This window comes from Staurois parvus, unplaced genomic scaffold (genome assembly GCF_062004578.1).
Source record: "Staurois parvus isolate SC_StPar_1 unplaced genomic scaffold, SC_StPar_1.0 ptg000636l, whole genome shotgun sequence".
Lineage (NCBI taxonomy): Eukaryota > Metazoa > Chordata > Amphibia > Anura > Ranidae > Staurois > Staurois parvus.
Genome location: NW_028318432.1, coordinates 8,574,023 through 9,062,953, shown reverse-complemented (window position 1 = coordinate 9,062,953; position 488,931 = coordinate 8,574,023). Strand labels below are relative to the sequence as shown.

At 41.5% G+C, this 488,931-nt stretch overlaps 1 protein-coding gene across 1 annotated transcript; it reads right to left on the bottom strand.

Moving 5' to 3' along the window:
• Nucleotides 1-154,981: 154,981 nt before the first annotated feature.
• On the bottom strand, nucleotides 154,982-473,855 carry GPR158 (G protein-coupled receptor 158). Its single transcript, XM_089693782.1, has 11 exons — nucleotides 472,603-473,855; nucleotides 413,372-413,477; nucleotides 309,505-309,607; nucleotides 291,951-292,168; nucleotides 268,834-268,902; nucleotides 205,248-205,357; nucleotides 181,340-181,578; nucleotides 176,653-176,791; nucleotides 170,525-170,630; nucleotides 168,375-168,521; nucleotides 154,982-162,220 (listed from the first exon to the last, which is right to left on the bottom strand). Exons 1-11 carry the CDS (start codon nucleotides 473,451-473,453, stop codon nucleotides 160,418-160,420), a joined length of 3,891 nt encoding a protein of 1,296 aa, XP_089549908.1. The 5' UTR covers nucleotides 473,454-473,855; the 3' UTR covers nucleotides 154,982-160,417.
• Between the last annotated feature and the right edge of the window lie 15,076 nt (nucleotides 473,856-488,931).

The following is a 488,931-nucleotide window of genomic DNA, read 5'->3' as shown; positions in this document are numbered from 1 at the left end:
ACAAAATCAAGGTACCAAAAATAGTGGGAAATAGAAGTGCCATATCTATATTTTCTGTTGACATGAAAAATTAAAAAGTAAGAAAAAGAACATGGGGATGACTATAATGTAGTAGTTAGGGGGTGGTAGAGAGAAATCTGCCAGGGTTTGACTTACATCAACCTTTAACCAGAGTGGTACAATTAGCTAGCTTGATGAAACAATCAGATGATCAAGAGTGACTGATAAAAGATCCTAGGTAAGTAATGTTTAATTTGGGGGTTCCAGACCTTCTCAAAGTTATGTAATTTTTCCTTGCGAATTTCAGACATCTTTTCATTCAAGATTCTTTAAGAATCAATTTAAAGAACTAGGCTGCAAGTTGAAGAGAAGGACCTCCAAGGTGATATTCTCTGAAATATTACTTGTGCCATGCACAACTCAGGAAAGGCAGGGGGAGATTAGAGAACTCAATGCATGGCTGAAGACCTGGTGTAAGAGGGAAGGATTTGGGTTTCTAGAGCACTGTGCTGACTGTTCATCGGGGTGCAACCTATATGGTAGAGATGGTCTTCTCCTAAATGGAAGGGGGTCTGCTGTGCTGGGGGAGAGGTTTATGGGAAGGCTGGAGGAGTATTTAAACTAGGATCGAGGGGGGAGGGAGAATTAGATTATAACGGGGTAGACAGACCAGACAGGGGTCAGTACTTATTGGTGGGTGGAATGGGGAAACATGGGGGGAAGGCTATGGCAGATGATAAGAAGGTTCCCATGTTACAAACAACCAGTGGAATTGGTACAATTTGTATGAAACTAAAAAATATGCAAAATACGTGTGAACAAGGTATCAATGAATGAAAGTGTTTGTTCACCAATGCTAGAAGTCTGCCAAGCAAAATAGGTGAATTAGAAGCTTTGTTGCATGAAGAGAGCTATGATTTAATTGGTATTGCTGAATCTTTTTTACAAGTATCCTCCTGCGCTCAATATAGACACGATCCCTACCTTAACAGCTGCTGTCACTCTACCTTAACCATTAAGTAGCCAAATATATACAAAAAATAGTGAAGCGCTTAATAAATAAACATATAAACTACATATATTAAGGTGCCATCAGTGAATAAAGTGCTAAACGTTAATATTCCTTGTAAACGCTGGAATATTATCAACCATTATTAATTAGAAGTAGTATTAAACCAACCAAACTGAACTCCTAATTTATCAGTGATAAACACAACAGTGACAATTGATGATATAACTCCACAGAGGTATCCTTATTCTCCTTCACTATTTAAATAAAAAGTGCAATAATTGAAGTGAATAAGTGTATCCAAAAAAACTTTTTTTTATAAGTGCATATACAAATCATATATATATGTATAAAGCATACATCATATATATATAAATAAATAAATAAATAAATAAATAAAGTCCATGCAAGTGTAACTTGTGATAGAACAGTGATCTCCACTTCTAGTGCTCAAACACAAATCCTCAAATGGCAGCAGTGCCTGCTCACCTCCCCGCACTGACCCTCAAGGGGCCAAAAGGCTACTGATCTCCTCTATGGCAAACTTTCTCCTCCTCCTCTCGGTAGCTCAGCAGGTGATCCCAAAGTCTCCACTTCTCCTCCACTCATATATCATATAGGGCAAAAAACAGAACTTCCCATAGTGTAATAATGTTTATTGTAAGCCACTTCTCATTACATAGCGGTTATACTCACATTGGATTTCCTGTTACAAAAGCCTTCCACCTCATCCTATAGGTGTATCTTATGAACACAGGGGGAAACCAATATGGCCGCTCCGTTCGGACATGCGTCCCACGTGACCGGAAGTGACGTAATTCCAAAACCGGATATGGCGTACCGACGCGTTGCGTCACGTGCGTCGTGACTTCATCAGGGTTAACGCCCACCAGTGACTGAATGCCTTTAAATAGGATCCAGCCTAAACTCTCTTCCCAATTGAAGGGCGGGCTCCCGGCGGCCATTTTACCGAAGCCCGCTATCTTCACTAAACAACACGGAGGAACATTAACATAATGTCCCCCTATGGGGAAAAAAACCTCGATCTATGCCACTATTTTGATCCGCGATATGTAAAAACACACTTTGGTAGTATTAAAAACCACTTATTGAACCTATGTTACTTTATTAGATGGACAACACTTAAAAATTGAGTATATAAACATTAAAAACATAATAACCAAAATATATATGTATATCCAAATACATATATTTCAACATTTTATTAGATTGCCCTTCTACATATAGAGCAATCTTAGGTTTTTTTAAAAACCCCATATTCTAGTTATATATCCCTCAAAAAAGTTTTTTTACACCTCAATGTTAAAAATAAGAAAAAAATTAAAAAATATAAAAATAAATAACTATAAATTCAAACATTTATTACTTAAACCTTTCCCAGAAAAAATATCTCCACTGTATGTAAAAAATCTCATATACATATAGGGGTCATAGCGATACACCTATAGCTTGAGTTTACAGTTTGCTCATATTTATATATATAAACCTAATATTCATCCTTTTTATTGTATCTCATATATTTAAAAACCATTAGGTTGAACAACATATTAATGCACTACTAATTAAAATAAACTCATAATCTATAAATATATACCTAAACCATTTAGTATTCTCATCTATTCTACCGATAGACCATTAATAAATTGCCAATAAATCAATAAATATATATCTATTTCAATCCGCCTACCACCACTAGGGGCTTCCTAAAAGAATGTAAAGGAATATTAAAAATTTAAAAGTCACTAATAAAACAATTTAGATCGAATTCCACATTGAGTCCTAAAGGTGCCTGTGTATGCATAGTAAAAATCCATCGGGATTCCGCCTGGCTCAAAGATTTGATCCTATTACTACCTCTCCAGTGTTTGGTATATTTTTGTATCCCCCAGAACTTCAAACCTGAAGGATCCTTATTATGTTTTTTTAAAAAATGTTTGGATACACTGTGTTTCGGGAAACCATTTTTTATGTTCTGGACATGTTCCCTAATGCGTTTCCAGAGTGGCCTTTTTGTTCTGCCTATATATTGATAGCCACAGCCACACTCCAAACCATAAACCACACCTTCTGTACGGCAAGTAATAAAATCTTTGATTTTAAACTCCATTCCGTCAACATTACATTTAAAGGTTTTTCGTTTCGTGTTTTTTCCTCTCGTTTCTCTGCACCCATAACATTGTCTGCACGGGAAAAAACCTATTTGGTCCAAAAAAGTCAATTTTCTCTTCCTATCAGGTGGATCTAACACACTCTTTACTAACCTCATCCTTAATGTGGGTGCTCTCCTATAGATAAATTTTGGGCAATCATCTAATATTGGATTCAACACAGGATCTGATTTCAGAATTGACCAATGTCTCCTGAATATTTGTTCTATTTTTTTATAATGGACATTGAAGTCTAGCACAATGGCCATCTGACTGTCAAAATTCTCGTCCTTCTTCTTGTCCACTATTAACGAATTCCTCTCCAATTTCCCCACTTCATGAATCTTTCTTTCAATTTCCTGTTTTGGGTACCCTTTGTTTATAAATTTATTCCCCAGCACTTCCGCCTGTTTTTTATATTCTTCTTGATTTGAGCAGTTCCTTTTTAACCTGACCAGTTGTCCCTTTGGAATATTATATAGCCATGGGGGAAAATGGCAACTGTCTACTGGTATAAAACCGTTCCTATCTACTTCCTTAAAGAACGTTTTGGTAATAATATTTCCTCTTTCTATTCTGATATTAAGATCTAGAAAGTTGACTTGACAGTTATCATATGTCCATGAGAAATTTATATTTCTATTATTATTGTTCATTCCATTCAAAAAGCCTAATAGTGACTCACTGTTTCCTTTCCATATAATGATCACGTCATCTATATATCTGGAATATAGCATAAGTTCCTCGGGGGTTTGACTATAAATCGCCTCTTCTTCCCAGTGGGCCATATACAAATTGGCCACACTGGGGGCATACTTAGCCCCCATTGCGACTCCTTTTATTTGCTGAAAGAAAGTCTCATCATGCCAGAAATAATTCTGTTGGAGGCCAAATTCTAAGCATTTTAATATATATTTTCTTTGGGGCCATCCAATGTTAGTGTATTGTCTCAGGCCCCAAGCTGCGGCCTCCACTGCTCCATCGTGATCTATAATAGTATATAAAGAAGTTACATCCGCACTTGCTAGAATAACTTCCGAATTTATCTCTATTTTATCTAGTAATTGAATTAGGTGCTTGGTGTCACGTAGATAGGCTTTGGTCCTTCGAACTGCGGGTTGTAGGTAGAAGTCCACATATTGACCTAGTCTCGCTAAAATAGATTGTATTCCATTTACAATGGGTCTACCCGGAGGCTCCCTCATATTTTTGTGTATCTTGGGAATTGTGTATATTATGGGTATCCTACATGTTTCTGGTACTAGGTATTTTGCCTCCTTTTTATTTAAAAATTTCCTATTTTCTCCTTCTTGTACCAGTTTAACCAATTTCTTCTTATATATTAATGTCGGGTCTTTTGGAATAACTTTGTATGTAGTAATATCAGATAATTGTTTATTCAATTCCTGTAAATAGTAATCTTTCGACAGAATCACAATCCCCCCTCCTTTATCTGCCGGTCTGATTACTATATTATCTCTTTTGGAGAGTCTGTTAATTCCTGTCTGGATACCAATATTAGTTGATAATTTTGGAATTTTGAGATTATCTAAATCTCTATTAATCATACGTTTAAAGACCTCAATGTGGTGATTACCAGAATGTTGTGGATTAAAAAGTGACTTGTTTTTTAAATGACTATGTAAAATCTCATTACTCGAACCACTTGCTACATTGCTTTTTGCCCCTGGTAGTCCTAGAAAATACTTCTTTATATTTAACTTGCGAATGAATTTTTGAGCATCAACATAGGTGTCAAATTTATTGGCTGCTTTGGGTGGTGCGAATTTCAGGCCTTTATCTAACGCCATGATTTCTTCTTTGGATAAATCGCATCCACTCAAATTAAAAACGCCTTCCCCTATTGTTCTCTTTTTCTTTTGCTGTTTCCACCCTGCCCTACATCCCCTCCTCTTGAGGGGCTTTTCCATCTTACTCCTTCCGGACTCCTGTCTCTGTCTAAAAAATCTCTCGGTGGCAATTCATTTCTTAGTGCCTCATATCTGTTAGATGTCTCAATAGGGCTTCTACCTTCTCCATTAGGTGGATACCACCTTTCTTGTGGGTAGAATCTTGGGCTCCTTTCCGGGTAGTAGTTGTACGGTCTTTGGTAATAATCAGGCCTGGGAGGGCCATAGTATTCTGGTCTGTAATAGTTATTTGGTTGGTTCCACTGTGGATTATGTCTCCAACCGTTACCTCCATTTTTTCCTTTGTAGTTATTATTATTATTTTTCTTATTATTATTTTTATTATTATAATAAGAACCTCCTTTCTTTGGTTGCTGCCTCCATCCATTATGCGGTGTATGGTACGATGGTGCATATTGGTTAGTTCTCTGATCATTGTTACCTCTAACTGCTATTTTAAGCGGCATAGGGAGGGGTCTGTTTTCATCCATCTTTTGATCTTTAATCGGAGTGGTATTATTGGATCCAATATCTGTCTCCTTTTGGGAACTCTGCCATTTAAAAACTTGTTCTTTTTTAAAATCATTAAAATCTCTCTGGAATTTTTTGGTTTTCCTATATTTTATCTCTTGGTCTAATTTTTCAAGATCTTTGTTTAAACGTTTATTATATGGCCCTATGTCTACAGAGTCTTTCATAGGTTCCAACTTATTTTTAATTTCTCCTATTTGTGATTCTAAAATCCTCATTTTTCTTTGTTTTCTCTTCATTAGAAACCTCACAAGTTCTAAACCTTTCTCGTGGAAGAAATCAAACCATTCTTCAGTTGATTCTACATCATCTAACCCATCACAAATAGGAATATCCCATCTAAACCTCCTTGGAATTAACCGATCTTTCAGATATTTTTCAAAGGTGGCCATATCCCACCATGTGGACAACTTTTTTTCCATTATGTGCCCTAGTTTCCTATAAATGGTATCTAGATCATTGTTCAGGGCATGTTCAGTTTGATTGAAAATTTCTTCTACATTAATGGCCCTATTTTCCACAAACTGAAAAATCTCCATATTAGCTGCAGGGGGTAATGGTGGTAAATAACACTAAGAAACAATTTTACAAGTATCCTCCTGCGCTCAATATAGACACGATCCCTACCTTAACAGCTGCTGTCACTCTACCTTAACCATTAAGTAGCCAAATATATACAAAAAATAGTGAAGCACTTAATAAATAAACATATAAACTACATATATTAAGGTGCCATCAGTGAATAAAGTGCTAAACGTTAATATTCCTTGTAAACGCTGGAATATTATCAACCATTATTAATTAGAAGTAGTATTAAACCAACCAAACTGAACTCCTAATTTATCAGTGATAAACACAACAGTGACAATTGATGATATAACTCCACAGAGGTATCCTTATTCTCCTTCACTATTTAAATAAAAAGTGCAATAATTGAAGTGAATAAGTGTATCCAAAAAAACTTTTTTTTATAAGTGCATATACAAATCATATATATATGTATAAAGCATACATCATATATATATAAATAAATAAATAAATAAATAAAGTCCATGCAAGTGTAACTTGTGATAGAACAGTGATCTCCACTTCTAGTGCTCAAACACAAATCCTCAAATGGCAGCAGTGCCTGCTCACCTCCCCGCACTGACCCTCAAGGGGCCAAAAGGCTACTGATCTCCTCTATGGCAAACTTTCTCCTCCTCCTCTCGGTAGCTCAGCAGGTGATCCCAAAGTCTCCACTTCTCCTCCACTCATATATCATATAGGGCAAAAAACAGAACTTCCCATAGTGTAATAATGTTTATTGTAAGCCACTTCTCATTACATAGCGGTTATACTCACATTGGATTTCCTGTTACAAAAGCCTTCCACCTCATCCTATAGGTGTATCTTATGAACACAGGGGGAAACCAATATGGCCGCTCCATTCGGACATGCGTCCCACGTGACCGGAAGTGACGTAATTCCAAAACCGGATATGGCGTACCGACGCGTTGCGTCACGTGCGTCGTGACTTCATCAGGGTTAACGCCCACCAGTGACTGAATGCCTTTAAATAGGATCCAGCCTAAACTCTCTTCCCAATTGAAGGGCGGGCTCCCGGCGGCCATTTTACCGAAGCCCGCTATCTTCACTAAACAACACGGAGGAACATTAACATAATGTCCCCCTATGGGGAAAAAAACCTCGATCTATGCCACTATTTTGATCCGCGATATGTAAAAACACACTTTGGTAGTATTAAAAACCACTTATTGAACCTATGTTACTTTATTAGATGGACAACACTTAAAAATTGAGTATATAAACATTAAAAACATAATAACCAAAATATATATGTATATCCAAATACATATATTTCAACATTTTATTAGATTGCCCTTCTACATATAGAGCAATCTTAGGTTTTTTTAAAAACCCCATATTCTAGTTATATATCCCTCAAAAAAGTTTTTTTACACCTCAATGTTAAAAATAAGAAAAAAATTAAAAAATATAAAAATAAATAACTATAAATTCAAACATTTATTACTTAAACCTTTCCCAGAAAAAATATCTCCACTGTATGTAAAAAATCTCATATACATATAGGGGTCATAGCGATACACCTATAGCTTGAGTTTACAGTTTGCTCATATTTATATATATAAACCTAATATTCATCCTTTTTATTGTATCTCATATATTTAAAAACCATTAGGTTGAACAACATATTAATGCACTACTAATTAAAATAAACTCATAATCTATAAATATATACCTAAACCATTTAGTATTCTCATCTATTCTACCGATAGACCATTAATAAATTGCCAATAAATCAATAAATATATATCTATTTCAATCCGCCTACCACCACTAGGGGCTTCCTAAAAGAATGTAAAGGAATATTAAAAATTTAAAAGTCACTAATAAAACAATTTAGATCGAATTCCACATTGAGTCCTAAAGGTGCCTGTGTATGCATAGTAAAAATCCATCGGGATTCCGCCTGGCTCAAAGATTTGATCCTATTACTACCTCTCCAGTGTTTGGTATATTTTTGTATCCCCCAGAACTTCAAACCTGAAGGATCCTTATTATGTTTTTTTAAAAAATGTTTGGATACACTGTGTTTCGGGAAACCATTTTTTATGTTCTGGACATGTTCCCTAATGCGTTTCCAGAGTGGCCTTTTTGTTCTGCCTATATATTGATAGCCACAGCCACACTCCAAACCATAAACCACACCTTCTGTACGGCAAGTAATAAAATCTTTGATTTTAAACTCCATTCCGTCAACATTACATTTAAAGGTTTTTCGTTTCGTGTTTTTTCCTCTCGTTTCTCTGCACCCATAACATTGTCTGCACGGGAAAAAACCTATTTGGTCCAAAAAAGTCAATTTTCTCTTCCTATCAGGTGGATCTAACACATTCTTTACTAACCTCATCCTTAATGTGGGTGCTCTCCTATAGATAAATTTTGGGCAATCATCTAATATTGGATTCAACACAGGATCTGATTTCAGAATTGACCAATGTCTCCTGAATATTTGTTCTATTTTTTTATAATGGACATTGAAGTCTAGCACAATGGCCATCTGACTGTCAAAATTCTCGTCCTTCTTCTTGTCCACTATTAACGAATTCCTCTCCAATTTCCCCAAAGTTAAAAAGGCTGTAGATAATAAGAAAAGAGCTTTTATTAAATATAAAAATGAAGGAACGCTATCATCATTTAAACATTACAAAGAATATAACAGAATATGCAAAAAGGAAATAAAGGCCACAAAAATTGAAAACGAACAACAGATTGCAAAAAATAGCAGGACCAACCCCAAAAAATTCTTCAAATATATTAATAGTAAAAAGGTCCGGTCCGAGCATGTAGGTCCTTTACAAAATAATCTAGAGTGGGTGACTGGGGACAAAGAGAAGGCAAATTTATTTAATACCTTCTTCTTCTTGTCCATAATGGGCATGGTATTGACACAGCTCTAGATGATCCACATCTGATATGATACAAAAATATTTAGACAGTATAAAGGTGAATAAAGCACCTGGACCGGATGGCATACACCCACAGGTCCTTAAAGAATTGGGGTCTGTCATTTCAAAGCCATTGGTTTTCATTTTTAGGGACTCTTTAATGACTGGCATAGTACCACTGGATTGGCGTAAGGCCAATGTGGTGCCAATATTTAAAAAGGGGTCAAAATCTTTACCTAGTAATTACAGACCTGTTAGTTTAACTTCTATAGTTGGGAAAATACTGGAGAGTTTAATAAAAGACCACATAGATGAGTTCTTGCAAAAACAATTGATAATACTCGTGAGCCAAAATGTGATACTCCCCTAGTGTAATATATAAATGAACTAAATTATAAATCTTAATTATGGTGCATCAACACTTTACACAATACTCATTATCTGTGCAAAACATACACTATATACAAAATTATATATATCTATAGATACATATATGTGCCGCGCTCCATAAATCTATAAAAACTCATATGCAAGTGATTATAAAAATGATAACGTGAACAAAATTAATGTGCTTAAGAACAGTGCAACATATAGTGCATTTTAAAATAATATTAATCCAGCACTCAAAACACTTCCTAAATAGTCCTCTTTGTGCTTGTATAATTTTTCAGTGACAAATTCGGTGTATAGTGCCACACTTCCCGTGCTCTATATATAGGTGTGCGCTCACCTCCTTAATTAGCCAGACAAAGTGGCTAAAAACACTTTTTGTCCTATCAGGACAGAGTGGGAATCTTCATATTATGTGCGTATTTCCATCCATATTCTGCCACCAGAGATCTCCCTCCTTCAACACTTTAGCCTCAATGGGTGGTTTAGAGATGTTAAAGATGGTATTTCCTCCTCCCAGTACACCATGTAAGAAAGAGCCAAGATAGTGCCTTATCCACTTTTTCAAAACAGGTGCATCACATATTCTAGAGTCTCAGCAGCTAACAGAAGCATCTGGGTCAGATTTTCCAATTTCCAAAATGGCCGATTTGCCACTTCCAGTTTCTCCCTGGAAGTGTGGCACTATACACCGAATTTGTCACTGAAAAATTATACAAGCACAAAGAGGACTATTTAGGAAGTGTTTTGAGTGCTGGATTAATATTATTTTAAAATGCACTATATGTTGCACTGTTCTTAAGCACATTAATTTTGTTCACGTTATCATTTTTATAATCACTTGCATATGAGTTTTTATAGATTTATGGAGCGCGGCACATATATGTATCTATAGATATATATAATTTTGTATATAATAGATGAGTTCTTGCTGGAAAAAAATATTTTAAGCAACAGACGGCATGGATTCACAAAAGTCAGAAGTTATCAAACAAATCTGATTTCTTTTTATGAAGGGGTGAGCAAAACCTTGGACAGAGCGGTGGCGGTGGACGTGGTATACTTGGATTTTGCAAGCATTTGACACGGTTCTCCACACATGGCTAATGTGTAAGGTAAAGTCTATGGGCTTGGAAAAATCTGTATGTAAATGGATAGAAAACTGGCTAAAAGATAGTATCCAGAGAGTAGTGGTTAATGATTCATACTCTGAATGGTCTAGGGTCATAAGTGGTGTACCCCAAGGTTCAGTGTTGGGACCCTTACTTTTTAATATATTTATAAACAATATAGGGTCTGAGATTAAAAATCCCATTTCAGTGCTTTGCAGATGACACCAAGCTGTGCAGTGGAATAACGTCCTTACAGGATGTCTTCAACTTACAAGCCGACCTCAATGCACTGTTTAATTGGGCAACTATGTGGCAAATGAGGTTTAATGTTGATAAATGTAAGGTTATGCACTTTGGGGGTTAAGAATATGCATGCATCATACATACGATCTTGCGATCTTGAAGTGGTTGATATACTGTATTGTAGATATTTTATTCTTCTGGCTTGTGGGTCATTGAATGCGCTCAAACTGGGCCAGTGTTTGTAAAGAGGATGATCTTTAAATAGATGTAATGACAACATTTTTATTTTGTGGATATTGAAAGATTTCTGAACCTGGGGTACATGGGAGTTATGTAAAGTGTTGAAAACTGATAGCTCCCTCAAGTATAGTTAGTCTAAAGATTCTATACAGGCCCTTGCTGACCCATCATTGGAAATGACTTGGCTCAGTAAGACCAGCTGAAAATCTAGGATTCCAAATTATAGAGGCGAATGGTGTATTGGTAGACATCAGTTTGCCCAATTATTTTACACTTTCCCATGTTTGTAGCGAATGGCTAATAACTGGTTTTATTACCAGGAGGAATCCACAACATTGTTTCTACTGAGATGGGGTCAAGTTCTAAAGCAAGGGTGTCAAACTGGTGGCCCTCCAGCTGTTGCAAAACTACAAGTCCCATCATGCCTCTGTCTTTGGGAATCATGTTTGTAACTGTTGATCTTGCAATGCCTCATGGGACTTGTAGTTTGGTAACAGCTGTTCTAGCGCTTCCAGAGAGACTCAGAGTGAAGCGTGGACCGAAACATACAGGGCCTGGAAATAGCATATAATCATAAAATGTGTCTATTTGCAGACCACATACTCTTATTTTTGACCAGTCCTCTTATCTATCTCCCAAATCTAATTATAATTTTGGATACATTTCAGAATTTTTGAGGCCTACAGATTCATAATGATTATTACATGGCACTGAGCATATCTTTGCCTCAAGAGCAACTAACCCACCTACAGACCATATTTCCTTTATAATGAGAACAGAATCACTTGCCATTCCTAAGGATTTACTTCACGTCTTCCTTTGACACCTTACATATGGCAAATTACCCCACTCTAAAAAGACAACCTACTCAAGTCAAACCTATAAAATCATGGAAAAATACCAAATTTCATAGGTAACCTGCTTAATGGCTACCAAAATAACCTTCCTACAAAAGTTGATATATCAGTTTTGAGTCCTTCCCATCAATATTCTTTCCCACATAATGTGTTTTTTTTTTTTTAGAAAACTCCTCTCATTTATATGGGGCAGTTCAGGTCCTCAAATAGGACAGCAGTTCTTTCAACCCAGGCACAGGGGAGGTCTCTCGGTACCACAAATAGGATGTTATTATATCACAATACAAATTGCTCAACTATCCACCTACCATCTCAGAGCAGGACCGGTCCTATCTTGTTCAGGGTGAGAAAGGCTCAATTGCTAAAGTGAAAAGAAGAAGTATTGGGGGTTATCCCTGTCTTGTTCCTCTGCAGATCTGGAGGTAGGGGGAATGAAAGCAAAGATATTATATGTAAGCCCTGGATTCATTGTAAAGCGACCCTGCCACCTTTCTAAAATGTGGACCAAAACCCCAGGAATCTAGCAGGAATTTTAAGTAGGGCCACTGTTAAGCTGAATCTCAAGCAGCTATTACTGTGCATGCGCTAGCAGACGGACTCTGGCCAGTAACTGGCGGGCACTCACACGTCCACGCATCTGTGTATGTTAGTGCATGCCAGTGTGCATATCTGCCAAACATGCCAAACTTCAGGAATGGCGTCAACTGAAGTTTGGTAATTGCTGGATGTTCCTCAGCTTCCCCTTGACCCTTGTTCCTGTGTTCCTACTCCTGTTGCCGGACCTCCCATTGCTGACTCAACTTGCTCCTCACCTGGCTCTGTGAATTATGAATTCTGATTCTGCCTTGCCTCTGACTATGCTCTGCTGTCTTTCTGGTACCAGCCTCAGCCAGCTGCTTGACTATGTTTACCCTTACTCCTCCTGTATGACCCTGGCCTGGCTACCGACCTCGTCCTTGCTGTCCATTGGTGCTTACTCTGGCTTGCCATCTGATCACATCCTTGATCTTTCTGGGTACCATCACCTGCCTCTGACTGAACTCTCTCGCAGTTTCCTCACCGACCTTCCAACGATGGGTGCTATCCTGTAGACTGCCATCTACCATCCTCTTCTGGTGTGCCTCCACCATTGATGGCTACAGTCCAGATACTACTGTATTTAAAAGGAGGTTGTGTTTTAACTCTATATCAGAGTTTGCTGAATAAAATTTAAAAACATAATTATTTGATAATTAATCATTAGCACGTCATGGGAGCCATTATGACTGCAGATTAGGGAACTTAATGTACTGTGTTAAAATATAACACTTTCGGGCTTTAATCCCCTAAGGCTTTTTGTTTTGCATCATTTCAATAATAAGCTGCTGCAATATTATGTAGGTGGAAAATAAAATCTGTGTTGCTCTTGTGTCCTTGTCAAAGTTTTCTACATCTGGTTCTGCATCCGGTTAGCACTACAGGTGAAACTCGAAAAATTAGAATATCGTGCAAAAGTTCATTTATTTCAGTTATGCAAATTAAAAGGTGAAACTAATATATGAGATAGACTCATTACATGCAAAGCAAGATAGTTCAAGCCGTGATTTGTCATAATTGTGATGATTATGGCTTACAGCTCATGAAAACCCCAAATCCACAATCTCAGAAAATTAGAATATTACATGCAATCAATAAAACAAGGATTGTACATAGAACAATATCGGACTTCTGAAAAGTATAAGCATGCATATGTACTCAGTACTTGGTTTGGGCCCCTTTTGCAGCAATTACTGCCTCAATGCGACGTGGCATGGAAGCTATCAGCCTGTGGCACTGCTGAGGTGTTATGGAAGACCAGGATGCTTCAATAGCAGCCTTCAACTCTTCTGCATTGTTCGGTCTCATGTCTCTCATCTTTCTCTTGGCAATGCCCCATAGATTCTCTATGGGGTTCAGGTCAGGCGAGTTTGCTGGCCAATCAAGCACAGTAATCCCACGGTCATTGAACCAGGTTTTGGTGCTTTTGGCAGTGTGGGCAGGTGCCAAGTCCTGCTAGAAAATGAAGTCAGCATCCCCATAAAGCTCGTCTGCGGAAGGAAGCATGAAGTGCTCCAAAATCTCCTGGTAGACGGCTGCGTTGACCCTGGACTTAATGAAGCACAGTGGACCAACACCAGCAGATGACATGGCTCCCCAAATCAACACAGACTATGGAAACTTCACACTGGATGTCAAGCATCTTGCAGTGTGTGCCTCTCCATTCTTCCTCCATACTCTGGGTCCTTGGTTTCCAAATGAGATGCAAAAGTTGCTCTCATCAGAAAAGAGGACTTTGGACCACTGAGCAACAGACCAGGTCTGGTTTTCTTTAGCCCAGGTAAGACGCTTCTGACGTTGTTTGTTGTTCAGGAGCTGCTTGACAAGAGGAATACAACATTTGAAGCCCATGTCCAGGATCCGTCTGTGTGTGGTGGCTCTTGATGCACTGACTCCAGCCTCAGTCCACTCCTTGTGAAAATCCCCAACACTTTTGAATGGCCTTTTCCTGAAAATCCTCTCCAGGCTGCGGTCATCCCTGCTGCTTGTGCACCTTTTTCTTCCACACTTTTCCCTTCCACATAACTTTCTATTAATGTGCTTTGATGCAGCACTTTGGGAACATCCAACTTCTTTTGCAATTACCTTTTGAGGCTTTCCCTCCTTATGGAGGGTGTCAATGATGGTTTTCTGCACAACTGTCAGGTCAGCAGTCTTTCCCATGATTGTGATTCCTACTGAACCAGACTGAGAGACCATTTAAAGGCTTAGGAACCCTTTGCAGGTGTTATGGCTTAATTAGCTGATTAGAGTGGGACACTTTGAGCCTAGAATATTGCACCTTTTCACAATATTCTAATTTTCTGAGATTATGGATTTGGGGTTTTCATGAGCTGTAAGCCATAATCATCACAATTATGACAAATCACGGCTTGAACTATCTTGCTTTGCATGTAATGAGTCTCTCTCATATATTTGTTTCACTTTTTAAGTTGCATTACTGAAATAAATGAACTTTTGCACGATATTCTAATTTTTCGAGTTTCACCTGTATATAACCACTGAAATCATCAGTACATCCAACCAAATACTCATTTTAAATGACAGGAAAACTAATAATATTCACTAACCAGCATGTAAAAGTTCTCATTCCTGCACAGGAACAAAGACTTTGACCTCTCATGTAAACTCAATATAGATTCTGCTATATGTCACCTGTCATCTCAGGCTGAATAACAGTATCTTTTATACCAGGGGTATTGAATTAAATTCAAGGAGGTACGGTCACTAAAATTTTCTTCTGGCTGAGGTCCAAATCTCATGATTGTGCTATGACTCAGAGTGTAGTCACTGTGGGGTTTATTTACTAAAGCTGGAGAGTCCAAAATCAGACTCCCTTCTGCATAGAAACCAATCAGCTTCCAGGTTTCATTGCCAAAGCTTCATTGAACAAGCTGAGGTTAGAAGCTGATTGGTTTCTATGCAGAAGGGAGTCTGATTTTGGACTCTCCAGCTTTAGTAAATAAACCCCTGTATGTCTATCAAAAAATGAGAAATGTACAATTTCCATAGCATTTCAACAATATTTATTGTCCAGATTTGGTTACAACATTAAATATGTGGACAGTTGGAACTAGGATGGTTTTACATTTGCTCATGTCTTTGTATGGAATACAGTCAGCTATCCTTAGCAGAAACAACACGGAAACATATAACTTTTTAATAAAACATAAAAAGCACATCCATATTTCAAGTAACAGAAAATAGCACCTTCTGATTTAAATAACTAAAAGTGTCAATCTGAACTTGCACACATTACCCTCTGTTTTTTTAAAAAAATTTTGAAAGATGATCATCAGAGTGCCCCTTAACATACAGCATGCAAATCAGAGTGCCCCTTAACATAAAATGTGCCCATCAGAGTGCCTTTTAACGTACACTGTGCCTGTCTCATAGTGCCCCTTAACATAACATAAAGGCACTCTGATGGGCACATTTATATTAAGGGATACTCTGATGGGCACATTATGTTAAGGGGCACTCTGAAGGGCACATTTTATGTTAAGGGGCATTCTGATGAGCACGTTATGTTAAGGGGCACTCTGAAGGGTACATTTTATGTTAAGGGGCACTCTGATGAGCACATTTATATTAAGGGGCACTCTGAAGGGCACATTTATATTAAAGGGCACTCTGAAGGGCACATTTATATTAAGGGGCACTCTGAAGGGCACATTTTATGTTAAGGAGCACTCTGAGGGGCACATTTTATGTTAAGGGGCACTCTGATGGGCACACTTTATGTTAAGGGGCACTCTGATGAGCACATTTATATTAAGGGGCACTCTGAAGGGCACATTTTATGTTAAGGGGCACTCTGAAGGGCACATTTTATGTTAAGGGGCACTCTGATGGGCACATTTATATTAAGGGGCACTCTGATGGGCACATTTATATTAAGGGTCACTCTGATGGGCACATTATGTTAAGGGGCACTCTGATGGGCACATTTTATGTTAAGGGGCACTCTGATGAGCACATTTATATTAAGGGGAACTCTGAAGGGCACATTTATATTAAGGGGCACTCTGAAGGGCACATTTATATTAAGGGGCACTCTGAAGGGCACATTTATATTAAGGGGCACTCTGAAGGGCACATTTTATGTTAAGGGGCACTCTGAAGGGCACATTTTATGTTCAGGGGCACTCTGAAGGGTACATTTTATGTTAAGGGAAACCCTGATGGGCACATTTTATGTTAAGGGACACTTTTATGGGCACATTTTATATTGCCATTCCCATCAGCATGACCCTTTAACATTAAATTTGCCCATCAGAGTGCCCCTGTACCAACACACCCTACCTTGAGGGCAGACAGGAGTGGGAGCCGCTGCAGGAGGCAGGAGCTGTGTCGTGATCTTCACTGAAGGGGGCAGAGCGTGCACTTGTGGACAGGCAGGGAGCGGGAGAAACAGTGAGCTGCAAGGGGCAGGGTGCATGCATGACATCATCAGTTGCCAGGACGCCCGTCTTGCTGAGCGGAGGATTTGTCATTCTAGTCTGGAGGTCTGGACAGAAGCACTGCTCGGGCCATTCTCGGACTGCGGTCCGCCATTTAGTGACCGCTGTTCTATACAGTTGCTAAACAGTCAATCAACTGTTCATTCAAAGTATGTACAGCTCTTTAAAGGCTAAGTTCACTTTTTTTTTCTAAATTCCAACTTACCAGTATACCATTACTATATCTCTGTTGCAGAAAAGAAAAAGCTGTCCCTATATTCTAGGGCAGGCATCACCTCAGCCTCCACAACTTTCTGGTATCCTTCCTACTGGACAGGAAGCCTGTTAGCAGAGTGAGGAAGTACCCTGCACCCGCCCACTCCCTCCAGGAGATTGCTTCTACCCATCTCTCTAGTTAAATGCCTCTCTAATGCAAGCAATGTCAGTGAGCACCGTTCTCATTCTATACACAGAGAGTGTCTTCCTCTATCTCTGCTTCTCCCTGCATAGATTGTTTATTCAGCAGAACGTGAACAGTAGAGCAAAAGAAGGAACTGAGCGATCATATAACAGCCTATGTGGAGCAAAGCTGTAGTACTGAATACAGGAGAAGCGTGTCCCTGAAAGTCTGTGCTCACCATACACTATAAAATCTGATTGTACAATCTCATTATATCTACCATCAACTATGTAGTGCAAACTCCTACTTGATTGGATAGAGAGTGATTAGATAGATAGTGTGTCCTATTATATGGTTTTGGTAAATATAAAGGAGATTGTTAAGAAATTGTGCAATCAAATCGTATAGTGTATAGCCAGATTTATACACCTAAAATGATTTAGTAGTCCTTGGGTGCCATTAAATGTTAACTGCACCCCAAACACTTACTTTACTGCATGCAAAAACAGGTGACAATTGTGGCAAAATGTAAAAAACCTTTTAAACCACAACACGCCAAAATGCCCCATGAGACACTTTGCTGTGTTTGTTGCGTGTAGGGCAGTCCATTGAAATCAATGTTGTGTATGTTGTGAACTCAGCCTTATCATTTATGGCAACAAATTTCGATCACCATCAACTGACACGGTGACTTCATTGCCACTGTGGTGCATTTACAGCGTACTTAATATTGTATAAAAGGAGTTCCATATATAGTATTAAAATGGTACCTAAGAAGTCTAGATGACAGGGATTTGGGACTATAATTAGCATAGTGGATGTTTCACATCAATAGAGATTGCTGAGTGTCTAGGGTTATCAGTCCTGTCTGATAGACTTTCAGTGAGATAAAGAGATCAGCAAGGCACATCTAGGAAGCAGAGCCTGCATTAGTAATTAGTATACAATCTACACCCTTGCATGTATATAATTAAAAGTAATAGAAACAAAAGTGTTAAAGCATTAACACATAGTGATCAAATTATTAACATGAAGCAAAGATATAGTTAGAAAAACTATGCTGCATGCTTATAGTGTATGTCAGGGCAAACAAAATGCAGCACATCCATGCAATACATCCACATTTCCTTATGTTTTATACCATTAAAGATCCTGCAAGAACAGAAAATACCTGGTGATCTGCTAGAAATCCAATCAGCTCCTTATCCATGTTGTGGTATGACAACAGAGAGCATTTTTGTGAACAGATTAGTGTCAGCTCTACCCAGTCGTCTTTTGCTACACTGCTAAATCACGCACCTTATTCGGTGCTGACTGGTGCCCCCTTTAAAGTTGAGAAAAAGCCTCTGCTAGCCATTGGCTCCTGCTGCTGTCAATCAAATTCTGTGACAAGGGAAAAGGGGGTGTGGGCTGAGCAACGCTGCCTGTGTCTATAGACACAGGAAGCACAGCTCGGGATTGAGCACTCACGAGTGTCTTCTATGAGGGCACTCACCAAAGAGAAGGGCCCCAGTAGAGGAGGATTGGGCTGTTCTGTGAAAAACCATTGCACAGAGCAGGTAAGTACAACTTTTCAAATATTTTTTTAGCTATACATGTAAAAGAGATCAGCTTAATACTGTATAAATAATCTCATCAACATTGATGTTTTAGAACACCTTGCTTGTAGGCTTAGGTTAGAGTATTAAATGTACACGTGGACCCATTATTTACTTATAGTATTTCTCATTACACAGACAGGCTCTGCTTTCTGGGTTTTTTTTTTGCAGTGCTACACAGTGTTTGTGCTTTCCTACCCCTTCGTACAATGAGTTGGCCAATGCACTGAGCTACACAGTGGTTGTGCTTTCCTGCCCCTTCGTACAATGAGTTGGCTAACGCACTGAAAACAATGCATTCCCTATGTGGCTGATACCTTATCTCAACAGCTGTTAAATGAGACGTACAGCCAAAGCTCTTTTAACTGTTCTTCTCCTGTGGATCAGAGGAGTGCAGTTCATTCTGCAATCCTGTGACCCATATTTTGCCAACAGCGGGGCTAAAGTTTTTGTAAGAATCTACTTGGTCTGTAGCCACATACGATGTCCTTTTGGTGTTTGTTGTATGCCCCTTAGACCCCAGCAGTCAGTAGTAGCAGTTGGATTTGTAAAGGATTTGTTTAGAGAATAGGTGCAAGAACTCAACCATGTTCCCCATCAAAACAACCCCCCTCCCCTCACACGCACACCCGCCAAGCGGCATCAAATAGTAGGTGTGGCCAAATTTCACTAACAGTGGGAGAGTCCTAAAGGGGCATTTAAATACCAGGAGTGCATTACGTCCAGAGTGCAGAATTCAAGGGTACGTTACATACAAAGTGCAGAATTCAGGGGTACATTACATAAAGAGTTCAAAGTTCAGGGGTACACTACATACAAAGTGCAGAGTTTAGGGTTGCATTACACACAGAGTGCAGAGTTCAGGGGTGTGCTATGCACAGAATGCAGAGTTCAAAGGTGTGCTGCACACAGAGTACAAAGTTCAAGAGCGTACTATGTACTGAGTGCAGCATTCAGGAGCACACTACATAGAGAGTGCAGGGTCCAGGGGTGTGGCACCACATTAAGTACAACGTTTAGGGGTGTGCTACACACAGAGTGCAAGATTTTGGGGGACCACTACATACAAAGTGCAGAGTTCATAGGTGCATTACACACAGAGTGTAGTTTTCAAGTGTGCTCTACATACAGAATGCAGGGTTTAGCCCTCTTCCAGAGCTGCTTATCTCTGCATCCCCAATTGACATCTCAGTTTCACCCTTCTTCAGATCTGACCTCTGCACAAAACCCCCCTCCACTACCCTCATCTTCTACCCTATTCCTTAAAAGCTATACCATCTTCCACATATCTTGCTTTTGTTGCCGCATTAAGCTGAAGCACCCAGTCGACTCAAGTACCTCCCCACATACTCTAGGTCAGTGTTTCTCAACCTTCTTTTCAGTCAAAGCACCCTTTAAAATTCTGCACAATCTTGAGGCACCTACTACAAAATGTAAAATCTGAACAAATAGTTTTACAGAATGCAGCAACATTTGCACATGTAGGACACCCAATGTTGGAGGTGATTTATTCTCCCAAAGCAAATACACTTTTGCACACTGTTACTGACTAGTATTTTATTGTTTCTCTTTTCCCTCAGCTTCTCTCTCCCACTCAGCTAGTGTGACCCCAGTGCTTATGAAGAGGGGCAGGGAAGGGGTAAGCAAGGATACTGTGCAGTTGCCCGATGCCCTTCATTGGTTGGTATGTTGTCAGCATCTAGAAAGTTGTAATGAAATGAAAACCTGGAGTTTTGTGTAACTAAAAGGCAGGCTTGATCCACCTTCTGGCTTGTATACAATTTTTGGGCATTTTTTAGGCATTTTGTCAAGGAACCCCCGAAGAAACCTGAAGTCACCCCAGGGTGCCCAGGCAGGGGATCATCCAGTGGGGGCATTGGTGTTTGAGCACCAGGGGAAAAAAAAAGATCACAGATGGTGTAGCCTACTACGCGACCCCTCTTGCACATGATTGCAGTGCACCCCGGTCACCAGCATCTCCCTTGTCCCCATCCTGCACTCAGTGGGATCAGATCTGTGGAAGCCTTTGGAAGACAAGCTGTCACTTGTAAACATAGAAGCTGGACTTCTGTGTTTATATGTGATAGTGTTGAACGAGGAGCAGAGGGTCTGAGCCAGAGGTGGTGGAACTGAGTTCCACCAAATTCCAGATGAAAAAAAGCCCTGCACATTAGCATTACTAAATATGCATGACCCCTTGGTGATATCAGGAGCAGCAACCCCTGTGTTTCATACATTGGCCATCACTGATCTAGTAGCTAATCTACAAATCTCTACATTTCATAGAAAAGCAAAAATGGGAGAATACAAATGTGAATGTCACATCAAAATGACTATCACTGATAACACACAATATTTCAGCAAGTACATCCTAATTACTTGTCTGTACATATGCTAACATTTCCATTTATCTAAACACAAACAACAAATTAGAGTAAGCAGATGTCCTTACAATGATCATGCATACCTGCCAGATTGCTCAGCACCTATGTGGTCCCTGACCTCACCAGTCCTGGATCTATTGTATCTTGTGCCTCCCCTGTGGTTACACCCTAGCACGTCTGCTACAAAGTGTCAGCTTCCAGGTGGAATTTTTCTAGCCTCTTTCGCAGGCTGTGTTGCATCTCACCTCTAATCTATTATGTCTGTATTTGTACTGATGGCAAAATGAAACAAGATACCTGCTCACTGTCTGTGCAGCCAGGTGTGACTCGCAACTTGCTGTTTAAATCCAATTGCTCTGCTAATACCGATCTTGTATCGGAATACTCTATGAAGAAATACGTATTTGCATGCTGTTCCTCTTACTTAAAGAGGAATGTATGTGTTACATACATATATCCAGTATCAAAAGTTCACCAAGGGCTGTAAAAGCTACAAAATACACAGATTTAGAAGAGCAACAATCATTTTGAAAACAAAAAATGTATATCAGTTTTAGTGCCATTTTGTAAGTTTGGACAGAGTTCAGAAAAGTTTAAAAATCTGTTGGGTTTTTTTTTGGTACAAAAGAAAACAACAGGGGGAACTAGGAATCTAATCATTGGAGATTCTGCTCCTGGTCAGTCATCATGTCAATCCGGCAAGAAGGAGAAAAGTGAAAGTACCAGAAAAACACCCAGAGATGGACACCTCTAAGAACACCAGTGGGTCAGCAACTGATATCAAATTAATGGAATGTGCCTGTCATGGGAAACAACATTGTGTTTCCTTGGCCATTTCCCATTTAACATGATATCAATTGCTCACCCGCTGATTCTCTTAGAGGTGCCCCTTCTCTATTTTATGTGAGGTAACAAAGTTCTAAAAATGCCCCTCGGTGGTCTGGTCAGCAGAGGTGCCCATAGTCATATGTCTAAGGATGGGTCGGAGTCATCTGGTATAATGAACATAAACAAAAAAAAAAGGTGTTTTGCATTTTCCAGTGCATAGTCTGTGTGGATATGAGGAACTGGCAGTTTAAAGCCACAAAATGTTTTTTTCGAGTGAAATTAGATTGAAAACAGCAATTTGATGTTCATTATACCAGATGACTCCGAACCATTCTTAGACATATGACAATGGGTGCTTCCACCGATCCGACCACCAACAGGCTTTTCTTTTTCAAACTACAGTACATTGGATTTCACTGAGTCTTCTTTGTGAGTTGACACTGGATCTCGTAGGGTCAGCAAGTTGCCATACTGTCCATACATATTGGGTCTCAGGTACACATGTGCACACCAGAAATTTTTGCTTTGTTTTGTTTGGGATGCATTAATTCATTGAAGAATTTAATTTAGTCATACTGTTGAACTAATTCGTTTTCAGAATGCATTTTGCATCTTCGGCATTCGTTTCATATATTCGTTGGTTTGGGGGATTAAAAAAATGTTGCAGTTTTTCGGACGACTGCTATATATTAGTTTTCAGTTTTTATATTTTGTGTATTATTCATGTACAGTATAGAAACTATTCAATATTTTTGGATGCAACAAAATAATGCAAAATTTGGCAGCCCTGAACTTTGGAGCCTCAGAACTGCATTTGACTGTGGAACTGAACTGACCAAATGCGACAATTACAAATTAAATTTACAGTAAATCACAACTATACTCGAAAAATTTAATTCACTTCCCCATGAGCCCAAACTACTATAGCATCATTTGATGCCATCTGAATGAAACAAATCCATTCATTAATTTTGTTATAACTTTTTTTTGGATTCATTGACATTCATTACTATGTCCATTTGGAGACTCATATCCATCCAAATCTCAGAAAATCTAATTTTTTATAGAAAAATCGTGAAAGTGACATTTTAAACAGAATATTTTCTCAATAGGTACCTTATTGAAACTCATAGTTTTTGCCAGATTAAAGCTGACTTTTGACAAAAAAACACCATCAAAAGATCTAAGCCTACTACAGCTGGCCATACACTGTTTTTTTTTTTCTTTCATTCAGCCAGTGTGTAGGTAGGGGCAACCATGTTATACTCTTAATTTGTGTATCTGTTTTAAAATCCTTAGAGGAAGGATAATGATTTAATTCCCTCCCTGGCAGAATCCCTTAAAGAATAAGTTCACCTTTTGGGAACATGTTACATGTTCCACTCATTTTTAGGGTGGAACATGTAACATGTTCCCATAGCCAGAGACCCCCCCCCCTTTATTCTTTGAAACCCCTAGGATGGGCATTCCTGTTGATGGTTATATGAAGGTACACTGCCACACTACTGTATATGGAACTGTTGATTGCTAATAGAGGAGATATTTATTTGATGGACTTTTAAGAGGACTGTTCAAATAAAAATTGCTTTGGACTGAGCTTCTGGCTGTTTTGAGTCTGACATGGATCCATAATATCACGTACCTGGTCGAAGCCAAGTTGACGAGAAGGCTGCCCTTACACCTCTTGTCCAGTTTCCTTTGGGGATGAGGACAGGGTATAATAGGGCACAGAGTGGTGAGGGTGCCTGTTTGGAATAACTTGGAAGCAGATGCAGAGCTGGAGCCAGCCAACTGGCAGTAGAAAAATACTGGATCTCGGATGCATAGTCAGATGGGCAGAGGTCAACAACAACTGGGCAGCAGGAGTGCAAAGTCAGGAACCAGGAGCAGAGTCAGGGCCAGGCCAGGTTCAGCATCAAGCAAGCAAAAGATATACTGGAACAGCAGACAGAAGTTCAGGAACAAACAAGATAAACAAGCCGGGTCAGGATACAGATGAGCACAGGATCAATCAGGTTACAAGCAGAGGGAGCTGACCACTCAGCAATGAACCTAAGAACTGTAAGACTTTAAATAGGCCACTAGGAGCCAAAGACCATTAGGCAAGCACGCTCACATGTATGAGCACGTGTACAATGCTAATGCTCATGTACACATGCTCACTAAGATGTGCGTGGGATCCTAATGCTGTTCACAGTTCTATGGACTGTTCTGCGTGCATGCGCATTCCTTCGAGCACTGGCATTCCTTTGTGCATGGGCTTGAGCATGACTTTCCTGACATGCTGTGAAGAGAGATTGTGCCCTGTTAAGCCTGTGCAAGACTGCGCATTTCATGATGTACCCACTTGAAGAAGTAGGATTTCTCAGTAACCAACTGCAGCAAACCTGATTGAGCTAGGGGTCAGTGGTGGATAGGCAAGCAGAAGTGCTGTCCTGTAACCACAGAAGATCTTCAGGGCTTAAGTAAGAAGTGACCCCAGCTAAGAGACACACCATGCATGCATGTGGCAGGCAGACGTTAATTCTGCAAGGGCTGCATATAGTAGAAGTGACCGGTGAGTAGACCTTAGATTGCCTGGTGTTACTAGGTAGATCCTGGTGGGGTTTGTGTGGGCGCCTAAGGCAAGACAAGCCTACAAGCGGGTTTCTCCATTCACCTTGTTTCTGTCATAATACACAATACACACTGCTGTCAGAATACACTGATTGACAGAGGGAGCTGATCGATGGAAAATTAGTTGCAGCCACTGATCAATGGAAAAATTTCCAACATGTCCCATTCGACAGAAATGGTTTAAACAATCCACTTCTGTGGACAGAATATCAACCAAAAATCCAGAAAAATTACATGATACAAATGTTATAAATTGAGTTGCAGTTCAGTGAGTAAAATAAGTATAAAGCTAAAAAAAAAAACTTAGTACTTGGTGGAAAAACCCTTGTTCGCAAGCACAGAGGTAAGCCATTTCTTATAGTGGGTTACCAGGTTTGCACACATCTCAGGAGGGAGTTTCGTCCACTCTTCTGTACAGATCTCCTCTAAATCCTTACGATTTCTGGGCTGTCACTTGGCAACTCAAAATTTCAGCTCCCTCCATAAATTTTCTATAAGATTGAGGTCTGGAGACTGGCTAGGCCACTCCATAACCTTAATGTGCTTCTTCTTGAGCCACTCCTTTGTTGCCTTGGCGGTATGTTTTTGGTCATTATCATGCTGGAAGACCCATCCACGACCCATCTTCAATGTTCTGGCTGAGGGAAGAAGGTTCTCATCCAAGATTTTACAATACATGGCCCAGTCCATTGGCCCCTCAATGTGGCAAAGACGGCCTCAACCTTTAGCATAGAAACAGCCCCAAAGCATAATGTTTCCACCTCCATGTTTGAATGTATGGATGGTGTTCTTAGGGTCATAGTCAGCATTTTTCTTCCACTAAACACGGCGAGTCGAGTTAATGCCGAAGAGCTCAATTTTGGTCTCATCTGACCACAACACTATCTACCAGTCCTTCTCTGAATCATTTAGATGTTCATTGACCTTCTGGGTGCTGCAGGATTTCAATCCGTGGTGGTATATTGTGTTATCAATGGTTTTTCTGGTGACTGTTGTCCCAACTGCCTTGAGATCATTCACAAGCTTCTCCCGTGTAGTTCTGGCTGATCCCTCACATTTCCCATGATCATCCTTACCCCATGAGGTGAAATCTTGCATGGAGCTCCAGACTGAGGACGATTGATGGTTATTTTGTATTTCTTCCATTTGCGAATAATCGCTCCAACAGTTGTCTCCTTCTCACCAAGCTTCTTGCTGATGGTCTTGTAGCCCATTCTAGCCTTGTGCAGCTATACAATCTTGTCTCTGATGTTCTTTGACAGCTCTTTGTCCACAGTGGTGAGGTTTGAATGGAAGAAAGAGATTCTGTGGACAGTTGTCTTTTATACACACAACAAGTTGTCATTAGGAGCAGCTTCTTAAATTGACAGGACTAATCTGTGTACCACAAGAGCATATAGCCAGTCTGTGGGAGCCAGAATTATTGTTGGTTGCTAGAGAATCAAATACCTATTTTACTTACTGAACTGCAACTTATTTTATAACATTTGTATCATGTGTTTTTCTGGATTTTTGGTTGATATTCTGTCTCTATCATTTAACCTCCCTAGCGGTATTCCCGAGTGTAGCTTGGGGTAAAATGTCTGTACCAAAAGCGGTAACCCCCGAGCTACACTCGGGCTTACCATGCGGCGCTGCATAGGGATTCCCTGCAGAGCTTAACTTGTCCTGCGCTCCCGCTATGTTTCCCCTGCAGCGTCCCCGGCCATCTCCTCCGGCCGATGCCGGCATCCGGCTTCTGTGTTCCGGTCCCTGTGATGACGGGACGTACGGGCGGCGGCGGCGGCAGGAAATTTGAAAATTTAAAAAAATGTAATTTTTTTCCAAACAAATTTTACATAGTAAAACATTGCTGTTTCAACCCATTTCACATACATTTTGTCCCTACTCCTTTGTCCTGTGCCCTGCCTGCATTTTGTCTGTTCTTTCTGCCTGGAAACTGGGAAAAGTACATGGCGTCCAAAAAGTGTCCCTTTAGGTCAAAAGCGGGTTTAGATCAGCAATAGTAAATCAGAACCACTTGCAGAATTGAGTGATAATGATTTGTGGGGAAATTCGTCAGACACTGAAAACGATTTTGCAACTTTGCTCAGCAATGTGCAAACTTGGCGCTATATTTCAAATTTCAGTGTTTTTGGTTTGATTATATTATTGAATTAAATGTATTATTATTATATTATTATTTTTTATGATTATTTATTAAATTATAATTTATGATTTCGTGTTTCAAATTTTATCATACCCGGGATGTTTAATAGACTCTTGTTCGGACAGATTTCAGTGAGTTATTCCTAAAAATTACAGCCTACAATAAAAAAAACTACATATTTCCATGCAAAATAATGGTACCGCTTTCAGCACCAAAAATCTGAAATAATCATACTGCTAGGGAGGTTAAAATACATCTATGATAAAAATAATTACTTTCTCCACTGCAGGTCAGTGACATATGGATAGAAAAAATAACCTTAGTGCATGGTGGGGGAACTTAGGATTCTGACTAAAAGGGGTTTATTTACTAAAGCTGGAGAGTCCAAAATCAGACTCCCTTCTGCATAGAAACCAATCAGCTTCTAACCTCAGCTTGTTCAATGAAGCTTTGGCAATGAAACCTGGAAGCTGATTGGTTTCTATGCAGAAGGGAGTCTGATTTTGGACTCTCCAGCTTTAGTAAATAAACCCCAAAGTGTCCAAAGCTGCAGAGTGTGTCAGTGAGTGCAGAGCTGGAATGGAGCGAATGCAGGAGACAAAGACTGCTTGTCGAAGTCTGATAGTTTTTCCACTGCAGGAAAACAGTTCTAACATTTCATCTGGATGTGTTAGGACCCTGACAAGGTAATTTTAACCCAAAAAATAAATGAAGTACAGTGAGAGAAATGATAACGTCCTGAAAATATGACCTGTTACAACCTTCATGCTTGGCCAGCTGAGTTCATCTTGTAACAAAAGCTGAAGAACAACACGAAAGACAGTGAAAAGGCTGCTTGTCTTGGAAGGTGAAAGGATGGCAATATATTTTGTGTCAGCTAATACTTACTACACAAGAAGGATTGTCACTGGAACAAAGAACGTCAATGTCACACACACAAAGAAAGAGGCAATGCAGGCAAAAAATCGATTTGTGATTATTTTTGTGCTGTACAAGACGTTTAGTGAAGAGAATATAATGAAGGCGCAGATCAAAATTAAAATATTAGAAACATTTCGGAGTCAGCTATTCAGATTTGCATGCTGCTACAAAACTTTATAAAACAAATGAATTTACCTGTTGGTCCTACATCCAGAAGGGGACATTTATCAAGTAGCTTGCCTTGATTTACAGATGCAAATTAGGCACAGTGACGTGTGTACGCATCTTGGTGAACTGCGTCATGGCAAAGTCTCATACATTTGCATAGTACTGCACTGGATTTGCAACCAAATGCTGTATGACTGCTACTATAAACAACGCCTGGACAAATATTACAGCAATACCGAAAAAGGGGAAAGATCTGTCCCAGTGCCCCAGTTACAGACCTATATCACTATTAAATACAGGCAGAAAACTATATGCAAAGGTCCTAGTAAATAGGATGAAAGAGTTGATGCTGGATTGGATTCACTTAGATCAAGTGGGATTTATCCCCAGGGGGGAGGGAAGGGATAATGGATTAAGATTGTTGCTCCTTTTGCAAAAGAGTAAGAAAGAGAACCAATTGGTGTTAGTGTTGTCATTTGATGCTGAAAAAGCCTTTGATTCCGGTATACTGGGGATTTATGTTTGATACACAAGAAGCTTTAGGAATTGGACCCAGAATGTCGCAATGGATAAAAAAATATACAGCTCCCCATCAGCAGTGGTGAAAGTAAACGGATCATTGTCTCAGTTTTTTAAAATGTATAACAGAACTAGGCAGGGATGTCCACTTTCACCTCTACTTTTTGTTATATCCCTAGAACCGCTATTAGTGACTTTACGAAGGACTATAGATGTAAAGGGGATTGTGGTAGGAGACGTAGAACATAAAGAAGCAGCATATGCCGACGACATGTTATTCTATATCACAAATCCTAGAGTAACATAACCCAATCTAATGAAAAATCTAAAACATTATGGAGAGCTAACAAATTTGAAAATTAACCCATTGAAATCTGAGATATTAAATAATAATGTTTTGAAGAAAGATAAACAGACCTTAAAGGCATCCTTCCCCTTTGTATGGAGAGAAAAGAAACTGAATTACTTGGGTGTAAAGGTAACGCCTTCCTTAAATATATACCAGATAAATTATATTCCATTGATAAATGAGTTGAAGGAAGAATTGAGGAGACTATCAATAGGATCACTCTTGTGGATGGGTCATATAAATATGGTCAAGATGGTTCTAGTCCCAAAGATTCGGTATAAATTTCACAAGCTCCCGATATATCTACCAGGTTATTTTTGCAGATTATAAAAAAGATGATACTCAAATATATATGGGTGAATAAAAAAACGAGAGTTAAATATGAAGTACTATGTAGAGACAGAATTAATAAGGGATTAAATGTGCCAGATTTTAGGAGATATTATTGTGCTGTGTTGATTTAGCGAATAGCAGATTAGGGAGCAAATATTGGGTAAAGATAGAAAATACACTGAGTGGGACACAATTAGATAGGAAAATTTGGTTTTCACAACATTATCAAAATTGTTCTGAAAACACATTTTTTTAACAAGGAATAGGAACAGCAAACAAAGGGGGCGTGAGTACAATTCACTGTTAATACCACTTGGGGGAACAAAATTTTTCCCCCCAGGGAAAGAGAATATTGCAGGTAAATGGATAAAAGATAGAAATGCATGTTTAAAAGATATCACTGATAATGGGTAGTTGTGTTCTTTTTTAGATTTAAAAGATAAGACAGAAATATTTTCTATGTTGGATGAGTGGCGTTACTATCAATTAAGACATTTGGTTGCAGTGCTCCCTGAGCCACTAAGAACGTAGAAGGACATGTATCCATTTGAAAAACTCTTTAGTATGGATACTATGCAAAAACAAGTTACTTCTCGTATATATAAAATCCTTATGGAGTTATCTGGATCTGTCCTGCCATTGTTCATGGATAAGAGGGAAAAGGAACTTGGAACAAAATGAAGTAAACAAGAAAAAAAGAAAATATTTAACTTAGCACACAATGCGGTGGATATGAATATAGTAGAAATTAATTATAAATGTTTAGTAAAGTGGTATATTACCCTTAGTGTGGCACATAATTTACGATTAGTGAACTCACTTTTATGTTGGAGGGGATGTGGGATGAAAGATACAATGGCACATATTTGGTGGGAGTGTCCTAAAATACAAGAATTTTGGCAAGGAGTAATACAACAAATACAGGAGATAATGGTAGTTAGTGTATTGAAAGATCCTTGGGTTTGTTTCTTTCACAATTCTTATTTAACGGTGAAACAATATAAGCACACGATGATATTTTATTTATTCAATGCGGCTAAAGGTTTGATCCCTAGATTCTGGCAGAAACAGGAAACCCCAAAAATAAAAGATTGGATAAATAGAGTAGAGTTTATACAAAGGATGGAGGAGTTATATCATGAAGGAGAGAATAAGATTCAAAAATTCAAGAAAACTTGGGATAGATGGAAGGATTTTAAAATATCCAAGTATCCAAGAGGTATTTAGAACTGATCAGAATGTAAAGGAAAGGATAGTAATAAGCGTTAATGGATTGAAGAATAGGATGGCAAGATCAAATAGTGGAACAGAGAGAAGGGAAAGAGATAAAAGAAAGGAATAAAGTAAGGGAATAGTAGGAGGTGACGGAATAGAGGAGGGGGGAGGGTAATAAGTAAAAATTTGTTATGGAAACAATTGATTGTAATGTTATGGAAATTTTAATGCATTTGTAATGTAAAAGTAATAAATATATAATTTAAATAAATAAACAATGCCTGGAAACACATTATGGTACTTTAGAAAGTCTTGTAAAATTAAAGTAGAACTAAAAGTAACCCTTTTTTAAATTCTGAATAGATTAAGGGGGGTTATAACCCTATCGGGTTTGTTTTGCCATCTGCCCATGGTTTCCCATTGGGGAGATTTCCCTTCACTTCCTGTTCTGGGGATAACCCAAAATTTGGGATTTTCTTTCAACTTTCACAGTAAACAGTGCAAATAGAGAGGTGAATATCCCCAAAGAGGGCACTGACAACAATAAAAACCCGACAGGTGTTCTAATCCCTCTCTACTCTATCCAAAACTGAAAAAAAAATGTTGCTTTTTAGTTATGCCTTATCTGCTTGCCGCCTGCCCACAGTACATTTACTACAGGCAGGCAGCACAGCCAGGCTGGATCCCGCATATGTACAACTTCCAGCTTCTTTCGGGTTTAAGGCGAGTGCCCCCTGCTGACCTGTGCTGTCATTGGCTACAGCTTGATTTTTAGAAACACACAGTATTCTGTACTGCGATCTGGCTGTTTATTCTCCCTGAAAAGCAGAGAGAAAAAACAGCCAGATCTGTAAGTAAATGCAGCACATATTACACACATTACACTTGTTAGGCACTCAGTTAATGTTAATCCCTCCCCAGACAGTGTCATTAGTACAGTGTACAATATAATATCTGATCACTTTATTAGTGTCAATAGCGATGTCAGTGACAGTCAGTTAGTGTACCTCCCAGTCAGTGTCTGTTAGCTCCAGATTGCCCTCCACACTATCACAGTCCCACTATAAGCCACTGATCACCACCAGTACAAGTACAGTGTCTATAGCTGTGTAAATTCCAGAATACATACCATAGTTAGTAGACTATAACTTTCACACAAACAAATTTATATACACTTATTGTGATTTTTCTTTACCAGACGCATGCAGCAGAGCTTTGGCCTATATTTATGAAGAATGTTTTTTTTTAATTGGATATACTTTTTAACAGAAAGTGGAAAGTATTGTTTTGAGGATTTTTTTCAAAATCTTCTGTATTTTTTCATTTATATAATAAAAAATAAAAAAAATAATCCAGTGGTGAGCAAATAACACCAAAAGAAAGCTCTATTTGTGTGAAAAAAAATTATATAAATTTAATTTGGATACAGTGTCACCTTGCCAGTTAAAGCAGCGCAGTGCTGAATAGCAAAAAAATGCTCTGGTCATGAAGGGGGTAAAACCTTTCACAGGGCAAGTGGTTGAAGTTTAAATTGTCAATGGCATAGTTAGAACCCCCCATCAGGGTTTATTTATTTTTTCGCTATCTGTGAGATCCATGTGTTAATGTTTTCACCTAAGCTTTCCACCCAAGGTTTACCCATGTTCATATAAGATTTAAAGGCTAGGTCCACCTTTTATAAAAAGAATAAATACACATATATTTTTTATTATATGTATTTTGCAGCAAAATAGCCTTTATCATTTTGTTTGCAAATGAGCCAGAGAAGCTTTGCAACTGCAAACAGTGGAGGGTGCAATATTAGACTCCTGCACACTCTTCCTTCAGCTCCATGTCCATACCGAGAAACAGACTTTCATTTACAAAGATGGAGGAAGTTTCAATCTACTGGTGATCAAAGTTGATCACCGTTCTTATGTTCCACTGAGGAGGCCATCGGTCACAGTGGAAGACAGGACTTGTAGTTTACTTATTCACAAATCTCTGCAAATGAATGACATGGCTGTGTGGGAGGAGACCTACTAAGCTGCACAATTTTTATTTTTTAATTATTTTTATTTTGTGCATGTTGCAATAGAATATGAAACAGAGCCTTTGGGCATTCCCTGGCTCGGCACACATAATAGACAACAGTTAAACAACAGTATACAGGTAAAAACCTTAAGAACGAAACTATAGCAGCTGCTTGGGAGGAAGAAGGCGAAAAACATCTGGAATAATCATGTGGGGCACCAATTCCCGGACCCAATCTGCAAGGGAAAGGGGCAAGGTAACACCAAAAAGTGCTAGTAGGAAAGCAGCATACCATTGATCCCTATTACAGACGCTCTGCATGTTATGCAGGCAAAGGACCTTTTCATACTATGAATAGTACTCACATTGCAACAGTGACAGTCGAGTGGCAGGAGAGGTCCCACACCTTATTAAATTTCCAAGGGCAAACCCAGGAAAGGTAGGTAGCTTTATAAAGAGAGATAGCAGCATTAATTAGTATACGGCCCGGCGGACCTTTTAATCCGGCCCGCGGAGCGTGGCAAACATTGGCTGTCAGGATGTAGGCGGGGCAGCGTGACGAACTCCTCTCCTCTCACAGTCCGCCCTGAAGACTGGAACGGCGCGGGAACACGGCGAGAAGGAACGCGCGGAGCATAGGTAAGTGAATTGACACAATATGGGGAATGAATTACTATAGGGGGGATGAATTACTATAGGGGGGATGAATTACTATAGGGGGTATGAATTACTATGGGGGATGAATTACTATATGGGGGATGAATTACTATATGAGGGAAGAATTACTATAGGGGGGATGAATTACTATATGAGGGAAGAATTACTATAGGGGGGAATGAATTACTATAGGGGGGATGAATTACTATATGGGGGATGAATTACTATAGGGGGGAATGAATTACTATAGGGGGGAATGAATTACTATATGGGGGCTGAATTACTATGGGGGATGAATTACTATATGGGGGAAGAATTACTATAGGGGGGAAGAATTACTATAGGGGGGATGAATTACTATATGGGGGATGAATTACTATATGGGGGCTGAAATACTATGGGGGATGAATTACTATATGGGGGATTAATTACTATGGGGGATGAATTACTATATGGGGGATGAATTACTATGGGGGATGAATTACTATATGGGGGATTAATTACTATAGGGGGGATGAATTACTATATGGGGGATGAATTACTATGGGGGATGAATTACTATATGGGGGATGAATTACTATGGGGGATGAATTACTATGGGGGATGAATTACTATGGGGGATGAATTACTATATGGGGGATTAATTACTATATGGGGGATGAATTACTATGGGGGATGAATTACTATATGGGGGATGAATTACTATGGGGGATGAATTACTATATGGGGGATGAATTACTATGGGGGATGAATTACTATGGGGGATGAATTACTATGGGGGATGAATTACTATATGGGGGATTAATTACTATGCTTACTATGGGGGAATATTACTATACTTACTATGGATGGCATAGTAGTGGCTGGGCCGGCCAGCAGCTAGTCCGGCCCCCGGGTCCAATATATGAACCCATTGCGGCCCTCAAGTCAAAAAGTTTGCCCACCCCTGGGTTAGAGCCTTCCCTGACTTCCCTTTGAAGCATAGAAAAACAAGAGACTGAGCAGTGTTTTGGTGGCCCGGTGGTAAGTTAGGGGGCCTACCAGCCCTAGAAGGCAAATTTCAACAGCCATTGGGATATGTATAGTAGTCATCTTAGACACAAAACTTGCAACCTCAGTTCAGAATGCCTGAATGAGAGAGCAAGTCCAATACACATGCCTAAAATCAGCCTCCACACATCTCCAGCAACAAAAAGAGACCTCAAGATAAATTTTGTGCAACCTTTGAGGGGTCATATATGCTTTATGAAGAATTTTAAATTGAATCAGCCTATCCCTAGTGGCTACTAGCTGATGGAAAGGGTATTGCCACATATCCTCCCAATCATCCATGCTCACATGAACCAAAGGCATAAGGAGTTTGTAGATCTCTGAAAGAAGTTTGGAAAAAGAGGAATCTCATAGCACAACTTCAATTTTAGAGAAAGTGAGATCCAATTGCTGATTTCCAAATTGGGAGTGGTAAGCATGGCAGAGCTGCAGATAACAGAAGAAGTAAGGATTGGGAAGGCCAAACTGTTGTTTTAGAGTATCAAAAGGCGTCAGAGAGCCACCATTACATATCTGACCTAAGCCTTAATGCCATTGCATGCCCAAATGATTGGGTCAGGTATGTATTGGAATTCAGGCAACAAAGGGTTGAACCACAAAGGGGTGTGGGGGACCAACAATTAGGAGCCAAATTGCATTTAGCAATTGTAATGTTTCAGGCTTGGAGTATTGCCTTCATAGATATGGTCAACTGGAAGGGGGAATGGAGACATCTGCAGAGAAGATTTCGTAAAGCCTCATACGAGACAAGGTTTGCGGTCTCCAGAACTACAGAAGCATTAGAGTCATCTGAGATTACCCAATTATCAGCATATGTAAAGAGGGCAGCAAGAAATAAGTATGGAGATTATGGCATGCTAGCCCACCCTGTGTCCAAAGTCTCCAAAGAATTTTAATGCAAAACCGAGGAGGCTTGGATCCCCATAAAAAGGAGACAATAGAATCAAACTGTTTAAAGAAAACTTTGGGTACCCACACTGGAGAGTGTCGGAGGGCATAAACAAGAACAGGGAGTATTTTCATTTTGATCAAATTTATTTTACCATTTAAGGACAAAGGTAGGTTTTCCCATGCTTTTAATTTCTGTTTAGTCATAAGTAACAGGTGGTATACATTTATGGAGAAGTCTAGGATATTGGGAGAAATTGTGATACCTAAATAGTGAAAAGAGTTTGTCCAGGTCAAGGGGAGAGATGAATCTGCATGGGCATGATAAGCGATTTACTCGCATCCCTAACAGATTAGCAAAATGGTCAAGAATAGTAAGTGCCGCAATGAGCAATGGCCCAGGGTCATTTAAAAAAAGCATACGGTCATCGGCATATAATAACAACTTTTCTACTATAGTCCCCACCTGAATACCCACCACCCCATCTGAAAGTAGCAAGGCTGAAGCCAGGGGTTCCATCACTAGCGCAAAAAGGGCTGAAGACAGGGGAAAACCCCGTCTTGTTCCATGTTCTATCAGAAAACCCCGGGGAAACATTACCACTCAACTGTCAGCGTGCTGAAATCATGCAGTGAGCACATTCTCAGCGAAGCCCCATGGACACCTATGCGAATCAGCTTTGACATTATTATGACCACTGGCAGGTAAAATGAATAACATTATCGTGTGGCAATGCTATCTGAAAGTTGGAGAGAGATATTAGACAGCAAATGAACATGTTGTCCTTGAAATTGATGTGTTGAAAGCAGTAAAAATGGGCAGGTGTAAGGATTTGAGTGACTTGGACAAGGGCCAAATTGTAATGGCTAGATGACTGGGTCAGAGCAACTCCAAAACTGGAGTTCATGTGGGATATTCTTGGTCAAAAGTGGTCCAAGGAAGGAAAACCAGTGAACCAGTGACAGGATCATGGGCAGCCAAGGCACAGTGATACACCTGGGAAGCGAAGGGTGGCCCATGTAGTCTGATCCAATCGAAGAGCTACTGTAACTTAAATTGCTGGAAAATTTTGTGCTGGTTCCAATAGAAAGGTATCAGAACACAGTGCATCCTAGTTTGTTATGTATGGGCCTGCTTAATTGCAGACTAGTCAAGGGTGGCCATGCCGGCCCATGTCCAAAAACACCAACAAGAGCATGTGAGCATCAGAACTGGACCGCATGGCAATGGAACTTGTTCAAGGTGTTGACTTGGCTTCCAAATTCTCCAGATCTCAATCCAATCCAGTAAGAGCTGTGAAAATGTGGAATTGATTCCCTCAAGAGTTGGTTCTGGCCAGCTCAGCGGATTGCTTTAAAAAAGGCCTGGATTCTTTCTTAGATACACAGAATATAACTGGATATTAACATTTATAGGTAAAGTTGATCCACGGAATATCCAATTGCCTCTTGGGGGATCAGGAAGGAATTTTTTCCCCTGCAGGAGCAAATTGTCTCATGCTTTGCTGGGTTTTTTTGCCTTCCTCTGGATCAACTGTGGGTATAGGATTATAACTTTTTAAAAAAACATTTTTATGGTTGAACTAGATGGACTTTTGTCTTTTTTTTCAGCCAGACTAACTATGTAATCTGTGGGATGTGCTGGAAAAACAGGTCTGATCCATGGAGGCCTCAACCGCGCTGGGGAGAATTTATCAATATAAATACTGCACTAGAGGGGTTATCAATATAATTGCCACACTGGGGAGGGATGTATCAATATCAATGCCACATTAGGGTGGTTATAAATATAAATATTACATTAAATAGTTGTCAATATAATGACCACACTGGGGGAGGGGGGTTATCAATATAAACACCATACTAGGGGGGAGGGGTTATTAATGTAAATACTACACCTGGGGGGGTTATCAATATAAATACCACACTGGGGAGCATTTTCAATATAATATGACACTAGAGGGGTTATCCATAGGAATACCACACAAGAGGAGGGGGGGGGGGGGTTATATCAATATAAATACCACACTGCTGGGGTTATTCATTTAAATATTAAAAACTACTACATGAGGCGGTGGGAGTGGGGATTATTAATATAAATACCACATTATGGAGCATCTATCAATATAAATATCACACTAAAGGGGGCTATAAATATAAATACCACATTATGGAGCATCTATCAATATAAATATCATACTAGAGGGGGGCTACGAATATAAATACCACATTGTGGAGCATCTATCAATATAAATTTAACACTAGAGGGGGGCTATGAATATAAATACCACATTATGGAGCATCTATCAATATAAATATCACATTAGAGGGGGGCTACGAATATAAATACCACATTGTGGAGCATCTATCAATATAAATTTAACACTAGAGGGGGGCTATGAATATAACTACCACATTATGGAGCATCTATCAATATAAATATCACATTAGAGGGGGGCTATGAATATAAATACCACACTGGAGGGGGGGAGTTATCAATACCCTGAGGGGCATTCGTACCATATTGAGGAGCATTTATCAATAAGCAAAGTATCACACCAAGAGTGGGTTATCAAAATAAATAGACTGTTTAATGCAGCCCATATGCGCCTATATGCAAGTACCACAGGGGTGTGCAAAAATCAGTGTATGGGCGCTGTGTATTTTGGCCTGTCATTGGTTGACAGGCTGCTGGCAGTGGGCTGTTAGCTGTACCTTTAACTGCCTAGCAGAGAATCACACTCACATTGACTGTAGGCTATATTACTATATGACCCTCTTGAGGCACCATATGTAAAGTCTTTGGCTGATATACCAAAAAAAAAAAAAAGGAATATTCACAGGATTCTTATGAATATATATGTTAATATTTACTGCAATTAACTGAGCATGTGGAAAACAAATTTCTGTTTTATTATTGTATCTGTACATGACTGGATAACTGAATCAAATATTCTCAGATTCTCTAGTAAATCAGCCTCAGTATAACATTGTTCCTACATTTCTCACATAGAAACTAGAAATATCTGACCATTGGGCACAATAAAATCCCAGTGAATGTGCAAGCAGAACGCTGTAAAGTAAGAGACAAATACTATTTACAAGGGTGATCGCTGCCCTGGCTGAGTATATCAGCTTAGCTTGAGAAGTATTTACAGGCGGAGGTGTTCTTTTGCTTTGCAGTCTGTGTAAACCGCCATCTGGGCCAAATAAAAGACAGTCGGTGGTTCTCTTTTTTTTAGATTACTGGAAAGGAGGTAAGCTACGTGTTGAAAAATAGTGCTCCTTACACCACTTGGTTTTATATATCCATTGTTCTTAATAAAATGGTTTACTTATTATTCCTATAGTGTTAATAAAATCTCCTTACATAAACCGCCTTATCTACAAAAGGCCATTTGCGTATGGTAGCCTACAAAACAAATCTACCACTATCAAAGTCTAAGTTTAGGTGAAAAAATAAATTTCAGCACTAGAGATTGTACTTATATTTAATGAGAAGTGTCCCTTGTGCTGGTGCCGGCTGCCCTAGTTGAAATCCGAAATCCTCTGTGTCCCCTCCCCCCATTTCTCTGCAGCCATAATCATTTGGTGCTGCAGGGGTTAATAGAGCAGGGGTAACTGTCAGAAGTTGACTATGCCTACATTTTAGTCCCCTTTTTCCATTCAGAAAACCGTACTATACCTTTCATAAATGAAAAGCAGCTTATGAGTGGAGGAGGAGGACCTTTCATTCATCTGCACATCCTCCATTCATGGAGCACTTTTCATTGATGGATGCTATAGTACAGCTTCTATGAATTGAGGAGGTGGGAAGAAAGGGCAGGCATAAGCCCCTTCCACACTGAGTGGACTCTGCCAGGAGTCCGCATGCTCAGCAAGGGATCTCTCTGCTGATCCCCACTGAGCAGGCAGATGGTGAGTTCATGTCCGCTTTGCTTATGCAGAGCGGGCACAGACATAGCCCACTCTCCTCTATGGGCAGTCAGATGTAAACGGACTGCCTGTCCGTTTACACCTGGCTGCAGGGCCAGGGATAAGGGGGTACCGCCAGTCCTCCTATACGGGCCCCAGGGCAGCAGGGGGACCCAAGCAGCTGAGTGAATCAGATGTGGGCAGGGAAGGTGATCAGCACAGCAGGGGTGCAATTACTGGAACCAATCCCCTGTATGGCTCTCTCTCTGCAGCAGCTGAAAGTTGCCTTCTTTTCTTCTTCTCGCTTTCAACTGTTGCAGAGAGAGCCATACAGGGGATTGGTTTCAGAAACTGCACCCCCCATCCCCACCACATCCATCACCATCCCTGTGTATGATGTAGTTCCCTCTTCTGTCCAGGCCCCTCGGTGTGCCCCTACCCCCGCAGTGCTTCCGGCTTCCCTCCTCTTCTTTCCACCAGAAGCTTCAAGCACAATAGGATCCTTCAGGATGGAGAGTGGGGGAAGAGTCCAGTAAATATGTCACATTTACCAGCCCCTTCTTTTCCTGAATGAACACAATACGTGATGGGTGATGGTCACTAGCTGTGTTCATTCATAACTGAAAAATAGTAAATTGTGTTTTTTTGGGGGGGAGGGGCCCTGTCAGGTTGGCTGTATGGGGCCCCGTGGTCTAACAGCAGTCCTGCCTGACTGTCATCTGATCTGATAAGCTAGACAGATAGGGAAGAGAGCCCTATCCATCTGTTTTTAGCAGGTCAGATTGGATGTAGGCGGATGTAAATGCTCAGGTGGTCCTTTTACATCTAACTGTCCATAGAGGAGAATGGAGGGTCCCATCTGGTCCGATAAACTGACAAGCGGCCGCACGTGTGAAAGGAGCCATAGTCGGCACTCTTGACAAGTGCCCATGACAGCTCTTGCATTCATTTGGTAAAATGGATGGCCACACATCGACTTCAATAGACTTTTTTATTAATCCATAACAGAATAGAATTCTATGAGTAAGCACCTGTGTGCGTGAAATGCATCTGAGCTTTCCAATAATCTCATGTGTACTTCTTGTTTATGAATTAATAAAGAAGTCTTTTTGAATATGCCGATGTGTGGCCATCCATTTTACCAAATTCAGCGATTGACAGTAACGAGCTGGACTAGCACCTGGCTGCAGTGGGCAATCATGCACCAACCTGGATGGACATTGTGGGATTGATATACTAGAGACAAACAGGCAGTGCAATTTGCAAGCGCAGCTGCACTCTTTTTCCCCAGAGCTAAGTATATTATTATTATTATTATTATACAGTATTTATATAGCGCCAAAGGGTTTACTCAGCGCTGTACAATAGCAAGGGGGGACAGAACATGAGACAAAACAGTAACAATACAATACACGGGGGGTTCGAGGGCCCTGCTTTTTCGAGCTTACAATCTAGGAGGGAGGGGAAAGTGGTACAGGAGGAAGTGGCTGTGGGGGATGGAGTGGTGGGAGAAGTGGAGGAGACTGGTTGTTAGGTGAGGGTGGGGTAGGCTTCCCTGAAGAGATGGGTTTTCAGGGTGCGCCTGAAGGTGAGGAGGGTAGGTGACAGTCTGATGGATTGGGGTAGGGAGTTCCAGAGGATGGGGGAAGTCCTGGAGAAGTCCTGCAATCGGGCGTGGGAGGAGGAGACCAGGGAGTTAGAGAGTAGGAGGTCCTGTGAGGAGCGGAGGGCACGGGTAGGGTGGTATTTGGGTATCAGGTCAGTTAGGTAGTTTGGGGCGGCGTTGTGAAAGGCTTTGTAGGTCAGAGTATATGCAGTGAAGCAATGGTGATTGACATCATCCAATCATATGCAAGCAAAATGATATTTTGTTTTTTTTCCTTGCACCTGGTGTGTACTTGGAAATAACCACTTTCCCACCGCCGTATAGCAGCTATACTGCTACAGGGCGGCAGGGGTGCGCAAAATCACGTATTTCCGGGTAGGGGACTCAACACTCGCAGCCTCAGCGGTCAATCTCGCCAGCACCTGCTGATCGCCAAGTATTACCGATGAGGGAGAGAACTGTATGTAAACAATACCGTTCTCTCCCCTGTCAGCTCCTGCACACTGTTTTGTATGGCTCTGCATAGCAGAGACATACAAAGCAGTGTGCTTACAGTGGAAAGCACACACACAGCCCCACAGTAAAACAGCCCACAGTTAACCCTTTGATTGCCCCAGATGTTAACCCCTTCTTACCCAGTGCCATTAGTACAGTGTCAGTGCTTTTTATTAGCACTGATCACTGTATTGGTGTTACTGAGGATATCAGTGACACCAAGTCAGTTCCTCCCCAGTGTCAGAATGCCCGCCGCAGTCCCGCAGTATAAGTCTCTGATCACTGACATTACTAGTAAAAAAGAAAAGAAACAATTTCAGTATCTATACCGCCATTTGTAAACGCTATAACTTTGACATATACCAATTAATTTACACGTATTGGTATTTTTTTTTAGCAAAGACATGTAGCAGAATATGTTTTGCCCTAAATTTATGACGAAATTAGATTTTTTATATATTTTATTGGACATGTTTAATACCAAAAAGTAAAAAATGTTTTTTCTCAAAATTGTCGGCCTTTTTTTGTTTATAGCGCAAAAAATAAATAATGCAGTCGATCAAATACCACTGAAAGAAAGCTCTTTGTGGGGAAAAAGGACACAAATTTAATTTGGGTGCAGCGTTGCATGACTGCGCAATTGTCAGTTAAAGTAACGCAGCGCCGTAATGCAAAAAATGGCCTGGTCGGGAAGGGGGCAAGTGGATATGGTTTAAACCATATAAATAAACACCATTATTACTATTACTATATTATTATTTGTCTTAATATAATACCTCCCAACTTTCTGAAATGACAAAGAGGGACACCTTTTGGCACACAGTATGGAAGTAAAGCGCAGGTTCCTACCATGCCCCTAGTTACGCAGATCACAAAGATCTAATATGCAGAAAAGATTGCATAAACCACACAAGTGCTTTTTTGACCTCTTTTATATAGACTTTTCAAAATACAAATGCAGTAATATAGAGGTTGGATATAAAGTTTAGTGCAGCATAACACTTTTGCTAGTACAATATATAAAGAGATGTACACATCAGGTCAAAAAGAGGGACAACCAGGGGTGCATGAGGGACAGGGGGATTTGGTCTCAAAAGAGGAACAGTCCCTCAAAATGAAGGACAGTTGTCAGCTATGTTATAGTATTTCTCAACCGCTGTTACTGTCACATTTACTGGCTAGTTTGGCCTGCATGTAAATGTGTGCATTTGAAAAAATGGAATACATATAATGAGCACTCATTACAGGTCACATACAGTTACCAGAGCACAATGAAGTTGATTTACTAAAGGCAAATAGGCTGTTTACTTTGCAAGGGAAGTTGCATTTTCAATGGGAATTTCCCCAGTGCTTAGTGAATGTGGTGAAATGTAACTTTCCAATGAATACCCAATCACATGCAAAGAATGTAAAAAAAAACCCAAATTTTTGCTCCACAAGATTGGATGATGGTCAACAGAGCTCTAGGGAAAATTTATTTTCAAAGCACAACTTCTCTTGGAAAGTGAACAGACTATTTGCCTTTAGTAAATCAACCTCTATATGTTTCCCTATAGTTGTTTAACAGCATTTATCATATGCACCACGCGAATGAACACTAATATCACAGTTCTATCAGCAAAAAACATCCAATTCATGCCACAATGATAAAACAAAGGCACTCTACTCACCTATTGGAAGACAGGAGAGGCTCCGTGCAGTAGACTCTGAGCCACAGCAAGCGTCTTTCCCCTTTACATGTCTGTTGTGTGATGTGCAGGGCATTAAAATTTTAAAGGTAAACATACCGATGACCAATGTAAACTGTCAAGCTGGTGTCATTTTAACGTAGATAGTCTTCCCTTACTTACGCTGCACTATAAATTTCCCCCTCCTGGTTTCATTGTCTAGGGTGGCAATGGGCAGCAGATTAATGGTCAGAACAAAGCTCCCATGACAAAGAGAACTGTTATCTCTTGGAACCTACAGGTATTTCCTAGAACAGCCTGCAGATTAGCTATGAATCCGCAACAGTGCATCATTGTGCATGCAGCCTACTTAGTGAAACTCAAACTTCCAGAAATACTTAATCCCTCTGAGGGTTTCTTAGAGAAGGTGTAGCTGCAAATCTCCACACAGCTGATGAGAGGATTTAACGTGTCACCGAATGTTTAACCCTTCCGAGCCCAATCCATGGAAAAATGCTTTGTAGCAACAGAAACATTTTTTTTTCTACTTGCAGAATTATCATCTCTAAATACGAATTTATGAAAAAGTGACTAACTTTCAATTTTAATTTGGATTCCAGCATCTGCTTTTTATTGGCTAATCCTAAACAGCCTTTCTAAGCTAATGAGCTAAAGCAGATTTCCCAATCATATAAAGGTACAGCAAAGGAGGGGCATACTGCAACGTATGAAATATAGCAGGGATCAACTGACTGGGTGTAGCTGGCAGGGCAGGCAACTATACAGGCATGATTTTGTTTTAGATATACGATGGAAGTTAGACAGCTGTCCTAAACATGAAATGGTAGTTAAATGAGAAGTGTGGGTTTGAAAAAAAAAAATTATACTCATCACTCATCTAGGTGGATGCAGCATTGAACCAATGCTGCATATGTCCCCCTAGGCTTCTTAGACTGAGAATCGAGCAACCAAAGACCTCTGATCGTTCAGTTCTCAGCTTTCATTGAGCAGAGAGCCAGTGGCTGTCAGTGACCCACTCTCTGCTCTGCCCCTTCCAATGCTTACTAGAATGCTGGACTGTGGAGGCGGTGACTAAGGTACTTAGCAACTTGGTACAAGCAACTGGGTGGATCCCAAATTTAAAGTCAGGATCTTTCCTGAGCCTGAACTGGCTGAGTGACACCAGCCGACAACAGACTTTAGCCCACTGTCAGCTGAATATGGGTTACAGGAGTGCAGAATGAACTGCACTTCTGTGATCCATAATGATCCTAAAGAACTTCTCCTATACTATACTTCTCCTTCAAAGTAGGTACACAAGTAAGTAAAAAGTAAATACAATTGTGAATTGTGTTACAAGCCAAAAACACTGAAGGCAGTTAGAAATCTTTAAGTGCTTCAAATCCTTGACTCTTTGTAGGGTGGAAGAATTTGGGTGCCAGTCACTTTAGGATGTTTATAGAGTTTATTATAGGACAAACAAACTCAGGGAGAGACCCAAAGAGCCCAAAATGCATATTCCAAATCTCGACTTACAATCAGTATATAAGAAAGGACCTTTAAGCCAGACCAGCAGTCTGAACTATTCAGACTGTATAACAGCTTATATTCGCCGCACTTACTCCTTGGATGGGACACCTCCTGCAATGTCCTCAGCTTCTACCCACCTCTCCAGGACATTCTTCAACAGACAACTTTTCACCTCTCATGCTCCAATTCAGGTAATCTCCCATCTGGTCCACTACTCACTGGTATACCTCCCGGCAGGATAGCAGGAAACCTCAGGTCCTGGGTTTGGGCCTCCCTTTAGCACAGCTCATCCTACCCAGGCAGAAGGAATGGGAAGACAGGAACATATAGCAACACAACCTTCCCGGGCAAAGTCTGGGAGGCAAGAGAACTTTCCAAGCTCACACCGAATATTTGTATCCTTCCAAAGCGTGAACCCCTAGCAATAAATCTGCTAGTCATGGCCAGAGAGACATAAATCTGATTGTTGTATCTTTTCACACTACTGCCAGGGGCACTCCTGAACAGCAAGCAGAAGCAAACAATAACACTGACCTTAGGGAAAACCAGAGGTGCACAGAACTATCAATTAGAGTGCATGCTGATTACAGCCCAGCAGCACTAAGTTTAGTCTTGGAAATCTACTGCTTACGGCAGGGTCCCTACATGTGTAATTTCTGTTCAAGTTGTTTAACAATGCAGACATGCCTGACAGACACTAAAAGTAGATTCTGGTATTTTTTTCCACTCTGAAAAGGTATTGGTAGAGAGGCAATGAATGTAGATTTTCACAGGTTTCAAAATGTGGACATTTTGGCCTTAATTTGACAGCTTATCACAAAGACAGAGAACACATTCACCAATTCACCAACCACTGAGAAATCCAACTGTAATAGGTCAAAAAGAGTACCAAATGAAAAATCTTGGTAGTCCAGAGTCTTTATTGTTCAGTTGGTTAGAACAAGCAGGATAAAGGACAGCCAACGTGTTTCAGGGACTACACAACGCTCCTTCATCAGGGCTGCACGAAAAGTTTAAAACACACCTAAAAATGATGATAAAGAAGTTTTGCTACAGAAAATACATGTGTATATAATAAAAATGAGCAAAATAATAATGACATGTCAGGCCCATTTCACATGGGGTGAACTTTGCTGAGATCAACAGGGGATCTGTCTGCTGATCCCCTGCTGATCGGAGCGGGCAGGAGACAGGTCCATGTCCACTCAGTTAATGCAGAGTGGACACGGACACAGCTCACTCTGCTCTTTGGGCAATCAGGTGTAAATAGACTCTGCTGTTTGTTTACACCCAACTACCCTTCGATCTGATCCACCTAGATGTACACAGACAAAAGTTGGCTTACACTTGCCAGTCCATAGGGTTAAATGGACCATCTGATGAGGTCCATTTGAAAAACTAACATGCGGATCTGTTCAGATCACCCATGTAAAAATGGGCTTAAACAATGTTATTGTTTATTTTTATTTTTTTACATGTTGGCTGTCCTTTGCCCTGCTTGTTGTAATGACCTGAACAATTAAGACTTTGGACTCCTAGGGAATTTTCATTTGGAGCTCTCTTTGAGCTATCACAATTGGATTTTTCAACTCTGGACTGTGATTGGAGAGTGAAAGAAAGGCAAGCCACCAACAAGGCCATCTCTGTGCTTTCTTCTTCAAACAGAAAGCTGCATTTTGTAAGTTTTACAGCGCTATGCAATGCAATAAAGCAGCGTTGTCCTCTCCTCTCTCTGAATACACATGTACAGGAGACTACAGGATGGTAGGTTAATAATGGAGTAAGCTACTATTTAAAGTTAAGTATTTTTTATAAATATTTAAATGAACTAAACAGATTACAAATTCATATGATTGTTTTAGACATAATATGGTTGTTACTCATGCAGGCACAATGTAAGCATCATAAAATGTGTTCCAAAGATATACCTACCATATTAGTGAGTGTGTTAACAAAACAGGTATAGGAGCAGACAGCTGAGTATAGAAACTGGTAAAGCACATCATTTTGACTTTGGGGGTTAAGTGACTATCACCCAACACTTCAAACTGTAAAGTGCCTTTGTCACTAGTAATCTTCCATTTTTTTTTTATACAAGAGAACCGCTTATGCATTTTGGCTATTACTGCCGTTATAGCACAACACTGTGGCTAAGGCCTAGACTATAAATGTCAGATCCCCCTCTTGATCCCTGAAGCTAGCACAACAACAATTGGACAATTATGTCGCGCAGCACAGTGGCTAAGTGGTTAGCACTTCCGCCTGACAGTACTAGGGTTGTTGGTTTGAATTCGCACCACCTGCTTGGAGTTTGCATGTTCTCCCTGTGCCTGCGTGGGTTTCCTCCGGGTACTCCGGTTTCCTCCTATGCTCCAAAGACATGCTGGCAGGTTAATTGGCTCCTGTCTAAATTGGCCCTAGTACATGTATGTATGAATGTAAGTTAGGGACTTTATATTGTACGCCCCTTGAGGGTTAGGGACTGATGTGAATGTACAATATATATGTAAAGCGCTGTGTAAATTGACAGCACTATATAAGTACCTGTAATAAATAAATAAAATGTCCACTGATATCTGCTCATTTAACTAAACCCTACAGTATAGTTCATACATATTATGGGTTATTAAGGTAGATTTAAAAAACAAAATGTACATCCCACATGCCCTCCTTATTCATTGGTCTGGACTGGAGACACGTGATCTCCAAACTTTAGTTAAATGTGTAGTGTCTACCTTCTAGCAGTTTGTGATCTCCACTGAGTACATAAGTGCACTGCAGTAGATGCCTCCTTGTTCCTGGTCTGCAGATACAATGCAAATTGCAGAAAGTCTGAATGTAAGCAATGCAATGTGAAAGCCAGCACTGGTCTGTAATGGCAGCTTTTTTTGTTTGTGTAACACCCTGCTATATTGCAAGTTGCAGGATGTGATTAGGAACACAAGATGGTAGTGTCCTGCAATTCAGTGGCGCTCACACTCTGTAGAACAGCACCATGGACCTTGTATGCTGAACTACAGGACTTTGCTGAGGAACAGTGTATTCAATGACTACATTTCCCAGAGGAGTTGGCATGTGGGCAGGGGCATTTGTATACAGAAGCCTGGGAGACTGGAGAGGAAGTGAGAGAGGAGAGAGCTGGAGAGCAGAAGTAGAGAGAGAGTTGTGCTGACTGCCAGAGAACCAGACCAGGCCACAGAGCTAGAGAGAAGAGAGGCAAGGAGGAGTCACTGACCACTAGCCTTGCCACCCTGTTTAGCAAGGCAGTCTGCCAGCAGGTGATCCAGAGCACGGTGACCACATGGAACGCTGCAAGTGAGGTCAGAGAACATATGGGGGCCCCCATCCCCAGAGAGATAAACAGCCAGGACTCACTGTAAGCCACTGATCAGGTGAGAGAATCTCATACACCAGCCAAACAAGCGAACACTGAAATTGTTCTCATATCTGCTACTTTCCTCCACACAGTTGCAGACATTGTGTATTTTTTACATGTGTTGCAGCCTAGATCCTCTTCCCGCTGCTTTTAAATACATTTGCAGCATAGTGCAATCATCAGAGCTGATTTCAGTGCACACTTTCTGAAGGCCAAACCACATCAGTGCTGCCTTAACCACTGGCTTACCCTCTTAAAGGAACATCTACAACCATTGCCACTGGTTACTGCAGCCCAGAGTGGAGTTGCTCTTTTTGCCAGCAAGTGCTTCTGCCAACTTCTGACACTTTTCTGTCCAAAATGTGTAACCTGCTCAGTGCATTAACCTCTTGCCGTCCGCCTGCTGTTTATAAACGGCAGGGCGGTGGCAGTCCAGGGGCGGGTTGCCGTTCATAAACGGCACCCGCCTTTTCTAGCTGTGCACGCTCCCTGTGAGCGCGCACCACCGCGATCCGGTGCCCGCTGTGTCCTCCGGACACAGTGAAACACCGATCGTCAGACGGGACCTCTGTACGAGGTCCCGATCATGTGATCACTGATTGGCGAATCAGTGATCACATGCAAAGTAGTAAGCAAGATGTCACTTGTGACATCATTGCTTACTATGTGTGAAATCTGTGAATGATCACAGAGGTCACATGGTACCTATAGAGGTCACTATTCACAACAGCCTTGTACCATGTGACAAGCTGTGACCACTCACAGCTCACTCAGTAATTCTCAATGACTTCAAGAATGCAGACAGAGAGAAAGAGAAATGATTGCTTTTACATCCTATATGGGTGTGAAAGCAATCAGTGTAAAAAAAAAAAAAAAAAATCTTCATCACCCCCCACAAGTAGTACAGTGTCACCATGGTGACACTGTACTGCTAGGGTGACAGTATGTAAAAAAAAAAAAAAAAAAAAATAAATAATAATATAAAAAAATAAAAGAAAAATGTAAAAAAAATGTTTAAAAATTATAATTTTTGGTTATAAACTAATTTAGATTTATTTTTTTTTACTAAAAAAATAACGGAATAAATTTTGGCCAAGATTTATGATGAAATATTATTTATTTGCAAAATTTTATTAAAAAAAACATTTTTTTTCAAAATTTTTGGACATTTTCATTTACATAGTAAAAAAAATAAAAATCCCAGCGGTGAATAAATACCACCAAAATAAAGCTTTATCTGTCTCAAAAAAATGGTAAAAAATTCATATGGGTACAGTATTGCATGACCGCGCAATTGTCATTCAAAGTGTGATAGCGCTGAAAGCTAAAAATTGCCCTGGACAGGAAGGGGGTAAAAGTGTCCGGACAGGAAGTGGTTAAAGAGACACCACCCAAGTCAAGTGCCACCTAAAGAACTAGTACTTGTCCTTCCTTCTTCTTTTCCTTGCATTTAATTCTTTTGAGGGACTGTCACCTTCATCTCTTCCTACTTGTGCACCAACTGGGCCCAAACAAGCATGCAGAAGATTCCTCACTGCACTTAAAGGGATATTGCCCACCCTAATTAAAGAGCTTTTTTCTTTCTCAGATTTAAAACTTGCCATCAGGTTCTGAGGGCCCAAAGTGAGCTAGTTCAACCCTTGGTAGTTTTCCTTGCTTACTGGGGACTAGAAACACCTCAGATTGGAGGTATTGGATTAACTTCTGAAAATCAGGCCTGCTAACACTGATTAAGATTCTGCTGTATGTGTTGTTTCTTTGCTTAAATTTGCTAAGAGTGAGGATTGCTATTATATACACCTATACTATTTTGTGCTGTTTAACCAAGCTTACCTTGAAGTTTGATATAAACATGATATCAGTTTATATATATAAGCTAAAAAATATATGAGATAATTTATATCAATAACATAATATAACTTAAACGGTGACTGGAGCTGCTATTTTAAATTAATTTAAAAATAAAGGAACATAAATAAGTGAAGATCACCATAAATAGCGCTCACTAATGAGATGCAATTCAATCCCCAAAATTTTATAAAATATAAAACAATAAAAAATCATAAATTAAATATAAATAATACATAAACAATAAAAAATAAAATTAATAATTAATAAATGACACTTACACCAAACAGTGCAAAAGTAAAAAAATATCAGTTCATAATATAAAGTAAAGTCCAAATCTTTCTTTCACAAAAGTATCCACCACAACCATGATCTTCAATGTGCTCAACACCCCATCAAAGTGCAAACTCACCAGATGCTGGTGATTAATCAGCATTAAATCAGGTACCAATAGATGTGGAGATTCATTAAACCAGATCGGCTCAGATGTAATAATGGTCACTCATCAGATGGTTAATCCAGCTCAAACTCCATCAAGGTAAGTATTATTCAAATTCCATATGTGGGTAAAAAAAGAACACTTGCCATTGCATAATACCGTTTGGAAATTTATTGCCAACAAATACTCCCCTTAGACTAAAACTCACATTGTATAAAAGTACAAAAAGCATTTAATGATAGGTGTGGCTGCAGTGACACCGCTAGCTAATTCAATGTGCGTCTCACCACCCGCTCTGTAGATTACAAATCTCGTAATAGTGATCACATGGTCCAGCCACTCATTAGTGAGCACTATTTATGGTGGTCTTCACTTATTTATGTTATCAGTTTACTCCAATCTGTGTGTGAGTCTATTTTATGGTAGTAGTTTACACTGGTTAAAAGAGTACTGTGGTGTCAGCAGGGGTTGGGCTTTCAAAAAGGGATCCAGAACAACAGGGAGCCTGAAAATAACTCAGCGACTCTTAAGGAAGTAGTGCTACACTTGGCATCCCTAGATTTATCAAACAACTGACCGGTATTCTCTAAGAAAATTTTTTACAGTCTACCTTAGTCTACCTTTGCGCCGGTGCCTCCCAGCTCTTTAAGAGGTTTCAGAAGCCGGGAGGTGGGGCGGTGTTTTAGGGTCATGTGACCATGATTCGCTGTCACGGCAGTCACATGATCAGAAAAGGTCCCAATCGCAAGGGGAGATCGGGACCTTTTCGGGAGTCACGGACATATGTGCTGGGAGCATGCAGGGTGAGCGTTCTCAGGACGTATGTATGTTCAAATGGTATGCAAATATTCGGCTGCTCGGTGTCAAGGCCCAGATGCTGAGAGGCCACTAGGGGTTAACTGTCATATTTATGAACTATCCATAGACCTCCAGTGCTCCATACTGGATTGTTGTGCTTGTATTGCCTTTTTTTTCCAATCTGGCATGACATTTAAAACTAGATTAAATATTAATTAATTTAAGTACAATATTACAAAATAATATTGTGTGAATTTCTATTTTTTTATTCGCCCAAAAAAAGTTCAGTTTCATTCTGCAGAAAAAGCGTAGTACTCACTGTAGTGACAGAAATATCCCATCATTGTGTAACACTTCAAAAGCAAGTACTGATTATTTTGTTGCTTCATTGCACAGGTTATTTCAGATGCTCACAAATCCCTGATGGCGATGCATTTGCCTCTTTTTAAAGCACTGCTACCAAACTGTAAAAAAGCACAAATCAGTTGTCTTTGAGAAATCAAGACGTCTAAGTCTTTTACTGTTAGTGTTCTAAGCCTAAATTGTACCTTTTTAAAAGCTTTCTGAAAATACTGGTTTAATGATTTTTTTTCAAGAATTATTCATTTTACCAGTTATAGTTACAATGAAGCTGTTCTTTTGCACATGAAGCGCACCAGGTTCATTAAATGCTCCTAACTAAAAAAGAAAAAAAACTGACCTTCCTTTTGCACCCATTAATCTCCGAATGACTGCTTAGTACAAACAGAAAAAACCTCAGGTATAGGGAGCATGCAACACTCTCTCCATATCCCCACAATACAGAAGTAAATGTCTGGGTGACCAGCAGTGATGGACAAATCTTCAGAAAAATTCAACAAATTCCAACGGCGAATCCGACTAAAGTCTATAGACTTCTGGCTATGTTTAGGCCTAATAGGCAAATTACTGTCAAAAAAGGACAAGCTAGGCACTGCCATGGGGGATATGTATGTGGTATTACAAAACAGTCTCAGTGTTAGGGTACACCGGCATCCAATATTTGGCTGTGGAATTGATTTTTTTCTTTTAAAATGAACTTGCATACAGCAGCACCCCAGGTAGTTTTAAGGGTGACACAAGCTTTTTAGACATATGGTAAAAGACCCACTTTAACTAGCAGATAGAAAATGGCCAGTAGTTCACTGAGCTCTGAAGAAGGGAGTTTGTTTCCCGAAACGCGTTAGCCTATCCCTATAAGGGTTCAGTATTCCATTGGACTGTCATCGCGGACTACCTGCTCTGTTTTTATTCTCTTTTGGTTTGTGAGTATATATCTATATGTTTTTTCAATAAATACATAGTGTACCACGGTAATGCACAATGAGAGTATGCCCTTGTTTGCTTTTGTTCACCAGTACCAAGATTTCCCGATCTTTGAAGGGCTGCACCTCAACGTTTGACATTCAGAATTCCCTCTAGTCTGCATGAAGATTTGAGCGCTGGTTTCGTTTGTTCTTTCAGTAGTTCACTGAGCCTGTCCTTGTACTCTGTAAGGCAAAAATGTCCTGCTGTTAGCAAATTTCTATCGAGCGCTCTTTAACCACATTGGCAATAGAGCATTTTTTAAAACATTTTTTGCATACGTGTAAAAATCTGCATTTTTGGCCATATTATTATTTTTATTATTATTATACAGGATTTATACAGCGGCAACAGTTTGCTCAGCACTTTACAAAATGAAGGTAGACATTACAGTTACAATACAATTTGGTACAAGAGGAAACAGAGCGCCCTGCTCGTTAGAGCTTACAATCTAGGAGGAGGGGTTGAGTGATACAAAAGGTAATAGCTGTGGGGGGGATGAGCTGATGGAGGAAATAAATGGCCGTTTACTAGGTAGAAGCAGGATAGGCTTCTTTAAAGAGAAAGGTTTTCAGGGATCGTCTACAGGTGGATAGATTATTAGACAGCCAGACAGATTGGGGTAGGGAGTTCCATAGGACGGGAGAAGCTCGGGAGAAGTCCTGGAGGCGAGCATGGGAGGAGGTGACACAGGAACTAGAGAGCAGAAGGTCTTGGGTGGATCAAAGAGAGCAGTTTGGTTGGTATTTTGAGACCAGGTTGGTTATGTAGCTGGGGGCAGAGTTGTTGATGGCTTTGTAAGTTGTTGTAAGTATTCTGAATATAATTACCTAAACTCCTAGAACAATACATCATATTTTCTTAAAGCAGAGACCCCATAGAATAAAAAGATAGTAGCTGCAATTTTTTATGCATGATATTTGCACAACTGTTTTCAACCGCATATTTTTTGGAAAAAATATAATAAATTAGTGCAAACATGCACAATTTATAGTGATACCCAATTCTTTAGTAAAATTTAAGATGAGCTTTCATCAAGTAAATAGATACCAAACTTGTCAAGTCTTAAAATTGAATGCGCCTGTGATATCTAAAAAAACAACAGTACTCAAAAATCTCTAGCTGACGCCTTAAAAACCTTTACTGCTCATCCGTTTAGAGTTAACCATGAGCATTAGTGCTAGAATTATTGCTCCTACTCCGACATTCACAGCGATACCTCACATGTGTGGTGCAATCGCTGTTCACATGTTGCATTTGCGGGTGTGTTCAAGGCAAAGGGTTTAGGTTTAATTTTTTATTGTAATTTAATTGTTTTTACGTTTTTATTTTGTTTTATTTTTGTATTTAACTGTATTGGTATCACAAGGGCTTAACAATCCCCCATGTGATAGCACTGGGAAGGTAACAGGAACTTTTATTGATACATTGGTGGTCTAACAGACCCCACTGTCTCCCCTGCCCTCCAATGCATCTAATCAAGCAGAGATCTGCTTGGCTAGATGCTTCTCTGACTATACCAGCCAGGGAATGGCAGCTTTGAAACATGAAGTGACAAAATCCTTGTCACTTCTGGCTTCATACAGTGCAGAGAAAATCTAAGTTTGAATGTGCCTTGGTTTCCTCCTGCTCACCATCCTGAAGTGGCAAGATGTGGTCCTCTATGCCTGGTATGAGCAGAGTTGCTCAGGAACCACATGAGGGGGGGGGGGGGCAGCAGGGGGGACACTGCAATGCCTGAGCAGTGAAAGTGATTGGTGGTTATGAAGCTGCCAGATCATTTTTAAGCTTTCAAGCTTGAAGCCAGTTGAAGAGACACAACACCAGCTGCTATCAGCTTGTGCTTACTATGCACATCCAAAGAGCTGAACTAGTTAAGAATTAAGAGACTACAGATGATAAGGCATGCAAAATTGGGGAGCAGCAGGATATTTTTAATTAAGAAAAAAAGGCTGACATTTATTAAAGAAAATAGTATAGGTAGATGTTTTACTACAATAATTTAACAACAACAGATGTTACAGCAGTGTAAAATTGACCAATAGCAGGACAATTTTAAATAGCAAGGCTAAGTCAAAAAGAGACAAACAATACAGCTAGGGCTTTACTACAAGAATGCAGAGGCTACAGCAATGTACAGGTGGCCAGCAGCAGGGCAGTTTTAATCAGGGATAATAGGCCTAACTGGTATATGCTTAACTTTTATTATATCTAATGAAAATGTGGTTTGATGAATGTGTTGTAGCCCTAATGTGCAAAACCAGAACCTTTGATAAATGGAAGAGTGGCTTTGATAACAAAGTTGGCAGTGCCTCCACCCAGGACAGTACTTCTGTAAACAGAGTGGATTCCCTTCCTAGGAAATTAATCAGTAATCTAAAAAAACATAATTGGGAGCAGAAAAACTACTGCAACCAGCATATATTAGCCATAATCATATAGATGCACACCAGTACAGAACTAATACAAACTTTATATAAGAAGAGATTAATACCAGTATATACATCCAATGTACAAAGCAAAGGTCCCAACAGGACTCATGGTGGTATTGCGCACATATACCTGGGTATATATAGTTATTAACAGAGATACCTCCAGATGAATGTTTTAGCAAAGTCCAGTTGCAAGGGCCCTTTGAGGATGATGCAGCATCTGTGTTAGAGACCTGAAGATAAGATCTGTGGTCATGGGGAGATCCTCCAACTGTTGTCCAGCCAGGCTGGAACAGAGCTTCTCATGGCAGGAACTGTGATATGGCACTGGAACTTAAGAGTTGTCCTACGTACTTTGCACTTCAATCTCTCCCTAATAGTTTCTAATGTTACATGTGACTGGACCTCTAAGCCTATGATCCTGGTGTGGCCACGAAAGCCTAACTTGCCTCTTGCATATGCTGGTCATCGAGCCCTAAGCTAAAACTAGGTATAGAATCCAAGACCAGAAGGGACAGGGATAACTAGAATAGCAGGAACTGCATCAACAAATTGTAATAAACAGGTTCACCTACCAATATACTGGAAAGTGACCACTACACGTACCATAGCACAGACCTAGCTATCTGGCACTGTGCTTGTATAAAAACAACAAAGACTCGGGCAGAGATATTCTGTCTGTCAGAGGGATTTAAATATATTCTCAGCAGATGCAATTAACCTACTTTCCCTCCAGAGGATTTACCCCCCTTCCTGACCAGGCCATTTTTTGCGACACTGCTCTGTGTTACTTTAACTGACAAGTGCGTGGTCATGCAACGCTGCACCCAAATTAAATTTACGTCCTTTTCCCCCACAAACAGAGCTTTCTTTCAGCAGTATTTGATCAAGAAAAAAGAACAAAATTTTCCGACAATTTTGAAAAAAAAAATATATTTTGTACTTTTTGCTATTAAACATGTCCAGTAAAAAAATTTAAAAAATCAAATTTCATCATAAATTGAGACCAAAATGTATTCAGCTACATGTCTTTGCTATAACAAAAAATCCCAATACGTGGAAATTAATTGGTTTATGTTAAAGTTATAGCGTTTACAAGTGGCGGTATATATATTTTTTCACTAGTAATGGTGGCGATCAGCGACTTATAACGGGACTGTGGGACTGCGGTGGGCATTCTGACACTGGTGGGAACTGACTTGGTGTCACTGACATCCCCAGTGACACCAATGCAGTGATCAGTGCTAAAAAAAAGTGCTGACACTGCACTAATGGCACTGAGCAGGAAGGAGTTAACATATGGGGCGATCAAAGGGTTAACTGTGTGCTGTTTTACTGTGTGCTGCATGTGTGTACTTTACACTCTAAGGATACTGCTTTGTATGGCTCTGCTATGCAGAGCCATACAAAGCAGTGTACAGGAGCTGACAGAGGAGAGATCTGTGTTGTTTATACACAGGTCTCTCCCCGTTGGTAATACTCGGAGATCGCCGAGTGCCGGCGGTTAATCATCGGCTGGGAGTCGGTGATTGACAGCCGAGGCCGCGAATGGTGGCGCGTGTGGGGATTTTGTGCACTTGTGCCGCCCTGTAGCAGTAGTTCTACCATAGGGCAGCGCAGAAGCGGTTAAGCTATTAGATCATAGGAATATTTGCATAATAGTCTCTTCTGCTCCAGGATCTAGCAACATGCAGGGGACATGTGGTTGACAGTTTCTCTCTCTCTCCACTTCCTCCTTCTGGGGTCTCATAGCCAACAAGCCAGGGGCAGAAAGTTCATACATAATATGTTTATAGACATTTACAAATTCAGACAGTAGAGGGTGGCAGATCCCTACATGTATTATGACATTTTTGCATTCGTTTTTTTGTTTCAAAGGATGCAGCAGCAGCAGCATGCTGCAAACAAAAGGCAGCTTCAAGAACAGATGGTCAGTAAAAAGTGAATGCTGCTTTCTGAGCACCCCAAACTTAAAAAAGGCACTAGAAATATAAATTAAAAATAATCAGCCCAGAAAAGAAATTAAAGCCCTAAAATACTACCACTGAAACAAAAGCTCACTTAAAAAGCAGTGTAACATAGAATAAAGGCTCTATCATTTAATAAAATAAAACACAAAATATCACTCCTATGAAATGAAAACCTATAGCATCAAAAATTTAAAAAAGAGTATGCTATGGATGAGACAGAAGCTAAGAGTGGCCGCTGACCTCAAGTTAACCGCAAAGTAAAATGGAAGAAAACACCCAATAATAAGAACAAACAAAAATGCAGCAAAGGAGCTGATTGCTCAAAAAGCAAGCAATTAAATAAAGTACAGTTTCCCAAATGACCCTAATCTATCATGTTGGAATACAGTGTTTATGTATTTTTGTGCAATAGCTACTACATAGTTACACAGTTAGTCTGGCTGAAAAAAGTCAAAAGTCCATCCAGTTCAACCATAAAAAAAGAAAATTAAAAAAAAAGTTATAATCCTACACCCACAGTTGATCCAGAGGACGGCAAAAAACCCAGCAAAGCATGATCCAATTTGCTCCTGCAGGGGAAAAAAATCCTTCCCGATCCCCTGAGAGGCTATCAGATATTTCCTGGATCAACTACCCTGGATGTAACTACTGTACATTGGTATTCAGTAGAGTTATATTCCTTAACCAGTAGATGGAATTGTTAATACATTTGTAGCTGTATCTATGATTAAACTCTAGGTATTTTCTCTATAATAAAGTTCCTGTTTCCTGTTAGCAGGGAAGCAGTAGATAAATACATGTGGACTGTGTAGGGCTTTATACAGAATCTCCAACATCTCATTGTGCATGCTGGAAGGCAAAATGTTTTTATATCAGACATTTATGGATTTTTACTGCCTGGTTAACAAACAGTCATGTGGCCTGTTGGATGTCAGTAAAACAAGATTGTACAACAGGGTGTGTGTAAGATTGCATACCAGAATCCTGATCCTGGAAGGGAGTTCACGCATACCCCCTAGCGGTGGGGCATGGAGATAAAAAAGCCTCAGCCCAGATTTCCAAGTGATGCAGAGATTAAAATGACTGATTGCATGGCTTCTAACAAGAAGGAAAGAAGCAAAGATGGACTGGAATGTTGACCTGGGTCAAGGCATTTTGATAACAGGGTGCCTCCTAGTGCCCACTGCCCCCTAGTAGAAGACAGCAACATACTTCCTGGAGGATGGTCAGGGTAATACCATACTTCCTGGTGATTAGGGAGGACAGCACTTATGATTTATGGATTGTCGGTCATTAGACAGATGACTACCCAGGACGGGCAGAGGGTGTTTGGTGGGTTGTGTCTGTGAGGGCTTTAAAACTCGAAGGCCAATGATGACCGGCCTCTTTCCATACAGAGCCCAGTCAAGATACTTAACTTTGAGGACAAACTTACATGTTTCATCTTTGCTCTTTTATTTCTATATGCTCTATAATATTATTTTAGATTTCTGTGCTAGTGTTCTACTTTCTTTGTAAATAAATAAGACCTTTGTTTCCTTGAATGTTGTGTTAATTTTATAGCTAATATTGTTATTATATTGTTATTATATTATCGCCATTAATATTATCAGAGCTTTGATAGACTAGCTAATTATAAGAACATGCAAGATAGTACATATTTATTATTTAAGTAGGGGAAAGCCAAAACCACCCCTATTTATTTAAGTGCAATTTGGCATCTTTTCTGTACACTTTCCCTACAACAGCTTCCAATTCCCTATGTCTGCTCTGTGCCCCACCTTTTTTTTATAGTGAGAGGCCAGCTTAACCAAAGAGCCTTCTAAGCCTGCTGGCCACAGTGCAATGGCTGTGTGGAGCATTGGGATTTTCAAAAATTCTCCTGGGCAAATAAGCACATATAGTGCTCAGCGTAAATGAGTATACTCCCTTTGAAAAGTAAGATTTGAATCAATATCTCAATGAACACAAGAACAATTTCCAACATTTTTACAAAACTGAGTTTTATAGAACATTTGTTTAGTTCATTACTTGAAAGTAAGGTTAATAATATAACTTAGATTACAAAATCTTCAGTTAAATCACAAAATGACCTGTGCAGAAATTACAAATGATATTATTATTTCTTTTTACATTTTTTAACTGTAAAAAAATTACCTCTGGTCAGGAGTATTAAGTGTGCAGGCTTCACTGTATAAGGTTACAGTACTACAGTGTGTGGCATGAATTGTACAGTAAAGAGAAGCAATCTAAACGTTTAATACACCTGACTAGAAGTCTCTTATTTTACGCTTGAGAACTTTAAAAGATGTCTGTGCCTGGAACTTTGCTTTAACCTCCTCGGCGGTATGATTATTTCAGATTTTTGGTGCTGAAAGCGGTACCATTTTTTTGCATGGAAATATGTCGTTTTTTTATTGTAGGCCTGTCATTTTTAGGAATAACTCACTGAAATCTGTCCAAAAAAGAGTCTAGTAAACATTCCGGATATGATAAAACTTGAAACACAAAATCATAAATTATAATGTAATAAATAATCATAAAAAATAATAATATAATAATAATAAATTTAATTCAATAATATAATCAAACCAAAAACACTGAAATTTGAAATATATCGCCAAGTTCGCACATTGCTGAACAAAGTCGCAGAATCGTTTTCAGTGTTCGATGACGGATTTCCCCACAAATCATTATCACTCAATTCTGCAAGTGGTTCTGATTTACTATCGCTGTTCTCTAGCTGGTCTAAAACCGTTTTTGACATAAAGGGACGCTTTTGGACGCCATGGACTTTTCCCAGTTTCCAGGCAGAAAGAACAGTCAAAATGCAGGCAGGGCACAGGACAAAGCAGTAGGGACAAAATGTATGTGAAATGCTTTGAAACAGCAATGTTTTGCTATGCAATAATTGTTTTAAAAAAATGACATTTTTTAAAACTTTCAAATTTGCCGCCGGTTCCGGCGCCCACATGTCCCGACGTCTCAGGGACCGAAACCGGATGCCGGCATCGGCAGGAGGAGATGGCCGGGGACTCTGCAGGGGACACATCGCGGGAGCGAAGGACAAGGTAAGCGCTGCAGGGAATCCCTGAGCAAAGCCACATGGTAAGCCCGAGTGTAGCTCAGGGTTACTGCTTTTGGTGCTGAAACTTTACCCCGAGCTACACTCGGGAATACCGCCAGGGAGGTTAAAGAGACACTGTAATTTTGCCCTTAAGTTGGAGACACATCGCAACTCCAGCATATCATAAGATAGAACAGAGGTACAGTATTTACCCCCAATCTTTTAATCTTAATGTTCTACTTTTGAGCCAGCAGGGGAAGCTTTACCCTGTCTTTCAAATGAATATCTATTTCAAGTTACAGCTTTGCAGAAAGAAATCCATTGTTCACAGAAATCAATAGCTCAAGCTGGGTAATTCATCGAAGTGACATTACTTATTGTGATATCTCTGTTCTGTTTCAAGTGCTGTTTTATGCATTGACATATCTCCTTAGACTCAGTTAGAGTTAGGCAGCCCAACTCTTCCATACTTACCTGCTGTATGCAGTGTGCAGTGGTTTTGCACAGAGCAGCCCGGTTCCTCCTCTTCTCGGGTCCCCTGCAGGCTCTCCTGGCTCCTTATTTCTGTCGGGTGCCCCCATAGCAAGCAGCTTGTTATGGAGGCACCCGCTGCTCCGTGTGTCCATTCACACATGGAGCCGCGGATTTGCCTGCCCCCTCTCCTCATTGGCTGACTGGCTGTGATTGACAACAGCCAATGGCTCCCGCTTGCTGTCTCAGCCAATGAGGAGGCAGAGATTCGGGACAGACGAGGCTATCATGCACATCGCTGGTGATAGTGACATATCTGGAGATATACTTACCTGGATATGTGGGGCTCAGGTAAGTATTGAGGGGGCTGGGGACACTGCTGTACACAGAAAGTTTTTTACCTTCATGCATAGAATGCATAGAAAAACCTTCAGCCTTTACAACCACTTTAAGCTTAGACAATAAATGCTGGAAGTTGATGGTTTTAGTAAACCCCCCTAATATATGCAGATATAGCACTTCTTACACAGGATGTTGCTGCCAGTTTTATGCCAGGAAGATCCTGTGTAAATTTCTATGCTCACATGCAAGAGCCCTTAACCGCTTGAGGTCCGCCCCATAGCAGTTTTACTGCTACAGGGCGACCTCCTGTGCAAAATCACGTATATGTATATATATATATATATATATATATATATATATATATATGATTTTGCACTTCCACCTTAGATGGCGTGCGCACCAGCTGCTGCTCGCTTTTGCTATGAACACTTACAGCAGAAGCCGATCTGCAAGTACCGGCAAACAGATGTTCGCCGGTGCCCACGGATCGTCCAGCAGGGACAAAGAACAGAGCTCTGCATACGTAATCAAGGCATAACTCTGTTATGACATGTGGGGAGTAGTGATGGGCCAAACACCCCCCGTTCAGGAAATTAAATTAAAAAGTGCCCGTTTTGAAGGCTTAAATGCAAATTATTGGCCATAAAAGGAGTATGGGGACTCGGATACTGCCCTGAGAGACACTAATCAGTGAAATTTTTTTTTATAAAAGTACAGTTTTAAAGGGGACGTCATTTTTCATTACTTAACCTCTTCCCATCCGGCGCAGCCTGATAAATGAGCAGGTGGGAGTGCTGCCGATGCGGGGGAATGTTTCTAAACATCCCCCCACATCCGTTGTCTGTGCACGATTCCTGGGAGCACACAGCGCCGCGTCTGTGCCTGATAGCTGTACACAGATCGCTGTACGGGACCTCTGTGTGAGGTCCTGATTCATGTGATCACTGATTGGCCAGTCAGTGATCACATGAACAGTAGTAAACAAGAAGTCAATTCTTAACATCATTGCTTACTACTTGTGATGTCTGTGAATGATCACAGTGATCACTTGGCACAAGGCTATTGTGACCAATCACAGCTCTCACAGTATTTCTTAATGGCTGCAGGACTGCAACCAGAGAGAAAGAGAGAAATTATTGCTTTTACAGCCTTTATTGCTAGTATATATATATCTACTATATTGCCAAAAGTATTGGGACACCGCTCCAAATCATTGGATTCAGGTGTTCCACGCATCTCCATGGCCACAGGTGTATAAAATCAATCACCTTGGCATGCAGACTACTTCTACAAACATTTGTGAAAGAATGGGTCGCTCTCAGGAGCTCAGTGAATTCAAGCGTGGTACCGTGATAGGTTGCCACCTGTGCAATAAGCCCAAAATTTCCTTGCTACTAAATATTCCACGGTCAACTGTTAGTGGTATTATAACAAAGTGGAAGCAACTGGGAACAACAGAAACTCAGCCACCAAGTGGTAGGCCACGTAAAATGACAGAGTGGGGACAGCACATGCTGAAGCGCACAGTGCACAGAAGACGCCAACTGTCTGTAGAGTCAATAGCTAAAGACCTCCAAACTTCATGTGGCCTTCAGATTAGCACAACAACAGAGCTTCATGGAATGATATTCCATGGCCGAGCAGCTGCATCCAAGCGTTACATCACCAAGTGCAATGAAAATCGCCAGATGCAGTGGTGTAAAGCACGCCACCACTAGACTGTAGAGCAGTGGAGACATGTTCTCTGGAGTGACGAATTACGATTTTCTGTCTGGCAATCCGATGGACATGTCTGGGTTTGGCGGTTGCCAGGAGAACCGTACTTGCCTGACTGCATTGTGCCAAGTATAAAGTTTGGTGGAGGGGGGATTATGGTGTGGGGTTGTGTTTCAGGGGTTGGGCTTGGCCCCCTAGTTCCAGTGAAGGTAACTCTTAAGGTGTCAGCATACCAAGACATTTTGGACAATTTCATACTCCCAACTTTGAAGGAACAGTTTGGGGATGGCCCCTTCCTATTCCAACATGACTGCACACCAGTGTATAAAGCAAGGTCCATAAAGACATGGGTGAGTGAGTTTGGGGTGGAGGAACTTGACTGGCCTGCAGAGAGTCCTGACCTCAAACCGACAGAACACCTTTGGGATGAATTAGAGCGGATTCTGCAAGCCAGGCCTTCTCGTCTGACATCCGTCACTGACTTCACAAATGCACTTCTGGAAGAATGGTCAAATATTCACAAAAACACACTCCTGAACCTTGTGGACAGCCTTCCCAGAAGAGTTGAAGCTGTTATAGCTGCAAAGGGCGGGCCAACTCAATATTGAACCCTACAGACTAAGACTGGGGGGCCATTAAAGCTCATGTGTGTGTAAAGGCAGGTGTCCCAATACTTTTGCCAATATAGTGTATATATATATATATATATATATATATATATATAAAACAGCAGCTGAAAAGCCTGTGAAGCGAGAATACAAATGAAAGATAATGAACCTAAAACTCTTATAGTTTCCTTATGAGTCTAATGAAATAAATTAAAGAATGCAAAAAAAGCAGCCCAGTTTGATGCTGTACACTCTGTAAGGTAGTGGAATCTAATCCTATGTACTGCCTGCTAAAATATTAAAACCTTCAATTAGAATAATGGGCAAGCAGCTAATGTGTCAGCCTGCTGGTGCGAGCCAAGGTAAAAATTGATACACAAAAGAAGGAATTAATAAAAGTTTTATATCGAATTTATATTCGGTGTGAAAGACAAAGTGCTCCCAGAAACCGAGTATAATTGCAGTCAAATTGGTGCAATATTTTATTTCTTTATTTTAATTCAAAGTAGCTGAGAACATTGAGTGCTTGAACGTACAAGGCCTAAATGGCAGTTTATAAGCTATGACAGCTGAGCGCACTTATGTGACGGAAATGGGCAGAATGGGCAGTATGTTGGTTTTTAGCTCTCCTGGTGCAGGATATTTGGGTATGGAACTTTGGTCACCCCTCTCAACTATCACCTATCCCTAATACATGTGTTTTTCATAATCTGCCAGTTATCAAGCCGCCAAAGGGGTTCTCAATTTTACTGCCCATATCCTTACTGAGTCCTTCTCCTGTCCTGCTATAACTGTGGATTTTCTGCATTGATGTAATAGTACACCAGCGTTGTCATAAATTGAGTATACAGTGAGTACGCAATCTCTGTTTTGCAATATATACATGTTTTCAGAGTATATAATTTTGGAGGTTCATATTGAATACTAACTGCAATTTACCACTTTGGAATTATAGGGTCCCCTGAAGAACCAACTGTATGGCGAAACGCATCGGAATTCCTGTTTATCTTCTTGCATAGTGTCCACCATAATATACCATATATTGGAATATTTATGAGGATGAAATCTGGAATTTTGTATTACATATATTTACTGGAGGATATAGCAGGGCTTACTCTATATGGGGCACTTTATACGCAGAAGCATACTTGCTATGTTTGTATGGAATTTTAAATATGCTGTTCAATAAAAATTGCTGAATTTTATCAGGGTTTGTATCTACCTTTTGTGAGGTTATGCTTGGCACCATAAAGTCCTTTTCTTTGTTTCTACTTTTTCTTCTTTATTCCTATCCCTTCCCCTAAACTGCCCCACTTTATCTATCCCATAAAATAAACACTTAAGTTTAGTTAAAAAACAATTTTTTCTCTATAGCTTTAAGCTGGCCATACACTAGTAGATTTTCGATTGAACATTCATATGAAAATTCTCAGCACATCCCATGACTTCAAACTACTTCAAAATTTTGTTTGCTTTTAATATACGATTTTGCAATGAATGTAATTTCCTGCACACAAACCACATTCACTGTTAGAAATGTATTCATTCAAGAAAAGTTTTTCCTTTTGCTCCTTTGAATTTTCTCATCACTATGGTTGAAAATAAATGTTGATTTGACCCCACTAACCATTAGAAAATTGAACGAATGCTTTTAAAACAAAAACATTTCAAATCAAATTCTTCAAGTGTGTAGGCAGGTGCAGTCTGTTTTCTCAAACGAGTGGTACCACAGCCTGGAGAGGAAGTCAAGGGAAACCTTGTTTCTTTTTGGTTTCCTGGGTCATGGTGCAGCGTTTCGGTTGGCTATGCTGCATCCATGTGACCCCTGGTGACCATCTTGAGTCAGCAGGGTCTTTATAAGTCCCTGTCCCCAGGTTTTGTTGTGCAATAGCAAAGTGGGTAGAGTTGGGAGAGACAGGAAAGTGACTAGCGGTAGGGAAAGGTTTCTGATGAGTAGGGACAGGCTAGGGATTTGCTATCCTCGATGAAGCCTCCCCTTTGGGACCAAACTGGCCAGGCCACACTTTGCCCTCTAAACAGATGCTGTCGGTGCATCAATTCCCACTACATCTCTGCATTTGAACTGAACTGTGAGTGTTTTCCTTAAGAGGCGCACCCCCGCTGGAGTTTTTGTAGTTTGTCATTTTCTCCAATACAAGTTCCAGGTTTAATTGCTTCTGGATTCTGTGGAAATCTTCACTGCAGGGCTGCAGGTCCTCTTTCTGATGCTAAAATTCCACCACTGTGGAGTTTAACAGTTTCAGGTCTCCGGGCTCAGCTGCACCAAAGATGATCCAATGATGACATCCTGCCCTCAGTTGCAGGACTCACCCCCATTCACAGATCATGTAGTCCAACAGCATAAATGCAGTTTGGACTACACACAAACTTTGTGAATGCTGATAACAAAAGTCACTAGATGACTGTAGACTTTTAAACTATGATAGGAAGAGCCAGCACATATATAACAAATAGAGTCTTCATATGGATTTTGGAGTTGCTTCCTATCATTTTATATTGTATCCAGTGACTGGATGATACTTAAGAGTCAGAGCACCCACATTTGGATTCCATCATTTAATCTAGGGAGTGTTCCCTCCTGTGAGTACTGTGTTTTGCCTTTTAGACTAGACTGCTGCCTTCATCATGAAATCGATGTGGCAGTACAGGTTTTTTTTCAAGTTCTTGTGGTGTTATTGCCATTGAATATATATACAGTATATATATATATATATTTCTCCCTCGCCCTCTTTCTACCTATCGTGCCTACCCTGTGTAGAAAAAAGATGCAAAGATAATACCTTTTTGCAGTCAAGTTTGGTCACATTGTCCTGCAGCTCTGGATTCCTTGTTGCATGGAATTTTCGACACTGGCAATTCCAGGAGCCGTGATGTCTCCTATAGGCTCCCATGGCCCAGCCATTGCCTTTGCTCTCTCCTCCCCCCTGCAACCACCGCTCACTGACACAGAGGAGCTAGCTCACATGACCAGCATACCGATCTTTTATGTAGCACCCTCTGAGGTAGTTGGAGGAGCTAGAGTCCTATTGTTAGCTAGAAGGGCTGAGTAGCAGCCCAGGTGTAATAGTCAGAGGGGTCAAATTTTGGTCAGGAGCTGAGAGGCTCTGCAGGTCAGCTCTCCGGGATTTCCCCCTGCACTAGAGCTTTGGAGAAAGTTCTAGAAGCAGTGGGAGTGAGTGAGGAGTGGCTGGTTTGCACTCTCAAGGGATCATGGCCAATCCCCAACAGGAGGCTTGGCTTGGGGCCAGGACAGCCATTAGGAGTGACTGTGAATGCTCAACTAGAGAAGGAGGAGAAGAGAGGGGAGAGTTCAGGTGGAAGATGGAGAAGTGAGGGTAGAAAACAGGAGCCTGGGAGGGAGCCCAAATGGGAAGGGGATAACCTCCAGGCCAGGACACTGGAATGGAGGAAAACTCAGCACCTCATCGGCCCCAGAGAGAGGACCACCTGTTTAGCAGGGAAGGAGTGGTTCAGTTAGAAGGCCTGGTAGCAGCCACCAACCCATCAGCTCACAGACAGAGGACTGAATGAGTAGACCTGCCCCCCCCTTGGCCAGAAAGGGGAAGGAGCACTCTAGTCGGAAACTGGATTAGCTGCCTACCCAAGACTGTCTTACCTTTAAATTGACAGGCACTGGATCCCCTGTCCAGGGATTCCTTCAGTCAGCTGGATTAGGAGAATTTGGGGTCTGAGGTGGTACTACAGGAGATGCTGGCTAGCTCTCCAGGAGATAATTTTTCCTGTAAAGACTTGTACATAGTTCCAGAAAGTTTGTCCTCAGTTGCTATAACTTTGGGCATCCCATACTCCTCTTACCCCATCCAATTTCAAATCCTCTAATAAAATCCAAAACAGAAGCTCAAGGACTGGTTACTGTCTCCTGGATGCAAGTCTGCGTGGAAAATATGTGTTGTTTGGCTGTGCAGGACTATAGGGGGACCCAATTCTCAAGTGACACCTAAGGGGGTAGTGATACATTTACACACAAGGTATACAGGATAGGTAAGAGGAGGGGAGATATTTCTAAGAATAGTTGGTGATAGGTTTGAATTCCAGGCCAAAGGGCCACAGCTGAACAGTCTGCAGACATGGTATTTGAGTCCTGGACAGGCATGCCATTTTAGAATCTGTATGTAGAGTACCCATAACTAAATAACAGTTGAATAATAGTTCTCTAGGAGATTAAAGATCCTTACAGAAAAACAACAGAGACTGGAGAAATATTCTCTGATTTGACGCTAACAGGTGGATTTGCAGAAAGCATATTGCCTGTAAAGCTGGCCATAGACAGCTAAATTTTTGCTTGAACAAGAGGAAATCAGTTAATTTCCCCATCCACACTAACAGCATTGATGAAGGAATTTCCTTTGCCGTCTACTGTGTTCAGACAGCCACATCACCTTTGGCTCACTGAATACAGTGGTGCTTCCAAACAGTGACTGCATCTGATAGGAGCCAGGTGATATTTGCAGAGTCACCCACAGCTCTAAATTTGGCGGATTCAGCAGAAGTCAGCTGAGATTCAGGCCATCTATGGGGGCCTTTAAATGTTTTAGAATTTGCAACTTCTAAAATTTTAAAGGTTGTTTTTGTTTTTAAAAATAACCCAAAGTATTTTTATCAGAAAATTGTCTCCCATTGGACTTTAATGCAGCCAATGCCACAACAGTATATACAAAATACATTATTGTATTGTACAAAATTCATAAAATGACTCCATAAAAACATTATTATATAGATACTCTGGTTTGAAAATGTACAATAATTTACACAAAACTAGTAGAAGAAAGTCGTTCACTAATCACCTTGAAAGTTGCAGTACGAACATGGGTCCAGTCTTCATGGGGCTGAGATTGAGCTTTTCAGTCACTTTTGCAGCAGTTCTTTTCTTATTCTGAGTGACAATCCTGCACATTCTCCTCTCATTTGGTCAGTTGACCATGTCGACCACGCTCATGCTTATCATACAACATTTTCCTGGGAAACTGTATATGCCGTCATAACCTTTGATACTGTACCACACGACGCAGCAAATAAATTGGCAACTTCAACCACAGAGGCACCAGCTAAGCGGGCACCAGCAATTTGCCCTCTTTGATGCTCAATAAGCTCTGACATGACTCTGTATTACTAGCAGCGAAAGACAAAAGTGAGGCTTCCCACCTGTTAGTTAGGTGTCTCATCACACAGCGGTAGAAAAAGCGTGTTACATCACTTCCACATTCAATCCGAAACATGTTGTCACTTTCACCCCTGCAAATCATACAGTGTTTCCATTTTTTATCCAACCCCTGTATCTTTGCTAAAATGTTCTGTTTGTTCTTTTCATGTAGGTGCCCCCCACCATTAATCCCTGATGAAGATTGTACAGATCAATTGAAACGCGTTGGGGATTTGCGGTTAAGAAAGAATTTGAAAAACTATTGGTGTATGATTCATTACTGTATATGCCCAGAATTCAGGGGTACACATTGTATGAATGTACATTTTCAATCCATAGTATCTATATGATAATGTTTTTATGAAGTCATTTTATGAATTTTTGTACAATAAAATAATGTATTTTCTATATACTGCTGTGGTATTGGCTGCATTAAAGTCCCATGGGAGACAATTTTCTATATGATAAGGGAGTTAAGGGAGGCGGCAGCCCTTGACTCTTGGCTGATTCACCTATCCCTATTTTAAAGTATTTTTATCAGACATAATAAAAAGCTGAGAATTTGTTTTAATTAGATTTGCATTGCCATTCCTCTTCTTGCTAGAAATTTCCCATTCAAATACCTTGTTTTGTATTTAGCATAACCTGCTTTAGGGCAAATTTTAAACACTATTATCCAGTCTGTATTATTAACAGTGTAATCCAGTCTTGCATGTAGTCTCAGGATACCTTTCTGCACAGAGATAGGGGTGGTATTACTATTTTTTTTCTTAGTAGCCAGTAAAGCATTGCACCTGCGATGACCAGATCGCGGGTGCAATGTCCAGCTCCAGTTCTTGCAGACCGATACGGGCAGGCAGCTACTGAATGACAGGAAGCTCAATGGACTACAGAGTGCTCACCAGCGCCAAACCCATATATAAAGTGTAATTGTAAAGCGTAAATATATGCGACAATTTAATATATATATATATATATAAATGGATATAAGTCCATGTGGGAGTAATATTCTGTTATCAATTGGTGATGTTAAGTGAAGATCCCATGCTCAGGTGATCTCAAATACATTCCATGTGATAATTATTCCGTTCGGTGAAGTGCAAGGAATATAGTAAAAATGCACACTCAGCAGATGCACATTTTAAATACGCAGTTTGTATAAATTATGTAATCTGCCAGAGGTCCCCTTTAAGGTGGAATGGGTGTGCAGCCTGGAAAGGATCTCCCTCCTCTGGGTCCGGAGCTGCTCTGCAGCTGTATTTCACATGGGACTCTGAAAAGCAATGATGTATAGCATTAATCCAAGGCCATTATCACACCACAGACAGAGGCCTCGGGATCTTCACTTAACATCACCAATTGATAACAGAATATTACTCCCACATGGACTTATATCCATTTATATATATATTAAATTGTCGCATATATTTATGCCTTACAATTACACTTTTTTGCACTATATGAACTATTTGCACTACCATTGGTTTTATAATAGTATTACTCTTGGATACAACATTTTAATTTACAGCGCTGCAATTTTGAATATATACGCCAGCCTGAAATGATGATGGAACTTGTAGGCATTCATTCACAGAAATATGTGAATGAATCCCCACATGACCACGCTCTTTTCAAATTGTGACAGCAGGTGCAGGGAAAAAACCCAAGCCCACTATCACAGGGAGGGGAGATTGGGGAGAGGCTTCAGGAGAGGAACATGTTATATGTTCCACCTTAAAATCGAGTGAATTTATCCTTTAAGGAGTGTTTCAAAAACAAAACTACACTGCATCTGAGCACCACAAACAAAAATGCTATTTAATTAAAGCACCCTCCTAGTTTAGCTAGGGGGAGCTAGACTCCAATGGTTAGACGGGCTGAGCAGCAGCCCAGGTGTAATAGCCAGAGAGGGGTCAAATTGTGGTCAAGGCTAAGAGGCTCTGCAGGCCAGCCCCGTTTTAGGGCTTTTGGAGGAAAGCTGTAGAGGCAGTGGGTGGATCTGAGGAGTGGCTGGCTGCACTCTTGAGGGATCCTAGCCAATCCCCAACAAGAGGTTGGCAAGGGGTTAGACACCCCTTAAAAGTGTTGGAGCCTACTCAGGGGCAAAGGAGCTGGAGGAGAGTTTGGGTGGAAGATGTGAGGCTGATGGAAGGAGACTGCAAAGAGGCCCAGTGGGATGGGGTCTATCTGCAGGCCTGGACCAGGAAAGGAGGAAAACTCAGAGCTCACTGGTCCCTGAGCGAGGATCACCTGTTTGGCGGGTAAGGAGCAGCCACCAACCCACAAGCAGTACAGGAGAGGATCTAAGTGAATACACCTGCACCCCCTGGACTGATAGGGGAAGGAGCACTCTGGTGGAAAACCAGATTAGCTATCTACAAGTGACTGTTCATCATTTAATGGCAGGAACTGAATCCCCTGCTCAGGTATAACTCCAGATTGCTGAGTGAAGAGGAGAAGTTCATCTAGGGTCTGGGGTGCTACAATAAGGAGATGCTGGCTAGCTCTCTAACAGAGACTGTGTCGCAGAGAAGGCTTGTAAATAGTTCCAGAATTTGTCCTTAATTTGTCAAGTACCCTTTGGCATCCTGTGCACCCCTAACCCTATGTCAGTTCAAATCCTTCAATGAAACAACAGATCAAAGCTCAAGGACTGCTTTCTGATTCTGGATGCAAGCTGTTGTGGAAATGAGTGATGCTTGTCGGTGCAGGACTATAGGGGGGTCTCAAATCTTTCAGCGATTCCTAAGAGGGTAGTGCTACATAAGTCATTTTTAATATTTAAAGCAAATTCACCCATGCATCCATGGCTCCAAGCTTTATTTTGCTGAGAAAGCACTCCCAACCCCCCCCCCCCCCCCCCCCGGCATTTCTGGCAATGGCTATCTTGAATAAGGGCAGGTGGCTCATATAGCATTTACTTCCTAGAATCCATCTGTTCTTAGCTCAGGCATGCAGGCAGGAGGGTGTGCTTAGCTGACCCTTGGCCCTTCTGAAGACTCCTGGGATGTATGACGTAATTTCCTTAACCTTGGAAACCGGGAAGAAACTGAAGAAATGTAAAAAAAAAAGTTTAAAGCAACTAAATACAATAGTACTTTCCTATCTATTCACTAATGCTAGCAACATAAGGATTAAAAATAGTCAGTGTTGATCGAGAGAGTGAAGTTCCACTTTAAAAACTAAAGACAAAATCATTTATATTGTTTTCCGGCAGTGTGAAATTAGAAAAACCACTGACATGAAAACCTCTTATGTGGCTTTGCTAAGTTCAATGTTAAGCAGATCCTGTGATGTGAATTTGGCCCTACATTTTCCCACCTCACTATTTGCTGATCACTGTGATGGGCACTCTCACTGGCCAATAAAGGAGCAAAGAATGGAGGGATGGGACAGGGCCAGGGTCTCACAATAGCTGGACAAAATGTGCTCCTAGTGTTTCCTGGGTTCTGGACTACCAAAGCAATCATTGAAATGCTAAATTGGTAAACTCCTGGAGGGGCCTGCCATATCACTGGTGCTTTACTATTTTTTAGGTTGACTTTAAAGTAAACCTGTCAGGCATTGAAAGCAAATGTTTAACATTGACAAGTACTGTATAATGTCCGAACACCTAGGGGTATTGGAATATGCCTGCAGCAGTGCCCTTGGCCTTCCCAAATGCTGGGCCATTTTGATTAGACAATCTCTGACCTTTCCTGGTAATGTCAAAGCTTGCGCTCTCTCAGAGGTTTCATACATTCCTATTTGTCCATTACTAGAATAGATTGCTTTGCTGCCCAAGGTGAATGTGCAGGAATTGGGAGGGGACAGCAAGCTTTGACATAAAACCTTATGGGCTAAACATGCCGGAGGAATGGGGACACTTAAATCTACTGTATCTAGGTTTAGGCACTTTTGGTTGTCTGCACTTTATACCTGTGAGCACCTTTTCTTTTTCTTTCTTGTTTACATTTCTACATCCTGGCTTATTTACAATAAAATGGCAGTCTACATTTGGAGGACTCAGACCCAGGGTTGCCAAAGTGATAATCTCTTTAGTTGTCTTCATTAAAGAAGGCTTGCTGGCCATTTTTTGTATCCAATAGTGTGAAATAGAAAGCGGTAACAGCAGTATGAGAATACTGGTAGGCATGTGCTACTAGAGAGTCTTTGCTGCAAGAGGGCACACTGTACATGCACAACATTTGAATCAGAAAGCATGCTGCTGCGATGCTGGGGAAGAGCAATCCAATGGCTGCCAGAAATAAGCCAGGATGTAGGAATGTAAACATAGGATTTTTTCGGCCAGGGTTCATGGGTGACTGAAAAAGCGTACATGTATGGCATTGACATTAACCAATATTTTTAGAAAACACACATTGTATTTTAAATTATTGGGGTCCCTTGTCTGCATTGGTCAGTTTCAAAAAAAGGTTTTTATATATAACCCTTGTAATACACTGTTCTTTCCCAAGGTCCATAGAGTAGCAAATACACCCTTCTAATCCAAATGAGAAATGGGAAAAGTTTTTAGAGCTGGTCAAGCAGGAAGATGATGCTACCCAGCTTAACTTACCAAATAAACTTTATTGTGACAAGAAACTACATACATCACAAGTGCAGAAGTAATAGCTGGAAAGTTGTACAGTCACAAAAGAAGCACAGAGTAACATGCCAACACAAGTATGTATACAAGGCAAATTCTGAAACAGCTTGGAGTAGAGCCACCACTGAAGCATCCAAAGGAAAAAAAAGACAACGAATCTAAAGAAAGGGTGACCACTTGATGCTGTCTTATTTGCCCTCATGGTTACCTCTGAAGGCTTTACTATGCCTGGAGTCATAAGCTGACTTACAGAGCCATGATATGAATAAATTGGTGGTAAAGTTATGTGAGAGGGCAAGGTATACAATGAAAACATTTGCGAGACAAAGAACTAAGTGATTGAGATAAAGAAAATAGGAGAAAGAATAGAGTGGTAGGCGGGAAAACGAGGTATACCACAGAGGTCACTCAAGTATGCCCTCACAAGAAAGGTCTACCCAAAGTTGGGCCAAGCATGAGGTGAACCTTGAGATGGGTTGGTATTCCAGCCAGGGTTGCCATATCGAAAAGGAACTTGTCATGCTTGTCTTCTAGGACTGCTGTCAATTTTTTGATAAAAAAGGTCTCAACTTCACTTCCTCAAAAGTAAAAGATGGTGACTTCCATGCACGTGCGATAGTTTGTTTTGTAGCTATAAAACTATGGGTGATTAAGCTACACCTGTGCCGTGGAGAATCCTCTATTTGTCTGTGGAATAGAGTTTAACCTGTGTTATTGAGTTAAACATTGTATATATTCTTACCCATCAGTGGCGTACTGTTAAACAAGTCCACCAAATGCAGAGCATCTCACCCTCCGCTTTGCAATCTCAAGATGATGGGTTGGACACATTTAGCTATTCATGTTGGCGTGAAATACCAGCAAGAGAATACTTTAAATGTATGTATGTTTCCAGAACTTTTAAAGGTCACCTGCCAAATTTTCATCTAATCTGCAGGTGGAAGCAGGGGCGGACTGACAACTTTTTTTTGCCAAACTCAAAAAAACATATGAAAAAGGTACCAGGGGCATCTCATGGGGCCCCCTACTCTTGGGCAGTGCCCGAGTTTCCAAATGGTCAGTCCGCCCCTGGGTGGAAGAGAGTCATTCAAGTCCCTTTCCCAGGGAGTACAATAGAAGGGAGCATTATCAAATATATTACCCAATATTGAGCTGTATATTAAAGATAAAACACCTTTTGTATTTGGGAGAAGTTCTGCAAAGGGACTCGAAAGCTGTGAGGGATTTAAGGGAATCATGATTCTTCAAAAGAGATTCCACAAAGTACTGTTGTTGCAAATAGCAAAAAAGTTCCCTATTTGGAACCTGATGAGATTCCTGGATATTTTTATATCAGTCAGTAGAGAGAAAATTGTTGTAAAGCCTTGTGAGATACACCAGCTGGACTTATGCTTTTCATCATACCAGGAGGGAACAAGGGGCAATCAAAACAGTGGTAAATGAGCTTATCTAGAATATTTTAAACCAGGAACAGAGAAAGGGCATCATGACGCTTGCTTCCTGTTTCTCACCTACACTAAAAAATGTCTTTGTGACACATCTAGTGTAAATGACCCCTATGCAGACCCCATCACACACCTGAAGAGATGCATCCCATGTGCTCCTACCTTGACATGAGATCCTCCTCTTATCATAATACGCCTGAGTAGCTTGAGCTTTTAGTAATTAGGAAGTGCCCGGGCTAGGCCTGTAATTGTTATTTTTATGTCTCCACTTCCCAAAACAGGGCAGATGCTGCACAAATTATTAGTAGTTTGTAAAGATTGCATTCATTTTTTGCAATTTTTTTTCATTGAAACAGCTATAAGGCACCTAACCTGACATTATGCAAGCTACTGAGAGCTTTTTATCCTATATAAACATTACTAAGCTTTTGACAAGGTCTGGTGGTGATTTAAATAGTCATTGTGCTTTTGTAATCACTAATACATTGTAAGAAGTGGCATTCAGTGTAAAGGCGAGCTCAGTGTGACACTCATGCCAGTAATGAAATGGAACGCGCTCTTTGTTTTGTCAACATGCCCGGAGTAATGCAGACCAGATATGTTATTAAGGCTGCAGAAAATGGACTGAGGCTTGGCTGAACATGCTCAGTATTTTTAGCTAGGCAGTATGGTTTTCTGCCATATTCAACCAGTTATTGCTAAAAGGAGTTTCTGCTGTTTAGGCCATGGGGGTTCACAGATGATGTATATTAAAGCAGCTGGCATGCAGAAACTTCTACCCTCTTGGTGCTACATGTGCATTTTATGTAACCACAAATGGTTCAGTGATTGTAATGCTTTGCCCCCTCCCCATCCCAAGCTAGTCTTACAGTGTTGTATAATTTACACTTTACATCCTTTACTTATCCAAAGTCACAGTTTGATTTGTATAGCTTTAAGTGTAAAAAATGTACATTTTTGGGACTATTTATAAAAAATAAATGTGCATAGCCAATCATCCAACAAATCTGCATATACATTAGTTTTTACAAATTTGTTAGGTGGGTGCAGCGTGGTGCAGTGGCAGTGTCCTGGATAGCAGCAAACGGTTGAACTTTCAAAACAGTACAACAATCCTGCGGGGAGAAAACCTGACCGGGGAGCTCACAACAGTCAGAGCAGAGAGTTAGTAGTAAATAGGCCCGAGCTGGAGACTGCTTGTAAAGGAGAGCGGAGTGTGGTCTGGCCGGTCCAAACTTAAAGTGTTACTAAACCCAGGACACTGCATTCACTATATCTGGTCTCCTAGGACCCTGCATTCACTATATCTGGTCTCCTAGGACCCTGCATTCACTATATCTGGTCTCCTAGGGCCCTGCATTCACTATATCTGGTCTTCTAGGGCCCTGCATTCACTATATCTGGTCTCCTAGGATCCTGCATTCACTATATCTGGTCTTCTAGGACCCTGCATTCACTATATCTGGTCTCCTAGGGCCCTGCATTCACTATATCTGGTCTCCTAGGACCCTACATTCACTATATCTGGTCTCCTAGGGCCCTGCATTCACTATATCTGGTCTCCTAGGGCCCTGCATTCACTATATCTGGTCTCCTAGGGCCCTGCATTCACTATATCTGGTCTCCTAGGACCCTGCATTCACTATATCTGGTCTCCTAGGACCCTGCATTCACTATATCTGGTCTCCTAGGGCCCTGCATTCACTATATCTGGTCTCCTAGGACCCTGCATTCACTATATCTGGTCTCCTAGGACCCTACATTCACTATATCTGGTCTCCTAGGATCCTGCATTCACTATATTTGGTCTCCCACAGTACACAGAACATGAAAGTGCAATTATTTTAGTAAATATAAACTGCTAAATACTTTTTCTAATCCGCAGTTAGAGCAGACTTGTGACTTCAGCAGAGCACTGGTTAAAGCTTGTAGGAGGAGTTTTCTTTTTGCTCTAGGGGATGAAAAACCCCCGACCTCTGTCTGGACAGTGCTGATTGGCCCTTTGCTGATGACATGCACTCTCCCAAGAAAAAAAAAACCTCTCTAGCAATACACACTAAACTGAGCATGTGCATAAGAGCTAGAGATGATCAGAGATTGAGGACATAGTGCAAGAGATGGTCAAAGAGTGCAGATATGATACAAAAGATGGTCAGAGACTGCAGACATGTTAAAAGAGACTGTCAGAGACTGTAAAAATGGTATAGGAATTGTTTGAGACTGGTGAAATGCTTCCGGAGACTGTCATAGACTGGAGATATATTACATGAGACTGCTATAAAAGGGTAATAGGGAAACATAGACACAAAAAGTCTCAAAGGGCTGAATGCAGCTCTTGGGCTGCAGCATAAGTCACCATTATCTAGAATTGTTACATTGTATTTATTATTACAAAGATGTATGTATTACCCAGGCTCCTCAGCACTATAATAAAAGAATAAAAGGACATTCATTCAGAGGAGAAAAAAGCCTAAAGAACATTTGTTTTTGCCCAATTTGCATAACAGGAATGTACTTACAGATTCACTGGACCTTTTTTTTTTATACAGACACCTTAAAGACACCTCACATATACCCAGTGAAAGGTGATGCGCAGAGGTGAAAAAAATCCTCCTACACAAGTTGTACCTGTTTATCTGCAGTCTTCTCTTCTCTACAACCATTCGAAGTGCAGCGTTTACACAGGATCTCTCAGCTCTGAAAAGCAGGGGGTGGGGAGCTGATGTTACATCATTAAGGAGAGCTCTGAGATCTGATTGGAGGGAAGGGACACACCCCTTTTGCACAGCACACAGGAACAAAGCTGAGGCTGTCAATCTCCTGGAGATCCCTCCCTGTCACCATTTTTCTCTTGGTGTCAGGAATACTTATCAGAAGTGATTCATGCTGATAGCAGAGGGACAAGGCAGCAAATAGAAATGACGCTAAGAGCTGATTCACACATGTGCGGCACTGATTGAAGCTCAGGTTTCACAGCCAATTGATACAGTAGTTGTTCAGTGGTTCAGGTCAGGTTTTTGTCAGGTTCAGAACAGGATTAGCTCAGGATCTTATTTTGTTCACACATATGTGGTTTAGAAACAGTTTTCATAGACGTCAATAGCCTGCAATCCGCACCAAAACCAGACCGCACAGCTCAGAAAAAGTACATGACTCTTTTTAAAACCGCACTGAATCTGCACTGCCAGTGCACCTGACATACAGTATGTGAACAGGCACCATACCAAGCAATGGTTTTTCATGTCATGCAGATTGGATGTGGTTCAAACCGCATCTAAACTGCATGTGTGTGAACTGGCAATTAGTGCTCTGGATTGAGACAAATACACACTATAGAGGGATTTGCTTTATTCATATTTCATGTCTCAGGTTTACAACCACTTTAAAGCCTTGCACACAAAAACTTTACTCATTTATTATGTATATCAGGGCAAAATAAAAATGTGCAGTACATCTCACACTTCACACATTTTATCCCTAACCCTAGGGTCACACTTAGGGATTTCAGTGCTTTTTCCAGTTTGCAGAAAAGCACTACAGTCCATTTAACATGGCTTCCTATAGATCTACTTCACATCTGTGTATTTTGAACCAGTTCATGGACAGTGCAGGGACTTTTTTTCTGCAGCAGATTGTGTTTTGCATGTAATAGACTTCAAAGGACCCATGCCAAAAGTGCAAGTGTTGCGTTTTTGATGCGTTTTGCTTTTTTTTTGCTAATAGGAAAGTATGACGTGTAGTACAACTTTAACACGACTTTGATGCAACTTTACACTCTCTGGTACTTAAGTAGCATAAAAGTCGCATCAAAGTCACATCACAGTAGTGCGGGAACCTTTATGTGTACAAAGTCACATGTTTGGCTTAGGGTTGAGGGCTATTGTTAACCCTAACATTTCACTCTAGCCCTTAACCCTAACATGCTACTTTGGACACATAAAGGTTCCTGCACTACTGTGATGTGACTTTGATGCGACTTTGATGCTACATGATTGTCAAAGTGTGTAAAGTCACTTTAAAATCGCATCAAAGTTGCATCACTGAACAGAACTGTCATACTTTCCTATTAGTAAAAGAACCCTGTAAAACGCATCAAAAACACATGTTCAAAAACTGTGAATCTAGCCTAAAAAATGCTGCAAGTACAGAATGAAACCTGTTAATCAGCCAGAAATCCAGTCACCCCCTAACCACTTATTTCAGCTGACAATATTGTGCATCTGTAGCACTGAAATCACGAACGGCATTGTCAGCCCTGCTAGTACCCTTCTAAGCTACAGAACAATGCCTCCTCTCTTCATTTCCATAACACTGGGGGGAGGTATTATGTAACAGGTATGCTGGTAGGTATAGCTATTTTCCACCCAACAGGTGTCACCTTGCCACTTAGAGATAGTTACATAGTTATTCTGGCTGAAAAAAGACAAAAGTCCATTCAGTTCAACCATTAAAAAAAAAAAATTATAATCCTATACCCACAGTTGATCCAGAGGAAGGCAAAAAAAAAAGCCCAGCAAAGCATGACCCAATTTGCTCCTGCAGGGAAAAAATGCCTTCCTGATCCCCTGATAGGCAATCGGATATTCCCTGGACCAACTTTACCTATAAATGTTAGTATCCAGTTATATTCTGTGTATCTAAGAAATAATCCAGGCCTTTGTTGAAGCAATCCACTGAGCTGGCCAGAAACAACTCTTGAGGGAGTCTATTCCACATTCTCACAGCTCTCACTGTGAAGAAACCTTTCCGTGTTTGGAGATTAAATTTCTTTTCCTCCAGACGTAAAGAGTGCCCCCTTGTCCTCTGTGATGACCTCAGGGTGAATAACTCTACACCGAGTTCACTATATTAACCACTGATATATTTATACATGTTAATCATATCCCCCCTTAATCTCCTCTTCTCAAGAGAGAATAAATTCAGTTCCTCTAATCTTTCCTCAGATGAAGTGGAGACCTAAGTGGAAGATGTTCCCCTGCAGCCTCCATAGGTGTCACAGGAGTAGCAGCTGGACACTGCACTTCAAGTGACTTTTGGCAGCCATCTTGGTTGAGTGCAGTGCTAGTAAAGAGCAGTGATCCACTGGTTTTGGGCACATAGTTGATAGTGTAAGGAGAGGAACCCCTTCTGGCAGGGAGTACTAGAGCCAAGGAAAGGTTCCAGAGCAAGTAGGGTCAAAGTAGGAGGACACTGCTGGATGCTGTAGTCAGCACCGATCTCCTGCTACTGTCTCTTGCTCCATGCCACTTTTGAGTCACCACTGTGTTGCCTCTCAGCAGATGCCGTCCTGGTAAGACTGTGCCCGCTGTGTCTGATGACCTTCCGCTGCACACCTGCACTAGTCACAACCTCCCAGTAGCAGCCAACCACCCTTGCTGTTCTGCCACTTCCATATCTATAGGGAACTGATAGCTTTCATCTGGGACCCACTGTGGACCTGAGTGGAGCAACTGCCCTACCAGTTACTGCAAGTTGAGTCCGTTTCTGATTATCACTGAGCCCGCCACCAAAAACAGATACTGCATCAGTGTAAGGCAAAGCTGCTTATGCTCATTGTTGTGCTCCACAGGTATAAGTGTTAATGGTGGAATTGCATTCAACTAATACAATACTGTGAATCTCCCATGACTCTGAGTGTGCTGCTTCTTCATGCTGGGTAACATACCATTGGCATCTCCCACAGGAAGTTAAGAGCTCGCTGGATTTCTGGTAAATCAACAGGTTGTTTTTTTTTTGTACCTGCAGCATTTTTAAAAGTCTAAATGTGGCAATTTTTTTTCTCTTTATTGCAGAGATTTACTACATGTTTTTTTCCACTTAGACATGCACATTAAGTAGATAATGTTAATTTCATATAACCTGCCTCTTTAGGATCTAAAAAGTAGGACATTCCTTCTACTGTTTTCCAGTCCTTGATTCTGACATGCCCATCTAGCAACATGGTGTTACTGAAGCCCCAATGTTTTGGGTTTTTTTAAACTGGAAAAGGGTAAGAACCTCTGATGGGGTTTAAAGTGTCTGTTGCCTAGAAAAGTGGACCCAGAGGGGAGATATTTGTTCTTGAAGGGTAAAATACAAGAGGTGGAGTGCACCGTAGCCAATATATATTCTCCAAATAAGAAACCAGAGAAATACTTGAAGGGTGTGTTAAAAAAATGGATGGATTTTAAAGAGGGTCGTCTGATAGTGGCAGGAGATTTTAATCTATGTATAGATCCACAAAAAGATACAACCTCTTCTGTGCAGCGAGAGGGGAGTAGATCTCTGAAATTATTAAAGAAGGTGATCCATGAGTCTCAATTGGTAGACTCATAGAGAATTTTGCATATGAAAGACAGAGACTACACATTCTTTTCAAATGCACATGAGATGTATTCAAGGTTGGATTATATATTGATAGAACATCAATTTATAGAGTCAATGGTTAAAGCAGATATAGGAGTAATGACTCTTTCAGACCATGCCCCGGTTGTATTGAGGATGGGATGGGGAAGGAGGAAAACAGAGGGGGTAGGTTGGAGGCTGAACGAATCACTTCTCATGCATAAGGATATTACACAGATGATTGGGAAAGAAATCGAGAGATTCTTTAGAGAAAATGAGACAGAGGATGTGTCCACGGCAACAGTTTGGGAGGCTCACAAGGCATATATAAGAGGAATCCTGATCGCAATAGGGGCAAGAAAGAAAAGAGAAAGGAGAGAAAAAATTAGTGGGCTCCTAAAAAATATATCTGACCTGGAACAGATGCATAAAAACAGTATGGTAAAAGAAATTAAGCAGAAGATAACAAAAAAGAAAGAGGAGTTAGAGACACTGATGGAGGAGGAGAGAAGGAGAGTTTATAACAAGGTGCTAAGTGAGAGATACAAATGGGGAGATAGGCCAGGAAAATATTTAATGAGAGCCTTAAGGAAAAAGAAAAATAGGAATTATATAGATAAAATAAAAAGCCCCAAGGGAGAACTGGTCCACTCAAATAAGGAGATCGCAAAGGTGTTTGTGGAGTATTACAGGAAGCTGTATAACATCAACCCATACGACGCAGCAAATAATATGGAAAAGGAAAATAGGGAAAAAAGGAAGATATATTTAAAAAACGCGGGATTACCGAAACTAAAAGAAGATCAACTAGACTCCCTTGAAGTAGAAATAACACAAGAAGAGATAAAAGTAGCAGTTAAAAGTATGGAGAAGGGGAAAAGTCCAGGACCGGATGGCTACACAGCAGAGTATTATAAAAAATTTAACGAAATACTGACTCCCAAATTGGAAAAGTATATGAATGCCCTGGGAGGAGAGATAGATATGAAGGGAGAATCTTTACAGGCTCATATGGTACTGTTACATAAGGAAGGGAAGGATGCCTCGCAGTGTTCGTGTTACAGGCCAATTTCATTGTTGAATGTAGACACTAAGCTATATGCGAAGGTCTTGGCGAATAGGTTGAAAGAGCTTATGCCTGAATGGATACAGGGAGATCAGGTGGGTTTTGTCCCGGGAAGGGAGGGCAGGGACAATGGGTTGAGATCCCTGATGTTGATACAGAAAAGTAGAAAAGGGGAGATACCGGCGGTGGTTCTTTCAATTGACGCCGAAAAGGCCTTTGATAGAGTAGACTGGGGCTTCATGATGGATACTCTAGAAGCCCTGGGAATGGGAGTCAGAATGAGGGAATGGATTGGAAAGCTGTATAGTAAGCCCTCCGCAGTGATAATAGTAAACGGGGAAAAAACAGAGCCTATTGAGATGTCAAATGGAACAAGGCAGGGTTGCCCCTGTCTCCCTTATTATATGTTATGTCACTAGAGCCTCTTCTGTCAACAATAAGGAAGAATGGGGATATAAAGGAAATTCAGATAGGAGACGTAGAACATAAAGTGGTGGCCTTTGCAGATGATTTGCTGTTTTACGTAGGGAATCCCAGGATAACACTCCCAAACTTAATGAAATCGCTGAAGGAATATGGGAAACTATCAAACTTAAAAATCAACCCAACAAAAACTGAGATCTTAAATATAAATATCCCAAAAAACGAAAAAGAGAAAATACAAAAAGAATTTCCCTTCATTTGGAAAGAAAGAGATATAAAATATTTGGGGGTAAGGCTTAGTGCGGCGTACAAGAATCTGTATAAATTAAACTATATTTCATTATTAAATGAAGTAAAGGGGGAATTAAAAACCTTAGAAAGAGGATTTCCATCATGGTTAGGACGTATAAACCTGGTAAAAATGATAATTGTACCGAAAATTATATATAGATTCCAAATGATCCCAATTAAACTCCCGGAAGCCTTTTTTAAAATAATAAAAAGAATGATAACAAGATATATCTGGAAGAATAAAAAACCGAGGGTGTCCCATGAAATATTAAGTAGAGATAAAGGGAAGGGCGGTCTGGGAGTCCCAGATATTAAAAGATACTATAAAGCAGTAATATTAGGGAGAATTTTGGATTGGACGTTCAATTCAGAGGGGAAAGTTGGGTAAAAATTGAAAATGCACTTAGTGGAACTTATTTGAATAGAATTATATGGATACCGGCACAATACAGAGAATTGAAGGAGGACTCAAGTTTGTACACTGTAAATGTGTTAAGGGAATGGGATAAAATGCACAAATATATGAAATGGGAATTTAACTCTATATTAATGCCACTAAGAAATACAGAATTTTTTCCCCCAGGTAGAGAAGAGATAATGGGTAGATGGTTTATAAAGGATGATGTCCAACTTAGAGATATAATGGGGGAAGAGAAATTGAAGTCCTTTAAAGAGTTGGAAAGGGAAAAGGGAAATATTTTCACTAGGTTAGACGAGTGGCGTTATCACCAATTAACATGTTTTTGGGGAAATCTCCCAAAACACCTGAGAATGAAAAAGGATTGGAACTTGTTTGAAAGGTTGTTGGATACACGGGGGGATGGGAAACACGGAACAGCTAAAATATATAGAATCCTCACAGATTTAGACACAAACACTAAACCTATGCACATAGTGAAATGGGAAAGAGATATGGGGGTGATTTTAGATGAAGAAAAACAGAAAAAAATAAATAGATTAGTTCACGAAAATGTAAGTTTGAGGGACGTAGAATTAAATTATAAATGTTTGATAAGATGGCACATTGTTCTGAGTGTGGAGTGTAAGATGAGTGGGGAGAAATCACAGTGATGTTGGCGAGAATGTGGGGAAGTGGGGACAGTGTATCATATTTGGTGGGAATGTCCAAAAATTCTAATATTCTGGAAAACAATAATACATTTAATAGAGACCATTATTGAAATGAACATCGGGATGGATCCAGGGACGTGCCTGTTACATATTTCAGAATTACCGGTCAGTAAATATAAAAAATTAGGTTTAGGGTACTATCTGAGCGCGGCAAAAAGCCTTATCCCTAAGTACTGGAAAAAAAAAGAAATACCGAAAGAGGAGGAGTGGATAGAAAGAGTAAACTGGATTAGTAAGATGGAGAAGTTATATCATATACAGGAAGATAAGGTGGAGGTTTATTCCGCGAAATGGGAAAAATGGGAAAACTTTGTAGCAAATATGAGAAAGTGAAAAGGAGAAAGTTATAGAATGGATAGAGGGGTAGGATAAGCTTGCTTTGGATAAAAGATAGTGAAAAATTCAGAGTGGGGAGGGGTATTTGGGGGGGGGGGGTAGGGGGAAAGGTTTTAAGAGGGGAAAATAAAGTAATAAGAAATAACTCTATATTTATTATGAATAAGATGAGAATTTTTTTTGTAATTACTGTGAAAAAAAACAATAAATATTTAAATTAAAGTGTTTGTTGCCTCATTTGGGAGCTTTCCCCACACTTTCTCTCTTACAGAAATAGAACCACAGACAGCCTGTCAGAGAACCAACCTATACTACACAAAAAAATTGTTTTGGCTAGGGTAACACTTTCTAGTAACACCTGGGTGTGAGACCCCACAGTGTGAAGATGGCACAAGGTGACTGTGTTTTCACTCTTTTTGCACAACCGCCCTTAGGACCAGGCCTTTTGGCTAGGACCAGGGCAATTTTTGCTACAGGCCTCAGGGCCTGGTCTGTGCACAATTTGGCACGGCCACTTTTTTATTTTCTATTTATTTTATTTCATTTATTCACTCCCACGTATTGTCACTTTTTCTTACTTATGTGTGTGTTTTCACAGGATGGAGGGTGTGGGTCCTCGGGCCTACCCTGAAGTCTAGGGGGAGGATGTGTGGCCTTTTGGTTCCTTCCTCCCCTGATCCCTAGGGGGTTTTCTCTTCGGGAGAGCCCCCTGACCAAGTACTGGGTGTCCGGCTTCGGCTGGACACAAGGAACGGTGGTCCACCAGGCCTTTTGGCCAGGAGGACCAAATGGGAACCTTGTCCCTGTCAGGAGCTTTGTGCCCCGGGGGATCCGGGTAGCGGTCCAGCCCCTTTAGGGGTAGGACAAAAGCACACCCCTAAGTGCACTTTTTCGTGTGGTGTTTTGCACTTGCACTTTTTTTGTGAACACTTATGGGTTTTTTCGTTATAGTTGCACGTTTGCGGACTTAAAAAAAAAAAAAAAACACTTTAAAGTTTAACTTTTGTCAGGTTATCAACATTCATGTATTTATGTGATTAACAAGCAGTAGATGAACTTTCAAACAAACTATCAAGGACCTTGGTAGCTGCAAACACTGTGGAGAAGTTCATCCTTAAAGTTAAAATATTATAAAACCCAGGACCCTGCATTCACTATATCTGGTCTCCCACAATACACAGAACATAGAAATGCAATTATTTTAGTAAATATAAACTGCTAAGTACCTTTTCTCATCAGCAATATAGAGAAGTTTTGTGACTTCTATCAGTGTCTGGCCAAGTATTTGTTAATCTGTTAGGAGGAGTTTTCATTTTCCTCTGATTGTGCTATGAGGCTGCATGATCCCTGACCCTCTGTCCAGACAGCGCTGATTGGCCCTGTGCTGATCACATGCACTCTCCCCCCCAAAAAAAACTATGTACCAATACACACCAAACAGAGCATGTGCAGACTTTCTACTGCTGCTGCTCTGTACTATGGCAGATGGATTGGGGACAGTAAAAGAAGGGGAAGATCAGAGAAGATAGGATCAAACAGCTGTTTTACACAATGCAGAGGATTAGCCCGTTAGGTTCCACAGTGAGTATAACAAGCATACTTTACTGCATATACAGACTGATTTTACTATTGTGGGTTTAGTAACACTTTAAGATGCTGTGCAGATGGACTACAGTCATACTCTCAGCAGCTCAGCCCCTCCTGCTCTCCCTCCCAGCAGTCCTTCTAGCCTTTTAATTTTCAATGTAAACCCAGAGCTATTGCTCTAGAAAGTGGGAGCAGGGTGAGCTGAGCTGCTAACAGAATAACTTGAAAGACTTCCTTTAGTGCTTCTGCAGTAATCGTTGAGAATGAATTGCTCCACAGTGCCTGCAGCTACACAGGTTAATGAAGACTTGTTTTACAGCTCAGTACTGCTTGTTCAGAATATGTACACACTCAAATGCCTATAGTTTGGACACAGTTAAAGTTTAGAGATAACCTATGCAATGATATTTGTATATTGACTTTAACATATAAAATACAGCATAAATTGATAATAGAATATTCATGTGGAAATTCAATGAATCTGCACAATAAAACCTTTAGTGAATTGATAACATTTTGACAGTACAGTCAGAAAGTTAATGAAAATGTTACATGTATCATGCTTCGGTTTAGTGAATTGACCTTTAACCATGATAGTTTTTATTTTCCTCTTCAGGCATTGTAATAAATGAAAGCCTACCATGAAGTTCATTGATAATGTATGTATTTTATGGTCATTTTATGCCATTATCTTTTCATTGAAGGATGATCCTGTCTGTTCCACTGACTCTGACCCTCCTACGTAGCCGTCACATATGGGAGTACGATCCTACATTCCAAGAATTGCTTAAAAAAAGTCTAATTTTCTGCTTCACTGGCTTACAAATGGCAACACTAGTGGCAATCTGACAAAGTGATCATCTCAGGCAGAGGCGACAGGCCTGCAATGTCCAGGAGGCAGCCATGCAGAGGAGATGCTTAAAATAAGCACTCGATTAAGAAGACATGAAAATGTACTGTGCAGGATACACTAATATAATAGTACAATACAATAATACGACGTGGCTACAAATACTGAATTGTGTACTATTCTGCCAGCTGTGATAACAGAAGACAGAGTTTATCTGTGTGTATCTAAATATATAATGAATAAACTGGAATGTCATTGATTTTTATTTTACTTATTTAATAAAACTAATATTGGAACTTAAGGATTTTGTTTTCTTTTAATGCTGCTTTGCCTCTGTAAACAAAAAAACAAACAAGAAAAAAGACATGTGTTGCAATGCTTTTGTTCCAGAGCTGTACCCCACCGTAATTCTTCTCTGCAACTGGAATGAATGGCAACAAATGTCATCCAACGCACTTGTTGTGTGGCCAGGCTGTCATGGGCCTGCCTTGGGAAGTGTCAACTCCTAACCTGGGCTCACTGTATTCTTGGACCAGTGGTCTCCAAATTGTGGCCCAGGGGGGCCAGATGTGAACCTTTACTTGCCTTTAGATAAACAGTAAACAAGTGGCGCCAGGGGCGGACTGACCATTTGGAAACTCGGGCACTGCCGAGGGCCCGGGGTCAGTAGGGGGCTCCATGAGATGCCCCTGGTGCCTTTTTCATAGGATTTTTTGAGTTTGCGCAAGGACACATGGGCCCCATGATCCCCTATTTCCCAGAGTTGTCAGTCCGCCCCTGGGTGGCGCACACACCTACTGCATTAGCCAAGGTTTATTCAAAGGTATAAAATACAAAAACATACTCACAGACGAAGCATGTATAAAAAGCTTTTGCATTAAGAAGATGGCCACAATGGCAGGCAAGGTGTTCCAACTGTCAATGCGGTCAAATGGCTGAAGCGTTTCGGGGACAAGTCCTTTTCCTCAGAGCTGCTGACCAGCCTCTCGGACTGGTACAGATGTATAGTGGATAAGGTAGACCGATGGTTAGAACAATGGTCATGTACCAGTCCAAGAGGCTGGTCAGCAGCTCTGTGGAAAAGAATTCATCCCCAAAATGCATCAGCCATTTTACCGCACTGACAGTTGGAACACCTTGCCTGCCATTGTGGCCATCTTCTTATACAAAAGCTTTTTATACATTCTTCGTCTGTGAGTATGTTTTTGTTTTTTATACCTTTGAATAAACCTTGGATAATGCACTAGGTGTGTGCGCCACCTGTTTACTCTTTATCTAGTGGCTGATCTCCCCATTTGAGGAGGGCTGCACCCCTGAAGCATCTTCTTTTGGTTGCCTCTATCCTGGTCCCCTTGGCTTTCCTTTGGCTGTCCATTTCCTGAAGAGCCGAAGAGTACATACTTTACTTGCCTTTATCCGGTCCGTGAGAAAATATTCCTCCCAGAGACACCAATGATGAGGCACCATTCCTCCCACTGACACCAATGATGAAGCACTAACCCTCCCAATGATGCCAACAATAGGACACTATTCCTCCCACTAAAATCAAGGATGGGCCACTGTTTAATCCCACTGGACACAGTCTGGTCAAAACGACATAAAACTGGCCCTTTGTTTCAAAGGTTTGGAGACCCCTGTCTTCAACTGAGAAATGCTCACATGTCATTACATGAGTCCAGGAAAAAGGACCACCTGCCATCTTCAAAGAGGAGGAATAACCTGTGACATCAACTTAATGGCCTGAAGATTGGGAAAAAAAAGGTATTTATTAACTGGACACATACAATTATATATTCACATGTAAAGTGCACCTAAAGCCAATACTTTTGTTTTCTAATTTTTTGGTAGAGTTTGCAAGTATTAAAACCCCATTTTAATGTTTTACTGCTATTTTGCTTTCCTGCTGAGGATATTCACCTTCTCCATCTATCCTGCTAACATTCAGAAAGTAACAAATCAAAAATGTTACAGTTACAATAAGCATAGAGAAGATATTATTCAATGGGGACTCCTGTTTTGATAACAGAGGAGATTCCCTTCACTTTGGAGACATTTTCTATCATTTTATTTTTCTCTGGAACTAAGCTAAATATCTCAAGTTGGAGAAAAACAAGGGTTCTAACCAATTCCAACTCTATATAATCCCAAGACTATAAAGAAAAGTTTGTGCTTTACATATTCCTTAAATTTGTCTAATTATTTAGTTCCTTCAGAACAATTTATCACCCCCCCCCCCCCTTTTTATTTGCTATCTTTATTTTGCAGTATCTGAGGTTCCAGCTTGTGCAGAGGTCTTACCAGCTGCCTGACCTCCGGCAGTATTTCCCAGCCTCTGCAGTATGTGAAGACTCCAGATTACCACTGACCTCCTCATAAAAGCTGAGCTTCACTCTCTCATTGACTATTTTAAAGTGGTAGTAAACTGCAGCCTTTCAAAACAAAACAAAAACTCCCCTTCAAAGCAATGACATAATGTGCTAGTATGCATCGCAAACTAGCACATTATGAAATATGTACCTTAGAATGAAGCCCTCCAGCGGTGGCAGGGCTTCCACTTTCCCCTGTTTTTTTTTTTTCCTCCAAGGTTCACTGGCTCTGGTCCTTTGAATGGCCAAGCCGCGATGATGTCACTCCTGCGCATGCGTACGGGAGTGATGGTTACGACACATAGATCTAAAGGGACAGCATACCTGTCACCGGCTGCATCCAATGTCAATATCTCCTAAACACTGCAAGTTTAGGAGTTAATCACTGTACCTAGAGGTAAGCCTTATTATAGGCTTACCTGTAGGTACAACTTCAAAAGCGGAGTTTACTACCGCTGTAATTCTAATGCTGCTAACATTAGTAAATAGGTAGGAAAGTATATCAAATTTACATGTTTTAAACCTCCTGGTTTCCATGCCTAGGCTAATGATGTCATACATCCCAAGATTCTTCAGGAGGGGAGGAGGGGTTTTCTCAGCTAAGCACCCCCTCCTGCATGCATGCCTGATGTAAGGACAGATGGATTCCAGGAAATAAATGCTACATGAATCATCTGCCCTTACTCAAGATGGCCATGGCTATAAAAGCTAGAGGGTGTTTTTCAAATCGATTTCTCAGCAAAATAAACCTTGGAGATATGGATGGATACGTGAGTTTGGTTTTAATATGAATAACATTTTTGGTTTGTGGTGCTCAGATACAGTGTAATTACCTCAATGGCCTCATATTGAGGTGGTTATATCAGAATCATATATGCAGCTACAGCCATGATCCTGGTACCCAGTGCTAGTGACTCTCCTAAGTGATCCAATCAGCTGTGTCACTTTTACAAGGGGTCTCCTCAACCCTGTCGCTGCCCACTGCCTTTACAGGGCTCTTCCATCCCGCTGGGCAGTCCAATACCAATGCGGCTGGATTGCACTGCACAGGAGGAGGATCTTCAGTTGTTCCTCTCCATCTGTGACATCAAGAACTGGAAGTGATTAAGATTTTTCCGCTTCTGGAATCAGTTTGTTTGCAAGATGTTTTTGTGGTATTCCTAATGGGATGGAACACTATTTACTATAGGCTGTTTACTTTGCATAATAATTTGCCCCAGATATTAATAAATGTGTTGAAATTTCACTTTGCCGAGAAAACACAATCATGAAAACTAAAAAAAAAACGTTGTTTTTGTCTGCACATAATTGGATGGTGGAAGTCAGCAGACGTTCCCCTCTATTGTAAAGTACAATTTCCCTTGCAAAGTGAACAGTCTATATCAGGCATCACTGAATTGCGGACCTAGTCCCGCCATTTAAGAGCATTTTTTCCCCCAGACCCATGCTGTTGCCCTTACAGAGCCAACAGAAGGAGGAGGGACTGGTTGATAGGATGAAGGGCTGTTCTAGCAACCAATCACTATCTTGCAGCTCCCGTCCTCTAAACCTGCTGCGCCCCTATCCATCTGATCTGTCTGTGTAAGGTAAGACAGTGAGGAGGGGGGTGAAGATAAAGGGGGCTGAGGACACTAGTGTGCAAGGGGGCTTAGGACTGAATGTGGGGTGTAGCTGAGGACTGTAAGGGGGGGCTAGGAACTGTAATATGGAGGTGGACTGAGCACTGTAATTTTGGGGGCTGAGAACAGTAATGTCAGGGAACTGAGGATATTTAATTGGGGGGCTGAGGACTGTAATATGGGGAGGGCTGAGGACTGTGATGTGGGGGGGTTGAGGACTGTGATGTGGGGGGCTGAGAACATTAAAGTGAGGGAGGGCTGAGGACTGTGATGTGGGGGGCTGAGAACATTAAAGTGGGGGCGGCTGAGGACTGGGATGTGGAGTGGTTGATGACTGTGATATGGGTGATCTAAGGACTGAGAACTGTGATGTGGGAAGCTGAGGACTGTGATGCGGAGGGCTGAGAACACTAAAGTGGGGGGCTGAGAGCAATTTATGAACAGGGCTGATAACTGTAATGTGGGGGAAGGGGAGCTAAGGATTGGTATGTGGGGGGGGGGGGGGGGCTGTGGACAGTAATGTGAATGGGGCTGAGAACTGCAATGTGAGGTCTAAGTACAGTAATGTGTGGGAAGGGTTGAGCATAGTAACATAGGAGAAGGGAATGAGGAAAGTAATGTGGGGAGATGATGTGAAAAGGGTCAGAGTACTCTGCAGCAAAGGGGGCAGAGAACAGTATTGTTGGGGGGTTGATGTCAAGGAACACTACTGTGAAAGGGGTGGGGGTGATGTAAAGGGGGAGTTGAGGACACTCATAAAGAGGGGATCTTGATTTGAAAGGGCAAGAGACTGTGATGCACATGGGGGGCTGTCCATTCGTTTTAATGGGCTGCACTACCTGTGAAAAACACAGAGAAAGAAGTTCCCAACCCTTTTTTTTTTTTTTTTTTTTTTAATTGCGCTGCACCAAGCCGCATGTTGCTGGAGCAACATGAGGTTGCGTGCACAAAAAATTGTGCTACAAGTGTGGGGGTGCCATTAAGAATTGCCATTAAGAACTTGTGATGTGAAGGACTTGAATCATCACACAAACATGAGTTTCGGATCTCTGCTGGAAAAGGATTTTACTGGCTGGACATGGGTGAATTTTAATTAAATGCCTCTGGTTTATGTAACTTTAGTAAATCAACCCCTATGTGATCTTTCTTAGGAAGTGATGTGTTGGAGGTTAAAGCATTTAATTTCATTGAAAGCTGGAAGATAGAGGGTTTTTTTAATCAAAAATATAGTATTTAGTTAACCTGACAAGTTTGTTATTGATGAAGTTTGATGACAGGTCCATCAAAAAAGTTAGGTGTAAGGATTAGGTTGAGGCTAAATATTATAAGAAAATCAATGGATTTTGTTTCATTTATTTGTTTTTTATATATAGATACGTAATATAAATATATTTATGAAAACCTATCTAGTAAATGAGTTATGAAGCGCGCTGCGATACTTCTGATAATGTTAGCTTGAAGATCAATGGTAAAAAGGAAAGCCAAGCAGCTCTGACTGATAATGTTTCAGCATGAAGAAATATTAAGAGATAAAAAAGAAATATTGAAAATAGAATGAGCGGAAAGAGCCATCGTATTACTAAATAATATCTTGATTTATGAGCCTTATTTGTGAATATTCATTAATGGAGCGCTTGATGTAACAGTAATCAGTGTTGTGACTTACAGATGAAATATTACTAACATTACAGAGTTTATAAAAAAGGGGGTCAGAGCTTTTCTGTCTTATCTAAGGACTGTATAATCTCAATTAAACAGCATTTATCAAAAGTTGGAAATTTAAAGGGACTCTCAAACCACTAAAACGTTTATATGTTAACGTGCTATTCAGATGGGTGGAAATGTTTGTAATTATGATTTCTAATACAAATAATGTGGAGATACCAAAATCATTAAATACAATCAAATCACACTTCGCAATAGAAGATCAAGAGCTGATGTCCTGCCCAGAGTCTGGTGTCATGTATAAATTTGTATTCACTCAACCCCCTCTATGACACCATTAGAATGTATGTAAACTCTAACAACAAATTTCTCTTATTTTCTCTCTTAGCCCTGGTTCAGAATAAAACGTGGTTCGGGAAAGCCAGGTTCCGTGCGTGTTTCCCGCACCGTATTTAAAATGCACTGCCCTTGCGAACTGCAGTGGGTGTCAGTACAATGTTAACAACACCCCAATTGCAGGTCTCAAACACAGTGCATTTGCCTGCACCAGATTGCATAGTACAAACTACCATGCAATCCAGTTGCAGTGTGTTTCCAAAAGTAGTGCATGCACTACTTTAGTGTGATGCGGTGCAATTTGAGCCCATTGTGAATTGCATAGGAATGTGTTGCCCAGGCTTATGGTCTGTTAGATATACAGTTGATATAATTTTTTTATATTTGTTTGATGAGTGCAACAAAAAAAAAACTAACGTGATGGAGAGGGGGAGGTGTCATGTAGCCCTATCACACTCCCTTCCTAAGGTGACAACCCGGGGCGTCCTCCTAGATACAGTATGGTTGTCACCCTAGGACAGGAAGTATGTTCCTGGCAGAATTATGAAGTAAAATAAAGAAGAAACAAATGGGAAAAAATTCAGCCACCACACTAAAAGACATAGTTCACCTTTGCTGATAAAATCCCAAAGATCGCATCATCCAATCCTCCCTTATTGTTAGGATATTGCTAACAGACTTCTAGCTTCTTACTGATCATCTCCACCATCACATGGGCGAGCTCACAAACACTGAGCTCAGAGCTACTGCATCAGGGGAGAGAGAATGTGCATGTAAAGGGGGTTTAAATGAGAGAAAGAGCTTGCCCAATGATGGTAGAGATAAACAGTAAGAGCTAGGAGTCTCTAAGCAACGTCCTAGCAACAAGGCAGAATGGGGGGAATGCAATATCTGGGAGTTTTGCAGTCAGCCTTCAGGAGGTACATAAATGGCCTACACCTAAAGCAAGAGCATTATTCAAGTTTAATCAAAGCTGCACAGTTTGTTTTTATCTACAGGCCCCTTATCTGCATGGGCAGTTTTTTGGTAAAGGTGAACTAACCCTTTAAGGCAAGGTAAAGCGATGCAAGGTAACACCCTGTGCGCTCTTCCTCTGCAAACTGTTATCATCACTGTTTCCAGCTATCTTTGTTGACTACAGGACACCCCCCCCCCCACCTATGTGATGGCAAGGGGGAAGTGCTATATAGTCCTATTACACTCCCTAGGGTGACAATGCTCATCCTCCTAGATACAGTACAATTGTCACCCTAGGACAGGATCTATGTTCCTGGCAGGATTGCCAAGTAAAATAAAGAAGCTAAATCCCAGCGATAAATAAAAATTATAAACTTTTCTCTTTATCTAACAGTCAAACATCACAATCAAAAATTAAACCAACAAATGTCCAAAACAAATAAACCCCACAGGTGTAAACAATTGTCCAAAACCGTCTTTTTTTCTTTCTTTTCTTCCAACAACAAGTCTCTTTCTCAATACCCGCAAATCCTGATGGCAATATACCTCAAAAACAAAAACTTAACATAGTGTCATACCTTAAATAATAGATACACACGTGCCACTAAATGTGCAACATGCAAAAAAAAAAAAAAAAAATATATATATATATATATATATATATATATATATATGTGTGTTCACTCTGTGTACAAATATCTACACACAAGCAAATATTCCTTTGTGTACCAAAAATATGCAAGTGAAAACACTCACACAACGTGTCTATTACACAAACTGTGAAAAAACAACATATAACAATGCAGGAGTGTATCACCACACTCTATATTCATCAGTGAACACCTTTAAACCCAAACCAACATTCTCCAACTCGTGTACTGATGGATAATTACCCTATAAGAAAAATGACAGGGCATAACACAAATCCGGGTTAACTTCTTGTCATTAGGGTCACATCCAGTCTCAGGGTTTATCTTCCATTTTCCTCATAAGAAAATCAGCCATTACAACAGTGAATACAAAGATAACATCCTTTATTATAGCAACTTACATATAAATTTGGATGAAGCAGCTCCTCCTCACAGGAATACAAGTGTAGGCAAGTTAGGGAACACTGGCCACATGTTCCCACTTCCAAGATGGCCGCGATCGCACTTCCGCTCAACGTCGATGCGTCTGACATCACGTGTCACTGACGCGTTTCGTCACTTCCTATGACTTTTTCCCTTCTGAGTTTTCACTTGTATATTTTTGTACACAAAGGAATATTTGCTTGTGTGTAGATTATAGTACACAGAGTGAACACATATATATATATATATATTTTATTTTTTTTTTGCATGTTGCACATTTAGTGGCACGTGTGTATTTATTATTTAAGGTATGACACTATGTTAAGTTTTTGTTTTTGAGGTATATTGCCATCAGGATTTGCGGGTATTGAGAAAGAGACTTGTTGTTGGAAGAAAAGAAAGAAAGAAAGACGGTTTTGGACAATTGTTTACACCTGTGGGGTTTATTTGTTTTGGACATTTGTTGGTTTAATTTTTGATTGTGATGTTTGACTGTTAGATAAAGAGAAAAGTTTATAATTTTTATTTGTTCAGCCTTCAAGGGTGGAGGTGGATTACTTTTCTGGGATATTACACGGGATTTTGTGCTGTGTATTTTAATATATGTAAATCCCAGCGATGGCACCACCTGCCTGGAGTTTGCATGTTCTCCCTGTGCCTGCGTGGGAATCCTCTGGGTACTCTGGTTTCCTCCCACACTCCAAAGACATGCTGGTAGGTGAATTGGCTCCTGTCTATATTGTCCCTAGTATGTGTATGTATGAATGTGTGTTAGGGACCTTAGATTGTACGCCCCTTGAGGGTTAGGGACTGATGTGAATGTACAATATATATGTAAAGCGCTGTGTAAATAGATGGTGCTATATAAGTACATGAAATAAATAAAATAAATAAATAAACCCTCTGAATAGGAAAGGTAACCCGCAATACATACATTTTTTGTTCTTGGGTTTAGATATTCAGTAACTGATTGGCAGCATTATGGGAGCAGAACCTTTTTTCTGGTTCGTGTTAGCTCAGCTATTTACTGAGGAGGAAAAGTGATATACAAATCATAATTGTTATAAATTAGGAGCAATTCATCATTCTCTATGGTTGATGCTAGCACAAGTGCACTACTTCTAAACCTAGGGGGGTGGAAGACACAGCGTGGTTTTGCACAGGGAGGAAGGTACTGTAGATAGTGATAGCAGACACAGATTTGCTTTCGGAAGCCTGTACAGTCAAGACAATACTACTAATATGTTATATATTTCTGAAAAGCGGGGAATAGTCAGCCATAATCAGAAATAGATTACCTGCACACTGTAGATATTGTTTATTGGACTTCTTGAATGATGTGCTTATGCCTAGAATCTATTGCTCTTTGCTGGAGGTAGAAAGAACAAAGGAGGGTACAAATGACAGCACCCCCCCTCTCCCCGGCTGTCCTTTGAACATCCTTTGCGCTTTCATGTGTATAATAACCGCACAGTCTATCTTCCAAGACATGCCATAAATAGGTGACTGCCTGGCATGCAATTATATGACAATATGCTCACTAAATGTATCTATCAGAAACCACCATCCATGTCACTATGGCATTAGTCAAGCAGAACATGACCAGCTGCAGCCCAGTACTAGATAGGAGAAGACAAAGAAACCTAATGGAGGCTCACTAAGAGGTTAATAAAGGAACCTTCAATATTTTCTCCCTCATTCCAACTAAAAAATGAGCAATCACCAGTCATTATGCTTTTATTTCCATACGTCAAAAGGGGGCATAGGCACAAATAGATATCATTGATAATGCATTGGCAGAGCGTGGTAAAATATAAGATTTTGTAAAGAAAATAATTATACTACTGCTAATAATAATGCAATTACTACCACTACTACCAATAATAACAATAATGATAATAATAATAATAATAATAATAATAAAAATAATAGCAATTCTTGGTGATGAAGAGAGATTAAAAATGACAGACTGCCACCGTGTGGACAAATGAGACATTTACTCATTTAACTTCCAATCCTGTACAGCTAGGGTACAATCTAGTGGCACTGATGCTACAACGGCACATTATGATTTTTGCAAAAACTGAAGCACAGAGAAGTGAAAAGGTGCAGCACTTAATCAAAGCAGCCAATCAGGTTCTGTGCCTTATTCGAGGTAATTGGTTATTGTGGATACCCTGTACCAGTCTTCGATATTAATTTCCATTGTATGTCTCCCTGCATGTGTAAATGACCTCAGATATGGATGCGTGGAAGTGGCTTGCATTTACAGATAATGGGGTACAGTGTAAACACACAGGTAAACCACCCAACAGTTCCTTATATCTCTTGGGGACTCCGTTGGTGAGATATTTTTTATTTTTTATTTCATTGTTAGTTCCTAAGAGTCATGGAGGAGCTCAGCTATGAGGAAAGATTAGAGGAACTAAAATGTATTCTCTCTTGAGAAGAGGAGATTAAGGGGGGATATGATCTCCATGTATAAATACATCAGTGGTTCATATAGTGAACTCGATGTAGAGCTATTCACCCTGAGGTCATCAGAGGACAAGGGGGCACTCTTTACATCTGGAGGAAAATAAATTTAATATCCAAACACAGAAAGGTTTCTTCACAGTAAGAGCTGTGAAAATGTGGAATAGACTCCCACAAGAGTTGGTTCTGACCAGCTCAGTGGATTGCTTTAAAAAAGCCTGGATTCTTTCCTAGATGCACAGAATATAACTGGATACTAACATTTATAGGTAAAGTTGATCCAGGGAATATTCGATTGCCTCTCAGGGATCAGGAAGGAATTTTATTCCCTGCAGGAGCAAATTGGATCATGCTTTGCTGGGTATTTATGCCTTCCTCTGGATCAACTGTGGGTGTAGGATTATAACTTTTTTTTTTGTAATGTATGAACTGGATGGACCTTTGTCTTTTTTCAGCCAGACTAACTATGTAACTATGTAACTCCTTGACTCAGCACACCTTACATGGCTGTTATGAGGGTTTTCACTTTTCTGGATGGATTTAGGATTTATTTTATACTACTGTAGCGTTACCCCCCTAGGAGCTGCTGGTGTTATGCACAGGCTCCTTTTCCCCGATGATGCCCAGCAGCCGGGCACGCATGCACTTTCTCTCTCTTGGCTCAAGAAACAGTCTTGGGTTGTTGTTTTTTTATTAAAATGGTTGAACTTAGATGGGGATTGGGCACAGTAGGATGCTCCAATAACTTGCTAGAACAAGCTTGAGTACACCAACTTGCTTCTTGAAACTCTGAACACCGTCCCTGTGTATAAGATAGTGGACAAGCTCAGTATTGAGGAGGTTGAGCCTTCCTCAGTGAACAGTCCAAGTGTCAAAGCCTGGGATTGAACCTGGGCCTTCTGTGGTGAGAGGCAATGTTTCTTCTCACTGAGCTACCTGGGATGCTGGACATCACTCTGCCTGATCTATTAGACAATCCTGCCTTGTTCCTTGTTTTCTGTTGAACCTTGAACTCCTTGCTCCTCCCATGAACTTCCTGATAAAAGCCATGTCCATGCACTTCCTTTTTGCCAGATTATTGTGCCTTACCAGCCAATATCCCTCTTATCTTTCCTGCTGCCGTCTACACCGTCACTACCGACCTTTGGCTTGTTACTGGACTACGATTTTGCCTCATCCTCATCTACTACCATTTGTGGCCAACCCTTGGCTTGTTGACTGACTCTGCTTCTGCTTGATCCCTAACCTGTTTAATCTGCTATTGGCTTCCGGCTTGCTCATTCCCTGGTGGGGTGATCCTGAGATCTGCGACCTGGTATTAACACGCAGCCAAATCCATCTCCACCACTAGGAGCTCTGGGGAAGACCGGTTAATGCTTAGATCCCGCACCTCAGTTGAGCCTGCGTCATTTCCCAGGGTGATCTGCTGGTGTACCTATCGTGCTGGTTTCAGGTAAGCCTTTTACTGCTATAGCAACTGGTCTCTGAACCTGACCCAGACTGTGACACCAAGCAACAGCCTCTTCACATGGAATGGAAGGAGTATGCTCTTCAAAACAAAATTTCCTAGCAAACACATGGCTGACCTTTTAGCACATAAGAGGGGTGATGGCACTCAGTTGCTAGAATCTCTTCTCGCCTGTACTCACAAAATGCCTCTAGATAAATGCTGGCCCCCTCCTGCAAGCAGCTTCTCTCAGTGACACCAGACTAGATCTTTAGATGACAGCCCCTCGGCCAGCCCTCAGCAGCAGACAGTGGCTGCAGGCCCTCCATCCTCTCAGCTGGGGCCTCCACTCAACAAGCACATGGCTGAATGCCCAGGGAAGGCCAATGAGTCCACTGAGCAATGATCTCTCCCTCTGGATGAAGACGAGACTCCTTTCTGCTCCAGGATATTTATGCATTCTCCCAGATCCTCTGAGCCAGACCTCCCAGGGATTAGCTGGGGCAGCATAAATATTAAACTGCTGATTGAAATCCTCCCACCTCTATTATCCAGCGCTCCTCAAGGTGAACAGGGAGAAGCAAACAATCATGCATCTTGTGGAGGACAGATCAGACCAAAATATCTAAACCCAGCTCCAATTATTATAGTTGGCTAAAACTAAATTTACCTACTGTGATGGACCACCTGTCACCTCGAGTGGGTGATTCCATCAGAGAACTGCTGGGACACAGGACCAAGGTATTATAGCCGGGAAGTGTACCCAAGACTAGGTGACACTAGCTTAGGTGCAAAAACTGGAACTCTTTATTGAACAGAAATATAGTTTTTTATGCACTTCAGAAATAGGGGCAGTCCCCACATGAACAATAAAAACAAATATCACACATTGGGATAAACATTACCCACTGATTAGGTAAGAGCTGGATCACAGTATCCTAAACAGTGCAAATGGTAAACAGTACAGCTAACAATGATCTAATTAACAGTAAGCTAATCAACAACCAAGCACCCAGACAAGCCAGAGAGCCCATCCCAGACACCCTTTCACCTCCAGCCCTTAATACACAAAGTCCATTACACATGCTGTCTTCAAAGGGTTTGCTTTCACTCGTATAATCCGTCCATCATAAGACAAAACTCATACAATATTCCAACAGTCTGAAAAAGTGGAATTCATCTATCGTCATAGATTTCTTGATGGAGATTGTTGATAAATATTTCTGTTACACCTACACTTAGCTAGAAACCCCAGACAGAATTCCAGTCTCACTGGGTACAGTGGGCCAACTAAATTTGCCTAGCAGAACAGATTAACCCCCTTGACTACAATGGGCCTGAACTAAATTTACCTATCCTAGCGCCTGACTAGGAGGGTGCTACACTAGCAAGACTGTGTCTGTTCACGATGGACAAACTATTACAAAAAAATGCTTAGGAACTGTTTTTGTGGACAGTATAACCAGGAGAGGAGTGTGGAGCTTATGATGGTAGGCAATATGTGGAGGAGAGGAGTGCGGAGTGTATGATGGTAGGCAATATGTGGAGGAGAGGAGTGCAGAGCTTACGATGGTAGGCAATATGTGGAGGAGAGGAGTGCAGAGTGTATGATGGTAGGCAATATGTGGAGGAGAGGAGTGCAGAGTGTATGATGGTGTGCAATATGTGGAGGAAAGGAGTGCAGAGTGTATGATGGTAGGTAATATGTGGAGGAGAGGAGTGCAGAGTGTATGATGGTGTGCAAAATGTGGAGGAGAGGAGTGCAGAGTGTATGATGGTAGGTAATATGTGGAGGAGAGGAGTGCAGAGTGTATGATGGTAGGCAATATGTGGAGGAGAGGAGTGCAGAGTGTATGATGGTAGGCAATATGTGGAGGAGAGGAGTGCAGAGTGTATGATGGTAGTCAATATGTGGAGGAGAGGAGTGCAGAGTGTATGATGGTAGGCAATATGTGGAGGAGAGGAGTGCAGAGTGTATGATGGTAGGCAATATGTGGAGGAGAGGAGTGCAGAGTGTATGATGGTAGGCAATGCAGAATAGGAGTGCGGAACGTATGATGGCAGGCAGTATCTGCAGGAGAGGAGTGCAGAGCATACAATGGTAGGCAATATGTGGAGGAGAGGAGTGTGGAGCTTATGATGGTAGGCAATATGTGGAGGAGAGGAGTGCAGAGCGTATGATGGTAGGCAATATGTGGAGGAGAGGAGTGCAGAGCGTATGATGGTAGGCAATATGTGGAGGAGAGGGGTTCAGAGTGTACGATGGTAGGCAACATGTGCAGGAGAGGAGTGCAGAGTTTATGATGATAGGCAATATGTGGAGGAGAGGAGTGCAGAGTGTATGATGGTAGGCAATATGTGTGTGGAGGAGAGGAGTGCAGCGTGTATGATGGTAGGCAATATGTGGAGGAGAGAAGTGCAGAGTGTATGATGGTAGGCAATATGTGGAGGAGAGGAGTGCAGAGTGTATGATGGTAGGCAATGCAGAATAGGAGCGCGGAACGTATTATGGCAGGCAGTATCTGCAGGAGAAGAGTGCAGAGCATACAATGGTAGGCAAGATGTGCAGGAGAGGAGTGCAGAGTGTATGATGGTAGGCAAGATGTGCAGGAGAGGAGTGCAGAGAGCAATATGTGGAGGAGAGGAGTGCAGAGTGTATGATGGTAGGCAATGCAGGAGAGGAGTGCAGAGTGCATGATGGTAGACAATATGTGGAGGAGAGGAGTTCAGAGCATATGATGATAGGCAACATGTGCAGGAGAGGAGTGCAGGGCTTATGATGGTAGGCAGTATGTGGAGGAGAGGAGTGCAGAGTGTGTGATGGTAGGCAATATGTGGGGGAGAGGAGTTCAGAGCGTATGATGGGAGGCAATGCAGGAGAGGAGTGCAAAGCATATGACGGCAGGCAGTATCTGCAGGAGAGGAGTGCAGAGCATTCAATGATAGGAAATGTTGGAGAGGAGTGCAGAATGTATGATGGTGGGCAATATGTGGAGGAGAGGAGTGCCGAGTGTATGATGGTGGGCAATATGTGGAGGAGAGGAGTGCAGAGCGTATGATGGTAGGAAAAAAAAATGTAATATGCTGCAACTTCCAATCCTTACATGGGGTTGCTGCATTAGTTTTTCATTTTCAAGGCTTAGATTGTTTTCTTCAGGTACAGAGAAATCTTATTTACCTTGCCAGAAATGCAGTGTCCTTGTCCCCCCCACCATTGGCTATGGGTGCACAGTGTATTGTATAACAGTATCTTCATGGTCTCTGCTATTAAATAACATGATATACCTCACAAACTCATACATTTGTAGGGTCATTGTCTCTGAAATCTTTTTAAATTGTAAAAGTTGGTCATGAAATACCAACACGTACGCGCACACACACGCACACACATCCAGTTGACAGCAGAATACTGAGTAAAAGGCTGTTTGTCATGCCTTTTGTTGTGTGATGAGAACGAGGTGTGATTCACTGCTGGGAGATAATAGTTGCTGGTAAAGAGTATTATTTAGATAATGTCAGCTTATCAAAATGTTCTGATATTCGTGGTGAAGTAATAGGAGTGTTCGGCTCTCCTCCTACCATTTTGACTTCAGTTTCTCACATATATCACATGCTCCGGTGTGGATGAAAGTACAAAACACACAAATAAGTAGCTCCTAATATTGGGTCCAGCGAACACTTTTGGGGCATTATATACACAAATTTGTAAAAATGCAATGCAGTCTTTTGGAAGGAGCAAGTCCATATTAAATGTGGCCTATAGTCTAATGACACCCCTCATGCTGACCTCCCTATTGTATGTACTCAAAAATAGTAAGAGAGCAACCTAAAGCCCAGCTGTGGTCAATGGATGTGGAAATAGATATGCAATCAAACCTCCATTTTCATAGTCGTACCCCCCACTTTGCTGTGATAGCATTTGTGTAGGGTGTCAATGTATTAATGGACAGTTCAGTAGCTGAAGCATAATCCGGATCATGCTTCAGAGGCTGTTGATAGGCGGTGAGGAAGTGATGCAAGGTCCAGCTCTTTTAACCCCATTTTTGCTGAAAAACACAGTGGTTGTGGGGTCTGTGGGCAGGGGGCTTATCAGAATCTGAAATCCCCTTTTAAAAAGCCCTCCCATGTGAATAAAGAGGGGTACGTACCCCTACTCATTCACCAAAAAAGTGGTAAAAAATAATATAAAATGCAACAACAGTTTCTGACAAGTCCTTTATTAAAATATTTTATTTTTAAAATTGTCCCCCAGTATAGATCCAACATTAATCATGATGAACGCTTGCCGGAGACCTGAAAAAGAGAAAAAAATTCATTCCCGATGAAGGCTCCCACTGAATGACAGCTCCGCCACCTCCTACTGCTAAATAAACTAAGAGGTGGTCCTTCTCCCTTGTAATGTCATAGATCCAGCATACCCCAGTCGGTGACATTACAAGAGGGTTGGGCTTAGTTTATTTAGCAGCTGGAGGCAGCAGAGCTGTCATTCAGCGGGAGCCTTTGTCGGGCATGGACCTCCCTTTTTTTTTTTTTTTTCTTCTTCGGGTCAGAGGATCTACCAGGGGACAATTTTTTTTTTCTTTTTGTTTTTTTAATAAAGTTCACAAACTGCCTTCTGTGTTTATTTACACTACACTTTTTTGTGTAGTTGCTCGCCCCTTCTTTATTGATCTGCCAGGCTGCATGCTCGGATAAGGGTCTGGTATTGATTTTTGGGGTACCTCTTTGCCATTTTTTTTAATTTTGGCATGGGGTTGCCCTCAAAAACAATAAGAGTCTGATATTAATCTAGGGGGGATGCAACACAGTTTTTTTAAATTAATTTTGGCATGGGGTCCCCCTTAAAATCCATACCAGAACCAAAGGGCCTAGTATGGATTGGGGGGGGCACCACGCTGTTTTTTCCATAATTTTCCATTTCCGGCAATTGTTTTGTTAATGTTCAGCTGTCAGCAGGGAACCCTGCTGAGAGCTGATAACTCATCGGTTGTTAAAGATGCGGCGGCCACCCACTCCATTAACTACCATGTTGATTACTGTTGATTTGCAGTTTCAAGCCTAAGGACGATGGCCCTGTACTTTACAGCACACTGCAGAGTGAGGTGTAAATTGCCTTGGTCCCCCCGCAGAAAAGTTTGTCCTTCCTTATCCTACCCAGGAAAAACTCTCTCTCATTCTTCCCTTGCTATCCTCCCTCTTTAGATTTGAAAGCGGTATTAAACCCAAAGCCATAAAATGTGCTGTAATGCAGCTTACCAATGCTTAGAAGTGATGGCTGCATTAGTTTTCTATGTTTAGGCTTTTTTCCCTCCATTTTTACCAGGTGATCTGGCCAGTACCACAATCTCCTGCATTAGAGTTGCCCCCCTCTGGATGAAGGAGCACAAGGGGTACAGCAGACAGCAACCTTATTAATCTGGGGGGGAGGGCAGTGTTAGACTAGCAGATTTAGATACACTAACAAATTTAAGCCAAACTCCAGCTCACATTGTAGTTACACAAGCAGTTACAGCAACAGGTTTCTCTTTAGAGATAAAGGTATTAAAAGAATAAATAATAGCTGATCATTGTAAGCACCTCTGTCAGCAGTACTGTACATGGTTTGCCTCAACACTTTTAACTGATACATTTGCAGGAGAGCTTGTTCTGTTGAAAAACAACAGACTTACTGGCCAGGTCACCAGCTGACAATAAAAAAGCAAAGTAATGCAGCCATCACATCTATGAATAGTTGCAATATGATTAATGTTTTCTTTTGGGTTTACTACACCATGATGTCCTTCCGCTAACAGTTTCAATGGCCATGTCCCTCGGGTGAACTCATAGAAGAGTGACATTGAGTCTGTCCCTCTTTTTATTTAGGTGTTCATTTTTTTTTTGCTTTTTTGTATGAGTATAGATCTTTGTTTGTCCCAAGCATGCTGGAATCCACTTACTGCTGTCTGACTAACTACAGTTGTGGCCAAAATTATTCAACCCCCAATGCTGTAAAGGGGTTTAGGGACTATAGTGTACATTTGGAATTGTATTCAGAATCAAATCCTACAAGGACGTTGTAACTACCCAAATGCAACTAAAATGACATCAATTGTTTATGTAATACAGTAGTAAATGGTTCTTATGTGGTTTCTTCATTGCCACAATTATTCAACCCCTTAAAGACTACCACTCTGAAGAACAGAGGTTCATACAGGTGCTTTCCATCAGGTATTGAAAACACCTGTGGATGTCACCGAGCAGCAATCAAGCATAATAAGCACCAATTAGGCAGCTTTAAAATGACTGTGATACTCAGCTCCTTCTAGACATTTACTGGTGTGGTTACAAACATGGTGAAGGCAAGAGAATGGTCCAGGAAGACAAGAGAAGAGGTGATTTCTCTTCACAGGAAGGGCAATGGCTATAAGAAGATTGCAAAGATGTTAAACATACCAAGAGACACCTTAGGAAGCATCATTCGCAAATTCAAGGCAAAGGGCACTGTTGAAACGCTACCTGGTCGTGGCAGAAAGAAGATGCTGACTTCGACTGCTGTGCGCTACCTGAAGCGTAGAGTGGAGAGAAGTCCCCGTGTGACTGCTGAGGAACTGAGAAAAGATTTGTCAGATGTGGGTACAGAAGTTTCAGCCCAGACAATAAGACGCACACTGCGTAATGAAGGCCTCCGTGCCAGAACTCCCAGGCGTACCCCCTTGCTGTCTCCAAAGAATAAGAAGAGTCGACTGCAGTATGCCAAAAGCCATGTGGACAAACCACAAAAGTTGTGGGATAGTGTTCTGTGGACTGATGAAACAAAATTAGAACTGTTTGGGCCCATGGATCAACGCTATGTTTGGAGGAGGAAGAACAAGGCCTATGATGAAAAGAACACCTTGCCTACTGTGAAGCATGGTGGAGGGTCAATCATGCTTTGGGGCTGTTTTGCTTCTGCAGGTACAGGGAAGCTTCAGCGTGTGCAAGGTACCATGAATTCTCTTCAGTACCAGGAGATATTGGATGGAAACGTGATGCAGTCCGTCACACACCTGAGGCTTGGGAGACGTTGGACCTTTCAACAGGACAATGATCCCAAGCATACCTCCAAGTCCACTAGAGCATGGTTGCAGAGGAAAGGCTGGAACATTTTGGAGTGGCCATCGCAGTCACCAGACTTAAATCCGATTGAGAACCTCTGGTGGGACTTAAAGAAAGCAGTTGCAGTGCGCAAGCCTAAGAATGTGACTGAACTGGAGGCCTTTGCCCATGAAGAATGGGCGAAGATACCCGTAGATCGCTGCAAGACACTTGTGTCAAGCTATGCTTCACGTTTAAAAGCTGTTATAACTGTAAAAGGATGCTGTACTAAGTACTAAGATTGAATGTCACTTGGGGGTTGAATAAAACTGATAATGCTGTGAGCACAGAAAAGACATTTGTGGTTATTTCATTATAACTGTTATGTTATATTTGTCTGACCTACAAGTGCCTCTTTAATGTAAATGTAAGCAAGATGACTGAATGATCAAAAGCAATGTCAAACTGGCCAAAACACTCAATTTCAGTGGGGGTTGAATAATTTTGGCCACAACTGTAACACTGCTGGAAGTCTATTCCAAGCATCAACTACTTATCTGATAAAAAACCCCCCAAAAAACTAAGATTTGTGTAGGGGTCCACTGCCCTCTACTGGTAGCATCTAATATCACAGTTTATGTTTATGTTATATATAAGGCATTTCCTGCCCTTACTGGCTGGGCAGTGAGACCCCAAAGAGTGAAGCGGAGAGAGACAGAAAAAGTCCTAACCACATGTGTCCTATCCATGTTCCTAAACCCCAAGCCAGAAGGGACTGCAGGTATTCCTATGATCTAAAAGTTTAACTTAATTTGCTGAGTAATATACCTAACTCCTTGTTACAGACGAAGTATTTGTGCTCTGACTCTGTTATTATTTCATATGCACAGTGCCAGACAGCTACGTCTGAGCTAAACGTAGTGGTCACCTTCCAGTATATTGGAATATATATATATATATATATATATATATATATTGGGGAAAATAATTATTTGATCCCCTGCAAATTTCGTAAGTTTGCCCACTTACAGTACAAAGAAATGAAGGGTGTATCATTTTTATTATAGGTTTATTGAAATGACAGAGACAGAATATCAACCAAAAATCCAGAAAAAAAAAAAGATGATAATGTTATAAATTAAGTTGCAGTTCAGTGAGTAAAATAAGTATTTGATCCCCAAGTAAAACATGCGTTAGTACTTGGTGGAGAAACCCTTGTTGGCAAGCACAGAGGTAAGACATTTCTTACAGTTGGTTACCAAGTTTGCACATGTCTCAGGAGGGATTTTGGTCCACTCTTCTTTACAGATCTTCTCTAAATACTTAATGTTTCTTGGCTAGGCCACTCCATGACCTTAATGTGCTTCTTCTTGAACCACTCCTTTTTTGCCTTGGCAGTATGTTTTGGGTCATTGTCATGCTGGAAGACCCATCCACAACTCATCTTCAGTGTTCTGGCTGAGGGAAGAAGGTTCTCATCCAAGATTTTATAATATATGGCTCCGTCCATTGGCCCCTCAATGGGGCAAAGTCAACCTGTTCCTTTAGCAGAGAAACAGCCTCAAAGAATGTTTCCAACTCCATGCTTGACTATAGGGATAGTGTTCTTAGGGTCATAGGCAGCATTTTTCTTCCTCCAAACACGGCGAGTTGAGTTAATGCCAAAGAGCTCAATTTTGGTCTCATCTGACCACAGTACTTTCTCCCAGTGCTTCTCTGAATCATTTAGATGTTCATTGGCAAACTTCAGAGGGGCCTGCACATGTGCCTTCTTGAGGGAGACCTTGTGGGCACTGCAGGATTTCAATCCATGGAGGCGTATTGTGTTACCAATGGTATGTTTGGTGACTGTGGTCCCAACTGCCTTGAGATCATTCACAAACATCTCCCTTAAAGTTCTGGACTGATCCCTCACTTTTCTCATGATCATCCTTACCCCATGAGGGCAAATCTTGCATGGAACTCTAGACTGAGGGCAATTGATATTTTTTTTGTATTTCTTCCATTTATGAATAATCGCTCCAACAATTGTCTCCTTCTCACCAAACTTCTTGCTGATGGTCTTGTAGCCCATTCCATCCTTGTGCAGGTCTACAGTCATTACCCTGACGTTCTTTGACAGCTCTTTGGTCTTGTCCATGGTGTTGCCCAAGAAAGAGATTCTGTGGACAGGTGTCTTTTATTATTGTTATTATTATACAGGATTTATATAGCACCAACAGTTTGCGTAGCGCTTTACAAAATGAAGGTAGACATTACAGTTACAATACAATTTGGTAAAAGAGGAAACAGAGGGCCCTGCTCGTTGGAGCTTACAATCTAGGAGATTTTATACACATAACGAGTTGTCGCTAGGAACACCTTCTTAAATTGACAGAATTAATCTATGTACCACATAGCCAGTCTGTGGGAGCCAGAATTATTGTTGGCTGGTAGGAGATTAAATACATGCTTTACTCACTGAACTTCAACCTAATTCACAACATTTGTATCATTTGTTTTTTTTTTTATTTTTGTTTGATATTCTGTTTTATCATTTAAAATACACCTATGATACACCACTTGTTTATAAGTGGGCAAACTTACAAAATCTGCAGGGGATCAGATATTTTTTCCCCCACTGTATGTACAATGTATATATATATATATATATATATATATATATAGTTTTAGCTTATTGCTTGATAACCAGCATAGACTATAGCAAGGTTATTGCTTCCACTGGCCTTGTCAGTATCATAGGCTTAGGGGTCTGGTCCTATGTCAGATTAGAAATTATTAGGGAGGGACTAAAGCACAGAGTAGATAGGTGGACTCAGTTTCAGTGCCAAAGTTCCAGTGCCAGTCCACAATTCCTGCCTGTGAGAAGATACTTTCCAGGCAGGTTGGACAACAGTTGGAGGATACACCCGTTACCACTGATCTTGTCCTAAGGCCTCCAACATAAAGGCAAATGCTGCATCATTCTTAGGGGCCCCTGCAACTGTTTTATGCTGCAACATTCATCTGGAGGTATCTCTATTAATAATGGGTACATGTGCACAGTTCCACCAGGGCTCCTGTTGCTTTGCTGTTAATATGTTTGTACATTGGATGTACTGTTATTATTCCCTTCTTATAAAAAAGTGTGTATTAGATCTATACTGATGTGCATCTATATGGTTAGGGGTGGTGTTATATACTGGTTTCAGTAGTTCTTCTGCACCAAATACATTACTTAGATTGCTGATTAATTTCCCAGTAAGGAAATCCCCTTTACTCATAGAGGCCCTGTCCTGGGTGGAATCATGGGCAAATTTATTATCTAACCCACTCTTCCACTTAGCAAAGGTTCTGGTTCTCTTATTTATCTACATGTTTAGCACAATATCATGTTTTGGGACAGCCATTTCTTATCCCCCCCCCAAAAGAGGACTATATTAGTCTTGAACTTTCTTCCTGCTAGTTTGAGGCCCAGTCCCTATGCTCTTTGATCTTGGCTTTATATTGGAAATCCTGCCCTCCTGAACCTTATTCACACCCTGAAGTCTCTTCTGATATGTTTTATCCTGCAAACCTTTTGCCTTTTTTTTGTTGCCTGTCACTGGGCTCATTTTATCTTATTATGTTTTTTTAAGTGAGATCCCCAGAACAGGACACATCATTTTAAATGAGGTCTAACTAAAGAGCTATGTGGGGTCATTAGGACTCCCTTCCTCCTGCCTGCTGGTGATCCCTCTAGTGATAACTAAAGATCTATATAGAGGAATCAGGACCCCCTTCCTCCTGTTGGTCATACCTCTGGTGATAACTAAAGATCTATATAGGGGAATCGGGACCTTCTTCCTCCTGCTGGAAACCCCTCTAGTGATGAATCCTAGAATTCTATTTGCTTTTCCTACTGCCAGGCCATGCTGTTTGCTCATTATAAAAGCATTTGAAATAAGTACCCCTAAATATTTTTTCCAAAACTGTACCTCCAATATTGTTCTCTATTAATGGCTTCTTCTTCCCAAGATACATTATTTTACATGTAAAAACTTTAAACTGTATTTTCCACTGCTTTGAGTAATCTTCCAGCAATGCCAAAACATGTTCCCCAACACCTCCGGAAATACCAACCCTATTGCACACCTTCGTATCATCATCAAACCTTACCCACCAAACCTTCAGTTGTATCACTTGTGTAGCTAGGTGCTGAGCTACAGCAATATGGAGGAGGAGATACTGCCTTTCATTCTTCTCTCCCTCTACTGAGATACTGATGTTATGCGCACCATTCTCCTCCAGCCAGCATGGATGAAGTGCTAAAGCCAAGCAAGCCCATAGAATTCTATGCAGAGCTCTGAGATTCCTGTGAGTTGTAGTTTGAGATGGCAGCAATATAATGGGGCCAATGGATTCCTTACACTACATATACCAATAGGCACTGTGCAGTAGAAGTGGAGAGATTATTTTTTTTTTTATCAAACTGTCTGGGAAAGTTCTTCCTCTTGGCACCTCTGTCTAGAGAGCACCTCTCTCTAAATGTTCACCTGCTAGCATGAGTCCATACCAGCGAATGATCAGAGCCTTAGACTGGGAGTGAAAATAATTCCAGTCACAATATTCCTAATGCACATGTTCCTGAAGATGGCTGTTTAGTATTGGGTGCTGCAGTGGCCACAAGCTAGGAACCATAGACACTCTGGTGAAGAAACAACACCAGCACACGAAGGATTCCTCAAAACAGGTCCAAAGGGCAGAACAGTGGCTAAGTGGTTAGCACTTTCACCTGGCAGCAAAGCGACAGGGTTGTGGATTCAAATCCCAACCATGGCACTACCTGCATGGAGTTTGCATGTTCTCCGTGTGTCTACGTGGGTCCTCTGAGTACTCCGGTTTCCTTCCACACTCCAAAGACATGCTGGTAGATTAATATTCTCCTGTCTAAATTGGCCCTAGTATGTGTATGTGAATTTTGGAACTTAGAATGTACGCCCCTTGAGGGTTAGGGACTGATGTGAATGTACAATATATGTAAAGTGCTGCATAAATTGTTGGGGCTATATAAGTACCTGGAAATAAAAATAAACAAAGCTTTATTTTGTGGTCACATGTAGGGGGGAGAGGGGAGGGATAGAGGAGCTGGGCCAGCACAGACAGTAATTAGAAACGGAGAGGAGAGGGTTATAATGTACAAGGAGAAAGAAGGCTGTGTTAAGTAATAAACTCTTCTACAACAGCCCCATTTTCCAGCAAATTCAAAGGCAGATTGCAAGTCAGTGAAGTCAGTAAAACATGTTTATACAAAGGAAAAACACTGCACATAAGCATTTAAAATGCTTTATTTTTCCCATTTTAGACATCTCTATGTATGTGTCAATGTTGATTAAAGAAGGAATAAAAGTGCACACTGGACATGTGTGTCTCCCTTACATATTGGAATATACTTTATTAACATTTTCGGAAGCATGTTTCAGCTTGGACCTCTTTTCTATCAAGCAATACTGGGAACCTCAGTTGTTGGTCCCACACCGACACATACATAACCGGACCAAATGGAGTGGTTTTTTTTATATAGTTAGTATAATTTGTGTTATACTGCTAATCTGATCCTTTTCAATTGTTTTTATGTTAAAGCTATTCAAACTGCTGAATAAAGTTTGTTTTATATCAGCAGATGGCACTGTTGTATTCTTTAAAATGTCATATTTGTTAAAAAAAAAAAACAACTAAATGCTATAATGGACAACTAAACAACAATCTGGTACTTTTTGGTGCAGAAAGCCCAGGTCTTTTGGAGTCAAAACCATATTTCAGTTACAGTGTGACTGGCCATGTTCCAGACCTCTTACATACTCCTAAAGCTGGCCATAGATGGGTAATTTTTTAGAATTTTTTTTTTCTTTACAGCTAGCGGACAAAGAAAAACAACAAAAAATAGATTCCTCCATCCATACAAGCAAGGCAGATGAAGGCATATCCCCCCACCAGGTTATTGTATTCTGACAGCAGGACATGCTGCTGTCAGAATACACTGATCTGTGATTGAAGCCAATTGCAGCCAATAGTGCTTCTATTGGATCAGATGGTGTCATAGTCCAGCCTTTGCATCCATACATTTGCTGTCCAGGCCATAAATATTCTTTATCACTAGAAGATAAGCCTTTGAGATAGAATTTAGAGCAGTATGGTGCCCTTTAATATGTTTTTACAGCCTTGATAGAGAGGATATGTAAGACCAATATGGAAATGGAAAATGGTAATTTGGGGTTTTTTGGGGTTTTTTTTCCCCAGAAAGCATATATTGCATTTTTCTGAAGTTCACAGAAAACAAACTAAATTCATATTGAACATATTGCTTCAAATTAAGTAACAATGAACACACGACCTACAAAACACTGCATGGTCCATTTCTAACCTCCATGTGACTCACTGCTCTCTCTACGCTGCAGCCCAGACTTGGGCAAATTGTGGCCCCGGGGCCACACCCGACCCTTTGGTTATCCCCATCTGGTCTTCAATACCTCCTGTTCTGTCTCTCCAAAGTAAGCATTGATAGTGTGAGCTCTGTAACTTACAGTTGTGATGAGATAGCGATAACTTCAACTTCAGTTGGATATCACAGTCAGTGACTCAATCGGTAAGAGATCTTGTGAAGTTTATTCCATAAACGGAGAGAATCTTACAACAATGAACATTCGATAGGTCAAAAGATCATAATGTTTCCTGCTCCATGACATGAGGCTAGAGCTGCAATGCATTTCTGGGAAAGGGAGAGGGATATCTATACAGCATTAACTAAACCAAAGGAAAGGGAGGAGCAGAAACAAAATATAGAAACACTTAAAGGCATATGACAGTCATGTGAAACATGACATCTCCACTTCCTTACTGAGGATGCTGACAGGCTCAGAGGGGCATGCTGACAGATGTCTATGTGAACAGCTGCAAGAACTGGAAGGAGAGAGTGAGGAGCTAATCAGTACAGCAGGAAGGCTTGGCCCTCATGGGAGAGCATTGCCAAGAACAGCCGTTCTCAAGGAGGGTGCTGCCTGAGGTTCTTAGGGGTGCCGCAGCATCCTGGTAGAGAAAAGCTGTCAGATGAACTCAAGTTCCCAATCCCCAGCCAAACTGTACTTTGGCAATGAAGGAGCTCAGCCAGACTCAGAAAGTGAAAGGAAAAGGAGGGGGAGTGTGTGTTATGCTCTCTGCCTCCCCCTAGAGTGCAGTATGCGGTGTGCGAGGGAAGGTACTCTACTGCAACATTTAAAGGGCTCTACATACCGTATGTGTGTGTGTACATGTATTTGTGTGTTTATGTGTGTGTACGTGGGTGTAAATGTGTTTATATGTCTGTGTATGTGTGTTTATATGTGTGTACATGTTTGTATGTGTGTGTCTGTGTTTGTATGTGTGTTCCTTTGTTTGTATGTGTACGTGTGTGTGTCCATGTTTGTATGTATGTGGGTGTATGTGTACGTACGTTCATGTACATGTGTTTCTGTGTGTTTGTACACGTGTTTGTATGTGTGTGTACATGTGCGTGTGTGTACACGTTACTTTTATTTCTGACCCCCTATTCTTGTACTATCAGAACTGCTTTTTAAGGGTTTGTTAATAATAGCAGCAAAGACTGCCACTCCTCTGAAAAGCAATCTATGCTCAGATTGCTTTTCAGTGGCATTTGATAGGCAGGAAAGAGGCCGTATGTTGTTTCCTCATCACCTGTTTTAACCCTGTAAATGCAGCAACACCACACCACAATTGCATGCAATGCACACAGTTGCGGGGTGGTTGTAGTGCAGCCCCATTAACCTTAGGGGTATACTTACAGCCACAGCATGCGTACACCCCCAGTTGCTGCCTCTGCCGCTAAAGTGGGAGCAGTTGGAGGTGGTAAAAACAGGTCAACCGGATGGTTTTACCACCCTTCAACCTCACACGTGAAGAAGCCCTTGGTTTATATTTGTGCAGCTACGTGTAGGGCAGCCCATTTCTTTCATAGGCTGCCCTAACTGCAGAAATGCAGGGAAAGAAGTCATTGGCCCTTTTTTTAAAATTGTGCCGGACCAAAAACACCCTGTGTTTGCCAATGTGTGGGGTACCATTAATTCTTAATGGCACCCCAAAAGAGTAGAGCATTTATCTGCGTGTCAGGAACAAGCACAATTTTGCGTGCGTTCCGCTACACGCAATAACATGAACCAAGCCTTAGACTGGGGTGCCTCGAGACTGAAAACACTTTTCAAGGACGCACTGACTGGTAAAAAGGTTGAGAAATAATGGCCAAGAAGTTGTTCTTATGCTTTCCTGCTATTGTACTTCCAAGTCAAGTTCTTCCTTTGGTAGCACCTGCATGCTGAAAGCCCCAGCAGTGGTACAACTGTCCTTCGCTCCAGGTCAGGATCTGCAGAAATCTCCACTGACCTCAGGCTCTCTCCTTCCAGTGTTTGCAGCTCTGCCAGTTATCTCCCTGAGCCTGTCAATCACTCATCGGCAGATCAATTAACCCCTTGCTGCCCCAACACAGTACATTTATTGTGGCACATGCAGGCTGTCACATACAGTATATATATGTGATTGGGGGATGTTATGTGCCTGGGTGTCACTTTATTTTTTTCCAATAAAACAAAAACAACTTTTTTTTTAAATCACAGGTGACACAAAGTCCCCTATTTGATTATTTTTAGGTGACAGGTTCTCTTTTTTGAGACATGCAGACCCCCAATGTCTCCTATGGCCTCCACTCAATGTATTGCAATGCAGACTGCATTGCAATACATTGCTTCTCGACTGTGCTAGCCGAGAAAGCGACAGAGGTGACCCGCGAGTGATGTCACACACATCGCCTTCCGGGTCACAGAAAGAAGGGGGAGGAGAGTGAACAGAGAGAAAACAGGTGGCGCACACACCTAGTGCATTATCCAAGGTTTATTGTAGGAGTGAAATAATAAAAACATACTTACAGACGAAGCATGTAACTAAAAAGCATAGAAAAATGACAATGGCCACAACGGCAGGCAAGGTGTTCTCACTGTCAGTGCGGTCAACTGGCTGAAGCGTTTCGGGGACGAATCCCTTTCCTCAGAGCTGATGACCAACCTCTGATGCTGATGTATGATGAGGCCTGAGGCATCAACAGCAAGGCTCTTACTTTCCATTCATCATACATCAGCATCAGAGGTTGGTCATCAGCTCTGAGGAAAGGGATTCGTCCCCGAAACGCTTCAGCCATTTGACCGCACTGACAGTGAGAACACCTTGCCTGCCATTGTGGCCATCGTCATTTTTCTATGCTTTTTAGATACATGCTTCGTCTGTGAGTATGTTTTTATTATTCTTTCACTCCTTTAATAAACCTTGGATAATGCACTAGGTGTGTGCGCCACCTGTTTTCTCTCTATCCAGTGGCTGATTTCCCCGTCTGAGGAGGGCTGCACCCCTGGAACATTTCCTTTGGTTGTCGCTGTCCTGGTACCCTTGGCTTCCCTTTTGGCTGTGCATATCCTGAGGCGCTGGAGAGTACATACGATATCCGGAGGAGAGTGAACGTTCATACACTCACCTCTCTCCCCTCCATCCATCGGCACTTACCATGACGCTACCCAGGCCTGCAGATGGGCAAGTGGGACCCTGATACATGGTGGGAGCACTCGTGGGGAGGAGGAGCACTGGTTCTGGGGGCTGTGGAAGCAATTGGGTGGTAGCACAGCCGCCCAACTACTTCCACCCCTCCGCTTTCAGGTCTGTATAAGATACAGACCTGGCCGCGAAAGGGTTAATTGGTTCTTCCTGGACTGATGCAACTGCAAGGCTCCTGGGCAGTCTGCAGGAGCCTGACACAGCACCCGCACTCTGCTGATTGTGCTTCAATGCTTTACAGTCTCCTAAAAAATAATAATAATAAATGTACATTTTTTTACCTGCAAAAAAAGTGCATTTATTACTATTTGTTTAAAAGTGGACTTATCCTTTAATCAGCAATTTCAGTGTTTGCATTAAACAAAAAAAAAAAAAAAGATCTCTGATTTGCAGACTTTTCATATGACAGTACGTATTGCTGAGAATTATTACTGCTTTTTTTTTTTTTTTTAAATCTGAGGTTACTATGTCTTGGTCTTTCCTCTACCTCCTCTCCTAACGTTACAAATCCTTTGTTAAAATGTCACGATCGGCCATTTCCTCCGCCACCCTGAAGTGACATGCTCTAATTAACTGCAGTCTCCATGGCTACAACCCCTCCTTCCTCCTGATTCTCCTGCAATTTTCCTGTCTCTTCTTCTCCACTTGTACAAAAAGCCCTCATTGCTGTGGCTGCTGCCTGAACATCCAGCTCACAGCAGAATGCCACATCTGTCTTTATAAAACCGTGAACTTCCTTGTGTGTCTGTAGCAGACTGCTCCTAAGTGGCTGTTATGTCTTGTGGCTGGTGTCTCCTCTCTGTGCTGCTCATTATACAGAAAGAGGTTACTCTACGCTTGTTATATGGGCATCCTGCACAAATATACATTGGGGGGGGGTTTCAGAATTTTGGGCTTCAAGTGAATTAAAGTAAATCATCACTTTGGACTTTAAGGACAGAGTGAAAGGTTGACCTGATAGACCAACCCTTTCTTTGAAGATACTTACCTTCCCCATGCTCCTCTGCTGCCTTAGAGAAGCCTGGAAGGGGAGAACATGTGACCTTCTCCCTTTTTCGCCAATCGCCAGGCCAGTGAACTGTTACTTTGGTTGTGCAGAGAGGGTCCTTAGCCATGTGCAAGCTCTGTTATATAGTGTTTTGACTTCATGGTTGGTATCATTAGTGATCCACTACGAGAACCTGTTACTTTTCCATTGTTACACAATGTCCAAAGTAACCCTGTCACTTTGGACATTGTGGGAAAAATAAAGGTTAGCATGATAGATTACCCCTTCCTTTGTAGATACCGATCCATATGCCACTGCTGACTGGTTTACCAGAGCCCTTTGAAGTGCCTAGTATGAGTACGCATGTGGCTTTCTCCCCTTCTTCAAATAACAGCGCACTGCAACTTGTAGGCAGGGGTTAACTTACTGCCTCTTTATGGAGGATTTCTGCATTAAATCCTTCCAGGGAGTGAGGTAACTTCATATCTTTCCTTGGAGGATCCTTTATAAACCCTGGGTGGAGCTTAGCTTGGGGCAGTCGGCTGATGGGAAGGACAGAGACTGGTCTGTGAGATGGGTCAAGGACTTACACTCACCGGCCACTTTATTGGGTGCACCTTGCTACTCAGTGTGATCTTCTGCTGCTGTAGCCCATCTGCTGCAAGGTTCAACATGTTTTGCATTCAGAGATGGTATTCTGCATACCTTGGTTGTAACGAGTGGTAATTTGAGTTACTGTTGCCTTCTATCATTTCGAACCAGTCTGCCCATTCTCCTCTGACCTCTGATATTAACAAGACATTTTTATCCACACAACTGCAGCTCACTGGATATTTTTTTAGACCATTCTCTTTTTTAGACCATTCTCTGTAAACCCTAGAGATCGTTATGTGTGAAAATCCCAGTAGATCAGCAGTTTTTGAAAAACTCAGACCAGCCTGTCTGGCACTAACAACCATGCCATGTTCAAAGTCACTTGAATCCCTTTTCTTCCACATTCTGATGCTCGGCTTGAACTTCAGCAAGTCATCCTCATCACTTCTAGATGCCTAAATGCATTGAGTTGCTGCCATGTGATTGGCTGATTAGCAATTAGTGTCACCAAGCATTTGAACAGGTGTATCTAATAAAGTGGCCGGAGAGTGCATATCTTTTTGCTAACTGGGATTTGAAATGCATACTGCCGCCTAAAAGGAACATGTATGTTATGAGATGAAGAGAAAGTACTTATTTGATCTGTTGCTATGAACAACCTCAATAAAACAGAGTTTTACTCAGCCTGTGGCTGCTTGAAGTGACTAAAGTGGATTCTTGTTACTGTTGGTGAGGTAAGATTGGATAGCACTCCCATTAGACTTCTAGACTTGTGCATCTCATGAAGAATCACACAGTGGGATTTAGGATCCCAGTGGAACAATTTCAGTTCAAACCTAGTTGGGTTGGGGCAGGTGGTGGACAAGTTAAGAGATTGCTCTCTTGTTGGTCAAGAGTTGACCCTCTCCAAGTAGCATGTGACTAACAAGTGACCTGATCCCCCATGCCACATGAACATCAAGTGCTTGGCAGACTATCTCAGCCATATCCTGCAAGCATGGAGGAGACCCAGCCATGGAGGGTTGTTGCTAGCTGTGACCTGGTAAATGGTGAGTGATGTGTCTAGGGCCCACCATATGTTCACATGTGTGGCAGAAACAGAGTTTTGCGTGGGCTGAAGTCAGTGAGTGATCTGTGTGGTAGAACTGACTCAACTCTATTTTAGACGGGCCTTGGATGAGAGTACTTGGGTGACTCAATCTCTTTTGGGACCCGCATGCAAACTGATTAGTCAGTCATCAAGCCTGTGAACTACCACTGTGGGGTGCAGAAAAGGTCTGTAGCCCAGCTCAAGCTCCACGGTTACACAGGCCCCATGTTTGACTTCATGCAGAAGCACAAGGAGAGTATCAGTAGTAAACAAGGTGGTCTTTCAAGAGCACCTGTTACTTTGCACAAAAAAATTCTACACTGTTCTCAGTCAGATTTATTAATTTGATTGTTCAGCCCAAACAATTAATTTTTAGAAAGGTGCATAATAATTGGTAGAAGGAAGAAAGACTTGTACAAGAACATCACATGATGGGAAGAATAGCCTTGGAACATTAGTAAACCTAGGGAAATAACCTTGTATGTGGGCATGTCTATTAAGCTTCACTATATCATTTCAGAGATGAATGGATAAATACCTTGAATGGATAAACTAACATTATCTATTACACAGATTGACATCATCATATTGACCTTTTTATTTTTCAAAAATAATCATTAAATAGGTGCACTCCAGACTTAGACTTCTTGAGTAAGGCTGTACCAGCTGAAACGTTGACCAAAATGAATGTGGTTCCAAAGGCAAAAACCCTTACATACCCATTAAATTGACAGACCTCAGGTGATACACAGAGATTAAACAAATCCTCCTACACAAGTTGTACCTGTTTATCTGCAGTCCTCTCTTCTCTACATCCGATCAAAGTGCAGAATTTATCAAGTTTGTCTGAGAGTTCAGACAAAGGAGGTGAGGAGCTGAAATTACACACTGCAGAGCTCAGTGAGGAGAGCTCTGAGAGCTGACTGGAGGGAAGAGACACCCCCCCCTCCACACAGCTCAAAGGGACAGAGCTGAGGCTGTCGATCTGCTAGAGGTCCCTCCCCATCACCATTTTTCTCTTGGTGTCAGGAAAACTTGTCAGAAGAGATTGATGCTTATAGCAGAGGAACGAAGCAGTAGACAGAAATGACACTTAGTATTCTTAATAGAGACAAGTACACACTATACAGTAGAGGGATATGCTTTGTTCATATTTCATGTCTGAGGTTTACAACCATTTTAATGCATTGTCTGCATTAAGGTCAAAAACCTTTCAATAGCTGCTCCCCCTTTCCGCCCTATTAAACACATACCAGAGTCTTCTCTTGATTCAGTGCTGTCCTGTCTTAAGCAGCTCTTCTCCCCTCTTGCTCTTCTCACAGGCTTCCCAGGAAAACAGTGGGAGCCATAGGCTCCTGCATTTGTTAGTCAACTTGTGTGAGGAGGGAGCAGGACACAGGGTCAAGCCGAGCTTTGTGTGTTCATAGACAGGATCAACTTATAAACACCTATGTCTTTGGTCAACCAAGTCACAAGAGCCAATCATTTAAATAAATGGGTAACCTAGACCCCTTTCTATGAAAGAGTGGGCTCACTGCAGCCGTTTTATCAGCGTGTGTTGGTACTGTTAGGGAGAGCTGACAATTCTGGGAAGAAATACTGTTCTTTCTTTTTTTTTATATTTTAGCATTGGTACATGTACATCCCCTATTACAGTGCACACTTCTGAGCCTTTTGTTTGATAACAGCTTGCTTATTAGATTTACAAATAGCGAAGATTCCATGACCCCCACCCCCCACGCACACACACTTCCCATTGACTTCAATGAAGTTTGGAGCAAATTTCTTCAAACTTTGAGCAAGATTCTCAAAACTGTTCACAAAACACCATTCTTCCAAAAGGTTTTTAGATTTTACATACACAACCTCTTAAGGACACATTAAAGTAGAACTAAACTTTTACAATAAACATTAACTATTAATTTGTATGCTATCATTAGTAAATACATAGGAATGTATATCATATTTACTTGTTTTAAACTTTTTTGTTTTACATTTATGCAGTTAATTCCTAGTTTCTGGCATAGGGCAAAATTATGTCATACATCCCAGGAGTCGTCACGGGCATTGTCTTTCTTTTTTAATCTGGAGGAGGATCTTTCTCAGCTAAGCACACCCTTCTGCCTACATGCCTAAGCTAAGGGCACATGGATTTCTCAACAAATAAGCTTGGAGAAATACACTATATATCCAAGGGTTTGTGGACACCCTGCCATCACACCTTCCTCTATGACCAAATGGACAGTATATGGCCAAAGGTTTGTGGACATTTGACCGTCGCTCTATGTGAGCTTGGAAATCCCATTAATATGGAGTTATCCTTTCACTTGAGGATATAACATCCTCCACTCTTCTGGAAAGGCTTTCCACAAGATTTTGGAATGTCTGTGGAATTTGTGCTCATTTCTGAAGTCAGGTATTGATGTTGAATGGAAGATCTGGTTCATTATCAGCGGTCCAATTCATCTCAGAGGTGTTCAGTAGGGTTAAGGTCAGGGTTCTGTGCAGGACACTTGAGTTAATCCACACCAAATAAGTAAAACCATGTCTTTATGGAGCTGGATTTGTACACAGGGGCAATCATGCAGAAACTCAAAAGGGTCTTCAATAAAAACTGTTACCACAAGGATGGAAGAGCACAATTGTCTGCAATGTCTTTGTATGATGTAGTTTTAATGTTACCATAAGAGTACCATTCACTGGAAGCACCTGAATGCCAACATTTGGAGGGATGTCCACATCTATTTGGTCATAAAAGAAGGTCTGATGGCCAGACTTTTGGATATACAATATAGTGTAGAAGGATGGATAAACTGGCTTTGAATATTAAAAATGATTTAAATTGCATTTTCAGTTTGTAGTGCTCAGATGCAGTTTAGTTCTGCTTTAATGGCCAATAAGGTTATCCATCATAGTGAAGGGCCATTAGAAAGATGTAGAAGGGGCAGGTCAACTGTTAGCACTATGAGGAAAAGTCAGCATTTGCATATTACATTTGACCAGGGGACTAAATATGGCTTGATCCAGTCCCACTGAACCAATACCTACCCCACATCCTTAACCTAAGTAACCACACTGACAACAAAATGGAGTTAATGGCCCAATAACATTATTTAAATAACATTTAAATAACAGAAACACAATATAACATACGTTTTTCAAGGTCCCAACAGGCATCAAGAAAATGAATACCTGCATTCTGTTTAACTAGGCCTCCAGCCACAACACCACCAACTTGGAGACACCACCGCAGATACCCCCACCAGAGCAACTGGAAGCCGTACCTCAGATGGGTTCCTTTCTTGTTCCCACATTAACCAATGAGGACCTTGCACCCTGCCGGTCGTCCCTCAGCACCAACTGGCACAACCACCACCAAAACAAACCATAAAACAACAAGCAAGTGGGAGGGCAGTTTGCCTTGTGAAAACACTCTTCAGACAGAAGACCCCCTGCTACACCCTGTCAGACCACCCCTTGTAGTTCCCTCCTTAAAACCATTTAGACTCCCCCTTTAGCTAATGGGACTCTCCTCTCCCAACCCCCTTTAACCCCTGTCATGCCGGCTCTTTGTTCAGGTCTTCTTTCTTTTTATTCCAGGCCTTCCTTACCTGAGACTTTAGATGCCCAAGGTGCTGAAAAGGACATCTATGGGCAGGTACAGTAAGCTGCATGCACTGTAGTGCTGCACTTCATTAGGTTCCCTTAATGAACTTTAATTTGCCACAAATGCAGTATGCATGCAGTTATAATTTAATCACTGAATTTTATAAACCTCAACACTTTTTGCAGTCAGATGGTAAAATCTGAGTCATCTGATTTTAGATGCAGATAATAAAACTCGGTGACGTCTTTTTCTTTCCTTGATCCCGACCTCATCTGTTCACATATCCCAGCAATTCACATCTTAAGCTCTGATATATGATCAACAGGTAGACGATGAGTGACACCGTGCCAGTATTTTCCATCTGTTTTCTGCTGATAACATAATCCAAGGGGCTGATGGGTAATGTCCTCAAATGCTTCAAGCTCTGCAGCCTAATCTACTTGCAAGGAGGAAAGGAACAGCCTGAAGCATACATTGTTATTGGATAGGAATAATTGAGCACATACACCTCTTACACAGGCACAGTAGGGAGGCTTTCACCGAGCAATCTTCTCAGTGTGATGAATGGTTCGAACATTGTAGCAATCAGGCCTCTTTTTTCCAGGCAATGCACAGAGGTTATTGTACACAGGAAAGCTTTGTTTTGGCAGATTAAGAAAATCTACATCTTTTAAGAACAGTAAAAATATCTGGCTTGAAAAATAAAATTCTTTGAACATCAGCATTTGGTTTTATTTTATATATATATATATATATATATATATATATATATATATATATATATATATACACACACACACAATCATTCTTTAGTCCTGCTATGTATTTATCAAAAATCAAAATATGTAGTTGCATTTACTGCTATACAGTCAATACATATCTCGAATGTCTCTCTTAAAGTGTCATATACTCAGTGAAGTGACTAGCCTCAGGTGATACACAAAGATGAAACAAACACTTCTAGAGAGTTGTACCTTTATATCTGTAGCTCTCTCTTCTCCAGAACAATTTAAAGTGCACAGATCAAATGCTATTTCTGAGTTCCAAGAGGCAGGGGGCAATGATCTGATGTCACACACTGTACAGAAAAGAACAGGGATCTGAGTGTAATCTGCAATCTGAGTGGAAGGAATGCCCCCCCCCCCCCTACACAGTGTCATAGGGAAACAGCTGAGGCTGTCAGTCAAAGGCTGGGTGCTGGAGTGGGAGTGGAGCATCTATCGCGATTGCTTACTCTCAGAAGCGACTCATGCAGATTGCAGAGGAATGACAGAGGAGACAGAAATTACACTAGGTTCTGTAGATCAAGTCAGATTCCCACTATAGAGAGATATACTTTGTTGAATTTTCATTTCAAAGGCTTACAACTTCAAGCTCCAAAATGCCCTTGAAAAAGTCAGTGAGAGTAGTAGAGGCAGCACTGTAAGCCACACACTGTCTTATTCAATTGCATAAATGCTGTGGGTCCAAACATGCAAAAAATCTTACTAAACCAATCATAATGTAATAATAATTACCGCTTTAATATTTAGATGAAAACACTTTTTTGTTTCAGACATTTACAAATACATGTAAAGCTACACATTCATGTCAAAGCATTTCTGTACATAGTTGTGCCTAACTCTAAACTATCTAAGCTCCTAATCTAGGACATATACTGTATATATACAGGGCTGGTGCTACCACTAGGCAAACTAGGCGGCCGCCTAGGGCACAGGCACTACCACTGATTTCCCTACTCTCCGCCATGGCCGGACCTAGGGGAGTGCTGAGATGGGCAACACCCCTCCAGGCCGGTCTTTCCATGGATTGGAGGGAGATTGGGGAGGAATTTGTGCTAGGAGAGGGGATGGTGAGGATTTGAGTTAGGAGGTGGGATTTGGGGAAATATGTACTAGGAGCGGGGATTGGGTGGGAATTTGTGCTAAGAGAGGGGATTGGGGAGGGGGGGGATTGTGCTAGGAGGGGAGATTCGAGGTTTGCCAGGAGGGGAGATTGGGGGAGGTAGTGCTAGGCAGGGGGATTTGGGGGTGGGGGGATCTGTGCTAGGGGAGGGGATTGAAGGGGGGGATTTTTGGTAGGAGAAGGGATTGGGTGGGAATGTGTGCTAAGAAAGGGTGATTGGGGGAATTTGTTTTAGGAGAGGAGGATTGGGAGGGGGGGTTGTGCTAGGAGGGGGGATTTGTGCTAGGAGGGGTGATTTGGATGGGGAGAAAGGATTTGTGCTGGGAAGGCAAATTTGGAGGAGGTTATGCTAGGAGGAATTTAGGGGGATTTGTGCTAGGGGCGGGATTGAGGCGATTTATACTAGGAGGGGGATTTGGGGGAGATGATTTGTGCTAGTGTGGAAAATTTGAGGGGAAAGATGATGTGTGCTAGGAGAGGTGAAGTACAACTACAAGTAAAGTTTTACTTTTTTGGGGGGTGCAAGTAGTTGGTCTTGCCTAGGGCGCAAAATAGTCTAGTACCAGCCCTGTATATATATATATATTCAGTATCTCCCAGAAGTGAGTACACCCCTCACATTTTTGTAAATATTTTATTCTATGTTTTCATGTGACAACACTGAAGAAATGACACTTTGCTACAATGTAAAGTAGTGAGCAGGGGCGGACTGACCATTTGGAAACTCGGGCACTGCCCGAGGGCCCGGGGTCAGTAGGGGGCCCCATGAGATGCCCCTGGTACCTTTTTCATAGGCTTTTTCGAGTTTGGGCAAGGACACAGGGGCCCCATGATCCCCTATTGCCCGGGGGCCCCATGAGTTGTCAGTCCGCCCTTGGTAATGAGTGTACAGCTTGTATAACAGTGGATATTTGCTGTCCCCTCAAAATAACTCAACACACAGCCATTAATGTCTAAACCGCTGGCAACAAAAGTGAGTACACCCCTAAGTGAAATGTCGAAATTGGGCCCAGTTAGCCATTTTCCCTCCCCGGTGTCATGTGACTCCTTATTGTTACAAAGTCTCAGGTGTGAACGGGGAGCTGGTGTGTTAAATTTGGTGTTATTGTTCTCACTCTCTCTGCTTTACATTGTAGCAAAGTGTCATTTCTTGTTCTTGCTGTCACATGAAAAGATATAATAAAATATTTACAAACATGTGAGGGGTGTACTCAGTTCTGTGAGATACTCTATCTATATACTGTATATATATATATATATATATCAATGCATAAATTGAGAACAGACTTGCTTTGGAGGTAATGTGTAGCAGGTACAGTCTGTACTCCCCTCTGTAGGTGCCGCTAGACATTAGTAACAATACCTGCTTAAGCTCTGGAAGATTTTACCCCCTTCAAGTCCAGGCCATCTTTGCACTGCACTACTTTAACTGGAAATTGTGCGGTCATGTAACACTGTACCCAAATAAAATTTTTATCATTTTTTTTCACACAGCTTTCTTTTAGTGGTGTTTGATAACCACTGGGTTTTTTATTATATAAACGAAAAAAAAACAGAACACTTCTTCATAAACTTAGGACAAAATGTATTCTGCTACATGTCTTCGGTAAAAAAAAAAAATCCCAATAAGTGTATATTAATTGGTTTGCATGAAGTTATAAAGTCCACAAAAAATGGTATACAGTCTATACTGGAATTTAAATTTTTTTTTTTAATACTAGGAATGGCAGTGATCACAAATTTATAGTGGGACTGTGATAATGTGGCAATCCATCTAACACTAACTGACACTTTTTGGAAATTGACTAACTGCCACTGACATCTCCAGTGACACTAATTAGGGACAAACAAGTGGTTAATCGTGTGCCTAACAATGTGTAATGTGTGCAATATGTGCTGCTCTTTACTATAGATCGATTTGTTTCTTTTTCCTGCTTTACATGGAATAGAAACAAAGCAATTGTTCCCTCTGTTCAGAGCCCTGTGTTTTTTGTCAACACAGGGCTCTGGGCTGTGGTACAACACAGCCGATCAGCAGGTCCCGGCCATGAATCATTGGCTGAGATCTGCTGACAAACTCCTGCTGTGTCAAATCACAGGGGAGTAGGCGGGTGAAGGCACCCTGCTCACAAGCACCTTCCTTCCAAAAGAGACACTGTCACCAATTTAAAAAGCTGCAGATAAAAGCGTAGAAAAATCAAGTATTTTAATGTTAGAGATCCTGTATATAGCCCTACAGAACAAATAGTGTACGGTCCACATGTGTTTTATCTGCTTCCTCTCTGCAAACAGGAAACAGGAACTTCGTTCAGAGAAAAGACATAGAGTTTACAGTACCATAGGTGCAGCTACAAACGTATAAACACTGCCATCTACTGGTTGAAGAATATATCTCTGCTGAATACCTATACTGATGTAGTAGTAAAGAATACAAGAACATTGTATTCAAACATTTAAATGCTTACTTGTAGTGTTTTTCTCAGGTACGTAATTACATATAGTCACAAAGTTAGTCAGGTTGAAAAAAGACAAAAAATCTGTCTAGTGCAACCAAAAGAACCAACCAATACAGGAACATGCCTTTCAACTTTCTACCAAAATTGCCCAGTCATTTCCCATTGCCCATACTGTGTGTTATGTTAGTGCTTCACTGTAAGCACATTGCTTTGTATGGCTGCTATAGGGCGGACGGGAAGTGGTTAACAACCATGATATTTACTGTTTGTTAAGGATGCCATTGGCCGCCTGCTAATTAACAACAAGCTATTTACTGGTTAAGGATGACAGTGGGTGCCAGCTCCTTAACAACCAGTGCTAATTGAATATATTCCTTGAATAACACATGGCTGGACCACAAATTATTCAACGAATGTATTTATTTATTTATTTACATAGTTTGGTGAATTGACTTTAGAGTCAGTTTATGCGGTATTTGCCGTGCATATTTTACTAGTGTGGTAAATACCGCAGAAACTGACAGCGGACTGACATTTTGAATATTGCATGAGATAATTTGAAATAATGTATCACATGATCTGGTTATCTCATGCGATAATCTTTAGTGAATTGAGCCCTAAATTGTAATTTGACAAGGACAAATTGCTGAGTGGTCTACAGCTAGTTCTTGATTAATCTGTGACCTGACCTACTACTTCTGACTTCACTTGTATGACCTGGCATGCCTTTGATATGGTCTGCTCATTGTGTCTTCTGATTCAGTACCTTGCTCCCCAGATGTTAACTGACCTTGGCCTGTATCCTAACATTGTCTTTGTCTCATGTTCTGATACCACACTGTCTGACTGTTGTTCGCCTTGACCTGTATCCTGACACCGTCTTTGTCTCATGTTCTGATACCACACTGTCTGACTGTTGTTCGCCTTGACCTGTATCCTGACACCGTCTTTGTCTCATGTTCTGATACCACACTGTCTGACTGTTGTTCGCCTTGACCTGTATCCTGACACCGTCTTTGTCTCATGTTCTGACACCACACTGTCTGACTGTTGTTGGCCTTGACCTGTACCCTGACACCAGCTTTGTCTCATGTTCTGATACCACACTGTCTGACTGTTGTTGACCTTGGCTTGTATCCTGACACTGTCTTTGTCTCATGTTCTGATACCCCACTGTCTGACTGTTGTTGACCTTGGCTTGTATCCTGACACTGTCTTTGTCTCATGTTCTGATACCCCACTGTCTGACTGTTGTTGACCTTGGCCTGTATCCTGACACTACCTTTGTCTTATGTTCTGATACCACACTGTGTGGCTGTTGTGGACCTTGGCCTTTATCTTCATGCTGTCTCTGCCCTATGCATTAATACCCCACCGTCTGACTGTTGTTGGTCTTGGCCTGTATTCTGATACTTTCTTTGTCTTATGTGTCACTAGCTCGCTATGTGGCTGGTACGGACCATGGCCTGTATACTGAGACTGCCTCTGCCTTATGTACTGGTGCTTTGCTGTCCGGGCTGTTGCTGACCTTGGCCTCTATCCTGACACTGCCTATGCCTTATGTTACTATATAACACTGTGTGGCTTTTGTGGATCTTAGCATATCCCCCTGACACTGTCTTTGCTTTATGTTCTGGTACCTCGCTGTCTGGCTGTTGCTGACCTTGGTCTGTATTCTGTATTCTATACGTAACGCACTCCTGAGTCCTGCAATCTGCATGTAGCACACTCCTGAATCCTGCAATCTGTATGTAGCTTACTTCTGAGACCTGCAATCTGTACATAGTGCACTTCTGAGTCCTGCAATCTACAGTGGGGCAAAAAAGTATTTAGTCAGCCACCAATTGTGCAAGTTCTCCCACTTAAAAAGATGAGGGAGGCCTGTAATTGGCATCATAGGTAGACCTCAACTATGAGAGACAAAATAAGAAAAAAAATCCAGACAATCACATTGGCTGATTTGGAAAGAATTTATTTGCAAATTATGGTGGAAAATATGTATTTGTTCAATACCAAAAGTTCATCTCAATACTTTGTTATATATCCTTTGTTGGCAATGACAGAGGTCAAACGTTTCCTGTAAGTCTTCACAAGGTTGGCACACACTGTTGCTGGTATGTTGGTCCATTCCTCCATGCAGATCTCCTCTAGAGCAGTGATGTTTTGGGGCTGTCGCTGGGCAACACGGACTTTCATCTCCCTCCAAAGGTTTTCTATGGGGTTGAGATCTGGAGACTGGCTAGGCCACTCCAGGACCTTGAAATGCTTCTTACGAAGCCACTCCTTCATTGCCCGGGCGGTATGTTTGGGATCATTGTCATGTTGGAAGACCCAACCACGTTTCATCTTCAATGCCCTTGCTGATGGAAGGAGGTTTGCACTCAAAATCTCACGATACATGGCCCCATTCATTCTGTCCTGTACATGGATCAGTCGTCCTGGTCCCTTTGCAGAGAAACAGCCCCAAAGCATGATGTTGCCACCCCCATGCTTCACAGTAGGTATGGTGTTCTTTGGATGCAACTCAGCATTCTCTCTCCTCCAAACACAACGAGTTGTGTTTCTACCAAACAGTTCTATTTTGGTTTCATCTGACCATATGACATTCTCCCAATCCTCTTCTGGATCATCCAAATGCTCTCTAGCAAACTTCAGATGGGCCCGGACATGTACTGGCTTAAGCAGGGGAACACGTCTGGCACTGCAGGATCTGAGTCCCTGGCGGCGTAGTGTGTTACTGATGGTAGCCTTTGTTACGTTGGTCCCAGCTCTCTGCAGGTCATTCACTAGGTCCCCCCGTGTGGTCCTGAGATTTTTGCTCACCGTTCTTGTGATCATTTTGACCCCACGGGGTGAGATCTTGTGTGGAGCCCCAGATCGAGGGAGATTATCAGTGGTCTTGTATGTCTTCCATTTTCTAATTATTGCTCCCACAGTTGATTTGTTTACACCAGGCTGCTTGCCTATTGCAGATTCAGTCTTCCCAGCCTGTTGCAGGTCTACAATTTTGTTTCTGGTGTCCTTCGACAGCTCTTTGGTCTTCACCATAGTGGAGTTTGGAGTGTGACTGTTTGAGGTTGTGGACAGGTGTCTTTTATACTGATAACAAGTTCAAACAGGTGCCATTGATACAGGTAATGAGTGCAGGACAGAGGAGCCTCTTAAAGAAGAAGGTACAGGTCTGTGAGAGCCAGAAATCTTGCTTGTTTGTAGGTGACCAAATACTTATTTTCCACCATAATTTGCAAATAAATTCTTTCAAATTCAGCCAATGTGATTGTCTGGATTTTTTTTCTCATTTTGTGTCTCATAGTTGAGGTCTACGTATGATGCCAATTACAGGCCCCTCTCATCTTTTTAAGTGGGAGAACTTGCACAATTGGTGGCTGACTAAATACTTTTTTTCCCCACTGTATGTATCACTAAGGGCTCATGTACATCATTGAGTATTCATTCATGAAAGGTATGCTGTGGCATATGTTTTTAACTTTTGTAGTGCTTTTGCTTTGCTGCAGTGTGTTTTTTATGACCTCCCCTTTTTTTTTAATCCAATGCTTTTACCATGTGCTGCAGCACATTGAAGCATGCTGCGCAGAAATGCTGCATATCCTATATTTGTAAGCATAAACCAAGGCATTAGGCTATTTGCACTGAGTTTGTGTTGTCTAATGCTGCAGGTGTGAACGATCCCTAAGTTCTAGCTTTAGCTAGTTGAAGGTTTAAAGTGTTACTAAACCCAGGACCCTACATTCAATATATTTGGTCTCCCCAGACCCTGCATTCACTATATCTGGTCTCCCACAGTACACACAACATGGAAGTGCATTTATTTTAGTAAATATAAACTGCTAAATGCCTTTTCTCATCAGCAGTTAGAGCAGTCTTGTGTCCAGCAGGGCACTGGTTAAAGCTTGTAGGAGAAGTTTTCTTTCTGCTCTAGGAGGATGCAAAACCCCTGATCTCTGTCTGGACAGTGCTGATTGGCCTGTGCTGATCACATGCACTCCCCCATGAAAAAATAAAAACCTCTCTAGCAATACACACTAAACTGAGCATGTGCAGAATGGCTACAGTTCAGTCTGTCTCATCAGGAGATAAGATGTGGACATTTGAACAAGAGGAGGAACAGAGAAGTCAGGATCAAATGGCCTTTTTACACAATGCAGAGGATTAACCCCTTAGGTTCCACAGTGAGTATAACAAGCATGCTTTACTGCATATAGACACTGATTTTACTGTTGTGGGTTTAGTAACACTTTAAAACGTATCTAAAACCAAATATTAAAATGACATATATTGCAGCCTTTCCAGTCCTTTGATGTGGTCAAACGTAATCTCCAGCTGTCCAGTTTTTGGCCATTAATGCAGAACTAAACTCTTTCAATCAACATGAACTATTTTTAATCCTTATTCTGCTAGCATTAGTAAATAGATAGGAAAGTATATTACATTTGCGTGTTTTGAACTTTTTTTTTTTTTTACATTTCTTCAGTTGCTTCCAGGTTTCTGGCCTAGGCCAAAATAATATCAGGAATCTTCATGGACATTGTTTTCCTTTCATCTGGAGGAGGGACTTTCTCAGCTAAGAACATTCTTCTGCCTGCATGCCTGCGCTAAGGGCAGAAGGATTCCAGGAAGTAAATGCTACAGGAATCATCTTCCCTTCCTCAAGACAGCTGTGGCTAACAAATACCAGGGAGGTGTTGTTCAAAGTGATTTCCCAGCAAAACTAAACATGGAGACATGGATGGATGGGTTAGTTTACTTTGAATATTAAAAATTAAATAGCATTTTCAGTTTCTGGGGCTCAGATATTGTTTAGTTCTGCTTTAAGGTACATAGGCTGACCCAATGCTACACATATTAATGCACAAACGTCTGCATGAGCTATTCAAATTCTGTTAAGTGTTAGAAGAAGAATATTACTAGTGGTTTTTCCTGGAAGGTATTGAAGGATCATAGTCCTGGGACTTTGTCAGATATTAATGTAAGAGTAATAATGAAAAGGAAGGAAAATGTGTTTTAATTTTTTTTTATTTCAGACAAAATTCCAATTTTCATTCTTTTAACTGCCAATGTAATATCAGTATTTGGCATTGGAGGGCAGCAGTGTATCAGTTATAATAATGACAAAATGTGATGTTAGCTTTTCACATTCTTTAAATTAGAATACATCTGAAATGCCTAAAGATTGAGGATTTGTACTGGAGAGAGATGGATGGATAGATAGATAGATAGATAGATAGATAGATAGATAGATAGATAGATAATTAGATAGATAGATAGATAGATAGATAATTAGATAGATAATTAGATAGATAGATGGATCGATCTTATATAATATATATTAGTAACTACGACTCTCATTGGCACCTGACAACTACAACATCACCCATGTAGATAATAATAATGACCTCCCCATAACATTGCTTACACTACTTGATGTACTTGACCTACTACCTGAATACAACCTTTCCCATACAGGTCAATCGCTGCTGTTGGAGAAATTTATATCCTAGGAAAACATGGCAAGTGAAATTGAGGGCTGAGTCCTCAATATCCTTTCTCTGTCTCAAAGGTGAACATCAGAGGTTTTTTTAGACCCCTGATATCTCACCAGAGCCCCCCAATGGGGCTCCTAAAAAATTGTAAAAAAGATTTTAAAAATTATTGTAAAAAATGTTTAAAATGGTAAAAAAAAATACAAAAATAAAATAACAAAAATAAAAAAAATACAGATACCAGTGTTGGAACTACCAGGGTCACAAAGGTTTCACTTGAGACTGGGTCCTGGCATTCTGCTACCGGGCTCGGAAGGAAGGGCCCTGGTCAAGGGTCAAGGGGGCCCTTCATGGATTCTTGCATCAGGGCCCTGAACATTCTAGTTACGCCACTGGATGCTAGCGCAGAAAAAATACCCACTGATCCTTATCCAGTGAACTTCTAACTTCCTGTTTGAATTGCACCGAAATTAAATGCAATATTATGAACAATTCCCATTTCTCTTTATCTTTGGCTACAGAACACCTCCCCCTCTTTCCACTCCTATAATATGAAGATAAGGAGTGGGGGATTCTGTAGTCCTAACATAATTTCTGTCTTAGGGTGATGACTCTGCTTCACATAGATATAGCACAGAAATCAAGCGTTGTCACCCTTGGAAAGGTGGTGTTTTACTGATAGGATCACCAGGTATTTCACCTGCTCTGGTTTGCTATGGCCCATTTTGTTTCCATTCATTTTGGTAGATCAAGAATTTTATACTGTGCACAAATGCATTAGAACTGTTATTCTTTCAATACATATTTGTAAGTATGGAGCTAACCCTTCACTCTTGAAAGGCAAGCTCTTAGGCCAACAGAGTAATGCATAGGTGTTTTTGGGTAAAACCTAAATATTCCAAACCCACACTTCTGATATAGATATATTTGTGCCAGATCAATTCTCACTGCTCCAAACCAGGGGCCACATCCAGGCCACTGCATCATTTTATCTGGCCCGCAGTGAGAGTCAGGATCTCCACTGTGCACAGATTGCAGATTCAGGTCATGAGAGGCTGCCTATGCTCTCCACTTCTCAAGCATTCAAATGAGGGCCCTGAAGCAAGGGGAGACTGTGATGGGGGCCCTGATGTATGTGGGGTTGTGGTGGAGCCCTTATGTAGGAGGGGACATTGATGTAAGGAAGAACTCTAATGAACACTCTGATGTAAGGTGGAGCTCTGAAAGGAATCCTGATGTAAGTTGGGACGTTAATGGGGACCCTGATGTAAGGTGGGGCTTTGATGGGGATCCTGATGTTAGGGAGGGCTCTGATGGGGACCCTGATGTAAGGGAGGGGCTTTGATGGGGACCTTAATGTAAGATGGGGCTTTGATGGGGACCCTGATGTAAGGGAGGGTTCTGATAGGGACCTTGATGAAAGGTGGGGCTTTGATAGGGACCCTGATGTAAGGTGCGGCTTTGATGGGGATCCTGATGTAAGGTGCGGCTTTGATGGGGATCCTGATGTAAGGTGCGGCTTTGATGGGGACCCTGATGTAAGGTGCGGCTTTGATGGGGATCCTGATGTAAGGTGCGGCTTTGATGGGGATCCTGATGTAAGGTGCGGCTTTGATGGGGACCCTGATGTAAGGTGCGGCTTTGATGGGGATCCTGATGTAAGGTGTGGCTTTGATGGGGATCCTGATGTAAGGGAGAGGTCTGCTGAGGACCTTGATGTAAGGGAAGGCTCTGATAGGGACCCTGATGTAAGGTGGGGCTTTGACGGGGACCCTGATGTAAGGTGAGGCTTTGATGGGGATCCTGATATAAGGGAGAGGTCTGATGGGGACCCTGATGTAAGGGAGGACTCTGATAGGGACCCTGATGTGAAGTGGGGCTTTCATGGGGACACTGATGTAAGGTGGGGCTTTGATGGGGATCCTGATGTAAGGGAGAGGTCTGATGGGGACCCTGATGTAAGGGAGAGGTCTGATGGGGATCCTGATGTAAGGTGAGACTTTGATGGGGATCCTGATATAAGGGAGAGGTCTGATGGGGACCCTGATGTAAGGGAGGACTCTGATAGGGACCCTGATGTAAAGTGGGGCTTTCATGGGGACACTGATGTAAGGTGGGGCTTTGATGGGGATCCTGATGTAAGGGAGAGGTCTGATGGGGACCCTGATGTAAGGGAGAGGTCTGATGGGGATCCTGATGTAAGGGAGGGCTCTGATAGGGACCCTGATGTAAGGTGAGACTTTGATGGGAACTTTGATGTAAGGGGAAACTGATTGGAACCCTGAGACTGATGGGAACTCTGTTAGAAAGTCTAATGTAAGGATAAGTTCTTTTTTGTTTGTTCTGAATCATATTATTCTGATCAAAAAAGATCCAAGTAACAAGAACGTATTAATATCAATTTTATTCATTCATTTATAAAACTGTTTGTTTTTTTTTTGGCCCATGAACATTTGTAAAATATGAGGCCCTCATACGGAACAGTTTGAACACCTTTGCTCTAGACAACTTCCCTGTTTCCTCCTCTGTTTTTATAGACACATGTATTATTTTTCGACTACAAATAGTTTCCTACTACACGAAAACTTTCACCCAACCTTTATATTATTGTATTTGTTATTTTAATATTTTTTTAAGATAAAAGGGGTGTTAAGGAGAAGTAAGTATATACTGGGGAGGACTGGTAAGATAAAGTATAATGTAAAGCCAAAACTTTTTTTTTTTTTCTGGAATGGTTAGAACATTGGTCTGATTGTTATTGCTGTCTTTGTTTAAAATAGCACTAAAGGCAAAACTTTTTTTTATTATGGATAGATTAAGGTAGGAGGGTTATACCCCTGTAAGGTTTTTTTGCCATCTTTGCCCCATTTTGGGAGATTTCCCTTCACTTGTCCCATGGCCAAAACAGGAAGTGAAAGGAAATCCTTCTAAAGTGATGGCATCTTGGGGTGTAACCAGAGTTAATGTCCCCATTGGAAGATTACCCCTCTATTCCTGTTCGGGGGACAACCCAAAATTAGGTATTTTCTTTTTCTTTCACTTTTGATCATACAGTTGTGTCCAAAATTATTCAACCCCCACTGAAATTGAGTGTTTTGGCCAGTTTGACATTGCTTTTGATCATTCAGTCATCTTGCTTACATTTACATTAAAGAGGCACTTGTAGGTCAGACAAATATAACATAACAGTTATAATGAAATAACCACAAATGTCTTTTCTGTGCTCACAGCATTATCAGTTTTATTCAACCCCCAAGTGACATTCAATCTTAGTACTTAGTACAGCATCCTTTTACAGTTATAACAGCTTTTAAACGTGAAGCATAGCTTGACACAAGTGTCTTGCAGCGATCTACGGGTATCTTCGCCCATTCTTCATGGGCAAAGGCCTCCAGTTCAGTCACATTCTTAGGCTTGCGCACTGCAACTGCTTTCTTTAAGTCCCACCAGAGGTTCTCAATCGGATTTAAGTCTGGTGACTGCGATGGCCACTCCAAAATGTTCCAGCCTTTCCTCTGCAACCATGCTCTAGTGGACTTGGAGGTATGCTTGGGATCATTGTCCTGTTGAAAGGTCCAACGTCTCCCAAGCCTCAGGTGTGTGACGGACTGCATCACGTTTCCATCCAATATCTCCTGGTACTGAAGAGAATTCATGGTACCTTGCACACGCTGAAGCTTCCCTGTACCTGCAGAAGCAAAACAGCCCCAAAGCATGATTGACCCTCCACCATGCTTCACAGTAGGCAAGGTGTTCTTTTCATCATAGGCCTTGTTCTTCCTCCTCCAAACATAGCGTTGATCCATGGGCCCAAACAGTTCTAATTTTGTTTCATCAGTCCACAGAACACTATCCCACAACTTTTGTGGTTTGTCCACATGGCTTTTGGCATACTGCAGTCGACTCTTCTTATTCTTTGGAGACAGCAAGGGGGTACGCCTGGGAGTTCTGGCACGGAGGCCTTCATTACGCAGTGTGCGTCTTATTGTCTGGGCTGAAACTTCTGTACCCACATCTGACAAATCTTTTCTCAGTTCCTCAGCAGTCACACGGGGACTTCTCTCCACTCTACGCTTCAGGTAGCGCACAGCAGTCGAAGTCAGCATCTTCTTTCTGCCACGACCAGGTAGCGTTTCAACAGTGCCCTTTGCCTTGAATTTGCGAATGATGCTTCCTAAGGTGTCTCTTGGTATGTTTAACATCTTTGCAATCTTCTTATAGCCATTGCCCTTCCTGTGAAGAGAAATCACCTCTTCTCTTGTCTTCCTGGACCATTCTCTTGCCTTCACCATGTTTGTAACCACACCAGTAAATGTCTAGAAGGAGCTGAGTATCACAGTCATTTTAAAGCTGCCTAATTGGTGCTTATTATGCTTGATTGCTGCTCGGTGACATCCACAGGTGTTTTCAATACCTGATGGAAAGCACCTGTATGAACCTCTGTTCTTCAGAGTGGTAGTCTTTAAGGGGTTGAATAATTGTGGCAATGAAGAAACCACATAAGAACCATTTACTACTGTATTACATAAACAATTGATGTCATTTTAGTTGCATTTGGGTAGTTACAACGTCCTTGTAGGATTTGATTCTGAATACAATTCCAAATGTACACTATAGTCCCTAAACCCCTTTACAGCATTGGGGGTTGAATAATTTTGGACACAACTGTAACTGTAAACAGGACAAACAGAGGGTGAATCTCCCTAATAAGGGCACAGACAGCAAAAAAAACTGACAAAAGTTCTAACTTCTCTTCCCTCTATTCTAAACAGAAAGTTACAGGGAATATTCCATTGGGGAAACCTGTTCTGGTGGCAGCTAAAGTACATAAAGGCTTTGGAGACATCTCCTCTTGCTTCCAATTGTTTCTCCAGGACAGAAGGTGAAGAAAAATCTCCCTAATGGGGCACAGATAGTAAAAAAAAAACCCTTGCCAAGGGTTAGGTTTGCCATTCCCTGTTCTATGCCAAAGTAAAAATAAAAAGGCATACACTTTAATTCATGTTTTTTGTATTTTTTTTCACAATTTACTACAGAATAATTTGTCTTTGTCAAATAAACATTTAGTGCATGCTAAAGGACTCTCAAAGTTCTAGGGGGTTAGCTAAAACAGCGCAGAAGTAAACATCTTCGGGCAAACTATCTATTTAAACCTCCGATGAAACCATTTGGCAGGGGGTGGGTCACTGCAATGACTTGCGATGTTCTAATGTGTAGATTTCAATTTGAGTTGGAAGATAAGAAAACATGAATGTAAAAAAATAATGAAATTGAAAAAAAACAACCCATATATATATATATATATATATATATATATATATATATATATATATATATATATATATATAAGATATATATGTGTATATATATATATATATATATATATATATATATATACACACAGTATATATATATATATATAGAGAGAGAGAGAGAGAGAGTATTATGCTATGTTTAAAATTCTAACCATAGTAAGTATTTGAACATAAAAGAGAATATGTCCAATCCCTGCTATGTATTTCCTTTAAATAAGGCAAACGGAAAGGAAAAAAAAAAATCAGTGTTTTTTATACATACCATTAGAAGCAAAGATCCCAAGTATTAACATAAATGACTGTTTACACAAAGTATTGTGTAAACACTTTCATCCATCTTTTTACTTTTAGTTGACAATTCAATAATGAGACAGAATTTTGGTTTACAATATTCAAACCTGTTCCTACAGTACCCTCTGGTGGACAAGTGTAAAATGACAGGAACTGTTTGGTTCTCAACTTCAAGAATACTTATGAATCTCAAAAACAAATATAATAAATATGTACCAGTCCTATTCACACGCTCATTTATTTTTTTTGAATTCCAAATTGCATTTTGTGTTATTTCACACCTTTCCTCAAAGTTCAGATGTTTTAGAATATTTTCTTATTATATCTATTGTGTAATATCGTGTTAAACAAGTGTCAATATCAAAAAGATGATTTAAAGCATATTATGAAACATGAAGATACAATAGATAAATAATCTAACAAATTATTAAAAATAATGTTGTTCCTGGATATTACAGCAACCAGAGTTTAAAAAGACCCTGTTGCTAAGCCTTTCATTTCAACAAAAATCCTCCCATAGGATTATATGTGTATTTACCATATTTTATGCATGTTATTTACCTGTAAAAGCCTCCTATGTGTAAATATTAAAAAAAAACCCTAGCTCCGTAATCATAGCAGTTAAAAATAATCTCATCTAAGATTCCCCACCTTCACCTCAACCTGCCATTCCTCCATCCTGCCTATTCACAACAGAGATATTATAATGTTTGAAAAAAATATTAGTGTTTACACTTGTGATAGGTTCATAGAAATCACAAGGTACAGAGCCCCTCTGATTGGCTCTATACATGCTGAATGTAATCTGAGGTGTCCAATGATAGCTCGAATCACAGCCGTTCATGAACGCACTCGCTGTCCAGGTGCATTTTGTGAAGCATTAGTGCAAAAGATATATATATCTATTCTCAATTAATATAAAAAAATATCAAAATTATGTGCAAAACTATTTTTTAGTGCATAAGTAATTTAAATAATTAAATTTGTGAATATAAAAAAAATGTCCAATTCTGAATTTCTTCAAATGTCCAAACAAATCCTTTTCAAATTCAGGTGCTCTCAAAGAAATTGTGCCAAAATCCACCACCAAAGTAAAGTTGGGTAACTCACCAGAGCTCCATGCTGATCAATCTCTAGATCAGCAAAAAACGCTTTTTGCTCTGGGAGCAGATGCAATGAATCAACTTCTCAGGTGTGATGATCAATAGCTACACAATCATCCATAAGGTAGGTATCCACCACTCAATATAACGGTTCCAGGAGCATTATATCACTCTCTCTTTTTATATCTCTCCACCGAGGTCATGTTTGGGAATGAAAGAGAAAATCATGGTGCAGCCAGTTTTTTTTTATAAAAGTATCCAACAATTTAATAAAGATTTACACTCACAAAAAGGGTGTCTTCACCGACACCAGTATAACAGCATAAAACAGCAAATGGTATAACAGTCTCCTGTTCCCCGCACACTCACTACAGCGCTCGTGACTCAATTTTCTCCACAAACGTCAGCATCCAGCAAGCCTTACTAGTTTCGTCATGAATGACGTCTTCAAGGGACGTCTTCAGACCGCCCCTTGAAGACGTCATTCATGATGAAACTAGTAGGGCTTGCTGGATGCTGACGTTTGTGGAGAAAATTGAGTCACGAGCGCTGTAGTGAGTGTGCGGGGAACAGGAGACTGTTATACCATTTGCTGTTTTATGCTGTTATACTGGTGTCGGTGAAGACACCCTTTTTGTGAGTGTAAATCTTTATTAAATTGTTGGATACTTTTATAAAAAAAAACTGGCTGCACCATGATTTTCTCTTTCATTCCCAAACATGACCTCGGTGGAGAGATATAAAAAGAGAGAGTGATATAATGCTCCTGGAACCATTATATTGAGTGGTGGATACCTACCTTATGGATGATTGTGTAGCTATTGATCATCAAACCTGAGAAGTTGATTCATTGCATCTGCTCCCAGAGCAAAAAGCGTTTTTTGCTGATCTAGAGATTGATCAGCATGGAGCTCTGGTGAGTTACCCAACTTTACTTTGGTGGTGGATTTTGGCACAATTTCTTTGAGAGCACCTGAATTTGAAAAGGATTTGTTTGGACATTTGAAGAAATTCAGAATTGGACATTTTTTTTATATTCACAAATTTAATTATTTAAATTACTTATGCACTAAAAAATAGTTTTGCACATAATTTTGATATTTTTTTATATTAATTGAGAATAGATATATATATCTTTTGCACTAATGTTTCTACACTAAATTAGGAATAGTTTGTGGTTTTAGTGCATTCCTTTATTTAAGTTATAGCACTAAGAAATTTATTTGGTTTCTTTGAGGTGGAATTGCTGCTTTAAAGTATTAAGGATGTGGCGCTTTTATTACACTTGTGGCATTTTGTGAAGCACTGTTCATGAACAACACTCCGGGAATACATGTCTGCTTCCCCACCATTATTTTAGAACAAGGGGCAGACTGACCATTTGGAAACTTGGGCACTGCCCGAGGGCCCGGGGTCAGTAGGGGGCCCCATGAGATGCCCCTGGTACCTTTTTCATAGGCTTTTTCGAGTTTGGGCAAGGACATAGGGGCCCCATTATCCCCTATTGCCCGGGGGCCCCATGAGTTGTCAGTCCACCCCTGTGTAGAACAGTTTGGTACAGAGGTGGTTAAGGATTACACCATTGAATGACAGACATTTTTCCTGGAGTTAAGTTTTAAACTAGCTATGATGTTTAAAGAATGGCTACACACAATCCAATCCATGTATGTGCCAGCTGTCTGCAATCTGTGCCATGTCAGCTTCCACCCTAAAGAAAATGCTTCTGCTTCGGCTGTAGAGAGGGTGGGATGGCACAGCAATATTTATTGCAGATATTCCCAGTGGGGGCAGATAACAGTAAATGGAACTGATGTTTACCCCAGGAATACTTTCATTTGAAGGATATCTGTGCATTAAAGTTTTACTAAATCCACAACAGTAAAATCAGTCTGTATATGCAGTAAAGCATGCTAGTTATACTCACTGTGGAACCTAAGGGGCTAATCCTTTGCAATACGTAAAAATGCCATTTGATCCAATTTTCTCTGATCCTCCTCTTGTTCAAATGTCCATGTCTTATCACATGGTAAGACAGACTGAACCGTAGCCATTCTGCACATGCTCAGTTTAGTGTGTAAACCTGGCACCTAGAAGTAGCTCAGAGAGAAGATTACAGTGGCTGGCAAGGGATGTAACTTCTGCATCGTTGGGAGGTGGAAGTATTTCTGAAAGCTTAGCTCTGCTTTAAAGCGTTACTAAACCCAGGACCCCGCATTCACTATATCTGGTCTCCCACAGTACGCAGAACATGGAAATGCAATTATTTTAGTAAATATAAACTGCTAAATACCTTTCATCATCATCAGTTAGAGCAGTGTTGTGACTTCTATCAATGTCCGACTGAGCACTGGTTAAAGCTTGTATGAGGAGTTTTCATTCACCCCTGATTGTTCTATGAGACTGCAGGACGCCTGACCCTCTGTCAGGACAGTGTTGATTGCCCTGTGCTGATCACATGCACCCTCCCAAAGGGAAAAAAAACTCTCTAGCAATACACACTAGACTGATCATGTGCAGAGTGACTCCTAGAGCTCTGCAGATTGATTGGGGATATTAAAAGAAGAGGAGGATCAGAGAAGACAGGATCAAACAGCCTTTTTACACAATGTGGATGATTAACCCCTTAGGTTCAGGTCCGGAGTGGCCATAGGGCACACCGGACAGTTGCCCAGTGGACCAGGGCCACATGTCCTAAGAAGAGTGGCTTGTTGATAAGCAGGCTGCACAGTGGGAGGTAAGTGGCGACTGTGGTCCAGACAGTGCTAACACAGACTACAGCCACTGCTCACCTTCCGCTATGTGGCCATGCCTAAAACAGGGTTGGCAGACTGTGGGAGAGAAAAAGCGCCTCCTGGGCAAGCCTACACCGTACTGAAGGGACAACAGCAGCCTCCTCTTTCACTGGCCAGCACACCATGACAACTGCACAGGGGTCAAAAGGGCTGTCACATGCTGGGAGAAAGGATGTCTCTTTGCTGGATTGGGATGTCTCTTTGCTGGCTTTGACCATCTCTTGGCTGAATAGGAGAAAAGGGGGGGGGGGTCATGACTTCAAGTGGAACTGTGATAGGGGGCTGTCAAGCGGTCACGAGGGTGGTTGGTGATGGGATTGCACAGAGTTGGTTCTCTGCACCGTAATGTAAAGGGGCACCGTGATGTAAATTGGGCTGCACTGTAAAGGGGCACCAAAAATCAATACAGTGCCCCTTTACAGTGCAGTCCCCTTTATATCACAGTGGCCCTTTACATTACAGTGTGGATAACTGACTCCATGAATATCCCATCACCAACCACCCCCGCGAATGCCCGACCCCGACCCCTATTCGCCTATTTTTTTACCCAGTCTGGGCCTACTTAGGTTCCTCAGTGAGTATAACAAGCATGTTTTACTGCATATACAGACTGATTTTACTGTTGTGGGTTTAGTAACACTAAGAAGCTATTACTGTATAAGATATAAGACTTGATTCACAAAGCTTTAGGGCTTGTTCACACCATGGTGCAGAGACTTCAGTTTTTCTGCACGCGGTTTGCAAGGGTACAACAAAATCAATTGTTCTCTATGTGTCCTGTTCACACCATAACAAAAGTATCACGTGCAAATTTTTTCTGTGCAGGAATCTGCAACATGTATAAAACTCTTTAAAAAACAGAAAAAGAAAGCGCCAAACAATAATATCAATCCTATTTAAGCAGCAAACCTCTAACCCAAATAATGGTGTAAAAATAAAAAATCAAAAATCGGAATGCGCTAAATTATATAAAAATTACATATGTTGTGCTAAAACCAAACCACCATAAATTCAATATATAATACAAAAATCCCCAGTGCAGCAGTCCATCAATTAATTAGTGCAAAAAGTTCAACATCCCAAAGAAATTTCTTCTTAAACGTGTAAACACACCGTGCTTAATCCACCACCAGATGAATGGAATAAACTCACCAGAGCTCAATGCTGATCAAATTATAGATCAGCACAAGCGTATTTGCTCTGGGAGCGATGAGAGAATCCAAAACATGAAGCAACACTCTGTAGCTTGAAATCATCCAGACACCAGGAGCAATACTCTGCAGCCACTCTGAAGTATGGCCAAGACCACTTTTATATATCGATCATCCTCCACATATATGGCAATATCACTCAGAAATAAAGAAAAGGCATGATGGTGCAGTAAATCAAAACCATTTATATTTATTAAAATCTCATCTTACTCACAAAACAAGTGTCCCCCTGACACTGGTATAAAAAGCGGCAGAATACACAGAATGGACGAACTCCGTTCACCGCGGACACCTCGCCGACAGCTACAGGGAACGTCCTGACGTCATCCAATAGGCTCCGCCCTACGCGTTTCGTCATTCCGACGTCCTCACGGAGCGGCATTGATCAAGACGTCAGTTTAACTCATATATACCGCTCGCACTCTGCATAGCGGTGCTTCTTAGCCAATCGCAGCGGCGCTATACTAGCACACCGCCGCTCAATTGATAAGAATATACATATATAGGCAAATCTTTAACAATATATAATATCACAGTTAATTCCTATATTTTACCATACAAATCATACATTTAAACAAGTGAACATCATTTTAAATCGAACTATTTACTTAAACCGACTTATCATATAATAACAAATCATATAAAAGGGAACTCTATACCCAATATTCAAAAAATTGAGTCCCACTATTAACCAATCCATTTACTTTCAAAAAATCCTATCATTTAATGCCAAGTATTAAAAAATGAATTTATAAAAGGGAACTCCACCATAAATTCCATAACCCAAAAGAGATATATATCCACATATATTTTCTATTTAACTTCCTTCTGATCATATATATATGGAAACTCAAAAACACAGGGCATCCTTTCAGACAATAATGAACCCAATTTTTCACTTAAAGGGACCTTACCCCATAATTTCAAATTTTCTTAAAAGGGAAACTACACTCCCAATCCTCAACCGTACAACAGTATATATGTACATATATAAATCTCTTTTATCTCATCTCACCCTGAGGGTAGACACACCCCAACATCTAACCCCTCACTTTTTTTCCAAAGAATATTTTAAAAATTAGTTAAAAAACAATTCAGGTCAATATCTATATTTAAACCATTAGGTTTCAATACATCTAATTCGTATATCCAAAATGTCTCCCTTTTGGATATTTCATTAATCATATCTGTTCCTCTCCAATGTTTTTTCACATTTTCTATTCCATAAAAAGTTACTAGACTTGGATCACTATTATGTTTTAATTTAAAGTGCTTTGATACACTATGTTTATCATATCCCTTCCTTATATTGTTAAGGTGTTCTCCAATTCTTGTTTTTAATAGCCTCCCTGTCCTCCCTACGTATTGTAGGTGACATGGGCACTCTAGGACATAAATCACGTGGGACGAATTACATGAAATTAATGAATTTATCTTATATTCTTTATTCGTATATGTTGAAACAAAACTTTTTCTTTTTTTCTTTAAATCTTTCTTTACTGTTTTACATGCCTTGCATTTATTACAGTTAAAAAAGCCTTGCAATTCAGGAAAAAAATGTATTTCTTTAGGTGGATCTAGAACATTATGGGCCAGTTTCATCTTCAATGATTTATTTTTTCTATATATAAATTTTGGTTTGTTAGGGATAATTTCCTTTAACGTATTATCCTTAAGCAATATTGGCCAGTATTTTTTAAAAATCTTCTCTACATTCCTATATTGTCTATTAAAATTAGTAATAAAGGCAATTTCTTTTTTATCCTCCTTAATTTTCCTATTTGTCAGAAGTGCATCCCTATCTCTATTCTCAATCACTTCTCTTTCCGTCTCCAGAAAGGACCTACTATAGCCTTTTTCAGCAAACCTTTCCATAAGTAGGCTAGTTTGATCTATAAAGTCTTCTTGCCGACTGCAATTCCTTTTTATTCTAGTAAACTGACTCCTTGGTGTATTGAACAACCATCTCGGATGGTGTCCACTCGAAGTAGGAATGTAACTATTTTTATCAACGTCCTTAAAGAAGGTCTTAGTGTAAATACCACCTTCATATTTATATAATGTTAGATCTAAAAAATTCACTTTTTCAACATCACTAATAGTCGTAAACTTTAGCCCATATTGATTAATATTGATATTATTATTAAACCTACTTAGATCTTCCTCTGAACCCTCCAGATCATCACGATATCGTCAATATATCGCCTGTATAGAACTATTTCTGGCCATTTGTCAAATATACATTCGTTCTCCCATTTATCCATAACAATGTTTGCTACACTGGGAGCATATTTAGCTCCCATCGCAACACCTTTACATTGCTAATAAAAGGTGTTATTATACCAAAAAAAATTATTTGACATAGCAAACTTCAACAATTTAATAATAAATCGTCTCTGAATAGTTTTAATCTTTAATTTCTGTTTCAAAGCCCATCTCACTGCTTCAATACCATCCTCCTGCTTGATACTAGTATACAAGGCTTCCACATCAATAGTCACTAAGAGACAGTCATCAATCTCATTTATAGTTTTAAGAATATTGATGAGTTCACTACTGTCTCTCAAAAAAGCTCGATTGTTCCTCACTACTATCTGCAAAAATGAATCTATATATTCCCCAAGGCGGGAAAAGATCGAATTAATCCCACTCACGATGGGTCTCCCAGGTGGCCTCTGTTTATCTTTATGTAATTTTGGCAAGTAATATATTACTGGAATTTTGGGGTTCTTAATATAGAGATATTTTGCCTCTTTTTCATTCAAAACACCAGACTCCTTCCCTTTCTTAATCAACTGTTTTAAACGATTTTTTAGTCCCTTAGTTGGATTAGATGTTAAGATTTTGTAAGTGTCCTTAATATTCAATAACCTACTCATCTCCAATTCATAATCCTTTTTGTTCAAAACCACAATACTTCCTCCCTTATCCGCTTCTCTAATAACAATATCTTTTCTTTTTTCTAAATCTTTAATTCCTTGTATAATTTCTTTAGGGATATACTTTTTATTTTTTAGATCCATATTTTTGATATCTGTTTCGACCATCTTTTTAAAAACCTCTAAAAATTTGTTCCCTATATTCTTTGGATTAAATGTCGACGAGTTCCTCAAATTACTATGTTGATAAGTACTAGTTAATATATTATTACTTCCTTTATTTTTATTCAACTCAAAAAAAATTTTAATATTACTTTCCTCACAAATTTTTGAATATCTATAAACACATCGAATTTATTCATATTAACATTGGGTATATATTTTAAACCTAAATCTAATACTTTTAGTTCACTATCTGTTAAAACCACATTACTCAAATTAAAAATCCCATTGCCTATATGTCTCTTTTCCTTTTCTTTTCGCTTTCCTCCTCTTTTTCCTCTATATCTGCCGAATTTTTTCTTGTCCCATCCATGCCCGGTTCTTTCCATTCCCCGTAATTGGGTCCATAGTATCTCATCCTTGAATCCCAAAACTCTTTGCAACAGGCATGAAAGCTGATGTAAACTGACGTCTCTGCAGGTGAAATCTGTGCATCAGTTTCCATCCGTTTTTCTGCACGTATGGTGTGAATGAGGCCTTACCCATTTACAAGGAAATTTATTTTCAGCCATGTAACTGATTTTTAATATCACTGGACTGAAAATAACTTTTTTGTGGAAAAAAACCCCACAAACAAACAAATGCATTCTTGCCTGTTAGATTTGTGAATTGAGCCCTTAGCTTTCCTAACCAATTGCAGAAGAGACTGTCAGTTGGTTAGGGATGGTGGTAATGAAGCTTCACAGATGGCTGATCTTTTTACCTCCAGATTCAGTTGCTTGAATGAATAGCAAGCATATGTTTAATATTAATTTTATTTCCTTTAACTAATCGTTTGATTTGGCTCATTATTTCTGAATGAAGATGGTAAATGTGTATCTCTAAGATAAACCTTTATTTTTGTTGTAGATAGAGTTGGAAAAGGTTTGACTCTCCGTTAAGCTTTTATAGCTATCAGTGTGTCCATTGAGAAGATTCACCCTTTCTATTTCTTTTTTTATTGGGGACACTGGTGCAATGGTGTATTTAGTTCTTGTGCTGCCCTAGGCAACACAGAAACAACAGCACCAATCCCCAACCCCCCCCCCTTCCCCACACGTCCGGCGCCACCATCCACCACCCCTAGGCAACACAGCAGCACCTTCTGCCGCTAGCACCCTCTGCCACCACCAATTGCTACCAACTGCCCCTGGCCACCACCTCCCGATTCAAAGACCCATCTTATTTCTCCGGAATGACAATGACAGGGGGCACACAGCGTGGGTCCAGGCTTCAGGGGGATTGCATATGGACAGAGCAGGTAATCAGCACAGCAGGTGGGGGAGAACACTTGAACCGATCTTCTGTGTGGCTCCCTGTACAACAGCTGACAGCCAGCATCTTTCAGCTTTCAGCTGCTGCAGGGAGAGCCACACAGAAGATCGGTTCAAGTGGTTTCCCCCACCTGCTGTGTAAGTCGTGTACCGGGGTGGGCTCCCCAGGATACAGTGAAGTCACGAACGAGGAAAGCAACCACAACACCAGCTTTTGCCACAACAGAATTTTACTTAGATGTGGTAAATAAACACAACCACAAATGCTGGAAACATACAATAAATTTACATACACCCAGCCCAAAGGCTGAGACCCTTGTGCTGCACAGCACAGCGCCTTCTGATGGATGAAGGTAGAAGCTGTAGTAATTTATCTACTAGCGGGTACAACTAAGCTGCCACACCTTACCTGTTATTACTCTAAAAGAGCAGGAATCAGTGTATGGGTGTACGGTATGGGCTAGCCTGCGCTGCAGCACAACACCTTACAATCTTACACAAATCTACAGTATTCCCCCTCCCATAACTAGTCCTGTAGCACGTGCCTGAGTATTCCTTCTGAGCAAAACGCCAGTCTGGCTTGAGTTTGTGGGATGTTATCAGCTCTCCAATGTGAAATGTCAATTTAAGTTATGGAGTCCTTCCAATGATCAGTAATAACACTGGTGGCCTGACACAAACAGAGACCCTAACTAACTAACTAACTAACTATAGGCCTGGACTCAGTCTCTAGGCGCCAACACTGAAATGAGGTGCGTGCATGATCTTACCGACCCGGGTCCGCTTTGATACCGCATGCTTGTTGGAGAGACATTTGTTCTGTTCAGAGTCACCAGCGGATGCACAGTGTATGTTGCTTTGTTCCTCTGCTCTCATCAGCATTCCTGGCAGGATCAGGGTCTTGGACACGATCGGCTTCACTTAGCTGCAGCTCTGGTTACTGAGGGATGTTCTCACACCTGGATGCCATCAGATTCTCTGCTCACGCGGCTCCTGCATTCACCATCCTCAAAAACATGGCTGCTGTCTCTCTCCCTCCTGTTCTCCAAACTCTGTGTGTAAAACCTCACCTCTTCATGAATATAGAAATATCTATGCAGTCTGAGGCTGTGTTAGGAAAACAGTGGCATCTTGTGGCTAAACCGCAGAATGTCACTCCAGAACATTTAATTTACTCCACACAATAATTTACTGCACACAAACAGTGTTCAAACAATGAGAGCTGTTTCCCCATCTCACAGCTGCACTACCTGCTCTGTACACATGCAATTCCCCGAGGCCTGGACCCACGCTGTGTGCCCCCTGCCATGTGCCTGCCATGCAATGTGCTCTCCCCCCACCCTGCAGTGGTGCCAGCTTCCCTCTGCTCCCGCTGGCTGCTGCAGGGCAGTACTGATGAGTATTGTACTGATCACTCACTGGGGTTGATTTACTAAAGGAAAATAGACTGTGCACATTCCAAAGTGCAGTTGCACTCTGCAAGAGCAGTTGCTCCAGACCTTAGTATATGAGCAGAAGCTCTGCTGACTTCCATCATCCAATCATGTGCAGGCAAAAAAAGTAGTTTTTTAATTTTCCTTGCATTTGATTGGGCATTCTCTGTAAAGTGCAGCTTCACCTCATTTACTAAGTTCTGGAGCAACTGCTCTTACAAAATGCAACTGCACTTTGGAAAGTGCACAGTTTATTTTCCTTTAGTAAATCAAGCCCACAGTGTTCATTCATAATAACTGAAGCATTGTAAACACAGTTTACTATGCTTCAATTTGTGAATGAACAGGAAGCCTCTGAGTGCTTCTGATTCATTTTTGTCTAGTGCAGCTGAGGCTGTAGAGAAAGGGATTGGGCAATCTATGGGGTTATAAATTACTAATTAGCACACTAAAAGTTCTAAATAAATAAAATAAAGTATCCCAAACAAAAAACACTCACTTTCACCCTTGAAAGCTGCACAAGAAATTATAAAATCTTTTCTTTTCCAAATGAAATAAAATTCATAAAATGTATATATCCCCCTTATCTAAATAACCACAAGTGTAATTCCAAAAGACTATAATATTCATGAACCTCAGAAACCAAAAAAAACTCAACATAGTGTATTATCCTTATACAAAAAGGATAAAAGCACTGTTTTCCTTTTTGTATAAGGATAATACACTATGTTGAGTTTTTTTTTGGTTTCTGAGGTTCATGAATACTTGGACACGAAGAGTGAAAATAAGAGACATTTTTTGGAAGAAATAATTGGAAGAAAAAAAGAGGACTATAGTCTTTTGGAATTACACTTGTGGTTATTTAGATAAGGGGGATATATACATTTTATGAATTTTATTTAATTTGGAAAAGAAAAGATTTATAAAATCTATGGGGTTGATTTACTAAAGGAAAATAGACTGTGCACTTTGCAGCTCTGGAGCAACTGCACTTTGCAAAGTGCAGTCTGTTTGCCTTTAGTAAATCAATACTTATGTCCCCAGTCCCTTTCTCTGTCCCAAAAGTGAGACCCCTAATATATCACAAAGACCACCCCAACAAGTTGTGAAAAAAATGTAAAAAATTGTAAAAAAAATAAGAGGGAAAAGAGGGTCAGTGTATACAGGTGGGCCGTGTGTAGAGAGGATGGGACAGTGTGTACAGGGGGTGAATTTAATTTGGGATCAATCCCTGGTTGTGTTTGTTGTTTCTAATCAGACTAAAAAGCCTCACTCAATATGAAGCATAATTGAGCCACACCCACTTTTTGCCACAGATCTCCCTGGTGGGGACCCAGTGCATTACTTTGCCCAGGGGCCCATGATGCTATTAAGATGGCATTGTCCAAGAGTACAAAGTGTTGCTTATACATGAAAAAGATACCTTTAAGTTATTGGTACTCACTTTGTCATTTAAACCAATCCAAAAATGACTACATTGTTTTGCCTGTGTTGCAGAGAGTGATCAGTCTTCAGCTTCAGTAACTCAGTCAGGAAGATATTTCAGGAGTTTCTCCCCTAGTACAACCTCACTTGTGAAACAGGCACCAGCTTTCAATCTCTTCTTACCTGCAGGCAACACGCTCCATTACTTTCTTCTCTGGCTGTCTGTTTGGTCTGATTTGGCATGCAGCTCCAAGGTGAGCACCATCAGAAGACTTCCGAAAATACAGTGCGGACATGCTGCAACACATCACTGCTGTCCTCTGGGGTGAGAGTTAAAGTGTATTCACAGCTGTGTCCTGTAGGGGAGATTATCCCTTATTTCCTGCCCTGGAGACACAACAGGAAGTGAGAGGAAATCCCCTCAAAGTCAGGGATCAGGAACAGGTGTCCCACTGGAAGATTTCCCCTCTCTTATGATCCTACTGGCAACTGTTAGGACTCGTTCACACTTGTGGACCTCTGAAAAGTGATCCACATTCAAATTGCTGTCCAGAGAGCATTTGACAGGCGGAGAGGAGGAGTTGTATCACCTTCTGCTTTAACCCCTTAGACCCTGCACTACCACACCACAGTTGGTGCACGCAGTTGCAAGGTGGTTGTAGAGCTGACCCATGCACTTGAATGGGTTGTGATTGACGGGCAGTGGCGCCCACTTAAAGTAACAGGTTGTATATTTCCTGTTGTGGCCATGGCATGTGTACACCCCCAGCTTCTGCAGCTTAAGGGCGAGCAGTTAGGGGGACAGTTTTACTGCTCCCCCCCCACAACTGCTAGTGTGAATGAGCCCTAAATCTCCTTAGTAGGGACAGGGGCATAAATGAACACCTGACAGGGATGCTAACTCTTCCCCACTTCGTCCGCGAAAAAAAAAGGCTTTAGAAGTGCTTAAAAAGGCAAACTCCACTTTGTAGAAAAACAATATGACATACATAATTGCTACTCAAATCATTTTGTATGTGAATGTTTTAAAAAAAATTACCTTTCTATTCAATCTGCAGCTGCTAAGACTGTCAAAATCTGTCAAACACAGTAGAGCCATTTTAAAACAGAAGGTGTTCACCACATGTCCCATTTTCCGCCCTCACAAATCCCAAAAATAAGGGATTTATCGCTCATTGTAGGATAGTGGGTGAAGCTATGCAAATGAGTTCTTAATTCCTCAGGCCAACTTTACATTCAGAACTGCTGGTTATAGAGATATTTATTCCAAAGTGTATAGAGCTGCTTTAGGCTTGGTGACCATCATCAGTGCATGGTATGGAAATAATTACTTTTATAGAGTATGGTTTGGGAAACAAAAAGAGAGTACTATATAACCAGACAGGTTATAAAGAGGTGGGCTAAAAGGAACCAAATAGCCCCCCACACACTGAACCAATGCAAAGCACAGTAGGGCCTTTATAAAGAATAGGGCATGTATATAGTTCACCTACATTGAAATGATAAGAGTATTCCTTGGGATTCCTGGCCATGCACCAGGCAAAGTAAGCCTTTCATCTGCAATAGTAAATCCTGCAGGAGCTTGATCTTCTTGCTCTGGGTAAGGTCAGAATAAAAGAGCTAGGACTCATTTAGGACTTTGGTTTCAACAGCCATGCTGTTAAAAAGAGCAACTGAAAAACAGGATGTTATAAGGGTCCTTGGGCCAGTAAGTCTAGTGTATTTGGAAGAGGCAAATGCTTGTCCGCCAAAAGTGAATATGTTTGTGTACTATGTTTTTCAGGCACAATTTGGTGCAATAAGAATCACTGGAACCCTTTCCTCCTCTCCCATGAGCAGTAGTCGAGTGAGGACCTTCACTGAAAGGAAGGCATAAACCAGCTTGAATTGAATCAAGGAATCACAAGAGCATCCACTTTGAAGGTCATCCCAGTCTTGGTAGCCAATTATTTCAGCATGTTGTAGAATCTGGAGGCCAGGTTGTCCACATCTAGTTTTCCCCACTTGTGACAGAGATTTTGAAAGATCGGGGGGGGGGGGGGTTCTTAGGCAGCTTGACTTCCTGATGTCCCTTGATGGTTTACATAGGCAATTTATTTGGTTCTTTGGTATTATCTGACTGTGGCCTGATTTAGTGACAATGCAGAAGGGAGGTTCATCAGAGATAATCTGATAACTCTCAGTTCCAAAATATTGATGGGAAGTTCAACTCTTGTGGGGTCTAGGTTCCCAGGACAGTCAAGGAATTGTAAATTCTGCTCCAGTCTGCAAGGCTGGCATCCGTTGTCACCAACTTCCAAGGCATGTGAAGGAAAGACTTTCCCAATTCCAGGACAGGACTGGAGATCCACCATTTCAGAGCTTTGTCTGCCTGGACATGAGCATTGGGCAATCCAAGGGTTGGACTTGCTTGTTGAATGTCACAAGTTTGTTTAATAGAAGGGGTTTGGAGTGAAACTGGGAAATGGAAACTGACAACCCAGAACCCTCTTGCAGAACAAACTGGGGGCTGCCATTTTGACCTAATGGGACCTTAGGATGAAACATCTTTCAGAGTAAGGAAAATTCTGGCTTGGGTTTTGTCAAAGATTAGACCCAGATACTCCAGTGTGAGGGCTGGAGAGACATTATCAGACCAAGATGTGACTGATGTGTCCTTCAGTAGGTGGTTGTTCAGGTAACGACATGAATGCCCTGGGTTCATAGAGGAGCCAGAAGCAGATCTAGCACTTTTGTGAACACTTATGGTGCATAGCAGAGCCCAAATTGAAGTACTACAAATTGGAAGTGTTGGTCTCCCACAGCAAAATGCAGAAAGCATTGATATGAGGGTAATATGGGGATGTGTAGATAGGCAGTTTGATTGTCTTGGATGCCAGAAATTCCCCTGTCTGAGAGAAGCATTAGCAGATCTCCTTGATTCTATCTGGAATTTTAATATACAAAGAAATCTGTTAAGAGATTTTAGGTCCAGTATGGGGCAGACATGTCCATTAGGGTTTGGGACTGTGAATAGGTTGGAATAGAAACCTTGAAAATGTTCTTTTTAAAGAACTAGTACAAACATGTCCTGTTCCCGAAATTGGTGCAAGGCAAGAGGCAGAGATACTTAATTTTGTACATCTTTGAAATGACAGATTGGACTGGATGTTTTCCATCCAAGCTGGAGCAAACGCCAACAGATGTCCCCTCAATCAGAAAGTGGAAGTGGCCCTTCATTGTTAGAAGGGTTTCTGGTCAGACTTGGTCGAATTGGGAGTCTATAGATTGTGAGGAAAAGAGGTTTTAAGTCTTGGTTTGGAAGTTGACACTTGTGAAGTGCGCAGTAGTATTGAGTAGATGTAGAAGATAGAATTTCTAACCAGGTGTACTCAGCTTAAGTCTAGCCAGGAACCCATGATAACATACAGGTAAACTCTGTCTTACTTTATACATGAAGCTGGGCCAACTAAAGGTCCCCTGAAGGTGTCTTTAAGGTCTGGGAAGAAGTATTTTGGGTCTAGGAACCATAGAAATAGACCACAGCCAAGGACCTGTATACAACCCCGTGGCTAATTACACACTACATGACAAGCTGAGCTCCTAATGCAGGATTCTGAGCCTAAAGCAAACACTACAGACCGGCCCCACATAGTGGGGTGCAGGTATGGTCCGCAAGATACATTCTTAGGGTAACTGACCCAGAAACTAAAAGGAGTAGTAAGCAGTCTGATCTTGATAGAAGCATCAGAGAAAAAATGAATGGCTAAATAAAGAAAAATACTTCTCCGGAGGAGAACAGGTCACATCACATACAGACACTAGCAAAATACTGGAGTCCCACAGAGTGGGCAATGTTATATGAGCATGCACTAGGGATGGCCCTTGCACGTTTTTTGCCAGTGTCCAATCACATGAAGGTCACCTGCATATAGCCCATTGTCTATGACAACATGCTTTGCACTGCACAATTAGGCTAACATTTTTTACAGACTTTTCAAAAATCAATGAATGCATAGCACTGATGAATAATACAGTTGCAAGAAAAAGTATGTGAACCCCTTGGGATTACGTGGAGTTTTGCATGAATTTGGCATAAAATGTGCTCTGAACGTCATCTAAGTCAAAACAATAGAAGAACACAGTCTGCTGAACATAATACTACACAAACATTAGATGTTGCCATGGTTTAATTGCAGATAAGATGAAAACATTAACAGCGCAGGGAGGAAAAAGTATGTGAACCTTTGGACTTAATAACTGGTTGACCCTCCTTTGGCAGCAATATCCTTAACCAAACGTTTCCTGTAGTTGCAGATCAGACCTGCACAACGATCTGGAGTAATTTTGGACCACTCCTTTTCACAAAACTGTTTCAGTGTAGCAATATTCTTGGGATGTCTGGTGTGAATCGCTCTCTTAAGGTCATGCCACAGCATTTCAATCGGGTTGAGGTCAGGACTCAGACTGGGCCACTCCAGAAGGCGTATTTTGTGCTGTTGCAGCCATTGTTTTGTTGAATTACTTGTATGCTTTGGGTCATTGTCCTGTTGCATCACCCATCCTCTGCGGAGCTTCAGTTGGCGGACAGATGGTCGTACGTTTTCCTTCAAAATGTCTTGATAAACTCTGGATTTCATTTTCCTATCAATGAAAACAATCCGTCCAGGCCCTGAGGCAGCAAAGCAGCCCCAAACCATGATGCTCCCTCCGCCATGTTTTACAGTGGGGATGAGGTTTTGATGTTGGTGTGCTGTGCCTTTTTTTCTCCACACATAGTGTTGTGTGTTCTTCCCAAACAACTCAATCTTGGTTTCATCTGTCCACAGTATATTTTGCCAGTAGTGCAGTGGAACATCCAGGTGCTCTTTTGCAAACTTCAAACGTGCTACAATATTCTTTTTGGACAGCAATGGCTTCCTCCGTGGTGTCCTCCCATGTACTCCATTCTTGTTTAATGTTTTCCTTATTGTAGATGTGTCAACAAAAATGTTAGCATGTGCCAGAGATTTCTGTAGGTCTTTAGCTGACACTCTGGGATTCTTCTTTACCTCATGCAGCATTCTGCGCTGTGCTCTTGCAGTCATTTTTACAGGACGACCACGCCTAGGGAGAGTAGCAACAGTGCTAAACTTTCTACATTTGTAGACAGTCTGTCTTACCGTGGACACATGAACATCAAGGCTTTTGGAGATACTTTTGTAACCCTTTCCAGCTTCATGCAAGTCAATAATTCTTGATCGTAGGTCTTCTGAGAGCTTTTTTCTGCGAGGCATGGTTCACATCAGACAGTGCTTCTTGAAACCAGTAAACCCAAAACAGGTGTGTGTTTTTTAAGGGCAGGACAGCTGTCAGCAACACGTCCAATATCATCACACTGATTGGAGTCAAGGTTGGCTCACTCCTGGCTCCAATTAGCTCTGGGAGAAGTCATTAAGCTAGGGCCTCACATACTTTTTCCTCCGTGCACTGTGAATGTTTACATGTTATGTGCAATTAAACCATGGCAACATCTAATGTTTGTGTAGTATTATGTTCAGCAGACTGTGTTCTTCTATTGTTGTGACTTAGATGACGTTCAGAGCACATTTTATGCCCAATTCATGCAAAACTCCACGTAATCCCAAGGGGTTCACATACTTTTTCTTGCAACTGTATATACAAAATAATATCAGTCTTGTGGTGAGTTGCACAATTATACCCAGGATGGTGGTGACTAGGAAGAAGGGCTTTCAACTTATTGGGTGTGCAGTCAGACTTTCACCAATGTGCCCTCCTGTTTGAAAACTCTCCAGGCCCCCTCTGCATTCCCCAAGGATGACATACTGATTTTATGTTGGGCATTAACGTGTGTTGCAATAAGCAGACCATTCATGATGAAAGGGTTGTCAATGCACTGCAACAACCCACAAAAATCAAACATGAACCTTTTATTTGAACGCAAAGCAGTACAATGCATGGCACCTATGTTGAAATCCATCGTAATGGTGCTTTGGGGTGCCATTTTAAACAAATAGCACTGCAATACACCATACCGAAGATTACATGTTAATGTGCCTTGTGGTAACGTAGTACAATGTGCATGTGTGTGTTGGAACAACATGAAGATGTCGATGGTCTTAGGGATGGCAGATACAGATCACACACCTCGAGCTTTTGCCATGACACATTGGGGAAGATTTATGAAACTGGGGCACTCAAAATGTGGTGCAGCTGTGCCTGGTAGCCAATCAGCTTCTAACTTCAGCTTGTTCAATTTAAGTTTTGGCAATAAAACCTGGAAACTGGTTTCTATGCAGAGCTGCACCAGATTTTCTCCGGCTTTAGTAAATAAACCCCCATTTTGTCCTAGGTGTCAAGACATTCCAATGCCATTGTCAGGAGATTATACAAATTAGAGTAAACATTATTGTGTATAGGCTACTAGAAATAAAGTCATATAGTCAATTAAAGCATATAGTAAAACCCAAGTCAGTTTTCTTACAAATGTGTTTTTATTGTATTTAATATAATATTTACATGCTGCGACACATCACAACATAAGTCTATCAAATTTTTTTTTAATGGTGGATGCTGTACAGTAAATACCATTATAATATATATCCTCTCCAGTAACACAGATTAGGGTGAATTTTCTTACATTTTATGTATTATGCATATTTTATTTCTAGAGAAAATACTAAAAGAAGGCAGTGTTTTCTTGGTCCTATCTACCACTAGCATGCAAAAAAACTAGGCTTTAAAACTAAAACTACCAGCAGATTTTATGCAAAGAATGTAATAGTCAGTGACCAAATATTATTGTACTGCGTATGTTATGAGCTTAAAAAAAAATAACATAGAATCTGTTTGTTCTGAAACCAACACATTTAGAAAGGAGGACGAAAAGAGACACGAGCGGTGGAGTGCAATTAATGCATGCAGTCAGAGGACAACTTACTATTTGCTTGTTAGGAAACCTATATATGGGGGAAATTTCTTCATTTAAAGCCATTTCCATCCAAAGGTGATATTTCATTTTTCTGAGCTTTTGTTAACACTTCTATCCATTGTGGATTCAAATTATAGGTAATCGTTGCTTTTGATTTACTGAAGGCAAATAGGCTGTTTTCTTTTCAAGGGAATTTTTCCCAGGACTTAGTGAATGGCCTGAAGCTCTGCTGACTTTTTTCATCCAACCTTTTGCAAGCAAAAATTCAGTTCTTTACTTTCCTTGTATGTAATCGGGTATTGAAATTTCAGCACATTCACTAAGCTCTGGGTAAAATTTCTTTGCAAAGTGCAATGTCCCTTGCAAAGTGACCGGCCTGTTTGCATTTAGTAAATGAACTCAAGTACCCCAGTAGATACTCAACAGACTTCCCCAATAAATAGAAACTATTATGTTGAATAAACAGTGAACCACAGAGTTGATTTTCAAGAGACTGATATGCTAGCAAAGAGTGCAGAGATACAAAGTATAAAGGAGAAATCTTACCACTGGAGCCTTTGAGTGAAAGAAATATATGGCTTTGGTAGAACTTGGCTTTACGTGCTGTTGACCACTTAAACACATTGTCAGTAACACGCAAACAATTGGATATTAAAGGAAAACTGCACTTTTAACCTATTTTCTATAGCTCCCATAATTTTTTTGAGTCAATTTCTTCTCCCATGAAGCCCCCTGTGTATATTTTTCTATAATAACCTTTTTCAGATATCTTCTTGCCCTTCACATGAAAAACAGGATCTTCTTCTCTAGCACTGGACAGTATTCAGTGATGCACAGAGTGGCTGATGTAATGACATCGGCACCGTTCTGTACATCATTGTACTGTGATTTCAGGGCACCATGGTGATGCCCCTAAGAAGCGTGTCCACGACACCCTGCACATATAGGAAGTGGGTTGAATGACGCTGGGTGTCATTGAACCTGGAAGAGGACTGATGCTGGATGACTGCAGCAGTGAGTCTATGAGAAAGGCAAGTAGTTTTGCAGCAATAGTTACACTTTTTTTACTAATTAAGATTACCTCCTTTTAAGCTGTTTGTGTTGGTTTGTGAATCTTCATTGACTTGTACAAGGAGAGAAGTAGTTCTGATGCGTACAATTGCTCATGCACACAAGACCTTAGCCCACAATGCATTGTTTAGGCTGCTGTCAAAAGTATAGTTAGCAAACAAATCTTGCTATACTGAAGAATGGTTTGAGGACTCAGAAATATGTGATCTCACAATTTAAGGTAATTAAAATCTGTTACTGGTTACACAGCAGGTGGCATCCACTTTTACTATTCCTGGAATACAAGCACATTGGTTTCAATGTTTTTAACATTATTTCCAGGAACTCCATGCTGAGTCTGTGAATCACAGCCAGACAAAAATAAAATTGTGAAGTGTAGAGCATCACAGCTCCATGTTTATTATATCTCTCTAGTGCCTCTGCATTTTGTCACTTAAAACATTGGTCAAAATAACTAAACCCAAGAGCAAAAATGCTAAATGTTGCAGTTTACTAGTCTTTAGATGGGGTGGCTGCATTAGGTTTCTTTGTTTCAAGCTAAGAACATTGTCAGCAAATACAGAATATAGCTGTTGCCAGAAAAGCAGTGTCTTTGCCACATCCTGTTTGCTGCACTAAAGAATAATGTCCTTCATAGTTATCTTCAGTGAAATACAAATTGCCCTGCCTCCCATGTAATACAGATGAGGAAATGCAGACATATTTGTAGTACATATCGGGGGAGCAGCCTAGGGGCACAACTATGGCTTCCTCCATAGATACAGCAGAGAATTGATATAGCCATCCACGGATAGGAGGTATATTATCTGCAGCATTACCAGATGAAAAAAAGCAAAGGAAGCTTGAAAAAAGAAAATGAATGCAGCCAATTCACCAAGAACAAGTAAGCTGCAATAAAATACATTTTTGGTTTTGGGTTTACATACACTTTAACGCAGAGTATACCCATCAAATTTAAAAACCTGCTAAAATCACTACATTAATTAAATCCAGTCACCTAGATGTGCATGCATATATTAGATATTTTCACAAGTGTCCTGGATGCAAATCTAAATTGCAATTTCTGACTTTCTTGGTAAAGTTGGCAGTTGGCCCATCTCCTCACACCACCCATATCTCTTTGTTGACCTATCATAATGATAGTGTTCAGAATTTCACTGGCCAATTGGAAGATGTAGCCAGTTTATCAGATGGTTGAAACTGGCAGGTCTATCTTAGGACCACAGAAAATTGCTGAAATTGTCTCTAGGAGACCTGAATTGGTAATATAGCACTGCTAGATGGGATGCTATAAGAATATTTGTGGACCAATATGAGATCTAGTAGGATATGCTGCATCAAGCATACCCAGTTATATATATTAAAAAAATTAAATTCAAAAATATTGCTTTTGATACCAAGAATCTACAGTGACACTTGCTGAATCAGCAGTGTGACACTGCACTGTAATAACTGCATCAGTGGCCTGACATTTTGTAATAAAATGTGGCTTTACAAATGTAGGTGTTCAAGCCTTTACTGTTCAGTTGGCCAAATTTCAAGTGTGGAACCTTCCCAGATCTTTTCTGTTACAATCCGACATTATCCTTAATAACTTACTTTCAGGCTCCTTCAGCTTTGATTTTTTTTTTAGGTCAGCATTAGGATGAAAGATTGCAGGGCAAAAAGTAAACAACAACCAGTTTATAATACTGTGGAAAGACTTACGCAAAATAAGGTGCGTAGGGTTGGTTTGGCCCTTCATCAGGGTTGAAGAGATGTCCAACAGTTTGTACACCCACAAAACATCTAGAAACGTCAAAATGCCTTGTATGTCAGTGACCTCTTAGGTTTCTTGGAAATTGATTGGCAGTATTTCTCAAAATTATGCCCTAACTATTTGTGGAGCATGGACATGCTTTAAGTTACGGTTTTGTGCTTTTCTTGACATACGTCTATATTTGATTCAACAGAAACCTATTCATATGAATTCATAGTGAAGTTCAAATGGAGCCATGATTTTCAATGTATAGTAACTTACAAAATCATTGTTCTGGCCGCTGTTGCTCTGGTGACTGAGCTTCCAATGTACACCACTGTCAGCAAGAGTTGGAAAGTGCCTAAGTGATCAGGTCATGCCTAAATAATTATGTAATAGTTCCTCTGAACACAAAAATATTGACCAACAAAATTTTTAACATACAGTCAGGTCCATAAATAGTGGGACATCAAAACAATTCTAACATTTTTGGCTCTTTACACCACCACAATGGAATGTATAGAGCCAAAAATGTTAGAATTGTGTCGATGTCCCAATATTTATGGACCTGACTGTAGTATGTTGCTTGTAACTTGCATCCATCGGAATGCAAACAACAGAGAGCACATTATCAAGCCTGCAGCAAGATAACCCATCATGTCCTGCATGCATCCTTTTCTTGTGCTGTTGTAACAAATTATTGTAAAAAAATAAAATACTGTTTATATATGTAACAGAAAAAAACTGCTTAAAATGCATACACTTTAAAGCTGCTGGTACTTAACACTCAGGTGTCTGCTTAGTGTTGAGTATGCCAAAAAAGAAGTCCATGTTTACATCCAAACCCCTTATATGTATAATATATCAGGTGTAGATGGGTGTGTCCACATGGAATGAATATGCCCAAGAAACTGTATGCACTGGGTGAATGCAAGTGCATACCCAAAAATATTACTTCTGGGTATGAACTGTATAGAAATGTCAGAGGAATATTTAACCAATATTTAATAATTCATCCGACCTGTCTCTATCTTTCTAAGGGAGCAATGAGGTTTGGATGGATGTGGCATTACAAAAGCAGGCATAGTCGTGTCCAAAGACAGGTAGATAAAGTTAGATATTACATGGGTCATGTTAGAACTTAAAGCTATCTCAATGAAAAGTAAAGTGCAATTATTGTTAGAACATTTGCATTCCGAAGGTTTTTCTGTGCTTCTGCATTCGTTTTTCAAAATATCAAAGTGTAACATATTTAAACTCAGAGATGATTCCCTACTTTTCAGTGGTCTAGTCATAACTGTAAAATAAGGGCAGGCACTTTTTATCACTTTGATTTTTGTAATAATGTCTTCCAATCTCTGTTCATATTCTGCAAATGAGAATAAATATGTGATCCAGAAGTAAAATAATTACAATCAAACATTCACTTTTTTCCCCAAAAAGTCTAAAAAAAAAAAACAGGTAAAAGGGTTTTTTAATGGGTGTGAAGTCCATACCTGACAAATTACCACAGTTACATGAAAATACTGATACTCCCTTTTCATGGACTCTTGAGGAAACCATAGGCAATAAGTAACTTGTCCTCTGAGTTACACATACTCATAATTAGGTAGGACCAGTTGATTTCTACTAAATCTAAGGCTATAAGCACTAAATATATATTATATATAAGCCAAACAGGTACTGTAACATTCCTTTTGTTAAAAATAAGAAAACCCTGATTAAAACAGTATCAAACTAGAGTACTGAATATTATGTTGAGGTGAACAAAAAAATAAATCAAATCACAATATAAACCACATCAAACAAAAAAATAGTTCTTGTACAATATGTGGCTTTCAAAGCCAAGTGAAAAGTTACAGAAACTCTATAAACAAAATGTATAGCAGGTATTTTGGTTGCAATATCAATACAATATCTGCAAATTTGCATAAATGTTTTGTGTCACAATATATCAGTTATTTGCAAATATTATACAATCTGGAATGCTTTAACATGGGACACAACTGTGTACAAGAAACATATACACTAATAAGAAAACGAGACCAATCATTTTATAAAATGTATCTTTTTGGGATGCATTAAGTTAGCAGTGTTATCAGGATTAAATATGTCAAACCAAAAGTTCCATTTCTTTTTGATGTTTGAAGGATCAAGCTCAGCTGCTGTCTTTATTTGCCATCATTCCCATGATAGTCCCAGGGACAGATGTCCACCATATTTGTTTTTTGCATTGTGTTATTGTGTTTACTGTCAGTGGCTTCTGTATCTTGTTCTGATTGTGAAGTAGAAAGGTTTTCCCAAGGACATACCTCAACTAATTTGCACTTGTCTATGCCATGTTGGTTTGAGGTACTTTTACCTTTGTTTACTGGAACAGCTAACATGTTGTCTCCAACTGCTGAGCACACCTCTGCACTTTTGGACTTGTCCATTTTAACATTTGAGCTTTTCGGATCCAATTCTTTTTCATGACCTCTAATTCGACCTTTATCCTTTTCAATACCTTCATCTTTTTTTGAAGATGTTGCATGTTGATTTTTTGCTGGCATGCCCAGTCCCCTCTTTTTTGAAGGAGATGTTAGCATCTCTCTAGATGGAGATGAAGGACTCAAAGCAGGGCTGGTTGGTGAAGATTTAACTCTTTTTACATTTAATTTATCCTGGGGTTCAAACTCCCATGGGCATACTTCTGCCTGAAGAGCTAAGGGTTGTGGCAAATTGTTATTAGAATTAATATGGCCATCTAGAGGTGGTAATATGCCTTGAATGCTAAGGAGATTCTTTCTGTGTTCTTTATCCTGTGAACTAGAAGATATTTGTTTCATCAGTGCTTCTTGTTCTGCTATTCCGCCATCACCAGGATGATGTTTTTTGGAACTTTCATCTTTCAAGGCTTGTTCTTGGCTATCCCTTGTATTTAGGTCAGATTTTCCTGAGCCCTTCTGTTTTGACTGATGATGTCCTTGTTCTGTTGTCTTAGTTCGACTGTGTGATTTGCTTTTGGAACGGGATGTGTGATTCTTTTCAGAGTCTAAAGGAGCAATAGAGACATGCTTTTGTACTTTATTTTCAGAAGGCACAGCAGTAGGTGTAAGATCGTACATTTCCCAAGGACATACTTCTTCTATATCAAATTTGTCTTTAAATCCTAGAGCACCTATCGCTTTATCAGCATCCCCCAATGTCAAATTCATTGGCTGTTGCTTCATTATGCCAGGTTTGTGACTTTTTTGGATTTCCTCAATAGGGCTTGATGTTCTTGGCTGCTGATCTATGTTCTCCTCTTTTTCAGGACCAGACATGCCTCTTTGAACTTCTTTGTCATTAGAATCAATTTTTTTATATTTTTCAGAGTCTTCCAAGCTTTTTGTCTTTTCACCTAATCCTAAGCTTTTATCCTTAGAGTTTGCAATTGCGCTAAGTGATTTTTGTAAGACAGATAAACTTGGATGCAATGGTTTCTTATCTAGAGTGAGATTGTGGGCACTTGCAGACTTGCAGACCAAGGGCACAGATTCAGCAGAAGCGGTATCCAGTTCTTCCGCTTCCCTGTGACCCAGTTTTTTCCCATTCACAGAATTCCGTATTGAATTTTCAGAAACGTCAATCTTTTCTGTGGAAATTCCATTGGGTTTGTCATCCTGCCCTCTCAAATGATCATAGGTGCTATGAGACTTTTTCACCGAAAATGGCCTGTGTTTTGTGGAGTCTTCCTTTAATTTTGCATTGTGAGCATTTGAATCCTGGTGACTCTTTTTACTGGTGTTTTTAGGGTTACTGTGATCTCCCCCATCCTTGTCTTCTTTAGAACACTGACGGCTAACAGATTCTGGGATTTCTGTTATCCTTCTCATAATTGATCGTCCCAAACCTTTCTTAGAACACCTCTTTTTTTGAAGATGTGGATTGTTTGCAATCATCTTTTTTCTTTTGTAGATCTCCAGCTGAGTGTACAGTTTCTTCAGCTCATCCTACAATTTGAAATATAAATAGTATTACAATTTAAATAAAAATTAAATTTTTATTATAAGATATAAAATATATTACATGTGGAACAATATGCTTATAAATGCTCACATGAAAACAGAATTATTACACTAAATTGACTGAATTTCTGATTCTGAACAACGTGGCAAGCGTATGCTTTTAGTTTAGGTGTTAGTTTTGTTTTTGGGGGTAACTAGCTAAAAGGTAAAAATGTATTTAAATCCAAAATATTTTTATTTCCTATTTGTATATAGAGTATGGACATGTTAAAACCCCTATCAGGGTTTTTATTGCTACCTACTTGGAAGGTTCCTACTTGAAGGAGTCACTCTTGCATTCTATAGTGGTGACCATTATCTCTGTTAAAAATAATGATGGGAAATTTTAAATTTTAGAGTTGTTGCTAGAACAGGTAAAGGAACATCTTCCAATGGGGCAGTTACTTTGGAGACAATGAGAGACTTTCCACTCACTTTGCGGACATTTCCTCTTCCTTGCAGCTGTGTCTTTGGGACAAAAGGCAAGGAGAAATGTCCCAGATGGTACAGAGGCAACAACAACAAAAATAATCGATCCGTACTCCCAAGCAAAACCAAAAAATCTTTAACAAAATATCTGGTACTGCGTGTTATGTTAGGGTACTGTCACATGGGGAGTCTATAGTCCTGTGTAAATAAAACTCTAGCAATTTGTAGCTTACACAGGATTTTTCTTTGACTTAAGGTAGGTGGCTGGAGTGGGAGAAGAGCAAAAGGAAGGTAAATATGTGGGTTTGTGGAGTCAACATTAACGTGAATCAAATGCTTTGCCATGGGAGGGGTAATATTTAGGGTTAAGTTAAGGATTACGTTTCAGTGTTAAGTTTAGTATTGTGTAGATATTCCCTTTCTTTATTATGGTCAAGACTTAAAACATAAAATGTTAAAACGTAACAATGTTCTCTTAGTCTTGCAAATATGAAACATTACATCTCCTATATTCAGGCAGCAGATGAAGCCTTAGGCTACTGTTAATGTCTTTCAATTACTCCTTGTTTCCTTTTGACAAAGTTTGTTGTTTATAGAGGTCAATAGCTTAATCTGAAATTTAGACACACACGAGTAAATCACAGTAGTGACTTATACGACTCACTTCCCAACCCACCTTATAACAGATCTGAGAATTCAAATGTAGACATAGGAAGACTGACAGGAGATTAAACTCTCAGCTGCAATAAAGCTGTAGTAAACACCGCTTAGTCACTTTTACCTACAAGTACACTTATAATAAAGCTTACCTGTAGGTAAAACGAATATCTCCTAAACATGCAGCATTTAGGAGATATTCACTATCTCTGCACTCAATATGCTATCGCTTCAGAATGCTGTGCCTTGATTGTGGCTCCCGTGCACTTGTGTGGGAGTGATGCCATTTAAATGGAATTATCCCGTAAACCAGTAAGGAAGACCAGGTGAAGATGGAAGCCCTGTCAGAAGTGACAGCGTGCCACTGTGGAGTGCTTTGTTTTTAGGTAAGTCTTTCATAATGTGCTAGTATGCAATGCATCCTAGCACATTATGACATTTACTTGCAGGGGGACTGGAATTTATTTATTTTTTCACAGTTTATTACCACTTTAAATATAAATTTTGAGTGGACTGGTCCTTTCGGTTTACTCCAATCTGCCGAAATACTGCCCTAGTACAGCCACACCACCATTTTCACCATGCCTATCCCCTTTAGCATACTGTTTATAAACAAGACTTTTATTTATTTATTTATTTATTTATTTATTTATTACAGGTACTTATATAGTTCCATTAATTTTATGCACCGCTTTACACGTCTATTGTACATTCACATCAGTCCTTGCTCTCAAGGAGCGTACAATCTAAGGGCCCTAACTCCCATTCATACATACACATACTAGGGCCAATTTAGACAGGAGCCAATTAACCTACCAGCATGTCTTTGGAGTGTGGGAGGAAACCCACTCAGGCACAGGGAGAACATGCAAACGCAATGCAGGTAGTGCCGTGGTTGGCATTCAAACTGACCTTGTTGCTGCTATGTGGAAGTGCTAACCCATTAGCCACCTTTCACAAAAATAGGGGTGTCTTAGGAATGTGTTATATGTAGTTTAAATATAAACATTTTCCTGGATAATGCCTTATTTAACTTTCATAGCAAGTGCAGTTTAATACTCATCCAGTGTGTCAGTTCATTTTTACACATGCATTATTGCATACGTCATTCGTGTATACATAGGTATCAGTGTTGTTAGTGTTGATAAATGCATTCACAATCAGGAACAAGAAACATGACCACAAACGTGCTTCGAAACCAACACTGAGTGCATAGTTATTAATGATACAGATTATCATTAACTGATTAGCCTTTGGAGCTTGATTGTGCTGATTGTGTGCTAGGTGATACAAAAGCACATTCTCTGCTCACATGAATATGTCTGATCCCAACATTGGCCCCATAGCCATTGCTGCTAGATCGCCACTGGTCATCAGGTGTCTGTAATGAAAAACCAGACTAACTTGTATCAACATAAGTAAGACAACACCAGTGGGAATTCATAATATTGGCCGTTGTGCATGAATACCACAGGCTCAATGACACAATCTTTATACACACAGGGCTCATTTTAACACAAGTACATATGTACAGTGTCACAGTGAATGTAGGTTGACAGTATTGTAAAGATACTCACACTTCCTATAAGCTCAATACATTTTCCAGAGAAGCTGTTCTACCCTGACTTTGTGTTGGAGTTCCTATTGACAATCTGTAGCAAGGACAATTTATACACATGCCCAAATGTAAAGATTTCCAGTAAAGGTCAGCACAGACGTAGACTTAGGATTACCAGGGTCCCTGCAGGTTAGAAACTCAGGGCTCCACTGTATAGATGTTGAATTTTTAATGCATCAAATTCTCTCTTTAACCATCCTCTACCATTAAATGAATATTATATTGTAAGGCTTGTGTCATACTTTGTCTGATATTTGCATAGAGTATGACCTTTCTTACATATGGCAATGGCAGAAAAAAAAATTAACATCAACAGCATAAGTTGTCCATAAATATTCGCTGGTGTCCAATCTCTAAATGCAACATCACACGGATGTTCACAATAGCAACTTTCTTTAAAGTGGTTGTAAACCCTTACATGTGTAAACCTAATGTAAAAATAAAATGCAGCACTTAAATTAATTAAACAAAATTAATATCCAATGTGAAAATAATATTAAAAATTAATTGATACTTAATCTCAAAATGTTCATAAAGTGAAGTATCAAATGGTGAGATCAAAGCAGAACTGTCCCCAAATGCCATGATGAGATAAGAAGACTTCCAAGGATAGCCAATGTGACACCAACCACTTGCATGCAAGGCTTAACAGAAGATATGTGACCACCCAACTAAGAGTGGTCAATCTGCGCTTTTTATAGGTGACATCCAGGAAAATGGATGGTAAGAATCATCATCTGGATACCCAAAGAAGAGGATGATAATCCTCCCAAACTGGTCTCCCTATATATAATGGCTCTAACTACTCCAAACAAATTGTATGAGACCAGAGCTTGTGATGTTAAACCTGTATTTCTACCAGTGGAAGTATTCTGCTTTCTAATTGGTAATCTTCATTGATGGCCAAAATTCTAAAGTGAACTCTTTGTCATGGTTTGTACACAGTTTTGTCTGTTTTGATAAGATGACCAGCTTTTGCTTCCTTTAGGAGAACTTTTGCACTCTTTCTTATGGTTTCTCCTGCATTCTCAATCACAGCTACCAATGTGGCAACCACACCTTGTTTCCCATGATTAGAATTAGGAACCTCATCCTCAGGACATTTACTTTTTTGTCAGTTTCTGTGAGATTTTGAACGGATTATCAGATTGTATCAGTTCCTGTAGATGGTATCTCAGCATTCACTTCCTGTAGATTGTCTCTCAGCATTCACTTCCTGTAGATTGTCTCTCAGTTTTCACTTCCTGTAGATGGTATCTCAGCATTCACTTCCTGTAGATTGTCTCTCAGCTTTCACTTCCTGTAGATGGTCTCTCAGCATTCACTTCCTGTAGATTGTCTCTCAGCTTTCACTTCCTGTAGATGGTCTCTCAGCATTCACTTCCTGTAGATTGTCTCTCAGCTTTCACTTCCTGTAGATGGTATCTCAGAATTCACTTCCTGTAGATGGTCTCTCAGCATTCACTTCCTGTAGATGGTCTCTCAGCTTTCACTTCCTGTAGATGGTCTCTCAGAATTCACTTCCTGTAGATTGTCTCTCAGCTTTCACTTCCTGTAGATGGTATCTCAGAATTCACTTCCTGTAGATGGTCTCTCAGCATTCACTTCCTGTAGATTGTCTCTCAGCATTCACTTCCTGTAGATTGTCTCTTAGTTTTCACTTCCTGTAGATGGTATCTCAGCATTCACTTCCTGTAGATTGTCTCTCAGCTTTCACTTCCTGTAGATGGTCTCTCAGCATTCACTTCCTGTAGATTGTCTCTCAGCTTTCACTTCCTGTAGATGGTCTCTCAGCATTCACTTCCTGTAGATTGTCTCTCAGCTTTCACTTCCTGTAGATGGTATCTCAGAATTCACTTCCTGTAGATGGTCTCTCAGCATTCACTTCCTGTAGATGGTCTCTCAGCTTTCACTTCCTGTAGATGGTCTCTCAGAATTCACTTCCTGTAGATGGTATCTCAGAATTCACTTCCTGTAGATTGTCTCTCAGCTTTCACTTCCTGTAGATGGTATCTCAGCATTCACTTCCTGTAGATTGTCTCTTAGCATTCACTTCCTGTAGATGGTCTCTCAGCATTCACCTGTAGGCCACTTTCCAGAAGTCTTCACTTCCTTGTTGCATCACAGAAGAGGGTGTGATAGGGTGTGTTCACCCCTCTAGACCACACCTCCCTCATGCAATCTGATAATCCATTCAAAATCTCACAGAAACTGATGAAAAATTAAATGTCCTGTGGATGAGATTGCTAATTCTAACCATGGGGAACATTGTATATGAATTTTGTTTAATTAAGTGCTGCACTTTAGGTGTACATTTACGAGGTGCCTGGTATCAGGGTACAGTGTCCAGCTGCTATTTATTGGTGTTTATTTCTCTTAGCACAGATTTTGGGTTATACTTTAGGTTCATAAGTGTATACCTAGTGAAGAGACTGGCATCAGGTGATACACAGATATTAAACAAATCCTCCTACATACGTTGTACCTGTTTATCTGAAGTCCTCTCTTCTCTACATTCAAAGTGCTAAATTTATAAAGCCTGTTCAACATTTCAGAAAAAAAGGGGGTTGAGAGCTGAAATTACACACTGCAGAGCTCAGTGAGGAGAGCTCTGAGAGCTGATTGGACAGAAGGGACACACCCCCTCCATATAGCGCACAGGAACAGAACTGAGGCTGTCAATCTGCTGGTGGTCCCTCAGATTTCACCATTTTTCTCTTGGTGTCAGGAAAACTTGTCATGCTAATAGCAGAGGAATGAGGCAGTAGACAGAAATGACAATTCGTGCTCTTAAATGAGACCAGTACACACTATAGAGGGGATATGCTTTTTTCGTATTTCATTTCTGAGGTTTGCAACCTCTTTAGGTCAGCATTAGGTATAAACTGAGTGATTTCAGCAAAATTGATGTCAATGCAAAATTTCAGCTTTTTGCTTTTGGCAAAATTTCGTTGAAGCTTAGACTCCCAATTTTGTGATTCATGTAAATATGTTATAGAATAGAATAGAATAGAATAGAATAACTATATCAGATTAGATCTGTTACAATGGTACAACATGTGAAGCCTAAAGTACACAATATGAGTAACTACACTGCACAGAGCTCAAGTCATTACACCACTTACCTAACTGCAGTAAACTGTAACAGGGTTTAACAAATATATATCTTATAATGGGGCTACAAAATACGGTTATAACAAATAAGAATTTTTTTCATCATTTTAACAACATTCATATAAAAATATAGAAGAATTTGACAGCCTTCCTTTAATTTCCACAAAGAAAATATTGTTTCTAAATTATAGGAAAGTTACTTTGGAAAATCTTTTTGCCACGGTCTCTGTACCTGACTATAAGAACTCTGAAGGAAATTGATGTGACATGAAAAGGACTTACCCGTATATCCTCAGGATCTAGGCTATGCTCACTCCATGCTGACGTGATACTGCTGTTCAAATAGGATCCAGATCTCCCCATGTCTAGCTCATCTTCATATGCTTCTGCTGCTATGTCATCTCTTGGATTGTTATGGGAGTGTGAAAACTAAAATAATAATAATAATATTACAAATCTAAGTAATAAAAAAAACAATAATGTTATTATTATTAATAAGAAGAAGAAGAAGAAGAAGAATATTGAAAAATTAGCTTGTACTGTCTTACAGGATTAGTTGCTAGAAAGAATTCCAGTAATTGTGACTTTGTTTTTACATGTAACAGTGGAATACCCAATCCACAGAAGCCCCTACCTTACATTGTGACTGTGTATTAAAAGAGTTTTTCTGTCCAATGTGACTGGAGGAGGTGAGCTACTATTATATACAAGTGGTCTGTTTCTGGTATTGTACAATGCAAAACTTCACTACAGCATATATACACTTGACTTTTAAGTCAGTGGGGGCCCTAGAAGTCGGATGTCTCAGACCTGTGCCTCTATGGGCAGTTCCTAACGCACGACCCATTTAAAGAAAAAAACATAGACAACCTTGTTTAAAAACCCTGTTACCTTTGCCAGCAGTGACTCTGCAGCCCAGTTCGCCCTGACCCCCACCCCATACCCTTAAAGCAGGGGCTCAAGAGCAAAGCTAACCTTGTTTCCCCTGAGTTGGGCTTCTATGAGTACCTTCTGCTTCAACTGTGAACTGTGAAGATGAATTGCTCCACAATGTCTGCAGCTACAGAGGTCACTTGGGATTTGTTTTAATTTACCGCTTGTTATGAATATGTTAATACATGCTATCACAAGCACATGTTGCTCAACAAAGGTGTGCAATAGGGTTAATATCCCTGGAGGTGTCTGTAATTTGGTATTGCTGGAAGATTGGTCAAAAAATGGAAATTGCAGTTCAATGTTTCTAAATGTAAAATAATGCACCCAGGGAAAAAGAATCCCTGGAGAGAGTACAACGTTGGGGGTACCAGCACTACAGAGGGAAAGGATTTGGGTTACTTATTTCAGATGATTTAAAATGAGCAAACAGTGTGGCCAGGCAGTATAGAAAGCAAATAGAATTCTAGGATGCATCACTAGATGGGTCACCAGCAGGAGGAAGGAGGTCCTGATCCCCCTATATAGATCTTTAGTTAGACCTCAATTTGAATACTGTGTCCAGTTCTGGAGACCTCACTGACAAAAAGATATTGATAAGATAGAACAAGTCCAGAGACGGGTAACAAAAATGGTGAAAGGTCTGGGGGATAAAACATATCAAGAGTGACTTCAGGAACTTAACATGTACAGTCTGGAGGAAAGAAGGGAAAGGGGGGACATGATTGAAAGCTTTAAATACAAAAAGTGGGTGAATAAAGTTCAGGAGGGCAGTATTTTCAACACAAAACCAAAATCAAGAGCACGGGGACATGACCTTAAACTAACTGGAAGGAAGCTCAAAACTTATCTCAGAAAGGACTATTTTACTGAGAGAGTAGCTGATGCTTGGAATAAACTTCCAGCAGAGGTAGTGAGCCAGTCAACAGTAAATAGCTTCAAACATGCTTGGGACAAGCATAGATCTATACTCAGACATAAAAGTTAATTCCCCCCCTCCCCCCCAAAAAAAAAAACAATTAAAAAAAAACAAACAACCACCCCTCCAAAAAATAAACAAAAAACGGGCAGACTCGATGGACCACTCGGGACTTTTACCCCAAACACTTTTCTTTGTTTCTAATTAGGGTTAATAATAGTGCAGTAGAATTGTGCTTCATAAAGTCAATGCAGTGCAACTTCCTCTGTCTCCCTATATTGAAAACCATATTAAAATGAACAAAGCAGTTTGAATCTAATCTGTAGTTGACTTCTTAATACTGACTTTTTTACATTGGTAATTTTGTATGTGAGAGGCAGGAAGGAGTCTGTAGTGTGTATTCCATTGTCACAAGCAGACATGCTCCTGGATTATCAAATTACAGAATAACAGGTGTAGGGAGGACAGGTGCAGTACAGCTAAGTTTCAGTAACACCTGAAGTACTGAGCAGGTAGGTTATACTACATGCAGGCATCACATGGCTTAAATTTAAATTTCAACTGGAGTATTAGTCATTACCTTGGGTATTAACAATAACCCCACTGTTACAGTCACCGTCAGATGAGTATGGACAAAAAATAGCATTAACATCCAGTCTGGCTGAAGTTTTGCTCCAAGAACAAACCTGCAATGAAGAAAATAATTAACAAATGTATTTCAAATTACAGCTGTCCTTTCATAGCCCTGATTTCAGCAGCAGTGATTACACAAGGATATAGACATATTTCAAAATCATATTTTAACAAAAAACCACCTCCTAAATAAATGTGATAAACAATAACCCTTAACACAAACAACACCTTCCCCTGAAGGTGTAACAGATTTGTATATGTAAAAGTGTTATAAACAAACTTTAAATAAAAACTGTGAAGTCCCCTTATGATTAAGCCAATGACGAAACGCGTCAAGGGAAGTGACGTCAGGACGCACACAGGAACCGGAAGTTGACCGGCGGCCATTTTGGAAAAGGGAAGCGAATGATCTGGAGCACCTGGACGTTCTTCCTGGATGGCTGTGAGGCTGTGAGGTTTCTATTATGAGTGATTACGTGCATAAAGGCTTGTTTTGATGTAAGCAGTTCAAATAAAGGTCATTTGATTTTACTATTGGCGGTATTACACTATTGTGTTCCTTATGTTTTGTCCCTGGATGGAGTAAAGGGCCTGGAAACAGTGGGATCAGCAATCCAGGGAGGATTGTGGAGATCATTCATCCTGAGAAAGCTGTTGGATTGATATAAGCATGTGTTTTCTGAAATGTTGGTAAGGGTACCCTTACTATGAATAGAAGTGCACACCAGTTTGCAATTATATCTTTCTGTGTGTGGGATTGAAGGGTGATTCACACACACAGTGTTTTCACTGATTATTTCACTATTTTCACCGTTTTTTTCACCATTATCACTATTTGTCACTGGATTGTGGGAGATGAATTAAGTTTATATTATACAAAGGATAATGCACTATATGTTATTTCCTTTTTTTTGAGGTACATGCACATGGGAGATCGTTAGAAGAATTTCTGAACATCTTGAACTTTGATATTATAGGATAGTGAGAGTTAATAACTGTTTGATGGACTGATTGATGGACTTCACAGTTTTTATTTAAAGTTTGTTTATAACACTTTTACATATATATTTCAAAATCATGTTTTATTAGTTAAAAATAGCAATATAAAAACATATGATAATATATCAGAATTGCTAAACTATATTCATAAAAGGGATGGGGAGGGAACAGAAGTCTACATTACAATGAACGTTATTAAACAGTTTTTTTTCAGTTTGGGAAAAGAACTGAAGGATAGCTTGATAAATATTTATAAAGATATTCAAGGTTAGTATAAAGATTTAGCTTATGAATTTTTCATCCTTTGGACTGTAAAAGAATGTTTACATCAGCTGTGTATGAGGTAGAGAAAATTGTACTATTAGTTTAGAAAGCCAATGTTTACAGTAAGGGCTTGCTTACATTTGTGGCAGCCCTTGATGGTCCTCTGAAAAGCTATCTGTGCTGGATCACTCTTCACTGGGCTGGGAGGTGATATGTTGCCTCTTTAGTGTCTGTTTTAACCCTTAAAAGCCTGCACCACCATGCCGCAACCACTTACTTTGCATGCGGTTGCAGAGCAGTTGTGGCGTGGTAGCAATACATGGGTTTACATTTTTGCCACGGCAGCAGCATGTGTACCACCCTCTCCAGTTGCCTTTGCAACTTAAGCCTGCAGAGTGTATCCCTGGTGATTTTAAAACATTTTTCAGGCATTTACAGATATTTTTCAGGCAAATTCTAAGCGTATTACAGGCATTTATGCATATGTACCAAGCTTCAGGAGTTCTTCTTTCCTGGGCTAAGCAAGGAAAGGAGAGCAGATCTATGGGAGGAAAGGAGTTCATCAGAACTCAAACCTTTTGTTTGAGTACAGATCTATGTTTTTCCCATGCATGTTGGTATTCACTTAAGCTGGCCATAGATGGTTTGCATCTTGGTTGGTTCAGTAGGGACCGGATGAGATTCAAGCCATCTACGGGCAGGCTGATTGTACCCAAGTTGATTGTTCTAAGAATTGGGTACAACCAGCATGTCGGATTTTTACATGAGATTATTGCCATTGGTTACAGCCACTAGCAATAATCATTGTGTTCTCCTGGAAGGGACGGCTCCCTGCTGGGAGAATACAATAGCTCCACGGGAAGGATTCCTCCATCAACACTGACTGTGTTGATGGGGGAAGCGAGCAAGTTTCTTCCCTGCAACCTGCGGTTGCGTTACTGTTGACCTACTCGCTAACTCTGTTGGAAGTCTGTTCCAAACTTGAACTACTCTTTCTAGAACATTATCCTGTTTAGGGTTAACTTTGAACTTTACTCGAGCTAGTTTGAGATCATGGCCACATGTTCTTGATTTTAGCTTCATACTGAAAATGCTGTCATCCTGAACCCTGTTCACAACCACGATGTATTTAAAGGTTTCAGTCATGGCCTCCTTTTCTTCTCTCTGCTCAAGGCTGTACATATAGGGGTTGATTTACTAAAACTGGAGAGTGTAACATCTGCTGCAGCTCTTCATAGAAACCAGTTGGCTTCCATTTTTTTTTGTCAAAGTTTAACTGAACAAGTTGAAGTTAGAAGCTGATTGGCTACCACTAGAGATGAGCGAATTATTCAAAAATTCGATTCGGCTGATTCGCCGAATTTGCGGAATAAAGTCGATTCGATGCGAATTTATTCGCTGGGAATTTAACTTATTAAAAGGGTTTCTAGGCTTCAGAGAGCCTTTATATTAGTGCAGAACACTGTATCTTTAATTTAAATGCCCTTGGAGTCTGCTGGGGAAGAGAAATAATACTGTCAGTCAGTATGACATGCAGATGAGTGCCGTCGATCTTAGAATCACCGCACACTTCACTCATTTGGGCAGTCACGGGGCACGACGAAGAAGATGAAGAAGAAGATGAAGAAGAAGAAGAAGATGAAGAAGAAGATGAAGAAGAAGAAGAAGATGAAGAAGAAGAAGAAGATGAAGAAGAAGAAGAAGAAGATGAGGATGAGGAAGAAGAAGAAGAAGATGAGGATGAAGAAGAAGAAGATGAGGAAGAAGAAGAAGAAGAAGAAGGAAAATAAGAAGAAGAAGAAGGAAAATAAGAAGAAGGAAAATAAGAAGAAGAAGAAGGAAAATAAGAAGAAGAAGAAGAAGAAGAAGGAAAATAAGAAGAAGAAGAAGAAGGAAAATAAGAAGAAGAAGAAGAAGAAGAAGAAGGAAAATAAGAAGAAGAAGAAGAAGGAAAATAAGAAGAAGAAGGAGAAGGAAAATAAGAAGAAGAAGAAGAGGGAGAAGAAGAAGGAAAATAAGAAGAAGAAGAATGAAAATAAGAAGAAGAAGACGAATGAAAAGAAGAAGGAGAAGAAGAAGGAGAAGAAGAAGGAGAAGAAGAATGAAAAGAAGAAGGAGAAGAAGAATGAAAAGAAGAAGGAGAAGAAGAAGGAGGAGAAGAATGAAAAGAAGAAGGAGAAGAAGAATGAAAAGAAGAAGGAGAAGAAGAAGGAGAAGAAGAATGAAAATAAGAAGGAGAAGAAGAATGAAAATAAGAAGAAGAAGAAGAAGAAGGAAAATAAGATGAAGAAGAAGAAGGAAAATAAGAAGAAGAAGAAGGAAAATAAGAAGAAGAAGAAGAAGAAGAAGAAGAAGAAGAAGAAGAAGGAAAATAAGAAGAAGAAGAAGGAAAATAAGAAGAAGAAGAAGAAGAAGAAGGAAAATAAGAAGAAGAAGAAGAAGAAGAAGAAGAAGAAGGAAAATAAGAAGAAGAAGAAGAAGAAGAAGAAGGAAAATAATAATAATAATAATAATAATAAGAAGAAGAAGAAGAAGAAGAAGGAAAATAAGAAGAAGAAGAGGAAGAAGAAGAAGAAGGAAAATAAGAAGAAGAAGAGGAAGAAGAAGAAGAAGGAAAATGAAGAAGAAGAAGAAGAAGGAAAATGAAGAAGAAGAAGAAGGAAAATAAGAAGAAGAAGAAGAAGAAGAAGGAAAAGAAGAAGAAGAAGAAGAAGAAGAAGGAAAAGAAGAAGAAGAAGAAGAAGAAGAAGGAAAAGAAGAAGAAGGAAAAGAAGAAGAAGAAGAAGAAGGAAAAGAAGAAGAAGGAAAAGAAGAAGAAGAAGGAAAATAAGAAGAAGAAGAAGAAGGAAAATAAGAAGGAAAATAAGAAGAAGAAGAAGGAAAATAAGAAGAAGAAGAAGAAGAAGAAGGAAAATAAGAAGGAAAATAATAATAAGAAGAAGAAGGAAAATAAGAAGGAAAATAAGAAGAAGAAGAAGAAGGAAAATAAGAAGAAGAAGAAGAAGAAGAAGGAAAATAAGAAGGAAAATAATAATAATAAGAAGAATGAAAATAATAATAAGAAGACGAATGAAAAGAAGGAGAAGACGAATGAAAAGAAGAAGGAGAAGAAGAATGAAAAGAAGAAGGAGAAGAAGAATGAAAAGAAGAAGGGGAAGAAGAAGGAGAAGAAGAATGAAAAGAAGAAGGAGAAGAAGAATGAAAAGAAGAAGGAGAAGAAGAATGAAAAGAAGAAGGAGAAGAAGAATGAAAAGAAGAAGGAGAAGAAGAAGGAGAAGAAGAATGAAAATAAGAAGAAGAAGAATGAAAATAAGAAGAAGAAGAATGAACATAAGAAGAAGAAGAAGAATGAAAATAAGAAGAAGAATGAAAATAAGAAGAAGAAGAATGAAAAGAAGAAGGAGAAGAAGAAGGAGAAGAAGAATGAAAAGAAGAAGGAGAAGAAGAATGAAAAGAAGAAGGAGAAGAAGAATGAAAAGAAGAAGAAGAAGAAGAATGAAAATAAGAAGAAGAAGAAGAATGAAAATAAGAAGAAGAAGAATGAAAATAAGAAGAAGAATGAAAATAAGAAGAATTCCAGTACAGCAAAAAGTGTATCTGCAGAGAGCTCCGCTATTTCTGACAGTTCTCTGACAGTTCCTTTACATTTACAGCGGTTGAAACATTGTATCTATTTGTTTCCGAATAAAAACATCTGTATCCTAAATGGACACAAATAGATACAATGTTTCAACCGCTGTAAATGTGAAGGAACTGTCAGAGAACTGTCAGAAATAGCGGAGCTCTCTGCAGGGACACTTTTTGCCGGCTGTAGAAGGGATGAAAATCGGCCGATCGGGAAAAATTCGATTCGTGCATCCGAAGTTTGGTAATTTTCGGATTCGGTGCGAATCAAATTTTTCCTAATATTCGAAACGAATTCCACTTCGCCAAGTTCGATTCGCTCATCTCTAGCTACCACGCACACCTGCACCAAGTTTTGCACTCTCAAGCTTTAGTAAATCAACTCCATAGAGTTCCTGCAGTCTGTCCTTATCCCTCAGACCTTTCGCCATTTCTACTGCCGGGCTCTGGACTCATTCTATATTACACTACTTACCTTTGTAGTGAAATATAATAGTTTCATCTTCCATTTACTCTTACTAATTTGCCTAACATATAATCTAGTTGCCTCCAGACGTGTAGACTATATTAGTGCCCACTATTGACTGACTACCACTGTTTTACTCCAACTTTTCAATTATTTTTTTTAGAAATTGACCAATTTCAGCAAAATGTGTGCTTTTGAAGTTAACAATATCTGTTTGTATATTATTTTTCAATCTTGCTCTAACATTAAATTAAAGACATTAATGATCACTAAAACCCAACATTTCTCCTCAGCATCTCCTCTGGTTGGGCTTTTTACTGTTTTAGAGACACCCCTTTCAATGTCTCCAACATATCGCTGCTCCTGCTATCAGCAGATGTATTTTTAGTGTCCAAAACTTTAACTGTATTGACCACCCCATCAGTCAAGTCTTTAGGGTCACCATATTTATTACAATCTAACTGCTGGTGCAATCTTTTTATATTCAACTTTAGACGTACTTAATGTAACATGATCCCCAATCTACCTATTCTATTTAATCAACTTGTATCCAATCAAGCAGGCCCTTGCACTACATAGTTGTTGGTAGATCTAAATGAGACTGTACATATTGTAAAGTGTATGGCGAGCTTAAAAAACACAGACACTCGTGGCACTTTTATATTTCTCCACACAATGTAATAAAACCATATATTTAGAAAACATAATTTTCAATCACTGACCTAATAGTGTGGAAGATAGCTGAGATAATCAGTTCATTGTGAACAGCAACTGCCATATAGCGTGGCTCATGGAATGCAGATGGGACAGTTCGTACAGCGTAACAGAGGTACACACCCCAAAGGAGAAATAAAAATTCACCTGGAGGATAAAAAGGCAAAGAAATATCAGATTATTCCAAATAGTACAACAGAAGCTTTGAAAAGTAAACCTATGGCCTACTCTACAGCAGAAGCACAAATTTTCTTAGATGGACTCTACAATTAAAGTATATCAAAAGCCAAAAAATTTTTAAAATTTTGGATAGAGAGGGTAATGGCAATAATCCCATACAACTTTTTCGCTGTCCCATTGTAGATATTTTTTTTTCATTATCTCTAGAGACACTACAAGAAGTGAGAGGCAAATTCTCTCTTAGAAAGTTTTCACCAGAACAAATTTCCCAATCATTGGAAGATTTACACTCTGTCCCTGACCCAATGACAGCTCAGCGTTTCAGATTTTTCTTCTCTATCAGTCTCCGGGCACCAGGACAAATAGAGATAGTAAATCTTCCCAGTGGGGATACAGATGGCAATAAAAATACTGGCCAAACCTAAAGCTGGGTACACACCAGAAGAAATTCGGGCAAACAGTGGTCTGGTTTTCCTCAATGTTTCACAGCAAGTCGGACCCAAGGATGGTACTAATTGTACAAAAATTCTCAAACAAGAAAGGTTTTTTTTTGTTTGACATAGAAACATTTTAGCATGGGTTATTGTTGTTTATTGTTCATGCACAGTCTTTCATATCAGATTTTTCTTGTACGAAAGATGAAAATTGTTTGTTCTGTACATGTCCAAGAAACATTTTAGAGTTTGTCCCTTCGGAAATGTTTGTATGGAAAGTTTGAATCAGATGTTAAAAGTTGTGTACACACTATAAGAAAATTGAATGGTCGTTCCTCGTATGGAATTTTTCTTCCAATTTTCTTATAGTGTGTACCGCATTTAACTCATCTACACTCAAAAGATGCAAACAAATGCTGGTTTTAGACACACTTTAATGAATATATTTAAGTTTTAAACACACATAGCACTACAAATACAACAAAACAGTTTTTAGTATGTTTGTATAGTTTTAGAGGTTCAGTGATGTTTTTGCTCTAACATTAGCTTTGCTTCTGGGTGTAAGGCAATAACCAGTCTCTTGTGCTAACTGGGAACCAGAACTGTGACAGTAAAGAGTTAATCTAGCAGATTATTGACAATGTATTGTCTGTAGTTATCATCCAGTGTTATAACTTGTTAATTTCATTAAAGCTGAAGCCCATTTATTAAAGAGCAGGAAGCGCTGGTGCCCAGTACTGAGCTGCCTATAACAGATAGGCCTAGCTACCAGCTAGGACTGCCCATAAGCGGTGAGGTGTTTTTGGTTTCCAACTCCTGAAGGTGGCGCTATAAACCTTACAGTCAAGAATATGAAGACAAAGTGTCCATCAACAAATGTAAGAGACATGTAGTCCCTTATTAAGCATGGCTAAAGGTTCTGAACAATTAGAACTTTTTTTTGTTTGATTTTCACCTTAAATTGTAGCTGGATACTGATTGGCTGAATCAGCCAAAGATTTTTTTACTAACACAGTGAGATCTCCCCTGGTAGAAGTGCCCCTCCTGCCGCGGCATCTTATTTCTTGTGTCTCATTATCTGTAACATAAGATATATAGAAGATATTCTTCTGAAACAGCTATTGTAGGTTGGCAGGCTTGCAAATTCAGGGTCGCTGATCTCACTGCTGGAGTCCCCGAGAGATAAAATATTACTTTCAAAAAATAGATGCTAATATTGAGTGCACAGAGATTTTTTAGAGCACAAAGTATGTAACATTTAGTTTGGGGGAAAAAAACTCAGAATATGTATTTTTTTTAAGTTTGCAATTTTTCCAAGGCATTGGTCTTCCATAATCCCAACCCATTGCAGTGTTTGTTCATTATGATCATTGCACATTATCAAAGAACAAAGCTTAAAAGTGGTATTAAGCGTGTCTCAAACTTTAATGTGTTTGCTGAGATAATGGAAATTAATCAAGTGTCCTACTTTAAATATAAAAGATTTGAGGAAATTGTAACTGCTGTAGCTGCTCATTTGCATGGTATTAACATATACATGCATTTTAAGATAAGTACATTTTAAATTACTTTGTAGCATTGCTTGTAATGGAATACTAATGTGTAAACTTCACAATGTACTAACAGCTCTGAATGAAACTAGCCAAATTAACTTTTACTTGCTTCCTTATATACTTTGACTGTCACAGACTGGCAGTTGGTAGCTGCGGTACACACAAGCACCGAAGAACTAAACATTTGGCAGTTCCATCATAAATAAATAGGTGATCCTAAACATACTGTTATTTATAATGTTCAGTAAATTAACATCCTACCATTTAGGTTCATTAGATAAGGAATTTCTCCCATGGGAATTTTATGCAGCAACACACAACATCTATCATAAAATCTTCATATTTTACTGTGCAGTATTAAAAAGTACATATATGTATAATCTGAAATCATTATAAAGGCAAAAAAACCCACTGAGAATAAGACAAGAGAGATAATTTCTGCCAATGAAACCCCAATGCATTTCAATTGCACTTCACAATCTGCATCAGGGGCAGCAGGGGTATTCAGAGTCATCCACATTTACATTCAGGAGGCGGTACCCTAAGGTCACCAAGGGGCTTCCAGTTGGACGCACAGCCAATGCTTGGGGTCCCAGCAGGCCAACACCCACAGCAGAAAGACCAAAAAGGAAGTGTTCTTAGACCTCCGAGTACAAGGGGGGGGGGGGGGAGCATGTGTGTGGCTCGCAATTTTAAAAGGTGTTGACAAAGATAAGAGTCTCCTACACAGCAGATCTCCCCAAACTGAACAGACCAGAGCAGAGGTCAATTCAGTTAGGGGAGAACTGCTGTGTTGGAGACTCATATAGACTTGCCTTTGGAGACTTGCCTTTGTAATGATTTTAATGTATACATATATGTACTTTTTATGCTCTGTACAAAAAAATATGAAGAATTTATGATAAATGTGTATTACTACATAAAGGACCCATGGGAGAAATTCCTTATCAATTGTACACATAGGGATGTAGCAGCTTGCGTTGCTCTTTAGGGGGCTCACCTGTATGTCTTTGTACCATTTAGGCTCATTGGTGATCCCAGAAATGCCATGCCTGACTACACCAGGAGATGACAGTACAGGAAAAATAAGATACCACAACCTGTCAGGGACCATCGCGACGCATGGGTCTGCACATGCGTAGGTGTCTGTCAAGACATCCAGGCAGCAGGGCACTAGGACCCAGGCGCACCCGTCGCCTATGATGGTGCTGGGCAGGCACTAGGACCTAGGCTGCGCCTATCAGGTGCAGGGCGGGCTACTTAAACCAGCCCTGCACAGACACAAGTTGCCGTATGGTCTGATCTTGTTCCTGTGTTCCTGTATTCCTGTTTGAGATTCGTTGCTGACCTGCCTGAACCTGACCCCTGCTGACTTCTCCTGCTCTGACCCCTGGCTAAGTTTGACCTCTCTTTTGGATATCTGAACTACTGGTACCGACCCCGGCGAGTGACCTGACTATTCTTCTGCCTGCTGCCTTGTAGTACACTGACCCCTCTGTTACTGACCTGGCCCGTTTGACCACGCTATTGCTCACCCATCCATCCGACCTGCACGGATTAGCTGCTACTCTCCAGACCCGTCTGCCTCTTCACGTCAGGCTTTCTACCTGTCATTACCTCTGGTGATTCCTCTACCTCAGGTGGGTGTACTCAGGGGCCGCGACCTGGTCACTGTCCGCTCCAAGCCCATCCCCACCATCAGGGGCTCTGGTGAACAAGCAGACTGGGGCTTAGACTCCGCGCCCTGGGGAATCCTGTCCCGAGGACTGCTAGAGTACACCAGGTGGTCCATATTACAACCCCTGTTTTTGGGCTGCATCCACTGCATGCTGCTGACTTATTTAGGAATTCAGAGAATGTCAAACTGGTAAAGTATCTATAAACCCATTCACTAAAATCTCAGGATAAAATTAATAGTCTATTAAAAGACAAAACAGCTGAACCAGCTTATACGGCAATATTTTGCTTTAATTCAAAGGTGTCCCCCCGCAGTACTTTTTTCTGCTGCTAGATGTCCCCAATCTGATAGCCTTCATCATTCAAGCCATTCTCATTGAGTCCAGGTCATCCTGGACTCACCCCAGCCTGTGACTGGACAATGAAAAGAGAAGCTGCACAGTAAAAAGCTCATTCCTTCATCACTTTGCTTTCACTTCCTATCAGTATGCTTCTTGTCAGTACACCAACTGTTGGCTACATTTATGATTTCTTCCTCTCACAAGCCAGACCTACTGTACAGGGACTGCAAAAGGCTGATAATAGGTTCGATTTAGGTACTTAAACTACTCACATTTAAAAATGCATCCAATTATGTATTAATGAATACAAAGCTGCCTAATGCGTGTCTTTTTTATCTGGCTAGGGTGCAATTTTCAATATTTTTAAAATTGTTAGCTTTCATTTAAATAATACTGGTGATCCCACTATGAAGGTCCTGCTACAGGGGGCAGCACTCTAATAAAATGTAAGTATATTGGCAAACCCGCCTAATGTGTTCCCTTAAGAATAGACGATGCTAAGCAACTTACCAACTGCCATCATGTAGTCCCATCGATCTATCAGACACATGTTAAAAAGAAGGTGGTCAGAAGTTTGCCCTTGAACAATAATGGGAATATCTCGGTCCATGTTCTGGAACACAGCAGACGTCCAAGCAACCAGAAACCATACCACTAATAACAGAATGACAGCTAACATTCGCATGACCCTACAGCTGGTCATGTAAGGGATGCGCTGGGCAGTGCGAGAAAGGAACACCTTTAGGACTCTGCAGAAAAAAAATAATTATTCATCATCTACTGATAATATAATTATATCATCAATTATCATGTATGGAATCTGTAGCAAAATCTTAAAATCTATACAACATCCCACAGCTGCAAATCTTTATTAATACAATCCAGTAGGCTATTTGTTGCATATAAAATTCAAGTAGCCAATGTCAAGCTTGGGTTTTCTCCCTCCTACCTAGCCAGCCTCATAATTGGTCAGTAAGACTACCCATCATTAGTACAGGAATGATAAAGAGGTGAAGTAGTGCAGAACACAGAGCTCACTACTTCATCAGAATCACTATACGGTTAATCATATTTAGTTGAAAACATTTTGTACAATAGAAAAACAAAATGAAAAAAAAAAACAAAATGAAAAAAAAAATATATATATATATATATATATATACACACACACACACTATATTGACAAAAGTATTGGTCGGCCTGCCTTTACACGCACATGAACTTTAATGGCATCCCAGTCTTAATCTGTAGGGTTCAGTATTGAGTTGGCCTGCCCTTTGCAGCTTCAACTCTTCTATGGGAATGTGTCTATGGGAATGTTTGACCATTCTTCCAGAAGCACATTTGTGAGGTCAGGCACTGATGTCGGACGAGAAGGCCTGGCTCACAGTTTCCGCTCTAATTCATCCCAAAGGTGTTCTATCGGGTTGAGGTCAGGACTCTCCAGGCCTGTCAAGTTCCTCCACCCCAAACTCACTCATCCATGTCTTTATGAACCTTGCTTTGTACACTGGTGCGCAGTCATGTTGGAACAGGGAGGGGCCATCCCCAAACTGTTCCCACAAAGTTAGGAGCATGAAATTGTCAAAAATGTCTTGGTATGCTGACACCTTAAGAGTTCCCTTCACTGGAACTAAGGGCCAAGTCCAACTCCTGAAAAACAACCCTACAGCATAATCCCCCCTCCACCAAACTTTACACTTGGCACAATGCAGTCAGGCAAATACAGTTCTCCTGGCAACTGTTAAATCCAGACATGTCCATGAGATTGCCAGACATTGAATTGTGATTCGTCACTCCAGAGAACACGTCTCCACTGCTCTAGAGTCCAGTGGCGGCATGCTTTACACCACTGCATCTGACGCTTTACAGTTGGTGATGCAAGGCTTGGATGCAGCTGCTCAGCAATGGAAACCCATTACATTTTTCTACACACTGTTTTTGTGCTAATCTGAAGGTCACACAAAGTTTGGAGCTCTTTACCTATAGAATCTGCAGACAGTTGGCGACTTCTGAACGCTGAGCGCTTCAGCATGCGCTGACCCCGCTCTGTCATTTTATGTGGCCTACAACTTTGTGGCTGAGTTGCTGTTGTTCCCAGTTGCTTCCACATTGTTATAATACCACTAACAGTTGACCGTGGAATATTTATTAGCAAAGAAATTTCACAGATGGACGCACAGGTGGCAACCTATTACGGTACCACACTTGAATTCACTGAGCTCCTGAGAGCGAACCATTCTTTCACAAATGTTTTTAGTCTTCCCAGTCTCCTCTGACCTCTGACATCAACAAGACATTTTCATTCACACAACTGCCACTCACTGGATATTTTACATTCCCTGTAAACCCTAGAGATGGTTGTGAGTGAAAATTCCAGTAGATCAGCAATTTTTTAAATACTCAGACCAGCCCGTTTGACACCAACAACCATGTCATGTTCAAAGTCACTTAAATCCCCTTTCTTCCCCATTCTGATGCTGTTTGAACTTCAGCAGGTTGTCTTCACCACATCTAGATGCCTAAATGCATTGAGTTGCTACCATGTGATTGGCTGATTAGCAATTTTGTGTTACTAAACAATTGAACAGTTGTACCTAATAAAGTGGCTGGTGAGTGAATATACACATTAGGGCATATAGGTTAAAATCTAGGGTATGGTTATAATTAGAGATGAGCGAATTATTCAAAAATTCGATTCGGCTGATTCGGGGAATTCGCGGAATAAATTCGATTCGAGTCGAATATATTCGCTGCGAATTTAACTTATAAAAAGGGTGTTTCTAGGCTTCAGAGAGCCTTTATATTAGTGCAGAACACTGTACCTTTAATTTAAATGCCCTTGGAGTCTGCTGGAGAAGGGAAATAATACTGTCAGTCAGTATGACATGCAGATGAGTGCCGTCGATCTTAGAATCACCGCACACTTCACTCATTTGGGCAGTCACGGGGCCAAAACCAGAGTGTGGAGCCACAGTGTGGCGATGGAGACAGCAGCAATGGGAGGCCGTACAGGGACCCATCACACACTGGACCTGGCAGCAGCATGAGGAGGCGGTACAGGGGCCCATGACAGATTACGGGCCTGGCAGCAGCATGAGGAGTCGGTACGGGGGCCCATGGCAGATTACGGGCCTGGCAGCAGCAATGGGAGGCCGTACAGGGACCCATGACACACTCTGGACCTGGCAGCAGCATGAGGAGGCGGTACAGGGGCCCATGACAGATTACGGGCCTGGCAGCAGCATGAGGAGTCGGTACGGGGGCCCATGGCAGATTACGGGCCTGGCAGCAGCAATGGGAGGCCCGTAATCTGCCAGCACCCTATGACAAAATGGAACCCACCAGCAGTGTGAGGAGACCTGAAAGTGGCACATGGCAGAGTGTGGCGATGGAGACAGCAGCAATGGGAGGCCGTACAGGGACCCATGACACACTCTGGACCTGGCAGCAGCATAAGGAGGCGGTACAGGGGCCCATGACAGATTACAGGCCTGGCAGCAGCATGAGGAGTCGGTACGGGGGCCCATGGCAGATTACGGGCCTGGCAGCAGCAATGGGAGGCCATACAGCACCCTATGACAAAATGGAACCACCCAGCAGTGTGAGGAGACCTGAAAGTGGCACATGGCAGAGTGTGGCGATGGAGACAGCAGCAATGGGAGGCCGTACAGGGACCCATGACACACTCTGGACCTGGCAGCAGCATGAGGAGGCGGTACAGGGGCCCATGACAGATTACGGGCCTGGCAGCAGCATGAGGAGTCGGTACGGGGGCCCATGACAGATTACGGGCCTGGCAGCAACAATGGGAGGCCGTACAGGGACCCATGACACACTCTGGACCTGGCAGCAGCATGAGGAGGCGGTACAGGGGCCCATGACAGATTACGGGCCTGGCAGCAGCATGAGGAGTCGGTACGGGGGCCCATGGCAGATTACGGGCCTGGCAGCAGCAATGGGAGGCCATACAGCACCCTATGACAAAATGGAACCACCCAGCAGTGTGAGGAGACCTGAAAGTGGCACATGGCAGAGTGTGGCGATGGAGACAGCAGCAATGGGAGGCCGTACAGGGACCCATGACACACTCTGGACCTGGCAGCAGCATGAGGAGGCGGTACAGGGGCCCATGACAGATTACGGGCCTGGCAGCAGCATGAGGAGTCGGTACGGGGGCCCATGGCAGATTACGGGCCTGGCAGCAACAATGGGAGGCCGTACAGGGACCCATGACACACTCTGGACCTGGCAGCAGCATGAGGAGGCGGTACAGGGGCCCATGACAGATTACGGGCCTGGCAGCAGCATGAGGAGTCGGTACGGGGGCCCATGGCAGATTACGGGCCTGGCAGCAGCAATGGGAGGCCCGTAATCTGCCAGCACCCTATGACAAAATGGAACCACCCAGCAGTGTGAGGAGACCTGAAAGTGGCACATGGCAGAGTGTGGCGATGGAGACAGCAGCAATGGGAGGCCGTACAGGGACCCATGACACACTCTGGACCTGGCAGCAGCATGAGGAGGCGGTACAGGGGCCCATGACAGATTACGGGCCTGGCAACAGCATGAGGAGTCGGTACGGGGGCCCATGGCAGATTACGGGCCTGGCAGCAGCAATGGGAGGCCGTACAGGGACCCATGACACACTCTGGACCTGGCAGCAGCATGAGGAGGTGGTACAGGGGCCCATGACAGATTACGGGCCTGGCAGCAGCATGAGGAGTCGGTACGGGGGCCCATGGCAGATTACGGGCCTGGCAGCAGCAATGGGAGGCCCGTAATCTGCCAGCACCCTATGACAAAATGGAACCCACCAGCAGTGTGAGGAGACCTGAAAGTGGCACATGGCAGAGTGTGGCGATGGAGACAGCAGCAATGGGAGGCCGTACAGGGACCCATGACACACTCTGGACCTGGCAGCAGCATAAGGAGGCGGTACAGGGGCCCATGACAGATTACAGGCCTGGCAGCAGCATGAGGAGTCGGTACGGGGGCCCATGGCAGATTACGGGCCTGGCAGCAGCAATGGGAGGCCATACAGCACCCTATGACAAAATGGAACCACCCAGCAGTGTGAGGAGACCTGAAAGTGGCACATGGCAGAGTGTGGCGATGGAGACAGCAGCAATGGGAGGCCGTACAGGGACCCATGACACACTCTGGACCTGGCAGCAGCATGAGGAGGCGGTACAGGGGCCCATGACAGATTACGGGCCTGGCAGCAGCATGAGGAGTCGGTACGGGGGCCCATGACAGATTACGGGCCTGGCAGCAACAATGGGAGGCCGTACAGGGACCCATGACACACTCTGGACCTGGCAGCAGCATGAGGAGGCGGTACAGGGGCCCATGACAGATTACGGGCCTGGCAGCAGCATTAGGAGTCGGTACGGGGGCCCATGGCAGATTACGGGCCTGGCAGCAGCAATGGGAGGCCATACAGCACCCTATGACAAAATGGAACCACCCAGCAGTGTGAGGAGACCTGAAAGTGGCACATGGCAGAGTGTGGCGATGGAGACAGCAGCAATGGGAGGCCGTACAGGGACCCATGACACACTCTGGACCTGGCAGCAGCATGAGGAGGCGGTACAGGGGCCCATGACAGATTACGGGCCTGGCAGCAGCATGAGGAGTCGGTACGGGGGCCCATGGCAGATTACGGGCCTGGCAGCAACAATGGGAGGCCGTACAGGGACCCATGACACACTCTGGACCTGGCAGCAGCATGAGGAGGCGGTACAGGGGCCCATGACAGATTACGGGCCTGGCAGCAGCATGAGGAGTCGGTACGGGGGCCCATGGCAGATTACGGGCCTGGCAGCAGCAATGGGAGGCCCGTAATCTGCCAGCACCCTATGACAAAATGGAACCACCCAGCAGTGTGAGGAGACCTGAAAGTGGCACATGGCAGAGTGTGGCGATGGAGACAGCAGCAATGGGAGGCCGTACAGGGACCCATGACACACTCTGGACCTGGCAGCAGCATGAGGAGGCGGTACAGGGGCCCATGACAGATTACGGGCCTGGCAACAGCATGAGGAGTCGGTACGGGGGCCCATGGCAGATTACGGGCCTGGCAGCAGCAATGGGAGGCCGTACAGGGACCCATGACACACTCTGGACCTGGCAGCAGCATGAGGAGGTGGTACAGGGGCCCATGACAGATTACGGGCCTGGCAGCAGCATGAGGAGTCGGTACGGGGGCCCATGGCAGATTACGGGCCTGGCAGCAGCAATGGGAGGCCCGTAATCTGCCAGCACCCTATGACAAAATGGAACCCACCAGCAGTGTGAGGAGACCTGAAAGTGGCACATGGCAGAGTGTGGCGATGGAGACAGCAGCAATGGGAGGCCGTACAGGGACCCATGACACACTCTGGACCTGGCAGCAGCAAGAGGAGGCGGTACAGGGGCCCATGGCAGAGTGGCGAAGCGTAAGCAGCTTAAATTGAAGGCCATACAGAGGCCTATGTTAAAAATAATAACATGTTTGGGGCATGATTCATGGCGGATTTAGTCAGTTGTGTCAGGAACTGGTGGTTTGAAATCCAGACTAATCCACGCCTGATTCATTTTCACAAACGTGAGTCTCTCCACACTTTGGGTGGACAGTCGTGTCCTCCGCGGAGTTACAATACCTCCTGCCGCACTAAACACGTGCTCCGATGCCACGCTACTGGCCGGGCATGACAGCCTTTCAAGGGCAAATTCAGCTAGTTGGGGCCAAAGGTCAAGTTTCGTTGCCCAGTAGTCAAGGGGATTGTCTACCTCGGTTGGCAGGGTGCTGTCCAAGTAGGCCCAAGCCTGTTGTTTGAGGTCCTGCTCCAGGTCCACCTGATGCTGCTGCTGCTGCGGCTGGTTAGTAGTTTCCTCACTGCGCTGGTGAAGAAAGCTACTCATCATCGACTGCAGACTGAGGCAGCCGCTGCTGGTGGAGCTGCCACTGCTCCTACCACCCCACCCCTCCCCTGCTGCCATGGCAGCGGAACGCGAGCGCACAGGGCCCACAGTGTCTGAGGATGGACGTTGGCGCACAAAGGCAGAGACCAACTGACTACATAGGTGGTTTTTATAGTACGTTATTTTGGCCTCCCTCTCAGCAGGTGTGAAAAAGGCCACCATTTTTGAACGGTAGCGAGGGTCCAACAAGGTGGACAGCCAAAAGTCATCCCTCTGTCTGATGGTTATTATTCGGCTGTCGCTACGCAAGCAACCGAGCATGCTATGGGCCATTTGTGCCAAGGAATGCCAGGGACTCCCTGCCTCCATCTCCACAGCATACTGCCACGGTGCGTCTGGGTCCTCTGTCTCCTCCTCCTCCTCTACCAGATGCTCCTGCTCCTCTACTCCTGTCCGCTGAGTGGAAAAACCACCCATTTCACTCAATAATTCCTGAGCACCAATGTCCTCCTCTACCTCCTCCTCTTCTTCCTGTCCTGCCCCCACAGGGGTCATGTGGCGTTGAGATCTGTGCGCCACGTCTACCGCACCCTGACAAGCCATTGTTAACAGCATTTGTTCCAGGACGTGCAACAGAGGAATGACGTTGTTCATCCCATAGTCCTGCCGACTCACGAATAGCGTGGCCTCCTCAAAGGGCCTGAGCAAGCGGCAGGTGTCACGCATGAGCTGCCAATGGCTGACATCTAAGTTACACAGGGGAGTACCTTTATCCGCATGTAACATCAGGAAATTGGTGATGGCCTTTCGCTGTTCGTAAAGGCGGTCTAACATATGTAGGGTTGAATTCCACCTTGTTGCAACGTCGCAGATCAGGCGATGCTGTGGAATTCCGTTCTGCCGCTGCAGCTTAAGGAGGGTGTGCTTTGCGGTGTAGGAATGGCTGAAATGCATGCAAAGTTTACGTGACATTTTAAGGATGTCTTGCAGTGGGATGGTGGATTTTAGGAACCGCTTGACAACCAGATTGAACACGTGAGCCATGCATGGCGCATGGCACAACCTTCCTTGACGCAGAGCAGACACCATGTTCTTTCCGTTGTCGGTCAACATGGTTCCGATTTTCAGTTTACGCGGAGACAGCCATCTGTCGATTTCTCTGTTCATTACACTCAGAAGTTCCTCCCCTGTGTGACTACGTTCGCCAAGGCATACCAGGTGCAGCACAGCGTGACACCGTTGCGCCCTGCACATGTGATATGCCGGTCGGGTAATGGGACTTGGCACGGGGGTGGCGGCTGAGGACACGGCGGAAGAAGAGGTGGTAGAGGCGGACATCTTTGCTGGACCAAGGACGTGCAAACGTGGAGGCAAAAGCGGCGTGACCTGTCCAAGTTGCTGGTGCGGCTGTGCCGGCACCACGTTCACCCAGTGGGCCGTAAATGACATGCCAACCAATCGATGACGGCAGGGTTGTCGGTGGAAACACGACCGCTGGATGACACCAGGAGCACTGGCCTCTGGCTGCGACTAGTGCTGCCTCGACCCCTTCCTCTGCTACCACGTCTGCTCGCTCCTGAAACATTGCCTCCTCTGCCACTCCTCTGCGTGTTGTCTGACATACTCTTTAATTCAACGATTCTGTGTCCCTGAGTAACGATTCTGTGTCCCTGAGTAACAATTCTGTGTCCCTGAGTAACAATTCTGTGTCCCTGAGTAACGATTCTGTGTCCCTGAGTAACGATTCTGTGTCCCTCAGTAACGATTCTGTGTCCCTCAGTAACGATTCTGTGTCCCTGAGTAACGCTTCTGTGTCCCTGAGTAACGATTCTGTGTCCCTGAGTAACGATTCTGTGTCCCTCAGTAACGCTTCTGTGTCCCTGAGTAACGATTCTGTGTCCCTGAGTAACGATTCTGTGTCCCTGAGTAACGATTCTGTGTCCCTCAGTAACGATTCTGTGTCCCTCAGTAACGATTCTGTGTCCCTGAGTAACGATTCTGTGTCCCTCAGTAACGATTCTGTGTCCCTCAGTAACGATTCTGTGTCCCTGAGTAACGATTTTGTGTCCCTCAGTAACGATTCTGTGTCCCTCAGTAACGATTCTGTGTCCCTGAGTAACGATTCTGTGTCCCTGAGTAACGATTCTGTGTCCCTGAGTAACGATTCTGTGTCCCTGAGTAACGATTCTGTGTCCCTGAGTATCGATTCTGTGTCCCTGAGTAACGATTCTGTGTCCCTGAGTAACGATTCTGTGTCCCTCAGTAACAATTCTGTGTCCCTCAGTAACAATTCTGTGTCCCTGAGTAACAATTCTGTGTCCCTGAGTAACGATTCTGTGTCCCTGAGTAACGATTCTGTGTCCCTGAGTAACGATTCTGTGTCCCTCAGTAACGATTCTGTGTCCCTGAGTAACGATTCTGTGTCCCTGAGTAACAATTCTGTGTCCCTGAGTAACGATTCTGTGTCCCTCAGTAACGATTCTGTGTCCCTGAGTAACGATTCTGTGTCCCTGAGTAACGATTCTGTGTCCCTGAGTAACAATTCTGTGTCCCTGAGTAACAATTCTGTGTCTGTGTCCCTGAGTAACGATTCTGTGTCCCTGAGTAATGATTCTGTGTCCCTCAGTAACAATTCTGTGTCCCTGAGTAACAATTCTGTGTCCCTCAGTAACGATTCTGTGTCCCTCAGTAACAATTCTGTGTCCCTGAGTAACAATTCTGTGTCTGTCCCTGAGTAACAATTCTGTGTCCCTGAGTAACAATTCTGTGTCCCTGAGTAACAATTGTGTGTCCCTCAGTAACGATTCTGTGTCCCTCAGTAACAATTCTGTGTCCCTCAGTAACAATTCTGTGTCCCTGAGTAACAATTCTGTGTCCCTGAGTAACAATTCTGTGTCTGTCCCTGAGTAACAATTCTGTGTCCCTGAGTAACGATTCTGTGTCCCTGAGTAACGATTCTGTGTCCCTCAGTAACGATTCTGTGTCCCTGAGTAACAATTCTGTGTCCCTGAGTAACAATTCTGTGTCTGTCCCTGAGTAACAATTCTGTGTCCCTGAGTAACAATTCTGTGTCCCTCAGTAACGATTCTGTGTCCCTCAGTAACGATTCTGTGTCCCTCAGTAACAATTCTGTGTCCCTGAGTAACAATTCTGTATCTGTCCCTGAGTAACAATTCTGTGTCCCTGAGTAACAATTCTGTGTCCCTGAGTAACAATTGTGTGTCCCTCAGTAACGATTCTGTGTCCCTCAGTAACGATTCTGTGTCCCTGAGTAACGATTCTGTGTCCCTCAGTAACAATTCTGTGTCCCTGAGTAACAATTCTGTGTCCCTGAGTAACGATTCTGTGTCCCTGAGTAACAATTCTGTGTCCCTGAGTAACAATTCTGTGTCCCTGAGTAACAATTCTGTGTCTGTCCCTGAGTAACAATTCTGTGTCCCTGAGTAACAATTCTGTATCCCTGAGTAACAATTCTGTGTCCCTCAGTAACAATTCTGTGTCCCTGAGTAACAATTCTGTGTCCCTGAGTAACAATTCTGTGTCTGTCCCTGAGTAACAATTCTGTGTCCCTGAGTAACAATTCTGTGTCCCTCAGTAACAATTCTGTGTCCCTGAGTAACGATTCTGTGTCCCTCAGTAACAATTCTGTGTCCCTGAGTAACAATTCTGTGTCCCTGAGTAACAATTCTGTGTCTGTCCCTGAGTAACAATTCTGTGTCCCTGAGTAACAATTCTGTGTCCCTGAGTAACGATTCTGTGTCCCTGAGTAACAATTCTGTGTCCCTGAGTAACGATTCTGTGTCCCTCAGTAACAATTCTGTGTCCCTGAGTAACAATTCTGTGTCCCTCAGTAACAATTCTGTGTCCCTGAGTAACGATTCTGTGTCCCTCAGTAACAATTATGTGTCCCTGAGTAACAATTCTGTGTCCCTGAGTAACAATTCTGTGTCTGTCCCTGAGTAACAATTCTGTGTCCCTGAGTAACAATTCTGTGTCCCTGAGTAACAATTCTGTGTCCCTCAGTAACAATTCTGTGTCCCTGAGTAACAATTCTGTGTCCCTGAGTAACAATTCTGTGTCTGTCCCTGAGTAACAATTCTGTGTCCCTGAGTAACGATTCTGTGTCCCTCAGTAACAATTCTGTTTCCCTGAGTAACGATTCTGTGTCCCTCAGTAACAATTCTGTGTCCCTGAGTAACAATTCTGTGTCCCTGAGTAACAATTCTGTGTCCCTGAGTAACGATTCTGTGTCCCTGAGTAACAATTCTGTGTCCCTGAGTAACAATTCTGTGTCCCTCAGTAACAATTCTGTGTCCCTGAGTAACAATTCTGTGTCTGTCCCTGAGTAACGATTCTGTGTCCCTGAGTAACAATTCTGTGTCCCTGAGTAACAATTCTTTGTCCCTGAGTAACGATTCTGTGTCCCTAAGTAACGATTCTGTGTCCCTAAGTAACGATTCTGTGGCCCTAAAGTCTCTGAGGCCCTAACTCTGTCCCTAATACAGAGAGGTCTGTCTCTCTTGAATGACCGGAGGCTAATGGAGAATTCTAAGATGGCCGCGATTTATAGCTCCACCATTACACAGTGCTGGCTGGCTGGCTGCTGATTGGCTAATGCGATCACATGTCATGAATGAAAGCATTATGGGTCAGCGCGCCTTGTCTGCGCCCCTTCCCAGAGATCCCCGCTCCGTCGCCACACATGTCGCCGCCATTTTTGGGAAAATTCGATTCGCGCATCCGAAGTTTGCTAATTTTCAGATTCGGCGCGAATCGAATATTTCCTAATCTTCGAAACGAATTCCACTTCGTCATGTTCGATTCGCTCATCTCTAGTTATAATAGATAAGAATGTCAACACTATATGGGTTTGGCTTTTTATATTTCAATCTGTTTTATGAATTTTCCAAAACTACAGAGAGGGAAAGTAAAAAATTTACAAGACCACAGGTTTATGTAAGAAAAGGAAAAAGATACAATAAACATCCACTATCAGTACATTTAGAAGGCTTGAGAAAGATACTTGCAATCCTCTTGCCACTTGGAGCCAAACCATTGCCAGTACCATTCATGTCTGTTTGACTTCAAGTCGCAGAGACTTGAAAGTAGTTCCTGCACTACTTTGATCTGAGTTTCTTGTAACTTGAGGGCCATAGACTTCAATGTAAACCTGAATGATATACGTGTGACCTGTCTTTGACTTTGCAGAGCACAAACAATAATCCTTGGCCAAGGCCAAAGCCAAAGTCACAGTAAAAATGCACTATTCTGAAGTCACGAAAGTGTGAATGAAGCCTAAGAGAATGAACTGTGACCTTGGTCTTTGACTAAGCTCACTAAACCACTCCCAAGCTGAATGCAGTGGGGAGTGCACAACCTAGTTCATGAACAAAACCAGTAGACAGGGGAAGTTTTTAGATGGATTGCTAAAGAAGTACCATGATAATGAGGCACCTATGGGCTATAAGGTTATAGAAGTTGATAAGTTCGGCTATATAATTTACAATGTTTTAATTTCTAAATTAAAGTGGACCTTGCACCGTGGACATGGGAGGGGAACCACATGGAGTGAGCAGAGTAACTTTCTTTTAACCTAATTGTGATTCTGATGGAGTATCAAGCACTGTGATCTGTACAGATACATGTAAAAAAAGGTTTCACGTGAATACTTTGTTCACAAAACAGCTTTATTGTAGAAATCTCTCTACAGACTAAACATAAAAGATTGCATTAAACAGTGCAACTGCTCATGACATGCAATATAATATTGTAACAATACTACATAATACCAGGTGACTGACATTTCTATGTCAGATAGAAGGATATCCTGCTGGATACAAAGTGGTTCTAAAAGCAGAAGTTTATTTGCCGTAATGCATTAAGGTAAACACCTTCTAGGTGCAACTTTCCCCTATACTTACCTGAGCCCCACCTCACTCCAACGATGTGCATGAGAGCCATGGCTCTCCTGCGTCTCTCTCTCCCCACTGGCTCACACAGCAGCGGGAGATATTGGCTCCCACTGCTGTCAATCATAGCCAGTGAGCCAATGAGGAAAGAGCGGAAGGGGGGGAGGGGCAAACTGTACTCTGTCTGTGAATGGACATTAGCACATGCTCATTAACATGTATTTGTGCTAAAGCAGCCCATTTATTTAAATAGGCTGTCTAACACACCAAAAACATCAATAAGATCTATGTACTATTTTCTGCACCACAGTGAACCACAACCATTGTATTGAATTACTGTATGTTGCGGTGTCACACATCTGTTGACAAGGTGACTCAGAATGATGGCACTGAATTGCAACAATGCTTTGTTACTGCAGCTCAGTGGTGTGACTGGGCCCTAAAAGTCTCTAACAGCATTAAATCCTGATAGAGATTCTAACCCATTAACACAGAAATAAAAGAAGATATAAAATGTTGGCCTTAGATGCACTTTAAATTAATATTGGGCATTGTATCACCAGTTAGGAGTGCCAAGCATTCCCACAGTCATTAAATCAGCTCTAGATTTACTTGACAGCACACAAAAAATACATTTGCACAGGGAATGAAGGATCTGTGGGATTAGGTACTGTAATGAAACTTTAAACTGGAACAATTGAATTTCTCAGAACCTCTTCCAGCACGCTTTTGAAATTTCCCTTAAAGCTATCCACCTTAAGCAACCTAACATAAATATTTCATTTTAGAACCACATTTTTTTTTAAAAGATCGTATTCTGATATTTGTATGAAGTTAATACACATAAGTATTCAGAATAGCAATTGTTTTTTAATTTCACTTTTTGTTTATTTTCTCAACACTTATATACAGACCAAACACGGTCCAGAAAAAGTAACAGTAACAAGCATTGTAACAAACTGTAACACTGCCAGGGGTGCTTAAGCAGTTTATCAATCGGTTTGTTCTTTTCTTTTTAAACATAAAACGATGAAGATCACTGCCTGAATTTGTTGTCTATAGATCTGAATAGCTCAAGCTAGAATTAAACACTCAAATGAGTGCAACACCACCTCCCATTTTCTGTCTTTGTCTGAGGATTCAATCAGAGACAAAAAGGAAATAGTTTCTTCTATTCTCTCTCCTAATTTAGTCCCTCTTACCAATAGTGCTTTGGGAATCCAGTGTCATGGGTGCACTCTACATTGTTTATAAAACCCATAATGTTGATTTTTAAAAAAAACAAAAAATTTAATTTACATGCAAATGCAGATAAAAATTAAATTTCTGATTTTCCCATTTTATCTACTATTCAACCCGACAAAACTATAGCTCAAAGTCTTGTCTTCACAGTTAAAAATGAGACTCTTACTTTGATCACTGTGATTACTGTTACGCTGTGCTTGATTTTGGTGTTCTGTGGGATGCCTATGCAAAAGAAAGACCTAAACTATCTTTTAGTTTCTGGTAGTTTCTATTTTTTATATATATAGTAAATTATACAAAATGGTATATACACTGCTCAAAAAAATTAAAGGAACACTTTGAAAGCACATCAGATCTCAAATGGGGAAAAATATCATGCTGGATATCTATACTGATATGGATTGGGTAATGTGTTAGGAATGTAAGGATGCCTCCTTGTTTGATGGAAATTAATTTTCGGGGTGTCTTTGAATTCAGTCCTCTGTAGGTTGATAATTTTAAAGTGAAAAAATGATGCAGCAGGCTAGTCCATTTTGCTGACATTTCATTGTAGCAACTCAAAATGGTACTCAGTAGTTTGTATGGCCCCCACGTGCTTTTATGCATGACTGACAACATTGGGGCATGCTCCTAATGAGACGACGGATGGTGTCCTGAGGCATTTCCACCCAGATCTGGACCAGGGCATCACTGAGCTCCTGGACAGTCTGAGGTGCAATCTGGCGGCATCGTATGGACTGAAGCATGATATCCCAGAGGTGTACTATTGGATTTAGGTCCGGCAAGCATGGGGGCCATTCAATGGTATCAATTACTTCATCCTCCTGGAACTGCCTGCATACTCTCTCCACATGAGGCCAGGAATTGTCGTCCACCAGGAGGAACAAAAGACCCACTGCACCAGCATAGGGTCTGACAATGGGTCCAAGGATTCCAACCAGATACCTAATGGCAGTCAGGGTGCCATTGTCTAGACTGTAGAGGTCTGTGCATCCCTCCATGGATGCCTCCCCAGACCATCACTGACCCACCACCAAAACGGTCATGCTGAACGATGTTACAGCAGCATAATGTTCTCCATGGCTTCTCCAGACCCTTTCACGTCTGTCACGTGCACAGGGTGAACCTGCTCTCATCTGTGAAAAGCATAGGGTGCCAGTGGCGGATTTGCCAATTCTGGTGTTCAATGGCAAATGCCAATCGAGCTCTATGGTGCTGGGCAGTGAGAACAGGGCCCACTAGAGGATATTGGGCCCTCAGGCCACCCTTATGAAGTCTGTTTCTGATTGTTTGGTCAGAGATATTCACATCAGAGGTCTTTTTTTAGGACTCTGGCAGTCCTAACCCTGTTTCTCCTTGCACAAAGGAGCAGATACCAGTCCTGCTGATGGGTTAAGGACCTTCTACAGCCCTGTCCAGCTCTCCTAGTGTAACTGCCTGTCTTCTGGAATCTCCTCCTTGCTCTTGAGACTGTGCTGGGAGACACAGCAAACCTTCTGGCACTGGCATGTATTGATGTGCCATCCTGGAGGAGTTGGACTGCCTGTGCAACCTCTGTAGGGTCCAGGTATTGTCTCATGCTACCAGTAGTGACACTGAACCTAGTCAAATGGAAAACTAGTGAAAAACAGTCAAAAAAGATGAGCAGGGAAAAAAATGTCAGTGGCCTCCACCTGTAAAACCATTTGTGTTTTGGGGCGGCGTCTCATTGTTGCCCATCTAGTGCACCTGTTGTTAATTTCATTAACACCAAAGCAGATGAAATTGAATAACAACCCCCTTTGCTACTTAACTGACCAGATCAATATCCCAGGAGTTTAACTGACTTTATGCTATACTCTGATTAAAAAGTGTTTCTTTAATTTTTTTTTTGAGCAGTGTATGTATATACACACACACATACAGTATATATATATATATATATATATATATATATATATATATACACACTGTATATATCCCCATGCATATAACATTACACTGATGACAATATAACAGTTTTTTCCATCCCTGCAACTGTCACTTTTGCTGGATAATTTAGTGCACATATTATACATGTAAATGTGGAAAAATATAAATAAAGGCAGATAAAATAAGAAGGAAAGTCATACTTGGTTTTGCACAGAGCATCCCCAATCCTCAGGTTCCCTGCTGGCGCTCCTCCCCTTTCACCAGTGCCCCCAATAGCAAGCCGTCTGCTATGGGGGCACTCGTACTTGCTCACTCCTAGTCCCGCTTTATCTGTCCACAAGACACATAGAGCTATAGCTCTCCCCCGCATCCCACTCTCTCCTCATTGGATCACTGGCTGATCACTGGCTGTGATTGACAGTAGTGGGAGCCAATGGCTTCTGCTGCTGTGTCTCAGCTAATGAGAAGAGAGAGACCTGGGACAGCCACGGCTCCTATGCATCAATGGATTGGGAGCGGACTCAGGTGGGTATTAGGGGGAGCTATGGAGGGAGCAGCACACAGATGGTTTTTTGCCTTCTTGGATAGAATGCATGAAGGTAAAAAACCTTCAGCCCTTTACAACCACTTTAATACCATAAGGCCTAATATATAAGACACCTCCATTCAATAAATAGTGACCCACCCCACCATATAAAATTGCTGCATAACACCTCTAATAAAAAATAAAAAATCTGTGAAGAAAAGTAAAAATATACACTCTGCTTCCACCTAGGCAAGGGTAACATCAAAATCCTACTGGTGTGGACCTGGTAACAATGGATATCCCAAATCCCATAAGTAGATGGTGTAGCAGAAGCATCTTCTTGTTAGATTTAGGAAACTTAGAATTCCCAAAATCTCACCAAAATTATCAAGATGTCACCCTCGCTTAGGCACTGCAGGCGGAAGCAGGGTGTAAAATTTTGTAAACTTTTTCCCCACGGTTGTTTGTCTGACAATGTAATGCAGCCATTTACATTTTACAATATTTATTCGGAGGACCTTGTATTTGGGTCAGCAGTCTGTGTTTTCCTACCAGCAACCAATCAGTACCACTTTTACATGTTCTAACTTGCCCTAGTAACAGAAAGAGGCAGATTGGTTGGTGGAGAGAAATACAGAAAGTTTTTGTAGTCGGACATTTCAGACATGAGATTCCTATTAACAAAGATGTTTTACAATCATGCTGCCCTTACCTAGAAGTCAGCAGCTACCTACTAGCAGAATCGAGTGTCAGTTGGTGTTGTTTATCCCTTTGCAGTAAAGGTAATGGGATTGCTATTTTACTTTCATCTACTGAGGCATTATTACACCAGTATGACACATTGCACTGATTTCCCAGAAGTGATTTGCAATGGGATATTGATTTACTTCATTCCCACACACACAGACTATATATAGATATTTTTATCATTTTGCTGGAACGTCTTGTGATGAAATTTAATAGACTATAGTCTCACCAACAGTCTAAAAATATCGGTTTTGCAGAATTGTAAAGTATATTATTTTCCATGTTAAAGACTACTGTATCTATTTTAACAGACCTAGTCAATGTTATTCGGCATTAGAAAATAATTGCATAGACATTCTCTTGATCGGTTCAGTCATGTTAGCCGTTCATAGTCTTTATAGACTTTATAGGGCTTGCTTCACTAAAGATTGATAAATGAAGCAGTTCCATGCAGAAAATGTTTCTCATGGGACCGCTTCTAAATATTTGCATGATTCATCTTCGTCATGCAAATTTATTTTCACGCACTGATGAATGCAAAAGAAGTCATAGAGCATACAACTTACCATTAACATTGGATTACTACTCATGTTGGCATAAATTGAATGGGAAGAGATGCTGTGTTCTGAAATGTCCATAGTGCTGATCCCATTACAGACAGATTCATTTTAACAATCATTTTTTTGACAATAAAATGCCATTTAAAGCTGAACTCCAAGCAATTATAATAAACTCAACTGAAGTCAGCTCCGTAATTATTAAAACATCATTATTATTATATTTTTATACAGTTTGCTCAGCGCTTTACAATATAAAGGAAGGCAATACAGCAACAATACAGTTCAATACAAAAGGGATAGGAGGGCCCTTCTCCTTGGAGCATACCATCTAATTAAATATAGTTGTATAAATGCAAGCAATATAAGTGCCTGAATTGTACTTGGTATCAGCCTCTTGTAGTCTACTCTACAGCCGAGCTCAGGGGTGGGGAGCAGCACAAACAGCAAATAAGGTGCGCTGCTGTTCAAGAAGCATGATGAAAGGAGAAGAAAGCAGAGTAGGAGAGATATCATCTCAGTCTGCTGCTTCTGTTTTTACCGTCCAGTCAGAAAGTGTGGAAAGAGACCTGTAAATGAAAGTGAAACTGCAGCAAAATTGATCAGGTCCCTTCCACTGCTAGACAAGATTTTACTGTGGGACAGAGCTTTGTAAATTTAGGCATTGAGTGGAGAAAAATACAGATAATTTTGTAAGTTAAACAGTTCTCACTTTATATACTCTATATAATCCACCTATGCACTTACAGTATCTGCTTCTGTTTATCTGGAGTTCAGCTTTAATTTTATATAATGGAGACGTAAAGCCAAAGCTATTTTGTCTATACTTCTCCTATGGATCACAGGAGAGCAGTTAGTTCTGCACTCCTATGACTTGTTTATTTGCCGACAGCGGGCTGAGCCAGCCAAGCCCACCAAAACCACAGCCCCGTGCTCCAGTGAGTGCTGGAGGGGAAGAGCAGAGAACTGGTGAATGACAGTCACCAGCTCTCTGCTCACTGAAGGATGAGAACTGAGTGGTCAATTGTCTTTGCTCGCTCAGTCCTAAAAGAGGCAGGGGACAAATGAAGTATCGAACCGAGGTGAGTATGTATGTTTTTTTTCAAACCTATACTTTTTTTTAGGAGCCCTTGGCATGGTATTTAAAGCGGAGCTCCAGTTGAATAGAAAAAAAAAAAAAGTCAGCAGCTGTCAGCAACTGTAGCTGCTGACTTTTAAAATACAGATACTTACCTGTCCCTCGGTCCAGCGGTGTCCTCTCCACGGCTGGTTTTACCAGCCGTCTTCTCACCTCAGTGCCAATATCCTTTGTGTGGGCACCTAGCTGTGACAGCTTGCGTCTTGACAGCCGGTGCCCACTGCGCATGTGTGAGTAGTGCTGCATTTTGTGAATTGTCCCATAGTCTTCTGGGACCTGTCACTTGTCCCAGAAGACTACGGGAGGGAGGGAGGGGGGAGGACAACTTCTGTTTCCAATTGCCTTAGGCGATCGCACCAGAAGGGGGAGCGGGTATCTTTCAAAGTTGGGTACTTGCTCCCCCCTGTTCCCCAAAGGTGTCTGAGGATGTCTGGGGTCTGAGGATGTACACTAGGAAGAGACTTTGGAGCTCTTCAAGGAAGGAGACTGTTGCTATCCACATTTTTGTACATAGTTGCTAAGCAGTTTGTCCTCAAGTTCTACAGTTCCTCAGGCATCCCATATACCACTAGAGTCCATACAAGTTCTTACCCCTTAATAAAATCACAAAACCAAGCTCAAGGAATGCTCTTTGACTCCAGTGTGCAAAGTGTGGGAAATGTGTGTTGCCTAGCCGTGCAAAGCTTAGGGGGACCCAAATAAAATTCCCCTTGGGGGTAGTGCTACACTTAGACGCTAAGTTACTGGCAGATCATCAGGTATTTTTTTGATCTTGAAGGTCTTTAAAGGGACAAAACATGGGGAAATGTACATGTATTGCAGAGATGTACTGCATATGGTTTTTTATTTTTTCTTTTGTCCTGACATATACCTTAACAAGACCTAAATTTCTCTGGTTATTTTTGCTGTCAATTGCAGCCTTTCTCAACCTTTTCAACTCTTTTTCCAATGGGAATACTACAATAAAATATGACAAGGGTTCTAATTCTTCCATATTCTTTTCTAAGGATAGGTTGTGGCCGAATATGGGGTTTATTCCATTTGACTTTGTATTTCACCAGTTAACAGTGTGACAGAAGAGAAGAGCTGCATGTAATGTGATCTTGCTGACCTAGGCTCTTCAGGGGAAACCTTCATGTCAAAAGCATCAGTAAACTGAAGGACATAGACAGTTGAGCTTATATGACTACTTTTCAGGTGACCCCTGAAAACACATCTCTTCAGAGAAGCCTATCCTGTCTCCAACCTAATAAATTGAACTTTTACTTTCTCCATTAGCTCATCCCCCACAGTTATTACCTTTTATATTATTTGCTACTCCTCTTTAGATTGTAAGCACTAAAGAGCAGTAAATAGTAAATGAACAGTGCAGCGCTCTAAAAGACTACAACTCAATTGTAATAATAACGACAAAAATAACAATAGTGATATAAAATAAAAATAAACCGCACCGGAACTACGGACTCGCGCGTGGTGACGCATTTCCGGCGCGAGACGCCATCTTGCTATACCCAAGAGGTCCCATTCACATGCAGTACACCCACACATCAGTGAGGAGGGAAGATTGTCTGCAATGTGAGTGTTAAACCTTTTTTACTCTTTTTGTAATAAATGAAGTTGACTCAATACTGCACTTAGAGAGTTTTTTTGGCTCACTGGATTGGTGAGCTATTATTCTTCAGGACCGCCCTGAGTGAATAGGGGCATTTGGAACCCTGTAAAGGAGATCCAGGGAAGGAAGGAAGCTGCTGGTCATTTACAAACTAAGGATCCTGGGTGATCCTGCAAGCCTGTTGGCCCTTTGGGGTCAGTAGGAGGAGGTGAGGAGGCAATCTAGCCATTAACGAAAGAGGAGTTTTGCACAGTCACGTTTTTCATCCAATATCACTGCTGCACATCGCATGATTTGCCTTATCTTTCACTTGAAGGACATTATTTTTAATTTATATACTTATGTTGATTCATTTTTGGTGATATATATGTTGATTTATGTTTATCCTATATCACTGCTGCACAGTGCATGATTTACTTTATATTTCACTTAAAGGATATTGCTCTTGATGCATATATTGTGCCGATTTATTTTTGTGGCACTGTGTGAGCACTGCTAAAGTTTTTCCTATTGGATGAAGTTTGGAGTGGTTTTTATCACACTTAATCGTTTGCACACTATTTTTATGGTCATGGTTTGGCACTTAATTTTTTATTTTCAATAAGGGTTGGCACTAATTTTTTATTTTTATTTTATATCACTATTGTTATTTTTGTCGTTATTATTACAATTGAGTTGTAGTCTTTTAGAGCGCTGCACTGTTCATTTACTATTTACTGACACTGTTATTTGGTATCAGTTTTTGAGTGCTGGCAGCTAAAGGAAAAGGTTTAGTAGTTCCATTTTCAAAGCGCAGGAGGATTTTTTTGATTATCTAAAGAGCAGTACCCTCTGATTACGCTTGTATTGCATTGTATTGTAACTGTAATGTCTCCCTCCATTTTGTAAAGTTCAGCACATTGGCGCTATACAATACCAAGCAAATCTTGACTTTTACTGTAAAGGTTGTGCTCGGTACCAACCCTTCCCAGGCTGACCATTACCATAAACGATCAACAGAACTTCTTGGGAGGAAGGGTGTAACAGGCCAATCTTGACTTTTACTGTAAAACTTTGCATATATCTTTATCTACCGAAATCCGCAAAAAGACAGATAATTATTGGATGTATGTTTTCTTACAGCAACCCTACTTATTCATATTTCATCATTTACAGAGTTAGAATTCACCAGGTTTGTTTTAAATTAAGCATGTTATGTATCTGGACAATGCAAACTCAACATGATGAAAAAACACCTTTAATTACCTTTAGTTGAAAGCACATGTCAAAATAATCAGAAGATTAAGAGACATTTGCGTCTCCTTTTCTAGTATAGTTGGGTAAAGTCACATCAGAAAGGAAAGGGATAGGGCTAAGATGAATTTCACAGGAAAAGTAATGGTTTTCATATAACTTCAGCAGCCTATATATCTGCATCTACTGATAACTTTAACATGCTGTTTTCAATTAAGGTATTGGCCACTTACTGTATGTATTTCTCATCATATGCTCAGTGCAAATTGCCTAGATTTATATATATTGTATGTCCCAACTGCATACTTTAAGGTACTGGAGATCTGAGATCAGCAGTGAGGGTGCTATAGTCACGAGACAGAGGCACCAGCAATACCAAACAATAGATCTCATATTACCGAAACACCCAAATGTTCCTCAATCTGACTTTACTATAAAGCCACCAGTAGAAACAACAATAATGTTTTTTAGGGCCATGATAGGACACCTTTGTCGGACAGACAATGGAGTTGATTTATTAAAGGTAACTGGGCTATTCACTTTGCAAGGCAAGTTGCACTGCAAAGGAATTTTCCCCAGAGCATAGGGATTGTGGTGAAATTTCACTTTGAAAAGAGTACCCAATCATATGCAGGGAATATATAAAAACAGCATTTTTCTTGCACATAATTGGATGATAGAAGACAGCAGAGCTTCACCTCATTCACTAAGCTCTGAGGACAATTCTCTTGCAAAGTGAACAATCTATTTGCTTTTAGTAAATCAACCCATTGTGTTTTGGTGTGCTGGTGATACAGTGAGGAACACAAGTATTTGAACACCCTGCGATTTTACAAGTTCTCCCACTTAGAAATCATGGAGGGGTCTGAAATTCACATTGTATGCGCATTCCCACTCTGAGAGACAGAATTTAAAAACACAATTCAGGAAATCACATTGTATGATTTTTAAAGAATTTATTTGTCTTGCACTGCTGAACATAAGTATTCGAACACCTAAGAAACAGCAGGAATTCTGGCTCTCAAAGACCTGTTACTGTGCCTTTAAAAAGTCCACCTCTACTCCACTCATTAATCTAACTTAGTAGCACCTGTTTGTGCTCTTTAAAGACACCTCTCCACCCCACAGTCAGTCAGACGCCAACTGCTACCATGGGCAAGACCAAAGAGCTGTCAAAAGACACCAGAGACAAAATTGTGGACCTCCACAAGGCTAGAAAGGGCTACGGGGCAATTGCCAAGCAGCTTGGTGAAAATAGATCAACTGTTGGAGCAATTGTTAGAAAATGGAAGAGGCTAAAGACAACTGTCAGCCTCCCTCGGACTGGGGCTCCATGCAAGATCTCACCTCGTGGGGTATCGCTGATGATAAGAAAGGTGAGGAATCAGCCCAGAACTACAAGGGAGGAGCTTGTCAATGACTTGAAGAGAGCTGGGACCACAGTTTCAAAGGTCACTGTCGGTAGAACACTACGCCGTCATGGTTTCAAATCGTGCATTGCACGGAAGGTTCCCCTGCTGAAGTCATCACATGTCCAGGCCCATCTGAAGTTTGCCATCTGGATGATCCAGAAGAGGCATGGGAGAAAGTCATGTGGTCAGATGAGACCAAAGTAGAACTTTTTGGTCTAAACTTCACTCATCGTGTTTGGAGGAAAAAGAAGGATGAGTTGCATCCCAAGAACACCTTCCCTACTGTGAAGCATGGGGGAGGTAACATCATGCTTTGGGGATGCTTTTCTGCGAAGGGGAGAGGAAGACTGCACTGTATTAAGGAGAGGATGAATGGGGCCATTTATTGTGAGATTTTGAGCAACAACCTTCTTCCCTCAGTCAGAGCATTGAAGATGGGTCGTGGCTGGGTCTTCCAACATGACAACGACCCGAAGCACACAGCCAGGATAACCAAGGAGTGGCTCCGTAAGAAGCATATCAAGGTTCTGGAGTGGCCTAGCCAGTCTCCATACCTAAATTCAATAGAACATCTTTGGAGGGAGCTGAAACTCAGTGTTGCTCAGCGGCAGCCCCGAAACCTGACAGATCTAGAGGAGATCTGTGTGGAAGAGTGGGCCCAATTCCCTGTTGCAGTGTGTGCAAACCTGGTCAAGAACTACAGGAAACGTTTGACCTCTGTAATTGCAAACAAAGGCTTCTGTACCAAATATTAACACTGATGTTCTCAGGTGTTCAAATACTTATGTTTTGCAGTGCAAGACAAATAAATTATTTAAAAACCATACAATGTGATTTCTTGATTTTTTTTATTCTGTCTCTCAGAGTGGGAATGCACCTACAATGTGAATGTCAGACCCCTCCATGATTTCTAAGTGGGAGAACTTGCAAAATCGCAGGGTGTTCAAATACTTCTGTTCCTCACAGTATGTGATCGGTTGACTTGATTTGTGGCATATATACATTAAAACTCAGTCCATGGCCTCAGCTAAGCTTTTTTGCAAATTGTAATAGCAAGGAAAGGCTGTCTGGTTTAAAACAGCCACTTCAGCTTGCAATTATAGGCAGAAAACTTGGTTCAGCCCAATTTATACCTGTGGACATCAATACACACCATGTTTCACATCACACTTGATTTTATTATTACACCAATTACACACAATAAGACAAAAAATATGTATACCTGTACAGCTTGAGTGTTACGGTTCCATAGACTGTAGCATAGCCCAGCAGCCGGACCCATCTGAGCAATATGCATCGGAATGTGCTTGGTTCAAAGTATAAGATCACAACCTGTTTCAGACAAAAGACACAAATCAATTAAAATAAATTTTTACTTTATCATATCATTACATTTCCATTCATTTCATATATAGAGAGATAGATAGATAGATAGATAGATAGATAGATAGATAGATAGATAGATAGATAGATAGATAGACAGATAGATAGATATGTCACCTTTACAATTTAGAACTTTCAAAACAATGAATCATATTCACCTTTTGCTATGCAATGCTATGCAAAAACATCAATTCACAAAGCTGTGTTGGTTATTTTTTTACAGTATAGGGGAGATTTAATAAAACTGGAGCACACAGAATCTGGCGAAGCTGTACATAGTTACCAATCAGCTTCTAACATTAGCTTCTTCAATTAAGCTTTGACGAAAAAAAACCTGGAAGCTAATTGGTTTCTATGTAGAGCAGTGCCAGATTTTGCACAATCCAGTTTTAGTAAATAAAACCCATATTTCAGTTTTACCAGACTCTACGTAAAGTAAAAAAAAGTTTGGCTATACATACACTTTAAGGCCCTGTTCGCACTGCCATTAGAAACAGTAGTTTAGGGTGCGCTTTTTCTGCTTCCTGAATGCCTAGCAATATACAATGGATAGTATAAACAAGTAGCGTTTGCGTCGCTGTGTGGCAAAAATGAAACTACATGTCGAGTTTGGGAGGAGTTGAATCTCGTCATCTCCTTCCATTCAAGTCTATGGTAGAGTGCCATAAACGCGCCTGCAGCATTTACAGTGCATTTATAGCATGTTTGACAAGTGTTTCTGAAATATGAGTGAGATGGAAAAAAAACACTTCCCCCTTGATAAAAAAAAAAAATCAATTGGGGGACTACAAAATGCACCAAAATGCTTGTTACAAATCCTCAGGAGTGTTTTCTGTGCCCTATTCCAGAAAATAATACAATATGGGACCAAGTGACATCATGGTCTCTACTAAATACCCTACACCTTTAAAGGATGTCAGACTAAAAAAAATATATATATATATATTTAATATTAAATTTTATATATATATTCATTAATTACATACAAATATAATATTAATACAAATATAATAATTAATTATAAATATATTAATTATATATAATTATATATATATATATATATATATATATATATATATATATATATATATATACACACACACACACTTGAAAAGGAGCTCCAGTCAGTCATACTGTAGCTGCTGACTTTTATTAAACAAACACCAGCTCAGCGATCCAGTGCTCTCATCACCTGGGTCGGTTCTTTGCTGGTTTTTGGGTCCCCGACACCGACATCTTGCTTGTGGGAAGCTGGCTGTGAAACACCAGGAAGCCGCAGCCAGCTTCCTATAAGCAAGATGTTGGTGACGGGGACCCGAAGACCAATGAAGAATCGACCTGCACATATGTGAAACACTCAGGGCTTTCTCAATGGTCCCGCAGGTTCCTGGGACATGTGACGTGTCCCAGGTTGTTGCAACCAGGAGAGGTGGGATTGGGGGCGAACTTCCACAAATCTTGCATAGGTGAGTGAGAAAGCGTACCTGTCAGAAAACTCCCTAAATAAAAAGTGCCCAATGATGATAGAGGGGAGGTAAGAGGATGAACTTCCCTTTTTAGGTGACGTTCCGCTTTAAACAATAGTATTTAATACAGTCAGGTCTATAAATATTGGGACATCAACCCAATTCTAACATTTTTGGCTCTGTACACCACCACAATGGATTTGAAATTAAATGAACAAGATGTGCTTTAACTGCAGACTGTCAGCTTTAGTTTGAGGGTATTTACATCCAAATCAGGTGAATGGTGTAGGAATTACAACAGTCTGCATATGTGCCTCCCACCAAAAGTAAAGGGACAATTGGCTTCTCAGCTGTTCCATGGCCAGGTGGGTGTTATTCCCTCATTATCCCAATTACAATGAGCAGATAAAAGGTCCAGAGTTCATTTCAAGTGTGCTATTTGCATTTGGAATCTGTTGCTGTCAACTCTCAAGATGAGATCCAAAGAGCTGTCACTATCAGTGAAGCAAGCCATCATTAGGCTGAAAAAACAAAACAAACCCATTAGAGAGATAGCAAAAACATTAGGCGTGGCCAAAACAACTGTTTGGAACATTCTTAAAAAGAAGGAATGCACCGGTGAGCTCAGCAACACCAAAAGACCCGGAAGACCACGGAAAACAACTGTGGTGGATGACCGAAGAATTGTTTCCCTGGAGAAGAAAACACCCTTCACAACAGTTGGCCAGATCAAGAACACTCTCTAGGAGGTAGGTGTATGTGTGTCAAAGTCAACAATCAAGAGAAGACTTCACCAAAGTGAATACAGAGGGTTCACCACAAGATGGAAACCATTGGTGAGCCTCAAAAACAGGAAGGCCAGATTAGAGTTTGCCAAACGACATCTAAAAAAGCCTTCACAGTTCTGGAACAACATCCTATGGACAGATGAGACCAAGATCAACTTGTATCAGAGTGATGGGAAGAGAAGAGTATGGAGAAGGAAAGGAACTGCTCATGATCCTAAGCATACCACCTCATCAGTGAAGCATGGTGGTGGTAGTGTCATGGCGTGGGCATGTATGGCTGCCAATGGAACTGGTTCTCTTGTATTTATTGATGATGTGACTGCTAACAAAAGCAGCAGGATGAATTCTGAAGTGTTTCGGACAATATTATCTGCTCATATTCAGCCAAATGCTTCAGAACTCATTGGACGCCGCTTCACAGTGCAGATGGACAATGACCCAAAGCATACTGCAAAAGCAACCAAAGAGTTTTTTAAGGGAAAGAAGTGGAATGTTATGCAATGGCCAAGTCAATCACCTGACCTGAATCTGATTGAGCATGCATTTCACTTGCTGAAGACAAAACTGAAGGGAAAATGCCCCAAGAACAAGTAGGAACTGAAGACAGTTGCAGTAGAGGCCTGGCAGAGCATCACCAGGGATGAAACCCAGCGTCTGGTGATGTCTATGCGTTCCAGACTTCAGGCTGTAATTGACTGCAAAGGATTTGCAACCAAGTATTAAAAAGTGAAAGTTTGATTTATGATTATTATTCTGTCCCATTACTTTTGGTCCCTTAACAAGTGGGAGGCACATATGCAAACTGTTGTAATTCCTACACCGTTCTCCTGATTTGGATGTAAATGCCCTCAAATTAAAGCTGACAGTCTGCAGTTAAAGCACATCTTGTTCATTTCATTTCAAATCCATTGTGGTGGTGTATAGAGCCAAAAATGTTAGAATTGTGTCGATGTCCCAATATTTATGGACCTGACTATATATTGTTTCCTTCTTTACATTAATAGTTCTTATATTATTCACCACATTTACACACAGGCCAAGCTGTTTAGTTTAGGCTTCTTTAGATGTCAAATGCAAGTTGTTTGCACTTGCTGCATTTGCTCATCATTTTGAGATGCTCTTGAGTTCAATCTAGTTTCTTTCACAGGTGTGTTTGACCTCTTTCTAACCTGCATTTGACATCGTTACAAGCTGTATTGATCTCAGTTTGCATTTGTAAGAATTTTATGTAGCAGATAACCCCTTTACACCTAAGGGTAAAACAAATCTAAATGCCTAAGCACAATTTTGAAATGTTGACATGTGTTAGTAAAACCATACATATCATCACAACTACTTTGTACATCCAGGTGAATTATACCTTGTTTTTTTCAGGACGAATTGGGCTTTCATTTGGTGGTAAATGGTAATGGATATCTCCTGATTTTATTTTATTATAAAAAAAAAAGCTGGCCCAAAATATTAAAAAAAAATCATTTTTTTTATTTAGCTGTGTGTTTCTTGTTACTACCATAATAGACACCAAAGAACAACCCAAACTAAATTCTCCAGCTCTTGACAATCGCAGCAATACAGTATAAGTGTATGTTATTTGTTGTTTGTACCCGTAGTACAGCCCAGAAACAATAGTGCACATTTTGCTTTTGCCTTTTTTTTTTACCTAAAACACACTGACATTGACACTAACTGACACTGATACCAATTTTTTTAAATCCTGACCTTTGACCTTGACCTTGACCCAAACACTAACCCTGGCATTGAACTAGATCAAACCTTGATATAGGTATTTTTTCTTTATTTTTTCTATTATTTTTTAATATCTATTTATCTTCTTTTTTTTTAACTTTTTTTTTCTCTCTATGCCAGGAGTTAGAGAGATACAATGTATCTCTCTCCTCTATTCATAGAGAGAGAAAAAAACAAGGGGGCCAGGATGTACAGTGACTGATCACTGTGATAGCCAATCAGAGGCTATCACAGCGATCATGTGACCCGGAAACGGGAATCCTGGGTCCCGATTGTTAGAACGGGACTCAGTGCTCTCAGTGACACCATGGTCTTTGTGCTGGGAGCACGCAGTGCGGCGTGCTCCCAGCACAAAGACAGGTATGCAAATATGCGGCCCCACGGAAAAAAGTCCAGTTCTATGAGGCCGCATATTTGTGTTACATCGGCGTCAAGGGGTTAAGGTTTAAAATGGCTAAAAGGTTCCCTTTAAGTATTACATTTCAAGTAAACTATTATTTAATTGCAAGCCAAAGAGATAAAGGTTTTAGTTGGTTATATTTAGCAATATCAAAAGATCTTCTTGTTGAAAAATACTCTGCTTTTTTAATTAGACCAGAGTTCTTCAAGTCTCCGTTATTTGAAGTATTGCATCTAAAATTAATTAATGAAGCTGTTGGAAAAACATGACCTGTCTGGACTTTCTATTCTAGTGTTTGTTGAACGATTTAGCAGTATAACGCATAGAGACCAAAGAACAAAAATTGTGAGGTTGTCTTTGTGTTACACATCATTAGCAAAAAGCGGAAAATGTTATGAATCACATATAAATATATTTCTCATCTGCATAATAAATAAACTCCAAACGTTTGGCATACAGTATGCTGCATTTCAACTGGTAATAATGGAAAAAACACAGAGCAGACAGTCCCTGAATTGCATAACACTCAAAATATACCAGCTTGGCAATGCACAAACTATCCTTTTTTTCCTAGTACTTTTTGATAAAATGACTCTGTTGCCTGTTTAGATGTGGTTAGAAACCCTTTTTGGGAAGCTGAGAGAATGGAGGTGTAGCGCTACCCCCTAAGGAGCCACTGAGTTTTTGGGTCCCCCTATAGCTGCACAGCCAGGCAGCACACAGTTTCCAACTCCCATTCAGAGGCAGTAACCATTCCATGGGCTTGTTTTTGTTGTTTTATTTGGGGTAAACAACTGGATAGGGTCTAGGAGTATATGGGATGCCCAACTTGACTTGAAAACAGTAACTCTGAGGACAAAGTTCCTATTTCCTGTACAAAAAGGATAGATCCTGGACTCTACTCCCTCCAGAGTGGCTTCTGTCTCTTAACAGATCAGTTATTAAGTCTCTTTAAGGAGCACTTGGTCCTCTTGGATGAAACTCTTCAGACCCCAGCAGGAAACAACCCACCCACCTGGCTGCCTTAAAGAGTATCCCAGAGCAAGGGATTGCAGAATAGTCCTTAGCGCTGTCCCAAGAAAGAACTTGTTCGGTATTGCACCTGACAATCCTCTCCTGTGTAGGCCCTGGGGGTGTAGAGGTACTCACTCATTTCCTTGTATCCTGTGGTTTTGCATAAGACTGCTTGTTCAGGCCTTGTAGCTGTGGTAGTCTTTCATGCTGAAACAGGGTACCCTCTGGGGAGGACTTGTGGTGCAGTTCCCTCTGTATGAACATCCTCTCCCTCCTCCTCCTCAGCTCCAGCATGGAGGCAGAGCCCCCTTTCCCCAGGGTTCACTCCCAGGCTTCATGACAGCAACTCGGTAATCCATTTTCCACTCGAATCCCAGACATCTGCTGCTGGCTAGGCTCTCTCATGTTTATGGGCCTGTCTGCCACACTGCCAGGCCTCCTGCCTGGGATCAGTCAGACTTTCATGAATATGCAGATCTTAGTTTCCACCCTTCTGCCCACTAGCTTCTAGCCTAGCTTCTAAACCGAAAGTAATCCAATCAGATATGCTCACTCTACTACTGTGATCCAAACTAAATTTAATTCTATAGCGCCCCTAGAGGGTGCTAAAGAATATTCACCCTATTTTTTCCATTGGTGACCATTGACCATTTACGGCATAGCGGCCGGTAAGTAAAACCAAAACGTGGGCTAGGCTAGGCTAGGCTAGGCTAGGCTAGGCACGGACACCCAACACATCCAATATATTGAATGATGAAGATACTTTTACTGGAGTAGCTCTGCAAGAGAGGCAAGATCAGAGTCACTGCCTGCCATCCCACATGCAAGAAAAATATATTTTAAATATATTTTTAAAATATTCTTACCAAATATATTGACATATATTTGAAATACTACAATTTTGGTCGTATTCACTATATTTCAAAATATATTTAAATACACACACATATATATAAATATATATATATATATATATATATATATATATATATATATATACTGCATGTTGAAATGCATTTTTTAGATTACAAAATATATGAAAAATATTTTTTTTTTATTTTTTTTTAAATATATTCTTCAGATTTTTTTTAACATGTAAAAAAGTCATTTTAACATATATTTTTACATTAATTTGTAAATGTATTCCAATAATGTAGATTAAATGTATTTTTAAAGACATACAGTATATTTGAAAATGTAATTTTAAAACTATTTTTCATATTTTGTAATAAAAATGCATTTCAACATACAGTATACACATATTTATTGAAATATATTTTGAAATATATTGAATACAGCAAACATTGTAGTATTTCAAATATATGTCAATATATTTGGGAAGAATATTTTATAAATATATTTAAAATATATTTTTCTTCCATGTGGGATACTGGTAAATGTTAAAGTTGAATTCCAGGCTAAACTTTACTAGTCTTAAAAATGCCCCTTTCCCCCTTCTAGCACCTATGCTGACTAACTTGTGTTAGAAAAATGTGTATACCTACCTATTTTCAGTTCACTCCAGTTCGGTTACGTGATCCCCTTTGTCAGCTGCAGGAGAGAGCACTTGACAATTGCTGAAATTCCTGGGAGTGGTCCTTTCGCTCTCATTTTCTCTCCTGTACCCTGCAGTCTGACGTAGGGGAGCCAGATCACATGACCACACTGGAGCAGCCTGAATATGGGTTAGTATATACATCTTTCTTACACATGTTAATCAGCATAGGTGTTAGGAGGAGAGATGAAGCATTTTTAACACTAGGATCAGCATCCAGATCTGAACCTGGAACCTCTGTGTTGTCTGGCGGTTTTTCATTTCACTTTACCACCTGAGATGCTGGACAGCTCTGGCCCAGTTCCTTGGACAACCTTGCTTTGTGCCTTGTTTCTGGGGAACCCTTTGCTCCTCCCATGAACTTCCTGATTTAAGCCATGTCTCTGCACTTTCCCAGATTATTGTGCTCCACTCCAGCTGATATATTTCTCATTTCTCTCCTACTGCTGTCTGTAACTTCACAATCATGTATTACCAGCCTTTGGCTTGTTTACTGACTACACTGCTGCTTGATCCCTACCTGCTCCATCTGCCACCAGACCTCAGCTTGTTCATCTCCTAGCGGGGCAATCCTGAGGAGCTCGCAGCAAAAAGTCTCCACCATGAGTAGCTCCGGTGAAGACTAGCTAGTGCTTAGACCCCATGCCTCGAGTGGGCCTGCATCACCTGCCAGGGTGACCTGCTTATGTACTTATTCAGCTGGTCGATGTGAACCTCTCTACTGCTATAGCTACTGGCCTCCAAGACTGACCCCTGACCATGACAAGTGATTCGTTTTTGCCTGGAATTTTACTTTAATACTCTTCTTTTGCAGGGTACTTTTTATTTATAACAGAGTTTATAGCAGAGTTGCCCTAAAATGGAACAGCAGCCAAAACTTTTTTTGAAGTAGGAAAAGTTTCTAATATCTGTCATATTTCAGTTACTGCTTACATTCCACGTGAAAGGATTTCCCCTTAGTTTCTGTTCCAATGACCATAGGGGAAAGATGGAACACTTCTTGAGTGGCCACAATAAAAACCTGGCAGAGTTTCTAAATTTAACCTTTCCCTCATGTACTACACAAAGGGATTGATTTCTAAAACTGGAGAGTTCAAACTCTGGTGCAGCTGTGCATGGTAACCAATCAGCTTCTAACTTCAGCGATTTCAATTAAACTTTGGAAACAAAAATGTGGAATTCTATAGGTTTCTATGCAGGGCTGCACCAAATTTTGCACTCTCCAGTTTTAGTAAATCAACTCCAAAATGTTTTTATTGCATTCTACTCTGGAGAGGTTCCTGTCACTTACTGTTCTGATGACTATACAGTAAGAGAAGGATGAATCTAGGGCACAGGAAAAAAAGGGGTAATCTCTTGAAACACATCACAGACAGCATAAAAAAACCTATCAAATCCTTATCCTTTCTATACAAAGTTACAAAAATATTTTGGGTGGACACAGTTCTATGGCAGCAGTGGTGGAGCACAGGGTAAGGCAAGTACGTGATTCTTATTGTGCAAAATATAAATCCAACCTGTTATATTACCCATCATGGACAAAGTACAGGTTCTGTTTCCAACAGAAAATGATTTATACAATTGCTTGTTTGAACACTTATTTATCTTAGTTTTTATTGCCTTATGGTGACTGATCACTGAATAACTTTTTCAACACTGTTCATTTGCACCTGTGTTTAATTGCTATTAAACCAGCCATTTAATTATTCGCTAACGGCCTTCTTGCTATAAAATGTAAAAATTATTCTCAGTGGAGCTTTGCAGGAAAAAGGCAGATTAAATAAAAGGTTAAACACTTAGGATTCTACAAACAAGGAGAGGACTGGTGTAGAAATTAAAGAGATGAGTGATAAAAGGAGTAGTGCCACCCAAAACGCTGTAATTTGGTTGGTTCCAGAAAAATTTACCCCTTCTCTAGAGGTGCCAAACATAGGGAGGCATAGATATAAATCAAAGCCATGAGCCACTTAAGACCCTTTATAATGGTATGTGTTTGCTACTAATGATTTTGGAAGAAACTGGTTTAGTTAAAGTGATTCTGTTGAAAAAGAAAAAAATTGTAAAAAAGGAACCGGTGGTGAGCTGGTTGAATTGGGGTCCCAATGATCTATGAATACCGTAAGCTTTGACAATATGGACCTCATAATATGCTGTATATATTGTGTTGGTACCTTTCAGAATTTCTTATGGTAGATGCGTATCAATTGGAACCAAATAGTGTAGCGTTATATCAAAATGAATTACAAAATTCTTAAAGCCTCCAAATGCTAAATAAACCTATTTAATTTAACATACCCTCAAAGTATGCAGTGGAAGAACACAATTGAAGTGATGTGCTCAAAAAACTATTTAAAGCCTCAATAAAACAATAAATAAATATTACACATTCACACAGTATATATATATATATACAGTCAGGTCCATAAATATTGGGACATCGACACAATTCTAACATTTTTGGCTCTATACACCACCACAATGGATTTGAAATGAAACAAACAAGATGTGCTTTAACTGCAGACTGTCAGCTTTAATTTGAGGGTATTTACATCCAAATCTGGTGAACGGTGTAGGAATTACAACAGTTTGCATATGTGCCTCCCACTTGTTAAGGGACCAAAAGTAATGGGACAATTGGCTTCTCAGCTGTTCCATGGCCAGGTGTGTGTTATTCCCTCATTATCCCAATTTCAATGAGCAGATAAAAGATCCAGAGTTCATTTCAAGTGTGCTATTTGCATTTGGAATCTGTTGCTGTCAACTCTCAAGATGAGATCCAAAGAGCTGTCACTATCAGTGAAGCAAGCCATCATTAGGCTGAAAAAACAAAACAAACCCATCAGAGAGATAGCAAAAACATTAGGCGTGGCCAAAACAACTGTTTGGAACATTCTTAAAAAGAAGGAACGCATTGGTGAGCTCAGCAACACCAAAAGACCCGGAAGACCACGGAAAACAACTGTGGTGGATGACCGACGAATTCTTTCCCTGGTGAAGAAAACACCCTTCACAACAGTTGGCCAGATCAAGAACATTCTCCAGGAGGTAGGTGTATGTGTGTCAAAGTCACCAATCAAGAGAAGACTTCACCAGAGTGAATACAGAGGGTTCACCACAAGATGGAAACCATTGGTGAGCCTCAAAAACAGGAAGGCCAGATTAGAGTTTGCCAAACGACATGTAAAAAAGCCTTCACAGTTCTGGAACAACATCCTATGGACAGATGAGACCAAGATCAACTTGTATCAGAGTGATGGGAAGAGAAGAGTATGGAGAAGGAAAGGAACTGCTCATGATCCTAAGCATACCACCTCATCGGTGAAGCATGGTGGTGGTAGTGTCATGGCGTGGGCATGTATGGCTGCCAATGGAACTGGTTCTCTTGTATCTATTGATGATGTGACTGCTGACAAAAGCAGCAGGATGAATTCTGAAGTGTTTCGGGAATATTATCTGCTCATATTCAGCCAAATGCTTCACAACTCATTGGACGCAGCTTCACAGTGCAGATGGACAATGACCCAAAGCATACTGCAAAAGCAACCAAAGAGTTTTTTAAGGGAAAGAAGTGGAATGTTATGCAATGGCCAAGTCAATCACCTGACCTGAATCCGACTGAGCATGCATTTCACTTGCTGAAGACAAAACTGAAGGGAAAATGCCCCAAGAACAAGCAGGAACTGAAGACAGTTGCAGTAGAGGCCTGGCAGAGCATCACCAGGGATGAAACCCAGCGTCTGGTGATGTCTATGCGTTCCAGACTTCAGGCTGTAATTGACTGCAAAGGAGTTTCAACCAAGTATTAAAAAGTGAAAGTTTGATTTATGATTATTATTCTGTCCCATTACTTTTGGTCCCTTAACAAGTGGGAGGCACATATGCAAACTGTTGTAATTCCTACACCGTTCACCTGATTTGGATGTAAATACCCTCAAATTAAAGCTGACAGTCTGCAGTTAAAGCACATCTTGTTCATTTTGTTTCAAATCCATTGTGGTGGTGTATAGAGCCAAAAATGTTAGAATTGTGTCGATGTCCCAATATTTATGGACCTGACTGTATATATATATATATATATATATATACATATACACACACACATACAGTAAATAAATAAAGAATGCTGATTCATTTATACATACATGGAGTCCCTGAAGGAACACACAAATCCCATACACCTATATGGTGATAAGAGAGTCCACAGAGATGTTAACCTGAGAAAAGGGATCCCCCCCGAGGATCAACCAGAGTAGAAGATGGAAAGCCTCCAGATCCCAGATGGCAAGCACATCACTCCACCCCAGTGAAACAGACAGGTGCTTACCAGAGCGAAATGACCGCTAGATTATAGTGGTCAAAAGTGCTTGTATCACTCCAGGAGAATATTGCCTCACCACAGCTTGCATCCAGATCGTTTAAAAAAGTGAGATATCCCTAGATCAGTAAGTCTTTCAAGCTTCTGCTCCGGAAAACGTCACTTTGTAATGTAAACATCCCTTGTGACAGCAATAGGCACATGACAGGTACTCTTTATGGAAGGATCTGGAGTCTTGAAGACCCTAAATCCCTCCTCTGCCCTCAAAGGCATTGAAAACAACAAGATCTGTGTTTTTGAATGCTTTTGATTTTCTGAAAATGGTGCTGATGGCATCCGGGTAAACCAGAAGTGATGTCACTTCAATGCTTTTGGGTGACCATAGCGGAGACCCGATCAAAGCTGATCCCGTCTTTGTTCATGTATCTCACCAGTTGGCAGGCATGCTGTCTGGTTGTTCTGGTCTCCTGGTGGGATGGGAGAGCCTGAGCGAGCAGCAGGAGGCATCCTCTCCCACAGCTTGTACAAACAATTGAGTGGCTAGTTAGCCACTCGGATTGCTTGTAGAAGAGAGCGGACCACCGGCTCTAAAAACATGGTACCAGCTGCAGGCATCACTCCGGTATAACCACTTGAAGTCAAGCAACGTATCCATACATTGATTGGCGTTAACTGGTTAAACTGAAAATGTTCACATGTATATCTAAAAATAAGTTTTACATAAAAGGGTGCACCATGCCTTAATAGAATTTTGGTGTAATAAATAGATAAAAAATAAATGTGAGTAAAAATGTGGCATTTGGTGTATTAGCACTATGTGGTGTGCTGACAGTTTGCATTAGCATCAGTTAATGAAACTGCAAATTAATTTGGACATATCTGCAGCTCTGGTAATTTTACTTTAGTTTTTTTTTAACACATCTGCTGTGCTCCAGACATTCGCTAGACAAGTTTCTATATTAGATATTCTGCCGTAGGGTTGCAGTCATGATCTTCATGAGAACTGTCTACAAGGCTGCTGCAGGCCTCCTGCACAGTGAATGCATTTTTGCTAATCCCTGCACAGAAGTTTCCACATGTTATGAGATGCCCAGCTGTGCTTCTGGTACAACATTCAAAAACTTGAACGGTCCACGGGTCTTAAAACCGCCATAAACAGAGTAAGGTCCAGATCAATCATTCCAGATTGTTCCTCCATTTAAGATCTATTCTTTTTTTAGATTCATACTCTACAGTTCATTTGGGTAACTGGGCTAATCCTGAATTTTTCACGTAAATTTGAAAATCTCTAAAACCAACTTCAAGATCTTTGTTCTCCAATCTGGGACTCAACAAAGTCCTTGATTTTGAAAAATCTAGTGTGTGACTAAAACCATCACCCTTCATCCAAAATTGAATGATCACCCTTGGGAGGACTTTTCTTTCAACTTTCGGATATGATTCTCCCCACACATTATCATTGCTTCAATTTTAATTATGTAAGTAATTTAAGTTGACTTGGAATAAGCCTTCTGCTGTAAAGCAGAGATCAAAGTTGGAAAGGGAGAAGCTGCACAAGGTGCCAATCAATTTTGCTGAGCTGGTCCTCTGTTAGCAAAGGACATGTCGATAGGAGGACAGAGCAGATTGATAAAGAGATGTGTTACATTTGCTGTTTTTCCTTCCACTGTTTATTCACAGACTGGAGGAGGGGCAAGACCAGTATGTGCTATTTACCTGAAGCAGAAAAAAATAAGGTCTCCTGCCTGTTAGAAAGGGTTGTGCTGTATGAAGTTATCCATCCAGGGAAACTCACCCAAAGTGGGAGTGTGGATCAGTAATTATACCTTGCTGGACAGGTGACAGCATCTCTTGAGGCTCAGGTAAGTATTGGAGGAGCTCAGGTGGCTGCTGCACACAGAAGGTTTTTTTACCTTCATACATAGAACTCATGAAGGTAAAAAACCTTTAGCCTTTACAACCACTTAAAAACCAAGCCTACAAAACTCAAGGGTTATGTCTTCCCTGGTTCTGAGCACCACCCCCCATAGTTCTAAAAGGTTGTGTGACACAGTACTACAGTCGTATATGAGGGCTGTACCAAAAGTAATGCAAAATGGGCATTTTTGTATGTACTTACTTGTATTTACTTATCTTACATACAGTAGGTTGTTCAAATTTCACATGCTGGTAGAGGAACTCTTTCTCTATAGCAACTATTCTTCTTTTCCATTGCAGGTAGATAATGGATTCTAAGCAGAAGCAACTTGTCATCATTGAGTTTTTGATGAAAATTAGATACAGGCTGTTTGACATCCACAGAAGGCTACAGAATGCTTATTAAGATGACAAGAGTCACCAGTGACAAGACATTTCTCTTGTCAATGGTGCCATCTTCATAAACATTCTGTAGCCTTCTGTGGATGTCGGACAGTCTGGACCCCTCCTTAGTGATGTCACATTGCTTCTGCTTGGAATCCAATATTAACCTGCAATGAAAAAGAAGATATATGGTTACTACAGAGCAGTAATCTACAATCTGTGGCCCAGGGGCAGGATGTGGCCCTTTGCTTGCCTTTACCTGGCCCTTGGAGCACTCTTTCTCCCACTGATTCAAGACACTATTCCTCTCACTAATAATAATTCCTGCTACTGACATCAACAATGGGCATTATTCCTCCCAGTGATACCAATCATGGGGCACTATTCCTTACACTGACTCCAACAATACGGCACTATACCTCCAACTGACACCAACAATTGGGCTCTATTCCTCCCTCTAATACCAAAGATGCATTGTTTACTCCCACTGATGCCAGGACAATTTCTACTTCCAATGGACAAAGTCTGGCAGCCTAAAGTCTAAAGACCAGTAAGCTGGCCCTTTGTTTTGAAAGTTTGGAGACTCCTGTTATAGAGGAAGAGTTACTCTACCAACATGTGAAAACTGAATGACCCATATAATTTAATAAAAATGTTATGCCCACTTTTGCAGCCCTCGTACAAAACCATGCCGAAAAATCTGACAGCCATTAACCATAAGAAATTCAGATTAAAGGTAAAATGGGAAGAATTTTTAACTTTTTGCACATGTTGTCCCAAACAGCATCAACAATTCACTGAATGATTTTATTTTTTTTTTGCCTGGATTTGCTTCTCAAAGTGTATGTTTGTGTTTGAATTTCTTGAATATTCATGAAACATTTAACACATGACACCTGTCTAAAAAACCTGACAATCTGACGGCCTCATCCTTTCATGTGTCAGAATGACAAATGTTCTGGGTCAAAGCCGCAGCTCTGTTCGGTGGACCTGCTGATACGGCCTTTGATTCTGAATCCCATCACACTGTGACATCCGCTCTCTGTACTTTATGTCACAGAGCTGAGGGAAGTATTTGTTTACCGTGTTTCTGCAATCTACATTCTCAACTTTTTTAATCTTTGTTCCTGCTTTGCATCAATAATTTGGAGCTTAAGCAGTGATTAACATTCTAAAATACCTAACATCAGTTTTTTGTCAGCTCTCTATTATATTTTTCAGATAAGGTAAGACAAGAAAGAATCAAGTAATAAATATAAAAGGGAATAATGTGAGACTACAGCGGTGACCTCTGTCCACCCTCAGCCTGCAGACAGGACAGTAAAAAAGCAGAAAACTGATGAGGTCATCCCTCTGCTCGCTTTGAGGCTGTTTATTTGTTTCTTATGTCATCTCTTCCCACTCCCCTCTCCTTTTTATTTGATGTTTTCTTTCTCTTTGGCGTCTTGCCCCTTTGCAACTGAACTCAGAAAAACCAAGCCACTAGTACTCTGGCTCACCAAAAGCACCTTAGAATGTCATGTAACCTGATACTTTAAAATGCTTGCTATTGGCCTTTAAAAAGACTATTTGAATCAGATCAGAGTCTAATATAATACATGTATATATACTGTGTACATACAGTAATATATATATTGCTCAGCATAAGTACACCCAACAGATGTGTCAGAACATTTTCTATGGGACACTATACTGCAAAATACTCCCACAAATGGGGGCCATTGATTGCAGACAAGATTTGTTAATTTGCACACACAAAAAACAATGTTTCCTAACAAAGCCATTTAAGACCATGTTACAAAAATGAATACACCTCAATGAAAGTCTTAGGAGCAAAGCTAAATTTTGGACAACAAAATCCTAATTAACGAGAATTCAACTACAGGTGAGTCTAATTATTCATTAAACAGGTGTCCATCAGACAGCTGATTATAAAAGATTGTTACTTAACAAAAAACAAAAAACCCCTTCCCATTTCATGCTGTAAGCAATGGCACCACATGGAAGAGAAATGTCACAAGGCCTGAGAAAAAAAATCATTTATATACACAAGAAAGGTGAAGGCTACAAGAAGATTAGGAAAGGTTTACTTATCAGTCAGAATACTGTAGAAAAAGTGATACAAAAATTTAACAAAGACGGAACTGCAACCATCTTACAGAGACGTTGGCCGGGTCAATAACAATCGGGCAGGTAGGAACAGGGGGTCAGGCAGAGAATGGTCGGGGTCACAAGCCAGGGATGAAACAGGAGAAGTCAGCAGAGGTCCGGATCAGGCAGGGTCAGCAACGAATCAGACAGAGACAGGGACAGGAACAGGAACAGGGATGCAGGAACAAGATACAGGGCCCAGGAAAAACACACACCAAGGCAGAGACTGCAGGTCTGGCCATCAACTTCAGGTGTTTGGCTGGCTGCAGGGTTGAGTCTCTGATTGCTGGGAGCACCCGCTGGCCAGCCCTGGTACTGCAGCCCACAAGGCAGGTGAGTCCCACCATTACTGGCAAGTCCATTCCTGACAGTACCCCCCCTCAAGGAGCGGCCTCAGGACGATCCAAACAGTCCTAGCTGGGCAAAATGTTCCAACGCCCGGGTCTGGTAACTGGCGGGATATCAAAGACTGGCACATTGGGCAGGACTCTGGGCAGCGGCACACCGGGCAGGACTCCGGGCAGAGGCACATCGGACAGGACTCTGGGCAGCGGCACATCGGGCAGGACTCCGGGCAGCGGCACATCGGGCTGGACTCCGGGCAGCGGCACATTGGGCTGGACTCCGGGCAGCGGCACATCGGGTTGGACTCCGGGCAGAGGCACATCGGGCTGGACTCTGGGCAGAGGCACATCGGGCTGGACTCCGGGCAGCGGCACACCACACACACCAAGGCAGAGACTGCAGGTCTGGCCATCAACTTCAGGTGTTTGGCTGGCTGCAGGGTTGAGTCTCTGATTGCTGGGAGCACCCGCTGGCCAGCCCTGGTACTGCAGCCCACAAGGCAGGTGAGTCCCACCATTACTGGCAAGTCCATTCCTGACAGACGTCCAGGCCGTCCACATAGGTTAACACCTTGACAAGAGCGTATTCTGTTGAGAAGGGTTGAAGAAAATGCAAGTTCACTGCAGTTAGCTAAAGAGGTAGAAAGCCAAAGTGGGGTGATTGTTTCCTAGGACACAAGGATACAACGTACACTGCAGAGGAATGGCACGCATGGGTGTCATCCACGAAGGAAGCCTCTTCTAAAGCACAAAAAAAACAGCCAAGAATTTGCCAGAGTCGATGCTGAAAAAGAATAATACTACTGGGACTCTGTACTCTGGAGTGATGAGACCAAGATAAATGTTTTTGGAACTGATGGCTTTAAAACTTTATGGTATCGCAAAGATGAGGAGAACAAAGAAAAATGCATGGTGCCTATAGCGAAACATGGTGGTGGCAGTGTCCTTCTATTTGGCTGCATGAGTGCTGTTGGTGTCAGGGCGCTGCATTTCATTGATGGTATCATGATTTCACAGATGGACTGCTCTGTATGGAAAGAGAAGATGCTACCATCACTCCCTTGGTAGTGGCGCCCTTTTCCAACATGACAATGATCCAAAACACACATCTAAGGCCACGGTTGTATTTCTGAAGAAGAACAGAGTGAAAGTGATTCAGTGGCCAAATATGTCTCCTGATCTGAACCCAGTCAAACACCTATGGGGAATTCTGAAGAGACAAGCTGAGCATCACTCTCCATCCAGCATTCAGGCTCTAAAAGAGGTTGTTCTTGAAGAATGGAAAAAAATAGAAGTTGCAATATGTCACCAACTTGTTCAATCCATACCTATAAGACTTGGTGCTGTCCTTACAAATCATGGAGATCATACAAAATACTAGATGGAATCATTTTTGTTGTGGGATGTATTCATTTTTACATCAACTAATTTAAGTAAACTGAAGATTTTGTAATCTAAGTTATATTGTTAACCTTACTTTCATGTAATGAGCTAAACAAATGTTCTATAAAACCCAGTTTTGTCAACATCTTGGAAATTGTTCTTCTGTTCATTGAGATACTGATTACAAATCTTACTTTTCAAAAGGGGTGTACTCATTTATGCTGAGCACTGTATAAATGTATACTCACTGGCCACTTTATTGGGTAAACCTGTTCAATTGCTTGGTAACACAAATTGATAATCAGCCAATCACATGGCAGCAAAAGAATGCATTTAGGCATCTAGACATGGTAAAGACAACTTGCTGAAGTTGAAGCTGAGCATCTAAATGGGGAAAAGGGATTCAAGTGACTTTGAATGTGGCATGGTTGTTGCTGCCAGACGGGCAAGTCTGAGTATTTCAAAAACTGCAGATCTACTGGGATTTTCATGCACAACCATCTCTACGGTTTACAGAGAATGGCCTACAAAGGAGAAAATATCCAGTGAGTGGCAGTTGTGTGGGCGAAAATGCCCTGTTGATGTCAGAGGTCAGGGAAGAATGGGCAGACTGGTTTGAAATGATAGAAATGCAACAATGACTTAAATAACCACTTGTTACAACCAAGGTATGCAGAATACCATCTCTGAACACACATATCAAACCTTGAAGCAGTTGGGCTACAGCAGCAGAAGACCACACTGGGTGCCACTCCCATCTTTTAAGAACAGGAAACGGAGGCTACAATTTGCACAGGCGCACCAATTTTGGGCAAAAGAAAATTGGAAAAATGTTGCCTGGTCTGAGGAGTCTCATTTTCAGCTGCGACATTCAGATGGTAGGGTCAGAATTTGGCAAACACAACATGAAAGCATGGATCCATACTGCCTTGTATCAACGGTTCAGGCTGGTGGTGTAATGGTGTGGGGGGTATTTTCTTGGTACACTTTGGGTCCCTTAGTACCAACTGAGCATCATTTAAGCACCATGGTCTACCTGAGTATTATTATTGTCCATGTCCATCCCTTTATGACTACAGTGTACCCATCTTCTGATGGCTACTTACAGCAGGAAAATAAACCATGCCACAAATCTCAAATCATCTCAAACTGGTTTCTTGAACATGGCAATGAGTTCACTGTACTCCAATGGCCTCCACAGTCACCAGATCTCAATCCAATAGAGCACCTTTGGGATGCAGTGGAATGGGAGATTCGCATCATGGATGTGCAGCTGACAAATCTTCAGCAACTGTGTGATGCTATCATGTCAATATGGACCAAAATCTCTGAGGAATGTTTCCAACACCTTGTTGAATCTATGCCATGAAGAATTAAGGCAGTTCTGAAGGCAAAAGGGGGTCCAACCCGGGACTAGCAAGGTGTACCTAATAAAGTCGCCAGTGCGTGTATATATAAGTATATTTACATGGCTGTATCAAAAGTAATGCAAAAGTGGGCATAACTTTTTTTATTACCGCACATAAGCACTTCAACATGCTGTCATTGAGCTCTTGACAAAGTCAGGGTGCAGGCTGTCCAACATCCACAGAAGGCTACAGAATGCTTATGGAGAAGATATTAATGACAAGAGCAATGTGCACCAATTTTTCCAATGAAGAACAGTCTTCAAGAACAACAATTTGGTGACAGAGTCGAGATGAAAGTGGCTGCGAAGAAGTAGGTACAACAGTGCACAAATAATTTTTTTCAAAGATGATTCAAGAGTTGGGCTCAACAATGGCACAAATGCATGGCTTGGATGGAGACTATGTTTATTAGTACCTTTGAATAGAAGAAGAGTTACTCTGCCAACATGTGAAATCTGAACAACCTATGTAAGTTAATAAAAAAGGTATGCCCACTTTTGCATTACATATATATATATATATATATATATATATATATATATACACACATACACACACACACACAGTATATAAAGTGCTGTAAAAAAATGTGTTTGCCCAATTCCTGATTTTTTCTTTGTTTTTGTGTATTTGTCACACTTGAATGATTCAGGTAATCAAAAAAATTTTAATATTACGCACAGATTACCCGAGTAAATACAAAATGCAATTTGTAAATTATAATTTAATTTATTAAGGGGAAAAAACTGTTCAGACTTGCCTGGTCATTTGTGAAAAAGAAATTGCCCCACCCCCCTTGCTAAATCATGAATGAACTGTGATTAACCACATTTTTTGGAAAGCTGAGTTGCAATTCACTTGCCATAACCAGGCCTGATTATTGCCAGACCTGTTGAATCAAGCAATCACTAAATTAAAAGCTGTCTGACAAAGTGAAGTACACTAAAAGATCTAAAAAAAAAAAACACATCATGCTGCAATCTACAGAAATTCAAGAACAGATAAGAAACAAAGTAACTGACATATATTAGTCTGGAAAGAGTTACAAAGCAGTTTCTAAGGTTTTGGAACTCCAGCAAACCACATTGAAAGCCATTATTCACAAATGGAGAACCCTTAGAACAGTAGTGAACCTTCCCAGGAGTACACAACTATGACCCATCCAGGAGGTCATAAAAGAACCCTTAACAACATCTAAAGAACTGCAAGCCTCACTTACCTTAGTTAAGGTCAGTGTTCATAATGCAACAATAAGAAAAAGACTGGGCAAAAATGGCATCCATGGGAGAGTTCCAAGCTGAAAGCCACTGCTGACTGAAAAGAACACAAAGACTCATCTCACATTTGCCCAAAAAAATCTTGATTATCCCGAAGACTTTTGGGCAAATATTCTGTGGACTAATGAGTCTAAAGTTTAACTTTCTGAAAGGTGTGCGTCCCGTTACATCTGGTGTAAAACTAACATAATATTTCATCAAAAGAACATCATAACTACAGTCAATTGTGGTGGTAGTGTGATGGTTTGGGGCTGCTTTGCAGCTTCAGGACCTGGGCGACTTGCCATAATTGATGGAACCATGAATTGTCTACCAGAAAATCCTGAAGGAGAATTTCTGGCCATCAGTTTGTGACCTCAAGCCCAAGCACACGGGTTTTGCAGCTTGACAATGATCCAAAACACCCCAGCTCAACACAAATGGCTCAATCAAAACAAAATTAAAAATTTGGAGTGGCTTAGCCAAAGTGCAGACTTAAATCTTACTAAGATGCGGAGACATGACCTTAAACCAAGGGTGGCACAACCAGTTATTAGGTTTAGGGGGCAATTACTTTTTCACATAGGGCCAGGCAGGTTTGGCCAACTTTTTTCCCTTAATAAATGAAATCATTTAAAAACTGCATTTTTTATTTACTCCAATTAATTTTGAGTAATATTAAAATTTGCTTGATTATCTGAATAAATTAAGTGTGACAAATATACAAAAAAATTAAAAATCAGGAAGGGTCAAATAGTTTTTCACAGCACTGTATTTAGATAAACAATTTAATAAAAAAAAAAAAGCATATTGTGCATTGAATGAATATGCAAGATACAAACAATCTAAGAGCAAAGGTCAGCACAAAATATGGTTGATTATAGAATAATAGCATCACTACAAACACATGGCACCCAGAAGAAGTCCTGGTTGCCATGGTCTAGTCCTGGCTACCACACTAAAAGGAAACAAAAGTAGTTTTTGATCAATTTAATAAAGATTTTTTTAACTTTAGAGTTTATAATCTGATATTATAAATTATAAATAAAAATGTAGTACATGGTGCTTCCATAGTTCAGTGTATGCTGTACAGCTGGGCTACAGTTCTAGAGATCAATGTATCTAATAAGACAGAAGGAGGGGCTAAGTGTCCTTTCTTTGAGTTATTTACTTTACTCTTTCTGCTGTGTGTGTGTAATTGAATATCCTGCTATCCTGTCTAGAGCACAGTGCTACACCACATTTACTTGACCAAAAAAAGAATTGTAAAAATAATTTACAAAACGTTTAATTCCTTTTACTCCTGGACATAATTAAAATACAGCGGGAAAAAACACTATACACTAATACAGTGCCTTGAAAAAGTATTCATACCCCTTGAAATTTTTCACATTTTGTCATGTTACAACTAAAAACGTAAATGTATTTTATTGAGATTTTATGTGATAGACCAACAGAAAGTGGCATATAATTGTGAAGTAGAAAGAAAATTATAAATGGTTTTCAAAATGTTTTACAAATAAATATTTGAAAAGTGTGGCGAAATTGTATTCAATTGTATTCAGCTCCCTTTACTCTGATGCCCCTAACTAGAATCTAGTGGAACCAACTGCCTTCAGAAGTTCCTTAATTAGTAAACAGAGTCCACCTGTGTAAAATTTAAGTATGAATACAGCTGTTCTGTGAAGCCCTCAGAGATTTGTTGGAGAACATTAGTGAACAAACAGCATCATGAAGCGAAAGGAACACACCAGACAGGTGAGGGATAAAGTTGTGGAGAAGTTTAAAGCAGGGATAGGTTATAAAAAATATCCCAAGCTTTGAACATCTCACAGGATTAATGCAAGGAAAGCATTAATCAGAGAAGCAGCCAAGAGGCCCATGGCAACTCTGAAGGAGCTGCAGAGATCCACAGCTCAGGTGGGAGAATCTGTCCACAGGACAACTATTAGTGGTGCACTCCACAAATCTGGCCTTTATGGAATAGTGACAAGAAGAAAGCCATTGTTGAAAGAAAGTAATAAGAAGTCCCGTTTGCGAGAAGCCATTTGGGGGACACAGCAAACGTGCAAGAAGATACTCTGGTTAGATGAGAACAAAATTTAACTTTTTGGCCTAAAAGCAAATGTGTGGCGGAAAACTAACACTGCACATCACCCTGACCAAACCATCCCCACTAAGAAACATGGTGGTCTCAGAACTATATTGTGGGGATGCTTTTCTTCAGCAGGAACAGGGAAACTGGTCAGAGTTGATGGGAAGATGGACGTGGCCAAATACAGGGCAATCTTAGAAGAAAATCTGTTAGAGTCTGCAAAAGACTTGAGACTGGGGCAGAGGATCACCTTCCAGCAGGACAACGACCCTAAACATACAGCCAGAGCTACAATGGAATGGTTTTTAGATCAAAGCATATTCATGTGTTAGAATAACCCAATCAAAGTCCAGATCTAAATCCCATTGAGAATCTGTGGCAGGACTTGAAAATTGATGTTCAAAGGTGCTCTCCATCCAATCTGACAGAGCTTGAGCTATTTTGCAATAAAGAATGGGCACAAATTTCACTCTCTAGATGTGCAAAGCTGGTAGAGACATCCCCAAAAAGACTTGCAGTTGTAATTGCAGAGAAAGGTGGTTCTACAAAGTATTGACTCAGGGGGGGCTGAATACAAATGCACGCCACACTTTTCAGATATTTACTTGTAAAAAATTTTGAAAACCATTTATCATTTCTTTCCACTTCACAATTATGTTACCTTAGATTGTATGTCCCTTAGGGTTAGGGACTGATGTGAATGTACAATATATATGTAAAGCGCTGCGTAAATTGATGGCGCTCTATAATTACCTTAAATAAATAAATGTGCCACTTTGTGTTGGTCTATCACATAAAATCCCAATAAAATACATTTACATTTTTGGTTGTAACATGACAATATGTGGAAAATTTCACGGCATACTTTTTGAAGGTACTGTATATAGCCCAAAAAGAAATTTTTTTAAATCCTTCATTACGTTTGTGCTTTAAAAAATGACAGTTTATGAAATATTTATAAAGTATAAAAAAAAAAAGATCACCATCACCAAAATTACAAACAACATGGTCTGAAAATGTTTGGGAGTCCAAAGTTCTACCTATGTTTACACACAAGTTTCCTACAACTTTCACCCAAGATTAACACATTTTGCGACTGGATTCAATTAAAAAAATGTGTATACCTTGTGCAAAACATTTATAAACAGACCTCCAAATTTTTACTTTATTAAATTACCAAAAATAATCAGATACCAAAAAAACTCTGCCACCAAAATGAAAAAGAAGGCAATATTTTTCTATAGAAAAGTTTGGTGCAAATGTTTTTAGAGACAATGTTGTCTGGTTTTAAGTCTTAGTGACTGTGATATTTTTTATATTATATGACTATTTTGATAATTTAATAAAATACTTTCTGAGTATGAGTTTAAAAAAGAAAAAACTTTTTTGTACTTACATATTCAGTGTTTGGAGCTTTCATACATAGTCTGGTATATGTAAATATATGTAATCACTCCTCAGGTGTTGGTGAGTCTTGCAGTGGTGTTTTTTATTTTAAGTGTTGTATACTGTACATTTCACTAAAAGTTTTCAATGATTTTCAATGTCCTCCATTGCCACACACAGTGTAGATATGTGTCTCCTGCGATGCCTACTGTATGCCATACTTTCCATAAATGATACTGATGACCAGAACCTTATGTCACATTCCATTGCTGAGACTCTTTTGCGACCCCACAAGGTGCCATCCCTACCTGATGTCAAAGGCAGTCACAAACCACCAGCCATATACATGGGACTAAAGCACAAGTGAGGATAACACAGTTATGTAAGTTATGAAAAAAATCATTTAAAGCGTTACGGAATTACGGAAATTCAAAGCAGAAGGGAGTTTTGTCTTGGGAATATGCAATGTTTGTCTTTTCTGTTTTAATGGGCACATTTTTCCGCAATGCTCTGAGGGCATAAGAGGAAGATATTTCAGAAAGCAAATATCACTATGCTAACAGCGGCAAGAGGAGAGGGTATGTAGGTCACACAGCTTTCTCGCTTGAAGGAGTCTTTAACCCACTGAGAAGCGACCAACCCTATGCACGTGTATTCCATTTATACAGCGTACAGCAGCACTGAAAAATCATCTTGAAAGATAAAATAAAGGCTAAATTATTTTAAGTTCTTATAATATCATGTAGTTGGCTGTATATTCAATAAAATTTCAATATTTAAAAACTTCCCATGGAAGGAATTGCTGAAATATCAAAATACAACATGACCTACTTCACTTGCAACAGTGAAACAGCTAATATTATTATTATTATTTGACAGGATCCCTTTACAATCAAAAGGGACACAGTACATTTATAATACAATAAAATACAAGAAGGTTGAGAGGGCCCTGCTCATAAGAGCTTACAAACTAATAGAGTGGGGAAAGTGTTGCAAAAGGCTAGAACTGTGGGGGATGAGCTGATGGAAGAGTTAAAAGTTCAGTTGTAAGTTAGAGGCAGAACAGGCTTCTCTGAAGAGATGAGTTTTTAGGCATCGCTGTACAGAGTAAGGTAGAGAGTTCCAGAGTATGGGAGAGGCTTTGTAGAAGTCCTACAGATGAGCATGGGAGGTGGAGACAAGAGAGCTTGTGAGCAGGAGGTCTTAGAAAGGACAACTTGGGTGATATTTGGAGACAAGATTAGTGATGTAGCTGGGGGCAGAGTTGTGAATGACTTTGTATGTTGTTGTTAGCATTTTGAATTTATTTTGCTGGGCAATCAGAAGGCAGTGGAGGAATTAGCAGAAGGGGTGGTGGACACTTAGTGGTTGGTAAAGTAGATGAGTGTAGCAGAAGCATTCATGATAGACTGAAGAGTGGATAGCCTACGGAGAGGTAGCCCTATGAGAAAAGCTTTGCAATAGTCAAGGTGAGAGATAACAAATGCAGCAGAGTGATTGAGTAGCTTGGTGTTTATTGTTTAGTGTGAAGTCTACAAGCTTTGGACAGCAATTGGATTTTGGGCCGAAAGGACAGGTCAGAGTCTAGGATTACACCTAGTACCTTTATGGGAGGGACATGAGGGGAGGGACTGATAGTTGTATTATTGATTTTGATGGAAATGTCATGGTCAATATGTACATTTTCTTTACTAATGTACAATGTTTACTACAAAAAATGACATTTTTTTAACTGTTTTGTCTTTTTCAAGTAAAAATTAAATAATGCATATGAATACTGTATGTGATATTTACAACTTGCTGCCCGCAGAATCAGAACATTGAACACTTTTTTCCATAGCTGTTGTACTAAAACTAAACCTGAAGAGCAGACAGTCCCTTTCCCATTCTCCTGGCAAAGGTGAGAATGTCTTCATTATTGAGTTTAGAGATGCATACAGACAAATCTAGGCTTCCTATTAGAAAGCCAAGTATGGAGTATTATGGATGGGCACTGTGATAAATGTTTATTTCTAAAGATTTTACAGTAATGTTTGTAATAAATCACCTAAATAAAATGACAGTGAAATAAAATTGTTAAAAATAAGTAGTGGTCCTCTTTCAGATTAAAGTAGAACAGCTTAAACTGCAATAAAAAAAACCAAAAGCAAAAATTAAATGTATATCAGATTACCAATTCTTAGATATGGTGGCTGTGCTAGTTTAATTTTTGTAGGCTTTTTCCCCCTATTTTAGTCTGATATTTTTCATCTTCCTTTAACAATCCAAGCTGTCCAGCAAAAATGTAAGTTGGAAGGTTGAGATACATCATTTAACACTAACAATACTTACAATGGTTAGTGTTCATTTATTTATGTAAAACCTTTATCCAAAAAGGAAAAAATACTGCTGCCGCTATAAAAAAGGAAATACAGTCATGGCCAGAAATATTGGCACACTTGCATTTCTGTCAGATAATGGACCACTTCACACAGACAATTGTTGCAATTACAAATGTTTTGGCATTCTCGTGTTTATTTCTTTTGTTTGTATTAGTATGACACAAAATAGTGGAGAAACAAATTTGACACATTCATACATACACATACTCGGGCCAATTTATTTATTATTATTTCAGGTACTTGTATAGCGCCGCCAATTTATGCAGCACTTTACATGTATATATTGTACATTCACATCAGTCCCTAACCCTCAAGGGACGTACAATCTAAGGTCCCTAACCTAGATTCATACATACACATACTAAGGTCAATTTAGACAGGATCCAAGTAACCTATCAGCATGTCTTTGGAGTGTTGGAGGAAACCGGAGTACCCAGAGAAAACCCACACAGACACAGGGAGAACATGCAAACTCCAGGAAGGTGCTGCTATGGTTGGCATTCGAACCAATGACCCTAATGCTGCCAGGCAGAAGTGCTAACCATTTAGACAGACAAATAACCTGCCAGCATGTCCCTGGAGTGTGGGAAGAAACCGTAGTACCCGGAGGACAACCACGCAGGCACATGCAAGCTCCAGGCATGTAGTTAAAAAACAATCTTCTTGGTTGGGCAATTTTGAAAGGATCTTGGAGATTTTGGCCAATTAGCATTTCCTCTGATACTTCAAAACAGGAGATGTTGGATGTGTGTCCCTTTTTCATCCTTCCATAAATCTAAACATGAATGATCCCGAAAACTGATTTTTATGTCTAGGAAAACACTGGCCATAACAGATGGCATCTAGTATCTACAGACGACATTTTCTACTTTCTTTCCCACAAAAAGAATATCATTACTTATTTATTCCCTACCATGGCACAAACTAAATACCATTTTGGTGTGACTTTATCATAAAAGAAACTTTTAACAAGGCGTCTATAACCTTGCTGTTCTTTGACTGTCTTGTGGAGGTTATTAAAGTCAAAGCTGTAATATCAATAGAATGCAGCCAATGTTTAAATGTTATTAGATACAGCATGCCAAAACTCTGGGGGATTTCTAGAACTGACTGGAACCTTAAGATAACAGTTTCGGAAGACAGAAGGCCAGAATGCTTTATATGAAGTTGGTTGTGGAAATCGCAGAGGATAAAACGCTGAAAAGAAAATCTTACCGTTCAGTGCCCAATAGATCAGCAGGAATTAACTACTTAGGATGATTTTCTTCCTAAAACAGACCCATATGAACCTAAGAAACCTATTCTCATAAACATAGACTGTAAAAATAACAGGTGAAATACCTCTGCTGCAGAATTTGATGTTCTAACAACATGATTAAAGTGTTACTAAACCCAGGACCCTGCATTCACTATATCTGGTCTCCCCGGACCCTGCATTCACTATATCTGGTCTCCCCGGACCGTGCATTCACTATATCTGGTCTCCCCGGGCCCTGCATTCACTATATCTGGTCTCCCCAGGCCCTGCATTCACTATATCTGGTCTACCCGGACCCTGCATTCACTATATCTGGTCTCCCCGGACCGTGCATTCACTATATCTGGTCTCCCTGGGCCCTGCATTCACTATATCTGGTCTCCCCGGGCCCTGCATTCACTATATCTGGTCTCCCCGGACCGTGCATTCACTATATCTGGTCTCCCCGGACCATGTATTTACTATATCTGGTTTCCCCGAACCATGCATTCACTATATCTGGTCTCCCCGGACCATGCATTCACTATATCTGGTCTCCCCGGGCCCTGCATTCACTATATCTGGTCTCCCCAAGCCCTACATTCACTATATCTGGTCTCCCAGGACCCTGCATTCACTATATCTGGTCTCCCCGGACCGTGCATTCACTATATATGGTCTCCCTGGGCCCTGCATTCACTATATCTGGTCTCCCCGGGCCCTGCATTCATATCTGGTCTCCCCGGACCCTGCACTCACTATATCTGGTCTCCCCGGACCATGCATTTACTATATCTGGTCTCCCCGGACCCTGCATTCACTATATCTGGTCCCCCCTAACCTGCATTCACTATATCTGGTCTCCCCGGACCATGCATTTACTATATCTGGTATCCCCGGACCCTGCATTCACTATATCTGGTCTCCCAGGACCCTGCATTCACTAAGTCTGGTCTCCCACAGTACACAGAACATGGAAAAGCAATTATTTTAATAAATATAAAATACATTTTCTCATCAGTAGTTAAAGCAGTCTTGTTACTTCTACCAGTGTCCAGCAGAGCACATGTTAAAGCTTTTAAGAGGAGTTTTCATTTTGCTCTAGGAGGATGCAGAACATTTGCCCTCTGTCTGGACAGTGCTGATTGGCCCTGTGCTGATCACATGCACTCTCCCAAGAAAAAAACCCCAAAAAAACTCTCTAGCAATACACACCAAACTGAGCATGTGCAGTGTCTCCACACAATATGTCTTATCAGGTGATAAAAGGGAGACACTGGAAGAAAGGGAGGATCAGAGAAGACATGATCAAACATCCTTTTTACACAATGCTAAGGATTAACCCCTTAGGTTCCACAGTGAGTATAACAAGCATGCTTTACTAAACAGGTGTCAAACTGATGGCCCTCCAGCTGTTGTCAAACTACAAGTCCCATGAGGAATTGCAAGATTGACAGTTACAAGCATGACTCTCAAATGCAGATGCATGATGAATACGAAGTCACACATACAAAGAATAGGTGCTACAATCCTCATAGCATGTTTTCCAAAAGGAGTATATATCTCACCATGCGAGTCCCGCGGTTTCCAACCAGTAAATCAAATCATGTAGGATCAGCAACAAGGTGAAGATGAATTGTAGAAATTGTATTCAGATGCGGAGTAAAAATAGTTACAGAATGCAAGCAACACTTTGACTGAAACCTGTTAGTGATGCTTGCATTCTGGAACTATTTTTTCTCGCATCTGAATAAAATTTCTACAGTTCATCTTCACCTTGTTGCCGATCCTACATGATTTGATTTAGAGGCATGATGGGACTTGTAGTTTCGCAACAGCTGGAGGGCCGCCAGTTTGACACCCCTGCTTTACTGCATATACAGATTGAGTTTACTGTTGTGGGTTTAGTAACACTTTAAAGCCTAGTAACTGGTCAAGTGGTGTCTCTTAACCACCTCTGGAAGGTTTTACCCCCTTCATGACAAGTGATTTTTTTTCTATTCAGCATTGTGCTACATTAACTGGCAATTGCTCGGTCATGCAACACTGTACCCAAATGAAATTTATACTATTTATTTTCTTTTGGTGGCATTTGATCACAACTGGGGTTACATAGTTACATAGTTAGTCTGGCTGAAAAAAGACAAAAGTCCATCCAGTTCAACTATTAAAAAAAAAAAGTTATAATCCTACACCAACAGTTGGTCCAGAGGAAGGCAAAAAATCCAGCAAAGCATGATCCAATTTGCTCCTGCAGCGAAAAAAATTCCTTCCTGATCCCCCGAGAGGCAATCGGATATTCCCTGGATCAACTTTACCTATAAATGTTAGTATCCACTTATATTCTGTGTATCCAGGAAAGAATCCAGGACTTTTTTAAAGTGATACACTGAGCTGACTAGAACCAACTCTTGTGGGAGTCTATTCCACATTTTCACAGCTCTTACTGTGAAGAAACCTTTCCGTGTTTGGAGATGAAATTTCTTTTCCTCTGTGATGACCTCAGGGCGAATAACTATACACCGAGTTCACTATATGAACCACTGATGTATTTATACATGATGATCATATCCCCCCTTAATCTCCTCTTATCAAGAGAGAATAAAATCAGTTCCTCTAATCTTTCCTCATAGCTGAGCTCCTCCATGCCTCAATCAGTTTGGTTGCCCTTTCTCCAGTTCCCCAATGTTCTTTTTGTGAATTGGTGCCCAAAACTGAACTGCATATTCCAGATGAGGTCTTACTAATGATTTGTACCGGGGTAATATGATATCTCTCTCTCTGGAGTCTATACCTCTTTAAATACAAGAATTTGTATTTTTTACTATATAAATGAAAAAAGACTGCATATTTGGAAAAAAAAAACAATATTTTACACTTTATTATAAAACATATCCAATAATAAAAAAAGTAAAATAAAATGTATTCATAAATGTAGGCCAAAATGTCTGCTACATGTCTTACTTACAAAAAAAAATCCCAAGAAGTGTTTATTAATTGGGTTGTGTTAAAGTTAACGGGCTGCAAACTATGTTATATATACTGAAATGTACGCAGCTATAGACACTATACTGGTAATGGTGGTGATCAGCGATTTATAGTGGGACTGTGAAAGTGTAGCGGGCAATCTGGTGCTTACAGACACTGGCTGGGAGGGAAACTAACTGACATCACAAGTACCGCTAACACAGTGATCAGTTATAACACTAATGAAACTGGCTGGGAAGGGGTTAACATCAAGGGGCAATCAAGGGGTTAACTATGTGCCTAACAAGTGTAATGTGTGTAATATGTGCTGCTTTTACTACTAATATGGCTGTTTTTCTTATCACTGCATTTCAGGGAGAAGAAACAGCCAGATCACTGTTCTGTGTACACAAAGTTCTGTGTGTTTGTAAACACAGACCTCTGTGCTGTTATTGGACCCAGCCAATCATCAGGTTCAAGCCAAAATCATTGGCTGAAACCTGCTGACATACTCATGCTATGTCCAATCACAGCACAGGTTTACAGGGGGCGCACGCACAAGTGCTCAAAACCCCAGAAGCAGGTGACAACATACATGTACATTGCTGAGCCTGCAGCTGCCACCTGCTTGCAGTAACTCTACTGTGAGTGGGCGGGAAGTGGTTAAGGGGTGCAGAGCTGCTAGGGTATTGTCACTGATTGGGTGACCCTATCTGAACATCAGATCCCTAAACCCTTTCAGGTGAGACCACATGACTAATGCCAAGACTTTGGTCACATGTCCCACCATCAATTGAACCCCAGAGCTTTTAAGCAAAGAAAAATTATAAGATCAATTTACTTTTTTTAGATGAATTAAAGCGGAGCTCCACCCAAAAGGGGAAGTTCCGTTTCAAGGACTGCTCCCCCGCTCCCCATTAAGGATTGGCACCTTTGGGGGGCGGATACCCAAATTTGACAGGTCCCCACTCCCACTTCCGGTCCGATCGCCTAGGTCAGGTGTAGGCACCCTGCGTCTCTCCAGCTGTTGCAGGACTACAAGTTCCATCATGCTTCTGCAAGTCATAGCTGCAACTGTCAGTTTTGTAATGTTACAATGCCACATGGGAAATGTAGTTCCACAACAACTAGAGAGCCGCAGGTTGTCTACCCCTGGCCTAGGTAATTGGAAGCGGAAGGTGTCCTCCCTCCCTCCCTGTAGTCTTTTGGGACACGTGACAGGTCTCAGAAGACTACAGGACCATTCATGAAGCGCAGCGCTACTCGCACATGCGCAGTGGGTACCTGGCTGTGAAGCCGCAAGCTATCACAGCCAGGCGCCCACACTGAAGATGCATTTCGGCATTTCTCTCCTCTTGAGCTGTCACGCTGACAGCTCAAGAGGAGAGGAGAGTCGGTAATCGGCTTTCCACGGAGGGGACATGTACACAGATCATCAGAGCACTGATGATCAGTGTGCCCTGATGATCAGTGTAGCCCCAGCAGGGCCACCTGTCAGCGTCCATCACTGCCTTGTGTCAGTGCTCATCAGTGCCTCGTGCCAGTGCCCATCAGTGCCACATCAATGCCACAAATCAGTGCCTACCAGTGCACATCAATGCCACATATCAGTGCCCATCTGAGCTGCCTTTCAGTGTCACCCATCAGTGCCAGTCAGTGCCACCTATCAATGCCAATCAGTGCCACCTATCACTGCCAGTCAGTGTCGCCTATCAGTGCCGCCTATCAGTGCCAGTCAGTGCTGCCAGTAAGTGCCGCATTTCAGTGCCAGTCAGTGTCGCATATCAGTGCCGCCTATCAGTGCTGCCTATCAGTGCCATGTATCAGTGCTGCCTTTTTAGTTCCCATCAGTGATGCCTGTCAATTCCCATCAGTGCCACCTACCAATGCCTCATCAGTGCCCATCAGTGCCACCTATCAGTGTCCATCAGTGGATCCTATCAGTGCCCACCACTGCAGCCTCATTAGCGCATATCAGTGAAGGAGAAAAATCACTTATTTACAAAATTTTATAACAAAAACTAAGAAAAAACTTTTTTTTTTCAAAATTTTCAGTGGTTTTTGGTTTGTTTAAGAAAAAAGAAAAAACTCAGAGGTGATTAAATACCACCAAAATAAAGCTCTATCTGTCACAAAAAATGATAAAAATTTCATATGGGTACAGTGTTGTATGACCGCGCAATTGTCATTCAAAGTGCGACAATGCTGAAGCCTGGAAATTGGCCTGGGCAGAAAGGGGGGTATAAGTGCCCTGTAGGCAAGTGGTTAAAGCAATTATTTATTTATTTCAGGTACTTATATAGCGCCGTCAATTTACGCAGCGCTTTACATATATCTTGCACTTTCATATCAGTCCCTAACCCTCAAGGGGCGTAAATTCTACGGTCCCTAACTTACATTCAGACATACACATATTAGGGCCAATTTAGACAGGAGCCAATTAAGCTACCAGCATGTCTTTGGAGTTTGGTAGGAAACCGGAGTACCCGGAGGAAACCCACGCAGGCAAAGGGAGAACATGCAAACTCCAGGCAGGTGGTGCCATGGTTGGGATTCGAACCAACGACCCTAGTACTGCCAGGCAGAAGTGCGAACCATTTAGCCACTGTAAATAACACACAGTGATAACATGATTTACTTTAATGTGAAGCTGAGCCCTGACTTTGTACATTAAAGCATTAACATTCTGAATGAGCAGTAAACACGTTAATATAAGCCCTCATCACCTCTGTAGCTATAAGCATTGTGGAGAAATTCAGCTTATTTGACAAAAATGCCACTACAGCACTTTGTATTATAAACCATTGCCATGTTTGATTCAAAAGACAACAGTTTTCACATATTCTTTTATCTTTGTTGCATCTAATCGTTGCTGATCTCCTGCCACCTGTCTGCGTGCACTTCAGCAAAAGCTACCATACATGCCACTTTTCAGTGCAGGTTTTCTGATGGTGAAAACAGCGGACTGCGCATAGGTAATATGCATTGAAACAACCATCAGAGCCTTTATTGGGTGCCTATGTAACACGGTGACCAGGCTGAAGTACACTTGAAATACAGGGGCAGGGTGTTATCACCCTGCAGTTGGAGTGCCTGAACATGGACCTTCATAGAAAGTTTAACTGGTATTGTTTAGAAAATAAAATTTACAAGTTTATATGTTGGTCTTTTATATTTTTACTTGTTTGTATTAAATCTTTACAGTAAAATAAAGGTACTTCCATTATATGATACTTGTATAGTGTAGTGTCCCTCCCCTAAACAGTCTGCTGTTTAGGTGCCAAGGTTCTTTCCCAGTAGATGTACTAGCAACCAAGCACACAGTCACACTTTTCGCTCAGTAATTGGTCTAGGGATATACTTTTTCGATGCTTTTTTGCAAAACTTGAACTTGGGTGGGTGTAAGGTAACTATGGGATACTCCAGCAACACGTAACACTAATCTTCCTCCTGAAAAATCTGAACAGAGTCCTTGCAGCAGCAAATAACGGAGAGAGCTATATTAGGACCCCATGTACAATGTCCCCTTTAACCTCCCTGGTGGTATGATTATGTCAGGAATTTTGTACCAAAAGCGGTACCATTTTTTTGCATGGAAATTTGGTATTATGTATTGTAGGCCTGCAATTCTTAGTAATTACTTACTTAATAAATACTCATAAAAAATAATAATATAATAATAATAAATTTAATTCAATAATATAATCAAACCAAAAACACTGAAATTTGAAATGTAGCGCCAAGTTCGCACATCGCTGAGCAAAGTCGCAAAATCGTTTTCAGTGTCTGATGACAAATTTCCCCCATGAATCATTATCACTCAATTCTGCAAGTGGTTCTGATTTACTATCGCTGTTCTCTAACCGGTCTAAAACCGATTTTGACCTAAAGGGATGCTTTTTGGACGCCGTGGACTTTTCTAAGTTTCCAGGCAAAAAGAACAGTCAAAATGCAGGCAGGGCACAGGACAAAGCAGTAGGGACAAAATGTATGTGAAATGCTTTGATACAGGAATGTTTTGCTATGAAATAATCGTTTTAAAAAAAAATTCATTTTTTAAAAATTTTCAAATTTGCCACCGGTTCCGGCGCCCGTACGTCCGGACGTCACAGGGACCGGAACATGGAAGCCACATGCCGGAGATGGCTGGGGACACTGCAGAGGACGCATCGCGGTAGCGAAGGACAAGGTAAGCGCTGTAGGGAATCCCTGCGCAACGCCGCATGGTAAGCCCGAGTGTAGCTCGGGGTTACCGCTTTTGGTACTGAAACCTTATCCCGAGCTACACTTGGGAATACCGCCAAGGAGGTTAAGCAACACTGACTATAATGCAAAAGGGATAGTAGCAGCACACAGTCACACCCTGGGATCTCACACAAGTCTGTATTCACTAATGTCCTTGGATAATTGGATGCTTCCTTTCAATATCTTCCAGACACCTCTCCTCTGAAATCTTCAGACCAGATCCTCAAAAAAAGAGGTCCCTCAGTCAGCTCCAGCAAACTTCAACAGAATAGCCCCCCCCCCCCCCACCAAGCAAGCACAGGTGGGACCAAACAGGAGCAGGCATGACAGACCTTCCCAGAAGGGCCCTCCAGGCTGGTATCACCTCTAGGACAAGAACCCCTCTGTTTCAGGCTCCAGGCTATTTATACTCTCTCCCAGTCACCACCTGGGCATCACCTTCCAAGGATTGGCTAGGACTGCATAAATTTTCAGCTTCTGGTTTGACTCTCCCAGCCCTCTATCTTCCAGAACCCTCCAGACAGACAGGGGGAAACAATCAGCCCTGCAGCCAGTTAAACACAGAACGGACCAAAATAATCACATGCAGCTCAACTAATTACAGGGAACCAAGACCTACATTTACGTAAACTAGCACCTAACTAGGAGGGTCATACCACAGGATACTAGGCCTTTTAAAAGGAAAGAGCAGCAGCAGCTGCTCATATTGACTACTGTGCAACTGAAACTTTGCACAGAGCCATATGTGTTGGTAGAGGAGGGGCAGGGCACGTCGCTCCTCTGATTCATTCAGCTGTCTGTATGTTCTGAATAGCAAATCAAGCTGCAGCCTATTCATAGCAAAGTGGTGCAATGGACCAACAAAGATAGTGGAGAAGTGTTTCAACTGTGCCATCTATTGGATGCAGTGGTAACTGCAAAATGTTCATATTAAATATTACTAGACTAAAATAAATGTTAAAAAATTCTTGGTTTGCAAATAAAACGTTCATACAAAACTCTATACATTTTTTTTCAGATTCCAATAAAACTCTACTCTACTCCTTTTCCATAATGACCTCAATGTGATACTACCACAAGCCACATCTGATCATATAATAGGATGAAAGAATACAATTCACACACTAAATATTAAATGGAAGGCTAACATCATAACAAAGTTCAAGTGTAACTTGCAGTAGTGTGTCAGATTGAATTTAATAATTTATATTATCCAGTGTACCATATCTAATCCTGATATATTATTTAGGAAGAAAGAACAATTATAGCAGCGAATCATTCCCTTTCACAGGTATTTGTTAATATTGCAACTGCGTTTCCCTTACAATGACCTCAATTATTGCTGAAGTCTGTAGTTAGGATGTACAGGCTCCTGGCGTTCAGCTGAAAATCAGGTAGAAGAGCAGTTCCAAGCAGCACATCAAATATTTCAGTGAACTGCAAAAGGTATTCGTAACACCATAATTGTGGTAAGGTCAGAAAATCCCTAAAGTCCGACTGGACCTTCAGTTTAAATTAGCTTAATATTTTCCTGTTGCATCAAAACAAAATGTGCACAAAGTCTAACTTATTTTCTTAAAAAAAAAAACAGTCACAGCTTAAGTAGAAAAACCTGTCACCTGCCAGCAAGCAGTGATCCATACGCAGAGATCTGACACATCCCTAGCTGAGCTCCCCAATCAGCAGGGGGCATGATCTTTGCTGACTGCAGAGCTTTAGGTCTGACTCACTAGGGGGCAGGTCGGTCCTCTGCAGAAAGACCACTTACTCCTAATAGACATGTAGGGGTTTATTTACTAAAGCTGGAGAGTCCAAAATCAGACTCCCTTCTGCATAGAAACCAATCAGCTTCCAGGTTTCATTGCCAAAGCTTCATTGAACAAGCTGAGGTTAGAGGCTGATTGGTTTCTATGCAGAAGGGAGTCTGATTTTGGACTCTCCAGCTTTAGTAAATAAACCCCGAAGGGTCAACTTCGAAGCTGCTGGCAAGGGACATGTTTCTCTACTCAGGCTGTAGCTGCTTTAGAAAAAAAAACTAATACTTTATATTGAACACCTTTTGTTTTGATGCACCTAAAATGTATTTAGCTGATTTAAACTGAATGTTCATTTAGGCTTTAGCCTGGGTTCGCACTGGTTCGCATCACAATAGCACCCCACTCATGTGAACCGCTGCGGGTGTGTATGTTAACAACACCCCAAAATTGATTTGCAAAACGTGGTGCGATATTCAGAATCGGATCGCATTGCATCCACACTAATAAGGTGCAGGACCCTTTTTTTTGTCCACACTACAATCGGATCGTATGGGTATTCACACCCATGCGATCCGATTCTAGTGCGAAGAAAGAAAATGGCCCTGCACCTTTTTGGTGCGGGTGCGGTGCGATTAGAGCCATACAAAATGTATGGCTCAAATCGCACCGCACAGAATTTGCACGTGATTTGCACAGGAATGCGGTGCGGTTCTTGTGCGAATCACATGCAATATGCCGCACTGCATCAGTGTGAACCCAGGCTTAATCTGAGTTTTATGCAGTGAGACATCGCACAGAAGCTCACAGATGGATGGCCGAGTAAAAAAATCCTGCAGGCTGTGCTATGTTATTTCCCCTCTCTGCTTTATTTCCAAAGAAGGTCTGAATTTGACGGATTCTGAATGATTGTTTGATTTTCATAATACTGATTACCAGGCGATGCTGGAGACTATTCCTTTGTCCTCTGTCTGACTTTTTTTGGAACCAGAGTGTTGATATTGCTTTGCAGCACAGTGCAAAATTAGGATGTTTGTGATTTTATATAAATAGGTCATTTCATTTATTAGGCGGATAACTTACCCAACTTCAACTCATTAGTATTATACAGGATTTATATTGCGCCAACAGTTTGCGCAGTGCTTTACAAATGGAAGGTAGACATTACAGTTACAATACAATTTGGTACAAGAGGAATCAGAGGGCCCTGCTCGGTAAAGCTTGCAATCTACTCATTTTATTTTGAACAATAAATGTAGACAATGCTATTGCTTTGGGATAATACATTTTTCCTGTTATAGAAGCTGGCTTGCATAGTGTGAAAAAACGAATGCTTTTTTCATAGCCGAGAGCTCAACCAGGGTGTAAGGGCATCCTGGTGTGTCGTCTCCAGGTGTCTTGGATGGAGTGCTGCCTCTGGGAATTGTGCACAGCAGGCAGGGCAGCCATCAGCACCATGAAAATGCATGACACTAGTCGAGGGTGGGTGGCAATCAGGGCAGCTGCAGCATTTACTTTGTAGAAGGGGATGGAAGTCTGCCTTCTTCCAAACCTGTTCCACCTCTCACCCACTGCCATGCTGCCACAGGCTCACGGTGGTGAAGAACAAAAGGTAGCATCTATTTGTCATCCCGTCATTCATCTTCTCAAACATGGTGCTCTGTTATCTTAATCCCAATGGAGCCATTATACTCATCTTCTAATTGGACCTTAGGCAAGTGAATGTGTTCTCTGTTTCAAGGACCACCACCTCGGAGTCCACTCTAGTCAACCTACATACTCGGGACCAGGATGTTATTATGCATGGCCATGTGGTCATACTAGGTCGACGATGTCAAGAGCATATCCACCCCTTTGTGTATGTGAAGTTGTGGGGTGGCGAATGCCCTGCTGTGACTGAATGCGCCAGCACTGAAAGCTTCCTTCTGGATTCAGACTCTATCCAGGGTGTAAGGGCATCCTGGTGTGTTGTCTCCAGGTGTTGTGGATGGCCTGCTGTTTCCGGGAACTGTGCACAGCAAGCAGGGCAGCCACCAGCACCATGAAAATGCATGACACCAATCCAGGGTGGGTGGCATTCAGGGCAGCTGCAGCATTTACTTTGTAGAAGGGTATGGAAGTATGCTTTCTTCTAAACCTGTTCCACCTCTCACTCACTGCCATGATGCCACAGGCTCATGGTGGTGAAGAACAAAAGGTAGGTCTCTCTTTTGAAATGTAATGGGGGGGGCGAGGACTGTGATGCGAAATGGTGGGGGAACTGAGGACTCTGATATGAAAATGCTAAGTGGGGGGGAGGCAAGGACTCTGATATATAAGGGGGACTGAGAATTCTTACGTAAAAGGGACTCTAATGTGAAGGGGGGTTGAGGATTTTGATGGAAAAGTGGAGGGGGGGGGCGCTGGTGTGAAAGGGGCTCAGGTAAATGGAGATTATGATGTGACTCTGAAGGGGGGGGACTTATGTGCAAGGGGTGAGCTGAGAACTCTGGTGTGAAAGGAGGGCTTCTGATGTGATGGGAAACCCCATTTTAGACTGGGGTGCCTCAAGATTTTGCACATTTTAAAGGGCATTATGACTGAATAAAGGTTGAGACCTAGATCTATATGTCATTATGTACAACATGAATGGAAATAGGCTTTTTACTGCCTGCATTTGATTATCGAGGTTTTAGTGGGATCTATACATGGGGAGGATGTGTCACTGACTGCTAAACTTTAATAGATTTTTTTTGCCATTCCTTTGTTTTATTTAACACTCTTGCTGTGCAAACACTGTTTATGTTTTCCAGCAAATACATTTTAGCAGTTGTATAAGCAGCAGCTTGGATCTGTACATTTAACATGACTTTCTATTTCTTCGGGAAGAAAAAAAGATTTTGGAGTGCTTTCATTTCCATGCTGATGTTCTGCTGCATAAAAGAATCCGTTTTAGCTGGATTTTGAACTGAAGAGTCTACAAAAAAATTGCATGTGTATGTAAAACACGTTTCTGCTCGCATTTCCAAGTTTTGCTGCAATTTCCGTAGTAAAAATATATGAGTCTGGTAACACAGGACAAGTAACTGCCAACATCCCTAAGTACTGTATAATATTTGAATAATATTGTAATATATTTTTTTCATATTTTTTTTATATTAGATTCAAAGAAAAATGGTAATGGTAACCTGTACCATAGAAGTCAGGAAGTCCGCATTCCCTACTCTTCTAAAAAGATATATAGAATATATAATATTTATATAAATAACGTATAGAAAATGTTCAAACATCAGTTTATAAACTTGTAAAACTTAAAAAAAGTAAAACAAAGTTGTCCATTTATTGTTATACTTTAAACTGTGAGCTGTCATCAACTGACTCTCCTTTAATATGTTATCTATTTTAAAGAAGACTTATTGCAAACCTTCCCAGGGATCATCCATATTATGTATCAGCATCCAGATCTATTAAATAGTGCAACTTGGTTAATTAATTATAGTTCTTGACAAGCAAGCCACTTATTAAAACATCACCTGCTATTCAACACAACGCACTCAGGGACATAATTAATCTGGAAGCCAGAATGAAATAGTTTGCGGTTCTGAACAGATGTTCACATGTAAGGGGTCATTACAGCAAGGGATCATCTTCGGCTCTGGAATACGGTTGTTCAGTCATTATAATGGGAAAATGGCAAACAATTGCCAGCAGAGTGCCAGCGTAAAAACACTGGGTGGTATGAGGAATGGGTTTACTCTCCTAACTTTAATCCTACATTTTATAAATTATTTAAAGGTGCTCTGTTATTTGGGAAAAAAAAAAAACTGCCGCAGGCACATAATGCGCAGGTACCTAGAGGTGGACATGACTGAACAGCTTATTGCACCCTCCTGGCCTCAGTGGGGTAAGAACAATACCACCTTTACCCTGAGTACATGCAAAGGGACATTTTATTCATGATCATCATGTGGGGAAATACGGTTTAACAATTTAAAAATCATATTTTAAATAAACTTCTGCATACATAAAATGTACTCACCTGCATACCCTTAACAACCTCCCAAAGACTTCTATCTCAGCCATATCCTGGGCCATTCTAACAGACAAAGCCACAACGCTTCCAGATGCAGAAGCTGCACAGATAAAGAGTCTCTCCCAGGGTAAATGTGGCAATGTGCATGCCCCTACTGCGGCCAGGGGAGTTTCACGTCAACTTTCCATGGAACGTGAACCACAATTTAACGCAAGAGATGTGTAAAGCCCAATGTCCATCCAAAGCTGGATATTCACTACAGAGGAGTTCAGTTCTACTTTGATCTTTTTAATAGCTAGATTATGGAAATGTTATTTTTTGCAGGATTCAAATTATAATTCTACTAGTCACCTTAATGACCCCCTTGCAGATCTGTATTTCTTTGGCTCTGGGTAGGCAAGTACATTCCCAACAATATAGAGACCTTCTAAGCAGAAAAAAATCCAGTTACGTCCACTAGTTACTGGTCTGTATAATCATACGAACCAGTAATGAATCAATGGGAGCAACATTTAAGGCTTTTGCACATTGGCGTCTTAGCATCTGTGCAACATATCGCATTTGGATGAAGTCAAAGAATAGAAAATGTGCTATTCTTGGAATAAACCTTAATCCCATATGGGTGCCTACATTAGTACTGGTGTGTACCCGTTTATAGTCATTCATGTTTATGTGAGGGTGTACTCAGCACCTAGACTACCCGGGTGGGAGAAATATACTGGGATTTATGTTAGACAGGCCCAGACACCCATGTGCAGGAGCCCTTATACTGTAGATTAAGCACATTTCATGTTAAAAAATTAAGTCAAGAAGGTTACATTGTGCAGATTTAGGCAGTAGAATAACAATAAGTATGTATCTCTAGTGTTTAATTAATCTTTTATCTTCTTACAGCATCCTTTAAAAAAAAAAAGTAAATTACAATATGAAAGACCTGCCCACATTGTAATATGAAAAAGAGTCTGGAATAAGATGGAATTCTCCATCTTTAACTTCAGTTGTTTATATCTTCCTTAAATAATTGTTCATTTCAGGTAGTGTAATTCAGTGTTAGATTAATTTAAAAAATGTTTTCGTCATAATTTCCAGTATGTTTCCAGTGACGAAAACAAAATGAAAATTACACTGAATTTACGAAAACTTTGACAAAAATCAATTCCAATTTTCGTCACCAAACGAAAACTGAACAAAAATGTGAGGGAGAGATGTTTTATTTATAAAGATGTTATATAAATCTTTGTGTAGTTTGTTCATACCTTATTACTATAAATAATAACATGTTTTTAGATTTTTTTTTTACTCTAGGAGTATATGGGTTTGATAATTCTAGAGAAATGCTTAAATAATCCATTACAATTTAGTTAAACTCATTAGATTTTAGTTGACTAAAATGATTTTAGTCAACTAAAATGAACTGGAGATTTTAGTCGACTAAAATGTTGGATATTTCAATTGACTAAATGTACTGAAGATTTTAGTCGACTAAAATACAACTAAAAATAAAACAATTCAGATGACTAAAATACAACTAAAACTAACACGGCATTTTAATCAAAAGCCTATGACTAAAACTAAATCAAAATTTGATGTCAAAATTAACACTGGTGTAATTGCCTGAAATCTGTAATAAAAATGATTTGCCAGATGCCTGCTGAAAACTGAAATCAGTTAAAAGTGCCTGCTCTGTAAGCTAATGGGCAGGAGGAGAAGACTTTAGATATGTTTCTAGGACAAGCTCATTGGTGAGCATTGCCAACATCATGATATTCTCTGTAAGTCCAAGAAGCAGGTAAGAGGCAGGGCAAGTGGCATAGAGTCTGTGAAATTCCAGACCATGAAAAGTATAGTACAACATATGAAATTAAAGACAAACAGCTAAAAACACAGTAGAGCCATCCTAAAACAAATGGTATTTGTAGGTCTCACTTCAATCTCAGATCCTAAAAAGTAAGGGTCTTATTCCTCAATTTAAAATAGTGGGCAAACCCATGCACAGTGCTCCTTTATGTCCATAGGACCAACTGCATGTCTAGAACTGCTGGTTTATAGTACAGATAAAGCCCAATTATCTTACAGCCATTGATTCCAAACTGAATACAGATGTTTCAGGCTAGTTGGACATCATCATTGGGGAGTGTGTAGATAACAGTTTCTATGGTGTTGAGGTTATGGACCAACACATTGGAACAACCAGACATGTTATGGTGAGATGGCCTAAGAGGAACTAGAAATACTTAATTAGTGAGAAACACAGTACAGCCTTTCTAAAGCATAAGGTATTTGCAGATCTCACTTTAATTCACAAAGTAATGGGTTTATTTTTCATTCTAAGAATCGGTGGATCGGCGTCAACCAAATCATTCATTTTATCCTTGTGGCCAACTGCAAATCCAGATCAGCTGGTTTATGATACATATACGCAGGGCCAGTGCAAAGATTTTTGTCTACACAGGAAAAGCTGCATTTTGCTAAAGCCTATTATTGGCTGAAGTCACATAGCTGGTCCAGGCTCTGAAAAGATCTCAACCATATGGTTGGGATCTGCCAACAAGCTTGGACTGTCACCTGGCCCGGCTTTTCAGCATGCCACTGAGAGCCTGAGCCAGCTGCTCCTGCCTCCTCCACAGCTCGGCGCTCCAGTGTGCACTGGAGGGGCAGAGTGGAGAGTCGGTGAATGACAGTCAATGCTCTCTACTCAGGGAGGACCAGAGTGATCAGCAGTGTTTGACCACTCAATTTTCAGTGCAGAGTAGGCGGGGGTTAGATGCAGGATCGGATCAATGCTGCATCTACCTAGTTGAGTATAATTTTTTTTTATTCTCATGTTTCTCTGTTTTAGCTGGCCTTACACAGTGATATTTTTGTCCCAGCATTCATATAAAATTCTTTCTTGCCATCATTATGCCAGCTGATTTAGTTCAAAAGCCCTTAAAATTTGGTCCAAACCTGCTATTTTAATATAATCCCAGACATTAATGTAGCCAATGCTGGACTACAGAAACACGGAGAATGTGTCATTTCCCTCTTTACAATCAGTTTACTTTCACTTTCTACTGAGATACTGATGTTGTACTGCACCATTTCCCTCTGGTCTGCAGGAAGAGAGCTAAAGCCAAGCAAACCTATAGACTTCAATGCAGGAAGCTTGGTATCCTGGGAGGTGTAGTCTAAAGTGGCAGCCATGTAATACAAGAACTGACTTTCTGAACTACAGATTCTAGTGTGCCCTGAGCAGGAGATGTTAGCAAAGGATTTTTCATTAAACTGCCTGGGAAAGTGGGCTGTCTTGGCATCGTGGAAAACAAGGAGAGCACATCAGTTGCAGGCTGACAGACTGGTAAGAGGCCAAACCAGCTGGGACCGAGCCTGAGATCCAGGAAAGACACTTGGGACCACATAGCATAGACTACAGTGATAGAACCTGTACTGCTGCAACAAGGGGACTGAGCATCCACTCACCCTCTGCTTTCCACAGCTGATCACCAGAGGCTTTTGGGGAGAGACTAAGGGAGCCCCTCTTTTAAAACATGCGTCCACAGCAGCATCCTGGAATCTGGTGAGAGGGCTGTCCACCCATTATTGACACTGCTAGCAGAGACTGAGTCACTGTGAGCAGGACACCATGTGCACCCAACCCATACTGCATCTCTATCAGCCCTATATCGCATTTCTACCAAACCTATATTGCACCTACACCATATTCTGCAGTTATACCAAACTGTCACTGCATTTGACCCACATCTACACTGCACCTGTACCACACCTATACTACACCTTGACTACATCTTTACCACAACTATACTGCATGCTGGTTTACTAAAACTGTCACTAAATGCACCACCGCTTCTTAAAGGGCCCCCAATGAGAGAAGAAGAACAACATCAAGGACTGCGCCTCCAGAAAAAAACATCCTGCAAGTCCCTTTTGATCCTTTCTCCCTTTTCTTCCATTCTTACGTACAGTGCATATCCAATTGGTCTAGGCTTAGCATTATGCACACCAGTACTATAGTCTCCTGTATCCGGTAAATCAAGCTTTATTACGGTTGCAGTTTAGGTGACCTTGCTACTGTTTATGCTGATCTGGATTCCAAGTGTCATCTTATGCCTAGTCCTTACTAATCACTCTGTATGCTAAATTGTGTTATTACCTTTGTTAATCCATTTTCATGCTTATCTCATTATCTAGCATATCGGTGTGACAATATATTAAGTTTGCCTTTACCAAATGGTTCAGTGCCTGTGTTTTTGGATATGGTATTATTACTGGTTACCAGGTATTACTTTCAGTGATTTTCATTGTGCATGCTTTGTACACTCAACCTAGTGTGTCAGAGAGCTGAAGTTCTTATGGAGGTTGAGGCAAAGAACAGAGACCCATCTTAACCAGCTGCTCCTACGGGGGATACATTAAATATCAAAGTTTCATTACAATATGTATGACTTTTCTCAGCCACATTCACAGTTTTTGTTCTACTCCTTTAAATTTCTCATCACTGTGGTCAAAAATGAACATCCATTTGACCTAACCAACTCTTGAAAAAATTCAATGAATGTTCCTGAAAATTATCATTTTGAACAAAATTCTACTGGCATACAGTCAGCTTTAAACTTAAATATTTGAAGCCTTGTAGCACCTCAGGGTAGGTGGTTCCCAAGAGTATGTAGATGGCAAACAACTAAATGTGTTCAAATGAGTTCTAAACTGCTTGGCTGAAGTTGTCCTTTAAATCACCTCCTGATTTGGCTTTTCTCAGCTTTCAAATCACAAATTCCCATGGCTTTGTCTAATATGATGGAGGAATAATTATTCTCCAATACTTACAGTATACCAGCACTTCACAAATAAATGATTATAATAAGACTCTCATTAACTCATTTTCTGATGTACTGTCATTTTGCCAGAAACTGCACAAGTTATATGGATCAAAAACAGGAAGATAAGAATCATTTCCGTCTCTCTACATTTCTGAAGGGAATGTAAAACCTATAACTCAGCATTCCCAGAGTTGACTTCCAATTTTTTTTTAACCAATTAACGATTAAAAAAATCCTTTTAAACATTGTGAATTATTCCCGCTGATCATGTTCAAAGAGGTTGTGTGCAAATTAGTAAAACCACTCATTATCCGTTCATGAGACTGCGGCTATTGACTGTAAAATATGCAGAGCTGAATGGAAGTCTTCCGTGTGATAACAAAAATAATACGGCTTCATTCATCAAAATGTCAGGGGGAAGGACTGTCTGTATTGCTGTAGCAACCAATCATCATGCATTTGCCATTTTTCCAGTTTGTTGTTTTGCATGTTAGCCTGAATTCAGGCTGCAAACGTGTGTAAAGGTACGCAATTTCATGCTTGTTCAGGAAATACTCAGAACAGTTTTTAGCATGCAGAGTAATTCTATGTTAATGGCCCCCAATAAAAGCAAGCAGATGCTCACTTTTCTGCATGGAAAAAACACGTGGTTACAATAACGTGTGGCACTCGGTGCTCAAAAGGGTGCCTAGGCTTGTAGGCAGATGCAGCCTGTATTCTCCACTGCAAGTGGTACTCGACCACATCGGCAATGCAGATGGGAGTGGAAGTTGAGAGAAACTAGGTTTCTCTATGATTTCCTTGATCAAACAGGACAAAGATGCGATTGGATACTCTTGTCCCATGTAACCATGGCAGCCATATTGGATCAGGCAGAGTCTACTTAGAACTCTGATTCCTGGACTTGGTGCACTTCATGCGAGTGGCTAGTGAATGAACAGGTTCTCTGTCTGTCAGGGACAGTGCTAGCATTAGGGAAAGGTTCTGATGGAGTAGGAAGAGAGCAGGGACTATGACACCTTCTTAGGAAGCTTCCCCTTTGAGTTGGACCTGCCAGGCCTCATTCTGCTCCTTATGGCAGATGCTGTCAGCATCCCTGGGTCGTCAGACCACTGTCTCTCCACTGCACAATTGTAACTGGCACCAGATGGGCAGCCTCCCCGCCGGGCCTTTTTGTACTGTCAAACTACATTTGTAATGCATTGTTTATTGCAATCGGGACTCTGTGTGCTTGCTGCCCTCCATGGCATGCTGCACCTACCCAACAAGTTACTTTGCCACTTTTAAAATGATTGGTCTGCCCTATGCATTTAGTGTGCCAAACATCAAACATACTCATAAGCTCGATGCCTGACATCACGCATCATAGTCTAAATAGGGCCTCCAACAGAGCAGGAGCAGAGCGTATTTCTGGCGATTGTGAAAAGCTTTTTCAGGCTTTTTACAGGACTTCACAGGCATTTTTTCATGTGTATCAAGCTTCAGGTGTTCACTAGTCTATGCAAGGGAAGGAGAGCAGTTCTAGAGAAGAATAGGAATTCTTCAAGTGCAAAAAAAATGCAGATCAAACATTTACAGGTGCTTTCATTAAAGTCTAAGGGGCAAATATGCTTTAAAAAATAGCTCATGTACATTTTTGAGCATAGGGCATAGAGCGCAGGGTGACTGACTATAAATGTGAACGGGACTATTAAAAAGAATGGGATTCTGCATGATGAGCAAAGTCAGGAGGAGTCAAGTATAGGGAAATGGAATGGAAAATGCTTAGAGGCAGCTCTTGCAAGGTTGCTGTATAAATAATTACCTATAGAAGTGTCACTATAGGCAGAAAAGAGAAAACAAAGGATTTGTCACTTTTCAAGTATCTTATTTATCAATCACTTTGCTGAGGCTTGGTTCACACTAGTGCAGCTGCAATTTGATCTGATTTTCAGTGCAATTATGTAGTGCGACTTGGTTGCATTTTGACACGTTTTGTTGCATTTTCTATACTGTGTTTTGGTAGGGGAAGAAGACTGGATGCTGGTTGTTAAAGAGTCAGCACCCACCAGTGTCTTAGCACACAGTGGCTCATCCCTGCTGTCAGCCGGAGATTCCCAGTTGACAACAGAATGTAAACAAAGGAACCTGTCAGAAAACAAAAAAGCCAAAAATAGAAAAAAAAAGGCATGGCGTCCCCTCAAAATCCATACCAAACCCTTATCCAAGCATGCAGCCTGGCAGGCACATGCCCTCAACAATAAGGGGACCCCAAGATACCACCTTCCTATGTGAATGAGTATAAAAAAAACAGTCAACTATTTTTATTCACCACTGACTTTTTTGATGAATGAGCAAGGGTAGTATATACCTCTTACTCATTCACATGGGGGGAAGCTGTGATCTGTGGCTCCTTTTTTTTTAAAAGGAGGCTTTCAGATTCTGATAAGCCCCCCTTCCTGCAGACCCCTACAACCACTGAGCCAAAGTTGTGGGCAAGAGGCCCTTGTCTTCATTAACATGGGGACAAAGTGCTTTGCCAGAGGGGTCCCCCCTAGCTAAGTACCCCCCCCCCCCCATGTTGAGGGCATGTGGCCTTTCCTGACATGAGGTCCCCCTTAAAATCTATACCACACCCAAAGGACCTGGTACGGACGTTATTTTTTGTTTTTATTTTTTACTGACAGGTTCCTTTGTTTACATTCTTCTGTTAGCAGGGATGAGTCACTGGTTGTTAGGACTCCAGTGGGTGCCAGCTCCTTAATGACACGTACAATCTATGCATTTACATGCACATCTATTTAAGTATGTGGGCAGCAACCACACCAAAGTAGCACCAGACCATTTTCACAAAACAAGCCATGGCGTGCTGCATTTATGTCGAGTTCAGAGATTAATGTGATTGTCATGGGATTCTGTGCAACACAAGTCACATTTGAAATCGCATTAGTGTGAACTAGGCCTGAAAGTTATGAATTACCCTGTTCTGTTACAATTTGCTAGAAAGGCTATAATCAGAACTATTTCCTCAAAGCTCAGCTGAAGTTTCTGTTTAAACCAGCTAAATAGATTCAAAGTACATCAATTAATATATTGCAGCTTATGGTGGTTGCATCACTTTTTTTTCCAGGCTTTTTTATTTCCTGTCCTAGGGTGACAACGCTCAAGCACTGGGGCTTATTTACTAAAGCTGGTTCACTCAGAATCTTGAGCACCTTTGCATGGTAGCCAGTCATCTTCTAACCTCAGCTTGTTTGACCAACTTTAGTAAATAAACCCTACTGTAACTGTGGACATTGTTGTCACGCTAGGATAAAACGTATGCTACAACTACAAAATTTCTCCCATTCTCCTCATTGCCATTGTACAATGGTAATGGTGGCATTCTGTAATTCAGCTATGATTTTAGTATATGGAGTGTCAGTGAGCGTTATGGGTGTATAGTTGTGTGTAGTTCAGTGTGCGCTAACGAGCGACAGCAGCTGATACACTAAAAAGGGAAACCATAAACCTTCAATGAAATATAAATATAAGTAGTGCAGCGCTAAAAATGAGATATAAGAGTATACCAATAGTAATATGCAAAATAACAAATATGCAGCAAATATTAAAGCAACATAGTATGTCGTTAGGAAATTGTAGCAATAGTGAAGCTATGTCAAATACCTACACTGATATTGTAATACAGTAGTATAACATACGGTGCAAATGATAGTCCAGAATAACTATGAATGGTAAACCACAATATCATTGAAAAATGGTGACTTGATAGAATCCCAGTGGAACCTGTGATCCGGTGCAGTGCAGAAACAATAAGTAAATTGCACACTCACCAGAGGCACAATTTAGCTGCGCAATTGTGTCTCGTATACCAGAGGTCCCTTTGGTTGTGGATGGAGCGTGGCCTGGATTGGATAACTCCGCGATGAATAATGGAACGTCTGGGGGTCCCCTTAATGAGTTTGGTTCACGATGGGTTCTGCTGATTACAGCTCTCTTCTAGGTCCTGGGATGGTTATGGGTGTATAGAAAGGTTTAAGCTACTCTTCCTCTTAGATTATAAGCTCTAACAAGCAGGGCCCTCTGTTTCATCTTGTACCAAATTGTATTGTAACTGTAATGTCTACCTTCATTTTGTAAAGAGCTGCGCAAACTGTTGGCGCTATATAAATCCTGTATAATAATAATAATAAGCTGCTGGAACTAAAGGACCACCCTTGGTATCCTCACTAGTGAATGAAATATAAAATGTGATTTTAGTACAACACAGTCAGAATTCACAGGAATTATATGATTTCTGGCAGGTTCTACAGGTATATTTTAAAATTATGGAATATAAATAACAATACACTTCAACTGTGTATTTCACAGACCAAAAGGAAGCAAATAAGATCATTGCTAGGGTTTACATAAAAATGTACAGACAAGGGCATTGTAAGTATTTTTCTGTTGCTTGTAGAGAAAAAAGGGCATATTGGTGTTTTTTTGTTGTTATGTCTGATTTTAAAGTGTAGAGGTTATTTTAACCACTTGCTGACCTTGGAATGTACAAATATATCCTGGCAGCAAGTAGTTATAACAAGCTTATGGCTGCAATGACAGTCATCAGCTTGATTTAATTTTTTTACAACCGTCAATCAGTTGTTTGGTAAATATGATTTGGAGGGCTCTAGAACCACATGGTCAGTTTTTACTGTAGAGAGAAGGGCCGCCCCCAACCCCACCCGCATCCACCTGCTGTGGTTCCCGGACTCTCACATTTCTCCAGGGAGCCTGGGACCACAGTCAACGGCCAAAATAGCTAAACACAGAGGAAATGGAGGAACATCTGTTCCCAGATTTTGTCTGTAAGTAATCAAGCCGAAAACCATGATGATTTAATCACTTCCAGTTTCAGAGCTGTCTTTCCCTTTCAACTACAGCCAGGGAAGCAGCTAATCAAGCACACTCTGTGCTTGATTAGCTGCACTGGAGGGCAGGGGATACATTGCATCATCACCTATGAAAAATTTTGGGTACCCTATTTTGATGCCATTCATCGGTGTGCGCAATTTTGTGTCTTTACATGTTTGGCATCTCTTTACTCAACACAGCAATATCTTTTATATTTTATAAAACATGAATATTATATTGTGTTTTTATGCACAAAAATGGTTGTTTGAAAAACAGCTGTGCAAATATCATGTGGCAGCCATCATTTTATTCTCTAGGGCCTCTGCTTTCTGAAAATGTATGCTGTTTGGGGGTTCATTTGAGAATTTTTTGGTTTCTACAGCAGACACTGATAAGAACAGAACAATGAAGTATAATATCCAATTCACATCAATACGTATTAAAAAGGTTTACTGGCACCTATATTTTAATTGTTTTTTAAACAAAGAACGGTTACAATATGATCTCTAATGAGTTGAAAACTTTGTCGGCTACAAATATCAACTCCGACAGTTTAACATCTACAAATTTCATTTCACAAAAGAAACCCCCATGGCTGAGTTCTGACACTTGCTAAGGAAGACAATATAACATAGTACAATAATTGATTTTTAATTGCTTTTACAGTTTGCAGGATCAATTGCTTAATCTCACTGTCTCTCAGAGGTTGTCAGAAATCACACATTTCCAATTAAAATACCTTACTAGATTTTCTTCAGAGTGTGATCATGTCTTTTTTGCCCTTTAGTAAATACAATAGCATTCCAGAAAATACAAGCAATGTATCCATAAAATGCCAGATTTCAGCTCTAAAGCTTTATGGGGCAGAAATTCTAAAGCAATAACCAGATTTTTGAATTAAATCAACTTAAACCACAACTGCAGCCAAAACCATTTTTTTAGAGAGGGGAAACATTAGAACTGATATCAGAATTTAAATGCTGTCTGTGTCTCCAAAGTATGCATTCATCTTACTTTCTCTTTTTTCTAACACCCCTCACCTAGACGGGAGGCAAGGGGAAATCTCCCCAACAAAGCCTACAAGTATAATAAGATTTCCAGGTGGATTATTTTGGTTGAAGTATATTTAGTCAATACTAGGGTTGCACCAATACTGGCACTGGTGCAGATACTAAGCATTGAGTATTGGTACTTGTGCAAATGCTCTCATACCTGAAACCGATACCTTCAGGTTCAGTTCTTTCAGCTGTCTGAGGGATTCCCCCACTGAGAGCTGAATTGTAAATAAAAAAACTCGGCAATTACCGGTTGTAAAGGAGTGGGACCCCTGCGTCCTTAAAGCGGAGTTCCAGCTGAAAACAAAATACACAAAAGTCAGCAGCTACAAAAACTGTAGCTGCTGACTTTTAAAATGCAGATACTTACCTGTCCCTCAGTCCAGTGGTGTCTTCACCATGGCTGCTTTCACCGGCCGTCTGCTCTCCCCGGCATCTTCTGTGTGGGCACCCGGCTGTGACAGCTTGTGGTTTCCACTGCACATCAGCGAAAAGCGCTGTACTTTGTGAATGACCCTGTAGTCTAGTAGTCTACTGGGACCTGTCACGTGTCCCAGAAAACTACAGGGAGAGAGGGAGGACAACTTCTGCTTCCAATCACCTAGGCGATCGGAGCGGAAGTGGGAGCGGGCACCTGTCAAATTCAGATACCCGCTCCCCCCTGGCTCCCCAAAGGTGCCAATCCTTAATAGGGAGCAGGGGACAAAGGCTTAAAGCGGAATTTTCCCTTTTGAGTGGAGCTCCACTTTAACAATCAAAGTCTCATTCAGCTGTCAGTGGGTTTCCCTGCTGACAACTGAAGTGTAAACAAATCCTAGCAACTGGAGCTGTCAAAAAAAAAAACAGCCTGACAATATTTATCAACAACATTGCTCAGCCAAACACAAAGCTAAAAATAAACATTGTTTAATTTTGTTTCTTTCTGTATATTCATCTACAGATCAAAGTGATTAACTTCCATCTGCAGATCAAGTCAGTTAAAAAGAAACTGTCAAGGTAAAAAAAGTTATTTTTTTAATAAATGTTCCTCTGTTTACCCCTTATTAACCCTTAATTTACTCTAATCAGCCCTAAATAACTGTATTCTCCTGCTCCATTTATTATTATTTTCCTGCTTTTTTTGTTTTAATTTGCTTTGTTCATTAATATTTTTTACACCATTAACTTATATTTACATGTGTAACCTGGAAAAAAAGCGCAAAATTGAAAAAAAAATAAATTAAATAATAAATACATTTATTTCATTTGTAAAAAATATTTCAATTCTTTGTACCAGGATCATAGTAAAATGTAATTTTAAACAGGACAAATTACAGAATGAAATGCATACTTTTTATGTGCAGTAACAATATTAATGTTGAAACTAACACTGCTCGAAAAAAGAAAAAGTGTGTGTTTTTTTTTAGTTTTGTTACATTTAATTGTCTAAGGATTGTGAAAAAATGTCATTGTTGCAAGATAATATTCAAGAAAAGAAACATAAATTGTTTATCCTTAAAAAAACAATATATGTATTACCTTGTTATCTTAATTAATGACAAAGTTATCGCTGAATAAACAGATCCATGACAGAAATGTACAAATTGCTCTGGACCATAAGGGATGAACAGGTGTGAGAGCCAAAGTGGTTAAGGAGCGGGGCCGCCGCATCTTTAACAACCGATCACTCATTCAGCTGTCAGTGGGGTTGACAGCTGAAGTGGAAACCAAACACTTGCTGGCGGGTATCGGTAATTGGTATCGGCTAGTACAAAAAAAAAAAAGTATTGGTACTCATACTCGCTGGAAATGGTATCAGTGCATTCCTAGTCAATACCAAAAAATAAAAGATTCCCCCTTCATCAGGACTAAGGGATGCTAGATTAAAGCAGAATTCCATCCAAAAATAACAAGATAAAAATCAATAGCCCATTAGAAGACAAAATATCAAAATCAACTTTTGCTGAAATAAGCAGCCTTAGGGCTTGTTAACACGGTCAATTGCTTCCGTGTGCCATGCAGGGCCATGTGCTACTGGCCCAGGGATGTACAGGTGTTGCATGCATCCCTGTGCTGGCAGTCCCATAGATGTCTATCGGGACACTCAGCTACGTGGACACAGCTGTTGTATCTCAATGTGACATCTATGTAGGTGCGTGGTCCCAAATGCACCCAGAGTAAAGATGCAGACCTTTTTTTTTTTACCAGACCTGGACAGACTCAGAGATAAGCAGATGTAAACGCACATACATTATGTATATATATATATATATATATATATATATATATATATAAAGTATACATATACACTACACACACACACACTATATTGCCAAAAGTATTAGGACGCCTGCCTTTACACGCACATGAACTTTAATGGCATCCCAGTCTTAGTCCGTAGGGTTCAGTATTGAGTTTTCCCACCCTTTACAGCTATAACAGCTTCAACTCTTCTGGGAAGGCTGTCCACAAGGTTTAGGAGTGTGTCTATGGGAATGTTTGACCATTCTTCCAGAAGCGCATTTGTCAGATCAGGCACTGATGTCGGACGAGAAGGTCTGGCTCACAGTCTCCACTCTAATTCATCCCAAAGGTGTTCTATCGGGTTGAGGTCAAGACTCTATGCAGGCTAGTCAGGTTCCTCCACCCCAAACTCACTGATCCATGTCTTTATGGGCTTTGTTTTGTGCACTGGTGCACAGTCATGGTGGAACAGGAAGGGGCCATCACCAAACTGTTCCCACAAAGTTGGGAGCATGAAATTGTCCAAAATGTCTTGGTATGCTGATGCCTTAAGAGTTCCCTTCAGTGGAACTAAGTGGCCAAGCCCAACCCCTGAAAATCGACCCCACAGCATAATCCCACCCTCCACCAAACTGTACACTTGGCACAATGCAATCAGGCAAGTACCTTTCCTCTGGCAAGTGCCAAATCCAGACACGTCTATCAGATTGCCAGACAGAGAAGTGTGATTCATCACTCCAAAGAACACATCTCCCTCCACTGCTCTAGAGTCCAGTGGCAGTGTGTGTTACACCACTGCATCCAACGCTTTACATTGCACTTGGTGATGTAAGGCTTGGATGCAGCTGCTTGGTCATGGAAACTCATTCCATGAAGCTCTCTATGCACTGTTGTTGTGCTAATCTGAAGGCCACATGAAGTTTGGAGGTCTTTAGCTATTGACTCTTCAGACGGTTGGCGACTTCTGAGCACTCTGCAATTCAGCATGCGCTGACCCCGTTCTGTAATTTTACGTGGCCTACCACTTCGTGGCATCACACTTATGACAAATCACGGCTTGAACTATCTTGCTTTGCATGTAATGAGTCTATCTCTTATATTAGTTTCACCTTTTAAATTGCATTACTGAAATAAATGAACTTTTGCACGATATTCTAATTTTTCGAGTTTCACCTGTATATATATATATATATATATATATATATATATATATTTATATATATATATATATGGCTCAAAATTTCAAATACTACTATCCGGGCCTTAAGAGTTACTCGCCACCAGTTGCCCCACCCAACCTCTACCATGCCCTGCCCCTAATTCCACCCCTAAACACACCCTTGTAAATTATTTCATGAAATGACATTGTTAAATGTTTTATGCAGAACAAAGTTACAAAAATATATATTAACAACAACTTTAACAATATTAACCAGGGGCGGACTGACCGTTTGAAAACTCAGACACTGCCCGAGGGCCCAGGGTCAGTAGGGGGCCCCATGAGATGCTACTGGTACCTTTTTCATAGGCTTTTTTGAGTTTGGGCACGGATACAGGGGCCCCATGATCCCCTATTGCCTGGGGGCCCCATGAGTTGTCAGTCCGCCCCTCATATTAACATAAAGCAATGTGAACATCTTCTCCATCCCATGTCCTCCTTCAGTCGCATCTCTCCCATCCCATGTCCTCCTCTTCCAGTGTCATTTCCTCTATCCCATATCCTCCTCCTTCTCCAGTCTCATCTCCCTCATCCCATGTCCTCCTCCTTCTCCAGTCCCATCTCCCCATCTCATATCCTCCTCCTTCTCCAGTCCCATCTTCCCATCTCATATCCTCCTCCTTCTCCAGTCCCATCTCCCCCATCCCATGTCCTCCTCCTTCTCCAGTCCAATCTCCCACATATCATATCCTCTTCCTCCTGCAGTCCCATCTCCCCCATCCCATGTCCTCCCCTTTCAGTCTAATCTCCCTCATTCCATGTCCTCTCTTCCAGTCTCATCTCCCCCATCCCTTGTCCTCCTCCTCCAGTCCAATCTCCTCCATCCCGCATCCTCCTCCAGTACCATCTCTTCTATTTCATGTCCTCCTCCAGTCCCCTACTGACAGACCCCACCCCTCAATTACCGCCCCTCCCCCCACTTACAGAACCCCAACTACTGCCCCCTCCCTTCTCTGACAGACCCTCTCTCCTCAACTATTGCCTCCTTCCACCACTGACGGACCCCATCCCCCAGCTACCGCCCCCACCCCCCCACTGACAGACACCCACTGACAATGGTGGAGCTTTTAAGGAGGAGGGGAGAAGAAAGCAGTAGTGGAGGGGGGAGGATTGTTTACAGAAGTCAAAGCTTAAGAGGGGTGAAACTCAGATGTGGATATGTGGGTGGGGGATGCAGAGGTAAGCAGCTGTGGAAGAAGACTGAACTCTGCACTCTGTATGCAGCGCATTCCTCAACTCTGCATTCTGTACATAATGGACCCCTGGTATTTAATACCCCCTTAAGGCCCTGCCACTCTTACTGAATTTGACCTCCCCTTCTATTTGATGTGGTTTGCATGGGGTGTGTGTATCGGGGTTGGGATTAGGGGGTTGTAGTTGAGTTCCTACAGCTATTTTCTGAGGAAAAAAAGCCCTGCTGGTGCAGATAGTACACCTGACCCGCTACTAATTGCTGACCATGGTGTAAAGAATACAGCAGAACCTCTACTAAATCGTGATCCTGATGTACAGAATACATCCGCTTAATTTTCTTTAATCTGAATGCTCTGTAATCTCCTAAATCAGCCCAGGATCGCTAGTAAATGTTGGGAGTCACAAACAAATTTAGCTGCTGTGGATCATGGGAACAATGTCAGCCTGCTGCACACTCTCCCTCCACGGGGGGTAGGAGGAAATTAAGGGGGTGAGGTTCAGGGGGAGCTGCTGGAAAATGTTACATCCTAAATACAAGAGTAACATGTAACATGTTCAGAAGGTGAACTTCGCCTTTAAAACATAGAAAAATCTCATGTCCATAGGTTATTACAAGTTTATGCAAACACCCCTGGACCAACCAATCTTGGGCAATGAATTTTTCCAAAGGATCTATATTATTACTCCCAAGTGGAGTCCAATGTGGTTTGGAAATTACAGTCACATGGCAAACAATATAATAAATACAATTTTTTTTATATATGGGGCAGCACAGTGGCTAAATGTGCTTCCGCCTGGCAGTACTAGGGTCGGTGGTTCAAATCCCAACCCCGGCACCTCCTGCCTGGAGATTGCATGTTCTCCCTGTGCCTGCGTGGGTTTCCTCCCACACTCCAAAGACATGCTGGTAGGTTAATTGGCTCCTGTCTAAATTGGCCCAAGAATATGTATGTATGAATGTGAGTTAGGGACCTTAGATTGTACACCCCTTGAGGGTTAGGGACTGATGTGAATGTACAATATATATATGTAAAGCGCTGCGTAAATGGACGGCGCTATATAAGTACCTGAAATAAATAAATAAATAAAGCTTTGTGAATTGAGCCTTATGAGGTCTAAGATAGGAGCTATTTTAGGACATCAATGATTAGGCTCCAATACCAATGAGTGTATTTTGGTGGTCTTGGGAAAAATCATTTGTGCCCCTTTATTAAAATGACTCTGGGCAATTCAATCAAAAGGTCACTGGTGAAGATGAATACAAAATCTAGAATTTATTAATATCATAGGAGATATCATTTCTCTACAATTTCCGAACCTTCCACCATTTACTCAGATATTCCCACTGGTATCTATAGCTTTAAACATAAGTGTCCACTTTCACTGTTACAGCTCATAATGGTAATTAGAAAGTAATTATAAAGGAGTGATTATAATTAGTAGCCTAGAAGAGAAGCACTGGTGCGGCTTGTTTTTCATCATTAGTGGTATTGAAAGATCAGCCTAAGTGTTACCTTCCCCTTTTTCCTTGCTGAACCTTTAATAACCCACAGAATTCCCAAAGCAGGATCGTACCATGTACAGGCAGTAGCTATTTATACAGGAATATGGCCATATTAAATGTCATATCTAAATGTCAGGCCCATTCCTATAACATATTATAATAGCATAACGCATATGCTAGATTCATAATGTCATTCTCTTGCAAGCCTTTTAATTGGTCATATCTATATGTAGTGCTTTTCCATGGTTTGTCTCCATAATGTGTGTTTTTTTTCTTTTTCAATAAAACATTGCCTTCCTGACATGCACTTGTAGATTTGAACAAAATGATGTGCATTCAAATCTACAAACAGTAAAGGTGGTAGGCACTGCTGTTGTTTTCTACTGTAAAGGCTTTTGGTATTTAAGAAGGGTAATAATAATCCAAGGACCTTATGGGGGTGCTGCTTCTGACGGAGTGCGGCTTCGAAAGAGTGCGAAGCAGTTAAACACAGCAGTTGAACTAAAGCAGGAGAAAGACACAACAACAGCAAGAAACTCCACTGCATGCTGGACAGACTGCAAGCAAACACCCTGGGAAACATCTCTTACATGCCTGAGTCCCACTCTGTGTACCTTTATATAATACACTCCTCTTCATACTACTACCTCTGTTCCCAAATCTCATTTCTTTACCCCTCTGCTCCACCCCAAAACCTGCACATCTCCCCCTCATTGCTATCATCTCCCTACTACTGCTCTCATCACCCCCCACAATGCCTCTTCTACTCCTTCTCATTTTCCTCTCCTTCATTCCCAAAATCCATTCACTATATCCCTCTGCTCCTCCTAAACATTTGTATATTGTGTCCTCACTGCTTCCTTCGCCCCTCTATGGCACCCACCACCTCCTCCTATTATTCCACTCTCCCACTGACCCGAACACCTCCACTAGGAGTTTCTCACGCTCCTGCACATCCCGCTCCCATGCCACCTTTCTCACCCTTCTCCTCCTCCTAGCCGCGGGAGACATCTCCCCGAATCCTGGCCCTCCACCTCCCTCACCCGCACAACACCCTCCCGCCGCCATGTCCTACCGCAACCTAGTATCTGTCCCCCTGCTCCCTAAAATCTCCCCCCCGTTTTCATGTGCACTCCTGAACGCCCGATCGGTGTGCAACAAGCTTACCGCCATCCACGACCTCTTTGTTTCCCGCTCCCTCAACCTCCTGGCGATCACGGAAACCTGGATCCAGCCCACTGACTCTACCTCCCCTGCTGCACTCTCCTATGGAGGTCTCACCTGGACCCACTCACCCAGACCTAACGGTCGTAAAGGTGGTGGGGTTGGTCTGCTCCTGTCACCGCGGAGCACCTTCCGAGTCCTCCCAAACCCCCCCTCCCTATCCTTCTCCTCCTTCGAGGCCCACTGCGTCCGACTATTCTCCCCAACCCCCCTGAAGATTGCTGTGATATACCGGCCTCCTGGATCCATACCCCGCTTCCTGGAAGACTTCTCCTCCTGGCTACCCTTCTTCCTCTCCTCTGAGCTACCCACCATCATTCTTGGGGATTTCAACATCCCTGTCAACCTTGACAACCCGGACACAGCCCGTCTCCTCCACTTAACCTCCTCCTTTGCACTTGCACAGTGCATACAATCCACCACCCACTCCGACGGTAATATCCTTGATCTTGTCTTCTCCAACCGCTGCGCTCCCCACAACCTCACTAACACCCCCTTCCCTCTCTCTGACCACAACCTGATCACCTTCTCTATCTCCTCGTCCTCCAACAAAAACCCCTCCAAATGTCACACTACTACCAGCCGTAACCTCCGCAACCTTAACCCTGCCCCCCTCCACTCTGCAGCTGATCAACTCCACGACCGCATCCTCCCCCTGTCCTGCCCCGACTTGGCTATGACTGCCTACAACAACGTGCTGTCAGCAGCCCTTGACTCACTAGCGCCTTTAACCACACGCAACATCAGACTCCGACCGCTCCAGCCCTGGCAGACTGATCACACCAAAACCCTCAAACGACGCAGTCGTGCCCTGGAGCGACTATGGCGCAAAACAAAATCCCAACAAGCTTTCACCTGCTACAAATCTGCCTTCCGCACCTACACCTCCTCCCTCCACGCAGCCAAACAAGCCTACTTCCTGACCCTCATCAAGGCCCTCTCCTCCAATCCTCGCCGACTCTTCTCCACCTTCAACTCTCTACTCTCTCCACCCCCACCTCCACCCAGCACCTCACTCACCGCCCTTGAGATTGCCAATCACTTCAAAAACAAGATTGACACAATTCGCAAGGACATTGCCGCAACTCACACGCCCTCTCAACCCGTCCCCTCTCACACAGCTACCCCCTCATCCCCCCCCCCCCTGGACATTACCCGCAGGGACTTCGTCACTGCTCAAACTCCCTCCGACCCCATTCCCCCTCACTCGGCTACCCCCTCATCACCCCTCTCCCACGGCCCCACCACTGCTCTGACCTCCACTCCCACCCCACCCTACATTCCTCATACTGAAGCTCCCCCAACACTCCACACCTTTGACCTTACTACCATTGAGGAAGTCTCCAAGATCCTCTCTGATGCCCGCCTCACCACCTGCCCCCTCGACCCTATCCCCTCACAATTCCTACGACCTCCCTCCCCCTCCATCCTACGCTCCCTCACCCACATCTTTAATCTCTCCCTCTCCTCCGGCACTTTCCCCTCCCCACTGAAGCATGCACACATCACCCCCATACTTAAAAAGCCCTCCCTGGACCCCAATGACCCGAACAACCTCAGACCCATCTCCCTGCTCCCACTTACATCTAAACTCCTCGAGCGTCTCGTCTACACCCGCCTATGCTCTCACCTCAACGACAACAACCTCCTCGATCCCCTACAGTCTGGCTTCCGCCCCCTACACTCCACCGAAACCGCCTTACTCAAACTCTCCAACGACCTTCTAACCGCCAAAGCTAATGGCCACTATTCAGTGCTCCTACTCCTTGACCTCTCTGCGGCCTTCGACACAGTTGACCACCCCCTCCTCCTCAAAATACTACACTCCCTCGGCCTCAGAGATTCTGCTCTCTCCTGGCTCTCATCCTACCTGTCACAACGCTCTTTCAGCGTTACCTATAATGCTACCACCTCCCCCTCACTCCCCCTCTCTGTTGGGGTCCCTCAAGGCTCTGTCCTTGGGCCCCTTCTCTTCTCCATCTACACCTCCTCCCTTGGCCAACTCATACACTCTCACGGCTTCAACTACCACCTCTATGCCGACGACACACAAATCTATCTCTCAACCCCCCACCTCACCCCTTCGGTCTCTGCCCAAATCACACACCTACTGAGCGACATATCAGATTGGATGTCGCTCCACTTCCTTAAACTGAATCTCTCCAAAACCGAGCTCCTTGTCTTCCCCCCAGCCCGAACCCCACCCCCCATTGACTTCTACATCACATCCAACAACGTCAATATCAAACCCGCTCTGCAGGCCAGAGTACTTGGTGTCATTCTGGACTCCAACCTATCCTTCCAGCCCCAAGTCCAATCTTTAACAAACTCGTGCAGACTCCACCTCCGCAACATCGCCAAAATCCGCACGTTCCTAACCCCAGAAACCACTAAACAGCTCATCCACTCCCTCATCATATCACGACTCGACTACTGCAACTCCCTCCTCACTGGCCTGCCTCGCCGCTGGCTATCCCCGCTTCAGTTGATCCTGAATACGGCTGCCAGACTCATTCACCTTTCCAACCGCTCCATTTCCGCCACCCCCCTCTGCCAATCCCTCCACTGGCTTCCGATTGCGCAACGGATCAAATTTAAAATCCTAACACTGACGTACAAAGCTGTCCACCATACTGCCCCGAACTACATCACTGACCTAATATCCAAGTACCGCCCAGCACGCACACTCCGCTCCTCACAAGACCTCCTTCTCTCTAGTTCCCTGGTCTCCTCCTCCCATGCCCGCCTCCAGGACTTCTCCAGGGTGTCAACCATCCTCTGGAACTCCCTGCCCCAACCCATCAGATTATCACCTACTCTCCTCTCCTTTAGGCGCACCCTGAAAACCCATCTCTTCAGGGAAGCCTACCTCACCCCTTGCTAACTTGCTGACCTCCTCCACTCTTCCTACCACTCCATCCCCCACAGCTATCTCCTCCTGTACCACTATCCCACCCCTTCTAGATTGTAAGCTCGAAAGAGCAGGGCCCTCGATCCCCTCATGTTTTGCATTGTATTGGTATTGTTCTGTCACATGTTCTGTCCCCCTTTGTAATGTACAGCGCTGAGTGAACTATTGGCGCTTTATAAATACTGTATAATAATAATAATAATAATACTAATTACACGGTACATGTACTATCAACAAACACTGAGGATCTCCCAGTCTCCATCGTTGGCCTCCTAATTACATATTAAAATTGTAGTAGTGACCTCCTCAGTTTACATTCTGACCCTTCTAGAGTTGGCTTTGCTTTAGCCCTGTGTGCTCTTTGCACTTTCTTTGAAACATATGAAACCCAGAAACAGTAAATAATGGCTGCCTCTAGCTTATATTTAGCACGATGTATTATTCCTTATCACCAGGCCTAGCGCATGAGCACACGTCTAAGGGAATGTCTAAGGAAACATAAGCAGCTATAAGCAAAGACTCAGTGGCAATGGGAATATAAAAACCGCCTTAATCTAATTTCAGCAAACTTTTTGTGGAAAGTAGACAACTATGTGATCAATGGCTTTTTAAGAGTGGTTATTTCTGCTATAAATCTTATAACCGGTCAACAAGTAGTTCTTCATTACACGAGTGTCTGCTACCAGGGTTGTAGTTCCTTTGGTCTTGGACACATCCTAACCCTTCTCTCTAGAACAAGGGTCTCCAATCTATGGCCCTCTAGGTGTTGAGCAACTGCAAGTCCCATGAGGCTTTACATGACTCCCAGAGGCAGAGAAATGAAGGGACTTGTAGTACTTCAACAGCTGGAGGGCCACAGTTTTGAGACCCCCTGCTCTAGAACATACTTTTTTCTGATTACACTGTTTAAGTCAACTTGTGTTTTAGGTGTAATACCCTACTAAAAATGGCCATCCAATTCCAGGCCCGCCAAAACATCATTTAGAGTAATAAATAAATAAAACAGTTTAGTATGTTGTTTATACAGACATAGGTGCAACAACCAGTCTCATATATTACACTGTGATTATTAGTTCTGCCACTAGATGGGGTTGTTGTGTTCAGTGTTATGTTCTTCCTAGTGGAACTACATGGCTATGATATAGTTTCCTGCCTTGTGTTTTCCTGTTGTTTCCAACATCGCCAAAAGGGCTCAGCCATGTGCTCAGCAATACCTTAAATGGCAAGAGTCATATCTACAAAAGCTTTCCAACAGGTTATGGGCCCAGCTACAGCCAAAGTACAAAACACTGCTGCAGATACACATAAATGTGACAGCATTACAGTAACAGAAAGACAGTCTCGTAAAAAAAACACAACAAAGGCACTGGAATGCTTTTATGAGTCATGCAATACCTAAGACAGACTCAAGATATTAATCTGAGATTATCTGCAAATGTGACCTGGAACTCATAGGATAAGAACACTTAAATTGGGCAGGTGATCCCAGTACTTGCACAACTATAAGTGGTTACTTGTTCCAAATAGGCCAGTATCCTGGTGCAGTAAAAAAAAATGTATCATTATCTTTTACACAAGCTTAATACATCTCAGCTGCTTATACCAGCTACTTGAAGATCTCAGCCAACAGCTTTATATGAGGACAATAACAGTTGTACAAAGCTTGCAAAGAGTAAAAAGATCAATGCCACATCTAGGCACATTGATGTCAGACATCATTACCTCGAAGACTTCATGGAATAAAATGTGATTGTTTTTCAATCCTGTAAAACTGGTAGGATGGTAGTAGACACTATGACAAAACTAATGCCAAGGCTAAAGTTTGAAGAACTCTGAAATAAGTTGAGACATACAGTATATGACGAGTATTTGTTGAGTGAGGGTGTTAGCATCCTGTTGATACAAACATATGTGCAACAACTATTCTCATATATTACACTGGGATTAATAGTTATGTCACTGGGTTTTGGTGTAATATTTAATGAAATGTTCTTCCTAATGGAACTATATATTCGAGTAAAGCAAGAAGGGCTCAGGCATGTTGCTGAATGGAAAGAGTCATATCTGCAACAGCTTTCCAATCACAGGCCCCAAAACTGAGTTGTCACCTCTAGGTATTTATTGACCTCACACTGATTTATGCAATTTTACATAGAACAAGCATTATCCAAAACACAAAATCATAGGATTTTAGTACTCACTGGGAAGTAGAGAAGAAGTGATCCAAACAAAATGGCTTCCAGAAGGATGAGTCCAGATGCTCGAACACTCTGTAAAAAATATATATATATTCAGATTCTTTCAATAGTCACAGTATTTGTAAAAAAAATATATATTCAGATTCTTTCAATGGCCACAGTATTATCTTTGACAAGGAAATAAGCAATATTAGGAAAAGAATGTGAGTGATCACAGGCAAATGTTTTAACCCAGAAATAATATGCATAACAAGTTAATGAGCGGAAGATTTTACAAAATATTCCTGCCACCATTCTTTTTTATTTTTTGTAATTCTTTATTTAGACATTGTGCATTTACAAAATATTATGCTCGTACTACAATACACAACAAATATGAGCAGGAACTTCACGAAGAACCATGAATAGCTTGCAAAAGTACAACCAGGCAGAGATTGTCCATTACTAGGTCGCACCACCATTCTAAGTGGAAATAGTTTCATTTTTTTTCTCAACTTTTCTAAAACACCTCTATTAGTTTAATTATTGCATAAGGGAAATTAATTTATTTAGTAAGACAAGAGAATGTTTAAAATTAAGTAACCTATAGGAGAAATTCAGATTCAAGATCACTCCAATTGAGTAAAGAGCTGACAGCTTATTGGTTGTTATGAGTTTCTGTATTTTATACATTTCATTGAGTGTTGCTCTTGTTTACTGAATAAGCCTGAGAATGAGGTTGATTTACTAAAGGCAAATAGGCTGTTCACTTTACAAGAGAAGTTGCACATTGCAAGGGAATTTTCCCCAGAGTGTGTAGAATAAGGTAAAGCCCTTCTGACTTCCATCATCCAATCATGTACAAGAAATTGTTTTTCTCCATTTTCCTTGCATGTGATTGGGTATTCTTTGCAAAGTGAAATTTCATCGCATTCACTAAGCTCTGGGGAAAATTCTCTCACAAAGTACAACTTCCAATGCAAAGTGAACAGCCTATTGCCTTTAATAAATCAACCCCTATGTGTCAGTTTTCTATTTGAGTTCTAAAATGTACATTGCTTACTTTTTACTTTTTATTTTCTTTATAAAGTGTCCACTGTGGTGAACATAACAGATTCAGGTTGGTTCTTACACCCAACATATTCCTGATATGTGTTTGTGGTATGCTATTGCAATACTACTAGGCATGCACAACTTTCAATAGGTGGGGACAGAGCTGGATAGCATGAGGCATTCCCGCACAATAAAAAATATATTAGTGCACAGTTATTTTAGCATGTATTTATAGATGAAATACCCTGCTAATGACTCTTCCTTAATAGGTCAGAAACTCGGCACAAAGAGCGTAAGCCAATGACACAGAGCTCAGCAGAAATAAAGATTGATCACTTCATAACAATTCATCTTTCCGTAAAATTATGTATAACCTTAAAGGTCACACTATGCAGAAGGTAATGAAAATATTCTTCATCTTTCAGAATATAATATAAAACTGGGTTTAACCAGAAAAATATAAGGTTCTTATTTTTAAAGACATAGGTAAGTGTGTGAAGAAACTGTTTTTTTGTTCTCTGCAAAATAGTCTCTTTTTACAAAAACCTAAAAGGATCGTATAGAGGACAATCCATATTTTTGTCAGGTGTCTAAAAAATATTACATGGAAATATTCCCATTTTTAAACAGTAGCTATAGTTATGGTCTTCTTCTCAGGTTTATTCCTAACTACTCTTATCTGCTTCCCTGAAAGAGCCTATCTCATATACAGAGGTCAACAGCTCAAGCTGAAATGTACACACACACAGGTGAATGATTCAGAGGATTGACTCCACCTTACCTTCCCTGCCTAAATGTTTACATTGCTTCATTTCACGTTTTAATCTGACAGACATATTCTGAAAGGAAACAGCTGTGATGTGATCTCATTGGAAAACCCCTAGTGCCCTGAGAATCCTGAATCATAGGAACACCCTGTATAAAATATATATTTGTAAAAATAAACAATATTGTTGTGGACAACAGAAATTCTTCATGTAGTTCACTTATCAACCGTATATGTATCCAGGAGTGAGAGCAAATACTAAACTGAGAGACTAAAATTGGCTCCACTAGGCAAATATTCACCATCTGGCTAACATTTAATAAAATATCTCCACTATACCCATACCTAGCTCAGTGCAGGAGTACGTGCTCATACCAGAAATGTGGGCTCTGTACCACCCAAAAGTCAGCAGTATGTGGGGCACAGTAGGGATTCACTTTTTACTCTTTTAGAGAAGGCATGGGGCAAAATAGTCGAGATTTCACATCCTCTATAACAGCTTTTCTCAGCCTTTTCAATATGGAGGAACCCTTGAAATAACGTTATGGTCTCAGGGAAACCCTGCTAAAATCACTATATCTACAACTCAAAATACATTAGTGTGATGGTCAATGGGAAGAGTGCTCCTCACACTTGCGATCATTGGGATGAATTCCGCCCTTACAGATAGCTAAAAAGATTGTTATTGTAAGTGGTTACTTATCTGAGATACAAAAATTGCTCATTGCTCAAAGAATCCCTAGCAACCTCTGAAGGATCCCTAGAATTCCATGGAACCCTGGTTGAGAAACCCTGTTCTTAATGATAGAAAAAAATATTTCACCTATTTATGATGGCATACCCATAAAAGTAAGTATAATATTTCCGTATTAAGGCAATGATCTCACAGGTGGGAAGGAAACCTCCCCCATTATTACCTACACTATCTCTAACAAAATGAGTTGCATCCTGATTGCTAGTCAACTGATTTGGGGTCTAAAGGACACAAATAATTGGATTGGTTCACACAGGTGGATTGCTAGTCCATGACAAACATCCATTTGAACATACTTGCTCCTCTGTGGTAGGTGACAGTCAAGCACAGTGAAGCTCACAGCTGCGAAGTGTAGAGTATGGAAGGAAGGAAAGCTGTTTTACCATCTAGAAGGAAAGCTGCCTGCCCCAACTAGAAGAGAAGTCTCATTATAAACTGCAATCCAACTTGGATAACCACTGGAGTTGGGAGAGCTAAGCATATTGCACACTTCACACCCAAATCTGCCAATCCTTTCTAAGAACAGGCAGTCCATGCTTTGACCTCACCTGGTGGTAGTTTTCCCTATAGTCCTCTACAATATAACATCTAGTAGACAGAAAGATTAAAACACTCAGTACAGGTCTCGCAGTCTTCGGAAATAGGGATTTTTGAGCTGTGGATCAATATATTTTATTGAATATGGGTGCTGCCCTGTTCCAGTTGAAGCAATGCCTCCTAGCACTTTTTACACCAGCTCCTGCCTTAGTGATGGGGTATATAAATATGCAAAATCAAATATTCCTGTGCAGTAACAAAAAAGTTGCAGCGCTGGATATGTCATTTTTGGCAGTTTTTTTCACTTAGCAAAGTCAATGTAGATGTGTTCTGAAGCTCCATTTGAGTCTGTGAAGCCCTATCTGACCTAAAATGCACGATTCCAATGTACATGTTCCTATGTTTCGAAGTGGCTGTGTATATAAGCAGGGGCTGCAGCGACCATCGGCTGGAACAGAAAGAAGTCAGAGGAGAAGAATGTCACCAGCACACTGTTTCAAAATGGGGCCAAAGCTTTAATAAGCAATCACATAGTTACAGCAAGAGCATTGTTTTGGAGCCTCGCAGGACCCCTTCATCAGACCCTACATGACCTTACTGGCACAGCTGATGATCAAAGCTTGCATATGGCCATTGAAAACTGAAGGGTAAATAAGATAACCACTGTTACAGAGGATTGCCATAAATACTGTATATCTCTAGGCAATGCTGTATATCTAGGTAATACTGTATAGGCATTTTAACTGTAGTGGTACCCCCTGGAGTCTGCAATATCAAAGGACCCTTAGGTCTTTTCCCAGAATTGCTCTGCAGCCAGGCACAGTCAAAGTCTCAAAGAGCAGTCTAGGGGTATGCTTTTCAGATGCTTTCTTGTAGAACTTGAACTTGAATAGGAGTAGGGTAACTGTGGGATACTCCAGTAATTTTTTGTAGCAACCTGAGGACACTAAACTTCCTTTCTTCAGAACTATGGACCAAGTCTTTGTACAAGTAGATGATGGACTGAGCTTTATAGTAGCAATTTGAGGATACAAATGTTCCTCTTAGAGATCTGAACAAAGTGCTTTCACTGAGAATTAAATAGACTGAGCTTTTCAGAACACCAGACACAATGTCTTCTTTAAACACAGCTGACTCTATAACACCAGACGGGTGGCAACAGCATGCAGTCTCTAGGATCTGTCACACCAGTCTGTACTCACTAATGTCCTTTGATAGTTGGTTGCCTCCTTCAGATATCTTCCAGACACTTTCTCCCAGTGATACCAGACTAGATCCTCAGACGAAAAGCCCCTCAGTCAGCTCCAGCAACCTCCAGCAAATTAGGCACTCCAGATAGCCCAGCTGAGGCCTCAATGAATATCAAACACATGGCGCCCTTGACTAGGGGGCAAACAGCCCCATTAGGATGTGAAATATTCCTCAGGGACAAGACACCTCGGCTCCGAGTATTTATACCCACTCCCTAACACCATCTGGGCAACTCTCCCCAGGGATTGGCCAGGGCTGCGTAAATATTTATCTGCCAATTTCACTTTTCCAGCCCACTATCATCTAGAACATGTCCAGTCAGATAGGGGGAAACAGTCAACCTAGCAGATAGAGAAGGGGGGTGCTACATTAGTTTTGAATAGTGTTGGAAAAGGGTAGACTCTTCATCAAGTTTTTGTAGTGCTGACCATTGTCACTGAGAAAGAAAATGAAAATCCGTAACTTTAGAGTTTTCCCCAGAACAAAAGGCGAGGGGAAATCTTCCAATGTAGACACTTAGACTGGGAACAACTGTCTAACAAGGGAATTCCTCTCACTTCCTATTGCATCTTTTAGACATGAAGTCAAGGGAAATGTCACTAATAATACACAGACAATAAAATAGCCCGGCAGGGGTTGTAACCCTTTTCGTATATTCATATACTTTCATGTATGATTCATGTCTTTGTTTTATTTTTTTCTAGCATGTATGACACCTTGTTAGCTATTATGCAATACTTTTTATTTCAATAACAAATGGCAAAAGCCTATCCCAACCCCTTTAAGGCAGAAACACAGAAATTACATGTCTGATTGTAGTAAATATATTTTTGACCTACAGCAAGAATACATATTTCCGAGAGATAAGCAGTATGCAGTCAGTGATCATTATCAATCGTATTAATCTAATGCTATTTTAAGCCCTCTCCATCTACACACCCTGGAGTCATACAAATTAAATAATGTTTACAATGTATTTCCATCTTGCACACCATATTTCACAAATAATACATTACCCTCTTGTATTAAAAGAGGTATAGACTCCAGAGAGAGAGATATCATATTACCCCTGTACAAATCATTAGTTATACCTCATCTGGAATATGCAGTTCAGTTTTGGGCACCAATTCAAAAAAAGAACATTGGGGAACTGGAGAAAGTACAGAGAAAGGCAACCAAACTGATAAGAGGCATGGAGGAGATCAGCTATGAGGAAAGATTAGAGGAACTGAATTTATTCTTTCTTGAGAAGAGCAGATTAAGGGGGGATATGATCTCCATGTATAATACATAAGGGGGGATATGATCAACATGTATAATACATCAGTGGCTCATATAGAGCTATTCATCCTGAGGTCATCACAGAGGACAAGGGGGCACTCTTTACGTCTGGAGGAAAAGAAATTTCATCTCCAAACACGGAAAGGTTTATTCACAGTGAGAGCTGTGAAAATGTGGAATAGACTCCCTCAAGAGTTGGTTCTGGCTAGCTCAGTGGATTGCTTTAAAAAAGGCCTGGATTCTTTCCTAGATACACAGAATATAACTGGATACTAACATTTATAGGTAAAGTTGATCCAGGGAATATCCGATTGCCTCTCGGGGGATCAGAAAGGAACTTTTTTCCCTGCAGGAGTAAATTGGATCGTGCTTTGCTGGGTTGTTTGCCTTCCTCTGGATCAACTGTGGGCATAGGATTATAACTTTTTTTTTGTTGTTTAATGGTTGAACTGGAAGGACTTTTGTCTTTTTTCAGCCAGACTAACTACAGTATGTAACCCTCAAGTATGTTTGCCTCTGCCGTTTCGTTTTTGTAAAATTAGTTTAGAGTGTTAAAAGTGAGCTTTTTGTTTTATAAACAGCCACAGTCAGATATGACTAGGTGTCAGAATGCAAGGTTACTTGATAGAGTCATATGGAAGCCCTGAAGCCCACGGAGCTCTAAGGGCTTCAAAATGTGGCATTGGACATGCTTTTTTGAAGCACTCAAAAAAACAATCAAAGTCCTGTTACTAAATAAAATTGTAAGCTTACAGTCCATTTACACATTGCCTTTGCTTTGCTTCAAAAACTATACCCCATGTCACTTTCTTGTGACTTCAATGCGTCTCTAAAGTCTCTACAGAAGTCTATGACAAAGCTTGCTAACAACACCTGCAGATTTTGAGAGGCTTTTATTAAGCTTTAGCTTTGCTTTGTTTTGGAGGTATTGGAGGTATCCCAGGATGCACTGGGAAACCAACAAGCGAACCAGAAAGATATCATCAGCAGTCACGTCTGGTTCATGTGTATATATTCTGAAAGTGTCTAGTGCAGAGATCACAACTGGTTTGCAACAAGGAGCAACTGAAAGGTGAGCGGGATCCAGACTGGAGTGGAGCAACTAGCAGATGGCACACATAGTGTGCACCATGAGTCGGGACCGGAAAAAGAGGACTGAGCGATGAGCAGAGCTGGGGGACAGGAGCAGGAGAAACTAGCTATGTCACGTGTGATGCACAGCTTGGGAGCAATATAGAGGTGAACAGGGATCAGAGAGAGAGGAGGATAAGCAAACCAGAGGATCAGCAGAGTTGGGGGTTACTACTGAGCAGGGGATCTGCTGAACAAGGGTACTAATAAGCTGGGAATCTGCTGAACAAGGGTACCAATGAGCTGGTGACCTACTGAACAGGGGTAATAAAGAGCTGGGGATCTGTTGAGTGGGGGTACTACTGAACTGGGGTTCTCCTGGGCCCCTTTAAAACAAATCCAAAATCAACACACACAGACCATTTGTCAAGTTTCATTAAAGCCTCAAAAGAGCATCACTGCAGCATCAAAAACACATAAAAAAACATGCTGAAGCAGTGGGTATTTTAATGTGTGTTAAAAATTAAGCAAGTGTAAATGAGCCCTAAACAAGCAAATTGTGCCTTACTATCGGTCCATCAAAAAGATGGACAATGTGACTGACAATTAATTAAAGGATTTTGGATTGGTCGTTTCTGTTTGATGCCATCTATACCCCATTCTCCGGCTTGTTAAATACCAGCAGTAACAGTTCACAAAGTACATATTGGATTATATCAGTGGTCTGATCTCCAGCATCACGCTGTGAATTTCTGTTCACAAAGGCAGATCTGAAAGTGACACAGTATTTCTAACCTCAAGAAAACAGAAATCAGGGATCCATTGATCTCACCAATACATTTTTCGTTGTGTGTTGCCATGGAGACTAACTTCAGATTCTTGTAGTGAGCCAGCAGTCTTAACGCCAGCTCCATGACTTCAATGAGGTCATTTCATTGATAACTATTTTCTCTGTCATTGTTTTACTGTACAAAGTGTTGTACCAAGCATGAAGGAAAAGATATGAAAATGACTTTCGCCTAGATGCTCCCATTTCCATAAAATGATCTGGGATATTAAGTAGCATGTTACCAAGAATTTCCGTTAAGTAGACCTTTAAAGCACACCTACCAACAGAAACAATACAGTTTAAAAAGAAGGCTAAAAAGGCAGGGAGGTCTTTTTGATTTTTCTTTGTTTAATTACGCTGATTAGTCATATGAGCACTGACAGGTAAAGTGAATAATGTTGAAAATCTTGTTACAATGCCACCTGAAAGTGGGTAGAATATATTAGTCAGCAAGTGAACATGTTGTCCCTGATGTTGATGTGTTGAAAGCAGCAAAATGGGTAAGCGTAAGGATTTGAGTGACTTTGGCAATGGAAAAAATGTAATGGCTAGATGACTGTGTCAGAGCAACTCCAAAACTGCAGCTATTGTAGAATGTTCCCTCTCTGCAGTGATCAGGATCAGGATCAAAAGTAGAGCAAAGAAGGAAAAACGGTGAATTGGCGAAATAATCATGGGCAGCCAAGGCTCAATGATGCACTTGGGGAGAAAAGGCTGGCTTGTATAGTCTGATCCAATAAAAGAAATACTGGAGCTCAAATTGCTGAACACATTATTGCTGGTTCTGATAGAAAGGTGTCAGAAAACACAGTGCATTGCAGTTTGTTGCATAAGGAGCTGTGTAGCCGCAGACTGGTCAAGGTCCCCATACTGATCCTTGTCCACAGCCAAAATAGCCTAAAATCGGTATCTGACCATAGGAACTAGATCACTGGGGCAATGAAAGAAGTGACCTGATCTGATGAATCCAAAAATGGTTTGAGGAGCACATGAGCTTGAAGTGATGATTTGGCCTCCAGATTCTCCAGATCTCAATAAATTGAGCATCTGTTGGACGTGCTGGGAAAACAAGTCCAATCCATGAAGGCACCACCTTGCAACTTACAAGACTTACAGGATCTGCTACTTATGATGGTTTGGTCCCAGCTGCCGCAGCATATCTTCAGGGGTCTAATGGAATCCATGCCTTGACAGGTTCTGTTGGGTGGTTATCATGTTATGGCTCGTCGAAGCATTTCAGAGCCTTCTTAAATCAGAAAGCACATGCACATCAAATATCCATCACTATTTCAAACAATAAGAGGTTTAATAGTTTTTTAGAATAGCAAATGGAGCAATGCAAAGACATTCCTTTTTCTACCTGAGCCTACTGTACATACAGAACTACTGCTTCACTGCCTTGTAGTCAGTGGTGTATTTAGGTTTCATGCTGCCCTAGGCAACACACAAATTGGCTCCCCCTCCCATGGAGAGACCCTGACACCGACCAACACCTCCCTCCCCCACGAAGAGAGCCTGACATTGACCAACAACACCCCAGCCCCCCATACACTGGCAACCCCTTCCCCCCCACCCCCGCAAGAGATAAGGCACTTACATTCACAGCTCCAGACATCAACGGGAACAAGAGTCAGGCTCTGCATACACCATCAAGCAGCCTGCAACCTCTCTCAGGTTCCACCTGGTCCCCGTGCTACGTGTGTCGCTTCTTCCATCCCTTCTTTCGGGGGGAAGCGCTGCCCACCTGAAAAATGCTGCTGCCCCCCTGAAAAATGCCACCCTAGGCAAATGCCTTGTTTGCCTTGTGGTAAATACACCTCTGCTTGTAGTGTAGAGCTATTTATTTTAACCTGCATACAGCTGTCTTGGGTTTGTTAAACAATATAATTGCAGTGTATGGAAACCATGTATTTTATAGATTAGACCTTGAGGGCCAACAAGACAGTAAAAACCAGACAAGTAATGGCAAACTAAGAGGAACCAAAAAGCTCCACTTAACAAAAGTCAAACAAAGTAGAGTCTTCTTAAAACTGATGCTGACTGCGTGTCTCATGTCCATCATACATTCAAAACGAAGAGTGTATTGCTCATTTTTGGACAATTGGCCAAGCCATGCGAATCATTCATTTTTTGACCCTGTGTCAACAGAAGATATTTGCAATGGTTTAAAGAAGAACTCTAGGATAGGCAAAAAAATCATCCATTAGTACACCCCCCCAACATAAAACATTAAACAATTAATAACATTTTGAAAATCCTTACCATTTAGGAGAAAAGTCTAATTGAATTTTCATGACCTCATTCTGTTATCAAAAGAAAACAGCCTCTGCTCTGCCAAAGAGGAGGTGTAACAGCGGGGATTACATTATATGCTCTCCTCTCTCTATGTAGTAAAAGGAAACTACAGTTCCCATCATTCATTGTAGTGAATGTGGGCGGATACACTAGGCCTGTACTTGTTGAATGTGTCTGGGAGTATTGGTCCACCCACCACTGCAAGTGGGGTTGAATTACATCACTGCTTCCTGGAGAAAGAACTACAGAAGGGATGTGCCAAGACCAGTGGCTGGGGGAATAGGAGACATAGCAGCCACTAGTCTTACAAACAGAAAACCAAAGAGAATTAATGGTTTGGTTTGAAAATGAATAGGCTATTTCAGAACAACTACTGAGTGAACCAGAAGATGGATGACATGTTCAGTGAAGGTAGGAAATCAGCAACAAGAACATGTAAAGGATTTTTTGCCCCAAGTATTGCTTTAAGAGAGGGCATTTTGACTCCTTTCAGCCAAAGTACAAGCTTTGTCTCCTTAAACAATTACTAAACGTAAAGTATAACTACAGGTAAAACTTAGTTTTCTTCATTTTGGCTAGAGTAAGGGAGGGTTGTAAGCCTTTTTAGGTGATTTTGTTTGCCATCTGTGTCTTATTGGGGGGATTTACCTTCATTTCCTGTCCCATAGCCAAAACAGGAAGTGAGAGAAAATCCCTACAAATTAAGGGAATTCCTTAGGGACCCCCAGGTCTCCAGAACTAGTGTCCCCATTAGAAAATTTTCCCTCTGTCACTTTTCTTCAGACAACACATAATTTGGGGTTTCTTTTACTTTCACTTTTGATGATAATGGTAAACAGGACAAACAGAGAGGGTGGAACTCCCGACAGGTGTTCTAATCCATCGCCACTCTATCTAAAACTAAGTTTTGCCTTTAGTTATACATTAATGATATAATTTTATTATATTTGTACACAGCAGCAAAAACTGTAAAAATAATGGATCTGATTACTGTGTTTTGATACATGTATGCTGTGATTGACTAAGTATAGCTGGTAGCTCTATGAAACAGATGAAACAGTGGCCCAAAGAATGCAGGTGCACTTTAGGACAGTGCTGCAATGATCCTGTGGTTGCTGGTTTAGAGACTTGCAACCATGTGAAGCAAGCTCTAACAGAGGTGGCTCTTTAACTTGGCAAATTAGGCAGTCGCCTAAGGCACCGCGCTAACAGGGGCCCCGCAGCTGCCTAATATGCCTAAGGCTAGGTTGACACATGTCCGCTGTGAATTTACGGTATGTTTTCACTGTGAATTTCCAAAGCAGCTGTTCAGTGGTACAGCTGCGATTTCCAGATATGGTTCAGATGCAAAGTTTTGGAGCCGGCGGCCACCGACGTCTTTAACAATAGCTGGTTGTTGAGGAAGCTGTCCTTACCAACCAATGACTCATAAGCGGTCAGCAGGTTCCCAAATGCAAAAAAAAGAATTGCAATGAAAAATTAGGGGGAAACAAACAAATGGTTTGTTCCCCCCCAAATCCTTACCAGGCCCTATGGGTCTAGTATGAACTTTAAAGGGGACCCCACACCAAAAACAAAATAAACGTGTGGGGTCCCCCCCTAGATCCATACCAGACTCTTATCCAAGCATGCAGCCTGGCAGGCCAGGAAAGGGGGAACATGAGCGAGCGTTCCCCCCCTCCTGGTCCATACCAGGCCCCCCCACCCCAAAGCACCTTGTCGATATGTTGGTGGGGACAAGGGCTTCTTTCCCACGTCCCTGGCTGGTGGTTGTGGGGGGGGGGGCCTAAATTTCCAGACATGTATAGACGGCATCTACAGTATCCGCATGCACACTTTGTAGATTAGCTCCAAATCCCATGGGACTCCTATTTTGCAAATAGTATTTTCAGTTCCTAAGTCCTGCTTAGTCCTTCCCCGTCCCACTTGTCACTACTGGTGAGTAAGGTCATTGCTCATAAGGATGGGGCAGTAGTGGGGCACATGAGACGTGGGGAACAAGGCTAAGTACAATTTAAAGGAGAACAGCACCTTTGTTTTCTTTCACCTTTCTTTTGCCTCTTACCATTCTTTCGCTATTGGGAAGATCTACTCTTACTTCCTGTCCCAGGGATAGAAAGTTAGAGGAACAAAAACAATGAGAAATTACTCAATAAAACAAAATCAAAAATACGCTTCTCTGCCCTTTGTTGCAGCTTAGCACTGCTGATCTTCTGTAGTCTCTTTTCAGCCTCTTCCAGCCTTTATGTGCTCCAACGATGGTTGTTTATCATTTCTCAGGATTTGTTTCCTGATGGTGACAATGATACAACATGCTAAAGCAATTAGCTCTAGTATGGCCACTTAGAGCCTCCACCAGAAGCTTGTGTAACAGTATGACAATGTAAAAGAGCAATTAAGAGAAGGGACAGAGCGTTGTCACCCCATAACAGGAAGCGTTTGAACATGGACATTTATGGAGGGATCGCCTGGTAATGTAATAGTATATGAAGGCTACATATTTATTAATAAATCATTGAAAATTATTTTCAAAATTACAATAACATGTTAAAGCGGAACTAAACTCTCTCAGCCAACATTAAAGTGTTACTAAACCCAAGACCCTGTATACACTCTATCTGCTCTCCCACAGTACACAGAATATGGAAATGCAATTATTTTAGTAAATATACACTACTAAATACCTTTTCTCATTAGCAGATCTTGTGACTTCCATCAGTGTCCAGCCGAGCACTGGTTAAAGCTTGTAGGGGGAGTTTTCATTCTGCTCTAGGAGGATGCAGAACCCCTGACTTCTGTCTGGACAGTGCTGATTGACTCTGTGCTGATCACATGCACTCTCCCAAGGAAAAAAGAAACCTCTCTAGCAATGCACACCAAACTGAGCATGTGCAGCTTGCCCCCAAGGCTATGTTTTATTAGGAGATGGATTGGGGACAGTAGAAGAAGGGGAGGATCAGGGAAGTCAGGATCAAACAGCTTTTTTACATATTGCGGAGGATTAACCCCTTAGGTTCCACAGTGAGTATAACAAGCATGCTTTACGGCATATACAGACTGATTTTTCTGTTGTGGGTTTAGTAACACTTTAACTAATTTTAATCCTTATGCTGCCAGCATTAGTAAATAATTAGGAATTAGGACAACATGATGTCATACATCCCAGAAGTCTTCAGGAGAGGAGGGCTTTCTCCTGTACACCCTCCTGTCCGCACGCCTGAGCTAAGGGCAGAGGCATACCTCCCAACTTTTTGAGATGGGAACAAGGCCACCTGTTAGCAAACAATATTGGCGTAGAACATGCCCTCTGCCACACCCCCTCAAAGGAATATTATATAAAAAGTTATTATTTAAACCCACAAGTGCTTTTTTACCACTACAATTCCTTTATACTGGATTTTGAAATTTACAAATGCAGCAATTTAGAAATTGGATTAAAGGTTTAGCACTGGAAAACAGTTTATGAAAAATAAAAAAAGCATTTTATATAGAACTATATAGATTAGACCAAAATGAAGGACAATGAGGAGGAAAGAGGGACAGATGGACTTTGTTGCAAATCAGAGACAGTCCCTCGAAACCATGGACAATTGGGAGCTATGCAGAGGGATTCCAAGAAGTAAATGCTACATAAATCATCTGCCCTTACTCAAGATGGCCAAGGCTAGAAAATGCTAGGGCATGTTTTTCAATGTGATTTCCCAATAAAATGAAGCATGGATGGATGGATGTGTTTGCTTTGGATGTCAAGAATGAATTATATAGCATTTTCAGTTTGTGGTGCTCAGATACGGTTTAGTTCGGCTGTAAAGACTTTAGAGTTTATAAAGTTAGTAACCTTTATCATAAAAATTCAAAATGAGCACCCACTGAAAAACTATCATAACTTCCTATTAACTATGCCCAACCACAGTAATGAAAAAGCAACAGCCTCTACATTAATAATGTAGTGAAAAAAAAGGAAAGAAAAAAGGTTAGAACAGGCAGACAACCTTACAAGGTAGGAAATGATGTATGCACAGCTCATCAAATTTGGACAAGAATTACAGCATTAGGGTTGGTGTGCGTAATTATTCACCCTGGGATAATATGAAAAGATGCCAGCCATTCTTCTTAATTGCTTTCTGTTAATTCTGTGCATTCACACTGCTGTGGCGCAGTGACATATTCCATGGAACAGAAGGTCAGAAAAACCTTTTTTAATATAATCAGCTCACTGTGCTACACCAGATGAGTAACAGCTATGTATTAAACAAGGTCTAAATAATTCACCATTGTGTTCAGTAGAGGGAAAGGGACTTCAATGGGGTAATATGACTTGCAAATGTGTTTAAAATCAACACCATGATTTGCTACCATCTATTGTAGCACTAATTGTGCCATTTACAAAGTGGACTGGTGTGTAAGACAGTAAGTTCTAATAGTGATAAAGGTCAATGAAAAAAAAATAGCAAAACATATCCCTCTACAGAGTATATTTGCCTCAGTCCAAAGCACCTAGTGTGGTTCCTATCTGCTCTCTCCTTCCTCTGCTATCTGCATGAGTTACAGGTTATGTCAACACCCCAGAATCCCGTGGAACAGCCCTACCCCCTATCCAGCACACAGAAAGGGATTGATAGCCTCAGCTGAGGTTGCGTAGAAGGGGGTGTGTCCATTTTCTCCACTTAGGTCCCAGATTACACTCAGCTCCTAGCTCTATGATGTGCCGTTTGTGACATCAGGTCCCCACCCCCTGCCTTCTGGAGTTTGGAAATGCTGTGAAAAATGTGTGCATTTGGAGGCTGTAGAGATGAGAGGACTGTGGATGAACAGGGACAACTTATGTAGGAGGATTTATTTCATCTCTGTGTCTCACCTGAGGCCAGTCACTTCAATGGGTATATGTAAGGGTTTATAACCACTTAAATTTACCATAAAGGCAGCTTAAATTTGTATTAAAAGAAGCATAGGTCTATTGATAACTGTGGTTGCATCCACCTCCAGCAGCCCTCTCCTCTCTAGCCTGTCATTTAACAGAGAAGCTGGTAGAGGAAGTTTCCTATACCACTCACTTCCTCAACCGGCCTCTGTATGTTAGTGTAGGCATCCAGGGCACGTGCCCTACATCTGTTTGATGGGTGTCCTGGGACTGAGTTCAGATGCCGCTGTAACAAGCGTGCACACAGTGAAGGACACCGCCTCCATTTTGTTAAGAAATCTCCATTTTGTCCCCTCATTCTCCCCCCCTTGCTCTCTGTTCATACACATTGACATATGGCCTGTGTGTTAAAAAGTGTCCAGGCCAGAGCACAGCAGGGAACCCCAGAGCTATAAAACATTTCTGAGCGAAATGCCGGGTTGTCTACCAGAGCTGTGCAATTTAGCACCTCGTAAAAAGATAACGCAACCTTCCCAGGAGTTCAAGGCATTCCAGAGAAGAAGGAAACCAGATAACCTTTTTAAAAATCCATTTTTCCCCTATGTCTCATATCATGGAGTATGAGAGACTTACATAAAAACCAGGCATATCTTCAGATTGGCCACGAGGAGACAAACAGTTTGGTAGGTCACACTCCCTGACTGGAATACATAGGAAAGCAGAAAAGTAGATCTCGTGAACCTTTCAAATATGTATTTCATATTTCATATCTACCCGCTCCTCAGAGGCAGCTGCATAATAATCTACGCGCGGGTGGAATGTCACTTGTGCATAGGAAAAGTTATGAGCAAAATATGAGTTATAAGAGATTTTGGCTATAGTTTAGGCCTCCGCCCGACGATCCCTCCCTAAACGGGGCATTGGTCCTTGACTTCAGAGACACCCCCTGCTAGGGAACGACAAAATGGACTGTCAGGCCTAAGAGAGCTAAGTTGAAGAATTCTCCCATTTAACATCAATACCACCTGGGGAGACCCGTACCCTTTCGCTCTTGATCTGCTAACCCAGGACTTTGGCAAGTACTTTAACCCTTTAACCTCTCTCTGTTATCTCTTTGCTGTGCTGTTGTTCTCTGTATATTTATATATATATTGGTTACATCTTTTCTCTGTAAATATTTTTATTGCACCCCTTTTTGACTTTCAGTAATAAATCTTTCCTTTTGAAACTGTTGAACTGTTTCTATAGCTCTTAATTGCAATTTGCGAATTCCTGCCTCTAAAAAGAGCGCTACTGTGTTTGTTTAACCCTCTGTATAACCAGCCTGCGGTGACCATGTTAGGCAGATGCTTATCTCAATCATTATAGTGTTATTGCTGGTATAGCCAAGTTTCCTCTTTCTCTGTACAAAAAGGAGGTGGTGGCAGTGTGAAGGGTTAATTGCGTAATTAACCTGACCCAGTAACAATCGCTCAGGCTGCCGGTTCATAGATTGTTGTCCAATTAGCTGGAAAATCATTGTGCAGGGTGCAGCTGGGTGTGGCATTACGCACATGACATCGCGGTTTTAAATTGGCTAGTCCTTCGGTCATGAGTTTAGTGAGAAGGGCTGGGATCTGATGCCGCGGTCGTCACATATTGGTGACAGCGATCGTGGGATCATCGCATATTGGTGGCAGTGATCCCGTGTCCGTCACAGCCGCAACTACTGAAGAGCTTGTGGCATCACTTGAGGCTGTATGTGAATGATAATCACGGCAGAGAAAGAAAGAGAGAGCAGCGTCCCAAGTTACTCTAGAGATTTAGTGTAGTATGTGGGGGTGAACGCCGCTCAAACCAATCCCCAGGAGTCTGAAAACAATGCTATGTGTGATAGATGGCCTCAGCCGTCACTCCAGCCACACCCTTCTGATGCGTTTCACCCCGCCCACAGGGGGCTTGGTCACAGAGGCTCTATGACCAAGCTCTCTATGGGCAGGGCAACTTTTGGCATTTATGGGGGGATTCCAGAGGCAGCTTCTATCCTGCCTGTTGCCTGTCAGATCTGTGTAGTAGAGAAAGAAAAAACCCTGTTCTGTGTGACAGACCCAACAGGGACAGGGGCTTTTGGAGGGGAGTAGGAGCTAGCCTTCTAAACCACTGATCATTGCCCATGGAAAAGACTGGGAATTTAGTCTGCTTCTCCTGCTCTGAGCATAGAAAAGAGTTCAGCCTCTCATTACATGGAGAGAGCGGACTGGACTGTGATAATGGATAATAACGTGATGAACACGGAAAGCGAGGCTTGGATTCATTCTCTGAATAAAGACAAAAAAACTTCCCTTTCTAGAGTAGATGGAAAGGTGTAGTATTGATCTTGTACAGGTTAATGGTTAGAGGAAATTTGGTGGCCCTCCTGCAGACTGGGACAGAAATATTTATCATCAATCTCCCTCAAGAAATCTATGAAGATAAATTAATTCCACTTTTTCAGACTGTTGGAATATTGTATGAGTTTTGTCTTATGATGACACTTCTAGTGGACAGATTATACAAGTGAGAGGCAAACACATGAAAGACAGCATGTGTAATGTTCTTTGTAAATCCAGGAGTGTGGGCTTTTGCCAGGCTGTCTGGGATGGCCTCCTGGCTGGTTTGGGTGCCTGGCTGTTGATTAGCCTACTGTGTTAATTAGATCACTTCTAGCTGATAGCTGCTATCTGTTAATTAGATTACTGTTTGATTAGATCACTGTTAAATATTAGCTGTTCATCAGATGTACTGATGATTTTGCTGTTTACAGGTTTCATTGTTTAGGATCATGTGAACAAGCTCTTATCTGATTTTGTATAGTATAAATTCTGTGTGAATTTTCATGAAAGTTGAGTTCCTTGTTGCACCTAAGCTACTGTTGTCTAGTTCTTGGGTGCAATGCCCAGCTATAATACCTTGGTCCTGTGTCCCAGAGGCGAGGAAGCAGTTCTCTGATGGAAGCACCCAGACGGGGTGCTAGGTGGACCTTCACAGTCTGCCTAAGAGAATGGAGGTGGCTGCATCTCTCTAATGAAACCCATAAGAGGTGAGAGAGCTGCAGAGGTCAGAAGGGGCCGATTATGCAGATTGACAGCTGTGGAGAAGTTGTGGATGTTCTGCACAGGTCACGGGTTGGGGAGTTGACTGGGGAGGGTGGGTTCCTGCACCTATTCTCTGAGAAAAAAGCCCTGCTTATATAAAATGTACAGTAGCTTTTATTAAAGCCAATCTCTGGCCAGGAACCCATCCCAATAAATTTTAGCTCACTCCACCCCCTCTAGCTAATCCGCCAGTACCAAAAAAAAAAATACACACATAACCTTATAGTTACCCGAGTCCATGGTCACATGGTCCTCTCTGCTCTTCTGGAATACTGAATCAGAACATTTGGATAACTGCTTGTCATTTATGAGGTCACTTCCAATTAGTTGCCCATTGGTGAGGTCCTGAGGGCTTTAGTAGTGAACTGCTGATGTCACAAGAAGAATTGGCAACTAGACCACTCAGCAGCGGGGCCTGGACTGCAGTGGTGGCTTGCTCTACTGCCTTGCAGGGTCGCAAAACAGCAGGAGTAGAATGGGGGGGGGGGCAACATATCCCCAAAGACATGCTTTAATGTGTTCCTGTTTGTAGTAGTAAATGACAAGCTGGGAGTGGCACTGGCCTTCTTTTGTTGCCTTAGAAAGATTTTAATGTTTTTTTCAGAATGGACAACTTTCTTTATTGAATACTTCACCTACCAAACCATTAGTGTGTATCTCTTGCCAATTTTTTTTGTTTGTTTGTAGTTAATTGAGAATAGTTTTTATCAGTTTTTTTATATCACGTATACAATATAATGTTTTGAATGATATCTGGAAAATATTGGGTGAGCTAGTATGTCTCAATGAAACTGCATGGACTACTTGGCAGGTACTGGCATCTGGGTACTAGAACCAAATGGATACAAAACAATATATGTTGGATTTACAATGAAGATGGATTATTATACCTCATACTGTAGGTTTTTAAATATACACTATACGTATTATTTTTCTTATGTATTACTAAATTGTGTTTTTTAATATATAATATAAATAAAATTGGTATTTTCATATATACAGTACTCTTATTAAGACCTGGATGTATTTCCTTACATCATCCTGACTGCTGGCATCCTCACTGCTGTGCCACTGGTCATTTCTCTTGCTGCGATTGTCAGACCACAGGGAGAGGAGAGAAAAAGAAGGAACAAATTTGACCACATATGTGGCCTTTGAGTAAGCCCCGCCAACTGAGCTCATAGGGGGGAGAGGAGTCAGATTGTGACCAAGAAGAAAGAGCTGGAGGGAGCCTGGGGATAGGCAGCATTAATTAGTGAAGAGAAGTACTCTGTGGCTGTGTGGGAGGAGAAATAGAACCCAACAGACATGTGCCAGGATTGGCAGGATCTCCAAAGAGAGTGAGAGACAGAAAGCACCCATATTCCTGAAGTCGTCTAGGGCAGAGTTATTGAAGCAAAAACATAGCAGAAAATTGAAAAAGAATACCAAGAACATGTAAGATCTAGTATAAGAATATTTTTTATTAAATTTGGCTTTAATCTCTTTAAGGATAATGAGTAGAGAAAAATATTTTTTTCTGCTACAGTGTCCAATTGTTGTTTTTTTTTTTTTTTTTTAATTCTTTATTTAGTGGCATGACACAGGTACAATAAAAACGGAACCTTCACAAAACTGACAGACAACAACTGACATCAGTTAAAACATCCAAGTGTAAGAACAATGTTCTATAAACAAGACCGCCCAAAATAAATGACCAAGCTTTAGGTGCTAAATGGACCATCGCCCATAAAGCAAGGCTACGGCCGTCAAGGGCCTCCTACAGCATGTCCCAATGGCTACAACAGGACAGGAAAGGACAGGTTCCATTATTGGTCACGTAGGGCCATTGTCAGCTGCGGTGAAGACTAAGGAGAGGTAATCTGTCACCATGTGTGCATACTGAGTTTTTGTGGCTATTATAAAAAGAAAAAAATATAAAAAAGGAAAAAAGAAAAAAAGATTATAGGAGGGAAAGGGGGAATGAAGAGAAGCAAAAGTAGAGAACAAAAAAACAGTGTCCAGTTGTTGATCTGAAACTGTTTATATTGTTTATATAAATTGTTTATAAATTTACAGTACAGATATAACCTTGACTATAGAACCATTTATCCATCTTGTATACAGTTGTTTCAGAATTGCTAGATCTCATCAAGACAAGACATGGGGTATAGTGAAGGGACAGATGCCGCTCAAGACGAGTCAAATGTATTAGGGTGGCCTCAGTCGCTGCTCCAGCCACACCCTCTGACGTGTCTCGTCCTGCCCACTGGGAGGCGAAAGGGATCAGAGGACATGGCAGGAGGCTGAGGCCATCCTATTCATCTGACTTCCAGGGTCAGTCTTGAGTGGTGTCCATCCCTCCACTATACCGGAATTGCTGAAATCACTTTGTTATGCTGCTTCCTTCTTTCCTTATGTCAGCAGGATGATCTTCTCTCAGTTGCATCTTGGAGAGGCGCCACAAAAGGTTTCTCTATGGTCAACACAAGACATTTGGTTTAGGCTTTGGGAAGCAAGGCAGCAGAAAGTAGAACATTGCAGGGGATGGTTTTAGCCATTGGTTTAAAGCTGATATTGATGACATGTACACAGGGGCGGACTGACCATTTGGAAACTCGGGCACTGCCCGAGGGCCCGGGGTCAATAGGGGGCCCCATGAGATGCCCCTGGTACCTTTTTCATAGGCTTTTTTGAGTTTGGGCAAGGACACAGGGGCCCCATGATCCCCTATTGCCCGGGGGCCCCATGAGTTGTCAGTCCGCCCCTGCATGTACATATCTTCCAGACAATGTTGTGTATCATATATATTACATAGAAAAATCTAAGCGAGGAAAAAGAAACTGAGAACAGTGTGTTTCACTTGGATGGAGGCAATCTGCTTCATTCCTAATTTGGGAAATCCTGCTTGGTTTCCTTCTCTTGCTATGCTATTCTTAATGATTTTGTCTGTTTAAGAATGCCATTTAAAGTCTATAACATTTACATAATGGGTGAGATCTCATATAATGTGGATTGAATTCTCCAACTACATTAACAAAGTGCAAACGCGACAGATGCCTCAGAGTAATATTAGAGATACATTATAAATTAAACTAGGCCTGTAATCTGAACAAACACTTGAAATGGTAATAATGCAAGGTATTTCCACAGTCAAAAATGAAAGGTGGTATTACTTTTTGTGAGAAATCTCAGGGATGTCTAAATTAAAGGGATGTATCATTAAACTGAATTCATAGAAGTTGTTTTACTGTTGTGCTTAGACTGACCGATAGAAGCTTTCTAAGACACAAAACAGATCTGTAGAATAAAAAGTCAAATGTACAATAAAAGCCCAAATTATAGTTTCAAATTAAAATTGTTCCCTAGCAGGTTTAAAGATGTAAAAAAGCAGCTTAAGCTGTGATTCTTAGATTCTAACAATCTAAGAATCTGCAGTACTTCTTTTTGGCCACAAGATGCCCTCAGTCTTCTGGATTGAATGACACCCAGCATCACTGAACCTGAAAGACTAAGGACATACTGTAACTGTAGGGTGTCATGAGTCTGACTCCTGAAGGGCATCACTGCAATGTCCTAATTCACTTTATATTCATGCTGAGAGTTTATGAATTTAAAGGTGGTATCATCGTGGTGTTGATGTGGTGATGTCAGGAGTGATCTCTGCATCTGGAGAACCAACCAGCACTGGGAAAAGACTGAAGAGGATCATAAGTTTCATGTGACTGGCCTGAACAAGTTGAAAAAAGGTCAGTATAGCTGCTCAAAGGGGCTAAACCTGGAGTAGGGGATTTTAAGAAAACCAGTCATGAAAGAAATGTGTGGGCTGCCAAAGCTAAACTCTTCTTCTGAAAAAATACATTGCCTGGTTGTCTTGCTGGTCCAATGTCTTTAAAGTGGTCGTAAACCCTTACATATACCCAGTGATGTGACAGATGAAACAAATCCTCCTACATAAGTTGTACCTGGTTATCTGCAGTCTTCTCTTCTCTAAACCTGTTCAAAGAGTTTATAAAGCTTGTCTAAGCTGTCAGAAAAAAGGAGGCAGAGAGCTGAAATTACACACTTCAGAGCTCAGCAGAGAGCTCTGGGAGCTGATTGGAGAGAAGAGACACGCCCCCCTTCACACAGCTCAACAGAAAAGAGCTGAGGCTGTCAATCTGCTTGATGTACCTCTCCTGTCACCATTTTTCTCTTGGTGTCAGGAAAACCTGTCAGAAAAGATTTATGCTGATAGCTGAAGAATGAAGTAGCAGACAGAAATGACACAAGGTGCTCTTAATTGAGACAAGTACACACTATAGAGGGATATGCTTTGTTCATATTTCATGTCTGCGGTTTACAACCACTTTAAAGCAAATCTGTGCAGGGCAAAGCAAAGGGTTCACTTTAATGCCGTGTGTGATGACACACAACGTACGGTTTCATGCACACTGCTGCTCCTAAACATGAGTTTAGGGGCTTTTGGCTTTTTTTGTCAAAGACCCAGAACTCAACTCAGTAAAAGCCTATGTGACCATGCACACATATGCTTTTATCAGAGTTTAGCAGCAGCAGAGTTTAGGGGCAGTTTAACATCCCTCTCCTGAACGCAGACAAATCACATACAGGATAGGAACGTTTTGGACAAAATAACGCCAAACGTGGCAACAACGTGTGTAAACACGCCTAAGCGCTAGCCACATTTAGTCCTTGGACATTTATTCATTTCACCGGAAAGTACTCTGGCCAATGAAATGAACAAACGTCCAAGCGCTAAATGCAAGTGCTGCGTTTACAGGCATTTTTGCCGCATTTAGCATTTTTTTGCTGCCAGTAGAGATAACGCCTATGGCAGTTCCAGTGTCCATGTAGCCTTAGTCACATGCTGTTATACATACATACAGGCTTCAGCTTCTGGTGCTGAAAGGACAGCAGAGGACAGAAAGAAAGCTATGACCTGTAACTAGAAGGCAGATCAGAAGGCAGGACTTCACTTGTTGCATACTTATTTCAGGTCAGTGAAGGAAGTTCATTTTTCATAGCACGTTTTCTATGTCATGACAAAATTGCATTCAGTCTTCTAACTTAAGTTTGTCATTACATCCTAAAATAATTTATAGAACGCGCCAGCCTTCAGCAGATATATTTGTTATGCGCTAGCTGACAAATTATTCTGGTTGCCCGGATGTACTAGAAGCAGTTTATAAAAATGACTGTTCATACTTAGCAAAGTCTGGGCCTATGTACAAATTCCAACTGATATGGTTAATAAGCTGGCACTGCGGTGACATATTTGCAGAGATAACAATAGCCACAATATCCCAGCTGAATATCAGAGGGAGAGTATCAGAGGGAGCTGTAGTATTTACCTTTGCTCTGCGGAAATGGTAGACCACTAGCATGCTTATGAAGTTGAGCAGCATGCAGAAGGCTTGGAAGGAGATGACAGCGATCCGCAAATACTTGTCCTCCTGAGCATAGCAGGGTGCATCCCCTGTACAGTACGAACAACCTTCCCTGCAGGGAAGACACTTATATTCCTCTTCAGATATTTCTCCTCGAGAAAAATGGTTATCCACTTTCTGCCCTATAGGAATGAAAACAGCTGTTACATAAGTCACAAACACAACACCAGGCCCACATTAAACCTGCATTAAAAATGTAAATGTATATATATATATATATATATTATACAGAATATGTGTGTGTATGCATACATGAAGAAAAATTAGATATTCCACAGGACTTTTCAGTGACAAAACATACAATACTGGTTTTATCACCACTTTTATCACCACTGATGTTTAGATGAGACATATACAGGCAGTGAATATAAATATTGAATAACAAATATGTTGCTCAAAAACACTCTCCTCTCCTTGATCTTCTGCCTACCGTCAATTGCTCACTCGACAGCACAACCCCACTCCGCAAACCAATAAACGGGCTACACACAGATGACATTCCCAATGTTAAAAAGCACTTTTAATCCTCCGCTATGTTTTTCTTTTCTGTACCACAAAATGTTTTTTTCTTTTTGAAAATTAATAAAAACCACTGAAATACAAAAGCACTTTTAATCCAACGACAAAGGTTGAAAACTTGTCATCCTATCTCCAGAACCAATGCGCTTCACCCACAAAGAGCTTAACCACTTCCCCCCTCACACCTGTTCACCCCCAAGGACCAGAGAAATTTTTACATTTCTGCTATGGGTCAGTTTATTCAGTGACAACTTTTTCATTACTTAAAGTGTTACTAAACCCACAACTGTAAAATCAGTCTGTATATGCAGTAAAGCATGCTTGTTATACTCACTGTGGAACCTAAGGGGTTAATCTTCTGCATTGTGTAAAAAGGATGTTTGATCCTGTCTTCTCCGATTCTCACTTCTACTGTCCCCATTTCATCTGCTGATAGGACAGAGCCTTGGGCGCAAGCTGCACATGCTCAGCTTGGTTTGAATTGCTAGCAAGTTTTTTTTTTTCTTGGGAGAGTGCATGTGATGAGCACAGGACCAATCAGCATTATCCAGACAGAGGGCCAGAGATCCTGCAGGCTCATAGGACAATCAGGGGAGAATGAAAACTCCTACAAGCTTTAACCAGTGTTCTGCTGGACACTGATAGAAGTCACAAGACTGCTCTAACTGCTGATGAGGAAAGTTATTTAGCAGTTTATATTTACTAAAATAATTACATTTCCATGTTCTGTGTACTGTAGGAGATCGGATATAGTGAATGCAGGGTCCTGGGTTTAGTAACACTTTAACCACTTGCCTACTGGGTACTTTTACCCCCTTCCTGCACGGGCCAATTTTCAGCTTTCAGCGCTGTCACACTTTGAATGACAATTGCGGTGTCATGCAACACTGCACCCAAACAAAATTTTTATCTTTTTTTGAGACATATACAGCTTTGTTTTGGTGGTATTTAATCACCTCTGGGTGTTTTATTTTTTGCTAAACAAACTAAAAAATACTGAAAATTCTTTTTTAAAAAAAGTTTTTTCTTAGTTTCTGTTATAAAATTTTGTAAACAAGTAATTTTTCTCCTTCGCTGAGGTGCGCTAATGAGGCTGCAGTGATGGGCACTGATAGACTGCACTGATGGGCACTGATAGGTAGCACTGATGAGGAGGAACTGATAGGCGGCACTGACAGGCAACAATGATAGGCGGCACTAACTGGAACTGATAGACGGCACTAACTGGCACTGTTAAGCGGCACTGAAGGGCACTGATGGGCACTGATAGGCGGCACTGATGGACCCTGGTAGGCAGCACTGACAGGCCCTGGTAGGCGCCGCGCTGACATCCTCCCAGAACGCCACCGCCTGCCTGTCATTTCCCTATATGGCGGGCGGGAGGCAGTTAAGATAACAAGGTAACATATACACTATATTGCCAAAAGTATTGGGGCACCCCTCCAAATCATTGAATTCAGGTGTTCCAATTACCTCCATGGCCACAGGTGTATATAATCAAGTACCTAGGCATGCAGACTGCTTCTACAAACATTTGTGAAAGAATGGGTCGCTCTCAGGAGCTCAGTGAATTCAAGCGTGGTACCGTGATAGGCTGCCACCTGTGCAATAAGTCCATCTGTGAAATTTCCTTGCTACTAAATATTCCACGGTCAACTGTTAGTGATATTATAACAAAGCGGAAGCAACTGGGAACAGCAACTCAGCCACCAAGTGGTAGACCACATAAAATGACAGAGCGGGGTCAGCACATGCTGAAGCACACAATGCGCAGAAGTAGCCAACTGTGTGAAGAGTCAATAGCTAAATACCTCCAAACTTCATGTGGCCTTCAGATTAGCACATGGTACAAGGCTATTCACAACAGCTTTGTACCATGTGACATGCTGTGACCAATCACAGCTCACACAGTAGTTCTCAATGGCTGCAAGAATGCAGCCAGAGAGGAGAAATGATTGCTTTTACAGCCTTTATGGGTGTAAAAGCAATCAGTGTAAAAAAAAAAATCTTCATCGCCCCCCACAAGTAGTACAGTGTCACCATGGTGACACTGTACTGCTAGGGTGACAGTATGTAGAAAAAACCCCCATAAATAATAATATAAAAAAATAAAATAAAAATGTTAAAACATTCTTTTTTAATTATAATTTTTGGCTATAAACTAATCTGGGTTATTTTTTTTTTTACTAAAAAGATAACTGAATAAATTTTGGCCAAGATTTATGATGAAATATTATTTATTTGCAAAGTTTTATAAGAAAAACACCTTTTTTCAAAATTTTTGGACTTTTTCATTTATATGGCAAAATAAAATAAAAATCCCAGTGGTGAATAAATACCACCAAAATAAAGCTTTATCTGTCTCAAAAAAATGCTAAAAAAAAATTCACATGGGTACAGTGTTGCACGACCGCGCAATTGTCAAAGTGTGATAGCACTGAAAGCTGTAAATTGGCCTGGATAGGAAGGGGGTAAAAGTGTCCGGACTTGAAGTGGTTAAAGTGACGTTTAAATTATGATTCTGGTACAAAGCATTGCAAAGATATTTACAAATGAAGTAAAGTGTTTGTTTTTTTTAATTTTGCCCTTTTGTTAAATTTGTAAATATAAGTTAAATAACAAAAACATTGTCAGACTGCTTTTTTTTTACAGCTCCAACTGTCGGAACCTCCTCTGTGTACTCAGCAATGCCGCTTGGATTAATCAGAGCTGAATTGCTGTGTACTGGGATAGTGGTCCCGGCAGCAGGGCAAAAAGGACTGGACATGCTACACATGTCCTGTATATAATGATGAACTTTTTTTTTGAGGCATGTGTAGCATGCCCAAAGTCTTCAACTGGTTAAGAATGGATGGGTGAAACGTGTTGGAACGGGAGGACAGACGGATGATCTGCTGTGACCTTTGTCATTGGATGAAATGTCTTCAATGTGTGGCTTGTTCATTTTCTTTTGGCAGGGAATATAAATACCCACAAATCTCAGCAACAATCCTTGCCATCAACGCCCCAGGCCTAGTAAAAGGATCTAAATGCCAGGAGGCGGAGATGGGCTTTCCAATCGTGTCACTGTGGTGATTGGCTGTCACAGTGGATACATGATCAGAAGCTCCTATTATGCCCATGGCAGCTTAGTTACTTACTGAGAGTGTGCAGTGAGGTGCAGAAAAGCTGTTCCCCATGGACACATATGTGCAGTGACTCTGTGTTAATGCCCACTCACCCATCTATCACATATATCCATACAGCCAGAAGAAACAGGTTCAAAGCAAAACCAAATTTTATTTCTTTATTACAGGTACTTATATAGCGCCGTCAATTTACGCAGAACTTTACATATACAGTCAGGTCCATAAATATTGGGACATCGACACAATTCTAACATTTTTGGCTCTATACACCACCACAATGGATTTGAAATGAAACAAACAAGATGTGCTTTAACTGCAGACTGTCAGCTTTAATTTGAGGGTATTTACATCCAAATCAGGTGAACGGCGTAGGAATTACAACAGTTTGCATATGTGCTTCCCACTTGTTAAGGGACCAAAAGTAATGGGACAGAATAATAATCATAAATCAAACTTTCACTTTTTAATACTTGGTTGCAAATCCTTTGCAGTCAATTACAGCCTGAAGTCTGGAACGCATAGACATCACCAGACGCTGGGTTTCATCCCTGGTGATGCTCTGCCAGGCCTCTACTGCAACTGTCTTCAGTTCCTGCTTGTTCTTGGGGCATTTTCCCTTCAGTTTTGTCTTCAGCAAGTGAAATGCATGCTCAATCGGATTCAGGTCAGGTGATTGACTTGGCCATTGCATAACATTCCACTTCTTTCCCTTAAAAAAACTCTTTGGTTGCTTTTGCAGTCTGCTTTGGGTCATTGTCCATCTGCACTGTGAAGCGGCGTCCAATGAGTTCTGAAGCATTTGGCTGAATATGAGCAGATAATATTGCCCGAAACACTTCAGAATTCATCCTGCTGCTTTTGTCAGCAGTCACATCATCAATAAATACAAGAGAACCAGTTCCATTGGCAGCCATACATGCCCACGCCATGACACTACCACCACCATGCTTCACTGATGAGGTGGTATGCTTAGGATCATGAGCAGTTCCTTTCCTTCTCCATACTCTTCTCTTCCCATCACTCTGGTACAAGTTGATCTTGGTCTCATATGTCCATAGAATGTTGTTCCAGAACTGTGAAGGCCTTTTTAGATGTCGTTTGGCAAACTCTAATCTGGCCTTCCTGTTTTTGAGGCTCACCAATGGTTTACATCTTGTGGTGAACCCTCTGTATTCACTCTGGTGAAGTCTTCTCTTGATTGTTGACTTTGACACACATACACATACCTCCTGGAGAGTGTTCTTGATCTGGCCAACTGTTGTGAAGGGTGTTTTCTTCACCAGGGAAAGAACTCTTCGGTCATCCACCACAGTTGTTTTCCGTGGTCTTCCGGGTCTTTTGGTGTTGCTGAGCTCACCGGTGCGTTCCTTCTTTTTAAGAATGTTCCAAACAGTTGTTTTGGCCACGCTTAATGTTTTTGCTATCTCTCTGATGGGTTTGTTTTGTTTTTTCAGCCTGATGATGGCTTGCTTCACTGATAGCGACAGCTCTTTGGATCTCAACTTGAGAGTTGACAGCAACAGATTCCAAATGCAAATAGCACACTTGAAATTAACTCTGGACCTTTTATCTGCTCATTGTAATTGGGATAATGAGGGAATAACACACACCTGGCCATGGAACAGCTGAGAAGCCAATTGTCCCATTACTTTTGGTCTCTTAACAAGTGGGAGGCACATATGCAAACTGTTGTAATTCCTACACCGTTCACCTGATTTGGATGTAAATACCCTCAAATTAAAGCTAACAGTCTGCAGTTAAAGCACATCTTGTTTGTTTCATTTTAAATCCATTGTGGTGGTGTATAGAGCCAAAAATGTTAGAATTGTGTCGATGTCCCAATATTTATGGACCTGACTGTATATTGTACATTCACATTAGTCCCTAACCCTCAAGGGGTGTACAATCTAAAGTCCCTAACTTACATTCATACATACACATACTAGGGACAATTTAGACAGGAGCCAACTAACCTAACAGCATGTCTTTGGAGTGTTGGAGGAAACCGGAGTACCCGGAGGAAACCCATGCAGGCACAGGCAGAACATGCAAACTCCAGGTGGTGCCGTGGTTAGGATTCGAACCAAGACCTAAGTACTGTCAGGCTGAAGTGCTAACCATTTAGAATGCAGAGCAATAAGCCAAGTACTTTGGTGTGGTATATAAATACACTCTTTTAGAATAAAGAAGAAAAATGAGACTATCAGGACTATTTATTCATGTTAGCAGCCAAGATTCACATATGATTACTTTTACAACTGTAGAGGTTTACCAGCATGCTACAAAAAAAAGTCAGATGATACATACATGTGCTTCTTTTCACCTGACAATTAACAAGTACACTGCTTGGTACTAATAAAATCAATTGTATTTTTTACATGTATGTCCACAAGAAGTCCCCAGGGTTTCCACTGTGGTGGATGCTGTGCCCTAGTCTAGTGACCCCTCTGTGCTGTGCCCTGGTGACCCCCTATGCTGTGCCCTAGTTACCTCCTGTGCTGTGCCCTGATGACCCCTCTGTGCTGTGCCCTGGTGACCCCTCTGTGCTGTGCCCTGGTGACCCCTCTGTGCTGTGCCCTGGTGACCCCCTATGCTGTGCCCTAGTTACCTCCTGTGCTGTGCCCTGGTGACCCCTCTGTGCTGTGCCCTGGTGACCCCTCTGTGCTGTGCCCTGGTGACCCCCTGTGCTGTGCCCTAGTGACCCCCTGTGCTGTGCCCTGATGACCCCTCTGTACTGTGCCTTGGTGACACCTCTGTGCTGTGCCCTGGCGACCCCTCTGTGCTGTGCCCTGGTGACCCCTCTGTGCTGTGCCATGGTGACCTCCTGTGCTGTGCCCTAGTGACCTCCTGTGCTGTGCCTTGGTGACCCCTCTGTGCTGTGCCCTGGTGACCCCTCTGTGCTGTGCCCTGGTGACCCCTCTGTGCTGTGCCCTGATGACCCCTCTGTACTGTGCCCTGATGACCCCTCTGTATTGTGCCTTGTTGACTCTTCTGTGCTGTGCCCTGGCGACCCCTCTGTGCTGTACTCTGGTGACCCTCCCTGTGCTGCGCTCTGGTAACCACTCTGTGCTGTACCCTGGGGACCCCCCTGTACTGTGCCCCTTCTGATATTAAGGAAGTAAGTTTCAATATTTATTCTATTATTTCATGCTATTTTAAAGAAATAATTGTTGTTATATCAACAGCTCGCTGATCACACCAATGTTCCTTGAGCTGTAAATCTGAAAATTGTTTCCAGGGTTCCACAAGATCTCAAACCTTTTTGCCAAGGGTTTCTCCAAGGTAAAAAGGTTGAGAAATCCTGGTTTAGAGGCATGAAAAAGCACCAAAGCTGCATTTGGAGAAGAGCTTACAAGCACAATTTACGCAAGTTCGCACATAAATGTGTACATGTGAGCGCAAATTTATTCTACTTGCCAGAATAAATTAATATTCTGTCCAGTAGAATGCTCAATGCCATTTGCCCATAAATGTACATACGTATGCAGAAAAAAATGAAACATATTTGGAGAATAAATTCATATGCCCCTGTGCATGAGGCCCAATCCTTATGATTATAAAGCCGTCAAGTGACTGTGCACAGGCTGAGAGGTGCAATCTGGAGGAATTATATCGCTACTCTGCTCTAGGCAGGAGGGGGCATTTACTCAGTCTCCTTTGCTCCAGTAATTAGATGGCTACATTGTAATATTGGGAGAACACAATTTTTATTATCTATTTTCTATGTTATTATTATTAACTTGATTTCAAAATTATTTGAAAATAATTTTGCGGAGATGGGGTATTGCCCTATTTTATTTAAAAAACTTTCTACAAGTTATTGAGAACACTAATGTACTAGCAGCTGTAGGTATAATCATTTTTAGCAGTCCAAAAAATTATTTCCAAGCTAAATCCTAGGCATGGTAATTTTTACATAGTTACATTGGTCCACGTTATGTGAATATATATGTGCCAAATCTGTGGGATACCTACGGAAGCTAGAAATCATTGTGGTAGGCACCATTGTCACATGGATTGCCACTAGCTTCTGGTTCCAGCGTTGAACAGCTGCTCTACTGGTCACCGAATGCAGGAGGTCACCTTCTCAACATGGGCACCATTCAGAGAGCACTTTCCATTTTCTCAATAAATGTAAAATGTTCTCTGATTGGATGAAATAGAAATGGTGACATCACCACCTCTCCCCCTTGTTCAACCAGAGCACATTGCATTCATTGATAAAATGCAAAGTGTTCCCTGAATGGCGCCTTGTGTTCACAATTCAAAAGGACAGCTGCTCGGCATGGGATCTGGAATTTAATGAAGAATACTGTAGTAGTGTTGCCTACTTCATGGATTTCCATCTTCCATGGGGATCCCACAGGAATGGCATATACATTCTTACATTGGTTCATGCTGGACCATTGTAACTATGCAAAAACGACCATACCAGGAATTCAGCTTTAAAGCCTAAGTGCAGCCAAAATGAAAAAAAAAAACAAAACATAAAAATCATCAGAAGGGACATAACTTACAATCAGTAGGAGGTGTCCCTTAAGCCTCTTCAATTTGCTGAAATCCTCCTCTGTCCATGCCCCCCATTCTCATAATCTTAAAGTTCGTCAGGGATTAACAAAGTTTAGGGGCTGTCACAGGCACTTATCAAGAGCAATTATACCTGACTATGCCCACCCTTTTCCACTGAGATAATCTATTCACAGTAGCCATACCTCAGCTTCCATGAATGGAACATGAGGGACAGAGCTATCAATCATCTGGTCCATCCTCCATTCATAGATCGGTTTCCAGTATAGCTGGAACCTGCAGTATAGCTTCTATGAATGGAGGAGCTGGGCAGAAAGGGCAGGCATAGTCAGGCACTCTTGACAGCCCCTTAGTCCTATTAACCACTGCTACACCAGAGGATTATGTCAACTGGGGCAGGGTGCATGGTCAGAGGAGGAGTTTACCTAAAAGAAGAGGAATCAACACAAGGGACACATCCTAATGACTAAATTATGTTCCATGTGCTGATTTTTCCGTTTTTTTGTTTATTTAAGCTGCATTTGGGTTTTAAGGGTAGCTTCTGTATTCTGACCTGGGAGTGGCGGTTGGCCATGCCACTGGATGGGCCACTGTAGAACTTGTTTAAGTGCCTTACGGATCTCTGCATTTGTCTGGCTGAATTTCCTCACCTTCCTCTGTCAGATGAAGCACATGAAATACCATTGTTTTAACATAACAGGCCATTCCCTAATATAGTTTTTGCATTTACTGCTGACTGCAAAATTTTGTCCATCTGTTTCTCCTGAGGAAGAGCAAGCCTTGAAACGCGTCAGATATCTGGACAGGAAACTATTTGCTGTAAACATACTAAATGTCTTTCTGAACTGGGAGAATTGCAACACTAGAATTTACTGGGTACAGTCTAGATGGACTTATGACTCCAAGATACGGCTGTTCTTAACCTCAGAAACTACTAAGCAACTTATTCACTCCCTGGTTATCTCTCTCCTTGACTATTGTAACTCCCTTCTCATTGGCCTACCTCAACTGGCTTCCCGTTGCCCAATGAATAAAATTCAAAACATTAACAATAACATATAAAGCCATTTATAACTCTGCCCCAAATTACACCACCAATCTTGTCTCCAAATATCACCCAAACCATACTCTCCGCTCCTCGCACCACCTCCTGCTCTCTAGCTCCCTTGTCTCCTCCTTCCATGCTCATCTCCAGGACTTCTCCAGAGCTTCCCCCATCCTCTGGAACTCTCTACCCCAATTTATCAGACTATCGCCTACTCTGCTCACTTTTAGGCGATCTCTGAAAACCTATCTCTTCAGGAAAGCCTATCCTGCCCTCAGCTAATAATGGAATCTTCTACAGTCCATCCCCCACAGTTATTACCTTTTGTACCACTAGCCCCTCCCTCCTAGATTGTAAGCTCCAAGGAGCAAGGCCCTCCTATCCCTCTTGTATTGAACTGTATTGTTGCTGTATTATCTCCTGTTATATTATAAAGTGCTGAGCAAACTGTTGGCGCTATATAAATCCTGTATAATAACAATACTTTATATGCAGGGTACACTAGAATTTCTTGGCCTGAATTCAAGATTTTAACCTAGTATCAAATGAAAGTTTTGTAAGATTTTTTTTAAATTATTTTGCGTTTGTTTGCTTTAATGCCCTACAAAATCCCCACCACCCGATGTATCTATTTTCATGTATCAACAATATTGAGGGTCAGACACAGACGTAGTCTTCAACCACACCCTTTCTTATAGTATAGAGGTTTTAAAGATTCCTCCCTTGTAAATGTCGTAAAGTTGCTGGGCACGCTTCACTTTGATTTATCATTTTTACCACTTCTACCTTTCAAAGGATGACATCTATTCCATTGTAAATCCTGATTTCACTTTAACCCAAGCCTCCATAATCTTTATAATGTACAACCTTTATTTAAGGAAATTACTAGCCACGAGTTCCTTAATAACTACTCCGGGTGTAGTGAAGCAAGTAACGCTATTATGTGAAAAAAGCGATAAGTTTTGACTGCCATTAACAACATTAACCTTTACTAAATTCCACATAACAATGAAAAGAACAAGCGCAAATCGAGGACCTAATCATGTAATTACAGGGTACAGCTGTATTGTCATTCTAATTTATTTCATGCAGGTTGCATGCAAGTAATTTGTTTTATTGGTGCTGGTGAATTACCGCCGAGCTGTGGCTTAAAAGACTTCTCCAGCGCTTTTAGAGTTATTGCTTCATTTGTTTTTCAATAAACCTAAAAATACCTGTGATTACAGCTCTGCGGCGTCAGGATCCACCATGTATTTCTGATTTTGGGTCCAGAACTGGCGTGTGATAGGATTCACGTGGAAGTCACAAATAATCCCCATAATGTTTGTAATGTACATGAAATATCAGTTTCTATTTGTTGCCTTTTGCAGGGTAAATGTAATATTTCCTAACGTTCATTAGGAAAATAAACTTAAAGTGGTATTAAAGCCAAAAGGTTGCAGCTTACCAATGTTTTGCTGTGAGGACTGCATTAGTTTTCCTTTTTAGGCTTTCTTTCATCTATTTTCATCTGTGATCCAGCCAGTAAGTCTGTTGTTTTTTAAAACAACAAGCTCTCTTGCAAATGTATCAGTTACAAGGATGAGACAAACAATTTAACACTGACAGGGGTGCTTACAATGAGCTTTTGTTTATAAATGTAAAAACTGTATCCCAAACAAAATAAAAATGTTACTGCAGTGTGAGTTGAAGTTTGGTTTCAACGTGTTAGCGTATTTAAATCTGCTAGTACATTTAACACCCCCCACTCCTCTCAAAATAATAATACTGTTCCCTGCTGGGCTCCCTGCGCTCCTTCATCCAGAGTAGAGGTACTCTAAGGCCTCATGCACACAGGATGTTAAAAAATACTCTCCTAGAAGTTGTCCTCCCGGCAGCAGCGTTTTTGCAGAAAGAATGCCTGATGCTTGTAAAAGTATCTAGCGCTTTTACAAGCATTTAGGCGCGTTTACTAGTGTCAAGCACTTGGGCGTTAATTCATTTAATTGGCCAGAATGATCATTTATTCTGGCCATGGAAATGAATTAATGCTCAAGCGCTAAATGCGTCTGGCGTTTAGACGCATTTAGGCACGTTTAGCTGCATCAAGCTTTTTTTTTTTGCCAAAACACTGCTGCTCCTGGACGCGCTGGCCCTGTTTTTTTTTTTCCTGCTGGTAAATGCTACTGCTACTAAAAGCTTCTAAAAGTCTATGTGTGCATGGACACATAGGATAACATGGAGGGCCATTTGGAAGCAGTAAAAAAAAAAGCCTGACGTCCCTAAAAGTGGCTGCAAAAACTTCCTGAGTGCGAGGCCTAATACAGAGGCTGTGTTACTGGCCAGATCACCAGGTGAAAACAGAGGGGAAAAGCCTAGAAAAGATAACTAATGCAGCCACCACATCTAAGAATTGGTAAGCTGCAATATATTACAGTGTTGTTATGGGGTTTAATACAACTTTAGGTGTCTATAACTGCAAAGCATTAATACTGGATAACCGGATGTTATATTGTTGCTGAATCATTAAAAAAACATACTCCAACTGTAACTTTCCTTTAACTTTCAGATCACTCAGCTATAACTGTCACTTTGGGTGGGGGGCATATGGAACCCAGCTCACTTTGGAGAGGTGGGGAGACCCCTGTCTCAGCTCCCCATATCCCTATTATATGTAAGTCACCCTGTGCCTGTTAGGGGTACACAGTGATCTGTTCTAATATTGGGGTGGGGGGTTGTTGATTGTTTGATGTTAGGTGGTTGCATCCCATTGTTCTATTGTGTGTCTGGCTTGGTAGCAAGCTATTATGGGATGTATGTGTTTATGTGTATTGGCTTGGTGGGGGGTGTCTCCAGCAGCTCTCCCTCCTGATGGAACTGTCTGTTGGTGTGTCTCTTGTTACTAAATGTAGATTGCCCTGCCCTGTGTCATTATGCAGGGAGGGGGGATTGTCTCCTTGAGTGTATATATCTTGTATCTCAAATTAACAAGTCTTGTATGGTCTGCTGTGGTGTCTGTTGTTGGTGTTCGGACAGGGAAGTGGTAGTCTAATGGAAGTACCCAAGCACAGTCTGGGGTCGGTTCCATTACAATAACTGTCTGTTTTTTACTATTAAATGTACGACAGAAAAGGTTTATTAGCATTTCTAACAACAGTCTTATGAACACAGCTATCCACTGCATACAGTACAATTAAATGTAGGGAACCTTCCCACATGGCGCTGATTGCAGTTGCTGGGGATTTATTTTTAAAATTCAGAACAAGAACTTCTGGTATATCTATCCAAAAATAAAATCATGTTCTGGTAGCCTAATATTATACTGTATAGGCTTACTGGTAATTCTTTCCCTGACAATGGTTTCACTTTGAAGTGTATTTCAACTATTGCAGCCATATTGAGATAACACCTATTTTATATTTGTAGCAAGCTTTTGGAGCGGTTCAAGGCTGGATAAAATGCAATCACCCCGCCAGAAACGAAGAGGGAAGCGGCATCCTGAGTAATTCCACGAACCAGGCAGTGTGCAAAAAGGGAGGATGGACGCTACTCAAACCCATCCCGAGGAGTCCTGTGAGAATGCTGTAATGCCAATGGCCTCAGCTGTTGATCTGGCCACACACACTGACGCGTTTCACCCCGCCCATAGGGGGCTGTCACAAAGGGTCTGTGACTAAGCCCCCTAAGGATGGGGCAAAATGCATCAGAGCATGGCCGGATCAATGGCTGAGGCCATTGGCATTACAGTGTTCTCACCTCGGGACGGGTTTGAGCAGGGTACATCCTCCCTTTTTCCACACCTATTTTATATTTGATATATGTTAATAATGTACCTACTTTATTAGGTATACCTATTCAATTGCTTGGCAACACAAATTGCTAATCAGCCAATCACACGGCAGCAACTCAATGCATTTAGGCATCTAAACGTGGTGAAGACGACTTGCTCATGTTCAATCCGGCATGGTTGTTGGTGCCAGATGGGCTGGTCTGAGTATTTCACAAACTGCTGATCTACTGGGATTTTCACACACAACCATCTCTAGGGTTTACAGAGAATGGTCCAAAAAAGAGAAAATATCCAGTGAGTGGCAGTTGTGTGGATGAAAATTCCTTGTTGATGTCAGAGGTCAGAGGAGAATGGGTAGACTGGTTTGAGATGATAGAAAGGTAACAGTAACTCAAATAGCCACTCGTTACAACCAAGGCATGCAGAATACCATCTCTGAATGCTCAACACGTAAAAAACCTTGAAGAATAAGGGCTACAGCAGCAGAAGACCACACTGGGTAACAAGGTATACCTGATTAAGTGGTATAGTTTTCTCCTTCTATTTAAGGTTAAAAAGGGGGCTATGAAAGTAAGATTTGCTATAATTACCCTGTTTTTACTGTGCTGGCAGATCTCATTATCAGTTGTAAGCTAGATTGTAACACTGTCTGTCCTAACAAAGGGTTTAAGATCTTAGGGCTTGAGTTCTGCATTGTATGGTAATGAAAGGAAATTGAGTCAGTCCCCACCTTGTCCCCTTCCAATTTAACTTTGAAATTGTTCAGAATAGCTTGCAGTCCTTAGTATACTCCTGCTATATTGTGTTTTGTGTGAACAGGAACACATAAATAATATATAGTTTTGTTTTTTTTTATTTGGCTGCAACAGTGGAAGTATATTTTAAGTTATATTTATAAAGTTGTAAACCTCTAGAAAATTACTGTGCAACCTTGAAAAGGATAAAAAAAACAGAGAAATTGAGGTTGGGCCTGTGAATATCTGTGTTTAAATAAGTATCCAAGTTGTACAGTATACTTTGTCTGGAAATTCCCTTTAGGTGGCTCTCCAAAAGACAAGGGCCGTAAATGGTTCACATCTCAGATCAAGTCTAGCTATATGGAGGAAAGCGCAAAACCAGATGAAAAAGTCCATATTTGATTTTGTATTAAGGCTCCATGCACACGGGGTGTTTTGATAACGCTGGTAAGGTTAGCTGTGTAAAGTCACATTAAAAATGTGAGTTTTCCAGCTTTTTTTAGCTTTTTTGCATTAGCATTTAGTGGCGTTTTTCCACGTTTGCAGTTTTAGCATTTTTGTTCCAAAAAAGTAAAAAAAACACCAGTTTGTGGCGTTTACAGCATTTTGCTGCGTTTTTCAGAGTTAGAGCATTTTTACAGCTAAAAAACTCCTCTAGAAACCCACTAGTCCTGGGGTTTTTTTCCAGCCAAAAAACGTCCCTGTCATCAAACGCTGATTACAGTTTATGTGTGCATGGACACATAGGATAACATGCTGGGGAGTTTACGGACTGTAGAAAAAACATCAAAAGCCAAAAACAGCTGCTGTAAAAACGTCCCGTGTGAATGAGGACTATAAGTAATTGGAAATCCAATGCATATTTGAGGTTCAGAAGGCTATCCTTCATCAGAGCTTAAAAAAGTTTTTAAAAAGAATGAATGAATAAGATGTTTTACAATGCACTAGCCTGCATCAATATTTATTTTCACATTGATGCACATAAAAGTTGTTCCTCCATTAGGTATTCAAAAATATACGTTTATATAAGCTTGACACAGGAAAATGTTAACATCAACTAGGAGGCATATAATTCAAAGCAATATAACCTTGAGTAGCTTTGATAGCCTGTATAGATATTTTTTTTAAATATCTAAAATAGATTAACCACATGTCTACACGGGCGATTATATAATTTTTTTGCACACGTTAAAATCTGCATTTTTTGCTAGAAATTACTGTAAACCCCCAAACGTATACATTTTTTACTTTATTGCCATCACATAGAGGGCTTGTTAGCCCCCTTTGTGATAGCATGGGTAGGTGACAAGTCCACTTTATAGAGACACCGGGGGTCTATTAGACCCCCAATGTCTCCCCTGTCCTCCAATGCAAACATTACAACACAGATCGTGTTGGAATAGTCACAGCCTTGGCTACAGTAGCCAAGAAATGACAGTTGTGACCCCGGAAGCAACGTAATACACATCACTTCTGGGGTCATTATTTGTAGGAGGGATTGGAGAATGAATGTTCCCCGAGTATCTCCTGCTGTAATCAGGGATTCTGTTTTGCATAGTCACTCTGAGAGCCCCGTAAAACAATTACTTCTACCGGACAGCCCTTCAACGGCTCTTAAAGCTGGTAGCAAGCTCACAGCTGCACAGATCTGGAAAAAAACTTAAATATAAGTATACCAATATACAAGCATGAATACGAATGGCATATATATATATATATATATATATATTTATTTATATACAGTCATGGCCGAAATTGTTGGCACCCTTGATATTTCTCCAGGAAATCATGTATTTCTCACGAAACGTATTGCATTAACACATGTTTTGCTATACACATGTTTATTCCCTTTGTGTGTATTGGGACAAAACAAAAAAAGGGAGGAAAGAAAGCAAATTCGACATAATGTCACACAAACCTCCAAAAATGGGCTGGACAAAAGTATTGGCACCCTTTCACAACTGCGGATAAATAAGAATGTTACAAGCATGTGATGCTCCTGTAAACTCACCTGGGGCAAGTAACAGGTGTGGGCAATATAGAAATCACACCTGAAAGCAGATAAAAAGGAGAGACGTTCACTTAACCTTTGCATTGTGTGTCTGTCTGTGCCACACTAAGCATGGACAACAGAAAGAGGAGACGAGAACTGTCTGAGGACCTGAGAACCAAAATTGTGGCAAAATATCAACAATCTCAAGGTTACAAGTCCATCTCCAGAGAACTAGATTTGCCTTTGTCCACAGTGCGCAACATTATCAAGAAGTTTGCAACCCATGGCACTGTAGCTAATCTCCCTGGTCGTGGACGGATGAGGAAAATTGATGAAAGATTGCAACGCAGAATAGTCCGGATGGTGGATAAGCAGCCCCAAACATGTTCCAAAGACATTCAAGCTGTCCTGCAGGCTCAGGGAGCATCAGTGTCAGCGCGAACTATCCGTCGACATTTAAATGAAATGAAACGCTATGGCAGGAGACCCAGGAGGACCCCACTGCTGACACAGAGACATAAAAAAGCAAGACTACAGTTTGCCAAAATGTACTTGAGTAAGCCAAAAGCCTTCTGGGAAAACGTCTTGTGGACAGATGAGACCAAGATAGAGCTTTTCGGTAAAGCACATCATTCTACTGTTTACCGAAAACGGAATGAGGCCTACAAAGAACAAAACACAGTACCTACGGTAAAATATGGTGGAGGTTCAATGATGTTTTGGGGTTGTTTTGCTGCCTCTGGCACTGGGTGCCTTGACTGTGTGCAAGGCATCATGAAATCTGAGGATTACCAAAGGATTTTGGGTCGCACTGTAGGGCCCAGTGTCAGAAAGCTGGGTTTGCGTCCAAGATCCTGGGTCTTCCAGCAGGACAATGACCCCAAACATACGTCAAAAAGCACTCAGAAATGGATGGCAAAGAAGCGCTGGAGAGTTCTGAAGTGGCCAGCAATGAGCCCAGATCTAAATCCCATTGAACACCTGTGGAGAGATCTTAAAATTGCTGTTGGGAAAAGGTGTCCTTCCAATAAGAGAGACCTGGAGCTGTTTGCAAAGGAAGAGTGGTCCAAAATTCCGGGTGAGAGGTGTCAGAAGCTTATTGATGGTTATAGGAAGCGACTGATTTCAGTTATGTTTTCCAAAGGGTGTGCAACCAAATATTAAGTTAAGGGTGCCAATACTTTTGTCCAGCCCATTTTTGGGGTTTTGTGTGACATTATGTCATATTTGCTTTTCTGCCTCTGTTTTATATTTGTTCCAATACATACAAAGGGAATAAACATGTGTATAGCAAAACATGTGTTAATGCAATACCTTTTTTGTGTGAAATACTTGATTTTCAGGAAAAATATCAAGGGTGCCAACAATTTCGGCCATGACTGTATATTATAGACATTGTGCGTCAATTACCTATCTGTCTTGATTATATAGATACAGTATATGTTTTATATATATATATATATTGTATTATTATTATTATAATATACTGTAGCTTTTACCAAAAAAGACATTTAAGGTTTGCAAGACAATGAAAAGGGGTAAAAACATATACATATTGTATATGTTATATAAGCTAACTGGTACATATTTCCCTAACTAGAGTTCTACTTTAAGTGATTATATAATTATAAAGTTGTAGACCACTGGGAATTTACTGTATAACCCTGACAAGGATAAAAAGGAGTCGTGCATTATTAATGTCACTCTTTTTTTCTTCTTGCTCAACCAAAAGGCACTTACTTTGAAAGCCATTCACTGAAAAGATGTCAGGATGATAAAATCCAGGCTTGCAAGTGCACTCGTAGGCTCCGAGAACAAATCCATGGCCCTTATGTGGCATACACTGAAATGAAGAAAACAAGCAATGTACTGTCTGTAGACTTACAAGCAGCTTCAAAGAATGGCAGGTCAGCAGCTTCACATATATCATTTTCATACTCATTTTGTTAGACTCAGTCTAGCCTTGACTGACACAATTGTCCGTCAACCGTATTAAAATGATTTTATTAGCACAGATGTTCAGTGCCTACCATAGAATAAAGATGCTACCAAATGTACATTTTACCCAGGATTCTTTTTGTTTGTAATTTTTATAGCAAAGCTTCTATCGGCAATAGATAGGGTAGGGTTCCCTTCAGAATTGTAAGATAAGGAATTTTGATTTTTTTTTTTGCAGACAAAGCAAACCATGATTTTTCATTTCCCAGTCTTTTATGTTTACCAACGCTATTAAAGCCCAACTCTAGGCAAAAGAAATAAATTTACATAGTACATTGTGCTTCAATTACCTTACGCCTCTTTTGAGTCTTGGACTCCAAACACCTCTTCCTAAACCATCCTGCAGTGTAGTGCATCAAAGTCAGTTTCCTCCATGAGCAAAGCTAATGTCCTGCCCCAGGGACCAGACATTTTTTTCTGCCCATTATCTTCTTGGGCCCTGGTCTCCTCATTGCCTCCGTGAGTTCTGCAGTCTCTAGAGTCTATGAGAGCGGATCTGGCCACTGAAAGTCGAAGATACCTCCTGAACCAATATGAGGTATCCACATCATGCAGGCATTTGGATAGTTTTTTTTTTTCATACCAACAGTTAGTTGGGGGTGGGGGGGGATGTGTTTCTAATACCTGGAATTGGGCTTTATGTATTGAAGACACCAGCAAAACTAATGATAGTGTGATGATAGTATAGTAAATGTCAGACCAAATTGAAAAAAAAGGCCAGAAGTGCACTGTTGTGGTCCGGTAACTCGCACCTTCACCCATTCAATGAACTATGGCTTCCTTCCCCCTACCTCTTGCAAAATTGAAGATAGTCTTAGTATTTTACAAATATTAAACATCTTTATATTTAATAAATACTGGTGCAGCCCTACTCTACCTGGCTTCTGTCCTAGGTGCTGATGGCCCATTGATCAGTCTCCTGGATTGTCCACATCAAACATCTCAGGAGGCACTGTTTCTGTGAGAGGCACATGCTACTCTGAGAACCTTTGTATGCCAAGACATGCCACAGGTCTCTGCCAGGTCCCAAATACCTGGCTTAGACCTGTGGCATGGCTATGCATGTGCATGTTCTTGGGTCAAACATGCACAGTATGCCAGAAAATGTACAAGAAGGCAGCACCAATAAATTGTGGTGCTAAGAGAACTTCAGCCACCAGGAAAACAATGCTGGACTCCATGGACTAGTGGGTATATTTTTTTCACTAGTACATTGGGCAATCATTAGGAAGAGGGGATTTAGTCTTAGCTAGGTGGGGTGAAGTTCCTGAACTAAATCCAAAACTCCACTGCAGGCATTAATCCCCAAGCAATAACCAATCAAAGGAGCTAGTTCCCTATAGTCAACGGCTACTAGCAAAATCTCTGCAGTAGCTCCAAAAAGGAAGAAAGGGAACTGATCACCATATTAAAAGCCTCAATAGTAATTTATTGATCTTTCAGTTGTACAGACCTCTACATCTAATGCAGAGACTCCCTAATGCATGTCAGTCCATTGGGAGCTATGAGTAAGCTCCCAAGCAATAGAGTGAAATGCGTTAGAGATCAATAAATCAATTTTGAGACCTTTAACATGGTGAGCGATGCCCCTCCTTCCTTTTTGGAGCTTTTACAGTGGGTGAAGTTCCTCTTTAACATGCATTGTACTAAGGCAACCATTTCACTTTGAATGGGTTGTTAAGGCACTACAGGGCAGGTTAATATGCGCCTGCGCCCAACCTGATTTGAAAGTAGTGAGCCAATCACACGAGCAGGAAATTAAAAGATTACAAAAGTGGTTTAGTACCACTAGAGTAAATTGTGATGTCAGGGTCTACCTTGTGGTGGTGTTGGTTGGTGTCAGGCTCTCTCTATGGGGAAGGGGGGGGGGGTTGTCAGCCGATTTCTGTGTTGCTTAGGGCAGCACAAAACCTAAATACACCACTGACTCCAAGGTATTTACTAAGAGGCATGGAGAGTATTTTACAGATCTCATTTGTTGCCACGTTTTTGGAAAACAAAGAATGAAAACAAAAACATATTTTATTCTTTTCTTTTTCAAAACCCTGTGACAAACATGATATCTGTAAATTACTCACCATGCCTCTTATCAAATTCCTTGGGGTGTCAACTTTCCAAAAAGGGGTAATTGGGGGGGGGTTGCCCTACCCTGTCATTTTAGGGCCTCCAAAACTGTGATAGGTAGTGGGGAAGTGATATGAAGAAATATGCCCTTTGAAAGCCTGGAGGTGGTCATTGGATTTTGGGGGCTTGTGTGTAGCTAGGCTGCCAAAGTCTCTCACATGTTGTATCCCCATACTTGGAGAAGTGGGAGAATGTTTTTTGGGGTGGTATTCCATATATACCCATGACATGCATGAGCAATATATAATTTAACTGACAACTTTGTGTAAGAAAAAAAAATTGTCATTTTCGAAAACATTTGTGGCAAAAAACAAAATGTTCCAGGAACTCAACATGTCTCTCTGCAAAATCCTTGAGGTGTCTACTTTCCAAAAAGGGGTAACTTGGGGGGGGGTTTGTACTGCCCTGGTATTTTAGCACCTCAAGAAATGTGATAGGCAGTCAGAAAGTAAAAGTTTTTTACCAAAGACATGCAACAGAATCCATTTTGGCCTAAATGTATGACTAACTTTGAGTTTCTTGGATATTGTTTTTCACCAAAAGTGAAAAATATCGAGTTTTTTTCAAAATTTTCGGTATTTTTTTGTTTATAGCACAAAAAGTAAAAACCACAGAGGTGATCAAATACCACCAAAATAAATCTCTATTTGTATGAAAAAAAGGACGTAAATTTTGTTTGGGTGCAGCATTACATGAATGCGCAATTACCAGTTGAAACAGCCCAGTGCTGAACAGCAAAAAATGGCCCGGTCATGAAGGGGGTAAATCTTCCGAAGGGCAAGTGGTTAATAATAATAATATTTTATTTCATTTTTTTTAAGGTTGGGGTTAATTATTTATCATGATTTTTTATTTATATGTGTATTTATTTTATTTATTCTACATTTATTTATTCCTATATTATTACTATTCTTTTTTATTGGAACAGAAAATTGCCAAACGAGCATTAAAACATACAAAAGCATGAAACGACGCTCCAATTGTGCATTTTTATACTTTTCTACAGGGATAAAAACACGCCAAAAATCTGCCCAATTTGAGATACAAAAGTAGCTCCAAAACGTTTTTGAACTTGAGGCGTTCTGCTTCAGGTGACTTAGAGTGGAGATGTGAACCATCGCCATTGAGTAATATTGATTTTTTTTCCCCCCTAAGAGTTTTGGAACTTTGAGCTACAAAATGCTCAGGTGTGAATGGGGCCTTAGATGACTGCTGAAAACTCATCTCTTCATTGAAGCCCATCCCATCTCCACCTAAGAAACTGTATTTTTACTTTCTCCATCAGTTCATTCCCTACAATTATTAACTTTTATATCACTTGCCTCTCCCTTTATGTTTTAAACTCTCATGAACAGGGCCCTAACCCTCTTGTCTTGTATTGTAACTGTAATATCTCCCTTTATTTTGTAAAGCAATGTACAGGCAGTTGGCACCAGCCAGCAAATGTTTGAAGATTGCAGTGCAGTTTGACTACATTGGAGGAGAATAAAATAGTTGACTCCTTAAGGTTGTCAACCTCTGCATTATTTTCTTTAGTTCTTTTTTATTCCAGAAATAAAAGGGGCACTGTACTGCTATGGGCCTATCAACTCAATTTGCTAATGTTCATCAGAACTGCTAGCAACATGTTTCTCAAAGTGTGAAACAACAAGATTGGGACAGTGATATGTCAGTGACCAAGTTTGGGGAGATGTTTGCTGCAAGGAAAGCAGCCACGACAACACAATAACAAACATTTTCAGCCTTGTGCGCATCAAATTTTTTTTATTCTTAAAGTGTTACTAAACCCAGGACCCTGCATTCACTATATCCAGTCTCCCTCAGTACACAAAACATGGAAAAGCAATTATTTTAGTAAAAATAAACTGCTATATACCTTTTTTCATAAGCAGTTAGAGCAGTCTTTTGACTTCTATCAGTGTCCAGCTGAGCACTGGTTAAAGCTTGTAGGAGGAGTTTTCATTCTCCCCTGATTGTCTTATGAGCCTGCAGGACCCCTGACCCACTGTCTGGACAGCACTGATTGGCCCTGTGCTGACCACATGCATTCACCCACGTAAAAAAAAATCTCTAGCAATACACACCAAAGGCTCTGTTCTATCAGCAGATGGAAGGGGGACAGCAGAAAAAATGAGGATCAGAGAGGACAGGATCAAACATCCTTCTTACACAATGCAGAGGATTAACCCTTTAGGTTCCACGGTGCGTATAACAAGCATGCTTTACTGCATATACAGACTGATTTTACTGTTGTGGGTTTAGTAACACTTTAAACTACTGAATATCTAAAACTTTTTTCTTTCCAGTGTTGGATAGAGTAGGGAATGGTTAGAACTACTGCCATTTTTTTTTCCAGTCTGAGTGTCACTGGGAAACACAACAGGAAGTGGGAGGAAATCTTTTTTCACTGCAAACGTTGAAGATTTCCCTCCTCCTTTTCCAGTGAAAACTTTCATTTTATTTGTATTTCTATAGTGCTTTTCTTCCTGGGGACTTAGGAGGTGAGGCAGCCATCTTGGATGGACTCAATTGAGCCAATTAACCCACTAGAATGTTTTTGGAGTGTGAGGGGAAAACATAGAAACATAGAAAGTGACAGCAGCAAAAAGACCAAGTGATCCATCGAGTCTGCCCCATTTTTTTATGTTTATACTTTTTTTTTTACTTTTTTTGCCTGAGTATAGATCTATGTTTCCAAATGAAGAGATCTGCAACACCATGTTCCGTGTTCTTAAAATAGTCTTTATTAGCGATCCATCAGGAGTTACAAAATCCTATACAAAGAGGATGTTGACATGTCTAAGTCCAGGTGGACTTTAGTCATGGTTATGGAAAAAGACCACCTGGGCTAAAACATGTCAACATCCTTTGTGTATAGGATTTTGTAACTCCTGATGGATCATTAATAAACACTATTTTAAAAGTATGGAACATGGTGTTGCCTACCTTTTTCATTTGGTCTGCTTTTCTGACAGTTTGTGCAGCTATGGTCGGGGAACATGAGCAGCTCTCTGATATGCTATGTATGTTTGAAGACTGTATTGTCCCAAGCATGTTTGAATCCACTTACTGTTGACTGACTCACTAGCTCTGCTGGAAGTCTATTCCAGGTACCAACTAGAGTTGAAAATCAGAGTACACAGAAGAAACCCACAAAGGGACAACAAGAACATGCATGCATATACTTCATGCAGGTAGTATCCTGGTCAAGATTCGAATAGAGGACCCCAGTGCTGCAAGACTGGAGCGCTAACCAGTAAGTTACTGTGCTGTCACCAACACCAATGGGTTGATTTACTAAAGGCAAATAAACTGTGCAGTTTGCAAAGTGCAGTTGCATTCTGTGAGACTCCGTTCACATCTGTGCGGGTGGTGCCCCAAATACCTGCAGCCGCACCACCCACACAGAGGAATGCAGGACCTGCAGTCGGGTGCCATTGATTCTAATGGCACGCTGCCCACACTGGAAATCGCAACCGTACTGGAAACCTCAGTTCTCGTGCAGCTGAGATTTCTAAAGTAGTGCAGGGACTTCTTCCCTGCGTGTCCCAGGGCATGGGAGTCCATTCAAATGAATGGTCTCTCGTGCCCGCACAAATCACGGTCCGCACAACCGCACAGATGTGAACCAGGGCTGAGAGCAGTTGCTCCAGAGCTTAGTAAATGAGGTAAAGCTTCACTTTGCAAAGAATACCCAATCACATGCAAGGAAAAAAAAATTCAGCATTTTTGCCTGCATGTGATTGGATGATGGAAGTCAGCAGAGCTTCTGCTCATCTACTAAGCTCTGGAGCAACTGCTCTTGCAGAGTGCAACTGCACTTTGCAAATGCACAGTCTATATTTGCCTTTAGTAAATCAAACCCCAAGAATGAGGAGAAATCTCCCTGCCAAAGTTTTGGCTTTATATGTACTTTAGGCTTCAATTCTTAAAACAGCATTCAACTCTATACTCCCCCCTCCCCTATGTTTTATTTTTTCCTCTTAGCTCTAGTGCTGCATTCTCTTTAAAACACATACCCACACAGCTAATCCATGTTGTCCCACTGCAATCTGCTGTTCAGGTGACACACACAAGGACCCGTGCCACCATATTGGCTGCCTCTTCCAGGTGCAGGCAGCAAGCTATCAAAGACATACCGGGCCTGCCTTATGGCTACTATTCAGGCCACTCTGTGGGTGTGGGACTGGAAGTGAAGGGAAATCTCCCCAATGGGACACAGATAGGACACAGGGGTTATAATCCTCCCCTACTGTATCCACAATGAAAAAAAATTCCCTTTAGCTCCATCTAGGTTCCATTTTAAATGCAGTAACCCATACCAATCTACCAGATTCAATTTTGAACTGCATTTACTTCAGCTGACTGAATTGTGATTGGTTGCTTTGGGTTACAGAACATAGGAATTAGTACTTTGAAAAAGAGAAAGACCTTAATGAAAAAGACCTTACATAAATCTATTTCCTTTTATAAAGATAATTGGATGAGACCAGTTAAAATCCCTTTGAACAGATTATCTAATGAGTAAAAAAAAAAAATCTTCATTCTTTAAAGAAGCAGTTGGCAGACAGATCAGCATATGTACATGACGAACCAAATCCCATCACATGCTAAACAAACTAAGCCCTTGGGAATATACATTTATACATGGTGTGATACACAATAACCCCAGACAGTTCTCCCCAGTTTATTATTCTGGAGAACTCGTGGGATGTGAAGCTACTGCTGCACAATTAGAGGTATGTTCCAGTCAAACACTAACATCCATTTCAATTCACTCAGGGCACACTGCCTACCCACTGAGCAGCTGAAATATTTCAGCTGGCATTCATTTGCAGCAGCTGGCTGTGCTCGGGTCCTTACCGTTGAGGAATCTTCAAAGTGAGAAATGTTGTTTGGTTTCAGCACTGCCCACTCTCTAACACAGGGTTTCTCAACTAGTTTTCCACCAGAGGTTGCTACGGGTTCCTTGAGCAATGAGTGATTTCTACCCCACTGACACGGTTGATCTTTTCAGCAATCTGTAAGGGAGTATTTTTTCCCAATAACCACAAGCGTAAGAAGCATTCCTCCCACCAACAATCACACTAATGCAAGGTTTCTTAACCAGGGCTCCATGGAACCTAGAGTTCCTCCAGAGGTTGCTAGGGTTTCCTTGAGCAATTTCTCCCTCTCAGATAAGTTTCCACTGATACCACTGATCTTTTTAGCTATCTGTAAGAGAGTAATTCTTCCCAATGACCACAAGTATAAGGGACATTTTTCCCACTGACCATCACACTAAAGTATCATGAGTTATAGATATAATAATTTTTATCAGGGGTTCCCTTTGACCAGAAAGTTATTTAAAGGGTTCCACTGTGTTGAAAAGGTTGAGAAAGCCTTCACTAATGTATCATGAGTTGTACATATAGTCATTTTTTCAGGAGTTTCCCAAGCCCAGTAAGTTATTTCAAGGGTTCCTCAGTGTTGAAAAGGTTGAGAAAGGCTGCTCAAATATGTGACAAGAGGCTGTGGCCCTGCCCATGAGATTTTAAAAACGTTTTGGCTCAGGCTTTATTGGATAGTAGAACTAAATATTAAAGTTACAATGAGTAGACTGTGTGGACTGGCATAAGCACAGTCATAACATTTTCATTGATCAATTTTACTTGCTGTCTGGAGCTGATCCTTGATGTGTGTTTTAACTTTTTCACTTCCAGAGCTGTTTTTGCATTTTTTTTTAGGCCTGAGGATTACCTAAAAACCCCAAACACCTTATATTTTGTAAAATCAGACATCCTGGAGAATAAAATAGTGGCAGTGCCAATTAGTTATGTCACACGACATTAGTGCAACAGTTTATCAGGCGCAAAATTTCATTAAACAATACAATTACGTTTTTTGGTAAAATAAAAAAGATGAGGTTGCACCGAGTAAAAAGATACCCAGCAAGAAAAAGAGAACCATGTGATTTAAAAAAAAAAATAAACATACCTACATGTTCCCTGCCATGAGTTGTGCAGCATCTGTCCCATGTTGGCTCCAAGACTTAGAAATGAGCGATCATATAACCACTGATCGCTAAGTTTTCGGTGTGCTCACTGGAGTGCCAGGCTGGGGGTGGGGGGCTAGGGGTGGCAGCAGATGGCTCTGGTTCATACTGAAAGGCAGAGCCAGCTGTTAATCAGGCAACTGGGTGGACCCTGACAATATTGTTGGGATTCTTCCTAAGCTTGGAGCAGCTCTGCCCCTGCTATCAACTGACTCTGGTAATTGTACTCCTGTGACCCAGAAAATATGTATGGCCAAAAAGACCTTTGAGTGATTGGATGGCTGTACAGCCACCCGATCTTTTCCATCTGACAGCCAAGAGCCAGCTTATCGGATTTACACACATTCCAGCCAGAAGTGTGTGTAAAACCCCCTGCTGCTGCCGATCTATGACATTGCAGGTGGCAGCAAAGGATTAAAGAAACTTTATCACCTCGCCCATTCTGGTTCTCTTCCAAGAAAAGTCCCCCACTCAGGTGACACTACCCCACCACTAAATTCCTCTGACAGAGAAGGAAGTCCAAACCCATGAGCTCTGTGTTGGATGATGTTTGAGCTTACACAAGGCTACTTTCCTTCTCTTACATCTTATGTTAGGACCATCAGTTTTAAAAACTTCTGAGATAATCCAGAGTTTATGGACAAGTGCATTTGTCGTGAATCTGACCATCAAATATCTGTATTCCTATATACTTGTAATCCTCTTGAAGAAGGCTGACTATTTAATGTATGTCTGACCTATAGAAAAGCTTGCATTGCGGGGAATATGGCATAGCTTCACCTTTTTGGTTGGAAGGTCATTAATGAAAAGCAGCCAAATATAATAAGATAAAAATGTGGTATACTTGGATTTTGCAAAAGTGTTTGACAGTTCCCCAGACATTGCTAATGTGTAAGATAAAGTCTACAGGCTTGGAAAAACCCCTATGTAAATGGATAGAAAACTGGCTAAAAGACCGAATTCAGAGAGTAGTGGTTAATGATTCATACTCTGAATGGTCTAGGGTTGTCAGTGGTGTACCCCAAGGTTCAGTGTTGGGACCCTTACTTTTTAATATATTTATAAACAATATAGAGTCTGGGATTAAAAATCCCATTTCAGTCTTTGCAGATGACACCAAGCTGTGCAGTGGAATAACGTCCTTACAGGATGTCTCCAATTTACAAGCCGACCTCAATGCACTGTTTAATTGGGCAACTATGTGGCAAATGAGGTTTAATGTTGATAAATGAAAGGTTATGCACTTGGGGGCTAAGAATATGCATGCATCATACATACTAGGGGGGGTACAACTGGGGGAATCAATGGTGGAGAAGGATCTGGGGGTTCTGGTAGATCTACAAGCTTAATAATGGCATGCAATTCCAAGCTGCGGTTTCTAAAGCGAGCAAAATCCTCTTATATTAGGAGAGGTATAGACTCCAGAGAGAGAGAGACATCATTTTAACCGGGTACAAATCATTAGTAAGACCTCATCTGGAATATGCAGTTCAGTTTTGGGCACTAATTCACAAAAAGAACATTGGGGAACTGTAGATAGTACAGAGAAGGGTAACCAAACATATAAGAGGCATGGAGGAGCTCAGCTATGAGGAAAGATTAGAGGAAATTAATGATTATTTATTGAGTTATTCAACTTGAGGTCATCACACAGGACCAGGGGGCACTCTTTGCATCTGGAGGAAAAGAAATTTAATCTCCAAACATGGAAAGGTTTCTTCACAGTAAGAGCTGTGAAAATGTGGAATAGACTACCTCAAGATTTGGTTCTGGACAGCTCAGTGTATTGCTTTTAAAAAGGCCTGGGTTCTTTCTTAGATACACAGAATATAACTGGTTACTAACATTTTATAGGCAAAGTTGATCCAGGGAATCTCCGATTGCCTCTCAGGGGATCAGGAAGAAATATTTTCCCCTGCAGGAGCAAATTGGATTATGCTTTGCTGGGTTTTTTGCCTTCTGGATCAACAGTGAGTGTAGGATTATAACTTTTTTTTTTTTTAATATGGTTGAACTGGATGGACTTCTATCTTTTTTCAGCCAGTATAACTATGTAACTATATAAATAAGTAAAGAGGACTAGCTCATTAATAGATACAACAAACAAAACCATATTTTATTGCAATATTCACCTTCAAACCACAGATGTCCCCATGCAGTACTTTTTCTGCTACTAGAAGTCCTGTCTGATTCAGTCTGATAGCCAGCATCACAAAACCCACGTCCTCTGAGTCCAGGTTATCTCGGACCCACCCCCAGCCTGTGACTGGACAGTGAAAGTAGAAATGAAAGGATTCACCTTCTCCTCTCTCTTGTAATTCATCAGACTTCCCCTCACAGAGCACCTTACAGGCAATGAAAGCAATGAAAGGTTTCTCGATGGAGGAGGAAGGAGGGGAGGAGGTCCTGCTCTGAAACTTTTTCACAGCAGTTTCACGGAAGATCCAAAGCTATTAACCCTTGCAATGCTGTAAGTTCAAGGAAAGAAAGAGGATGGGTCATCTCTGCACAGGAAATTTCTGCAGGATCCAGCTGTCTGCATAACATGGGACATACTTCATTACAATTAAGTAATGTTTTAGTGTGAATGTTTTTTATAGCTAAACTTCAGCTTTAAAAAAAGAGAAAAACAAGAGTGGCAGTTCACCTTTTACTTGCTTAAACATCCTATCTATCCCTTCTATTAGTAGGGGGCTAGGGAGTTAAATTTACCATAATTAACCCTCTCTGTACTGTGCTGGCAGGTCTCATTATATATTGTAATCTAGTAATGCACATTGTCTGTTTTACCAAAGGGTTAAAAATTTCAAGACTAACTGAAAGCCCTTGAAAAAGACCAGATGGGCAAGTTCGATAAAACCTGGCAGCCATGGATTAAGCACTGTCTACCGCCTGATTTTGATGTGACAGTGCTTATGCTTTGGTAGCGTGACCTAAACTTTGGGCCATACCTATAGACTACCAGGCAGCCGCATCTCCTTCAGGGATTCTCTCAATCCTCTTCTTTTCCTTTTTTTTACTCTTCCCTTTTCTTTCCACATCCCAGTAGGGGTCTCTTTCACTATTCCTGATATCCTCCCATTGAATAAGCTCAAAACTTAACAACGGGCTACCCTTGGTTCTGGCACCTATAAGGTATCTCTCACTATGGTCCCCTAATGACAGGGCCTAACAAATTCTAGTGTGCGTTGTAATTTGGGCGAAACCTCCACTGACACTAGCACTCAATACCAATGTAATCAGGGGAGTGTCTAGAACAATCTTCCAGTTAAGATGGCAGGCCCCTGAGGCCACTATTAAGGTATTCTTTGTTATACCATTGGTGTCCTATCGGTATTACTACAAGAATGTACAATATTTATGTTGTAACCTAGGATTAGTCCATCTATGTAACCATTGTACACCTGATTTATATCACAACAATAAGGCAAAAACAAGCCACCAAAAATGACACTAATTGTTAATGTCATAAGCACCTCTCCGACTCACTTGTACAAGTGTGGATACATAAACCCAGGGGACAGCATACTAAACAATATGATAGTGTGACAAGAACACGCCTATCTGAAAAAGAAGGTTTCTAAAAGATCCACGCGGAGTAGTATGAATTCAAATGAATTTAACAATACTTTATTTGATCACATAGATCATGGGGAGGTTAAACATAAGCACGGTGTACATATGAAAAAAATAAAATCATGTTTAAAAACACTTAGCGTCTTCAATTAAGGGTCATCTTAGCCAACAGAGCACCATATAAGGCAGAGTAGTGTAATGATGGAATAGTTATCCTGGATTTCCGTAGGTTTCCTGCTTAATATTTGTGTGAACCGTATATTCAGTGGGTGTGTTCCCAGTATATATCAGGGACCTCCTGGAATGTACAAACTGGAACACAAAAATACATGATATGTATCTAGCAATATGGAAACCAAATCACATCCAAAATTTACCAGGCCTCCCTCCACAATAGTCAATGGATGCTGCTGTTACCTTCTCAGAGGTGAGACTATCATACCCGCCTCTCAAATGTAGGGACTTCCTGGATAGCCACCCCAAATGGAACAAGGTCCACAGTACCAAATGATTCTGAGGATATACATAGAAAAAGATAATAAATGTGTAGAACATGGGCATCAGGTAATCCCGAAAACAAAACACACATAGAGATGTGGATATATTACCATCAATAAGGATCAAGAAGACTCCTGTCGACTTGAACTAAGATCAGGTCCTTGATGCTTTTCCAAAAATGCATATGGGGGGGAGGGACCAGGTATACACGATGCGTGGATTTCAAACACATATAGTGTGTATATAGCATATAGCAGGCCGTAGATACCTGAATTTAATATACCCAGTGAAGGGTTTCCAAAAATTGCTCAATTTGAGAAGGTTATTTGCGGTTTTATAAGGATGTGGCTATGTCACAGCAAAAAAATACCTGAATAGGATAGCGTATGTATATATATATATATATATGTAGATTCTCCTCCTTAGAGGATTTGTTTTGTTTTCGGGATTACCTGATGCCCATGTTCTACACATTTATTATCTTTTTCTATGTATATCCTCAGAATCATTTGGTACTGTGGACCTTGTTCCATTTGGGGTGGCTATCCAGGAAGTCCCTACATTTGAGAGGCGGGTATGATAGTCTCACCTCTGAGAAGGTAACAGCAGCATCCATTGACTATTGTGGAGGGAGGCCTGGTAAATTTTGGATGTGATTTGGTTTCCATATTGCTAGATACATATCATGTATTTTTGTGTTCCAGTTTGTACATTCCAGGAGGTCCCTGATATATACTGGGAACACACCCACTGAATATACGGTTCACACAAATATTAAGCAGGAAACCTACGGAAATCCAGGATAACTATTCCATCATTACACTACTCTGCCTTATATGGTGCTCTGTTGGCTAAGATGACCCTTAATTGAAGACGCTAAGTGTTTTTAAACATGATTTTATTTTTTTCATATGTACACCGTGCTTATGTTTAACCTCCCCATGATCTATGTGATCAAATAAAGTATTGTTAAATTCATTTGAATTCATACTACTCCGCGTGGATCTTTTAGAAACCTTCTTTTTCAGATAGGCGTGTTCTTGTCACACTATCATATTGTTTAGTACACCTGATTTACCATGATGGTCTTCCTTGTTTCTGATGCATACTTTGTTATTTGGTAAACTAATAAAACATTTGAACAAGAAAAATCTCAAGGCTTTGGCGGTACATTGTATGTTACATACCGGTAGTTAGTCTGGCTGAAAAAAGACAAAAGTCCATCCAGTTCAACCAATTAAAAAAAAAAGTTATAATTCTACACCCACAGTGATCCAGACGAAGGCAAAAAAACCCAGTAAAGCATGATCCAATATGCTCCTGCAGGGGAAAAAATTCCTCCCTGATCCCCCGAGAGGCAATCGGATATTTACCTATACATGTTAGTATCCAGTTATATTCTGTGTATCTAGGAAAGAATCCAGGCCTTTTTTAAAGCAATCCACTGAGCTGGCCAGAACCAACTCTTGAGGGAGTCTATTCCACATTTTCACAGCTCTCACTGTGAAGAAACCTTTCCGTGTTTGGAGATTATATTTCTTTTCCTCCAGATGTAAAGAGTGCCCCCTTGTCCTCTGTAATGACCTCAGGGTGAATAACTCTACACCGAGTTCACTATATGAACCACTGATGTGTTTATACATGTTGATCATATCCCCCCTTAATCTCCTCTTCTCAAGAGAGAATAAATTCAGTTCCTCTAATCTTTCCTCATAGCTGAGCTCCTCCATGCCTCTTATCAGTTTGGTTGCCCTTCTCTGCACTTTCTCCAGTTCCCCAATGTTCTTTTTGTGAAGTGGTGCCCAAAACTGAACTGCATATTCCAGATGAGGTGTAACTAATGATTTGTACCGGGGTAATATGATATCTCTCTCTGGAGTCTATACCTCTCCTAATACAAGAGAGGATTTTGCTTGCTTTAGAAACCACAGCTTGGCATTGCATGCCATTATTAAGCTTGTGATATACCAGAACTCCCAGATCCTTCTCCACCATTGATTCCCCCAGTTGTATCCCCCCCCCTAGTATGTATGATGCATGCATATTCTTAGCCCCCAAGTGCAGAACCTTACATTTATCAACATTAAACCTAATTTGCCACATAGTTGCCCAATTAAACAGTGCATTGAGGTCGGCTTGTAAATTGGAGACATCCTGTAAGGACGTTATTCCACTGCACAGCTTGGTGTCATCTGCAAAGACTGAAATTGTATTTATAATCCCAGACCCTATATCGTTTATAAACATATTAAAAAGTAAGGGTCCCAACACTGAACCTTGGGGTACACCACTGAAAACCCTAGACCATTCAGAGTATGAATCATTAACCACTACTCTCTGAATACGATCTTTTAGCCAGTTTTCTATCCATTTACATACAGATTTTTCCAGGTCTGTAGACTTTACCTTACAGATTAGCCATGTGTGGGGAACTGTGTCAAATCCAAGTATACCACGTCCACCGCCACCCCTCTGTCCAAGGTTTTGCTCACCTCCTCATAAAAAGAAATCAGATTTGTTTGACAACTTCTGTCCTTCATGAATCCATGCTGTCTGTTACTTAAAATATTTTTTTCCAGCAAGAACTCATCTATATGGTCTTTTATTAAAGCACTGACAAAACTGTCCCTGAATCTGTCTCCATTTGCACATTACAAACTGTTTTAAACATTAGGAGGTGACTATAGTTTCCCATGTATCAACTTGTTCCAAAGAAACAACTATATTATTTTTAGACATAGTGTGTGAATGGGAAGACATAACTTACATATATGGGGGGGTCTAAAATTGGATGGCGAAAGTGGAAATATAATTGAAGGTAGCTATCACTGTAATACACTACATACACTCACTAGAAATAGTCTGTAGTTTCCCTTTAAACTTTCATTTTCATCTCCACCTTGTTTATTTTGTTGTGAGTGAACATACAGGGCTTGGAGAGAAGCATCTCTCAGTGCGGTCTAAGTTCAGCCAAGCGGCAGCTCAGTGGAAAGTAAAAGGGATCTAGATAAGAGCGCAGGCACAATTCTCACTGTTGCTATCTTTAGCTCTGCTGACGTAGGTGTTCTCGGGCCCTGTGGACTTAAGCAGCCTGGTTAATACATTTTCAAGAAAATAGATTAAGCAACGTGGGGTCTAGTCTCTCCAGCAGCTAAAGGCCTATCAGGCGTGTCCTACCAGTTCTTTGAATTGCAAAGCATTGAAAGCAGGAAAAACAGAAAACTTAGTAATATATGCTGAAAGTAAAAAAAAAACAAATCTCCAGAATTTGTTCTTTGGTTCTACTTATACATCATTTTGATGAACATATGTTTCATACATTCCTGGACCTGCAGGAGGAATTTAAATCTTTACATAGCTGCCACTTTAATCTGGCTTGAAACGAAGGTGAATAGAAGGTTTGGAAAATGTGTCCCTCCAAATATTTGTCCCTGGTATCTAATACTGATCACTCCACCCTAAAATGTGGACTGTCTCTGCTATTTAATTATTTTCAGTTAGTATTATTATTTTTTTGTAAACCTGAAGCTGACCTACAGTACATGCAATTTTAAAGACAAATTAATACATACCTGTATTTGTTAATAAATCATTCATTGTATTTTTTATGCAGCTAGTGAAAGGACCTAATCTGACATGATATCAGATACTCACAGTTCTCTATAGCAGTGGTCTCCAAACTGCAGCCTGAGGGCCAGATGTGGCTTTTGCTTGCCTTTATCTGGTCCTTAAGGCACCATTCCTCCTTCTTGAAACAAAGCACTATTGCTCTTATGGAGACCAACGATAAGGCACCATGACTTCCACTAATGTCAACAGTGGGGCATTACCATTCCCACTATTCAATGATGAGGCACCATTTGTTCCACTGACCCCAACAATGAGACATAACCTTTATCGTTGACAGGAATGATGGGGCACTATTTCTTCAATTGACACCAATAATGGGGCATTGTTCCTACCATTTATATCAACAATGGGGCACTATTCCTCCCACTGAGAACAAAAATGGGGCACTGTTCCTGCCACTTATATTAACAATGGGCACTATTCCTCCCACTGACACCAATGATGGGGCACTATTCTTCCCATTAGTACTATCAATGGAACACTACTCCCTCCACTTACACCAACAATGGGGCACTATTCCTCCCACTGATATCAATGATGGGGCACTATTCCTCCCACTAATACCAACAATGGGGCACTATTCCTCCCACTAATACCAAAAATGGGGCACTATTCCTCCCACTGACACCAATGATGGAGCACTATTCTTCCCATTAGTACTATCAATGGAACACTACTCCCTCCACTTACACCAACAATGGGGCACTATTCCTCCCACTGATATCAATGATGGGGCACTTTTCCTCCCACTGACACCAATGATGGGGCACTATTCTTCCCATTAGTACTATCAATGGAACACTACTCCCTCCACTTACACCAACAATGGGGCACTATTCCTCCCACTGATATCAATGATGGGGCACTATTCCTCCCACTAATAACAACAATAGGGCACTATTCCTCCCACTGATACCAATGATGGGCCACTATTCCTCCCACTAATACCAAAAATAGGGCACTATTCCTCCCACTGACACCAATGATGGAGCACTATTCCACCCACTTACACCGATGATGGGGCACTATTCCTCCCACTGACACCGATGATTGGGCACTATTCCTCCCACTGACACTGATAAGGGGGCACTATTCCTCCTCCTACTGACCATAGGTGCTATGTAGTTTTTTTTACTCTCATTGACCACTAAGCCTGAGGCACTGTTAATCCCACTGACGCCGAGGCATTTACTACTCCCTACTGACCCTTTGTTTAGAAAGTTTGGAGACTTCTGCTCTAGAGAGTAGCATTCAGACTGGAAGCCACTCAAGTATGTCGTATAAAAATATGCTGGCAAGGAACATGTAGGAGATAGTAGAGTGACTGAGGGATGACCTCAACAATCAGCTGCTGATCTTTCACTGTCCAGTCAGTAAAGGGGGACGGAGAGATGACAACACAAAAAAAAGGTGTCATCCATCTGTGCTGTCTGTTAGGTCTGTGTAAATCTCATAACTGGATGGACAGAAATTTAACATGGACAGAAATTTAATTTTTGACAGTATGCATTTCATCAAGGTATGTAGCCTGCAGTTCCGTTTTAATATTATAGGCCATAAACATTAGAATTCAAAGCAAATGTGTGTAAAGATAAAACTTAAAACCCTTTTACAATTTAGCTAAGTACTACAGTAAATGTTCTGTATGGCAACACACAGGAGAGTCAGACTGCTGCTCTCACATAAAACCCAATGGCAGACCTGTCCACGACACCCCACAGCACACTGCTCTAATCAACAGTCTCTTTGATCCCTAGGCAGCTCTGTTGATTGTATCAGCGTTCAGGGGATTATGCTGGACCATTGGACAGCAAGGCCACTGCATTGTAAGAGCAGCTGGCTGACTCTCATTAGTGCTGCAAGCACAGGGAATTTAACCTTACAGCACTTAACAGCTAAAAAAAGTAAATGCATATTTTACAAGAGGATTTAATTGGGCTTTAAAGTACAACTGTCAAGAGAGAAATATGGAAACTGCCATTGCTGGCCTTCTCTTGAAAATATTATCTGCCTGTTTCTCTAGATTCAATGTTTCTAAAGCAGGCCATACACTGTGTGAATGTCATCCATTTTCTGCGTAGATTCACTAAGTAGGTGGCCCTTATGGCCCCGCTCCATTCAATTCTATTCAAAGAAGCCTGATGAAAAATTTTAATGTGTACTACAGATGCTTTTGATCAAAGGCAGCCACTGTTCAGGTATTGTTGACAATGGGAGATCTGTGCTGTGTAGTATTCCTAAAGTTTTTATTCATTCGGCTTGCAGACTTGTAGGGCGGGACTTGACCACATGACCGGCACATGCAGCCAGGTTTCAGCCCATGAAAATACAGGTTTCAGGGCATCGCAAGTTCTGCAGCCCAAACCAATACTGTCCCATGCAAAGATGGTTGTCTTAGACCTAGCTTCCATCCTCCTGGCCTGTGTACGGATGGTGGCCTGAGGCCTAGCTTCCATCCTCCTGGCCCTTTATTTAATTAACTCCCTCTTCCCTGGAGTACTTACTCACCTGCTCCACTGGTAGGTTTTCAGGGTCCATGTGGGCAGGCCAGGCACCAGGAACACACCTCTCACTACACTCCGCATCCTTGGCTGAAGAAAAGACTTCACTCTTTTTGATATTACACAGATGCTTCCAGATTCAGTCAAACATCTTTACTTGCATAATTCAGTGAATACATCACAACAGTCCAAATACTAGCATTGAAATTCTCCCTATATCTCCAAATTTTGTCTTGAGGTTCAGAAATACATAAGAGATGCATAGCATGCAGTAACTGTTGGCTTCATGCTACCTTAACTCAGTCCTCACATGGGTTCTTTACAGAGGGGAGGACAAAGGGAAACACCAACCTCTGTCATTTAGCGGCATTATGTCCAAGCCTCTTCAATTGTCAGTCCTTTCCTCAATCCCCCCTTTTGTTAGGTAGTAGAGATGGTGGGGAAAGTAAAGAGGTTCCTTCATCAGCCCCTCTCTCGAATGGGAGAGCAAGAACATGCCTGGAAGTAGCCCATTCTCTCTCACTCTCTGTTTTGTGGTAAAAAGGTTCAGAACAAAAGTTCAACCCACTTTATAAAGGGATACCCACATAACACTCTGCCAGTAGTGGGAGCACCCCTAAAGGGGACCTCTACCTACCTCCACCTGCTTACAGGTTGAATAAAAAAAAATACTATTAATGTATGGCTAGCAAAAACTGTAGCTGCTGACTTTCAATAAACACACACTTACCTGTCCCAGAGTCCAGCGATGTTCTCACCCATGCGGCCCCTTCTCCCCTTCTCTCCTCCACATTTCCAGCATCTCAACTGTGGGCACCAGGCTGTGACAGCTTGCGGCTTCACCGCCTAGTGCCCACTGCGCAATGCGCGAATCACGCTGCGCCTCCTAATTGGTCCGGCAGTCTCCTGGGACCTGTGAAAGTTCCCAGGAGACTGCGGGAGGAAGGAGGGGTCGAACCTCTGGCCGGAAGTGGGAGCGGGTACCTGCCAAATCAGGTACCCGCTCCCCCCCAAAAGGTGCCACATATGGCAGTGGAGGAGGAGAACAAATAAGAAGAGCTTCCGCTTTTGAGTGGAACTCCGCTTTAAGTCACAGTTTTAAAACAAGCATGCAACTAATGAAAGTCACACAAAAGTGGGAAATCCTTATCTCAATACTTGTTCTATTATTTATTTATATTTATTTATTATTTATTTATTTGTTCTTGGTCAGTAAAAGGTCAGGCAATACTGAACCTAAAGCATCAGAATGGTAGACAGGCCACTGAAATTTTCAGGACAGGTCAGCAATGGCAGGCAAAATTCTTCTCAAATGACTTTTATTTAAACTCCAACTCTTGGGCTATGTAGCACTTTAATGTAAAAGTCTGCTGCAGGCTTTTTGTCCTTTCTGTCCAAACTTTTCCATGCATAGTTAATATCATCATTTAACGATGTGTAACAAATAGGTAGAGATTCTCTGTTTAGTAACAGAAGGTCTAACCAGCTACACAATAGTTCCCGCTTACATTTCCTTTCCCTGGACATATTTACTAATGCACAAAAGCAGATGGCAAAGGTAGCACCACAGAGACTTGGCATTGATGTGCAATCGTATTTCATATGGCAAATTCGCCAAACTCCATCAAACTGAAAAATATCTTAAAGTGTCAGTACACCCAACCATTTATTTTCCCTCATCGACTCCTTAACTATTTTCCCTAATTATGTGTGGTCAGAGTTTTGTTAAAAAATAGATTAATACATAAATACATGGTGATCATAGTTCATAGGACGTCCTTACTCAGAGTGGCAACACTATGCCAGCTGATTTACAGTCTTCCTTGTTGCCACTCTGTGTATGCTCTATTTTCAGTGTTTTAAAAGTTGTGACTTTCTTAGTTCCCTAACTAGCCAACAATTCATGAGTGTCAGTTGGGTTGGATTATTATGTATAATTATGTGCTGTCAATCAAGATGATGCAGCCATCCCACATGACTTACAGGAGTGTCACGTGGACTGACTTCCTGGGGAGCAATTTGACTGTCAGGGCGCCAATCAGCTCTGTTCAACCCTGAGTAAAGGACGTGAGCACACTGCAGTGATGTATGAAGGATGCATTACACCATAGAAAATATCTCCATCCAGTTATGGAGAAAAAGCATATGGATCAGTGGTCTCCAAACTGCTGCCCATGGGCCGGATATGGCCCTTCGCTTGCCTGTATGTGGCCCTTGGGGCATTGTTCTTCTCACTGATATGAGGCAATATTCTTCCCACTAACACCAACAATGAGTTACCATTCCTCCCAAAGACACCAACTGTGGGACATTATTCCTCCCACTGACACCACTGAAGGGACACAATACTTTCCACCAACACCAATGATGGGGCACTATTCCTCCCACTGACACCAATGATGGGACACTATTCCTCCCACTAACACCAACAATGGGGCTCTATTCCTTCCACAGACACTAAAGATGGGGTACAATTCCCCCACTCACACCGATGATGGGGCATTGATCCTCCTTCTACTGACCACAGGCATTATGTAATTGTTGTATTGACCACCAGACATTGTCTATTCCCACTGACACTGGGGAATGTTCTACTCCCACTGGCCACCAATGATGGGGCACTATTCCTCCCACTGACACCAATGATGGGGCACTATTCCTCCCACTGACACCAATGATGGGGCACTATTCTTCCCACTAACACGAACAATGGGGCTCTATTCCTTCTAGAGACAATAAGATGGGGCCCTATTCCCCCCACTCACACTGATGATGTGACATTGATCCTCTTTCTACTGACCACAGGCATTATGTAATTGTTTTACTGACCACCAGACATTGTCTATTCCCACTGACACCGGGGAATTTTCTACTCTCACTGGCCACAATCCGGCCCCACTTAACGTCTGAGGGATGGTAAACCAGCCCTTTGTTTAGAAAGTTTGGACAACCATAATAAAGATCCTTTTTATATGAAAAAAAATTATGTATAGTAATTGCATAGCTGCACTTGATAAACAATCATTATAATGATGATATGCACTATCCGAGTGTAAGCATGTGCAAAAAAAGTTGACATACTTTAAACCACTTGAAAAATGTATTGGGGGGAATATGGAGGAGGCCATTGTTGACTTCCTTCTAAGACCTCCTTCACATGAGGCCTATGTATCCGTGCTCCATGTTAGAGTCGTGTTTACCCCCATGGGGATGCATAGGTGCATTCTGTGCAGCTGCTGTTCCCAACATGACTTCCATGCAGATGCACGGTCCCGAATGCACCTGCGAGCGGGGCTGTGAACCCACACTGATATCACATTGGGAGCAGTGTCTGTGTCCATGCATCCACAGCATCTCAAATGACAGCAATAGGATTGCCCACACTGCAGAGAAAAACGGCCCTCGCACATATGAACAAGGCCTAAAAATAAAAGTTGCCTGGCTGTCTCTGCTATCAGTGTTTTCTAAAACACTGACCCACAACAAGCATGCAAATCATCAACGTCAGAGCTCCTAATCTGCTTAATTGTTTCAGGTCAGTGGCTCATGAAGTATTAAAGCCACTGGATCAACAAAGATCTTTTAAATAAGTTACTTGAAGCTGAACGCCAGACAAACAGATAAATTCAATGATAAAATACAGCTTAGGAAGCTGTTTTACCTGCCAAAAGATTTGTAGTTTTGTCCATACAGTCCTGAGATTTACAAAGCTCTGTCACACAGCACAGCGCTCCCCAGCTCCACTGTGTGACAGACCATTGAAAGGGGAAGCAGCAGGCTGATGAGATCATTTCTCTGACACTCTGCTCTGTTCTTCTACCAAAATGTCCCCAGCACAAGTATTTATAAAAAGGTAGGTAAGGACAACTCATTAGTTACCAGTATTGCTTGTAGGCTGCCTGAAGATAATCTTTTACCCAATACTGACTTACTATGCCTTATCCTGCACTAGCTATCTGTGTGGGGGCAACCAATTTGGTAGAGAAAAGGGTTTGCTCCTTTCCAATCAGAACATCTACTCAAATGAACAGTGACCTGATTACTAGCTGGAAATATTCAAGAAGCAGCAAGAGAGGTGTAGGAAGCACCTATCCACAGATTGTAGCAGGAATAGGGAGATCCTTGCACTGCAGGTCTCCAGGTACAGCTTGCTCTCCAGCAAGGAGAACAGTGAGCTGCACAGTACTGACATCACCAAATCTCACTCCAAACCTGGTAAGAGCCTGGTCAGGTATGCTTCAGCTCTGTTCTCTTCTCCCTGATGGTCCAGGTCAAGGGTGGTCCCTTGGTGTCATCATGGACAATGCAAGGTTATTGGTCCTTCATTGTATGGGTAAGAGGCAGGTGTGTGACCATAGCCAGGTTAGAGAAGAGGCTGCATAGAAGTGGAGGGAGTATCCAAGAGTGCTAAATAAGGTATTACTACGTATTACTGTACCCCTAGACCTAACGAGCAGTTAGCCCTTGAAGTGTGGGGGGACTCCTACTGCAAGGTTTTTGTTTTTCTTAAGCCATGTGTTAGGCTTTAAATTTGATCAAGTTGCAAATAAGGCTGTTTGACTTTTCTCTAATAATCTTGATCTTCATACTTGATCAATGACTCCAAATGTTTTGAAGTCAACAGCTCATAAAATCCAAATAACTAATTTTTTAAAGTGGTCAGCGGTGGATGCTTTTTCCTTGAACAAAGTTTACTTAATAATAATCAGCAAGGTGAGAACCCATTATCAGGTGAAGGAAGATCCCACTTCCCCATTCCTCCTACCTGTTCCAGTTGTTTTGAATTGTCTAGTGTCCAAGTGGATTTTGTGTTTTGGGATTTTCAGTGGCAAAATCTCTACATTTGGACCCCCAGCATTGCCCACCTGCTCTGACTATTATAAAGGAGTCTTCATTTTGCTGCTGGAGTTGTATTTTAAACAATAGCAAATGCAACCAGAGGACTCAGAACCCATAACACGATCTGGCAATGGCTGATCCAGAAAGTTTGATTGGGCATATGATGCCTTGGGAAACAAAACAGCTAAAGATACAGTCCAAAGAAGACAGCCTGAAGTGGAGCTGCCCAAACATGGGCAAAGTTGTGTTGGAAGGTGCTGGTGATACTGTTTAGCCCATAGAAACGTTTTATTTTTGGGTAAAGTGTGTTCTGGAGCTGCCATATTTACATATCCACAGACTGCGCAAATTGCCCACCACACATCACATGACCAACATATCAAGAACTGTCAGCAATGGACTGTCTTACCATTTTTTTGCATTTTGTTTTGGCCACTGAGGCAATTTTTATTGGGCAAATGACAGAGGATAGTCAGGGCATAGCAATGCATAAGGAGAGTGGCTTAGCGCTAACATCTGCTTTTTTAGATTGATTTTTTACTTTTGAACGCATGCAGGACTTTTGGTGCGCATTCATAAAATGCGCCAAAACCGCGGGACGTAATAGAAATCTATGACAAAGTGCAGCTAACCCTCACCAAAACTGCAGGTACACTGCGCAACGGCTCAGCGTGAAGCCGCCCTAAATTACAGCAGAGCCCTGGGCACACCGGCACTCAGACATCCCTGACCTTCATCCTATTTTATTGTCTGTGGGATCTGACATCGAGAGAAGCAATGAAAGTAGAAAATATATCTATTTTAAACAAAGGGGTGATAAAATCATTCATTAGTAAACTTGTGGCTGTAGGCACATACAGTACACAGCAAGGTGACAGGTTCTCTTTTAGGAGGATGCTATGGTGCACTCGTATGTCACATCACTTCTGCGTTCAGCTAGGTTACAATCTGTTGCCATGGCTACCTGATGCAGCCTCTTCATATACTTCAGCTTACTGACATATATTTCAGGCTTCACTTCACACTCTCCTCCTCCCCGAGCCGCCTTGCAGTAAAACGTACTATTCTGCTGTGTAAATGTGAAAATAAACTCCTCTTTTATTTTTACTGGATAAATAAACAACTAATGTCAGACACAGCTTTTAATTTTTATTATTTTCATTTGTTGAATTTTCTGTGTACCTTCCTACTTACATTATGTTGTATTTTATGCATACTTTTCTACTTAAACATCATTAAAATGGTTCTAAGGGCTCAAGGTTTTTTACCTTCATGTATTCTATGCAACCAGCCCCCTCAATCCTTACCTGAGCCCCCTCTGATCCAGGGACGTTCTCGACAGCAAGACTACACGTTGCCATTTGAATTTATAGATAACTCCCAAGCCATCTGGATCAATGTACTAAAGATTGATCAATGAAACATGCAGTTGTTTGGTCACAGTAACAGTAAATATGTTTGCTGCCAACCCAGGACAGAATATCAGGAGAAATGGAAGTTTGTGAGCTCCTATGTGACTGATGATTACTACTGAGTGTTGATTGTGAATCGCCTGCACCTAACACATACTCATACTAGTGTGCCAAACCAATACTATTTACCAAAATGCACCGTGCATCACTAATAAATGCTCAAAATAAATGATATATGCATACAAATTGCTACTATTTATATCAAAGAAATATGAAGATAAAATAAGTGAATCAACCAATATCAGTTTTCCAAAAACAGTGTCCATATAATTGTCAAAAGCAGTCAAAAAATGGAGGTCCATATATGAACTTCTTCAAACGTGCAAAGTTCAAATCATAGTGTATCATCCGTAACATGATGGTCTTGCGGGTGTAGATCTGGAGATCCTAACATCTACACCCGCAAGACCGTCATGTTACGGATGATACACTATGATCTGATTCATTCCTCTATATCAACCACTGTGGAAGTGGAGCCCGTAAATTGAGTGGAAGAGGACCCCAAACAACAAGACACCAACCTATCCATACTTTGGCTCATTTAAAGGGACACAAGCGTTATATGACCTTAGTTAACGGTTTGGTCATATACTTGAGGTGAGAGCACAACTGGTGGGGGAGCACACAAATGCAAATTCTTTTCACACAAAAAAAATCAATTAAGAGGCATGGGATATTTTATTATACAGTGAACTTTGCCTGTTTGAGGAAGTTCATATATGGACCTCCTTTTTTTGACTGTTTTTGACAATTATATGGACACTGTTTTTGGAAATTGATATTGGTTGACTCACTTATTTTATCTTCATATTTCTTTGACATAAATATTAGAAATTTGTATGCAAATATAATTTATTTTGAGCATTTATAAGTGAAGCGCGGCACATTTTGGTAAATAGTATTTCAGGAGAAGTTTCATAAAAACTGTAAACCATTGTGGTGGCAATGTTATGCTTTGTTGCTTCGGAACCTGGGCAGCTTTCAGTCATCAAGTCAACTACACATTCTGTATCATATCCAAGTGTGATTGGTGAGCACATGAGGATATCTGTTTAATTTTGAAGTTGAGTCGGAAATGAGTTTATTAACACAATATTGATCAGAAGCACACTAGCAAATCCACCAAGGAATGCCAAAAAGAAGAAATAGAGGGTCAATGACTGCCATCGTCATAGCACTTATTTGAATCCTAGTGATAATTTGTAAGGGGATTTTGACACAGGCAGTCCATGCAAGGGAAAGTAATAGAAAATCACCACAAGAAGCCATTTCTGCTAAAGAGGGCAAAACCAGCTTTACATCCATTGCTATTTTTGTGGTGGGGAAATGTAAGGAACAGTCAGTAAAAGTAGGTTGAAGGGGGGGATACTTTAAAGAGAGTCTGTTACTTTACCCCATGGGTGTCAAACTGGCGGCCCTCCAGCTGTTGCCAAACTACAAGTCCCATGAGGCATTGCAAGATTGACAGTTACAAGCATGACTCCCAAAGGCAGAGGCATGATGGGACTCTGCCTTTGGGATGATGGGACTCTGGTGGCCCTCCGCAACAGCCGGAGGGCCACCAGTTTGACACCCCTGCTTTACCCTGAATGGGGAAAATGATAAGATGTTTTTAATAGCAAAGATCAAATTGCAAAAAAAATAACAACAAATCAAAAATAATCTTTCATGCGTCTGCCACCTTCTCTATGCTAAAACCCAAAGCTGATTGGCTGTTATAGCATAGGTCATTGCATAATATTGATCTTTTGCTTGTGAGTCCACCCAAAACAGATATTTATTTTTTAGTGCAAGATAAATCACCTAATGGCTTCTTATATATTTTAGGGATTTTGGTGGGAAGGCCATTGCATTTGAGTTCTCTTGCTGTATCAGGAGACGTGAGACTCCAGAATGGACAGGAACTGAGCCTGGTAACTATCACGGGAAGATGTTGCTGCTGAATTTCACAAGAGATATTAGATTCAAGAGCATGAGTCATCCCAAAAGAGTCGTCTGTAACTGAAATATAACATTTGGGTGGACAGACCCTTTAAATAAACCCAACAGTGCAGAGCACAGCACTGGATTATGGTATTATAATGAAATAATCAGATAAGATTCAGCTTAATTAAAAGCACGCACAAGAGACATGACGCTGACTGGACTGGTTTAGTATCCTTGATGAAACAGCTGTACAGTTTGAAGCCCATCATATTTACAGCATGTCACCAGTAAAGACATTTAATGAAACTAAATAGTCAGATTAATTATATTACCAGATCCTGTATTCTCCTCTGGAGCAAGGAAATATTTCCAATCATTGACCTAAAAATGTCACTACACCTGTGTGAAGTTTATGTCCGGGTAAGAATGGGGAATTGTAACACACAGACGTCATCAATGACCTGGGGTGCTTTAGTGTCACCTGTGAGGCAGAAAATGAAACAGCACACAGTTTTTACACTGTAGTACATTATGTCATGTGGTTTGTGGTCATTATGATCTTTGGATATCTCCTTATCTGGATGAGGGGGTAAAAAAAGGCAAATTTGATTTTGCTGGGAAAAGAGCATTTTTTTCGCCTTTGCCGAAATGTCATGAAAATGAGCCTCTAATTTTGTCATGCAACACTACAGGGCAAAAATAGCTTAAAGTAGAGTTCCACTCACCCTGTCAAAAAATAAAAGTCAGCAGCTACAAAAACAGTAGCTGCTGACTTTTAAAACACAGCTACTTACCTGTCCCTTGGTCCCGTGGTGTGTCCCCCTCAGTCCGTTTCACGGGGCGTCCTGTATTCCAGGAGGCCGGCATCTTCAGTCTGGGCACCCAGCTGTGACTGCTTGCGGCTTCACAGCCGGGTACCCACTGCGCATGCAAGAGAAGCACTGCGCCTTGTGAATGGTCCTGTAGTATTCTGGGACCTGTCACGTGTCCCAAAAGACTACAGGGAGGGAGGACACCTTCCATTTCCGATCGTCTAGGCGATCAGACAGAAAGTGGGAACGGGTACCTGTCAAATTCGGAAGTGGCTGTGTTCATTTTCATTTTATTAGGCTACGATCATTTTCAGCAAGTACAGAAAATACTTGTTGATTAAAAATGCAGTGCCCTTGTCACTTCCTGAGAGCTGAACTGAAAACTAAAACAATGTTATCTTTCTTGTGAAAACTGACAATCAAAGTACCCCTATGTTAGGGTTGCTACCTCATCTCTTTAAAACCGAACACATATTAATTACACAGGTTCTGAGGCTAATTTAATGCAGATAAGGCACTAAGTGAGTTTAATTGCCACCTTACTCAACCACAGAACCTGTGTTATTAAAGTGTCACTAAACCCACAACCGTACAGTCTGCATATGCAGTAAAGCATGCTTGTTATACTCACTTTGGAACCTAAGGGGTTAATCCTTCACATTGTGTAAAAAGGCTGTTTGATCCTGTCTTCTCTGCCCCTCCTCTTGTTCAAATGTCCACCTGATAAGACATAATGAACCCGTAGCCGCATGCACATGCTCAGTTTGGTGCGTATTGCTAGAGAGGTTTTTTTATTTCTTTGGAGAGTACATGTGATCAGCACAGGGCCAATCAGCCCTGTCCAGACAGAGAGTCAGAGGTTTCACATCTTCCTGGAGCAGAAAAAAAAACTCCTACAAGCTTTAACCAGTGCTCTGCTGAAGTCACAAGACTGCTCTAACTGCTGATGAGAAAAGCAGTTTAGCAGTTTATATTTACTAAAATAATTGCATTTCCATGTTCTGTGTACTGTGGGAGACCAGATATAGTGAATGTAGGGTCCTGGGTTTAGTAACACTTTAATATGTGTTTGGTTTTATAGGGATGAGGTGGCAACCCTACACTACGTAATGGAGATGAAGAGAGGAAGACATGATCATAGTTCCTTCTGGGTGACAAGTAAAGTTACCTAATATAGATACAGTACAGTATAAAAGCATTGTCACCATTGATAGGAAGTGTATTATTTTCTTGATCACCAGGTGAAAATAAAGACCAAAAAAAAAACCTTTGGGGAAAAAAATAATAAATGCACATATTTTTGCAGAACAAAATGTGCATTTTTAATAAAAAAAAATTCCAAGGAGTCTGCAGAGCATTGCACCTGTGATCAGTGGATCGCAGGTGCAATGTCAGGCTCCTGCAGACAGTGCCTACAGCTTCCTACCTGTACCTCTGTACAGGCTATATGTATGAAAGAAATAAAAACCTGACAGCTGTTCTCCAGTCTGTAGACCACTACTCCAGTTTGTCTACTCTATTCCAACCAGCAAATATGCTCTTCTTGATCACATTTATGTTTTTGTTCTTTTCTAAAAACAAAAAATCCAAAAAACAGATTGAATCTGAAAAACATACAAAGGGCCTGTGGTCAGTTAAGAGGAAAAAGTTCCCCATCATTGGTATCAGTAAGAGGAAACGTGCCCCATTGTTGGTGTCAGCGGAAGGAATAGTGCCCTATTGACAGTATTAGTGGGAGGAATAGTGCCCTATTGATGGTATTAGTGGGAGGAACAGTGCCCCATTGATGGTATTAGTGGGAAGAACAGTGCCCCATTGATGGTATTAGTGGGAGGAACAGTGTCCCATTGATGGTATTAGTGGGAGGAACAGTGTCCCATTGATGGTATTAGTGGGAAGAACAGTGTCCCATTGATGGTATTAGTGGGAGGAATAGTGTCCCATTGATGGTATTAGTGGGAAGAACAGTGTCCCATTGATGGTATTAGTGGGAGGAATAGTGCCCCATTGATGGTATTAGTGGGAAGAACAGTGCCCCATTGATGGTATTAGTGGGAAGAACAGTGCCCCATTGATGGTATTAGTGGGAAGAACAGTGCCCCATTGATGGTATTAGTGGGAAGAACAGTGCCCCATTGATGGTATTAGTGGGAGCAATAGTGTCCCATTGATGGTATTAGTGGGAGGAACAGTGCCCCCATTGATAGTATTAGTGGGAGGAATAGTGCCCCATTGATAGTATTAGTGGGAGGAATAGTGCCCCATTGATAGTATTAGTGGGAGGAATAGTGCCCCATTGATGGTATTAGTGGGAAGAACAGTGTCCCATTGATGGTATTAGTGGGAGGAATAGTGCCCCATTGATAGTATTAGTGGGAGGAACAGTGCCCCATCATTGGTGCTAGTAGCAGGAAATATGCCCCACAGTTGGTGTCAGTGGGAGGAATAGGACCTCATAGCCAAATAAAGGCTGGGGTCCTATTCCTATGCCACAGGTTGCAGTTTGGAGACCACAGATCTAGACATTACTCAGATTGTGTGTGTGTTTGTAGAACCTGAGATTCTGCTGTGCAGCAGCACAGCAGTTGCCACCAGCTGGCTGTAAATGAACACATAAAGTTGTGCTCAAAAGTTTGCATACCCTGGCAGAAGTCATGACATTTTGGCATTGATATTGGAAATATGACTAAACATGATCATATGAAGTAATTTATTATCTGATAGTTGTTTGGCTACTTTTTAAATCATAATGAAAACAGAAATCACCCAAATGGCCATGATCAAAGGTTTACATACCCTGGATTTTTTGGCCTTGGTACAGATACACAAGGTGACATATACAAGCTAAAATTAAAATTAAGGATTAATTTCCTACATCTGTGGCTTTTTTAATTCAATTAGTATCTGTGTATAAATAGTCAATGAGTTTGTTAACTCTCACGTGGATGCACTAAGCAGGCTAGATACTGAGCCCTGGGGAGCAGAAAAGAACTGTCAAAAGACCTGCGTAACAAGATAATGGAACTTTATAAAGATGGAAAAGGATATCAAAAGATATCCAAAGCCTTGAATATGCCAGTCAGTACTGTTCAATCACTTATTAAGAAGTCGAACATTCTGAGATCTCTTGATTCCAAGCCAAAGTCAGGTAGACTAAGAAAGATTGCAGCCACAACTGCCAGAAGAATTGTTTGGGATACAAAGAAAAACCCACAGGTATCCTCAGGAAAATTACAGTCTGCTCTGGAAAAAGAAGGTAGTTGTTTCAAGTAGGACAATACACCAATACTGGAACAAAAATTAGCTGCTTGGTCAAGTTGACAGAAAGAAGACTTTACTGCGCCAATGCCACAAAAAAGCCCAGTCACAATATGCCCAACAATACCTTGACATGCCTTACAGCTTCTTGCACACTGTAATGGTCACAACCTTAAGAACTATGTTTGGAGAGGGGTCAACAAGGCCTATAGCAACAAGAATACCATCCCCACTGTAAAACATGGTGGTGGCTCACTGATGTTCTAGGGGTGTGTGAGCTCCAAAGGCACAGGGAATCTTGTGAAAATTGATGGCAAGATGAATGCAGCATATTATCAGAAAATACTGGCAGACAGTTTGCATTCTTCTGCACAAAAGCTGCTCACGGGACTCTCTTGGACTTTCCAGCATGACAATGACCCTAAGCACAAGTTCAAGTTGACCCTCTAGTGGTTACAGCAGAAAAAGGTGAAGCTTCTGAAGTGACCATCATAGTCTCCTGACCCAAGATCATCGAGCCACTCTAGGGAGAACCAAAATGTGCAGTTCATACAAGACGATCAAAGACTTTGCATGACCGGGGGGCATTTTGCCAAGACGAATGGGCAGATACACCACTTGCAAGAATATGGGGCCTCATAGGCAACTATTACAAAAGACTGCGCAGTGACATTGATGCTAAAGGGGGCAATACACAGTATTAAGGAGGATGCAGACTTCTGAACAGGGGGCATTTCATTTGTTTACTTGTTGCCATGTTTTGTTTTAGGATTGTGCCATTTTGTTATGACCTATAGTTAAATGTGAATCCCAAAAGAAATAAAGAAATGTGTTTCCCTTCTCACTCATGTTTTCTCATTAAATGGTACATACGTGGTATAAAATTATCCAAGGGTATGCAAACTTTTGAGCACAACTGTATAACTTTGACATTCAATATTTTATATTTATCTGAATAAGAAGACAATTAAAAAAAATCTAAATACATTTCTTGTTACAACACTGAATTTTTTTACTGTCACTTGAACATCATACATACATAAAAAAATATAAGGGGAAAATGTATGTTTCGTTTAATCAGCCATTAATCCTTGGCAGCCTTCATCATCATTAGTTATATAATCCCTTGGTTGCATGATACGTGGCATTTGCTTACAGATTTTCATCTTTCTCCGTATGATTCTGATTCACCACACTACTTCAATTTCCCTTATTCTGCATTTACTAGCTGGACTGGTCTGATCATATGACCACCTTTCAGTTGAATGTCTGTCACTATATCCTTTGTAAAGCAGAATGGTCTGCAATGCAAACAACAGTTTTGCCAATAACAGATATCAAACTACACTTTCTCCCCAATTCCATTATTTGTTTTCCCTGTAGTATTGTAGATATACAGGCAGATGGTAGGTATGGGTGAGGAAACCTTACTGCAATTTTCATGTCACTAGACCTGTCCCACCCACTGCAACCTTGCCACTTTAAAGTGTATTTCCACTTTTGCAATCCAGTTGGAGAAAAATCCACTTTATGTTTGGTATGTGTTCCCATTCACATAGTATACCTTTAAAAAATCTTACCTTTTAGGTGTTTCTTAAAGCACATCTCTGGGCTAAAAAAATGTTTTCCCATGCAGTGGGGCTGTGTCCGAACTGCATGGGTCAGCTGTTCATTTCTGTCTAGGGGAAAGGAGAAAGGAGATATACTTACCTAATCCTCTGATCCTTGCAGCACAAGACCAATCTGGTAGCCCCGACTCCAACAGCCTTGTGTTGTGAGCTGTTCCTGACGTCATCAAGCCCAGAGTAAGCTCCATCAATCAGGAACAGTCCACCGCTGGACCGTGGGGAAGCGTCGTTTTCCTGTGGAATGAAGGAACGGGTGAGTAATAGCTTTCTCCTCACCCCTACACAAAATGAGCAACAGGCGCTTGCAGTGCGGGCACAGCACACATGGGAAAACTTTTGAAGAATTGGGTTTTAAGAGAAGGTGTTATGGCAGACTTCAAGAATTTCTGAACCAGATCATTGTGAGTCTGCCCCAATAGAAAGACTAAGTCTCAGTTCACACTACTGCTACCTGAAAGTCGCACAACTTGCAGTGCGACTTTGCCAGGTGACTTCAGAAGCAACTTTCAGGGAATGTCTGGGTAATCTTCCTGTAATGTCAGATCCAAATCACATCAGTATAGATGAGGATCTGACTTGGAGGCGACTTCTATTAAAGTCTATGGGCACAAGTCGGATAGAAGTCGCCTTGAAGTAGTACACGCAACTTCAGTAGTGCTAATTAAGGTGTCTCTCATTGACTAACATGGGATTTCACATGTCATGCAACTTGGGGACTCACAATTCAGATCCCAAGTCACGGCAGTGTGAACCGAGCCTAAAGCTGTCCGCTTTTGGCCAAATTTTGATCCATGTATGACCACTGTGGTTGAAGAGAAATCGATCTACTGACTTTTTTTCAACCACCATGATGAAAAATTTCTGCACATAGTTACATAGTTAGTCTGGCTGAAAAAAGACAAAAGTCCATCCAGTTCAACCATAGAAAAAAAAAAAAGTTATAATCCTACACCACAGTTAATCCAGAGGAAGGCAAAAAAACCCCAGCAAAGCATGATCCAATTTGCTCCTGCAGGGGAAAAAAATTCCTTCCTGATTCCCCGAGAGGCAATCGGATATTCCCTGGATCAACTTTACCTATAAATGTTAGTGTCCAGTTATATTCTGTGTATCTAAGAAAGAACCCAGACTTTTTTGAAGCAATCCACTGAGCTGGCCAGAAACAACTCTTGAGGGAGTCTATTCCACATTTTCACAGCTCTCACTGTGAAGAAACCTTTCCGTGTTTGGAGATTAAATTTATTTTCCTCCAGACGTAAAGAGTGCCCCCTTGTCCTCTGTGATGACCTCAGGGTGAAGAACTCTACACCGAGTTCACTATATGAACCACTGATGTATTTATACATGTTGATCATATCCCCCCTTATGTATTTATACATGGTGATCATACCCCCCCCCTTAATCTCCTCTTCTCAAGAGAGAATAAATTCAGTTCCTCTAATCTTTCCTCATAGCTGAGCTCCTCCATGCCTCTTATCAGTTTGGTTGCCCTTCTCTGTACTTTCTCCAGTTCCCCAATGTTCTTTTTGTGAATTGGTGCCCAAAACTGAACTGCATGTTCCAGATGAGGTGTTACTAATGATTTGTACCGGGGTAATATGATATCTCTCTCTCTGGAGTCTATACCTCTTTTAATACAAGAGAGGATTTTGCTCGCTTTAGAAACCGCAGCTTGGCATTGCATGTCATTATTAAGCTTGTGATCTACCAGAACCCCCAGGTCCTTCACCATTTATTCCCCGAGTTCAATGGACTGCAGCTCTGATCTGTGTATTCTGATGGTAGGGGAGATTCCCTGCTGTCAGAGGATTCCCCCATCCACCGTGAATGTGTTGATGGGATAATCAGGTCAGGTTTTTTTTTTATTCAACCCGCTGATTGAAAAAAAAAAAACACCCTGCCTCATCTTTGCCTAACATTAAGGCAGACTGAGTTTCTACTCATTAGCCATGCTTCTGAATCTTTAAAGGTTAAGTTCACCTTTTCAGGCAGAATTGTACTTTTCATAATAAATAGCAGCATCTCCCAATGTCATTTTTCCCAAGCTATCCCAATGTGCTGATCTCTCACTTACCTCATCTATAGCAGCTTTGAACTTTCATCTGTTTATTTGAATTTTTAAAAATGCTTTTAGATTCCATCACATCCTGTAGATTATATCCCAGCAACTTCATTGCTGCATCACAGAAGAGGGCGTGATGGGGCGTGTTCACCTGTCTGGACCACACCTCCCTCATGACTATACCACCTCTTGTTTTATTTCCACCCACTTTCTGTACAATCTGATTGTACAATATCTTTTAGATCTACCATCAGCTATGTAGTACAAGGGCCTGCCTTATTTGATACAAATTGAATGGACTGTTCAGGTGGGTCCTCTGATTCCAAAGTTTTGGAAAATCTAAAGGAAATTGTACAGAGATTGCACAATCAGATTGCATAGTGTATGACCATCTTTATACAAGTGCATAAGAAGACAGAGTGGATAGAGACGCTGTCAGGTCCCGTTCATCTCTGCATGGCAGGAACTCACAGCATGTGTTTTTTTGGGGGGACATTACGAAGCATTTTCACTTGTCATGCATAGGGCTGCCCATTAACTTGAAAAAGAAACTGCAATACTTTTTTTTAGCGGAGCCTGGTGCGTTTTTACCACACCTTTTGCTGCATTTCCCACATGGCAAACGCATGCCTGCTACCCACACTTGGGGCGCCTTTAACATGTGACGACAACGCAAGCACAATGTGCATTTGCAGTGTGTTTCTGAAACGCATAGCACGCATTTTCTATGCAGATTGCCATGCGGTCAGAAATGTGCAGCTGTGAATGGAGCCTCACTGCTCTTGTGTAAACTCACCAAATTCACATTCAGGCCCCATTCACACCTAGCATAGTGGGGGAGGGGTGCATGTTTTTTGTCTCGTTTTTCCCACAGCATGCATAGCACATTACATTTATCTCAATAGGTTGCCCTAAACGCAGGGATGGACTGACAACTTATGGGGCCCCTGGGCAATAGGGGATCATGGGGCCCCTGTGTCTTTGCCCAAACTCAAAAAAGCCTATGAAAAAGGTACCAGGGGCATCTCAAGGTACCAGGGGCATCTCATGGGGCCCCCTACTGACCCTGGGCCCTTGGGCAGTGCCCGAGTTTCTAAATGGTCAGTCCGCCCCTGCCTACACGTATCAGAGTATCATAGTTAGTCTGGCTGAAAAAGACAAAAGTCCATCAAGTTCAAACATTAAAAAAAAAAAAAAAAGTTATAATCCTATACCCACAGTTGATCCAGAGGAAGGCAAAAAAACCCCAGCAAAGCACAATCCAATTTGCTCCTGAAGGGGAAAAAAATTCCTTCCTGATTCCCTGACATGGCAAAGTAGCTCATGAGACATTTTAGCATGTTGCAATTTGCATTTTTTTTTTCTGTGCATTTTGTAGCATTTGTCCATTGTTGTTTTTTTTATGTGGCAAAATGTGTGTCTGTGTCTGCATTTGGGGTGTTGTTAACAAGAAAAGACACTGAAAGCGCAACTAGTTCTTTTTAAATGCATAATGGTGGCCACACACGATACAATCTGATTGTACAATCTCTGTATTATCTCTTTCAGATTTACCAAAACTATATAATAGGAGGAGACACCATCTATCCAATCACTTGGTATCCACAATAGTAATCACTCAGGCCCTTGCAGTACATAGCTGATGGTAGATCTATGGCAGGCCATAGACGGGTCATTTATCAGCCGACTTTTCATCCAATAAACGAAAAATCGGTCATTGCTGGCAGCAATGCTGCCACCAATGTCCACGAAAATCGTCCGTTGTTCGTGGATTTTTCAACATGACCGATAAAAATAAATGAGAAGATCCGCGAAAAACAGCCGATGGGCTGGCCACACCAACGGCGTGATTATCGGACGATTTTTCGTGCGGATGAAAATTTGGGCGATAAACGACCCATCTATGGCCTGCATAAGGCTGTGTTTTCAGTGAGACTGTTGTTCCTCGACATTGATTGTATGAGGTGGGTGGGAGCAATCTCTTGGAACAGGGAGGGCAAGTACAGGGTGTGTGTTAATGAGGTCAGCTGGTGAATTCCTTCCTATGGCTTAAAGTGCTACAAAACCCAGGACCCTGCATTCACTATATCCGGTCTCCTCGGACCCCGCATTCACTATATCTGGTCTCCTCGGACCCTGCATTCACTATATCTCCTCTCCCCGGACCCTGCATTCAATATATCTGGTCTCCCAGGACCCTGCACTCACTATATCTGGTCTCCTAGGACCCTGAATTCACTATATCTGCTCTCCCCGGACCCTGCATTCACTATATTTGGTCTCCCCGGACCCTGCATTCACTATATCTGGTCTCCCCGGACCCTGCATTCACTATATCTGGTCTCCCACAGTACACACAACATGGAAATGCAATTATTTTAGCTAATATAAACTGCTAACTACCTTTTCTCATCAGCAGTATATAGTGGTCTTGTGACTTCTATCAGCGTCCAGCAGAGCACTGGTTAAAGCTTGTAGGAGGAGTTTTCATTCTCCTCTGACTGTCCTATGAGGCTGCATAACCCCTGACTCTATGTCTGGACAGTGCTGATTGGCCCTGTGCTGATCACAAGAACCCTTCCAAAGAATAAAAAATATTCTCTAGCAATACACACTAAACTGAGCATGTGCAGAGTAACTCCTAGAGCTCTGTACTATCAGCAGATGGATTGGGGACGGTAGGAGAAGGCAGTAAGAAGGGGGAGATCAGAGAAGATGGGATCAAACAGTCTTTTTACGTAATGCAGAAAATTAACCCCTTAGGTTCCACAGTGAGTATAACAAGCATGCTTTACTGCATATACAGACTGATTTTACTGCTGTGGGTTTAGTAACAGTTTAACAGTTTTCAAATTCTAAGGGCAGTCCAGGAAGTGACCGAGAAGTTTATCATACAACAAAATGAAGGCTGTGGTGAGGGCTGATGTAGGATATTATAGAAAGTTTTTTATTTTCTGCAAAAGAGATACATTAATGGTTTATTGGTACACAGGGAAGCTGGAATTTAGAAAAACCCTTTGTTGGGACAGGCAGTGTTCAAATCTAGTTTACAACTGATAATGAGATTTACCAGCACATTACAAACAGGGTTATTTATGGCAAACGTTCACTCCCCAGCCCCTTCATAAACTAAGGCAACTAAGTAGGATTTTTCAGTGCTGGTGTTATCAGAAAAAAAATTTAAATGGTAAGCAGCACCGATCCATTGCAAAGTGTAAATTCCCGTGCAAAGTGGAAACCCCTATTGTCTTTAATCAATGATAAAGTGTCACGTGTGCTATGATATGATGTTTAAGCCCATACATTTTGAAAGCCAACATACTACAACGCATCCAAACACAGACTTGTCTGATTTTTTTTTCCAATGTATTTCCAGTATTTAAACCACATCAGAGATTCAAACATTTCTCCAATCTATACAAACCCAAAAAAAAAAAATAGATGGAGCTGAGTTTTAATGGCAAAACATGTTTTCATGAAAGATGTAACAAAGGTATAGCGAGCGCTACAAACAGGTTAGTATAAGCAGCTAGAACACCAAAAAAGGTAACCAAAAAACCTTACAATGATCAAATAGAGGGAGAAAGATAGGTGCAGCGCTTATAATCAGAGTGCAAAAAGAATGCTCTGTAGAGGTATATATGCATAAAATACTCAAGAGAATAGGTACAATAGTATACAGTGCGCCAACAAATAGAAATGTTAAAGCACACACACAGTCCACATCCCAAGTCAATGGTTGTAGGAGGGGTGAAACAATCCTAGGAGCGAATAGAGTGCGCACTCACCAGAAGTGCATATAAAATACGCATGTAGAGAGGTATACTCTTCAGAATATCTCTGGCATCAGAGCTCTGGTCAGATCGCACTCCACACCATCCTCTGCTGCTTGACTAGTGTTTATTCAGTCAAAGCAAATACAAAAAATAATTACTGACCATAAAATGTTGGCCACATGTAGTGGCTAGATGTCCATGTGCTGTAGCCCCCTCTGATGCGTTTCGTGCGATGCACGTTCTCAGCCCTGCGCCCTTTGAGAACGTGCATCGCACGAAACGCGTCAGTGGGCTACAGCACATGGACATCTAGCCAGTACATGTGGCCAACATTTTATGGTCAGTAATTATTTTTTGTATTTGCTTTGACTGAATAAACACTAGTCAAACAGCATTACACTATGTGGCGTCCTTTCTTGGGCTCTCCTTGAGAGTACCATCTCCCACAGTGCCTATTTGGACTAAGGAGTATCTTTGACGCCCATACTGTTTGATGAACCCTGGTAACTGCTCGTCGCAGTAAGACAGAGGATGGTGTGGAGTGCGATCTGACCAGAGCTTTGATGCCAGAGATATTCTGAAGAGTATACCTCTCTACATGCGTATTTTATACGCACTTCTGGTGAGTGCGCACTCTATTCGCTCCTAGGATTGTTTCACCCCTCCTACAACCATTGACTTGGGATGTGGACTGTGTGTGTGCTTTAACATTTCTATTTTTTGGCGCACTGTATACTATTGTACCTATTCTCTTGAGTATTTTATGTTTTCATGAAAACCACCCTGTATAAAGGCCGAAACATTTTAGTTAAGATGACAGTTCCCATTCTCCGTTGCCTTTTATTCTGATTTTACCATTCCTCCACAAAGTGACCCACCTACAGCTCTAGGAAATGCTAGACGACAGTTGGACAAAGGCAAGCCCTCATGGGTTATTAGTGGAAACATTACACCTTTAATTGCATTCCTTCCTTCAGAAGATCAACAATTAATGGCAAATCCATATCATTGACCAACAATGCCTTTACTGCACAGTTTAACATTCTTCTTCCTTTCAATCAGCTCTTTCCCTTGTGATCAATTGTTCTTTTATTGATAAATTCCCAGCGAAGATTACACACAGCTGATAACTAGCAAAGTAACTGCAAACATTATGCCTGCGGATAAACACGAATCATTTACCTCCACTAAGGCGCCCATCAAATAAAAAGACGATGAATATTATTTGAGGAACACAGGCGAGTTTATTTTAAAAAATCAGTGTATGCAGCCAGGGCTGTGGGTAAGGGGGTACCAGCAGTCCTCCTGTACAGGGCCCAGGCCAGCAGGAGGGCCCAGGCAGCTGGGTAAATTAGATGTGGGCAGGAAGGGTCAGTTCCAGTGATTTACCAGCACCTTTCATTCCTGAATGTACACAATGAGTGATCGGTACCGATTACTCACTGTGTTTATTCATAATTGTGTTTTTTTTGTTTTTTGTTTTTTTGTGGGGATGGGGGGGTTGGCTGTTTTGTTGGCTGTATGGGGCCCTGTGGTTTGCGGGGCCCTGTCAGGTTGGCTGAAAGGGGACCTGTGGTTTCTAACTGCAGCCCTGCATACAGCAACCATGACACTGGGTCTGGATTTTCATTTACGCACTGGCAAATCTTTATTGTGCACAACTGCAACAAATGCTGATGTACAGTGTGTTGCAGTGCCATTCATTTATAATGGCACCCAAATAAATGCATTCAGTAGCTGGCAATGCAATTGCACTGCAGACCGCCACCATGCAATTGCTGTTCACTTTCAAAATGAATGGGGTGCCCTAATCACTGGCTTACCACCTTACGTGTATATGTATATATATATATATATATATATGTGTGTATATATATATATATATATATATATATATATATATATATATGTGTGTATATATAAATATATGTATATATATATATATATATGTATAAATATATGTATATATACAGGTGAAACTCGAAAAATTTGCTTGAATGGCCAGCAAACTCGCCTGACCTGCACCCCATAGAGAATCTATGGGGCATTGCCAAGAGAAAGATGAGTGACATGAGACCAAACAATGCAGAAGAGCTGAAGGCCGCTATTGAAGCATCCTGGTCTTCCATAACACCTCAGCAGTGCCACAGGCTGATAGCTTCCATGCCACACCGCACTGAGGCAGTAATTGCTGCAAAAGGGGCCCAAACCAAGTACTGAGTACATATGCATGCTTATACTTTTCAGAGGTCCGATATTGTTCTATCTACAAACCTTGTTTTATTGATTGCATGTAATATTCTCATTTTCTGAGATTGTGGATTTGAGGATTTAATGAGCTGTAAGCCATAATCATCACAATTATGACAAATCACGGCTTGAACTATCTTGTTTTGCATGTAATGAGTCTATCTCATATATTAGTTTCACCTTTTAAGTTGCATTGCTGAAATAAATGAACTTTTGCACAATATTCTAATTTTTCGAGTTTCATCTGTATATATGTCCTGTCAGCAAGTGTATACTACAAGTTCATCCTTACCAGATCTTCTCTGTGACTACAAAAAAACAGAAATGAAAATTATTTTTTTATGCCCTGGCTGCTACAACCTGAGAAGCAGCTAATGAAGCACAACTTGTGCTTGGTTAGCTGCTTAGGAGGACAAGGGAGGCATTGAAGGTTCTAATAAGACTCTAAAGCAGAGGTGTCAAACTGCATCCCTTCAGCTGTTGCGGAACTACAGATACCATGAGGCATTGCAAGGCGGACCGTTACAAGCATGACTCCCAAAAGCAGAGGCATGATGGGACTTGTAGTTCCTCAACAGCCAGAGGGCCACAGTTTGACACCTGTGCTCTAATGTCTCCATAAAGAGTACCTGTCCCCTGTCCAAAGCAATTACATATGTTGGCTTCCTTGTGATAGCAGTAAAGTTAAATGAAAAAGTGTAAAGTAAATGAAAAAAATGTAAAACCATCCCAATGCCCCCCCCCCCCCCCCCAAGTTGTAGTGTATTTGAAGGAGGTTGCAGTGCGACCATGGATGGGAGCACCTTAGGTGGCTTCGCGGCAGTCACACTTCTGAGGAATAATGTAAGTATTATTGCTTACCCCGTGACTGAAGTTAACCCTTGCAGTGTGCGGTGATCCCACTGAAAGGGTAGATTTATGCAGGCCATAGACGGGCCGTTTTCGTCCGCACAAAAAATCGACCGATAATCAAGCCGTTAGTGGGGCCAGCCCGTCGGCCGTTTTTCGCGGATCTTCTCATTTATTTTTATCAGTCATGTTGGAAAATCCACAAAAAAACGTTTTTCGTGGACATTGGTGGCAGCATTGCTGCCAGCAACTACCAATTTTTTGTTTATCGGCCAAAAATTTGGCCGATAAACGCCCCGTCAATGGCCTGCCTATGTCTAATTCCTGGAGATGGGCTTTAAATTGCATTAACATACAATGTACCTACCAAGCTTCAAGATCTTTGACCCATTGTCAGGACAGACAGTAAAGACAGAGTTAGTTATGGTAAACATAACTCCCCAGCCCCCTCCTTATTACACAGAGGAAAAGGTAAGATTATTGAGCAAGTTTAAAGGTAAGCAGCAATTTTGAAATATTTATTTTAAAAAAGGATTTTTTTCCCATGCAGTGGGGCTGTGCCCAAACTGCATGGGTTAACTGCTCGTTTTTGTCTAGGGGTGAAGATAGTAGAGATATACTTACCTAATCCACTGAGCGCAAGCGGTCTTTTGCATGGACTGTTCCTGACGTCATCATGCCCATAGGCCAGCGCTGGATGTGAGGACAGCAGGAACAGTCCACCACTGGATGTGGGGGAGTGCTGTTTTCCAGGGGGTGGAAGGATCGGGTAAGTATAGCCTTTCTGTGCGCCCCTGGAGAAAATGAACAGTTAACTCATGCAGAGGAGCTCTGCTTTAAGTTTTGTTATGTGAATAGGAATATGTAACAAAATTAAAGTAGGTGTTATCCCAATTTGGCTGCAAAAGTCGAAATACACTTTAAATCAACACTGCATACATTAGCACACATGCAGTAACGCACGTTAGGAGAAAAGTGTGAAAGGGACCTAAAAGTGCAGCGACCTGTGCAGCCAATCAAAATTCAGCTTTCAGACATTCAGAGTGTTAATTAGGTCACAATAATGAAAGACGGTTACTGATTGGTTGCTATGAGTCACGGAATCTTGAACATTGCTCTTTCCTTTCTTAAAAATGCCTGTAAAATGCCTGTAAAAGCATTACTTATAAAGTTTTACTGAAACAGAAACTCTAGTAAACGTGATTTGCATGTAAGCTGAAAACAAAAATTATGCATCCTGAGTAGGTCATGTCCCTAATAGAATTAAACATGTGGGACCCATAGAAAGGCCAACCCTCCTCTGAACAGAACTGAATCTAAAACACCAAAGGCCATATAAAATACCTATACAAACTATCACTGAAATAAGATTCAAAAAATTAAAATTAAAACAGATTACATAAGTATCACATTTTACACACATTACACATAATTAGGCACACATTTAACCCTTTAATCGCTCTAGATCAGGGGTCCTCAAACTACGGCCCGTCAAAGACGTTTATTCGGCCCGCCAGGCCAGCAGAAGAACAGAAAAAAACTGGCGCCGGCCAGCAAATAGCTAGGCTGCTCGCTGGGTCCTTGACCACGAGGACCCAGCGAGCAGCAGCCTGGAAGCCCCTGATTTTACCTGCTGCAGCCAAAGGAACAACAGAAGAAGAGGAGAGCACACCAGGCACCAGGTACAGTGAATTGCAGTGTCCAGTGCATCACAGAGTACAATGCATTGCGGTGTACAGTCCATTAGTGTAGAGTGCATTGCGAAGTCCATTGTATTAGTGTACAGTGTATTGCAGTGTCCAGTGCGTTACAGAGTACAGTGCACTACGGTGTCCAGTGTGTTAGTGTACAGTGCATTGTGATGTTCAGTGCATTGCAGTGTTACAGTGTGTTAGTGTACAGTGCATTGCGGTGTCCAGTGCGTTAGTGTACAGTGCATTGCGGTTTTCAGTGCGTTGCAGTGCACAGTGTATTGTGGTGTCCAGTTTGTTACAGTGTACAGTGCATTGCGGTGTCCAGTGTGTTACAGTGTACAGTGCATTGCGGTGTCCAGTGTGTTACAGTGTACAGTGCATTGCAGTGTCCAGTGCATTACAGTGTACAGTGCATTGCATTGTCCAGTGCATTACAGTGTACAGTGCATTGCGATGTCCAGTGCATTCGTTTACAGTGCATTGCGGTATCCAGTGCGTTACAGTGTACAGTGCATTGCGGTGTCCAGTGCGTTACAGTGTAGAGTGCATTGCAGTGTACAGTGTGTTAGTGTAAAGTGCATTGCAGTGTCCAGTGCGTTACAGTGTACAGTCCATTGTGGTGTCCAGTGTGTTACAGTGAACAGTCCATTGCAGTGTCCAGTGTGTTACAGTGCACAGTCCATTGCAGTGTACAGTGTGTTAGTGTACAGTACATTGCAGTGCCCAGCTCATTACAGTGTACAGTGCATTATGGTGTCCAGCTTGTTACAGTTTGTTACAGTGTACAGCGCATTGCAGTGTTCGGTGCATTACAGTGTACAGTGCATTGTGGTGTCCAGTGCGTTACAGTGTACAGCGCATTGCAGTGTTCGGTGTGTTACAGTGTACAGTGCATTGCGGTGTTCGGTGCGTTACAGTGTACAGTGCATTGCAGTGTCCAGTGCGCTACAGTGTGCAGTGCATTTTATATATTATATTATTTTTCCTGTTTTTTTGCACTACAAATAAGATATGTGCGGTGTGCATAGAATTTTGTTCATATTTTTTTCAAACTATAGTCCGGCCCCTCAACAGTGTAAAGGTCAATGGACTGGCACACTGTTTAAAAAGTGTGAGGACCCCTGCCCTAGATGTTAACCCCTTCCCAGCCAGTGACATCAGTACAGTGATAGTATATAGTATTTTCACTAATCACTGTATTAATGTCACTGGTGATGTCAGTGTCAGTTAGCCAGTTCCCTCCAGCTTCAGTGTCAGATTGCCTGTCTAAAATCTTGAGTTGATTCAGAAATCTACAGTGTACAGTATACAAAATACAATTAGTCGACGCGTTTCAGCCTACAAAGCTTTAATCATAGTTATGATTAAAGCCGTGTAGGCTGAAACGTGTCGACTAATTGTATTTTGCATACTGTCCACTGTGGTTTTCTGAATTAACTCCAGATTTTAGAAGCAACATCAGTTGTCCAGATCATCTATATGGATTAGTACTTTCAGATGTGTGACTGAAGATCAAGCACCCGTTAGCTCTATTGATGGAGGACTAATGGGTAGCAGCACCGGTTTCTTTGTACATATAATATATACATATGCCATGTTTCATATTTTATTGACTAAAAATCAATAAAGAACATATGAACAAAAATGCTATCCTCTACCCATAAAATCTTTAAATTAAGGTTTGAACATTTAAAAAAATACAGAACACATAAAACAATGCAGCACGGAGAAAACGCCTTTACCAGACTGGTTTTATTTCTACAGTGCGGAATATTTTTAGCAGCTTCCTCATTTCCCTAATGGGCAGTTTTTCTATTGCTAACTAATGGTCCATGAGAATAGACAAGAGAGATGCGAATGAACAGGCTTTTGGGAGAAACAAGAACGAATTCAACATTCTGAACACTTCTTCCACAGCTAAAAAAGACTCAAATCTATCTAAGACATTTCATAAATAGACTGTTTTTTAAAATATATTTGTATCTATGCTATAAACCGGTCATCTTGGATGGCTACATGGTCTTCAAGGTTTGGTTTCCTTGGCTACTCCCATTATCCTAAAACTGACTCAGTCCCTGTAAAAAGCAAAATAAAGCTGTTGAAGCTATAAATTGCAGAAACCTAAAGGTGCCCATGAATACCTGCAGCAGATTACATTGCCCTCTTCACGCCTGAAAGGCGATTGTAGGGAATGGATCTTCTGTAACAGAGTTCCAAAACTTTTAGGTAATATTGGAGCTTGCCTTCTTCTGCTCACATCCCACAAATTCCTACCGACCCATTACCTATTGACCTACACCTAATACCTGCTAGTAGCTTGTTTAACCACTTGACAACCTCCCTATAGCAGATGTACTGCTACAGGGAACCCATTCTGTGCACAATCACACATACATATATATATATATATATATATACTGTATATATATATATATATATATATATATATATATATATATATATATATACAGGATTTTGCACTTTCTGGTGGGGGGAGTGGAGCTTCTGCTTTGATTAGTCACAGCAGAAGCCGATCAACGGGTGCTGGCAAATGGATGAGAGGCGGCACCCATTGATCGGCGAGGAGGGTGACAGGGCACAGCTCTGCCTATGTAAACAAGATCTGTATTCTGTCAGTGGAGATCTTCTGGATTTTCTTTCTCTGCAAAGCAAACTTTGGGTACATTGACCTGTAACAAGCATGAAGAACATCATGACAGCCAGGCAACTAGCACAGAGAGCTCAAAAATGGAAGTTTATGTATTCCTCTCCATACAGCTCTTCTTTAAACTGTTAAGCACAATTATTAGTATGCATGCTGGCCATTTACAATGTGTTAGTGATCTGTAAAGGAAATGTTGCAGTTTAGCTTGGTCCCCCTACCCAACTTTTCACCTTAGATTGGGTGCTCAGGGGTGACCTAATTATTTTAGAAGCCGGTCAACCCATTTAAGTGCATTTATATGGTGAATTTGTGTGCACTGGGATGCACTGGATACCTTCAGCTGACATTGCGCCCTTACTGGGTGTCCCGTGTGTCCTTGTACCATTAAGGAGGGGTGGGCTCTCTCCAGACATACCTGCCCTAATCTATCCACTGCTGTATGTGTTCCAATTGGGAGACTCTCAAAATTATAGTTAAGACTACAGTACACTGGGGTGCCTTGACATGGCCACTGCTGCTTACAAATATACTGTATTTGCAAATGTGTCCGACTATACCTCTTGTTTTTAATGAGCTGTTAGGCCCCTTTCACACAAGCAGACCGATCAGGTCAACCTGTCCATTTTTCCAGCGGACCTGATCGAACGCTCCATTGCTCTCTATGGAGCGGCAGGTGTAAACGGACATGTCTGTTTAATCCCACCTGCATCCGATCCGACCCTGTACACTAAAAAGAGATGGATGGGGATCGGTTCCCCATCCATCTGGCAGACTGGATCAGATGACAGTTGAATGCAAAGGGACAGGAGGTCCTTTTCCATCTGGCAGCACCATAGAGGACAGTGGGCCGTGTCTGTGTTCACTCTGCATCCGCTTGCTCAGTGGGCAAATCCCCCGCGTGATCAGTGGATCCGCCTCGTGTGAAAGGGGTCTTAGACAGGGTCAATCTGGTTTTGTTGCAGGCTAGCTGTTAAGTGAGCCAGGAATTTGTGTTTGTTTTTGACGTGCATTGCCCTTCCTTGTGCTCCTTGCTGCAAATGCTAGTTATAGGTTGGAGCGGTTGACATTTGTTTGTATAAGAACATTTGTATACCTATACTAATTCATTGGCTGGTGTTATGCTTTCTTTTCCATAGTTGTCTCTCATTGTATAGAGAAAAATCTTTCTGCTGTGTCATGGGCCATTCAACTCAGTGCTCCACACCGACATCCAATACGGCACAACCACTGACCCTGTCCCGTCACCGGCGATTCTCTCGAATGCTATAAATGAGACATGTACTCCAATACATCTTCAAACTGCAAAGAACCTGGACAGCCTCCAAACTTGAGGTACAATTGTATCAACAAGGAGAAAAGCTCAATATGTTTCTATTTACATGTTATCATTTGCTATGCTAGACCTGCCAAGATCTCTAATATTTTATTCAGCTGCAAAAGCGTTGTTTTGTACTATATGTAAAATAAGCTGTTTCTGGCAGTAATTTTCAGTCAATTTTTTTTTTTGGGAACAGTTTCCTAAGTGGAAGAGAAAAGCTATTTTTGTAACACACTGTCCTGCCAACTTCCCTTCTTATGTAAATTGCTAATCCCCTTTCCATACAAGTAAATAATTATTTTGCACAGAACAAGACTTCTACCTTACTGCACGGCAGAGATAAGACTCCAACTATTGTAACTTTTTTATGGGTTTTTTTATTACAATAAAGTATTTTTTTTTTGTTAGGTATCAAGGAATATTAGCCTAAGTAGATAGGGTCTGTTGTCACCAACAAAAGACAAAACTATTATTATGGTAAAAATGGCAATGCCAGATTGGTCTTTATATATGAAACCTGAAAGCAGAGATGCCGTAAGGTTAAAGGCCATCGTGCCGGCAAACACTTGTTGGTTTGAAGTGTACATCAAGCCAAAATAAACAAATTCAGCACATGTCTACAATATATGCACAATCCAGGGGCGGACTGACAACTCATGGGGCCCCTGGGTAATAGGGGATCATGGGGCCCCTGTGTACTCGCCCACGCTCAAACCACACCCAAGAAAGGTACCAGGGGCATCTCATGGGGCTCCCTACTGACCCTGGGCCCTCTGGCAGTGCCCGAGAGCCCGAATAGTCAGTCCGCCCCTGGCACAATCTATCATGTATTATCTCTATAAAACCATTGTGAGTACATAAAAATACTTATTGATTTACCAAAAAGCCAGTGTGCTAACCTTTTGTTTGGACTGACAACACTGTGCCTTTTCTCTACTTAAAGTTCCAAGTGACGTGGTCAGCCCTACCTGCTGGACTACAAAACTCCACCAGCCCCTCTCTTTCCCTCTCCACACGCATGCCCTGATTTCTTTCCCAGCAAAACAATGCTTCTGCCTAGACTCTCGAGCTTCCTACACACTGAGTGTATCAAAAGGGTTCATAGGAGATCTAGTTCTGGGGTCATTGTCATATGTCATTCAGAACTGACCACCTAGCAGCTGCCTCTGCAAACATTTTTAGAAGCTTGCTAATGATGTCATAAGGAGTTATACCAGCTGTTTCTCATTATGGGATCTTTCACACCAGTGGTAATGCTTACTGCCCTCTGAGAAGCATTTCGCAGTGGATCGCTTTTCAAATGGAGGTATAGCAGCAGCTGGCTGGTGATCAGGAGGTGCTACTGTCGCCTCCCGACACATGGGTTTTCATTGTGGCAATTTTGCATTGTGGGACCGTGTGGCAACTACGAGCTAAGTGTCTGGTTGAGTTTGTTGCTGTGCCTGTTTTATATTTTGGATTTCAGAGAATAAACAAAGGTGGGTGGGGAACACCCAACACTTCCAGATGGACAAGAGCAGAATTGGTAATTATAAAGGGGTGATTTCAGTGTCCAAGACATATAAGAAGCTGGAATCCAATGCATCTTCACCCACCAAGCTTTAACTACGGATCAGCAGAGTGACTTTGAATTGATTTCACTGTGAAATGTTGCTAAAGTAGAAACTCTAAGAATAACTCATTGAGCAGTTTACATGAAATCTGTATTTGTTCTTCTTTGTATTTTGTGTTGTATGTATGTTTTGGCTGGTTTACCTTCTTTAATTAGTGTCCTTTTTGTTCAGGTTTTTTTGTATAGTTAATCCCTTCCTGCCTGCCTGCTCCAGTGTCCCTTTGAAAGGTTCTAAATACCCGGGAGTGGGAAGGATTGGCAATCATGTGACCACTGTGATTGGCTGTCATGCTGGTCACATGTTCAGGAGCCCATCCTGCTGGCTACTGACCATAAGCAGGAACCACTCCGTCTCTATGCTGGGAGTGCACACCCTCAGCACAGAAACATTGGCCACTCAGTGACACATATGTGTGACATGTGGGCATTAAAGCCCACCCATATGTGTTATATGCATGAAAACAGGTTAACTTTCACGTCAATTTCCATTTTTGTATTTTTACAGTTTTTTTATTTGGCAGGAAAACAGTGAATTGTCGAAAGAAACGCTGTCATAATCATTACAAGCCATTTAAAGCCCAGTACACCCTTAAAAACCGCCAGAGAACATATCCTTCCTTATTGAATGAAAGAATTTTGCAAAAAAGAATATTAGTAGCCAAAAATTTTCATTAACATTTTGGGGAAATAAGAACTTTAAATATTGTGCATTCTTAACCAAAAGCGCATCTAGGGCTCCTGATCCATCAGAGCTGCTGGTTTTGGCTGTGTTACATTCACCCTGTCTGTCCACCTGCAAGGTGAGTGATGTGTCCAGTTTCTGGGTGGAGATCAAACCTGATTTAAGCCAGCCAGGCCTGCAGTCTCATGCTTGTGATATCACTGGTTACACCTGATCAAGCTCCCTTACTGTCTATAACACCCTGCCGTCTTGATTCCCTCTTTGACCTCAGATCGGATATCAATTATTTTCTGGACTTTGCCAGCCTTTTGACAATGGATCTGACTCAGACTATTCTGAACCTTGCCTGCCTTGTACCTGGACTGTCATTGAACTACTCTGCCTGTCTGCTAACTGCAAGAACCTGTTTGCTGTGCTCAGTTCGCACCTGCCCAGCATAGTGGCAAGCACTATAGCATTGTGTATAAGACCTGAGGGGAGCCAAGTACTGGTAGGCCTGCTTGATTTACGGGCAAGGGGGCTGCTATAAGTGAAGAACACAGAAGCCAACTTATGGTGCCTGACCGCCTGCGTTAGGGGTAAGCGTGATACATAACTTGGAAATCACTTTTGGGTGGACAGGTCCTTAATTTTGTCCCTTATTGTCCAATATTCATCAGGCTTCTCACACTGCTTCACTACAAGATTACAGCATCTTGTTACATGATCCTGTGCTGGGCATGCAATATAGGAAGGCACAGTCTAAGTTTTCCTTTACTTTGATTCAGGAAAGTTAGTTACACTTGCCAATGGAAGACTGTTATTGTCATCCTTGCTCTAGTCTTAGCCATCATACATCTTGAAACTCAACTTGTCACTTCTGACATATTTGATGTTAAAGGAAGTTAAATGAAATTATCATCTTTGTAGATCATGTTAATTACCTGTCATGTTCTCTTATGCTTTTACCAGCTTGAAGAATCCATTGTGCCCAAAGGGAAATGCCTCAAATTTGCTTGCTCTTATGGGAAAACAGAAGGCACATGCCGATAGGGCTACAGAATTCTTAGAGGTTCTGTACCGAAACTCGATACTGGAGACACAGGCACTTGGGGAAACCTCTGGGCTCCATTGAAGAGGCACATTGTGCAGAAAGATGAACTGACAGTGTAAGCTACAGCTTTAACTTATACATTGTGAACTTCCCACAAGCTCATTTACGTTGTAATATGATGACCAAGAACCAAGCCTGTCCCTCACTCTAGGAATGTTGACCCTAAGGGTACCCACAGGCATGAGAAGCCTCAAGACTTGTTCTTATTCTTCTTCATTATGACATTCATCATGTCTGTAGGTGGCATTACTCATCCACCCCTGGCTGATTATATTCAAGAGAACAAGTGAACCAATTTTTTTTATTTTTATCTTCTTCTGTTCATAAAACCTAATACCAGTGTGCCTTACAGCTCAGCCGTACATAGTATAGGCTCAATTCACTAACCTAACACAGCAACAGTTATTCTCAGCTAAGTCCAAAGATTTGAAAATTACAGTCACATGGCATAATTAGAAAGCTGTATCTTGTGGTAAAATGTATTATTTGTTTTAATTGTTTAATTTTTTTAAATTGTTTCAAAGTGGAACTTTCGTCAGAAAATTAAGTCCTGCCAGATCACTTCATGCTGGCCCCTTTTGCAGGTATATGTAGTTATGTAAAACATGAAAAAAAAGTATCTATACTGTTTTAAATTCAGTAATACACTGTCTCCCCCTGCTCTACACATGCTCAGTTGCTCTCTATTTTTAGGCACTGTGCAGAAACTGTAGAGGCCGATCTGCTGACAGCCTAAAGATTTAATGCTGCTCTGGTGTTCTGGGCTTCAGCAAAATGGTGGCCTCCAGCAAGAAGAAACAGGAGCAATGCTGGAGTCAATTTACAGCACACACTAATTTTGGTAGCATAATTATTAATGTGGAATGTATGTTCCTTGCTCAAGAACATTATGTTTTATCAAGTTGTTCCACTTTAAGGCTTTGATAATTGAGCCTTATGGGTGTTTGATCAATACGAAGATACAGATGTAATTTTGTTTGAAAAAACAAGCAGTTGCATTGAGCAGGTGGGTAGTTGGATGTGAAGCTTGTTTGGGAAAGTATAGAAAAGTTGGTAACTCAGCCAACTGAATTCAAACTCTAGAATTGGTAATATAGGAAAAATGAAAAATTACATACCTGATGCATACTAGTAGCACTAACACAGCAGTTTTTATTTTTCTGTGTTACCTGTTGATTCTGCCAGTAGAATTTTTTTCTCACTTCCTGTAATAGGCCACAATATGTAGCTAAAGTGACAGTTACGGGGGTGCTTAATGCTAACGGGGGTGCTTATAACAGTCAGCATCTTACATTTAATTTAAAGTGGAACTTAGAGTGGTTGTAAACCACATATACACATATACCCAGTGAAGTGACTGGTTTCAGCTGATACACAGATTAAACATATCCTCCTACATAAGTTGTACCTGTCTACCTGCAGTCTTCTCTTCCGTACTTCTGTGCTGAAAGTGCTGAAATTCTAAAGCTTGTCAGAGTTCAGAAAAAAGGGGGTGGAGATCTGAAGTTACACGATGAAGAGCTCAGTGTGTAGAGCTCTGAGAGCTGATTGGAGGAAAGGGACATACCCCCATCACACAGGAACAGAGCTAAAGCTGTCAAGCTGCTGGAGGTTCCTCCCTGTCACCATTTTACTCTTAGTGTCAAGAAAACTTGTCAGAAATGACCTATGCTGATAGCAGAGAAACAAGGCAGCAGACAGAAATGACAATTAGTGCTCTTAACTGAGACAAGTACACACTACAGAGGGATATGCCATGTTCATATTGCATGTCTAAGATTTGCAACCACTTTAACCCATCGATTTAACTGTCTCCCAAAACAGTTACATTCAAGACATGCCGTGAATGATAACTGTCACAGCAGCTTCACTCTCAACCAAACTGTCAAGCCATCAAATAGTTGGTGTCACAACTGATCGCATGTGCAGCACCATGGCAAGTGCAGATAAAACAGAAACTAAGATGGCAGCTTCCTTGGCTGTAAAGGATCAGAGGGTTTAGTTTCACCTTTTTCAAAGGGAATGTAATTGCTTATAAAGTGTTAGCTGGAGTTGGACTTTGAATCTCTTTTTTGCCAAGACTACCTTGTCTACAGGATGGCAAAACCGCTGTGCAATTTCACTGCAGAACAGACAGGGTTGTCGTCCTATTAAAGGAAAAGGGATCTACTTACAGGATCAACAAGTAATAAAACTACCTTACGGCTGGGTTCACACTGACGTGGTGCGGAATTCTCAGCATTTTCTGTGTGAATTCCGCACCGCATCATAATCGCACCCCGTTCATGCGAACTGATGCGGGTGTGTATGTTAAGTTAACAACACCCGAAATCAGTTCGCAAAAGAGGTACAATGTGTAGAATCGGATTGCATAGATGTGAATACCCATGCGATCCGATTCCTGTGCAGACCCAAAACAGAGTACTGCACCTTTTTGATGCGGATGTGGTGCGATATGAGTCATACATAATGTATGGCTCCAATCGCACCGCACACAAATCGCATGCGATTTGCACAGGAATGCGGTGCGGTTCGGTTCCTGTGTGAATCACATGTGATGTACAGCACTGCATTAGTTTGAATCTAGCCTACAAGTGGGCAAAACTAATACTGCTGTGTTGATGCTGGTAACAGACTATGGCATATATGTCATGCCCATAGTTACACTTCAATTTATGATCTGATGACTGACCAAAAGACAAGCCTGTCCCTATATTTTGTAATGTTGACCCTAAGGCTACCCACAGATATAAAAATATAGACACCTGTGCTGACTGATTTTTTTTTCTAACACTCGTCATATCCGTGCCATATTGCATTTTTAAACATTTTTTACTTATCGCTCGTTAGCCCTGTTCCCGGGGTGTCTTATAGCTCAACCCTATACAGCAGTATAGACTATACCAGGGGTCTCCAAACTATGGCCCGCAGGCCACATTCAGCCCATTATGAGGTTGTATCCGGCTCACAGCTTGGGTCATATCCTCAGACTGAGGAACCTCATGTAAATAGGTCCTCTGATGGAGACCCTAATGTAAGGGGGCTCTGATATGTGAAAGGAGTACTTGTGATGTGATGGGAGAACTTCTGATGTGATAAAGGGCTTCTGATGTAATGGGAAGACTTCTGATGTCATGGGAGGACTTTTGATGTGATGGGAGGACTTCTAATGTGATGGGAGGACTGCTGATGTGATGGGAGGACTGCTGATGTGATGGAAGGACTTCTGATATGATGGGGGGCTTCTGATGTGATGGGAGGTCTTCTGATGTGATGGGAGGTCTTCTGATGTGATGGTAGGACTTCTAATGTGATGGGAGGACTGCTGATGTGATGGAAGGACTTCTGATATGATGGGGGGCTTCTGATGTGATGGGAGGTCTTCTGATGTGATGGTAGGACTGCTGATGTGATGGAAGGACTTCTGATATGATGGGGGGCTTCTGATGTGATGGGAGGTCTTCTGATGTGATGGGAGGTCTTCTGATGTGATGGTAGAACTTCTAATGTGATGGGAGGACTGCTGATGTGATGGAAGGACTTCTGATATGATGGGGGGCTTCTGATGTGATTGAAGGAATTCTGATGTGATGGTAGGATGTCTGATGTGACGGTAGGAATTCTGATGTGATGGGGGGCTTCTGATGTGATGGGAGGACTTCTGATGTGATGGGAGGACTTCTGATGTGATGGTAGGACTTCTGATGTGATTGGGGGCTTTTGATTCAGGCCTCATTCACACCATGTATGAAAACTGATAGAAACTGATGTGCAGATTTCACTTGCAGAGGCATCAGTTTACATCAGTTTTCATGTGCTCCAATGAATTTTATACATGTTGAAAATTACTGAGCAGAAAAAATCTGCACGTGATACTAGTGTTGTGGTGTGAACAGGACACATAGAGAACAATTGATTTTGTTGTGCCACAGCAGAATACATGCAGAAATGGTGTGACCCAGGGGCGGACTGATAACTCATGGGGCCCCCGGGCAATAGGGGATTATGGGGCCCCTGTGTACTTGCTCAAAGTCAAAAAAGCCTATGAAAAAGGTACCAGGGGCATCTGATGGGGCCCCCTACTGCCCCCGGGCCCTCTGGCAGTGCCCGAGTTTCCAAATGGTGTGAACGAGCCCTTAAAGTTATTCTATTTATTTGTAAATCTGATTTTTTTTTTTTCAGCCGTCGATTTTTTGTAAAATATACAATGTGGCCCTCATACTGAAAAATTGTGAGATCTCTGCCCTATACAGTAAAAATATAAAATTGTTAAAAAAAAACAGATCAACAGTTGCATTTGAGTGGGGGACGTCTGTTTGAACAGCTATGGAAAAATGTGCATCAACTATTTCAACTGAATTTAAGTTCTTAAATTTGAACTGTAGGCAAACTGCCAAATACTCATAACTGTAAAATCGGAACTGGAACTGCAAAATCACGTATATATACGTGATTTTGTGCACTTATGCCGCCCTGTAGCAGTATACTGAACATGTCTGAACTGTCTTGTCTGTCAAAGGTATTGTAATTCTGTTCAGTCAAATTTGTGATTATTTTTTACACTTCTGCCAGTAACAAACTGAAAAGTCAGATTCTTTTCACTCTGCTCTCTCCTTCTGTCCGCATGTACCTTTTCAGCACATGTGCATGCAGCAGAGACTGATTGGCTCCTAGTACTGCCCCTCCCTGTCCCAGAGTGCTGCTGCACAGGGGATGTCAAGAGGTCGATATCAAAACATAATTCATGTACTTATGCTCTCTGAATGCAAAAAACACATTTAATTACTTCCAAGGTAATACACAACAGGATTAAATAGTGTTTTTAATATCTGCCTGCAGTTTAGCATTCAGTTTTATTTGCACATTCACATTTGTGGAGCTTAGAGTGAACACGACTTATCTCCACAATTGATTTCCTCCGTTTTCTGAAGGGTTAACGTCAATCTTGCTGAAGCAACTTTCAAATGCCGGTCATGAAGTGGCGGCAGTCGGCTGCAGGCAGAGCCTTCTCTCCAGACGAGCAATTCTGCCGTTCCACCTAACCCTGGCAGCTACGCTTCACTTTTAATCTGTCAAAACTGGGCAGCCTGGATGTCTTTCAGAAGCTAATTGAGGATGATTTTCTTAGGCTATCTGAAAACTCCAACAAATCTTATTCTGCAAATATCAGTGTCAAATCCAACAGCACAACTGGAAAGAGAAAGAGCAGATACATTTATCACTATCAGACTCGCTGTCAGGAGTCCGAGTTTCTAAAGAGGACCGTTCATAGCACATGGTGTGAAGATATGACTTGGAGATGGCTTGGATACATTTTTTTTTATCACTATCCAATTGTTTAACCACTTGCCCTCTAGAGGATTTACCCCCCTTCCTAACCAGGCCATTTTTTGCGTTATGGCACTGCGTTACTTTAACTGACAATTGCGCGGTCATGCAACGCTGCACCCAAATACAATTTACGTCCTTTCTTTCCCACAAATAAAGCTTTCTTTCTGTGGTATTTGATCGCCTTTGCGGTTTGTTTTTTTTTTGCGCTAACACAAAACATGACCAACAATTTTGAGAAAAAAAACAATATTATTGACTTTTTGCTACTAAATATGTCCAGTAAAAAAATTGAAAAAATCAAATTTCATCATAAATTTAGGCCAAAATGTATTCTGCGACATGTCTTTGCTAAAAAAAAATCCCAATACCTGTAAATTGGTTTACGTGAATGTTCTAGCATGTACAAATGGCGGTATATACTGGAATTTCTTTGATTTACTAGTAATGGCGGTGATCAGCAACTTATAGCGGGACTTCGACGGGAATTCTGACACTGGGAGGGAACTGACTTGGTGTCACTGACATCCCCAGTGACATCAATACATGTCTTTGCTAAAAAAAATCCCAATACATGTAAATTAATTGGTTTACTTGAAAGTTATAGCGTCTACAAAATGGCGGTATATATACTGGATTTTTTTTTTTACTAGTAATGGCGGCGATCAGCGACTTATAGCGGGACTGCACTGGGCATTCTAACACTGGGGGGGGCTGACTTGGTGTCACTGACATCCCCAGTGACACCAATACAGTGATCAGTGCTAATAAAAAACACTGACACTGTACTAATAGCACTGGGCAGGAAGGGCTTAACATGTGGGGTGATCAAAGGGTCAACTGTGTGCTGTTTCAATGTGTGCTGTGTGTGTGCTTTACATTGTAAGCACACTACTTTGCATGGCTCTACTTTGCAAAGATGCAGAGTCATACAAGCAGTGTACAGGAGCTGGCAGGGGAAAGATCTGTGTTGCTTATACACAGGTCTCTCCCCTATCGGTAATACTTGGCGATCACCGGGTGCTGGCGAGGAATCACCGTCCGGGACCCAGTGATTGACAACCGAATGACTACCCGGACTTGGCTACCCGGAACTGCAAAATCACGTATATATATGTGATTTTGCGCACCCGTGCCGCCCTATAGCAGTATTTCTGCTATAGGGTGGCGTGGAAGCAATAAAAGTGGTTGTAAACCTCAGACATGAAATCTAAACAATGCACATATTTCTATAGTGTTTACTTGCCTCTCTCCAAAGCACTAAGTGTCGTTTCTCTCTGCTGTCTCATTCCTCTGCTATCTGTATGAGTCACTTCTGACAATTTTTCCTGACACCAAGAGCTATAAAGGTGAAAGGGGAGGGATCTCCAGCACACAGCTTGTGATTGATAGCCTCAGTTCTGTTCCTGTGTGCTGTGTGAAGGGGTTTTGTCCTTTTCCTCCAATCAGCTCTCAGAGCTCTTGGACAGTGTGTATCTACAGCTCCCAGCCCCCTGCTTTGTAAGCCTGTGAAAAATACTTTTCATCTTTGAGTTTTACAAGGATGTACAGGACAAATGGCTGCAGATAAACAGGTACAACTTATGCAGGATGCTTTGTCTCACCTCTGTGTATCACCTGAGGCTAGTCACTTCACTCAGTATAGGTAAAGGTTTACAACCAGTTTACAGTGAAACTCCAGTCACATGTTTTTTTCATTTTTAGTCTCTCCCCCTTGTTATTTATTTATTTTAGTTTTCTATTTCTACTTACCCCCTCCATGCTTCAGCAAAGTATCTGTCTTTGTCCTCAGTCCAATACTGACAGTTCTCTTCACATGACTGTCATTTTGCCCATTTCCCTCTCTGTCCTACTGTTGGATGCATAACCCCAGCACCCTAAGATCAAGCATTCGGCTATGAGAACTCAGTTTGCCTAACCATGCATGCGCAGACGGCTCTCTCTCACTCGCAGCATGCCACTGCTGCAAGGGAGAGCAGACTGTACGTGCCAGTGCTCGTTTGTGGGTCCTGAGTGAGGCTGTGCAACCAACAGCCAATATGACTGGCCATCCAGGCAGGAAAGAGAGGTGAAGCCCACAGTTAAAGCAGCTTCCAAAGAAAGGATCAATTTTGGAAAATGGAAGACAGTATTTTAATGTACAGTCAAAGCTGTAATGCATATGGATTTTTTAAAATATGGATATGCATATGGATTTTTTAAAATGTTGCTAAAGGTGATATAACCCTTTAAATGCTTGTTTAGTCTAGGTGCAGGGATAATGTATATTTCTTACCCTATCACTTGTTCCAGAGCTGTTCTCTTCTGCCCCAAGGTCCGGGTGGTGTGTGGGTTGTGGGCAGTCTCTCGGTCTCATGTGCAGTACATAATGTCACTAATTCCTACATTGTATGTAAGGAGGCGAGCATGCAACCACAGCCCACGGACCTGAGAGAGGTGGCAGCTCTGGATCGATCTCATAGAAAGAGGGACCCTGCTGAAGCCAGGAATAAGGTAAGTATTAGGTCTGGTTCACACCAATGCAGTTAGTGCTTTTTTCCTTTTCTGCAGTGCTTTTTGCAGTACGTTTTGTGTTTTTGTACACACGTTTTTGACACTGTTATTATGTGTTTTGTTATAGAGAGAAAACAGGTGGCGCGCACACCTAGTGCATTATCCAAGGTTTATTGTAGGAGTGAAAGAATAATAAAAACATACTCACATACGAAGCATGTATCTAAAAAGCATAGAAAAATGACAATGGCCACAACGGCAGACAAGGTGTTCTCACTGTCAGTGCGGTGAAATGGCTGATGCGTTTCGGGGACGAATCCCTTTCCTCAGAGCTGATGACCAACCTCTGATGTAGATGTATGCTGAATGGAAAGTAAGAGCCTTGCTGTTGATGCCTTTTTTTTCTTTGGTCCAACTTGTTGACAGACAGATTAAAAGCACAAAAAACCTAAGAAATGCACTACATGTGTTTTCTGCAGCGTCTCTATTGAAGTATTGAAGCAAAAACACAATAATTAAAAAAGTCCCTAACCCTTTCCAGAAATGCAGCAGCTGCAAAAAGCAACAGAAACAATTGATTACTGTCCGTGATACTTTTTTTATTTGCACTAACACACAATTTTCAGGACAAGCTTTCGGGGTATGTCCCCTTCTTCAAAGTTCAAGCAGTGCTAGTACTTCTTGGACCTTGAAGAAGGGGACATACCCCAAAAGCTTGTCCTGAAAATTGTATGTTAACCCCTTCACGACAGCGCCTCCCGGCCCTTTAAGAGTTTCAGGAGGCGGGACGGGGGTTTAGGGATCATGTGGTCACATGATCTGGAAAGGACCCGATCAAAAGAGGAGACCGGGACCTTTCCGTGAGTACTGGACATGTGTGCTGGGAACGCAAATGTGCGGCCCAGACGCCGGGAGGAAGCACATTTGTGTGCGGCCGGCGTGAAAAGGTTAATGCAAATAAAAAAAGTATCATGGACAGTACTCAATTGTTTCTGTTGCAAGTGCACAAATACGGCTGCAATCACCTCGTGCAAGAAAAAAAAACACTAAAAAACGCATAGGTGTGAACCAGGCCTTATACCTTACACCATATAAAAACAAAGAAGCAAGAAATGGTAATAGGGCAGGGGTGGGCAAACTTTTTGACTTGAGGGCCGCAATGGGTTCATATATTGGACCCGGGGGCCGGACCAAGAGTAGATGAATGATGTGTATGTGTCATCCATAGTAAGTATAGTAATATTCCCCCATAGTAAGCATAGTAATTAATCCCCCATAGTAATTCATCCCCCATATAGTAATTCATCCCCCATATAGTAATTCATCCCCCATAGTAATTCATCCCCCATATAGTAATTCGTCCCCCATATAGTAATTCGTCCCCCCATATAGTAATTCGTCCCCCATAGTAATTCATCCCCCCTATAGTAATTCATCCCCCATAGTAATTCATCCCCCATATAGTAATTCATCCCCCATAGTAATTCATCCCCCATATAGTAATTCATCCCCCACATAGTAATTCATCCCCCATATAGTAATTCATCCCCCATAGTAATTAATCCCCCATAGTAATTCATCCCCCATATAGTAATTAATCCCCCATATAGTAATTCATCCCCCATAGTAATTCATCCTCCACATAGTAATTCATCCCCCACATAGTAATTCATCCCCCATATTAATTCATCCCCCATATTAATTCATCCCCCATATAGTAATTCATCCCCCATATAGTAAGTCCCCCATATAGTAATTCATTCCCCATATAGTAAGTCCTCCATATAGTAATTCATTCCCCATATAGTAAGTCCTCCATATAGTAATTCATTCCCCATATAGTAAGTCCTCCATATAGTAATTCATTCCCCATATAGTAAGTCCTCCATATAGTAATTCATTCCCCATATAGTAAGTCCTCCATATAGTAATTCATTCCCCATATAGTAAGTCCTCCATATAGTAATTCATTCCCCATATAGTAAGTCCTCCATATAGTAATTCATTCCCCATATAGTAAGTCCTCCATATAGTAATTCATTCCCCATATAGTAAGTCCCCCATATAGTAATTAATTCCCCATATAGTAAGTCCCCCATATAGTAATTCATCCCCCATATAGTAAGTCCCCCCCCTGTGTCAATTCACTTACCTTTGGTCCGCGCGTTCCTCTCGTATTCCCGCGCCGTTCTGGTCTTCAGGGAGGACTGTGAGAGGAGTTCGTCACGCTGCCCCGCCTACATCCTGGCTGCCCCGCCTACATCCTGACAGCTGCAGAGTCCTGACGTCCGAGAGGAGGGAGGGGGGCGGCCATCCGAGAGGGGGGGGCGGCCATCCGAGAGGAGAGGAGGGGAGGGGAGAGGAGGAGAGGAGGGGAGGGGAGAGGAGGAGGAGAGGAGGGAGGGGAGCGGGCGCCCGGCACACAGGAGAGCCGCATCTAAATTTGTAAAGAGCCGCGGCTTGCCGACCACTGGCCTTGCGGGAGCCTAGCTCCGCGGGCCGGATTAAAAGGTCCGCCGGGCCGTATACGGCCCGCGGGCCGTAGTTTGCCCATTGCTGTAATAGGGGATAGAGACAAAATTACATATGTTTATTGAAACACACAATACATGATAGAATAAATGGTGGAATGACAACCCCAGCCTAAAAATATGCCACTGTGTGATTTAAAAATGGTGTTCTCATTATTACTATTATTATTATACAGGATTTATATAGCGCCAACAGTTTGCTCAGCACTTTACAATATAACGGGAGACAATACAGCAACAATACAGTTCAATACAATAGGGATATGAGGGCCTGATCCTTGGAGCTTACAATCTAGGAGGGAGGGGCTAGTGCAGGGGTGGGCAAACTTTTTGACTTGAGGGCCGCAATGGGTTCATATATTGGACCCGGGGGCCGGACCAAGAGTAGATGAATGATGTGTATGTGTCATCCATAGTAAGTATAGTAATATTCCCCCATAGTAAGCATAGTAATTAATCCCCCATATAGTAATTCATCCCCCATAGTAATTCATCCCCCATAGTAATTCATCCCCCATATAGTAATTCATCCCCCATAGTAATTCATCCCCCATAGTAATTCATCCCCCATATAGTAATTCATCCCCCATAGTAATTCATCCCCCATAGTAATTCATCCCCCACATAGTAATTCATCCCCCCTATAGTAATTCACCCCCCATATAGTAATTCATCTCCCATAGTAATTCATCCCCCATATAGTAATTCATCCCCCACATAGTAATTCATCCCCCCTATAGTAATTCACCCCCCATATAGTAATTCATCTCCCATAGTAATTCATCCCCCATATAGTAATTCATCTCCCATAGTAATTCATCCCCCATATAGTAATTCATCCCCCCTATAGTAATTCACCCCCCATATAGTAATTCATCCCCCCTATATTAATTCATCCCCCATATAGTAATTCATCCCCCATATAGTAATTCACCCCCCCTATAGTAATTCACCCCCCATATAGTAATTCATCCCCCCTATAGTAATTCATCCCCCATAGTAATTCATCCCCCATATAGTAATTCATCCCCCCTATAGTAATTCATCCCTCATAGTAATTCATCCCCCGTAGTAATTCATCCCCCATATAGTAATTCATCCCCCATAGTAATTCATCCCCCATATAGTAATTCATCCCCCATAGTAATTCATCCCCCATATAGTAATTCATCCCCCATAGTAATTCATCCCCCATAGTAATTCATCCCCCATATAGTAATTCATCTCCCATAGTAATTCATCCCCCATATAGTAATTCATCCCCCATAGTAATTCATCCCCCCCTATAGTAATTCATCCCCCATATAGTAATTCATCCCCCATAGTAATTAATCCCCCATATAGTAATTCATCCCCCATAGTAATTCATCCCCCATATAGTAATTCATCCCCCATATAGTAATTCATCCCCCATATAGTAATTAATCCCCCATAGTAATTCATCCCCCATATAGTAATTCATCCCCCATAGTAATTCATCCCCCATAGTAATTCATCCCCCATATAGTAATTCATCCCCCATAGTAATTCATCCCCCATAGTAATTCATCCCCCACATAGTAATTCATCCCCCACATAGTAATTCATCCCCCACATAGTAATTCATCCCCCATAGTAATTCATCCCCCATATAGTAATTCATCCCCCATAGTAATTCATCCCCCATATAGTAATTCCTCCCCCATAGTAATTCATCCCCCATATAGTAATTCATCCCCCATAGTAATTCATCCCCCATATTAAGTCCCCAAGTCCCCCCTGTGTCAATTCACTTACCTTTGCTCCGCGCGTTCCTCTCGCCGTATTCCCGCGCCGTTCCGGTGTAGCATGAAAATCTGTCTCCTATGAGGATCTGTCCCCCTCGACGTATCTGCGCATGTGCCAGTTTCAGGCATTAGCAGCCGATCGGCGATCTCCGGAACATGCGCAGATACGTCGAGGGGGACAGATCCTCATAGTAGACAGATTTTCATGCTACACCGGTCTTCAGGGCGGACTGTGAGAGGAGCCTAGCGGGAGCCTAGCTCCGCGGGCCGGATTAAAAGGTCCGCCGGGCCGTATACGGCCCGCGGGCCATAGTTTGCCCATTGCTGGGCTAGTGCTACAAAAGGTAATAACTGTGGGGGATGGATTGGTTGGAAGAGTAGAAGATTCCATTATTAGCTGAGGGCAGGATAGGCTTCCCTGAAGAGATAGGTTTTCAGAGATCGCCTAAAAGTGAGCAGAGTAGTCGATAGTCTGATAAATTGGGGTAGAGAGTTCCAGAGGATGGGGGAGGCTCTGGAGAAGTCCTGGAGATGAGCATGGGAGGAGGAGACAAGGGAGCTAGAGCAGGAGGTCGTGCGAGGAGCGGAGAGGACAGTTTGGGTGATATTTGGAGACAAGATTGGTGATGTAATTTGGGGCAGAGTTATAAATGGATTTATATGTTATTTATTTTCCTCCCTCCAAAGCACTAAGTCCCCCCCTGCCCCCCTGGGGTTGTCATTCAAGCCCCGTTCGCATTTCGCAGTTTTGTTTTTCAGAGATTATCATGCATTTCTGTGTGTTGCACTCAGCCTGTTCACTTGAATGGGCTGCCCTATGCGTGTTTTTCGTGGCAAAGAAGCTCAGGGACCAAATTTTGGCCCAGTGCCAGGCACTGTTGTGTCTCAATAAACTTTTGTAATTTTGTATCTATCCCTTATTGACATTTTTTGCTTCTATAGCCTATCTGGTTTGGGATAGCTACATTTTACAGATGTGAGCATTTTGTGATTTTCTGCAGCACTTGCAGAATTTTTTACTAGACCGCTTTCATTCTGACGCGGTGCGGTTTTCCCACACCGCGGACGTAGCGCAGTGTACCAGCGGGTTTTGTGTGGGTGACCTGCGCTTTGCCGTAGACTTCTATTGCTTCGGAAGGTTTTGGTGCTTTTTTGGACAACACACCAAAATTCCTTTTTGATTGGTTTTCAGAAAATGCACCAAAACCACCTGATGCAATAGAAGTCTGTGATAAAGTGCAGGCAACCCGCAGAAAACCCGCTGGTACACTGCGCTGCACCCGTGGTGCAGGAAAAATGCACCGCATCAGTGTTATAATGTCTTTAGCTATATAAAGTATTATATCTAAGGTCTCGTTCACACTTGACTTTATTTCTAACTCTTGCCAAACACCCCTATAGCGTTTGACAGGCATTAGACAGGCATTTGTGAAGCATTTTTAACGCTCCCCAAACACTCCCCAAACGCCCTATGCGCGGTTTTGAGGAGGTTGATAGGCGTTTGCCAAGCATTAACACCGCACCACAAACCCCTTTAATGAAGTTAAATGGTATTAAAGCTCCACAACCGCCTCGCAACTGCACCGCAAACACCTGCCAGGCGTTTGCGGAGCGGAAACATAGACTTGAATAGGAGTCTTCAACTCCTCCTGACTCGACAGGAGGCATCAGTTTTGCCGTGCCATTAACGCTTCTGTGTGAACAGAATTTTCATAGGCGTTTGAGAAGCATTTACAAACGCTTCCCAAACACCTGTCTGACGCCTGCTGACAAAGCTAGTGTGAATGTAGCCTTATTTAGGCACCCCTAGACTAAACAAGTATTTAATGTTTGCAAGGTGGGGGGCATTGCAAGGGTACATTTGCCTAACTGCCAGAGCATAGCTTCATAGCTTCAATTTGTGCCTTCAAAAAGGCAAAGTGTGAAATTAGAATAGCTTACCCCAGCGAGCTCTGATTGGCTGCTATGGCCTATATAATGTTAAGCATCAGCTTTTACTGCATTAAGCTGGCCATAGAAGGATCAAAATTTGGCTGGTTTAACAAAACCTGGATGAATTTTGATCCATGTGTAGCCGCTTCGGTTCAACAGAAGTCGATCAAACGATCAACTTTTGACAAAGCACTGCATTAAGCTGGCCATAGAAGGATCAAAATTTGGCTGGTTCAACAAAGCCTGGATGAATTTTGATCCATGTGTAGCCGCTTCGGTTCAACAGAAGTCGATCAAACGATCAACTTTTGACAAAGCACTGCATTAAGCTGGCCATAGAAGGATCAAAATTTGGCTGGTTCAGCAAAGCCTGGATGAATATTGATCCACGTGTGGCTGCTTCTACTCAGCAGAAGTCAATCAAACGATCAACTTTTGACGAAGCACTGCATTAAGCTGGCCATAGAAGGATAAACATTTGGCTGGTTCAACAAAGCCTGGATGAATTTTGATCCACGTGTGGCCGCTTCTGCTCAACAGAAGTCGATCAAACGATCAGCTTTTGACGAAGCGCTGCATTAAGCTGGCCATAGAAGGATCAAAATTTGCCTGGTTCAGCAAAGCCTGGATGAATTTTGATCCAAGTGTGACTGCTTCTACTCAACAGAAGTCGATCAACCAATTGATTTTTGATGAACAGACTTGTTGGAAAATTTTTATCGCTCATTGGTATTAGCCAATTGTTCAGTCCGCTGGCTAAGCAAAAAAAAAAAGCTCCATCTATGGCTGAGCCTGTAACAAAAAATTAGCGCCTGGCATGGAAAACGACTAAAAGAGGCTCGCCGAGTGTGTATACACAGACTTTTTGTGAAATGAAATGTGTAATTTTAGCCTTGGCTTGTATGTTTGCTATAAACTTATAACTACATTATGGCTGCAGGCAGAGAAGAGCATGCCGCAGCGTGGGCGGTTCTGCACGGACGACCAGCGCCTGTAGTTTGTTCTCGGAAGGAAATCACAGCCGGATGCCATTATCTAGCAAACCAGGGAGCTGGAAAACTGCTTGAGCGCATTAAGTTAGTTTAGTGCTGTAATTCCTCCTATTGCACTTTCTACAGTTCTATGCCTTCTTGCTGAGATAATTTCTCCATTAGGTTGGGGCTGAATAGCAGAACGGTGGGGATGATGATACGCGTTCCTTTATTTGTAAACAGCTTTAACATCCCATGTACTCCTCATTGCAGGAGCAGATTAGGCTGCTATTTTATCTGCAAGAACATTTCAGAAAGAATTAGAGAATCTTCTGCATGACCACTGAGAGCTTCCTGTAAATCGTGGAGCTGCTTGAAGGGGGGGGGGGGGTAGCTAGACTTTGGTCCAGTAGGCAAAATCTTCTTTATATAACTTCATAGTTTTGGAGTTCTATTGTGTTCGGCAGCTGAAGAAATTAAAATAAAAGTATCTAAAATCACATTTTTTTTAGCTAGAATAGGGAAGGATATCTAAGGCCAAAAACAAAAATGTAAAATGTTGTGGCTTACCAGTCCTTAGATTTGGTGGCTGTACTAGCTTTAATTTTTTTTTAGGGCTCATTCACAATAGGAGTTCTCATGCGTTGGCTCCTGCTGCTGTCAATCAAATCCTATGAGCTGAAAGCCAGTGGCAAGGCTGGGCTGTGCTGTGTGTGTCAATGGACGCATATAACCTGGGTGAGGATCGAGTCTGCAGGTGTGTCCCTATAACCAGTAACTTGTTATGGGGGTACACACAGAAGAGGAGGAGCCAGTAACACCAGCGGCGGACCCCACAAGAAGGTTTGGGGCTGCTCTGTGCAATACTATTACAAAGAGCAGGTAAGTATAACATGTTTGTTATTTAAAAATAAAGCCTTTAGGAATAAATCCAAATTTTGTAGAAGTGATTAGCCATGACTAAATGAAACCATAAATAATAAACAGTTGTCAGTTTATACCAATGGTTAATGTACCTGACAACTCATCAGGATCCAGGATACCCGGATAATTAGGGAATCTGGTCATCATTTTAAAAATATATTTTTTTTTAAATGCCTAATTCAGGTTGGGAGGCAGTCATAGGTTGGTTGGAAGGTGCGTGTCATTAGCAGTTTGAAGGCGATGGATGGTATGGTAAGTGGTGAGTAAGGAGAGATGATTGATGGTTCATCACTGTAAAGATCATTGTAGAATGATGGCTGATAGGATGAGTAGGAGCCACTGGGACTTTATATATGCCGTCGGGAGTCAACAATACAAAGTACTAATGAAAACAAATGAATCTTTATTACAAAATATGTTCATATATAAAATTGCTCTCAGGTAAATACCCAAATCATTAAAACTAGAGATGAGCGAAGTATTCAAAAATTCGATTCGACTGATTCGGCGAATTCGTGGACAATATTCGATTCGAGTCGAATATATTCGCTGTGAATTTAACTTAAAAAAGAGTGTTTCTAGGCTTCAGAGAGACTTAATATTAGTGCAGAACACTGTACCTTTAATTTAAATGCCCTTGGAGTCTGCTGGGGAAGAGAAATAATACTGTCAGTCAGTATGACATGCAGATGAGTGCCGTCGATCTTAGAATCACCGGACACTTCACTCATTTGGCCAGTCACGGGGCCAAAACCAGTGTTTGGAGCCACAGTGTGGCGGTGGAGGCAGCAGCAATGGGAGGCCATACAGCAACCTATGACAAAATGGAAACCAGCAGGAGTGTGAGGAGACCTCAAAGTGGCACATGGCAGAGTGGGAGCAATGGGAGGCGGTACAGGGACCCATGTCACACTGTGGACCCAGCAGCAGCGTTACCAGGCGGTACGGAGGAACATGGCAGATTACAGGCCTGGCAGCAGCAATGGGAGGCCCGTAATCTGTCAGCACCCTATGACAAAATGGAACCCACCAGCAGTGTGAGGAGACCTGAAAGTGGCACATGGCAGAGTGTGGCGATGGAGACAGCAGCAATGGGAGGCCGTACAGGGACACATGAGAGACTCTGGACCTGGCAGCAGCATGAGGAGGCGGTATAGGGGCCCATGGCAGATTAGGGGCCTGGCAGCAGCAATGGGAGGCCGTACAGGGACCCATGACACACTCTGGACCTGGCAGCAGCATGAAGAGGCGGTACAGGGGCCCATGGCAGATTACAGGCCTGGCAGCAGCAATGGGAGGCCCGTAATCTGCCAGCACCCTATGACAAAAAATGGAACACACCAGCAGTGTGAGGAGACCTGAAAGTGGCACATAGCAGAGTGTGGCGATGGAGACAGCAGCAATGGGAGGCCGTACAGGGACCCATGAGAGACTCTGGACCTGGCAGCAGCATGAGGAGGCGGTACGGGGGCCCATGGCAGATTACGGGCCTGGCAGCAGCAATGGAAGGCCCGTAATCTGCCAGCACCCTATGTCAAAAAATTGAAAACACCAGCAGTGTGTGAGGAGACCTGAAAGTGGCACATGGCAGAGTGTGGCGATGGAGACAGCAGCAATGGGAGGCCGTACAGGGACCCATGACAGACTCTGGACTTGGCAGCAGCATGAGGAGGCGGTATATAGGGGCCCATGGCAGATTAGGGGCCTGGCAGCAGCTATGGGAGGCCCGTAATCTGCCAGCACCCTATGTCAAAAAATTCAACACACCAGCAGTGTGTGAGGAGACCTGAAAGTGGCACATGGCAGAGTGTGGCGATGGAGACAGCAGCAATGGGAGGCCGTACAGGGACCCATGAGAGACTCTGGACCTGGCAGCAGCATGAGGAGGCGGTATATAGGGGCCTATGGCAGATTAGGGGCCTGGCAGCAGCTATAGGAGGCCCGTAATCTGCCAGCACCCTATGTCAAAAAATTCAACACACCAGCAGTGTGAGGAGACCTGAAAGTGGCACATGGCAGAGTGTGGCGATGGAGACAGCAGCAATGGGAGGCCGTACAGGGACCCATGACAGACTCTGGACTTGGCAGCAGCATGAGGAGGCGGTATATAGGGGCCCATGGCAGATTAGGGGCCTGGCAGCAGCTATGGGAGGCCCGTAATCTGCCAGCACCCTATGTCAAAAAATTCAACACACCAGCAGTGTGTGAGGAGACCTGAAAGTGGCACATGGCAGAGTGTGGCGATGGAGACAGCAGCAATGGGAGGCCGTACAGGGACCCATGAGAGACTCTGGACCTGGCAGCAGCATGAGGAGGCGGTATATAGGGGCCTATGGCAGATTAGGGGCCTGGCAGCAGCTATAGGAGGCCCGTAATCTGCCAGCACCCTATGTCAAAAAATTCAACACACCAGCAGTGTGAGGAGACCTGAAAGTGGCACATGGCAGAGTGTGGCGATGGAGACAGCAGCAATGGGAGGCCGTACAGGGACCCATGACAGACTCTGGACTTGGCAGCAGCATGAGGAGGCGGTATATAGGGGCCCATGGCAGATTAGGGGCCTGGCAGCAGCTATGGGAGGCCCGTAATCTGCCAGCACCCTATGTCAAAAAATTCAACACACCAGCAGTGTGAGGAGACCTGAAAGTGGCACATGTTTGGGGCATGATTCATGGCGGATTTAGTCAGTTGTGTCAGGAACTGGTGGTTTGAAATCCAGACTAATCCACGCCTGATTCATTTTCACAAACGTGAGTCTCTCCACACTTTGGGTGGACAGTCGTGTCCTCCGCGGAGTTACAATACCTCCTGCCGCACTAAACACGCGCTCCGATGCCACGCTACTGGCCGGGCATGACAGCCTTTCAAGGGCAAATTCAGCTAGTTGGGGCCAAAGGTCAAGTTTCGTTGCCCAGTAGTCAAGGGGATTGTCTACCTCGGTTGGCAGGGTGCTGTCCAAGTAGGCCCAAGCCTGTTGTTTGAGCTCCTGCTCCAGGTCCACCTGATGCTGCTGCTGCTGCGGCTGGTTAGTAGTTTCCTCACTGCGCTGGTGAAGAAAGCTACTCATCATCGACTGCAGACTGAGGCAGCCGCTGCTGGTGGAGCTGCCACTGCTCCTACCACCCCACCCCTCCCCTGCTGCCATGGCAGCGGAACGCGAGCGCACAGGGCCCACAGTGTCTGAGGATGGACATTGGCGCAGAAAGGCAGAGACCAACTGACTACATAGGTGGTTTTTATAGTACGTTATTTTGGCCTCCCTCTCAGCAGGTGTGAAAAAGGCCACCATTTTTGAACGGTAGCGAGGGTCCAACAAGGTGGACAGCCAAAAGTCATCCCTCTGTCTGATGGTTATTATTCGGCTGTCGCTACGCAAGCAACCGAGCATGCTATGGGCCATTTGTGCCAAGGAATGCGAGGGACTCCCTGCCTCCATCTCCACAGCATACTGCCACGGTGCGTCTGGGTCCTCTGTCTCCTCCTCCTCCTCCTCTACCAGATGCTCCTGCTCCTCCACTCCTGTCCGCTGAGTGGAAAAACCACCCATTTCACTCAATAATTCCTGAGCACAAATGTCCTCCTCTACCTCCTCCTCTTCTTCCTGTCCTGCCCCCACAGGGGTCATGTGGCGTTGAGATCTGTGCGCCACGTCTACCGCACCCTGACCAGCCATTGTTAACAGCATTTGTTCCAGGACGTGCAACAGAGGAATGACGTCGTTCATCCCATAGTCCTGCCGACTCACGAATAGCGTGGCCTCCTCAAAGGGCCTGAGCAAGCGGCAGGTGTCACGCATGAGCTGCCAATGGCTGACATCGAAGTTACACAGGGGAGTACCTTTATCCGCTTGTAACATCAGGAAATCGGTGATGGCCTTTCGCTGTTCGTAAAGGCGGTCTAACATGTGTAGGGTTGAATTCCACCTTGTTGCAACGTCGCAGATCAGGCGATGCTGTGCAATTCCGTTCTGCCGCTGCAGCTCAAGGAGGGTGTGCTTTGCGGTGTAGGAATGGCTGAAATGCATGCAAAGTTTACGTGACATTTTAAGGATGTCTTGCAGTGGGATGGTGGATTTTAGGAACCGCTTGACAACCAGATTGAACACGTGAGCCATGCATGGCGCATGGCACAACCTTCCTTGACGCAGAGCAGACACCATGTTCTTTCCGTTGTCGGTCAACATGGTTCCGATTTTCAGTTTGCGCGGAGACAGCCATCTGTCGATTTCTCTGTTCATTACACTCAGAAGTTCCTCCCCTGTGTGACTACGTTCGCCTGGACCTGGCAGCAGCATGAGGAGGTGGTATAGGGGCCCATGGCAGATTAGGGGCCTGGCAGCAGCTATGGGAGGCCCGTAATCTGCCAGCACCCTATGTCAAAAAATTCAACACACCAGCAGTGTGTGAGGAGACCTGAAAGTGGCACATGGCAGAGTGTGGCGATGGAGACAGCAGCAATGGGAGGCCGTACAGGGACCCATGACAGACTCTGGACTTGGCAGCAGCATGAGGAGGCGGTATATAGGGGCCCATGGCAGATTAGGGGCCTGGCAGCAGCTATGGGAGGCCCGTAATCTGCCAGCACCCTATGTCAAAAAATTGAACACAACAGCAGTGTGTGAGGAGACCTGAAAGTGGCACATGGCAGAGTGTGGCGATGGAGACAGCAGCAATGGGAGGCCGTACAGGGACCCATGACAGACTCTGGACTTGGCAGCAGCATGAGGAGGCGGTATATAAGGGCCCATGGCAGATTAGGGGCCTGGCAGCAGCTATGGGAGGCCCGTAATCTGCCAGCACCCTATGTCAAAAAATTGAACACAACAGCAGTGTGTGAGGAGACCTGAAAGTGGCACATGGCAGAGTGTGGCGATGGAGACAGCAGCAATGGGAGGCCGTACAGGGACCCATGACAGACTCTGGACTTGGCAGCAGCATGAGGAGGCGGTATATAGGGGCCCATGGCAGATTAGGGGCCTGGCAGCAGCTATGGGAGGCCCGTAATCTGCCAGCACCCTATGTCAAAAAATTGAACACAACAGCAGTGTGTGAGGAGACCTGAAAGTGGCACATGGCAGAGTGTGGCGATGGAAACAGCAGCAATGGGAGGCCGTACAGGGACCCATGAGAGACTCTGGACTTGGCAGCAGCATGAGGAGGCGGTATATAGGGGCCTATGGCAGATTAGGGGCCTGGCAGCAGCTATAGGAGGCCCGTAATCTGCCAGCACCCTATGTCAAAAAATTCAACACACCAGCAGTGTGTGAGGAGACCTGAAAGTGGCACATGGCAGAGTGTGGCGATGGAGACAGCAGCAATGGGAGGCCGTACAGGGACCCATGACAGACTCTGGACCTGGCAGCAGCATGAGGAGGCGGTATATAGGGGCCCATAGCAGATTAGGGGCCTGGCAGCAGCTATGGGAGGCCCGTAATCTGCCAGCACCCTATGTCAAAAAATTGAACACACCAGCAGTGTGAGGAGACCTGAAAGTGGCACATGGCATGAGAGACTGTGGACCTGGCAGCAGCATGAGGAGGCGGTATAGGGGCCCATGGCAGATTAGGGGCCTGGCAGCAGCTATGGGAGGCCCTTAATCTGCCAGCACCCTATGTCAAAAAATTCAACACACCAGCAGTGTGTGAGGAGATCTGAAAGTGGCACATGGCAGAGTGTGGCGATGGAGACAACCCACCGACTGTTTTGCTCACTGCCAAGCTGCCACCCTCTTCTCCTGATGATGCGGAAGCAATAGCCTGATGACGACGAGGCTGCCAAGTGCGATCAGCCTCATCATCATCAATTAGGGTCTCCGCCTCACTACTAGCCCCCTCGGCTGCGTGTGGGTCAGGAGACAGACCTGTCTCTACACCGGCTACCGAGCCACTCTCCTCACCACTACTTCTTCGCCTGGCTGCTGAAGAGGCGGATGTCTCCCCCTGTTCCTGACCGCCCTCTGTTAGCTCTTCCTCACTGTACTGGATGACACCGGGAGCACTAGCCTCTGGCTGCGAATAGTGCTGCCTCGACCCCTTCCTCTGCTGCCACGTCTGCTCGCTCCTAAAACATTGCCTCCTCTGCCACTCCTCTGCATGTTGTCTGACATACTCTTTAATTAAACGATTCTGTGTCCCTGAGTAACAATTCTGTGTCCCTGAGTAACGTTTCTGTGGCCCTAAGTAACAGTTCTGTGGCCCTAAGTAACAGTTCTGTTGCCCTCAGTAACAATTCTGTGTCTGTCCCTGAGTAACAATTCTGTGTCCCTCAGTAACAATTCTGTGTCCCTCAGTAACAATTCTGTGTCCCTCAGTAACAATTCTGTGTCCCTGAGTAACAATTCTGTGGCCCTCAGTAACAATTCTGTGTCCCTCAGTAACAATTCTGTGTCCCTGAGTAACAATTCTGTGTCTGTCCCTGAGTAAGAATTCTGTGTCTGTCCCTGAGTAACGTTTCTGTGGCCCTAAGTAAAGGTTCTGTGGCCCTCAGTAACAATTCTGTGTCCCTGAGTAACAATTCTGTGTCTGTCCCTGAGTAACAATTCTGTGGCCCTAAGTAACGGTTCTGTGGCCCTCAGTAACAATTCTGTGTCCCTGAGTAACAATTCTGTGTCCCTCAGTAACAATTCTGTGTCCCTCAGTAACAATTCTGTGTCCCTCAGTAACAATTCTGTGTCTGTCCCTGAGTAACAATTCTGTGTCTGTCCCTGAGTAACGTTTCTGTGGCCCTAAGTAACGGTTCTGTGGCCCTCAGTAACAATTCTGTGTCCCTCAGTAACAATTCTGTGTCTGTCCCTGAGTAACAATTCTGTGTCTGTCCCTGAGTAACAATTCTGTGTCCCTGAGTAACGTTTCTGTGGCCCTAAGTAACATTTCTGTGGCCCTCAGTAACAATTCTGTCTGTCCCTGAGTAACAATTCAGTGTCTGTCCCTGAGTAACAATTCTGTGTCTGTCCCTGAGTAACAATTCTGTGTCCCTCAGTAATAATTCTGTGTCCCTCAGTAACAATTCTGTGTCCCTGAGTAACAATTCTGTGTCCCTGAGTAACAATTCTGTGTCCCTCAGTAACAATTCTGTGTCCCTCAGTAACAATTCTGTGTCCCTGAGTAACAATTCTGTGTCTGTCCCTGAGTAACAATTCTGTGTCTGTCCCTGAGTAACGTTTCTGTGGCCCTAAGTAACGGTTCTGTGGCCCTCAGTAACAATTCTGTGTCCCTGAGTAACAATTCTGTGTCTGTCCCTGAGTAACAATTCTGTGGCCCTAAGTAACGGTTCTGTGTCCCTCAGTAACAGTTCTGTGTCCCTGAGTAACAATTCTGTGGCCCTAAGTAACGGTTCTGTGGCCCTCAGTAACAATTCTGTGTCCCTGAGTAACAATTATGTGTCTGTCCCTGAGTAACAATTCTGTGGCCCTAAGTAACGGTTCTGTGGCCCTCAGTAACAATTCTGTGTCCCTCAGTAACAATAATGTGTCTGTCCCTGAGTAACAATTCTGTGGCCCTAAGTAACGGTTCTGTGGCCCTCAGTAACAATTCTGTGTCCCTGAGTAACTTTTCTGTGGCCCTAAGTAACGGTTCTGTGGCCCTCAGTAACAATTCTGTGTCCCTCAGTAACAATTCTGTGTCTGTCCCTGAGTAACAATTCTTTGGCCCTAAGTAACGGTTCTGTGGCCCTCAGTAACAATTCTGTGTCCCTGAGTAACGTTTCTGTGGCCCTAAGTAACGGTTCTGTGGCCCTCAGTAACAATTCTGTGTCCCTGAGTAACAATTCTGTGTCTGTCCCTGAATAACAATTCTGTGGCCCTAAGTAACGGTTCTGTGGCCCTCAGTAACAATTCTGTGTCCCTCAGTAACAATTCTATGTCTGTCCCTGAGTAACAATTCTGTGGCCCTAAGTAACGGTTCTGTGGCCCTCAGTAACAATTCTGTGTCCCTGAGTAACAATTATGTGGCCCTAAGTAACAGTTCTGTGTCCCTCAGTAACAATTCTGTGTCCCTCAGTAACAATTCTGTGTCTGTCCCTGAGTAACAATTCTGTGGCCCTAACTAACGTTTCTGTGGCCCTAAGTAACAGTTCTGTGGCCCTCAGTAACAATTCTGTGTCCCTAAATAACGATTATGTGGACCTAAGTAACGGTTCTGTGGCCCTCAGTAACAATTCTGTGTCCCTGATTAACGTTTCTGTGGCCCTAAGTAACGGTTCTGTGGCCCTCAGTAACAATTCTGTGTCCCTCAGTAACAATTCTGTGTCTGTCCCTGAGTAACAATTCTGTGGCCCTAAGTAACGGTTCTGTGGCCCTCAGTAACAATTCTGTGTCCCTGAGTAACGTTTCTGTGGCCCTAAGTAACGGTTCTGTGGCCCTCAGTAACAATTCTGTGTCCCTGAGTAACAATTCTGTGTCTGTCCCTGAGTAACAATTCTGTGGCCCTAAGTAACGGTTCTGTGGCCCTCAGTAACAATTCTGTGTCCCTGAGTAACGTTTCTGTGGCCCTAAGTAACAATTCTGTGGCCCTCAGTAACAATTCTGTGTCTGTCCCTGAGTAACAATTCTGTGTCCCTAACTAACGTTTCTGTGGCCCTAATTAACAGTTCTGTGGCTCTCAGTAACAATTCTGTGTCCCTGAGTAACGTTTCTGTGGCCCTAAGTAACAATTCTGTGTCCCTGAGTAACAATTCTGTGGCCCTAAGTAACGGTTCTGTGGCCCTCAGTAACAATTCTGTGTCCCTGAGTAACAATTCTGTGGCCCTAAGTAACGGTTCTGTGGCCCTCAGTAACAATTCTGTGTCCCTGAGTAACAATTCTGTGTCTGTCCCTGAGTAACAATTCTGTGGCCCTAAGTAACGGTTCTGTGGCCCTCAGTAACAATTCTGTGTCCCTGAGTAACAATTCTGTGGCCCTAAGTAACGGTTCTGTGGCCCTCAGTAACAATTCTGTGGCCCTCAGTAACAATTCTGTGTCTGTCCGAGTAACAATTCTGTGGCCCTAACGTTTCTGTGGCCCTAAGTAACAGTTCTGTGGCCCTCAGTAACAATTCTGTCTGTCCCTGAGTAACAATTCTGTGGCCCTAACTAACGTTTCTGTGGCCCTAAGTAACAGTTCTGTGGCCCTCAGTAACAATTCTGTGTCTGTCCCTGAGTAACAATTCTGTGGCCCTATCTAACGTTTCTGTGGCCCTAAGTAACAATTCTCTGGCACTCAGTAACAATTCTGTCTGTCCCTGAGTAACAATTCTGTGGCCCTAACTAACGTTTCTGTGGCCCTAAGTAACAGTTCTGTGGCCCTCAGTAACAATTCTGTGTCTGTCCCTGAGTAACAATTCTGTGGCCCTAACTAACGTTTCTGTGGCCCTAAGTAACAATTCTCTGGCACTCAGTAACAATTCTGTCTGTCCCTGAGTAACAATTCTGTGGCCCTAATAACGTTTCTGTGGCCCTAAGTAACAGTTCTGTGGCCCTCAGTAACAATTCTGTGTCTGTCCCTGAGTAACAATTCTGTGGCCCTAACTAACGTTTCTGTGGCCCTAAGTAACAATTCTCTGGCACTCAGTAACAATTCTGTCTGTCCCTGAGTAACAATTCTGTGGCCCTAACTAGCGTTTCTTTGGCCCTAAGTAACGATTCTGTGGCCCTCATTAACAATTCTGTGTCCCTGAGTAATGCTTCTCTGTCCCCAAGTAACGTTTCTGTGGCCCTAACTCTGTCCCTAATACAGAGCGGTCTGCCTCTCTTGAATGACTGGAGGCAAATGAAGAATTCTAAAATGGCCGCTATTTATAGCTCGACCATTACACAGTGCTGGCTGGCTGGCTGCTGATTGGCTAATGCGATCACATGTCATTAAGGAATGCATTATGGGTCAGCGCGCCTTGTCTGCGCGCCTTCCCAGACATCCCCGCTCCGTCGCCGCACATGTCCGCCGCCATTTTAGGAAAAATTTCGATTCGCGCGTCCGAAGTAGGCTATTTTTCGGATTCGGCTTCGAAAATTTTCCAATATTTGACTCGAATTCCACTTCGCCTACTTCGATTCGCTCATCTCTAATTAAAACCATCAGGAACATATAATGTATAACATTTGCTGTGAAATAAGTTGGTCTATGCGTTCCGCAGGCCAGCCTACTTCATCAGGACTATGTATATTGTATTTAAAAAGTTGTTTAGTCACTGATATAGTACATAATAGTATATATAGTATTTAACACGTACATTATATAGTGACCATATCCCACAAGGGAAATATAATTAACATAATGCTCTGTCCTCCCCTTTAGACAGAGCAATTATGTTGATGTAATGCTAAGTTGTATATGGCTGGATCACCAGGTGAAAAGAAAAGAAAGCCTAAAAAAATTATGTTTGCCATAAATATCCCTGTCTTTACTGTGCTGGAAGATCTCATCATCATTTGTAGAGATGAGCGAATTTCTCAAAAATTCGATTCGGCTGATTCGGCGAATTCCAGTGTGAAATTCGATAAATCCATTTATGGAAACAAATAGATACAATGTTTCAACCGCTGTATGGAAGGACAGTCCCAGAACTGTCATTAATAGTCTATTTCTGACAGTTCTATGACATTCCCTCCATACAGCGGTTGAAACAGCTGTATGGAGTGAATGTCCCAGAACTGTCAGAAATAGACTATTTCTGACAGTTCTGGGACTGTCCTTCCATACAGCGGTTGAAACATTGTATGTATTTGTTTCCATAAATGGATCCATTTATGGAAACAAATACATACAATGTTTCAACCGCTGTATGGAAGGACAGTCCCAGAACTGTCATTAATAGTCTATTTCTGACAGTTCCATGACATTCCCTCCATACAGCGGTTGAAACAGCTGTATGGAGTGAATGTCCCAGAACTGTCAGAAATAGACTATTTCTGACAGTTCTGGGACTGTCCTTCCATACAGCGGTTGAAACATTGTATGTATTTGTTTCCATAAATGGATCCATTTATGGAAACAAATACATACAATGTTTCAACCGCTGTATGGAAGGACAGTCCCAGAACTGTCATTAATAGTCTATTTCTGACAGTTCCATGACATTCCCTCCATACAGCGGTTGAAACAGCTGTATGGAGTGATTGTCCCAGAACTGTCAGAAATAGTCTATTTCTGACAGTTCTGGGACATTCACTCCATACAGCTGTTTCAACCGCTGTATGGAGGGAATGTCATGGAACTGTCAGAAATAGACTATTAATGACAGTTCTGGGACTGTCCTTCCATACAGCGGTTGAAACATTGTATGTATTTGTTTCCATAAATGGATCCAGGAGAAGGATGAGAAGAAGGAGAAGGAGAAGGATGAGAAGAAGGAGAAGGAGAAGGATGAGAAGAAGGAGAAGGAGAAGGATGAGAAGAAGGAGAAGGATGAGAAGAAGGAGAAGGATGAGAAGAAGGAGAAGGAGAAGGATGAGAAGAAGGAGAAGGATGAGAAGAAGGAGAAGGATGAGAAGAAGGAGAAGGAGAAGGAGAAGCAGAAGGAGAAGGATGAGAAGAAGGAAAAGGAGAAGGATGAGAAGATGGAGAAGGAGAAGGATGAGAAGAAGGAGAAGGAGAAGGATGAGAAGAAGGAGAAGGAGAAGGATGAGAAGATGGAGAAGGAGAAGGATGAGAAGAAGGAGAAGGAGAAGGATGAGAAGAAGGAGAAGGAGAAGGATGAGAAGAAGGAGAAGGAGAAGGATGAGAAGAAGGAGAAGGAGAAGGATGAGAAGAAGGAGAAGGAGAAGGATGAGAAGAAGGAGAAGGAGAAGGATGAGAAGAAGGAGAAGGAGAAGGATGAAGAGAAGGAGAAGGATGAGAAGAAGGAGAAGGATGAGAAGAAGGAGAAGGAGAAGGATGAGAAGAAGGAGAAGGATGAGAAGAAGGAGAAGGAGAAGGATGAGAAGATGGAGAAGGAGAAGGATGAGAAGAAGGAGAAGGAGAAGGATGAGAAGAAGGAGAAGGAAACAAATGGAAACAAATACATACAATGTTTCAACCGCTGTATGGAAGGACAGTCCCAGAACTGTCATTAATAGTCTATTTCTGACAGTTCCATGACATTCCCTCCATACAGCGGTTGAAACAGCTGTATGGAGTGAATGTCCCAGAACTGTCAGAAATAGACTATTTATGACAGTTCTGGGACTGTCCTTCCATACAGCGGTTGAAACATTGTATCTATTTTTTTCCATAAATGACATTCTGCAAATACACTTAGAGGAGCGCTGCAGATACACTTTTTGCCGGCTTGGAATTAATCTTATTTTCATCCTACTTCTTCTTCTTCATCCTCATCCTCATAAGAAGAAAAAGAAGAAGTAGGATGAAAATAAGAATAATTCCAAGCCGGCAAAAAGTGTATCTGCAGCGCTCCTCTAAGTGTATCTGCAGAATGTCATTTATGGAAAAAAATAGATACAATGTTTCAACCGCTGTATGGAGTGAATGTCCCAGAACTGTCATAAATAGTCTATTTCTGACAGTTCTGGGACATTCACTCCATACAGCTGTTTCAACCGCTGTATGGAGGGAATGTCATAGAACTGTCAGAAATAGACTATTAATGACAGTTCTGGGACTGTCCTTCCATACAGCGGTTGAAACATTGTATCTATTTGTTTCCATAAATGGATCCATTTATGGAAACAAATAGATACAATGTTTCAACCGCTGTATGGAAGGACAGTCCCAGAACTGTCATTAATAGTCTATTTCTGACAGTTCTATGACATTCCCTCCATACAGCGGTTGAAACAGCTGTATGGAGTGAATGTCCCAGAACTGTCAGAAATAGACTATTTATGACAGTTCTGGGACTGTCCTTCCATACAGCGGTTGAAACATTGTATCTATTTTTTTCCATAAATGACATTCTGCAAATACACTTAGAGGAGCGCTGCAGATACACTTTTTGCCGGCTTGGAATTAATCTTATTTTCATCCTACTTCTTCTTCTTCATCCTCATCCTCATAAGAAGAAAAAGAAGAAGTAGGATGAAAATAAGAATAATTCCAAGCCGGCAAAAAGTGTATCTGCAGCGCTCCTCTAAGTGTATCTGCAGAATGTCATTTATGGAAAAAAATAGATACAATGTTTCAACCGCTGTATGGAGTGAATGTCCCAGAACTGTCATAAATAGTCTATTTCTGACAGTTCTGGGACATTCACTCCATACAGCTGTTTCAACCGCTGTATGGAGGGAATGTCATAGAACTGTCAGAAATAGACTATTAATGACAGTTCTGGGACTGTCCTTCCATACAGCGGTTGAAACATTGTATCTATTTGTTTCCATAAATGGATCCATTTATGGAAACAAATAGATACAATGTTTCAACCGCTGTATGGAAGGACAGTCCCAGAACTGTCATTAATAGTCTATTTCTGACAGTTCTATGACATTCCCTCCATACAGCGGTTGAAACAGCTGTATGGAGTGAATGTCCCAGAACTGTCAGAAATAGACTATTTATGACAGTTCTGGGACTGTCCTTCCATACAGCGGTTGAAACATTGTATGTATTTGTTTCCATAAATGGATCCATTTATGGAAACAAATACATACAATGTTTCAACCGCTGTATGGAAGGACAGTCCCAGAACTGTCATTAATAGTCTATTTCTGACAGTTCCATGACATTCCCTCCATACAGCGGTTGAAACAGCTGTATGGAGTGAATGTCCCAGAACTGTCAGAAATAGACTATTTCTGACAGTTCTGGGACTGTCCTTCCATACAGCGGTTGAAACATTGTATGTATTTGTTTCCATAAATGGATCCATTTATGGAAACAAATACATACAATGTTTCAACCGCTGTATGGAAGGACAGTCCCAGAACTGTCATTAATAGTCTATTTCTGACAGTTCCATGACATTCCCTCCATACAGCGGTTGAAACAGCTGTATGGAGTGATTGTCCCAGAACTGTCAGAAATAGTCTATTTCTGACAGTTCTGGGACATTCACTCCATACAGCTGTTTCAACCGCTGTATGGAGGGAATGTCATGGAACTGTCAGAAATAGACTATTAATGACAGTTCTGGGACTGTCCTTCCATACAGCGGTTGAAACATTGTATGTATTTGTTTCCATAAATGGATCCATTTATGGAAACAAATACATACAATGTTTCAACCGCTGTATGGAAGGACAGTCCCAGAACTGTCATTAATAGTCTATTTCTGACAGTTCTATGACATTCCCTCCATACAGCGGTTGAAACAGCTGTATGGAGTGAATGTCCCAGAACTGTCAGAAATAGACTATTTATGACAGTTCTGGGACTGTCCTTCCATACAGCGGTTGAAACATTGTATCTATTTTTTTCCATAAATGACATTCTGCAAATACACTTAGAGGAGCGCTGCAGATACACTTTTTGCCGGCTTGGAATTAATCTTATTTTCATCCTACTTCTTCTTCTTCATCCTCATCCTCATAAGAAGAAAAAGAAGAAGTAGGATGAAAATAAGAATAATTCCAAGCCGGCAAAAAGTGTATCTGCAGCGCTCCTCTAAGTGTATCTGCAGAATGTCATTTATGGAAAAAAATAGATACAATGTTTCAACCGCTGTATGGAGTGAATGTCCCAGAACTGTCATAAATAGTCTATTTCTGACAGTTCTGGGACATTCACTCCATACAGCTGTTTCAACTGCTGTATGGAGGGAATGTCATAGAACTGTCAGAAATAGAATGTTTCAACCGCTGTATGGAAGGACAGTCCCAGAACTGTCATTAATAGTCTATTTCTGACAGTTCTATGACATTCCCTCCATACAGCGGTTGAAACAGCTGTATGGAGTGAATGTCCCAGAACTGTCAGAAATAGACTATTTCTGACAGTTCTGGGACATTCCCTCCATACAGCGGTTTCCGGCAAAAAGTGTATGTGCAGAGTTCCTCTATTCTGCAGATACACTTAGAGGAGCTCTGCAGATACACTTAGAGGAGCTCTGCACATACACTTTTTGCCGGCTTGGAATTATTCTTATTTTCATCCTACTTCTTCTTCTTCTTCTTCTTCTTCATCCTCATCCTCATCCTCTTCTTCTTCTTCTGAGGATGAGGATGAGGATGAAGAAGAAGAAGAAGAAGAAGAAGTAGGATGAAAATAAGATTAATTCCAAGCCGGCAAAAAGTGTATGTGCAGAGCTCCTCTAAGTGTATCTGCAGAGCTCCTCTAAGTGTATCTGCAGAATAGAGGAACTCTGCACATACACTTTTTGCCGGCTTGCAATTATTCTTATTTTCATCCTACTTCTTCTTCTTCTTCTTCTTCTTCTTCATCCTCTTCTTCTTCTTCTGAGGATGAGGATAAAGAAGAAGAAGAAGAAGAAGAAGTAGGATGAAAATAAGATTAATTCCAAACAGGCAAAAAGTGTATGTGCAGAGCTCCTCTAAGTGTATCTGCAGAATAGAGGAACTCTGCACATACACTTTTTGCCGGCTTGGAATTATTCTTATTTTCATCCTACTGCTTCTTCTTCTTCTTCATCCTCATCCTCATCCTCAGAAGAAGAGGATGAGGATGAGGATGAAGAAGAAGAAGAAGAAGAAGTAGGATGAAAAGAAGAATAATTCCAAGCCGGCAAAAAGTGTATGTGCAGAGTTCCTCTATTTCTGACAGTTCTCTCACAGCTTCTTCACATGAACAGCGGTTGAAACATCTGTATCCTAAATGTAAACTAATAGATACAATGTTTCAACCGCTAAACATGTGTTCCTTCTGTCAGAGAACTGTCAGAAATAGCGGAGCTCACTGCAGGGACACTTTTGCCGGCTGATCGGGAAATGTTCGATTCGCGCACCCGAAGTAGGCAAAATTTCGGTTTCGCCGCGAATCGAATATTTCCTGAAATTCGACTCGAATTCCGGTTCGCCTGGTTCGATTCGCTCATCTCTAATCATTTGTAAGTCAGATTTGAACTCTGTCAGTCCTAACAAAGGCTTAATCTGAATTCTATGTTAAGGAGGTAAAACTCAGTGTATCCCTCTTTGTCAGTGGGGACAGATTGAGTTTGCTCTGATTTCAAATTGTTCAGACTAGCTTGCAGTCTGCCCGAGGCCTGCTCCAAACAAACAATTAGAAGTGTAAGAAATATTTTATAAATTATTTTTAGATTGCAAAAGTGGAAATACACGTTCATTTTTTCGTTCAGTATTTTAATACACCAGGCCACTTCACTGCTGAAATGCATCCAGTTATCAACCTTGTATTCTGGGAACAATATCTCAAATGTGCTTTAAAAAAAACATTCCACGTATCAATTACAAAATCTGTATACCCATGACATTACATGGATGACAATGTTTCAGCATCTTCTACTCATATTTCATCATCTCCCCTGCTCTTCTTCATTGTACTTGCTTCCACTATCACTCCAGTGGCCATCCACCTCATTCTTTACTCACCCTGTTCACTTATTTCCCCCAATTCAGTTGTCTTGGGGCTGTGTATGGCCCTTGTCCCTCCCTGCCGATTGAGAGCTCAGAAGCAGGGACATTCCTCCTATGCTGAGAAATTGCCCAATGAGAAGCCTGCCAAAGGGTTGGTGCTTTGCTATCTACCAAAGCAGATGTGCTTGAGTCATTGGATTCAACTCATCAATAGATAGATGGTGGAAGAAGGTAAATCAAATCAAATTATTAGGAACCAATGTCAATATTGCCAACACAGAGATCAATGTACATATTTGCCAGCACACCATGGATCAACAAACAGCGTCCAAGGTTTTATTCAAAGTGATCACATCACAGCAGAAGAGTGCATTGTGTCATGCCTGAGGACGGGGTCTTGTGTAGCCCCGAAATGTTTAATTCTGCCATCCATGGTGTGCTGGCAAATATGTGCAGTTCCACGGTCTGTCAAAATTCATATAAAGGCAAAGTAGATCCAGTGAGGCTACTCTTAGTGCAAACAAGTTAACCCTTAAACGGGATTGGGGAGTGGGGAAGAGCTTCAAAATCCATACATAAAAAGTCAAATGGGAGCACCAGACTAATGAACTGAGAGTTCAAAATCTTTTAATGATACTCAATCAGAACAAGAACAGCCAATGTGTTTCAGGGGTGCAAAGGATCTCACTCTTCTTTATGGTTTGAATGTTGTTTATACTCAAAAAGATTCAGTATATGGCACAATAACCAAAATACATTATTTTGGAGAAGATACATGGAAATTCCCAGGAGTAAATAGCAGCAGCAGCACCCTTGTCTCAGAGACATGGCCATTAACATTATGCTGAGATATTGCCCTCAAGCCCAATGTTAAAGTGTGGGTGCTTTCCACCAAAAAAGTATGTAGTCTAGATGTAGATCAAGGGGACATTCTTGCAGAATTTCCAAATTTTCAAAGCAGTTTGCTGCCCTTCAGACCAGAACCAGATTGTGGCCAGTGGGAGTAGAAATTTCTGGATTCAGTGGGAATAACCAATGCTCCAGGCTTGATGGACAGTGGGAGTAAATCAATTAGTGAGAAAGAGTGCCCCATCATCAGTGTCAGTGGGAGGTTAGTGCCCCATCATTGGTGTCTGTGGGAGCAATAGTACCCCTTCATTGGTATCAGCAGTAGAAACAGTGCCCCATCATTGGTATCAGTGGAAGGAATGTGCACCATCACTGGTGTCAATGGCAGGAATTGTGCCCCATCATTGGTGTCAGTGGAAGGTTAGTGCCCCATCATTGGTGTCTGTGGAAGCAATAGTGACCCATCATTGGTATCAGCAGTAGAAACAGTGCCCCATCATTGGTATCAGTGGAAGGAATGTGCACCATCACTGGTGTCAATGGAAGGAATTGTGCCCCATCATTGGTGTCAGGGGGAGGTTAGTGCCCCATCATTGGTGTCTGTGGAAGCAATAGTTGACCCATCATTGGTATCAGCAGTAGAAACAGTGCGCCATCATTGGTATCAGTGGAAGGAATGTGCACCATCACTGGTGTCAATGGCAGGAATTGTGCCCCATCATTGGTTTCAGCAGTAAAAACAGTGCCCCATCATTGGTATCAGCAGTAAAAACAGTGCCCCATCATTGGTATCTGTGAAAGGAATGTGCACCATCACTGGTGTCAATGGCAGGAATTATACCCAATGATTGGAGTCCTTTGAAGAAATAGTGCTCCAAGGGCTGGATATGCTAGCAAAACGTCCACATCTGGCCCACAGGCCATAGTTTGGAGGCATCTGTCTTAAATGAACTGGCAGTTCAGATTTTACTTCTTGCATTAAGTTGTTATATAGGCAATACTTTTTTTATTGTTTTATAGCAGGCCTAAAGTGAATTTGTGTTAGAGCTTAACAAAAGGTTGGTGTGAAGATGAGAGCTATGAGAGGAAAGAGCTCGGAGATATGTCATCGATTTGCGCTATATGGTAAATCTAGATAATAAATATGCTAGATTTTAACTAGATGTGTTAAATTAACCTCGATAATATGTAAACATTACATGAAAATTATTTTTTTAAGTGCCACTTTTAACAGGAAGCTTTTTTCATTTTATCAAGTTCTGTAATAATCAAATTTATTTTTATACTTAGAATATATAATGCCATACAGTACCATTACACACATCCCCCCTCAGACTGTAGCATTAATGTATGACAGTGACCTTGCAAGAGGCAGCGATCTCCATTTACATTGTGCTCGTCTCTGGGGAATCTGGCTGCAGCATGATCTATTATCTGCCCTAACTGTAATTTTAATGGTGTGTGATATTTTCATTTCTCAGAGGAAGGAACTCAAATGAAAGATTCTGTATGGACCAACCTTATATCCCCAATGGGCTCCTGTCATATTTTCCACCTCCCAGCTGGAATGGGATTCTGCCGCTGAGTATAGAGTAACCGGCTCTCATGTATAGACGAGACCTTGGAAACTAATTTAGAGAGAAAAAAGCCGGTACATCTAGGCAACGTCTGACAAGACTGATGAATATTGTACCACAATTTGTCTTGAATCATGTCCATTGTGCACTGCAAGCATAAATTAAAGGGTAAGTCCAGGGACGTCACCGCAAAATGCTCTCCCTATAAAGTAATAGAGGGCCTAAAAATGTTTATGTGTTTTATAACACTGTTATATTGTTGGCCTCCAGTGGCTGTAAAAAGCAAAGGCTAGCCCCTAATGTGTCCATGTGACTTACAGAGAAAATAAATATTTACTTAAGAGTGAAAAAAGAATATACAAGCATCAACATCGTGTACCACTATTACAGGAAGGCTAGGGATGAACGCAGCAAATTCAGAAAAAATTTCACCAAAGCAATTTCAAGGGAAAAAAAATCTACTCCTTTTTTTAATATAAAGGGGGTGTGTCCTTTGGGAGGGATAGTTTTTTAGTGGGTCCTTTAAGTTATTTGATGACGTATTCTTTGTATTTGAGTTTTTTTCCATTTTTGTATGTGTATTTGGTATTTTTGTACAGTTGCATAATTATTTTTTTTTACTATTCCTTTTGGGCTGTCTCTTTTATACTAAATAATTAGACTAATAAGGGGCCGTGTTTTTGTAAAATTATAAAAAATGAGACCGAGCCGAGTAAATAGCTTCCATTAATTGATACCCAAAGTCTTCAATGCTTCAAGAACTTTTATAGATAATCTACTTTGAGTTGACTATAAATAATGGCCCTAAAATTATTAATTTTACTACAGCATATGTGTTGATACCTATATGCATTGTGCAACCACTGTTTTCTGTAGCTATGTGCACATTATGTATATGTTTGCATTATTATGTACATGCACTCAGGGGGCAGGATGGCTTTGACTATTTCAGAGTAACAAATTATACATTTTAAACACTCTTTTCTAATTTTTTTTTAGCTAACTTTATTGATATCACAAGGGGGCTATTAGCTGTTTTCTGAGCCATATCAGTTGGAATCTGACAGCTTGGAACCTGGAAATGCTCAGAATTGAGCGCTTTTGGGTTTATTGCTTTTTTAGGGAGATCAAGTAATGAATGTTTTTTGTTTCCGCTTCACTTGCCATTCTGACAGTGTAGATTGATGTCCTGGTCTCATATAGGTAAGGGGTTGGGTGAGGGAGGTTCTATACTATCTTCAACATATAGAAGTGACTACTTGTATACAGGGGCGGACTGACAACTCATGGGGCCCCCGGGCAATAGGGGATAATGGGGCCCCTGTGTCCTTGCCCAAACTCAAAAAAGCCTATGAAAAAGGTACCAGGGGCATCTCACAGGGCCCCCTACTGACCCGGGCCCTCAATAGGGAATCATGGGGCCTCTGTGTCCTTGCCCAAACTCAAGAAAGCCTATGAAAAAGGTACCAGGGGCATCTCATGGGGCCCCCTACTGACCCCGGGCCCTCGGGCAGTGCCCGAGTTTCCAAATGGTCAGTCCGCCCCTGCTTGTATATGAATTCCAAAAGCCAGATTAACAAAAATAAATGCTTTCCCTCCACAATACAGTATATATGGCAGTGGACAGGGGCGGACTGACAACTAATCGGGCCCCCGGGCAATAAGGGATCATGGGGCCCCTGTGTTCTTGCCCAAACTCAAAAAGGCCTATGAAAAAGGTACCAGGGGCATCTCATGGGGCCCCCTACTGACCCTGGGCCCTTGGGCAGTGCCTGAATTTCCAAATGGTCAGTCCGCCCCTGGCAGTGGAAGTAAAAGAGTCAAAGCCACCTTATATTCACCTTTTATATAGACTTCAATTTGTTTCCAAAATGCTGGTATTTTGCTCAAATCTGCAGATTTCAACAAAATTTCTGAGAAATGAAGACTCAGTTTCGGTCATCACTATGGTACAGTGTAATGAAACCTCAAGAATCTGGGAATATATAAGCGTCCTCTGATGTTGGTATAATGGCACACCTTGGTGTCCATAAATTTATACTTTCAACTTCTTGGTCCACATCTCAACAGTATGCATAGCTTGCTACAGCAAAGCAAGTGGGTGGGGTAATTAGAATATGGGGGAGGGGCTTAGTACGTATACAGAAGCTAAAAAAGGGACAGATACAGTATATAAATTATAGTGCAATATATTTATCACAGAAAACTGAAGTTTTATGGAGATGTAGAAGCAATTCAGTTTATGAAAGTTGACATTATCAGCCACTCTCTGTAACACACAATATTATGATTTTTCTATATTTTAATCAAAATCCAAACTTATTAAAATCTTAACTGACTGATATATACAATATATGAAAGGCTTTAAAAATAATAAGGCTCTTCAGATTTAATAAGCTGAAAGTTCTTAAGTTAAAAGTCAATCATAAGGCAATTATGTATGTTTTTCCATATATTGCAAGATGATTATTTTAGAAAGAACTTCCAGCTTATTAACGTCTTAACTGCTTTAAAACACATAATAATGCAGTTCTGATCTAAAACATTAATCACTGTGAGTGTGTCATAGTCAGACCAGAGTAATTCATTCCTCAAAATTCACAGCATCAAAGTTGTTCTCTTAGGCCCCTTGCACGTGGGGCCGTCCAGCTGGACCGTCATCCCTGAATGCATACCGCCACTCAGTACTGAATTCATCCCTGTACAGCCGAAATGTGCCATAGACTTTGACAGGCCGCCTGCAGCAGGACTTGGTGCTGCACCTGTCCCTTCCAGTCTGCTGAGTTAGTGCTGGGAGGGAGATATGGATGAGCTGATATCCCAAGTTACTAATGGGAGAGGGAGCTGAGCTGCTGATTTGCTAATGGTAGGGGGAGCGGGGGAGCTGAGCTGCTGATTTGTTAATGGTAAAGGGAGCGGGGGGAGCTGAGCTGCTGATTCGTTAATGGTAGGGGGAGTGGGGGGAGCAGAGCTGCTGATCTGATAATGGTAGGGGGAGTGGGAGGAGCTGAGCTGCTGATTCATTAATGGTAGGGGGAGTGGGGGGAGCAGAGCTGCTGATCTGATAATGGTAGGGGGAGCGGGGGGAGCTGAGCTGATAATTCGTTAATGGTAGGGAGAGTGGCTGGAGCTGAGCTGCTGATTCCTTAATGGTAGGGGGAGTGGGGTGAGCTGAGCTGCTGATTTGTTAATGGTAGGGGGAGTGGGGGGAGCTGAGCTGCTGATTTGTTAATGGTAGGGGGAGCTGAGATGCTGTGTCACTAAAGGGAGGGGAAACAGGGAAAGCCGAGCTCCCAAGTCACTTATGGGGGGGGGGGGGGAAGCAGGTGGAGCATCACTAATGGGAGTGGGAAAAGGGAAAGCTGAGCTGTGTAACTAGTGGGAGGGAGAATAGGGAGAGTAGCTGATTCACTAATGAGAGAGGGAACATGGGGAACTCAGCTTCTGTATTACTAATGGGGGGGGGTGGACAGAGCTGAGCTTCTGATTCACTAACGGCAGGGGAAGCAGAGGGGGCTGAGCTGCTGATTCACTAAAAGGAGAGGGAGTGGGGAGATGAGTTGCTGTGTTGCTAATGAGGGAAGGAACAGGGGGAACTGAGCTGCTAATTCACTGAATGGAGAGGGAGCGGAGGGAGCTGAACTGCTGTGTCGCTAATGGGAGAAGAAACAGGGGGGGCTGTGCTGCTAATTCAGTGAATGGAGAGGGAGCAAGGAGAGCTGAGCTGCTGATTCACTTAATGGAGAGGGAGTGGGAAGAGCTGAGCTGCTGTGTTGCTAATGAAAGAAGGAACAGGAGGAACTATGCTGTCTAATTCACTGAATGGAGAGGGATCGGGGAGAGCTGAGCTGCTGTGTTGCTAATGAGAGATGGAACAGGGGGAGCTATGCTGCTAATTCACTGAATGGAGAGGAATCGGGGAGAGCTGAGCTGCTGTGTTGCTAATGAGAGAAGGAACAGGGGGAGCTATGCTGATTATTCACTGAATGGAGAGGGATCGGGGAGAGCAGAGCTGCTGTGTTGCTAATGAGAGACGGAACAGGGGGAGCTATGCTGCTAATTCACTGAATGGAGAGGGATCATGGAGAGCTGAGCTGCTGTGTTGCTAATGAGAGGGGGAACAGGAGGAGTTGAGCTGAAGATTCACTAAATGGAGAGGGAGTGGGGGGAGCTGAGCTGCTGTGTCACGAATGGGAAAAGGAACAGGGGGAGCTGTGCTGCTGATTAACTAATTGGAGAAGGAGGGAGGGAACTGAGCTGCTGATTCATTAAATGGAGAGGGATCGGGGGTGGGGGAGATGAGATGCTGTGTCTCTAATAGGAGAGGGAACAGGAGGAGCTGAGCTACTAATTCACTAATGGGAGGGGAGCAGGGGGAGCTGAGCTACTAATTCACTAATGGGTGGGGAGCAGGGGGAGCTGAGCTGCACAGTCACTACAGGAAAGGAGAGTTGCTAAGTCACTACTGGGGGGGGGGGGGGTCCGAGCTGCTAAGTCACTACTGGGAGGTGTTCTTAAAAAGTTGCTTTTTTTATGGTCAATACTTTTGAGTCACAAACCTGGAACAAACATGTTCTGAATGAGTGTCAGTAATTGTTTGAATTCCTTATCTCCACTTGCTCAATAGCTATAGAAATCAGACACAGAAACCAAGAGTATACAATCTCAAAAAGAGAGATCAGTCATGGCAGCCTTACATTATTCTTTTATGAGCTATGCCTCTCACAAGTTCTTGCATTTTGATCCAGAGAAAGGCAAAACAAATTCCCTGGATAGAATAAAAAAATCTTTCCTGACCCCTTAAAGCAAAGCATATTACCACGCTATCAAGACAGCATCCGTCAGACTAAATGTTCTTCTAGTCTCTGGCCAGAAGTCAGTGAAAACCACAGCTTGGCTAGACATACCTGAACCCCAAAACCCCTCAAAATTCACCAGTGAAGCCTAATACTCGTGTAAATACACATTACAAGTCTAGACATGCAGAGTTATGTATTACATTTTTAGCTACTGGAACGGTTTTAGAGCTATTTTTTGCTAATTAAAATGCATTCAAGTCTAGTTTTATGTACATGTTTATATGACATTGTCATTTATCTGGAAAGCCGAATTAATTGACAAACCATTTAATCCTAATGATACATTCAGATGAAATGCAAGAAAGCTTTGGAAATACATGAAATGTCAAGAGGGGAAATTATAGATAACTGCTATTTATGTTTCACTGATGTTTCCTAAATCATACGATTCATTCAGTCAAGCTTAATTCTTAAATTGATGCTGACCTTATTTTGCTGAATGAGCAGTGCAATCTGCAGATGAGGATGTTTTCCTATAGCATGAGAGGCCTGTTTCCATGGCAACCCGTCCCAGGTAAAATGATTCCACAACCTTGCTAAAATATGACCACGTAGTCAAGCTATTGATATTTGTCTGGTTACACAAGGTGACTAACGGCTGGTGATAAATGGGTTTAGTTAATTAATATAGGCTCCCGGATTATACTACAGCCCATAACAGCACTATAAAGGGGTTCAAGCAAGAACGATCACTTTTCCTGTTACCCTAAATCCAGCTGGGTGATTACATCTCTAACAAATTATGGAAATGTTATAAATCTATCAAATAAATCTGAACTGGCCTAAAATGTGTCTAAGGTAACTGCATAGATCTTGTGGCGTCTGCAAACACCTGCGTTAGTCCTCAGATCTATCAATTTGCCCCTATGGAGCTTCCTTGGACCCTGGCCCAGGATGTCCATGGAGCTTTGACTTCAGTCCAAGTCAAGACTAAGCACTGCCTCTTCCTTCGGCCATCTGTCCCCTTGTCATTAACCATTTGCCCTCCAGAGGATTTACCCCCCTTCCTGACCAGGCCATTTTTCGCAATACGGAGCTGCGTTACTTTAACTGACAATTGCGCCGTGGTCGTGCAATGCTGCACCCAAATTAAATTTATGTTCTTTTTTTCCCACGAATAGAGCTTTCTTTTGGTGGTATTTGATCGCCTGTGCGTGTTTTTTTTTTGCGCTATAAACAAAAAAGACTGACAATTTTGAGAAAAAAACAGTATTTTGGACTATTTGTTATTAAACATGTCCAGTAAAGAACATTTAAAAATCAAATTTCGTCATAAATTTAGGCCAAAATGTATTCTGAGACATGTCTTTGCTAAAAAAAATCCCAATACGTGTAAATTGGTTTATGTGAATGTTATAGCGTTTACAAATGGCGGTATATACTGGAATTTTTTTTATTTACTAGTAATGGCGGTGATCAGTGACTTATAGCGGGACTGCGGCACACATTCTGAAACTGGGGGGAACTGACTTAGTGTCACTGACATCCCCAGTGACACCAATACAATGATCAGTGCTAGTAAAAAGCACTGACACTGTACTAATGGCACTGGGCAGGAAGGGGTTAACATGTGGGGCGATCAAAGGGTTAACTCTGTGCTATGTGCTGTTTCACTGTTTGCTGTGCTTTACACTGTACTCACACTGCTTTTTATGGCTCTGCTATGCACAGCCATACAAAGCAGTGTGCAGGAACTGACAGGGGAGAGATCTGTGTTGTTTATACACAGATCTCTCCCCCCATCGGAGATACTCAGTGATCACCAGGTGCCGGTAAGAAATCACCGGCCGGGACCCAGTGATTGACAGCCGAGGCCACGAACGGCAGCGTGGGTAGGGTGCATGCGAGCCCCCTTCCCAGAACTGCAAATCACGTATATATACGTGATTTTGCAGTTCATATATATACAGTATTTCTGCTATAGGGCGGCTCGGAAGCAGATAAAGTGGTTGCAAACCTCAGACGTTAAATATGAACAAAGCATATCCCTCCATAGTGTGTACTTGTCTCTATCCAGAGCACTAAGCGTTATTTCTGTCTGCTGCCCCGTTTGTCTGTTATCTGCATGAATCACTTCTGACAGTTTTTCCTGACACAAAGAGAACAATGGTGATAGGGGAGGGACCTGGAGCAGACTGACAGCCTCAGCTGTGTTCCTGTGTGCTGTGTGGAGGGGGGTGTCCATACCCTCCAATCAGCTCTCAGAGCTCTCCTCACTGAGCTCTGCAGTGTATAACTTCAGCTCTCTGCTCCTTTTTTCTGACAGTTTTATAAATGTTGGTCTTTGAATGGACGTAGAGAAGAAAATACTGCAGATAAACAGATACAACTTATGTAGGAGGATTTGTTTAATCTCTGTGTATCACCACTTCACTGGGTACATGTAAGAGTTTACAACAACTTTAAACTGAGAAATGCCAAAGCCACTGCTGACCATTGAAGTTCTACCTTTTGCCAGTTGAATGGTGGAGTCAGGATTAGCACCAGGAAGGGCATAGCTTAAAGTCTAACTAAGCGCAAGAACAAAAATTTAATATATTGTAGGTTACCAATCATTGGATGTGGCGGCTGCGCATCCAAAGATTTATTCCATTATTTTCATCTGCGGACTGGCCAGTAACACACCTTCTGTCTAAGAGTGGCTACATTCACTCCTTCACTGTATCTATGGAGGAGCAACATAGCCACCCATGGACAGCATCATTGTCAGTTAGTGTTAGATGGATTTGATATTGTCCCCCCCTCTATTGTACAGCGCTGAGCAAACCCTTTGGCACTATATAAACTCGATAAAATAAATAAATAAATAAATAAATAAATATAGATAGATTTTACATAAGTGACTAAAAATTTCAAGTTGAACTCCAGCTAACACTTTTTAAGCAGTGACAGCAACAGTTTGTTTTCCTATGGGATAAAACATTTTACACATTTGAATAAAAGCTGATCAGTGTAAGCACCCCTGTCAGTTTTAATTGGTTTGTTTCAACTCTCTAATGCAGGCCATAGATGGGTCGAAAATCGGCCGATTTTCGGATCGTTAGTGGGTTAATAGGTCGGCCGTTTTTCGGTATTTTGGCAGATTTTTTTATTGGTAAAGTTGGAAAAAGATCGGCCGATTTTCGCGGCGGTTATGAGCAAATCAGCCGATCTTTTTACCGATAAAAAATCTGCGCATGAGCAGTGACCTGCAAGAGGAAGACAAAAAGAAGAAAGAAGAAGAGGATGAAGAAGAGGATGAAAAAGAAGAAGAAGAGGAGGAAGAAGAAGAGGAGGAAGAAGAAGAGGAGGAAGAGGAAGAAGAAGAGGAAGAAGAAGAAGAAGAGGATGAAGAAGAAGAAGAGGAAAAAGAAGAAGAGGAGGATGAAGAAGAGGAGGATGAAGAAGAAGAGGAAGAAGAAGATGATGAAGAAGAAGAGGATGAAGAAGAAGAAGAAGAGGATGAAGAAGAGGAAGTAGAAGAAGAGGATGAAGAAGAAGAGGAAGAAGAGGATGAAGAAGAAGAAGAGGATGAAGAAGAGGATGAAGAAGAAGAGGAAGAAGAAGAAGAGGATGAAGAAGAAGAGGATGAAGAAGAAGAGGATGAAGAAGAAGAGGATGAAGAAGAGGATGAAGAAGAGGAAAAAGAAGAAGAGGATGAAGAAGAGGAAGAAGAAGAGGAAGAAGAAGAGGATTAAGAAGAGGATGAAGAAGAAGAAGAAGAGGATGAAGAAGAAGAGGATGAAGAAGAAGAAGAGGAAGAAGAAGAGGATGAAGAAGAAGATAAAGAAGAAGAAGAGGATGAAGAAGAAGAAGATGAAGAAGAAGAAGAGGATGAAGAAGAATTCCAGTCCAGCAAAAAGTGTCCCTGCAGAGAGCTCCGCTATTTCTTTGACAGTTCCTTGACATTTATAGTGGCTGCAACAATGTATCTATTTCCAAATAAAAACATCTGTATCCGAAATGGATACAAATAGATACAATGTTGCAGCCACTATAAATGTCAAAGAACTGTCAAAGAAATAGCGGAGCTCTCTGCAGAGACACTTTTTGCCGGCTATAGACGGGATGAAAATCGGCCGATTTTTTTTTCCGTTCCTGGTAACGTCGGCCGATTGAACGACCGATTTTTCGTTTTTTAAAAGAAAAATTGGCTGGTTTTCTCCCCATCTATGGCCTGCATAACTGCCCCTTTTGCTGGACAGCTTGGTCTGTTAAAAGAAGTTGCAGAATAACAGACTTTTCACACTGTCACACTGCAGTTTGGCTGCAGCACGGGTGCTGTGCATTGTACCCTCAATTTCCGTTTAGGTTACCCCTGGTTTCCGATAGACTGCTTTTAAATTGCACATTTTTGTTGTGTTTTTCTGAAAGCGCACCAAAAGTCCTGAATACCCAAACGCATGGTTCTGCTCCAGACTTGCTCTGTTCAACCCACACAGATGACCCAGGTGCTGGCTACTATAGCCCTTCTCCACTCTCAATCAAAAATATTAAATCTATAAGCTGCACCCCAAAACTTGGCTTTTTTCTCTTTAGCACAGTGGATAAATGGTTAGCACTTCTGCCTGGCAGTTCTAGGGTCCTTGGTTCAAATCCCAACCACGGCACCACCTACCTGGAGTTTGCATGTTCTCCCTGTGTCTGTGTGGGTTTCCTCCAGGTTTTCCGGTTTCCTCCCACACTCCAAAGACTTGCTGGTAGGTTAACTGGATCCTGTATAAATTGGCCCTAGTATGTGTATGAATGAATGTGAGTTAGGGACCTTAGATTGTACGCCCCTTGAGGGTTAGGGACTGATGTGAATGTAATATATATGTAAAGTGCTGCGTAAATTGACGGCGCTATATAAGTACCTGAAATAAAATAAATATTTAATTTGTCAAAAAAAAGAATCTGCATATATTGACACCACCTTTTTGGTGTGTTCCAACACTGCTGGCTTGTTCAAAAGGATAGAGGAAATCTTGAGATATCAATGTATGCAGTTTCTTTTATTCAATGACACTTCAATGACAAGTCGCCAGTGGCTGCAGCCATCTGTGGCTGTCCACATAGCCAGCGGATACTTGCGGTTATCACTGTCATTGACCTGTATGCGGCTCGGCAGCAGCACCTTTTACAGGTGGCAAAAAAAAAATGCAGGAATCAGCAGATCCAGTCACCCATGCAAAAGTAGCCTACCCCCCCTCCCCCCCCCAACCACACACACACACACACCCTAGGTTTATTCTCAGGCTGCATTCACACTTGAGTGTTTTGTAGCTCAAAGCTTCAAAAAAGCTCAAACCTCAAAAATCAATTGTTCTCTATGGTGCCTGTTCACACCCAAACAGGCACCATAGAGAACAAAAGATTTTTTACGTTTGAGCGTTTTTGGAGCTTCGAGCTCCAAGCTACAAAACACTCAAGTGTGAATGCGGCCTTAGTCCTCCTGCACACTGGACGTTTTTACAGCGGCTGTTTTTGTCGTTTTTTTCTACAGATAGTAAACCCCCCAGCATGTTATCCTATGTGTCCATGCACACACAGACATAATTTTTGGCAGGGATGTTTTTTGGCTGGAAAAAAAAACCCAGGACTAGTGTGTTTCTAGAAAAGTTTTTTAGCTGTAAAACTGCTCTAATGCTGAAAAAAGTGGCAAAATGCGGTAAAACAAGGTAAAATGTTGCAAACCGGTGTTTATGGATTTTTTTTTTTACCAAAAAAAAACGCAAACGCGGAGAAATGCGGGGAAACGTCGCTAATTGCAGCAAACCGCCGCTAAACGCTAATGAAAAAACGCTAAAAAAACTTTTTTAATGTGACTTTACACAGCAGCTAACGTTACCAGCATTATCAAAATGTTCCGTGTGCATGAGGACTAAGAGTAAGTTCAAGTTGAACTCTTCCTAAGTTTTGGATGGAGTAGGGAAGGGTTAAAACCCCGGACATTTTATTTTCTGCTGTTTGCACCTTGTTGGGGAGATTGCCTTCCAGATGCAACAGGACATAAGAAAATATCTCTACAAAATAATGGGAATACTGCTCACAGACTGCTGTCACTGGACCAGGTGTCCCCATTGGAAGGTTTACCTTCACCTCTTGTTCTGCTGACAACTGTGAAATTTTAGATATCCACTCATCACCTTCTATATGGGTAGCAAAGGTCATTAGGGCAATTAGAGAGGGTGAATCTATCAGGAACACTAACCCTTGTCTATTCTATCTAGTACAGGCCACAGACAGGTCGAAAACCGTCCGTTTAAAAAAAAAAACAAAAAACGAAAAATCAGTCGTTCAATAGGCAGACGTTACCACCAACGGTAAAAAAAATCGTCCGATTTTCGTCCCGTCTACGGCCGGCATTTAATTACTTCTGTCCCTGCAGAGAGCTCCGTTATTATATTTTACATGAAAAAGTATTGCAGTTGCAACATTGTATCTATTTTGTATCCATTTCGGATATAGATGTTTTTATTCGGATACAAATAGATACATTGTTGCAACCGCAATACTTTTTCATGTCTAATATAATAGCGGACTGGAATTCTTCTTTTTCTTCTTCTTCTTCTTCTTCTTTTTCTTCTTCTTCTTCTTCTTTTTCTTCTTGTTCTTTTTCTTGTTCTTTTTCTTGTTCTTTTTCTTCTTCTTTTTTTCTTCTTCCTGCAGGCCACGGCTCATGCGCAGATTTTTTATCGGTAAAAAGATCCGCCGATTTGCCCATCATTGCCGGGAAAATCGGCCTATCAGCAAAATCGGCCGATTTTTTTCCAACTTCACCGATAAAAAAAATGTGCCAAAACCCCGAAAAACGGCCGACCAATTAACCCGTTAACGGTGCGAAGATCTGCCAATTTTTGACCCATCTATGGCCTGCATAAGCCTGGGTTCACACTAATGCGGTGCAGTAAATCCCATGTGATTTGCACAGGAACCGCACTGCATTCCTGTACAAATCACATGCAATTTGTATGCGGTGCAATCAGAGCCATACATTTTGTATGGCTCCAATCGCACCGCACCTGCACCAAAAAACGTGCAGGACCCTTTTTTGGTCCGCACTAGAATTGGATCGCATGGGTATTCACAGCTATGTGATCAGATTCTGCACATTCCGCGTTTTGCAGACCGATGTCAGGGTGTTGTTAACTTAACATACACACTCGCGTCGGTTCGTATGAACGGGGTACGATTGTGATGCGGTTCAGAATTCGCACTGAAAATGTTGTGAATTCCGCACTGCATCAGACTGAACCAGGGCTAAAACTAAGGGCAAGTTCACACCACAAAAACACACTCCAGATGCGTTCCGGATGTGTTTTTACTTACAGTTGACACCACACTCAGTTTTTGATGCAGTTTGCCATGTTCCAGTACAGTTCTGTGCAGAAAAAAATGCAGCATGTTCTACTTTTTTTTTCTGCATCGGAAACTGAGTGAACTTACTGCACTGATGTGAACTAGGGCCGTTGGAATACATGGAAAACACTGTGCATGCATTTTTGATGCAGAACAAAAATGCACTAGACTGCATCTAGTGTGAACTAGTCCTAAGGGCCGTTTCACACTATAGAAACGCAGTCCAGATGCGTTTCGAATGCGTTTTTGTATGTGCATTTTTGACGTGTCTTTGGTCCGTTCTGGTGTGTTTTTGATGCGTACCAGTGCGTGTTTGATGCATTCCAGTTCATTTAAATAGGGACATGTGTGTTCCAGTGCGTTTTTGGTGCTTCTAGTGCGTTCCGGTGCCTTTTTTTATGCATTTTATTGTGTTCCCGAACAGTTCTGTGCAGAAAAAATTCAGCATATTCTACTTTTTTTTTTTCCTGCAACCAGAACGCACTGGAACTGCAAGCACTGGTGTGACCTATGACATTGACAACCATATAACCTACTTTCTGTTCGTTTTGGATGCAAAAAAAAAAGCAACTGAAACACATGTAGTGTGAACGGGCCCTAACTGTTTAAGCATGGCCAGGGGACACTTTGAAAAGTAAATTTAGAGGAGAAAATGTACGGAAAAAAAAGATAATACATCTGTTACATGAAACAAACAATTAGACTTTAATGTTACTTTAGGCTAGGTTCACATCTACGCAGGTTGCATTTAACCCATTTATGCATTGTGTTTTGCATTGCGTTTTGTGTTTTATTTGCACCTGTGTTTTTTACGCATTTTTGATGCGTTTTGCTTTTTTTACATTTTGGGTTTTTTTGTTGCTAGGCACATTTAAACCTCAAAACGCATCAAAAACGCAGCAAAAACACAATACATGCTTTTCTGCAGCGTTTCCATTGAAATCTATAGAACCAAAAACGCAACTTTTTGCGTTCAAAAAAGTCCATGACCCTTTCCAAAAACCGCAGAGATGTGAACATGTCCGACAGGAAATCATGTTACTGCAAAACACAAACCGCTGCAGAAAAGGCTTAAGTGTGAACCTAGGGATAGGATTCATAAGGTGAAAAGGCAATCAAAGAGAGTTCCCAGCTTGGCACACCTTCCATGGCCATTTTGAGGGTATCTCTGTTAGCCTCTTGGCCTTTTCATTCCTGGTATATTATTACAAACAAATAGTTCAGAGCTGCAAACTTCGGTGTGGTGATCTCGCCACTAGTCCTTGGCAGATAAAAGAAGCTAATTGGTGGTTGCATAGCGAGTATCTATCTAGAATTCCAGTGTCACTTTTTGAGTGGACTGAGCCTTTAATACTAGAATATAATCAGCTGCAGCTTGTAAATTCAAAGGCTTCTAATAAGAAAGTTGGACTTGTCAGCTTGTTCTGTTGGTTTCTGTAGCTTAAAGACACTACGGGAATCCTAAACCATGCTGGGTTTAATTAGTCTCAAAAAACAAGAAACGACAGTAACATATATTGTGCATGAAGAGGAAAATGCAATTAGATGGCTTCCACTGAGGAAAATAAAGCACCAGGCTCACAAACATCACATTGAGTTCAAGGTAATAAATATACACTGGAGCAAAATTAAATAATTGGACAGGCATGGCATAACAAACATTATGATTTTTTATTAGGCCTTGTTCAAACTAACAGCTTTTCCATAGATGTATTAAAACTAAAACCCAGGATGTGAGGGTATGGGGTTGCTTCACCACCGTGCCAACTCCCCCCCACCACCTCCTCAGGGTCGGAATTACCATTAGGCACTCTATGCCTGTGCCTATATGCAGCAGCGGCAAAGTGTTCCCTGTATAGTTATTGGCCACACACCGTTTCATTTTATTATCAGCAGTCATCTCATATGCATTGTACAATTATACTAAAACTAGGGAGAAAGCTAGAAAATATTTTGTGCCAAAGGAAGTGATCCCAGCACAGGGGTGCTACTTTGTGTGCCTACAGGCTCCAGTATAGGAAATATGGTCCAGGCATCCCCATTCTTCTTACTGGGCTCCTGCAGTGGCAGCTAGACTCATGAAAATTCTAATATATTGTACATTGTGTCTTTACCAGACAGTACTTTCCAAAGAAAACTAGCAGGAAAGGAAAACTTGCAACTGTGTATATCCGTCACCAAGCATTACTGGGCATGACCACCTCTAAAGCAATTTTTAGTAAGACAAAAGTGTTAAGTGCCATCATATTTCTATCACTGCCCTAAAAAAATGGTGCGTGGGTACAACACGCCATACTGAGTCATTTTGGTGATGACAAACCAGCATTAATGTCCTCAGCTTGATGGTGTCTGCATTGGAGAAAGCTAACTGCAATCCCTACCACAAGTTTACTGTTGACACCAATCTGCAGCACCCTTTGCCAAACCACCACCTTTGCCCTCAACAATATGGTATCCATTGTGGACAGACCATCACTGCATGGGGATATTTCTCCAATGACCAGCATTTCAGTTGACCATCGATTTAAGGGGGCAGGTCTCCACTGACCACCAGTGTAAACGGGCTTTTCTGAGGGAGGACATATTTTTAGCTTGCATAGCACATATGTATAACATATATATATATATATATATAGTCAGGTCCATACATATTGGGACATCGACACAATTCTAACATTTTTGGCTCTATACACCGCCACAATGGATTTGAAATGAAACGAACACTATGTGCTTTAACTGCAGATTGTCAGGTTTAATTTGAGGGTATTTACATCCAAATCAGGTGAACGGTGTAGGAATTACAACAGTTTGCATATATGCCTCCCACTTGTTAAGGGACCAAAAGTAATGGGACAATTGGCTTCTCAGCTGTTCCATGGCCAGGTGTGTGTTATTCCCTCATTATCCCAATTACAATGAACAGATAAAAGGTCCACAGTTCATATCAAGTGTGCTATTTGCATCTGGAATCTGTTGCTGTCAACTCTCAAGATGAGATCCAAAGAGCTGTCACTATCAGTGAAGCAAGCCATCATTAGGCTGAAAAAACAAAACAAACCCATCAGAGAGATAGCAAAAACATTAGGCGTGGCCAAAACAACTGTTTCAAACATTCTTAAAAAGAAGGAATGCACCTGTGAGCTCATCAACACCAAAAGACCCGGAAGACCACGGAAAACAACTGTGGTGGAGGACCGAAGAATTCTTTCCCTGGTGAAGAAAACACCCTTCACAACAGTTGGCCAGATCAAGAACACTCTCCAGGAGGTAGGTGTATGTGTGTCAAAGTCAACAATCAAGAGAAGATTTCACCAGAGTGAATACAGAGGGTTCACCACAAGATGTAAACCATTGGTGAGCCTCAAAAACAGGAAGGCCAGATTAGAGTTTGCCAAACGACATCTAAAAAAGCCTTCACAGTTCTGGAACAACATCCTATGAACAGATGAGACCGAGATCAACTTGTACCAGAGTGATGGGAAGAGAAGAGTATGGAGAAGGAAAGGAACTGCTCATGATCCTAAGCATACCACCTCATCAGTGAAGCATGGTGGTGGTAGTGTCATGGGGTGGGCATGTATGGCTGCCAATGGAACTGGTTCTCGTGTATTTATTGATGAAGTGACTGCTGACCAAAGCAGCAGGATGAATTCTGAAGTGTTTCGGGCAATATTATCTGCTCATATTCAGCCAAATGCTTCACAACTCATTGGACGCCGCTTCACAGTGCAGATGGACAATGACCCAAAGCAGACTGCAAAAGCAACCAAAGAGTTTTTTAAGGGAAAGAAGTGTAATGTTATGCAATGGCCAAGTCAATCACCTGACCTGAATCCGATTGAGCATGCATTTCACTTGCTGAAGACAAAACTGAAGGGAAAATGCCCCAAGAACAAGCAGGAACTGAAGACAGTTGCAGTAGAGGCCTGGCAGAGCATCACCAGGGATGAAACCCAGCGTCTGGTAATGTCTATGCGTTCCAGACTTCAGGCTGTAATTGACTGCAAAGGATTTGTAACCAAGTATTAAAAAGTGAAAGTTTGATTTATGATTATTATTCTGTCCCATTACTTTTGGTCCCTTAACAAGTGGGAGGCACATATGCAAACTGTTGTAATTCCTACACCGTTCACCTGATTTGGATGTAAATACCCTCAAATTAAAGCTGCTGACAGTCTGCAGTTAAAGCACATCTTGTTCATTTCATTTCAAATCCATTGTGGTGGTGTATAGAGCCAAAAATGTTAGAATTGTGTCGATGTCCCAATATTTATGCACCTGACTGTATATATATATATATATATATATATATATATATATATATATATATACTACAGGCGTACCTCGCTCCTCGCTTTATGAACTTAATTCATTCTGCGAGACTTTTTGTATTGCAAAAAATTCATAAACCGAAACGTGGTTTCCCATAGGAATGCATTGAAAACCAATTAATCCGTTCTGGAGGTCAGAAAAAAAGTTAAAAAAACATCTTTTATCTGTTCAAAACTCTTTATAAAGTGCACTTTAAAGGCATAAATACTGTACAGGGACATGATTAAAAATTAATTCTGAAATGCATTGAAAACCAATTAATCCATTCCGGAGGTCAGAAAAAATTAAAAAAAAAGTTTTATATGTTCAAAACTCTTTATAAAGTGCACTTTAAAGGCATAAAGGGACATGATTAAAAAAAATTCCTAAATGCATTGAAAACCAATTAATCCATTCATATTGCGAAAAAAAACTCATAAAGCATTATTTTCAATGGATTTTAATTCGTAAACCAAACATTACGTAAACCGAGGTACGCATGTATATATAAATAATTTTAAGGATACACCGATACTGATATCTGTGCTGATACAGAGTATTTTCACGAGTACTCATGAGAATGCTCCCGATTCCCGAAACCGATACTTTGCTGTGCGATTTGCGTCCATACAAAATGAATGGGTGCAAATCACACTGCAAAGAATAACATGTGATTTGAACAGGAGTGCGGTGCAATTCCTGTCCAAATCACATGCAGTTTCTCCACCACTCCTGCATGAACCCAGTTCCTGAGTCCACACAGGAGTGCTGTGGGAAACCTCCCTGCGCCGATCCAACGCTGTCACACAACAAAAAGCTGCTTCACAGGTTCGGGGATTTGAAATCCCTGTGGCTTTCTCTCCTCTCCTTGAATCAGAAGCCTTCTAGCCCATATTGTCATCCCTGCAAGGAGAGGAGAGAAAGCCGCGGGGATTTCAGATCCTTAGACCTGTGAAGTGGCTTTTAGCTTCACAAAAAAAAAATAGTCCTCAGAAGTAGATCAGAGATAGGATAGAAGAAGAGCAACATAGAGAGTTGTCATGAAACATATATGGTTGAACTGGATGGACTTTTGTCTTTTTTCAGCCAGACTAACTATGTAACTATAGATATCATTTTACCCCGGTACAAATCATTAGTAAAACCTCATCTGGAATATGCAGTTCAGTTTGGGGCACCAATTCAGAAAAAGAACATTGGGGAACTGGAGAAAGTACAGAGAAGGGAAACCAAACTGATAAGAGGCATGGAGGAGCTCAGCAATGAGGAAAGATTAGAGGAACTGAATTTATTCTCTCTTGAGAAGAGGAGATTCAGGGGGGATATGATCAACATGTATAAATACATCAGTGGTTCATATAGTGAACTCGGTGTAGAGTTATTCACCCTGAGGTCATCACAGAGCACAAGGGGGCACTCTTTACGTCTGGAAAAGGAAGAATCATGACTCCATCAGTGTCCTACTCCTCCTCTGTTGTCCAATCACAGGCTGGGGGCAGGCTGGCGACCAACATCTGTTGTCCAATCACAGGCTGGGGGCAGGCTTTGACCAACCTCTGTTGTCCAATCACAGACTGGGGGCAAGCCTGTATGGCTTAACTCCAGCAGAAGAAAGCAAGACAGCAACTTAACTATGCCGCTTGGCAGGTGTGCCCATACCACAAAACTGGCTGAAAGCCTTTACAAATCCTCAAAAGATTTCATTCATATGTATGTACGTACGCCATGTATATGTATTTCAACTGTCTAGTTATCAGTTTGCCTGAAGAACAGCTTTAAGCAGCTTACATTATGTACTGTATAAACCAAGAACAGGCAGGAAAATCCTAATCGATGGTAGAAACACAAAAGGCTTCAGGCAAGAGATGGTGGGGGGGAATTCTACCTTGGGGCATTTAGCCTCCATAGTGACTAAGTAGGTTGCTATCATAATATTTTCATTAAAGTATCTGACCATCTTAAAAGTAATAGACAGTAGTATTGCACATCATTACAGTTAGTTTGCATGTCATATGGGCGCAATACATTACAATTTAAGATATTATTGCTCCTCACCTTTGAGCTGTTATGCTGGCACCTGTGAGTTCCAGAAAACCATCCATCACTGGAGCACTGGTCAATGTCTATTTTTTGCAAGTTCACGTCCACTTTAAGCACTCCCCTGGAAAAAAAAGAAAAACTAATATAAGAAAACCAGTTTCATAAAAACTGTTTTAGATACTGTACGTATTATATACAATACGTGTATGCAGCTGTATGAGTTGCCGCAACTTTAAATAAAATGGTTAAACTCCAATTTAGCTTTCAGTTTAAATTAGCTAAATACATTCCAAGTGCATGGAAACAAAAGTTGTGCAAAGCCTTACATTTCATTTTCATTTGAAAGCAGTTTGAGTAGAAAAGCCTGCCCCCTGCCAGCATGCTGTATGGTGGGACCCCCCCTGACAGCTGAAACATTAAAGAACGTTTTCACTACTAAAATACCGCATGATTTATTCACCGGTCACACCGCTGCCATTTAAAATCATGTGATTTGTGTGCAATTTCAGCCTGATTTCAGGTGCGGTTTCTGAAGACTTTATTGCTACTTATGAAGATTTTCAATGATTTCTTGCAATTTGCAGCATGATTTCCATTATATTCTATGTATCTGAAATCGACACAAAAGTGCAGAGAAAATAAAGCAAGAACTACTTTAGAAATCGTGCTGCAGCAAATAGTACGTTAAGACACTGACATTCACATTCATTAGATGCAATTTCAATTCCCAAATTGCACCTGAAATCGCACTGGCATGACCGTGCACTTATTCGCCGGTCACACCGCTACGATTTAAAATTTTGTGATTTGTGTGCAATTTCATTGTCATTTTAGGTGCGATTTCTGAAGACTTTATTGCCACTTCTGAAGACTTTCAATGATTTCTTGCAATTTGCAGTGCGATTTCCATTATATTCTATGTATGTGAAATCGAAATAAAACTGCAGAAAAGGTAATGCAAGAACTACTTTAGAAATCGCACTGCAGCAAAACACACGTGTTAAGACATTTACATTCACATTCATTAGATGCAATTTCAGGTGCGATTTCAATTCACAAATCGGACCTGAAATTGCATTGGTGTGACTGGGCACTTAATAATATAACTCATGCAGTATTTTAGTAGCTGTGCGATATCTTAGGTACTGTTTAGTGAATTGTTGCGGTTGAGCTTTAATTAGGTTTGAATATTCGACTACAAACAGAATAGGGGGGTGTTCAGCCCATCACTAGTGTCCTCTTGGAATCATAGATGGCTTACTATTAGGCCCCTTTCTTACTGGCAATGCTGATCTGTGTGGATCGCTTTGTTAGCAGCAGCTGGCCCATAGCTATCCAGCGATCGATCAGGGGACGATATGCAGACTCCCGCACACCTGTATCAAACTAAAATCACTTATCACCACATCAGAACCACATCCATTAGAGTAAAGCTTGCAACGAACATGGCGGTATCAATAAACTTGAATCCTTATTGCCTACAGGGTAAGATCCGGTTAAAAGGCAGCCTTACGCATTTCGGCTATTCAGCCTCCTTACTCGTAGCACATCGGAACCACAGCCATTCAACAAGGTTGTGCCACAGCCCCACTCGCATCTATGGGGCATGCTGGCATGCAGTACTGTCTGTCGAGTGTGGCATGCACTGCATTTTTTGCCGCAATGTTACACAAAACCCTGCAAGAAACAAACTCTCCTGCGCTCTGAGACCCAGGTGGGTGGCGAATAGATGGAACCAGAACTGGAAGATACGACCACCAGTGCATATAGGGTTGTGCAGCTCCAAACAAGGCTGGGGAAGCCCGACCAGTACTGCAAAGTGAAACAAAAATGAGAAGCGCACCAACCTTGCGCATTACCTCAGTAACCAAAATTTATTGAATACAAAATGATACTCACAAACAGCGAAGTAATTCAAGCATGTAAGTCCTCAAAAGAACTTGAAAATTAGGAAGCCTGCACGAGTCCCATCATAGGGGTAGACACTCAGAGTACAGCTGACACGTTTCAAAGGGCGTCCCTTCTTCATCAGAGCTAACCTTAGGGTTGGTGCGCTTCTCGTTTTTGTTTCGTTTTGCAGTACACAAAACCCTGCGGCTGTAACAATGTGAATTGGGCTGTCCAGCAATCATTGCAAAGTTTTGAAAGGCAGCTAAACCACGTTGAAAATGCGCCTCAACCACCTGGTTTTGCCACATTGACAACACCTACGTAAAAGGGACCTTAGGCTTCATGTACATGAGCCTACCCTGACTGCCGGCCACAGGAACCGCGGTTGCCACGTTTTGTGGTGGTTTTGCCGCATTTGCATTTTTCTGCAGTCGGCGGTCAAAACGTTCCTATTCTGAACGCAATTTTTCCCGCGTTTAGTAGAGGGAGGTTTAACCTCACCTAAACGCGGCAGCTCCCAAACTCTGCTAAAAGCCTATGTGCACATGGACACACAGGCTTTTATGGAGTTGGGTTTAGGAGCTTTGAAATAAAAATGCCAAGAGCTGCTAAACTCGAGTTTAGGAGCTGCTGGTGTTCATGAAGCTTTAGCCCTTTTTGATAATGTTTTGATAACGCTGGTAACGTTAGCTGTGTAAAGTCACGTTAAAAACGTCAGTTTTTCAGCATTTTGCATTAGCGTTTAGCGGCGTTTTGCCACGATTAGCACCATTTTCCATTGTTTATCCTTGTTTGCATTTTTTAGCATTTTTTTACTCCAAAAAAATTGAGGGGGTTCAAAAACACTTGTGCCGTTTTACCACGTTTTGGCACATTTTTCAGTGTTAGAGCATTTTTACAGCTGAAAAACTCCTCTAGAAACCCACTAGTTTTGGAGTTTTTTTCCTGCCAAAAAACGTTGATTACAGCCTATGTGTACATGGGCACATTGGATAACATGCTGGGGAGTTTATTGACTGTAGAAAAAAATGTCAAACGCCAAAAACAGCTGCTGTAAAAACGTCCCGTGTGAATGAGGGCTTAGGATAACAGAATAAATGTAAATTCCAGTAGCTCACTGCAGATGTGCAGCCACAGGCCGTGTCACGGCTCTGAAATTTCTGGTAGTTTACCGCTTCATTCTAGATAACTTCTGCAACTTGTTGTTAGCTTTCTATAAAAAGGATAATGACAGCATCTGCATGAAAGCTGACACGTGAACACCTACTAAGACTCTGTTCTCTGATGGAACTTAGGCTGCCTTATATTAAATGTTCACAAACTAAAATACTCAAGTTGCCATGGGGACTGACAATAAGCTGCATCATTACACAGCTGATGATAGAAGTTACTGTATCCCCGACTTGTCAGGAGATTCATCATTCTCCCTCTTTTTAATCTTGCAAACATGTAATAATTATATAACACCAGACACTTTTCAGAACTATTCAGCCTGGCAAATGTTTAAAGCACAGGAGAAGTTTCATTAGCCCCATGTGATGCTGGTGGATGTGGTGGCAACGCTCTCCTCAGTACTGAACCTATGTGGTCATTTGTAATCAAGTTTAGTACTTGGAGGATTATCTATTTGTTTTTATGTAAAAATATATAATCAAAAAAGTCATATTAAAACTATTCACCTGTGTACCTGTTTATGAATGGGTTAAATGTGTACTTACTGTCCCACTGGTGCCATGGATACTGGGATGTAAAATGTGTGCTGGGGGCAGGATACAAGAGGGAGACTAATGTGTGTGCTGGGGGCAGGATACATGGGAGAGACCAATGTGTGTGCTGGGGGCAGGATACATGGGAGAGACCAATGTGTGTGCTGGGGGCAGGATACAAGAGGGAGACTAATGTGTGTGCTGGGGGCAGACTACATGGGAGAGACCAATGTGTGTGCTGGGGGGGTAGAATACAGGAGGGAGACTAATGTGTGTGCTGGGGGCAGGATACATGGGAGAGACCAATGTGTGTGCTGGGGGCAGGATACAAGAGGGAGACTAATGTGTGTGCTGGGGGCAGGATACATGGGAGAGACCAATGTGTGTGTTGGGGGCAGGACACATGGGAGAGACCAATGTGTGTGTTGGGGGCAGGATACATGGGAGAGACCAATGTGTGTGCTGGGAGCAGGATACAAGAGGGAGACTAATGTGTGTGCTGGGGGCAGGATACATGGGAGAGACCAATGTGTGTGCTGGGGGCAAGATACAAGAGGGAGACTAATGTGTGTGCTGGGGGCAGGATACATGGGAGAGACCAATGTGTGTTCTGGGGGCAGGATACATGGGAGAGACCAATGTGTGTGCTGGGGGCAGGATACATGGGAGAGACCAATGTGTGTGCTGGGGGCAGGATACAAGAGGGAGACTAATGTGTGTGCTGGGGGCAGGATACATGGGAGAGACCAATGTGTGTTCTGGGGGCAGGATACATGGGAGAGACCAATGTGTGTGCTGGGGGCAGGATACATGGGAGAGACCAATGTGTGTGCTGGGGGCAGGATACATGGGAGAGACCAATGTGTGTGCTGGGAGCAGGATACAAGAGGGAGACAAATGTGTGTGCTGGGGGCAGGATACATGGGAGAGACCAATGTGTGTGCTGGGGGCAAGATACATGGGAGAGACCAATGTGTGTGCTGGGGGCAGGATACAAGAGGGAGACTAATGTGTGTGCTGGGGGCAGACTACATGGGAGAGACCAATGTGTGTGCTGGGGGGGTAGAATACAGGAGGGAGACTAATGTGTGTGCTGGGGGCAGGATACATGGGAGAGACCAATGTGTGTGCTGGGGGCAGGATACAAGAGGGAGACTAATGTGTGTGCTGGGGGCAGGATACATGGGAGAGACCAATGTGTGTGTTGGGGGCAGGACACATGGGAGAGACCAATGTGTGTGTTGGGGGCAGGATACATGGGAGAGACCAATGTGTGTGCTGGGAGCAGGATACAAGAGGGAGACTAATGTGTGTGCCGGGGGCAGGATACATGGGAGAGACCAATGTGTGTGCTGGGGGCAAGATACAAGAGGGAGACTAATGTGTGTGCTGGGGGCAGGATACATGGGAGAGACCAATGTGTGTTCTGGGGGCAGGGTACATGGGAGAGACCAATGTGTGTGCTGGGGGCAGGATACATGGGAGAGACCAATGTGTGTGCTGGGGGCAGGATACAAGAGGGAGACTAATGTGTGTGCTGGGGGCAGGATACATGGGAGAGACCAATGTGTGTGCTGGGGGCAAGATACAAGAGGGAGACTAATGTGTGTGCTGGGGGCAGGATACATGGGAGAGACCAATGTGTGTTCTGGGGGCAGGATACATGGGAGAGACCAATGTGTGTGCTGGGAGCAGGATACAAGAGGGAGACTAATGTGTGTGCCGGGGGCAGGATACATGGGAGAGACCAATGTGTGTGCTGGGGGCAAGATACAAGAGGGAGACTAATGTGTGTGCTGGGGGCAGGATACATGGGAGAGACCAATGTGTGTTCTGGGGGCAGGATACATGGGAGAGACCAATGTGTGTGCTGGGGGCAGGATACATGGGAGAGACCAATGTGTGTGCTGGGGGCAGGATACAAGAGGGAGACTAATGTGTGTGCTGGGGGCAGGATACATGGGAGAGACCAATGTGTGTTCTGGGGGCAGGATACATGGGAGAGACCAATGTGTGTGCTGGGGGCAGGATACATGGGAGAGACCAATGTGTGTGCTGGGAGCAGGATACAAGAGGGAGACTAATGTGTGTGCTGGGGACAGACTACATGGGAGAGACCAATGTGTGTGCTGGGGGCAGGATACATGGGAGAGACCAATGTGTGTGCTGGGGGCAGGATACAAGAGGGAGACTAATGTGTGTGCTGGGGGCAGGACACATGGGAGAGACCAATGTGTGTGCTGGGGGCAGGATACATGGGAGAGACCAATGTGTATGCTGGGAGCAGGATACATGGGAGAGACCAATGTGTGTGCTGAAGGCAGGATACAGGAGGGAGACTAATGTGTATGCTGGGGGCAGGACACATGGGAGAGACCAATGTGTGTGCTGGGGGCAGGATACATGGGAGAGACCAATGTGTGTGCTGGGGGCAGGATACATGGGAGAGACCAATGTGTGTATTAGGGGCAGACTACAGGAAAGAGACCAATGTGTGTATTAGCGGCAGACTACAGGAAAGAGACCAATGTGTGTATTAGCGGCAGACTACAGGAAAGAGACCAATGTGTGTATTAGCGGCAGACTACAGGAAAGAGACCAATGTGTGTATTAGGGGCAGACTACAGGAAAGAGACCAATGTGTGTGCTGGGGGCAGACTACATGGGAGAGACCAATGTGTGTGCTGGGGGCAGGATACAAGAGGGGGACTAATGTGTGTACTAGGGGCAGACTACAGGAAAGAGACTAATGTGTATACTAGGGGCAGGATAAAGGAGGGAGACTAATGTGTGTACTGGGGGCAGGATAAAGGAGGGAGACTAATGTGTGTACTGGGGGCAGGATACATGGGAGAGACCAATGTGTGTTCTGGGGGCAGGATACATGGGAGAGACCAATGTGTGTGCTGGGGGCAGGATACATGGGAGAGACCAATGTGTGTGCTGGGAGCAGGATACAAGAGGGAGACTAATGTGTGTGCTGGGGACAGACTACATGGGAGAGACCAATGTGTGTGCTGGGGGCAGGATACATGGGAGAGACCAATGTGTGTGCTGGGGGCAGGATACAAGAGGGAGACTAATGTGTGTGCTGGGGGCAGGACACATGGGAGAGACCAATGTGTGTGCTGGGGGCAGGATACATGGGAGAGACCAATGTGTATGCTGGGAGCAGGATACATGGGAGAGACCAATGTGTGTGCTGAAGGCAGGATACAGGAGGGAGACTAATGTGTATGCTGGGGGCAGGACACATGGGAGAGACCAATGTGTGTGCTGGGGGCAGGATACATGGGAGAGACCAATGTGTGTGCTGGGGGCAGGATACATGGGAGAGACCAATGTGTGTATTAGGGGCAGACTACAGGAAAGAGACCAATGTGTGTATTAGCGGCAGACTACAGGAAAGAGACCAATGTGTGTATTAGCGGCAGACTACAGGAAAGAGACCAATGTGTGTATTAGGGGCAGACTACAGGAAAGAGACCAATGTGTGTGCTGGGGGCAGACTACATGGGAGAGACCAATGTGTGTGCTGGGGGCAGGATACAAGAGGGGGACTAATGTGTGTACTAGGGGCAGACTACAGGAAAGAGACTAATGTGTATACTAGGGGCAGGATAAAGGAGGGAGACTAATGTGTGTACTGGGGGCAGGATAAAGGAGGGAGACTAATGTGTGTACTGGGGGCAGGATACATGGGAGAGACCAATGTGTGTACTGGGGGCAGGATACAGGAGGGAGACTAATGTGTGTACTGTGGCAAGGATTCAAAGGTGGGACCTATGCGTGTGCTGGGGGCAGGATACAGGGAAGAGACCATTGTGTGTGCTGGAAGCAGAATGCATGGATAGACCATTGTCTGTGCTGGGGGCAGGATACAGGGGAGAGACAAAAGTCTGTGCTGGAAGCAGGATAAAGGGGATAGACCAATTTGTGTGCTGGGGCAGGATATGGGGGAGAGACCAATATGTGTAATGGGGATAGGATACAGGGTAGAGACCAATGTGTGTGCTGGGGGCAGGATACAGGGGATAGACCAATGTGTGTGCTGGGGGCAAGATACAGGGAAGAGACCAATGTTTTTGGACCAACTTGTGTGCTGAGGGCAGGACATAGGGTAAAGACAAATATATGTAATGGGGGCAGGATACAGGAGAGAGACCAATGTTTGTGCTGAAGGCAGGGCACAAGGGAGATACCAATGCCTGTTCTGGGGATAGGATACAGGGGAGAGACAAAAGTCTGTGCTGGGAGCAGGATACAGGGGATAGACCAATATGTATGCTGGGAGCAGGATACAGGGTATAGACCAATGTGTATGCTGGGGGCAGGATACAGGGGATAGACCAATGTGTATGCTGGGGGCAGGATACAGGGGATAGACCAATGTGCATACTGGGGGCAGGATACAGGGGGTAGACCAATGTGCATGCTGGGGGCTGGATACAGGGGATAGACCAATGTGTATGCTGAGGGCAGGATACAGGGGATAGACCAATGTGCATGCTGGGGGCAGGATACAGGGGGTAGACCAATGTGTATGCTGGGGGCAGGATACAGGGGGTAGACCAATGTGTATGCTGGGGGCAGGATACAGGGGATAGACTAATGTGTGTGCTGCAGGGCAGGTTACAGGGGAATGTTTAATGTGTGTGCTGGGGGAAGGACAAAGGAGTGTGACCAATGTGTGCATTGGGATTGAGACCTCATTGCTTAGGGATGCTTTGCTAAACTTTTGAAAGCACCATACTAGTGAATATGGTTGAAAGCATGGAATTAAAATATGACCATGCAACAATGCTACCTTTCCCTGATTTCCATTTGCAGTCTCAGGTTTTGAAAATTTGGTATTGGAATTGTATGTTCCTTACTGCCTATTTAAAACTGCAATGATAATACAACCATGTTTCTGCATGTTGAAATTACTTCCTAATTCCTGTTAACATTAACTTGATTTACAGTTGCAAGAAAAAGTATGTGAACCCCTTGGGATTACGTGGAGTTGTGCATGAATTGGGCATAAAATGTGCTCTGAACGTCATCTAAGTCACAACAATTTTAGAACACAGTCTGCTGAACATAATACTACACAAACATTAGATGTTGCCATGGTTTAATGGCACATAACATGTAAACATTCACAGTGCAGGGAGGAAAAAGTATGTGAACCTTTGGACTTAATAACTGGTTGACCCTCCTTTGGCAGCAATAACCTCAACCAAACGTTTCCTGTAGTTGCAGATCAGACCTGCACAACGATCTGGAGTAATTTTGGACCACTCCTCTTCACAAAACTGTTTCAGTGTAGCAATATTCTTGGGATGTCTGGTCCTGTTGCATCACCCATCCTCTGCGGAGCTTCAGTTGGCGGACAGATGGTCATACATTTTCCTGCAAAATGTCTTGATAAACTCTGGAATTCATTTTCCCATCAATGACAACAATCCGTCCAGGCCCTGAGGCAGCAAAGCAGCCCCAAACCATGATGCTCCCTCCGCCATGTTTTACAGCGGAGATGAGGTTTTGATGTTGGTGTGCTGTGCCTTTTTTTCTCCACACATAGTGTTGTGTGTTCTTCCCAAACAACTCAATCTTGGTTTCATCTGTCCACAGTATATTTTGCCAGTAGTGCTGTGGAACATCCAGGTGCTCTTTTGCAAACTTCAAACGTGCTGCAATATTCTTTTTGGACAGCAATGGCTTCCTCCGTGGTGTCCTCCCATGTACTCTATTCTTGTTTAATGTTTTCCTTATTGTAGATGTGTCAACAAAAATGTTAGCATGTGCCAGAGATTTTTGTCGGTCTTTAGCTGACACTCTGGGATTCTTCTTTACCTCATGCAGCATTCTGCGCTGTGCTCTTGCAGTCATTTTTACAGGACGACCACGCCTAGGGAGAGTAGCAACAGTGCTAAACTTTCTCCAATTGTAGACAGTCTGTCTTACCGTGGACACATGAACATCAAGGCTTTTGGAGATACTTTTGTAACCCTTTCCAGCTTCATGCAAGTCAACAATTCTTGATCGTAGGTCTTCTGCGAGCTCTTCTCTGCGAAGCATGGTTCACATCAGCCAGTGCTTCTTGAAACCAGTAAACCCAAAACAGGTGTGTGTTTTTTAAGGGCAGGACAGCTGTCAGCAACACATCCAATATCATCACACTGATTGGAGTCAAGGTTGGCTCACTCCTGGCTCCAATTAGCTCTGGGAGAAGTCATTAAGCTAGGGCCTCACATACTTTTCCCTCCCTGCACTGTGAATGTTTACATGTTATGTGCAAATAAACCATGGCAACATCTAATGTTTGTGTAGTATTATGTTCAGCAGACTGTGTTCTTCTATTGTTGTGACTTAGATGACGTTCAGAGCACATTTTATGCCCAATTCATGCAAAACTCCACGTAATCCCAAGGGGTTCACATTCTTTTTCTTGCAACTGTATGAATTGAATATCACCTCAAGCTCTTTGGAAACCCCATTGGTGATTTTGTAATATGGTAGCTTGTGTGTTTAGTAATGCTGATCATAAAATTTCGGACGGCAATATTTTTGTACCAAATTTCACAGATTTGAATGGTCAGATCTATTAAGTGTTATTTTTGTTGTTTGGATTTTCAAAGGCTTATGGAAACAGTGGACAAAAGGATGATATGGAATGTAGGAGACACAGTAGTATGTTCTGGCACTACAGAGGATGGGAAGATGTCTCTTTATCTGTGGTCAACCTAGTCCCTTCATGTGGTTTGTGAGGGCTGCAGTGATTAATTAAAATTTTGGTGGATATATTTTGGCAAGAAATTAAAAAAAAAGGCTAAGTGATTCATCTTAGCAGCTGCTCTGCAAATCAATTTTTTTGTAGGAAGCCTTCAGAAGTTTAAATTGTCGTGCAAAAAATGTAACTTTATGCAAACACATTAAACATACCATATCTGGTCATACAGTTTTCACTGGTCTTGTACTGTGCATGATGAGCTCTGATACACTGGTTCTGTATCCATACTTATTGAAAGAGGAGACTGTTACTAGTTTAATAATTTTATCACATACTATTCCTCTGTAAGTAATTTGCCTTTTAGCTATATGTATGACACCATTTCATTTCTGTTAGGTGTTAGGAATCAGGCAGGTGAAAAGATTTACAGTCAAAAGAAAGGTGCCAAACTGAGCTAAGAACAGTGCTAATTAAATTCCGCCCCTTCTACAATTATAGGTGGTTATATAAATGCCTGTGCAGTTGACCCCACAGGCTCTTCATTTTCAAATATTAGAAAGCTGCTGCTAGAACTATCACACATGAAGACCCTGATGGTCTTATTAATCAGCAGTTCAGCAAGTTATCTATAATAACCAATCACATTTTGAAGGTCAGCAATTTATGGAATCAGAACATTAAAATATGAGTCCTGATTGGTTGTCTCTGGTGACTCAGCTTTGCTCCAGTACAGAGTGTTAGCCTTAGGTGATGAGTACTATCACCTACATTCCACACAAGTGTAGAAAACTACCCATGAGTCAATTCCTCTGTCTTATTTATCTCCCGCTGTAGAAGTAACACCTTGAATGTTCACTTTTATTTCCAGCTCACCAATCAAGGACTGACTGTTGAACTCTGCAGAGTAGTGCATGCCAGTGTTGGAAAAAAGGCCGATCAAAATGGATCAATGGACCTACTCCACTTATCCTGAAGGGGTTTTGCATGGACATTGAAAATTATATCAGCCCTTGTACATCATTTACCATTTCTCAACAGAAAAGGAAAGATTAATCTCTCCAATGGGGAAAGCCAAAGGGCCACAGACAAAAAAAAACCTTACAGAGGTTCTAGCAATTGCAGCATGCAACAAGGAAGAAAAAGAATAAAAATCTCATCAAGAAGAAAAATGTGCCTTACAGAGAAATAGAGCCAGTTATCCCCCTCCTGTATTCTTTATGATTAGTAAATCTGAAAAAGAGCAAGTAAAATACCAACTTGCGGTCTGGAGCAAGCTCCATTTGTTCTCACTGTCCATTTTTTGCTGCTTCTGGCATAATACCTGATGGTGAGATAAGTGTAAGACAAAAGTGTTGACTTCACAGGAATCACCTGAAATTTGAGCCATTTATGGCCAGCTTTAGATACCTCTAACTCTTACAGATCTGGTCTTTCAGCCATGGCATCAGGACAGAAAGAGTAAGGAATCAATGGACCAGCAGGCCTGTTCTGACTCAAAGTTATAGACCTGCTCTTTTGAAATTTTACAATTGTAGGCAGAAATGAAGGTAGTGTCTGACATCAAGTCCACTTTAACTTTGTCCTCAACATGAGACAATTATATCATCTCCTGTGGAGAAAGCTCGCTAAAGTTAGCCAACACTGATTGAAATTCCACCAGTCCAGAAGGGACCAGCCAAATTTTGATCAGTATATGGGCTCCCCTACTAATAATCAACTTCTGTTGAAGGGACGTGTTGGAAAAGTTTCCAGCGATCAGTGGCAGCCACTGATCAGTGTATTCTAACAGTGGCAGGGTTGAGGGGATTCCTCCATCCAAGTGGACAGAGGCACCTGTTTTTTGTTTTTTTTGGTTTGTTATTTTCTATGTTCAGCCAAAAAAATCAACCGTGTTTGGCCAATTTAACGCAGTGTCGGACTGTTATGAGGAGCAACGCAGTGATTTGAGTCAGTTAGTAATGAGAATTCTTAAGCCCTAAACAGTGGCACAGATCTAAACGAGTGCCATATGGTACACTCAGCACCGCATGATATATCTCAAATGGAAATGAATCTAATTCCCACAGCAAAATCTGTCAACATATATATGAAGGAATAAAACAGGCAACTGACTCTGCCAAACAATTCATCTGCAGAGAGTCATTTGTTTATTTTATTCTGAAGCACATGACTTGACGGATGAGTTCACTGCAAACAAAAATAATATAACCCAAAAATATCCCTGACTTTAGTCAGATTCATTTTCATATTCTTAGCTTTACATGTTCATTTATTGGATATGTACGTCATTGCCTTACTGGCATTATTCAGGCCCCTATAATGGGGCAAGGGGTTGGAGTGTCAGACACTACTTTACTGCAGACAATTATTCAATATGGCAGCTCCCAGAAAGATTTCACTATTACATTGGAACCGTTTGTTCACACACTAACCCAGGGTTTCTCAGCCAGGATTCCATGAAACTGTAGGGTTCCTTCAGAGGTTACAAGGAGTTCCTTGACCAATGAACAATTTCTTCCTCTCAGATAAGTTCCCATTGACAACATTGAATAGCAGGGGTTCCATGAGGCCAGAAGGTTATTTCAAGGGTTCCTTTATGATGACAAGGTTGAGAAAGGCCGCACTACCGCCTTCTGTACATTCAATATCAACCCTCACACAATCCCTCTCTGTAACCCTAAGCCCCATGCTCCTCATATTAATCTCCCTGTAACCCTAACTACATACCCCTCAAAGTAACCCTTCCTGTAAACCCTACACTAGAGATCAGTAAGTTCCATCACCTCTAAGTGTCGCACTTTATACTATATATCTGCAGCAGGTCTTTTCTTTTTTTCTTTAATACAAAGGTGTACTCACACTGGGCACTTGAACTGAATTGTGTCCATGTTCGATGTCCACTCCCCTACTGGTCTGCATTAAAGTGGTTGTAAACCTTTGAAATGAAAAATGAGCAAAGCATATCCCTCTATGGTTTTTACTTGCCTCGATACAAAGCACTTAATGTGGTTCCTACCTGCTCTTTCTTCTCTCTGATATGTGAGTCAATTCTGACAAGTTATGCTTACTCCATAGAATCCCAGGAGACGCTCCCCCTCCAGCACACAGACAGTGATTGACAGCCTTAGCTGTGCATGTTTTCCTTTTGAGACTGTGTTATTTTTACACATGCATTTTTAACTTTTTAAATGGGTTTTGTGTTTTTTTAATGCTTTTCTTGGCCAAGTTGTTGTTGAAAAACACATAAAAAATGCACAACATGCTTTTCTGCAGTGTCTCCAATGAAGTCTATTGATCCAAAAAGCACAATTTTGTGTTTAAAAAAGTCCCTGACCCTTTCCAAAAATGCAGCAGCTGAAAAAAGTATAGATGTGAATGTGTCCCTTAGGAAACCATGTTAAATGGTCTGTAGTGTGTTTCTGTAACCAGGCCTTGCAGTGATCTTGCATAAATGTTGCAGGCAGAACAACCTTGTAAAAGAAAGTTTATGCTTACCTTTCCAACTAGGTATGAATAAAATCATCACTATTTTAGAGATATAACCCACATGGAAGAAACATATATTTCAAATATATTTTAAAAATATTCTTCCCAAATATATTGCCATATACTTGAAATGATACAATTTTTGCCATATTCAATATATTTCAACAACTCTCTTGTATTGAACTGTATTGTTGCTGTATTGTCTCCCATTATATTGTAAAGCACTGAGCAAACTGTTGACGCTATATAAATCCTGTATAATAATAATTATATATATACTGCATGTTGAAATGCGGTTTTATTACAGAATATATGAAAACTATTTTTAAAAATACATTTCAAATATACTGTATGTCTTTAAAAATACAGATCTACATTTTTGGAATGCATTTACAAATATATGTAAAAATATATGTTAATTACTTTTTATATGTTAAAAAAAATCTGAAGAATATATTTAAAAAATATATATTTTTAAAAATATATTTTTTTAAATCTATTCAGATTTTTTAACATATAAAAAAGTCATTTTAACATATATTTTTACATGTATTTGTAAATGCATTCAAAAAATGTAGATTTGTATTTTTAAAGACATACAGTATATTTGAAACGTATTTTTAAAAATATTTTTCATATATTTTGTAATAAAAACGCATTTCAACATGCAGTATATATATTTATTGAAATATATTTTGAAATATATTGAACATGGCCAAAAATTTAGCATTTCAAATATATTTTTCTTCCATATGGGAAGGCACTACTGCTATCTGACTCTTCTTGGTTTGTCTCACAGCATGTCCCTGCTGGGCACTGCAGTTCCTCCTGCCGGCTGCTAAGCCACTACTAAACACAGCAGAACTACAATACAGGAGACACCACTGTACCCAGCAGGGCACATGCTATCCAACAGACCTGGAAGTATCCATTAACAGTGGTGCTTTCATCTGTGTAAGAGAGTAAAACCACCACCCTTCAGGCAGCTAAGCATAAACCTTCTTTTACATGGGGTCTACCACCTACATTTTTATATAAGTGACAAGACAATTTTTTATTTTGTGCAATGTGATTAAGGTCTCTAAGGATATAGTAAACTGCTAGGGCTTGGTTGTAGGTCTGGAACATGGGTGCACACATAAAAACTCATACAAAACTGGAAAATAAGATACATCACTGGAACAAGCCCTGTGTAGTTTAAAGTAGTAGTAAAGCAACTAGTTAACTGTTACCTACAACTTTTCTGTAGGTAAAATGAATATCTTTTTTTACCCTCTCTCTCGTTCTCATCTTCTTCCTTCTGCCTCTTCTTTCTCCTTTTCCTACAAATACGAGTAAAAATGTGGCTGGCTCCCTTCCAGTCATAGGATGGGGCGGTTTAGACATATAGGTGTCTGTTTATGACACAGAGAATAGCTGCAATTCAGGGGATCGCAGCTATTCTCTGGTCATTCACAGTTTATGACACTCAGGAGATCAGTGGAGAACTGTTCAGCTCTTCACTGGAGATCTGTGTTCTCCCTCCAGATTCTCCAGCCCAGAGCTGGAGAATCGGAGGAACTGCAAACTAAGCAGCTATAATTTACCTCTGTTTAGTAAACTGATTTTTTACTATAATCTCACAAGATTATAGTAAAATGAGCCGTTTTCCAGCGTTTGGAGACCGTTCTCCAGCGTTTGGAGACCGTTCTCCCTTTGTTTGGAGAACTGCTTCATAAAAGGCATTCACAGGAGAACTGTGTTCTCCGAGAATGCCGGAGAACTGAGCAGCGAGCTATTTCTGCTGGTTCATAAACGGACACCATAGCACTTTGCACCAATCTTGGAAGTTCCTTATGAGTTCTCCCTTACTTTGGTGCTTATTTGTTTTTTTACTCATTACATTTTTATACATATGTAATGTGTCTATGCTATTTTGCTTTAAGGTAAGTTTTACATTATGTGCTAGCAGGGCTTAAAATTTCAAGTCCTGAGCTACTAGCCAGGCCTTAGAGTTACTCGCCACCAACAAACAAACACAAACAGAGACACCTGTACACACACACAGACATGTACATACACACATACACACACAGAAACATGTACACACACGCACAGAGACACATGTACACACACACACACACATGCAGACACATGTATACACACACAGGCATGTACAGACATGCATACACACAGATACATGTACATACACAGAAATACACATGCACAGACACATGTACATACACACAGAGACACATGTACATACATACACAGACACATGTACGTACATACACACAAACACACACACATGTACATGCACACACACACAGACACATGTACACACACACAGACACATGTACACATACATACATGTATATACATGCAGACTCATGTACAGATACACACATACACAGACACATGTACAATTGTACATGCATACACAGACACACACAAACACACACATGTACACGTACACACACACACACACCACCCCCCCCCCCATAAAACGTTGCAGTACTTCGTTGTTCACTCACAGATCCGGGTACTGCACTCTAGGGGGAGGCAGAGAGCACAGCACACACTCCTTGCTTTGCTTTCACTGTGCTCAGCTTTTGAGCAGTCTGACGGCTTCTAGTGCCAATGACAGATCCGGCCTGAGCTCCGAGCCTGCTCAGCAAGACGGCCCTGGGGGACACACTCACCCCACCATAATTTCCACTCGCCATTGGCGAGCAGGCAAGTGGAAATTTCAAGCTTTGTGCTAGAATGACGGTTACTACTGCTTTAACTACTCTAGTATTCTGAAAGTGGAATGTCGATCCAATAATGTGAAGGTTCTGCTGGGTTGCAGAAGAAACAGCATGTTTCTTGCGTACAAATATTTTATTACAGGGTAATTTAAAAAAAATCTTTTTTATATAGATCATTTAGCTTTATGGAAAAGTAATGATAACTGGTGCTCTGATGTCTGGCGGGGTAATAATCAAGAAGCAGCAGGAGAGGTTGGGAAAGCACATAACTGGTGAAGCAGGAGCACGGAGATGCTTACACTGAAGGTCCTCAGGTACAGCTTCCACTCCAACAAGAAGAACAGTAAGCAGCACAGTAGAGACATCACCATATCTCACTCCAAATCTGGTACGACTAGCAGTCACAGGCACGTACCACTCAGTGCAGATATACAGCTATGAGGCACAGGAAGTGTTCTGCTAACTTATAGAGGAAATCTATACAAATACAAACATTTATCAGGGTATTAGGCACATTTAAAATTTCTAAATGTTCCTTATAGCACAGCAAATCTTCACTTTTTGAAATCAAGTCCAATTCAAGTTAAACATTACAATTATAAGCCTAAATACATTGTAGGTGAAAATATCCTGCAGTTTTCTCTTAATGTAAACTGCAAAGGTTCTCTTTCATCAGAGGAAGCAAATGGATGAGTAAGGAATCAGACACTTTAAAATGGCTGACCTTGCAGTGAGAGTATTCCGCAGGTATCCCTCCAAGATTGCTATTCAGCTCTTGGTATCAACCATCCAGCTGGCTTTGGGGATATTTACAGCGCAAGCTCATTTGCAAACATGTCCCTTGCTCTGAAAATCTAATTAAATAACTGGAACCCCCTGTTGATCTTGACAGAAGAAATCAATCAGTGGAGAAAGGGAAGTGTCTTCTGTGTGTTCTAATAACTATGCAGAGAGAGAGCTGCCCATTGTTTACCTCTCAAGGTGTCACTGTCACAGAAAAGAACAGAAACAAATACACAAGTGACACTGAATCCTGATATGCAGGATTACCTAGTCCCAGGCATAGGGTCCCCTTCTTCCCAGTATAACCTTGTTCACTTTATAATATTGCTGAATGGAGGTTTTTGACTTTATATACAATCTTTCATTTTATGGGCAGCTTTTCCTTAAATAGGGGAGACAACATTCTGTAATGTTGGCTGCAAGCAGTAGACTGAGGTTGGCCATGAAACGTTACCAAAATGGCAGATGCTTAAAGCGGTAGTTCAACCCTCACCCTTCCCCACAAGCTAATGCCATACTGTCCTAACATGCATCTAAATCAAAGGGGGTCTTCTGTGCTGAGGGAGATGTTTATGGGAAGGCTGGAGGAGTATTTAAACTAGGATTGGGGGGGGGTGAATTAGATTATAACGGGCAGACAGGTTAGACAGGGATTAGTCCCTATGGGTGGATGGAATGGGGAAAGATGGGGGGAGGGCTATGGCAGGTGATAAGAAGATTCCCATGTTACAAACAACCACTGGAAATGGTACTCTTAGTACCAAAATAAAAAAATTGCAAAATGTGTGTACAAGATGAGACAACGAATTAAAGTGTTTGTTCATCAATGCCAGAAGTCTTCCAAACAAAATAGGTGAGTTGGAAGCCTTGGTGCATAAAGACAACTATGATTTAATTGGTATTGCTGAATCTTGGGTTAATTCTTCACATGACTGGGCTATTAATATTCCTGGCTATGTTCTCTTTTGGAGAGACAGATTAAATAGGAAAGGTGGTGGTGTCTGTCTCTATGTGAGAAGTGAACTCAAAGCCAGAGTGAAAGAGGACCTAGTTGATGGAGAGTGTGATTGTCAGGGATCGGAGTGTGACCATAAATGTGTGGACTGACACAGAGAAGTAGCAGGCTTCAGGAACACAGGCGTAGTCAGGGCTGGAGAGGTGGAATGGTCAGGCGGGCCGTAAGGTGGGTCTCTAGTGACCCACAGACCAGGATTCCCCAGGGTGCGGAGTCTAAGCCCCAGTCTGCCTTTTCACCAGAGCCGCTGATGGTGGGGATGGACTTGGCGCAGGACTGAGACCAGGTCACGGCCCCTGAGTGCACCCAACTGTGGTAGAGAGGTCCGCCGAGGGTATATACCGGGGGAAAACCTGATGTGAAGGGGCTGGCAGGTTTGGACAGTAGTGACTGGATCCGTGCGGGATGGATGGATCGTCTGGGTAGCGTCAGGCATAGTCAGGCAGGCCAGGTCAGCAACGTGCGGGCAGTGAGGTACCGGAGGAGCAGGCAGAGAATAGTCAGGGTCACAAGCCGGGTTCAGTAACTCACGGGCAGCGCGGTACAGAGGATCAGGCAGTAGGATGGTCAGGCAAGCCATGGGTTCAACAGGAGACGATCAGCAGAGGTCAGGATTAAAGCAGGGTCAGCAACTAGGCAGGAACACAGGATACCAGGTACAGGGGCTCATGGGAAACATACACCAAGGCACTGACTGCAGGTCTGGCCATTCCTTAAATACACCTCCTGCAATCAGCCCCAGGTGTTGGCTGATTGAAGGAGTGAGCTTCTGGCTGCTGAGAGCACCCGCTGGTCAGCCCTGGTACTGCAGCCCACGCAGCAGGTGAGTCCCACCACCAGTGCTGAGTCCATTCCTGACAGTGATGAGGCTGAAGCATTATGGGTGGAACTACACAAGGGGGTGTGTACTACAAAGGTAATCATTGGAGTTTCTTATAGGCCACCCAGTGTAATTGAAGAGATGGAGACTCGGCTCCTTACAGCAATAGAAAGGGCTGCAAGGACTGGGACAGTGAAAATAATGAAGTAATTTATCCATCCATAAATTGACTGGAGTAATGGCATTGAACAGTAAAAGGGCAAAAATGTTTAAACCTATTACAAGACAATTTTATGGTACAGTGCATATAGGCCCTGACTAGGAATGATGCTCTGCTGGACCTGGTAATCTCAAACCATGCAGAGCTTATTACTAATGTTCATATAAAAGAACATCTGGGTTGCAGTGACCACAACAGGATTTCATTTAATGTTAGCTGTAAACAACAAGCACATACTGGAAAGATAAAAACACTCAACTTTAAGAGAGCAAATTTCGCAAGGATAAGGGCTGTTCTCCAAGACTTAGACTGGGAGGGAATATTGGCATAGATGGACAGGACAGAAATGGGAATTCTTCAAAAAGACTGTATGTGAACACTCTGCAAAATATATTCCCATGGGCAACAAGTTTAAAAAGCTAAAAAATTAAACCTATGTGGCTCACGCCAAAGTTAAAAAATCTATAAGTAATAAGAAAAGAGCTTTTAAAAAATATAGGAACACTATCATCATTTAATTGTTACAAGGTATATAACAGAATATGTAAACAAGAAATCAGGGTGACTAGGGACAGGGAGAAGGCAAATTTATTAAATACCTTCTTCAGCTCTGTGTATACAAAGGAGCATGTTCATGTCCATAATGGAGATGATATTGACACAGCCCCAAATGATCCACAATGGATAAAAATTGATATGGTCTAAATATTTAGACAGAATAAAAGTGAATAAAGCACCTATACCAGATTGCCTAAAAGAATTGAGCTCTGTCATTTCAAAGCCATTGTTTCTAATTTTTAGGGACTCTTTAATGACTGGCATAGTACCACTGGATTGGCGTAAGGCTAATGTGGTGCCAATATTTAAAAAGGAATTAAAGTCTTTGCCAAGTAATTATAGACCTGTTAGTTTAACTTCCATAGTTGGGAAGATACTGGAGAGTTTAATAAAAGACCACATAGATGAGTTCTTGCTGGAAAAAAAATATTTTAAGCAACAGACAGTATGGATTCATGAAAGACAGAAGTTGTCAAACAAATCTGATTTCTTTTTATGAGGGGGTGAACAAAACCTTAGACAAAGGAGTGACTTTGGACGTGGGATACTTGGATTTTTCAAAAGCGACAAGCAATTTGACACAGTTCCCCACGCATGGCTAATGTGTCAGATAATGTTTACAGGCTTGGAAAAAACAGTTTGTAAATGGACAGAAAACTGGCTAAAAGACCAAATTCAGAGGGTAGTGGTTAACGATTCATACTCTGAATGGTCTAGGATTGTCAGTGGTGTACCGCAGGGTTCAGTGTTGGGACTCTTTCTTTTTAATATATTTAGAAACGATATAGGGTCTGGGATTAAGAATACCATTTCAGTCTTTGCAGATGACACCAAGCTGTGCAGTGGAATAACGTCCTTACAGGATGTCTTCAATTTACAAGCCGACCTCAATGCACTGTTTAATTGGGCAACTATGTGGCAAATAAGGTTTAATGTTGATAAATGTAAAATTATGCACTTGGGGGCTAAAAATATGCATGTATCATACATACTGGGGGGGGGTACAACTGGGGGAATCAATGGTGGAGAAGAATCTGAGGGTTCTAGTACAGCATAAGCCTAATAATGGCATGCAATGCCAAGCTGCGGTTTTCAAAGTGAACAAAATCATTTCTTGTATTAAGAGAGGTAAAGACTCCAGAGAGAGATATCATTTTACTGCTATACAAATCATTAGTAGGACCTCATCTGGAATATGCAGTTCAGTTTTGGGCACCAATTCACAAAAAGAACATTGGGGAACTGGAGAAAGTGCAGAGAAGGGCAACCAAACTGATAAGAGGCATGGAGGAGCTCAGTTATGAGGAAATATTAGAGGAACTGAATTTATTCTCTCTTGAGAAGAGGAAATTAAGGAGGGATATGATCAACATGTATAAATACATCGGTGGCCCATATAGTGAACTTGGTGTAGTGTTTTTCACTTTGAGGTCATCACAGAAGATAAGGGAACACTGTTTACATCTGGAGGAAAAGAAATGTAATCTCCAAATATGTTAAGGTTTTTTTTCACAGTAAGATCTGTGAAAATGTGGAATAGACTCCCTCAACAGCTGGTTCTGGCCAGCTCAGTAGATTGCTTTAAAAAGGCCTGGATTCTTTCCTAAATGCACATAATATAACTGGATACTAACATGTATAGGTCAAGTTGATCCAGGGAATATCCAATTTTATCTTGGGGGAACAGAAAGGATTTTTTTCCCCTGCTGGAGCAAATTGGATCATGCTTCATTGGGGGTTTTTTGCCTTCTTCTGAATCAATTGTGGGTATAGGATTGTGTATATGATTGTATAAACTTTTTTTTTCCTTTTTATTGGTTGAACTAGATGGATTTCTGTCTTTTTTCAACCAGACTAACCATGTAACTATACATAACACTGCATACTATGACATTATGGCTGACTCACCTTTAAAATGGAGCCCTCCAGTGACGCACTGTCACCGCTGCCCACGCTCCCATATTCACCAGGTCTTCCTTCTGGATTCGGTCTCTAACCATTTGTCATCATCACAGCATGGCCCTCTGGACTCAGGGAACACTTAGGTAGAGCTGATGTGAGTATCTACTAAATTAAGTTTAAGAGATATTCGCTGTACCTAAGGCTAAGTCTAATTAGATGTAAAAAATCTCAGTTTACTACCACTTTAAATTATCATGGCATTAAGATGCATGCTTGTATTCCCCAAGCATGCCTGTTTATGTACTAGAGCATTGACAACAGACATCCCCAACTCTGGCCATTGTTTGGGAAAAACAATAATGATTGCTTGGAAATTATATGCACTGCAGACTTTTAGCATTCATAATTCCAGGGATTGTTGCATGACTGTGTTTCCCCAGTGTGCTGTGTTTCCAACCTCCAACCCCTATGTCACTGCTGAAAGGCTCTCAACATGGATGCTAGGTCTTCGGCAAGGCCACTGATGAAAGATAAATCTGGAGAGAAGTCAGAGACACGGTAAATACGGAGAGTAGTCACAGAGTAACAGGCCAGTTTGAGACAAACCTGAAAAAGGGTTTCAAGGATCAATTGTAAGCGTGATATTAGACAGAAAGCAAAGATGAGGGTAGAAGTGGAGGCCAGGCAAAAATTCCAAAGAGTAGCAATCAGTAGGTACATGCATAGGGCAAAGCTAAGGACCTTGTCGATGGGCTTACAGTTATGACAATGGATTCACTTTGAAATCAGTTTGAGACGCTTCTAAAATTGTTATTGACAAATGCATTTTGCCTTCAATTGACTTCTGTCTGATCTGCATTTGACCGACTTTAAATGGTTTTTGCATTGCCATAGACTGATATGGGAATATAAGCAAAAAAAGCCCACTGACAAAGGCCCTAAGTCCTCATGCACACTGGGTGTTAAAAATGCCACTTTTAGGAGTGTTTGACCTTTTTCTTTCTACCTCTAAACACCCCTCAATGTTGGCCTATGTGCCCATGCAGACATAGGCGTTTCCAGGCATTTAAAGGCAGAAAAAAAATTTACAGCACATTTAGGAACAGCAGTGTTTTGGCAGAAGAAATACTTGAAACACATTTACAAAAACATGACTTTAGGTAAGTTTTTGATGCTGCTTTTGTCCTGTCAGGCAAAAGGCGTTCAGGAGAGCTGGCCAAACACCTAGTGTAGTGTGCATGAGCTTTTATATGTATCACGGGCAGGGAGTGAAACAACAAGGTCCCTTTAAATAGGACACAAAATAAATCAGAGGTCAGGAGCAAAGGCCACCCCCAGGAAGAGCAGCAAAGATCTTCTCAGGTCACCCTAAAGTGACAAAAAACAAAGTAGGCCATAGGCCACATGGAATTAGGCTATGACAAACAAAAGACTACAGGCTCACAATGGTGAATTGTGAGCTTCAGAATAGGAGCACGCTCTGCCATGGGCACACATGCGTACAGCACGTCTGTAACGGACCACCTGACAGCACCTCTATCAGTCCCCTGATAGAGCCTCCCCAGAGTGCGGAGTCTAAGTACCGGAACACTTGTTCACCAGGGCCCCTGATGGTGGGGATGGACTTGGAGCGTTCCGGGACCAGGTCGCAGCTACCGGGTATCTCTACCAGAGGTAGAGGAGTCTGCCAGAGGCTCCTGTAGGTTAAGAGTCTGATGTGAGGGAGCACGCGGATCCCTGAGGGATGGATGGAGGAGCAAGATCAGAGTCAAACAGGCCGTGTCAATAACTAGCGGGTCGGTGCGGTACAAGACGGTAGGCAAGGGATAGTCGGGTCACACGCAGGGTCAATACCAGAAGATCAGATCTATAAGGGAGCATCTAGGAGAAGAGTCAGGCAAGCCAAGGGGTCAGGACAGGAGAAGGCAACAAGGTCAGACAATCCAGATCAGAGTACTCACAACACAGGCAACAGGATACGCAAAGACCATTCGGCAACAAGTGTCTGTGCAGGGCTGGTTTAAGTAGCCCGCCCTGCACCTGACAGGCGCAGCCTAGGTCCTAGTGCCTGCCCAGTACTGTCATAGACAACGGGTGCGCCTGGGTCCTAGTGCCCTGCCGCCTGCATGTCTTGACAGACACCTACGCATGTGTAGACCCATGTGTCGCGATGGTCCCTGACAACGTCATTGTGTGGGAGTCGATGGGAGTGAGAACAGGAGACACCACCAAAGTCGCAGGTAAGTTCCTTACAGTTGAATGCTGAAGAGCCTTACCGAGGCTGAAGTGTTGGAACAGGGAGACAGTAGAGACAAAAGTAGAAGTGTAAAAACTCTTCCTTAGCAGGGATGTTTCATTTAAAATATTTTTTAATCTGACATAGTCCCTTTAAGCTAACTATACACTTTACAATTGTTTTGTTCAATCGCCTTTAGATCTAACAACAACTATTGTATATAGTCAAAAGCAAGAGTAGGTTGGACACAAATTAAATGTATTGTTTCAGTAGGCCCTTAAGTGACATGTAAATCATAAGTAAACTGATTTATCAAACTGATCACAAACTATACTGTGTAAAGAGCTTTGTACAAGAGCAGGATGACCATCCTCAGGTTTCTCTGTCTGTTGACAGCTCTATACCCATGCACACGCTGGACCAAGCATACATGTTTATGATATGGAGACAAGAAGGGAAGCCGCTATCAGATACCTTAGCTTATCAATACTGTAACTTGAATTAAGCCTCCTATAAAGCTGGCCATACAAGAGTCAGTTTTTTCATTCAACCAAGGGGATGAAAGAAAAAAAACTGATCCAATTCCCCCATCCACACACTTGATGATGAATTCTCCTTGGTGTGCCATTGTATTGTGACAGTGGGGAGACTTCCCCAGCATCAAAAATACAGATCAGCATTGCAGTCTATAGCCTTTAGTGCTGATTGAGTGAAACATTACCAAGGCAGTTGAACAGAAGTCAATTGGTAGATCAAATTCTGTTCAACCAAAGTGGCCACACATGGATCAAAATTCAGCCAATCCCTGCTGAACCAGCTAGATTTTGATCCATGTATGGCCAGCCTAATTCTTTATACAGCAGTACTCTACAAGGCTTCAAGAGGACGGTGCAACAAAAGATGTCAATGAGGTATGCAGCCTGAATGCTGAGAAGGAACATGTTGACAGGAAGAGAGAATAGTGAGGTGTGCTCATCAGTCTATTGTAGCTCCTTTACTGTACATTCACAGCCTGGGGTCAAGGAGGTGACCAGCTTAACTTCATTACAGAAGTCAGGTCACCAGGCTGGTGTGTACTCTGGCAGAACTGTGTACATCTAAATACTGGATGGAGAGAAATACAAATCCTTTGGCAGCTAAAGCAGCTGAATTTCATTGATGTATTTGGACACCTGCCTGGAGTTCCCCATCAAACATTTTTTTTATTAGGGGCAGTGAGTTAAAAACATTTTAAAAAAAATCTAAAACCAATAGTATTTTTAAGCTCTGCTCATTGATTTACTTATTTATTTTGTTCACGAACGCCTGCAAAGTCTGCTAAAAATGATGAACAGTACCCCCATGTGTGGTAAATGCCTCTCTTTAAGTGACTCCCTTTATTGGTTTAAGTGTTATTTGTTGTATTAAGTCTTGTGTAATGAGATAAAGTTTTCCTATTCTTGGCGCAGTTCAGCAGCAAAGCAGCCGATGACAGCTGAAACACGCCGGCGCTCTTATAATGAGATCAGAATTTCCTTGTGCACACTGCATTACTTTCCTGGATGGAATGAGAAATGCACAGCTCCATGGAAACTCACAATAAAGTAAAGGTTTTCTAAATGTGGCAACGACAAGAGCTCATAAATCAACTCGTGCAGAAAATCTGCCATCTCGAAATTTAGTCTCTCTCAGTTTTTACGGGCGGGCAATATATTAAACATTAGGGGATTGCAGGCTCTTCCAGTAAACGGTTAAAGATATAATTTCAATGATTCATCTTCGGTTACGGAGTAGGAGACATGCCGCAAAGGTGAGGATATTATAGAAGCTGCACATCCTCCGCTGAGCAATCCCCAGCTTCTTCCTTCTAATGACCTTCAAGGACAGTTAGAGGTGAAAGCATCATTCAACATGAATTGTCTTGGATTGGCTTGTAATCTCTTCTCTATCATAAATATAATCTATAGCTAAACTCATTTTACAGCCATACACCTCATATATTTTATATAAGGATAGAAAATAAAATTGAAAACACCTATTTAAACAGGGTAATCTAAAAAAGATTGTAAACCAAGACATATAGAGATGAAATGTTGAAAATGGTTTGTTCCACATGATGAAGATTAGGGATGAGAAAATCTAGCCAGGATCTATTGGTCGAAATTTCAGCGAATCCTGTTTGAATATCAGTGAACCCAGATTTAGGGACTAATCTCATTAAAGTCCATAAGTGGCAAATCTTGTTAGCAAATTCTGGCCCTTTTTAGGACTAATAGGTTACTATAAAAGGGGTATGGAAAGCCAGGCACAGTCATAGGAGATATGTAAATTTTTTGAAAGCACCGAACAATGGGGTGAGGGTCATTTTCATGCAACGTCAAGGTCAATATTGAAAATACACAAATCTTTTAAATAACATTCTTGTTGGACGCCTTAAAGCTGTTCATGGTGTCACAGAAAAGTACAATTGTCACAGTCAGTCTCAATGACTGCATATTTGGCTGTCATTTTTTTTCTTTACTTTTACAGTCTGGTTGGTTTACATACAAGCAACACCCCAAACTGATTAATTTCAGGTTTTTTTAAAAAGGGACACATGCTTTTTCACCTATAATCAGCTTGAGTTAACTAACATATAGAAATTGGCCCGTAGCTTACTGAGGCTGTCCCTGTTTTTGCTGTTACCCCGAACTGTAGCAGTCACGCACCTCTGTATCCCCATAGATAACATAAAAGTTAGGCAAACAGCAGTTAGGCCTATTAGCTTTGGTCAGAATTATCCTGCCACTAGCTAATATCTATCAAAATCGCATGATACAGCAGTTTAAAATTGGTCAGCACCTTTTTTATTGAGGGAGAATTTTTATTGAGGGAGAGGCCGAGGTGTACTTGAGAAAAAGAATACAAGCAGTTGCTGTACTACAACAACCAGGAGATGACACAGCAGTGTGAAAAAAGTCAGCATCAGGACAATTTTAATAGGCAAGGCTAGCCCCAAATGTAAGAGAGACAAAGAGCATAGGCAGGGGTTTAATAGAGGAATTAAGATACCGCAGTGGAAAATTAGCCATCAGCAGAACAGTTTCAACCAGGGATAATAGGCCTAACTGGTGTATGTCTAACTTTTATGTTATATATGGGGATAGGGGGTTGCAATGATCACTACAGTTTGAGGTGGTTTAGATGGGGTTTTTTTATTTTCTTTTAAACAATGCAGTAGAGTGCTGTGAACAAAAGGCAGCTCCAAGAATTGATGGTCAGTAACATGTGATTGCTGCAGTATGAGCACCCCAAGCTTAAGAAAAAGGCCCTATCCACATACAATAAAAACAACCCCCACCTTACACAAAAAAACACTCCTGAAACAAAAGCCCATTTTTTTTACTGGACTCCTTGCAGTTGAACCCCACAAAGGCACTATTAACATACAATAAAAAATAACTCCCCCAAGATAAAGGAAAACCCCAAAATACAACCTACTGAAAAAACATATATATAGTTTTTTTTATTTATGTGGCAAGCATGAATAAAAATGAGGCAAATAATTGGACAATGTGGCAAAAAAAGGTTTGCTATGGACAGGACAGCATTTAAAAGTAACCACTGACCTCAAAACAACCACAAACTTAAAAAAGCCCCCCTATAATATTAATAATAAAGGCAGAAAATGGGTTGACTGCCCAAGGAACTAGCAATCAAATTACATTACGGTTTAATAAAAAATGGCCCTAGTGAATTTACACATAAATTTGCAGATTGCAAATCCCACAGGATTTGCCTTGCATCCATGGTAGAAGTGTACCAAAACATCATACCTAAAGAAGATATGCTTGTATTATAGCTTTGCAATTTAGGTCAAAGCTGGCCTCTAGCCTTCCCTTTAGTCTTGTACAGTTGCATATGCTCCTACATTGTACTGAAATTGATTGCTGTCACTGCATACTGTGAGCTGCTTACAGTTTGCATTAGAAGCAGCAGCAAGTCAGATAAAGTCCAAAACCTTTCCTATGTGGAGGATGTTCAGCATAATCCTTTCTTCCCCCAGTCTGGCTATACTTGGCCTGATCCTTTTATTCAGTAGATTTCAGTTTAATCATGGAGTCTCAGCATCATGTGTGGGTGTTACCTGGGGTGGTTGAAAATGCAGCCTGTCTAGGAATGCCTACTTCTCCAGATTGGGATTTTTAGAGGAGTACTGAGGCAGGGTGCTGTGATGTTTTCATGGAAGCTATGTACAGCACCCTGCTGGCCCATCCCACCAGCAAAGATCTGCCTGCATTGCATAGAGAAGCACAAAGACCCAGTGATGATGTAACCAAATTAAAAGTCCAAAATCATTCCCATACAGATTCAATCTGCACCTGGAGAAATAAACTACTGAAGCTATCCCTTTTTCAACCAAATTGGAATTACTCTTTAAATAAATGTCATCTGCAGGTGTTTTTTTATAAAGAAGAGAGACATTCCCATTTGTGATAGAAGTGGGGGGAAAGGGTGTATCCCTACTCTGGGCCATCCATCAGTACATATAATCTGATTTCTTCTGCTGTTCAGACATACTGTATGCCACTCTGCAGCTGTAAAAAGAAAGGTGTATGTCACATTATATCTTTAAAAACACTAGTGCTTTAACTTGGAGCCCCAATGGCAACAAATGGTAAATACGACCACTATTTCTATAAAGATACCTTAAGTCCCGGTTCACACTATTGCAGTGCGGTAAACTATATTCCTGTTCGAATCACATGTGATTCTTTGCAGTGCAATTAGAGCCATTCATTTTGTATGGCTCAAATCGCACTGCAAATTGCACCGCACCCGCACAAAGGTTGCAGGCACCTTTTCTTTCTGCAGTGGAATCACACCATTGTGATCTGATTCAGGCAATCGCACTGCTTTTTCTGAACCCTTTTAGGAATGTCAATAACATAGACACCCACAGCGGTTCGCAGGAACAGAATGCGGTGAGGGGAACTCACAGAATTCACCACGAATCCCACACCGCATCAGTGTGAACCAGCACTAAAAGTGAATTGTATTTATTTAGAGTAATGAGGCTACAGAACATCATGTTATATTCTACAAAACAGAGCTCATTAGTAGGAAGCATATTTCTACCTAGCAATGTGCTAACAAGAGTACTATGACACTGCTCCATTTATGTCAAAGAAATAAAATTGCCAGCAAAGCAGCATTTCCTCTAAAGAAGAAAAACATTTTTTATATGTAAATAAAGAATCCTCCTATGGGACTTTAATGCAGCAACCATATCATTACACATGTACTCAAAAAACATATGCTTTATTACATGGACGTATTTGTGAAAGATACATTATCTTTAAAAACATTGGCTCTGATAGATATTGCAAGGATATTTCCTTCACATTATAACAAACTTCCCAAAAGATTCTCCAACACGTTTCGATCATTCAACTTTTTGATCTTCTTCAGGGGGCATGAATACAAGGAGAATTTCTAAATAAACATATTAGGAATAAGTGATAATTTGCATATAGGAAATCTATCAATAACATTCATATAATTACCATTTTAGTACTTACAAGGGAATTAAACAATCAATATTGATCAGAGCAATCATAAAATACTGATATCCAAGATGAGGCTGCATGATCCAAGATTTTAATGGCGTGAACCATCTGAAGAAGAAAGGTGGTCAGATATCCATCTCATAATGTTGACGGCAACAGGAGAACACCAAATAACCCTCTATAACCCTCTATAATCGTCATAGAAAATATAATATGAATTATATTCATATTAAATATAATATGAATAAAATATAATTAATTATAAATATAATTCAAAATATAATATGAATTAGGTCCAGGGCTTATTCAACAGACCTAGAAACTGGTATTCTAGTTAATATATGGAGAAAACCGTATGTAGGGCATAGCCAATGAGCACAATAAACTGGAGTATTCCTCGTTTTATGATAAAGATGTCACAAGGCCCTCAGAACCAAAGGTTCTATGCAATTGTTTAAACCATAATAGAAATCAAACGTTATAGAAATACTATCACAGCTACCTATAATAGTACATAAATACCTTCACTATGGCAGGTAACCCCAATGCTTACTGTACTGTAGAAATGTAGAGATGTCCCAGATTCCAATTGGCCAAAACTGAATCCAGCTATTATGTCCATGATAGAAGTCAAATAAAGCTATGAAAATACTGGCACAACTACCCATAGTGATAAATACTTCTCTTCACCAAAAAACAACTATAATGCTATAATGCTCAATAAACTGTCCAAGATAGCATGGGGGACCACCTTCAAGCAAAAAAGCCAACAACCAACTGCAATAATGCATCCAGTATATATAGGTCTCAATGTGATGTAATTATCTTATCAGAAAGTAAACAGATCCATCTGTGCCACCAACAAAGTGATGGAGCGGCAGGTGGCACCCATGACAGACAGACTCAGTGGTGGCCACATTGAGATGCCATTTGGCGCCATGGGAGGTAGCTGCCGCTCCATCACTTTGCTGGTGGCACAGGTGGATCTGATTACTTTCTGATAAGATAATTACATCACATTGAGACCTATATTTACTGGATGCATTATTGCAGTTGGTTGTTGGCATTAAAGTCCCATAGGGGGATTCTTTCTTTACATGTATGTTGGGGACGAGCAGCTCGATACTCGATTTTCTGTTATGAAAAAAATATTTTATATTTGATCTTCTTATCTTAAGGCTGGGCTTATTTAGTAAAGTAGTGCATTCTATATCGGAAATGTTTTCTCAGTCTGCTACCTGAGATCTCTGTGTGGAACCTCCTTTCCCCTTTTCTGAGATTTCAGGATGCCCTAGTTTCCCATATGACCCGTGCAGCTGGTTGCTTGTGATTAGACCTTTGCCTTATTAGCCACTCAGGGGCCATACTGTGAGGATGTATTATGATTTATTATGTTGTTGCCTATTTCGGTTTACACCATAACGCTGCTCGTTTACTTGTTTATTTGTTATACTTGGCTCATTTATTGCCATATGTCTTGTAGCTTCTGTGTACTTTATATTGTATGATTTTTGGCTACCTTACCAGAAACATTTATAAATAACGGAATTATAAAAAAAAAAAAAAGTACTTCAAAGTGTAATGTCCAAAGGAAAAGCAAGGCAGCCAACAGCAATCCTAGTGAATGATTCAATTTCAAATTATCGTAGAAATGTGAAACAAAGGAGTCTGATTGATTACCTTGTGTCATTGTACTTACTAATTCTGCTCAAGGGTAACAGAGCATATTTTCAGTTTGGACATATTTTTAAATATAGTGCAGCGCTGAAATAGTGACAATATGACAAAAAATTGTCCACTAAAAGTCTTGTTCATATGAACGTATCCAGTGTCAGATGTGAATTCAGAATTGGTGATCCGTGTGGAAATGGCTGGAAAACGCACTCACCAGAAGTAAGACACATAAACGCAGTGTGCATTTAAAGCTCATGGGTCATCAATCCAGAGGGAAGTGAAGCTGGTCCGGTTACAGGAATGGTGGGTCCCTCCTCCGTAAATGCAGCAACAGATCTTCCTTCTCTCGATTAGAAGTAGAATTCCAAGATCCAGGTTCTGCAAGCAAAAGCTCCTCATTCTTGACACCAGGACATTTTCTGTTTCCGCTGGCCACAGTCTAGCCCCCTCTGATGCTGATGCACGATGAATGGAAAGTAAAGTAAGAGCCTCGCTGGCATCAACAGCGAGGCTCTTACTTTACTTTCCATTCATCGTGCATCAGCATCAGAGGGGGCTAGACTGTGGCCAGCGGAAACAGAAAATGTCCTGGTGTCAAGAATGAGGAGCTTTTGCTTGCAGAACCTGGATCTTGGAATTCTACTTCTAATCGAGAGAAGGAAGATCTGTTGCTGCATTTACGGAGGAGGGACCCACCATTCCTGTAACCGGACCAGCTTCACTTCCCTCTGGATTGATGACCCATGAGCTTTAAATGCACACTGCGTTTATGTGTCTTACTTCTGGTGAGTGCGTTTTCCAGCCATTTCCACACGGATCACCAATTCTGAATTCACATCTGACACTGGATACGTTCATATGAACAAGACTTTTAGTGGACAATTTTTTGTCATATTGTCACTATTTCAGCGCTGCACTATTTTATGTTATTGCTTTTAAGTTTTATTGGTTGCTTAGAGTGCTCAGCCGCTATCAGGATTAGCGCTCACTGCTGTTGTTTTCATATTTTTAAATATGATTGCAGTTTTTATCTTAAAGGACGACTTTACTTAAGCCTTTGTCTACCAAGGTACATTTATAAACATCCTGGTATTCAAGATGTTAATGAAAGCTCACTGTAGCAATGGACTTCGTATTAATTTTTAGAGCCAGTGAAGAGCTTTCAGGTAAACACTTTTACAAGGCTCTGAAGGTGTAGGCATTCCCGCACAGTGCTCCCCAGGCTCTCCTGTTCCCCCAGGAGGTACCCGAGACTGTGGCAAATGGATGTAGCTTTGAGGGCAGGAAAATGTTACCGGATCTGCCCAGCGACTAATGAACCCGTTTGCACTTGCCCATATTATCACATAGGGGTTTTATTAGCCGGTTTGTGATAGCAATAAAGTTAAAATGGCTCTAAAGGCTCAAGTTTTTTTAACCTTCATGCACTGCATGCATGACAGTAAAAAACCTTCAGTGTGTAGCAGTCCCCCAACCCCTCAAAACACTTACCTGAGCCCCCTCTCCATCCAGACAGAAGCAAATGGCTCCCGCTGCTGTTAATCACAGCCAGTGAGCCAATCAGGAGAGGGAGGGGACGGGGCCAAGTCTATGTGTGAATGGACACGCAGATCTGTGGCTCGGGGAATGTGCCTGCCCGGTTTCCCCCATAGAAAGCTGATTGGAATGGGCCAGGAGGGCCGGTGGGGGACCTGAAAAGAGGAGGATCCAGGCTGCTCTGTGCAAAACCACTGCACAGAACAGGTAAGTATGACATTTTTTGTTTTTAAAAAATAAGACTGTCACTGTAAAACAAGGGTGTAAAAAATGAATTATATTAAAATAAATACAAATAATTAAGAAAAATTAAAAGCACCCCAGTCACCCCCATATAAACCCCAGTGCAAATGGGCAGCATAGGGCGCACACATGTAAAGTGCTACACATGTGAGAGATTTTTGCAAATGTTAGATTGTGAGCAATAATTCTAGGACCATAATTCATGTTTAACTCTAACTGATAACATTTAAATTATTTTAAAGCGTCTCCTATGGACAATTTTGAGATTTTTGTGATTTCACATGTGCACACAAATTTAAGGCTTGACATGTTTGGTATCTATTTACTCAACACAACTCCATCTTTTACATTTTACAAAAACATTGGGTATACTGTTATGTTGGATTGCAGAAAAATTCATTTTAGTGTAGTTTTTCCTGAGTGTTTAATAAATAGTTGGGCAAATATACAGCAACATAAAAAAAATTAACTGCCACCATTTTATTCTCCAGGATCTCTTCTTTCAGAAAACATATAATTGTTTGGGGGTTTAAAGCAATTTCCCTGAGGTCTAAGGAAGAAGCTGCCGCTTCGAAACGCATTACCACCCACCCACGTCCGCCCTGGCGCCATTTACGCTCCATGCTGGATTTCTGCAGAGGCCGTCCGCTTCAGGATACCCTCCCTGTCCACATCGGTAGCGTGGATATCGTTTGCCCTCTGCTGCCTCCTGGCAGTCCAGACCACGTTTGTCACATGCCCTTTCCTGTGAGTTGCCAATTGTCTGTTTACTAATAAATTGTCATTTTAATGCTGCACTTAGTCCAGCACCCCTCTTCCTTTTTTTTTCACGTACAGAGTCCAGCTTTGCTCTGAGGGTGCTGTCGCTGATGCCGCTGATGCCGCTGATGGCGCTTCTTACCTACAGTGGGGATCGAAAGTTTGGGCACCCCAGCTAAAAATTTGTATTAATGTGCATAAAGAAGCCAAGGAAAGATGGAAAAATCTCCAAAAGGCATCAAATTACAGATTAGACATTCTTATAATATGTCAACAAAAGTTAGATTTTATTTCCATCATTTACACTTTCAAAATAACAGAAAACAAAAAAATGGCGTCTGCAAAAGTTTGGGCACCCTGCAGAATTTATAGCATGCACTGCCCCCTTTGCAAAGCTGAGACCTGCCAGTGTCATGGATTGTTCTCAATCATCATCTGGGAAGACCAGGTGATGTCAATCTCAAAGGTTTTAAATGCCCAGACTCATCTGACCTTGCCCCAACAATCAGCACCATGGGTTCTTCTAAGCAGTTGTCTAGAAAACTGAAACTGAAAATAGTTGACGCTCACAAAGCTGGAGAAGGCTATAAGAAGATAGCAAAGCGTTTTTAGATGTCAATATCCTCTGTTCGGAATGTAATTAAGAAATGGCAGTCATCAGGAACAGTGGAAGTTAAAGCAAGATCTGGAAGATCAAGAAAAATATCAGACAGAACAGCTCGCAGGATTGTGAGAAAAACAATTCAAAACCCATGTTTGACTGCACGATCCCTCCAGAAAGATCTGGCAGACACTGGAGTTGTGGTACACTATTCCACTATGAAGAGATACTTGTACAAATATGGTCTTCATGGAAGAGTCATCAGAAGAAAACCTCTTCTACGTCCTCACCACAAAAATCATCGTTTGAACTTTGCAAATGAACATATAGACAAGCCTGATGCATTTTGGAAACAAGTTCTGTGGACCGATGAGGTTAAAATTGAACTTTTTGGCCAGAATGAGCAAAGGTACGTTTGGAGAAGAAGGGGCACAGAATTTAATGAAAAGAACCTCTGTCCAACTGTTAAGCATGGGGTTGGATCAATCATGCTTTGGGGTTGTGTTGCAGCCAGTGGCACAGGGAACATCTCACAAGTAGAAGGAAAAATGGATTCAATAACATTTCAGTAAATTTTGGATGGTAACTTGATGCCATCTGTGAAAAAGCTGAAGTTAAAGAGAGGATGGCTTCTACAAATGGATAATGATCCTAAACACACCTCGAAATCCACGGGGGATTACATCAAGAGGCGTAAACTGAAGGTTTTGCCATGGCCTTCACAATCTCCTGACCTCAACATAATTGAAAATCTATGGATAGACCTTAAAAGAGCAGTGCGTGACAGACAGCCCAGAAATCTCAAAGAACTGGAAGACTTTTGTAAGGAAGAATGGGCAAAGATACCTCAAACAAGAATTGAAAGACTCTTGGCTGGCTACAAAAAGCGTTTACAAGCTGTGATACTTGCCAAAGGGGGCAGTACAAGATATTAACTCTGCAGGGTGCCCAAACTTTTGAAGACGCCATTTTTTTGTTTTCTGTTATTTTGAAAGTGTAAATGATGGAAATAAAATCTAACTTTTGTTGACATATTATAAGAATGTCTAATCTGTAATTTGATGCCTTTTGGAGATTTTTCCATCTTTCCTTGGCTTCTTTATGTACATTAATACAAATTTTTAGCTGGGGTGCCCAAACTTTCGATCCCCACTGTATGTCATCCCATTGTGAATGTTAATGGTCTTCCATATGGACTTTTAAAGGACTTTATGGACTTTTATTTAGTTACACATTACACCTCCAGCACCAAATTTGTATATTTTTTCAAACCCCTGTTGGATTTTTTTTTCACCATCTGTGTTCCATTGTGGAGGCTTCCTGTCCCATAGCCAACCTAGAAGAGGGAAGAAATCCCTGCAAATTAAAGGAATTCCTTGGGGACCCCCAGGTCACCAAAATTAGTGTTCCTATTGGAAGATTTCCTCTCTATTCCTGTTCTGGGGATAACCCAAAATTTTGGATTTTCTTTTACTTTTAATTTCAATGATAATGGAAAACAGGACAAATAGAGAGGGTGAATCTCCTCAATGGGGACACAGACAGCAGTAAAAAAAACTGACAAATGTTCTCTCTCCACTCTATCCAAAACTTTAAATTCTTGCCTCCATATCGTCTCCTGCACTGGCAATATCTTCCTATAGACTTTGTTGAAAAATAAGTTATTAACGTAATTTTCCATATTTAAAGGTAGGCCTTGTCTGCAGACTTTTACTGTAATTAATTCACTTCTCTAGGTGGTGTGTCCTGTACTTGATTTTGCCCAATCAGTTGTTCAGTCGTTATGTTGACTGCACTGTCTGAGATACAGTTGTCTCTAGAGAGAATAAGGCTCCATGTACACGAGCCTACCCTGACGGCCGACAGCAGGAAAACGCAAATTGCTGCATAACGCAGTAACCACGGTACCGCGATTTTGCCGAGTTTCGCGTTTTCCCGCGGCCGGCGGTCAAAAAGTTCCTATCCTGAACGCAATTCTTCTGCGTTCAGGAGAGGGAAGTTTAGGTTCACCTAAACGCAGAAGCTCCTAAACTCTGCTAAAAACCTATGTGTACATGGACACACAGGCTTTTATGGAGTTGAGTTTAGGAGCTTTGGCAAAAAAATGCCAAAAGCTCCTAAACTCAAGTTCAGGAGCTTCTCGTGTATATGGAGCCTAATAATGAACTTTTCTATATATGAAATATGACTATGAACACAGTCCCACCCCCTTCCCAGCACACACTTTTTTTCTACCTTTGTTTTCATCTTTACTTAAAGGCTATTTTCACCTTTGGGAACATGTTACGTATTCCACCCGTTTTTGGGGTGGAACATGTAACATGTTCCCACTCCTGAAGCTGCTTCCTGATCCAAACCCTCTTTGTGTCAGCAGGCAGGGGATCTTCTCCTGGTACCTGTTGTCACTGCCCACACGGGTGTGTCGTTCTTTGAATGAATGAACTACAAGTACCGCCATCCTTTGCGGCTGTTGAGCGATTTAGGTAGTTCATTGATTCGTCGTATCTTTGTGAAACAGCCTGCCCGTATGTTGTACGGGCAGACAGCTTACACTGACAGTCTGCAGAAGTCCTAAATTGCACCTGCGATCTGCTAATTATGGGTGCAATGCTTTCCAGGTTTCTAAAAAAAAAAAATGGAAATGCACATTTTTTTTTTTACTGCAAATAACGTGCAGTTATTATTTTTTTTTTCTTTAAGTGAACTTATCCTTTAACTGCCACTCTGATCCCTTCCATATCACATCCCTACATTCGTCCATTTATCTAGTACTTGGCATTGCTTCTAGGGATATCCTCTTAAACATTACAAAGGAAGCCTTAGGCAGTCCATAGATGATTCAATTTTGTTTCATTCCATCACAGGTTTATTATGGAAGCAAAGAGTACACCCAGTTAATTCAAAAACACCATTACTGTATTCCAGAAAAACACACTATTGCACTATTTAGCTACATTGTATCCAGTTCTGTTTAAATATTGTACCTGACCATACTTGAGTGTGTATACCAGAGTATCCAACCTGTGGCCCAAGACATCTACAAACGCGGCCCAACACAAAATTGTAAACTTATTTTAAAATTTTATTTTTTGTGGGAAATTTTTTTGTAAAAATGCGTTTACACTTAACGAACACATGCGGCCAAAGAGAAATTTGGAAGTGTCTCTTTACTGGACTTTTATAAGTTTTATCTTCCCAAAGAAAAATATCCCACTTTTCACAATCACGTCATATTCATGTCATCAGTTTTCAGCAGCACCTATATATGTGAGCAACTATTTTCAAGGATGAAGCTCACAAAGGGAAAAATTAGAGCCAAAATATCAAATGAGCACCTTGAGAATTCATTTAGAATTGCTACTCCATCTATCAAACCAGATATGGATGCATTAGTTTGTAAGCAGGTTAAAATTAGCTAGATAGGTGATACCCCCTACACAGGAGGGTAGGGGTTAATGCCTTTGGCTTGTGGTGGGATCCTTGGGTCCAACCCACTGCTCCTGTGGAAATAAAAAGGAACAGTGAGCTGAGTCCGATAGCCTTTTCTTGCCTTTTTCCTGGTCCCTGGTCCTGGGGGGAGTTAGAGAGACCTACAGCTGCCCCATCTATAGTGTTCTGTGAGGGATGCAGCCAGGGAGAAGACCGTAGGATGTGAGAGCCAACCAGCTTGGGATTTGCTCTGAAGATACCAGCCAGTGGAGGATGCCACTATTGGACCGTGCTTTACATGGACACTACCTCTGCAGGTACGTCGGGGCAGCACAATGCCTGCATTGGATTACTGTAGGGACTAGGGATTTAGGGATGTTGACTGTTTTATTGAAGTTCTGGTGGACTGTCTTGTCTTCTTTGCACTTGTTTGTAATGTTGCACTTTAACTCAAGTAAATCATTAAACTTTGACTTTTACCTGGTCTGAAATCCTTTGAAAGGGGTGCACTGCGCAAGTAACCGGCACTATTACACACATAGTCTACACCTTGGGTTACTAGCACATGGGGTATGAAGAGTTAACGTGTTCATAGTCACCTTAAAGCAAATTATATAAATAAAAGTGCAGTGCTAATAAATAAACAAAAACAAAACAACATATGTGAATATTTTTCACTTTCATAAAGTCCAGTATTGCAGTGTCCAACAATACTCTGTATATCAATGATGACCAACAATAGAAATGTCTAACAACTGGTAGTGATCAACAACAAAAAGTGACTTCTGTTATGCACTCACCAGAAGCAAGAAGCAAAAAGGCCTTATATGGAAATCACTCCTAAGGATGTATCAATCCACTGCAGGGGAAAATGGGAAATGTCCCGATGACCTCCACTGTAGTGTGGGCCTCTATGTGTGCATTCCTACAAACGGACCTCCCCTTTGCCAGTCAGTGATCCATCCAAGGTAAGGCACCTCTGGGGGAAAGAGCTTACAGCCGAATTATCTGTCTTCCAAATTGCACAACTGCATGCAAAACCTTCAACCTTCTACAGCCATACCCCGAGACCAAAAAACAAAGCAAATTATACCTGTGGTTGCCATGAGCAATGAAGGTACAGTCAGCAAGCAGCCCCATCCTGTACAGAGGTATGGAAGTTACAGAGTTAAAGTCAAGTGCATGTTGGGGTTCCATGCTGTTACTGACAGTGAGAAAAGCTGGATGGGTGGCTGTGGTCAGTGTTCGGCACGGCCTGCCTAATTGCAAGTTACAGTGGGAAGATGTACATTTACATGGGGACCCTAGAGTAACTGGAGAACAGCCGTTGTGAAAGTGTACATAGTGTATCCATCATCTCGAAAGTCACAAGGTTGAGTATTCCCTAATGGCAACTTCAGCCTTGTCCCAGGACATTGATAAAACAGCGCAGGGTAAAGGTACCCTGTGTGTGAAGTAGAGTGACCCTGTTTTAGGTGCCTAGCATAGCCCAGAAGAACCCACTCCTGGGGGTAGGCCTCCTATGAGATCCAAATTTTGGGCCCATTGAGGAGGGGAACATGGAGGGGGTACCAACTGCTTTCCCCATTTTTATCAAAAACAGTGTCAAATATCACACTTGTGGTTACCCTCTTTTACTTTACTTAAATAATATTACATAAAAATGAAGTTTTATTACTCATATAGGTACATTATCTATATCAGTAATTGTTAACTTGTGATTTGCCTGAATTTTCTGTTCATAAACTATCCTTATTTTTCTGCTCATAATCTATCCTTATTGTTAGTAAATTTTATATGTGGTCCAAGACAATTTCTCTTCTTCAAATGTGGCCCAGGAAGGTCAAAAGGTTGGACACCCCTGGTGTATACCATTGTTGTAGAAGTGAAATTCTTTGTCCAATGTTTATTCTTTATCAAATGTTGTGAAGGAAATATTACCATGCAAATATGGGCTGTCAAAACTGAGGCCAAAGTAATCTTCAGATTATATATGTAATAATAGCTCAAAAATAAATATGGCAGGTTTTCACAGAATTTTAGCCTCTGAATTTCAATACTGAATGCTGCAATTTAACTAAGGTTTATCTTTGGTATTCAATGCGACATTACCAGCCTTTATGCATTTTTATTTTATTTTAGAAACAGAAAAACTGTCAAATGAAACAGGGAAACTGAGTAGACAGTTTCCATTTTAAACATTTCTAAAAGCCTTGTAATTTTAAAAGCTCAAAAAAAGCTTTCTGCCTTCACTGTTCCTTGACAGAAAAGCGAAGGTCATTTTTTAAAGTCCCCAATGTGCAAAATCCAGGTCATTCCTGAAGTCACAGCAGCTTTGAACAATAAGAATAAGACCCCAGTGGTGCACAAATAGTACTTAAAGGAGAATTACAGTCAGTATAAAAAAGCACATTTTACTGTGAGCTTTAACAGTACCCGCACACAATTACTAAATCAACTCCCCACAGGCGTTACTTTGTATAGGGCATGCCATTAAAAGAATACATTTTTCTTTTTTCTTTCAAGCAGTACATATAAAAATCTGACTTATGTAAATAGCTTACTCACTTTTTCGTAAAGTTTTCTGCTTTAAAGTTGACTTTAAAATTTATCAGGATCCATTTTTTAAATGAAGCAAAACATTTGGTGGGTGACTATGGGTAAGTTTTTAACTTTTTATGCTTGAGTATTCCCATACTATATGGCCAAAAGTGGAGAACCCCCACATTATTCAGCTCAGATGTTTCCATTGAAGGGAACTGTTAATGCTACAGCATGCACTGACATTTTAGTCAATTGTGCGCTTCCAAACTTGTGGCAACCAGTTGGAGGAAGGCCCTTTTCTGCTCCATCATGACTGTGTCCCTGTGTACAAAGCCAGATCCAAAAGGAAATAGTTTAATGAGTTTGGTATGGAAGAACTGAAGTGGCCTACATAAATCCCTGACTTCAACCCAACTTAACACTTCTGAAATGAATTGAAATGCAGACCTGAGTTTTTAACTGACCATAAACTCTGCTGCTCCTAAACTTTGGTAAAAGCTTTTATTGAGGGGAGTTCAGGGACTTTGGTGAAAAACGCCAAAAGCTCCTAAACTCACATTTAGGAGAAGCAGTGTACATGAGGCTTTAGAGGCAGTAAAAAAAATCCAGGGCCAGTGCATCCAGGAGCAGCAGAGATTTCACAGAAAAACGCTTGACACTGCTAAATGCGCCTAGATGCTAGGCGCATTTAGCACTTGAAGGTTTATTCATTTTAATAGCCAGAAAAAATGATTACTCTGGCCAATGAAATTAATTAATGTCCAAGCTCTTGACACCTGTAAACATGCCTAAATGCTTGTAATAGATGTAAACACTTTTACAAGCGTCAGGCTTATTCTCTGCTAAAATGCAGCTGCCAAGAGGAAAAACTTCTAGGAGAGTTTGAAAAATGTCCTGTGTGCATGAGGCCTTAAATTGTATGTAAAGCTTAATAATGACCTTTTCCTATTTGGTCTGTTAAAATGAACACTGAGTATGCGGTAAGATACCGCAAAGCTACTAAAAACATTCTTTAGTGTGAAAAGAATTTTGCCTGCCAATTAAAAAATGTAAAAAAAAATGTGTGGGGTCCTCCCCCATCCATACCAAGCTCTTAAGATCTGGTATGGATTTTGAGGGGAAACCCTACGCCAACATTTCTAAAAAAATAATGGTGTGGGGTCCCCTCCAAAATCTATACCAGACCCTTATTATGCAGGTCAGGAAAGGGGTGGGGGGGACAAGAGAGCATCCCTCCCCTCCTGAACCATACCAGGCCATATGCCCTCAACATGACAGAGGGGTGCTTTGGAGCAGGGGGGCTCCCCCTCAAAGCACCTCATCCCCATGTTGACCGGTGGTTGTGGGGGTCTGCTGTGGGTGGGGGTTTATCAGAATCTGGAAACCCCCTTTAACAAGGGGGACCCCAGATCCTGCTCTCCCCCCATTGTGAATGAGTATGGGGTACATGCTAGTGTAAAAAATGACAGGAGACAGTCTTTGACTGTCCCCCCGAAGTAGATCCAATGTCAATCATGATGCCTGCCACCACTGACCTGAAAAAAGGAAAAAAAACGGTCCGCTTTCAAAGCTGGCTCCCGCTGTCTGACAGCCGTGACATGACAGTTCTTAAACACTGTGATGACATCACAAAGGGGCAGGGTCACTCCGCCCCCTTGTGACGTCATCATGTGCTGTGATTGGCCACAGCATATTGCACCTGATTTGTGGTCAGGTGCATTGCTTTGGCCAATCACAATGCACTGTCTGGGAACAGCCCACTGAGCCCTTACCGTTTGTGTGTTCGCCAAACACAGAAAACTGTATACAAATGTGGCCGAAAGAGGCATGTGCCCTTCCTTTTTTGTAGTGGTGCACCGAAATGGAAATTCTGGTACCGAAACTGAAACCAAAATGGGCAGTTTTTAAAAATTAATATATATTTTTGGAAAAAAATACACTTTAATGATTAAAAAAAAATACTATATATATATATATCCCAATTTTTTTGTAAAACATGAAACAGGATGCTACGGCGAGTAAATAGACGCACAACATGTCATGCATTAAAATTGCGCATGCTTGTGTAATTTCGTCAAATGGTACTTAAAAATCTCTATGGGTGATGCTTTAAAAATTTCTACAGGTTAGCAGAATAAAGTGACAGAGAAGGTCTAGTGTGAGAATTATTGCTCTTGCTCTGACATTCGTGGCGATACCTCACATGTGTGGTTTGAACACTGTTTACATATGTGGGCGTGGTCTACGTATGTGTTCACCACTACGTGTGAGCACGGGGGGCGGGGGCGCGTTAACCCTTTTTTTTTGTAATTATTTTTTTTTTGTTTTGTTTTACAATGTCCCTTTAAAATAAATTTTAATCACTTTTATTCCTATCACAAAGAATGAATGCATCCCTTGTAATAGAAATAATTAGTGACAGGGCCTCTTTATGGAGAGATATTGGGCCAATAAGACCCTCCATCTCTCCTCTGCAATGTAAAGCATTAGATCAAAAAAACATTGATCTAGTGCTTTAAAAAAAATGGCCTTGTTTACAAGCGCTGGAACCGGAAGTGACATCACTCCGGTCCTCCAAGGGCATAGAGATGAGTGGAGGCCACCTTTCCTTCACTTATCTCTATGCCCAGCGCTGGGATCATTCGGTGGTTTCTCAGGTAAGGCTGAGAACCACCGAACAGCGGCCAGTGATGGCAGCGGCGGACGTGACGAGGGGTGGCAGCGGCGAGGGGGCGGGGTTAATTTTGTCACCTGTATTGGTGCTTTTTTTCCATATTGGCCAACGGCCGATAGGGATGTTTTCGGATGAAACGTTTCGACCACCGAAAATTTGGTGCACCCCTACTTTTTTGTGCTTCCTCCTACAAGCAAGCTAACCACCACTCTTAAGGATAGTTAAGCTTGTTAACTAATGCTGAAATCCAGGCAAACAACTAAATACACAGATGAAATACATACAGTATAAGGAATCTGTTTTTCCTGTCAAAAGGATTTTTATTTCTATCCATCCAGTCTGGCAAGGGAGGGTACCTTAACCTTCTTTGCTGCATTTTCACTTTCACTTACAGGTCTCCTCCTTACCTCCTTACCACCCACCCTGTGAAAGAAAAGTGGAAGGGCAAGCAGCATGCTGATAAATGTATCAATCTAACAGTAATGCAGAGAGGTAGATGGTCAGGAGAAAGAAAATAAACATTCATCTGAAGGCTTAACCACTTGCCCTCCAAAAGATTTACCCCCCTTAATGACCAGGCCTCTTTTTGCTACTCGGCGCTGCACTAATTCAACTGATAAATGCGCAGTCATGCAATGCTTCACCCAAATGAAATTTACGTCAAATAGAGCTTTCTTTCGGTGGTATTTGATCACCTGTGCGCTTTTTATTTTTCACGCTATAAACAAAAAAAAGACCAAAACTTTTAAAGAAAAACGATATTTTTTACTTTCAGCTATAAAAAATATATAGTAAACTCAAAGTTGGTTATAAATTTAGGCCAAAATGTATTCTGCTCCATGTTTTTGGTAAAAAAAATCCCAATAAGTATATATTGATTGCTTTGTGTGAAAGTTATAGCGTCTACAAACTATGGTATAAATACTGCAATTTACGCCATTTTTTTTGCTATACAGCGCTGCGCTAGTTTAACGGACAATTGCGCGGTCATGCAATATGGTACATAAATGAAATTTACATCCTTTTTTTCCCACAAATTGAGCTTTCTTTCGGTGGTATTTGATCGTCTGTGCGTTGTTTATTTTTTTGTACTATAAAAAAAAGGCTGACAATTTTGAGGAAAAAAAACAATATTTTGGACTTTTTGCTATAAAACATGTCCAGTAAAAAAAATTTAAAAATCAAATTTAGTCATAAATTTCTGCCAAAATGTATTCTGCGACATGTCTTTGCTAAAAAAAAAACCAATACGTGTAAATTAATTGCTTTACGTGAAAGTTATAGCGTTTACAAATGGCGGGAAAGATACTGGGATTTTTAGGGGGTTTTTTATACTAATAATGGCGGCGATCAGCGACTTATGGCGGCGATCAGCGACTTATAGCAGGACTTCGGGACTGCGGCGGACATTCTGACACTGGGGGGAACTAAATTGGGGTCACTGACATCCCCAGTGACACCAATACAGTGATCAGTGCAAAAAAAAAAAACACTGACACTGTACTAATGGCACTGGGGAGGAAGGGATTAACTTTTTTATTTACTGAAAGGGTTAACTGTGTGAGGGGAGTGTTTTACTAGGGGGCTGGTCGGGAGAGATAAACTGTTCTCTCCGGATCAGCGTGTCAGGAACCGTCAGGGAACTGACAGAAAGCAGAGCTACTGCAGCCCTGCTCTATGTCAGTGATTGCCGCTAATCAGCGGGACACAGCCGGTAATGACCGGCCGTGACCCAGCGACTGACACCCGCGGCCGCGAACGGCGGGACGGGTAGGGCGGGCATGTGCCTCGCGCGCGCCCCCTACCTTTTTTGCAAACGCATGTTTTAAAACGTGCTTTTGCCCAGCTGTGCCGACCTGCCGCTGGTTAACTTTGCACACCTCAAAATACATGAGATCATGACCTGCAGCTTTTGGCATTTAAGGTGCGAGGTGTCCATATTTTACAGATGCTGCTTCATTTGGGATCTGTGTTGCCATAGCTGGAAAAAACAGTATCCACCTATCCAATCAGCTGTAGTTGGACGCTTTTGCTGTTTCTACTGATGCTCATGCTTTTTCAGTGCAGGTCAGGGGCGGACTGACCATTTGGAAACTCAGGCACTGCCCGAGGGCCCGGGGTCAGTACAGGGCCCCATGAGATGCCCCTGGTACCTTTTTCATAGGCTTTTTTGAGTTTGGGCAAGGACACAGGGGCCCCATGATCCCCTATTGCCCGTGGTCCCCATGAGTTGTCAGTCCGCCCCTGGTGCAGGTGAAGGTGGTATAAATGGTAAAAAAAGAACACAGAAGGCTGTCATTATTAAAACTGCGAAGACATAAAAACTAAATTAAAAATAAATAAGTGATGTAGTGCTACATCACTTATTTAGTTTTAATTTGCTTTTCTATTGTGGGAACACAATTTGATGTTAGCAGCATCCACTATCATCACAATATTTTTATTTTATTTTCTGCTTGTGTACGTTTTTTTTTTCTTTTCTTTTTTTTCTTCTCTCTCATTATTGAGGTAGCGCAGGGGTTTCACTCCTATAAGACATAAAAACTGCTGCTGGTAGGCAATAGTGTGGCTTAAGTCCTCATGCACACGGGACATTTTGATAATGCTGGTAACATTAGCTGTGTAAAGTCACGTTAAAAATGTGAGTTTTTCCGTTTTTTTTAGTGGTTTTTTGCATTAGCGGTTAGCAGTGTTTTGCCACGTTTTCCTGCACTTGCAGTTTTTTTGTGGGGTTTTTTGTTAGAGCGTTTTTACAGCTAAAAAACTCCCCTAGAAACCCACTTGTTCTGTTTTTTTTTCCAGCCAAAAAACGTCCCTGCCAAACGTTGATTACAGTCTATGTGTGCATGGACACATAAGATAACAGGCTGGGGGTTACTGGCTGTAGAAAAAAATGTCAAAAAACATCAAAAGCCAAAAACAGCCGCCGTAAAAACGTCCAGTGTGCATGAGGACTTAAGTGTATGTCAGGGGGAAAAAAAGTTAAACTTTGCAATACATGTACACTTATATCATTTCACTGTACTGCAGACGGGCAGTCCGTGCAGGCACAGCGACGTACTGGTATAGCACTGCCTGCATCTCCCCAGTGTCAGTTAGTGTCAGATTGCCCAGTGCACTATCACAGTCCCATTATAAGTCGCTGATCACTACCATTAGTAGTATAAAAAATAAATTCCAATATATATACCATAGTTTGTAGATGCTATAACTTTCACACAGACGAATCGAGATACACTTATTGGATTTTTTGATTGTCCAAAATGTATAAAGAAATTTGATTATTACATTTTTTTTTACTGTATATGTTTTATAGCCAAAAGTAAACAATATTGTTTTTTTTTTTCCAAAATGGTTTGGGCTTTTTTCATTTATATGACAACAAATAAAAACCCCAGTGGTGATCAAATATCTTCAAGGGAAAGCTCTATTTGTGTGAAAAGAATTATGTACATTTTGTTTGGGTACAGTGTTGCATGACCGCACAATTGCCAGTTAAAGTAGGGTAGTGCCGAATAGCAAAAAATGGCCTGGTCATGAAGCGGGTAACATGGTAAAGAGTGACCCTGCAAATATAGAAAATACATGTTGATCTGACAGAATGCACACAACTCCTAAGTCCAGTTGTAGGCTGACGACACACAGCATTCTTGTGGACTCTGTTGTCAGCCCTGTTCAGTTTTCTCTTGCTAAACTAGTCAGACCCACCTACTCTCTCCTCTACACAACACAAAGGGTCCTTTCACACGGGCATTCCATTTTTTTCATCAGTTCAGTCACATTTTTTCAAATTAAAAACGGATCAGTTTACATCCGTTTTTCATCAGCTAACATCTGTTTTTTCATCAGTTTACATCTGTTTTTCATCAGCTAACATCTGTTTTTTCATAATTTTATATCCGTTTTTCATCAGCTAACATTCGTTTTTTCATCAGTTTACATCCGTTTTTCATCAGCTAATATCCGCTTTTTCATCAGTTTATATCCGTTTTTCATCAGCTAACATGCGTTTTTTTCATCAGTTTACATCCGTTTTTCATCAGCTAACATCCTTTTTTTTTTTCATCAGTTTACATCTGTTTTTCATCAGCTAACATCTGTTTTTTCATCAGCTAACATCAGTTTTTTCATCTGTTTACATCCGTTTTTCATCAGCTAACATCCGTTTTTTTTTCATCAGTTTACATCCGTTTTTCATCAGCTAACATCCATTTTTTTTTCATCAGTTTGCATCCATTTTTCATCAGCTAACATCCGTTTTTTCATCAGTTTACATACGTTTTTCATCAGCTAACATCCATTTTTTTCATCAGTTTACATCCGTTTTTCATCAGCTAACATCTGTTTTTTTTTCATGAGTTTACATCCGTTTTTCATCAACTAACATCCATTTTTTTTCATCAGTTTACATCCGTTTTTCATCAGCTAACATCCGTTTTTTCATCAGGTTACATCTGTTTTTCATCAGCTAACATCTGTTTTTTCATCAGTGTACATCCATTTTTCATCAGCTAACATCAGTTTACATCAGTTTTTTCATCGGTTTTATATCTGTTTTTCATCTGTTTACATCCATTTACATCCGTTTTCATCCCTTTTCCTCTGTTTATATCCGTTTACATCAGTTTTTCGCCCATTTACATCCGTTTTTCATCTGTTCCAGGTATTTTTTACAGAAGAAAAATAGGGTTTCCTTCCATTCAAAAGAAGGATGTTAACAGATACAGACATTAATGGATGTAAATGGATGATCATCCGTTTACATCCGCTAGTCCATAGGAATACATGGGTGTCCGTTTTTCATCCGGAAACGCACGGATGAAAAACGGGCATACAAAACACCCGTGTGAAAGAGGCCAAAGGCTAATCATTCTGTAATCCAATAATAAGGAATGGGAGGGCTAGTTATTGTCAATGAAATAACACAGGAACTGAGCACAGGACAGTTATAAATCTCTGACATGAATGAAAGGTACTTTTTTACACTTATCAAACTGAAATAACAAAACACTTTCTAAGGTATAAACAAATGGCCACTGACCCAATCTATAACTGGCCTTCTCATCATGGGGCACATGGAAGGGCGACGCATGTCAAACAATAACAGAGAAAAAATTCCCAGCTCAACTTACCGACCAGCTCGCGACCAAACCAAATTGTCTTGTCTTACAATTTGCATTAAAAGCAGGGATTTAGTTTGCACACATTTGCAAATACATGTGTAAGCTGCAAATATACTGTTGATTTACTTGTAAGGGAGCGCACTGGATACTTTGGCTGCCACCGTGCTATATGCTGGGTGTACATTTAAGGAGGAGTGGGCTACCTCAGGTTCACCTTCCATCAATCTATCCATTATTATACATAATGCATAGTGCTTCTACTTCTGAGGCTCTCAAAAATTATAGAGAACTGAAGAATATCGGGGTGCTGTGAAGGGGCTCTGCAGCTTACGCATGTATTTGCAAATGTGTGCTAACTAAACCCCTGTTTTTAACACGAACTGTTAGACAGGACAATTTGGTTTGTTCGCAAGCTGGTTGGTAAGTTGAGCTTGGAATTTTTTCTCTTTTATTGTTTGACTTTCTTAGAAATGTTTAACAGACCAAAAAAGAAGTAAAGAAATATTAAACCAAAAATCAAAAAAAGAATAGGTTCCAGCTTATGTGGTGGAAAGGAAGTGCAACGCTATAGTACATAACATAAGTGGCGTGAAAAAATTATATATGACTTAAAATAAGTGACTTGTGTGACCAAATAATCAGTGCATAAATGAAAATGATCACTGTAATATTGGCAATCAATCTCTATATCAATTGTATATAAACGTGACATCTAGTGGTGGGTGAATCCATGACAATTCTTCCTAATGCACTCACCAGAAGCACAGAATGAATGCGCATTCAAAATAGAAACACCTCCAGCAGGTAAACCTTATCCACCACCAGCAAAGGTATATGGTATGCACCGCGTGAATTCAGTATAGAAATCTCCAAAAGAAACAGTTGGTTCCCCCAAAAAGTGGCTCAATCTTCAGAGGCAAAATGGCCAAACCTTGAAGGGAAAAGCTATACAAGTAAGGGTTTCCCAATGGTACCATGGGATGGAGGGGATAGGAGTGGAGGAGGTGGATGACAAGGGATGGAGGAGATGAAACAGGAAGAGGAGGAGAACATGGGATGGAGGAGGACATGGGAGATAAAACTTGAAGAGGAGGACATGGGATGGGGAAGATGGGACTGGAGTAGGGCATGGGATGGAGGAGGACATGGTGGGATGGCCAGTGTAAGGGGCCCCAAAGTTTCTGATGGCTGCCCTGGCTCCTCCAGTTGGGTGGAGACACCCTAAAAAGGAAGTATGTTATTGGTTGGATCACCAGTTGAAACTTATGGGAAAAAAGTCTAAGAAGATAAATAAAATACAGCCATCACATTTAAAGATTGGTAAGCTGCAATATATAAAATTTTGAGGTTTAATATCACTTAAATTGTTAAGAGTTTACAAGCACTTTAATAGTGTCCTAATTTTGCATCCCTTCAGAAGTCTTGAAACATTTTCTATTTCTCTTTTTGTAGTAATATTCCAAAATGTGGCTACATAATACGCAACCCTCTGTTAAATATCAATGGTACATTAATCATTTCACTAGCAAGAAGGCTTTCTATAAGGCCAACTTGTAAGAGTCTGAGGCCACCGCTGAATTGTTCTTCAGCCCCTGTCATCATCAAATTCACCTCCTGTTTGTCAGAAGGGTAGTCTAGCATGTCACACTGTTCTTCTTTCTTTTTCTAATCCAGGAATACAATCTTCCTCTAAAGGGGAAGACATTTAAACTTTTCCTTAAGGAAAAAAATTTAGGATTTTTGATTAACCTCAATCATCATCAGACATCCCTTATCAGCTATGACTTGTCAAATCTTTGAGTATAATGAGTATAATGTGGCTTTGTTCCCTGCTGGTGCTCAGGAAAGAGGTTCCTGGCATCTGGTTTCACACATCCAGGGGTGTCAGTAAGAAAGGTAGGAGACACTGCTCAACCAACCAAATCCATATTAGGTGTGAATGGCAGCTTCAGTCAGCGCTGCTCCACTGACCATGCCTCCTGATTCATTTCTCCCTGCTCACCAGGGCTTAGTCATAGAGGTCACCTCTACGACTAAGCCACCGTGGGCCTGGTCATTCGAGCAGCGCTGGCTGAGGCCTTCATTCACACCTAATATGGACTGGGTTGGTTGAGCATATTCAAAACAGTTCTGGACAGTAGAGCATTTTTAGAGACATAATATCTTGTGGTCACTGGGCCTCTTGGCAATTTTCTAACCCTCTATATAATTTTTTAAGAATTTCTGCACCACTAAATTAATGACAGAAACCAGGAAAGAAATGAGTGTACATTTCCCAGGTGCAGTTTTACAAAGATGTTCTTGCCCTTGTCAAATACTTTAATAAGGCAATGTGGAAATCAGAGAGTGATTTGCTGGATACATGCCAACTACACACCCACTATGTGGCTTCTGTTAACAAGAATTATAGCAGCACTTCACCTTACATTTGTGATTTAGAGGACAAGCAGCAGATGGCCATTTTACTGTTGAGGACAAGTATTCCAAGAATTCCAGGTATGGATATTTTATACATAATTACATTGTTCCAGCTTGGACCAATTTAAATATATGTATACATACCATACCTGACTGATGCCCCTGGAAACAAAATAACTGAAATAGACACCTCTACTTCAGCGATATCCGCTTGTTTCTGGGTCTGGAACCAAGTGGCTGCGTTGCTGCATTCTCAGCACAAAAACTCAGCTGCTCCTCACCTGTGCCATTCCAATTATTCAGAAAATGCAAAGCATTTTCTGAATGGTGCCCATGCCGAGAGGCATATCACTTCTGTTCAGAAATCAGCAAGGCAGCCACTTGATGCCAGACCTTGAAGCAAATGGACATCACTCAAGTAAAGGTGTCAGTGATCTCCAGCTTCCAGGGGCATCAGCCAGGTATGATATATGCATAGTTACTTAGGTCCAAGCTGGACCAATGTAACTATGTATAAAATATCCATACCTAGAATTGTTTAAAAGAATGTTTTCTTACAGTATAATCAGGTGGTGTTAGCAATTCCATTTGTCTCACAGAATATTCAATGTTGGTAAAGTGACCCTATAACCAAAATAAAATTCACAATACAGCTGTTACCTAAAAAAAATAGATGTAAATACCTACCTCTACTACTGCCTACACTGACAAACACAGCTCCATCATCGTTAAATGGTTCCCCAAAGTCCGCTTGGAAACTGTCGCTTATGGAAGTGTTGGAAGTGTCTCAATGATTTCTCCCTCTGATCTCCATATCACTACTGTGTCTTATAGTGTCAGTTTTTCAGCAGACGTCAGGCATTTCCTCAGCAGTGGATTAGCGTTCAGCAGTACATACAGCAGGAAAGGAATGTACAGTCTTTTTTAGGTAACAGCTTTATTTTAAACTTTATATTGGCAAGAAGATCACTTTTACAAGTTGACGAAATAGGTTGTGAAGGGGAAGTACTGTACTTGGCCATAGCTGCTACTCCACATGCCTTAGATGAATACCATGCCACTGGCATTGTGAGTCTACAGTCCAGGGTCAGCCTTGTCACAGAACTGTAACAGTGGCTCAGGATCTCCCATTAGGGCTGAACACCACCCTCAATGGGTAGCTTGAATGGGCTACCAGATGGGTAATAACTGCATTACCAGCTTGGCCAGAAGAGATTTAAGTTGATGGGCAATAGCAATACTTGTGGTTATCTCCATTCCAAGTGCATAATATCCATAGCTGATGACTACAAAAGTTCACATTCAAATTATAAGAGTTATCTCCCTGCAGCAACTCTAAACAAGCTACTGGATCAACAATGTCAGGCACTTTGGCATTGTTATTTGGCAAGCTATTTGGAAATAGCAGTTCCTTTGCTACTAACAGCTACCTTCTCTTATGTCCCAACATGATTGTGGGAGAAGGGGGTATGATAACTGTCTGCCACTTCAATATCTCATTCTGGATGACAACATTTTTACACAATTATCTGCTCACTAGAAATGACAACTATGACTCATGTAATGTTATTTTAATGTAACTGATGGCGTATGCAGAGACTGAATGCCTCATTAACTAAGGTATTTTAGTGATTCTATAGGTTGTAATTTTATTTTAATAAATAAAAAACATTTTATACTTGCCTGCTCTGTGGTTTTGCAAAAAGCAGCCCCGATCCTCTTCTTTTTAGGTCCCCCGCCAGCAGTCCTGGCTCCACCCCCCTGCTGAGTTCCCCCAATAGCAGGTCTTGGGAGCAAGCCACATTCCTGTAAAATGGCATTGTCTATTCACACTGAGAGAGAGTCTTGGCCCCGCCACCCACTCTTTCCTCATTGGCTCACTGGCTGTGATTGACAGCAGCTGGAGACAATGGCTCCCACTGCTGTGTGAGTCAATGAGGTGAGAGAGACCCTGGAGAGCTGCTGCTCTCATCGCTTCATCCAGGTGGGGCTCAGGTAAGTATAAGGAAGGATCTGCACCCAGAAGGTTTTCGACCTTTTACCTTCAGAACCACTTTTAGCTCACTAGACAACTATTACAACACCCCAATGAAAAACAATTGCCAATTAAATCTAAAAGTTCCAAAATGTACATGAGGAGGAGGGCACTTTACATTTGTTTTAGGACTGGCATCTTTTGGCCACCAACCACAGTGCTATTTGCTTTAACTTTTCCTGAAAACAGGTATAACTGAATATCTGATGTTTCCTCTATGAACAAAACTGCCTGATAATTATTTGTCACTGCAGTCTTCAAGTCAAAATATAAACAAGAGGATTGAAATGGCCACTTATTTCAGTAATACGTCTTTCGGAAATACACATGGGCAATATTTGAGATTAAAAACAAAAAATTGATGCCAGTAATTGTAATCTTTGGATAAAGTATTCTTCAAACATTGTGGGAAGCACAGTGGCTAAGTGGTTAGCACTTCTGCCTGGCAACAGTGGAGTCATTGGTCTGATTTCCAGACTCAACACTACCTGTCTGGAGTTTGCATGTTCTCCTTGTGCTTGCGTGGGTTTCCTCCAGTTTCCTCCCACACTCCAAACACATGCTGGTAGGTTCATTGGATCCTATCTAAATTGGCCCTAGTATGTGTATGTATGAATGTGAGTTAATGACCTTAGATAGTAAACTCCTTGAGGGCAGGGATGTGAATGCACAATATATATAAAGTCTCTGTGTAAATTGTTGGCACTCTATAAATACCAATAACAATAAATATAAAACAAGCAGTCAGCTAGCCCTGAAATCCCTAATTCTGTCCTCACATCTTGAAGTTTTTCTCCCTAAGACTTCATTTAGACGTACGATTAGGGGCAAAAATGCGTAATTGAGCCATGTTTTCACTGCCTGACAACCACCCCCCCCCCCCCCTTAAGCGGCAATAGGCAGCAGACGGGGGTGTTTACATGCTGCGATCATGATGCTTTGCTCCTGTAAAAAAAGTTTTCCTGACATATAGCAATCAGAACTGCCCACCGAGCCTTATACATTCAAGCAAATAGGAAAGTGCCGCAAACACATTGCAACCCTGCCCAATGCACGTTTGTCGGCACACAGGGGGTTAAAACAGGTGGCGAGGAGGTGTCAGATCACTTCCTCACCACCTGTCAGTAGCCTCTGAAGTGTGATTCAAACACCGATAGGGCTTCAGAGGAAAGGGAGATTTAGACTATCTACCCTCACTCTGATCCTTGCCTAACCCTTACCCGTGAGTGACAATTAGCGTGACAATAATATCTTATTTTTTCTCTTTTATGCAATTATGGCCGACAGAGTGAAAAGTAGAAATATTATTGATGAATTGTAGTAAACAATGGTACCAGTAAATGAACTACATCTCTGAATATGACGAATGGTGATAATTCTAAAGGTATAAAAGTGAAAGAGACCATCCCACAATGCATTGTGGCTGGTGAATGTCCTGCATAGGAAAAAGGGTAACTGCCAGTGTACTCAGAAAACGACTCCAATGTTGCAATGGGGCTTGCCTTGACTGTGAGAAGGACTGGCCTGGAACAGGGAAATATAGAAGGGCACAAAGACAGAAAATGGAGCAAGCATATTTGGCACTAACCAGCATAGGTCTGGAGTTTTCCAGGTTAATCGTTGTGATCAGGGTTGAATCCTGGTTTGCCAGTCAATGCACTGATTTCTGTAAGCAGTTTTCTAAATGGTTAAAGTGGTAGTAAAGTCCCCTATATTAATTTGTAGGTACAGGTAAACTTGCAGTCAGGCTTACCTGTAAGTACAATGAATATCTCCTAAACGTGCAGTGTTTAGGAGATATTCATATCGGTACTAGCCAATGATGTCACCCGCACATGCATAGTGATGCCCTGCATTTAGGGCACACAGTATGACGTTGCATTCAGAGTGCTGTGCTGCTGATGGGGCTCCCGCACACATGCGTGGGAGTGATGTCATCGCCGCCTTGGTCATTCAAATGGCTAGGACCCTCGAACCCAGAAGGAAGACCGGGTGAAGATGGAAGCATCAAAGGGGCCTTGCCAATGCTGCGATGGAGGGCTCTGTGTGCAGGTAAGTGTGTCATAATGTGCTAGGATGTGATGCATACTAGCACTATGGGTTAAACCAGCGGGGGGCCTATTTTTTTGTTTTTTATGGTTTACTACCACTTTGATGTCATTGTGTAAATGTTTGGGTTGATTTACTAATGTTATGTAAATACGGTGTGCACTTTGCAAGTGCAGTTGCATTCATTTTCTTTAGTAAAGGTAAATGAGGTAAAGCTTCACTTTGTAAAGAATACCCAATCAGGTGCAAGGAAAAAAAAAAGCAGCATTTTTTTCTTGCACATGATTAGATGATGGAAGTCAGCGGAGCTTTATCACATTTACTAAGCTCTGCGGAAAATGACGCAACTGCACTTGCTAGGTGCACAGTGTATTTGTCTTTAGTAAATCCACCCCAAAGTGTTTAAAGGCAACAACAATGGATCTTACAAATTTTGCTCATAAACGCTAAAAAAAATGAAGTCATAATTGAACTTTAATCCAGCCTTTCTCACCCTTTTCAACACACAGGAACCCTTTAAATACATTTCCAATCTCAGGGAACCCTTGCTAAAAATGACTATATCTACAACACATGATACATTAGTGCGATGGTCAGTGGGAAGAAAGCTGCTTACACTTGTGATCATTGGAAAGAATTAGCTCTTTACAGATAGCTAAAAGGACCAATGGTGTCAATGGAAACTTATCTGAGAGGCAGACATTTCTCAGTGCTCAAGGAACCCCTGGTAACCTCTGGAGGAACCCTGGTTGAGAAACCCTACTCTAGTCACGAGTGAAAATGCTACAGAAGTCCCTACGCATTATTCAGTTATAGCTCTACAAACATTTGTATGTTTAATTTAGAGAGTGCTGTTGATATCGTGTTTAGATGAACTTGAAATCTTATTGATGCATTACAAAATTAAATATTAACATTGTAAGAATGGTAATAGAAAACGGGAAATAAAATGACCAGCCTTTAACAGAAAGCATGGCTGGGCTTTATCTCAACGCCTGATTTAGTAAATTATATTTCAGGTCATTGACAGACAAGCCAAACTTATGTTATTTACGGCAAAAAAAAAAGGATAACCGAAATAACTGGCCTTGTGCTATTACAGCACAGCCACCCTAATGCTCTAAAAGAAATCAGTCTCCAGCTATTCGGTGCGCTGCTGAGGACGATAATCCTGACTTTATTGGCTTATTGTATCTAATAACTGCATTGAGTTTGCCCGGGGTCAAGTCGTTCACTGAAATCCCCTGGTCTTAAAAACAAATTACCCCAATTCCTTCTAAACTCAGTCATTCAGGAGCAAAATCCTTTAACTGGCATAGCTGTTCGCACTGCCTGGCGCTGCGTCTCGCTGCCAATTGCCATGATCACCCAGATTGAGTCTGGCTGATGTCCATGATTGTATTTAGAGGAGAAGAGGACATTAATATATTATAGTACTGTATGTACTTCAACACATGATTAATAAGTAATGGAGAGGCATAATGAGGTTACTGCAGATGCTGCTGCTTCTTCATCCTCCTTAGACTTATCATTAGTCCGGCGCACAAAGGGTGAGCCGTTTTAGTGAGCTATATTTAGAAAACTGTTGCTGGCGTGTGTGTGTGCGTATGTGTGTGTATCTAGGTGTGCATGCAAAATGTGAGTGTGTCTATCTACGAATGTCGGTGCATGGTGTGTGTGCACATATTTTATATCTGTGTATCAGTGAGGGTCTATGTTGAATATGTCTCTACAAATGTGTGTGTCTGTCCATGAGTTAAGGAGGGAGGTTGTGCATGTTTCACCTTTATGTGTGATGGAGAAAGAGAGAGAAAATAGGTATGTATAGGTGGCGTGTGAGTGTATTCTTTTAAGCTGTGGCTGATAGCAAGACATAGTATGTGTGTATGGGTGTTTGTGTATGTGTTGTGTGCCCATCATCCCAGGATTTGTCTGTTTTTCAAGAACAATGAGATGCTCTTTCCAGTTGGTAAAATTATGAATGCAACGGCAGCCACTAATTACACAGTGTAGTGTAAAGTAATAACATAGCAGCTATAGTTATTACATTTATTAAGCTGGCAGTTGTACCCAGGGTTATCTGTCTGAACAATAGATTCAATTTTAGCTTTCCACAACATCCTGTGTAATTAAGAAACTTAATTAGTCTGCAGTTGTTATTATGCAAATACGCAATTCACAGAATTCCACCAAGTATCACAGATTTGTAAACAGCTCCTAGTGAAACCTTGTATTAGCATTCTTATTATTAGCCGATCATCAGTGAGGTGCCGTCCTGGCACCAGCTAGCTCTAATGAGAAAATTGCCTATTACACAGTGTCTCTGAAGGTTCTCATTTATCCAAATCATGGTATAGCCAGTAGTAGTTAGTCACATTCAACTGGACTTGTTCTGTAACGTTTCATGTGATGTTTACCCATTCAGTTAAGTAGCTTGTTGGGCTGGAAAGAGTGCCAAAAACATACCCAACATTGCTTGCCACAATATGCCTTTACACTATCCATGGTGATGGGATTATGGTGGGGCTATCAATGCTAGGGCATGTTCATAACCCTCAACCATTCATCCAAGTAGCTTGCTGGGCTAGAAAGAGTGCCAGAAACATACCCCACATTGCTTGCCACGATATGCCTTTACACTGTCCATGGTGATGGGATTATGGTGGGGCTATCAATGCTACGGCAAGTTCATAACCCTTAACCATTCATCGAAGTAGCTTGCTGGGCTAGAAAGAGTGCCAGAAACATACCCAACATTGCTTGTCACGATATGCCTTAACACTTTCCATGGTGATGGGTATATGGTGAGGCTAACATTGCGAGGGCATGTCCATAACCCTCAACCATTCATCCAAGTAGCTTGTTGGGCTAGAAAGAGTGCCAGAAACATACCCAACATTGCTTGCCACGATATGCCTTAACACTTTCCATGGTGATGGGATTATGGTGAGGCTATCATTGTTAGGGCAAGTTCATAACCCTCAACCATTTATCCAAGTAGCTTGCTGGGCTAGAAAGAGTGCCAGAAACATACCCAACATTGCTTGCCACGATATGCCTTAACACTTTCCATGGTGATGGGATTATGGTGAGGCTATCATTGTTAGGGCATGTTCATAACCCTCAACCATTCATCCAAGTAGCTTGTTGAGCTAGAGAGAGTACCAGAAACATACCCAACATTGCTTGCCACGATATGCCTTAACGCTTTCCATGGTAATGGGATTATGGTGAGGCTATCATTGCTAGGGCATGTTCCTAACCCTCAAAGATTCATCCAAGTAGCATATTTGGCTGGAAAATGTATTAGAAACATACCCAAAAATGCATGCCACAATATGCCTTAACGCTTTCCATGGTAATGGGATTATGGTGAGGCTATGAATGCTAGGGCATGTTCCTAACCCTCACTTGAGCTGAGGAAGATATTTGGGTGAGTGTCAAAATGTCTTCAACATTACAGAACAAGTCCAAATAAGTGTTACTAACTACTACTAGCACTATTATACAGTGCCAATCTCCATTGCTTGGCTCAGCACATTCCATTGTGATTGGATTATAGTGAGTGAGTTACCCATTTGGCTATAAATGATGGGGTATCTTCCTAACCCTCACTTGAGCTTAGGAAGATTCTTAGGTGAGTGGCAAAATATCTTCAACATTACAGAACGAGTCCAAATGAATGTTACTAGCTACTACTATTATACAGTGTCGGTCTCCATTATTTGCCTCAACACATTTCATGGTGATTGGATTATGGCCATTGAGTTAACCGTGTGACTATAATTGATGGGGTATCTTCCTAACTCCCAGTTGAGCTGAGGAAGATTCGTGGGTGAGCTGCAAAATGTCTTCAACATTACAGAACCCTCACTGAATGTTGCTAATTACTACTAGCCCTATTGTACAGTGTCTGTCTCCATTACTTACCACACATCAGCCTTAATACTTTCCATGGTAATTGGATTATAAAGTTACCTACGTGGCTATAAACCTTGAGGTATGTCCCTGGCCCTTACCTGAGCCGAGGAAGATACTTGGGTGAGTGTCAAAACATCATCAACCTTACAGAACACATCCAACTGAATGTTGCAAACTACTATTATCCACATTATACAGTCTCTGCTTCTGTCTACTATGGGCTAAAAGCTAAGCCTGTTGAGAAAAAGTGTCCTACTTATAAAAGGCAGAAGAAAGGTGGAAGGAGCTGTCCAGTGCTGAACCTGAGCATCCCCTCCTACCTGAATTCCCGTACAAGATTTGGCTTAAGCCCACAAAACGCAGCAGAGAGCATTAAGAGCCAGTTGGGTTTGTACTTCCCTTGGTCACATTCTAGAAAATGGGAGGACCACCTGACTTGATTTTTGTTGGTGATGTAGCTGGCCCCCTTCCTCCCTTCCCCTTTTCCTGTAGCTGGCCCCCTTCCTCCCCTGGGTGAGTGTCAAAACATCATCAACCTTACAGAACTCGTCCAACTGAATGTTGCAAACTACTATTATCCACATTATACAGTGTCTGCTTCTGTCTACTATGGGCTAAAAGCTAAGCCTGTTGAGAAAAAGTGTCCTCCTACCTGAATTCCCGTACAAGGTTTGGCTTAAGCCCATAAAACGCAGCAGAGAGCGTTAAGAGCCAGTTGGGTTTGTACTTCCCTTGGTCACATTCTAGAAATGGGGAGGACCACTTGACTTGATTTTTGTTGGTGATGTAGCTGGCCCCCTTCCTCCAGGCTTCTTCCAAAGTTTTAGCACCATTGGTGGACCTCTTGTGATGGTGAGGCCTGAGCTTGTGTTTGGAGGTGTGGAACCAGTCAGTTTCCTGGCTGGCATTGGCCAAGTGGTGGGCTGAGGAGGACAAGTCTTCCAGGAGGATCTTGTCGTCCATTCTGGTACCTTGTAGAAACACCTGTGGGACATGGGAATGTGGTTCCACATTGACAGTGATGGCACACCTCAGGATGCTGGGCTCTCCTTCCAAAATACTCCTGACCAGGGCTCTGTACCACTCCAGGTCCCTATGGGCTGGGTGCTCCTTGGACTTATTGCTCTGCAACATCATGTTCAGAAAGTTGGCGGAATGGAGGAGCAGTTCCACCGAGCTGTTGAGGGACTGATGGGTGTTTCTGGGGGACAGCCCCGACAGGCTGCTCAGCTCGTACCTCTTGGAGCAGTTGGCTCGCCTGAGTTCATTGGAGTCCCCGGTGTAGAGGAAGGAGGCCACATGCTTCGGTAGGTCCTCGGCCAGGCTGGGCGCCGCTCCGCTGCTGTCCGTGGTGCTGATCCACAGCGCTGCCCGCTCCATACTGTAGATCGGCTGCTGCGGCTGCTCGCGGCTCTTCTTCAGCCCGTCCAGACCCCAGCCGGACGCCGCCGACAGCCAGCAGGCACTGGCCACCAAGGCGGCAAAGACGGCGAGCGGAGCCATGATTCCCGGGGAAGTTCAGCGGCTGCTGACCATCTGAGCTTCTAATATCCCTGCAAGGTGTCACCTGTGGTCAGGGGGGAGGCGGAGCGGACACAGGCGAAGCCCCAGCCTTCCCTGCCAGCGGCTTTCCAGCCGGAATCACGGAGACGGGCGCCTTGATGTGAGCAGGTTACATCCCAGGGAGCGCACAGCAACCGACAGTCACACCGTCTGTATCCCCATCCGCTCATATTCCCTTCTTCCTGCACTGCCGGCATCTCCCGGCTAAGCCCGCTCCTCCAGCCGGGGCATTCCGGCATGAACTGCTGCTGCTGCTGCCCGCGGACTCACTGCTTGGAGGAACCGAAGAAATCCCCCAACCCGCCCGCCGACTGCCTGCCTTCCTTCCCCGATCCGACAACCGTTCAACTACACTTTGCCACAGCCAGACACGTACAGCTCGCAGCCTCCCTCCCGCCCTCCTTCCCTCCCTCCTATAGGTATGCCTCAGCCTTCCCTGGCCTGTGTTTGGTCCGCCTCCATGCCAATCACAGCTCAGCCACTTATAAAAGGCAGAAGGAAGGTGAAGGAGCTGTCCAGTGCTGAACCTGAGCATCCCCTCATCACTCATCACCTCAGACATGGGTCCTGGAGGCTCCCGGATCTCACATTCTGTTTGGTGTGATGATGAGCCATTCAGAACAGGAGTCCATTCAGAACAGGAGTCCATTCAGCGCAGGAGTCCATTCATAACAGGAGTCCATTCATAACAGGAGTCCATTCAGAACAGGAGTCCATTCAGAACAGGAGTCCATTCATAACAGGAGTCCATTCATAACAGGAGTCCATTCAGAACAGGAGTCCATTCATAACAGGAGTCCATTCATAACAGGAGTCCATTCATAACAGGAGTCCATTCAGAACAGGAGTCCATTCAGCGCAGGAGTCCATTCATAACAGGAGTCCATTCAGCGCAGGAGTCCATTCATAACAGGAGTCCATTCAGAGCAGGAGTCCATTCAGAACAGGAGTCCATTCAGAGCAGGAGTCCTGTCAGAACAGGAGTCCATTCAGAACAAGAATTTATTCAGAACAGGAGTCCATTCAGAACAGGAGTCCATTCAGAACACGAGTCCATTCATAACACGAGTCCATTCATAACAGGAGTCCATTCAAAACAGGAGTCCATTCAGAACAGGAGTCCATTCAGCGCAGGAGTCCATTCAGAACAGGAGTCCATTCAGCGCAGGAGTCCATTCAGAACAGGAGTCCATTCAGAACAGGAGTCCATTCAGCGCAGGAGTCCATTCAGAACAGGAGTCCATTCAGCGCAGCAGTCCATTCATAACAGGAGTCCATTCATAACAGGAGTCCATTCAGAGCAGGAGTCCATTCAGAACAGGAGTCCATTCAGAGCAGGAGTCCTGTCAGAACAGGAGTCCATTCAGAACAGGAGTCCATTCAGAACACGAGTCCATTCAGAACACGAGTCCTTTCATAACAGGAGTCCATTCAAAACAGGAGTCCATTAAGAACAGGAGTCCATTCAGAACAAGAATCCATTCAGAACAGGAGTCCATTCAGAACATGAGTCCATTCAGAACAGGGGTCCATTCAGCGCAGGGGTCCATTCAGAGCAGGAGTCCATTCAGAACTTGAGTCCATTCAGAACAGGAGCCCATTCAGAACATGAGCTCATTCAGAACATGAGTCCATTCAGAACATAAGTCCATTCATAACAGGAGAACATTCAGAACAGGAGTCCACTCAGAACAGGAGTCCATTCAGCACAGGAGTCCATTCATAGCAGGAGTCCATTCAGCACAGGAGTCCATTCATAACAGGAGTCCATTCATAACAGGAGTCCATTCAAAACAGGAGTCCATTCAGAACAGGAGTCCATTCAGAACAGGAGTCCATTCAGAACAGGAGTCCATTCAGAACAGGAGTCCAATGAAGTGACACCAATGAAGCCTTTTGTTTCTTGCTTATAGAGCTATATGCTTATAAGACTTAGATGGTCTTAATATGAACATACGTTCACTGATCGGATCACACTGGGGCTGATCATACAATCTGTAGGTTTATATAATTCACAATTTTTTAAACTATGTTTGGTGTTGAGTCATTTATAACATGAGTCCATTCACGTGATATTAAAGCCTTTTGTTTTCATTAGCTGCTTCTTAAGACTTACATGCTCTTAGTATGAACATACTCTCACTGATCGGATCACACTGGTGCTGATCATATATCCTGTAGGTTCATATAATTCACATTTTTTTACAATTATGTTTGGTGTCTTGAGCCATTCATAATATGAGTCCATTCAAGTGATATTAAAGCCTTTTGTTTTCATGAGATGCATATAGGACTATATGTGTATAAGATTTACATGGTCTTACTATGAACATACTCTCACTGATCTGATCATATATTCTGTAGGTTCATATCATTCACAATTTTTTTAAACTATGGTGAGTTGAGTCATTTATAACAAGAGTCCATTCATGTCATATTAAAGCCTTTTGTTTTAATGAAATGCTTGTAGTACTATATGCTTATAAGACTTACATGGTCTTACAATGAACATACTCTCACTGATCTGATCACACTGCTGCTGATCATATATTCAGTAGGTTCATATCATTCATATTAAAAAAAACATTTGGTGTGTTGAGTCATTTATAACATGAGCCCATCCAAGTGATATTAAAGCCTTTTGTTTTCATGAGCTGCTTTCAGGACTCTATGCTTATGAGATTTACATGCTCTTGCTATGAACATAGTCTCACACTGGTGCTGATCATATATCTTGTAGGTCGCTATCATTCACATTTTTAAAAAACATTTGTGTGGTATGTTGAGTCATTTGAGACATGAGTCCATTCATTTGATATTAAAGCCTTTTGTTTTAATTAAATGCTTATAGGACTACATGCCTATATGACTTACATGGTCTTACTATGAACATACACTCACTGATCTGATCACACTGGTGCTGATCATACATCCTATAGGTTCATATCATTCACATTTTTTTTTATTTTGTTTGGTGTCTTAAGCCATTCATAACATGAGTCCATTGAAGCCTTTTGTTTTCATGTGATGCTTATAGAACTACAGTGGGGATCGAAAGTGTGTTCACCCCAGCTAAAAATTTGTATTAATGTGCATAAAGAAGCCAAGGAAAGATGGAAAAATCTCCAAAAGGCATCAAATTACAGATTAGACATTCTTATAATATGTCAACAAAAGTTAGATTTTATTTCCATCATTTACACTTTCAAAATAACAGAAAAAAAAATGGCGCCTGCAAAAGTTTGGGCACCCTGCAGAATTTATAGCATGCACTGCCCCCTTTGCCAAGCTGAGACCTGCCAGTGTCATGGATTGTTCTTAATCATCATCTGGGAAGACCAGGTGATGTCAATCTCAAAGGTTTTAAATGCCCAGACTCATCTGACCTTGCCCCAACAATCAGCACCATGAGTTCTTCTAAGCAGTTGTCTAGAAAACTGAAACTGAAAATAGTTGACGCTCACAAAGCTGGAGAAGGCTATAAGAAGATAGCAAAGCGTTTTCAGATGTCAATATCCTCTGTTCGGAATGTAATTAAGAAATGGCAGTCATCAGGAACAGTGGAAGTTAAAGCAAGATCTGGAAGACCAAGAAAAATATCAGACAGAACAGCTCGTAGGATTATGAGAAAAACAATTCAAAACCAACGTTTGACTGCACGATCCCTCCAGAAGGATTTGGCAGACACTGGAGTTGTGGTACACTATTCCACTATAAAGAGATACTTGTACAAATATGGTCTTCATGGAAGAGTCATCAGAAGAAAACCTCTTCTACGTCCTCACCACAAAAATCATCGTTTGAACTTTGCAAATGAACATATAGACAAGCCTGATGCATTTTGGAAACAAGTTCTGTGGACCGATGAGGTTAAAATTGAACTTTTTGGCCGGAATGAGCAAAGGTACGTTTGGAGAAGAAGGGGCACAGAATTTAATGAAAAGAACCTCTGTCCAACTGTTAAGCATGGGGTTGGATCAATCATGCTTTGGGGTTGTGTTGCAGCCAGTGGCACAGGGAACATCTCACGAGTAGAAGGAAAAATGGATTCAATAAAATTTCAGCAAATTTTGGATGGTAACTTGATGCCATCTGTGAAAAAGCTGAAGTTAAAGAGAGGATGGCTTCTACAAATGGATAATGATCCTAAACACACCTCGAAATCCACGGGGGATTACATCAAGAGGCGTAAACTGAAGGTTTTGCCATGGCCTTCACAATCTCCTGACCTCAACATCATTGAAAATCTATGGATAGACCTTAAAAGAGCAGTGCGTGACAGACAGCCCAGAAGTCTCAAAGAACTGGAAGACTTTTGTAAGGAAGAATGGGCAAAGATACCTCAAACAAGAATTGAAAGACTCTTGGCTGGCTACAAAAAGCATTTACAAGCTGTGATACTTGCCAAAGGGGGCAGTACAAGATATTAATTCTGCAGGGTGCCCAAACTTTTGCAGACGCCATTCTTTTGTTTTCTGTTATTTTGAAAGTGTAAATGATGGAAATAAAATCTAACTTTTGTTGACATATTATAAGAATGTCTAATCTGTAATTTGATGCCTTTTGGAGATTTTTCCATCTTTCCTTGGCTTCTTTATGCACACTAATACAAATTTTTAGCTGGGGTGCCCAAACTTTCGATCCCCACTGTATATGCTTATAAGACTTGCAAGCTCTTGAGTGAACATACTCTCACTGATCTGATCATATATCCTGTAGGTTCCTATCATTCACATTTATTTAAAACTATGGTGTGTTGAGTGATATATAACACGAGTCTATTCAAGTGATATTAAAGCCTTTTTTAATGAAATGCTTTTAGGACTATATGCTTATAAGCTTTACATGCTCTTGCTGTGAACATACTCTCACTAATCGGATCACACTGGTGCTGATCATATATCCTGTAGGTTCATATCATTCATAATTATTTCTTTTTGTTTGGTGTTTTGAGCCATTCATAACATGAGTCCATTAAAGTGATATTAATGAAGCCTTTTGTTTTCATGAGTTGCTTATAGAACTATATGCTTATAAGACTTACATGCATTTGCTATGAACATACATTCACTGACCAGATCACACTGGTGCTGATCATATATCCTGTAGGTTTATATCATTCACATTTTTTAAAATTTTGTTTGGTGTCTTGAGTCATTCATAACTCAAGTCCATTAAAATCATATTAAAGTTTTTTTGTTTTGAGATGCTTGAATGACTGTATGCGTATATGGGACATAAAAGCTCTTGCTATGAACATACACTCACTGATCTGATCATGTATCCTGTGAGTTCACAACTTTTACATATTTTTAAATTCTGTTTGGTGCTTTGAGACATTCATAACATGAGTCCAATCAATTATGTGATATTAAAGCTTTTTTGTTTTAATGAGATGTTTATTTGAGACTTACATACTCTTGCTATGAACATACACTGACTGATCTGATCATGTATCCTGTAGGTTCCCATCATCTACTTTTATAAAACTGTTTGGTGTCTTGAGTCATTTATACCATGAGTCCATGATGCTTATAGGACTACATGCTTTTAAGACTTACATGCTTTTGCTATGAACATACACTCACTGATCTGATCACACTGGTGCTGATCATATGATCATTGGTATTCAGCCCTCCTGAGTCAATACTTTGCAGGACCATCTTTCACTGCAATTAAAGCTGAAAGTCTTTTTGGGGATGTCTCTACCAGCTTTGCACATCTAGAGAGTGAAATGTGTGCACATTCTTCTTTGCAAAATAGCTCAAGCTGTCAGATTGGATGGAGAGAGTCTGTGAACAGCAATTTTCAAGTCTTGCCACAGATTCTCAGTTGAATTTAGGTCTGGACTTTGAATGGGCCATTCTAACACATGAATATGCTTTAATCCAAACCATTCCATTGTAGCTCTGGCTGTATGTTTAGGATCGTTATCCTGCTGGAAGGTGAACCTCCGCCCCAGTCTCAAGTCTTTTGCAGACTCCAACAGGTATTCTTCTAAGATTGCCTGTATTTGGCTCCATCTATCTTTCCATTAACTCTGACCAGCTTCCCTGTCCCTGTCTGAAGAAACCTGCTGCCACCATCATGTTTCACAGTGGGGATGGTGTGTTCAGGATGATGTACCGTGTTAGTTTTCCGCCACACATAGCAGTTTGCTTTTAGGCCAAAAAGTTCAATTTTGGTCTCATCTGACCAGAGCACCTTCTTCCACATGTTTGCTGTGTCCCCCAGATGGCTTCTCGCAAACTGCAAATGGGACATCTTATGACATTCTTTCAAAAAAATGGCTTTCTTCTTGCCTCTCTTCCATAAAGATCAGATTTGTAGAGTGCACGAATAATAGTTGTCCTGTGGACAGATTCTCCCACCTGAGCTGTGGATCTCTGAAGCTCTTCCAGAGTTATCATGGGAATCTTGTCTGCTTCTCTGAATAGTGCTCTCCTTGCCCGGCCTGTCAGTTTAGGTGGACGGCCATGTCTTGGTAGGTTTGCAGTTGTGCCATACTCTTTCCATTTTCGGATGAAGGATTGAACAGTGCTGCGTGAGATGTCCAAAGCTTGGGATATTTTATAACCTAACCCTGCTTTAAACTTCTCCACATCTTTATCCCTGACCTGTCTGGTGTGTTCCTTGGCCATCATGATGCTATTTGTTCACTAATGTTCTCTAACAAACCTCTGAGGGCTTCACAGAACAGCTGTATTTATACTGAGATTCTGAAGTCTGAATTGACAAGGTCAGCCTCTCTTGTATCTCTTGTATCTCCAACCCAGGCCCCACTGAAGGTGGAACAGATGGTGCCGTGGGAAAACAGGAGAAACACGAGTGCATCCAGTCAGGAACAGAGGAGATGCCAGAATGGATAGCTGAGGTTAAGGAAGCACTCCACTGGAACTGCAAGATCTGGGTACGTGGCTTCTGATAAGTGTGAGGCTGGGACACACCATGACAACCAGAGCTGATATATTAGATAGCCAGGACAAGCACTCGGCAGGACTGTAGAGGCAAACTGGAGCTGGAAGAGTAGTCAGAGTAATAGCCAGGGTCAGCAACGAGCAGGCAATGAGGAACGGGAACATCAGACAGGGACGAGGTCAGGAGAAAGCCAGGATCAGAAACCAATGAGCAGAAGGATAAACAGAATCCAAGAGCAGGTCAATGGCAAGCCGGGTCAGTAACAGATACACACAGGATACAGCAGGACACAGGGAATTAGCTGAAGACCAGTCACACTGACAGAGAGTAGGAGCCCCCTTTAAATAGTCCGTCTAGCGGCAGAAACTGTGGGCACGCTCCCGTGTGCGTGCATTCTTTTGCGCATGTGCGAGCCTATGCTCATTTTTATTAGCAATGTGCCCATGCTCATTTCTGTGCGCAATGTTGAGTGCTTGCTCATTTCTATGCGCCAGTCACCATACAGGAATTCCCTTACAGCTGCATTACTTTCATTGACGATTACGCGGTCCTGCAACTTTGCACCTAAATTAAATTTACGTCCTTTTTTCCATCAAATTAAGCGTTCTTTTGGTGGTATTTGATCGCCTGTGAGTGTTTTATTTTTTGTGCTATATAAAAAAAATGACAATTTTGAGAAAAAAACAATATTATTGACATTTTGCTATTAAACATGTCCAGTAAAAAAATTTTAAAAATCAAATTTCCTCATAACTTTAGGCCAAAATGTATTCTGCTACATGTCTTTGCTAAAAAAAATCTCAATACGTGTAAATTAATTGATTTACGTGAAAGTTATAGAGTTTACAAATGGCGGTACAGCTAATGGAATTTTTTTAGTTTTTTAATTTTTACTAGTAACGGTGGTAATCAGCAACTCATAGCGGGATTGCGGGACTGCGGCAGACATTCTGACACTGGGGGGAACTGACATCCCCAGTGACACCAATACAGTGATCAATGCAAAAAAAAAAGCAGTGACATTGTACTAATGGCACTGGGCAGGAAGGTGTTAACATGAGGGACGATCAAAGGGTGCAGGGAGTGTTTTACTAGAGGGCAGTGTCTGTGTGCTTTACTGTAAGAACAACGCTTTGGATGGATGTGCTGTGCACATCCATCCAAAGCAGTATGCCCGAGCTGACAGGGAGGAGAACTGTTAGTAAACAAAACAGTCCTCCACCCCATTGGAGATCCTCAGTAATCACCGGGCGCCATCGAGTAATCACCCGGTTATTGACAACCACCACGAATGGCGGTGCGGGTAGGGCATGTGCGGCTCGCGCGTGCCCCCTGCCCAGAAATGCAAAGTCACTTATATATGTGATTTTGCACACCGTATTTCTGCTATAGTATTTCTGCTATAGGGTGGTCGGGAAAAGGGTAAATTACATACAGATGGACTCTATTTACTAATTAGGTGACTTCTGAAGGCAGTTGGTTTCACTAGATATTAGTTAGGGGTATCAGAGTAAAGAGGGCTGAATACAAATCCACACCTCACTTTTCAGATATTTATTTGTAAAAAACATTTGAAAACCATTTAATATTTTCCTTCCACTTCACAATTTTGTGCCACATTGTGTTGGTCTATCACATAAAATCCCAATAAAATACATATATGTTTTTGTTTGTAACATGACAAAATGTGGAAAATTTCAAGGGGTATGAATACTTTTTCAAGGCACTGTACATGGCCTTGCTATGAACATACTCTCAATGACCTCATCACATCAGTGCTGTATCCTGGAGGTTCCCATCTTTCACATTTTTTTAAATTCTATTTGGTGTATTGAGTCATTTATACCATGAGCCCATTCAAGTGTTATTAAAGCCTTTTTTTAATGAGATGCTTATATGACTATATGCTTATAAGACTTACAAGGTCTTACTATGAACATACTGTTACTCATCTCATCATATCAGTGATGTATCTTCCCATCGTTCACATTTTTTTAAATTATGTTTGGTTTGTTGAGTCATTTATAACATGAGTCAATTAAACATAATATTAAAGCCTTTTTTATGATATGCTTGAATGAATATATGCTTATATTAGACTTACAAGCTCTTGCTATGAACATACACTCACTAATATGATCATGTATCCTGTAGGTACCCCTCATTCACTTTTTTAAACTCTGTTTGGTGTCTTGAGTCATTTATACCATGAGTCCAGTCAAGTGATATTAAAGCCTTTTGTTTTAATGAGATGCTTATAGGACTGTATGCTTTTAGGACTTACATGCATTTGCTATGAACATACTCTCACTATTCTGATCTCACTGGTGCTGATCATATATCCTGTAGATGTCCATCATTCACATTTTTTAAAAATTCTGTTTGGTGTCTTGAGTCATTTATAACAAGAGTTCAGTCAAATGATAATAAAGCCTTTTCTTTTCATGAAATGCCTATAGGGCTATATGCTTATAAGACTTACATGGTCTTACTATGAACATACTCTCACTGATCTGATCACACTGGTGCTATCCTGTAGGTTCATATTATTCACAGTTTTTTAATTCTGTTAGGTGTCTTGCATCATTCATACCATGAGTCCATTAAAGTGATAAAGATAAAAGCTTTTTTTGTTTTTATGAGATGCTTGAATGACTATATGCTTATATGAGACTTACAAGAGACTTAGAAGCTCTATGAACATACACTCACTGAACTGATCATGTATCCTGTAGGTCCCTATCATTCACATTTTTTAAAATTCTGTTTGGTGTGTTAAGTCATTTATAACATGATTCCATTAAACTGATATTAAAGCCTTTTTTAATGAGATGCTTGAATGGCTATATGCTTATATAAGACTTATACTGTATGCTCTTGCTATGAACATACACTCACTGATCTGATCATGTATCCTGTAGGTTCCTATCATTTTTTTTTATCCTGTTTGGTGCGTTTAGTCATATATAACATGAGTCCGTTCAAGTGATATTAAAGGCTTTTTTTTTAATAAGATACTTATATTTTTATACAAATTTCAAGCTTTTTTTTTTTTTTAATTTAAATATTTATTAATTTTTCATATTATTACAAATTCCACCAAGAAGAAAAACAATAACACAGATAAATATCCAAAACATTTCTACATTACTCCCTATAAAAACTGTTTCCTCTCCCCCCACCCCTCTGCATATTAAACCACTCTTTCCTCTTTAAAGCAAGGAGACATTTTCTATTATCCTAACTTATACTTTCCTATATTTCTCTTTCACTTCAGATTTTTCCCACAAATTTCAAGCTCTTGATATGAACATATACTCCCTGATCTGATTACAGCGGTGCCACTCATGTATCCTGTAAGTTCACAACATATACATTTTTTTTTAATCTGTTTTGTGTGGAGTCAGTTGTATCATGAGTCCATTTAAATGGCAATAAAGCATTGACTATATGCCTATTAGACTTGCATGGTCTTTCTTATAAGACCTACATGCTCTTGCTATGAACATACACTCACTGGTCTCATCACACTGGTGCTGTATCCTGGAGGTTCTCATCATTCACTTTTATTTTTTTATTCTGTTTTGTGTGTTGAGTCATTTATATCATGAGTCCATTCAAGTGATATTATATCATTTTGTTTTAATGAAGTGCTTGTAGTACTATATGCTTATAGAATTTACATGGTCTTGCCTATAAGACTTACAGTACATAGTCTTGCTATGAACATACACTTGCTGATCTGATCACACTTGTGCTGATCATGTATCCCGTAGGTTCCCATCATTCATTTTTTTAATTTGATTTATTTCAGGTACTTATATATCACAGTCCTTCAGCACTTCTCTGGCAGTACAGTTCCTCCAATAATTTTTAATTTCTTTTCCATGCAAGTCAGGTGACTGCAAAGCCCCAGGCCCTTTGTATACTGGTCAGCTGGTAGGAGGAGACTATTTACCCCTCCAAAAAGAAAGGTTGGAGCAGTGGATGCAGTGTGTGATGTCAATGCTCTAGAAAATTGCGTCGTCGGACGAGCACATTACACAGATGGGCCATGGTTTTGCTGTTGTGTAATGGCATAGAAAATTAAGAATAGATGTTTGAATTGTGATTTGCACTTCATGGTATGCAGCATGATGAGAGACTGGGGTGGAAGCATTCAAAGGGTAAAAGTTATAGTGCCTAAATGTCTACTTTTAAGGTGCTATAACCCTTCCTATCTGCACCTTGTGTTTTTCAAGTGCAGAAGATGTGCATTGATCCTGTAGTTTCATGGTGTCATTTTTTTTGCCCCATACGCACAGCCTATAGTAGAGTAAATGTTCACATTTCGGTGTCAGAAGTTTATGTTTGTGTTCAAACATTAGGCATGTGGCATAGCACTGCACAGGGTAATACAGTAATAATAATAATCATCATCATAAGTCATAGCCCTAGCTTTTGTACTGGTGGGGTGTAGACAAAGGTCCAAAAACCTGTGGACTCAGCGGTAGCCAGAATAGTTCAAAAAGGTGAAAGTCTTGTACCCAGGATGGGAACCTATGGAGAGGAGGGATGATAATGCTAGAAGTTGGGATCAGCCACACATCGGATGCAGCATCTGCATAGCAATTTATAGCCTCAAAGCAGAGGAAACAAATAGCAGGCTGCCCTCAGGCTTGACAAATGGGCTTATTTGCCTGAAAACACATTGCCCCCCTGAGTTCCCCCACACCACAAGATAATTTTCTTGGCTGTTTCTATTGAAGCTGTCTCCCTGCTGTAGCTGCAGTCCTTGCTAACTCATTCTGCCGGCAGCCTGTCATCCTCTGGTCCCTGTTGATTAAACAGCATGGGCAGCACATGGATCCTGGATCCTTTTTCATCACCTCACTGATGTTAAGCTGCTTCTTCATAAGCTGATATGCTCATACCAGGCTGGACTTCACCTTCTGTTGTGTTGGTGGATGTTATTTTATCCCTAATTTGTTTCCTCTGCACAGGTTAATGCATGACCTCTGTCTGTAGTCTGAGAACTGCCACTTCCTGTGAAGAAATGACAAATCTCACAATCCCTGAGTCTCTCGGTCTAGCACTGGTGCAGATACAATAATTAGATCTGACAGCAGGAAAAAAAGGCAGAGCATTCTGAGAGAGATAGCAATGCCAGATATGATGTGTTTTCATCACATTAGTACTCACAGATTTGTTATGCAACACAGAGAAATGCAGAAGCATGGATTGGAGGTTTCACGTCCCAAAACAAGAATTTTCCTGTCCCTTGGTGAATAGGGACAGGCTAGAGACAGCAATATATGAACATAGGAGAATCGATCAGCCATGACACTACAAACTGTAACCATAACATGTGAGCCAATGATTATCAAGATAAGGCAAACAAACAAAAAGGGGACCTAACTACACTAATACTTAGTTAAAACCAATAAAACATTTGAAAATGTACAATGCCTTTAAGAAGGAAAGATGTAGCGGGTGTGGGTAGTAGCTCACACGGGGGACCAAACAAAGAGCACACTGACATTTCTTTTATCCCGGCAACTTTTTATCCAGAAGACTGGAATGTACAACATTTTCAATTTTAAGGTATGGAAGCTTTCAAAATCAACCTTCCAGGCAAAAAAGTAGTTTAACATCAAGTACAATTGCTAAGGGTTCAGCATACAGATCTGCAGTTCTTACAGAGCAAGAAGAATATGGGCATTCCGATCAGGTCTGCCTGTTCATTTTTAAGGCTGAGCTGATTGGAAGCTCCAGGTGGGTCTATGAACAGGCCTAAGTAATCAGATTTGTGTCCATTTACATTTGCCTATCTCCAAATCTGTCCAGGTCTGCATCCTTTCCTGTTTTTCTGGACCTAAACGTGAAAGATCAGAGGTAGCCTGATGTCCATTTACATCCGGCTGTCCATACAGCCATCACAGGTCTTCCCCTGTGTAAATGCAGACACAAACTGAGCACGAATAGGTAGAAGGGCCCTTAAGCTCCAAAGCATTTCAAGTACTGGGCTTCTCTGTCAACTATTCACATTTTATTCCTAATGGCTTCTCTGAGCACAAGGGTCTTCTAGAGAAGGGGACCTCCGTAACATTCAGAACTTTCTTCATACATCCTTCCTATCATTTTCCTCTCCATTAGTATTGCCTGAAGGGCGATGCAGAATCCAGACCATATTTGCTCCGGCTAAAACTGGGTCCTGTCCCTGTCTAAAACTTCTCAAACTCACAGTTGTAGTGAGTGAGATCATGCTCTTTATAGCACATCTGCATCCCAAATTGCCCACCGAAACTAGTAGGAACTCTGTGCCTAACTTTGGAACAGGCTTCCCCAAGATGGTGCCTGAAGACCATAACAGAGGACACATTAGTCCTATGCTGGACTCCCCCTAGTGCCAGTAGTAAAGCAGCAGTCATATGGCTGCACTGTTTACATTGAAAGAAAAGGAAAAGTGACTTATCAATCATATGATTCCTATATCACCTCCCTTACTGCCATACCACCAAATTATCATCAAAGGAAAAAACAGCTTGTGGATACTAGTTGAAGCCATCGCGCGATCTCTTCTGACTACAAAGAGCCTCAGGTGTAACCGAGGGCCATGGGTGCTGCAGGCCAGCAGGTTCTTCCTACCAGTTCTGTTTATACAGTGTTTAGTTTGTCTGGCCATTCATAAAATGTCTGCTGTAGGCCACATTATCTTCTGATGTTAAAAGAGAACTTTTTGGCATTAGAACTTCCCAGAAAGCAATACCAAATCAATCATCAGAGAAATCTAGCCTATAAATACGTGTGTGGATATCAGTTATTGTTTTATCACAAAGAATCCTACATACTGTATATTCCAGTTGGGTCTCTCCAACTAGAGGATATATATCCACTGATATTTTCATGCTTTTATTCAGATTACATTGATCTGAAGATAATTTCAGCTGTCTGGCAGGTTCCTCTTACACATTGAAAGGAGTATGGGGGGAATCATTAGCATAGACTAGTCGTGGTGGCCATAATTTAAAGCGGGATTAACCTTCCTATCCCTTACAACCAAGCATGCTTCTATTTCATGGCTTGACAGTCCAATTGAGAGCACAACCAACTGACAGTTATCATTAATGGAATGCCTTGAATGACATGAAAAATGAATGAAATGCATAAAAACTGTTTTGGGAAACAGCTAAATTGATGGGTTTGTATCTGTTTTACATCACTGGGTTTAGTTCTGCTTTAAAAGAAGGTGACATTTATTTTCAGAGGCGTCCAATGGGATTTGAAAATAAAGATTATTTTATAAAGCTTTGTGAAATGAGTCTTAGGCATTATACTGTGGTTATAATCTGTATAAAAAGAATAAAACAATCTTCTGCGTTTAAGTGTGGGACAGATGATGGAGTTGGATGGTCTATACTTCTAGTTCTCCATGGAGGGATCACCAGTCCTCAAGTAACTATTATGCCTTTCAGCCCTCTTCTGACAGGGGTAATCTACAAAAGACAAAAGAAGGCACACCAGCCTAGTGCATCCAAAACACCATTTATTAAAGGGATTCAAGTAAGTGATTATACTTGAGCTCTGAGGAAGAGGGGATAGCCTCCAAACAAGTCATTGTTTGTGGTTCGTTTCTGTTGCCATCTTGATTGATGTGGGGGTGCCGTTTGAGGCTCTGGCCTAAAATCTACCTAGCAATTGTGATGAGCCTTTTATGCTCTTTTATTTGTGAGTATAATGCTTACTTAAAGACTTTTAATAAATAATGTTTTGTAAATCGTACCAGGTGGTGCACTTTCTTTTGTCTTTTGTATGCATAACCCTTGTATATATTATATCTTTTAAGAGGAATTAAGGGGAGTTTTTCATATCCTGTAAATAAGTTGAATATTTTATGGTTTTTATAATTTACCAATAAAATATTTTTTTAGATGTGCATCTTTATATTTATTAATTTTTATACTAGATTGTTTTGGTTAACATACCATAGAGTGTCCACTATCGACAGGACTTCTTTGAGACTTTATACATTGTACAGAGGTCCAATGACAGCTAGTAACAGCTGTGAAGGTCTGTAGGTGTTTGCAGCATGGGCTCATGGAGCTTCACACTAATTAAAGGGTTCCTTACTTACAAACCAAGAAGCCCTTTCATCCAGAGGCCTCAAATTTCCATCCTAACACTAGTTGTCAAGTTTCCAATTCTGACCATTATAAAACATGAAACAGTCATTTTAATATGTATGTCCAATAAAATTATGCATGCCCCAAGCAATTCACCAAGTGGTGGATTATAATAAGGACAGAATAGGCAAGTGCCTGGGGCTTAAGACTCTAGGGGGCCTATGGGGATGTCAAAAAAAGTTCTGCATTTCAGTGCTGTTTATAGCAAGTCAATTTCAGCTTTGCAAAAGTATTTTGACTTTTTTACGGAGGAAAGTTAGCAATGCTAGCCTTTGTATTCTTCTGAGCATTTGCAGATATAAACCCTAACTAAATGGCATTAGATTTTCTAAAGCACA

Excerpts from the sequence above, each read along its gene's own strand:
- GPR158 (XM_089693782.1), bottom strand. The coding sequence starts at position 473,453 with ATGGCTCCGCTCGCCGTCTTTGCCGCCTTGGTGGCCAGTGCCTGCTGG. Across the intron at positions 309,608-413,371 it reads GCCAGCATAACAGCTCAAAG|TGTATGCCACATAAGGGCCA; the intron begins GTGAGGAGCAAT and ends TCTTCATTTCAG. Across the intron at positions 162,221-168,374 it reads TAGATCCTGAGGATATACGG|GATGAGCTGAAGAAACTGTA; the intron begins GTAAGTCCTTTT and ends TTCAAATTGTAG.